Source organism: Acipenser ruthenus, chromosome 38 (genome assembly GCF_902713425.1).
Source record: "Acipenser ruthenus chromosome 38, fAciRut3.2 maternal haplotype, whole genome shotgun sequence".
In the NCBI taxonomy this organism is placed as follows: Eukaryota; Metazoa; Chordata; class Actinopteri; order Acipenseriformes; family Acipenseridae; genus Acipenser; species Acipenser ruthenus.
Window position 1 is genome coordinate 7,229,161 of NC_081226.1, and position 555,571 is coordinate 7,784,731.

A 555,571-nucleotide genomic window follows, 5' to 3' on the forward strand; every position below is an offset into this window, starting at 1 on the left:
CCATCGCCCCGGTGCCACACTGCCATGAGCTCCCCGTACCCACTCCTCCGGAGAGAGAGCAGCCGTCTTTAGAAGAGAGCAGCAAGTCAGAGAGCGAGGAAGACGTTGTAGATCCAGATGACAATTTCAGAGGTGGAGCTGAGGAGAGAAACCCATACTACCCCAACCAAAAAGACTACTCACTTCTAAATCTTTTGTAGTCATTTTTGTATTACTTTAGTATAAATACATGTTAATTTGGATTCATATGTTGTTTTTTTCTGACTTTATGTGAACGAAAAGACACAAATTCGCCCGTTTTCTCATTGGAAATAGGTAAATTTCAAAATATCACTGTCCTGGTCACAAAAGCAAAGTTTGTGGGGAATAATAGCCATTTTCTATACTTTTGAGGCATAAGCAATTAGGAAATAACACTTACTACCCAGGATCAAAAATTGTGTTACATAGTGTTTTCTTTATACACACCCTGGTGAAGGTTGAAATGATTCCCTTTGTAAAGGGTATTTTGTATCCTCTTTATGCAATATGCTTTGTTGTTCTCATTCACTCTGTTTGTAAATTCCCAGTCATTCGACAGGGTAATGTATGCTTGGTTTAAACTTTCTTCTTTTAAAACATATCTATTATAATTTGCCACTAAGAAATCTTAACCCTTTCAGACCTGGTGTCCATTACAATGTACATCACATGTTTGAGCTTTTTTTTATAGCATATTACATCACTGGCTTCTGATTGGTGATTAGTGAACTCTGAAGGACGCTAAAGAACCAATCAGAAGGCAGTATTGCCTTACTAGTTGACATTTGAACAAGTAACACCACACTGGTCTTCAGCATGACAGCACAGCCCCTCAGCCACCCAAGTAAGGAACACTTGTAACAGTTTTATATGTATATCTAGACATTTATTTACTCATTTGCTTGATTTAACATGATATTTAAACATGATATTTGTTAGTTCAAGTGTTATATGCTAAGTTCCAAAATAAGTTTTAACACAAGATTTTTCTAAAAAATCGTTGTCCATTACAATGGACGTTTGGTCCAAAGAGATGAAATCTAAGTAAATCTATGAGTATTGTTAAAAACTGCTATCACATTCAAAACAGTGTATTAGCACAATACAAAAAGTTAATATTTGTTCAAAAATATTTCACACTTAGGATGTACAGCTTTAGATATCCTGGAACTTCTGGCAGAAGGAAATTTGTCAGAAATAGGGAGTTTGAATAGTGATGACGAGGTTGAAGATACAACCAGACTTCAATCAGCCTAAATGTGTAAGTCTGCAGAGAATGGATCACCTTACCCTGCCAGGTATGATTGTGTTACTCCATTGTGATTATCTAGGAGTTTTATAGGTTTTTCTCCTCATTGGAATACACGAGAAGCCTCAATTAAATCCAATCATTAATCTGTTTAGACAGTTCTTTTCTATTTGGCAAATAACAATTTTCAAAAAGATCCGGCCAACTTTTCAGAATTAATTGGAGTCATGTACCAATAAATCAAGACTTCATATTTGTCCAACTTGAACCATGATCTCATCCTTTGTTTTCTCGACCCCCTCCTTTATCTGAAAAGTTAGGTGAATTAAGGTTCACAAGATCCTGGTTATAATCTAATACAAAAAATACTACTGTTATATGTGCATGCAAACACTATTTCTTATATGTGTTATATATGAGAGATGTTTTTAATATGTGACATCTTCTCTAATTGATTATATTTTGCTAAATTAAAAGTATGTGTTTCTCTTAACCTCATATTGTGTTTCAATATGTTTTTAATGAGTCAGTTTTGATTCCATATACTAATGTCTAACAGAGTATTTGACAAAAGATTGCCTCATACAATGGTCAGGTCAATTAGTTTCATTAAGTTTAAATTTTAGCTTGCGTGGTTCAGGGGGCGTGGAGCGGGGGTTCTAATCTTCCTTCTAATTTTCTAATTCCCTATCAATTAGTATCTATTTTCTATTTAAGCCCTGATCACCTGCACCTTTTTCTGTCTAGTGTTTTGTTTTTGTAGCAAACGCTCAGACGCAGTCGTTTCCTGCGCCACTGCTAAATATCTAAACTTCATGCCTCACTCACTGCAGGTCATTTCTCTGCACAGCGCTGCCAAGATATTATCAATCATTTTCCTACCTGCTCAGGTGATCCTTCTTTTTATTCAGCATCTCTTTTCGGGCTCAAGAGCTCCATCGTTACTCTTTCCTGTTCCATCCGTTCTCCACCTCAGCAACAGCGCCGTTCAAAGCGCAGCTTCATTACTCAACTTGTCTGCAACTTTATCAGAAAGACTGGTCCTCTGCTAAACTTTCAAAGCTCCTTCGACAAGACATCGACATTCCCGTTGTCAGCGATTGCCTTACTTTAGCTCTATTAAATCCACCATGAAGCTTTGTCTGCAGAATCTCTCTTTACTCTTCGCCTGCAATCAGACGTCCCTCCCCTGCAGCACCCCCGATCCCACAGAGCCAGCACAATTCTGTTCCATCAGAAGATCCTGCCCTGGACCTCCATCAGCTACGTTCAACCTTTTAAAAGACGTATCCTGCCCATTACAAACTCAATTTCAACCAATGTCGGCTCGTGGTTTGACTGGTCACAACATGCTCCAACGATAGTGCCGTACTGCAACTTTTCCACCGGTGCCTTACAGACCATGGTTACCACGGCAACGCCCTCATTGAGTGACTGCGGGGTGTGGTAAGTTGTCATGGTGACCAGGCAGCGTCATCAGGCTCTGCGTGCTCTGTGCCTCAGTACTGCAATCTTCTGGCTTCTTGTTGCTGCGCTTTCACAACTGGCGGAGACTAATTCAACGCGCCGAATCATGACATCTAAATACTGCGTTAACTTATTTATATACAGACGTGCTCAAATTTGTTGGTACCCTTACAGCTCATTGAAATAATGCTTCATTCCTCCTGAAAAGTGATGAAATTAAAAGCTATTTTATCATGTATACTTGCATGCCTTTGGTATGTCATAGAATAAAGCAAAGAAGCTGTGAAAAGAGATGAATTATTGCTTATTCTACAAAGATATTCTAAAATGGCCTGGACACATTTGTTGGTACCCCTTAGAAAAGATAATAAATAATTGGATTATAGTGATATTTCAAACTAATTAGTTTCTTTAATTAGTATCACACATGTCTCCAATCTTGTAATCAGTCATTCAGCCTATTTAAATGGAGAAAAGTAGTCACTGTGCTGTTTGGGATCATTGTGTGCACCACACTGAACATGGACCAGAGAAAGCAAAGGAGAGAGTTGTCTGAGGAGATCAGAAAGAAAATAATAGACAAGCATGGTAAAGGTAAAGGCTACAAGACCATCTCCAAGCAGCTTGATGTTCCTGTGACAACAGTTGCAAATATTATTAAGAAGTTTAAGGTCCATGGAACTGTAGCCAACCTCCCTGGGCACGGCCGCAAGAGGAAAATCGACCCCAGATTGAACAGAAGGATAGTGCGAATGGTAGAAAAAGAACCAAGGATAACTGCCAAAGAGATACAAGCTGAACTCCAAGGTGAAGGTACGTCAGTTTCTGATCGCACCATCCGTCGCTTTCTGAGCGAAAGTGGGCTCCATGGAAGAAGACCCAGGAGGACTCCACTTTTGAAAGAAAAACATAAAAAAGCCAGACTGGAATTTGCTAAAATGCATATTGACAAGCCACAATCCTTCTGGGAGAATGTCCTTTGGACAGAACAGTCAAAACTGGAGCTTTTTGGCAAGTCACATCAGCTCTATGTTCACAGACGAAAAAATGAAGCTTTCAAAGAAAAGAACACCATACCTACAGTGAAACATGGAGGAGGCTCGGTTATGTTTTGGGGCTGCTTTGCTGCGCCTGGCACAGGGTGCCTTGAATCTGTGCAGGGCACAATGAAATCTCAAGACTATCAAGGCATTCTGGAGCGAAACGTACTGCCCAGTGTCAGAAAGCTCTGTCTCAGTCGCAGGTCATGGGTCCTCCAACAGGATAATGACCCAAAACACACAGCTAAAAGCACCCAAGAATGGATAAGAACAAAACATTGGACTATTCTGAAGTGGCCTTCTATGAGTCCTGATCTGAATCCTATCGAACATCTATGGAAAGAGCTGTAACTTGCAGTCTGGAGAAGGCACCCATCAAACCTGAGACAGCTGGAGCAGTTTGCTCAGGAAGAGTGGGCCAAACTAACTGTTAACAGGTGCAGAGCTACAGAAAACGTTTGATTGCAGTGATTGCCTCTAAAGGTTGTGCAACAAAATATTAGGTTAGCGGTCCCATCATTTCTGTCCATGCCATTTTCACTTGTTTTATTATTTACAATATTATGTTGAATAAAAAATCAAAAGCAAAGTCTGATTTCTATTAAACATGGAATAAACAATGGTGGATGCCAATTAATTTTGTCAGTTTCAAGTTATTTCAGAGAAAATTGTGCATTCTTCGTTTTTTGTGTAGGGGTACTGTCACAAAGACGGCCGGAGTGGGTGGTGTCAGACCAGAGCCAGGAAGTAACACACAGAGACTTGGAGTTTTGGTTAAGCTGAGCGCGTGATCGCGCTCAGCATTTAATAATTAACAGAACAGAACAGAAAATAAAAGGTTTTAAACACAAAAACAGGACACGGCACTTGAGGCCAAAATAAAAGGACAAACAAAACGTACTAACACACAAACGGTGGATGCACAGACAACCGAACAAACACGGTGAGTGAAAACACTTATTTACTTTACGTTGTTTTATTTTCTCCTCTCTCTCCCGTTCTCCACTCACCGAACACCCAACAACCAGTGAGTGAAAACATGCAGCTTTTATGCAGTTGTACCGAGACTCGATTGCTAGTCAATCATTCAATTGGAATCTCGGTACAACTGCACGTGAATTAATTAAAGTGCAATTCCCCGTGCTCACATATTATTACTTTTTACTTGCACGTGATGTGATGTGCCATCCCCGTGCCTAATACAAATATACAATTTACACACACGTGAAACACAGACCCGCTTATATCCCGTGTACCAATGCCTATACACCAACATTTACACACAACACGTAACATATAACATACACAGGGGGGGCACTTTGCCACAGGTACCAACAAATTTGAGCACGTCTGTACATGAGTAACTGTCCTAACATGTCTAGAATATTTATTATTCAAATCTAAGGGAATAAGCAAATGTTTTTCTACATAGACAAGGATTTTAATCGTAATAACCTCATATATTCTACCCTGCTTAACTCAAGTCAATGGTTAATTCCAATCGTAACCTCTGGACGGCAGTATAATACCACAAGTTCTGTCTCCATTTTAAGCCGGTTTGCTATTATTATTTATTTCTTGGCGGACGCCCTTATCCAGGGCGACTTACAATCGTAAGCAAATACATTTCAAGAATCACAGTGCAAGTAATAATACAATTAAGAGCAAGATAAATACAATGACTTTGTACAAGTGTGACAAAATACAATTCAATAATACAGCAGATAACAGTGTCAGTGATAGTTACATCAGGATATAATTAAATACAAAATACAACAGATTAAACACTTGACAGATTATAGTACTCTGAAGTACAGGATTAAATGCAGTAAAATAGGGGGCAGATAAGAGCAAGTAAAGCGCATTTAAGGAAGGGCGATATGTGTCCCAGGGGAAAAACAGAGGAGTTCTACAGGTGCTTTCTGAAGAGCTTGTTCTCACTCTGATGGATTCTCAGGAGTTCCCCTCCTGCCTCGACCTTTTCGTCTACCTATATCAACTGACATTCTTCAATTTCAACTCTACCTGCCCCTTTGAGGACCTGGTCATGAAGCCACGTACTTATCAGCTTTCTGAAATACTCAGAATCTACAGTCACGTTAACTTCCAGCTTCCCTGCATCAGGCATCCATTCCAGCGACCTCTTCCTGTTCCCGGATTCATGCTTCTTCATCTGGCTCCTCTCCTCCAAACCAACAAATTTCACCAAGACACTTTATTCAACCTTAAAAGTTATCATTTCATCAACGTGAGCTGCTAGTCAGATACGGAAATCATGTCCTACAACTATCAACATTTCAGTCAAGTGCCCTCCTATCCTGCAGTAGACAATACACTCATAGACTGCTCCCGACCAAGTCAATAGGTTTTGCAGCAGCCTCAGAGCAACGCCTTCTTCATCCTCTTAGGTTCTATAGCGGCCTCAGATCTATGCATTCTTCATCTCTGCCCCATCTCTGGCTTCATCTAAATCACCTTAATACTCTAAGTCCAATATCCACCGCATTCAGCAGATCTCTGCTCTCTGCAGCAGACCACCACACTCTACCAATGGCTGTCCACCGTTCTCTATTACAGATCACTGCTTCAGCAGATCTCTGCTCTCTACAGCAGGCCACTGCTCATTATTGACAGCACTTCATTGTTACTTCCTCAGATCTCTGCACTGTTCAGCAGATCCCGTCCTCTTCTGTTAATTGCTCCTCACTACAGCAGATCTCTGCTCCCTCTTCAGATCTACTCACTATTATAGCATGCAAAAGTTTCTCTAGTTTACAGTCTAAATCTGTAACTGCACTTCTCCAGAGCTTCCAACGCTCCCGCTTTCCTCCAATATGCAGATCGTGGCAGCATTCCGCAATCAAGGCTAACGCTAATCCCCATCTAATCAAAATACGAGGTGCTTGACTTTCTCAGCAATCTATTCATATGTCCACACATCCTCTCAAATATTACAGCATTAATACATGGTGAGAGACGCGGTATGAGACTGGAAATCTGTCTTGTTTATGAGTTAAGGAGTTCCACTACTAGGAGAATAACTGGAGTTGTGAAACCCAGTCTCTGAATGTGAGTTCACCTTTTCCATTTCAAGCAGATGATAGTAGCAAACCGCTGATCGATCCCGTATTAACTGACACATAGGATGGTCAACATCTCATCTCTGCCCTCCATTCCAGAAAATGGAGCACAAAGGGTGCTGAGCTTCCCCAGCAGTCGATTTACACATGTTCGTTCAGTTCCAGCTGCTACCTCAACTGTCAGTTCCAGCTCCCCTTCTGTCTCTACTTTTAGTATCCAAGCTCCGTCAGCTGGTCCCATCTGCTGCCCCCCCCCAGACTCCCCAGCTTCACCAGCTGCTATTTGACTGAATCCTACTCTCAGTAACCTCCTTCAATCTGCTCAGCATTTCATATCTGCAGCCCTCTCCCTCCTTCAAAAGCTTCATATTCTACAGCTTGGTCAGTGTTTTAAACGTTCTGTGCCAGAATCAGATTCATCCTATTCCTTCAATCAAACCAGATCATGGCTTTAATCGTCCACGCTAGGGATTTTCTCTCTTCCCACCATTCTCTCCATACCAGTAGTTCGTCTGACTCTCCGCGGAATCTTCAAAAGATCCCCCCCCTGCTGCACCTTCCCGCCTGCCCATATCAACAGACATTCTCCATTCACTCATCTCTATTCTTCGGAAAGGTTGCTTCTCCCCCTACAAAGATCTCCTCATGGAGACCATCTGCCGAACAGCCACCTTCGGTTTCCTCAGAGTTTCAGAATTCACAGTTCCTTCAGCTTCTAGTTTCCCCACAGCGGGTATTCGTTTATGTGACCTCTCTTGTATTTCCAACTCCTACTTCATAATCCGGCTGCGTACCTCAAAGACAGATCAGCTCCGGCGCGGTCAGTTCATTCAGCTCTCAAGGATTGAATCTTCTATCTGCCCTTTCTCAGCAATGTCAAGATATCTCTCCATCAGGAAACCCTCCCCCCCTATTCATCGATTCTTCTCACTCCATTATCACTCATCACTGGTTCTCAGCCCACCTCTCCACCCTCCTCTCCAGAACAGGCCTCCCTCCTCAGCTTTATACTCCCCACTCATTTCGTATAGGCGCAGCTACTTCCGCCGCAAGGGCCAGCATCAACCATAGCCCGATCAAGACCATGGGGCGCTGGTCCTCTTCTGCAGTGGATTCTTATGTTCATTCATCTCCCTCCGATATAGTTGTAGCCCATTTTAAAATAGCTAGTATGCCCAGAGTGGGGGCTACCTGACTGCCGGGGCCACCAGAGGTTTTCCCCTAATTGGCCTCAAGGGTTTTTCCTTTCCACTGAGCAGCAGGTATACACATAATCACATCCTACTAATATATCCACTAACCTCCCTCTGTTCGTCTCGTTTGTCCTTCTGGTCTTGTGTCTATGTTATGTGTTGGCATGGCTGTCTTTGTTCGTCTCACAGTGTGGGAGATTTCATGAGGTGCCGGGGGTCCATCCTTTGGGGGGCAAGTGAGTCTCACTTCTCCGACCTCAGGGTTAGGCATCCGCCTCCCTTACCTTCAGGGGGGTTCTCACCATGTGAGTCAGAGCGGACCCCCGGCCATACCCTGTCCTGTCGCAGCTCCTGCGCTTATCTTGCCTCACTCGAGGCTCTGTTCAATTCTGTCTTTCTTTTGGGACGTGGCCCTCATGCTCGAGTCCCATACTAATCTCTATGCTTTGTCCTTATTTCAGGTCCCAGGCAGCGTGACGTCTCGATCAATCAGGGGTTTAACGAGCGCCTCTTACAGAAGTCTCAGATACTGGGTACCTCTCTCTCTCTCTCATCTCCTTTCATGTCCCGGTCATCTGGGACCAACTTCCTCTCGAAGGGCGGCTCTCCAAGTCATAACCCTCATATGTGTTTTCGGTATGCTGGGTCCTCTGCCCCTGGGATGTGTCGGCATCGCCGCCCTCAGTCAGCGACCACCTTTTCTATGCTGTCTCCGGTATGCTGGGTCCTCTGCCCCTGGGATGTGTCGGCATCGCCGCCCTCAGTCAGCAACCATCTTTCTATCCTACTAACTGCTCCTTCTGCTGCTTCTGCTTTTCCTTCACCCCAGCTCATGCCCCGTGAAGTGGTAATAATAGTCTTGTATTTAGCACGCTCTGACCTTTATCTGATTCTAAGAGTTGCTTGCACAAGCAGATTTCCACAAACCCCTGTTTTTTCAAGGCTAATGTCTTTGATTAATTTAGAACACCATTGAAAGCACTTTTTCAAATATATGGCCTACTTGTTGTCCCAAGATATATTTCTTATCTGTATTAGACCATTAATTCCATAAACCTTAACTTCCAAACCCATAAACTTGCAGCCTGAAGTTATGGACAATCAAGGATTACCAAGATGAATTACCTTCTCTTTTGCTTCACTGGAGTGGAAGGCAAAGGAGGCTCCCTGTTTTTTTATAGCTCTTACATCTTAATAAGAGAGAGAGGCCACATTCCCAATGCTAGCAGAAGTTTCTATCAAAGAACTGCTTTTACATAGCCTCTAGTAAACCATACTAATTCCACTGACATTAACCTCCAAAAAACCTATTTTAAATGAAAATAAAGAGAATCAACAACGACATACATGATAGTATATTATTACAAACTAACACAAAGAATATATCTTAATACCTTTATATTCTGTAATTTGATGGATATTATAATGTCTAAAGGACTTTTCATTAAGTTGGAGAAAGAAACTGAACTAATCCTTAAATTGATTAAATTAAATGCTCGCTCCGAATTCCACTGTCCTCTGGCACTACAGTGAAGTCATGAACAAGCAATAACACTCGCCAGTTTAAATAATATGTTTCTTATTAGACGGAATACTTAAAACATATTATTAATTCTATGAAATCAAATAGATCTTTTTAGTTTCAAATATTGTTCTTTCTAGAAAAGGGTTAATCATTATAATTTGGTAATTTTCAATACCTGGCCTTTGTGTCTAATTTCTATTTCCTTGACCATTATAACCTTCAGTCAGTGTCAGTTAGTACTGAACTTATTTAATCTTCAACCATAATTAATTTACTTCAGTTTAACAGTTGCTCCTACAACAGTAGCCTGCACTAATCGGTTATTGGGCAAATTAACCAATAACATTGAATGGGCACGAATGCAATTCAAGCCCACTAAATCAAGGAGCATCTCTATAATTAAAGGCAAAGTAGTAGATAAAACATTCTTATTTAATGGTGAGGCAATACCAACAGTGTCTGAGAAGCCAGTGAAGAGTCTTGGGAGATGGTACGACGGGGATCTAAAGGACACAGTTCGTGTGGGAGAAGTTAGACAACAAGCAGTGGAAGGGTTGAAGAGCATAGACAGCTGCGCTCTACCAGGTAAACTAAAACTCTGATGCTTTCAGTTTGGTCTACTGCCGAGGTTGCTGTGGCCACTGACTGTGTACAAGGTTTCTTTGACAACAGTAGAGAAGCTGGAAGCTTTAATCAGTTCATACATCAGGAAATGGTTGGGAGTTCCACGCTGCCTCAGCAGAGTGGGACTTTATGGTAAAGGAATACTGCAGCTACCAGTCTCCGCTCTAGCCGAGGAGTTTAAGTGCGCCAAGGTCAGACTGGAAATGACATTAGTAGAGTCACGCGACAAATGCGTAAGGGAGGCAGCACCTGTGTTGAAAACTGGAAGAAAGTGGGCGGCAAAGAAAGCTGTGGAAGATGCAAAGGCTGCCCTTCGAATTGGTGATATCATGGGGCAAGTTCAGCATGGAAGAGGGGGTCTTGGACTTAGTTCAGCTCCTCCTACATGGCACAAGGCAGCCCCAGCTCAAAGGAGGAAGCTGGTAGTCAACGAGGTGCAAAAGCAGGAGGAGAGAATGAGGTGTATAAAGGCCATTTCCCAGGCCAAGCAGGGAGAATGGATGAGATGGGAGAGTGTGGAACAACGCAAGATTGGCTGGCAAGACCTATGGTCAATGGAACAGAGCAGGATCAGTTTCCTCATCAGGTCAACATATGATGTTCTCCCATCACCACAGAACCTAAACCTCTGGGTAGGAGAGGATCCCTCATGTCCTTTGTGTTCATCACCTGCAACATTAAGGCACATTTTGACAGGATGTAAGGTGGCTCTTAGCCAAGGACGGTTTACTTGGCGCCATGACCAGGTGCTGCGATGTTTGGCCTTAGCATTGGAAGACAAGCGTAACATGACCAATAAGTTGCCACCTGTTCCATCAAAACATTACACACAAAAGACAACATTCCTCCGCCCAGGAGAGCAACCACCAAGAAAAGGTGTTAAAACCAATCCATGCCCAGGACAACTGGAAGCTGCTAGAGACCGGAAAATGCTAGCAGATGTTGGTCAACGGCTTATTTTTCCACCTGAGATTGCCACCACTAACCTTCGACCAGATATTGTCTTGTGGTCTGGATCAGCACGCCTTGTTCACCTGATAGAGTTAACAGTGCCATGGGAGGATGCTGTAGATGAGGCGTATGAGAGGAAGAAACTGCGGTATGCTCAACTAGCCACTGAAGCGGAACAGCGAGGATGGAGAGTCCGGGTTTACCCAGTGGAAGTGGGTTGTCGAGGATTTGTGGCACACTCTACAACCCGGTTTCTCAGAGACGTCGGATTCAGTGGCCAAGAGTTGCGTTGCACAGTGAAGAACTTATCTGAAGCAGCAGAGAGGAGCAGCAACTGGCTGTGGTTGAGACGGAAAGATTCTGGCTGGGGATCTCAAGCACAATAGAAAGAAAGAAACGCTGATGTACAGGTAAGTAAGCTGGGCTGAGTTGAGTGGGGGACGGAGGGGGGTGATGCTGGGACGCCAGAATCACCGTCGAGCCCTCTTGAGGTGTCGTGGGCTAGTCGACGAAACACTGAGGATGGAAGGTGCCCACTTGAAAACCCCAGAGATGTACCCTACTTAGCTCAATCCAGACGGTTGTCATGCTGATGCGCTGGGGAGGCCGCACTATGGTTGATCCCCGGAGCCAGCATCGCAGCCGTTGTGTGTGCTGATGCGCCAGGAAGGCAAAATAAGCTGATCCCTGGAGCCAGCATTACACTTCAGCCATTAACACCAGACAGAAGGATATCTACATCATCATATGGAAGGAAATGTAAATGGATGGAGACACATATGGATCACATTAGTTTACTGTAAAGCTACGTCTTAGTTGGTGCTTATCTTGGCGAGAGCCGAGTTCAAATCAGCATGAAGTTTTAACATCTACTCTCGTGTGATGGAAATCATTATTTCATTGGTAATTCTTTCTAAGATTTGAATGGATGGTCCAGTTATTTATATCTAAATACAGGCCAGTATTAATACATTAAACTTCTATAGTACTATAATGACTGAACTAAGTCTGACCCTGTCCTCTGTTCACACAAAATCCAGCCAAAACAGATTTTTCTTAAGACCTCAGCTGTTGCCAATTTCAATATTAATTAATATGTTTCAAAAAGTCCCTATCTGTGCTGTTTTCTCACACATATATCTAGAAAATAATACTCCCCTTTGAATCTTGTCCTTGGAAACATAAATCTATAGGTAGGAATAGTGTCTTCTTTTTCAGCTGAAATTGTACCTTTTTATCAAGCGTCATGCTTTCTGAAGATAAGGATATAAAACAAATCCAGAAGACATGCAAGCGGTAAATCGGTATTCTACATTTTCTTTAAACTCCCTCTCCTCACTTCAAGGCTACCTAATCAACACTAAATCACAAGCTTTCAGCTTAATGTTTTAATGAAACAACTGGTGAACTGACCTATTTCATGGAGCAAGGGAGCCATCTACTGGCGATACAAGGGTACTCTCTCTTTATTCTTTTATGTGTTTTCTCTTCAAAAGACCCCTAACCCTTTATTTTTCATATCAGAAAGTCTATATTATTCAAAACACCATAAAACATATATTTTTTCATCAATACATGTCATATTTGAACTCGTCTAGTATATGTCCAGCATATCAGCACGTTTCCAGCAGGATTCAAATTCTGTGCCAGGTTCAGCTCGAGTTGGTTCTGCAAACACCACAACAGGTACCTTGATCCAGCGCTTTGCATCACAGGTGTGGGTTGCCATGGTCTTGACTTCATACCTACAAGATACTTGGACACGTTTATTTGGGACACCTTCTACACATTCCAACTTGGCTAAATGTGCCCATTTCACTAAGTGACCGCCTTCACAGTTCATGCATTCAGTCCTTTTAACATCCTGTGGGTCTACATTCAAATGAGAGAAAGAAAATCCTTCAGAATCATTACATTCAAACAAGATCCGACAGTGTCCAGCTAAATGACTGCAAGCTGGACAAGGTTTGGGCCCAGTCACTGGTGATTTACCTCTGCACCTATTACATGCACACATGACAAGAGGATTACTTTTCATTTCACGAGTCAGGGTTAGCTCTGCACCTTGTACAATAGTTCTGGATCTGTACATATTGTTTCTATACATTTCATTTTGTTCACATAGGGTCACTTTGCGCGGTGTGCCCTCCATCCAGAATACTGAAGGAGGCCAAAACTCACTGTTATTCATATTTTCAGGCACCCAGTTGCTGCTTTGCTCCACATCATCAGTTGGCAGACTTAACACAACTGAATCTGAATCAATTGATGAACCGTGAACCTTAGCTACTGAAATCCGCCATGTAAAGGGGTCCAATGTTTTACTGCACAGAATAACTGGTTCAAGGTCAGCTGCGACAATATATATATATATATATATATATATATATACAGACTTGCTCAAATTTGTTGGTACCCCTCCACAAAAAATGAAGAATGCACAATTTTCTCTGAAATAACTTGAAACTGACAAAAGTAATTGGCATCCACCATTGTTTATTCCATATTTAATAGAAATCAGACTTTGCTTTTGATTTTTTATTCAACATAATATTGTAAATAACAAAACAAATGAAAATGGCATGGACAAAAATGATGGGACTGCTAACCTAATATTTTGTTGCACAACCTTTAGAGGCAATCACTGCAATCAAACATTTTCTGTAGCTCTCAATGAGACTTCTGCACCTGTTAACAGGTAGTTTGGCCCACTCTTCCTGAGCAAACTGCTCCAGCTGTCTCAGGTTTGATGGGTGCCTTCTCCAGACTGCAAGTTTCAGCTCTTTCCATAGATGTTCGATAGGATTCAGATCAGGACTCATAGAAGGCCACTTCAGAATAGTCCAATGTTTTGTTCTTATCCATTCTTGGGTGCTTTTAGCTGTGTGTTTTGGGCCATTATCCTGTTGGAGGACCCATGACCTGCGACTGAGACAGAGCTTTCTGACACTGGGCAGTACGTTTCGCTCCAGAATGCCTTGATAGTCTTGAGATTTCATTGTGCCCTGCACAGATCCAAGGCACCCTGTGCCAGGCGCAGCAAAGCAGCCCCAAAACATAACCGAGCCTCCTCCATGTTTCACTGTAGGTATGGTGTTCTTTTCTTTGAAAGCTTCATTTTTTCGTTTGTGAACATAGAGCTGATGTGACTTGCCAAAAAGCTCCAGTTTTGACTCATCTGTCCAAAGGACATTCTCCCAGAAGGATTGTGGCTTGTCAATATGCATTTTAGCAAATTCCAGTCTGGCTTTATTATGTTTTTCTGTCAAAAGTGGAGTCCTCACTTTTCAGGAGGAATGAAGCATTATTTCAACGAGCTGTAAGGGTACCAACAAATTTGAGCACGTCTGTATATAGCAGGGGGTTTAAGATCCTGTAAAGTGTAGGGGTGTGGCAAAGTGGCTGGTGATTTTAAACAGGTGCAGAGGTGATGCAGTGCAGAAATAATCACACACCAGGAAACTGTAATCCATTTGGAAAAGGAGGTCTTTTATTTATAACTCCCAGTCTGGCGATCAAACAATAAACCTCTGGCAATACACACCAATGTGTAAAGCACGGAAGAAACAATAATAAAGGGATTGAAGTCCAAATAATAAATACATGTTATCCGCCCCACAATAATACAATACACAGTCACCAGTCATGTTTCTATACCTGGTGTATTGCCCTGTCTGTATACAGTGATGTTTCTATACCTGGTGTATTGCCCTGTCTGTATACAGTGATGTGTCTATACCTGGTGTATTGCCCTGTCTGTATACAGTGATGTTTCTATACCTGGTGTATTGCCCTGTCTGTATACAGTGTTGTTTCTATACCTGGTGTATTGCCCTGTCTGTATACAGTGATGTGTCTATACCTGGTGTATTGCCCTGTCTGTATACAGTGATGTTTCTATACCTGGTGTATTGCCCTGTCTGTATACAGTGTTGTTTCTATACCTGGTGTATTGCCCTGTCTGTATACAGTGATGTGTCTATACCTGGTGTATTGCCCTGTCTGTATACAGTGATGTTTCTATACCTGGTGTATTGCCCTGTCTGTATACAGTGTTGTTTCTATACCTGGTGTATTGCCCTGTCTGTATACAGTGATGTTTCTATACCTGGTGTATTGCCCTGTCTGTATACAGTGATGTTTCTATACCTGGTGTATTGCCCTGTCTGTATATAATGTTGTTTCTATACCTGGTGTATTGCCCTGTCTGTATACAGTGATGTTTCTATACCTGGTGTATTGCCCTGTCTGTATACAGTGATGTTTCTATACCTGGTGTATTGCCCTGTCTGTATGCAGTGATACAGTGATGTTTCTATACCTGCTGTATTGCCCTGTCTGTATACAGTGTTGTTTCTATACCTGGTGTATTGCCCTGTCTGTATACAGTGATGTTTCTATACCTGGTGTATTGCCCTGTCTGTATACAGTGATGTTTCTATACCTGGTGTATTGCCCTGTCTGTGTACAGTGATGTTTCTATACCTGGTGTATTGCCCTGTCTGTATGCAGTGATGTTTCTATACCTGGTGTATTGCCCTGTCTGTATACAGTGATGTTTCTATACCTGGTGTATTGCCCTGTCTGTGTACAGTGATGTTTCTATACCTGGTGTATTGCCCTGTCTGTATGCAGTGATGTTTCTATACCTGGTGTATTGCCCTGTCTGTATACAGTGTTGTTTCTATACCTGGTGTATTGCCCTGTCTGTATACAGTGTTGTTTCTATACCTGGTGTATTGCCCTGTCTGTATACAGTGTTGTTTCTATACCTGGTGTATTGCTCTGTCTGTATACAGTGATGTTTCTATACACAGACACACAGGGATCAGCACAATACTGAGACACACAGACACACAGGGATCAGCACAATACTGAGACACACAGACACACAGGGATCAGCACAATACTGAGACACACAGACACACAGGGATCAGCACAATACTGAGACACACAGACACACGGGGATCAGCACAATACTGAGACACACAGGGATCAGCACAATACTGAGACACACAGACACACAGGGATCAGCACAATACTGAGACACACAGGGATCAGCACAATACTGAGACACACAGACACACAGGGATCAGCACAATACTGAGACACACAGGGATCAGCACAATACTGAGACACACAGACACACGGGGATCAGCACAATACTGACAGTAACAGCGGCTACGGGAAATACTCCTGCACTGAAAGTTTAACAATATATTTTATTAAACATTTTGTTGACCACTTGGGTACGCTACACTGAACTCACACACTCAGAAATAGAAAATTCTGCCCATGTTTTGCTTGTTAAGTTTTAATAGGTCATTTTAAGAACAATAAAGTGAGGAAAATACAGAAATTATGAATGTATTCATGAAATATAGGTGAAAACATTTCTGCGTGTTACCTTTCAGTGCAGGGCAGTGAGCGTCAGATGTCGTAGTCACTAGAGGCCTCTAGAGGGTGCAAAATAACTTAACACTTAAATGTGGAAAATAATACAATTCTAAAGTTATTTATAAAAATATAGTAAAACAAAATACAACTGCAACTTCAGTCCACATCATATGCAACTTACACCTAACCCAACCCTATTAGAACATTTTTTTAGTGTGTGAGTTAAGTGCACTAAAACACATTGTAATCTCACACGTTTAACCTGGAATTTAAGTACAGATTAAAAGTGTTCTAATATAATTAAATAACGAAAATACTAAACGTGCATTTAATCAGTGTAACAGGTACAGCAAGTACCTGAAAGTGGTAGTTTATATTTATAATCGCTACATTTGTATAATATATATTTGAAGTGTAATATATAAGTTAATACGTCGTGTGAAGGATGTCGCTTATTGTATAAGAGATGTCATCTCGGGCAGTTTGGGCGAGAGGATCGCAAAGCAAACCGAAGCTGAGCAGTTCTCTCTGCACAAACTGCGCGAAATGATGTATCTTTTACAATAAGAGACACACGCGTCACACGACGTAGATGACGTGAAACACACGTGTTTTTAAACAACAAACCCGCCTGATAGAACTTCATTATGAATATCTGCAAGAACAATGTAAACATCACGACTTCAGCCACAAAACTATTAGAACGCAGTCGCTAGATACGTGTCTTTTATTTCTTTATTTCTTATATGCAGGTCGTATCTACACAGAATGGACGGCGAATATGGTAGCAGTGCTTGCGATATTTCTAAGTGTCATACCAGTGGTCTGCCAGCAGATGGCGCTGCAGCATTGTGATTAACCGATATGCGCGCTCAACGTTGTTTAAAGCTGTATTTCCAAATTACCGTATTAGTATTAAGTAAATGATAAGCCATTTCTATGAAGCATATTTCTATTTATAAATCAATATTATCTGACAGTGTTTTGGAAAATAAAATTGTAGCAAAACATTACAACATGCTATTTATTTTTAAGTAGAAAAATAAAATTGCAGACTTTGCAAAATGTACCTGCGACCCTTATTACAGGTGATGGCTAGTTCACATCAGAGCACAGGACCTCAGGGAGTCCCATGACTGGAACCATGGTTTATACTTTTATACAACCTTTTATATTTCAATTTAAAATGGTGGTCAATGTAGACTTCATGAAAGAAAGAAAGAAAGAAAGAAAAAGAAAGAAAGAAAGAAAGCTGTTTGGTGCAGTGGGGTGATGTTAATATTAATACACTAGACCAGCCTTTCAACTTCCTCTGGAGGTCTGGGTTCCAGTCTGGGGGGCTAGGTGGTGTACTGGGTTCATGTTAGTGATAGTGATAGTGTTAGTGTTAATGTTAATGTGAATGCACTGGTCTTGTCTTTTCATACAGTAAAGTGCACTTCTCGTAAGGTAGGTATTACATGGAGCGCATTGAGACACAGCCTTGTGTTATTTTTCAATGTGGAAAGTGCTGCTCTACCCGGTAACAGCAGCACAGGGAGCCTGTGAATTTTGTGATTGGTGGATGTGAAAGGGTGCTGATTTAAACCACAGACAGCAGAGAGCAGTTTCAGTTCTCTTGTGAAGTTCACAAGTAGCAGGTGTGTGTGAGTGTGCTGTGACAGAGCTAGCCAGAGACCAGACCCTCTCACTGCACAGGAAACATCACATCTGGATACAGTCAGGACTCGGATACTGTGTGAACATGAAGTCCTGTGTGTTCCTGGCCGCGCTGCTGCTGACTGTGTGGACCGCTGTGCAGGCTGAGACCGGTAAGAACCGAACACTGTAGATATAAACCGTGTATATGAAATGAAGCCCTCTGCACAAGTACTTCATGAGTCACACTTTTCTGAAACATACCCTGTGATTCAATGTTAATTATTCTTGTGCCATAAAACAAAACAACAGATGTGATAATTGATGGTTTATATATATATATATATATATATGTGTGTGTGTGTGTGTGTGTATGTGTGTGTGTGTGTGTGTGTGTGTGTGTGCGTGTTTTGTATTATTTTATGCACTATGGTTTAGACCAGGGACATTTGAGATTTCATTTCTAAACATAAAATATTTCAAGATTTTGTCCACACTCAAATATTTATTTGAAAATTGTTAATATAAAATTAAATACATATTTCATATAAAACTTAATGAGTTATGTTTCACATAATTAACATTAGTAACACATTTATAAATATATTTGAAACAGAAATAAAAATCTTTGAATCTTTATAAATATTCACAACAACATTATTTGAAATATGTAATTATGTAGACTCATGCCCGGTGGCAGTGCAGCTGATTGGGGGCACTAAGCAGCAATATTTTCTGGGCTCTCCTCCTCCCTTTTTTGGTTTCTATTTTTAATTACCCTCCTTTCTGTTGTAATTGATTGCTATCAATCCGACTCTGATCCTGCATTAAAACATTCAAAACATGTCAATTGTGAAATGAATTTAGCTAATACAGTAACAGGGTGATTTTCAAAGATTTTTGCTCCAGAGCAAAATTTGCCCCTGATTTTCTGAAAGTAATTGTAAAAGTTTAAAGGTGCAAATCTAGCAAGAGACAACGTAGGTAGAAAAGAGAAATACAATTAAGATTGCTTTTCATTTAAACAGTTTTGGAAAATTATCTGGAGTTTATTTGCAGTTAGAAAAAGTGGAGCAAATTGTGCGCTGGAGCAAAAAGTTTTGAAAGTTGTCCTGTAAATGTTTCTCTGCTTCGTAACATCATTCTGGGAGCGCTCAGAGCAGAACGGCGCAACACTTTGGTGTACTTTGCTGTACTTCAACAAATACTGTACTAATCAGACATGGAAACTCGACTGAATAAACAATGTATTACTTGCTTTCAACAGCAGAGGATGATAAAGACACTTCTAACTTGCTTTCTGTATTGAGCTTGCTTACATTTGTAACATGAATAGATATTTATTTATTTATTTATTTATTTATTTATTTACAGTTATATAGCGCTTTTCATCACTAGGACCTCAAGGCTCTTTACAGCATTTTACAATATTATACAAACATTTAAAGGCAAAGATAATTCCTATAAAACAGTTAAAAAGACTATACACAGTCAGTGCTAAAATTATGGTAAAAAAAAGCCATTTTATAAAAATTGGCTTTCAATGCTGTTTTAAAAGTAGAACGATTCCCTTCTTTTTTGACTGAAGCTGGCAGAGCATTCCACAAGATTGGGGCTTCACAAGAGGAGGCCCTCCGTCCCTCCCTCCCTCCCTCCCTCCCTCCCTCCCGCACCATCTTTATTCACTCTCGGAACTACCAGCAGCCCCACATCCTGCGATCTTAGAGTACGACTTGGATTGTAAGGGGTCTAAGTTTGGCTATATTCCTCAAATGATAAAAAGATACTTTAATAATTTTTTTTTAAATATGCGACTCAAATGATACATTTGGACCAAAAGTGACCCCAAATTCCTCATTTCCAGTTTTAGATTTGATGAAAAACTGCTGAACCCTAACTCATGTAAGTCAATATTTGTTATTTGGTTCTGACAGCCCACAAGCATAACCTCTCTTTTGTCTGAATTCAGCATTAAACAAAACCTTTTTTTTTGCATGGATTCCATCTCCATTTATTTATTAAAACAAAATTCTGCCTATGGGCTAAGGTCTTTTCGACACCATTGCCTTAGCTTCCCAGCTCTACTATACAAATCCTGCACACGGTGCATGTACAGCACTGCCCTTGAAGACCCTACTGTCACAGCAAACGGGACACATTCTTGCTCTGTAGACACCCCGCACCCTGCTGTGATTGTAATGCAGCAGCACGTTCTTGCTCTGAGTAGACACTCTGCACCCTGCTGTGATTGTAATGCAGCAGCACGTTCTTGCTCTGAGTAGACACTCTGCACCCTGCTGTGATTGTAATGCAGCAGCACGTTCTTGCTCTGAGTAGACACCCCGCACCCTGCTGTGATTGTAATGCAGTAGCACGTTCTTGCTCTGAATAGACACCCCGCACCCTGCTGTGATTGTAATGCAGCAGCACGTTCTTGCTCTGAGTAGACACTCTGCACCCTGCTGTGATTGTAATGCAGCAGCATGTTCTTCCTCTGAGTAGACACTCTGCACCCTGCTGTGATTGTAATGCAGCAGCACGTTCTTCCTCTGAGTAGACACTCTGCATTCTGCTGTGATTGTAATGCAGCAGCACGTTCTTGCTCTGAGTAGACACTCTGCACCCTGCTGTGATTGTAATGCAGCAGCACGTTCTTGCTCTGAGTAGACACTCTGCACCCTGCTGTGATTGTAATGCAGCAGCACGTTCTTGCTCTGAGTAGACACTCTGCACCCTGCTGTGATTGTAATGCAGCAGCACGTTCTTCCTCTGAGTAGACACTCTGCACCCTGCTGTGATTGTAATGCAGCAGCATGTTCTTCCTCTGAGTAGACACTCTGCACCCTGCTGTGATTGTAATGCAGCAGCACGTTCTTCCTCTGAGTAGACACTCTGCATTCTGCTGTGATTGTAATGCAGCAGCATGTTCTTCCTCTGAGTAGACACTCTGCACCCTGCTGTGATTGTAATGCAGCAGCACGTTCTTCCTCTGAGTAGACACTCTGCATTCTGCTGTGATTGTAATAGCAGCAGCATGTTCTTGCTCTGAGTAGACACTCTGCACCCTGCTGTGATTGTAATAGCAGCAGCACGTTCTTGCTCTGAGTAGACACTCTGCACCCTGCTGTGATTGTAATAGCAGCAGCACGTTCTTGCTCTGTAGACACTCTGCACCCTGCTGTGATTGTAATAGCAGCAGCACGTTCTTGCTCTGAGTAGACACTCTGCACCCTGCTGTGATTGTAATGCAGCAGCACGTTCTTCCTCTGAGTAGACACTCTGCATTCTGCTGTGATTGTAATGCAGCAGCATGTTCTTGCTCTGAGTAGACACTCTGCACCCTGCTGTGATTGTAATGCAGCAGCACGTTCTTCCTCAGAGTAGACACTCTGCACCCTGCTGTGATTGTAATGCAGCAGCATGTTCTTCCTCTGAGTAGACACTCTGCACCCTGCTGTGGTTGTAATGCAGCAGCACGTTCTTCCTCTGAGTAGACACTCTGCATCCTGCTGTGATTGTAATGCAGCAGCACGTTCTTGCTCTGAGTAGACACTCTGCACCCTGCTGTGATTGTAATGCAGCAGCACGTTCTTCCTCTGAGTAGACACTCTGCATTCTGCTGTGATTGTAATAGCAGCAGCATGTTCTTGCTCTGAGTAGACACTCTGCACCCTGCTGTGATTGTAATAGCAGCAGCACGTTCTTGCTCTGAGTAGACACCCCGCACCCTGCTGTGATTGTAATGCAGCAGCATGTTCTTGCTCTGAGTAGACACTCTGCATTCTGCTGTGATTGTAATGCAGCAGCACGTTCTTGCTCTGAGTAGACACTCTGCACCCTGCTGTGATTGTAATGCAGCAGCACGTTCTTGCTCTGAGTAGACACTCTGCACCCTGCTGTGATTGTAATGCAGCAGCACGTTCTTCCTCTGAGTAGACACTCTGCATTCTGCTGTGATTGTAATAGCAGCAGCATGTTCTTGCTCTGAGTAGACACTCTGCACCCTGCTGTGATTGTAATAGCAGCAGCACGTTCTTGCTCTGAGTAGACACCCCGCACCCTGCTGTGATTGTAATGCAGCAGCATGTTCTTGCTCTGAGTAGACACTCTGCACCCTGCTGTGATTGTAATGCAGGAGCACGTTCTTCCTCTGAGTAGACACTCTGCACCCTGCTGTGATTGTAATGCAGCAGCACGTTCTTGCTCTGAGTAGACACTCTGCACCCTGCTGTGATTGTAATGCAGCAGCACGTTCTTCCTCTGAGTAGACACTCTGCATTCTGCTGTGATTGTAATAGCAGCAGCATGTTCTTGCTCTGAGTAGACACTCTGCACCCTGCTGCTGACATCTGCAGTTCTGTGCTGCCATTTAAACACTCTTCAGACCTCCAGCCTGGACTCCTGTTTCCAAAGCTTGAACCAAACAGCCCACTGATACAATTCCAGGGCTCTTAAGGACTGTCTGTAACATTAATGTGGAGCTTTCTATATTTCAATAAAGTCTATTAAAATGATGCATGAAATAATGGAAGAGTACACATATACAGACAGAGAGATGCCTCTGTATATAATCCCTATAATGTGAACCTGTGCTAAATAATGTTCACACCATGTTTCATCCCCATTGGATCAGTGGTGTTCCAGTTATATGGAAACATGTGTCTGTGATCAGTGATGTATAGATGGATACATATACGAGCAGAGAGATACATATAAAAGTGTGAAAAACTGAAGTTTACAAGCGCCTCCTCTGTACCCCGTCCCCCTGGGTTTCATCACCGCGAGTAGTAACAAGGAGCTCATTACAGACTGGAGGAAACCCTTTGAGAATAGAGTCTGACTGGAGATGACATTGACCTGCACTGAGGAGCTGTATGTACTTTACAGGCTCAATAAAGGATCAGAGTGTGTCTGCATCAAATTGGCATGTTTAGGAGTCAATTCATATGAGAATACAATTTTTCTAATGTTTTTATTAAGACTGAATTAACGTCTTAGTCTAGCAGACAAACTCTTTGATACGTGTCTCTTTGTCTTTTTCAATGTCTCTGTGAGACAGCACCCCCCAAGGGCATGACCCGTCTGAGAAGATGGCAAACAGAATGGCTGCAGGTGTATTGTCCTCCGACACACTTTATTATTCACAGTCAAAAATCAAACAGAAAATAAATCAAACAAAACCCTGTCTGTTTGGAGAACAAACTAAACAAAAGGATTTTCTTTTCCTGTCTGTTAGGCAGGCTAATCCTGTTAACCCTGAAAATCAACCTTCATCACAATACCAAAACACTGGCCCACAATCATAGTCAGAAACAGTAATAAAACGTCTATTACCAGTTTCAAAACAGCTTTTTTGTTTGTTTGTTTGTTTGTCTTTTCAGACATGCACAGCACACCCCTACTTGCTCTCTCTCTCTCTGTGTGATTCCAGATCCAGTTAAATGCCCTAATTAACAGTTTTCATCTGTTTGTAACCAAATTGATTCCCAAAGCACGTTTATTTTACTGTCAGGCTGTTGTAATAATATAGTGTATATTAAATATATGAAATAGGGAACTGGGCACAGTGTATTAAAAAATACATGAATTATCACATTTCGAGTTCAGTTGTAAATGTAGATGAGAATTCCTATATAAGACATGTGAGATCAGAAATGACACCCTCGACACATCTTTTTCTTAAGAATATGTCCTAATATTCATTTACATGTGTATTATTTCTCAGTAAGTAGTTCATTTGTGAGTTGGTCTAGTGGCAGCAAGGACAATTCCCTTACTTTACAAATATTATTTAATTATTATTTGTTATTTAAATGAAGCTCTGAAACAGCCACTCATTCCGACTGACAGAGCTGTATTTGTCTTGGAGTTCTGAAATGCACCCTGTCTCACTAAGATTCCATTACACTGTGACATCACAATGGGCCGCTCTGAACACTCTGATCTCAGAATTCCAACTGAGCTGGCTCTGCCGAGCATAATATGAACCTGTTAAACTATATATAGACTCATTTACAGACATCACAAGCCTCAGTCATGTGGAGTGACACTCACTCATTTTATAAACTGTCAGTTTAAGCGATGCATTTCAATAGAGTATTCTCAACCTCACTCATTTCACAGAGTATTCTCACACCTCACTCATTTCACAGAGTATTCTCACACCTCACTCATTTCACAGAGTATTCTTAACCTCACTCATTTCACAGAGTATTCTCAACCTCACTCATTTCACAGAGTATTCTCACACCTCATTCATTTCACAGAGTATTCTTAACCTCACTCATTTCACAGAGTATTCTCACACCTCACTCATTTCACAGAGTATTCTCAACCTCACTCATTTCACAGAGTATTCTTAACCTCACTCATTTCACAGAGTATTCTCACACCTCACTCATTTCACAGAGTATTCTCACACCTCACTCATTTCACAGAGTATTCTCACACCTCACTCATTTCACAGAGTATTCTCACACCTCACTCATTTCACAGAGTATTCTCACACCTCACTCATTTCACAGAGTATTCTCAAGCCTCACTTATTTGTTTACTGCACATGTTTACATTTCATTCATAATATTTTATTCACTGGTTTTGTTTTGTCAACTTGTTTTGATTTTTGTCAACATGAAACAAATGCCTGAATGAATTTACAGTAAAGTGGAGTTGATATTGTATTTATTATTTGTATTGTACAGCATCTCTGATATACTGTAACGCAGTCATTATATTAACATATTGTGTTTGTTATTTCTCAGTTTCACACTTATACAGACAAATGACTGACTGCCAAAATAACAACACAAATACAGAGGATGAGCACGAGCTGGACCAGGACGAGCTGTTTTATATTGATTTCGACAAGAAGGAGGCAGTGTTGAGACTGGCCAGATTCTCTGAGTACTGGAGTGTGGGTCCGGATATAGTAGCAGCAGTAGAGGCAAACAGACAGACCTGCATACAGAACGTGGCCACCGCTGCACAATGCCACGAATACCCTCCAGAGAAGCAAGGTAAGAGACTGGAGGCAGACCCCTCCAACCACACTTACCCAAGTCCTCACCTGACAGCTCTGTGTGTGTGGGGGGGGGGGGGGGGGGCTGTGATCTCAGAGAGGTGGAGAGAGAATTATCACAGATTCAGAAGCAGTGGAACTGAAAACCAAAAAAATAAGAAGTATATTGGAATATTAATTAATAGAAATGAATAAAAAAACAATTAATGTCAGTTTTTGAATCAAACATTAATATTCTAGGGTTGATTAATGAGTTAGGTGTGAATCCTCCCATGAGGAAAATATATTGAAAAAATAAAATGTCCCCACAAGAGGAATGAAATGGAATCAATTCTCTTGACTTGTACTATAGTAGTATTCACGTCACCTCCAGAAAATTATGAGTTTTGCTGCACACTAAACAAGTTTTAGGCAGCATGTAGCTTCCTGCCGTAAACCCCATGCTGTGATTCTGAACAGACTGAAGCCTGGACACTGGCTGTATTCTGATCACAGCGCAAATCCGAGTGCAAGCGCGACCGGCGCTCTCCCCAGATTCTGTGACGCATAAATGGAGCAAAGACGTAAAAAAAAAAAACCCACTGCGCTGAAATGGTATTCTGAAGACATGTTTTGCATCATTATAGAGCGTTTGCCCCATGTCACGGGTTGGCATACATTTCGGGGCATGGTACCATTAATATATTCACCAAAGCGATTCTGATGACTGTGCAATGGGGTCCCAAACAGACAATTGAGCTCTGTGTTAGACCCACTGAAACCAGGTTTATTTAGTGGTGCAATCAGGAACTTTAACAATTGAACACACTGTAAAAAGCAAAGCAGTCCTAAGTAACAACTGCGTGTGTTTGGACTGACACAGAAAGAGGAAATCAAAGAGAGGGAGGGGGAAAAAAAACCTCCTTAAACAAATATCATTTGAAAAAGATATTCCAAATCGGTTAACTTTCTTGTGTCCTGTTCACTTGACAACACTATCAGTGCGTCTGTACTGGCTGTTCTGTGACCGTACTCTACAGTAGGGGGTGTACGGTGTCCATATAGGACATCGACATTTCTCACGTTTCAGCGTCAGTTATCAGGAATTTCTTTGTCACGGATCATTTAGTTTGGCGATCAGTCGTCATTTTTTCTGTCATCCCTCGTGTTTTTTATGTCAGCCATTATTTGTATCAGCTATCATTTGTATTTTGTGTCTGCCGTTTCGAGTCATGGAAAACCACAGTCACTTAAATTTCGAGTCATGGGAAACCTCAGTCACTTAAATTTCGAGTCATGGGAAACCTCAGTCACTTAAATTTCGAGTCATGGGAAACCTATGTCAATGAAATTCTCTGTCAACCATCAGACAGCATTTTTTCTGGGACTTAACGTAACAGCCAATCATGTTTTTAAGTTTGCATATCCTACGATTTCATTGGCTACTGCGAATGTCAATCAACTGAAAACAAAAACTTTTCTACATGATTGTTGTGGGGATTAGTTATTAGCTGTGGCTTGTATTTTATGTATTTATTTGTTTGCTACGAGCCTATTATATTTGAACATATACAAACACCCTAGCTTAAACCTCTTTCATGAATTTAAAATATGAAGACAAAAAAATAAATAAATAACGAAGTAAATGTTAGTATTTACGTGAACGAATAAAACGCAAAATAACGCACTTTATTCCTTAAGTGTCATTAGGAGACTCTATTATTAGAAATTTATTTACGCCTGGATACACCCATAAAGAAATTGCAAGCCTCGCTGAATCCATTACGAAAAAAAAACATATCGTAAGTATAGTGAAATTTGAGTGACTGAGGTTTTATTTGCGTGACTTAGGTTTTCCATGACTCGAAATTTGAGTGACGGCGGACACAAAATACAAATGATACCTGATACAAATAATGGCTAACATAAAAAAAACACATGAGGGATGACAGAAAAAATGATTGAGAAATGATCGCCAAACTAAATGATCCGTGACAAAGAAATTCCTGATAACTGACGCTGAGACGTGAGAAATGACGATTTCCTAATATGGACGGGACAAAGTCAGTGCTGCATTGTTTTGATTCAGGTTGCTAAAATCTAGTTTCAGCATTAGACGTAAAATACCAAAAATGGACGACAAAGCAAAACAAGCAAAGTATATTTCGTCTGAGGATCGTGTCGAGACATTCCCCAAAGAAACTGTACATGCAGATGGAGGGAATCGTTTTGCACATCTTGTAATGTGAGTTAAAGAAAATACGATCGATCGCTAGAACTTCAGAATCCCACATTAAACAAAAGGCTGCTACAGAGGCTGCTGAACAGAACGTAAAACAAACAGCTTTCAGAAAACAAACTGGAAAGTCAGCCCAGACAAAATGTTTAAATCAAGGGATAGGGTAAAAGTCAGAACAAGATGGAACGGCCCAGAATGGCACTTTAATTAATTCAATTGCATTAAAAAGCACCGTAGAAAGTCTTTTGACTCTGTACTAATAAAATGAATTCCTGGATGGGACAAACAGCATGACAATGAACATGCTGCATACATTGCCTTTATTAAAGTATGCCAGATGCCCTTGGGTAACCGAGTTTTGGGACTGTTTCTAATCGATTTCCACATCTGTATAATTCAGCAAAACTTTGCCTTACACCTTCCGCAGAATGTCGGCAGCAACTGCAGGGGGATGCTGCATGCTTGCCTTTAACAAATGACAGCACTCTGTTTTATTAAGGAAGCAAGTACCACTATTTTTAGGCTTTTATACTGCTCTGAAATATGATCTCAGGTTTATTTAATGTTTAAACAGGTCCGCGAAATCCTAATTTTATTCTATAACCTACCTGGGAAAATATGTAAATTCTCAGGGATTTTAGACCCCTAATAATCATGGATGACATGCTTGCTATTACTATAATTTCATGCATTGAGAGGAAGGGTATATCAGGTATGTAATATTATTTTCATTAATGCATTACAAAAGAAACAAAGTAGTTCGGCTAAATTGGTTTATTGAAACAAAGTGTGGTACATAAAGAAAATATGGTCACACTATTTTAAGGGCTGTTTTTTTAGTTTATAACTGTTAACAAACATTGTTACTTTTTAGCTAAGGGTTAGGATTAATAAACCTGAATTAATTTGCTAAACATTACTACAGTAACAATCTGAACCGATTTCAAGCATATGATCGACTGGGTATTGATTATCCATAGGGCTCTGGTGTTTGCAGTTTTAGCTGGCCTATTATATATTATTAACTAACAGTTAACAGAACATAAATAATGTACATTAACATGTTTATTAGCTGTTTGTTAACAGTTAAACCAAAAAAACACGGCCCTTAAAATAAAGCATGACCGAAAATATCTTATGAATTTTAGTACAGTGTGTGGACCTAGTCAGCACATACAAGGACAGGCCATTGGGAGAGAATACATAAACCACACATTATGACACAGAACCAAAGAAAACAAAAAACAAAGTAGGAAACACATAAAGCAATAATGCAGGGCACAGCTAATAGCCCAGACCCGAAGTAGTGGATGAATGAATATTAACAGATATTAAATAACAATCTCCTGTGTGGTGAAGCGTGGTTTATGTATTCTCTCGTTGAGTGACCTGCCACTTGCTGTTCTGGCTTGCGCTGGTTGTTCTTGCTCTGTGCTACTGCCGCTCGACATGATCGCCACGTCAACATTCAGAACGGAGCCTTGCGGTGACACAAGCGCATTCTGTCTCTTAAAGGGATTGTTGCCTGGCCCTGATTGGATAGCAGATCCCCCTCCACCTACTCAGCATTGATTGGCTGGGTGCTGTCACTGCGCCACTAAACGTGCTTGCGCTGGGTTTTTAATTTAAACAGAATCACACTTTTGGAGAAGCCACTCCCTGCGGGGCAGAAGCGATTGACTTTAACCACAGCGCTTGCAATTGCACTAATTTCATCAGAATAGGGCCCTGTGATTCTGAACAGAGTGAATGCTGGACACTGTGATTCTGAACAGAGCGAAGGCTGGACACTGTGATTCTGAACAGAGCGAAGGCTGGACACTGTGATTCTGAACAGAGCGAAGGCTGGACACTGTGATTCTGAACAGAGCGAAGGCTGGACACTGTGATTCTGAACAGAGCGAAGGCTGGACACTGTGATTCTGAACAGAGCGAAGGCTGGACACTGTGATTCTGAACAGAGCGAAGGCTTGACACTGATTCTGAACAGAGCTAAGGCTGGACACTGTGATTCTGAACAGAGTGAATGCTGGACACTGTGATTCTGAACAGAGCGAAGGCTGGACACTGTGATTCTGAACAGAGTGAAGGCTGGACACTGTGATTCTGAACAGAGCGAAGGCTGGACACTGTGATTCTGAACAGAGCGAAGGCTGGACACTGTGATTCTGAACAGAGCGAAGGCTTGACACTGATTCTGAACAGAGCTAAGGCTGGACACTGTGATTCTGAACAGAGTGAATGCTGGACACTGTGATTCTGAACAGAGCGAAGGCTGGACACTGTGATTCTGAACAGAGCGAAGGCTGGACGCTGTGATTCTGAACAGTGAATGCTGGACACTGTGATTCTGAACAGAGCGAATGCTGGACACTGTGATTCTGAACAGAGCGAAGGCTGGACACTGTGATTCTGAACAGAGTGAAGGCTGGACACTGTGATTCTGAACAGAGCGAAGGCTGGACACTGTGATTCTGAACAGAGCGAAGGCTGGACACTGTGATTCTGAACAGAGCGAAGGCTGGACACTGTGATTCTGAACAGAGCGAAGGCTGGACACTGTGATTCTGAACAGAGCGAAGGCTGGACACTGTGATTCTGAACAGAGCGAAGGCTGGACACTGTGATTCTGAACAGAGCGAAGGCTTGACACTGATTCTGAACAGAGCTAAGGCTGGACACTGTGATTCTGAACAGAGTGAATGCTGGACACTGTGATTCTGAACAGAGCGAAGGCTGGACACTGTGATTCTGAACAGAGTGAAGGCTGGACACTGTGATTCTGAACAGAGCGAAGGCTGGACACTGTGATTCTGAACAGAGCGAAGGCTGGACACTGTGATTCTGAACAGAGCGAAGGCTTGACACTGATTCTGAACAGAGCTAAGGCTGGACACTGTGATTCTGAACAGAGTGAATGCTGGACACTGTGATTCTGAACAGAGCGAAGGCTGGACACTGTGATTCTGAACAGAGCGAAGGCTGGACGCTGTGATTCTGAACAGTGAATGCTGGACACTGTGATTCTGAACAGAGCGAATGCTGGACACTGTGATTCTGAACAGAGCGAAGGCTGGACACTGTGATTCTGAACAGAGTGAAGGATGGACACTGTGATTCTGAACAGAGCGAAGGCTGGACACTGATTCTGAACAGAGCGAATGCTGGACGCTGTGATTCTGAACAGTGAATGCTGGACACTGTGATTCTGAACAGAGTGAATGCTGGACACTGTGATTCTGAACAGAGTGAATGCTGGACACACACAAACACAACACAGTCACAAGTCCAGAGTGAGTGCTCTTAGTGAAAGTGGTGATTTACAGGTTTATTCGTGCACAATGGTGAAGTGTAGTCCAGGTGTAATTGCTGGTGGTTTAGCTACAGCTCCCGGAGGTTAGCCTTCTCTAATGACAAGCACAGACAGTTAGAAACAAACAAAAACACTTAACACTCACAAACTGATCACTTCCTTTCTCGGTCCTAGTGGTAACCACATCAAAAGGAACAGATCACTGGGGCCACTTCTCCTAAATACCCTCCGCCACGCCCTCTTTCGGTGGCACGGCCAATCATGTCTCCTCCAATCCGTGACTGACACATCGTCTACCGCATTAAGGCAATGACTTCTGGTATCGTGGCCCCGCCCCCTTCCTGGATGTCCAGCTTCCGACTGACCCTGGAGTGAACTGCCCAACCATCCATTCCGGACCGCTCTGCTCCGGCTATACAGTGTCCTCACAGGTCGGGAGGGAGATTGTTGATTAGGATTCATTCGCTATCTGTCACAGTCCACAATTGCAGTTTACTGTCCGTGTAGACTCCTGGCTCCTCTCCTCTATCCTGACGTCCCCAGCACGACTCCCCCAATCACACATTCCAACAAACTCCACTTGTTGAACCAGTCCTGCACCTACCCCTAGGGAACAGGTGTAGATAATAAGACAATGACTCATCAGCATGGTGTTTGAAGCACTGGTCAAGAGGCCACACTTCACCCCTGAAAAAGGGAGAATGCTTTACCTGCCACAGACCCCCTTTAAAGAAAAACTGGGACAAAAGAGTGAGGGGTTCCTTCATCTTTCTGCCCTGCATTTAAAATAAGTTCTGCTGCAAACCAACAAGTAATGAATCCTAGCATGATAATCACTGTATACAGGAAATTGTTATTGAAAAAAACTTCCTTGTGTAAAATACCTTAATTTAGTGATAGGTTTTAAGTTCCACTAGTGCAGCTCTGACTCTATACAAACGTGTTGTGTTTGTTTCCACAGCCTCCCCTCATGCATCGGTGTACACTGAGAATCACCTGGAGCTGGGGAAGCCCAACACTCTCATCTGCTTCATCAATGGCTTTCACCCAGCAGCCATCAAAGTGACCTGGACCAAGAATACCCTGCCAGTGACTGAGGGAGTCACCCAGACTGTACTTTACTCCAACAAAGATTTCACCTTCCGCATGTTCTCATACCTGAGCTTCACTCCGGAGCTGGGAGATGTGTACTCCTGTCAGGTCCAGCACAGCGCTCTGCCTGAAACACTCACAACGTTCTGGGGTGAGTAACACACAGACACATCCAGGAGTGTAACACCCACACATATCCAGGAGAGTAACACACAGACATCCAGGAGAGTAACACACACACACACATCCAGGAAAACCAATAGGATGTGGCATCAGAGCCAACACATCAGCCAATACATTCACAAACTGGTTGTACTGACAGGATTAATCAGATGTTGTATCAACAAGCCATCTTGTTAAGTGTTAGACTAAAAAACAAATACCGTATTACTTTGAATTACTACTGCCCTTGAATTACCACTGCCCTTGAATTACCGCCACCCTTGAATAAGCTCTACACTCAGATATCAGATTTGTAATAGACGCCTCCCTCGAATAAACGCCGCTCTCAATAATGAAACATGTACATTTCTTTCCTACCCCAGCTCAGATAAACGCAGCACGTAATAAAGAAATGCATACAAAACACAGTATGGCAAAACATTACAAATAGAAACAATGAATTGAATAAAATGTATTTAAAAGAATACAATTACACACTGGAACATACTGGTATTTTACTGTAAAGTTTATTGAACTCAAACAAAAAAATGAATACCTTAGGTACACAGCACTAGGATAATGGTGAAATAAATATATATGTATGTATATATATATATATATATATATATATATATATATATATATATATATATATATATATATATATATACAGACGTGCTCAAATTTGTTGGTACCCTTACAGCTCATTGAAATAATGCTTCATTCCTCCTGAAAAGTGATGAAATTAAAAGCTATTTTATCATGTATACTTGCATGCCTTTGGTATGTCATAGAATAAAGCAAAGAAGCTGTGAAAAGAGATGAATTATTGCTTATTCTACAAAGATATTCTAAAATGGCCTGGACACATTTGTTGGTACCCCTTAGAAAAGATAATAAATAATTGGATTATAGTGATATTTCAAACTAATTAGTTTCTTTAATTAGTATCACACATGTCTCCAATCTTGTAATCAGTCATTCAGCCTATTTAAATGGAGAAAAGTAGTCACTGTGCTGTTTGGTATCATTGTGTGCACCACACTGAACATGGACCAGAGAAAGCAAAGGAGAGAGTTGTCTGAGGAGATCAGAAAGAAAATAATAGACAAGCATGGTAAAGGTAAAGGCTACAAGACCATCTCCAAGCAGCTTGATGTTCCTGTGACAACAGTTGCAAATATTATTAAGAAGTTTAAGGTCCATGGAACTGTAGCCAACCTCCCTGGGCGCGGCCGCAAGAGGAAAATCGACCCCAGATTGAACAGAAGGATAGTGCGAATGGTAGAAAAAGAACCAAGGATAACTGCCAAAGAGATACAAGCTGAACTCCAAGGTGAAGGTACGTCAGTTTCTGATCGCACCATCCGTTGCTTTTTGAGCGAAAGTGGGCTCCATGGAAGAAGACCCAGGAGGACTCCACTTTTGAAAGAAAAACATAAAAAAGCCAGACTGGAATTTGCTAAAATGCATATTGACAAGCCACAATCCTTCTGGGAGAATGTCCTTTGGACAGATGAGTCAAAACTGGAGCTTTTTGGCAAGTCACATCAGCTCTATGTTCACAGACGAAAAAATGAAGCTTTCAAAGAAAAGAACACCATACCTACAGTGAAACATGGAGGAGGCTCGGTTATGTTTTGGGGCTGCTTTGCTGCGCCTGGCACAGGGTGCCTTGAATCTGTGTAGGGCACAATGAAATCTCAAGACTATCTAGGCATTCTGGAGCGAAACGTACTGCCCAGTGTCAGAAAGCTCTGTCTCAGTCGCAGGTCATGGGTCCTCCAACAGGATAATGACCCAAAACACACAGCTAAAAGCACCCAAGAATGGATAAGAGCAAAACATTGGACTATTCTGAAGTGGCCTTCTATGAGTCCTGATCTGAATCCTATCGAACATCTATGGAAAGAGCTGAAACTTGCAGTCTGGAGAAGGCACCCATCAAACCTGAGACAGCTGGAGCAGTTTGCTCAGGAAGAGTGGGCCAAACTACCTGTTAACAGGTGCAGAAGTCTCATTGAGAGCTACAGAAAACGTTTGATTGCAGTGATTGCCTCTAAAGGTTGTGCAACAAAATATTAGGTTAGCGGTCCCATCATTTTTGTCCATGCCATTTTCATTTGTTTTATTATTTACAATATTATGTTGAATAAAAAAATCAAAAGCAAAGTCTGATTTCTATTAAATATGGAATAAACAATGGTGGATGCCAATTACTTTTGTCAGTTTCAAGTTATTTCAGAGAAAATTGTGCATTCTTCGTTTTTTGTGGAGGGGTACCAACAAATTTGAGCACGTCTGTATATATATATATATATATATATATATATATATATATATATATATATATATATATATATATATATAGGAATTAGCAAAACAAGTAATACATTTTAGTTGTAATGCAGGAGCTGTATGATTATTATTTAAGTTTCTTAAATGCATTTCTGTTTTGGTTGTATGCACGGCATTTTGGCTAATAAGAAACACTGGGGATAGCCACGGGATCAACTCATCTTCCTCACCGAAGCCTTGCCTGGATCAGGCCTGCGACTCTTAGAAACTGCTTTAAGAAAAGAAAGGAAAAAAACAGACGGTGTTGAATTGACATTTCTCATGTTAGTATTTCCCTCTCCATGCTACACTGGTATGTGGCCTCGCTGATCTGATCTGCAAGCTCAACAGCATCCCACCTCGAGGGTGGCCATTAAATTCATTTATCACACACTATGCAGTATTTTTTATAATCTCTGGTGAGCAATGTTTCCCTGGCTGAGAAGCGAACGAGAGAAGACAGCAGCTATGTGAGGTACGGTTGGAATTGCTTTCAGTTTGACGGCTCGCGCAGAATACGGGTCACTCTGTTGCTGATGTTAATGAGCGCGTGTTTCCTGAATCAACCGGCCGTTTATTATGGGAAATATCAACTGGATGATCCCAGTTATTTATTTTCAATAGCTTACTTCAAGTGCTAGTAAACATTCATTAGTTTAATATTTTAACTTAGTTAGTATTTAGTGAAGGTTAACAGTTTAAGAAGTGCCATTATTAATTTTAGGACAGCTCTGGATACTTTGTTTTCATCACAACCCTGATTACTTGTGGCTGTGAAAACAGCAGCACTTAAGTGGTTAAAGAAACGGGCTTGTAACCAGGAGGTCCCCAGTTCAAATCCCACCTCAGCCACTGACTCATTGTGTGACCCTGAGCAAGTCACTTAACCTCCTTGTGCTCCGTCTTTCGGGTGAGGCGTAGTTGTAAGTGACTCTGCAGCTGATGCATAGTTCACACACCCTAGTCTCTGTAAGTCGCCTTGGATAAAGGCGTGTGCTAAATAAACAAATAATAATAAAAATAATAATCTTTGTCAGCTGTTTGGCCGAGTCATCACGACACTCTACAAGACACACTATTAATTAAATATACATCTCAAATAAATGTGCCAGTAGAATCAAACAGCAATGGTTTAAATAAATATTAACTAATTATGTTTCAATCAAACATTTGCCTCAGTCTTCAAAGCCCCCTTGAAAAGAAAATACAAACCAATGGGGCTTTTTTATATATATTAATTGAATACATAGTACAGAGAAGTAAAGTAATTGACCTCGCTTGCAAAGTAGGCTGTAAACAATGTGAAAAAATGCAGCTGTTTCATGTATAAAGGGCAACATCATAGCAGTTTGGATGCATTAACACCGTTTCATCAGCTAGCACGGGATAATTGACACATTTCCCAATGCAGCAATGTGAGCAGAATACACCTTATTCACGCAGCGGCCATGTTTGGTTGAAAACGAGGCTTGGTGTGCGAGCAACTGTCATGGCCGCCGCAGCTACTGATGATATCACTATGTGGACAAAATCTTTAATATGTGTTCCTCAAATAAAAGTTGAAGAAATTGATAATTGGGCAGATAGTAATATGAGGATTCCAAAAACATACAACAGAAAGGGTACAGCAATTGGATCGAGGGTTATATTCATGAAGTAGAAGGTAAATTAGCAAGCGTATTTGTAATCAGAAAGTGAATAAGCTACTAGCCTGTACTAGATTCGTAAAATATGTTTAGATCTCGCAGTTTTAGTTAGAGAACGTTTACTTTAATTAATATTGATGTTGATATCAAGCATCTGTATTGTTTCACATTTATTGGTTTGGTATAAGCATGTGTTAATTGTTTTCTAAATACAGTTAAGAGGCAGGAGAATGGATGTAGCGTTAGGACTAAGGCGTTCCGGTCAATGAAAAAGAATGAGTCACTTTACAGGGTTCAGGTAACACCATATCCGAAAACCTAGGCTTGGTTTGTTTCTCCAAGCTTAGTTCTGTTCATTATTAAGATTCTGTTCAGTTGTATACTAATCCGCTGTTTCATTAGCACATTCAATGTTTTGTGTGTAGAACAAGTGTAAGTATAATAAGATAAGCAAAGACATTTTAAAAACAAGAATCAAACGTCCCTCTTTCTATTATTCCTGTACAGTTTATTTGGAGTTAATGTAACGTTAAGGATCTCCTTTCTGACCAAGTATTGTGAAACTCAAGCATATTTTTTGTAATTTGGTTCAGTTGTGCTTAATGAAGACTGTTTTAGTACACTCAGTGTGTCATATATGTTTTTTTAATACAAACTGTGCATTGCATCCCACAAGACACATTCCCTTTAGTATCCATGCATAATCTCAAGCTTCTGCATCTTACTTATCTATTGATTAGGACTGACTGGAAATGCTCAATTGGCTCCCGGACAGTATAACTGAAATGTAATCAAATGTGTGACTATAATGAAGAATATGTACATTCACACAGAAATGAAAGTTAAGATTTCTCTTCAGAAAAAAAAAAAAATATATATATATATATATATATATATATAATTAAATAGTACATATACAGAATTTGGAGTTTAAACATCTAAATGGGCAATGTGCACTGGGTTATTTCTTAAATCAGAACCACAAAACGTAACGCAGCACTGCAACGCCATAACTTCTCTCCACTGCAATTGGAGACCTCAGCGACCGGAAGCTAGCAGCTGCACTCCAAGGCTCGTTTTGAGTCTGGTGTGAATAAGGTGTATAGAAGAACGTGGATTCCATGGTGGTATCCAGATTCACTGTGAAGGGGAGGTGCGTTCGATTCTGCCATTTTGAAAAACCTGTTAATCACAACAAATGGTCACAGAATGATCTTTTACCCTATTCAGGTTTCTAGATTCAACTTCCAATCGCCTCCCTTTGTGACCAGATTCACAACAAGTGCGTCTGTAACATACACTACCGGTCAAAAGTTTTAGAACACCCCCATTTTTCCGTTTTTTATTGAAATTTAAGCAGTTCAAGTCCAGTGAATAACCTGAAATGGTACAAAGGTAAGCGGTAAACTGCCAGAGGTTAAAAAAAAAAGTTTAGGTTACCAAAAACTGAAAAATAATGTACATTTCAGAGTTATACAAAAAGGCCTTTTTCAGGGAACAAGTAATGGGTTAACAACTTACAGCTGTTCTGCAGCAATGGAAGTCAATTAAGCCTTGAAAGTTGATGCTAACAATTCCTACAGGTGTCCCAACTTTTGCTGATTACTTACAAACCCTCTGTCTGTATAAAAGCAGTGTTGGAACAGACTGTGTTACTACACCCTCTTAAGCATTATTTGGACAGTATTGTACTGCAGGAAGTAGTATATTGCTCTCATAATGGCGAGAAAAAGGCAATTAACAAAGGAAGACAGACAGACCATTATAACCCTTAAAAGTGTAGGTCTTTCCTTTAGAGAAATTGCAAAGAAAGCCAAGGTGTCAGTGAGTAGTTTCCTACACCATCAAAAGGCACTTGGAAACTGGAGGAAACTCTGACAGGAAGAGGTCTGGCAGACCCAAAGCCACAACAGAATCAGAAGACAAGTTTCTGAGAGTCAACAGCTTGCGTGATAGGCGGCTCACAGGACAACAGCTTCAAGCACAGTTTAACACTGGTCGAAGTAAGCAAGTCTCAGTTTCAACTGTGAAGAGAAGACTTCGAGCTGCAGGTTTGACAGGTCGAGTGGCAGTAAGAAAGCCATTGCTAAGATGGCAAAATACGAAAAAGAGGCTTGCCTGGGCCATGAAGCACCGCCAGTGGACTACTGAAGACTGGAAGAAGGTCTTATGGACCGATGAATCAAAATTTGAAATCTTCGGTTCATCACGCAGGGTTTTTGTACACCATCGAGTAGGCGAAAGGATGGTTCCTCGGTGTGTGACACCAACTGTCAAACATGGAGGAGGAAGCGTGATGGTCTGGGGCTTGCACAGAGTGAGTGGCACCCTGAACCAAAACTGCTACCACAGCATTTTGCAGCGCCATGCAATACCCTCTGGTATACGCCTAGTTGGTCAGGGGTTCATCCTACAGCAAGATAATGACCCAAAACATACCTCCAGGCTATGTCAGAACTACCTTAGAAGAAAAGAACAAGACGGTAGGCTTCAAATCATGGCATGGCCAGTACAGTCTCCAGACTTAAACCCCATCGAGCTGGTTTGGGATGAACTGGACAGAAGGGTGAAAGCAAAGCAACCTACAAGTGCAACACATTTGTGGGAACTTCTGCAACAGTGTTGGGAAGAACTTTCCGAACAATATTTGATTTCCATTGTAGAAAGAATGCCACGAGTGTGTTCGGCTGTTATATCTGCAAAAGGTGGCTACAAAACGATTCCATGATTTCTTTTTTATCTCCAATTGTTTATTTGTTCTATGCTTTAATTTCAGAGTACATTGAGACATTAAACTGCGTAAATTTCAATAAAAACTGAAAAAATGGAGGTGTTCTAAAACTTTTGACCGGTAGTGTACATCCCCACCAGGCTTGACTGAGGAGTTGAAGACCATGGCACATCAGCAGTATGTGCAGAATAGTATAGAAGAATTTGTGTTGACATGTTTAATCACAATTTGATACGTTATTCCATAGATATATGCAAAAATGTGTGACAAAGATGGACAGACAGATAGACACCCCTCTATATCCACAGAATCTGATTCTAAATAACTTCTGCTACATAATGTTAATACCAAGTTTTATGACAATGGAATAAGCGGTTCTCCCGATGTACTGCATGAACAGTTTTGAAGTGATATGCGTACGGACAACCACCTCCACTATATCCCCTTCGCAAGGGGATTTCACCCCTGGCAGTGGATAAAACAAATGACTTATATAAGCAAACTAATACCAGTACAACTTAGCATAGTCACAGACCCTCTAACCTTATTTGTATATCCAAATTGAAGACTGCATCACAGGAATACTTTAGAAAGTTTTACAGAGAGTGTGAGAAGGAGCAATTGAATGTTTAAAGTCATGTCCAATTTAAATAAACAGGGATGCAGTAGAATGTAAATAATTTAAAGATTACTGTATATCAACTCTATTTGAAATGGTGTATGACCTATACTAGTGGCACAGAAGAAATACACAGAGGAGTACAGAATGTGTAGATACTATGGGTGGGTAATGGAGATGGAGGTGCACTTCGTTAAACACACCAGTTTATGTTCGAATTTAAATTCCCAGTTGACACAAAATAAAATACAACGAAAGAAAACTCAGAACACAATATACACAAGCAGATGTCATGGAAGGGGTGCAAGTGGTGCTTCAAACTAAAGTATTGATTGGCAGGCAGACAGGACAGCAAGAGAACAATATAGCATGCACTGTTATTTATAAAAATAAAACCTATTGAGTAATATTAAAAGAGTGGAATTCTGACGTTTCATGGATATGTATCATCCCTGGCAGTACAGTCTCTACAGAAACACAAAGCTGACTTGAAATAGTTCCATATTTGGGGATTCAGCTGAAACTGACCACTGTGCTGGACATACTGTATTGGAAGGTCCTGAGACAGCCCAATATTTGTGTTTGTTTCTTTATTGCCTTATTGAGCAATACTGATCGCCCCGGCACCACAGAGATAACACGGACATAAACAAACAAGATAACTGCTTCCGCATCTAGCGCTCAAAGAATCACGGACATTTAAAGAGCTTTTTGAGATGTTATAGTAATAAAATAATGACTTGGATCGCATTATTGAGGATTTTGGTGATAAAACAAGTGCAGTAGATGATTTATCGGTATGCATGACTATGAAGAGGTATGTGAAAAGTACAGCGAACGAGGAGTGGGGCGGGGCTGGAGATACAGTATTGAGTGTCCTGTTTATATGCAGTGCCTTTTAAACCTGTTTTACTGTGAAAAAAAATACTTTTAAACACCGCGTGTAAAATAAACAGTGCGTGTGAAAATAAATTGGACCGGGCACAGCTGTCAGGCGCTGAAAAAATGAGCCGCAAAGGGTTAAGAGACAGATTCAATCTAAAATTCTATTGTCAAGTCAAGCGAGTGCAGTCTCACCAGTGCATTGTACAACCTCATCATACCCTCCTTGGATTTGTGCTCTACACTTTAGGGTATATACCCAAGCATTCTGTTTGCCTTTTTGATTGCTTTCCTGCATTGTCTGGTTGCTGACAGCAGTGAGTCTATTACAAACACCCAAGGTCTTTCTCTTGGTGTGTCTGTTCTAGTCCCCCCCCGTCCCCCCCCCCCATTTGGTATTTGGATACTGTTTTTGTCCCCCCCCCCCCCGTGCTGCTACAACTGTTTAAATAATATACCTGTAATTTTTTTTTCATTATTAACACCCTTACAACTTTGTTGTAATTTAGGTTGAGTGTTTTTCCACTCTGATATGTAGGGGAAGCTGGCGTCTGGCGATTGTGCCTATGGAGAGCGCTCTGTGCTACTCATGATCTGTGCTGTTTTCAGCTTGTTGTATCAGTGAAACACAATGTTTCTGTGTTTTTTAGAAGTATAAATGCTCCGGTAAATAGTCATCACAATACTCATACTTTTATGGTTTTTGGTTTTATTTATAACCACGGCTACATTTTATTAACAGCAATAGCAGCTGGTTGTTTTCAGTGTTTGATACATTTCTTAATTGCAAAAGAAAAAAAGAAGTACACATAGTGCAAAGAGACAGAAAGTTATACAAAGTCCTTTTGGATCATTTCTGTGCTTGCTTTAATAAAATAAAAAGTGTATTGTTAGTAATTGTAGTTTTATCTTGAGGTTAATGTTTGATACTGTAAACATTTTAAATGGCACACAATTATACTGAGGTGGGAAAAAATAGTAACGTGATAAACATTTACAGTGTAGACTATTTTGTATTATTTATAATGATTAATGGCGTTTCCAAAGAGATTCCTAAATACTGCCTTTTAATTCTGTGCATCCAAAGACATGTAATTACGTTTTAAGAATGAAGCCTACCGTTTGGTTCTGTCTCAGCAGTTTGTCAGTCCCAGACTGTTGTGAAAAATTATATATTAAAATAAACAGGGGAAAAAAATAAATGTGCTAACCAGATTATTCTGCCTTTTATTGCAACTGTGGTACCATTCAGTGAGCGAAAATTGTAAAGGTTACTTTAGCTGAAACCTCCTGATAGAAAGGTTGAAAACCCCTGCTCTAAAATCATGCAGGAAGAGTGATATATATATATATATATATATATATATATATATATATATATATATATATATAAAGTGCTCTGGCTTTTCTGTTCCATACCACATCATGGATTGTTAGATCGTAGAAGGGAGACTACATCAAAAACAAGGGCAACAACTCAGGTAAGATAGCCATTAAATGTATTTATCTAAATGCTAGAAGTCTCAAAAACAAAATGTTAGAACTTGAAGCTACTGCACTAACAAGTAACTACGATGTGATAGGTGTTACAGAAACTTGGTTATCCGAGAGGGATGGAGACGAATATAATATACACTGTATAGGAAAGACAGGCAGGACAGAAGAGGCGAAGGGGTAGCGCTATACATCAGAAATAGTCTTAAAGCCAAATTCAGAACCCAAGCAAAATAATCTGTTATACAATGACATTAGAAATGCGTGTAGCAAAGGAGAAGCCATACTAATGGGGAATTTCAACTTACCCCATATAAAATGGGAAAAACCAGTGGGGAGCACGACGGACGAGATTGAAATGGTGGAAATGACAAATGACTGCTTCCTAACGCAATTTGTCAAGGCACCGACTAGAGGGGAGGCATGCCTTGATTTAGTCTTTTCAAATAACGAAGACAGAATAACTAGCCACTGACAAACTCAGACCACAACATGGTCTCATTTGAAGTGATTTTTAAAACCCAAAAAGTAATGACTAAAGCTAAGGTTTACAATTTTAGAAAAGCAAACTATGAAGGAATGAAATAGAGACTAACAGAAGTAGATTGGAGTAAAATAGAGAAAACATCCACAGAAAAAGCATGGCTATTTTTCAAAAATGTAGTACTAGAGGCGCAAAACAATTCCATCCCAAAAGTAGACAAAACTAAATATAAAACAAAATGGTTTAATAGATCAATTAAAAAAAAATATCCAGAGAAAAAAGGCATTTTACAGAATGTTGAAAAGGGACTAAGAACAAAGTACACAGAAAGAGTACTTGGAACAGCAAACACAAGTCAAAAAGGAAGTTAGAAAGGCCAAGCGAGAGAGAGATAGAAATTAACATTGCTAAGGGGTCTAAAACCAATTCCAAAAAGTTTCCAATATTACAACAGCAAAAGAACATTCAAGGTGGAAGTAACATGTCTAAGAGATGCAAATGGCAAAATCATAGATAAAGAAAAAATAGCAACTATATTAAATGATTACTTTTCACAAGTTTTTACGAAGGAGGATACGGACAACATGCCCCACATGTCGACCTGTTCCTATCCAGTTTTAAATAACTTTAGCATAACAGAGGCAGAAGTGTTAAAGGGACTAGGAGCTCTTAAAATAAACAAATCCCCTGGGCCGGATGAGGTCCTCCCAATAGTACTCAAAGAAATGAAAGAAGTTATTTACAAACCGCTAACCAAGATCATGCAACAGTCTCTTGACACAGGGGTTGTACAGACAGACTGGAAAATTGCAAACGTAATACCGATCCACAAAAAGGGAGACAAAACCGAACCAGGTAACTACAGACTAAATAAGCCTGACTTCTATTATATGTAAACTTATGGAAACTTATAGAAACTATAATAACTTATGGAAACTATAATAAGATCCAAAATGGAAAATTACCTATATGGTAACAGTATCCTGGGAGACAGTCAGCATGGTTTTAGGAAAGGGAGATCGTGTCTAACTAACCTGCTTGATTTTTTGGAGGATGCAACATCGACAATGGATAATTGCAAAGCATACAACATGGTTTATTTAGATTTCCAGAAAGCTTTTGATAAAGTCCCGCATAAAAGATTAATTCTCAAACTTAACGCAGTAAGGATTCAAGGAAATGCATGCACATGGATTAGGGAGTGGTTAACATGTAGAAAACAGAAAGTACTGATTAGAGGAGAAACCTGGAGCGAGGTAACCAGTGGAGTACCACAGGGATCAGTATTAGGTCATCTGCTCTTCCTAATCTACATTAATGACTTAAATTCTGATATAGTAAGCAAACTTATTAAATTTGCAGACACAAAAATAGGAGTGGCAAACACTGTTGCAGCAGCAAAGGTCATTCAAAATGATCTAGACAGCATTCAGAATTGGGCAGAGACATGGAAAATGACATTTAATAGAGAAAAGTGTAAAGTATTGCACGCAGGCAATAAAAATGTGCATTATAAATATCATATGGGAGATACTGAAATTGAAGAAGGAATCTATGAAAAAGACCTAGGAGTTTATGTTGACTCAGAAATGTCTTCATCTAGACAATGTGGGGAAGCTATAAAAAAGGCCAACAAGATGCTCGGATATATTGTAAAAAAAATAAGTGTTGAATTCAAATAAAGGAAAGTACTATTAATTTACAATGCATTAGTAAGACCTCATCTAGAATATTGTGTTCAGTTCTGGTCACCTCACTACAAAAAAGGATATTGCTGCTCTAGAAAGAGTGCAAAGAAGAGTGACCAGAATTATCCTGGGTTTAAAAGGCATGTCGTATGCAGACAGGCTTAAAGAATTGAATCTATTCAGTCTTGAACAAAGAAGACTCCGCAGCGATTTAATAGAAGTCCCAGAGGACTTTTTCGACCTGAAAAAAGAAACAAGGATCAGGGGTCACAAATGGAGATTGGATTAAGGGGCATTCAGAACAGAAAATAGGAAGCACTCTTTTACACAGAGAATTGTGAGGGTCTGGAACCAACTCCCCAGTAATGTTGTTGAAGCTGACATCCTGGGATCCTTCAAGAAGCTGTTTGATGAGTTTCTGGGATCAATAACCACCTACTAACAACCAAACGAGCAAGATGGGCCGAATGGCTGCCTCTCATTTGTAAACTTTCTTATGTTCTATTGTAAAAGTAATGACCACATTTTCAATGCTTCAACACCCAACCAGTTCAGTGACAGAGTTTATGAAATCCTCATTTTTTTTGACCTACGCAAAGTATCCCGTTCTAAAATTAACAAGCAGTACATTTAATCATCAGGGCTTTGCTCTGTCCCCTTTAATTACGTGCAGGGTTCGCTTCTCCCCTGCCACACATAGTTATAGTAGCCTTCGCTGTAATGAGCCATGATCGTACAATCAGAACTTGGGTAATTAATCAATCAACTACTGTAAAGTTCCGTGAGATTTTAAATTTAAAGTTATCAGCAGTTAAGCAGTCCTTAGATGAGATGGTTAATACCTACAATATCTCTATGACTAAGATTTTAGATACTGTAGCACCAGTTAAAACTGGAGGGTGCATTCCAAAAGAAGCACACTGTGAGGCTCGTAAACTGGAACGCAGATTGAAGGGTACCAATCTGCATGTTCATTACCTTGTTTGGTAAAACCATCAGGTTAAATACAGGAATTCTTTTTCCCAAACTAGATCCTTATACTACTCTACCCTGTTTGAAACAAGTAAAAACAATCCTCGCTTTCTTTTTGTGTCTATAGATAAATTAATAAATCCATCTACTAATACCATTACCTCCACTACTGGGTCTAATATTAGTTGTAATAATTTCTTAAATTATTTTAATAATAAAATAATTGACATTAGAGATCATATTTCTCAGAATTCTTCTAGTGCAGACCATTTTTCTTTATCTGAACTAACTAGACCTGATAGAATTACAATGGAGGCTTTTTCTGGCATTAGTTACGCATATGGGACCTACTACGTGTTCCCTTGATCCAATTCCTACCAAATTATTAAAAGACGTATTTTGTGCCATTAATACAAGCATCTTAACAATTATAAATGAAGCACGTTTCTCTGGTTGAGTTCCCTCTGCATTTAAGATCTTGGTGGTAAAAAAAAACAACAACCTTGATCATAAAGCACTTAGTAACTATAGGCCAATATCCAATCTACCATTTTTAACCAAGGTTTTAGAGAGAGTTGTTGCCGACCAATTACATACATTTCTAGCTTGTAATACTGTACTTGAGAAATTTCAATCTGGATTTCGTGCTGCACATAGCACATAGATGGCCCTTGGTAGGGTAGTAAATAATCTCTTGATTAATTATGACTCCGGCTTCCCTTCAGTTTGAATTCTCCTAGATCTTAGTGCTGCTTTTGACACCGTAGATCATTCCATTCTATTAAATCAGCTTGAAGGTTCAGTGGGGTTGGCTGGAGGTGTTCTATCCTGGTTTAGGTCATATCTTTCCAATAGGTTCCAGTGTGTCTCTATCAAGGAGACACAATCAGATTTGTCAGAAGTTACCTGCAGTGTTCCGCAGGGCTCTATTCTAGGTCCCCTGTTATTCTCTTTATATATGCTGCCCTTAGGCAATATTGTACACAGGCACTGAGTTAATTTCCATTGTTATGCAGATGACACCAAGTTATATTTATCCATAATCCAGACAATCCTTCTACTGAGGTGATATTATCTGTTTTCCTTGCTGAAATCAAGCATTGGATGTCATATCATTTCTTAATGCTGAATTCGGAGGTCATGCTTGTGGGCTCACAGCATCAACACAAAAATGACGAATTATGTAAGTTAGACCTTAGCAGTTTCTCAATGGAACTAAAATTAGAAATGAGAATTTTGGGGGTCATCTTTGATCCTAATCTATCGTTTGAGAGTCGTATTAGGAAAATAACTAAAATATCATTCTATCATTTGAGAAATGTTGCTAAGCTTAGGCCAAGTATTCCTGCACCTGATGCTGAGAAGCTGCTGCATGCTTTTGTATCATCAAGGATTGACTACTTACAGCTTATTCAGAACACAACTGCTAGAATTCTGATTAAAACCAAGAAACGTGACCATATTACCCCTGTCTTAGCATTTTTACATTGGCTCCCAGTGGAATATAGAATTAATTTTAAGACTTTGCTGCTAACATATAAGGCCCTTAATGGTCTAGCACCTGTTTATCAGCAGGAGTTGATGATTCCATACCATCCTAGCTGCACTCACGGGGCTGCTTGTTGTTCCTAGGGTCAACAAAAGTAATACAGGAGGCAGGGCTTTTTCCTGTAGAGCACCAATATTTTGGAATGCTCTGCCTGTATTTGTCAGGGAAGCAGATACCACAACAGTTTTTAAATCAAGATTGAAAACGTATTATTATAATTTGGCCTTTTTAAATTTGATCTATGGATTTTAATATAACTTTTAATTGCTGCTTTTATTGTGCTATTATTGCATCATTGTAGTTTATCTTACCATTTTTTATTAGTACTATATATATGTATTAGTAGTATATATATATGTCTATATTGGCACCTATATTTATATGTATTTATTCATTTGAGACTATTATTCTATATTATTAACCTATCTTATGATCTGCCAGTGGTAGATGTATATGTATTATTTTATATTAATGTATGGTTTTATCTTAATGTATCATTCTTTTTGCTATGTTTTGTACAGTGCTTTGAGATACCCCTGTATAAAAGTGCTATAAAAATGTAAATAAATAAATAAAGTTATAAGTGTAAAAAGTTGTCAGGATGTTAACAATGACAAGAAAAATCACAGGTATGTTATATAAATAGTTGTAGTAACACGTGGGGACCTGGAACTGTATATTTTTCTGAACCCCTCTACTTTTTAAATTTAATTAGCTTCTGCCCAGTTCTATAAGGGGTCTAAATCCTTTTGTATTTCTTTGTTGGCTGAAAATATGTCACAATGGTAGCATTATGTGGTGCAGTATGCTTTTTAAAATCAGTTCCCAAAATGAACGGATTATTAATTATTATTCAAATGTAATTAATATTGATCCTTGAAACAAAACTGAATGTTTGTCCCAGCCATAGTGCACAGAATTATTTAGAAATACCAGTTCATTAACATTTTTTATTGATTCATCAAACTATAAGGAAACAGTGACTCCCTCCTGCTTATGCAAGTCTCTTCTTGCTGGTTGTATCATAATACACTTTGAATACCCTCTCCACACAGAGCCGGATGTGCAGACAGATTCTGATGTTGGAGAGACAGCGTTCTGCGCTGTGGGGCTGACTCTGGGGCTCCTGGGAGTGGCTGTCGGGACCTTCTTCCTCATCAAAGGGAACAAGTGCAACTGAACCAGGTACTGGAGCTGGAGAGTACAGTATAACTGTCACTGTTACTGGAGCTGGAGAGTACAGTATCCCTGCCACTGTTACTGGAGCTGGAGAATGAGTATCACTGTGTGAATGAGTGGCTTGCAGTGCACAGGTGTAGAGGTGATGCAGTGATCAAACAATGACAACAAACAGTGTTCACGGTCCTTTAGTTCTTTAATTGTTTTCACGGTTTGGCATCGTTAAATAATAATGTAATGTGTAGTTACACAGGTAAGCAAAACCGGGTTTCAGTCCCGAAATAATAATACAAGAATACAGGCATGGCTCCACGTCCTTTCTCGCGGTGCTCCAGTGCTGGTGGTGAATACACAGTTATTTTGTGACTCGTGCAGTATTTGGAATCCGGGTTTTAATGCTGGCTGGAACAGCAACAGCTCCTGGATGTTAGCCGTCTACTAAATACATATAAACAGTGATTAACAAAACAAATACAAACACTCACGGTTTCGTTTTATGGCTTTCAGCGCTCAGCTCTCAACCATAACAAAGGAACAGATCGCTCGGCCACCTCCCCTGAAATACCCTCAGTCACGCCTCCTTCGGTGGCGAGTCCAATCACGTATCCTCCAATCCTTGACTGACACATTGCCTACTGCAAAAAGGCGATGACTTCTGGTATTGTGGCTCCGCCTCCTTCCTGAATGACTGTGGCAAAGTGGCTTGCAGTGTACAGGTGCAGGAGTGATGCATTGATTAAATGAAAGGCAGACAATGGTAATCCAAGTGCAAGTGGTTTTATTTATAATCCAGGTCTGGTGACTATAAATAATATTTCCCAGGCAATACCCAGCAATGTGTATTGCACTGTTCTAAACAAGGAAATTGCAGTTCCAAATAATAAACATGGTCCCGTTACAAACACAATACACAAACATGGTCACCAGTCCTGGGTGCGTGCTGTAGTGCTCGTGGTGCTTTTACAATTATTTCACATGACACAGGTGGAGTGCTGTCCGGGTTTGTTCGCCATCTACTACTAATAATAGTAAACAATTAGAGACAAAAACAAACAAACACTCACAATACGATTTTCACAATACACAGCTCCTTCCAGGTTCTTTCTCTAACCAAAACGAAGGAACAGATAACATCGCTTCATCCCGTTTGTCCCGTCACTCATGACCCCTTGGTAAACGATTGCAGCCACTCCTCCAATCCGTGGCTGCCACATTGTTTCCCTTCCGGGTTGATACGTTAGTGCACCGAAGCTCTGCCCCCTTTTTAGATGATCAACTTCCTTTTAACCCTGGGAATACATTGTCAGGCCAAACAGTCCGGGGCACTCTGTTCCCTTTACATAGCGCCCTCACAGGTCGGGAGGGAGATTTATAACCAAGATTCATTCTTTCTCTGTCACACACTGTCACTGTTACTGAAGCTGGAGAGTACAGTATCACTGTCAATGCTAATTATTGTGATTGCTAACCTATCAGAAAGCCAAAACTAATAAATGCAGGGCCAGTGAAACTTGATCCCAGCCAGGGAAGGGGCACAGAGCTGCATTGATGTCAGAAGTACATGTACTTCTTAGGCATTTCACAGCACACTTTCCTGAGTAATCTCAAAACATTGTAATCTATGAACATGTGTATTTATAAATATAAAATACAAAACGCATATATAGGCGACATGTAGCTCAATCAAAAGAGCCTCGAATCACGCTGTGAATCTTACTTATATTACAGTAGCCTGTAGTAGGGTGAGATCTGTGCTGGCTATCTGACGTGTGCACGATCCTGTCACTCACGACAATGACACGGAGAGGTTGAGTGAGGGTGTGTGGTCTCTCCTTCTCTCTGAGTGGTCGGGAGGCGGGCCTTGGGGGGGGGGGGGGGGTCGCTAGACCTACAAAAAATAACCCTTTGCCATTTCCTTGGTCTTGCCCTTTTAGGAAAGGACAGCGGGAGCTGTGTTGACAAATTAAAACAAACCCTAGATTATAAATCATAATAGAACGCCAGTGTCTGGAGAAAGAAAAGGGGCAAGTAAGACAGCCGCTACCAAATAATTGGATTACATACCTGAATGGGACGTGTAGAAGTAGCTGGGGAGGTCTGGGCAACCCCGAGAGTTATAGCGAGGGAATAGCAAAGCAAAAATAATACCGGAGCCGCATTGAATAGCAGCGGCTACGGAACACTGCCAGGAGCAGCACCTTTTGTTTGTAGGTTTATTACTGTGTTCTATTTTTTCTTTTGCTTTCCCCTTTAGTTATGGAATATTATTTTCAGCACTTGCATGTCCACTTGTACTGTGACTGTTTCTACCTGTGTTGGTAACCCTGTGGTCCTGATTACTGTTGTCGGCATTCAGGCCATGGACAAGAGTGCCCTCTGCGGGCAAAAATAAATCAGTGCACCCCAGTGGTGTTTCAAAAGAAACTTCTGTCACCCGTGTCAGTGAATTCCCCACAAGCCTTTCACATAGCCTTAAATCTTTAATAATTGCATTGGTCTAGTGTTAAGAACCATATATCTTTTACCAGACTAATGTTGTTTTAACTTTGAAGTTCATGCTACAGAGGAGCAGTGACTCTGATGGTCGATTGGAACAAAACATATATTTACTACATAGTTAAAAAACAATCTTTACTAGAACTGGTAGTAATAGCTTTTCAGCAAAGCAACCTGAAGGCAATGGTTAAGGAAACATTTCTTATCATAGATAGAAAAAAGCAAGGCTGACTATAATAGGGGAGACCTGTGCTGGCTATTGGGCGCATAAATTATCCTGCAGGGGGTGGTCAGGAGCCCTGTGGGACCTGCCTGCAATCATGGCAGTGACACAGAGGTTGGGTGAGGGTGTGTTGCGTCTCTCTCTCTGAGTGGTCGAGAGGTGGGTCTTGGGCAGTGGCGTGCCGTCAGGACCTTCAAGGTATTCTCTGCTGGCCAGACAGTGCCAAGTAAACTGTCAGTCAAATGACATTACGTTGCCTCACTCACTTGCGTAGTGTGCTTGCTTATACTATGAAGCATACTACTCTAATTAATATTTGTTCATTTGTCTGACGCCTTTATCCAAGATGACTTACAGGGTTTACTAGAGGTTTTTTAAGAGTCTAGGGGTTTCCAGAAGGGGATGTGATCAGCCAATAAGAGATCTGCATTTCCCCTGCATAAGTCTAAAACAACGACCAGACGCTAGAAAAAAAACAGTTGAGGGTATTCTCCGTTTCAGTTGAAGGGCTTGAGTGAGTTTAACCAATAGGCGAGTCGAAGAATGTCCTTTTTTTTTTTTTAGACAGGCGACCAATCAGGAGTGAGCAGAGGCGGGCCATAAATCTCCCAGGGTATTCTCTGCCTCACCTGAAGGGCCTGCTTTAGCAACCAATGGGAAAGTCAAAGCTCTGATAGCTGACCAATCATTAGTGAGCAACCTCAAAACATGAATATTCCTTGTTTAGCACTGCAGTTAGGATAGCTGGGTTTCGTACGATATTGCTTATAAATATACATTGATAAATACAAATACCTTTACAACATAAAATTATTTCGAATTTTATTTTACACTAAAATAAAAAAAACGTGAGAAAACTGAGACATCATAGTCGATTTGGTTACAAATCCTTTTTCAAGGAGAACTTTCTCGGAAAAATTGGAGATTGTTAAAAAAGGGATATACTCGGCACTTTCAGATTTCAAATTATGAAAGGTATCTGTGGCTTACAGGTAGCTGCCACTTAAAAAAAGGAGGGGGGGGGGGAGGTTGGGACGACTCTGCTACCCCAGTCCATTTTGTCACGGCACGCCACTGGTCTTGGGGGGGTCGATTGACCAATAGAAATGACTCTTTGCTGTTCCTTTGCTCTTGCCCTTCTAGGAGAAATGACAGTGGGAGCTGGGTTTGTAAACCTGGAGTACACAGAATAAAACAAGCCCGCCAGTGTCTGGAACGAGAAAAGGGGCAAGCAAGCCCGGCTGAGGAAGACAGGCGCTACAAATTATTTAATAATTTATTACGTACCCGAGGGGTGCATTGACAGTTTAGTTAGGGAAGTCTGGGCAACCCTGTGAGTGATAGTGTAGAACAGAGACTTACCATTGCTGGTATTTTTGATCCATGGTACAACGCCGGTGAGGAGGTGTCAAATAAACGCTCGGACTCCCGTATGTTAAGTGAACCCCCACGCCCTCTCTCACTGACAAGTAGAACACTTCACTTTTACTTGCTGATAAGAAAAATAACAATTGCATTGCAACTGTTTAAAAAAACTAAAACAAATGTTATCTGATACTGATCTTTTTTTTTTCAGGGTTTCCCATATGATGAAGAAATCCTGTCAATGTTCCATTTATTTTTTATTTTCTTACTAATGATTTTTATATGATTTTAATAAATGTAAATTGTATTGAGTGACAATAAAGTCACAAGGCTTGCTGCTTTTCATGTTATCTGAAGGATGGACCCCTCCTCTTCTCCCTGCTCCTGTGGGTGTGGCTGACAAGCTCATCACAAAGCACTCTACTATACTACTGCAGATGTATGTTATCTGAAGGATGGACCCCTCCTCTCATCACAAAGCACTCTACTGCACTCTACACTGCAGCTGCATGTTGTGCCACTGAGGTCTCACACTGAATAATATGTGTGAATGATTCTGTACCTGAAATCTGTGGGGGTACTTGAACTTGTTTCATATAATTTCATTCCTTCCTTATACTGTACAGTAAACTGGCTTTGGTTTTACTTTTAAAACATCAGAAAATATCAAAACAGAATCTATTTTTGGGACCCATGTGTTTCTACATTAAAACAAAAGCTGAAAACAAGCAAAATGTGCAGCCAGTAACATGCTGTGATCCTAAAGACAAGGCTGAGATGACTTGGGAAGAGAAACAGTAACAGACATCCTGAAAGGGAAGCAAACTAAGAACTTTCTTTAACCCTGTGCGTTACTGCTATCTGGTACTACACTAGTTTAAAACAAGTTCTGGGTTTGCTTGTCTTACTTTCAGGATGTCTGTCCGTATGCATGCAACGTATCATCTGCTTTATCACGGCTGTAATTGTGTTTAACATGACAATATTAATCAGGTGATTCATGAATGGTATTTACTGTAAAAACATAATTACCACGTATCTCAGACAACACAGAGAAAAAAATATGTCTTGTTCAGTCTAATTTCCTTTTTAGTTAATGTTTTGTAAGCATGTTTCTTTAAGCCAATTGCACAAATAATTATTACACTTGATTACACTTTATTACATACAACATAACTTTTTATATTTTCCTACATTTATTAATATCTATTTTTCCTGTGCTAGAGCATTTATTAGGTGTACTAAGTGTACAGCGTGGATTTTGATCATTGTAGCTGGAAGCCTTTCTTTGTATGATTGCTGGCTGCTGTTACCACTGCAGAAAAAGAGGAGGAAATGTATTAATGGTTGTAACCACACTGCTGTTGGCTGTTTGTACCCAGTGTATATGATAATTTGTACCCAGTGTATATGATAATTTGTACCCAGTGTATATGATAATTTGTACCCAGTGTATTTGATAATTTGTACCCAGTGTATATGATACCATACACAAATATGCAGGTAATGTTTTAGAACTTTTTACCATTGTTTTTGTTTGTATTCACTTTAACTACCTGTATGTATTATTGTTTTATAACTATGGATACTTGAATTGTGTATGGTATGGGATGTAAAGGGCTTTTTGCTGTTTTACATTACTGGAGGTACTTATTTTTGTTCTTATAATCACTGGAAAAAACTGGATAGGGAATGTTTAAAATGAAAACACAAACCCATAAAATTGATGTAGCTGATGTTTTTTTTTTTTTTTGCTACCATGACTTTAACAGCTGTATTAAAGTCATGGTAGCCTGTTGCCCTCATTTCATTCCAAACAATTGAGCTGCATTGCCAATTACTAGTGAGTTTAGACTTAAAATACAATGTTGCTGTAACATGCGCTTTTTTCAAAACTGCAAAAAGAAAAATCCATCTCTGCATGTGTGCATGATCTATAGAGCCCCAAACTCACCGACCAGCTGTCATTGCACTGCAGTGAATCTGTCTCCTAAAATGCAGCAAAGCCACTTACTTTCAATTGAAAATGTCTGTGTTTATACATTTTGATTTTAACTCCATACTGTGGATAGTCTGATGCTTTGACAGCAGTTTAAGTGCTCCATTTGTTTAAATAAAATGTTATTGCTATTGTTAAAATAAATGGTAAATATCAACTGTCATGTTAATTGGGAAATTAAATTAAAAGGAAAGAATTTAAGAACATAATAACATAAGAAATTCAAAAATGATAAAAGGCCATTCGGCCCACCTATGCTCGCTCGCTATGGTGCCAGCTTGGTCCGTTAACACAGAAGAGATGAAAAACAAAAACCCATAACCAAGTTATTAGGGGAAATGAAACCTCTGGGAATCCGTGGCTAAACGGACCGCCCTTCCTCCAGGCGGCTAGCTAAAGGTCTTATTGTGGTCACAGGGAGGGGTATACAGTATTGATCATGACAGCATCTGGTCTATTCTTGAAGGATCTGATAGTCTCTGCTTCAACAACTCTGTCCAGCAGCCTGTTCCAATGATTCACCACCCTCTCTGTGAAAAAGCTCCTTCTCCCCTCGGTTCTGAATACACCCTTCAGCTTCCACCTGTGGCTCCTAGTATTGTTCTCTGTGACCTGTGAAAAATAATTCCCAGCAGTTACTTTGGTAAACCCCTTGACAATTTTAAATACCTCTATTGATTCGCCTCTGGCTCTCCTTCTTTCTAGGCTGTACAGATTCAGCTCTTTCAGTCTGTCTTCATATGACATGCCCTTCAATCCCAGAATTAATCGCGTTGCTCTCCTCTGTACTCTCTCCAGTGCCTCAATGTCTTCCTAATTTATTTATTGCATTTATATAGCGCTTTTTATACAAAAGTATTGCAAAGCACTGTACAGCACATAGCAGAAAAAAAGAACAAACCACAATACATTTGTATAGCATGTCACACATACAACTGCCACAGTCACACCATTAAAATACAGATTTAAATAACAGTACACACATAATAATACAAAAGCAGCCATTTTAAAGTTACATTAAAACCCACTGAGATAAGAAAGCCATTTTATAAAAGTGTGTTTTTAATCTTGACTTGAAATCTGTACCGGTCCCAGCTTCCCTGACAAATGAAGGCAGAGCATTCCATAATGTAGGAGCTCTACAAGAAAAAGCCCTCCCTCCTCCCGTGTTGCTTTTGTTGACTCTAGGAATAACCAGCAGCCCCGCATCCTGTGATCTCAGAGTGCGGTTTGGAAGATACGGGGTCAGTAACTCCTGCAAATAACAAGGTGCTAATCCATTCAGGGCCTTGTAAGTTAACAGCAACATCTTAAAATTTATTCTATACTGCACTGGGAGCCAGTGTAAAGAGGCCAAAACAGGGGTAATATGTTCACTTTTCCTGGTTTTAGTCAGAATTCTAGCGGCGGTATTCTGAACAAGCTGCAAGTGGGATACCACACGTTTTGGGACTCCAGAAAAAAGTGCATTACAATAATCAATTCTAGATGAAACAAAGGCATGCATTAGTCTCTCGGCATCAGATATGGAAATAATTGGTCTAAATTTGGCTATATTTCTCAAATGGTAAAAATATACTTTAGTAACTTCCCTAATATGAGTCTCAAATGAGAGACCAGGATCAAAGATGACCCCCAAACTCTTAATTTCTAGTTTAAGTTTTGATGAGAGACTTCAAGGGTTGAGCTCATGTAATCCCACATTTCCTTTTAGTTGGTTCTGTGATCCCACTATGATATGGGGACCAGAACTGTACACAATATTCTAGGTGTGGTCATACCGGTGCATTGTATAATTATAATGCTCTAGATTTTTATTCAGCTGTCTTGGCTATATAACCTAACATTCCATTTGCCTTTTTTATAGCTTCTCCGCACTGTCTAGTTGGCTTAAGAGATTCATAAACTACGACCCCCAAGTACTTTCATAAGAACATAAGAAAGTTTACAAACGAGAGGAGGCCATTCGGCCCATCTTGCTCGTTTGGTTGTAAGTAGCTTATTGATCCCAGAATCTCATCAAGCAGCTTCATGAAGGATCCCACGGTGTCAGCTTCAACAACATTACTGGGGAGTTGGTTCCAGACCCTCACAATTCTCTGTGTAAAAAAGTGCCTGTGACCGAGTCGTTGTTGAGTGGCGTGTGTGGTGACGTCTCGGACCAGGAAGTAACAGAAACCAAAACAGATAATGGAGGTGGTGAAACTGAGCGCTATGGCGCTCAGCTATTTTATTAAATAATCAAAACAAAACAAAAGATTTAAACAAACAACAAAACAAAAAGGCGCGCTGGCCAAACAAACAAGTATCGTGCTGGTTTTAAGCCAGCACGTCTAGCAATTGTTTTGGTTCTAAATCTCTCAGCCTTACGTCTCTCCTCTGACACTCTCCTTTGCGCCGATAGCTGCAGGCTTTTTATATTCTGGCCGAGAGGTTAACTAGCTATTAATTATCTTATTACCCCTCGGCCATAGTCTGCACGAGTTTAATAAGGATGCGTAACTGTTCAGTCACGCATCCTCACAAGGTTTTTAAAATCTAAAACAATAACAAGTACGCGGCGCTTCGCCGAAATATAAAACATAAATCATAATATAAATAAATAATAAACAAAGGGGTGAGACACTCCGCCACAGTGCCTCCTATTTTCTGTTCTGAATGCCCCTTTATCTAATCTCCATTTGTGACCCCTGGTCCTTGTTTCTTTTTTCAGGTCGAAAAAGTCCCCTGGGTCAACATTGTCAATACGTTTTAGAATTTTGAAAGCTTGAATGAACAGAAGATAGGAGTTTATCTTACAATAATCATTTTCTATATATAACTGAAATGAATTAGAACCTGGCAGGAAGAGATGGGAATTGAAAGTGTTGGACACATTAATTTGTTAAGTTAGATATTGGTTTGAAATAATGAGTATTGGAAAAAGCTTACGATTTGTTTCATATTAATAAACTCTAAAATTGGCAAAAAGCAAAGGTTGTCTTAAAACCTGCTGTGGCAGGGCAGGGCCCTGCCTGTAAATAATATTGTTTTGTGGTGGTTTGGTGGTGGTTGGCAGGGATGGGGTTAATTTCCTATCCCTGCCAAAATACATGTGAGAATGTGGCTGGAGCTAATTGAGTAATTGGTGATAATTAGGCTCCAGCCACATGGTATAAAGGAGAAAAATGCTTTGTTTGGGGGAAGGAGTTTTTGGGTGAGTGTTTGTTTGTGCTGTGCTTATTTTGGAAAACTGTAGTGCAGGCTAATGCCCAGCCTACGTTTTGGGGATTTTGTTTTGGCCCTTGCGTCAGTTATTTTGTAATTGTTTATTGTCTGCAAGATTTGTTTTTGTTTGACCTTTTATTTTTGCTCTGTGAGCAGTGTTTTGTTCAATTTTTTTATTTATTTTTGTTATTAAACTGCGCAGCCGCACTTCAACCACAGTTTTCTTGCCTCTGAGTCTCTTTGCCTGCCGATACCATCTGGGCCCGCAACGCTACCCTGTCACATATGGTTTTAGAAGTGGGATGGCGCCCCCTAGAGACTTGGAGCGGGACTGTAGTTTTAAAAAAAAAAAAATGGGAAGGAAGCAGCGGCAGAAGCAGCAGAGCGGGGCTGGTCGCAAGCCCTACCGCGTATCTGGCAAGGTGGATATCTGCTTGAGGGGGGAGGAGTGGTGTTTTGAAGTTGGCAAGGTCGGGCACGTGTCGCCCGACTACTACCACTCCCCACCTCAGGAAGAAGAGGTGGAACCAGAGCCACAGGAGGAGGTTGGCTGGGAAGCCCTCCTCCACAGCATGGACGTACAATATTGTTGCTGCGGGGAGTGGTGTCATTTTCCAACTAACTACCCCCTCCCACCAGAAGAATGCCTTTGCGTCCACCACCGCTGCTAGCAGAGGGAGCATGCCTGCTGGTCTCCCCGTTGCAGCCAGAAGGGGAGGAGGCCCTGCCGCCTTCGCAGCCAGAAGGGGAGGAGCCCCTGCTGCCTTTGCCATCAAGAGGAGATGGAGCTACCTCTACTCCACCACCACCATTGGGAGAAGTGGAGTTCCTGCTGCCACCATCAAGGCCGGGGGCTCCCCTCCCGCCATCGCCTGGGGATGTCGGTTCGCCATCGCCTGGGGATGCCTGCCTTGCACCGCCCAAGGATGCCTACCTTGCTCCACTCAGGGATGCCACGTCTGGATCGCCTGGGGCTGCCTGCTGCTCCGCATCGCCTGGGGCTCCCTGCTGCTCCGCATCGCCTGGGGCTGCCTGTTGCTCCACATCACCTGGGGTTGCTGAGAGTCCTGCTTCGCCTGGGGTTGCTGAGGGTCCTGCCTCGCCTGGAGTTGCTGAGGGTCCTGCTTCGCCTGGGGTCACTGAGGGTCCGCTGCCGCCGTCGCCTCCCGAGGGTCCGCTGTCGCTGTCACCTCCCGAGGGTCTGCTGCTGCCATTGCCTGGGGTCGCTGCCAGCAGGGAGTACTGTGGCCGGAACCCCACATGGGGAGCTGCCGGCTACGAAGAAGGGGGAGGAGCTGAGGAAACCACCATCTCTGTGCCGTACCCGGCGCCTGGGGGTTGGTTCCCTCAACCTGGGCTCCCAGACGCCCAGGCTGCATGTCTGGACCTCTGGTCGCTGGGCCTGACTCCCAGGTCGCGGCACCACCAGACACAGGAGGTTGCCTGGTCTCCTGCTCTGCTCCCCCTGGTTGCCCAGACGTCACTCCATGGTCGCCTGGGCTCGCACCTCTGCCTGGGGCTGCAGCCGACTGCTCGCCTGCCTGCGCTCCTGACGCCCCATCCACTACGCCTGGGTCCCGTCGCCAGGTCTCGGTCCCGCCAGGAAGGAGCCGGACTATGGACTAACCCTCCTTCAAGGATGGGAGAGGTAGGACAATAGGGGACTTGAGGGAGGGTGGATGGCTTTCAAAGGGGGGGGGAGGTGGCTGTGGGGCCATGTGTGCTTGTGGCAAAGCGCCCCGCCCCTGTGTGCATTTGTGTTATGTGTTGTATGTTGCGTGCGTGTGTGTGTTAATGTTGGTGTATAGTCATTGGTACACGGGATATAAACGGGTCTGTGTTTCACGTGTATTTAAAAAGTGTATATTTGTATTTAGGCACGGGATTGCACATCACGCACGTGCATTTAAAATATAATATGTGAACACGGGGTTTCACGTAATTAATTCACGTGCTGGGATTCAAGTGAATAATTAATTAGTAATTGAATCCCAGCACAACAGTATATATAGATGCACGTTTCTTGCACTAAGGGTTGGGTGTTCGGAAGAGGAGAACGGGTGAGAGAGAGAGGAGAAACTAAATAGTGGAAGATCATAAAGATAAGTTTGTTTGTACTCACCGTGTCTGTCTGTGCACCGTTTGTTTAGTGTTAGTCCGTTTTGTTTGTCTTTTTACTTTGGCGTCAAGTGCCGTGTCCTGTTTTGTATTCCATTGTTCAAACCTTTTATTTGTTAATAAACGCTGAGTGCAGCCATTGCACTCAGCTCATCATCACCACCGTCTCTGTCTGTGTATTCCTGTCTGGTCTGACGCCACCCACTCTGGCCGTCTTTGTGACACGTGGTGTCATCGTGGGATAACCGCGCCTCCAAGCGTCAGACCAGGAGGGGTTTTGTTTAGAAAAAAAAAAAAAAAAAAAAAAAAAAAAGAGGCAATGGCAGAAGACGCCATCAAACTGCGGGGCTGGTTCCTGGAGAATGCTGGGCTGGAGGCCCAGTCTCTGCCCATGGTCGTCCGGGCTCTGTGGATGATGGACTGTGAGAGATGGGAGGCATATCAGGAGGAACACACCCCAAACACCTTGGAGGAAGGTGTGGAGTTTGTCCTCAGCTACCTGGAGGCAACCATCAACGGAACAGCAGCCCAGGTAGCAGGACCACCAGCAGAGGAGTACCTGCTGTCCCCATCTCCACCAGCAGAGGGTGAGTACCTGCTGTCCCCATCCCCACCAGCAGAGGGTGAATGCCTGCTGGTTTTGCCTCCACAGCCCAAGTGGGAGGAGCCTGAGCGTCCACAGCCCGAGCGGGAGGAGCCTGAGCGTCCACAGCCCAAATGGGAGGAGCCTGAGCGTCCACAGCCCAAACGGGAGGAGCCTGAGCGTCCACAGCCCAAGCGGGAGGAGCCCGAGTGTCCTACGCCTGAGTGGGAGGAGCCCGAGTGTCCTACGCCTGAGTGGGAGGAGCCCGAACGTCCTACGCCTGAGTGGGAGGAGCCCGAACGTCCTACGCCTGAGTGGGGGGAGCCCGAACGTCCACAGCCCAAAAGGGAGGAGTCGGTGCGTCCACAGCCCAAAAGGGAGGAGTCGGTGCGTCCACAGCCCAAAAGGGAGGAGTCGGTGCGTCCACAGCCCAAAAGGGAGGAGTCGGTGCGTCCACAGCCCAAAAGGGAGGAGTCGGTGCGTCCACAGCCCAAAGGGAGGCAAGTCGGGGCTTCCACAGCTCTGGGACCCAAGCCACCAGCAGAGGGGAAATGCCTGCTGGTTCAGCCCCAAGAGCCGGAAGGGGAGGGGTTACAGGCTCAACCCCCTGAAAATTTTTGGGGGGGAGAAGGGCAGGATGCTGGTGTCCCCCAGCAGCCTCTCGCTATGCTGCTGAAGGCAGCACGGCGCGCACATGCCCAGCCGCCACAGCAGAGGGAGCCAGCACCGCCAGGAGCAGAGGAGCTGGAGCTGCCTCTGCCTCCACCACCTCCAGGAGCAGAGGAGCAGGAGCTGCCTCTGCCTCCGCCACCACCACCGCAAGGAGCAGAGGAGCAGGAGCTGCCTCTGCCTCCGCCACCACCACCGCAAGGAGCAGAGGAGCAGGAGCTGCCTCTGCCTCCGCCACCACCACCGCCAGGAGCAGAGGAGCTGGAGCTGCCTCTGCCTCCACCACCGCCAGGAGCAGAGGAGCTGGAGCTGCCTCTGCCTCCACCACCGCCAGGAGCAGAGGAGCTGGAGCTGCCTCTGCCTCCACCACCGCCCAGAGCAGAGGAGCAGGAGCTGCCTCTGCTGCCCGTACCTCCGCAGGGAGTACGGTGGCCGGAGCCCCAGAAAGGGGAGCTGCCGGCCACGAAGAAGGGGGAGGAGGTCTGGAGACCACTTTCCCCAGCAGCAGTTTCGCTGCAGGAGTTCTTGTGGCCGGAGCCCCACAGGAGGGAGCTGCCGGCTACGAAGAAGGGGGAGGTCGGGGGACCACCTGCCCCCGCAGCTTTTTCGCTGCAGGACGGGACCAACAGGCTGTCGGCCGTGCCACTACCGGCAGGGGTGCTGACAGCATGGCCAGCCATGGGCCCACTGAAGCCTCCCTTCCCAGCCCGAGACTTTGTCCTGGACTGCTGGGTTTTTAAGGGGGGAGGTGGCCGTTGAGGCCATGTGTGCTGCGCACAAGGGGGGGTATATGTGGCAAAGCGCCCCGCCCCTGTGTGCATTTGTGTTATGTGTTGTATGTTGCGTGCGTGTGTGTGTTAATGTTGGTGTATAGTCATTGGTACACGGGATATAAACGGGTCTGTGTTTCACGTGTATTTAAAAAGTGTATATTTGTATTTAGGCACGGGATTGCACATCACGCACGTGCATTTAAAATATAATATGTGAACACGGGGTTTCACGTAATTAATTCACGTGCTGGGATTCAAGTGAATAATTAATTAGTAATTGAATCCCAGCACAACAGTATATATAGATGCACGTTTCTTGCACTAAGGGTTGGGTGTTCGGAAGAGGAGAACGGGTGAGAGAGAGAGGAGAAACTAAATAGTGGAAGATCATAAAGATAAGTTTGTTTGTACTCACCGTGTCTGTCTGTGCACCGTTTGTTTAGTGTTAGTCCGTTTTGTTTGTCTTTTTACTTTGGCGTCAAGTGCCGTGTCCTGTTTTGTATTCCATTGTTCAAACCTTTTATTTGTTAATAAACGCTGAGTGCAGCCATTGCACTCAGCTCATCATCACCACCGTCTCTGTCTGTGTATTCCTGTCTGGTCTGACGCCACCCACTCTGGCCGTCTTTGTGACAGTGCTACACACAAGGAGGGGGATATGTGGCAGGGCCCTGCCTGTAAATAATATTGTTTTGTGGTGGTGGTTGGCAGGGATGGGGTTAATTTCCTATCCCTGCCAAAATACATGTGAGAATGTGGCTGGAGCTAATTGAGTAATTGGTGATAATTAGGCTCCAACCACATGGTATAAAGAAGGAGAAAAATGCTTTGTTTGGGGGAAGGAGTTTTTGGGTGAGTGTTTGTTTGTGCTGTGCTTATTTTGGAAAACTGTAGTGCAGGCTAATGCCCAGCCTACGTTTTGGGGATTTTGTTTAAACCTTTTGTTTTGGCCCTTGCGTCAGTTATTTTGTAATTGTTTATTGTCTGCAAGATTTGTTTTTGTTTGACCTTTTATTTTTGCTCTGTGAGCAGTGTTTGTTCAATTTTTTTATTTATTTTTGTTTATTAAACTGCGCAGCCTCACTTCAACCAGTTTCTTTGTCTGCCGATACCATCTGGGCCCGCAACGCTACCCTGTCACACTTGCTTTAACTGGATTTTGTAACAGTGAAGAAGGTCAGACTTAGTTCAGTCACTGTAGCACTATGGCATTCTGGTATATTAATGCTAGCCTGTATTTAGATATAAATAACTGAACCTTCCATTAAAATCTTGAAAGATTTATCAATGGAGTAAAATAATATTACAATTTCTAGGAGCAACTGTTATACTGAAGTAACTTAATTAGAAATACATCTTATAATGCCATTTAAAGATAAACTGTTGAAAGAACATAGTAAAAGTTTATTATAACAGAAGCATGGCGTTGACAATATTGCAACCAAGACACATTTGTGATAATGGTCAATTCATTTAATCGATTTAAGAATTACTTCAGTTTCTCCAACTAAATAAAAAGTCTTTTAGACATTAATATATCAATTAAACCAAAGAATATACATGTTTAGTTTATATAAAGATTTACTGCAGTAATAAACAGAGGTACTTATTTACAGGGAAACGGAAGAATTTAAAAGTGAAAGAATTAAATGTTTGTCTCAGACACACAGTAGAATTCTGGAAGGGCATTAGACCTTCAAAAAATAAAGCTTAGTCTGGCACCTCAAAGCAGGATTCGGTGTTGGCTCTTAAAAGCAGGATTTGCCAACCTTGAATGATAACCAATGGAAGGTGCTTCAAGAAAGACAGGAGTATGTATCTCATTATATTATAAGAAAATAATGAGAGCTGAGTTATAAAAATCAGGATGTAAGTTTTTTTATCTGAAAAGATACCGGTCCAGGTGTCTCTTGAATCGGCCAAAAAATGACTTCATGCGGTGAATTTGGAAAAGTGCTTACAGTGGAGTTTCATATTAATTAAAACACTAGCCTTGGCAAGTAAACAGGGTGTCTGAAACCTGTTGTGCAGGCAGATTTCTAGAAACCGAGAGAGAGGTCAAGCTTGGTCCAAGCGTGGTACCAGTTAATACAAGGCTATTATATTTAACATGTTTTATTATATCTTGAATTTAAATGAAAATAACTGGACTTGCCGCTGTATGCTTAATGGTCTTATTCAAAGGCTTATGATAAACCTCTACACTCTTTGTCAAATCCTTTGTTAACACACATTTGTATGTGAAGTTAAACTGACCCATTGGTAACACACTGAAAAGGTAACATAATATGCAGCTAAGAGGGACATATTTTTTTGCCCCAGGTTAATATCATTAAGTAGATCTGGTGTTACATATTAAAAACATCTCTGTGAACTCCAGTTCACCTAATTTTTAGGGAATGGAGGGGTGGAAGATAGTGAACCATGAGCTCACATTCAATTAATTTTGAAAACAGAGTTGACCGGATCCTTCTAGAAAATATCATTAACTCAAAGACAGGAACTGTCAAGTCAGATTGATGTTCAGATTTAATTGGGACTCCTGAAGTATTCAATGGAGGGAAAATCCTATAAAAACCAAGGTAAAACCTCAGTCAAGTATCGCTCAGCTTGCTAACTACAAGTTGTGTGATCCATGCTCTGAGGATCTCTGAAAAACCCCACCTCTCTGCTCAGTACGATTCAAGGCGCCTCACAATACTCAGGGAGAGATATGGGACCTGGGTTCGGTTTACTATTTTCTATAAATAATATTAGAGACCTTGGTGTGTAGGACTGTATGCAATAAACAGGCAAGTTCTGCTACACCTGCAAAGATTGTGTTACTGTTAAATTAACATAATGGTTGAGTGTCTGATTTGCATAACCCAAAATACATACAGCGCGATGCCTCCACCTAATAAACTCCAGCTGCACCACTAAGTACAGTGGATACTTTACTAGGAAATATAAACAATTTAAACAGCTTTTAGTCTATTGTCCAGTACCCAACACACTATACTCTGAATTATAAACAGAAACAGCAATGCAAATAATAATGTATTTTATTACACAGGTGCTTACTTCAATGAAAATGATTCCCAGTTAAAAAAATAAAAGTTGTAAACACTCATATGCATTTCTTATTCAAAAATAACATTACAATATTCAACAACAAAAATACGTTTTTTCTTTTACATATATATTATTCAGTGGTACCACGGTGTTAATCTATTACAATATCAACTGGGTATCCCCAAAATAAAATTACTTAGAAAGTCTTGTTTAATTTATTTAGTATAACTGAAAAAATAAAATAAAATGTCTGTTGGTTTTGCTTAAAAAAAAATAAAAATAAAACTCCGTTTTGTGTAGTTTTCTAAAGTAACAGTTCAATCCTTCGTGGTATCAAAACAATACACAGTGCGTTTTATTTAATCCAATGTGTGTGACCAGAAAAATATATTCGTCCTCTGTTGAAATGAAGTTTAATTTTTAACTCAGTCCAAAGCAGTCCACTGGAGTCTTATTTATTCAAAAAATGAAATTCCCAACTAAAATATGCGGTAGGTATAGTACTCACACAAGTATTTTCTTTTTTTCTCGTCTTGAACAGTTTCTTGCTTCTTGTTTCTTTTAGAACATCCTTCGTTTCCTCAGATATATGTGTCACCTTCCAAACCGGAATGCTTTCAAGTAATATTTCTCAAACCGAGAATTATTATTTTAACTTTTATTACTGTTCATTTATTTTCTCGACTGTTCTGCTCGTTGCTATACAACAGCCTTCTCTCTTCACGTTCTCTCACTCTAAACTCCCTCTCTCTTTCTCTCTCCATGTGCTCTCCTACTTGTTTTCGTCCTCCTGCCTAAAAGGTTTCCCCGGAAACGCAGTTCAGACCCGATAGTTCCAGAAATACTCGAAGAACTCCATTAGCAATTTCTTTTTTTTTTTTTTTTATGAACATAGCTGTCCGATGGATCCAGGGAAAATAATTTGAGCTGTCAACCCCCAGTTCCCATGGCCAGTAGAAACAAAGAGTTGGCAGGGGTGTTACACTCACCCCTCACAAAAGAAACTTGACGTCACGGCAAGTCCTCATGCCCTGACCCAAAGGCATATGCAGAAAATCCAAGGCATATTAATAAATGTCATAAAGTTTACAACATCGCTAGCTAATAAAACATAAGTCATGTTTTAATTGTCTATCCCACACTGATATCATCAACATCATTAGAGTATATAAAACAATTACCCATTATACCTTTTAACAGTATGCTAGAAATTAGACATTCAAAATGGTATCACACACTTTTATACCATATATTACTTAGGGTACCCGGTGTTAGTAGAACATTTAGAGAACATGGGTAACTTATTGCAAAACGCAACAAGATGTCTGTGTGCTGTGTGCAATGGAGTGTTTTGTGAAACTCCTAGCTCATCATAGGTAAGTTTTACCACAGGCTTAATTGGTCTCTTATCTCTTTGGATATCTTGTTGAATTTCGGTCTCAAGTTCTAGATTAGGCTCTAATTCAGGCTCGGGGGCTAGATCAGCTTCTTCAACAACAGGTTCTGTCATTACATTTTCATCCTCACAAGGCAGCTGATTAGTAACTATTTCTTCAGGCTCAGAACTAGAATCAATTAAAATTGCATCCTCTTCAGGTTCAGATACAAGAACTACCGATTCAACTGGCGTGAACGGTTCAGGTTCCAGGTCTAAAGTTGGTAGATTTGATTCTTTAAATTCCAAGGGTTTTAGCAATGGATAACCCATATCATCCTCTGAGCTACTTCCATCGTCTGTAACAATCAATGGAACAGGATCAGGATCTTCTCTTGGAGCGTCAGCAGTGGACTGGGTAAGTATTTTCCTTTTCTGCGTCTTGCTTCGTGTCCTGATGGGTCGTGTACCTTTCTGAGGTGCACAAATTGGTTCCTCCATGAGTTGTCCAATCGACAAGAGGTGATTTCGGTGAAGCGTTTTGATTGGTCCATTTCCACTCTCTGGTTTCACTTGGTAAGTAGGCAATCCGGGCAGCTTCTCAATAACATAGGACTGGGGTTTCCACCTGTCTGCTATTTTGTTTTCCAGGGATTCCAAAATTCCGAAGGAGAAATTGATCTCCAGGTTGAAGTTCTTGATGACGGACTCTTCTGTCATAATTGTTGTTCTTTGCTGTGTTATTCCGCCTGCCAGCATCAGAAGCTATACGGTAGGCTTCTTTAAGCTGTTCCCTTAACTGGGTGATATACTGTAGGTAGTCCTCAGAAGAAAAACCATCAGGAGACACTCCGAAACACAAATCAACTGGTAATCTAGCTTCTCTCCCAAACATGAGATAGTAAGGGGAAAATCCTGTGGAGTCATTTCTTGTACAATTATAGGCATGAACTAGGTAGTTCAGGTGCTTGCTCCATTCAGTCTTCTGCGTAGATCCAAGGGTTCCAAGCATATTCAATAAGGTGCGATTGAATCGTTCAGGCTGTGGATTTCCTTGAGGGTGGTATGGGGAGGTTCGAGACTTCCTGATTCCTACAAGCTGGAGCAACTCACTGATCAGTCGACTCTCGAAATCCCTTCCCTGATCAGAATGAATTATCTTTGCAATCCATAATGTATGAAAAACTTGTCCCAAAGGAGCTTGGCAACTGTACTAGCACACTGGTCCTTGGTAGGGTAAGCCTGTGCGTAGTGGGTAAAATGGTCTGTCACAACAAGAACACTGTTAAAATTTTTATTGTCGTTCTCTATGGAAAGTCCATACATAATAACCCTAATGGAGCTTCAGTGGTGATATTGACCAGGGCCTCCGCCTGAGTAGGTAAGGTTTTTCTTTGTACACATCTTGTACAGGATTTGCAATGGTGCTCAATGTCTCTAGCCATTCGAGGCCAGTAGAAACGTGCACGGGCAAGGTTTTTGTGTCCTTTCTATTCCTAGATGTCCCATCTCATTGTGAAGAGATTTCATGACAATTTTGTGAAATTCTTTTGGAAGGATGAGCTGTCTCCTGTTGAAAAAACTGGAGTCCTTGGGAGTCCTGTACAGCACTCCATTCTTAAAACTGAGTATATCCCAAGACCTTAGCAAAAGGGCTTCATCAGGGTGAAGGTTTCTTCCTGGTGCAGGTTTCCTCCCAGACTTCATAGCAGCAACAACACTTGAAATCACAGGGTCATTCTGTTGCTCTCTCCGGATATCTTCTGTGGTCAACTGGGGCAAACTAGTCAGGTCCAGTCCAGTAAAATTTACCAGGGCAGCTGGTAGGGCTTCAGGAGAGACCCCTAGGTTAACTGCAGCACAATCTTGGAGGCCAGGCTCGCACTTGTCTGTTTTGACAATCAGGCAAGTAGCTTTCACTCAAGGAGCAGGTATTTCAACCCAGTCACCGTCCTCTTCTTCAGAGGGGTGGGGTCTCCTTGACAACGCATCTGCAGCAATGTTGATGCGTCCTGGGTGGTACTGTAGTTTAAAGTTGTAGTTGGACAGGGCCACCATCCATCTCTGCCCAGTTGCATCCAATTTGGCTGTCGTCTGGATATAGGTAAGTGGGTTATTGTCTGTGCGGACCAGAAACTGAGCTCCATACAGGTAGTCATGGAATTTGTCCACAACAGCCCACTTAAGTGCCAAAAATTCAAGTTTGTGAGCCGGGTAGTGCTTCTCAGTGCGGGACAGACTTCTGCTTGTGTAAGCTACTGGCCTCCATCCCTCCGGATGCTCTTGATACAGCACTCCCCTGAGTCCACCCAGACTGGCATTGACGTGGAGTATGTAAGGCTTGTTTGGATCTGCAAAGGCCAGTACTGGTGAGTTGGTGAGTCTATCAATAATGGCACGAAAAGCATTCCCACACTCTTCAGTCCAACGGTCTCCAAATGGTTCATTCTCTTTAAAGTAAGTTGTGGCCGGTGGAGGGCCTTTAGGTTCTCTCCGTTTTTTCTTAGGGGCATAACCTCTTGTTAGTTCATGCAATGGCCGCACTATGGAGGAATATCCTTCAACAAACCTCCGATAATAGCCACAAAATCCTAGAAAGGACTGGGGGGTCTTTGAGGTTCACTGGTTGAGGCCAAGTGGTGAGAGCTTCAATCTTGGCAGGGTCTGTTTTCACTCCCTGGTCCGATACAATATGGCCATTATATTTCACAGATGTCTGGCAGAACTGACACTTGTCAAGTGAAAGTTTTAAACCACAGGCTTCCAAGCGATCAAGTACCTTCAGAAGCCACTCCTCATGTTCTTCCAGGGTTTTTCCAAAAACAATCAAATCATCCAAGTAATGAGCACCTCCAGGAGGTTCATGTCCCCCACTGCCTTCTCCATTAGACGCTGAAAAGTGGCAGGGGCTCCTGTCACTCCCTGTGGCATTCGTTCAAATTGGTAGAACCCAAGGGGACAGATAAAGGCGGTCTTCTCTTTGTCTGCATCACCCATGGGTATCTGATAATAACCGCTTCTAAGGTACAGAACAGAAAACCATTTGCTGCCGGCCAGGCAATCCAGAGCATCATCCACGCGGGGGAACTGCGTATTGGTCAGGTACTCTCCTCTTGTTCAAGGTGCGGTAGTCTACGCATAATCTGATCTGTCCACTCTTTTTCGGCACCACAACAATGGGTGATGCATACGGACTACGGGACTCAGATATAATTCCTGCATTCAGAAGTTCTTTAAGATGGTTTCGGACATCATCCACGTCCGCAGGTGCGAGTCTCTGAGATCTTACCCTGAAAGGGCGCTCATCAGTAAGTCTGATGTGATGCTCCACTCCATGTGCAACTCCCACATCCCACTCGCTCAAAGAGAACGCTTTTGCACTTTCTCCCATCCGCTTCCTAAGGCGGTCCTGCCAATAAGGCGGTACAGGGGATGATCCAAAATTGAAAAGACTGGTATCCATCGTAGCTGGCTCATCTGTAACCCTGTTGGTGTGAGATACATAGTCAACAGAATGTAAGTCAGCGATCTTCAATCCGGGCTGCAAGGTGACAGACTGGGTGGACTCATTCTTCACCTTGACAGTGAAACAATGATTTCCTCCTGAAAGGACAATAATAACTTCACTGGTCACCAGCAGTTGACTGGGCAGTTCACTCACAATTGAAGGTTCCACCAAAACCACGTCAGTTTTCACTTTTGAAGTGAACTCCATACAAACTTCTATCTCTCCTTCTGCCAGAGGGGGTAGGGTGAATGGCTTGTTGGACACTCTCCTCACAAATCCAAGTGATCCATCTCCTAACCGTCTCTTCTCCTTCATTTTTTTCTGATAAGCAGCAAGGCAAAGAGAACGTATTGGCAGCTCACTTCCATCTTTTGTTCTTCCCAGCTTTTCGCACAATTTGCCAAGAACAGCAAACATATTGGAGTTGGTTCCAAGAAGCATGGATGAGTCATCAACAATGGGGGGTTCTGGAGCAGAAGCAGGTATGACAAATGACGCTTGTAAAATGATCTGTGTACAATAGTCACTTGTGAACCACTGTCCAAAATGGCTTGGCAGGGTTTTCCATTAACCCTTACAAGGAGGCTGGTCTCGGGACCCAATATGCCTGAGGGAAGTCCTTTTGCTAGTTGATGTCCTTGCGTAGGACGGGTGTAAACAGGTGTATGGGAGCTTCTCTGTTCAGAAGGCCCATTACACTCCTCTACTGGCCTCCGTTGAAGTTTCCCGACTTCCCTCTTGCGCGAATAAGGTGACGGTTCACTTCTTCAAGGTTCTTTGTGCCTTGACACCTCCTGGATATGCGTCCATCCTCTCCGCAATTATAACAAAAGAAATCCTCCTGTGTCTTTGGCCCCTTGCGTGGAGTGGGCATTCTAGGAGGACTTAAAGACTCAGCCTTCTATGTTGAAACATGAGCCTTCTGCATAGAGGCTATAGTTGTCTGTAAATCCTTAATTTGCTTCTGAAGAGCTTTTATGTCAACCTCAGGGGTTGAGGCAGGTTCTTCACGAGGCTGCACCTGAGACACAGGAACTCTGAAAAAGCTTTTTTCAGCTTCCCTCTCCTCTTCTTCTCTTCTCTTGTAAAAGAGTAGGGAATGGTGGTGGAGATTCCCTTCTCTCTCTCAGTCTGAGATGCATCAAAATCTCAGTGCTGTATAACACTCCCTTAACTGTTCTACCCTGACTTGGTCAAGTCGGGCTTTCTCAATCCCTTGTTTTGGAAGTACTTTTTGTAGAAGCTTTTCAAGGCGAAGGAGAAATTCCAATATCTTTTCACCAGATTTCTGTCTCAAACCTTTCAACTTATAATACAGGTCTTCTCCACTGGCAGCTGTACCATAAGTATGCTCAAGTATCTTCAAATAATCTGCAACAGTAGCATCCTTGCAGCTGGGTCTCAGTGCTGTAGCGACTCCTAAGGCAGGTGATTTCAAACTCTCAATAAGCAGCTTTTTTTCTCCAGGTCAGAGCATTACCATTCTGGAAACATCTGATTCACTTGCTCCATCCATGAGTCATAATCATTATTATTATTATTATTTATTTCTTAGCAGACGCCCTTATCCAGGGTGAAATACAATCGTAAGCAAATACATTTCAAGTGTCACAGTACAAATAATAATATAATTAAGAGCAAGATAAATACAATGACTTTGGTTCAAGCAAGTACAAGTGTGACAAAATACAATTCAATAATACAGCAGATACCAGTGTCAGTGACAGTTACATCAGGATATGATTAAATACAAAATACTACAAATTAAACACTTGGCAGATTACAGTACTCTGAAGTACAGGATTAAATGCAGTAAAATAGGGGGCAGATAAGAGCAAGTAAAGCACATTTAAGGAAGGGTGATAAGTGTCCCAGGGGAAGAACAGAGGAGTTCTACAGGTGCTTTTTGAAGAGGTGAGTCTTGAGAAGGCGCCGGAATGTGGTCAGGGACTGGGCAGTCCTGACATCTGTAGGAAGGTCATTCCACCACTGCGGGGCGAGGGTGGAAAAGGAGCGGGCTCTGGAGGCAGGGGAGCGTAGAGGAGGTAGAGCCAGTCTTCTAGTGCTGGCGGAGCGGAGAGGTCGAGTGGGGGTGTAGGGAGAGATGAGGGTCTGGAGATAGCTGTACAAGAGTCTTGAACTGGATGCTAGCGGTGATCGGGAGCCAGTGGAGTGAGCGGAGTAGTGGAGTTGCGTGGGAGAAGCGAGGCAGAGAGAACACCAGGCGGGCAGCGGAGTTCTGGATGAGCTGGAGCAGACGGGTGGCTGACACAGGGAGGCCAGCCAGGAGGGAGTTGCAGTAGTCTAGGCGGGAGAGTACCAGGGCCTGGACCAGGAGCTGGGTGGTGTAGTTGGTGAGGAAGGGTCGGATTCTTTGTATGTTGCTCAGGAAGAATCGGCAAGTGCGTGCCAGAGTGGAGATGTGCTGGGAATAAGAGAGGCAGGGGTCCAGGGTGACTCTGAGGTTCTTAGCGGAGGAAGAGGGAGAGAGTGTGGTAAATTCCAGAGGAACAGAGATAGAAAGATCAGAGGAGGGGGAGGAGGAGGAGGGAACGAAAAGGAGGTCAGATTTAGAGGTTGAGTTTGAGGTGATGCGAGTGCATCCAGGAGGAGATAGCAGACAGACAGGTAGAGATACGGGAGGGGATGGTGGAGTCAGAGGTGGGGAAGGAGAGGAAAATCTGAGCTTCATCAGCATAGAAATGGTATGAGAAACCATAGGATGCGATGAGGGGGCCCAGGGAGTGGGTGTAGAGAGAGAACAGGAGAGGACCCAAGACTGACCCTTGGGGGACTCCTGTTGAGAGAGGACGAGGTGTGGAGTTTGCTCCACGCCAGGTTACCTGGTAAGTGTGGTTGGAGAGGTAGGAGGAGAACCAGGCCAGAGCAGTGCCAGAGATTCCCAGGTCAGCTAGAGAGGATAGTAGGATAGAGTGATCGACAGTGTCAAAGGCAGCAGAGAGGTCGAGGAGTATTAGGACAGAGGAGAGAGAGGCAGCTCGGGCAGACTTTAGTGAGTTGGTGACAGACAGGAGGGCGGTTTCAGTGGAGTGAGCAGAGCGGAAGCCAGATTGGAGAGGGTCGAGCAGAGAGTGGTTGGACAGGAAAGCAGAGAGCTGGCGGTGTACAGTCCGCTCGAGGGTTTTGGAGAGGAAGGGTAGGAGGGAGACAGGACGGTAGCTCTGGAGGGAGGTGGGGTCGAGGTTAGGTTTTATGAGGAGGGGGGTGATAGAGGCTTTTTTGAAGGCAGAGGGAAAGAGACCAGAAAGGAGAGAGGTGTTGAGAAGGGAGGAGATGAAGGGAAGTAGAGCAGGAGCAGCAGCTTGAAAGAGGTGAGTGGGGAGGGGGTCCAGGGCACACCATTTTGGAAAAGCTGAAGTTACCAGGCAGCCATCTTGGTAAAGGCCTCCTAAATTGGATAGTTTATTGGATAATGACTGATAATTAAGAAAATACTAATCAGCTGCGACTGATCATAGTGTTGAATAAAAAGACCACAGTTTGTGTGTTCTGGTATTGGGTTTTGGAGACAGAGTTTGGGTTGTGGTTGTGGTGTTTGAACAAAGAAAAATAGGTAAATTAAAACTAAGAGTTGTTTGGGTGGAGATCGGTAAACAGTGTCCTGTTTCACAGAAAGCAAATGTATGAGTGCTTTATTTTCCTTACAAGAAGACAGGGCTGGTGAGAGTGGACTCTTATGACAAGAAGGTAATCTGTCATTCTCTCTGACTTACTGCCGCTCACTCCTCTCACATCTTTATCAAGACAGCACAGAACACACACTGTGACTCACTGCCACTCGCTCCTCTCACATCTTTATCAAGACAGCACAGAAAACACACTGTGACTCACTGCCACTCGCTCCTCTCACATCTTTATCAAGACAGCACAGAACACACACTGTGACTCACTGCCACTCGCTCCTCTCACATCTTTATCAAGACAGCACAGAACACACACTGTGACTCACTGCCACTCGCTCCTCTCACATCTTTATCAAGACAGCACAGAACACACACTGTGACTCACTGCCACTCGCTCCTCTCACATCTTTATCAAGACAGCACAGAACACACACTGTGACTCACTGCCACTCGCTCCTCTCACATCTTTATCAAGACAGCACAGAACACACACTGTGACTCAATGCCACTCGCTCCTCTCACATCTTTATCAAGACAGCACAGAACACACACTGTGACTCACTGCCACTCGCTCCTCTCACATCTTTATCAAGACAGCACAGAACACACACTGTGACTCACTGCCACTCGCTCCTCTCACATCTTTATCAAGACAGCACAGAACACACACTGTGACTCACTGCCACTCGCTCCTCTCACATCTTTATCAAGACAGCACAGAACACACACTGTGACTCACTGCCACTCGCTCCTCTCACATCTTTATCAAGACAGCACAGAACACACACTGTGACTCACTGCCACTCGCTCCTCTCACATCTTTATCAAGACAGCACAGAACACACACTGTGACTCACTGCCACTCGCTCCTCTCACATCTTTATCAAGACAGCACAGAACACACACTGTGACTCACTGCCACTCGCTCCTCTCACATCTTTATCAAGACAGCACAGACACTGACTCACTGCCGCTCGCTCCTCTCACATCTTTATCAAGACAGCACAGACACTGACTCACTGCCGCTCGCTCTTCTCACATCTTTATCAAGACAGCACAGACACTGACTCACTGCCGCTCGCTCCTCTCACATCTTTATCAAGACCGAACAGACACTGACTCACTGCCGCTCGCTCCTCTCACATCTTTATCAAGACCGAACAGACACTGACTCACTGCCGCTCGCTCCTCTCACATCTTTATCAAGACAGCACAGAACACACACACTGACTCACTGCCGCTCGCTCCTCTCACATCTTTATCAAGACCGAACAGACACTAACTCACTGCCGCTCGCTCCTCTCACATCTTTATCAAGACAGCACAGACACTGACTCACTGCCGCTCGCTCCTCTCACATCTTTATCAAGACCGAACAGACACTGACTCACTGCCGCTCGCACCTCTCACATCTTTATCAAGACAGCACAGAACACAGACGGGCTGTACACGTATAATTAATTAACAACATTTAAACATTATCGACACTGGTTTCTTTTAAACTGTTAGCTAAAATTTAAAAGCAATTTAAAATAAAATGCTTAATGGTTGCTATAAACTCGCTTCCTTTACTCAAAGATGCAATATAAAGTTTTAACCATATCAATTTAAGGCCTTGGTACGCCAGTAAGGCAATAGAAATATCAACGCCGTGGATGAGAGGAAAATAATCCAATCAGCTTTTGTGCAGAAGTTAATTGCCATTGACTGATGTTCAATTGTAAACATGAGGGAAGGACATATTTTCTTGTTTTGAAATGAACACGTTATGAATGGATTTATGGAATACCTGCTGATAAAGGCGATTCAGAGTATCATCATTATCATCATTTATTTCTTAGCAGACGCCCTTATCCAGGGCGACTTACAATTGTTACAAGATATCACATTATACATTTATTCACATTATTTTTACATACAATTACCCATTTATACAGTTGGGTTTTTACTGGAGCAATCTAGGTAAAGTACCTTGCTCAAGGGTACAACAGCAGTCCCCCACTGGGGATTGAACCCACAACCCTCCGGTCAAGAGTCCAGAGCCCTAACCACTACTCCACACTGCTGAGTACGAGTAATCACACACCCCTATTCTCTGTGCACATCCCTAGTAAATGCAGAACAGTGTTTTTTATTTCAGCGTCCATTTGGGGGCAAGTAGTACAGCCATTACTTGATACACCTGTTTTTGTAAATTCATTGGCTTCAAATTAGTTTCATGATTCTGCTTTTGACCTACAAAGCTATTGTAATTTTCATAATATAACTGGAACCTTTTTAGAACAAGGACCAGTGGTCACAAATGGAGATTAGATAAAGGGGCATTCAGAACAGAAAATAGGAGGCACTTTTTTACACAGATAATTGAGGGTCTGGAACCAACTCCAGTAATGTTGTTGAAGCTGACACCCTGGGATCCTTCAAGAAGCTGTTTGATGAGATTCTGGGATCAATAAGCTAGGGCAGCAGTGTGGAGTAGTGGTTAGGGCTCTGGACTCTTGACCGGAGGGTTGTGGGTTCAATCCCCAGTGGGGGACACTGCTGTTGTATCCTTGAGCAACGTACTTTACCTAGATTGCTCCAGTAAAAACCCAACTGTATAAATGGGTAATTGTATGTAAAAATAATGTGATATGTGAAATAATGTATAATCTTATAACAATTGTATGTCGTCCTGGATAAGGGCGTCTGCTAATAAATAAATAATAATAATACTAATGGCCTCCTCTCGTTTGTAAACTTTCTTATGTTCTTAACTACTGTGTGCATGTTTCTGTGTATTTTTGGGAATGAGTTTTGCACATCCTGCAGATAAGGAAATCGTAAAACTTCATCTACCACCTCTGCCTAGAAACAGCTGATTTTTTAAAAGAGTAGATTTGATTGGTGCAGTTCCTGAGCAGTGGTGTGTAAATGTGCGGCTCCCCCCCGCTCTGCTCACTCTGTGTTTCACTCTGTACAGTATCAGCCTCTCAGCTCCAGCGTGTTTCACTCTGTACAGTATCAGCCTCTCAGCTCCAGCGTGTTTCACTCTGTACAGCAGCAGCCTCTCAGCTCCAGCGTGTTTCACTCTGTACAGCAGCAGCCTCTCAGCTCCAGCGTGTTTCACTCTGTACAGCAGCAGCCTCTCAGCTCCAGCGTGTTTCATTCTGTACAGCAGCAGCCTCTCAGCTCCAGCGTGTTTCACTCTGTACAGCAGCAGCCTCTCAGCTCCAGCGTGTTTCACTCTGTACAGCAGCAGCCTCTCAGCTCCAGTGAACAAGCAGCCTTCCTTCAGAATGGGAACCTCTTCATTGCAGATCTCCAGCCTGTACACACAATGCCTGTGGGGGCTGGTTCTGATCTCTCTGTTTTGCAGTAGCAAAACCAGCTTTGGAGTCGGTAAGTAAATATGTGTGTGTTTGTTTGATTGAATTAATTTAACTAAACCAATTAGTATTTATACTGTCAGCGGTTATTTTGTGAAGTATTGTATATGAATCTGATATACATATTGTATGTATTATTGTAGGAGAAAGCAGATGACCTGACATTGATGGAAAGTTAAATATTAAGATAGAATAAGTTAAAACACTTTGATATTTTTAAAAACATTGTTATCTTTAAGATAATACTTTTTACTTTCATACCAAACATGAAAAAATATTTTGTTTCATTGAATGTTTATTGTCACGCAAGAACACTCTTGCATTCTGGTGGGTGTTATTGTGTGATAGAAGTGTGCAAACTCTGGATTTCATAACAATATATAGCTATGCACTGGTCCAAAATGTGTTTACTGGGACTTATTAGGGCAAATAGTCTTCTTTGTGGAACTGCATCCAAAAGGGGCAGTTCCTTATTAAAAGTATAAAAAACTAATATTCACATTGCTAAATTGCACCATCAATTTTCCTGTCTCTTTAAACATTTCTTGTTTGTCTTCCTTCGCTGTTGGAATCCATGTTGGACATGACATACATTTTGCCTATTACAATTTAGAATTAAAAGTTGTAACTGTGGCTGTTCATGTCAATTTTTTTTTTTTTTTACTTACGTAGACTAGCTGCCATCAAACAGCAAACCGTCTATTTTCCACCAAGCAATCATTTTTAGTCCGGCAGCCGGTTTCTGATTTGAACTTCCAATATACTGTTTAAAAATGGTTCCTTGTGTGGCACTGAGATGTAAAACCCAATAGCAAAGCAAATATGAACCATGAACTTTTTTTGGCATATCTAGTCAGTAAAAATATACATTGCTGTAGGGCATTGAAACTGAACAACCAGTCTGTTTCTAAACTAAATGAAAATAATAAACAATAGAATACCGTGATAACACATCAGAGACAAACACTGCACTTTCAACCCACTACATTGCAATCATATGTAATCATACCTGGTGTGTATTGCATTTATAGAAATTGACTAGTAGTTGTAATGTACTTTAGCATCTTATTACAATGTGGATGCGTATATTTTATAATGCTGTTGTTTCATGACCTTACATTTGGCACTCATCATGTAAAGTGAATAGAAGTGCAAATCGCTTTTGCTTATATGTATGAAATGCAGTGTGCAAACCAACTGGTGGGTGTGTGGTAAGCTGATGCACTGTTCTGAATTCTGAGATTTGGGATACATTTCAAGCCTAACTACATGCAAGTGTCTTTTATAGATGTCTACCATATTCCTTCGAAATTAAGACACCCCTGAATTTAAGATGCAGCCCAAATTTCCCATCCTCAATTTGTTGAAAAAATAAAACAAATAAATCTGCATTTACAAAGATACAACCTCAATTACGCATGTGGAAGCAGTTTGCAGCCGCCTGCTATCACACAGAGCATTACAGTTATGTGCTGCTTCTCATTTCCAGTCGTGATTACTCACACCTGTTTTTCTCCCATTTGTGAACCGTTGTATTGCTTGGCATGTCGAAAAATACGAGGGTCTGATCAGCATTTCCGATCTGTCCAAGCTGGTACTGTTTGTTAGAACGGAGCCTAATAGCGAAACGCTGAAATTGTAAAAGCTTCTCTTTGAGTTCCACAGGAAGCTAATGACGCTTCTTTGAAAATGGCTTCCTGTATGTCATGGATGATTCGAAATCAGCAGTAACGTTTTGATTGGTCTTTTCTCAGCAGTAAGTCACATTGCTGCTTGTGTATTTGGGTAGTGATGAACCGCCTGTAAGCATGGATATTCTAGAATATGAACCGCCTGTAAGCATGGATAGTACAGAATATGAACCGCCTGTAAGCATGGATATTCTAGAATATGAACCGCCTGTAAGCATGGATATTCTAGAATATGTACCGCCTGTAAGCATGGATATTCTAGAATATGAACCGCCTGTAAGCATGGATATTCTAGAATATGAACCGCCTGTAAGCATGGATATTCTAGAATATGAACCGCCTGTAAGCATGGATATTCTAGAATATGAACCGCCTGTAAGCATGGATATTCTAGAATATGTACTGACTGGTACCCAGAAAGCAAATGCCTTTTGGTGAGGAAATGGTCCGGTAAAACTGTAAGTGGGGAAATGCAAAACAGGCCGAAATAAATCGGGGATGTAGGAACCAGTGTTTATTTTAATGTAAGGTGCACATTTTCTTTGAAATGGCACCAGGATAAATAGTTGTAATAAATGCTATTATTTTGAAAATGGTCAAAGGTAGTAATGGGAAAGAAGCTTCGGCTGGTTCGACCCTACATGAACCACATGAGGCAAACAGTGTCACAAACCAAAGGTTTATTTGGTTTAGTTGAACCATTACACATGACCTGTGTGTTCCTTTTAGGAATCCTTTGACGTTTCAGACATCCTTTGACGTTTCAGACATTGACATGAAACGAAACGTAATGACTTTACTGACAATGTCAAATTTCTACCACAGTATTCATGGTCCGCTGTTTCAGGCAAGCTGAGTTTCAGACAAGTTTTACAATGTTTTTTTATATAGAAAATCATAGCGGCTGAAATGATGTCCCCCCCACAATCAATATTATTAACCTGACGTGTACTTCTACATGGAAGTATTGCTTATCGCCCAGTTAGTGGAGAAGTAAATTGTAATCTGCTTTAGAGGTAGCACCACTGTTAAGTGAGCAAATAGGTTTCAATTCCCTGCTGGTACAAAAAAATATTTTGTAAGTTTGCATAGAGTAGAAAAACATCTTGATTGTAATATTGTACTCCAAATAAATACAATAACCTAACAGGACATTGTTCACTTTTGAAGGCTGTACAATCTTATATGAACTGTTTAATGTGCAAATGCATGAAGGAAAATAAAACATCTATTTAAGGTATTGGGAACTTTGCAGTATGACTTCTTTAATGGTTGAGTGGCAGCGCGTTGCATGAAGCACAAAGCTTGGTCCACATGCTGGTTCAAATCCAGGGTGTGTGTGTGTGTGTGTGTGTGTGTGTGTGTGCGCATAATATATGTATGTATGTATGTATGTGTGTATATATGTGTGTGTGTGTGTATATATATATATATGAAAGAAAAGTTTTTTTTTTTAAATGTACACAATTTTTTAAAAGATTAAAAAACCTTTTTTCAGGACGTTTCGGGCAAAAGCCCTTCAGCTGTTCAAAAAGAAAAGTAAACACAGTGCAGTAAACTTGTTGTTCAAGAATAACTTTCTAATTAACATTACTTTATATAAACTTATATTTACATTATCATGCAATGCTGGCTCTGAGGATCAGTCTTGATTTGGCCTCCCCAGCGCATCAGCATGCACAACTTTTGAATGAATTGTTTATTGATTTATTTAAATGTTATATATTTATTGAAGTTAATTAGTACATTCTTTTTTGTTGAGTCCCACTGGCATAATCGTGTTCAGTCTATTTATCCATGTCTTTTATTCTATGTCGCATTGTCTAATTTTAGCTGTTCTAATGCTACAAACTTTACATCATTTATGTCATGTCCTTGACGGGTGAAGTGCTGTACTATTGGTTCATTCATTTTTTTATTTCTAAATTAGTGAAAGGTGGTTCAGAATTCCTTTATATATAGTAGTTCCAGTCTCTCCAACATATTTTATTTCATCACATTTTTCACAGGCTATTTCATAAACAACATTGCTATTTTTACAGTAGGTATTAGTTTTTAGTGGATATGTGGTGTTTCTATGTTTAATTATATTTTTACTTTTGTCCATGTATTTATACACTTTACATGTATTCGTATAACCTATTTTGTCAATTTATTCTTTTATGTTTACTGTGAACTAAAATATCACCTAAATTTTTTGTATTGGTGCGCATGCGTACCTGCATACCAGTTACGTGAACCTCTGATAATACTGAATATGGAAATGACAAAAGAAAGGGGACCCTGACACAATCTGACCCTTTCGGGTTTCGTCACTTTGTGAGAGCCGATGGTCTGTGAAAGGCTTGCGCCAATGACTAGGGTTCAGAACTTTTATCACTTCTGAGAAATAACGCAGATTTTCCCGATAAACGAATCTGATGTAAAATGTTATTTGAGAGGTATGCGGTTTCTCATGTAATTTTTTATGTGAGGTGGAATTTAAAAAAACATACTGTGTATAAAGATATTGTTACCATCAATTGTACAATGTGATAGGTGTTACAGAAACTTGGTTGTCTGAGAGTGATGGAGACGAATATAATATTAGTGGGTACACATTGTATAGGAAAGACAGGCAGGACAGAAGAGGCGGAGGGGTAGCGCTATACATAAGAAATAGTCTTGAAGCCCAGGTGTTAAATCAGGACAAAGAAAGCAATGCAGAATCAATATGGGTCAGAATAATGGACACAAATTCAAAGGGCATAATAATAGAAGCATGCTATAGACCGCCAAATTCAGACGCCGAGCAAAAAAATCTGTTATACAATGACATTAGAAATGTGTGTAGAAAAGGAGAAGCCATACTAAAGGGGGATTTCAACTTCCCCTGTATAAAATGGAAAAACCCGGTGGGGAGCACAACAGACGAAATTGAAATGGTGGAAATGACAAATGACTGCTTCCTAACGCAATTTGTCAAGGCACCGACTAGAGGGGAGGCATGCCTTGATTTAGTCTTTTCAAATAATGAAGACAGAATAACTAAAACGGAGGTCAGAGAGCCATTGGCAAACTCAGACCACAACATGGTCTCATTTTGAAGTGATTTTTAAAACCCAAAAAGTAATGACTAAAGCTAAGGTTTACAATTTTAGAAAAGCAAACTATGAAGGTATGAAATAGAGACTAACAGAAGTAGATTGGAGTAAAATAGAGAAAACATCCACAGAAAAAGGATGGCTGTTTTTTAAAAATGTAGTACTAGAGGCGCAAAACAATTACATCCCAAAAGTAGACAAATCTAAAACAAAATGGCCAAAATGGTTTAATAGATCAATTAAAAAAATTATTCAGTGAAAAAAGGCACTTTACAGAGTGTTTAAACGGGACCAAAAACAAAGTACACAGAAAGAGTACTTGGAACTGTAAACACAAGTCAAAAAGGAAGTTAGAAAGAGAGATAGAAATGAACATTGCTAAGGGGGCATAAACTAATTTTAAAATGTTTTTCCAATATTATAACAGCAAGAGAACATTTTTAAAGAGGAGGTTAAATGTCCAAGACACAAATGGCAAAATCACAGATGAAGAAAAAAAATAGCAAATATATTAAATGATTACTTTTCACAGGTTTTTACAAAGGAGGACATGGACAACATGCCCCACATGTCGACCTGTTCCTAACCAGTTTTAAATAACTTTAGCATAACAGAGGCAGAAGTGTTAAAGGGACTAGGAGCTCTTAAAATAAACAAATCCCCTGTTCCGGATGAGATCCTCCCAATAGTACTCAAAGAAATGAAAGAAGTTATTTACAAACCGCTAACCAAGATCATGCAACAGTCTCTTGACACAGGGGTTGTACCGACAGACTGGAAAATTGCAAACGTAATACCGATCCATAAAAAGGGAGACAAAACCGAACCAGGTAACTACAGACCAATAAGCCTGACTTCTATTATATGTAAACTTTATTATATGGAAACTATAATAAGATCCAAAATGGAAAATTACCTATATGGTAACAATATCCTGGGAGACAATCAGCATGGTTTTAGGAAAGGGAGATCATGTCTAACTAACCTGCTTGATTTCTTTGAGGATGCAACATCGACAATGGATAATTGCAAAGCATACGACATGGTTTATTTAGATTTCCAGAAAGCTTTTGACAAAGTCCCTCATAAAAGATTAATTCTCAAACTGAACGCAGTAGGGATTCAAGGAAATGCATACACATGGATTAGGGAGTGGTTAACATGTAGAAAACAGAAAGTACTGATTAGAGGAGAAACCTCAAAATGGAGAGAGGTAACCAGTGGTGTACCACAGGGATCAGTATTAGGTCCTCTGCTATTTCTAATCTACATTCATGATTTAGATTCTGGTGAAGTAAGCAAACTTGTTAAATTTGCAGACGACACAAAAATAGGAGGAGTGGCAAACACTGTTGGAGCAGCAAAGGTCATTCAAAATGAACTAGACAGCATTCCGAACTGGGCAGACACATGGCAATGACATTTAAGAGAAAAGTGTAAAGTATTGCATGCAGGCAATAAAAATATGCTATATAAATGTCATGGAGATACTGAAATTGAAGAAGGAATATATGAAAAAGACCTAGGAGTTTATGTTGACTCAGAAATGTCTTCATCTAGACAATGTGGGGAAGCTATAAAAAAGGCCAACAAGATGCTGGGATATATTGTGAGAAGTGTTGAATTTAAATCAAGGGAAGAAATGTTAAAACTTTACAATGCATTAGTAAGACCTCATCTAGAATATTGTGTTCATTTCTGGTCACCGTGTTACAAAAAGGATATTGCTGCTCTAGAAAGAGTGCAAAGAAGAGCAACCAGAATTATGCCGGGTTTAAAAGGCATGTCATATGCAGACAGGTTAAAAGAATTCAATCTGTTCAGTCTTGAACAAAGAAGACTACGCGGCAATCTGATTCAAACATTCAAAATCCTAAAAGGTATAGACAATGTCGACCCAGGGGACTTTTTCAACCTGAAAAAAGAAACAAGGACCAGGGGTCACAAATGGAGATTAGATAAAGGGGCATTCAGAACAGAAAATAGGAGGCACTTTTTTACACAGAGAATTGTAAGGGTCTGGAACCAACTCCCCTGTAATGTTGTTGAAGCTGATACCCTGGGATCCTTCAAGAAGCTGCTTGATGAGATTCTGGGATCAATAAGCTACTAACAACCAAACGAGCAAGATGGGCCGAATGGCCTCCTCTCGTTTGTAAACTTTCTTATGTTCTTATACCTAGTATAAATTTCATGAAAACTACAAGCTAGTGTACAGCTCATCCACATGTCACTATCAACAAATTCATAATGAAGCTCTGAAATACTAATGCTGGTACTGTATCCCAAACAATACTGCAAACATGAAAACGGTTTAATCTTTTAAAGTTATACCACCAATCTAATTACATTATCAACCCGCGACTCCTTAATATTTACCGCGGCTGTGTTTTTGAAGTAGCCCAATTCCGCGGGAAAACCACGGACCTGGCAACACTGGGAAGTGGAGACGAGAAGGGAGCGGATGTAAATGTGAGTAGTACATGTGCTACTGGATTAAATACTAAATCTAGAGCCTTTGACTTAGCGGTTTTCCAGGTTCAGATGTATAGGTTAAAGTTTACTATTTAAAAGGGAGAAAATAGATAACTACTCAAGGTCTCCACACACCAGACACGATGCGATTTTTTAAATTTGTCAATGTAATATATGTCTTTGTGTACGATGCGTTGTGTGATATTTTTCTTCAGGATGTTAAAGGACCACCAGACACAAACTGAAGTCTTGCAGCTTTATTCTGAAAGAAATAAAATAAAGAAAATAAAAATAAAGCTTGCTGCACAGTAAGTAATCTCCACTCTGCATTCGCTGTGGAGAAACCAACACAACCAAACAAAACGGCAGCGTTAGCATAATAATAATTGGTAATTAATCATAACAAAAATATCCTCTCACTTAACTTTCCTTCCTTTCTTTCCTTTTTTTACCATTGTTAAATCTGATGACAGATAAATCGCAATCTACACTGAACCAGCTCTACATAAAACAAAACGGTAGAGCACATATTAACAAAAAGAAATTAACAAAGATAAATTCTCTAATTTACATGTTCATTGTTTTTCCTATACACAGCAAATACTTTATGTGGTTACAAAATAAAACATATACGATCACGTCGAGTGATCAGATGACAAAAACGTTTTTTTCCCCAACTTTTTAGAGAGAAAGATAACACGTACCTCTCAGCAGGCAGCCATATTGAGAGGCAGAAAAACAATCTCACTCCCAATACACCACCCACTATCCTTCCCAGAATGCAATTTGTATACAACTTTATTGATCTAATGAACAAAAACAAAATTCAGTGCATTAAATAAACAGTACTTTGGCGTTCCAGTGAGATGTATTAATATATAAACATTATATCTTCTCCACTACATCAACGAGACATTTTCGCAAGACAGAGGCAATGCGACAGGCTTGAAAACTGCCAGATCTATACACTGTTCAAAATTACTGTTTACAGAACTATGATCAAGACTGCTACATATTCGTCAACATGATGCGGAAATTATGAGTGTTTTCTCTGATGGTATTTCAACATACATGTTAATAAATCATACACAGCAGGCTTATCCAGTTCCTTCGAAACTGACTCCTAACTTTCACCTCTATCTTTATAATTGTGATGCCCTCTGTCATAAAGCTCAGGGTATTTCTTGAACGGCAAGTATTGTTTCCTCCGTCATTTCGGATACCGTTTCACCCTGCAGGACCGCGTGCATTGAAGCTGTTCTCTGATTGCTCAATGCTCTAGTTGACGCGCGTCAAACAGCAAAAAATAGGATTCCATCCTATTTATTTCGTGTCGCTCCAGTGCCACCCTAGTGCCGCTCCTGCGTCGCCTGTCGCGTCTCTGTGGTGTGAAAGATACTTGTCAAAAGTATACGTTCTATTCATTTTCACACATCGCTGCACAATTCCGCTTGCCACACCTCGTCTGGTGGCTAGCAGCTTAGAGTTTAGCCAAAACCCAGTTAACAGCTATCAGCATCTGACTGAAACGGTCACCCGCCAGCGCTTAAATTGTTTACTGTAAAAGACAATGAAGCTTGATTCTAGAGGACTTGACGACCTGCCTGGACCCGTGCCATCTGACGTTCAGCTTGTAGACGCGCCGACACTCGGGAGGACGGAGATCCCGGCCACCGCCATATACCTGCAAGACGGACGACACATGCCTCACACCCCAAGCCTGGCACCCTTTAACTCCGCCTCTAACTCCACCTCTACAGTGACGCAATTTCCAAGTCCTCACATTGATGCACTGATCCCACACGTGTGAAGTCGTTTTTTTTTTGTTTGTTTACGGAACCTACTTTTCTATGTATTGTCAATGTCGTAACATTTTTCAAATAATGAATACATCGGCATTGCGTTCTAAATAAACCATTTAATCATCATTACATTTATAAAGGCAGTATTTAATGCGCTTACGTTTCCATATAATATATAGAAAAGCAGTAATCGTTATCTATTTGCGGTATGTAATGTATGTAAAAAAAAAAAAAAAAGACAATCTGCAAGCATTGCTGGGAATGGTCTTGATGTCAGCGTATTTAAAAAATATTGCTTGATACTCTATGATTAATATACTGCCCTCCGCTTCTTTGGAAACTGTTCAATTATCCGGTTGTTTCTATTGCAACAATACTGTTAGAACGGAACCCTATAAAAATGTACCACTGGATTTTGGAACAAGGTACGATGGTATCTGTGAAAGTCCAATTGTATTGTATAATATATGTATCCTACACCATCAATGTTCAATTCCCTGTGTTACAATAATGCTGTACAACCATAATAATAATAGTATAGCTACACTATAGAACCGTGGTACATTTTTATAGGGGTAGAGCTTCACACAATCTACATTTACTTAATCGTATTAAAGTAAGAATGATGTGTGTCATTCTCATCTTATTTACAATGTAAAATTGACATGCTTACATGTCTGTATAGGTTAGCCTAGGTATACACAATAAAATATAGGAAGCTGAAGTTCAGGTCGTCACTCATATTATTTGCATCCCCGTTCTGTCCTTTAAGCTCATATGCCAATTGATTTATCAGTTGAATGATTATCCCTTTGTTTAAGTCCCTTTGGTCATATCATGTTGACCTGCTTTTTTGTCTGTGAGTATCTGTCACAAGGCTGGCTGGTAGTGACACGTCAAACCCGGAAGAAACACACAGACAGACGGTGGTGATGAGTAATGCTGAGTGCAATGGTGGCACTCAGCGTTTAATAACAAATAAATAAAAAGGTTGAACCAACAGAAAACAGGACACGGCACTTGCGCCAAAACAAAAAGACAAACAAAAACGGACTAGACAGACAAACACGGTGAGCAGATATTTTATCTATTCTTTTTAACTTTAACTTTACCTCCGTCTCCAATCCCGTTCTCCACTCACCGAACACCCAACCCCGAGTTTGTGAAAATATGCTGCTTTTATGCAGTTGTACCGAGACTCGATTGCTAGTCAATCATTCAATTGGAATCTCGGTACAACTGCACGTGAATTAATTAAGTGTACTCCCGTGACCATACATTACATTTTAACCAGCACGTGAAGTGATTTGTGCCATCCTCGTGCCTAAATACAAATCTACATTTTTAAATACACGTGAAACACAGACCCGTTTATATCCCGTGTACCATCTCTATACACCAACATTTACACGCAACACGTAACATACAACATATAACACACAAATGCACACAGGGGCGGGGCACATTGCCACAGTATCCCAAAAGGATCATCCCTTCTACAAGTGCATGTAACCTGGACCAGCATGGATTTGTGTGTCACACATGAGAATGGAGTTTGTATGTCATAGCTAAATATCCCTGTGCCATGTATTTACATATCCTAAATGAAATACAAACTGAAATTAGAATTTCAATGTAGATGTAAAAGAAAAAATACAGGCCTGCGTAAACCATTAACAGTTATATATATATAATGTGTGTGTGTGTGTGTGTGTGTGTGTGTGTGTATATATATATATATATATAAAACTGTTAATTTGCAGCATGCACAAAGTGAATTAGATATAAGGTATATTCACCCCTGGACATGTTCAAATAGATATACCAGCATGTGGATTAGTGTTTAGGGCTCTGGACTCTTTACCGGAGGGTTGAGGGTTCAAACCCAGGTGGGGCACTGCTGCTGTACCCTTGAGCAAGCAGGTACTTCACAGATTGCTCCAGTAAAATACCCAGCTCTATAAATGGGCACAAATACAAGGCACTTTGAATAAAAGCATCAACTAAAAAATTATCTATAGCAATTTATGTCCATATGTGAAACACACACACACACACACACAATACAGCAATTTCTCATGTAGTCACATAGAGATGGTGTGAACGTGTGGGTTGTAGTGCGTGGTGAATGGGTGATGCAGGTGCTCCAGACAAGGACACAACACAAAGTCCACGGTTCAAGTTCCTTTTATTTCCTTGACCAGCAATTAAATAATAAAGCTGGCTCTACCCAGCAATGGGTATTGCCAGCGCTCAAAACAAGGGGTTGCAGTCCCGAAATAATAATCTCAAAACACAAACACAACACAAACACAGACACGTCTCCGGACAGTGAGTGCTCGAGTGCAGGTGCGGTGCTGGATACAATGATGCCGGTTAAGTGCAGGTGCGGTGAAGTCCGGGTGAATCGCTGGCCTCAGGCTGCAGCTCCCTGATCGTGCTTAATCAGTCTGACAAAGACAAAACACACACCGTTGCAAAACAAACACAGCACTTAACGCTCCTTCAAGACAGTCCTCGTTTCCTCCCATCAACCACAACAAAGGAACCGATTATGGCGTCACGTCCCCCTAAAGTACCCTCAGCCCCGCCCCCTCCGATAGCTAGTTCAATCACGTCTCCTCCAATTCATGAATGAAACTTTGCTTACCGTACTAGGGCGAGTGACGCCATCCCTTTCCTGAATGGCCGGCTCCCGAATGAACTGCCGAAACATTCAGTACGGGGCACGCAATTCCTGCTGTACAGTGCTCTCACAGGTCGAGAGGGAGATTGTTGATTCAGATTCATTCGCTCTTTGTCACAGATGGTGATTAAATGGGTCTCTTTTAGCAAGGTGCAGTTGTATTGAAGTGAAAGTGGTTGCCTATAGGTACAGGTGGTGGCTAAAAGTGGAACTGAAGACAAACCAACCCTAACCTTAACCCCAAACCCTAAATAACAAGCTGTGATGCAAATAAAAATCCAACTACAGCCTCGTATTAAAGATTATAATCACTGAACACGTCTGTGATGTTTGTTGGTAGAGAAATGAATTAGTAGAAAGGGAGTGGATTTTATCTGTTCCTATTAAAATTGGAAGATTTTTTGATTACATACACAACATACACATAGGGTAGCAGTGTGGAGTAGTGGTTAGGGCTCTGGACTCTTGACTGGAAGGTAGTGGGTTCGATCCCAGGTAGGGGACATTGCTGCTGTACCCTTGAGCAAGGTATTTTACCTAGATTGCTCCAGTAAAAACCCAACCGTATAAATGGGTAACTGTATGTAAAAAATAATGTGATATCTTGTAATAATTGTAAGTCACCCTGGATAAGGGCGTCTGCTAAGAAATAAATAATAATAATAATAATAATAATAATAATAATAATAATAATAATAATAACAAGGAGTTCTGTAACCACTGGGGGTCTTAATGAAGAACTTGATTACAATCTTTGCAGGTTTTTGTAGCTGTCTGTAAATCTCCAACTGCTTAAGAGCAAATCAAAGGGTAAACTTGTCCAATTAAGCAAATTAATTCAAATCAGGTAATGAAGGCCTCAGGGGGATCAAAAAATGAAAACCTTCTTGCCCCAGAGTTCTGCGCCCCTGACAAAGTAGATGTAACACAGTCATTCATTCACAAAGTAGATGTAACACAGTCATTCATTCACAAAGTAGATGTAACACAGTCATTCATTCACAAAGTAGATGTTAACACAGTCATTCATTCACAAAGTAGATGTAACACAGTCATTCATTCACAAAGTAGATGTTAACACAGTCATTCATTCACAAAGTAGATGCTAACACAGTCATTCATTCACAAAGTAGATGCTAACACAGTCATTCATTCACAAAGTAGATGTAACACAGTCATTCATTCACAAAGTAGATGCTAACACAGTCATTCATTCACAAAGTAGATGCTAACACAGTCATTCATTCACAAAGTAGATGCTAACACAGTCATTCATTCACAAAGTAGATGTAACACAGTCATTCATTCACAAAGTAGATGTAACACAGTCATTCATTCACAAAGTAGATGTTAACACAGTCATTCATTCACAAAGTAGATGCTAACACAGTCATTCATTCACAAAGTAGATGTAACACAGTCATTCATTCACAAAGTAGATGTTAACACAGTCATTCATTCACAAAGTAGATGTAACACAGTCATTCATTCACAAAGTAGATGTTAACACAGTCATTCATTCACAAAGTAGATGTAACACAGTCATTCATTCACAAAGTAGATGTTAACACAGTCATTCATTCACAAAGTAGATGTAACACAGTCATTCATTCACAAAGTAGATGTAACACAGTCATTCATTCACAAAGTAGATGTTAACACAGTCATTCATTCACAAAGTAGATGCTAACACAGTCATTCATTCACAAAGTAGATGCTAACACAGTCATTCATTCACAAAGTAGATGCTAACACAGTCATTCATTCACAAAGTAGATGCTAACACAGTCATTCATTCACAAAGTAGATGCTAACACAGTCATTCATTCACAAAGTAGATGTAACACAGTCATTCATTCACAAAGTAGATGCTAACACAGTCATTCATTCACAAAGTAGATGCTAACACAGTCATTCATTCACAAAGTAGATGCTAACACAGTCATTCATTCACAAAGTAGATGTAACACAGTCATTCATTCACAAAGTAGATGTAACACAGTCATTCATTCACAAAGTAGATGTAACACAGTCATTCATTCACAAAGTAGATGTAACACAGTCATTCATTCACAAAGTAGATGTAACACAGTCATTCATTCACAAAGTAGATGTAACACAGTCATTCATTCACAAAGTAGATGTAACACAGTCATTCATTCACAAAGGAGATGTAACACAGTCATTCATTCACAAAGGAGATGTAACACAGTCATTCATTCACAAAGTAGATGTAACACAGTCATTCATTCACAAAGTAGATGTAACACAGTCATTCATTCACAAAGGAGATGTAACACAGTCATTCATTCACAAAGTAGATGTAACACAGTCATTCATTCACAAAGTAGATGTTAACACAGTCATTCATTCACAAAGTAGATGCTAACACAGTCATTCATTCACAAAGTAGATGCTAACACAGTCATTCATTCACAAAGTAGATGCTAACACAGTCATTCATTCACAAAGTAGATGTTAACACAGTCATTCATTCACAAAGTAGATGTTAACACAGTCATTCATTCACAAAGTAGATGTTAACACAGTCATTCATTCACAAAGGAGATGTAACACAGTCATTCATTCACAAAGTAGATGTTAACACAGTCATTCATTCACAAAGTAGATGCTAACACAGTCATTCATTCACAAAGTAGATGCTAACACAGTCATTCATTCACAAAGTAGATGCTAACACAGTCATTCATTCACAAAGTAGATGTAACACAGTCATTCATTCACAAAGTAGATGTAACACAGTCATTCATTCACAAAGTAGATGTAACACAGTCATTCATTCACAAAGTAGATGCTAACAGTCATTCATTCACAAAGTAGATGTAACACAGTCATTCATTCACAAAGTAGATGTAACACAGTCATTCATTCACAAAGTAGATGTAACACAGTCATTCATTCACAAAGTAGATGTAACACAGTCATTCATTCACAAAGTAGATGTAACACAGTCATTCATTCACAAAGTAGATGCTAACACAGTCATTCATTCACAAAGTAGATGTTAACACAGTCATTCATTCACAAAGTAGATGTTAACACAGTCATTCATTCACAAAGTAGATGTAACACAGTCATTCATTCACAGTTGTCTGAAGGTTTTTTTTTATTTCAAAGCACTTATTTATTTGTTTTGATTGAAGTCCTGCTTTCCTGTCAAAAGTACTATGAAAACAAACAAGGACATCAAAATTGCAAACAAATAACTTTATTACAAATATATAATGCAGTTTGGATATTAAAAATTAAAATGCAGTTATTTTTGACAGATATGTTTTTATGATATAGCAAGAAATAATGAATGTACACTTGCTTTTTTGTTGTTATTGCTAAAACCAACTTTGGGGAGATTAAATCAACATTTAGACCCATCCACTAAAACCAAATTAGAAATATGCACTTAACAGCAGTTTGATTTATCATAAATGGGCACTTTCTTCTACTAATAAAAACAACCATCGTTAAATTCTGACTTTGCGATTAGCTGATGGGTCAAGTTTTAATTTAATTCCCCCATTTCATTTACACTGAATAAAGGGTATGAATAATTATGGAGCCTACTGTATTTGCAAGTGAGTATTCCTGAGCATTCTCTATAAACATTTAAATAAACATATGTAAACAATACGTATTAATGACTTTATGCACAATATTTTACTTGAAATGCATATTGTTCACTAAATATATTAAACAACCTTCAACAATGTTACATGTAAAAACCATTAAATAACAAACCATCACACTGCACTGCACCTTTTAGATGGACATCCAAGTGCTTTTTTAAATGGTGGCGTTTATTGGGTTTATATTTGTTTGGCTGGCAAAATGGACAGTGGTACAATCTGCAGCATTGGGTACACCGTTTCACCTCAGGCAACACTCCTCCTTTCACTGCTGTTATATGTAACTGAAATACAAAGAGCAAATTACAACATGATTAATAACCTACAATTAATATACATCAGTGTATCTACATTGAGACTGGATGAAAATAATTTTCAAAAAAAAAAAAATAATTCTATGTAAAAATAATGTGATATCTTGTAACAATTGTAAATCATCCTGGATAAGGGCGTCTGCTAATAAATAAATAATAATAATGATTTGTAGCTAATGTGAAATTTAATAAACACTGATGTATATTGGCACAGTGAGGTATATTGAAGAACTAGTGACAATGGCCTCATACTCAAAGCATTTTTTGCACATTTTGTATAGCATCATTTTTTTTAGAGCTGCAAATGTTGACATAAAATGCAGGTTATGAAGTATGATTTCCTCATACACGACATCTTTACATATTAAGCATGTGTGCTGTGACTTCTTACATTTTATTCCTTTTAAAAAAAGTGTCAATAATAGCAAATGTGTGTAAAATGCTTTGAGTAGAGAGACCAATGTTTCTGTAATTGATGCATTGTTAGGGTGTTTTACATTATATATATATATATTACATTACAATGCAAAATGTAAGTTTTAAGTTTTGTTTTCTGGGGACACAAGCCTGGTGTAACCTGAGCTGTTACAGTCAGATCAAGGCAGTACAAACTAGTTTATGCAGGGAATGCTGAGTGCTTGGTTAGATGAAAAACTGGTCCTGCAGCTTTTGGATTCTCCATTTCAGGCTGCAGAGTTAAGAACATAAGAACATAAGAAAGTTTACAAACGAGAGGAGGCCATTCGGCCCATCTTGCTCGTTTGGTTGTTATTAGCTTATTGATCCCAGAATCTCATCAAGCAGCTTCATGAAGGATCCCATGGTTTCAGCTTCAACAACATTACTGGAGAGTTGGTTCCAGACCCTCACAATTCTCTGTGTAAAAAAGTGCCTCCTATTTTCTGTTCTGAATGCCCCTTTATCTAATCTCCATTTGTGACCCCTGGTCCTTGTTTCTTTTTTCAGGTCAAAGAAGTCCCCTGGGTTGACATTGTCTATACCTTTTAGGATTTTGAATGTTAAAATCAGATCACCACGTAGTCTTCTTTGTTCAAGACTGAATAGATTCAATTCTTTTAGCCTGTCTGCATACGACATGGCTTTTAAACCCGGGATAATTCTGGTTGCTCTTCTTTGCACTCTTTCTAGAGCAGCAATATCCTTTTTGTAATGAGGTGACCAGAACTGAACACAGTATTCTAGGTGAGGTCTTACTAATGCATTGTAGAGTTTTAACATTACTTCCCTTGATTTAAATTCAACACTTCTCACAATATATCCGAGCATCTTGTTAGCCTTTTTTATAGCTTCCCCACATTGTCTAGATGAAGACATTTCTGAGTCAACATAAACTCCTAGGTCTTTTTCATAGTTCCCTTCTTCAATTTCACTATCTCCCATATGATATTTATAATGCACATTTTTAATGCCTGCATGCAATACTTTACACTTTTCTCTATTAAATGTCATTTGCCATGTGTCTGCCCAGTTCTGAATGCTGTCTAGATCATTTTGAATGACCTTTGCTGCTTCAACAGTGTTTGCCACTCCTCCTATTTTTGTGTCGTCTGCAAATTTAACGAGTTTGCTTACTATACCAGAATCTAAATCATTAATGTAGATGAGGAATAGCAGAGGACCTAAAACTGATCCCTGTGGTACACCGCTGGTTACCTCGCTCCATTTTGAGGTTTCTCCTCTAATCAGTACTTTCTGTTTTCTACATGTTAACCACTCCCTAATCCATGTGCATGCATTTCCTTGAATCCCTACTGCGTTCAGTTTCAGAATTAATCTTTTATGTGGAACTTTGTCAAAAGCTTTCTGGAAATCTAAATAAACCATGTCGTATGCTTTGCAGTTATCCGTTTTCAATGTTGCATCCTCAAAAAAGTCCAGCAGGTTAGTTAGACATGATCTCCCTTTCCTAAAACCATGCTGGCTGTCTCCCAGGATATTGTTACCATATAGGTAATTTTCCATAAGTTTACATATAATAGAAGTCAGGCTTATTGGTCTGTAGTTACCTGGTTCGGTTTTGTCTCCCTTTTTGTGGATCAGTATTACGTTTGCTATTTTCCAGTCTGTCGGTACAACCCCTGTGTCAAGAGACTGTTGCATGATCTTGGTTAGCGGTTTGTAAATAACTTCTTTCATTTCCTTGAGTACTATTGGGAGGATCTCATCTGGCCCAGGTGATTTGTTTATTTTAAGTTGTCACAACTATCTTTTCAAACACACTTCTTAAAGTCTGAGCCTTGCTTACTTCTGATCATTTATAGTAGGGAAGTCAAGAGAAAATATAGATTTTTAGATATAGAAGTTTTATTGCCAGATATGTTTAAATTCAATGAAAACTCTTTGTAAGAGTAAGGTTTTTTTTTTGTTTAATTTCAATCTGTATTTTCTCTTGACTTCTCTACTGTCAACATAGATATACACATAAAATTATAATATAATGTCACCTCAATGATAAAAGGCCACTGTCTGCTGTAAGTCCAGAGTAATTTATGGGGGGGGGGGGGGGGATTATATAATTATAAATTTATATATAAATGAACCACAGATGACAAATGAATACACATTTAATATCTGAAAAGTGTATATATTTTTATGCAAAATTGTACAACTTAAACGATGTAACCAAATGAATAATAATGATAAAAATGAAAGTTAAATCATTGGTGTATCTTCGGATGTACCGCATGCTAACCGGAATCTTTATGTTACTTTTAAGTGGAATACAATATATCAATTTTTCCATTGTTTTCGGTAAATTAGCATTTTTGATTGCCCAATATACCGAAGTCTATGGCAATAGTTAGGATTACAAAGATAAAAGTTAGCAAACAAAGATAGTTGAAAAAGTGTTTAGGCCTAATTGGCATTTTTACCGTTATGTAACAGAGATCTTTATTATAACTAGCTGCAGTCGTAAGTAACCAGTGTTTACACCCTGTAGCAACGTCATCGTTATTTAATAAACATTAATTATAACTTTTATAAGTATTTGAAAAAAGATACCCTTCTCCCGCCATTTGCTGTGCGACTGGAGTTCGTGAGTACCCTGTTTCAGGCAGGCTCTTGATTTGCATATGCCTTTGCAGTGAGTGAGAAGGAGACAGGATGAACTGCACTGTATATTTTTTACTTCAACTGCATATATTTTTGATCGGGACTGATAATTGTAAATATTGAAACATTTTGCTCCCCTTTTGATCACAAAGTTCACATTTGACTCGCCTTTAGCAAATTGTAGACAGTGGTGTTTGATTTTTACTCACTGAAGGGAGAAAAAACGGGATTGTAGCAGGGGGAGACCTGTGCTGACTCTTCTGACGTGTTCATAGTGCTGCAGGGAGAGGGCAGCGGCTCGTCAAGATCCGCCTGTCAGTCATGGCAGTGACACGGAGAGGTGGGAGAGTGGGTGTGCGGACTTTCCTTCTCTCTGAGTGGCTGGGAGGCGGGTCTTGGGGGAATTGCTGACCCTATAAGTTTCATTCTGCTGTTCCCTCAGGTCTGCCCACGGAGACGTAAAAGGCGTGCGGAAGCGCTGGAGAAAAAAACAGCCGGGACGAAAATCCCAGCAAGACAACTAAATAATAAAAGAAAGAGATAAAAGAATCAGCGATAGCGGGGGCAAACTCTTGGGCAGCCCCGATACAGTGTATAGCAGGCTGAGGGAGCCGCTAGTGTAGGACGGAGACCCGGGCCGTGCGGGTAGCGACGGTTGGGGTGAAGCTGCCGAGCGCAGCACTTTTTATTTTGTAGTTTTTGTTTACTGTGTTTTGTTTCCCCTGTTCCTTTCGCCTTTGGATTAGTGTTTTTTTTTTGTTTCAACCTCTGTACCCTGTACCGCTCTGGTATAGTTGTGGCTCTGTCGCTACCATAGCTGGTACGGCAGGCCACAGACAACAGCGCCCTCTGCGGGCTAACCCAAAATCAGTTTCTAATAAAACTGGGCACCTGTGCGGTGTTTTCAGACCCATTTCTCTGTGTCCTGTGTCAGTGAATTACCCACCACCCTTCCACACGTGGTGTCAGAAGTGGGATTCACTGGCACTGCCCTCTTCAAGCAGTGCACACCAGCATGGATGCTTCCCAGTTTGCGGAGATGATGAATCTCCTGCGCCAGACCCTGACGGCAGCGGTGCAAGGGGCGGCTAGACCGGCGGGACCTGACCCCCGGCTGATGAGACCCACCAAGATGACGGCAGAGGATCGACCCGAAGCCTACCTGGAGGTGTTCGAGGCGCTGGCGACCTCTGCCGGGTGGGATCAGGCCCAATGGGCCAGTTACCTCTTGCCCCAGTTAACGGGGGAGGCGCAAGCAGCAGCGAGGACGCTGTCTCCCGACCGGATGATGGACTACCCCACGCTAAAAGCTACCATCCTGAATCGCGTGGGGGCCACACCGGAGGGCTATCGGAGGAGGTTTCGGGAGGAGCGCTTCCCGCCCGAGGAGCACCCTAGAACCATAGCTCATCGTTTGAATGAGTATGCAATGGGGTGGTTGAGGCCGGATGCGACCACGAAAGCCAGGCTGGTGGAGGTGATTGTGGTGGAGCGCTTTCTGGAGTGTCTAGCTCCGGAACCACGGCTGTGGGTACAGCGGCAGGCACCCGCCACCCTGGATCAGGCGGTCGCACTGGCAGAGCAGTACCGGGCAGCCGAACCAACGCCAGCCAGGCTGCCGGGGAGAAGCACTGCGGCATCATCCGCCCCACCGGCCCCGGATAGGGCGAAGGGACTGGGGGGAAGGGGTGTACAAGGTTTTGGACGGGGGGGGGCTGTGCGAGCTCCTGGCCCGGGGACCGGGGCAGCGTGGGGTTCCCCGCGGACTGCTGCGGGGTCGGACCGGGGTCTCGCACGGCTTCCTTATCGTCGAGCCCCTTTGATGGCTCCGGTGTTTCCACCTCTTGCCGAGGCTCCAGGGCGAGAAACTAGCCCACTGCGGTGTTGGACGTGCCGGGAGGTGGGACACCTCGCGCGGGATTGCCCCGTGATGGAGTGTGACCTCAGCCGACCAGGTAAGCCTGTTCAATTACCTCAGTCACTTCAGCAGACGGGTTTTGTTATTCCTGTGACAGTGGATGGTACAAAAACCCAGGCGCTCCTGGATTCAGGGTGTGGTCAGTCCCTAATACAGGATAGCCTAATCTCACTGGGGCATAAACGGTTATTGGGACAGGTGCATATTAAATGTATTCATGGGGATGTACGCTCCTACCCTAAGATAAGTGTGAATATAACGATTGGCCAGCAGGGGACGCAGGTGCATGTAGGGTTATGTCCTCAATTGCCAGTACCAGTAGTTCTGGGGCGGGACTGTGGGCAGTTTAAAGATTGGTTAGCTGCTCTGACAGCCCCGCCCACCCTATTGGCCAAGAAGGAGGAAGTAATTGGAGAGATCTTCCCCTTCTGTGACCCGAATTGGTTTTGCCATAGATTTAGACCCCGAAAAACTAAACGGGAACGTCGGGCTGCTAAGAATGAGGGCTGGCGATGGAAGGAGTCCGAGAGGTTTCAGGTGGGGGCGGTTGGTGAAGAGTCGGGGGGGGAGGCTGCGGAGCCGGCACAGGGGTCTGGCTCGGCTGCCTCCGCTCCGGACCGACCCGACCCAGAGCTGGAAGCCATGGGAGCTGATTTTTTAGCTCGTTCCCGTGACTTCCGACTCGAGCAAGGGCGTGACGACGTGCTGGGCAGGCTCTTTGACCAAGCAGCGGTGGTTAATGGTCGTGTGGTCGAGCCCGGACGCGCCGCCACGTACCCTCACTTTGAAATTAGTCGAGACCTGCTGTATCGTGTTGACAAATTACCCCAGACGGGGGAAGTGCGTCATCAGTTGCTCATTCCTCAACCCTTTAAGGAGGATTTGCTGCAGCTTGCTCACGCTATTCCCCTGTCTGGTCACTTAGGTAGGGACAAAACCAAAGCGAGGCTTGTGACACGGTTCTATTGGCTGGGTTTGGATGGTGACGTCAGACGGTTTTGTGAACGGTGTGGGGAGTGTCAGAAAGCTAGCCCTAGAGCCGTCCCACGAGCCCCACTGGTGCCGTTGCCCCTAGTGGAAGCTCCGTTTGAGCGTATTGGGATGGACATAGTCGGGCCATTGGAAAGGAGTGCGGCGGGATACACACACCTATTGGTCATTTTGGATTACGCGACGCGTTATCCAGAGGCTATACCCCTCCGATCTATGTCCGCTAAGTCTGTTGCCAACGAGCTCGTGAAGGTTTTCTCCCGGGTGGGGATCCCCAGGGAGATACTGACCGACCAAGGCACCAACTTTATGTCCAGGCTAATCCGCGGAACATGTAAACTTTTGGGGATTAAGACCATTAGGACCTCGGTGTTTCATCCTCAGACCGATGGTCTTGTGGAGCGCTTTAATAAGACCCTTAAGAGCATGTTGCGCAGATTTATTAGTAGTGATGTGCGTTACTGGGACCAGCTGATTCCTCCCCTTCTCTTTGCGATCAGAGAGGTACCCCAGGCTTCCACGGGATTTTCGCCATTCGAGCTGCTGTATGGGCGAAGACCCCGGGGTGTGCTCGATCTGGTCAGGGAGATGTGGGAGGAACAGCAGGATAATTCGACTAATACAGTCCGGTATGTGTTGGACCTGCGCAAACGTCTGGAGTCTGTTGGAAAATGGGCGCAGGATAATTTGCAGCAGGCACAACACAGACAGGAGACCCAATACAATAGAGGAGCCCGGTTGCGCACATTTCAGCCGGGGGATAAAGTGCTTCTATTATTACCCAGTTCTGAGTCAAAACTCCTGGCTAAGTGGCAAGGACCCTTTGAGGTTACACGCCGGATTGGGACGGTGGATTATGAGATCTGCCAGCCGGAGCGACGGAGAGAGAAACACATTTATCATGTTAACCTCCTGAAGCCCTGGCTGCAACCGGAGGCATTGGTAGTGGCACAGGCAGATGACGTCACCGACCTGGGACCTGATCTTTCTGTGCTGGCGAAAACAGGGTCGGTACAGATTGCAGAGAATCTGACACCAACACAGAAATGTCAGGCTCGGGCGCTGGTGACGGAATTTCCTGATGTGTTTTCTCCCGTCCCGGGGCAGACTCGAGTAGCCCATCATCACATTGAAGTTGAGCCGGGGGCGCTAGTTCGCCAGAGGCCATACCGTGTACCTGAACGTAAAAGACAGGTAATAAAAACGGAAATTGACGAAATGCTGAGACTGGGGGTAATAGAAGAGTCCCAAAGTGACTGGAATAGTCCAATTGTTTTAGTGGATAAGCCGGACGGTTCAACTCGGTTTTGCATTGACTTCAGGCGAGTTAATGAAAAATCGAAGTTTGACGCTTATCCCATGCCCCGGGTAGATGAATTGCTGGAGCGTCTGGGCACGGCTCATTTTATGACGACACTGGATTTAACGAAGGGGTACTGGCAGATACCCCTGACCCCGGAATCCAGAGAGAGGACGGCGTTTTCGACTCCCTTCGGATTATACCAATTTAGGACCATGCCCTTTGGGTTGCACGGAGCACCAGCCACTTTCCAGCGGATGATGGATCGCATTTTGCGGCCCCATCAGCAGTACGCCGCTGCTTACATAGATGACGTGGTTATCCACAGTGAGGATTGGCCGAGTCATCTGTGTAAGGTAGCGGCGGTATTGCAATCCTTGCGGGAGGCTGGGCTCACTGCTAACCCAAAGAAATGTGCCATTGGGAAGAGTGAGTCGGAGTATTTGGGGTATCGAGTAGGGGGTGGCCAGATCAGACCGCTGATTGCTAAGGTGAAAGCCTTGGCTGACTGGCCGGTCCCTACGACTAAAACCCAGGTGCGCTCTTTCTTGGGACTAGCGGGCTATTACAGGAAGTTCATTCCGGGCTTCGCCACGCTTGCTGCTCCCTTGACAGACCTCACCAGGAAGGCTGCCCCAAATACGGTTCAGTGGACGGAGCCGTGCCAGAGGGCCTTTCTCGCTTTGAAGCGGAGGTTGTGTAGCAAGCCAGTGCTATGCAGTCCGGATTTCGGTAAGAGGTTTACCCTGCAGACGGATGCGTCAGAGACAGGTCTCGGGGCAGTGTTGTCCCAGGAGGTGCGGGGAAGCGAGCACCCGGTCCTGTATATCAGCAGGAAGCTCCTTCCCCGCGAGAAGAACTATAGTACCATCGAGAAGGAGTGTCTCGCAGTAAAATGGGCAGTCGAGTCACTCCGGTACTACCTCCTGGGGCGACACTTCACCCTGGTTACAGATCATGCCCCCTTGGCATGGCTTCACCGAATGAAGGATAACAACGCCAGAATCACGCGGTGGTACTTGGCCCTGCAGCCCTATGCCTTCAGGGTTGTCCACCGCGCAGGAAAGCTGCATCAAAACGCAGATTTTTTCTCTCGGGAAGGCATGGGGATGTAGGATTTTCGAATGGACCGGTGGTGCCATTCTAAGGGGGAGGATATGTAGCAGGGGGAGACCTGTGCTGACTCTTCTGACGTGTTCATAGTGCTGCAGGGAGAGGGCAGCGGCTCGTCAAGATCCGCCTGTCAGTCATGGCAGTGACACGGAGAGGTGGGAGAGTGGGTGTGCGGACTTTCCTTCTCTCTGAGTGGCTGGGAGGCGGGTCTTGGGGGAATTGCTGACCCTATAAGTTTCATTCTGCTGTTCCCTCAGGTCTGCCCACGGAGACGTAAAAGGCGTGCGGAAGCGCTGGAGAAAAAAACAGCCGGGACGAAAATCCCAGCAAGACAACTAAATAATAAAAGAAAGAGATAAAAGAATCAGCGATAGCGGGGGCAAACTCTTGGGCAGCCCCGATACAGTGTATAGCAGGCTGAGGGAGCCGCTAGTGTAGGACGGAGACCCGGGCCGTGCGGGTAGCGACGGTTGGGGTGAAGCTGCCGAGCGCAGCACTTTTTATTTTGTAGTTTTTGTTTACTGTGTTTTGTTTCCCCTGTTCCTTTCGCCTTTGGATTAGTGTTTTTTTTTTGTTTCAACCTCTGTACCCTGTACCGCTCTGGTATAGTTGTGGCTCTGTCGCTACCATAGCTGGTACGGCAGGCCACAGACAACAGCGCCCTCTGCGGGCTAACCCAAAATCAGTTTCTAATAAAACTGGGCACCTGTGCGGTGTTTTCAGACCCATTTCTCTGTGTCCTGTGTCAGTGAATTACCCACCACCCTTCCACAGGGATACATTCAGATTTTTTTTATTAAAAGAGGGAAAGTGACTTATTTAATTTGCCACATTGCTTGATGTGAATACAACCTGCGTGTTGTACTTCATTACAATTAGTTTGTTTTTATATTGCTCATTGTTTTATTAATATTTCTATTGAGTGAAGTGTGAGTGGAAAAGCATTTATTTCTGATACCTATTTTACCTTTAACCATTTTCTCTTTACCGTTCCTGTGAAATAAAATCTGTTATTTGTATTGCACCTGTGTTTATTGTATATTCAACCATTGGTATAAGAAGTTACATTTTTCTACTGTATTACACCTATAGCATTAACTAAATCATACTCGTAGAGTGGAGGCACCACATTGTAATCTAATGCTTCTAGTTATTCGTGTGGTTTTAATCTGTACACCAGTACACAGGTACTCAGACTTGATAGGGAAACTCCTTTCCACTGACATTACAGAGTACGAGTATCCGTATGAGTACTGGTGTACTTTGGCAGTCAAATATATATTAGGAAGTATTTTAATTGTGATTTTGCTGTCCGTTGTGCTATAGATCTGGTAGGGAGTGTCGGCAACTCCATGTTAAAAATGTCCCTTGTATGGCTGTGTTGGAAAGTTGGAAACTGTTGAAATGTCATATTTGTGTAGTGGTCTTTCAGCTACTGATTCAGTTTCTCCAGTCTCCATCATTCTCTTTCATTTCACATTGATACAGGAGTCAATATTGTTTGGCATAGTAATTTGGAACAATGCAATTCACTCAGTCATTCTGAATGCAAAATCGATTCCGAAAGGATATAAGTTTGTTATTTAAAAAAAAAAAAAAAACACTTTGATAATTCTCAGAACAGTATATATCTAAAGGCACACCTGTGAAGAGCAGCATGTGTACGACAAGGTACAGACAGGCTCTATATAGGGCATAATAAACAGGACACACACACACACACCACTGAAAGTGAGAAACCTTTAATGAATATCCCACAAAATGTTTTAAAAAAATAAATAAATAAAATCATTAATTCTAAAAATAGTTGTTGTGGTATTCTTAGGGCAATTAAAGTTTTCTATACAATAATAAAATCCTTCTTGTACCTTTTTTAAGGAAAAAAAAGGAAATAACCAATATGTGTTGTACTGTGACAGAAAATATGTACAGCTTTCATGCAACAGTTCTGTATTTAGTCAAATGTTTGGCAAATCTTTTGATCTGTTAGTTTTATAAAAGTCTACTGTGACATTATGATAAGCATGTAAATGTGGTTAATGTTATCATACTGTGAGTATTTCAAACTGTCTCACCTCTAGGCTGTTGCATTTCTTTATACACAGAGCCCATTCATTTTTTTATTTAGTTTATTTTTGTATGTAAAATAAATGCAGATTTGTACCATCTAAAAATAATTTTATTTAAAATAAGAAATGCATGTAAAGGTAATGATACATTTGTATTTATTCTGCTTGTTTTTCAGACAGTTACGTGCTGCAGATGATTTCTGACTGTGAGTACAGTGACAGCAGCATGGCGGACATGGTGTATTCCCAGAGACATGTATTTAACCAGGAGGAGTTTCTTCACTACGACACCAAGATCCAGAAGTTTGTCGGGAACACAGCCTGCGGGGTGAAGAATGCGGAGGAGTGGAACAAGGATAAGGCCCAGCTGGCAGGGCTGCTGGGTAGCGTGGATCGATTTTGCAAAAACAACATCAACATCTACAAGCCTGGCACAATCGATTATAAAGGTGAGTAATAACAGAACACACATAAAGAAATGCATTGCACCCACCATGACTTACCTATGTATGTGCCTTTATTAGAGGTGTGCCCAAGTATGCTTTAACTATATTTATCTAGACATACAAACAAAAAAAAAACATACCAATATAGTGGTTACTGTCTTTTGTTTACAAATTGCATTTGTGTAGAGTTGTAGAATTGTAAATCTTGTGAGACGTATTTTGCTCTAGGGTGTTTATATTTCCTGCTTACATGTGTTTGTTGATTAATTTGGTAAAATATAATTCCAGGTTGCAACCCTTTTCGTGCTTGACTTGCTATAATAGTTCTGCATTAGCTTTGTTACAGAACACCTCCACTTGAACCAGGATCCCCGGATTGTGTGGGCTGCATAGGTACCACTGTGCCACAGTCACCTCAGACTTGAGCACTGTCTTTTCTTCCTACATTTGCTGTTTGCATTTCTTTGTACATAAAGGGCCTCATTTACAAAAGGGCACTAAACATTATGTTGCACCATAATTGCAATTAGTGTGCAGCATGCTCATGATCTCCGTATTTACAATTGCAGGTGTATTCATTATCGTGTGAAATAGTGGGCATATTATGGCGCACACTGATTTTATTGAGCCACACTATGGTAGTCAGAATGAATATGTGATGTGTATGGTAATGCATGATAATGTATTTAAATGAGGACCCCTGCTCTGAATAATGAGATGAGCTTTATTCACATCTGTGACAGAGAAAGAATGAGTCCTAGTCAACAGTCTCCCTCCCGACCTGTGAGAGCACAGTATAACAGGAACAGTGTGCCCCGGACTGGATGGTATGAGGGTTAATTCCAGGGTCATTTGGAAGTTGGTCATCCAGAAAAGGGGAGGAACCACAATACCAGAAGTCATCGCCTTAATGCGGTAGGTGATGTGTCAGTCATGGATTGGAGGATATGTGATGGACTTGCCACCGAAGGGGATGTGGCTGAGCAATCTATTCCTTGTGTTATCATTACGCAAAGACCTACGAGGAAAACCTGTGTACTGAACCATGAGTTTTGTTTGTTTTGTCCTGTCTAGTAATTGCTGTATTTGTCATTTGTTAGACGGCTAAACAATCCGGGAGCTGTTGCTAGGAAACCAGTTTCCAAACCTGGACTACACATCACTTCTGTGCACACCAATTGTAAATACACCGCACCTACACTAAGATCACTCACTGTGACCGTGTTGTGTTTGTGCATGTGTTATTTGTGTCATTATTTCGGGACTGGAACCCTTGTTTTGCATGGAGTGATACACATGGCTGTGTAGAGCCCGTGCTTATTTAAGTGTTGTTGGCACGCAACCCAGCCAAAATAAAGAGCTGCTTAACTGTGTCTGTCTTTCCAGGGCACTGCAAACAACTTTGCCACAACACCATATTTACTAAGGGTGATAATCGCAGTGTGGACCTTAAAGTGAGTGATAATTAGTGAGTATGGAAACTAGGCTTTAACCAATAGGCGTGCTATTTAAACCAATTTTTCTGGGCTGAAATCTATCTGGTATCATGGAGGCATTAGGTTATGTTAATCAGGAATAAATGTGAATGAATTATAATTTCTTAGATTTTATTTTATAGTTCATTACATTGGTACAAATAATAGAGTAGTTAAATAAAAAATGGACCAAACAAGGTGCACTAAATGTAGAGGGCACTAAATAAAGGGCACTAAATGCAGCTGTAGTGTACACATTAAGTAGCGAGCCTAATGTGCACCATAAATCTAATTTGACTGTCCCATTTACTGACAGAACGCATTAATTTACACGCACATTATGTAGGTAATTTACATTCCATAGCAAGCACACTACTTGTATTGTGAGTGATAATTTAATGTGCACGATAATGTCAGAGACTTACCCGTGACCACCATGATATCACAAGCCCCAGCAGTCCAGGCGTATCTTCAGTAGCTTATTGTGAAAGAGGAGGTGGCTTACATTGACTGAAAATAAGCGATCAACAGACGCAACCCTCCGGAGGGGACAGGCAGAGGCAACGCAAACTAAAACTGCACGCGGAGGAGCTAGAAATTCCAGTGGAGGGGGCTGTTTTAAATTATAATACCGTTTGGTCCAGTGTTTTACTTAACCACTCTATTATTTGTACAAATGTAATGAACTATAAAATAAAATCTAAGAAATTATAACATTCATTCACATTTATTCACGCTTACTATAACCTGTTATTTACAGGTCATTTTCACTGCTCTATCAGTGGTGCACAAAGTGGGGGGGCACGGAGAGTCCATAAGGGGGGCGCGACTATGACTATAGGGGCAGTTCTGTAAAAAAAATATATATATTTTTAAAGGATAGAACATTTTAAATAAATACATAAATGACAGCTAATTAGTCCAAGTTTGTACCTTTCAAATGAGCCGTTGACGATTACTCTAGGACTTGTAGAACCGGAGAAATTATGTTTGAAGTGGCGAGTGTGTCAGTGAAACTGCAGTGAACAGAGCCAAAATGGCAGCTTCCATGTTGGGGCTACCAAATGTAAAAAAATAAAATAATAGCACTAATGTTTTAATAGGTGTTTTTTTCCCGGATTTAATTTAAATCTCATATTTTTTCCTAGATTTAACCAAAAAAAAGTCCAGATTTTGCTAAATATATAAATGTTAACAAACACTTTCTTAAAAGTCGGAGTGTAAGCTCAGCTCTGCAGCATACAATGCCAAATCAAACGGGTCAATGGGCACGGGCTTACATGTTAAAGGGCTATGCACACCGGACACGAACGAGCGAGTGAATAAAAAATAAATTAAAATTATTGATTTAAATGACGTAATGAACACTGCAAGCAAAGCGAGCAAATATAGAAATACATGTGTTGTATTTGTATTCGCACTACACGTGGTTCGCGTCGCAATGGGCCAATCAGAAATAAGGTCAAAGGTAGTGGTTGTCAGACTGTCAGTGTCTCGATCACGCAGAGATTACCACAGAAATAAAAACAATGGACATCAATGAGAATTTAATTATGAAAGGTGAAAAATATAATGTTCTATGATGCCAGTGTCTGTGGTTATAAAGACAATAAAAAGGACGCCACATGGCAAGAAATAGCAGAACAATTGGAAATTGATGGTATGTCGATCTCTCTTTATTTCACCTTAATTTGTCAAAGTGACGGGAGCGCCACACACTGGTTTCGTATTTCTGTAAAATGACGCTTTGTTTTAATTGACCAATAATAATAACAATAATCACATTAGTTATTTAACAAGCCGGTGGTATTCCTTGAACTGTTTCCTTTTTTTAGTGTGTGGTGTACCCATGCTCTCTTTCTTTGTGTTTTATTTATTTTATTTAGTCTCCATAAAAGGAGTCTTTTCTTTTCATGACTAACTACAGTCGTTTTTTTTTGTTTTTTTTTAAATTGCTGAACGATAATGTTTTTTAGATGTATCTGTCAGGGTAAATGTCGAATTGCAAAGTAAAAAAAAAAAAGATTTATTTGTTAGAAACACAGATTTAAAATGTCAGCTAAATGTTCACTCGCCAAGTGTAAACAAAATAAAAAAGAAAAGATTTATAGACTTTAAAAGAGTTTAAATGTGAATTTGTGATACCCTTATTTATTTAGCTAAATCTGGACTTTGTGGTTAACGAAAAAAAAAATATGCTATTTACATAAAATCGGGGGGGGGGGGAGGGAACACCTGTTAAAATATAAGGTTAATGTCTAACGTTTTAATATGTGTGTAGCGGGGGCAACAAAATGTATACTAAAAAAGGGGGGCGGCATTTAAAAAGTTTGCACACACAATGTAAGTAATGCCTCCGTGATACCAGATAGATTTCAGCCCAGAAAAATTGGTTTAAATAGCACGCCTATTGGTTAAAGCCTAGTTTCCATACTCACTAATTATCACTCACTTTAAGGTCCACACTGCGATTATCACCCTTAGTAAATATGGTGTTGTGGCAAAGTTGTTTGCAGTGCCCTGGAAAGACAGACACAGTTAAGCAGCTCTTTATTTTGGCTGGGTTGCGTGCCAACAACACTTAAATAAGCACGGGCTCTACACAGCCATGTGTATCACTCCATGCAAAACAAGGGTTCCAGTCCCGAAATAATGACACAAATAACACACGCACAAACACAACACGGTCACAGTGAGTGATCTTAGTGTAGGTGCGGTGTATTTACGATTGGTGTGCACAGAAGTGATGTGTAGTCCAGGTTTGGAAACTGGCTTCCTAGCAACAGCTCCCGGATTGTTTAGCCGTCTAACAAATGACAAATACAGCAATTACTAGACAGGACAAAACAAACAAAACTCATGGTTCAGTACACAGGTTTTTCTCGTAGGTCTTTGCGTAATGATAACACAAGGAACAGATTGCTCAGCCACATCCCCTTCGGTGGCAAGTCCAATCACATATCCTCCAATCCATGACTGACACATCACCTACCGCATTAAGGCGATGACTTCTGGTATTGTGGTTCCGGCCCTTTTCTGGATGACCAACTTCCAAATGACCCTGGAATTAACCCTCATACCATCCAGTCCGGGGCACACTGTTCCTGTTATACTGTGCTCTCACAGGTCGGGAGGGAGACTGTTGACTAGGACTCATTCTTTCTCTGTCACAGATGTGAATAAAGCTCATCTCATTATTCAGAGCACTGGTCCTCATTTAAATACATTATCATGCATTACCATACACATCACATATTCATTCTGACTACCATAGTGTGGCACAATAAAATCAGTGTGCACCATAATATGCCCCCTATTACAGTAAATACAGAAATCATGAGCGTGCTGCACAGTAATTGCAATAATAATAATAATAATAATAATAATAATAATAATTATTATTATTATTATTATTATTATTATTTATTTCTTAGCAGACGCCCTTATCCAGGGCGACTTACAATCGTAAGCAAATACATTTCAAGTGTTACAATACAAGTAATACAATAAGAGCAAGATAAATACAATGACTTTGGTTCAAGCAAGTACAAGTGTGACAAAATACAATTCAATAATACAGCAGATAACAGTGACAGTGATAGTTACATCAATAATAATAATAATAATAATTAGCGGCAATGACCGGGGTCCAAGCGCCAGACCATGCGTCCTATGACCGTATTTCACATCTGGCATAGTAGCCCATTGGCCTCTACTAATCTGTGTAGGATATTGTACCATAGGAGCATATATGGGTTGCTAGATGTGTTTCATAGTAACCATTACCCTATCTGCACTCTAAAAGGAGTTATAAGCTAGTTTTGCATTTGACCTTAAGGAGAGGTCAAAGGTCACAGTCAAGGCAATTTTTGAAGCGAGCATATATGGGTTAAGTATGGGTTAAGATGTGTGTTCCATACAACCTTGCCAGGGCTATATGCAAAATGTCGCTTAAATTGGCATAATGGTTTCAGAGAAAGTCGTTTGAATATTTGACAAATCCAATATGGCAGCCGAACCATGTGACCAATGAAGTTGTGTTGATCAAGTCTAAATATAGGGCCTAAGGGTAGTATGTGCCCCAAATTTCACATATCTACCATACTCAGTTTTGGACAAGAAGATTTTTTTAAATTTTGCTTCAATACGCATTTTGGTTTGATAGAAGACGTTTGAATATTTAACAAATCCAGTATGGCCGCTGAACTATGTGACGGATCAACTTGTCTTGAACAAATCTAAATTTAGGGCATAAGGGTAGTCTGTGCACCAAGTTTCACAGCTCTGTCACAGCTCGAGACTTTTAAAAATTGGTAAAAAAATCCAATATGGCTGCCAAACCTTCGTTATCGCTCTGACACAACTTCCCATTGGCCTCTACCACTGTACCAAATTTCATGACTTTTCATGCAACGGTGTTTATTTTACGGACATACGAAAATTTGGCTCGAAAAATCCAATATGGTGGCCAAACAATGTGACCAATCAACTTTATTCTTTCATTTACATTAATTCCCCATAGGCCTCTACTACTGTATGACGCATTTTAACATAGACATACACTACAATATATGCAAACTGACCATATCTGAAATTTGATTGGCTCACGTTGGCCATATTATTTTATGTAGTGACTTGCTTTGAACAAACTTGATAGACAACCTTGCCAAAGCCATGTATGCAAAGTTTTGATTCAATCCGCATAACTGTTTCAGAGAAAGTCATTTGAATATTTGACAAATCCAATATGGCCCCCAAACGATGTGATCGATCGACTTCTCTTGAACAAACGTAAATCTAGGCCATGAGGGTGAGTGTGCACCAAGTTTCAGATCTTTGCTGTAAACCAGTTCGGAGAAGATTTTTTTAAATTGTCCAAAATTCTCAAAATCCAATATGGCTGTCACACCATGTGACCTATGACCTTCATTTTCGCTCGGACGCAACTTCCCTTAGGTGCCTACCACCCTACTAAGTTTCGTGAGTTTCCATGCAATGGTGTTGATTTTAGAGCCATTTGAAAAATGAGCGGAAGAAAAAAATTAATAAAAATCCTACAGAAACAATAGGCTTCCCAGCCATTCTAGCTTGGAAGCCTAAAAATAAAAATCCATACAACAACAATGGGCTTCCCAGCCATTCTAGCTTGGAAGCCTAAAAATAAAAATCCATACAACAATAATGGGCTTCCCAGCCATTCTAGCTTGGAAGCTTAATTACAATAGGGCTCCAGCAACTTCGTTGCTTGGACCTAGGGCTGTAAGGGTTTACACGGTAAACGTGGATTAAAAATATTTTTGTTTAAAATTTGTATTGCACGTTTAAACGCAACTTAACAGTAAAATACATTATCATATTTTTGCATGTTTTCCACATATATATGCTTCCCTTTCTACATGTGTGGTTTTCCCCTGACCTGGAAACCTGACCTGTTCTCCCACGTGATCACTCTAAAGACATCTTGCATAAGTTAAGGAGGGATCAACTTCCTGTTTTGTTGTGTATCTCCAAATACATTATATTCTCTTTTGGTATCTCTTCACTCAGGCCAAACAAACAGTCACTGTAGCCGTATCGAATACAATAGTTTCCAGCATACAAAACTTCCCACTCTGGCTTCTGGTTCCGTCGCATTGCCTTTTTTACAGGGCCCTATGGAATCTGTGTTAATGAGAACACGGACGGAATCACGGTATCAAAAGAATAACGCGGAATTAAGTGCTGTTTGTGGGGGGGGGGGGGGGGAATGATTTAATGGTCAGTACAGGCAGTGGCGTAACTTTGGTTTCAAAAGTGTGTGTGTGTGTGTGTGTGTGTGGGAGGGGCGGGGGCATTTTCTGTAGCTGGGTTATAAATGAGGTGGGGTTTTCCGTAAGGAATAAACAACGAGAAGGGTTGAATCAGTGAAAATATTTCAACGTTCGAGTGCATTAAATAAATGCAATCATGGAAAATAGAAACCTTTTTAAGGACTTAAACAATTAGACAATGTTGCAGACTATTTTTAATGTCTGTATTAAAACACTAAAAGCACTACTCACACAGCCTGCTACTACAGTACAGTCCCTTTTGAACAGGAAGATCCCAATGTTCACACAGGAGAAGATTTAAGGCAGTGAAGCCATGGGCATAGCAGTAAATAATAGAACTGATCAATTTCAAAACGAAAAGTTATGAAATACTCCCTGCCTATCTGTTTCCTTTGGAGCGCCCCACACTGCACTAAAATAAATAAATAAATAAATAAATACAACCCGTTTTTAAAGTTAGCAATACTATTTTTTAATACAATTAGATAAAAACAATACTCTTAATCCAATGACCACGAACTCAAACCAAATGGAAAAAGTAGAAGCCTGTAGGTTTACGGTTTTGTGCTGTTCACCTTGACCGCAGTGTGCATGAGTTCATTTAAATAAACCTAATTACATTTTTTAAATGGTAAAAACGGAAATCAGAAAAATAAAATGGAAATCAGAACAAAATAACACATATTCCATAGAGCCCTAGTCTTAGTACTGTACATTATTTCATTAAAGTGAACAGCCTGTGTGATTAAGGCACCTCACGGCTCCATTCACGCCACAGTAAAACACTGTAACACATTGGAAAAGAAAAACACGTAGCTACTATTTTTTTATAAAAAGAACAGCGAATAAGATCTCTGTTAGAAAGTGCTTACACTGTTTTATTTGTCCACATTTTATTGTGTGTATTCAACAAGACATCTACCATTATAGAACAATTATTCAAGCAAGCTAAACCGAGAAGCATTGAAAGAGATGGACAATGGGAAATGAAGTCTTTATTTTTTCACGTTAATGCACAAGCGCCGTTGTGAAGGGGAGGGATGCTGGGAACTGGTAATGTATCAGACAACGGCTTGATTTAATGAGAAAAAAAAAAAGGTTTTTTGTTCTGGAGACATTTTGTTTCCTGCCAACCAATATACGAGTGAATGAAAGTAAAAATGAAATATTGAGCACTGTGTTTAAATTTAATTTAAATATTGTGTTTATAATGTTTTTTCGATGTTGGATACACACACTTTTTATGGAGCTTCTGGAGAAATGGTACGTTGTAAAATTGACTGTTTTTTATGCTATTAAAATAAATTTTAGTGCTAACTTACAAACATTATGCTTACCATTGTTTGTCTTTAAGTGGATCTATTGTACGTTTTTTGAATAACAAACCGAGGTTAAAATACGACTTACAAAGTAAAATATACAAATATGAAATGAGTGAAACATTAAATGTATGGCCGTTTAAACGACCGGATTATCAATGGGTTTAAACGTGTAGTCAATTAAACGTAGATTTACAGCCCTACTTGGACCCCTAATAATAATAAAAATAAAAATAATAATAAATAAAAATAAAAATAAATAAAAATAATTAATAATAATAATAATAAATAATAATAATAATAATAATAATAATAATAATAATAATAATAATAATAATAATAATAATAATAATAGGGATCCAGCATCCCCAAGAGAACGATTATGATAAAAAAAAAATCAGTCTAATTCACTGCCAACCAACAAGCTTACTCGTCATAAATAACACCATGGCATTATCTATCAGACTTTAAATTACGGCTGAAAAACAAGCTTTGCACATTTGAAATAAAGCACTTTACCCATTTGTATGTTTGGTTATGGTTTTTTTTTTTTTTTAATTTATTACAAAAAAATGAAAATAAGAGTTACAGGTATCGTCGTTCACGTCTCATTCTCTCTGCTGCCACCTTCCACACAAATCACCGCACGCTAGAGTTCAGGCAGAGTGAGACCAATGATTGGCAGACACAGCAGAAGGAGACCCGCCTCCTGCCTCCTCTGCTGTGTTTTTTATTTATTTATTTTTTAAGGTGTGTGATGTTGCGAGGTTAAAGTAGGAGGAATATGATTGGCTAATCACACTGCAGAAGTACGCAAAATCTCCCTTGTCCTCCGCTCCTCCAGCGACTGTATGGGAAGCAGAGAAGTGAGATTTTCTGTCGACCTGATATTACTCTCAACCGCGTGGAGCATCTTGCATGCAAAATAAGTAAAAATAAGTAACCCAAGGAGCCACCACTGGGTCCAATACATTGTGAAACAGACCACCGTCGGGAGGCAGCTTTCACAGAATACTTCCATGCCATCTGATCCAAAACATCAACTCCATATTTTGTTGTGTTGTAAAACTAAACTGACGCTATTGGCTTTACGAAGCTGTTGTGAGGAGCCAGTTAACATCACCTCAGTTTTATCACAATTTAGCTGCAAGAAGTTTTGTTGCATCCATATTTTAATTTCCGACAAGTCATGTAGAACAGAAACATCCAGTCCTGCCCCAGGTTTAGCCTGCAGATATATTTGTGTGTCATCAGCGTAACAATGAAAGTGTAATCCATGACGATGAATTATCTGACCAAGGGGTAAGATGTAAACACTGAAAAGAAGAGGTCCCAGAACAGAACCCTGAGAGACACTAGCTAATTTACAATAACTAAGATGTGAGCTACACCTCGACACTAGACACTGACATACTCTCTGTGTATTAACCTGCAGAGCTCAGCTGTGATGCTTTACATAGACACTGACATACTCTCTGTGTATTAACCTGCAGAGCTCAGCTGTGATGCTTTACATAGACACTGACATACTCTCTGTGTATTAACCTGCAGAGCTCAGCTGTGATGCTCTACATAGCCTGTGACATACTCTCTGTGTATTAACCTGCAGAGCTCAGCTGTGATGCTTTACATAGACACTGACATACTCTCTGTGTATTAACCTGCAGAGCTCAGCTGTGATGCTCTACATAGACACTGACATACTCTCTGTGTATTAACCTGCAGAGCTCAGCTGTGATGCTTTACATAGACACTGACATACTCTCTGTGTATTAACCTGCAGAGCTCAGCTGTGATGCTCTACATAGCCTGTGACATACTCTCTGTGTATTAACCTGCAGAGCTCAGCTGTGATGCTTTACATAGACACTGACATACTCTCTGTGTATTAACCTGCAGAGCTCAGCTGTGATGCTTTACATAGACACTGACATACTCTCTGTGTATTAACCTGCAGAGCTCAGCTGTGATGCTTTACATAGACACTGACATACTCTCTGTGTATTAACCTGCAGAGCTCAGCTGTGATGCTTTACATAGACACTGACATACTCTCTGTGTATTAACCTGCAGAGCTCAGCTGTGATGCTCTACATAGCCTGTGACATACTCTCTGTGTATTAACCTGCAGAGCTCAGCTGTGATGCTTTACATAGACACTGACATACTCTCTGTGTATTAACCTGCAGAGCTCAGCTGTGATGCTCTACATAGACACTGACATACTCTCTGTGTATTAACCTGCAGAGCTCAGCTGTGATGCTTTACATAGACACTGACATACTCTCTGTGTATTAACCTGCAGAGCTCAGCTGTGATGCTCTACATAGACACTGACATACTCTCTGTGTATTAACCTGCAGAGCTCAGCTGTGATGCTTTACATAGACACTGACATACTCTCTGTGTATTAACCTGCAGAGCTCAGCTGTGATGCTTTACATAGACACTGACATACTCTCTGTGTATTAACCTGCAGAGCTCAGCTGTGATGCTTTACATAGACACTGACATACTCTCTGTGTATTAACCTGCAGAGCTCAGCTGTGATGCTCTACATAGACACTGACATACTCTCTGTGTATTAACCTGCAGAGCTCAGCTGTGATGCTCTACATAGCCTGTGACATACTCTCTGTGTATTAACCTGCAGAGCTCAGCTGTGATGCTTTACATAGACACTGACATACTCTCTGTGTATTAACCTGCAGAGCTCAGCTGTGATGCTTTACATAGACACTGACATACTCTCTGTGTATTAACCTGCAGAGCTCAGCTGTGATGCTCTACATAGCCTGTGACATACTCTCTGTGTATTAACCTGCAGAGCTCAGCTGTGATGCTCTACATAGACACTGACATACTCTCTGTGTATTAACCTGCAGAGCTCAGCTGTGATGCTTTACATAGACACTGACATACTCTCTGTGTATTAACCTGCAGAGCTCAGCTGTGATGCTCTACATAGCCTGTGACATACTCTCTGTGTATTAACCTGCAGAGCTCAGCTGTGATGCTTTACATAGACACTGACATACTCTCTGTGTATTAACCTGCAGAGCTCAGCTGTGATGCTTTACATAGACACTGACATACTCTCTGTGTATTAACCTGCAGAGCTCAGCTGTGATGCTTTACATAGACACTGACATACTCTCTGTGTATTAACCTGCAGAGCTCAGCTGTGATGCTCTACATAGACACTGACATACTCTCTGTGTATTAACCTGCAGAGCTCAGCTGTGATGCTTTACATAGACACTGACATACTCTCTGTGTATTAACCTGCAGAGCTCAGCTGTGATGCTTTACATAGACACTGACATACTCTCTGTGTATTAACCTGCAGAGCTCAGCTGTGATGCTTTACATAGACACTGACATACTCTCTGTGTATTAACCTGCAGAGCTCAGCTGTGATGCTCTACATAGACACTGACATACTCTCTGTGTATTAACCTGCAGAGCTCAGCTGTGATGCTTTACATAGACACTGACATACTCTCTGTGTATTAACCTGCAGAGCTCAGCTGTGATGCTTTACATAGACACTGACATACTCTCTGTGTATTAACCTGCAGAGCTCAGCTGTGATGCTTTACATAGACACTGACATACTCTCTGTGTATTAACCTGCAGAGCTCAGCTGGGATGCTTTACATAGACACTGACATACTCTCTGTGTATTAACCTGCAGAGCTCAGCTGTGATGCTCTACATAGCCATTAACATACTCTCTGTGTATTAACCTGGTAGAGTGCACAGTGCTTAGGGGAAATCAAATGTGAGACGTGTGTAAATGTTACTGGGCTATTTGTTTTTTTAATTATTGTATTCCTTTACAGAAAAACCATCTGTCCAGATCAGATCTAACAAGCTGTCCAGCTCTCAGCACCAGACCATGCTAGTCTGTTATGTCATTGGCTTCTACCCACGTGAGATAAAGGTGACCTGGCTCAGAAATGGAGTGAAGGTGACGGCTGATGTATCCTCCTCAGAGCTGCTCCCTGATGGAGACTGGACCTATCAGATCCACTCGTACCTGGAGCTCACCCCCCAGTCCGGAGACTCCTACACCTGCAGGGTGGAGCACAGCAGCCTCGCTGAGGCTATCGAGAAGAAGTGGGGTGAGTTCAAACTGCCTCCCTGAGGCTATCGAGGAGAAGTGGGGTGAGTTCAAACTGCCTCACTGAGGCTATCGAGGAGAAGTGGGGTGAGTTCAAACTGCCTCACTGAGGATATCGAGGAGAAGTGGGGTGAGTTCAAACTGCCTCCCTGAGGCTATCGAGGAGAAGTGGGGTGAGTTCAAACTGCCTCACTGAGGCTATCGAGAAGAAGTGGGGTGAGTTCAAACTGCCTCACTGAGGCTATCGAGAAGTGGGGTAAGTTCAAACTGCCTCACTGAGGCTATCGAGGAGAAGTGGGGTGAGTTCAAACTGCCTCACTGAGGCTATCGAGGAGAAGTGGGGTGAGTTCAAACTGCCTCACTGAGGCCATCGAGGAGAAGTGGGGTGAGTTCAAACTGCCTCACTGAGGCTATCGAGGAGAAGTGGGGTGAGTTCAAACTGCCTCACTGAGGCTATCGAGGAGACGTGGGGTGAGTTCAAACTGCCTCACTGAGGCTATCGAGGAGAAGTGGGGTGAGTTCAAACTGCCTCACTGAGGCTATCGAGGAGAAGTGGGGTGAGTTCAAACTGCCTCACTGAGGCTATCGAGGAGAAGTGGGGTGAGTTCAAACTGCCTCACTGAGGCTATCGAGGAGAAGTGGGGTGAGTTCAAACTGCCTCACTGAGGCTATCGAGGAGAAGTGGGGTGAGTTCAAACTGCCTCACTGAGGCCATCGAGGAGAAGTGGGGTGAGTTCAAACTGCCTCACTGAGGCTATCGAGGAGAAGTGGGGTGAGTTCAAACTGCCTCACTGAGGCTATCGAGGAGACGTGGGGTGAGTTCAAACTGCCTCACTGAGGCTATCGAGGAGAAGTGGGGTGAGTTCAAACTGCCTCACTGAGGCTATCGAGGAGAAGTGGGGTGAGTTCAAACTGCCTCACTGAGGCTATCGAGGAGAAGTGGGGTGAGTTCAAACTGCCTCACTGAGGCTATCGAGGAGAAGTGGGGTGAGTTCAAACTGCCTCACTGAGGCTATCGAGGAGAAGTGGGGTGAGTTCAAACTGCCTCACTGAGGCTATCGAGGAGACGTGGGGTGAGTTCAAACTGCCTCACTGAGGCTATCGAGGAGAAGTGGGGTGAGTTCAAACTGCCTCACTGAGGCTATCGAGGAGAGGTGGGGTGAGTTCAAACTGTATTTTCAAGCTATAACCAGGATATAGGATAGGCGTATTTACATAATCTTATAAAACATTTTCAGACAAAAAAATGAATGAATAAAAACATAAATATTTGAGGTGTTCTTTTCCCAGATGGCACTGTTAAACAATGGAAAGTGAGTGCAAAGTGTTCCTGCCATTAACCTAGTAGAACTATAGCATTATATCAGAAAGAAATCCCACATCCCGTGAACCAGCTGTACTGAGTTGACATGATTCTAAGAGCTATATTGATTAGATAACTTGTATTTCAGTGAGCCAGCTGTACTGAGTTAAGACATGATTGATAAGATCATTATTTCAAACCCGTACCAAATCAATGGTTAGATATGGAATAAAACTGTATTTGCGCTTGATTCATCTACTGCCCCTAATTGTTGTTATAGGGAGCCTTCCTTGAAAGGAAAAAGGCTGTCTAGTGCACTTGAACCTCCATAGTTTAGATAAATAGTTAAAATGTTATATTTTATTGATTTCATGTTTATGCTTTATTGTTTATTGGTTGCATGTTCTACACCACAGGTTTTTTTTTTTCATTGTTTGTTTTGGTTTTAAAACATGCATGTGTTATATTTGACTGTTTCATAGAAATCTTGCAGTGGTTTGCTTTTGATGTGGGTCCCACCTCAGTGCAGTTTGTATTTGCGTAATTACCCTATACAATGGCTAACTTGAATCCCTCATTAAATATCTGTTCATGGAATGTTAAGGGGGTGAACCATCCTATAAAGAGAGAACATTCTTAGCTTCCTGAAAAAAGAGACGGTGCTGTAGGGGTGACGTCAGGCCAGAAAGAAACACACAGACAGGCAGTACTGGCAGGTGAAACTGAGAAGCTGCGGCGCTCAGCGAGTTTAATAACACAGAAAATAAAAGCTTCAACAAAACAGCACACGGCACTTGCAGCCAAAATAAATAGACAAACAAAACGAACAGACACTAACAAACAGGGCACGAACACTAAACACAAAACAAGTACCGTGCTGGTGCTTCCAGCACCGTAGCAGTTATTTATTTTTATTATTATTATTATTATTATTGCTTTTACCTCCTCACTCTCTCCTCTTCCTTCGCCCTGAACACACAACCCTGAGTGAGTGAAACGTGCATCTATATATACTGTTGTGCCGGGATTCAAATACCAATTAATTATTCACTTGAATCCCAGCACGTTAAGTAATCTGTGCACTCCCGTGCTCACATCTCAATACACTTTTAATTTGCATGTGAAGTGATTTGTGCCATCCTCGTGTCTAAATACAATTATACATTTTAAACACTTGTGCTCATTACCCACATTATATCCTGTGTACCAACTACAATACACCAACATTAACACACACAACATACAACATAAAACACAGAAATGCACACAGGGGCGGGGCACATTGCCACAGTACTTATTGCATTACTGCAAGAAACAGATTTAAATGAAAAGGATCATTTAAAGTTGAAAAGAGAGTGGGTGGGTCAGGTATATTATTCTTCGTTTTCTACTAATAGTAGAGGAGTAGCTATACACCGCTCCGTTCCGTTTGCTTTACAAACCTGCCACACAGATAAAGAAGGACGCTATGTATTAGTACATGGTACTATTTATGGTGAAAAAAATAACAATAGTAAATATATATGCACCAAATATAAAGTCCTCACACTTTTGGACCCAGATAGCTACAGAAAATGGAGAATTTCAATGCTCATTGACAATTGTGGCAGGCAACTCTAACTGTCTAATAGATAGCTTCAGAGATAAATCTCCCCCCGTAAAAATTGTGAACAAAACTGGTAGTTAGTGCTGCATGAAACGATTATTAATGTAATCGATTAATCTATCGATTATTGCTTCGATTAATCAATTATTCGGATAAATACAAACACATCACTCAATAGCTAGCAAGTTGAACAATTTTTACAGATTTTTATGTACCCAGTGCAATAAATGTCTCAATATGATTGCACTTCCTTTGCTTTTCTATTTCAGCAACAAAAAATACTCTGCAATTTCTAAAGTATTAAAATAAAGTATTAAATAAGGAATACTCCTCGTAGTATCCTTCTGATAAAAACTGCCAAGGTCAAATGATGGCAGCTATCTAATGAATTGAGACAATTAAAACATAGCACAAATAAACTTTTATAACTTTACAAGCAGAAACTATTTATTTCTTTTGTTGCTTTTTAAAAGGAAAAATGCCTAAAACAAAAGAACTTGGAGAAACAACTTGTGGAAGCAGAGTTAAAGCATAAAAATAATCCAACTAAGGAAAATGTAAATGTATTAAGAACAGTCAGAACTGCACTAGATACTCTTGTCTGAAAAGAGCTTCCCAAGCTTTGAACCACTGGATTTTTGAACTACCTAGAACCGCCACGTGGGTCATTTTGACCCATACATTTTTAAACTGCTTCGTTATGAAAATGAAAGACATACTATCGGGTACAACTAAAAAGTTTTATTCATGAACATCATATCTAACATTTGCACCGTATTTAAACGGAAAATTAAACAGGCTTTATTTTTAAAATGAGCGCATATACAGCACGACTACAAACAGTGAAAAATATAATAAAATACACATTTCAAAAGAAACGGGTATGTACATATACCCGTGTACAGGTGTAAATGGGTATATGTACACACAAAACTACAGCTGAAATCATTGTTTCTAATACTACATAAAAAGAAAATATAACACTACTTCCGGTATGACGGCTGCATTGTACTCTATGGAGGAGCGTACACGTCTGCCAGCTGACTGAGCCTGCATCCAGAATTGAGTATTCCAATCAAAATGACTACTTTCAAGATAAAATATTGCCTTTTGATATAGTCCCAGTTGCATTTGTGGAACAAAACGAAGGATTGTTGTCTCCCAGGAACATTGAAAAATAAGCAACTAGGCTTTCACTGAGTTGGCATCTTGACAAATCCACAATCATAGCAATCTCTGTCTCGTAGTCCGTCTACAAACAAAGAAAGGCTTGAAATAAAAAATAACAAAAAACACGTGTGCTAGGAGGAGGGGGCGTGTCTTGTTTGTTGCATTTACAAAAATAATAGAATATCTTGCGTTATATCAAAAAAAGACATGTATTGTAATGGCACATGGCGGTTCTAGGTAGAACTGTTTATAACTATCATTTTTGCGATTCTGGCTATCAAACGCCGTCAGGATATTTAATTCATATATTTAGGAAAAGTCAAAAACGGACATACACATACGATTTAGAACGGAAGAGTAATTAACATTTTAAATGCAAAATGGGTCAAATTGACCCGCATAGCGGTTCTAGTGTTAATAATGTTTTTACTCAGTTTTACAAATCCCTGTATTCTTCCAGTAATACCTGCACCTGGGACAAATTAAATTAAATATGTTTTTCTCTAAGCTAAACCTACCCGAAGTCTCAGAATCAAATCAACACCTGCTGGGTAAAGCTATAGATTCTGAAGAAGTTTTAGAAGCTGTTATAAAAAATGTAAGGACAAACTTACACCGTTATTAGTACGCTTGTATAATTATTATTTTGAAGAGAAAAAATGCCTTCCTAATTCAGTGGGCTTGGACAACATATCATTAATTCTTTAAAAAAAATAAAGATCCAGAAGACCCTGCACCTTATCGTCCTGGCAAAAATTCCTGCCCGCAGACTTGCAATCATACTACTAACCATTGGTAAACCAGATCAAACTGGCTTTATTCGAAATAGGAATTCCTTTAATAACATACGCAGACTGCTTAATATCATACAATATTCTCCTAGACAAGGCTTGAATCGGCTGATTACATCTTTAGATGCTGAAAAGGCATTTGATAGTGTAGAATGGAGCTATCTTTAATATATTAGAGAGATTTCATATGGGTCGTTTATTTATTGACTGAGTTAAGCGATTGTACTCCTCTCCCAGTGCTGCTGTTCGGATTAATGCCTGTACTTCTTAACCATTCAGACTACAAAGGGGCACCCGTCAGGGCTGCCCCGTCTCCCCTCTTATGTTTGCCATAGCCATTGAGCCACTAGCACAAGCCATAAGGAATCGTCCACTAATATCTGGGATACAGAGAAAAGATCATAAAATGTCCATTTATGCAGACATAAGAACATAAGAAAGTTTACAAACGAGAGGAGGCCATTCAGCCCATCTTGCTCGTTTGGTTATTAGTAGCTTATTGATCCCAGAATCTCATCAAGCAGCTTCTTGAAGGATCCCAGGGTGTCAGCTTCAACAACATTACTGGGGAGTTGGTTCCAGACCCTCACAATTCTCTGTGTAAAAAAAGTGCCTCCTATTTTCTGTTCTGAATGCCCCTTTATCTAATCTCCATTTGTGACCCCTGGTCCTTGTTACTTTTTTCAGGTCAAAAAAGTCCCCTGGGTCGACATTGTCTATACCTTTTAGGATTTTGAATGTTTGAATCAGATCACCGCGTAGTCTTCTTTGTTCAAGACTGAATAGATTCAATTCTTTTTGCCTGTCTGCATACGACATGCCTTTTAAACCCGGGATAATTCTGGTTGCTCTTCTTTGCACTCTTTCTGGAGCAGCAATATCCTTTTTGAAACGAGGTGACCAGAACTGAACACAATATTCTAGGTGAGGTCTTACTAATGCATTGTAAAGTTTTAACATTACTTCCCTTGATTTAAATTCAACACTTCTCACAATATATCCGAGCATCTTGTTGGCCTTTTTTATAGCTTCCCCACATTGTCTAGATGAAGACATTTCCGAGACAACATAAACTCCTTGGTCTTTTTCATAGATTCCTTCTTCAATTTCAGTATCTCCCATATGATATTTATAATGCACATCTTTATTGCCTGTGTGCAATACTTTACACTTTTCTCTATTAAATGTCATTTGCCATGTGTCTGCCCAGTTCTGAATGCTGTCTAGATCATTTTGAATGACCTTTGCTGCTGCAACAGTGTTTGCCACTCCTCCTATTTTTGTGTCGTCTGCAAATTTAACAAGTTTGCTTACTATACCAGAATCTAAATCATTAATGTAGATTAGGAATAGCAGAGAACCTAATACTGATCCCTGTGGTACACCACTGGTTACCTTGCTCCATTTTGAGGTTTCTCTTCTAATTAGTACTTTCTGTTTTCTACATGTTAACCACTCCCTAATCCATGTGCCTGCATTTCCTTGAATCCCTACTGCGTTCAGTTTGAGAATTAATCTTTTATGCGGAACTTTGTCAAAAGCTTTCTGGATATCTAAATAAACCATGTCGTATGCTTTGCAATTATCCATTGTCGATGTTGTATTCTCAAAAAAATCAAGCAGGTTAGTTAGACACGATCTCCCTTTCCTAAAACCATGCTGACTGTCTCCCAGGATACTGTTACCATATAGGTAATTTTCCATTTTGAATCTTATTATAGTTTCCATAAGTTTACATATAACAGAAGTCAGGCTTCTTAGTCTGTAGTTACCTGGTTCGGTTTTGTCTCACTTTTTGCAGACGATTTCCTGCTATTCATAACTAAAAAGGAGGCCTCTGTAACAGCTCTTATTGAGATCATAAACGACTGGTATAGGGTTGGGTTATAAAGTTAATTACGCAAAATCTGAAGCTATGCCATTTGGAGATTTAGCATTGTCTCCTCCACCTGCTGAGTTTCCCTTTTGTTGGTCTAACAAGGAATTTATGTTCCTGGGAATTTAAAGTTTCACCTTCACTTTAACAATTTAACTAAATTAAATCTTTCTACTGTTAGCAAGATCAAGAGCGACATGGAGAGGTGGAGTGCTTTACCTGTATCATGGTTAGGCCACATTAGTATTTTAAAAATGAATTTTCTACCAAGACTGTTATATCCATTGCAAATGCTTCCTAATGCAATATTTTTTTGATGACTTGCATGGAATATTTACCAGATTTTTATGGAATGGGAAAAAAATAAGAATGAAGATTAGAAAACTTCAGCTCCCTACTAGTAAAGGAGGCTTAGCTGTGCCTAATGTTGGATTTTATTATTGGGCTGCACTGCTCAGATACATATACAGACGTGCTCAAATATGTTGGTACCCCTCCACACAAAACGAAGAATGCACAATTTTCTCTGAAATAACATGAAACTGACAAAAGTAATTGGCATCCACCATTGTTTATTCCATATTTAATAGAAATCAGACTTTGCTTTTGATTTTTTATTCAACATAATATTGTAAATAATAAAACAAATGAAAATGGAATGGACAAAAATGATGGGACCGCTAACCTAATATTTTGTTGCACAACTTTTAGAGGCAATCACTGCAATCAAACGTTTTCTGTAGCTCTCAATGAGACTTCTGCACCTGTTAACAGGTAGTTTGGCCCACTCTTCCTGAGCAAACTGCTCCAGCTGTCTCAGGTTTGATGGGTGCCTTCTCCAGACTGCAAGTTTCAGCTCTTTCCATAGATGTTCGATAGGATTCAGATCAGGCTCATAGAAGGCCACTTCAGAATAGTCCAATGTTTTGTTCTTATCCATTCTTGGGTGCTTTTAGCTGTGTGTTTTGGGTTTTTATCATGTTGGAGGACCCATGGCCTGCGACTGAGACAGAGCTTTCTGACACTGGGCAGTACGTTTCGCTCCAGAATGCCTTGATAGTCTTGAGATTTCATTGTGCCCTGCACAGATTCAAGGCACCCTGTGCCAGGCGCAGCAAAGCAGCCCCAAAACATAACCGAGCCTCCTCCATGTTTCACTGTAGGTATGGTGTTCTTTTCTTTGAAAGCTTCATTTTTTCGTCTGTGAACATAGAGCTGATGTGACTTGCCAAAAAGCTCCAGTTTTGACTCATCTGTCCAAAGGACATTCTCCCAGAAGGATTGTGGCTGTCAATATGCATTTTAGCAAATTCCAGTCTGGCTTTTTTATGTTTTTCTTTCAAAAGTGGAGTCCTCCTGGGTCTTCTTCCATGGAGCCCACTTTCGCTCAAAAAGCAACGGATGGTGCGATCAGAAACTGACGTACCTTCACCTTGGAGTTCAGCTTGTATCTCTTTGGCAGTTATCCTTGGTTCTTTTTCTACCATTCGCACTATCCTTCTGTTCAATCTGGGGTTGATTTTCCTCTTGCGGCCGCGCCCAGGGAGGTTGGCTACAGTTCCATGGACCTTAGACTTCTTAATAATATTTGCAACTGTTGTCACAGGAACATCAAGCTGCTTGGAGATGGTCTTGTAGCCTTTACCTTTACCATGCTTGTCTATTATTTTCTTTCTGATCTCCTCAGACAACTCTCTCCTTTGCTTTCTCTGGTCCATGTTCAGTGTGGTGCACACAATGATCCCAAACAGCACAGTGACTACTTTTCTCCATTTAAATAGGCTGAATGACTGATTACAAGATTGGAGACATGTGTGATACTAATTAAAGAAACTAATTGGTTTGAAATATCACTATAATCCAATTATTTATTATCTTTTCTAAGGGGTACCAACAAATGTGTCCAGACCATTTTAGAATATCTTTGTAGAATAAGCAATAATTCATCTCTTTTCACAGCTTCTTTGCTTTATTCTATGACATACCAAAGGCATGCAAGTATACATGATAAAATAGCTTTTAATTTCATCACTTTTCAGGAGGAATGAAGCATTATTTCAATGAGCTGTAAGGGTACCAACAAATTTGAGCACGTCTGTATGAATGGATTAGGGAAGATCCTGACTCCTCTTGGTTAGATCTAGAGTCTGACCGCTGCGGCTCAGTAGCACTTAGATATATCCCATTTGTTAACTATAAGAAAAGTATTCCAGAACTTAAACAACTTTATTATTTGGAATACATTACTTACATGGTATAAGATCAAAAGCTTCTTCAAGATGAAAGAACACTTCTCTCCATTGACCCCTATAGCAATAATCCAGACTTTTTACCGTCCCTTCGAAACCCAGTAATTTGGGGATTGGTGTGGCAGAGGTCTCATACAATTGTTTACATTATTTGATAAAGACATTATTCTTCCATTTGATACTATTAAAAAACAACTGAACTTGCCAAATTCTTATCTATTTAGATATCTACAGGTAAGACATTTTATTCAAAGTAATCTTAACAAGTGCACTTTCTTGGAAGAAATCTTATTGAAAACTAAACCACAAAAATGTATCTGTCTGATTTTATAGTTCTTTTTATTCCAACTGGAAGGATAATGCCATTGGTAATAGGATGGGCTGGCACTATGACTTATCATTGGAAATATATGATGATACCTGGGAGTCAATAGTAGGAAACACTTTATGGATTATGATTATTAATAGGGTTAGAGAAACTCAATTTAAAATTCTTCATAAAATGCATTGGACTCCACTTTTACAAGTAAGTTGGATTCTAAGATCTCTTCATTATGCCCCAAATGCAACACAGAAGATGGCACTTATGTACATCTGTTTTGGCCATGTCCTACTGTCAGTTTTGGGATAATGTTAAGGATGAAATTAACAAAATACTTGGACACCCAATAAGGCTTACTCCACTCCACTGCCTTCTGGCAGCCGATAGTGAACATCATAGGGTTATGTTAATTCAAATATTATAATATGCAGCCAGAAATTCAGTATTGCAATTATGGATATCAGACACAGCACCATCACTCACCTTATGGTATCAGACTATTCTGAAGTTTCTCCCATTAGAAAGGCTTACAAGTGTGCTTCACAATAAACTAGACTTTTTTCTGAGAGTTGGCAACAATTTTTAAATTATTTGGACCCTAGTCTATCAAATATCTTAAATCAAGGTATGGAACTGCCCTCTGCTAACACCGGTCCCTAGATATAAGAATTATAAATGGGATAACAAGAAATGACTGCACTGAGCAAAGGTGGAAACCACATTATTATGTATTTAATACAACTGAAACAATTGAGACACTAAACATGAATGCAAAATGATTTAACTTTTTTCACTGTTATTTATTACATTTTATGAATATATGTATAGTCTGATTTAATTATTGTTTTCATTTTCAGATTTCTGTAAAAATGGTTCACTCATGACTAATACTTTGTATATGTAGATCAGGTAATATTTGTGACATTGAAATTTGTGTTTAAAAAATAAAAAAAAGAATCACAGACGATGATTCCCAGACACTGGAGACACGGACCTGAAATAATAAATGATAGTGTGTGCAGTACATGCAAACACTACTGGGATGCATTGTGCAAATAATAGTTTCATTCCATCAATATAGCTCTTTCATTAGTATGATCATTGATTTACAGATCCAGCAATGCCTGAATCTAAGAGAAACAAGATTATTATCGGAGCTTCTGGAATCGTTCTGGGCCTGGTCATTGCAGCCGCTGGACTGATCTACTACAAGAAGAAGGCTACAGGTAGGAGCACGAGAGGACAGCGCTGTGTCTGTAATAAACTATGAGAGAGGACAGCGCTGTGTCTGTGTAATAAACCATGAGAGAAGACAGTGCTGTGTCTTAATAAACCATGAGCACGAGAGGACAGCGCTGTGTCTGTGTAATAAACCATGAGCACAAGAGGACAGCGCTGTGTCTGTGTAATAAACCATGAGAGAGGACAGCGCTGTGTCTGTGTAATAAACCATGAGAGAGGACAGCGCTGTGTCTGTGTAATAAACCATGAGAGAGGACAGAGCTGTGTAATAAACCATGAGAGAGGACAGCGGTGTGTCTGTGTAATAAACCATGAGATAGGACAGCGCTGTGTCTGTGTAATAAACCATGAGAGAGGACAGCGCTGTGTCTGTGTAATGAACCATGAGAGAGGACAGCGCTGTGTCTGTGTAATAAACCATGAGAGAGGACAGCGCTGTGTCTGTGTAATAAACCATGAGAGAGGACAGCGCTGTGTCTGTGTGATAAACCATGAGAGAGGACAGAGCTGTGTCTGTGTAATAAACCATGAGAGGAGACAGCGCTGCGTCTGTAATAAACCATGAGAGAGGACAGCGCTGCATCTGTAATAAACCATGAGAGGGGACAGTGCTGTGTGTGTGTAATAAACCATGAGAGAGGACAGCGCTGTGTCTGTGTAATAAACCATGAGAGAGGACAGAGCTGTGTCTGTGTAATAAACCATGAGGACAGCGCTGTGTCTGTGTAATAAACCATGAGAGAGGACAGCGCTGTGTAATAAACCATGAGAGAGGACAGCGGTGTGTCTGTGTAATAAACCATGAGAGAGGACAGCGCTGTGTCTGTGTAATAAACCATGAGAGAGGACAGCGCTGTGTAATAAACCATGAGAGAGGACAGCGCTGTGTAATAAACCATGAGAGAGGACAGCGCTGTGTCTGTGTAATAAACCATGAGAGGACAGCTCTGTGTCTGTATAATAAACCATGAGAGAGGACAGCGCTGTGTAATAAACCATGAGAGAGGACAGCGCTGTGTCTGTGTAATAAACCATGAGAGAGGACAGCGCTGTGTCTGTGTAATAAACCATGAAAGAGGACAGTGCTGTGTAATAAACCATGAGAGAGGGCAGCGCTGTGTCTGTGTAATAAACCTTGAGAGAGGACAGCGCTGTGTCTGTGTAATGAACCATAAGAGAGGACAGGGCTGTGTCTGTGTAATAAACCATGAGAGGACAGCGCTGTGTAATAAACCATGAGAGGACAGCGCTGGGTAATAAACCATGAGAGAGGACAGCGGTGTGTCTGTGTAATAAACCATGAGATAGGACAGCGCTGTGTCTGTGTAATGAACCATGAGAGAGGACAGCGCTGTGTCTGTGTAATAAACCATGAGAGAGGACAGCGCTGTGTCTGTGTAATAAACCATGAGAGAGGACAGCGCTGTGTCTGTGTGATAAACCATGAGAGAGGACAGAGCTGTGTCTGTGTAATAAACCATGAGAGGAGACAGTGCTGCGTCTGTAATAAACCATGAGAGAGGACAGCGCTGCATCTGTAATAAACCATGAGAGGGGACAGTGCTGTGTCTGTGTAATAAACCATGAGAGAGGACAGCGCTGTGTAATAAACCATGAGAGAGGACAGCGCTGTGTCTGTGTAATAAACCATAAGAGAGGACAGCGCTGTGTAATAAACCATGAGAGAGGACAGCGCTGTGTCTGTGTAATAAACCTTGAGAGAGGACAGCGCTGTGTCTGTGTAATGAACCATAAGAGAGGACAGGGCTGTGTCTGTGTAATAAACCATGAGAGGACAGCGCTGTGTAATAAACCATGAGAGGACAGCGCTGTGTCTGTGTAATAAACCATGAGAGAGGACAGCGCTGTGTCTGTGTAATAAACCATGAGAGAGGACAGCGCTGTGTAATAAACCATGAGAGAGGACAGCGGTGTGTCTGTGTAATAAACCATGAGATAGGACAGCGCTGTGTCTGTGTAATAAACCATGAGAGAAGACAGTGCTGTGTCTTAATAAACCATGAGCACGAGAGGACAGCGCTGTGTCTGTGTAATAAACCATGAGCACAAGACGACAGCGCTGTGTCTGTGTAATAAACCATGAGAGAGGACAGCGCTGTGTCTGTGTAATAAACCATGAGCACAAGAGGACAGCGCTGTGTCTGTGTAATAAACCATGAGAGAGGACAGCGCTGTGTCTGTGTAATAAACCATGAGTGAGGACAGCGCTGTGTCTGTGTAATAAACCATGAGAGAGGACAGCGCTGTGTAATAAACCATGAGAGAGGACAGCGGTGTGTCTGTGTAATAAACCATGAGATAGGACAGCGCTGTGTCTGTGTAATAAACCATGAGAGAGGACAGCACTGTGTCTGTGTAATAAACCATGAGAGAGGACAGCGCTGTGTCTGTGTGATAAACCATGAGAGAGGACAGAGCTGTGTCTGTGTAATAAACCATGAGAGGAGACAGCGCTGCGTCTGTAATAAACCATGAGAGAGGACAGCGCTGCATCTGTAATAAACCATGAGAGGGGACAGTGCTGTGTCTGTGTAATAAACCATGAGAGAGGACAGCGCTGTGTCTGTGTAATAAACCATGAGAGAGGACAGAGCTGTGTCTGTGTAATAAACCATGAGGACAGCGCTGTGTCTGTGTAATAAACCATGAGAGAGGACAGCGCTGTGTAATAAACCATGAGAGAGGACAGCGCTGTGTAATAAACCATGAGAGAGGACAGCGCTGTGTCTGTGTAATAAACCATGAGAGGACAGCTCTGTGTCTGTATAATAAACCATGAGAGAGGACAGCGCTGTGTAATAAACCATGAGAGAGGACAGCGCTGTGTCTGTGTAATAAACCATGAGAGAGGACAGCGCTGTGTCTGTGTAATAAACCATGAAAGAGGACAGTGCTGTGTAATAAACCATGAGAGAGGGCAGCGCTGTGTCTGTGTAATAAACCTTGAGAGAGGACAGCGCTGTGTCTGTGTAATGAACCATAAGAGAGGACAGGGCTGTGTCTGTGTAATAAACCATGAGAGGACAGCGCTGTGTAATAAACCATGAGAGGACAGCGCTGTGTAATAAACCATGAGAGAGGACAGCGGTGTGTCTGTGTAATAAACCATGAGATAGGACAGCGCTGTGTCTGTGTAATGAACCATGAGAGAGGACAGCGCTGTGTCTGTGTAATAAACCATGAGAGAGGACAGCGCTGTGTCTGTGTAATAAACCATGAGAGAGGACAGCGCTGTGTCTGTGTGATAAACCATGAGAGAGGACAGAGCTGTGTCTGTGTAATAAACCATGAGAGGAGACAGTGCTGCGTCTGTAATAAACCATGAGAGAGGACAGCGCTGCATCTGTAATAAACCATGAGAGGGGACAGTGCTGTGTCTGTGTAATAAACCATGAGAGAGGACAGTGCTGTGTAATAAACCATGAGAGAGGACAGCGCTGTGTCTGTGTAATAAACCATGAGAGAGGACAGCGCTGTGTAATAAACCATGAGAGAGGACAGCGCTGTGTAATAAACCATGAGAGAGGACAGCGCTGTGTCTGTGTAATAAACCATGAGAGGACAGCTCAGTGTCTGTATAATAAACCATGAGAGAGGACAGCGCTGTGTAATAAATCATGAGAGAGGACAGCGCTGTGTCTGTGTAATAAACCATGAGAGAGGACAGCGCTGTGTCTGTGTAATAAACCATGAAAGAGGACAGCGCTGTGTAATAAACCATGAGAGAGGGCAGCGCTGTGTCTGTGTAATAAACCTTGAGAGAGGACAGCGCTGTGTCTGTGTAATAAACCATGAGAGGACAGCGCTGTGTAATAAACCTTGAGAGAGGACAGCGCTGTGTCTGTGTAATGAACCATAAGAGAGGACAGTGCTGTGTCTGTGTAATAAACCATGAGATGATACAGCGCTGCGTCTGTAATAAACCATGAGAGAGGACAGCGCTGCGTCTTTAATAAGCCATGAGAGGGGACAGTGCTGTGTCTGTGTAATAAACCATGAGAGAGGACAGCGCTGTGTCTGTGTAATAAACCATGAGAGAGGACAGAGCTGTGTCTGTGTAATAAACCATGAGAGAGGACAGAGCTGTGTCTGTGTAATAAACCATGAGAGAGGACAGCGCTACGTCTGTAATTAACCATGAGAGTAGACAGCGCTGCATCTGTAATAAACCATGAGAGAGGACAGCGCTGTGTAATAAACCATGAGAGAGGACAGCGCTGTGTCTGTGTAATAAACCATGAGAGAGGACAGCGCTGTGTAATAAACCATGAGAGAGGACAGCGCTGTGTAATAAACCATGAGAGAGGCCAGCGCTGTGTCTGTGTAATAAACCATGAGAGAGGACAGCACTTTGTCTGTATAATAAACCATGAAAGAGGACAGTGCTGTGTCTGTGTAATAAACCATGAGAGAGGACAGCGCTGTGTCTGTGTAATAAACCATGAGAGAGGACAGTGCTGTGTCTGTGTAATAAACCATGAAATAGGACAGTGCTGTGTAATAAACCATGAGAGAGGACAGCGCTGTGTCTGTGTAATAAACCATGAGGACAGCGCTGTGTCTGTGTAATAAACCATGAAAGAGGACAGTGCTGTGTAATAAACCATGAGAGAGGACAGCGCTGTGTCTGTGTAATAAACCATGAGAGAGGACAGCGCTGTGTCAGTGTAATAAACCATGAGAGAGGACAGCGCTGTGTAATAAACCATGAGAGAGGACAGCGCTGTGTCTGTGTAATAAACCATGAGAGAGGACAGCGCTGTGTAATAAACCATGAGAGAGGATAGCGCTGTGACTGTGTAATAAACCATGAGAGAGGACAGCGCTGTGTCTGTGTAATAAACCATGAAAGAGGACAGCGCTGTGTAATAAACCATGAGAGAGGGCAGCGCTGTGTCTGTGTAATAAACCTTGAGAGAGGACAGCGCTGTGTCTGTGTAATGAACCATAAGAGAGGACAGCGCTGTGTCTTTGTAATAAACCATGAGAGGACAGCGCTGTGTAATAAACCATGAGAGAGGACAGCGGTGTGTCTGTGTAACAAACCATGAGATAGGACAGCGCTGTGTCTGTGTAATAAACCATGAGAGAGGACAGCGCTGTGTCTGTGTAATGAACCATGAGAGAGGACAGCACTGTGTCTGTGTAATAAACCATGAGAGAGGACAGCGCTGTGTCTGTGTAATAAACCATGAGAGAGGACAGAGCTGTGTCTGTGTAATAAACCATGAGAGAGGACAGCGCTGTGTCTATGTAATAAACCATGAGATGATACAGCGCTGCGTCTGTAATAAACCATGAAAGAGGACAGCGCTGCGTCTTTAATAAGCCATGAGAGGGGACAGTGCTGTGTCTGTGTAATAAACCATGAGAGAGGACAGCGCTGTGTCTGTGTAATAAACCATGAGAGAGGACAGAGCTGTGTCTTGTGTAATAAACCATGAGAGAGGACAGAGCTGTGTCTGTGTAATAAACCATGAGAGAGGACAGTGCTGTGTCTGTGTAATAAACCATGAAATAGGACAGTGCTGTGTAATAAACCATGAGAGAGGACAGCGCTGTGTCTGTGTAATAAACCATGAGGACAGCGCTGTGTCTGTGTAATAAACCATGAGAGAGGACAGCGCTGTGTAATAAACCATGAGAGAGGACAGCGCTGTGTCTGTGTAATAAACCATGAGAGAGGACAGCGCTGTGTCTGTGTAATAAACCATGAAATAATACAGCGCTGCGTCTGTAATAAACCATGAGAGAGGTCAGCGCTGCGTCTTTAATAAGCCATGAGAGGGGACAGTGCTGTGTCTGTGTAATAAACCATGAGAGAGGACAGCGCTGTGTCTGTGTAATAAACCATGAGAGAGGACAGCGCTGTGTCTGTGTAATAAACCATGAGGACAGCGCTGTGTCTGTGTAATAAACCATGAAAGAGGACAGTGCTGTGTAATAAACCATGAGAGAGGACAGCGCTGTGTCTGTGTAATAAACCATGAGAGAGGACAGCGCTGTGTAATAAACCATGAGAGAGGACAGCGCTGTGTAATAAACCATGAGAGAGGACAGCGCTGTGTCTGTGTAATAAACCATGAGAGAGGACAGCGCTGTGTCTGTGTAATAAACCATGAGATGATACAGCGCTGCGTCTGTTATAAACCATGAGAGAGGTCAGCGCTGCGTCTTTAATAAGCCATGAGAGGGGACAGTGCTGTGTCTGTGTAATAAACCATGAGAGAGGACAGCGCTGTGTCTGTGTAATAAACCATGAGAGAGGACAGCGCTGTGTCTGTGTAATAAACCATGAGAGAGGACAGCGCTGTGTAATAAACCATGAGAGAGGGCAGCGCTGTGTCTATGTAATAAACCTTGAGAGAGGACAGCGCTGTGTCTGTGTAATGAACCATAAGAGAGGACAGCGCTGTGTCTGTGTAATAAACCATGAGAGGACAGCGCTGTGTAATAAACCATGAGAGGACAGCGCTGTGTAATAAACCATGAGAGAGGACAGCGGTGTGTCTGTGTAATAAACCATGAGATAGGACAGCGCTGTGTCTGTGTAATAAACCATGAGAGAGGACAGCGCTGTGTCTGTGTAATGAACCATGAGAGAGGACAGCGCTGTGTCTGTGTAATGAACCATGAGAGAGGACAGCGCTGTGTCTGTGTAATAAACCATGAGAGAGGACAAAGCTGTGTCTGTGTAATAAACCATGAGAGAGGACAGCGCTGTGTCTGTGTAATAAACCATGAGATGATACAGTGCTGCGTCTGTAATAAACCATGAGAGAGGACAGCGCTGCGTCTTTAATAAGCCATGAGAGGGGACAGTGCTGTGTCTGTGTAATAAACCATGAGAGAGGACAGCGCTGTGTCTGTGTAATAAACCATGAGATAGGACAGAGCTGTGTCTGTGTAATAAACCATGAGAGAGGACAGAGCTGTGTCTGTGTAATAAACCATGAGAGAGGACAGAGCTGTGTCTGTGTAATAAACCATGAGAGAGGACAGCGCTACGTCTGTAATAAACCATGAGAGGAGACAGCGCTGCGTCTGTAATAAACCATGAGAGAGGACAGCGCTGTGTAATAAACCATGAGAGAGGACAGTGCTGTGTAATAAACCATGAGAGAGGACAGCGCTGTGTCTGTGTAATAAACCATGAGAGAGGACAGCGCTGTGTCTGTGTAATAAACCATGAGAGAGGACAGCGCTGTGTAATAAACCATGAGAGAGGACAGCGCTGTGTAATAAACCATGAGAGAGGACAGCGCTGTGTCTGTGAAATAAACCATGAGAGGACAGCTCTGTGTCTGTATAATAGACCATGAAAGAGGACAGTGCTGTGTAATAAACCATGAGAGAGGCCAGCGCTGTGTCTGTGTAATAAACCATGAGAGAGGACAGCACTTTGTCTGTATAATAAACCATGAAAGAGGACAGTGCTGTGTAATAAACCATGAGAGGGGACAGTGCTGTGTCTGTGTAATAAACCATGAGAGAGGACAGCGCTGTGTCTGTGTAATAAACCATGAAAGAGGACAGTGCTGTGTAATAAACCATGAGAGAGGACAGCGCTGTGTCTGTGTAATAAACCATGAGAGAGGACAGCGCTGTGTAATAAACCATGAGAGAGGACAGCGCTGTGTAATAAACCATGAGAGAGGACAGCGCTGTGTCTGTATAATAAACCATGAGAGAGGACAGCGCTGTGTAATAAACCATGAGAGAGGACAGCGCTGTGTCTGTGTAATAAACCTTGAGAGAGGACTGCGCTGTGTCTGTGTAATGAACCATGAGAGGACAGCTCTGTGTCTGTGTAATAAACCATGAGAGAAGACAGCGCTGTGTCTGTGTAATAAACCATGAAAGAGGACAGCGCTGTGTCTGTGTAATAAACCTTGAGAGAGGACAGCGCTGTGTCTGTGTAATGAACCATAAGAGAGGACAGCGCTGTGTCTGTGTAATAAACCATGAGAGGACAGCGCTGTGTAATAAACCATGAGAGGACAGCGCTGTGTAATAAACCATGAGAGAGGACAGCGCTGTGTCTGTGTAATGAACCATGAGAGAGGACAGCGCTGTGTCTGTGTAATAAACCATGAGACAGGACAGCGCTGTGTCTGTGTAATAAACCATGAGAGAGGACAGCGCTGCGTCTGTAATAAACCATGAGAGAGGACAGCGCTGCGTCTGTAATAAACCATGACAGGGGACAGTGCTGTGTCTGTGTAATAAACCATGAGAGAGGACAGCGCTGTGTCTGTGTAATAAACCATGAGAGAGGACAGAGCTGTGTCTGTGTAATAAACCATGAGAGAGGACAATGCTGTGTCTGTGTAATAAACCATGAGGGAGGACAGCGCTGCGTCTATAATAAACCATGAGAGAGGACAGCGCTGTGTCTGTGAAATAAATCATGAGAGAGGACAGCGCTGTGTCAGTGTAATAAACCATGAGAGGACAGCGCTGTGTCTGTGTAATAAACCATGAAAGAGGACAGCGCTGTGTAATAAACCACGAGAGAGGACAGCGGTGTGTCTGTGTAATAAACCATGAGAGAGGACAGCGCTGTGTCTGTGTAATAAACCATGAGAGATGACAGCGCTGTGTCTGTGTAATGAACCATGAGAGAGGACAGCGCTGTGTCTGTGTAATAAACCATGAGAGAGGACAGCGCTGTGTAATAAACCATGAGAGAGGACAGCGCTGCATCTGTAATAAACCATGAGAGAGGACAGAGCTGTGTCTGTGTAATAAAGCATGAGGACAGCGCTGTGTCTGTGTAATAAACCATGAAAGAGGACAGCGCTGTGTAATAAACCATGAGAGAGGACAGCGCTGTGTAATAAACCATGAGAGAGGACAGCGCTGTGTAATAAACCATGAGAGAGGACAGCTCTGTGTCTGTATAATAAACCATGAGAGGACAGCTCTGTGTCATAAACCTTGAGAGAGGACAGCGCTGTGTCTGTGTAATAAACCATGAGAGAGGACAGCACTTTGTCTGTATAATAAACCATGAAAGAGGACAGTGCTGTGTAATAAACCATGAGAGGGGACAGTGCTGTGTCTGTGTAATAAACCATGAGAGAGGACAGCGCTGTGTCTGTGTAATAAACCATGAAAGAGGACAGTGCTGTGTAATAAACCATGAGAGAGGACAGCGCTGTGTCTGTGTAATAAACCATGAGAGAGGACAGCGCTGTGTAATAAACCATGAGAGAGGACAGCGCTGTGTCTGTATAATAAACCATGAGAGAGGACAGCGCTGTGTAATAAACCATGAGAGAGGACAGCGCTGTGTCTGTGTAATAAACCTTGAGAGAGGACAGCGCTGTGTCTGTGTAATGAACCATGAGAGGACAGCTCTGTGTCTGTGTAATAAACCATGAGAGAGGACAGCGCTGTGTCTGTGTAATAAACCTTGAGAGAGGACAGCGCTGTGTCTGTGTAATGAACCATAAGACAGGACAGCGCTGTGTCTGTGTAATAAACCATGAGAGGACAGCGCTGTGTAATAAACCATGAGAGGACAGCGCTGTGTAATAAACCATGAGAGAGGACAGCGCTGTGTCTGTGTAATGAACCATGAGAGAGGACAGCGCTGTGTCTGTGTAATAAACCATGAGAGGGGACAGCGCTGCGTCTGTAATAAACCATGAGAGAGGACAGCGCTGCGTCTGTAATAAACCATGACAGGGGACAGTGCTGTGTCTGTGTAATAAACCATGAGAGAGGACAGCGCTGTGTCTGTGTAATAAACCATGAGAGAGGACAGAGCTGTGTCTGTGTAATAAACCATGAGAGAGGACAATGCTGTGTCTGTGTAATAAACCATGAGGGAGGACAGCGCTGCGTCTATAATAAACCATGAGAGAGGATAGCGCTGTGTCTGTGAAATAAATCATGAGAGAGGACAGCGCTGTGTCAGTGTAATAAACCATGAGAGGACAGCGCTGTGTCTGTGTAATAAACCATGAAAGAGGACAGCGCTGTGTAATAAACCACGAGAGAGGACAGCGGTGTGTCTGTGTAATAAACCATGAGAGAGGACAGCGCTGTGTCTGTGTAATAAACCATGAGAGAGGACAGCGCTGTGTCTGTGTAATGAACCATGAGAGAGGACAGCGCTGTGTCTGTGTAATAAACCATGAGAGAGGACAGCGCTGTGTAATAAACCATGAGAGAGGACAGCGCTGCATCTGTAATAAACCATGAGAGAGGACAGAGCTGTGTCTGTGTAATAAAGCATGAGGACAGCGCTGTGTCTGTGTAATAAACCATGAAAGAGGACAGCGCTGTGTAATAAACCATGAGAGAGGACAGCGCTGTGTAATAAACCATGAGAGAGGACAGCGCTGTGTAATAAACCATGAGAGAGGACAGCTCTGTGTCTGTATAATAAACCATGAGAGGACAGCTCTGTGTCATAAACCTTGAGAGAGGACAGCGCTGTGTCTGTGTAATAAACCATGAGAGAGGACAGCCCTGTGTCTGTGTAATAAACCATGAAAGAGGACAGCGCTGTGTAATAAACCATGAGAGAGGGCAGCGCTGTGTCTGTGTAATAAACCATGAGAGAGGACAGCGCTGTGTCTGTGTAATAAACCATGAGAGGACAGCGCTGTGTCTTTCTAATAAACCATGAGAGAGGACAGCGCTGTGTAATAAACCATGAGAGACGACAGCGCTGTGTCTGTGTAATAAAACATGAGAGAGGACAGCGCGTGTCTGTGTAATAAACCATGAGAGGACAGCGCTGTGTAATAAACCATGAGAGAGGACAGCGCTGTGTCTGTGTAATAAACCATGAGAGAGGACAGCACTGTGTCTGTGTAATAAACCATGAGAGGGGACGGCGCTGTGTAATAAACCATGAGAGAGGACAGCGCTGTGTCTGTGTAATAAACCATGAGAGGACAGCGCTGTTTCTGTATAATAAACCATGAGAGAGGACAGCGCTGTGTAATAAACCATGAGAGAGGACAGCGCTTTGTCTGTGTAATAAACCATGAGAGAGGACAGCGCTGTGTCTGTGTAATAAACCATGAAAGAGGACAGTGCTGTGTAATAAACCATGAGAGAGGACAGCGCTGTGTCTGTGTAATAAACCATGAGAGAGGACAGCGCTGTGTAATAAACCATGAGAGAGGACAGCGCTGTGTAATAAACCATGAGAGAGGACAGCGCTGTGTCTGTATAATAAACCATGAGAGAGGACAGCGCTGTGTAATAAACCATGAGAGAGGACAGCGCTGTGTCTGTGTAATAAACCTTGAGAGAGGACAGCGCTGTGTCTGTGTAATGAACCATGAGAGGACAGCTCTGTGTCTGTGTAATAAACCATGAGAGAGGACAGCGCTGTGTCTGTGTAATAAACCATGAAAGAGGACAGCGCTGTGTCTGTGTAATAAACCTTGAGAGAGGACAGCGCTGTGTCTGTGTAATGAACCATAAGAGAGGACAGCGCTGTGTCTGTGTAATAAACCATGAGAGGACAGCACTGTGTAATAAACCATGAGAGGACAGCGCTGTGTAATAAACCATGAGAGAGGACAGCGCTGTGTCTGTGTAATGAACCATGAGAGAGGACAGCGCTGTGTCTGTGTAATAAACCATGAGACAGGACAGCGCTGTGTCTGTGTAATAAACCATGAGAGGGTACAGCGCTGCGTCTGTAATAAACCATGAGAGAGGACAGCGCTGCGTCTGTAATAAACCATGACAGGGGAGAGTGCTGTGTCTGTGTAATAAACCATGAGAGAGGACAGCGCTGTGTCTGTGTAATAAACCATGAGAGAGGACAGAGCTGTGTCTGTGTAATAAACCATGAGAGAGGACAATGCTGTGTCTGTGTAATAAACCATGAGGGAGGACAGCGCTGCGTCTATAATAAACCATGAGAGAGGACAGCGCTGTGTCTGTGAAATAAATCATGAGAGAGGACAGCGCTGTGTCAGTGTAATAAACCATGAGAGAACAGCGCTGTGTCTGTGTAATAAACCATGAAAGAGGACAGCGCTGTGTAATAAACCACGAGAGAGGACAGCGGTGTGTCTGTGTAATAAACCATGAGAGAGGACAGCGCTGTGTCTGTGTAATAAAGCATGAGAGAGGACAGCGCTGTGTCTGTGTAATGAACCATGAGAGAGGACAGCGCTGTGTCTGTGTAATAAACCATGAGAGAGGACAGCGCTGTGTAATAAACCATGAGAGAGGACAGCGCTGCATCTGTAATAAACCATGAGAGAGGACAGAGCTGTGTCTGTGTAATAAAGCATGAGGACAGCGCTGTGTCTGTGTAATAAACCATGAAAGAGGACAGCGCTGTGTAATAAACCATGAGAGAGGACAGCGCTGTGTAATAAACCATGAGAGAGGACAGCGCTGTGTAATAAACCATGAGAGAGGACAGCTCTGTGTCTGTATAATAAACCATGAGAGGACAGCTCTGTGTCATAAACCTTGAGAGAGGACAGCGCTGTGTCTGTGTAATAAACCATGAGAGAGGACAGCCCTGTGTCTGTGTAATAAACCATGAAAGCGGACAGCGCTGTGTAATAAACCATGAGAGAGGGCAGCGCTGTGTCTGTGTAATAAACCATGAGAGAGGACAGCGCTGTGTCTGTGTAATAAACCATGAGAGGACAGCGCTGTGTCTTTCTAATAAACCATGAGAGAGGACAGCGCTGTGTAATAAACCATGAGAGACGACAGCGCTGTGTCTGTGTAATAAAACATGAGAGAGGACAGCGCTGTGTCTGTGTAATAAACCATGAGAGGACAGCGCTGTGTAATAAACCATGAGAGAGGACAGCGCTGTGTCTGTGTAATAAACCATGAGAGAGGACAGCACTGTGTCTGTGTAATAAACCATGAGAGGGGACGGCGCTGTGTAATAAACCATGAGAGAGGACAGCGCTGTGTCTGTGTAATAAACCATGAGAGGACAGCGCTGTGTCTGTATAATAAACCATGAGAGAGGACAGCGCTGTGTAATAAACCATGAGAGAGGACAGCGCTTTGTCTGTGTAATAAACCATGAGAGGACAGCGCTGTGTCTGTGTAATAAACCATGAAAGAGGACAGCGCTGTGTAATAAACTATGAGAGAGGGCAGAGCTGTGTCTGTGTAATAAACCTTGAGAGAGGACAGCGCTGTGTCTGTGTAATGAACCATAAGAGAGGACAACGCTGTGTCTGTGTAATAAACCATGAGAGGACAGCGCTGTGTAATAAACCATGAGAGGACAGCGCTGTGTCTGTGTAATAAACCATGAGAGGACAGCGCTGTGTCTGTGTAATAAACCATGCGAGGACAGCGCTGTGTAATAAACCATGAGAGAGGACAGCGCTGTGTCTGTGTAATAAACCATGAGAGAGGACAGCGCTGTGTCTGTGTAATAAACCATGAAAGACGACAGCGCTGTGTAATAAACCATGAGACAGGGCAGCGCTGTGTCTGTGTAATAAACCTTGAGATAGGACAGCGCTGTGTCTGTGTAATGAACCATAAGAGAGGACAGCGCTGTGTCTGTGTAATAAACCATGAGAGGACAGCGCTGTGTAATAAACCATGAGAGGACAGCGCTGTGTAATAAACCATGAGAGGACCGCGCTGTGTCTGTGTAATAAACCATGATAGAGGACAGCGCTGTGTCTGTGTAATAAACCATGAGAGAGGACAGCGCTGTGTCTGTGTAATAAACCATGAGAGAGGACAGCGCTGTGTCTGTGTAATAAACCATGACAGAGGACAGCGCTGTGTCTGTGTAATAAACCATGAAAGACGACAGCGCTGTGTAATAAACCATGAGACAGGGCAGCGCTGTGTCTGTGTAATAAACCTTGAGATAGGACAGCGCTGTGTCTGTGTATTGAACCATAAGAGAGGACAGCGCTGTGTCTGTGTAATAAACCATGAGAGGACAGCGCTGTGTAATAAACCATGAGAGGACAGCGCTGTGTAATAAACCATGAGAGAGGACCGTGCTGTGTCTGTGTAATAAACCATGAGAGAGGACAGCGCTGTGTCTGTGTAATAAACCATGAGAGAGGACCGCGCTGTGTCTGTGTAATGAACCATGAGAGAGGACAGCGCTGTGTCTGTAATAAACCATGAGAGAGGACAGTGCTGTGCCTGTGTAATAAACCATGAGAGAGGACAGTGCTGTGTCTGTGTAATAAACTATGAGAGGACAGCGCTGTGTAATAAACCATGACAGAGGACAGCTCTGTGTCTGTGTAATAAACCATGAGAGAGGACAGCGCTGTGTAATAAACCATGAGAGGACAGCCCTGTGTCTGTGTAATAAACCATGAGAGGACAGCGCTGTGTCTGTGTAATAAACCATGCGAGGACAGCGCTGTGTAATAAACCATGAGAGAGGACAGCGCTGTGTCTGTGTAATAAACCATGAGAGAGGACAGCGCTGTGTCTGTGTAATAAACCATGAAAGACGACAGCGCTGTGTAATAAACCATGAGACAGGGCAGCACTGTGTCTGTGTAATAAACCATGAGAGAGGACAGCGCTGTGTCTGTGTAATAAACCATGAGAGAGGACAGCGCTCTGTAATGAACCATGGGAGGACAGCGCTGTGTCTGTGTAATAAACCATGAGAGGAGACAGCGCTGTGTCTGTGTAATAAACTATGAGAGAGGACAGCGCTGTGTCTGTGTAATAAACCATGAGAGAGGACAGCGCTGTGTCTGTGTAATAAACCATGAGAGAGGACAGCGCTGTGTCTGTGTAATAAACCATGAGAGAAGACAGCGCTGTGTTATAAAACATGAGAGAGGACAGCGCTGTGTAATAAACCATGAGAGAGGATAGCGCTGTGTCTGTGTAATAAACCATGAGAGAGGACAGCGCTGTGTCTGTGTAATAAACCATGAAAGACGACAGCGCTGTGTAATAAACCATGAGACAGGGCAGCGCTGTGTCTGTGTAATAAACCTTGAGATAGGACAGCGCTGTGTCTGTGTATTGAACCATAAGAGAGGACAGCGCTGTGTCTGTGTAATAAACCATGAGAGGACAGCGCTGTGTAATAAACCATGAGAGGACAGCGCTGTGTAATAAACCATGAGAGAGGACCGCGCTGTGTCTGTGTAATAAACCATGAGAGAGGACAGCGCTGTGTCTGTGTAATAAACCATGAGAGAGGACCGCGCTGTGTCTGTGTAATGAACCATGAGAGAGGACAGCGCTGTGTCTGTAATATACCATGAGAGAGGACAGTGCTGTGCCTGTGTAATAAACCATGAGAGAGGACAGTGCTGTGTCTGTGTAATAAACTATGAGAGGACAGCGCTGTGTAATAAACCATGACAGAGGACAGCTCTGTGTCTGTGTAATAAACCATGAGAGAGGACAGCGCTGTATAATAAACCATGAGAGAGGACAGCGCTGTGTAATAAACCATGAGACAGGGCAGCGCTGTGTCTGTGTAATAAACCTTGAGATAGGACAGCGCTGTGTCTGTGTAATAAACCATGAGAGAGGACAGTGCTGTGTCTGTGTAATAAACCATGAGAGGACAGCGCTGTGTCTGTGTAATAAACCATGAGAGGACAGCGCTGTGTCTGTATAATAAACCATGAGAGAGGACAGCGCTGTGTAATAAAACATGAGAGAGGTCAGAGCTGTGTCTTTGTAATAAACCATGAGAGAGGACAGCGCTGTGTCTGTGTAATAAACCATGAAAGAGGACAGCGCTGTGTAATAAACCATGAGAGAGGACAGCGCTGTGTCTGTGTAATAAACCTTGAGAGAGGACAGCGCTGTGTCTGTGTAATGAACCATAAGAGAGGACAGCGCTGTGTCTGTGTAATAAACCATGAGAGGACAGCGCTGTGTAATAAACCATGAGAGAGGACAGCGCTGTGTCTGTGTAATAAACCATGAGAGAGGACCGTGCTGTGTCTGTAATAAACCATGAGAGAAGACAGCACTGTGTAATAAACCATGAGAGAGGACAGCGCTGTGTCTGTGTAATAAACCATGAGAGAGGACCGCGCTGTGTCTGTGTAATAAACCATGAGAGAGGACAGCGCTGTGTCTGTGTAATAAACCATGAGAGAGGACCGCGCTGTGTCTGTGTAATTAACCATGAGAGAGGACAGTGCTGTGTCTGTGTAATAAACCATGATAGAGGACAGCGCTGTGTCTGTGTAATAAACTATGAGAGGACAGCGCTGTGTCTGTGTAATAAACCATGAAAGACGACAGTGATGTGTAATAAACCATGAGAGAGGACAGCGCTGTGTAATTAACCATGAGAGAGGACAGCGCTGTGTAATAAACCATGAGAGAGGACAGAGCTGTGTCTGTGTAATAAACCATGAGAGGACAGCGCTGTGTCTGTGTAATAAACCATAAAAGACGACAGCGCTGTGTAATAAACCATGAGAGATGACAGCGCTGTGTCTGTGTAATAAACCATGAGAGAGGACAGCGCTGTGTCTGTGTAATAAACCATGAGAGAGGACAGCGCTGTGTAATAAACCATGAGAGAGGACAGCGCTGTGTCTGTGTAATAAACCATGACAGAGGACAGCGCTGTGTCTGTGTAATAAACCATGAAAGAGGACAGCGCTGTGTAATAAACCATGAGAGAGGACAGCGCTGTGTCTGTGTAATAAACCATAAGACGACAGCACTGTGTCTGTGTAATAAACCATGAGAGAGGACAGCGCTGTGTAATAAACCATGAGAGAGGACAGCGCTGTGTCTGTGTAAAAACCATGAAAGAGGACAGCGCTGTGTAATAAACCATGAGAGAGGACAGCGCTGTGTCTGTGTAATAAACCATGAAAGAGGACAGCGCTGTGTAATAATCCATGAGAGAGGACAGCGCTGTGTCTGTGTAATAAACCATGAGACGACAGCACTGTGTCTGTGTAATAAACCATGAGAGAGGACAGCGCTGTGTCTGTGTAAAAACCATGAGAGAGGACAGCGCTGTGTAATAAACCATGAGAGAGGACAGCACTGTGTCTGTGTAATAAATCATGAAAGAGGACAGCGCTGTGTAATAAACCATGAGAGAGGACAGCCCTGTGTCTGTGTAATAAACCATGAGAGGACAGCGCTGTGTCTTTATAATAAACCATGAGAGAGGACAGCGCTGTGTAATAAACCATGAGAGAGGACAGCGCTGTGTCTGTGTAATAAACCATGAGAGAAGACAGCGCTGTGTCTGTGTAATAAACCATGAAAGAGGACAGCGCTGTGTAATAAACAATGAGAGAGGACAGCGCTGTGACTGTGTAATAAACCATGAGAGAGGACAGCGCTGTGTCTGTGTAATAAACCATGAGAGGACAGCGCTGTGAATGTTTAATAAACCATTAGAGAGGACAGCGCTGTGTCTGTGTAATAAACCATGAGAGAGGACAGCGCTGTGTAATGAACCATGAGAGGACAGCGCTGTGTCTGTGTAAGAAGCCATGAGAGGAGACAGCGCTGCGTCTGTAATAAACCATGAGAGAGGACCGCGCTGTGTCTGTGTAATGAACCATGAGAGAGGACAGCGCTGTGTCTGTAATAAACCATGAGAGAGGACAGTGCTGTGCCTGTGTAATAAACCATGAGAGAGGACAGCGCTGTGTCTGTGTAATAAACCATGAGAGGACAGCGCTGTGTAATAAACCATGAGAGAGTACAGCGCTGTGTCTGTGTAATAAACCATGAGAGAGGACAGCGCTGTGTAATAAACCATGATAGAGGACAGCGCTGTGTAATAAACCATGAGAGGACAGCGCTGTGACTGTGTAATAAACCATGAGAGAGGACAGCGCTGTGTCTGTGTAATAAACCATGAGAGGACAGCGCTGTGTCTGTGTAATAAACCATGAGAGGACAGCGCTGTGTCTGTATAATAAACCATGAGAGAGGACAGTGCTGTGTAATAAAACATGAGAGAGGACAGCGCTGTGTCTTTGTAATAAACCATGAGAGAAGACAGCGCTGTGTCTGTGTAATAAACCATGAAAGAGGACAGCGCTGTGTAATAAACCATGAGAGAGGACAGCGCTGTCTCTGTGTAATAAACCATGAAAGAGGACAGCGCTGTGTAATAAACCATGAGAGAGGACAGCTCTATGTCTGTGTAATGAACCATGAGAGAGGATAGCGCTGTGTAATAAACCATGAGAGAGGACAGCGCTGTCTCTGTGTAATGAACCATGAGAGAGGATAGCGCTGTGTAATAAACCATGAGAGGACAGCACTGTGTCTGTGTAATAAACCATGAGAGAGGACAGCGCTGTGTCTGTGTAATAAACCATGAGAGAGGACAGCGCTCTGTAATGAACCATGGGAGGACAGCGCTGTGTCTGTGTAATAAACCATGAGAGGAGACAGCGCTGTGTCTGTGTAATAAACTATGAGAGAGGACAGCGCTGTGTCTGTGTAATAAACCATGAGAGAGGACAGCGCTGTGTCTGTGTAATAAACCATGAGAGAGGACAGCGCTGTGTCTGTGTAATAAACCATGAGAGAAGACAGCGCTGTGTTATAAAACATGAGAGAGGACAGCGCTGTGTAATAAACCATGAGAGAGGATAGCGCTGTGTCTGTGTAATAAACCATGAGAGAGGACAGCGCTGTGTCTGTGTAATAAACCATGAGAGAGGACAGCGCTGTGTCTGTGTAATAAACCATGAGAGAGGACAGCGCTGTGTAATAAACCATGAGAGAGGACAGCGCTGTGTCTGTGTAATAAACTATGAGAGGACAGCGCTGTGTCTGTATAATAAACCATGAGAGAGGACAGCGCTGTGTAATAAACCATGAGAGAGGACAGCGCTGTGTCTGTGTAATATACCATGAGAGGACAGCGCTGTGTTTGTATAATAAACCATGAGAGAGGACAGCGCTGTGACTGTGTAATAAACCATGAGAGAGGACAGCGCTGTGTCTGTGTAATAAACCATGAGAGAGGACAGCGCCGTGTAATAAACCATGAGAGAGGACAGCGCTGTGTCTGTGTAATAAACCATGAGACGACAGCACTGTGTCTGTGTAATAAACCATGAGAGAGGACAGCACTTTGTCTGTGTAATAAATCATGAAAGAGGACAGCGCTGTGTAATAAACCATGAGAGAGGACAGCGCTGTGTCTGTGTAATAAACCATGAGAGGACAGCGCTGTGTCTTTATAATAAACCATGAGATAGGATAGCGCTGTGTAATAAACCATGAGAGAGGACAGCGCTGTGTCTGTGTAATAAACCATGAGAGAGGACAGCGCTGTGTCTGTGTAATAAACCATGAAAGAGGACAGCGCTGTGTAATAAACAATGAGAGAGGACAGCGCTGTGTCTGTGTAATAAACCATGAGAGGACAGCGCTGTGACTGTGTAATAAACCATGAGAGAGGACAGCGCTGTGTCTGTGTAATAAACCATGAGAGAGGACAGCGCTGTGTAATGAACCATGAGAGGACAGCGCTGTGTCTGTGTAATAAACCATGAGAGAGGACAGCGCTGTGTAATGAACCATGAGAGGACAGCGCTGTGTCTGTGTAATAAACCATGAGAGGAGACAGCGCTGCGTCTGTAATAAACCATGAGAGAGGACCGCGCTGTGTCTGTGTAATGAACCATGAGAGAGGACAGCGCTGTGTCTGTAATAAACCATGAGAGAGGACAGTGCTGTGCCTGTGTAATAAACCATGAGAGAGGACATCGCTGTGTCTGTGTAATAAACCATGAGAGGACAGCGCTGTGTAATAAACCATGAGAGATTACAGCGCTGTGTCTGTGTAATAAACCATGAGATAGGACAGCGCTGTGTAATAAACCATGAGAGAGGACAGCGCTGTGTAATAAACCATGAGAGGACAGCGCTGTGACTGTGTAATAAACCATGAGAGAGGACAGCGCTGTGTCTGTGTAATAAACCATGAGAGGACAGCGCTGTGTCTGTGTAATAAACCATGTGAGGACAGCTCTGTGTCTGTATAATAAACCATGAGAGAGGACAGTGCTGTGTAATAAAACATGAGAGAGGACAGCGCTGTGTCTTTGTAATAAACCATGAGAGAAGACAGCGCTGTGTCTGTGTAATAAACCATGAAAGAGGACAGCGCTGTGTAATAAACCATGAGAGAGGACAGCGCTGTGTCTGTGTAATAAACCATGAGAGGACAGCGCTGTGTAATAAACCAGGAGAGAGGACAGCGCTGTGTCTGTGTAATAAACCATGAGAGAGGACCGCGCTGTTTCTGTGTAATAAACCATGAGAGAGGACAGCGCTGTGTCTGTGTAATAAACCATGAGTGGACAGCGCTGTGTCTGTATAATAAACCATGAGAGAGGACAGCTCTGTGTAATAAACCATGAGAGTGGACAGCGCTGTGTCTGTGTAATAAACCATGAGAGAGGACAGCGCTGCGTCTATAATAAACCATGAGAGAGGACAGCGCTATGTCTGTGTAATAAATCATGAAAGAGGACAGCGCTGTGTAATAAACCATGAGAGAGGACAGCGCTGTGTCTGTGTAATAAACCATGAGAGGACAGCGCTGTGTCTGTATAATAAACCATGAGAGAGGACAGCGCTGTGTCTGTAATAAACCATGAGAGAGGACAGCGCTGTGTCTGTGTAATAAATCATGAAAGAGGACAGCGCTGTGTCTGTGTAATAAACCATGAGAGAGGACAGCGCTGTGTCTGTGTAATAAACCATGAGAGGACAGCGCTGTGTCTTTCTAATAAACCATGAGAGAGGACAGCGCTGTGTAATAAACCATGAGAGAGGACAGCGCTGTGTCTGTGTAATAAACCATGAGAGAGGACAGCGCTGTGTCTGTGTAATAAACCATGAAAGAGGACAGCGCTGTGTAATAAACAATGAGAGAGGACAGCGCTGTGTCTGTGTAATAAACCATGAGAGGACAGCACTGTGTCTGTGTAATAAACCATGAGAGAGGACAGCGCTGTGTCTGTGTAATAAACCATGAGAGAGGACAGCGCTCTGTAATGAACCATGGGAGGACAGCGCTGTGTCTGTGTAATAAACCATGAGAGGAGACAGCGCTGCGTTTGTAATAAACCATGAGAGAGGACCGCGCTGTGTCTGTGTAATGAACCATGAGAGAGGACAGCGCTGTGTCTGTAATAAACCATGAGAGAGGACAGTGCTGTGCCTGCGTAATAAACCATGAGAGAGGACAGCGCTGTGTCTGTGTAATAAACCATGAGAGGACAGCGCTGTGTAATAAACCATGAGAGAGGACAGCGCTGTGTCTGTGTAATAAACCATGAGAGAGGACAGCGCTGTGTAATAAACCATGAGAGGACAGCGCTGTGACTGTGTAATAAACCATGAGAGAGGACAGCGCTGTGTCTGTGTAATAAACCATGAGAGGACAGCGCTGTGTCTGTGTAATAAACCATGAGAGGACAGCGCTGTGTCTGTATAATAAACCATGAGAGAGGACAGTGCTGTGTAATAAAACATGAGAGAGGACAGCGCTGTGTCTTTGTAATAAACCATGAGAGAGGACAGCGCTGTGTCTGTGTAATAAACCATGAAAGAGGACAGCTCTGTGTAATAAACCATGAGAGAGGTCAGCGCTGTGTCTGTGTAATAAACCTTGAGAGAGGACAGCGCTGTGTCTGTGTAATGACCCATAAGAGAGGACAGCGCTGTGTCTGTGTAATAAACCATGAGAGGACAGCGCTGTGTAATAAACCATGAGAGAGGACAGCGCTGTGTCTGTGTAATAAACCATGAGAGAGGACCGCGCTGTGTCTGTGTAATAAACCATGAGAGAGGACAGCGCTGTGTCTGTGTAATAAACCATGAGTGGACAGCGCTGTGTCTGTATAATAAACCATGAGAGAGGACAGCTCTGTGTAATAAACCATGAGAGTGGACAGCGCCGTGTCTGTGTAATAAACCATGAGAGAGGACAGCGCTGCGTCTATAATAAACCATGAGAGAGGACAGCGCTATGTCTGTGTAATAAACCATGAGAGGACAGCGCTGTGTCTGTATAATAAACCATGAGAGAGGACAGCGCTGTGTCTGTATTAAACCATGAGAGAGGACAGCGCTGTGTCTGTGTAATAAATCATGAAAGAGGACAGCGCTGTGTCTGTGTAATAAACCATGAGAGAGGACAGCGCTGTGTCTGTGTAATAAACCATGAGAGGACAGCGCTGTGTCTTTCTAATAAATCATGAGAGAGGACAGCGCTGTGTAATAAACCATGAGAGAGGACAGCGCTGTGTCTGTGTAATAAACCATGAGAGAGGACAGCGCTGTGTCTGTGTAATAAACCATGAAAGAGGACAGCGCTGTGTAATAAACAATGAGAGAGGACAGCGCTGTGTCTGTGTAATAAACCATGAGAGGACAGCGCTGTGTCTGTGTAATAAACCATGAGAGAGGACAGCGCTGTGTCTGTGTAATAAACCATGAGAGAGGACAGCGCTCTGTAATGAACCATGAGAGGACAGTGCTGTGTCTGTGTAATAAACCATGAGAGGAGACAGCGCTGCGTTTGTAATAAACCATGAGAGAGGACCGCGCTGTGTCTGTGTAATGAACCATGAGAGAGGACAGCGCTGTGTCTGTAATAAACCATGAGAGAGGACAGTGCTGTGCCTGCGTAATAAACCATGAGAGAGGACAGCGCTGTGTCTGTGTAATAAACCATGAGAGAGGACAGCGCTGTGTAATAAACCATGAGAGGACAGCGCTGTGACTGTGTAATAAACCATGAGAGAGGACAGCGCTGTGTCTGTGTAATAAACCATGAGAGAGGACAGCGCTGTGTCTGTGTAATAAACCATGAGAGGATAGCGCTGTGTCTTTCTAATAAATCATGAGAGAGGACAGCGCTGTGTAATAAACCATGAGAGAGGACAGCGCTGTGTCTGTGTAATAAACCATGAGAGAGGACAGCGCTGTGTCTGTGTAATAAACCATGAAAGAGGACAGCGCTGTGTAATAAACAATGAGAGAGGACAGCGCTGTGTCTGTGTAATAAACCATGAGAGGACAGCGCTGTGTCTGTGTAATAAACCATGAGAGAGGACAGCGCTGTGTCTGTGTAATAAACCATGAGAGAGGACAGCGCTCTGTAATGAACCATGAGAGGACAGTGCTGTGTCTGTGTAATAAACCATGAGAGGAGACAGCGCTGCGTTTGTAATAAACCATGAGAGAGGACCGCGCTGTGTCTGTGTAATGAACCATGAGAGAGGACAGCGCTGTGTCTGTAATAAACCATGAGAGAGGACAGTGCTGTGCCTGCGTAATAAACCATGAGAGAGGACAGCGCTGTGTCTGTGTAATAAACCATGAGAGAGGACAGCGCTGTGTAATAAACCATGAGAGGACAGCACTGTGTCTGTGTAATAAACCATGAGAGAGGACAGCACTTTGTCTGTGTAATAAATCATGAAAGAGGACAGCGCTGTGTAATAAACCATGAGAGAGGACAGCGCTGTGTCTGTGTAATAAACCATGAGAGGACAGCGCTGTGTCTTTATAATAAACCATGAGATAGGATAGCGCTGTGTAATAAACCATGAGAGAGGACAGCGCTGTGTCTGTGTAATAAACCATGAGAGAGGACAGCGCTGTGTCTGTGTAATAAACCATGAAAGAGGACAGCGCTGTGTAATAAACCATGAGAGAGGACCGCGCTGTGTCTGTGTAATGAACCATGAGAGAGGACAGCGCTGTGTCTGTAATAAACCATGAGAGAGGACAGTGCTGTGCCTGCGTAATAAACCATGAGAGAGGACAGCGCTGTGTCTGTGTAATAAACCATGAGAGAGGACAGCGCTGTGTAATAAACCATGAGAGGACAGCGCTGTGACTGTGTAATAAACCATGAGAGAGGACAGCGCTGTGTCTGTGTAATAAACCATGAGAGAGGACAGCGCTGTGTCTGTGTAATAAACCATGAGAGGACAGCGCTGTGTCTTTCTAATAAATCATGAGAGAGGACAGCGCTGTGTAATAAACCATGAGAGAGGACAGCGCTGTGTCTGTGTAATAAACCATGAGAGAGGACAGCGCTGTGTCTGTGTAATAAACCATGAAAGAGGACAGCGCTGTGTAATAAACAATGAGAGAGGACAGCGCTGTGTCTGTGTAATAAACCATGAGAGGACAGCGCTGTGTCTGTGTAATAAACCATGAGAGAGGACAGCGCTGTGTCTGTGTAATAAACCATGAGAGAGGACAGCGCTCTGTAATGAACCATGAGAGGACAGTGCTGTGTCTGTGTAATAAACCATGAGAGGAGACAGCGCTGCGTTTGTAATAAACCATGAGAGAGGACCGCGCTGTGTCTGTGTAATGAACCATGAGAGAGGACAGCGCTGTGTCTGTAATAAACCATGAGAGAGGACAGTGCTGTGCCTGCGTAATAAACCATGAGAGAGGACAGCGCTGTGTCTGTGTAATAAACCATGAGAGAGGACAGCGCTGTGTAATAAACCATGAGAGGACAGCACTGTGTCTGTGTAATAAACCATGAGAGAGGACAGCACTTTGTCTGTGTAATAAATCATGAAAGAGGACAGCGCTGTGTAATAAACCATGAGAGAGGACAGCGCTGTGTCTGTGTAATAAACCATGAGAGGACAGCGCTGTGTCTTTATAATAAACCATGAGATAGGATAGCGCTGTGTAATAAACCATGAGAGAGGACAGCGCTGTGTCTGTGTAATAAACCATGAGAGAGGACAGCGCTGTGTCTGTGTAATAAACCATGAAAGAGGACAGCGCTGTGTAATAAACAATGAGAGAGGACAGCGCTGTGTCTGTGTAATAAACCATGAGAGGACAGCGCTGTGACTGTGTAATAAACCATGAGAGAGGACAGCGCTGTGTCTGTGTAATAAACCATGAGAGGACAGCGCTGTGAATGTTTAATAAACCATGAGAGAGGACAGCGCTGTGTCTGTGTAATAAACCATGAGAGAGGACAGCGCTGTGTAATGAACCATGAGAGGACAGCGCTGTGTCTGTGTAATAAACCATGAGAGGAGACAGCGCTGCGTCTGTAATAAACCATGAGAGAGGACCGCGCTGTGTCTGTGTAATGAACCATGAGAGAGGACAGCGCTGTGTCTGTAATAAACCATGAGAGAGGACAGTGCTGTGCCTGTGTAATAAACCATGAGAGAGGACATCGCTGTGTCTGTGTAATAAACCATGAGAGGACAGCGCTGTGTAATAAACCATGAGAGAGTACAGCGCTGTGTCTGTGTAATAAACCATGAGAGAGGACAGCGCTGTGTAATAAACCATGAGAGAGGACAGCGCTGTGTAATAAACCATGAGAGGACAGCGCTGTGACTGTGTAATAAACCATGAGAGAGGACAGCGCTGTGTCTGTGTAATAAACCATGAGAGGACAGCGCTGTGTCTGTGTAATAAACCATGTGAGGACAGCTCTGTGTCTGTATAATAAACCATGAGAGAGGACAGTGCTGTGTAATAAAACATGAGAGAGGACAGCGCTGTGTCTTTGTAATAAACCATGAGAGAAGACAGCGCTGTGTCTGTGTAATAAACCATGAAAGAGGACAGCGCTGTGTAATAAACCATGAGAGAGGACAGCGCTGTGTCTGTGTAATAAACCATGAGAGGACAGCGCTGTGTAATAAACCAGGAGAGAGGACAGCGCTGTGTCTGTGTAATAAACCATGAGAGAGGACCGCGCTGTGTCTGTGTAATAAACCATGAGAGAGGACAGCGCTGTGTCTGTGTAATAAACCATGAGTGGACAGCGCTGTGTCTGTATAATAAACCATGAGAGAGGACAGCTCTGTGTAATAAACCATGAGAGTGGACAGCGCTGTGTCTGTGTAATAAACCATGAGAGAGGACAGCGCTGCGTCTATAATAAACCATGAGAGAGGACAGCGCTATGTCTGTGTAATAAATCATGAAAGAGGACAGCGCTGTGTAATAAACCATGAGAGAGGACAGCGCTGTGTCTGTGTAATAAACCATGAGAGGACAGCGCTGTGTCTGTATAATAAACCATGAGAGAGGACAGCGCTGTGTCTGTAATAAACCATGAGAGAGGACAGCGCTGTGTCTGTGTAATAAATCATGAAAGAGGACAGCGCTGTGTCTGTGTAATAAACCATGAGAGAGGACAGCGCTGTGTCTGTGTAATAAACCATGAGAGGACAGCGCTGTGTCTTTCTAATAAACCATGAGAGAGGACAGCGCTGTGTAATAAACCATGAGAGAGGACAGCGCTGTGTCTGTGTAATAAACCATGAGAGAGGACAGCGCTGTGTCTGTGTAATAAACCATGAAAGAGGACAGCGCTGTGTAATAAACAATGAGAGAGGACAGCGCTGTGTCTGTGTAATAAACCATGAGAGGACAGCACTGTGTCTGTGTAATAAACCATGAGAGAGGACAGCGCTGTGTCTGTGTAATAAACCATGAGAGAGGACAGCGCTCTGTAATGAACCATGGGAGGACAGCGCTGTGTCTGTGTAATAAACCATGAGAGGAGACAGCGCTGCGTTTGTAATAAACCATGAGAGAGGACCGCGCTGTGTCTGTGTAATGAACCATGAGAGAGGACAGCGCTGTGTCTGTAATAAACCATGAGAGAGGACAGTGCTGTGCCTGCGTAATAAACCATGAGAGAGGACAGCGCTGTGTCTGTGTAATAAACCATGAGAGGACAGCGCTGTGTAATAAACCATGAGAGAGGACAGCGCTGTGTCTGTGTAATAAACCATGAGAGAGGACAGCGCTGTGTAATAAACCATGAGAGGACAGCGCTGTGACTGTGTAATAAACCATGAGAGAGGACAGCGCTGTGTCTGTGTAATAAACCATGAGAGGACAGCGCTGTGTCTGTGTAATAAACCATGAGAGGACAGCGCTGTGTCTGTATAATAAACCATGAGAGAGGACAGTGCTGTGTAATAAAACATGAGAGAGGACAGCGCTGTGTCTTTGTAATAAACCATGAGAGAGGACAGCGCTGTGTCTGTGTAATAAACCATGAAAGAGGACAGCGCTGTGTAATAAACCATGAGAGAGGTCAGCGCTGTGTCTGTGTAATAAACCTTGAGAGAGGACAGCGCTGTGTCTGTGTAATGACCCATAAGAGAGGACAGCGCTGTGTCTGTGTAATAAACCATGAGAGGACAGCGCTGTGTAATAAACCATGAGAGAGGACAGCGCTGTGTCTGTGTAATAAACCATGAGAGAGGACCGCGCTGTGTCTGTGTAATAAACCATGAGAGAGGACAGCGCTGTGTCTGTGTAATAAACCATGAGTGGACAGCGCTGTGTCTGTATAATAAACCATGAGAGAGGACAGCTCTGTGTAATAAACCATGAGAGTGGACAGCGCTGTGTCTGTGTAATAAACCATGAGAGAGGACAGCGCTGCGTCTATAATAAACCATGAGAGAGGACAGCGCTATGTCTGTGTAATAAATCATGAAAGAGGACAGCGCTGTGTAATAAACCATGAGAGAGGACAGCGCTGTGTCTGTGTAATAAACCATGAGAGGACAGCGCTGTGTCTGTATAATAAACCATGAGAGAGGACAGCGCTGTTTCTGTAATAAACCATGAGAGAGGACAGCGCTGTGTCTGTGTAATAAACCATGAGAGAGGACAGCGCTGTGTCTGTGTAATAAACCATGAAAGAGGACAGCGCTGTGTAATAAACCATGAGAGAGGACAGCGCTGTGTCTGTGTAATAAACCATGAGAGAGGACCGCGCTGTGTCTGTGTAATAAACCATGAGAGAGGACAGCGCTGTGTCTGTGTAATAAACCATGAGAGGACAGTGCTGTGCCTGTGTAATAAACCATGAGAGAGGACAGCGCTGTGTTTGTGTAATAAACGATGAGAGGACAGCGCTGTGTCTGTGTAATAAACAATGAAAGACGACAGCGCTGTGTAATAAACCATGAGAGAGGACAGCGCTGTCTCTGTGTAATAAACCATGAAAGAGGACAGCGCTGTGTAATAAACCATGAGAGAGGACAGCGCTGTGTCTGTGTAATAAACCATGAGAGAAGACAGCGCTGTGTAATAAACCATGAGAGAGGACAGCGCTGTGTCTGTGTAATGAACCATGAGAGAGGACAGCGCTGTGTCTGTGTAATAAACCATGAGAGAGGACAGCGCCGTGTCTGTGTAATAAACCATGAGAGAGGACAGCGCTGTGTCTGTGTGATAAACCATGAGAGAGGACAGCGCTGTGTCTGTGTATTAAACCATGAGAGAGGACAGCGCTGTGTCTGTGTAATAAACCATGAGAGAGGACAGCGCTGTGTCTGTGTAATAAACCATGAAAGAGGACAGCGCTGTGTAATAAACCATGAGAGAGGACAGCGCTGTGTCTGTATAATAAACCATGAGAGAGGACAGCGCTGTGTCTGTAATAAACCATGAGAGAGGACAGCGCTGTGTCTGTGTAATAAATCATGAAAGAGGACAGCGCTGTGTCTGTGTAATAAACCATGAGAGATGACAGCGCTGTGTCTTTGTAATAAACCATGAGAGGACAGCGCTGTGTCTTTATAATAAACCATGAAAGAGGACAGCGCTGGGTAATAAACCATGAGAGAGGACAGCGCTGTGTCTGTGTAATAAACCATGAGAGAGGACAGCGCTGTGTCTGTGTAATAAACCATGAAAGAGGACAGCGCTGTGTAATAAACAATGAGAGAGGACAGCGCTGTGTCTGTGTAATAAACCATGAGAGGACAGCGCTGTGTCTGTGTAATAAACCATGAGAGAGGACAGCGCTGTGTCTGTGTAATAAACCATGAGAGGACAGCGCTGTGAATGTTTAATAAACCATTAGAGAGGACAGCGCTGTGTCTGTGTAATAAACCATGAGAGAGGACAGCGCTGTGTAATGAACCATGAGAGGACAGCGCTGTGTCTGTGTAATAAACCATGAGAGGAGACAGCGCTGCGTCTGTAATAAACCATGAGAGAGGACCGCGCTGTGTCTGTGTAATGAACCATGAGAGAGGACAGCGCTGAGTCTGTAATAAACCATGAGAGAGGACAGTGCTGTGCCTGTGTAATAAACCATGAGAGAGGACAGCGCTGTGTCTGTGTAATAAACCATGAGAGGACAGCGCTGTGTAATAAACCATGAGAGAGGACAGCGCTGTGTCTGTGTAATAAACCATGAGAGAGGACAGCGCTGTGTAATAAACCATGAGAGAGGACAGCGCTGTCTAATAAACCATGAGAGGACAGCGCTGTGACTGTGTAATAAACTATGAGAGGACAGCGCTGTGTCTGTGTAATAAACCATGAGAGGACAGCGCTGTGTCTGTATAATAAACCATGAGAGAGGACAGTACTGTGTAATAAAACATGAGAGAGGACAGCGCTGTGTCTTTGTAATAAACCATGAGAGAGGACAGCGCTGTGTCTGTGTAATAAACCATGAAAGAGGACAGCGCTGTGTAATAAACCATGAGAGAGGACAGCGCTGTGTCTGTATAATAAACCATGAGAGGACAGCGCTGTGTCTGTGTAATAAACCATGAGAGGACAGCGCTGTGTAATAAACCATGAGAGAGGACAGCGCTGTGTCTGTGTAATAAACCATGAGAGAGGACCGCGCTGTGTTTGTGTAATAAACCATGAGAGAGGACAGCGCTGTGTCTGTGTAATAAACCATGAGTGGACAGCGCTGTGTCTGTATAATAAACCATGAGAGAGGACAGCTCTGTGTAATAAACCATGAGAGTGGACAGCGCTGTGTCTGTGTAATAAACCATGAGAGAGGACAGCGCTGTGTCTGTGTAATAAACCATGAGAGAGGACAGCGCTGTGTCTTTGTAATAAACCATGAGAGGACAGCGCTGTGTAATAAACAATGAGAGAGGACAGCGCTGTGTCTGTGTAATAAACCATGAGAGGACAGCGCTGTGTCTGTGTAATAAACCATGAAAGAGGACAGCGCTGTGTAATAAACAATGAGAGAGGACAGCGCTGTGTCTGTGTAATAAACCATGAGAGGACAGCGCTGTGTCTGTGTAATAAACCATGAGAGAGGACAGCGCTGTGTCTGTGTAATAAACCATGAGAGAGGACAGCGCTGTGTCTGTGTAATAAACCATGAGAGGACAGATCTGTGAATGTTTAATCAACCATTAGAGAGGACAGCGCTGTGTCTGTGTAATAAACCATGAGAGAGTACAGCGCTGTGTAATGAACCATGAGAGGACAGCGCTGTGTCTGTGTAATAAACCATGAGAGGAGACAGCGCTGCGTCTGTAATAAACCATGAGAGAGGACCGCGCTGTGTCTGTGTAATGAACCATGAGAGAGGACAGCGCTGTGTCTGTAATAAACCATGAGAGAGGACAGTGCTGTGCCTGTGTAATAAACCATGAGAGAGGACAGCGCTGTGTCTGTGTAATAAACCATGAGAGGACAGCGCTGTGTAATAAACCATGAGAGAGGACAGCGCTGTGTCTGTGTAATAAACCATGAGAGAGGACAGCGCTGTGTAATAAACCATGAGAGAGGACAGCGCTGTGTAATAAACCATGAGAGGACAGCGCTGTGACTGTGTAATAAACCATGAGAGGACAGCGCTGTGTCTGTGTAATAAACCATGAGAGGACAGCGCTGTGTCTGTATAATAAAACATGAGAGAGGACAGTGCTGTGTAATAAAACATGAGAGAGGACAGCGCTGTGTCTTTGTAATAAACCATGAGAGAGGACAGCGCTGTGTCTGTGTAATAAACCATGAAAGAGGACAGCGCTGTGTAATAAACCATGAGAGAGGACAGCGCTGTGTCTGTGTAATAAACCTTGAGAGAGGACAGCGCTGTGTCTGTGTAATGACCCATAAGAGAGGACAGCGCTGTGTCTGTGTAATAAACCATGAGAGGACAGCGCTGTGTAATAAACCATGAGAGAGGACAGCGCTGTGTCTGTGTAATAAACCATGAGAGAGGACCGCGCTTTGTCTGTGTAATAAACCATGAGAGAGGACAGCGCTGTGTCTGTGTAATAAACCATGAGTGGACAGCGCTGTGTCTGTATAATAAACCATGAGAGAGGACAGCTCTGTGTAATAAACCATGAGAGTGGACAGCGCTGTGTCTGTGTAATAAACCATGAGAGAGGACAGCGCTGCGTCTATAATAAACCATGAGAGAGGACAGCGCTATGTCTGTGTAATAAATCATGAAAGAGGACAGCGCTGTGTAATAAACCATGAGAGAGGACAGCGCTGTGTCTGTGTAATAAACCATGAGAGGACAGCGCTGTGTCTGTATAATAAACCATGAGAGAGGACAGCGCTGTGTCTGTAATAAACCATGAGAGAGGACAGCGCTGTGTCTGTGTAATAAACCATGAGAGAGGACAGCGCTGTGTCTGTGTAATAAACCATGAAAGAGAACAGCGCTGTGTCTATGTAATAAACCATGAAAGAGGACAGCGCTGTGTAATAAACCATGAGAGAGGGCAGCGCTGTGTCTGTGTAATAAACCTTGAGAGAGGACAGCGCTGTGTCTGTGTAATAAACCATGAGAGAGGACAGCGCTGTGTCTGTGTAATAAACCATGAGAGGGGACAGCGCTGTGTAATAAACCATGAGAGGACAGCGCTGTGTCTGTGTAATAAACCATGAGAGGACAGCGCTGTGTCTGTATAATAAACCATGAGAGAGGACAGCGCTGTGTAATAAACCATGAGAGTGGACAGCGCTGTGTCTGTGTAATAAACCATGAGAGAGGACAGCGCTGCGTCTATAATAAACCATGAGAGAGGACAGCGCTATGTCTGTGTAATAAATCATGAAAGAGGACAGCGCTGTGTAATAAACCATGAGAGAGGACAGCGCTGTGTCTGTGTAATAAACCATGAGAGGACAGCGCTGTGTCTGTATAATAAACCATGAGAGAGGACAGCGCTGTGTCTGTAATAAACCATGAGAGAGGACAGCGCTGTGTCTGTGTAATAAACCATGAGAGAGGACAGCGCTGTGTCTGTGTAATAAACCATGAAAGAGAACAGCGCTGTGTCTATGTAATAAACCATGAAAGAGGACAGCGCTGTGTAATAAACCATGAGAGAGGGCAGCGCTGTGTCTGTGTAATAAACCTTGAGAGAGGACAGCGCTGTGTCTGTGTAATAAACCATGAGAGAGGACAGCGCTGTGTCTGTGTAATAAACCATGAGAGGGGACAGCGCTGTGTAATAAACCATGAGAGGACAGCGCTGTGTCTGTGTAATAAACCATGAGAGGACAGCGCTGTGTCTGTATAATAAACCATGAGAGAGGACAGCGCTGTGTCTGTAATAAACCATGAGAGAGGACAGCGCTGTGTAATAAACCATGAGAGGACAGCGCTGTGACTGTGTAATAAACCATGAGAGGACAGCGCTGTGTCTGTGTAATAAACCATGAGAGGACAGCGCTGTGTCTGTATAATAAAACATGAGAGAGGACAGTGCTGTGTAATAAAACATGAGAGAGGACAGCGCTGTGTCTTTGTAATAAACCATGAGAGAGGACAGCGCTGTGTCTGTGTAATAAACCATGAAAGAGGACAGCGCTGTGTAATAAACCATGAGAGAGGACAGCGCTGTGTCTGTGTAATAAACCTTGAGAGAGGACAGCGCTGTGTCTGTGTAATGACCCATAAGAGAGGACAGCGCTGTGTCTGTGTAATAAACCATGAGAGGACAGCGCTGTGTAATAAACCATGAGAGAGGACAGCGCTGTGTCTGTGTAATAAACCATGAGAGAGGACCGCGCTTTGTCTGTGTAATAAACCATGAGAGAGGACAGCGCTGTGTCTGTGTAATAAACCATGAGTGGACAGCGCTGTGTCTGTATAATAAACCATGAGAGAGGACAGCTCTGTGTAATAAACCATGAGAGTGGACAGCGCTGTGTCTGTGTAATAAACCATGAGAGAGGACAGCGCTGCGTCTATAATAAACCATGAGAGAGGACAGCGCTATGTCTGTGTAATAAATCATGAAAGAGGACAGCGCTGTGTAATAAACCATGAGAGAGGACAGCGCTGTGTCTGTGTAATAAACCATGAGAGGACAGCGCTGTGTCTGTATAATAAACCATGAGAGAGGACAGCGCTGTGTCTGTAATAAACCATGAGAGAGGACAGCGCTGTGTCTGTGTAATAAACCATGAGAGAGGACAGCGCTGTGTCTGTGTAATAAACCATGAAAGACGACAGCGCTGTGTAATAAACCATGAGAGAGGGCAGCGCTGTGTCTGTGTAATAAACCTTGAGAGAGGACAGCGCTGTGTCTGTGTAATAAACCATGAGAGATGACAGCGCTGTGTCTGTGTAATAAACCATGAGAGGGGACAGCGCTGTGTAATAAACCATGAGAGGACAGCGCTGTGTCTGTGTAATAAACCATGAGAGGACAGCGCTGTGTCTGTATAATAAACCATGAGAGAGGACAGCGCTGTGTAATAAACCATGAGAGAGGACAGCGCTGTGTCTGTCTAATTAACCATAAGAGAGGACAGCGCTGTGTCTGTGTAATAAACCATGAGATGACAGCGCTGTATAATAAACCATGAGAGAGGACAGCGCTGTGTCTGTGTAATAAACCATGAGATGACAGCGCTGTATAATAAACCATGAGAGAGGACAGCGCTGTGGCTGTGTAATAAACCATGAAAGAGGACAGCGCTGTGTAATAAACCATGAGAGAGGAGAGCGCTGTGTAATAAACCATGAGAGAGGACAGCGCTGTGTCTGTGTAATAAACCATGAGAGAGGACAGCGCTGTGTCTATGTAATAAACCATGAAAGAGGACAGCGCTGTGTAATAAACCATGAGAGAGGGCAGCGCTGTGTCTGTGTAATAAACCTTGAGAGAGGACAGTGCTGTGTCTGTGTAATGAACCATAAGAGAGGACAGCGCTGTGTCTGTGTAATAAACCATGAGAGAGGACAGCGCTGTGTCTGTGTAATAAACCATGAAAGAGGACAGCGCTGTGTAATAAACAATGAGAGAGGACAGCGCTGTGTCTGTGTAATAAACCATGAGGACAGCGCTGTGTCTGTGTAATAAACCATGAAAGAGGACAGCTCTGTGTAATAAACCATGAGAGAGGACAGCGCTGTGTCTGTGTAATAAACCGTGAAAGAGGACAGCGCTGTGTAATAAACCATGAGAGAGGACAGTGCTGTGTCAGTGTAATAAACCATGAGAGGACAGCGCTGTGTCTGTAAAATAAACCATGAGAGAGGACAGCGCTGTATAATAAACCATGAGAGAGGACAGCGCTGTGTCTGTGTAATAAACCATGAGAGAGGACAGCGCTGTGTCTATGTAATAAACCATGAAAGAGGACAGCGCTGTGTAATAAACCATGAGAGAGGGCAGCGCTGTGTCTGTGTAATAAACCTTGAGAGAGGACAGCGCTGTGTCTGTGTAATAAACCATGAGAGAGGACAGTGCTGTGCCTGTGTAATAAACCATGAGAGAGGACAGCGCTGTGTCTGTGTAATAAACGATGAGAGGACAGCGCTGTGTCTGTGTAATAAACAATGAAAGACGACAGCGCTGTGTAATAAACCATGAGAGAGGACAGCGCTGTCTCTGTGTAATAAACCATGAAAGAGGACAGCGCTGTGTAATAAACCATGAGAGAGGACAGCGCTGTGTCTGTGTAATAAACCATGAGAGAAGACAGCGCTGTGTAATAAACCATGAGAGAGGACAGCGCTGTGTCTGTGTAATGAACCATGAGAGAGGACAGCGCTGTGTCTGTGTAATAAACCATGAGAGAGGACAGCGCCGTGTCTGTGTAATAAACCATGAGAGAGGACAGCGCTGTGTCTGTGTGATAAACCATGAGAGAGGACAGCGCTGTGTCTGTGTATTAAACCATGAGAGAGGACAGCGCTGTGTCTGTGTAATAAACCATGAGAGAGGACAGCGCTGTGTCTGTGTAATAAACCATGAAAGAGGATAGCGCTATGTAATAAACAATGAGAGAGGACAGCGCTGTGTCTATAATAAAACATGAGAGAGGACAGCGCTGTGTAATAAACAATGAGAGAGGACAGTGCTGTGTCTGTGTAATAAACCATGAGAGGACAGCGCTGTGTCTGTATAATAAACCATGAGAGAGGACAGCGCTGTGTAATAAACCATGAGAGAGGACAGCGCTTTTTCTGTATAATAAACCATGAGAGAGGACAGCGCTCTGTAATAAACCATGAGAGAGGACAGCGCTGTATCTGTGTAATAAACCATGAGAGGACAGCGCTGTATCTGTGTAATAAACCATGAGAGGGGACAGCGCTGTGTCTGTTATAAACCATGAAAGGGGACAGTGCTGTGTCTGTGTAATAAACCATGAGAGAGGACAGCGCTGTATCTGTGTAATAGACCATGAGAGGGGACAGCGCTGTGTAATGAACCATGAGAGAGGACAGCGCTGTGTCTGTAATAAACCATGAGAGAGGACAGCGCTGTATCTGTGTAATAAACCATGAGAGAGGACAGCGCTGTATCTGTGTAATAAACCATGAGAGAGGACAGCGCTGTGTCTGTAATAAACCATGAGAGAGGACAGTGCTGTGTCTGTGTAATAAACCATGAGAGAAGACAGCGCTGTATCTGTGTAATAAACCATGAGAGAGGACAGCGCTGTATCTTTGTAATAAACCATGAGAGGGGACAGCGCTGCGTCTGTAATAAACCATGAGAGAGGACAGTGCTGTGTCTGTAATAAACCTTGAGAGAGGACAGTGCTATGTCTGTGTAATAAACCATGAGAGAGGACAGCGCTGTGTCTGTGTAATAAACCATGAGAGAGGATAGCGCTGTGTCCGTGTAATAAACCATGAGAGAGGACCGCGCTCTGTCTGTGTAATAAACCATGAGAGAGGACAGCGCTGTGTCTGTGTAATGAACCATGAGAGAGGACAGCGCTGTGTCTGTGTAATAAACCATGACAGAGGACAGCGCTGTGTCTGTAATAAACCATGAGAGAGGACAGCGCTGTATCTGTGTAATAAACCATGAGAGAGGACAGCGCTGTATCTGTGTAATAAACCATGAGAGGGGACAGCGCTGTGTAATGAACCATGAGAGAGGACAGCGCTGTGTCTGTGTAATAAACCATGAGAGAGGACAGCGCTGTGTCTGTAATAAACCATGAGAGAGGACAGTGCTGTGTCTGTTATAAACCATGAGAGGGGACAGTGCTGTGTCTGTGTAATAAACCATGAGAGAGGACAGCGCTGTATCTGTGTAATAAACCATGAGAGTACAGCGCTGTATCTGTGTAATAAACCATGAGAGGGGACAGCGCTGCGTCTGTAATAAACCATGAGAGAGGACAGTGCTGTGTCTGTAATAAACCTTGAGAGAGGACAGTGCTGTATCTGTGTAATAAACCATGAGAGGGGACAGCGCTGTGTAATGAACCATGACAGAGGACAGCGCTGTGTCTGTGTAATAAACCATGAGAGAGGACAGTGCTGTGTCTGTAATAAACCATGAGAGAGGACAGTGCTGTGTCTGTAATAAACCATGAGAGGGGACAGTGCTATGTCTGTGTAATAAACCATGAGAGAGGACAGCGCTGTATCTGTATAATAAACCATGAGAGAGGACAGCGCTGTATCTGTGTAATAAACCATGAGAGGGGACAGCGCTGCGTCTGTAATAAACCATGAGAGAGGACAGTGCTGTGTCTGTAATAAACCATGAGAGAGTACAGCGCTGTATCTGTGTAATAAACCATGAGAGAGGACAGCGCTGTATCTGTGTAATAAACCATGAGAGAGGACAGCGCTGTGTCTGTAATAAACCATGAGAGAGGACAGCGCTTTATCTGTGTAATAAACCATGAGAGAGGACAGCGCTGTATCTGTGTAATAAACCATGAGAGGGGACAGCGCTGCGTCTGTAATAAACCATGAGAGAGGACAGTGCTGTGTCTTTAATAAACCTTGAGAGAGGACAGTGCTGTGTCTGTGTAATAAACCATGAGAGAGGACAGCGCTATGTCTGTGTAATAAACCATGAGAGAGGACAGCGCTGTGTCCGTGTAATAAACCATTAGAGAGGACCGCGCTGTGTCTGTGTAATAAACCATGAGAGAGGACAGCGCTGTGTCTGTGTAATGAACCATGAGAGAGGACAGCGCTGTGTCTGTGTAATAAACCATGACAGAGGACAGCGATGTGTCTGTAATAAACCATGAGAGAGGACAGCGCTGTATCTGTGTAATAAACCATGAGAGAGGACAGCGCTGTATCTGTGTAATAAACCATGAGAGGGATCAGCGCTGTGTAATGAACCATGAGAGAGGACAGCGCTGTGTCTGTGTAATAAACCATGAGAGAGGACAGCGCTGTATCTGTGTAATAAACCATGAGAGGACAGCGCTGTATCTGTTTAATAAACCATGAGAGGGGACAGCGCTGTGTCTGTTATAAACCATGAGAGGGGACAGTGCTGTGTCTGTGTAATAAACCATGAGAGAGGACAGCGCTGTATCTGTGTAATAAACCATGAGAGAGGACAGCGCTGTATCTGTGTAATAAACCATGAGAGAGGACAGCGCTGTATCTGTGTAATAAACCATGAGAGAGGACAGCGCTGTATCTGTGTAATAAACCATGAGAGAGGACAGCGCTGTGTCTGTAATAAACCATGAGAGAGGACAGTGCTGTGTCTGTGTAATAAACCATGAGAGAAGACAGCGCTGTATCTGTGTAATAAACCATGAGAGAGGACAGCGCTGTATCTTTGTAATAAACCATGAGAGGGGACAGCGCTGCGTCTGTAATAAACCATGAGAGAGGACAGTGCTGTGTCTGTAATAAACCTTGAGAGAGGACAGTGCTGTGTCTGTGTAATAAACCATGAGAGAGGACAGCGCTGTGTCTGTGTAATAAACCATGAGAGAGGATAGCGCTGTGTCCGTGTAATAAACCATGAGAGAGGACCGCGCTCTGTCTGTGTAATAAACCATGAGAGAGGACAGCCCTGTGTCTGTGTAATGAACCATGAGAGAGGACAGCGCTGTGTCTGTGTAATAAACCATGACAGAGGACAGCGCTGTGTCTGTAATAAACCATGAGAGAGGACAGCGCTGTATCTGTGTAATAAACCATGAGAGAGGACAGCGCTGTATCTGTGTAATAAACCATGAGAGGGGACAGCGCTGTGTAATGAACCATGAGAGAGGACAGCGCTGTGTCTGTGTAATAAACCATGAGAGAGGACAGCGCTGTGTCTGTAATAAACCATGAGAGAGGACAGTGCTGTGTCTGTTATAAACCATGAGAGGGGACAGTGCTGTGTCTGTGTAATAAACCATGAGAGAGGACAGCGCTGTATCTGTGTAATAAACCATGAGAGGACAGCGCTGTATCTGTGTAATAAACCATGAGAGGGGACAGCGCTGCGTCTGTAATAAACCATGAGAGAGGACAGTGCTGTGTCTGTAATAAACCTTGAGAGAGGACAGTGCTGTATCTGTGTAATAAACCATGAGAGGGGACAGCGCTGTGTAATGAACCATGACAGAGGACAGCGCTGTGTCTGTGTAATAAACCATGAGAGAGGACAGTGCTGTGTCTGTAATAAACCATGAGAGAGGACAGTGCTGTGTCTGTAATAAACCATGAGAGGGGACAGTGCTATGTCTGTGTAATAAACCATGAGAGAGGACAGCGCTGTATCTGTATAATAAACCATGAGAGAGGACAGCGCTGTATCTGTGTAATAAACCATGAGAGGGGACAGCGCTGCGTCTGTAATAAACCATGAGAGAGGACAGTGCTGTGTCTGTAATAAACCATGAGAGAGTACAGCGCTGTATCTGTGTAATAAACCATGAGAGAGGACAGCGCTGTATCTGTGTAATAAACCATGAGAGAGGACAGCGCTGTGTCTGTAATAAACCATGAGAGAGGACAGCGCTTTATCTGTGTAATAAACCATGAGAGAGGACAGCGCTGTATCTGTGTAATAAACCATGAGAGGGGACAGCGCTGCGTCTGTAATAAACCATGAGAGAGGACAGTGCTGTGTCTTTAATAAACCTTGAGAGAGGACAGTGCTGTGTCTGTGTAATAAACCATGAGAGAGGACAGCGCTGTGTCTGTGTAATAAACCATGAGAGAGGACAGCGCTGTGTCCGTGTAATAAACCATTAGAGAGGACCGCGCTGTGTCTGTGTAATAAACCATGAGAGAGGACAGCGCTGTGTCTGTGTAATGAACCATGAGAGAGGACAGCGCTGTGTCTGTGTAATAAACCATGACAGAGGACAGCGATGTGTCTGTAATAAACCATGAGAGAGGACAGCGCTGTATCTGTGTAATAAACCATGAGAGAGGACAGCGCTGTATCTGTGTAATAAACCATGAGAGGGATCAGCGCTGTGTAATGAACCATGAGAGAGGACAGCGCTGTGTCTGTGTAATAAACCATGAGAGAGGACAGCGCTGTATCTGTGTAATAAACCATGAGAGGACAGCGCTGTATCTGTTTAATAAACCATGAGAGGGGACAGCGCTGTGTCTGTTATAAACCATGAGAGGGGACAGTGCTGTGTCTGTGTAATAAACCATGAGAGAGGACAGCGCTGTATCTGTGTAATAAACCATGAGAGAGGACAGCGCTGTATCTGTGTAATAAACCATGAGAGAGGACAGCGCTGTATCTGTGTAATAAACCATGAGAGGGGACAGCGCTGTGTAATGAACCATGAGAGAGGACAGCACTGTGTCTGTGTAATAAACCATGAGAGAGGACAGCGCTGTATCTGTGTAATAAACCATGAGAGGACAGCGCTGTATCTGTGTAATAAACCATGAGAGGGGACAGCGCTGTGTCTGTTATAAACCATGAGAGGGGACAGTGCTGTGTCTGTGTAATAAACCATGAGAGAGGACAGCGCTGTATCTGTGTAATAAACCATGAGAGGGGACAGCGCTGTGTAATGAACCATGAGAGAGGACAGCGCTGTGTCTGTAATAAACCATGAGAGAGGACAGCGCTGTATCTGTGTAATAAACCATGAGAGAGGACAGCGCTGTATCTGTGTAATAAACCATGAGAGAGGACAGTGCTGTGTCTGTTATAAACCATGAGAGGGGACAGTGCTGTGTCTGTGTAATAAACCATGAGAGAGGACAGCGCTGTATCTGTGTAATAAACCATGAGAGGACAGCGCTGTATCTGTGTAATAAACCATGAGAGGGGACAGCGCTGCGTCTGTAATAAACCATGAGAGAGGACAGTGCTGTGTCTGTAATAAACCTTGAGAGAGGACAGTGCTGTGTCTGTGTAATAAACCATGAGAGAGGACAGCGCTGTGTCTGTTATAAACCATGAGAGGGGACAGTGCTGTGTCTGTGTAATAAACCATGAGAGAGGACAGCGCTGTATCTGTGTAATAAACCATGAGAGGGGACAGCGCTGTGTAATGAACCATGAGAGAGGACAGCGCTGTGTCTGTAATAAACCATGAGAGAGGACAGCGCTGTATCTGTGTAATAAACCATGAGAGAGGACAGCGCTGTATCTGTGTAATAAACCATGAGAGAGGACAGTGCTGTGTCTGTTATAAACCATGAGAGGGGACAGTGCTGTGTCTGTGTAATAAACCATGAGAGAGGACAGCGCTGTATCTGTGTAATAAACCATGAGAGGACAGCGCTGTATCTGTGTAATAAACCATGAGAGAGGACAGCGCTGTGTCTGTAATAAACCATGAGAGAGGACAGCGCTGTATCTGTGTAATAAACCATGAGAGAGGACAGCGCTGTATCTGTGTAATAAACCATGAGAGGGGACAGCGCTGTGTAATGAACCATGAGAGAGGACAGCGCTGTGTCTGTGTAATAAACCATGAGAGAGGACAGCGCTGTGTCTGTATAATAAACCATGAGAGAGGACAGCGCTGTGTAATAAACCATGAGAGAGGACAGCGCTGTGTCTGTGTAATAAACCATGAGAGAGGACAGCGCTGTGTCTGTGTATTAAATCATGAGAGAGGACAGCGCTGTGTCTGTGTAATAAACCATGAGAGAGGACAGCGCTGTATCTGTGTAATAAACCATGAGAGGGACAGCACTGTGTCTGTGTAATAAACCATGAGAGGACAGCGCTGTGTCTGTATAATAAACCATGAGAGAGGACAGCGCTGTGTAATAAACCATGAGAGAGGACAGCGCTGTGTCTGTGTAATAAACCATGAGAGAGGACAGCGCTGTGTCTGTGTAATAAACCATGAGAGAGGACAGCACTGTGTCTGTGTAATAAACAATGAGAGAGGACAGCGCTGTGTAATAAACCATGAGAGAGGACAGCGCTGTGTCTGTGTAATAAACCATGAGAGAGGACAGCGCTGTGTCTGTGTATTAAATCATGAGAGAGGACAGCGCTGTGTCTGTGTAATAAACCATGAGAGAGGACAGTGCTGTGTCTGTAATAAACCATGAGAGAGGACAGCGCTGTGCCTGTGTAATAAACCATGAGAGAGGACAGCGCTGTATCTGTGTAATAAACCATGAGAGAGGACAGCGCTGTATCTGTGTAATAAACCATGAGAGGGACAGCACTGTGTCTGTGTAATAAACCATGAGAGAGGACAGCGCTGCATCTGTAATAAACCATGAGAGAGGACAGTGCTGTGTCTGTAATAAACCTTGAGAGAGGACAGTGCTGTGTCTGTGTAATAAACCATGAGAGAGGACAGCGCTGTGTCTGTGTAATGAACCATGAGAGAGGACAGCGCTGTGTCCGTGTAATAAACCATGAGAGAGGACCGCGCTGTGTCTGTGTAATAAACCATGAGAGAGGACAGCGCTGTGTCTGTGTAATGAGCCATGAGAGAGGACAGCGCTGTGTCTGTAATAAACCATGAGAGAGGACAGCGCTTTTTCTGTATAATTAACCATGAGAGTGGACAGCGCTCTGTAATAAACCATTAGAGAGGACAGCGCTGTGTCGTTGTAATAAACCATGAGAGAGGACCGCGCTGTGTCTGTGTAATAACCCATGAGAGAGGACAGCGCTGTGTAATAAACCATGAGAGAGGATAGCGCTGTGTCTGTGTAATAAACCATGAGAGAGGACAGCACTGTGTCTGTGTAATAAACCAAGAGAGAGGACAGCGCTGTGTAATAAACCATGAGAGAGGACAGCGCTGTGTCTGTGTAATAAACCATGAGAGAGGACAGCGCTGTGTCTGTGTATTAAATCATGAGAGAGGACAGCGCTGTGTCTGTGTAATAAACCATGAGAGAGGACCGCGCTGTGTTTGTGTAATAAACCATGAGAGAGGACAGCGCTGTGTCTGTGTAATAAACCATGAGAGAGGACCGCGCTGTGTCTGTGTAATAAACCATGAGAGAGGACAGCGCTGTGTCTGTGTAATGAACCATGAGAGAGGACAGTGCTGTGTCTGTAATAAACCATGAGAGAGGACAGCGCTGTGTCTGTGTAATAAACCATGAGAGAGGACAGCGCTGTGTCTGTGTAATAAACCATGAGAGAGGACAGCGCTGTATCTGTGTAATAAACCATGAGAGGGGACAGCGCTGTGTAATGAACCATGAGAGAGGACAGCGCTGTGTCTGTGTAATAAACCATGAGAGAGGACAGCGCTGTGTCTGTAATAAACCATGAGAGAGGACAATGCTGTGTCTGTAATAAACCATGAGAGGGGACAGTGCTGTGTCTGTGTAATAAACCATGAGAGAGGACAGCGCTGTATCTGTGTAATAAACCATGAGAGAGGACAGTGCTGTGTCTGTAATAAACCATGAGAGAGGACAGCGCTGTGCCTGTGTAATAAACCATGAGAGAGGACAGCGCTGTATCTGTGTAATAAACCATGAGAGAGGACAGCGCTATATCTGTGTAATAAACCATGAGAGGGACAGCACTGTGTCTGTGTAATAAACCATGAGAGAGGACAGCGCTGCATCTGTAATAAACCATGAGAGAGGACAGCGCTGTGTCTGTAATAAACCATGAGAGAGGACAGCGCTTTTTCTGTATAATTAACCATGAGAGAGGACAGCGCTCTGTAATAAACCATGAGAGAGGACAGCGCTGTCTCTGTGTAATGAACCATGAGAGAGGACAGCGCTGTGTCTGTAATAAACCATGAGAGAGGACAGCGCTGTGTCTGTGTAATAAACCATGAGAGAGGACAGCGCTGTGTAATAAACCATGAGAGAGGACAGCGCTGTGTCTGTGTAATAAACCATGAGAGAGGACAGCACTGTGTCTGTGTAATAAACCATGCAAGAGGACAGCGCTGTGTAATAAACCATAAGAGAGGACAGCGCTGTTTCTGTGTAATAAAACATGAGAGGACAGCTCTGTGTAATAAACCATGAGAGTGGACAGCGCTGTGTCTGTGTAATAAACCATGAAAGAGGACAGCGCTGTGTAATAAACCATGAGAGAGGACAGCGCTGTGTCTGTGTAATAAACCATGAGAGAGGACAGCGCTGTATCTGTGTAATAAACCATGAGAGGGGACAGCGCTGCATCTGTAATAAACCATGAGAGAGGACAGTGCTGTGTCTGTGTAATAAACCATGAGAGAGGACAGCGCTTTGTCTGTGTAATAAACCATGATAGAGGACAGCGCTGTGTCTGTGTAATAAACCATGAGAGAGGACAGCGTTGTGTCTGTGTAATAAACCATGATTGATGACAGCGCTGTGTCTGTGTAATGAACCATGAGAGAGGACAGCGCTGTGTCTGTGTAATGAACCATGAGAGAGGACCGCGCTGTGTCTGTAATAAACCATACGAGAGGTCAGCGCTGTATCTGTGTAATAAACCATGAGAGAGGACAGTGCTGTGTCTGTGTAATAAACCATGAGAGAGGACAGCGCTGCGTCTGTAATAAACCATGAGAGGGGACAGTGCTGCGTCTGTAATAAACCATGAGAGGGGACAGTGCTGTGTCTGTGTAATAAACCATGAGAGAGGACAGCGCTGTGTCTGTGTAATAAACCATGAGAGAGGACAGAGCTGTGTCTGTGTAATAAACCATGAGGACAGTGCTGTGTCTGTGTAATAAACCATGAAAGAGGACAGCGCTGTGTAATAAACCATGAGAGAGGACAGCGCTGTGTCTTTGTAATAAACCATGAGAGAGGACAGCGCTGTGTAATAAACCATGAGAGGACAGCGCTGTGTCTGTATAATAAACCATGAGAGAGGACAGCGCTGTGTAATAAACCATGAGAGGTCAGCGCTGTATCTGTGTAATAAACCATGAGAGAGGACAGTGCTGTGTCTTTGTAATAAACCATGATAGGAGACAGCGCTGCGTCTGTAATAAACCATGAGAGAGGACAGCGCTGTGTCTGTGTAATAAACCATGAGAGAGGACAGCGCTGTGTCTGTGTAATAAACCATGACAGGACAGCGCTGTGTCTGTGTAATAAACCATGAAAGAGGACAGCGCTGTGTAATAAACCATGAGAGAGGACAGCGCTGTGTCTGTGTAATAAACCATGAGAGAGGACAGCACTGTGTCTGTGTAATAAACCATGCAAGAGGACAGCGCTGTGTAATAAACCATAAGAGAGGACAGCGCTGTTTCTGTGTAATAAAACATGAGAGGACAGCTCTGTGTAATAAACCATGAGAGTGGACAGCGCTGTGTCTGTGTAATAAACCATGCAAGAGGACAGCGCTGTGTAATAAACCATGAGAGAGGACAGCGCTGTGTCTGTGTAATAAACCATGAGAGAGGACAGCGCTGTGTCTGTGTAATAAACCATGAGAGAGGACAGAGCTGTGTCTGTGTAATAATCCATGAGAGGACAGCGCTGTGTCTGTGTAATGAGAACATAAGAACATAAGAAAGTTTACAAACGAGAGGAGGCCATTCAGCCCATCTTGCTCGTTTGGTTGTTAGTAGCTTATTGATCCCAGAATCTCATCAAGCAGCTTCTTGAAGGATCCCAGGGTGTCGGCTTCAACAACATTACTGGGGAGTTGGTTCCAGACCCTCTCAATTCTCTGTGTAAAAAAGTGCCTCCTATTTTCTGTTCTGAATGCCTGAATAAACCATGAAAGAGGACAGCGCTGTATAATAAACCATGAGAGAGGACAGCGCTGTGTCTGTGTAATAAACCATGAGAGAGGACAGCGCTGTGTAATAAACCATGAGAGAGGACAGCGCTGTGTAATAAACCATGAGAGGACAGTGCTGTGTCTGTGTAATAAACCATGAGAGGACAGCGCTGTGTCTTTATAATAAACCATGAGAGAGGACAGCGCTGTGTAATAAACCATGAGAGAAGACAGCGCTGTGTCTGTGTAATAAACCATGAGAGAGGACAGCACTGTGTCTGTGTAATAAACCATGAAAGAGGACAGCGCTGTGTAATAAACCATGAGAGAGGACAGCGCTCTGTCTGTGTAATAAACCATGAGAGAGGACAGCGCTGTGTCTGTCTAATGAACCATAAGAGAGGACAGCGCTGTGTCTGTGTAATAAACCATGAGAGGACAGCGCTGTATAATAAACCATGAGAGAGGACAGCGCTGTGTCTGTGTAATAAACCATGAAAGAGGACAGCGCTGTGTAATAAACCATGAGAGAGGACAGCGCTGTGTCTGTGTATTAAACCATGAGAGAGGACAGCGCTGTGTCTGTGTAATAAACCATGAGAGAGGACCGCGCTGTGTCTGTGTAATTAACCATGAGAGAGGACAGCGCTGTGTCTGTGTAATAAACCATGAGAGGACAGCACTGTGTCTGTGTAATAAACCATGAGAGAGGACAGCGCTGTGTTTGTAATAAACCATGAGAGAGGACAGCGCTGTGTCTGTGTAATAAACCATGAGAGGACAGCGCTGTGTCTGTGTAATAAACCATGAGAGAGGACAGCGCTATGTCTGTGTAATAAACAATGCCAGTACTTCCAACCAGATATTGTTAGTCAAGTAGTCTTTAAAGAGTAATAGTGGGGTTGCAAAAAATAGTGTTTCTCGTGTTGCTACAACTGTTTAATTGACGTACCTATAATTTATTGTCATTAACATCCTGACAACTTTTTACACTTGTACTTTTAAAGTCTCTTTCAAAGCTCTTTCCAAAATGGCTACTCTAGTGCACTGGGGTTTGAGATCTGTCCTCTAAATCACTGCAAAAAAATTGCTGTGGCTTTTCTGTTCCCTACCACATCATGGATCGTTATCGCTGTGTTACCTGTTTGACAATGTGGGCAATAACCCTGACACTATCAGAGCACTGGAGCGGACATTTTGAAAAGAGCTTTGAAACAGACTTTAAAGTTATAAGTGTAAAAGGTTGTCAGGATGTTAACAATGAAAAGAAAAATGACAGGTACGTTATTTAAACAGTTGTAGCAGCACGTGGTGACGTGGAACGCTATATTTTTCAGAACCCTGCTACTTACTCTTTAAGAGACACGCAACTTCACCTTTAATAAGTGAGCATGATAGAACAGAACGCAGGTTTTGGATAATCTGTCTCGCAATGATCAGGGCTGCACACACTCACTTATTAAAATGACAACACTATACAGCGTGCATTAATAAACCAATAAAACATTTAGAAAAATGATGCAATTTATAAAGCTTAAAGATGTGACTCCAATTATTAGAGGACCACATGTAGCTAAACATCTAATATTATTCTATTGCTACTGTTTACAGATAGCCTTCGTTGTTTTTTTCTTTGGTTTCTTTCATATAACTTAAGCCTCACTTATGCTCATTTTATTTTTTTACTAGGTCGCATTTTGGTGCCATCAGATTAAGGTAAGATTCACTGATACAGAATCAGCACAAGTGCAGAATCATCACAAGTGCAGAATCAGCTTTCCAGCTCTGTTTGCTGAGAAGTCCAAATACTCATCAGTGTGGCTCCTATTCAAGCACTGGGGCCATACTGTATCCATGGTGACCATGCCTGATGGTGACAGAAATCAGCTGAGGCTCCAGCTCAGCTCTGACCTGTCTCCACTACCCATCTGTGTTCTATATCTCCTAGAGAAATAATTAACTCCACCTGTCCCTTGAGTTTGTATTGCCCAAGTGGAGGTAGCTGACTCAGTATTTACCAGGCCTGTGCAGCAACTCAGATTGTCTGTGTAATTCCCTTTCATGTGTTTGGTTGTCTGGTATTAAATTAAAACCAGAACAAGCTTCTTCAAACGTGTTCAATTCACAATAAGAAAGGTTGCCTTTCCCTTGTTTGCTCTCAACTGGACAACTGAGTACCAATCAATGTCAATGAACATTGAGTCATTTCAAAAACTGTTTGGAAGCACATTTTCCTTTTTTTATACTGACATTTCCTTAGCCTTACCTTAGGAGCTAATCACCCTGACTGATTTATCTAGCACAGATGTATACTGGAAGATGTAGTTGTTGAGTTTAATCAAAGGTAAATCTTGCCCTGGACTACAATCCTACAATGCACTGTCACACTGTGAGACGCATTGCTATGGAAACAAGCAAAGTGAAAAATCAGGATGTGAAATCAAACAGGTAATCAATCAGAAAGGTGTGACAAATCACAGATGAATATGTGCCTGGTTGTATTGTGTTTGATCACGACAGGTTGTGTATTAATCGCACTGTCACATTGTTCCTGATTAGTACTCATCGCAGTGTGACTGTGGAAATGCCAGCGTCCGGGTGAAAGGAACATGTGCTCAACATGGAAGCTCATTGTCATTGATCTGTACTCCATTGTATGGATCAGTAAAAGGAAGCTTTCTTTTTGTGGTACTGACATGTTTTTAAATAGGCTTTAATTTAATAGTTGCTGACAAAAAACATAAAAGTGAATTAATCAATCTGAATATCTGTTCAGCCCTGTATCAGCATTGTGAATTATTATTATTGTTATTTATTTATTTAGCAGATGCCTTTATCCAAGGCGACTTACAGAGACTAGGGTGAGTCTTGAAAATGTAATGCCTTCATTTATTGTATTTGACAGATTCCTGAAGTGGCGGCTAAACAGGATTCTTTGGTCACTGGTGCACTCCTTGAAGGGGTGGACTGTGAAGATTTACAATTTTATTACTTTGTATAACATTCAATTGTAGATTCTTTCAAATCATTCATGCAGTAAATTGGTGATTTCAATAATGCAGTAACATGTGCAAGCACCTTCAATGTAATCAACTTTACTGTTTGTTTCCCCACATGTAATGCTAATGGGAATAAAGGTAGTCATGCTTCTATTCATTGTATTTGCTACAGATGCTTCAGTCTTTACAGTTTATACCTGAGTCATGCTTGGCTTCTATTCATTGTATTTGCTATAGATGCTTCAGTCTTTACAGTTTATACCTGATTACAGTTTCAATGTGAATTGATTAACATTCTCCTACTCTGTATTCATTAACAGGGTTAGATCATTACAACATATTATTATTATTATTATTATTATTATTTATTTCTTAGCAGACACCCTTATCCAGGGCGACTTACAATTGTTACAAGATATCACATTATACATTATTTCACATTATACAGATATCACATTATTTTTACATACAATTACCCATTTATACAGTTGGGTTTTTACTGGAGCAATCTAGGTAAAGTACCTTGCTCAAGGGTACAACAGCAGTGTCCCCCACGGGGGATTGAACCCACAACCCTCCGGTCAAGAGTCCAGAGCCCTAACCACTACTCCACACTGCTGGAGATGTTTGTCTTATGGTATACATTTAGTGTTTTTAGAACATAGATGTATTTTTCTGTTGATTTTAAAGTGTTTTATGCAGCTAATCTCTGTACCTGTTTTAAGTTCAATAAAGGTTCATTTTATTACCAAACTCTTGTATGCTTTTAATAAACCATTTTGCAATCAATGAAATGTTGTTGTTTTTTTGTTTTTTTTTTATACAAAAATTTAGTCGTTGACAATTATTTTTTTATTATTTTCTCCTAATTTGGAAATGACCAATTATTTTAGGCTCAGCTCACCGCTACCACCCCTGCGCTGACTCGGGAGGGTGAAGACGAACACACGCTGTCCTCTGAAGCGTGTGCCATCAGCCGACCACTTGTTTTCACACTGCAGACTCACCATGCAGCCACCCAAGAGCTACAGCGTCGGAGGACAACGCAGCTCTCGGGCAGCTTACAGGCAAGCCCGCAGGCGCCCGGCCAGACTACAGGGGTCGCTGGTGCGCGGTGAGCCGAGGACACCCTGGTCGACCTAAACCACCCCCCCCGGGCGACGCTCGGCCAATTGAGCGCCGCCCCCTAAGAGCTCCCGTCCACGGTCGGCTGTGGAATAGCCTGGACTCGATCCGGCGACGTCCAGGCTATAGAGCGCATCCTGCACTCCACGCTGAGCGCCTATACCGGATACGCCACTTGGGAGCCCATGTTGTTTTTGTTTTAATAAATACAGACGTGCTCAAATTTGTTGGTACCCTTACAGCTCATTGAAATAATGCTTCATTCCTCCTGAAAAGTGATGAAATTAAAAGCTATTTTAATATGTATACTTGCATGCCTTTGGTATGTCATAGAATAAAGCAAAGAAGCTGTGAAAAGAGATGAATTTTTGCTTATTCTACAAAGATATTCTAAAATGGCCTGGACACATTTGTTGGTACCCCTTAGAAAAGATCATAAATAATTGGATTATAGTGATATTTCAAACTAATTAGTTTCTTTAATTAGTAAAACACATGTCTCCAATCTTGTAATCAGTCATTCAGCCTATTTAAATGGAGAAAAGTAGTCACTGTGCTGTTTGGTATCATTGTGTGCACCACACTGAACATGGACCAGAGAAAGCAAAGGAGAGAGTTGTCTGAGGAGATCAGAAAGAAAATAATAGACAAGCATGGTAAAGGTAAAGGCTACAAGACCATCTCCAAGCAGCTTGATGTTCCTATGACAACAGTTGCAAGTATTATTAAGAAGTTTAAGGTCCATGGAACTGTAGCCAACCTCCCTGGGCGCGGCCGCAAGAGGAAAATCAACCCCAGATTGAACAGAAGGATAGTGCGAATGGTAGAAAAAGAACCAAGGATAACTGCCAAAGAGATACAAGCTGAACTCCAAGGTGAAGGTACGTCAGTTTCTGATCACACCATCCGTCGCTTTTTGAGCGAAAGTGGGCTCCATGGAAGAAGACCCAGGAGGACTCCACTTTTGAAAGAAAAACATAAAAAAGCCAGACTGGAATTTGCTAAAATGCATATTGACAAGCCACAATCCTTCTGGGAGAATGTGTCCTTTGGACAGATGAGTCAAAACTGGAGCTTTTTGGCAAGTCACATCAGCTCTATGTTCACAGACGAAAAAATGAAGCTTTCAAAGAAAAGAACACCATACCTACAGTGAAACATGGAGGAGGCTCGGTTATGTTTTGGGGCTGCTTTGCTGCGCCTGGCACAGGGTGCCTTGAATCTGTGCAGGGCACAATGAAATCTCAAGACTATCAAGGCATTCTGGAGCAAAACGTACTGCCCAGTGTCAGAAAGCTCTGTCCCAGTCGCAGGTCATGGGTCCTCCAACAGGATAATGACCCAAAACACACAGCTAGAAGCACCCAAGAATGGATAAGAACAAAACATTGGACTATTCTGAAGTGGCCTTCTATGAGTCCTGATCTGAATCCTATCGAACATCTATGGAAAGAGCTGAAACTTGCAGTCTGGAGTAGGCACCCATCAAACCTGAGACAGCTGGAGCAGTTTGCTCAGGAAGAGTGAGGCCAAACTACCTGTTAACAGGTGCAGAAGTCTCATTGAGAGCTACAGAAAACGTTTGATTGCAGTGATTGCCTCTAAAGGTTGTGCAACAAAATATTAGGTTAGCGGTCCCATCATTTTTGTCCATGCCATTTTCATTTGTTTTATTATTTACAATATTATGTTGAATAAAAAATCAAAAGCAAAGTGTGATTTCTTTTAAATATGGAATAAACAATGGTGGATGCCAATTACTTTTGTCAGTTTCAAGTTATTTCAGAGAAAATTGTGCATTCTTCGTTTTTTGTGGAGGGGTACCAACAAATTTGAGCACGTCTGTATGTATGAGTGGAGCCTTTCAGTGTCTAGCAAATTGTTCTACCAGCGAATCACTCAATGTACCAGGATGAGATCTTTGCACAGTCTATACACACTGCTCTGCAAACTGTTCTACCAGCGAATCACTCAATGTACCAGGATGAGATCTTTATACAATCTATACACACTGCTCTGCAAACTGTTCTACCAGCGAATCACTCAATGTACCAGGATGAGATCTTTGCACAGTCTATACACACTGCTCTGCAAACTGTTCTACCAGCGAATCACTCAATGTACCAGGATGAGATCTTTATACAATCTATACACACTGCTCTGCAAACTGTTCTACCAGCGAATCACTCAATGTACCAGGATGAGATCTTTATACAATCTATACACACTGCTCTGCAAACTGTTCTACCAGCGAATCACTCAATGTACCAGGATGAGATCTTTGCACAATCCATACACACTGCTTTGGTATCCGACCCTGGTTGATTGCATGCACATTATCACTTGTTATTTTTAATAGTACTGCATGTCCTGTTTGTAAATACTGTGAATTTGAATGTATAGAGAGTTTAAATTAGTAGCAATACTCCAATAGTAGTGGTATTGTGTTTAATTCTGGTGCCCTTGGTAGTTTACATGGTTATTCCCTCTGTCAGGATTCAAAGTGCACATGTGTAAGCACACTGTGGAATTACTTATTAATAAGGAGACACATGGAGCTCTTTATTACTCTGGGGCTCTCCAAATAAAAAGCAGAAGATTCAAGACTGAATAAAACATCACAGCAGGACATGGACAACCAGCAGTGCAAACAGGTGTCAGAATGCATGATCCTCACGTATTGAATGAAGGCATTGTAAGGGTTTGGATTGATTGCTAAGTGATTGATTGGCAAGTGGGTTCCAGGAGAACACACGGCTCCCCACATCTCTCTCACTCTCTTCCTATATCTCCCTGCACAAATAGTACAAATGCAAATGTACATTAACCTAAACCCTGGACAAAGACACAGACCCCACATTTCAAACAGTGAAACCGATGTCTAAATAATATGTCTATGTGAAATGGATCACCATTTATACACTCACAAAAAAAAAAAAAAAAAAAAAAAAATCTTCACGATATATAAAGTAGGGGTGGGCATACTAAAAACCCAATTCCAAAGAAATAAATCGAGCCTGATATATAACTCTATAAAAGGTTTACTATGTTAACACACATGCTGTCAATGTTTATTGAAGAGAGAACATGTCCAACTATTCCTGGAATCTTTATTGAAAAGTATAATATAATAGAGTGTTGGAACTCCTTTATTGAAAAGTACAGTAGAATAGAGTGATGGAACTCCATTATTGAAAAGTACAATAGAATAGAATGTTGGAACTCCTCGGTGTCTTGTGATCAGAACACCCCACTGATAAATACAAATAATTAATTAAAAACATGGTAAAGCTGCAGTAGAAAAGATTTGAACTAAGGAATTGGCTGAGGAAGCTGCACTGTGTTAGCAGACCCTCAAATGCTAGGACTGATGACACCGAATGTGCTGGACAAAGGGGAGCTGGACAGTCCTTGGTGTGGGACAGTGTGGTGCTAGGACTTCCCCATCTGCAAAATGAGCAGCACACATGGACAGACTAATCCAATGAGCAGCACACATGGACAGATTGATCCAATGAGCTGCACACATGGACAGATTGATCCAGATTGTTGCTATTGTGCCACACAGAAGTCCCCTTCACAGATACTGAGAACTACCCAGTTCTGCAAGAGGAATCTGGACATGAACCCCTATTTCTGGTGATGATGATACATTGTGAATAGTGTGCTTATTACTTTATTTTTTTAATAGACTACTAAACGATTTCTTATTCTCCCCTACAGATATGAAATGAACTTCCTGCATGTTTTAAAACTGTACATTGCATTAAACATGGACTGGAGATCATCATAATAACCTTGTTTAACATGCAGAGTGTGATTCTACAATTTGGTGATGGCCACACTATATTTTCTGCATAATGGATGGTGACTCCAGGTCTATGCAAGTCAATGTGTACTGCAGTTTGTGTTGAAGAAAATGGTCTTCATCACACTTTGTGCAGTATCTCTGATATCTGTGTTATCAAATTGGATTTATTTCACACCCATCACCTGTTGAATGCAGGTAGAATTCATCTGTGGAAGTTTGATAAACAGGAACAGTGTTTTAGAAAAACTTCAGTTGGTTTCAGTTTCACTTTGCTTGACAAAAACAGGAAATCTGGATTGCAGAACCAGTTTAAGAAAATTCTCATACAAGCCAAGGCTCTCAACAGCCAATCAGAAACAAGCGTGGGTGTTGAGTCACCAGTTGCCAGGTAAATGTGTGTGATTTTCAGCCTTGTCTGAATTATGCTGTAGGTTTCTTTCCTTTAGTGTGAGTCTAAGTGACAGAGGACTGCCAGACTCAGCCCAGTAAAATCATTTTATTCATTGATTCAGTCTTATTGAAACTGCATTCATATACAGTATTGTAGATTCAGGTCAGATGGGTCACATTCTATTGAGAAACACTAGAGCAACGTGAACACCCAAACAACTTCTCCAAAACATCAACATCATGAAGGCAAACTGAAAATCAGATTCATTCAACACAACACAACAATTACAACATATGCTTTACAGAGTTATCAAGGGGCAGATAAACATGGTTAAACATGGTCGCATTAATACTGTTTAAAAGTGTTCACTGTAAGAGGCTGTGTTGTGAAGCATCCATCAGTGCTTAGCAAGACAGCGTGCATCAAACATAAAAGAACATCCAAACAGCTTCCCCAAAGAACATTCGGCAATGCAAACAGAAAATCTGATGAATTAAACAAACTATTACCCCTAGTCAGCTGAAGCGATGCTGATTCTCAGAGACAGCATTTGATGAAACAGAGCGCAGCAAACAAATCCTAGCATCCAGGCTGCTTCTGCACAGCAAACCCTACAACATCCAGGCAAACCCCTGCTTCTGCACAGCAAACCCTACAACATCCAGGCAAACCCCTGCTTCTGCACAGCAAACCCTACAACATCCAGGCAAACCCCTGCTTCTGCACAGCAAACCCTACAACATCCAGGCAAACCCCTGCTTCTGCACAGCAAACCCTACAACATCCAGGCAAACCCCTGCTTCTGCACAGCTTCCTTACAACAACATCCAGGCAAACAGAAAAAAAAACATTTAAATATATAGAATTTGAGTGTAAACCTGATACTGATTCTCACAGGAGAACGTTGAGTGCGAGTCAGCAAACCTGATACTGATTCTCACAGGAGAACGTTGAGTGCGAGTCAGCAAACCTGATACTGATTCTCACAGGAGAACGTTGAGTGCGAGTCAGCAAACCTGATACTGATTCTCACAGGAGAACGCTGAGTGCGAGTCAGCAAACCTGATACTGATTCTCACAGGAGAACGCTGAGTGCGAGTCAGCAAACCTGATACTGATTCTCACAGGAGAACGTTGAGTGCGAGTCAGCAAACCTGATACTGATTCTCACAGGAGAACGTTGAGTGCGAGTCAGCAAACCTGATACTGATTCTCACAGGAGAACGTTGAGTGCGAGTCAGCAAACCTGATACTGATTCTCACAGGAGAACGTTGAGTGCGAGTCAGCAAACCTGATACTGATTCTCACAGGAGAACGTTGAGTGCGAGTCAGCAAACCTGATACTGATTCTCACAGGAGAACGCTGAGTGCGAGTCAGCAAACCTGATGCTGATTCTCACAGGAGAACGTTGAGTGCGAGTCAGCAAACCTGATGCTGATTCTCACAGGAGAACGTTGAGTGCGAGTCAGCAAACCTGATGCTGATTCTCACAGGAGAACGTTGAGTGCGAGTCAGCAAACCTGATACTGATTCTCACAGGAGAACGTTGAGTGCGAGTCAGCAAACCTGATACTGATTCTCACAGGAGAACGCTGAGTGCGAGTCAGCAAACCTGATACTGATTCTCACAGGAGAACGTTGAGTGCGAGTCAGCAAACCTGATACTGATTCTCACAGGAGAACGCTGAGTGCGAGTCAGCAAACCTGATACTGATTCTCACAGGAGAACGTTGAGTGCGAGTCAGCAAACCTGATACTGATTCTCACAGGAGAACGCTGAGTGCGAGTCAGCAAACCTGATACTGATTCTCACAGGAGAACGTTGAGTGCGAGTCAGCAAACCTGATACTGATTCTCACAGGAGAACGCTGAGTGCGAGTCAGCAAACCTGATACTGATTCTCACAGGAGAACGTTGAGTGCGAGTCAGCAAACCTGATACTGATTCTCACAGGAGAACGTTGAGTGCGAGTCAGCAAACCTGATACTGATTCTCACAGGAGAACGTTGAGTGCGAGTCAGCAAACCTGATACTGATTCTCACAGGAGAACGCTGAGTGCGAGTCAGCAAACCTGATACTGATTCTCACAGGAGAACGTTGAGTGCGAGTCAGCAAACCTGATACTGATTCTCACAGGAGAACGCTGAGTGCGAGTCAGCAAACCTGATACTGATTCTCACAGGAGAACGTTGAGTGCGAGTCAGCAAACCTGATACTGATTCTCACAGGAGAACATTGAGTGCGAGTCAGCAAACCTGATACTGATTCTCACAGGAGAACGTTGAGTGCGAGTCAGCAAACCTGATACTGATTCTCACAGGAGAACGCTGAGTGCGAGTCAGCAAACCTGATACTGATTCTCACAGGAGAACGTTGAGTGCGAGTCAGCAAACCTGATACTGATTCTCACAGGAGAACGCTGAGTGCGAGTCAGCAAACCTGATACTGATTCTCACAGGAGAACGTTGAGTGCGAGTCAGCAAACCTGATACTGATTCTCACAGGAGAACGTTGTTTGACAGCGTGCATCAAGCACAACACAATACAAAAGTTTTCATGAAAACCACAAATGAGAAACATCCATACACCAAACAGAATGTATCAATTTTAATACAAGCCATATTTATATGATCCTTATCAACATATGTGGGCACATTTCAGTGTCTATTTGTTACCAGTTCAATGATAAGATTTTAAATATATACTATTTAATTTTTATGGCCAAATTCAAATCCAGCTCATCTGCGAGCAATTTACAAGGATGGGGCAGGAGATGGATCATTAGTGATGAGTCAGAATGTATACTGATGTGTGAAAATCTACTGTAGCCTACAGTGCTGTTCTAAAGGGGATTTCCACTTCCCTTTGGCACCTGTTAAACAAACAAACTTGCAGAACCAGCCTCGCCTATTTATAGGAAGTCCCCAAAATACCAGGCCACTTGGTCACAGGAGCAACCACAGCTATAATGTGTGTGGGGGGCGGGAGGGGGACGTGAATTTTTACAAAATCATGTGTATTGAAAGTAGGCCATTTTTCATAGGACTATGGGCATAGGTGGCACGTGAGTCTTGGGGAGGCTATTCCACATTTTTCCCCCTGCATTTACTGAACAGTAAGAGATTGCATTATTGTTTTGTATTACTCTGTTACTAGTGAGTCTGAATACTAAGTGTCATTCATTGTGTTGAGTTTGAAAACTAGTCGGACTGATGGACACAAATAAAAGCTATACTGTATAATAATTTATAGCACAAAACAGACCTCGAAACCACTCAGGGTGCTACATACAGTATATATTTGACATTGTTTTTTTTTGTCAACATAAGGCAGCCAAATAAATGAAGTTTAACATAGCACTAGCTTGTACTTTAAAACATGTTATGCCTATTAAAGCAAATTAGAAAAACAGTAACAATAACAAACTGCACTGTTTTTTAAAACCTTTAAATCTGTTAACCTGTTCTGCAGTCCTGCAGTACCTACACTAATTTCAAAACACCATTTTAAATCAATTATTAATACTGACTATTAAGCTTCTAAACGTGCACTTACTGTCGTACTTATAATCAAGGGACAGTCAACGTATTTCATAAGGTATATTTGCAAAAAAAAATAACTGCACTCTTACCGTAAACTTTCGAATATCTATATGGGGCTCAGATCGGTGGGAAGAATGGACGTGAAACCAGCCAAGCATTGTCTCCTCCAATGACATTAAAATGCAACTAAATCCTGTATCTGTACTACAGTGTTGATTTTGATATCCCAGCTGCCCTAGCGGTCTGGCGGTTGCGCAGTAGAAAAACAAGAAATATGTTTGTAATACCTGCTTTGCTCTCTTGCTTGGAAAAAAAATCAATCTTCTTCTCTCACAAATATTTTTTGTGTTGGTCAGAACAATTTCTTGTGAGGGTTTGGGCAGTTTATTTTGGGGAGGCTATGCAAGAAGGCAGAGTTACATCAGTTACAAAACCTATACAAGAAGGCACAGTTACATCAGTTAGAAAACCTATACAAGGAGGCTCAGTTACATCAGTTACAAACCTATACAAGGAGGCACAGTTACATCAGTTACAAACCTATACAAGAAGGCACAGTTACATCAGTTAGAAAACCTATACAAGGAGGCTCAGTTACATCAGTTACAAACCTATACAAGGAGGCACAGTTACATCAGTTACAAACATATACAAGGAGGCATAGTTACATCAGTTAGAAACCTATACAAGGAGGCACAGTTACATCAGTTACAAAATCTATACAAGGAGGCACAGTTACATCAGTTACAAAACCTATACAAGAAGGCACAGTTACATCAGTTAGAAAACCTATACAAGGAGGCTCAGTTACATCAGTTACAAACATATACAAGGAGGCACAGTTACATCAGTTACAAACCTATACAAGAAGGCACAGTTACATCAGTTACAAAACCTATACCAGGAGGCACAGTTACATCAGTTACAAACCTATACAAGAAGGCACAGTTACATCAGTTACAAAACCTATACCAGGAGGCACAGTTACATCAGTTACAAACCTATACAAGGAGGCACAGTTACATCAGTTACAAACCTATACAAGAAGGCACAGTTACATCAGTTACAAAACCTATACCAGGAGGCACAGTTACATCAGTTACAAACCTATACAAGGAGGCACAGTTACATCAGTTACAAACCTATACAAGAAGGCACAGTTACATCAGTTACAAAACCTATACCAGGAGGCACAGTTACATCAGTTACAAACCTATACAAGAAGGCACAGTTACATCAGTTAGAAAACCTATACAAGGAGGCACAGTTACATCAGTTACAAACCTATACAAGAAGGCACAGTTACATCAGTTACAAAACCTATACCAGGAGGCACAGTTACATCAGTTACAAACCTATACAAGAAGGCACAGTTACATCAGTTACAAAATCTATACAAGGAGGCTTAGTTACATCAGTTACAAACCTATACAAGGAGGCACAGTTACATCAGTTACAAAATCTATACAAGGAGGCACAGTTACATCAGTTACAAAATCTATACAAGAAGGCATAGTTACATCAGTTACAAAACTTATACAAGGAGGCATCGTTACATCAGTTACAAACCTATACAAGGAGGCACAGTTACATCAGTTACAAAACCTATACAAGGAGGGTCAGTTACATTAGTTACAAACCTATACCAGGAGGCACAGTTACATCAGTTACAAACCTATACAAGAAGGCACAGTTACATCAGTTACAAAATCTATACAAGGAGGCACAGTTACATCAGTTAGAAAACCTATACCAGGAGGCACAGTTACATCAGTTACAAACCTATACAAGGAGGCACAGTTACATCAGTTACAAAATCTATACAAGGAGGCACAGTTACATCAGTTACAAAATCTATACAAGAAGGCATAGTTACATCAGTTACAAAACTTATACAAGGAGGCATCGTTACATCAGTTACAAACCTATACAAGGAGGCACAGTTACATCAGTTACAAAACCTATACAAGGAGGGTCAGTTACATTAGTTACAAACCTATACCAGGAGGCACAGTTACATCAGTTACAAACCTATACAAGGAGGCACAGTTACATCAGTTAGAAAACCTATACAAGGAGGCTCAGTTACATCAGTTACAAACCTATACAAGGAGGCACAGTTACATCAGTTACAAACCTATACAAGGAGGCACAGTTACATCAGTTACAAACCTATACAAGGAGGCACAGTTACATCAGTTACAAACCTATACAAGAAGGCACAGTTACATCAGTTACAAACCTATACAAGGAGGCTCAGTTACATCAGTTACAAACCTATACAAGGAGGCACAGTTACATCAGTTACAAACCTATACAAGGAGGCACAGTTACATCAGTTACAAACCTATACAAGAAGGCACAGTTACATCAGTTACAAAACCTATACCAGGAGGCACAGTTACATCAGTTACAAACCTATACAAGAAGGCACAGTTACATCAGTTAGAAAACCTATACAAGGAGGCACAGTTACATCAGTTACAAACCTATACAAGAAGGCACAGTTACATCAGTTACAAAATCTATACAAGGAGGCACAGTTACATCAGTTAGAAAACCTATACCAGGAGGCACAGTTACATCAGTTACAAACCTATACAAGGAGGCACAGTTACATCAGTTACAAAATCTATACAAGGAGGCACAGTTACATCAGTTACAAAATCTATACAAGAAGGCATAGTTACATCAGTTACAAAACTTATACAAGGAGGCATCGTTACATCAGTTACAAACCTATACAAGGAGGCACAGTTACATCAGTTACAAAACCTATACAAGGAGGGTCAGTTACATTAGTTACAAACCTATACCAGGAGGCACAGTTACATCAGTTACAAACCTATACAAGGAGGCACAGTTACATCAGTTAGAAAACCTATACAAGGAGGCTCAGTTACATCAGTTACAAACATATACAAGGAGGCACAGTTACATCAGTTACAAAATCTATACAAGGAGGCACAGTTACATCAGTTACAAACCTATACAAGAAGGCACAGTTACATCAGTTACAAACCTATACAAGGAGGCACAGTTACATCAGTTACAAACCTATACAAGGAGGCACAGTTACATCAGTTACAAACCTATACAAGGAGGCACAGTTACATCAGTTACAAAATCTATACAAGGAGGCACAGTTACATCAGTTACAAAATCTATACAAGGAGGCACAGTTACATCAGTTACAAACCTATACAAGGAGGCACTGTTACATCAGTTACAAAACCTATACAAGGAGGCTCAGTTACATCAGTTACAAACCTATACAAGGAGGCTCAGTTACATCAGTTACAAACCTATACAAGGAGGCTCAGTTACATCAGTTACAAACCTATACAAGGAGGCTTAGTTACATCAGTTACAAACCTATACAAGGAGGCACAGTTATATCAGTTAGAAAACCTATACAAGGAGGCACAGTTACATCAGTTACAAACCTATACAAGGAGACTCAGTTACATCAGTTACAAAATCTATACAAGGAGGCACAGTTACATCAGTTACAAACCTATACAAGGAGGCACAGTTACATCAGTTACAAAACCTAAGGCATATTTACATCAGTTACAAAACCTATACCAGGAGGCACAGTTACATTAGTTAGTGAATGCAGCCACAGAAAAAGCAGCAGGAGAGTGGAAACCAGTATAAATCAGCAGTGTTCATGTCAGCAGCAGAGTGAAGCTATAAAAAAGCCAACAAAATGCTCAGATATATAGTGAAAAGTATCAAATTTAAATCAATGGACGTAATTACACAGAGAATTGTGAGGGTCTGGAACCAACTCCCAAGTAATGTTGTTGAAGCTGACTTCCTGGGATTCTTCAAGAAGCTGCTTGATGAGATTCTGGATCAATAAGCTACTAACAACCAAACGAGCAAGATGGGCTGAATGGCCTCCTCTCGTTTGTAACCTTTCTTATGTTCTTATGTTCTTATGTTTTTATGAACCAGTTTATATGTCAGCCCCAGTTAGTATAGTGGATTGGCAAATCAGACTTGTGCATCTCCTCGTGGAAGTGACCCAGTGAATACTCATACAGAAATAGCTAATACAAGCTGCTGTCAAACCTGGAACTGGAAGACTGAAAATCAAACAGTTTCCAGAAATAAGCTACCAAGATCCATGTCAATATCATCAATGCCAATCATTTGTAGCATTACTGTGAATGGAAGTGATGCATCATCTGTTGCCGGGTAAAATGTATCTTTGAAAGTGAGAGAATGTGCTGCAGGCTCTGGTGCTGTTAATGAAACAGAGCACACAAAATGCAGAGTCACACCTATTTACAAGAAGCCCTTCACATAATGGAGAGATTGCGGGGCTTTCCAGGTCCAGTCACAACAATGAAGAGCAATTACATCAGCCGTTGCTAAGCAAAGCTGTGTGTGAGCCGAGTGTGCGGATTCAAATAGTGAGATTATGAGCTCTCTAATGCCCCCTATATTTATTTTTTAATAACAACACATCAAGGCATCTCACTAATACACAGTATTGTCATTTCTGGAGTATCATTGTACTATAAGAGTATTCAATTCACCCTAAAGGCAATTGGAGTCCATCTCTCAAAATGAGCTATACATTCTGGGTCATTTTAGCAGCCTAAAATGTACTAAAACCACTGCAGATAATTTTTCTAAAATGTGTTACCCTCTTATTTCCAGAGATTTATTGTATTTTGCAGGACTTGACACTTTCAATTTGTCAGGTCCTGCAGTTCATTTTTAATTTGCTAACTTGGGAAACCATTTTTTTTTAAATATACACTGCTGTGCAAAAGTCTTAGACATTTTTTGAGTCGCGTCTCAATTGCGCAATGTTTATCTCATCCTGCCGCGCCTTACATCAATTTAAAGGATTTTTAATTGCCTTTCTATTGATATATATATATATATGTTTTACTTTTTTTTTTTTGGATGCTTCTCTGTTGAGAACCACTGTGTAAATGTGATGGACTCGTCACCACAACACCTCACACCAGCTGCCCATGCACACTTCACCCTGAGCTGCCGTGATCACAAGTTCTTGAAGACCCTGATCAACACGAACCAAAGACACTAAACAACAAGCCTGGCCTCCCCCACTCAAACTAGGCTGCATCAAGAACAGTCAAAGCAGCCACAGCAGCAGAAAACACCAGCGGAGGCCCGGGATAAACCACTGATGCTCACAACATCCATATACATTGTAACTCCTGAATGTGTCTAAGACTTTTACACAGCAGTGTATACACAGAGGGCAGCGCGGTGGTTAGTGCTGCTGCCTCACAGCTCTAGGGTCCTGGGTTCGATTCCAGCCTCAGGGGTCTGTCTGTGTGGAGTTTGCATGTTCTCCCCGTGTTCGCGTGGGTTTTCTTCAGGTACTCCGGTTTCCTCTCACAGTCCAAAGACATGCTGGCTAGGTGGACTGGCCTCTCTAAATTGTCCCTTAGTTGCCCTGCGATGGACTGGGGTCTAGTCCTGTCTTGCACCCTGTGTCTGCCGGGTTAGGCTCTGGCTCACCGTGACCCTCTATAGGATTAAGTGGTTACAGATAATGGAACTGAATAGACTAATATTCCTCAATTTCAATAACATTCTCCTGAGTAGCAATAAATGTTGATTCAGACTGGAGTAGAGAAAAACTGAAGACCATCAAAAACATGTGTACATGTCAGGATGATGAAACAGACTGGGATTCAAACAGCTTCTACAAACATTTCATTTTCTTCTTGTTTTTCCTTTTTACAAATGTGTCACAGACTAGACGAGACCAGCCAAGCTGCTTGGACCAGGTTTGAGCCCCTGGGACAATACAATGGTTTACACTTATTAGTTTAGTACTCTTAGTAGATAAAACAATTCAAACTTAGTGCAATCTAACAGCTTTTTACTCTGTTCGGCTTGATCACTGTATAGCAGTCATGCATTGTAGTCACTTCTGTGCTTGATATCTTGCTGTGACTTTGAGCTTGTCTAGAGTCAACTAAACAGTGTTTGGTGAGACAGCGTGCGTCAAACAATCCACGGCATCTAAACCACTTCTCCAAGCTCCCTGAAACCTCATCACTGAATCCAGCAAACAAGCTCAATGTATGGAACCCATGTATAAGATCCTGTGCTGACGTGTGGAGAGACTGAATCCCAGCCTGGCTCTCTAACCCCAGCTCACCTCTGATATTCTGTTCCTCCGCTCTCACAAGCACACCCACAGGGCCACAGCTTTCACTTCTGTGCTGCGTGACCTGCAGTGACCTGCCTGCTTGTCTGGACAGCGAGTTTGATACATCAGAGCAGTGTTTGGTGAGACAGCATGCATCAAACAAACCAGAGCATCCAAACAGCTTCTCCTGAGCTTTTCAGAAAGCCACACATCAAAACCATGACTACAGCGGAAATCAATGTCTCCCAGTATATCCCTTCTGTAACACAATCTGCTGCAGTTGAAATCAATGTGACCCAGTATATCCCTTCTTTAACACAATCTGCTGTGAAATCCATGTGACCCACTATATCCCTTCTTCAACACAATCTGCTGCAGTTGTTTTAGGACAGCAGCCTCCCATCTCCCAGCTCCCCACTAAGGTCGTGGTTCAATCTGTCACTGAGAGCTGTGAGTTGAAAGTGATTTGAAATCCGTCCTGTTTGTTTCTATAGTCTGCAGACCAAGTTCAAGATCAAGGCTGAACTGGGACACTGTGCTAATATGAGCTGTGATACTGTGCTATTATCAGCACTGTGATACTGTGCTATTATGAGCACTGTGATACTGTGCTATTATGAGCACTGGGATACTGTGCTATTATGAGCTGTGATACTGTGCTATTATGAGCACTGTGATACTGTGCTATTATGAGCACTGGGATACTGTGCTATTATGAGCACTGTGATACTGTGCTATTATGAGCTGTGACTGTGCTATTATGAGCTGTGATACTGTGCTATTATGAGCACTTGGACACTGTGCTATTATGAGCACTGGGACTGTACTATTATGAGCACTGGGATACTGTGCTATTATGAGCGCTGTGATACTGTGCTATTATGAGCACTGGTACTGTGCTATTATGAGCACTGGGATACTGTGCTATTATGAGCACTGTGATACTGTGCTATTATGAGCACTGTGACACTGTGCTATTATGAGCTGTGACACTGTGCTATTATGAGCTGTGATACTGTGCTATTATGAGCACTGGGATACTGTGCTATTATGAGCTGTAATACTGTGCTATTATGAGCTGTGATACTGTGCTATTATGAGCACTGGGACTGTGCTATTATGAGCACTGGGATACTGTGCTATTATGAGCTGCAATACTGTGCTATTATGAGCTGTAATACTGTGCTATTATGAGCTGTGATACTGTGCTATTATGAGCACTGTGATACTGTGCTATTATGAGCTGTGATACTGTGCTATTATGAGCACTGGGACTGTGCTATTATGAGCACTGGGACACTGTGCTATTATGAGCTGTAATACTGTGCTACTATGAGCTGTGATACTGTGCTATTATGAGCTGTGATACTGTGCTATTATGAGCACTTGGACTGTGCTATTATGAGCTGTGATACTGTGCTATTATGAGCACTGGGACTGTGCTATTATGAGCACTGGGACACTGTGCTATTATGAGCTGTAATACTGTGCTACTATGAGCTGTGATACTGTGCTATTATGAGCTGTAATACTGTGCTATTATGAGCACTTGGACACAGTGCTATTATGAGCACTGGGACTGTGCTATTATGAGTACTGGGACACTGTGCTATTATGAGCTGTGATACTGTGCTATTATGAGCACTGGCAGAATAGAAGAAACCAATCAGCTGCACTGCCAGGGAAACAGTGACGCTGGGTAAAGAAATGTAAAGGAAGCAATGGCAGCTCAGTTTGATGGAGCAGACATGAATTGAACACTGTCTTCTTATTACAGTTAGGAAGCAACACACACATTTAAAAAGTAACCTTTTATTAAACAGCTTTATTTTTTGTTGTTGTTCTGTTAACATATTAGGAAATATCTACCAAGATAATCTTCTCTAAATGGGCTGATGAAAAGGTAACAATTCAACTATTCAGAGTAAAGCCAATATTTGGACCCACTGAGACCTACTTCAATACATTATTTATTATTATTATTATTATTATTATTATTATTATTATTATTAATTTCTTAGCAGACGCCCTTATCCAGGGCGACTTACAATTGTTACAAGATATCACATTATTTTTACATACAATTACCCATTTATACAGTTGGGTTTTTACTGGAGCAATCTAGGTAAAGTACCTTGCTCAAGGGTACAGCAGCAGTGTCTTCCACCAGGGATTGAACCCACAACCCTCTGGTCAAGAGTCCAAAGCCCTAACCACTACTCCACACTGCTGCCCATGTATTTCACCACTACTCCACACTGCTGCAACATGCATTTCAAGATGTAAAATAGATTTAAATAGTTTTTTGTGCCATACATTCCATCTCAGTAGAAGTGTATTAAATACAGGATGAAGTGAGTGATTCCTGTTACTGGCAGAGTGTTAGTGATCTCAGTAGAAGTGTATTAAATACAGGATGAAGTGAGTGATTCCGAGTGCTTGTGGAGTTAAGAAACCCTTTGGTTGTGTTAGATCTAAAGGGGACTTCCACATTTATCTTCTCATTCATAACAAACAACAGTGTTAGATGTTAGTGTTAGTGTTAGAAGTTAGATGAACAAGCTTCTCTTGTTTACAAAAATCCCCTAAAATCCCATCACACAGCACTGGGTTTGACAGGACCAATTAGAAAAAGAATAACCAATGACATCATCAGTGGTGAGGAGAGCCAGTGTGAGAGCTGTCTGAACTGGGCTGTGTGAGGATTCACTGAGTGGTGAGGAGAGCCAGTGTGAGAGCTGTCTGAACTGGGCTGTGTGTGGATTCACTGAGTGGTGAGGCAGAGCCAGTGTGAGAGCTGTCTGAACTGGGCTGTGTGTGGATTCACTGAGTGGTGAGGCAGCCAGTGTGTGAGCTGTCTGAACTGGGCTGTGTGTGGATTCACTGAGTGGTGAGGCAGCTAGTGTGAGAGCTGTCTGAACTGGGCTGTGTGTGGATTTACTGAGTGGTGAGGCAGCCAGTGTGAGAGCTGTCTGAACTGGGCTGTGTGTGGATTCACTGAGTGGTGAGGCAGCCAGTGTGAGAGCTGTCTGAACTGGGTTGTGTGTGGATTCACTGAGTGGTGAGGCAGCCAGTGTGAGAGCTGTCTGAACTGGGCTGTGTGTGGATTCACTGAGTGGTGAGGAGAGCCAGTGTGAGAGCTGTCTGAACTGAGCTGTGTGTGATTCAGAGGTTGCACTGGAAGCTCCTAATGCTATCTGTCTCAGTACACACAATATCAAACAGGGTAACAATGAAGATTATTCTTAATTTGAACATTAGATATTAATGTTAAATATCAAACTACCTATTCTTATTGTTGTAGCGACCACCAAAATATAGTTCCTATTTTTTAACAGAGTTTGTTTATTTTCTGTCAATACTCTCTGCTAAGCATAGTATGGTTCTTTTATTTAGGGATTTTAATATACAGATTGATAATGAATCTTGTTCACAGTCTGTGGAGTGTTTTAATATACTGATTGATAATGAATCTTGTTCACAGTCTGTGGAGTGTTTTAATATACTGATTGATAATGAATCTTGTTCACAGTCTGTGGAGTGTTTTAATATACTGATTGATAATGAATCTTGTTCACAGTCTGTGGAGTTTGTAAGGCTCTTGGATTCTTTAGACTACACCCAGCATGTTGCAGGGCCTACGCATAATCATGGCCAGACTTTAGACTTGGTCATCTCGCGGGGCTCAGGTGTTCATAATTTATCCAAATAAGATCTTGCTAAATAAACTCCCCTCAAACACACTTCCCCTGGGGTAGCTGCTGACACACACCAGATGAAAAGGGAAGGTTGTGAATTGGAACACAGATGGAGGACTACGAAATTGCTTCTCCATTTAGATATCTGGAAACGGCATCAGGTGAATGTCCATAATGCAGCCAGAAGCTCATATGTTTCCAGTATTATTAATGCAAACAATGATAATTCTAGGGTTCTTTTTTCAACTATTTAAAAACTAATTAACCCTTTAATGTGCCTCCTCTGACTGAAGCCACACCTGCTAAGTGTAAAGAATTTCTTAATCATTTCAAAATAAAATGATAAATATTAGGGATCAGATCTCTCAGAATGTGCTGTACAGGGTCCAGAGCTCCTGTCCCCATGTGCACCTATCTGTGCTGTTCAGGGTCCAGAGCTCCTGTCCCATGTGCACCTATGTGTGCTGTACAGGGTCCAGAGCTCCTGTCCCATGTGCACCTATCTGTGCTGTACAGGGTCCAGAGCTCCTGTCCCCATGTGCACCTATCTGTGCTGTACAGGGTCCAGAGCTCCTGTCCCATGTGCACCTATGTGTGCTGTACAGGGTCCAGAGCTCCTGTCCCATGTGCACCTATGTGTGCTGTACAGGGTCCAGAGCTCCTGTCCCATGTGCACCTATGTGTGCTGTACAGGGTCCAGAGCTCCTGTCCCCATGTGCACCTATCTGTGCTGTTCAGGGTCCAGAGCTCCTGTCCCATGTGCACCTATGTGTGCTGTACAGGGTCCAGAGCTCCTGTCCCATGTGCACCTATGTGTGCTGTACAGGGTCCAGAGCTCCTGTGCCCATGTGCACCTATCTGTGCTGTACAGGGTCCAGAGCTCCTGTGCCCATGTGCACCTATCTGTGCTGTACAGGGTCCAGAGCTCCTGTCCCATGTGCACCTATCTGTGCTTTACAGGGTCCAGAGCTCCTGTCCCATGTGCACCTATCTGTGCTCTAAGGCTAGCCGATTCTGGCCGCCTAGCTATTCTAAAGATTAAGACAAAGGAGAAAGGGTGAAAGAGCTTTCAGCTATAATGCACCAGGACTGTGGAATAGATTGCCATCTGACATCAGAGAAGCAGTCACTTAATGTTTTTAAGTTGAGGTTAAAAACTCATTTTTTTAGATTAGCGTTTGAATCCTGATTTTATGTATCAATCTGTTCATATTGTAATTTTACTCTTCTCTTGTTATTAATTGTATTGTATGTTTTTCATTCACTGTAATTTTGCTGCTTTTAAGAACATAAGAGCATAAGACAGTTTACAAACGAGAGGAGGCCATTCAGCCCATCTTGCTTGTTTGGTTGTTTGTAGCTTATTGATCCCAGAATCTCATCAAGCAGCTTCTTGGAGGATCCCAGGGTGTCAGCTTCAACAACATTACTGGGGAGTTGGTTCCATACCCTCACAATTCTCTGTGTAAAAAAGTGCCTCCTATTTTCTGTTCTGAATGCCCCTTTATCTAATCTCCATTTGTGACCCCTGGTCCTTGTTTCTTTTTTCAGGTCAAAAAAGTCCCCTGGGTCGACATACATGTCTATACCTTTTAGGATTTTGAATGCTTGAATCAGATCACTGCGTAGTCTTCTTTGTTCAAGACTGAATAGATTCAATTCTTTTAGCCTGTCTGCATACGACATGCCTTTTAAACCCGGGATAATTCTGGTTGCTCTTCTTTGCACTCTTTCTAGAGCAGCAATATCCTTTTTGTAACGAGGTGACCAGAAATGAACACAATATTCTAGGTGAGGTCTTACTAATGCATTGTAAAGTTTTAACATTACTTCCCTTGATTTAAATTCAACACTTTTCACAATATATCCGAGCATCTTGTTGGCCTTTTTTATACCTTCCCCACATTGTCTAGATGAAGACATTTCTGAGTCAACATAAACTCCTAGGTCTTTTTCAAAGATTCCTTCTTCAATTTCAGTATCTCCCATATGATATTTATAATGCACATTTTTATTGCCTGCGTGCAATACTTTACACTTCTCTCTATTAAATGTCATTTGCCATGTGTCTGCCCAGTTCTGAATGTTGTCTAGATCATTTTGAATGACCTTTGCTGCTGCAACAGTGTTTGCCACTCCTCCTATTTTTGTGTCCTCTGCAAATTTAACAAGTTTGCTTACAATACCAGATTCTAAATCATTAATGTAGATTAGGAATAGCAGAGGACCTAATACTGATCCCTGTGGTACTCCACTGGTTACCTCACTCCATTTTGAGGTTTCTCCTCTAATCAGTACTTTCTGTTTTCTACATGTTAACCACTCCCTAATTCATGTGCATGCATTTCCTTGAATCCCTACTGCGCTCAGTTTGAGGATTAATCTTTAATGCAGGACTTTGTCAAAAGCTTTCTGGAAATCTAAATGAACCATGTCGTATGCTTTGCAATTATCCCTTGTCGATGTTGCATCCTCAAAAAAAATCAAACAGGTTAGTTAGACACGATCTCCCATGTCTCCCAGGATACTGTTACCATACTGTTACCCGTTTTGGTGTTAAAACTCTGTACTTGTTTCCGATAGCGTTGCTTCTTTTACACAGAATAAAACCATCCACTCTAGCGAATAAATGTAGTGTGAGTACATGTAGCGAATACATGCAGTCTGAGTGCATTGCTAAACACCATTTCCCTTGCTGCAAAAAAATCCTGCGACAGAACCGGAAGTTGGGGTTGGAAAATTTGTACGATAGGGCAACCTATTTTTTTTTTTTTTTAATACACACTGCTGTGGAAAAGTCTTAGACATTTCGGCATGTTTCTACTCTTTGCATTTTTCTCGTCTCAATTGCGCATTGTTTATCTGACCCTGCCGCGCCTTACGTCAAATTTAAAGGATTTTTAATGGCCTTTTGTGGCGGAGTGTCCCGCCCCTATTTATTATTATTTGTATTTTTGTTTGCGGCGCGGGTAAAAGCGCCGCGTCTTTTATTATTATTTAAAAACCCCGTGAGGATGCATGGCTGATCAGCTACTGATTATTTAAATAGCTGACAGTCATGCATCCTTACCAAACACGTGCAGACTCTGGCCGGGGGATAATAAGATAATTACCAACTAGTTAAATCCCTCGGCCAGAGTATATAAACCAGCAGCACTCTGCACTCGGGGTGTTGGGTGTTCGAGAGTGGAGAACGGGAGAGAGAGGAAGAGAAAAAAGCAATTGCTAAGACGTGCTGGATTTCCCAGCACATCACTTACTTGTTTGTTTGTTCATTCGTTTGGCCCTCGTGCCCTTTTGTTTTGTGTTTTGTTGTTTTGTTTAAATCTTTTGTTTTTGTTTTGTTAATAAATACGCTGAGTGCTACAGCACTCAGCTTCAACCGCCCATCCACTGTTTTGGTTTGAGTTACTTCCTGGTCCGTGACGTCATCAACTTCACCACTGCGAGCCAGACTGTCACACCTTTCTATTGAGATACCGTGCCTATAGAAAGTCTACACCCCCTTTCAAAATGTTCACCTTTTGTTGCCTTATAGCCTGGAAATAAAATGCATTAAAAAAATTTTTTTTCATTTATCTACACATCCTACCCCACAACTTCCAAGTGAAAAAAAATATTCTAGAAATTTGTAGAAAATGAATTAAAAATAAAAACTGAAATAGCTTGGTTGGATAAGTGTCCACCCACCTTGTAATAGCAATCCTAAATTAGCTCAGGTGTAACCAGTCGCCTAGACAGAGCTTGAACAGTTTTGTAAAGAAGAATGGTCAAATATTGCCAAATCTAGGTGTGCAAAGTTGGTAGAGACCTATCCCAACAGACTCACAGCTGTAATTGCTGCCAAAGGTGCTTCCACCAAGTATTAACTCAGGGGGTGGAGAATTATCCAATTATGATCTTTCAGTTTTGTATTTTTAATATATCATTTATTTCTCAATAAAAACTTTTTTCACCTTAACAACAGTGTGGAGTACGGTGTGTAGATAAGTGGAAAAAAATCCTCATTTAAATGCATGAAACTCTGAGGCACTGACACAACAAAATGTGAAAAAAGTTCAAGAGGGTGTAGACTTTCTATAGGCACTGTGTATATATATATATGTTTTACTTTTTTTTGTTTGGATGCTTCACACACCCGCCCCATCTTGGGTTGTGCCCCCCCCCCCCCCGTTGAGAACCACTGTGTAAATGTGATGGACTCACCACCACAACACCTCACACCAGCTGCCCATGCACACTTCACCCTGAGCTGTCGTGATCACAAGTTCTTGAAGACCCTGATCAACGCGAACCAAAGACACTAAACAACAAGCCTGGCCTCCCCCCACCCAAACCAAGCTATCAACAACAGTCAAAGCTGCCACAACAGCAGAAAACATCAGTATTCTCCTGAGTAGCATGCAATAAATGTTAATTCTGACTTTGGTAGAGAAAAACTGAAGACATGTGTACATGTCAGGATGATGAAACAGACTGGGATTCAAACAGCTTCTGCAAACATTTCATTTTCTTCTTGTTTTTCCTTTTTACAAATGTGTCACAGACTAGATGAGACCAGCCAAGCTGCTTGGACCAGGTTTGAGCCCCTGGGACAATACAATGGTTTACACTTATTAGTTTAGTACATTTAGTAGATAAAACAATTCAAACTTTGTGCAATCTAATAGCTTGATCACTGTATAGCAGTCATACATTGTAGCCACCTCCCATCCGAAGCACAGTTTTCACTTCTGTGTTTGATATCTTGCTGTGGCTTTGAGCTTGACTAGAGTCAGCTAAACAGTGTTTGGTGAAACAGCATGCGTCAAACAATCCACCGCATCTAAACCACTTCACCAAGCTCTCTGAAACACAAACAATCCATGGCATCTATAACCACTTCTCCAAGCTCTCCGAAACCTCATCACTGAATCCAGCAAACAAGCTGAATGTATGGAACCCATGTATAAGATCCTGTGCTGACGTGTGGAGAGACTGAATCCCAGCCTGGCTCTCTAACCCCAGCTCACCTCTGATATTCTGTTCCTCCGCTCTCTCAAGCACACCCACAGGGCCACAGCTTTCACTTCTGTGCTGCGTGCCCTGCAGTGACCTGCCTGCTTGTCTGGAGTCAGCGAGTTTGATACATCAGAGCAGTGTTTGGTGAGACAGCATGCATCAAACAAACCAGAGCATCCAAACAGCTTCTCCTGAGCTTTTCAGAAAGCCACACATTAAAACCATGACTGCAGAGGAAATCAATGTCTCCCAGTATATCCCTTCTTCAACACAATCTGCTGTGAAATCCATGTGACCCACTATATCCCCTCTTTCACCCAATCTGCTGTGAAATCAATGTGATTTCAATGCAATAATACTGTGCTATTATGAGCACTGGGACACTGTGCTATTGTGAGTACTGGGACACTGTGCTATTATGAGCACTGTGATACTGTGCTATTATGAGCACTGGGACACTGTACTATTATGAGCTGTGATACTGTGCTATTATGAGCTGTGATACTGTGCTATTATGAGCTGTGATACTGTGCTATTATGAGCACTGTGATACTGTGCTATTATGAGCTGTGATACTGTGCTATGATAAGCTGTGATACTGTGCTATTATGAGCTGTGATACTGTGCTATTATGAGCACTGGCAGAATAGAAGAAACCAATCAGCTGCACTGCCAGGGAAACAGTGACGCTGGGTAAAGAAATGTAAAGGAAGCCATGACAGCTCAGTTTGATGGAGCAGACATGAATGTCTTACAGTTAGGAAGTAACACACATACATTTAAAAAGTAACCTTTTATCAAACAGCTTTATTTTTTGTTGTTGTTCTGTTAACATATTAGGAAATATCTACCAAGATAATCTTCTCTAAATGGGCTGATGAAAAGGTAACAATTCAACTATTCAGAGTTTAGCCAAGATTTGGACCCACTGAGACATACTTCAATGCATTATTTATTATTATTATTATTATTATTATTATTATTATTATTAATTTCTTAGCAGACGCCCTTATCCAGGACGACTTACAATTGTTACAAGATATCACATTATTTTTACATACAATTACCCATTTATACAGTTGGGTTTTTACTGGAGCAATCTAGGTAAAGTACCTTGCTCAAGGGTACAGCAGCAGTGTCTTCCACCAGGGATTGAACCCACAACCCTCTGGTCAAGTGTCCAAAGCCCTAACCACTACTCCACACTGCTGCCCATGTATTTCACCACTACTCCACACTGCTGCAACATGCATTTCAAGTTGTAAAATAGTTTTAAATAGTTTTTTGTGCCATACATTCCATCTCAGTAGAAGTGTATTAAATACAGGATGAAGTGAGTGATTCCTGTTACTGGCAGAGTGTTTGTGATCTCAGTAGAAGTGTATTAAATACAGGATGAAGTGATTGATTCCTCTCTGTTACTGGCAGAGTGTTTGTGATCTCAGTAGAAGTGTATTAAATACAGGATGAAGTGAGTGATTCCTGTTACTGGCAGAGTGTTTGTGATCTCAGTAGAAGTGTATTAAATACAGGATGAAGTGAGTGATTCCTCTTTGTCACTGGCAGAGTGTTTGTGATCTCAGTAGAAGTGTATTAAATACAGGATGAAGTGAGTGATTCCGAGTGCTTGTGGAGTTAAGAAACCCTTTGGTTGTGTTAGATCTAAAGGGGACTTCCACATTTATCTTCTCATTGATAACAAACAACAGTGTTAGATGTTAGTGTTAGTGTTAGAAGTTAGATGAACAAGCTTCTCTTGTTTACAAAAATCCCCTAAAATCCCATCACACAGCACTGGGTTTGACAGGACCAATTAGAAAAAGAATAACCAATGACATCATCAGTGGTGAGGCAGAGCCAGTTTGAGAGCTGTCTGAACTGGGCTGTGTGGATTCACTGAGTGATGAGGCAGATCCAGTGTGAGAGCTGTCTGAACTGGGCTGTGTGTGGATTCACTGAATGGTGAGGAGATCCAATGTGAGAGCTGTCTGAACTGGGCTGTGTGTGGATTAACTGAGTGATGAGGCAGAGCCAGTGTGAGAGTTGACTGAACTGGGCTGTGTGTGGATTCACTGAGTGGTGAGGCAGCTAGTGTGAGAGCTGTCTGAACTGGGCTGTGTGTGGATTTACTGAGTGGTGAGGAGAGCCAGTGTGAGAGCTGTCTGAACTGGGCTGTGTGTGGATTCACTGAGTGGTGAGGAGAGCCAGTGTGAGAGCTGTCTGAACTGGGCTGTGTGTGGATTCACTGAGTGATGAGGCAGAGCCAGTGTGAGAGCTGTGTGAACTGGGCTGTGTGTGGATTCACTGAGTGGTGAGGCAGCTAGTGTGAGAGCTGTCTGAACTGGGCTGTGTGTGGATTTACTGAGTGATGAGGCAGAGCCAGTGTGAGAGCTGTCTGAACTGGGCTGTGTGTGGATTCACTGAGTGGTGAGGCAGCCAGTGTGAGAGCTGTCTGAACTGGACTGTGTGTGGATTCACTGAGTGGTGAGGCAGCTAGTGTGAGAGCTGTCTGAACTGGGCTGTGTGTGGATTCACTGAGTGATGAGGCAGAGCAAGTGTGAGAGCTGTCTGAACTGGTCTGTGTGTGGATTCACTGAGTGGTGAGGCAGCCAGTGTGAGAGCTGTCTGAACTGGGCTGTGTGTGGATTCACTGAGTGGTGAGGAGATCCAGTGTGAGAGCTGTCTGAACTGGGCTGTGTGTGGATTCACTGAGTGGTGAGGAGATCCAGTGTGAGAGCTGACTGAACTGGGCTGTGTGTGGATTCACTGAGTGGTGAGGCAGCCAGTGTGAGAGCTGTCTGAACTGGGCTGTGTGTGGATTCACTGAGTGGTGAGGCAGCCAGTGTGAGAGCTGTTTGAACTGGGCTGTGTGTGGATTTACTGAGTGATGAGGCAGAGCCAGTGTGAGAGCTGTTTGAACTGGGCTGTGTGTGGATTCACTGAGTGGTGAGGCAGAGCCAGTGTGAGAGCTGTCTGAACTGGGCTGTGTGTGGATTCACTGAGTGGTGAGGCAGAGCCAGTGTGAGAGCTGTCTGAACTGGGCTGTGTGTGGATTCACTGAGTGGTGAGGCAGCTAGTGTGAGAGCTGTCTGAAGTGGGTTGTGTGTGGATTCACTGAGTGCTGAGGAGAGCCAGTGTGAGAGCTGTCTGAACTTGGCTGTGTGTGGATTCACTGAGTGGTGAGGCAGCCAGTGTGAGAGCTGTCTGAACTGGGCTGTGTGTGGATTCACTGAGTGGTGAGGAGAGCCAGTGTGAGAGCTGACTGAACTGGGCTGTGTGTGGATTCACTGAGTGGTGAGGCAGAGCCAGTGTGAGAGCTGTCTGAACTGGGCTGTGTGTGGATTCACTGAGTGGTGAGGCAGCTAGTGTGAGAGCTGTCTGAAGTGGGTTGTGTGTGGATTCACTGAGTGCTGAGGAGAGCCAGTGTGAGAGCTGTCTGAACTTGGCTGTGTGTGGATTCACTGAGTGGTGAGGCAGCCAGTGTGAGAGCTGTCTGAACTGGGCTGTGTGTGGATTTACTGAGTGATGAGGCAGAGCCAGTGTGAGAGCTGTCTGAACTGGGCTGTGTGTGGATTCACTGAATGGTGAGGAGATCCAATGTGAGAGCTGTCTGAACTGGGCTGTGTGTGGATTAACTGAGTGATGAGGCAGAGCCAGTGTGAGAGCTGACTGAACTGGGCTGTGTGTGGATTCACTGAGTGGTGAGGCAGCTAGTGTGAGAGCTGTCTGAACTGGGCTGTGTGTGGATTTACTGAGTGGTGAGGAGAGCCAGTGTGAGAGCTGTCTGAACTGGGCTGTGTGTGGATTCACTGAGTGGTGAGGAGAGCCAGTGTGAGAGCTGTCTGAACTGGGCTGTGTGTGGATTCACTGAGTGATGAGGCAGAGCCAGTGTGAGAGCTGTGTGAACTGGGCTGTGTGTGGATTCACTGAGTGGTGAGGCAGCCAGTGTGAGAGCTGTCTGAACTGGGCTGTGTGTGGATTTACTGAGTGATGAGGCAGAGCCAGTGTGAGAGCTGTCTGAACTGGGCTGTGTGTGGATTCACTGAGTGGTGAGGCAGCCAGTGTGAGAGCTGTCTGAACTGGACTGTGTGTGGATTCACTGAGTGGTGAGGCAGCTAGTGTGAGAGCTGTCTGAACTGGGCTGTGTGTGGATTCACTGAGTGATGAGGCAGAGCAAGTGTGAGAGCTGTCTGAACTGGTCTGTGTGTGGATTCACTGAGTGGTGAGGCAGCCAGTGTGAGAGCTGTCTGAACTGGGCTGTGTGTGGATTCACTGAGTGGTGAGGAGATCCAGTGTGAGAGCTGTCTGAACTGGGCTGTGTGTGGATTCACTGAGTGGTGAGGAGAGACAGTGTGAGAGCTGACTGAACTGGGCTGTGTGTGGATTCACTGAGTGGTGAGGCAGCCAGTGTGAGAGCTGTCTGAACTGGGCTGTGTGTGGATTCACTGAGTGGTGAGGCAGCCAGTGTGAGAGCTGTTTGAACTGGGCTGTGTGTGGATTTACTGAGTGATGAGGCAGAGCCAGTGTGAGAGCTGTTTGAACTGGGCTGTGTGTGGAGTCACTGAGTGGTGAGGCAGAGCCAGTGTGAGAGCTGTCTGAACTGGGCTGTGTGTGGATTCACTGAGTGGTGAGGCAGCCAGTGTGAGAGCTGTCTGAACTGGGCTGTGTGTGGATTCACTGAGTGGTGAGGCAGCTAGTGTGAGAGCTGTCTGAAGTGGGTTGTGTGTGGATTCACTGAGTGCTGAGGAGAGCCAGTGTGAGAGCTGTCTGAACATGGCTGTGTGTGGATTCACTGAGTGGTGAGGCAGAGCCAGTGTGAGAGCTGTCTGAACTGGGCTGTGTGTGGATTCACTGAGTGGTGAGGCAGAGCCAGTGTGAGAGCTGTCTGAACTGGGCTGTGTGTGGATTCACTGAGTGGTGAGGCAGCTAGTGTGAGAGCTGTCTGAAGTGGGTTGTGTGTGGATTCACTGAGTGCTGAGGAGAGCCAGTGTGAGAGCTGTCTGAACTTGGCTGTGTGTGGATTCACTGAGTGGTGAGGCAGCCAGTGTGAGAGCTGTCTGAACTGGGCTGTGTGTGGATTTACTGAGTGATGAGGCAGAGCCAGTGTGAGAGCTGTCTGAACTGGGCTGTGTGTGGATTCACTGAGTGGTGAGGCAGAGCCAGTGTGAGAGCTGTCTGAACTGGGCTGTGTGTGGATTCACTGAGTGGTGAGGCAGAGCCAGTGTGAGAGCTGTCTGAACTGGGCTGTGTGTGGATTCACTGAGTGGTGAGGCAGCTAGTGTGAGAGCTGTCTGAAGTGGGTTGTGTGTGGATTCACTGAGTGCTGAGGAGAGCCAGTGTGAGAGCTGTCTGAACTTGGCTGTGTGTGGATTCACTGAGTGGTGAGGCAGCCAGTGTGAGAGCTGTCTGAACTGGGCTGTGTGTGGATTTACTGAGTGATGAGGCAGAGCCAGTGTGAGAGCTGTCTGAACTGGGCTGTGTGTGGATTCACTGAATGGTGAGGAGATCCAATGTGAGAGCTGTCTGAACTGGGCTGTGTGTGGATTAACTGAGTGATGAGGCAGAGCCAGTGTGAGAGCTGACTGAACTGGGCTGTGTGTGGATTCACTGAGTGGTGAGGCAGCTAGTGTGAGAGCTGTCTGAACTGGGCTGTGTGTGGATTTACTGAGTGGTGAGGAGAGCCAGTGTGAGAGCTGTCTGAACTGGGCTGTGTGTGGATTCACTGAGTGGTGAGGAGAGCCAGTGTGAGAGCTGTCTGAACTGGGCTGTGTGTGGATTCACTGAGTGATGAGGCAGAGCGAGTGTGAGAGCTGTGTGAACTGGGCTGTGTGTGGATTCACTGAGTGGTGAGGCAGCCAGTGTGAGAGCTGTCTGAACTGGGCTGTGTGTGGATTTACTGAGTGATGAGGCAGAGCCAGTGTGAGAGCTGTCTGAACTGGGCTGTGTGTGGATTCACTGAGTGGTGAGGCAGCCAGTGTGAGAGCTGTCTGAACTGGACTGTGTGTGGATTCACTGAGTGGTGAGGCAGCTAGTGTGAGAGCTGTCTGAACTGGGCTGTGTGTGGATTCACTGAGTGATGAGGCAGAGCAAGTGTGAGAGCTGTCTGAACTGGTCTGTGTGTGGATTCACTGAGTGGTGAGGCAGCCAGTGTGAGAGCTGTCTGAACTGGGCTGTGTGTGGATTCACTGAGTGGTGAGGAGATCCAGTGTGAGAGCTGTCTGAACTGGGCTGTGTGTGGATTCACTGAGTGGTGAGGAGAGCCAGTGTGAGAGCTGACTGAACTGGGCTGTGTGTGGATTCACTGAGTGGTGAGGCAGCCAGTGTGAGAGCTGTCTGAACTGGGCTGTGTGTGGATTCACTGAGTGGTGAGGCAGCCAGTGTGAGAGCTGTTTGAACTGGGCTGTGTGTGGATTTACTGAGTGATGAGGCAGAGCCAGTGTGAGAGCTGTTTGAACTGGGCTGTGTGTGGAGTCACTGAGTGGTGAGGCAGAGCCAGTGTGAGAGCTGTCTGAACTGGGCTGTGTGTGGATTCACTGAGTGGTGAGGCAGCCAGTGTGAGAGCTGTCTGAACTGGGCTGTGTGTGGATTCACTGAGTGGTGAGGCAGCTAGTGTGAGAGCTGTCTGAAGTGGGTTGTGTGTGGATTCACTGAGTGCTGAGGAGAGCCAGTGTGAGAGCTGTCTGAACATGGCTGTGTGTGGATTCACTGAGTGGTGAGGCAGCCAGTGTGAGAGCTGTCTGAACTGGGCTGTGTGTGGATTTACTGAGTGATGAGGCAGAGCCAGTGTGAGAGCTGTCTGAACTGGGCTGTGTGTGGATTCACTGAGTGGTGAGGCAGAGCCAGTGTGAGAGCTGTCTGAACTGGGCTGTGTGTGGATTCACTGAGTGGTGAGGCAGAGCCAGTGTGAGAGCTGTCTGAACTGGGCTCTGCCTCACCACTCAGTGAATCCACTGAGTGGATTCACTGAGTGGTGAGGCAGCTAGTGTGAGAGCTGTCTGAACTGGGCTGTGTGTGGATTCACTGAGTGGTGAGGCAGAGCCAGTGTGAGAGCTGTCTGAACTGGGCTGTGTGTGGATTCACTGAGTGGTGAGGCAGCCAGTGTGAGAGCTGTCTGAACTGGGCTGTGTGTGGATTCACTGAGTGGTGAGGCAGAGCCAGTGTGAGAGCTGTCTGAACTGGGCTGTGTGTGGATTCACTGAGTGGTGAGGCAGCTAGTGTGAGAGCTGTCTGAAGTGGGTTGTGTGTGGATTCACTGAGTGCTGAGGAGAGCCAGTGTGAGAGCTGTCTGAACTTGGCTGTGTGTGGATTCACTGAGTGGTGAGGCAGCCAGTGTGAGAGCTGTCTGAACTGGGCTGTGTGTGGATTTACTGAGTGATGAGGCAGAGCCAGTGTGAGAGCTGTCTGAACTGGGCTGTGTGTGGATTCACTGAGTGGTGAGGCAGAGCCAGTGTGAGAGCTGTCTGAACTGGGCTGTGTGTGGATTCACTGAGTGGTGAGGCAGAGCCAGTGTGAGAGCTGTCTGAACTGGGCTCTGCCTCACCACTCAGTGAATCCACTGAGTGGATTCACTGAGTGGTGAGGCAGCTAGTGTGAGAGCTGTCTGAACTGGGCTGTGTGTGGATTCACAGAGTGGTGAGGCAGAGCCAGTGTGAGAGCTGTCTGAACTGGGCTGTGTGTGGATTCACTGAGTGGTGAGGCAGCCAGTGTGAGAGCTGTCTGAACTGGGCTGTGTGTGGATTCACTGAGTGGTGAGGAGATCCAGTTTGAGAGCTGTCTGAACTGGGCTGTGTGTGGATTCACTGAGTGGTGAGGAGAGCCAGTGTGAGAGCTGACTGAACTGGGGGGTGTGTCATTCAGAGTGACGTTGCACTTGAAGCTCTGTCTCAGTACTCACAATATCAAACATGGTAACAATGAAGATTATTCTTAATTTGAACATTAGATATTAATGTTAAATATCAAACTACCTATTCTTATTGTTGTAGCGACCACCAAAATATAGTTCCTATTTTTTAACAGAGTTTGTTTATTTTCTGTCAATACTCTCTGCTAAGCATAGTATGGTTCTTTTATTTAGGGATTTTAATATACAGATTGATAATGAATCTTGTTCACAGTCTGTGGAGTGTTTTAATATACTGATTGATAATGAATCTTGTTCACAGTCTGTGGTGTGTTTTAATATACTGATTGATAATGAATCTTGTTCACAGTCTGTGGAGTGTTTTAATATACTGATTGATAATGAATCTTGTTCACAGTCTGTGGAGTTTGTAAGGCTCTTGGATTCTTTAGACTACACCCAGCATGTTGCAGGGCCTACGCATAATCATGGCCAGACTTTAGACTTGGTCATCTCGCGGGGCTCAGGTGTTCATAATTTATCCAAATAAGATCTTGCTAAATAAACTCCCCTCAAACACACTTCCCCTGGGGTAGCTGCTGACACACACCAGATGAAAAGGGAAGGTTGTGAATTGGAACACAGATGGAGGACTACGAAATTGCTTCTCCATTTAGATATCTGGAAACGGCATCAGGTGAATGTCCATAATGCAGCCAGAAGCTCATATGTTTCCAGTATTATTAATGCAAACAATGATAATTCTAGGGTTCTTTTTTCAACTATTTAAAAACTAATTAACCCTTTAATGTGCCTCCTCTGACTGAAGCCACACCTGCTAAGTGTAAAGAATTTCTTAATCATTTCAAAATAAAATGATAAATATTAGGGATCAGATCTCTCAGAATGTGCTGTACAGGGTCCAGAGCTCCTGTCCCCATGTGCACCTATCTGTGCTGTTCAGGGTCCAGAGCTCCTGTCCCATGTGCACCTATGTGTGCTGTACAGGGTCCAGAGCTCCTGTCCCATGTGCACCTATCTGTGCTGTACAGGGTCCAGAGCTCCTGTCCCCATGTGCACCTATCTGTGCTGTACAGGGTCCAGAGCTCCTGTCCCATGTGCACCTATGTGTGCTGTACAGGGTCCAGAGCTCCTGTCCCATGTGCACCTATGTGTGCTGTACAGGGTCCAGAGCTCCTGTCCCATGTGCACCTATGTGTGCTGTACAGGGTCCAGAGCTCCTGTCCCCATGTGCACCTATCTGTGCTGTTCAGGGTCCAGAGCTCCTGTCCCATGTGCACCTATGTGTGCTGTACAGGGTCCAGAGCTCCTGTCCCCATGTGCACCTATCTGTGCTGTTCAGGGTCCAGAGCTCCTGTCCCATGTGCACCTATGTGTGCTGTACAGGGTCCAGAGCTCCTGTCCCATGTGCACCTATGTGTGCTGTACAGGGTCCAGAGCTCCTGTGCCCATGTGCACCTATCTGTGCTGTACAGGGTCCAGAGCTCCTGTGCCCATGTGCACCTATCTGTGCTGTACAGGGTCCAGAGCTCCTGTGCCCATGTGCACCTATCTGTGCTGTACAGGGTCCAGAGCTCCTGTGCCCATGTGCACCTATCTGTGCTGTACAGGGTCCAGAGCTCCTGTCCCATGTGCACCTATCTGTGCTGTACAGGGTCCAGAGCTCCTGTCCCATGTGCACCTATCTGTGCTTTACAGGGTCCAGAGCTCCTGTCCCATGTGCACCTATCTGTGCTCTAAGGCTAGCCGATTCTGGCCGCCTAGCTATTCTAAAGATTAAGACAAAGGAGAAAGGGTGAAAGAGCTTTCAGCTATAATGCACCAGGACTGTGGAATAGATTGCCATCTGACATCAGAGAAGCAGTCACTTAATGTTTTTAAGTTGAGGTTAAAAACTCATTTTTTTAGATTAGCGTTTGAATCCTGATTTTATGTATCAATCTGTTCATATTGTAATTTTACTCTTCTCTTGTTATTAATTGTATTGTATGTTTTTCATTCACTGTAATTTTGCTGCTTTTAAGAACATAAGAGCATAAGACAGTTTACAAACGAGAGGAGGCCATTCAGCCCATCTTGCTTGTTTGGTTGTTTGTAGCTTATTGATCCCAGAATCTCATCAAGCAGCTTCTTGGAGGATCCCAGGGTGTCAGCTTCAACAACATTACTGGGGAGTTGGTTCCATACCCTCACAATTCTCTGTGTAAAAAAGTGCCTCCTATTTTCTGTTCTGAATGCCCCTTTATCTAATCTCCATTTGTGACCCCTGGTCCTTGTTTCTTTTTTCAGGTCAAAAAAGTCCCCTGGGTCGACATACATGTCTATACCTTTTAGGATTTTGAATGCTTGAATCAGATCACTGCGTAGTCTTCTTTGTTCAAGACTGAATAGATTCAATTCTTTTAGCCTGTCTGCATACGACATGCCTTTTAAACCCGGGATAATTCTGGTTGCTCTTCTTTGCACTCTTTCTAGAGCAGCAATATCCTTTTTGTAACGAGGTGACCAGAAATGAACACAATATTCTAGGTGAGGTCTTACTAATGCATTGTAAAGTTTTAACATTACTTCCCTTGATTTAAATTCAACACTTTTCACAATATATCCGAGCATCTTGTTGGCCTTTTTTATACCTTCCCCACATTGTCTAGATGAAGACATTTCTGAGTCAACATAAACTCCTAGGTCTTTTTCAAAGATTCCTTCTTCAATTTCAGTATCTCCCATATGATATTTATAATGCACATTTTTATTGCCTGCGTGCAATACTTTACACTTCTCTCTATTAAATGTCATTTGCCATGTGTCTGCCCAGTTCTGAATGTTGTCTAGATCATTTTGAATGACCTTTGCTGCTGCAACAGTGTTTGCCACTCCTCCTATTTTTGTGTCCTCTGCAAATTTAACAAGTTTGCTTACAATACCAGATTCTAAATCATTAATGTAGATTAGGAATAGCAGAGGACCTAATACTGATCCCTGTGGTACTCCACTGGTTACCTCACTCCATTTTGAGGTTTCTCCTCTAATCAGTACTTTCTGTTTTCTACATGTTAACCACTCCCTAATTCATGTGCATGCATTTCCTTGAATCCCTACTGCGCTCAGTTTGAGGATTAATCTTTAATGCAGGACTTTGTCAAAAGCTTTCTGGAAATCTAAATGAACCATGTCGTATGCTTTGCAATTATCCCTTGTCGATGTTGCATCCTCAAAAAAAATCAAACAGGTTAGTTAGACACGATCTCCCATGTCTCCCAGGATACTGTTACCATACTGTTACCCGTTTTGGTGTTAAAACTCTGTACTTGTTTCCGATAGCGTTGCTTCTTTTACACAGAATAAAACCATCCACTCTAGCGAATAAATGTAGTGTGAGTACATGTAGCGAATACATGCAGTCTGAGTGCATTGCTAAACACCATTTCCCTTGCTGCAAAAAAATCCTGCGACAGAACCGGAAGTTGGGGTTGGAAAATTTGTACGATAGGGCAACCTATTTTTTTTTTTTTTTAATACACACTGCTGTGGAAAAGTCTTAGACATTTCGGCATGTTTCTACTCTTTGCATTTTTCTCGTCTCAATTGCGCATTGTTTATCTGACCCTGCCGCGCCTTACGTCAAATTTAAAGGATTTTTAATGGCCTTTCTATTGAGATACCGTGCCTATAGAAAGTCTACACCCCCTTTCAAAATGTTCACCTTTTGTTGCCTTATAGCCTGGAAATAAAATGCATTAAAAAAAATTTTTTTCATTTATCTACACATCCTACCCCACAACTTCCAAGTGAAAAAAAATATTCTAGAAATTTGTAGAAAATGAATTAAAAATAAAAACTGAAATAGCTTGGTTGGATAAGTGTCCACCCACCTTGTAATAGCAATCCTAAATTAGCTCAGGTGTAACCAGTCGCCTAGACAGAGCTTGAACAGTTTTGTAAAGAAGAATGGTCAAATATTGCCAAATCTAGGTGTGCAAAGTTGGTAGAGACCTATCCCAACAGACTCACAGCTGTAATTGCTGCCAAAGGTGCTTCCACCAAGTATTAACTCAGGGGGTGGAGAATTATCCAATTATGATCTTTCAGTTTTGTATTTTTAATATATCATTTATTTCTCAATAAAAACTTTTTTCACCTTAACAACAGTGTGGAGTACGGTGTGTAGATAAGTGGAAAAAAATCCTCATTTAAATGCATGAAACTCTGAGGCACTGACACAACAAAATGTGAAAAAAGTTCAAGAGGGTGTAGACTTTCTATAGGCACTGTGTATATATATATGTTTTACTTTTTTTTGTTTGGATGCTTCACACACCCGCCCCATCTTGGGTTGTGCCCCCCCCCCCCCGTTGAGAACCACTGTGTAAATGTGATGGACTCACCACCACAACACCTCACACCAGCTGCCCATGCACACTTCACCCTGAGCTGCCGTGATCACAAGTTCTTGAAGACCCTGATCAACGCGAACCAAAGACACTAAACAACAAGCCTGGCCTCCCCCCACCCAAACCAAGCTATCAACAACAGTCAAAGCTGCCACAACAGCAGAAAACATCAGTATTCTCCTGAGTAGCATGCAATAAATGTTAATTCTGACTTTGGTAGAGAAAAACTGAAGACATGTGTACATGTCAGGATGATGAAACAGACTGGGATTCAAACAGCTTCTGCAAACATTTCATTTTCTTCTTGTTTTTCCTTTTTACAAATGTGTCACAGACTAGATGAGACCAGCCAAGCTGCTTGGACCAGGTTTGAGCCCCTGGGACAATACAATGGTTTACACTTATTAGTTTAGTACATTTAGTAGATAAAACAATTCAAACTTTGTGCAATCTAATAGCTTGATCACTGTATAGCAGTCATACATTGTAGCCACCTCCCATCCGAAGCACAGTTTTCACTTCTGTGTTTGATATCTTGCTGTGGCTTTGAGCTTGACTAGAGTCAGCTAAACAGTGTTTGGTGAAACAGCATGCGTCAAACAATCCACCGCATCTAAACCACTTCTCCAAGCTCTCTGAAACACAAACAATCCACCGCATCTAAACCACTTCACCAAGCTCTCTGAAACACAAACAATCCATGGCATCTATAACCACTTCTCCAAGCTCTCCGAAACCTCATCACTGAATCCAGCAAACAAGCTGAATGCATGGAACCCATGTATAAGATCCTGTGCTGACGTGTGGAGAGACTGAATCCCAGCCTGGCTCTCTAACCCCAGCTCACCTCTGATATTCTGTTCCTCCACTCTCTCAAGCACACCCACAGGGCCACAGCTTTCACTTCTGTGCTGCGTGCCCTGCAGTGACCTGCCTGCTTGTCTGGAGTCAGCGAGTTTGATACATCAGAGCAGTGTTTGGTGAGACAGCATGCATCAAACAAACCAGAGCATCCAAACAGCTTCTCCTGAGCTTTTCAGAAAGCCACACATTAAAACCATGACTGCAGAGGAAATCAATGTCTCCCAGTATATCCCTTCTGTAACACAATCTGCTGCAGTTGAAATCAATGTGACCCAATATATCCCTTCTTTAACATAATTTGCTGTGAAATCAATCCCCTCTTTCACCCAATCTGCTGTGAAATCAATGTGATTTCAATGCAATAATACTGTGCTATTATGAGCTGTGACACTGTGCTATTATGAGCTGTGATACTGTGCTATTATGAGCACTGTGATACTGTGCTATTATGAGCTGTGATACTGTGCTATTATGAGCACTGGGACACTGTGCTATTGTGAGCACTGGGACACTGTGCTATTATGAGCACTGTGATACTGTGCTATTATGAGCACTGGGATACTGTGCTATTATGAGCTGTGATACTGTGCTATTATGAGCTGTGATACTGTACTATTATGAGCTATGATACTGTGCTATTATGAGCTGTGATACTGTGCTATTATGAGCTGCGATACTGTGCTATTATGAGCACTGGGATACTGTGCTATTATGAGCTGTGATACTGTGCTATTATGAGCTGTGATACTGTACTATTATGAGCTGTGATACTGTGCTATTATGAGCACTGGGATACTATGCTATTATGAGCTGTGATACTGTGCTATTATGAGCTGTGATACTGTGCTATTATGAGCTGTGATACTGTGCTATTATGAGCTGTGATACTGTACTATTATGAGCTGTGATACTGTGCTATTATGAGCATTGGGATACTGTGCTATTATGAGCACTGGGACACTGTGCTATTATTATTATTATTATTATTATTATTATTATTATTTATTTCTTAGCAGACGCCCTTATCCAGGGTGACTTACAATCGCAAACAAAAATACATTTCAAGAATCACAGTACAAGTATTAATATAATTAAGAGCAAGATAAAATACAATGACTTTGGTTCAAGCAAGTACAAGTATGACAAAATACGATTCAATAATGGAGCAGATAACAGTGTAAGTGATAGTTACACCAGGATATGATTAAATACAAAATACTACACATTAAACACTTGGCAGATTACAGTACTCTGAAGTACAGGATTAAATGCAGTAAAATAGGGGGCAGATAAGAGCAAGTAAAGCGCATTTAAGGAAGGGTGATAAGTGTCCCAGGGGAAAAACAGAGGAGTTCTACAGGTGCTGTCTGAAGAGGTGAGTCTTAAGGAGGTGCCGGAATGTGGTCAGGGACTGGGCAGTACTGACATCTGTAGGAAGGTCATTCCACCACTGCGGAGCGAGGGTGGAGAAGGAGCGGGCTCTGGAGGCAGGGGAGCGTAGAGGAGGTAGAGCCAGTCTTCTAGTGCAGGTGGAGCGGAGAGGTCGAGTGGGGGTGTAGGGAGAGATGAGGGTCTGGAGGTAGCTGGGTGCAGTCTGGTCAAGGCATCTGTAGGCTAGTACAAGAGTCTTGAACTGGATGCGGGCGGTGATCGGTAGCCAGTGGAGTGAGCGGAGCAGTGGAGTTGCATGGGAGAAGCAAGGCAGAGAGAACACCAGGCGAGCAGCAGAGTTCTGGATGAGCTGGAGCGGACGGGTGGCGGACACAGGGAGGCCAGCCAGGAGGGAGTTGCAGAAGTCTAGGCGGGAGAGTACCAAGGCCTGGACCAGGAGCTGGGTGGCATAGTTGGTGAGGAAGGGTCGGATTCTTCGGATGTTGCTCAGGAAGAATCGGCAAGTGCGTGCCAGAGTGGAGATGTTCTGGGAATAAGAGAGGCAGGGGTCCAGGCTGACTCCGAGGTTCTTAGCGGAGGAAGAGGGAGAGAGTGTGGTAGATTCCAGAGGAACATAGAGAGATAAGAGGAGGGGGAGGAGGAGGAGGGAAAGAAAAGGAGGTCAGATTTAGAGAGGTTGAGTTTGAGGTGATGCGAGTGCATCCAGGAGGAAATAGCAGACAGACAGGTAGAGATACGGGAGGGGATGGTGGAGTCAGAGGTGGGGAAGGAGAGGAAAATCTGAGCATCATCAGCATAGAAATGGTATGAGAAACCATAGGATGCGATGAGGGGGCCCAGGGAGTGGGTGTAGAGAGAGAACAGGAGAGGACCCAAGACTGGGATACTGTGCTATTATGAGCACTGGGATACTGTGCTATTCTGAGCTGTGATACTGTGCTATTATGAGCTGTGATACTGTCCTATTATGAACACTGGGATACTGTGCTATTATGAGCTGTGATACTGTGCTATTATGAGCACTGTGATACTGTGCTATTATGAGCTGTGATACTGTGCTATTATGAGCTGTGATACTGTGTTATTATGAGCTGTGACACTGTGCTATTATGAGCTGTGATACTGTGCTATTATGAGCTGTGACACTGTGCTATTATGAGCACTGGGATACTGTGCTATTATGAGCTGTGATACTGTGCTATTATGAGCTGTGATACTGTGCTATTATGAGCACTGGGATACTGTGCTATTATGAGCTGTGATACTGTGCTATTATGAGCACTGTGATACTGTGCTATTATGAGCTGTGATACTGTGCTATTATGAGCACTGGGACACTATGCTATTATGAACACTGGGATACTGTGCTATTATGAGCTGTGATACTGTGCTATTATGAACACGAGGATACTGTCCTATTATGAGCACTGGGATACTGTGCTATTATGAGCTGTGATACTGTGCTATTATGAGCTGTGATACTGTGCTATTATGATCACTGTGATACTGTGCTATTATGAGCTGTGATACTGTGCTATTATGAGCACTGGGACACTGTGCTATTATGAGCACTGGGACACTGTGCTATTATGAGCACTGGGATACTGTGCTATTATGAGCTGTGATACTGTGTTATTATGAGCACTGGGATACTGTGCTATTATGAGCTGTGATACTGTGCTATTATGAGCTGTGATACTGTGCTATTATGAGCACTGTGATACTGTGCTATTATGAGCTGTGATACTGTGCTATTATGAGCACTGTGATACTGTGCTATTATGAGCTGTGATACTGTGCTATGATAAGCTGTGATACTGTGCTATTATGAGCTGTGATACTGTGCTATTATGAGCACTGGCAGAATAGAAGAAACCAATCAGCTGCACTGCCAGGGAAACAGTGACGCTGGGTAAAGAAATGTAAAGGAAGCCATGGCAGCTCAGTTTGATGGAGCAGACATGAATGTCTTACAGTTAGGAAGTAACACACATACATTTAAAAAGTAACCTTTTATCAAACAGCTTTATTTTTTGTTGTTGTTCTGTTAACATATTAGGAAATACCTACCAAGATAATCTTCTCTAAATGGGCTGATGAAAAGGTAACAATTCAACTATTCAGCCAAGATTTGGACCCACTGAGACCAACTTCAATGCATTATTTAAACATGCATCTGAAGTTGTAAAATAGTTTTAAATAGTTTTTTGTGCCATACATTCCATCTCAGTAGAAGTGTATTAAATACAGGATGAAGTGATTGATTCCTCTCTGTCACTGGCAGAGTGTTTGTGATCTCAGTAGAAGTGTATTAAATACAGGATGAAGTGAGTGATTCCTCTGTTACTGGCAGAGTGTTTGTGGTCTCAGTAGAAGTGTATTAAATACAGGATGAAGTGAGTGATTCCTCTCTGTCACTGGCAGAGTGTTTGTGATCTCAGTAGAAGTGTATTAAATACAGGATGAAGTGAGTGATTCCTCTCTGTCACTGGCAGAGTGTTTGTGATCTCAGTAGAAGTGTATTAAATATAGGATGAAGTGAGTGATTCCTCTCTGTTACTGGCAGAGTGTTTGTGATCTCAGTAGAAGTGTATTAAATACAGGATGAAGTGAGTGATTCCTCTCTGTTACTGGCAGAGTGTTTGTGATCTCAGTAGAAGTGTATTAAATACAGGATGAAGTGAGTGATTCCTCTCTGTCACTGGCAGAGTGTTTGTGATCTCAGTAGAAGTGTATTAAATACAGGATGAAGTGAGTGATTCCTCTCTGTTACTGGCAGAGTGTTTGTGATCTCAGTAGAAGTGTATTAAATACAGGATTAAGTGAGCGATTCCTCTCTGTTACTGGCAGAGTGTTTGTGATCTCAGTAGAACTTTATTAAATACAGGATGAAGTGAGTGATTCCTCTCTGTTACTGGCAGAGTGGTTGGCCATTGTATGTTTGAATGTCTGCTTATGTAAGTCAAATGGCCCACTCTCTTACTTTAAAATCTAAATTCCCTTCTCTATAGAAAGGCCCTGAAACAGCACAGGAAAACCAAATGATTAACAATTAAACACAAATCTTATGCAACAGATCTTAGACACATGTAGTTTATAATATTGTTTTAGAATCACAAAACTCAAGTGTTACCAAACATGGTAGTACACAGTTTATATATAATAAAATGTGCTATACAAAATAGAGGAATACAGTATTCATCCTCTGTTGCCTGGTATATTATTGTAGTGGTGAACCAGTTTATATGTCTGCCCCTGGTAGTATAGTGGATTGCAGTGTTCTAAATTGGCAACAAAAAGAGCAAGGCCAAAATCACCTTCAGTTCAATACATTTGTAGAGGACACCAAGCCCACTAAACTTAAGTCAAGGCCAAAGTGTAGGATGTTGTGTAATATTGCTTAAGATTCACATATAAAGCAAATTACTGGACACAGGAAGAAAAACACAGTTAATAATACATATTTATTTATTCAGAAAATGCTGTTTTTTTGTCAACCAGCAGCCTAGCCAGGGCTCCAGACTAATGTTTTGCCAAGCAGTCAATTGGTACCCAAATCTAATTGTTGCTGTAGGAGCAGGTTGACTGCTATTAGATTCAACTGCTTAAAATACAACAACTTGATAAGACACTAAACTGATACTAAGACAGTAACTTAATGTCTGTACTCACTTGTATCGCCTCATTCTGTTGAATACGTATCTATACAGCTGGTGACTGCAATGAACTCAGCATTGTGTATCTCAGATATTTTGCAAGTCTTGTGTATGGAATTGGTGACGGCACCTCTAATTGTGTACAGCTGTGTTATAGAAGAGCGTGCTGCAGCTCGCATGCTCAGTGTTACATAGTGGAGTCCTGGTCTGAGAGCATGTAACACACACAGCTCGCATGATCAGTGTTAGTTAGAGGAGTACTAGTCTGAGAGCATGTAACACACACAGCTCGCATGATCAGTGTTAGTTAGAGGAGTACTAGTCTGAGAGCATGTAACACACACAGCTCGCATGCTCAGTGTTAGTGGAGTCCTGCTCTGAGAGCATGTAACACAGACAGCTCGCATGCTCAGTGTTAGTGGAGTCCTGGTCTGAGAGCATGTAACACACACAGCTCGCATGCTCAGTGTTAGTGGAGTCCTGCTCTGAGAGCATGTAACACACACAGCTCGCATGCTCAGTGTTAGTGGAGTCCTGGTCTGAGAGCATGTAACACACACAGCTCTTATGTTTTTACTGTACATTAACCATTTGTTGTTTCAATAAAAAACAAGTTTAAGTTTCAGTGATTTCATTCTGTTATTTACGATATTAAATACGCCACAGTAAACACAATCATATATTTCCAAACCATTCTTTTTCATTACCACAATCTGAAAGCTAAGTTTAGTGAATGACAGTATTTTTTACTGCAATCAAGTAAGCTGCAGTACATTTCATTTCCAATGTTTTTTTTCTTTTTCTCAGGAGTACACTTCCTAATTACAGTCCACAGTATTTCTATGCGTTCTGCTGTCACTGTTCTTACAATGGTTAGTTTGAGTGTGGCAGGGTGAAAGCACTGCAGATATATACAGTGTGTGTGAGAATGTAAGGCTGGCAGGGATGGGGTTAAATCCGTCCCTGCAGCAATCACAGGTGTGGCCGTTCTCCACTTTGGTACTGAGTGCTGATTGGAGAATGGCCACCTCTATAAAAGGGGAGAAATCCTTTGTTTGTGGAGAGAAGTTTGGAGTGAGTTTGTGTTTGGGACAGCTGTGTAGTGAAGGTGAATGTCCAGCCTTGTTGGCCGTCATGCCCGGTTTGTTTTTGTGTATTTGTTAATACATGTGAGTAGTAATATTACTATAGCTTATGTCAAAAGTTTGATTTATGAGCCTTTTGACCTTTTAGGGACCTTTTGACCTTATGTGTGTGAAAATATGAATATATAATGAGGGGCGTGGATTTATGAATTTATGAATATATAATGAGGGGCATGGATTTTATATATGAGTATGGAATATGGATATATATATATTTATTTATTTATTTATATATGGTTGTTATAAGACATATGCTTATTGAATATAGGTGTATATATATATATATATATATATATATATATATATATATATATATATATATATATATATATATATTGTAGAAGGAATGTGGTATACAGAGGGTACAATAAAATAAATTAAGTAAAAAGAACGGTTGTACCATAACGAAAACGCTGAATACAGGGATGTATTAAGATGAATGTGTTGCTGGTTGTTTTTAAATCCCGTTGTGAGAAGTAAGGAATAGAGTGAACTACAGACCCCATAATCATTAGCGTGACCAGTCAATGCATACTGGGTAATGAACGCAGGTTTAAATGGACTGGCGAAGCTAATGAGAGGGGGGGTCGTAGGAACGGTGGAGAGTTCCGTGTTGATTGTAGAGACGGCGAAAGTCTACAGTATTAAAATTGTTGAAGTAGTTGGAGACGGCGTACGGTGGAAGATTTACATTGAACAACGAAGCACAGTTCAGTTTATGAAGAAGGAAAGCTGTAAGCCTTCTTTTATTAACCTGGAGAGGCACTTCGGATTTATAAAAACAACCAGCAATTGAAACGTCTTTTAAGTTGGACGAAGTACAGAGGCTTGAAGGAAGGGTATGTAAAACCAGGTTTTGCATTGTTATTGATTCGCTGTTACCAGACAGACGGTCTGTGTTAATGTGGTAGAGGGAACTGGCATTCTATGTGGGACTGACTGTTAAGTTTCCTTCGGTGCACTAACAACACTGAGGACGCTGGTGGAAAATACCACACTGCTTGTGCACGCAGAAACTGCGCGTCTGTTCCTGTGGGACGTGAAGTAACAGCGTGTTTAATAGTTTTAACTCAACGGAGTGGATTTACAATGCATATAAGTCAGTGACTGTTAAATCTCTGAGCTACGGGGAACAAAGGCTGAGAGGAGCAGAGATATTGGCGCACACGGTGAACAGTGGAAGGAAAACACAGTGTGCTTTATTTAAGTACTGTTTTATTAGTTGTAAGGATTGGTCCCTGGACGGTATACTTTTAACTTTAAGTCCTGCAGCATATGAAGGACTTCCACCAAGTACCAGGAGGGGCAGTCGTGTCCACCCTGCAGTGCAGGACCTCTGTAAACCAGGAGCAGCAGAGCTGAACCAACTTACTCACTGGAGGAGGGGTGGCCTGTCTGTACACTGCCTCTAGAGGGGACTTGAGGAAGTCTACGCAAAGCAGGAGTAAAGTAACTGTGGTTTATAAGGGTTGGGAGTGCCCATTAGAAATCTGAACATACTCACCTTGCAGTTCCACGCCAGGAGGTTTAAGTGGACGGTGAGCGACGGACCTGAGACCACTCCTGAACTATATTGCTTGTTGAGAACTTGACTGAGGGTCAGTCTCAAAAACACTTGTATGATTTACTCCCTCAAGACTACAGGGACACTCTATGTTGTGTTGTGGATAACGCAGAAAGAGCAGCAGCACAATAAAAGTCACTGTAGTTTTGCATTTCCTGTGTGGCGTCCATCTGTTCACCCTGTTCTACACCTTCTGGCTATCCTACACATAATACGTAACTAATACCAACCGGTTACAATATATATATATATATATATATATATATATATATATATATATATATATATATATATATATATATATATATATATATTATTTATTTCTTAGCAGACGCCCTTATCCAGGGCGACTTACAATTGTCACAAGATATCACATTATTTTTACATGCAATTACCCATTTATACAGTTGGGTTTTTAACTGGAGCAATCTAGGTAAAGTACCTTGCTCAAGGGTACAGCAGCAGTGTCCCTCAGCTGGGATTGTACCCACAACCCTCCGGTCAAGAGTCCAGAGCCCTAACCACTACTCCACACTGCTGCCCATATATATATGCCTATAAACTTATTGCACGTCTTTTATGATATGTACAAAAATCAGTGTTTAATATGTTATTTATGTAATCAGGGGATAGTGGGTTACCGAAGTTTTATAAATGCTTATGTTAACTTTTGCTTGGTGCAGACAACATTAAAGTCTTAATATTTTTTTTTTTTTACATAAGACACTTAATGAAAAAAGGAGAACGTTTAAAATAGTGTATTAAAAGCAAAAAGAAAAACCAAAAAAGAAAACAACTTATTTGACATTTAAAAGCATTTAAACATTACACACAGAAATCACAGTAAAACTTGGAGTGTTTTGTCGTTTTAAAAACTATAAACAAGCAAACAGGTATATGTAATTGCTTTGGCAAAGCTTGTTTATCCTTGTCATGCCAATAAAGCTTATTGAATTGAATATAACTGAATAAAAACAAAATGTTATGATTCTGTAAAAAACAAATGAAGGAAAATTAAACACATGTGAACATGAATAAAACAGAACAGAGTTTAACATTTTCCAAACATGTTAAATATAGAGTAAAGAAAATATAAGTAAAGTATAGCATTCTACTAAAGAATAAGGCCTACGGTTTTTGTAATGTATTTAGCTTCCCTGAAAAATGCACAGAACAGCTTTTTAGAGAGAGAGACCCCAGCTCTGACCAAAGACCTTTTCTGAAATGAGGGACATCCTTTTCTTCGGGGGAGTGGTCCGGTGAACCCGCCTATGTCTTTCCAAAGAAATGGGGTCAGTCTCCAATACTTTATTATGGATTTAATTCTGGAGGTACATGTTTTACAATATTTGGTATGCTCTATATACACCCAAAAAACACAAGTGCATTATTTTTACTTTGTGTATTTAAGAATCATGAACAAACCCTGGTATTTGTGAGATGATAGGTGCAGTCATCATGTACCTTAAATTAGAAACTCCTCCTTTATAGATACGTTTTCAATGTGTTATTTTACTGAACATAATTACAATATGCTTTTACAATGTGCTCCAGGTGTTATGTTTTATTTTTTTAATGCATGTGGATATGCAGGTTTGAACCTTAGGTGTCAATAATTACACTAAATACATAAATAAATACATCCTTATTTACATGATAAACGCAGATATCTATACGCCCAGAATGCCTTATTTCTTTAAATTATTGTATGCACTCTTTATTGTTGAGCTCTCATTAAATTGAATTTATTTATATACAAAATAATTAAATGCTCCCCGGTATTGTGAATGTCAGAATATGACAGGTCGCCCCGAAGTTTGTGTTAAAAATATCCATACTTTAAGTTATACATACTTTAATTTTGTAACAATGGATTGGTGCGTGGATTTGTTTAACTTCATATTCTCCCAAAATTGTTATGTTGGTAGGTTTGTAACACCGGGTTGGTGTTATTTTGGGGTAGGTGTTTAAAAATGGTCCACCTTGTACTGCGCTTGACCTGGGTATGTGTAAATGATTTTAGCTCAGAAAACAAGCAAATGTCCACCTGAAAGGGGTACGATGTACTGAGTTGGTCCCTTAAAGTAATTTTTATATAATATTTCACTATTCATCAAATGTATGTGACTTTAACTGATGAGCAACAAATAAGGTTACATTGTAAACATCTAGGATTTGGGAGTTGAACTATAATTTGGCTTGTTCTTAGTGACTTATGCAGTAGTCAATCAAAGCAAGGACAGCGTCCCATTTTCTGACGTTACACAGGTCAAGTTGTGGTACACATACCGTATTCTGATTATATACCACTTACTGGTCCTATGCCAGAGCCACAAAAATAAAGAGGGAAAAAAAGAGAAGAGTTATGTGTATATTTGAATAATAATACTAGTATATTGTAGTCTACTGTCTGTTTAAACTTCCCAAAGTGTTACAAATGGTACTTTGTGATGTATTATTATGAAAGAAAAGGTTTCTTTGACATCAGTCGGAACCAAAGAATCTTATGTAACGTGGGGTCATGGTTATTTTTATTTGATGCATATCAAACATGTACAGTATAGAACTACAGGAGGTTTCTCTTTTACTATTTGCTTATGTTTTACTGTTAAAAATAAGGTATAGATTTATCTTGTTCAGAAGCAGGTTCAGATATCTGCTGTCTTTATACATTGTGCGTCTTGTTTCATATTGTTTCTTTCTGTTCATATTCAGATAAAAGCCTAAACCTTAATGTATCAATCCAACATTACAAATACTATAGTCCACCTATTTAAATATCTTAAGAGTTATTTGAGACTGAAGCAAAATAAACACATAATAAGCAATAATGAATAAATAGATTGGGTGTTTTGTGGGTGTTGAGCTGGGAGATACAATTGTATTTGCTTTTATTTAGTATTCTTGGATATAGGCAGCCGGTAAATAATAATAATAATAATAATAATAATAATAATAATAATAATAATAATAATAGGTCATCAAGTTATCGATTGTAGTATGCAATGAGAGTAATAATATGCAACTAAATTAAGGAATACTAACTTATTGCTGAATAGCTTCAGTATAAAAAGATAATAAATTAAATACAAAGGATCATTTCTGAAAGACAATATTTAAACTGTTGATTATATAGAGTTGTTAACTACAAGTAGCCTACTAGGCTAGTACATGTCTAGCACATGAACATGTCTCGTCTTAAAAAATGTTATCGTGGTAAGGTCATCAGGCAAGTTAGTACCACAGCATCTTCATTAACACATCCCTTTTTTAAACTGCTTTAATAATACATAGATAGGTATATAACGTCTAAATGGCAATAGATTGTCTATTTTTCTAACCTGTCTTTTATACATTTAACATGTTTTTTGGTCACATGACAATAGAAAGACATACAACAGTAAAGTGTTATGATCTGTAGTAAAAACATCTCACAGGCTGTCCCTAAATGAAAATGTTTAATTGCTTTACTCACCATGTGCTTTTACTAATAATTATTGTAAGACAAACCATATTAGAACTATTACTTGTAGGGAAAAAGACATTGAAAAATAATAATAATTCTACTTACAAGACAGGGGGCCCAGCTGAGAGGAGATATTTTCCCTTGACCTATTTAGAGGTCTGGTTGAATGTGTTAAATTGTTTATATTTCAGGTTAATAGAATGATTGTATTGGGAAGTGAAACTGTTGCTGGAATATGTTTTCGGTGCAAAATCTAAATGCAGAGATTACAGTTTTCTCAATTGCTAAAGTTAAGTAAGCAGGCAGGTGGCAGAAGTAGTAAAACTAAACCCACTGGTAGCTGTGGTGTGGTTAGGGTTCATGCTCCCATCATCCATCATTCAGAACGGAGCCTTGCGGTGACACAAGCGCATTCTGTCTCTTAAAGGGATTGTTGCCTGACCCTGATTGGATAGCAGATTCCACAACCTACTCAGCATTGATTGGCTGGGCTTTCAGTCCCACAGTGCTTCTGAATCCGTGATGAATTCACTCTCCACCTCTCTCAGGTCAGAGCCACCCTCCACACACACGCACGCACACACACACACACACACAGAGCTGTCAGGTGAGGACTGTATCCCACTCTGGGGTAAGTGGGTGGGAGGGGTCTGTCACCAGAGTCTCTTACCTTGCTTCTCTGGAGGGTATTCGTGACATTTAGCAAAACTGGCCACGTTGATTTTACAGGCCTCTCTGTTTGCCTCTGCTGTTGCTACTACATCCAGACCCACACTCCAGTGCTCAGAGAACCGGGCCAGTCTCAGCACTGCCTCCTTCGTGTCAAAATCAATATAAAACAGCTCATCCAGGTTCAGCTCAAACTCTTCCTCTGGCTTTGTGTTGTTAGTTTGGCAGGCAGATAAATATCTGAGTAAGTGTGAAACTGAGAAATAACACACAATATGTTAATATAATGACAGAGTTTTCAATGGCTCCTTTATTTTTACTGTTATACAGTATATCAGATGCTGTATGATAAAAAAATAATTTATTAATCAATTAATCAATCTTTATTTGATATTAATACAATAGCAACTCCACTTTACTGTAAATTCATTCAGGCATTTGTTTCATGTTGACAAAAATCAAAACAAGTTGACAAAAAAAACTAGTAAATAAAATATTATGAATGAAATGTAAACACGTGCAGTAAACAAATGAGTGAGGTTTGAGAATACTCTATTGAAATGAATGAGGTTTGAGAATACTCTATTGAAATGAGTGAGGTTTGAGAATACTCTATTGAAATGAGTGAGGTTTGAGAATACTCTATTGAAATGAGTGAGGTTTGAGAATACTCTATTGAAATGAGTGAGGTGTGAGAATACTCTATTGAAATGAATGAGGTTTGAGAATACTCTATTGAAATGAGTGAGGTTTGAGAATACTCTATTGAAATGAGTGAGGTGTGAGAATACTCTATTGAAATGAATGAGGTTTGAGAATACTCTATTGAAATGAATGAGGTTTGAGAATACTCTATTGAAATGAGTGAGGTGTGAGAATACTCTATTGAAATGAGTGAGGTGTGAGAATACTCTATTGAAATGAGTGAGGTTTGAGAATACTCTATTGAAATGAGTGAGGTGTGAGAATACTCTATTGAAATGAGTGAGGTGTGAGAATACTCTATTGAAATGAGTGAGGTGTGAGAATACTCTATTGAAATGAGTGAGGTGTGAGAATACTCTATTGAAATGAGTGAGGTTTGAGAATACTCTATTGAAATGAGTGAGGTGTGAGAATACTCTATTGAAATGAATGAGGTGTGAGAATACTCTATTGAAATGAGTGAGGTGTGAGAATACTCTATTGAAATGAGTGAGGTTTGAGAATACTCTATTGAAATGAGTGAGGTGTGAGAATACTCTATTGAAATGAATGAGGTGTGAGAATACTCTATTGAAATGAGTGAGGTGTGAGAATACTCTATTGAAATGAGTGAGGTGTGAGAATACTCTATTGAAATGAGTGAGGTGTGAGAATACTCTATTGAAATGAGTGAGGTGTGAGAATACTCTATTGAAATGAGTGAGGTTTGAGAATACTCTATTGAAATGAGTGAGGTGTGAGAATACTCTATTGAAATGAATGAGGTGTGAGAATACTCTATTGAAATGAGTGAGGTGTGAGAATACTCTATTGAAATGAGTGAGGTGTGAGAATACTCTATTGAAATGAGTGAGGTTTGAGAATACTCTATTGAAATGAGTGAGGTGTGAGAATACTCTATTGAAATGAATGAGGTTTGAGAATACTCTATTGAAATGAGTGAGGTGTGAGAATACTCTATTGAAATGAATGAGGTTTGAGAATACTCTATTGAAATGAATGAGGTTTGAGAATACTCTATTGAAATGAGTGAGGTGTGAGAATACTCTTGAAATGAGTCAGGTTTGAGAATACTCTATTGAAATGAGTGAGGTTTGAGAATACTCTACTGAAATGAGTGAGGTTTGAGAATACTCTATTGAAATGAGTGAGGTTTGAGAATACTCTATTGAAATGAGTGAGGTTTGAGAATACTCTTTTGAAATGCATCATCATTCCCTTTCTTTAAAGAGAGAGATTGATTAAACTGACAGTTTATAAAATGAGTGAGTGTCACTCCAAAGGAGGAGACTGACATGTTTGTAAATTAGTTTGTAAATTCGTTATTGTTATGGTTATTTATTAATAGGTTATATTAACCAGCAGACCAGCATGTTTAACAGGTTCATATTATGCTTGGCAGAGCCAGTTCAGTTAGAATTTTGAGATCAGAGTATTGAGATCTGCCCATTGTGATGTCACAGTGTAACGGAATCTTATTGAGACAGGGCACATTCCAGAACTCCAAGACAAACACAGCTCTGTCAGTTTGAATGAGTGGTTGTTCCAGTGTTTCATTTAAATAATAAATAAATAATAAGTGTTGCCACTAGACCAACTCACAAATGAACTACGTACTGAAAAATAATACAACATGTAAATCAATATTAGACCATATTCTTAAGAAAAAGATGTGTAGTGTGTCATTTCTGATCTCATTAAATTTTGTCTTGAATTTTACAGCTAAGCTTGAAATGTGATCATTCATGACTTCAGCCACATTCATCCATGACTTCAGATATCCGCGGCTGCCTGACGAGTTTTATCTCTGAAATAAAGTACAATATAGCCAATGTAGACTTAATGCCTGTGGTGCACACACACACACACACACACACAGACACAGACACAGACACACACACACACACACACACACACACACACACACACACAGATGTTGCGCTGTTCTGCTCTGAGCGCTCCCAGAATGATGTTATGATGTAGAGATACATTTACAGGACAACTTTCAAAGCTTTTTGCTCCACTTTTTCTAACTGCAAATAAACTCCACCTAATTTTCCAAAACTGTTTAAATGAAAAAAAAAATCATTGTATTTCTCTTTTCCATACCTACATTGTCTCTTCCTAGATTTGCACCTTAAACTTTTACAATTACTTTCAGAAAATCAGTAGCAAATTTTGCTCTGGAGCAGAAAGCTGTTAAAAAAAATCACCCTGTTACTGTATTAGCTAAATTCATTTCACAATTGACATGTTTTCAATGTTTTAATGCAGGATCAGAGTCGGATTGATAGCAATCAATTACAACAGAAAGGAGGGTAATTAAAAATAGAAACCAAAAAAGGGAGAAGAGGGAGCCCAGAAAATATTGCTGCTTAGTGCCCCCAATCAGCTGCACTGCCAGCGGGCATGAGTCTACATAATTACATATTTCAAATAATGTTGTTGTGAATATTTATAAAGATTCAAAGACTTTTATTTCTGTTTCAAATATATTTATAAATGTGTTGCAATGATGTTAAACAGAACACATTAAGTTTTATATGAACATCTATTTAGTTTTATATTCAATATTCACACACACCTGCTGCAAGAGAACTGAAACTGCTCTCTGCTGTCTGTGGTTTAAATCAGCACCCTTTCACATCCACCAACCACAAAATTCACAGGCTCCCTGTGCTGCTGTTACCGGGTAGAGCAGCACTTTCCACATTGAAGAATAGCACATGGCTGTGTCTCAATGTGCTCCCTGTAATACCTACCTTACGAGAAGTGCACTTTACTGTCTGAAAAGACTAGACCAGTGCATTAACATTGACATTAACACTAACATTAACACTAACACTAACAATAACATTAACATTAACACTAAAATTAACACTAACATTAACACTAACTAAAATTAAGCCACTAGCGCCACCTAGCCCCCCAGATTGGAAACCAGGCCTCCAGAGGAAGGTGAAAGGCTGGTCTAGTGCATTCACATTAACCCACTGCACCAAACATCTTTCTTTCTTTCTTTCTTTCTTTCTTTCTTTCTTTCTTTCTTTCTTTCTTTCTTTGTTTCATGAAGTCTATATTGACCACCATTTTTTTTATTTAAATATAAAAGGTTGTATTTTATATCTATTTATATATAGATGGGCTTCAGTGAGTTACAGGAAAATAATTCCATCTAGGGTTTATATGACGTCATAAACTACAAGACTGTTAGACCGTTTTGATAATTCAGGAGTGGGGAATTAAACTGGTTAGATAATGAACTGCAAAAAATAACGTATTTTTAAGGAAAAGGTGTTTCAATGGGGTAGGGGAGACCGGGGAGAGTTGAAACACGGGACAGTTGTAATACCTTGAATTTCTCCAATCACAAGCAAGCTAGAGTGCCATCACTCACTCAGCACATGCTCAGTTTGATTTTTGAGACCTATTAGAGTATTTTTCCCCAATTTTCTTTTTGTGATATATACCTGTGTTACCCAGTTTATGGACCCAGGCTTTTTAGCATTCTCATCTCTTATCTCTGACACAATTGATTGCTCTTAGTTTTGTTGTTTCTTGCTGGAACATGAGGTTTAGTAATGGCTCCCTGGGTTGGGGTCAGTTGTAATACATGTTACGTGTTTCTGAAATAGGCAAACGCGGAGGAAAATGGTCGGGAGGGGCCTTGTAAGATTGATGTGGTTTTAGGCAATGTGAAAATCCATGCATTAGTGACACAGGATGTGAGCAAACTTTAATTAGAACAGCTTTCTTGGGTGGTGTGTCGTGGTGGCCACGTGGTCAGGTGGCCATCTCCTCTATCCATGGAGACAGGGCAGCATACCCCACACTAAAAGTATACTTATCGGTAGCACTGATAAAATGTCACCTGGTAGTAAGGGTGGCGGAAAGGTTGTCTATGGCAGTGGCTGATTGTGTACAGGTGCAGGAGTGATGCAGTGCGCAATGAACAAACAGAGAATTGTAATCCAGTTGGAAACAGGTTGTATTGATTATAATCCTGGTCTGGTGACCAAACAATAACTCCAGGCAATACACAACAATGTGTAATGCACTGGAAGTAAATAAACAGGTTACAGTCCCAAATAATAAACACACGTGTCTCCCCCACAATGTACAAAACACGGTCATCAGTCCTGGGTGTGTGCTGTAGTGCTCGTGGTGGGTGATACACTTTATTTCTTGACAGTGGTGAAGTGCTGTTACGGCTTTGTGCTGGCCCAAGGCGACAGCTCCGGAATCATGTTAGCTGTCTGGTGATTCCCAAACAAGACAATTACTAACAGACAGAACAAACAAACAAAAAACACTCACGATACTGTTGCAATGTTTTGCGGTCTCTCACTGTCCTTCTAGGTTTAAAAACCACAAACCAAGAGAAGGAACAGATTGAGATTCTCCGCCCCCTTTTATTCTTTCACACATGACCCCTTGGTAAATGAGTGCAACCGTCTCTCCAATCTGTGGCTGCCATGTCGTTTCCCTTCCAGGTCAATGCATTATTGCAACGAGTCTCGCCTTCATCCAGACTGGCCGACTTCCCGACCCTGGGAAAAAACTGTCAGACCAGCCAGTCCAAAGAACTCTGTTCTCGCTGCTTAGCGCCCTCACAGGTCGGGAGGGAGATTTACAACCAAAACTCATTGTATTTCTGTTACATTGCCACATCCAGTTATTCTGGGCCGACACTGGCCAAAATTCAAAGAATTAATGCAAATAATGACAGCCTCAGCCACACACGTAAACATGGCAGAAAAAAATAAAAAGGAACGAATTGGTGATGTGTTTCCTTTTCAAGCCAAAATGTTTTCTCCTATTTTCTGTCCTAGAAAAACAAATAAAGAGAGAAGGAACGCAAAATGGGAGGGAGCATCACTGAGACAAGGCTGGGGTCTGGTGGGAGAGCGCTTGGATGGTAACAAACGTCAGTCAAAAGGAGTCAGAACGCAGTGTGACTCTGGGTATACGCATATATTAGTGGTGGTAGATTATGCAACGCGATACCCAGAGGCAGTTCCATTGAGGTCCACAAGTGCCGCTGCAATAGCCACAGAGTTAGTGCAAATTATGGCTAGAGTAGGGATCCCCAAGGAGATTTTGACTGATCATAGGACCAACTTCTTGTCTAACACGTTACAGCAGGCATATAAAATATTAAAAATACGTCCCATCTGGACATCTGTTTATCATCCACAGACGGACGGTTTGGTGGAATGATTTAATCAGACCTTGAAGCAGATGCTGAGACGTTTTGTAACACAAGAGCAAAAACATTGGGCATTGCTTCTTCCCTACCTCCTTTTCGCAGTGAGAGAGCTGCCGCAGAGTTTGACAGGGTTCCCCACATTGTCTAGATGAAGACATTTCTGAGTCAACATAAACTCCTATGTCTTTTTCATAGATTCCTTCTTCAATTTCACTATCTCCCATATGATATTGAGAGGAACGGTAGTTCCTCGTACAAGTTAGAAAAACTTGTTTGAAACTACCGAGAGTCTTTATACAGCTCCAAGAGTTTTGCTGTTTTCACCATGTTGCAGCGGCAAAACTAAACCATCTGTACCAGTACCAAAAGTCTGAAAACTTCTTACATCAAATGGGGAAAAAAACATAAATACCTCTTATACACAATGAGATATAAGTCCTCAAACTAAGGTAAGCAGTTTCATACCCACAAGCAGTTTCATACCCACACCATTTATATTAAACAATGTATTTATGTTTTAAAACAGCGCATATCGCCAAAAAGCATAGAATGGATTTGTACACAAGAGTGGCAAGTAGCTTCCTTGTCTAAATCTCTGATCTCTGATAAATTGTAGTTCCTCGTTTAATTAAAAATAAATAAAGGAATCATTTATTTAGTAGAAACAAATAAATGATTTAAACAAATGCATAGAGGAATAAATACATTTAGAAATAAATATTTTTAAATAAATAAATGTAGAAATGAATACATGTTTATATTATAAATGTATAAATAAATTAATAAATAGCAAGCTACAAAAATACATGTCATATTAATTGATTTGGCTGATGCGTTTATCCACATCAATTTACAGTATATAAAAGTACAAGTTTCACCTAAAAATATATATAACGGTAGATCTTCATGTTAGAAAAAGTTGTTGGAAACAAATTGGAAAACAAATTGTAGATTAAACAGCAAAAATGACCTGATTTAGTTTTAATTTATTGATGCCAGCTCGCTGCGCTCGTTTTAAAAAAGATTCCCAGGTCGCTGCGCTCGCCAGCTCCTCACTACTATTCTCTCCTAGCAGAAGTTTTAATCTCTGATTCCATTACAGCACACCATGCCGGTGCGGCGTGCTGCTCTCTCACTTTTCCATATGGCACCTGAGACGCACTGTTATGACTGATTTTATTAATCGCTATTTAAATAATTGCATAAGAGAAGTTCTAAATATATTTATTTCACGCCTCCACCCGCTGTTTTAATTGCATTTGGATCATTCCAGACACCGCCTGATACGTGATCGCAACAAACCCAGCAATGCATTATCCACCGTTGGTTAAAAAAATAAATGAAACGCACACATTTGTTATAGAAGGTAAGCTATGTTAGGTAGATGACAGATTCCTAATATTGTGAAAGTGGCTCTTTTGATCAAAAATAAACGAAGAAGTAATAGTAATAGATGCCTACTTATTTTAAATATTAACTTTTAAATATTTAGCCGTGCTGTTTTGAGAATAGGCCTATACAGTGTATATCTTAGTGATAATATATTTGTTTTAATTAGTCATGGCCCCAAAGGAATTGGTATACTCTCATTTGGCCACGAGAGAAAATATTCTTCATAACACCTCAGGGACAGATTTAGACTGTCATGAAGGGGGATACCTGATATGAAACATACCGTTAAAGTAAACAATACATTGATATTTTTAATGAAGAGGGGGGGTCCGGGCCCCACCCCCTACAGGATCTGTCCCTGCACCTGCAATGCCTGGATTGGTTTGTTGGATTTGCTAAAACAAGACAATTTTACCAGCAAAGCATTTTGCTAATTTTGCATTTGTTCTAAGTCTGCATTATTAATGTGCCATATATGTATTGTGAATTTGTGATAGTGTAATCTAGCACTGCAGAAGCGCAAATATTTGTTGACGGAAAAATGTACAAATTTCAGTCGCTTTACACGTTTTACTGCAAACGGTGCCAATAAGCACAGCTGGGACATTATCAGATGTTATTCATTTAAAGTACAATTCCAGGCATTACGCTGCTTCTGTAATTAGAAGAAGACCCCAGACAGCTTTTCTTTCAGTTTACGGTGTGCACAATTCTACAAACTGACACACGCGCTTTTAGGCATTAATATACTCTATATGTATTTTATTTAGTTCCAATCCATATACTGTATTAAACCAAAATCATGAAAATACTGTTAATACATCAATGCAACTGCCTTATCGATATAAACGATTTAAACATGTTTAATCAGGAAAGCGTGCATAAAAGTTGCAATTATTTCATCACTGCATTGATCATTAATACATTTTAAAAACACAAAACATCAAAGTCACAGCATGCATTATATTTGGGCCGGGACACAATGTGATGATAATAAGCAGAGTGTGACATAAACAGAAGTGACATTAAATTTGACTGTATTATGGCTACGTCTGTCTTCTTTAAATACATATACACTGTAAACCCACAGACGTGTTAAACGTTTGTAGGTAAATGGCACGTGTGTGTATAGTGAAAAAATAAATAAAATAGAAGTGCTGTATTCCTGAACAGCAGTGTTTATACCTCGTTAGGGGTAACACGGGTGTTTAGTCATTTGGAACTCTAAATCATTGTTAAACGTTATGTTTAAACGTTATGAACGTTTAAAAAGTGTTACAAATCATAAACACGTGTCACCCGCGTGACTTTTAAAATAATTTAATAACTATGGAATTGAATGGGGTGGGTAATTGTTTTATTGATGTGTCTGCGGGAGAGAGACTCTCTCCAATTGACTTGTTGAATTAGAACCGCGCTTGGCTATTGTGTCCAGGTGCGTTATTACGTGTTAAGTATTGTCTGTATTTTATCTTTCTATGACCCCTGTTAAGAGCCTGTCTGAGCGTTAATTATATAGAATGGGAATAGGTGTTGATGTGATTTTCCGGGGATTAATGGGGAGAATAAAAAGGACAGGTGATGGAGAATGAGAGAGCGGTAGAATGGAAAAGAAGCTGGTGCGTAGGTGAAGAAGGGATCGGATGGAACAGAAAATAGAAATTGAATCAGCAAAAGAAGAACGAACAGTTGTGGTGGGAAAAGTGAAGCCTCTTGAACCACTGAACCCTCTGAATCATTTGCTTCATAAAAGATTCACTGAGCCGAATCACTTAGCGCTTCGTGCTCCATAGTGACATCTATTGGTAGAGCCGCGTCATTGAACATACTTGAACTTGAACATACGAGTTACACGCAGGCTGCTATTGCCTGGAACTTGGCATTTAGAAATGATGATCTGTAGCCAAATGTACACGAAAGACAGCGTAAAGCACGCTTTTTACAGGCTCTGTCAGTGTCATTTGTGACTTACAAAATGAAGTTACATTTTATAATTTCTCTGTTATCTGGTTCTATATCAACCAGACACGTGATTACCCAACAAAAAAGCCAGTCACGCATACGCACTATCATACTTGAAATGTAAAATTGTTGTACAATCGAAAACACGATAATGTTGCTTTAGAAAGGTAGGCATATCTGACCAGATGTACTCGGCTGGGAAATTAGTGTTGGCGCAACATGTTATTAAGTCGTGTAATTAATTAGAAATGCTTATCAAGCGCAGGATCGAATCTCTGCTCCTCCAAGGAAGTGTGCGTGTAGAGAACTTGTTTTAGATTTTAAAAAATAAAAATAATTACATTTTCCAAAATGCAAAACTAAAAGAATCATATTTACTGATATTTTTAAATAAACGAATTGAAAAAAGAGAAAGAAATAATACATGCTTTCTTCCAGGAGTAATCTAGGCTATACTTCAATGAAGCATTGTATTGATTCTGGGTCAGTCAGATCACGTGATGTGTTGCTTCATGCGGAACACTGTTTCCTTCAGATGGTTCGAGGCGGGTTACGTCATTTGTTTGCTTCACATGAAGCAGTGGTCAACTGAATCACCTGAAGTAGTGAATCACTGCATCATGTGACTGATCCGAAGCCTCAATGAGCTCCTGTGAGCGATTTGAAGCCTCATGAGGCAATGAACCCCGTGTATGATTTGAAGCCTCAATGAAGCAATGAACCCCGTGTATGATTTGAAGCCTCATGAGGCAACGAACCCCGTGTATGATTTGAAGCCTCATGAGGCAATGAACCCCGTGTATGATTTGAAGCTCCGCATTAACGTAGTTGAATCAGTTGAAGCCCCTCTCCAAAACTCATAGGCATTCTAGTATTAGGCATAGCATTAATGGGTCATTAGTTCAGTGTCTCATCGGTGTCTCTCGGATGGTTAGATTATTTTTAAGCATACAACATACTTGAAGTGTAACCCCAAGTCAATTAAAGCCTATTGGACATTTAAAAAAAGTGTTTTTAAAGAGCATAATATATAGAAACATAACATCATAATAATGTTTATTTTATTACATTTCAGTAAAACAGACTTGAATGCAAACATTTCTACAAATACATCCATATATATTTATATAAAAATAAATAAATAAATAAAAAATGCATATTCCATATCTGACTCGGCGGACGCAAACCCGGACCTCTGGATTGAGGTTGATTACTTCCTTGCACTAAACGCATAGGACCACCACGGACCCCACAGAAATAACATAAACATCAACAACATATGGTGCTTTAAGGTGTAATGGTGTTTTTTCCAACAGTATAGCAATTTGGTATTTATAAATTATATTTATTTTGTTGATGTATCACAATGAAATAATATTGAATTCAAGACTTCTTTGACAAAGGTTTGAAAAGACATTTTTTTAACAATTATTTCTGGAAAACATCTCAAATAATCATTACATTTATTTTTATAATAATTAACAAAAATTAAACTCCCCCAATTTCACATAGTAGTAGCCAGCATATGAATATATATATATATATATATATATATATATATATATATATATATATATATATATATATTATTTAATTTAACAAAGATTAATTGAAATTATTTTAAAATGTAATTTGACAAACAGTATATTCTTCCTTCCAGTTCTAACCTACGTCAATGAAGCATTATTGATTCGAAGTAAAGCGTATTAGTGGTTTGTGTCTTTTGTAAATATACCATCAAAACGTTTCGATATATATATATATATATATATATATATATATATATATATATATATATATATATATACACACACACACACACACACACATATATATATATATATATATATATATAAAATGTATATATATGTATGTATGTATGTATACCCACCCCTCATTATAATCGCCCCTCGCTATACCGCAGATTCGGATATATCGCGGTCCTGTAGTTGGCTCCCTATTTTTATTGTCTAACTGCGTATGCCTTAGCTGCAATTTACATAGGCACTTAAGAGTTACTGTTCGTTTTATTTCGTACAGTAACAAACAACAAACAATTAAAAACATTAATATCGTACTGTTCTCATTCCACACACATTGCACAACAAAGCAAATTAAATATCTACTTGCTGAAGTGGTTTTTATTTTAGCAAAAGAGGTGTTCTCGCAAGTCACAGGGCAGTGACGTCAGCTCCCTAGCAATAAGCCTCCTCTGTTTGGAATGGGATTCTTTCAATGCAGCGGGTTTGCGCATTTAAGAAAGGAGAGGAAGACTCATGAAAATAATTGGAGACTGAAGTTGATGAGAAGCACTTACCCTCCGCTGTATGAATTAAAACTGTGTGCTGCTTTTTATATGAAAAATGAGAAAAAGCGGGTTGGTAGAGGATTTGGACCCTGACACCCCCGATAAAACGAGGGAGTGGTTGTACAGTATTTGTTATCAGCCTATTTGTTTTTCTATGGCTCTCTTGCTATATCACTGCCCTCGATATGTAGCGGATTTATATTGGACCCCGATACCAGCGATATATCGAGTGGATGGTGTATACAGTGGTTTGCAGAAGTATTCACCCCCCTACCAATATTACAAACAATGTATGCACAGTTTTTCAAACAAAATGTTTTTATTCGAAGCTGTAGTAGTTAAACTGAACACTTATGTGAGGAGGAGGTTAAATGTCAGCAAAACTTGAAAAGAAAATGTACAAAATGAAATATACTGGTTGCATAAGTATTCAGCCACTTAAGTCAGTACTTGGTAGAAGCACCTTTTGCAGCAACTACTGCTATGAGTCTTTCTGAAGAGGTCTCGACTCGCTTTGCACAGTAGGATGGTGACATTTTTGCCCATTCTTCACTGGAAAATTGCTCCAGTTCTGATAAGTTTGTTGGGGATCGTCGATGGACTGCAATCTTCAAGTCTCGCCATAAATTTTCTATTGGATTCAAGTCAGGACTTTGACTAGGCCACTCAAGAACATGAATTCTCTCTTGTTCAACCACACACACGCACACACACACAGACAAGTTTGCAATCCTATATTTGTGGGGTCTTCTCATTGACTCTCACTATATTTGTATTTACTATTTCTAACTCCAGTCAAACGAAACTCCACACAGGATGAAAGTCGACAACAAACCAAATATTTTAATTTTTTTTTTTCACAAAGTGGGGACTCCACAACGTCGATTTTCAGGCGTTACTATCTTTGTGGGAACATTTTCTCAAATTTGGTCCGCACATTTGTCAGAATTCTCACACATACTCTTTTTATTGATATATATACAGGTATATACGCTCTGAGCACACTCAAACTCAGGGGAGACGTTCAAGGAGGACAGGGATGTTTTAAACTCCTGTAGTGGTTTTGTTCGTGCACTGGGCAGGCTATATGTCCAGACAACGTTTTAATATTCAAGAAAATCACACAGACTCATTAAATTTAAAGTTTTAACGAATAAGAACAGTAGTAGTGCTCTTTTCGGTTTATTAAATGCTTGGATTGGTTGGTTGCGCAGACCACCATAAATCCCAAGTAAAAAGCAGTCTGGGCGATCCAGTGCTTTACAGGTTTAACAGCATTAATACTTCAATACAGTAATACAGATATGGTTAATGATATGCTTAGCCCTTAGACTATGCATGCATAAAGCTAAAAACGCCCACCGCTAAATTCTAGAACATTCAATATACAGTGGCTCTCAAAAGTATTCACCTTCCTTGGACTTTTCCACATTTTATTGTGTTACAACATGGAATCAAAATGGATTTAATTAGGAGTTTTTGCCATTGATCAACACAAAAAAGTCCATAATGTCAAAGTGAAAAATAAAATCTACAAATTGTTCTAAATTAATTACAAAAATAAAACAGAAAATAATTGATTGCGTAAGTATTCACCCCCTTTGCTATGACACACCTAAATAAGCTCTGGTGCAACCAATTGTCTTTAGAAATCACATAATTAGTTGAATGGAGTCCACCTGTGTGCAATTAAGGTGTTTCACATGATTTCAGGTTAAATACACCTGTCTCTGGGAGGTCCCACAGTTGGTTAGTACATTTCCTAACAAAAACTACATCATGAAGATGAAGGAACATTCAAAGCAAATCCGGAATAAGGTTCTTCAAAAGCACCAATCAGGGGTAGGATATAAGAACATTTCCAAGGCACTGAATATCCCCCGGAGCACAGTAAAGTCCATTATTAAGAAATGGAGAGAATATGGCACAACTGTGAATCTGTCTAGAACAGGCCGTCCTCAAAAACTGAGTATTCGGGCGAGAAGGGCCCTAGTCAGGGAGGCCACCAAGAGGCCTATGGCAACTCTAAAGGAGTTACAGTCTTCCATGGCTGAGCTGGGAGACACTGTGCATACGGCAACAATAGCCCAGGTGCTTCACAAAACTGGCCTTTATGGGAGAGTGGCAAAAAGCAAGCCATTGTTGAAAAAAACTCACATCAAATCTCGGGTAGAGTTTGCCAGAAGGCATGTGGGAGACTCTGAGACCAAGTGGAAGAAGATTCTATGGTCTGATGAGACCAAAATAGAGCTTTTTGGCCTCAACGCTAAGCGCTATGTTTGGTGCAAGCCTAACACCGCACATCATCCTGAGAACACCTTCCCTACCGTGAAGCATGGTGGTGGCAGCATCATGCTATGGGGATGTTTCTCTGCATCAGGGCTTGGAAAGCTTGTGAAGATAGAGGGCAAAGTACAGAGAAATCCTGGAGGAAAACCTGCTGAAGTCTGCAAGAGACCTGGGACTTGGGAGAAGATTCATCTTTCAGCAGGACAATGACCCCAAAAATACAGCCAAAGCCACACTGGAGTGGCTTAAAAACAAAAAGGTCAATGTCCTGGAGTGGCTCAGTCAAAGCCCAGACCTCAATCCAATTTGAGAATATGTGGAAAGAGTTGAAAATTGCTGTTCACCAAAGGTCCCCATCCAACTTGACGGAGCTTGAGCAATTTTGCAAAGAAGAATGGGCAAAAATAGCAATGTCCAGATGTGCAAAGCTGGTAGAGACTTATCCAAATAGACTCATGGCTGTAATTGCTGCCAAAGGTGCCTCTACCCAATATTGACTCAAGGGGGTGAATACTTATGCAATCAATTATTTTCTGTTTTGTATTTGTAATTAATTTAGAACAATGTGTAGATTTTATTTTGGACTTTTTTGTGTTGATCAGTGGCAAAAACTCCTAATTAAATTCATTTTGATTCCATGTTGTAACACAATAAAATATGGAAAAGTTCAAGGGGGGTGAATACTTTTGAGAGCCACTGTATATCACTCTCTTAAGAGTAAAACATAATTTCTATACCTTACAGCAATGCATTAATATAAAAGATATATTCAATTCAAATATAAGCTTATCTTCCAGTATAGTGTAGTGTAGGATATACTGAAAAATAAGAACTGTCTTCAAAAGGCAGAGACTTGTGAATACGACCAAACAGCAATCCGTTTTTCAGAGATCCTCAGAGCATGGACCAAACAACTTGTAGTTAGCAAGCTGAGCGATACTTGACTGGGGTTTTACCTAGGTTTTTAGAGGATTTTCCCTCCATTGAATACATCAGGTCCCAAGTAAATCTAATCATCACTCGGCCTTGACTTATTTGACAAAGACTGCCTTTGAATAAGCATACAGTGGTCAGTTCAATTAGTTTCATTTCTTGCCAAGACTATTGTTTTGATTAATATGAAACTCCATGTTGACGGGACACAACTCCCCTAATTCGTGGAATGCTCCCTTCTACTAGGAGGTTTTCTTATCATAGAAAGACCTTGGATTCAAACCTCAGACTACAAGTAAATCTCACTTTGACTGCCAAAAGAACCTTCCATATCTAGCACCGCTCTGCTTGCAAAAAGATAAGAGCGAGGCTATTTTTCCGTAGATTTATTGTGTGCTAAAATTATTGAATACAGTTTACACTTTATTTGTCTAATATTCCAACCTAACAGTTCCTGTTTTTTACTGCAGTAAAACATTTATATAAACTAATATATATTCTTTAATTTAATGGATATTGTAATGTCTAAAATATTTTTTTGTTTAGTTGGAGAAAGAAAATGAACTAATTCAATTGATTAAATTAAATGCTCGCTCCTGCTTTTACAGTCTATTTGTATTACAGTAGAGCCTGATCAAGCAAAAACACTGGTTAGTTTAAATATTATGTTTCTTATTAGATCAAAATACTTAAAACATTATTTCTCTTCAGAGAGTTTTGTCACTCTGTTATTAGATCAGAATACTTTTTTTAAAAAACCTCTATGCTTAGTAACAACACAATCAAATAAAATCAAATAGGTCTTTTTAGTTTCAAATATCGTTCTGTCTAAAAAGGGTTACCCTTTTGTTTTTACTAATTTGCAATACCTAGCCTCCTTTCAAGGTTACAGACTTCCACGCAAAATAGTCTGACTGGCTTCCAAGAGTATATGTGCACTAATAACAAAGGCACATAGACAAGCTTTTTTTTGTAACATTAACACTTGTTCAGTTTTCTTAGTTCAAATCATTGTAACCTGTTCATAATTTGCTACACTTATTTATGCTGGTTTTATAGGACTCTGCCGTCGGAAAACTGGGGCCCGCCAGTGTACGGAGCCGTACATTGGTTGGGGGCAGTTTAGGTTCCAACGCTACTCCAAATAGCGATCATGTTTGTTAGGCCGTTGTCCGGTAGTGAAAGTCAATATGAGTGGGGTCTTAGTGCCTTGTGTACTGGACACTGGTTCAATGGTTACTACCATTACAGAAAGCTTCTTTTCCCAGAACTTTAAGTCCAGAGGTGGGGGGAAGCTTAGAGATTGTGGTTGGTTAAGGCTTCAAGCAGCCAATTGTCTAGAGATACCATATGTGTGCTATTTGGAGTTGGATGTACAAGTATTGGGGAAATGTATTCCCAATCGTGGGGTTTTGGTTGTTAAAGACCCTCCAGGCATTGGGGCCAAGCATTGTAGAGGAGAGCTACCAGGGCTTCTGGGAATGAATGTAATTGAGGAGTATTATAGTGAGTTATTCCCACAGCAGAAGCCTGTGCTTTTTCATGCCCCCCCTGTTGTTAACGCAGGTGTAGATTGGCAAAAGGCACTTCATTTTTGATGACGCGTGGTTTTGACTGGCACACCCCAGGTGGGTAAGATAAAAGTGCAGGGAGCTGGGTTAGTCAGTATTCCTGCTGGAACAATGGTTATGGTTCAGGCTACCGGCCCTCAAGGTGGTAGTTTGTTGCCATGGACAGCGCTATTAGAACCCTTAGGGCCAGGTGAAGGTGCCCTACCTACTGGACTACTATTGCCTTCCGCTGTAGTAAATATAGTAAAGGGGCAGGTACAGGTACCGGTGGTAAACGTAGGGGTGAATGTAACACCCCCGCAAAGTTTTTGGAACAGCACATTGGTTAGAGGTAGTGCAGGAGCCTGCTACAGGTATACAAATTGAGGAGGTAGGGGCCCCTGAACATGTTGCAATTGTTAATTTGCAGGGTGTACCATCTGGTAACATTGACTCCTTATCTGATTTTTCTGACCTTCAGCTCTTGGGGTTAACTTTAGCTGAACAGCAGCAGGTGTAGCAGTTGCTACATAAGTACCATACTGTGTTTGCTGAGGGTGAGGGTGATATAGGGTGCACCAATGTTATTACCCATGAGATCCCCCTGGTGGACAGTTTGCCAGTCCGCCAACGACATAGAAGAATACCCCCTTCACAATCTTCAGTGCTGAATTGCACTAGGTGACTTAGTCATTCTTTTTTCTTTTAACCTGGCTGTTGGAAAGCCAGGTTATTCGTGAGAGTAGTAGCCTATATGCTTATGCTTCTCCTATTGTGCTGGCGCAGAAGAAAGATGGCAGTCTGCGTATGTGTGTTGATTACAGGCAACTTAATGCAAGTGGATATAATCAAGTTCCGGTAGCAGAACCTGATCGGCATAAAACGGCATTTTGTACCCCTTTTGGTCTGCTTGAGTTTAACAGGATGCCTTTCGGACTCTGTAATGCCCCTGGCACATTCCAGCGACTAATGGAGCGACTGTTTGGAGATCAGAGCTGCCAATCCCTCCTCTTGTACTTGGATGATGTGGTTGTGTTTTCCTCCATTGTGGAACAGCATCTGGGACGTCTAGAAATGGTCCTTAGTCGCCTTCAACATCAGGGCCTTAAGGCTAATCTCAGTAAGTGCTGTTTCTTCCGTACAGAAGTTAAATATCCGGGGCATTTGGTTTCCCGTGAGGGTGTAGCCACTGACCCTGAGAAGATCACCGCTGTTGCAGAATGGAAGTGGCCTAGAAGTCTCGTTGAGCTCTGGTCGTTTTTGGGATTCTGCAGTTACTAACGTAGGTTTGTTGAAGGATTTGCCAAGTTGGCAGCCCCCCTTCATCAGGTAGTAGCTGAGTTAGCAGGAGCTGGCAAAAAGGGGCGGAGAGGCCCAGGGGTTATTACAGAGAGCATCTGGACTAGGGAGTGCAATGCCTGTTTTCAGTCACTAAAAACTAAACTTGTTTCTTCGCCAATTCTGGCTTATGCTGATTTTTCTAAGCCCTTTGTTTTGGAGACAGATGCTAGGTCATCAGGGGCTAGGGGCGGTACTGTCCCAAGAACAAGATGGAAAACTGCGTCCCATTGCCTTCGCTAGTCGCGGTTTGAGACCAACAGAGCGCAAAATGGAGAACTATAGCTCCATGAAATTGGAGCCATTGGCCCTGAAATGGGCCATGACGGAAAAGTTCAGGGAGTATTTGCTCAGACAGCATTGCCTGGTATACACTGATAATAACCCTCTCAGGTATCTGCAGACTGCCAAGCTGAGGGCACTAGAACAGCGATGGGTGGCACAACTGGCATCATTCTCATTTCTCATTCTCATTTGAGATCAAGTATCACCCTAGTCGGCTCAATGGCAATGCCGATGCCCTGTCTCGGCAGTATGAGGAGGAAGATGTTATGGTTGCTGAGGCTGGAGCGGTAGTGGGACCCCGTCTCCCCCTTATTCTCATTCTGGACTTCAATGTCAGGACGTGAGGCCAGGGGAAGCAAATCAGCGCACCATCACGGCTCTGCCTATTCGGCAGAAGGCTGATCTGGCCACCTTACAGGCACAGGACCCTGTAATTGGACGTTTCTGTGATTTTTGGAGACGGTGTTATGGACCGGACCATGCCGAGAGAACACAGCTGTTAAAGCCAGTGTTGGAACTGGTGCGTCAGTGGGAACGGATTGAGCAAAAGCAAGATGTGCTGTATCGTGCTGCATATCCTTAATGAGGAGGTAAGAAGTTTTTACAACTTTTACTCCCTGAAATTCTTCAGAAAGAAGTGCTTACTAGTTTACATGATGACCATGGCCATCAAGGGGTGGAGCGAACTATGCACCTGGTTATTTTGGCCAGGTATGGGGAAGGATGTTAAGCACTGGTGTGAACAATGCAATTGATATACATTGTCCAAGGCAGTTCAGCCAAAGATCCGAACCTTCATGGGGATTTACTTGCCTCAAGGCCCCTAGAAGTGTTGGCGATTGATTTTACTGTATTGGAGCCCTCTAGTGATGGTAGGGAAAATGTTTTAATAATGACAGATGTGTTTTCAAAATATACGCAGGCAATGCCAACTCGGGATCAGCGAGCTAATACGGTGGCTAAAGTATTAGTCCAGGAGTGGTTTTATCGTTTTGGAGTGCCTGAGAGAATTCACTCAGATCAAGGAAGAAACTTTGAGAGCACCTTGATCTACCAGCTCTGCCAACTGTATGGGGTGCAGAAGAGTCGGACGACTCCTTACCATCCTGATGGGAATGGCCAATGTGAGAGGTTTAATCGCAAGCTTCATGACCTTTTGCAGACACTCCCTCCAGAGAAGAAACGTCGCTGGGCTGTTCATCTCCCCAAATGTTGTTTGCTTGTAATACGTCTGTTAATAAGAGTACTTGTCAGTCTCCTTACTATCTGTTGTTTGGAAGAAAACCTCATCTGCCCATAGATTCTCGGCTTGGAGTTGGAGAAGTGGAGCCAGCCGGGGGCACTGTGGAGGACTGGGTAGAGGAACATCAAGAGAATTTGCAAATATTTTTTGGGGAGACTCGAAAGCGCCTGGTGGATGCGGCACAGCGGAGGGCGAGAAGGCATAACGAGAAGGTCCGGGATATGAGGATAGAGGAAGGGCAATTGGTCTGCTTGAAGAACCACGGCGTCAGAGGACGGAATAAAATTCAGGATATTTGGAACCCTATGGTGTATAAAGTGGTACAGTCCCCTAAAGGACAGGGGGCAGTTTATTCTGTTGCCCCTGTGGATGGAACTGGGACAGTTCGGCATGTCCATCGAGGGGAGTTAAGACCACTTCATCCCAATTTGGTGGAAGTAATATCACCTGCTGTAGGCCTTGATTTTGAGGATGGGGAGAGTGTGGTGTGTAGCAGAGTCCCGGTACCTCTGGAGGCCCCTATTCTACCATCTGAGGAAGAGGAATTGGAACAGCTGTCTCTAGTGGCACATGAGGAGACGGCCCCAGTGGTAGAAGAGGTCTTGCAATGGACCGTACGGAGTAATGCAGGTCATCATTCTAATCCCCACAACCTTCCTAGGTCTGTAGTCCAGCACATTGAAGATTTTCCAGGTCCAGCAGTAAGGGCTGTGAATCTCACTAGGCCAGGCACCAACAGTTGCATAGTCGAGTCACTACCTGGTAATTCTGGCAGTGGTTGTTAATAGTGTTGGCGATGGGGGCGTCGACGCAAAATAGGGGGGGGGGGGTAGAATGTAGCAGGTGTGACCATGGGAACCAGGAAGTGTGTATTGCTGGCATTATACCGGCACCGTAAGGGTGCAAGAGAGCCAGGTAGTCGATTTGTAGCTGTGTTTTGGTGTTCCTGTGTTCCCGTGGTACCCCCTGTGACGAGGTAAGCCGGTTGCATTATTGTTTTGCTCCCTCTTAATCTTTGAGTGCAGTACTCTTTTGGTGTTCTGGTTTTATTGTATTGTTTGCTGGTATATTGTGGGGCGAGTCGGCGGATGTACTTTTGGATGTCGGTATTCCAGACTCTCCCGAGGTAATGGAAACTGTGTTTGAAATGGAATTGCTGTGTTAGATTTCTTGTGGTGGTGCGGCGTAACCAGGTTTCTTTTGTTTATTGTAGGAAGTGGAAAGCTGCCAGCCACTGTTTCTGGTAGTTTTCTTTCCCTGTGTTTATATCTTGCACATTGCTTTTGTAATTATTGTCCCCTTTGTTTTAGTTTGTGTATAGGCACGGTTTTCTTTGTCTTTACAGTTTTAATAGTACCGTGCAGCGTTTAGCTAGCTTTTAGTGTGTGTCTATAGGAGCTGCGAGGGGGAGCGTCGCTATTGTGGCTGCTCTGCTCTACAGAGCATTGAACGTTCAGTCAAGTTGGGTGTTGGGTTGTGTTTTCTTTTTGAATTGTGCACTATTACGTTTGGTGTGGTGATTTTGTTTGTAGGTACACTTTTAATATATTTACTTAATTATTCACGTGTGGTTTCTTTATGTTTATTTTATCACAGGTGGTTTTTGACTGCCCTTCTGGGCTTTGGTGGGTGGAGCAGCCAAATATTTATTAATTGGATGGATGTTTCTCTATCTCTCCTCTAGGTGTCGCTAGGGACAATAAATAAACAATAATTTTTTTGTGCAAGATATATGGTAAAGATTGTGTTTCTGTTTCATTGCACTGCAGCAATTGTTGATTTTAGTTTTGTTGTCTATAATAAAGATCTTGTTGAAAAAAGCACAACCAATTTCCATTCTTTGGTCGTTTCATTTATTTGAGAGGGGCTCTATGTGGGGTACCCAAATATTGCTGCTAGATAGATAAGGTTATGTGAGGTTCTATTCCTCGTTAAACTATAGATGGCGTAGTTTGGATAGCGACCTGTATAGTTAAGTAGAGAACAGGTCGCGGAGGCCACAAGTAATTGATAAGCCTCTGTGAAGCATATTTCTATTTATGAATCAATATTATCTGACAGTGTTTTGGAAAATAAAATAATGGCAAAACATTACAACTGCTATTTTTTTAAGTAGAAAAACCTAAAGGCAGACTTTGCAAAATGTACCTGCGACCGTTATTACAGGTAATGGCTAGCTCAGGGTGTCACATGACTAGAACAATGGTTCCTGCATATATATATAAAAGGTTTCCTTTTTTTGTTAACTCCAATAACCCCAGAATTCCTGGGGAGAACCCTGATATATACATAGACTTCATGAAAGAAAGAAAGAAAGAAAGAAAGAAAGAAAGATGTTTGGTGTAGTAGGGACTAGGTGGCAATAGCGAGTTAATGTTAATGCACTAGACCAGCCTTTCACCTTCCTCTGGAGGGAATAAGAGAGGCAGGGGTCCAGGGTGACTCCGAGGTTCTTAGCTGAGGAAGAGGGAGAGAGCGTGGTAGATGTGCTGTATATTTAAATGAGCACTGAACACTGTGTATAATGTGCTGTATATTTAAATGAGCACTGAACACTGTATCATGTGCTGTATATTTAAATGAGCACTGAACACTGTGTATCATGTGCTGTATATTTAAATGAGCACTGAACACTGTATCATGTGCTGTATATTTAAATGAGCACTGAACACTGTGTATAATGTGCTGTATATTTAAATGAGCACTGAACACTGTATCATGTGCAGTATATTTAAATGAGCACTGAACACTGTGTATAATGTGCAGTATATTTAAATGAGCACTGAACACTGTGTATAATGTGCAGTATATTTAAATGAGCACTGAACACTGTGTATCATGTGCTGTATATTTAAATGAGCACTGAACACTGTGTATAATGTGCTGTATATTTAAATGAGCACTGAACACTGTGTATAATGTGCTGTATATTTAAATGAGCACTGAACACTGTATCATGTGCTGTATATTTAAATGAGCACTGAACACTGTGTATAATGTGCTGTATATTTAAATGAGCACTGAACACTGTGTATAATGTGCTGTATATTTAAATGAGCACTGAACACTGTGTATAATGTGCTGTATATTTAAATGAGCACTGAACACTGTGTATAATGTGCTGTATATTTAAATGAGCACTGAACACTGTGTATAATGTGCTGTATATTTAAATGAGCACTGAACACTGTGTATCATGTGCTGTATATTTAAACTAAAGCATGCGAGGCAAGTCCCTGATAAGTCCTTTGTGTTTGTAATAGAAACCAGCAGGGTCTAGTTCAGACATTAACACTCTTACTACAGTTTTTTAAGAAGAACATTTTTTTTTTTTTTTTTTTTTTTAAGTACTGTGCTCCCCCTCAACACTGTAGTCGGGAGCCATGGTTACAAGACCGTGCTGTTTGTGTTTAGTTTGATAATGATAATGAACTGGATTGAACATACAGAGTCAAGAGGCTCTGGAGGGTTTATATATGCTACCCAGGGTGCTCAGACTCAAGTCTTTCTATTGTTATCTGCTCAGTGAATATGCTGAGAATTGTGTTAATAAAACACGTGTTTAAATGTTAAAATCTTGCTGGTTCAAGAGACTCAGTGCTGGTTGAAGAACAATTTAAACTAGGATTTCTGGGATTTCACTGTAGAAATTACATATATGTAAATGTACAGTATTATTATTATTATTATTTATTTCTTAGCTGACGCCCTTATCCAGGGCGACTTACAATTGTTACAAGATATCACATTATTTTTACATACAATTACCCATTTATACAGTTGGGTTTTTACTGGAGCAATCTAGGTAAAGTACCTTGCTCAAGGGTACAGCAGCAGTGTCCCCACCGGGGATTGAACCCACGACCCTCCGGTCAAGAGTCCAGAGTCCTAACCACTACTCCACACTGCTGCCCATTCTATGCAAATACCATTATATACATGAGAATAATGGTCTGTTTTAACTGTATATTGACAATTGCTGTTTTCTGGCAAACTTATTTTAAATATATTTGAAGTATTTTGCTGTAATATGCCCCAGACACTGCCAATGTTATGATATTTTACAGTAACATGATAGGTTCCTGACTTCACCACAGCCACACCTTACTAGAGGAGTCAGAGTAATGCTGTAATGTGTGTAAATGAAGCACGAAACGGCCCCACATTCAAACTGACAGAGATGTGTTTAAGAACATAAGAAAGTTTACAAACGAGAGGAGGCCATTCAGCCCATCTTGCTCGTTTGGTTGTTAGTAGCTTATTGATTCCATAATCTCATCAAGCAGCTTCTTGAAGGATCCCAGGGTGTCAGCTTCAACAACATTACTGGGGAGTTGGTTCCAGACCCTCACAATTCTCTGTGTAAAAAAGTGCCTCCTATTTTCTGTTTTGAATGCCCCTTTATCTAATCTCCATTTGTGACCCCTGGTCCTTGTTTCTTTTTTCAGGTCGAAAAAGCCCCCTCGGTCGACATTGTCTATACCTTTTAGGATTTTGAATGCTTGAATCAGATCACCGCGTAGTCTTCTTTGTTCAAGACTGAAGAGATTCAATTCTTTTAGCCTGTCTACATACGACATGCCTTTTAAACCCAGGATAAATCTGTTTGCTCTTCTTTGCACTCTTTCTAGAGCAGCAATATCCTTTTTGTAATGAGGTGATCAGAACTGAACACAATATTCTAGGTGAGGTCTTACTAATGCATTGTAGAGTTTTAACACTTCCCTTGATTTAAATTCAACACTTCTCACAATATATCCAAGCATCTTGTTGGCCTTTTTATAGCTTCCCCACATTGTCTAGATGAAGACATTTCTGAGTCAACATAAACTCCTAGGTCTTTTTCATAGTTCCCTACTTCAATTTCAGTATCTCCCATATGATATTTATAATGCACATTTGTATTGCCTGCATGCAATACTTTACACTTTTCTCTATTAAATGTAATTTGCCATGTGTCTGCCCAGTTCTGAATGCTGTCTGCGTCTGTTATGCTAAAGTTATTTAAAATTGGATAGGAACAGGTTGACATGTGGGGCATGTTGCCTGTATCCTCCTTTCTAAAAACTTGTGAAAAGTAATCATTTAATATATTTGCTATTTTTTTCTCATCATCTATGATTCTTCCATTTATATCTTAGACATTTTACCATCTCTTGCTGTTAATATTGGAAAAACATTTTGGAATTGGTTTTAGCCCCCTTAGCAATATTGATTTTTATCTCTCTCTTGGCCTTTCTAACTACCTTTTTGACTTGTGTTTGCAGTTCCAAGTACTCTTTCTGTGTACTTTGTTTTTGGTCTATTTTAAATGCTCTGTAAAGTGACTTTTTTCTCTGAATCTTTTTTTTTTAATTGATCTATTAATCCATGTTGGCCATTTTGTTTTAGATTTGTCTACTTTTGGGATGTAATTGTTTTGTGCCTCTAGTACTACATTAAAAAAAAAAAACAGCCATCCTTTTTCCGTGGATGTTTTCTCTATTTTACTCAAATCTACTTCTGTTAGTCTCTACCTTGCTTTTCTAAAATTGTAACCCTTAGCTTTTGTCATTACTTTTGGGGTTTTAAAAATCACTTCAAATGAAACCATGTTGTGGTCTGAGTTTGCCAATGGCTCTCTGACCTCTGTTTTAGTTATTCTGTCTTTGTTATTTGAAAAGACTAAATCAAGGCATGCCTCCCCTCTGGTCGATGTCTTGACAAACTGCGTTAGGAAGCAGTCATTTGTCATTTCCACCATTTCCACCATTTCAATTTCGCCTGTCGTGATCCCCACCGGATGCCCAGTTTTATAATTTTTTCAGTCTTTTTCTTTTAGCCCGCAGAGGGTGCTGTTGTCCGCGGCCTGGGTACCGCCACCAGTGCCCAAGACATTTCTGTGTTGGTGTCAGATTATCTGCAATCTGTACCGACCCCTTTTTCGCCAACACAGAAAGATCAGGTCCCAGGTCTGTGACATCATCTGCTTGCGCCACTAACAAAGCCTCCTGCTGTAACCAAGGCTTCAACAGGTTTACATGATAAATGTGCTTCTCTCTCCGTTGCTCCGGCTGGCAGATCTCATAATCCACCATCCCAACCCGGTGTGTAACCTCAAAAGGTCCTTGCCACTTCGCCCCTTATTAAAACGCTCAATAAGACTATCAGTCTGGGGGTGAAAGACCTAGGTCCTAATGGTCTTAATCCCCAAAAGTTTACATGTTCCACAGACTAGCCGGGACATAAAGTTGGTGCCTTAGTCGGTCAGTATTTCCTTGGGGATCCCCACCAGAGAGAAAACTTTCACAAGCTTGTTGGCAACAGACTTAGCAGACGCAGATCAGAAGGGAATGGCCTCTGGATAACACGTAGTTTAATCCAGAATGACCAATAGGTGTGTGTATCCTGCCGCACTCCTTTCTAGCGGTCCCACTATATCTATTCCAACACGCTCAAATGGAGCTTCCACTAGGGGCAATGGCACCAGGGGAGCTCGTGGGACGGCTCTAGGGCTCGTCTTCTGACACTCCCCACAGCGTTCGCAAAAACGCCTGACGTCACCATCCAGCCCCAGCCAATAGAACCGTGTCACAAGCCTCACTTTAGTCTTGTCCCTTCCCAAATGACCAGACAGGGGAATAGCGTGAGCAAGCTGCAACAAATCCTCCTTAAAGGGCTGCGGAATGAGCAACTGGTGACGCACCTCCCCCGTCTGGGGTAATTTTTCAACACAGTACAAAAGGTCTCGATTAATTTGGGTATGTTAGTGAGGGTATGTGGCAGCGCATCTGGCCTCGACCATTAACCACAGCTGCTTGGTCAAAGAGTCTGCCCAACACATTGTCATGCCCTTGCTCAAGTCAGAAGTCACGGGAACGAGTTAAAAAATCCGCCCCCATGGCTTCCAGCTCGGGATCAGGTCGGTCCTGAGCGGTGGCAGCCGAGGCTCCCCCCCAGACCCTTCACCAATCGCCCCCACCTGAAACTTCTCGGACTCCCTCCATTGCCAGCCCTCATTCTTAGCGGCCCGGCGTTCCCGTTTAGTTTTGCCGGGTCTAAATCTATGGCAATAGCAATCCGGGTCACGAAAGGGAAAGATCTCGCCAATTACTTCTTTTTTCTTAGCCAATAAGGAAGACAGGGCCGTCACAGCAGCCAACCAATCTTTAAACTGCTCGCAGTCCCGTCCCAGAACCACAGGCACTGGCAATCGAGGACACAAACCCAACTGCACTCACGTCACCTGCTGGCCAATTTTCAGATTCACATACATTTTGGGATAAGTGCGCAGATCCCCATGAATACATTTTATATGCACCTGTCCCGTTATTTGTTTATACCCCGGTGAGATTAAGCTCTCTTGTATCAGGGACTGACTACACCCTGAATCTAAGAGAGCCTGGGTTTGTGTATCATCCACTGACACAGGAATCACAAAACCTGTCTGCTGGAGTGACTGATGGAATGGAACAGTCTTACCTGGTCGAATGAGGTCACATCCCATAGCGGGGCAATCCCGGTCGATGTGGCTCACCTCCCAGCTTGTTCCACACATCAGTGAACTGGTTTCTCACCAGGAAGCTTCAGCAGGAGGTGAAAACATAGGAGCCATCAAAGGGGCTCGACGGTAGGGTGGCTGCGCGAGACCCCGGCCCAATACCGCAGCAGCCCTAGTCCTTGTTGTAGAATGTGGTCCAATGTTCAAGAAAGATGAAGCCTTCCTGTGTGCACCAAGATTTCAGCCATGCATTTTGATTATGTATTTCCAGCTGTCCGTATGCTCCTTTGCAAGGTGTTGGCAGTATCCCAGAAAATACCACAGTTTTGGTCTTGTCTTTAAATTTCCTTCCTAGCTCTCCAAATTTGTTTTGCAGGGATCTTGGTCTGTCTCTTCTAATGTTGTTTGTACTGATGTGGACTATCGGGTCATCTCCTGTTCGTTCTAGGAGCCTGTCCACGTTCTCAGTGATAGAGGCTCCTGGAAGGCAGCACACTGTTGTAGTAAGGGGGTCCAGACTGCAAACTGAACTTGCTGTGTTTCTCAATATGGAGTCCCCAACAATCATGACCTCCCTTCTTTTTGCTATCTGGCCAGCACTGTGTTAATTTAAGCTGCATTAATTTCCCAATCAATGCATTTTCTGATGAAAGCAATTCCTGGTTTAATTTCTCCTTACTGCTTCTAGCAGCTCTGCACTTTTAAAACGATGCACTTCTCACACGATGTCACTCCCACAGTTCTGGAATGCACCCTTTGTCAATAAGATTCCATTACACTGTGACATCACAATGTCAACACTCTGACCTCAGAATTCCAAACTGAACTAGAATACTTTATTAATATTGAGCTGTAAAAATCTACATAGAACATAATGGTCTACTGTTTGATATTCTTGTTGTAAAACACACTAGTTCACTACACATGTCTATAATACAGTATATAGGGCCTCGTGCAATAAACAGCAGTAACCAGTTTACCACGCAGTAAGCCCGTTACTGTGTGCTTTCTACACCTGCTATATTCACTAACCAGCATGGAAAAAGATACTGCGCGCGAGTCATTTACATAAAATTAATAATGGTAATCCATGGAAATGTATTCAAATTCTCTCCCCTAATACCGCGAAGGAGGGACTTGATATAAAAAACATATTTACTTACAGGTGCTAACTTTCCTAGGTGTCTCAGCGCATGTTAAGTTTACCCCTTATTGAAACAAGGCGGTGTCTGTCTACATCACAATAAAAATAGGGCAGACCAGTAGTGCTGTGTGGGGAACATGATGAACGCATATATCTGCTTTCAGGTTCTGTATTTAATTTTTCCCAGGTTAAACGATTGGCCGTGTTCCACAGAACACTACAAATAAACTGTGAAACAGGCTGCATAGGATGTATTTCATTGGTTTTGTGGATTAAGTGCAATATTTTAACATACGGTATTGTAATACTGTACATAATTATATAATTCTGAAAATGCAACTTCAGTTAATTATTTTCTGCTTCTCCGCTTTGACTGTCTCAAAGCAAGACATTCCCAGGCCGCCTCCCCTCATCCTATGGAGACCCGCTGAAGATGTAGCTGGTGCCGGCTGCTGCCTCCTTGGTCGCTGTCATTCTGACAAAGTGAGAGCCGGTATACTAAAATAAAGGGTGTGTAATGCGTGCTATGATGACTGGCAAATTAATCATTTAGCTTGCCTTAATCGTGCATATTATTATATTAGTGAATAGAGTGGTCACGCCATTTTTGCACGCAGTATTTCAGGTAATTTACCACCATTTAGTGCATGACGCCCTTAGTATTTTATGTGCGTATGTATTATGCAACTAATAAACCTTTTCACTCCTCTCTTCAGGTTCCTAGCATTGAAAAGTGAAATACCAGCATTTTCTGTTAAGAAGTGAATCACTGCAAAGCAAGACTGTTTATATTTTATTTTTTAAATTGAGCTGCTGAGATCTGCACAGATTAAATGATGAAATGCTTTGTACAAACTGCGCAGTTCATTAAAGTGAAGATATTGAGTTTTATTTTCACAGTGACACACTTGTTCAGGCGATTAATTGCCTGCCAAAATAATGGCACAGTCAGAAAATGATTATGAGCTGGACGATGACGAGCTGTTTCATGTTGATTTTGAGAAGGAGGCGGTGCAGAGGCTCCCCGAGTTCGATAAGTACTGGAAAATTCCTCCGGGTGTAGCAGCACAAGCAGAGGCAAACAGACAGATCTGCATAAACAGCGTGGACGACTTTGCACGATGCCATGAATACCCTCCAGAGGAGCAAGGTAAGAGACCCTTGAAACAGACCCCTCCCACCCACATACCCTGTCTTTACCAGAGCTCTGTGTGTGTGTAGAGGGGGCTCCTGAGCAGCACTCCACCAGAGAGAGAGAGAAATTGGACCATCGTACGATGTACGAGAAATAATTGTAAAAGTTGCCAAAATGTACGATAATTCAGGAAATTTTTTTTTAATTTTTTATCTTCTATCATTGAGAGGAGATAGCAAACGACAATAATGAACCATTTTTATCGAGGTTGTCAGTGATTCGTTGGTTGTCTGTGTAGCTTGTTTAAACGCGAGCGTGACTGCTTCTAATACGCTGTACGTGACGGTTGGACATTATTTTAAGACATATTTGGAAGTTTACATGAAAAATAAAGAAAACCACCTCTTACAACAAGGCGACACTCTTTGCTACAGCAGCCTGAGAAACCACAGGAGACTCCAGCAGCGCCTTCAAGAGTTCAACGTGGTTTACGCAAGTCACAACATATTCACGTACTCACTGCACTGTGCTGTGCAAACCTGTCTTGCTCTGAAAAGCGACCTCTGTTCATCATTTGAAAATACTTTGTTGCAACTTTGAATAACAATGGACGAAAACTGTGTTCTCCGGTTAATGGTCTTTATTTCCAAGCACACTGAAAGCAAAAAATATCTTATTTTTACACTGGCCGATCATACGGGAACCATTGGCCTTGTTTACAGCATAAACAACGAGGCAATGCGTGTGCAATGCAGTTTCTGTCATATAATATAAATATAGAATAAACAGTTTAATTTAAAACAACATTACATAGAACACGTTACTCTCAGAGTGTCCCTGCCGTTATTCGGTCGTCAATACTCTATAGTAATCGACGCAATGAAATCATAAGACAATTATAGTATCACCGAGCAGACCACGTTGTGAACATCAACATCACAAATAACTTTGCATGTAATTTTGAACACGGCAAATAATACTAAATATATATCTTACTTAAGATATTGTAAACATATTACTTCTTGTGTAACAACATTTACAGATCTTACCTGAAAAAGCAAAAAATATCTTATTTTTACACTGGCCGATCATACGGGAACCATTGGCCTTGTTTACAGCATAAACGAGGCAATGCAGCTTCACCTTTTACTGCTCTGCTGCTTGCACCCTGACACCACCTATTGGCCGGAGTTAGTATTGATCGCCCAATGTACTTCAATGGACATAAATTTTACCATAGAGAGTAAGCAACCAACATCCAGAATTCTGTAGCATTTAAGTATATTATTGGGGGTAGATTGTCCATGTCTAGTGTCCATGTCTACAATGCCACATTTATCCCAATTAAACAATTTCTCCACAGTCTCTCCTCGTGTTACACTGTACCCTGAGAAGGACCTGGAGCTGGGGAAGCCCAACACTCTCATCTGCTTCATCACTGACTTTCACCCGGCAGCCATCAAAGTGACCTGGACCAAGAATACCCTGCCAGTGACTGAGGGAGTCACCCTCACCCAGTATTACTCCAATAAAGATTTCACCCTCCAGATGTTCTCATACCCGAGCTTCACTCCGGAGCTGGGAGACGTGTACTCCTGTCAGGTCCAGCACAGCGCTCTGCCTGAAACACTCAACGTTCTGGGGTGAGTAACACACAGACTTTGCTTCATATTATAGGGTGACAATAGTCTGTATGTATGTCACTGTAACAGACCAGGTAGGCAGGGTGAGGGAAAAGGATTTGACACTGACAAACGTTGATATGGTTCAGTGCTGTTCTCAGCAGTGGCTTAATTTTGGTTTCAAAAGTGTGTGTGTGTGTGTGTGGGGGGGGGGTGCGTTTCTGTAGCTGGGGCATTGTGACAGGATGGCGTGTGTGATGACGTCAGGCCAGAAGCAGGAACTGAAACTGGATACCGCAGGTTGGGTGAATGTCGTCTTTATTTGAAATATAACAAAAATAAACCAAATGTTTTCACAAAAAGAGAAAAACTGTGCTCACCGAGCAAAATAAACAGTTAAACAAAAACAAGTCACGAACACAAAAAAAAGAAATACAATAACTGGTCCAGGTCAGGCTGAGCTGTAGCCGTCACTGTTCCTGGACTTATTCTTAAACTTACAGCTCTTTCTCTCTCTCCCGCATTGCTCTCGCTCCTACTACACCACCACGAGCTGGAGAGCTGCAGACCATCTCCCGATTAGCAACCAATTAAATCACCTAATTAATTCGGGAGATGGCCACCTTCTGCATGAGTTTAATAATCAACGGCTACGACGTCACAAATACATTAATACGGGGCGCTTCGCCGTCCTAAAACACAATAAATAAATAAACAAACACAAAATAACACGGCCGGAGGGGGACCCTGTTCTAAAATAAAATTAACAAATACTGTACAGGGCTGCTCGCCCTGTTACAGGCATGCATGAAGATTATTCAATAATAAATAATAAAATATGTTACGAACAAGTATAACAAAACATTGCATCCCTTGTATTCTAATTAAAAGATCCATAGACATTCCTGCTACAACCATTCAAAACAATACATTGTTGGCACCATGTTGTCATGAGTGATGAGTGTGGCAAATAGCTGTATTATTTAGTCTCTTCTGAGTCATGGAATTACAAAGTCATGACTTTAGTCTTGGAAGTGCACTGAAGCTCCGCTCAGATCGGAGCCTGGATCCAGGACCAGATCCCTTTAGTATAACCCACCTCTATGGCAGCGTTGAGCCCTGGAGCGGCATCATGCAGATTTAATGAGAGGGATGACAACTGCCCTTGAAATGTATTTCTAGAAACATTGAGGTTTCCCCACAATTGAAGTACAGGTTTGCTATTGAAATGATGCTCGTACTGTATTGGTATAAGAAAAGGGTGTTTTTAGAAAATATTTCATTTCAAATATGCAGATGTAGCTCGAAACTCAAACCACAGTGTATCAACGATAATGTGAATAACACCAAGCTCCAGACAATGAGTTCTAAACATATTCCTGTTTACAGGTAAGAACTCAACTTTACTATGAGAAATACGAGAATGTTCGTTATGGTAATTGTTTATCAGTTTAAAAATGTTTAGTAAAATGTGAGTGAGTTTTTGGAACATTGATAAATAGTGATGCAAGAGTCTGTACGATGTATTTAAACACCCCAAATCATTTTAAATCAGTAATAGTGATTAATTTGGTATAATAATTGTGTAAAAAGTTCTTGGTAATTTATTCAGTTTTTATTGATGTCTATAGTTATTTGCAAAAGACACAAAGGTAATATTGCTGTTTTAAGTTTACGGTTTCAGTTTAAAATGAAAAGTTAAACTGCAAGTAGACAGAAACCTCAGTGTGATTACATTAGTAAATAACACAAGCTCTGGTGAATTACAAACTTAAACCATTTCCCTGTGTTTCTGGATTCAGCCACGTAATGCATCCTGCTCTGTCTTTGTCCACCCGTTTGCCATTTTTCCCAACATTACTGTGATCTCAGGCTGTTACAAGTTTGTCAGCCGGGGTCTTTAAACTACACGCCAGGTATGTTCACTTCTCATTGGTCAGTTTCCTAGTTAAGGTGTGTGCAACTCCAGGATAGGATCAACATTATGGATCAGTGGAGCCTGATCCAGATCCTCGTAGTAAAACACCATCTCATGATCCGGCTCCAGTGATACCGGGTCCGATACCAGTTTTCTTCCCATTGACTTCTATACTGACTAATGATTATACCAACAAATTATCTTGAAATAAAAGTTTTAGTACTCCTGCACTGTGAGCAGTGGTGTAGTCCTAAATCTTAAAGTACCAGAACGACAATTAAAATACAGATTTTTCTAAAACAAATTCACATTTTATTTGTACATTGAACCTGAGGTAACATTTAATAGGTAATGCGTTTCGCATCAACTTTTAGGCTACTCCCCCTTGATCAGTGCTGCCAGATCGGCGGTTTTCCAGACAAATTTGGCTTGTTTTAAAGCATCAAGTGGGTAAATGTTGTCTTTGGTGGTTTGGTTATTTTTTGGCTATTATCATGCATGTGTTTTTTTTTATTCCTTTCGATTATGAGGTCATCATCAGCGCAGAACTTCAATCACCACGGTGCCCTGTATGGTATACAACATCCTCCCTGTCTTCAATCACCACGGTGCCCTGTATAGTAGATCACATCCTCCCTGTCTTCAATCACAGTGATGCCCTGTATAGTACATCACATCCTCCCTGTCTTCAATCACAGTGATGCCCTGTATAGTACATCACATCCTCCCTGTCTTCAATCACAGTGATGCCCTGTATAGTACATCACATCCTCCCTGTCTTCAATCACAGTGATGCCCTGTATAGTACATCACATCCTCCCTGTCTTCAATCACAGTGATGCCCTGTATAGTAGATCACGTCCTCCCCCCGTCTTTTTTCTGGAGCTCTGCATCCAATAAATTTACGAATCACGCGCAGTTATTTTTTATTCATCACCAATTTAAGAACTGTAAGAGTATAATTTAGAGTTGTTTTAAAATGTATTTTAAAGACTATCTGGATAACAGTTCTGGACAATTACATTTTACGCTATATTCTGAATATCTATTTTTTCCTGGACCTACCGCACTTGAGCTCATCAGATAAAAAAAAAAAAAAAAAACTGTGGTTCTGGTACTGCAAGTTGTGAGAAAAAAAACAAGCAAAGCAGATACATAAATACATAGTTTATAACATTACTTACCAATATTTTTTTTTTTTTAAATAAATGTGTAACACTTATTCAGTGTTTGCTCCAGGACTTACAGACCGAGGGTCAATGTGGCCCCCTCTCAATTTTAGGGGGACATTTTCTTCAGTGAGGGGGTCAATATGTTTGATTCAGAACCAACCACCATTTCTTATTTTTGTTTGTTTTTAAATATGCCAGCAGAGTTTACTGACCTTTTGTTTCTGAATAAAAAATAAAACTGTAAAGCTGTAGATACAACCAAGGTGTCTCTACAATACTCACTTTCACTTTTGGGGAAAATATTGAGAAATGTGTCACAGTGATGCTGGTGTATCACTGAGTAGAGGATATTCATTGTACCAGATCACATTAGAACTGGGGTTTCCAAACTTTAAGCTGCGTACCCCTTTCCAAATAAAAAGTGGTCCCCTGAGATAGTCATAAAATGAAAACAGAAAAAAGGTCTGTACAATAACATGATACAACAAAACGCACAAGTGTGTGATGGATACAATTATAAAAGTTATAGTATTATAAAAGAATATATTATATTTACTTTTAGCTAAAAATAGTCCCTCAGACAGGTTTCTAGTTGTTGGAAACATCATTTTATTGTAAATATTAATTAATCAGCGAAGCCTCCGTGCTAGCCTCAAATCACTCAGAAATGACACAGCAAATGGCAACCATGTATTTTTATTGATAATAAAATTACAGAAAAGGCGGCAAAGAAATTCACTGTCCACCCATCTCTACAGCTGACCTCATTACAAAAACATATTACTGGCATTTTTTAATTCTTGGTGATTAAAACGTACAGTACTGATGCCAATTAAAAAACAATAATAAAACGCTTACCTAGTATGTGATGGATGTCCCTGCTTGTTACCACACAACTCACTGATGATGGCAGGGAAACTGGAGAGAGCTTCAGTCGCAAGACATTTTTGGAGTTTTTAATCTCTAACAGTATTTCGTCTTGATCGCCCTTTGCTAGTAATGTTCTAGTATTGAGCCAACAATCCATATTTTTTCACTGGATCGAAAGCTAAAAACTCTTAACTCTCACACCAGACGTAACGCATGGCAATACTTTGGTTTCTGATTGGCCATACATTATGTATTTTGAAATGTAGTACTTAAGTTACAATAAACTTTAATCGGGTCATTGAAAAAAATAAATAGATTTGCAGGCACGAACGCACACAGGAAATAAAATGAGTTAAAGACTAGGCTTTTAGTTTTTTAAAATATGTAATTTTTTTATCCAAGACAGACCAACTGTTATTTAACCAAATGTTTATTTAAAACGTACATATTTAATATGTAAATTAGTCGTGTGTGTGTAACGCTCACTCCCCGTCTACAGGCGAGGTCGTTCGGGTTCGCGTAGCGCAACCGCTGCCACCACCTTTGTTGCCCAGCGAGGTCTGGATATTAGCAATAAAAGAACGGAGGAACCGGGGAGCTCAAAGAATACCAATTTTACACAAGAAATAAAAAACAATGATATTTATTTGCTAGTCTAATTAAAATCATATTGAATTAAATATCTTTCAGTAATTACAAACAGTCGCAGCAGTATAAAGTGACATCGTGCAATCAAAGCTTTAGTAGAATGGGGGGGTTAAATGCGCACAATCAATGTGAGCACACCTAGAAGGGGTTTAACAAATAATCAAATAATAAAAGGAACTCCAAACTAAAGTGCTTAATAATAATCAAACTGCAAGACATCAAATCAAACTCACACACTCAAAAGAACCTCATAAAACTCAATGTGCAATAACAAACCAACAACAAAAATAAACACTCAATAATAAATCCACACACTTGCAAAACCCTTGTAGGCTGTACTAACAACCCAGTCAGCAATCAACACACCCCCCTCTAGATTTCAATAACATACTACAAGCAGACTGCAATAATACTTTATAACGTAATCCATCAGTTCTAATGTCCCACCCCATTAAACTAACAATTATAATTAATACTTAAAATATAATTTACATGCAGTACTATTCGAGGGGAAAATATCACAACCGTTAAAGGAAGAAGGTTTCGTCTTACTTAGTTTGGTCGGTGAACCTGCACGTCATCTGCAGTAAGTTGAAACAGCCAATTCAGGTCAAGTTCGCTTTCGATGCTACATACGCCTTCAAAACCACAAATGTCCAGGTTTCACTTTCCAAAATCCGTGGCGTAGTATACCACAAAAAAACAAAAACCTCTCGAACCCCTTTCTCTGTTTGTTTGTTTGTTTACTTACTTACTTACTTACTTACTTACTTACTTACTTACTTACTTACTTACTTACTTACTTACTTACTTACTTACTTACTTACTTACTTACTTACTTACTTACTTACTTTCTCCTATACCTTTATTTCCCCTCCTAACAAGCAACTAATTTACTTGATTAATTAAAATTATCAGGACAATACAAAACAGGTGACAGACATTACATGTGCACTGCACGCTCTGTCACAGCTCGTCAGTCTGGTGTTAGCGATTAAACGTTGATTACATGGTACAAGTTTGCAATAGATTGGCAAGTGGTACTAAATCAAATGCGTTGGTCTGCCATTTCAGAATTTTTCTCGCGTACCCCCAGGGGTACGTTTACCCCAGTTTGAAAACTGCTAGAAGAAACCACATTACTATACAGTTTAATAGTGGTAGTATTTAAATGCCATTGTCCTGACTGGTAAATTCTTACCTTCCAGCTTCCCCTTTATTTTGACAATTTCCATATAAAAAATTGCATTTTTTTTGTTTACATTTTTCATTCTTAGCCCCCAAGTAAATATTTTGGACAGTTTTCAAAACAATTGTTTTTTACAACACACGTTGGTGTTGTTGATATGATAAACGCATCTGCTTCAGGTACTGTATTTAATTTTTTTCAAGGTTAAACAATGGCCCGTGTTACACAGAACACTAAAAATAAAATGTCAAATATACAATATATTTCGTTGGTTTTGTGGATTTGCTATATTTTAATACTGCACATAATGATATGGTTTTGAAAATGCTGCTTACCAAAACCGTGACTGCATGTGAACTGTATTACATCATAATTTCCTTTATTCCGATTCCAGTGGTGTTTTCTCAACACAGTGTTGTATAAAATCACATACACTGTGTATATATATATATATATATATATATATATATATATATATATATATATATATATATATATATATATACATATTTTATAACATTACCGTAGGCTACTTTTTTTTTTTTTTTTTAGTCAATGATGCGGTTTTCGTTTCGCAAATCTACTGCACACAGTATTTTTAAGCACAAATATAATAGCCTGCATTTCAACAGTCACTGCCGAAGCTGATTACTTATTCTTCCAGAAGTAATGGTCGGGTGTAACAGGGATACGAGGTTATGTTTGCGCCGGGCCATGTTGTTAACAAGCCTGATGATGTCGTCCATGCTTTACTGTGAAACTGACTGTAACCAGGGAGGGTGTGAGCGCATTCTACTGGACTGGAGAATAAAAGCAAGGGAGTTTAATTATGAAAACGCAAGTGTAAACAAACAAGTAAAAAAGATTAGCCTGTCGCCAGACATGTCATGTTAATACAAAATGCATTCATTTACTGCTTATTGGTATTGATTGCGTCTGGTCTGGGAAGGGGGACACACGGGCGCGTTAAGAGAATTTCAGCGGGGCATTTTTTATTTCAGGGTGGCATTGGCGCAATGGCGCGGCCTAGCGCGAACACTGCTTATTTATGCTTTTGCAATATATATTAAATATTAAAAGCAAGGTCAGTTGTTTGTTCCAATTCCCGGGTCTCTGCACTGACATATATAGATGTCCCGAATGTTCTCTTCATTCCATCACGACTGACTGAAATCAGACAATTGTGTGTGTGTGACTCTGCAAACATTTAAAATACACGCCGGTTATCAGAGACTCCAATTCTGAGTGTACTATTCAATAGAAAGACTAACTTGATCTGCCAACGGGAAATAGATTGCTTCCTTGGTGCCCAGGCACTGAAATTAGAGCGGTCGGGCGCCATATAAGCATTTTCATAACAAATCGGTAACAATTCTTAAGTTAATTCTTAAGTCAAGGTTCTGTCTGTTGAAAAAAGTACCGGTGTCACAGAAAATAAGTCACCTCTTGCCTTTTTGCGCATGTGCGTAATTCTAAATTAAAAGGGGAGGTTCGTTGGAGTGTTTTAAATATAAAAATGTAACGTTTATCAAACTCGTTTTGAATATAAAAGTGTTACGTTTAATTTATTTTTAATTTTATGTCATTTAATCGTCAGGAGATCGATCACTCTATTTGAATATGCAATGTGTTTTTTGCAAAAATAAATGTTTTCAAAACATATTTTTCGGGGTATAATTTATTAGAATTTATATTTGTGTGTACTTAAAATCACCCCTTGACAAACATTTACTTCCTGTCCTTTTAAGCAAGTTTTTTTTATTTTTATTTTTTATTACTGTATTTATTTGGTTAGCGGGCACCCTTATCCAGGCGACCTCAGAGGTTGCAAAACGTATTTAAGTGTTATTTAATAGAAGAACGCACATAACGATTGGCTTACTGCGCATAATGTGCTTTTGAGCAATTCAATGATTTATTACGCGCAGGCGCGGACTGGCCATCGGGAAGTGCGGGAGAATCCCTGTGGGCCGGTCTGTTTGGACCTGCGTGGGCCGCTAGTCTACGTTTGATTTATAATTATTATTAATATTTTTTTTCTTCCCATTACATGCTGAGAATTACACTGTTGTTAACTTGGCAGTCTCGCTCTGTCGTGCACACACATCACCACACCAGTCATCTCTTGGGTAGATCCAATATCACAATATCACGGGGGGGCGAGGAGTGGCCACTCCATGATTGGACTTGCCTGGATTTTCTTAGAACGGGATTGGTCAGCCAGATTTCGTCTTTCGTTTGAACGTCTTGTATTGATAGTGGATGAGTGTCAGTGTAAGAAATGGAGAGAAAAAGAAAAAGAAAAGGTGGGACAGAAAAGATTAGAGACAAACGGCAACGGTCTCTCGAGGCAGATGCCGCAAAGTGCACAAAAATAACGGACATGTTCCGCAGGCCGGCTGGTAGTAGGGAGAGTGAGGGACGCCAGGATGCCCGTGTTAATCAGCCGACTCAGCCTAGGGAGCCCACTGAAGAAGATGACGCTGTGGCAGGGTCGAGCACAGCAGGTACAAGCAGTAGAGTTCATGGTTGCATTAAAATAGATTAAAGACTCGACTGCGCCTCATACCTAATAACACCTTGGCTGTGACTATATACACGATATATCACAGCCTCTCCTACCGTATTGCTTTTATAAAACGGTTACACCAATATTTGTAACGTTAGTCACTTTTTGAGATCTAGTCAGCTATGTATAGTTATGCTAAACTCCGCTAGCAAATCGACTAGCCATCCTATGCTAGCTAGCTAGCTAGCTGGGTTACTAAAAAAAACATTAGCTCAAACATTTCCCAGGTCGCGTCTCTCTCTCGCTCCACCATTTAGCTGGCTACCCCTGATATAAACTGAAACAAAATCATGGCAAGCCGAGCTGATGGTGGTATTAGCCAATTTCTATTTGTAAAACTATAGCATGACATGCCATTTGGCTATAGTATTGCCCCCTACTGGACACTCGCAGCGTAGATTTCACATTGCATGTATTGTATCACACTAACAAAATCCCAAATTTTAAAGCAATCGTTTCACATGAATTTGATTGGGTTTGATACTTCGGTCGATGTTGATTAGGTTGTTGTGCAAAGATATAGTTTATGGAACAGTGAGAAGGCCTAACAGCGGCCTATGGTTGAATATAGCATGGCTGGATCGCTGACCAATCAGAGAGGAGGACCGGAACTATCCGTTTTATAAATTAAACAGGCTATGTTCTTATGAGTATTCTTCCAAATTATAATACATTTTGCTAAAGGTATTAATTAAATGGATTGCTGTTGTTCTTTAAAGCAGATGCAGCTGAGCTTGAGGAGCGAGAGAGGGACAGAATGGATGCTGTTGCAGAGTCCAGTGCAGAGAGAACAACAGCTGAGGAAAGAGAAGGAGAGAGAGACAAGATGCAGATATATGAAGTGAATGCAGGGGGGTCAGCTGGTAGCTTTGATTACTTCACACGCCCTCAGTCCAAAGAGCTGGACACATTTTTGTTATCACCCTAACACAGTGGGACAGACTGAAGATGTCAGCTTTGGATGGATACAGGGTCAGAACAACAAGTGAGATGCCTGAGGAGGATGGAAACAGTGGAGCATGTGAAGAAGAGATGGAGCTAGAGAACAAAACTTGCACTTCATGCAAAAACTGTGCAGTGTGTTGCTATTTGATTCTATCCCGATATAATTTATTGACTGGTGCCTGTCATATAATTGGTTTGGGCTACAAATTCCTCCTGACTTTGTCAGTAACCACTTGGAAGGGTTCATGCCAATGTATACAGCAAAAGAGATACTGATGGCCCTAGACAGTGATGGAGTTACTGACAGGATTGCAGAGAAGTGTGCACTGCTGCGACGTCTGCTGGCGACGTAAGGTAGGACAGTCTCGTTTACTGTGGATTTGGGTGAAGTAGTTGACTGTATTTTGAGATATAATTAGGGGTTCTGAAACCCTATTGTAATTTTGGGTTGCTATTGGCGCTGAGTGCTGCTAATGGTTTCTAATTGCTAAATATGAGCCAATGTGTTCAGAATTTTTTTTTTTTTTTTTTAATTAGGCCTATTGAGAGACCACAATCTGTGTGAGGTCGGTGATGGTTTCTAGAATTGATAAATGAGATATGTGTTTATACTTTACTATTATTAGTAAAGTTATTAGTGTTTATTAGTAAAGTTATTAGTGTTTATTAGTAAAGTTATTAGTGTTTATTATACTATTATTAGGCCTACTGAGGTTGGTTTTGGTGTGCAGAGAATGGTTTCTTTCTACGTGTTGCATTCACTGACTGCAAAGCGGTGGCAGACAGAGGCGTGCAGAGACAAAGAATAATGAATAGAAACATATTTCGTAGACGAAAAAATCTATGATATTTTCAAAGGATAGCCTATTATTTGTGACTTCTAGATCATGAAGCCATGGTATGGCAACTGTCATAGCCTATACTTTGCCATACTTAAATCGCCCCTAATATGTTTGAAAACCTGGTAGTAGCTATAGCCTACAATGTACAAAGAAGTTTTACCCGAACAATTTAAAACTATTTTTTTTTTTACCGATGCTTCATCATGACGGCGCGCTGCGTGCGCTGACTTCATTATTATTTCGGTATGTTGATTTTGACATAAATGTGGGCCAGTGGACCCGAACTTCCCGGGCCGATTTTTGGTCCCAGTCCGCCCCTGATTAAGTGAGGACATCATAACACTATTGAGAAAACCCACCGAACCGACCTTTAACTGCCCGTTCCGTGCAATAAACAGCTGTATAGACAAAACCGCCCGGAACACCGGGTTGCGAAGCTGCACACAGTATGAAAATTATACACACAATACAACTAAGTGAGGACCTCATAACACTAGAAATGTCTTGTTTATGCAACTGTAGTGAGTTTCAAAAATAACTGACGCTAAAATAGAATGTATATTTCATCGTTGAATGTACATGAGGAAATGCTGAAAAGGTAAGTTCAAGTTGTAAACGGGCAAATACACATTTAGGAATCAAGATTTGTTTCCTAGCCTACAGTATACAGGTATACATGTATTGTGGGATTTGAACTTAATAACACTTTTTGCAAAAAAAGAGAAGATAATCGTTAAAAAAATAATAATAAAAGAAAATTGATAGTGGACAGTATTCTGCGAGGATGGTCAAATTGCCGACGTTTTTCTTATGGTTATGTTCTAACATATTTTAGTTTCTATATTGACAGATTATGTAAACAAGCCTATCCCCATACATTTTCTGAAACTCAGGGGATAAGAGTTTTTTTTTTTTTAGAAACTCGGAATGGTGATTTTGAATCTTGGGGAATGGTAACTTTACTGGGGATCAGAGACCGTATCAAACTGATACTCCAGAGGCGTGCCGAACTGAATTCAATACTGTTTTAATCAGATTAAGTTAAAGATTTGAGGTTGTTAGCACCAGGTTCTTTCATTTGGGCCAGAGGATAAGGTCTTGACCAAGAACAACACAAACACACAGGGATGTAAAATAGTCAAATTTATTTAAAACACAATTTCGTTTCAATTCTCATATTGCACAAACTACTGCTGTCTGTTAGTTACAGCGTTTCAGTCAAATACTTCAGTTCGATGCATTGTTTCAAGGGTTCAGTCGTGCTTTCTCAGGCATTACACTTTAAACACAAACATGTTAGTTTGTTTATTCCGTTTATTTTATTTATTTATTTATGCATATGACACACAATCTAAAAACAAATTAATTTTTTTGAAGAAAATGGAGAATGCATCAAGGTTTGTGTATTTGAAGTCACCCTGCATAATATTAAAATCTAAACTGTTTTGCTTTGTTTGCTCGTTTTTCCTTACATGTTGTAAACTACCTAATTGTAAGATAGTGTGTTTGCTTGCCTTTGCACTGAATTGCATTGTATCCACTTTGTATCAAATATAGCCTATGTACATATATGAATATGTTAAATACATTTAAATACTTTTTTTTATCATTGTAAGTAAGAAGAACAAAAAATTGTGCAAAAATAAATGTTGTTTTAGTGTTGCAGCTATATATACGTGTTATTATTATTTTTTAATCACATAGAACTGTTACAGTTAGGGGCTACCAGCAATTCTAAACAATGAGAGAGAGAATCATATACAAACAAAATATATACACTGTTTTATTACCCGGAACGGGCAGTTAAAGGTCGGTTCGGTGGGTTTTCTCAATAGTGTTATGAGGTCCTCACTTAGTTGTATTGTGTGTATAATTTTCGTCGTCTTTGAAGCTTCGGAACCCCGTGTTCCGGGAGGTTTTTGGTGATAAAAAGAGGGTTCTGGCCCGGAACGGGTTAATGACAGCGCGTTACTAATCGGTTCTGATTGTTAAAATATTCTCCTCACGTGTGTGTAACTTTCTATGCTGTTATTTAAAGCAATTGAATTCATTAAAGTACCGTTCCGGCTCGTTCCGGCTTTTACCCCATCCCAGAGAAGAATCAACAAGATACTTGATGTTATTTACAGTGGGTTGATTGCAACAATCAGTACGTTTACATGACAGTGTTCTCCGAAAACAAATGTTTTTGGAAAACTAAATCGGAAAACTGATTTTCTTCAAACGTCACTTTTCTGTGTTTACATGATTAACTGATTAAGGAGGCTGTGTGGTCCAGTGGTTAAAGAAACTGGCTTGTAACCAGAAGGTCCCCGGTTCATATCCCAACTCAGCCACTGACTCACTGTGTGACCCTGAGCAAGTCACTTAACCTCCTTGTGCTCCGTCTTTCGGGTGAGACGTAATTGTAAGTGACTCTGCAGCTGATGCATAGTTCACACACCCTAGTCTCTGTAAGTCGCCTTGGATAAAGGCGTCTGCTAAATAAACACATAATAATAATTAACGATAGAAAATCTAATTATTCAACCGTATACATGGATTGAAGTTTTTGGAAAACGCAGGATATTTTCTCATGTAATTACTGTAGTAGCCTAAGAACGATTTGAAAACAGGACATTTCTGCAACAGAACGGAGACCAATCCAATAACTCGAGTGCTTTATCGAAGTCTTAAATTCAAAGATTACTATATACCTCTATTCAGATTCCCCAAAATGTGCAATCAGCCTTTCCAACAGTTCATCCTGTTCTATATTACCAGTTTATTTTGAAGAAACGTGCAGGAATGAAGGTCAAAGTTTGCACATGTGCAGTACGCTATCAGAATAAGTTTTCTGAAAAGCGTGTTTACATGATATACATTTTGTTAGTTTTCGGAATTTAATCAGAAATTTCTAGGTGCTGTTTTTCCGAAAACTGACATTCCGATACATTTTCCGGAAACTGTGTTTATGTCATGAATGACCAAGTTGTTAAAATGGTGGGGGCGGAGCAAGTGTTATTATTGTATGCACTAAATATTTATTTTATATATATTTACGGTTATTATTAATGTGTTTAATTTTTATTATTATGATGTGTTTTGATTTTTATTGTTATCATTCTTGTGTGTGAAGTTTCTTTTTTTATCACTGCGTGGTTTGTTTTTGTTGTATTCATGAATTGTTAACATGCTTGAACACCACACCTGAGACCAGTTTGGGATCCCTGACTCCCGACTCCCACTCTCATCTCTGGTGTTTTCACCTGCCCTAATCTATCCCTCACAGACAATAAAGAGAGCGCTTTGACTCACAAACGGGAGAGAAAAATGAATGAACAGTGACAAGGGAAGAGGAATAAAGACCCGCAAGATCGACCCGATATTGATGGATTAAGTAGGGGAGCAGGTGGACCAGAGTGTGGGAACAGAGCTGTAGAAAGTAAAGAACAACGTTTCGTGGATGAAAGAGTACGAAGATTAAGAGACGCGACTCAGGCAGCACACAGGGAAGTACAATACTAAAAAAAAGCCGTATTGGTGGTCATGTTTGGCTGCTTAAGACGCTGTTAGATGTTGTTTTTGAGATTTTAATACTGTGATTGTTATACTCCCTCCAGTGATAAACCGGGTGGAATTACTTGGAATGAGCCGAGACTGTGTTTTCTTTATTTCTTTTTTTTGATAGATCAATTGAGTGAAGTTTGACTATGCAGTGAATCTGTGTAGGGACTGAAATCTGTACTGATGCATGTTGTGCTGAAGACCGATTTTCTGGGGGTAGAGTGTGTGTCGGGATCAGCGTTGCTGCCAGCTGGAGCTGTTATTGTTGCACGGGAGAATCTGTGCGCGTTCCTGGAGGCTAGAGTGAGCTGCGCTGGACATGGACTATTCTTTCTAGAGTCCTCTGCAGGCACGGGTGTAACGAGTTGGATATTTTTGCAGCTATCAACGGGACCGGGACAGAGACTCGTGAGACTGAGATTGATTTTTCCTTTTTTTGTTTTGTTTTCTCTTGCATACCAAGATTTCTAGCTGCTCGCGTTGGACAAGTAGTTGCACCACGATTCAGTGGACTTTATTCAATTACTCTGCAAAATACTGATCTTATCTTTTTAGTTACTATATCTTCGTTATTGAATGATGTGTTTTAAAAATGTGTACGAAGTATGCTATCCTGTGTTAACCAGATGAGCAAGAATAAGGAATAATACTGTGTTGTAACTGAAGTTTTTTATATTTTAAATAATTTTTTTCTGTATTAAAGAAAGCCTATTTATAATCGTATCTTGTGTGGTCCTGGGATAAAAAAAGGAACCTGCAAAAAAAGTGTATTAAATATTAGATCTAATCACGAGAGTATATTCATATTTCGGGACCTGGTGCCCGTATATTCCACCAGGTGGCGTAGTTTGACTACCTTGAGCAATTAGAATAATTATACTTACCTTTGACTTGATTGTACTTCGTGACATTTACATGACTTTGATATCGGAATTCGTTTTCGGAAAACAAAGTTTTCGAAAAATATCGGAATTCTTATGTTCATGTAATGAATTACAGACTAAAACAAAACACCTTTATTAGGAAAAGTGTACCTGCATGAAACCAACAGAGTGTATGTTTAGTATATCGGATGTGTAAAATTTGTGTAATGTTGTGTGTATTATACTTAACATTTGGTAACTTTACAGTATGTAGTCATAATCTGGTTGCTTCTCAGTTGCCAAATATTATATAGACAAGATATACATTAAAATAATAGTGCTGTATTTTAAGTCTTACTGTATTTCGTACATAACATGTATTTTGTAAATAACATACTAATTTTCGATTGGTCCCATACACAAAATAATGTATGTATTTTACTTTAATATTTGTAACATGAACAACTTCAGTTCAGTACCCAGGGTTTATTATTATTATGATGATGATGAATTGGTGATTTAGCAGACGATTTTATCCAAAGTGACTTCCAGAGACTAGGGGGTGAGGTATGCATCAACAACTGCTGCAGCATCACTTACAATAGGAGCTCGGTACATCTGTACGAAGGACGGATTAAAAATGTAAAATGACAAACTGTCTTTTAACCAGTGGCGTGCCGTCAGGACCTTCAAGGTATTCTCTGCTGACCAGACAGTGCCAAGTAAACAGTCAGTCAAATGACATTACGTTGCCTGACTCACTTGCGTACAGTGTGCTTGCTTATACAATGAAACATACTACTCTATTTGTTCATTTGTTAATTTGTCTGACGCCTTTATCCAAGATGACATACAGGGTTTACGAGAGGTTTTTTTAAGAGTCTAGGGGTTTCCTGAAGGGGATGTGATCAGCCAATAAGAGGTCTGCATTTCCCCCGCATGTCTAAAACAACGACCAAACGCTAGAAAAACAAACAGTTGAGGGTATTCTCAGTTTCAGTTGAAGGTCTTGAGTGAGTTTAACCAATAGGCGAGTCGAAGAATGTCCCTTTTTTTTTTTTTTTGACAGGCGACCAATCGGGAGTGAGCAGAGGCGGGCCATAAATCTCCCAGGGTATTCTCTGCCTCGCTTGAAGGCCCTGCTTTAGCAACCAATGGGAAAGTCAAAGCTCTGACAGCTGACCAATCATTAATGAGCCACCCCAAAACATGAATATTCCTTGTTTAGTATTGCAGTTAGGAGGATAGCTGGGTTTTGCACGATATTGCTTATAAATGTAGATTGGTAAATACAAATACCTTTACAACATCTAATTATTTCGATTTTACACTAAAATAAAAAAAAGTGAGAAAACATACATCATAGTCGATTTTGTTACGAATCCTTTTTCAAGGAGAACTTTCTCTGAAAAATTGGAGATGTACACCACAGATCCCCGAGCTGACACAGGAAGGGAAAGGATATACTCGGCACTTTCAGAATTCAAATTATGAAAGGTATCTGTGGCTTACAGGTAGCTGCCACTTAAAAAACGGGGTTGCGACGACTCTGCTACCCCAGTCCATTTTGTCACGGCACGCCACTGCTTTTAACTCTGGTGTGAGGGTTTACCATGTCTTTGTAAACTATGTGGTAAGGTAAATCTAACCGCTTAGATTAAATAATAACTATAGAGTATATGAAAAAATAGTCTATTCCTTCAATTATAATAATGAACTTGACGGTATGTCATATTTCAAAGCGGTATTATTAAAACGATATACGATTTTTTCACTTAAAATGTAGCTTTTAAAAATACTGTCAGAACATTTATTAAGTGTAAAACAATGTACTATGTAGAAAGACGGCGATCACACATCAAATAGTTTGACAATTAAAGTTCAGACAGAAAATACAGACCACGACACAAACCTCCCCTTTAAAGTTAGAATGTCGCGCATGCGCAAAAAGGTAAGATGCGACTTATTTTCCGCGACACCCGAACAGAGTTCTGGCGCGTTCAGGCTCGATTACAGCACTGAATGTGGGGGGGGGGGGCATTTCCCCATCATTGAAGAAGTGAGGGGGGCATGTCCCTCGCATCCTCCGTGTAAATTACACCCATGATTCTCAGCACACTGCTGTTTATTTTGTAACCTTGGGGTGAGTTTCAGGGTGCAGGAGCTCGGGCTCCTCCCTGTTTCTGCTCCCTGTCAATCTTCATTCCCTTCTCGAATCGCCTTATTGAAATCTTTTCCCGAGTTTCTCTCGTCTCTCTCTTTGTTTGTCTACTCAGTGTACAGAACCACACTTTAACAATAAATCAAACAAATCCACTGGCCTGTGGGTATTTTTTGCTATTTTCGGTTTACAGGCTAAAAATCTCGGTAACACTTTATGTTGCGTGGCATAAATTAATATTAAATAGATATGTAATTGCATATTAATGTTAAATTAATATTCCTTGTTACTTTTTCATTAACATTTAAATCAGATTAACTGTATTTTCAATTAAACATGTAAACAATGGGAAATTATTACATATTTTCAAAGGTAACTAAACAATATAAATGGATGTGATCTGCAATTACATTTTCAATCGACATTTGGTTAACTAACATTTAGCAAGAGACCAGCTATTGCATATTTATCAAATGTTAATTTAACATTAATTGAATTTGCAATTGCATATCTATTTTGTATTAATTTGTACCATGCAATATAAAGCATTACCAAAATCTCACTATGTAAAAAAACTGCATTATTCAAGTTGAGAAAGATTAACAAATACCTTGTTATCAATGTTTTCATCAGTTCTGAATGTCAACCCACTCATCATAAACCTGAATGACAGCAACATGCTGTGGACAACTATGTGTTATTGTACGCTTGTGTGGTGAAGTTTAAACTAACGACAGCCTCATTACAAAAATTGTTATACAATTTGCTGTCCCCGAGATTAACTAACTATTATTTTGAAAAATTAGTAATCATACCATACAAATGGTCATACTGCATCTGTGTTATGCCAGCGTGGACCAACTTGTACAATCCCAACCTATCCTGGCAATAACAAGTTGGTCCATATTGGCGTAACACAGATGCAGTATGACCATTTGTGCGGTATGATTACTCATTTTTCAAAATATTAGTTAATCTCAGGGACAGCAAATTGTCTAACAATTTTTTAATGAGGCTGCCATTAGTTTAGCAGACAAGGTAGCACAGAAAGAAATTCTTTACATAGTTTAAAAAAAAAATCAACTTAACAAAGTGTATTTTTAAATAAATATCTGTTATTTACTTAAATATCCTGGATAATGTAACAGTGTTTGTTTTTTTGTTTTTTTTTTGGGGGGGGGGGTGGTAACATTCATAATTTAGGCTAGAGTTTTTTTTTTTCTTTATTGACTAATAAAAAGTCTAATCATAAACACCCTTACAGTGACAGATTTTCATGTGCCCAAAAACATACCTTCCTTTGCCTCTTCGGCATGATTGCATGTACCTCGTGATGCTGTCAGTAGATTCCATTAGACAAGCAGTTCTCAATCTGTTGTCCGCCGGCTCCCTTCAGGTGGTCCTTGGAAAGGTTACATAATTATGGAAAGGAAGCAGCAGCATAGTTATAAACTCCTTAAAAACTCAGCTACAGAAGCACAGATAATATCTCCACACTAAGAAAAAGGTCTAAACTCTCCGTCATATATAGTTTTGGAGTGTCTAAAATGTATTCATTCTCAGGAGTTTTCATGTATCCGAAAACATCATCTACCGTCTAATAGGGCCCGCTAGAACTGGAAGCTGATTGGCTGACGGTACTAAATCATTTTCCAATATTCATTATTCAATTTCTTATTATTGTTCAAAATCTTTGTCTTGTATATTAAGGTAAGGTGGTTTTATTCTTCTGTTAAAAGTGCTCCCAGCTATATTGCTCTGCCATCCAGCTATACAGAATTCATGGGGAGAACCCTATCAGATAGAAATGGACCAGTTGTGTATTGATAATTTATTAATCGAACTGTGCCTCGGCAAAAATAAGTTATGCCGTGCAATCCTCAACAGCCAATCAGCATTCAACATCCAAACATTCAATTTTACAAATAAAGATTATAGCAGGAGATTCTTAGCTCCAACTGTGATGGTACCTCACGGATGTAACTTCACAGATTATTAATTCACATGAATCAATTTCTGCTGTAATTACCAATTAAAAAATTAAACAATCAATTTTTTTCCTCCTCTCGATTTATCATTGTGCTTTTGTTATTTTCTCCAAGAGTTTAACAGATTCAGTGGCTCTCAAAAGTATTCACCCCCTTTGGACTTTTCTACATTTTATTGTGTTACAACATGGAATCAAAATTGAGTTTTTGCCACTGATCAACACAAAAAAGTCCATAATGTCAAAGTGAAAAATAAAATCTACAAATTGTTCAAAATTAATTACAAATATAAAACAGAAAATAATTGATTGCATAAGTATTCACCCCCTTTGCTATGACACACCTAAATAAGCTCTGGTGCAACCAATTGTCTTTAGAAGTCACATAATTAGTAGAATGGAGTCCACCTGTGTGCAGTTAAGGTGTTTCACATGATTTCAGGTTAAATACACCTGTCTCTGGGAGGTCCCACAGTTGATTAGTACATTTCCAAACACAATCTACATCATGAAGACGAAGGAACATTCAAAGCAAATCCGGAAAAAGGTTCTTCAAAAGCACCAATCAGGGGTAGGATATAAGAACATTTCCAAGGCATTGAATATCCCCTGGAGCACAGGGGATGTTCCTATTGGAGAAACCGACATGCTGACTGCAGGGAGGAGTTTGCTGGGTACAAAGGGGAAGCAGCTACGTCAGTACCTCCCCTTGCGCTGAGAAAGTAAAACAGCCGGGCGGAGCTAGCGTTGATGTTCTATTCTGTGTTACTTGTTTGTTTGTGTCTTTAGTAGAGGAGCAGGAGGACGGGAGGCTGTAGCCGGAGAGCCAGCTGAAACCCCAGAGCACGCCCCTCACCACACAGCACAACAATGCCCAGCGCATGCACCACGATCCCCGGAGGAAAAGAGCACAGTTTTCATGCACAGAGGATTGTGGTTAATGGAGTGTCTTTTTGTTTACTTTTGGACCATAAACCTTTTTGTTATTTTTACACAAATACCATAGTGGTAGTGGGTTTATTATTGTTTTGTTTTGGATTACGTTGTGAACTTTCTGTTGGATTTATTAAACATTGATTATTATTGGGAAACGGCAGCCTGGACATTACACTCTTTTGCACTGCACCAGTCATCTTTATCACTGCCTGTTATTATTATTATTACTATTATTATTATTATTATTATTATTATTTATTTCTTAGCAGACGCCCTTATCCAGGGCGACTTTCAATTGTTACAAGATATCACATTATTTTTACATACAATTACCCATTTATACAGTTGGGTTTTTACTGGCGCAATCTAGGTAAAGTACCTTGCTCAAGGGTACAGCAGCAGTTTCCCCCCATCTGGGATTGAACCCACAACTCTCCGGTCAAGAGTCCAGAGCCCTAACCACTACTCCACACTGCTGTTATATTCTTTTTTTCAATGTCCATGTACCAAGCATATCAGAGCATTTCTGGATATTGGAGGATTGTCAGGATGTGAGTGGTGTGGAAGGATTAAAAGTCCACAACAAAGGTATATTTACAGCAAATGTCTGTTTTATTCCAGAAATATCCCCTCTACCAGCAATGTTAAAACAAAACAATCTAGTCCCAGTGTGCACAAAGGGTTGAGGGGTGTGGAAGTGCAGACTCTGGTGTTGAAACATGGTGAGGTGAGGTGGCAGTGCAGGTGCTCCGGGTGGTCGTGCTGGCTCCCAAGCTTCAGCTCCCAATCTATACTTTGCCTGCCAAAACAAAACAAACAAGCAGCGCCCCGGGGTGATTACTGTATCAGCGTAAAGGTCTGTGTAATGCGAAACCCCTCCCCGTGATCAGTGGGCGCTACACTCTATCCAATCTCTGTACACAGCACAGCTGATCACAATAGAGCTGTTCAGTAGTCTTACAGCTATGCCCATTCACCAAGAGGGCCGACTTCCAGTTCTGTCCATCGAGCCGACCCATGTGAAGGCGTACCACCAACCGTACTTAGCACCCTTTTTTTACAGATTCCTTCCCTCCTGTTCACAAGGTTAGACAAAACATGTTCTTCAGTATTACACCGTATACACTTCTGAGAAACCGCACTCCTGATGGAATCTAATTTTGAACCGGACTTGATACCTCCTGTGGTAGTCTCGGGTTTGGTTCTCGAGTACGTTATTAGACGCTCTGTAGTGTAGATGCTAACTGTATTTAGCCCTTTTAAGCCGGTTTAAAAGCAACTAATAGGGTTTAAATGCATTGTGTGGACAGGGCCTAAAACTCTAAGAAAAAATTGAATTAATAAAATGAATCTAGAAATCTCTGATGCCGAAATCATCATTTCTATAATTCACTGAAATCATCATTTCTATAATTCACTGAAATCATTTCTATAATTTACTGAAATCATCCTCCTCTGTCCTACATTGGACGCTTCAGCTGAAACCTCCGTTCCAGTCCTTGATGTCTTCGTCTCCCCGCCGATCAAAACAGAATCTTATTTTGGTCCATCGTCTCCTCTGCAGCTTTATTCCAGATTCCATGATTCTCATCCAAACCCCCACCCCCTCACTTCGCTTGGCCGCATCATCCTAGCTGTCCAGGTTTTTTAATCTACTGCAGTTTCCAGTTGCAGTTGCAAATGTAACTGGATTCATTAATGAAACTGTGTGTCTTGAGAAACAGGGCAAACTGCTGTGTCTTGAGAAGGGGGCCTCTGGCTTGCAGACATACTGAACTATGTGACCTCCTGATTAGAGGACCGGTGCCTGAACTGGATTAGGCTGAGCGGACAGTTGAATTATGTACAGATAATTCACATGTGCAACAACAATCGTTTTGATGCAAGGAAGACATAAACGCAGCAAGATACACAAATGATCTCATGAAAGTGGCTAGTTAGAAGAGTGAAAAAGATTATAACTATCCAAGCAAAACTGAACATTTTGCGCTCCACATCGAATGATAAACAAGGTGCTGTCACTCTGCTAAGCAAAGCTGCAACTCCGGGACTCTGCCTAAAAACAGAATCAAGACAGGACTCTGCCTGAAAACAGACCCAAGACGAGGAAGCAAGCTGCAAGCGAGTCAACGACCACAAGCAATGAGACTGAGGCGCGGCTGGAGGATTGCCGTAAAACTTGAGACTGTTATCAGACAAACCAGTCTGGGTCTGCTGTACACCTCAAACCACAGTATCCAAAAGAAACTGTGCCCTGCTACCTGCGTAGCTGAAAGATTCAACGAAGAGGACAGAGCGGACGGGCGCTGTTGTGGATCCTATACTGAGGACTGAAAACTTTGTTGTAGCAGGGCATCAGTGTGGAGTAGTGGTTAGGGCTCTGGATTCTTGACCGGAGGGTTGTGGGTTTAATCCCAGGTGGGGGACACTGCTGCTGTACCCTTGAGCAAGGTACCTAAATTGCTCCAGTAAAAATCCAACTGTATAAATGGGTAATTGTATGAAAAATAATGTGAGATTTTGTAACAATTCTAAGTCGCCCTGGATAAGGGCATCTGCTAAGAAATAAATAATAATAAAGCTGTTCTATTGAGAATTGAAAGCTTTGTTGTCGAGTCTGATCCAATGTAGGATTGAAGACTCTTTTGCTGAGAGGAGAGTTTTTGTACTGGACACTTCAACAGATTGAGTTTCCAAGCCATGAACCAAAAGTCTAAGCTTCAAGGAAACGTTGAGTATAATTCCAGTTGTATTTTCCTTTCATGGAACTAAATGAATTAATTGTAACACATTCACATAGAATTGAACGGTTAATTATTTAGTTTGCACACTTTGCGTGTGAAATAACTTTTAGTGAAACTTGATTAAGTAACTATAAGTAATCTACCTCGTATTGTTGTATGAAGAATTTATTTTAAAGTAAACTTGCCATATACTTAATCTATATACCATTAATAAGCTTAATGTGATATATTCTAAGATTGTCTGCATCATTTCAGTGAAGGCTGGCTGTGTGCTCGTGTGTGTGTGTGCTACGTCACAGCTTGCTCGAGCTGCTGTGTGTGTGTGTGGAGAGAGGCGGTGTCATTTCAATTGCCTGCTAGCCAGCATGAGTGCAGTGAGAGTTTTGAATTGTGTTTGTGCTTAGAGACTAAGAGATTTACTTTCTGACTTTTCTGATTTCTGTTTATTAATAATAATAAAATACTACTATTGCTTAAACATTCCTTGTGTCTGCACGTAAATGTGTGTTCATAGTAAATCCTCGATCTTTGTCAATTAAATATTGTTAGTAAGAGAACTAATCAACCAAGATAAACATTAAAATGATCAGTTATTGAATTGTTCCTACATACCCGAACCTGAAAACTTTTATACCAAAGACTCTCGTCAGAGCAGGGTGACATTGCTGCTGCTAGGCCCCCGCAGCAATAAAGCAGCTACACGTCCTGGTAACATCGTCATTTTCCTTTTTCAGCCAAGAACTGTTAAGTATTATCTTTCTTTCTCTTTATACTTTTTTAGTGCTTTTATCCTTGCTTTAAAGTGCTGAACTTTTTTATTACTGAATCGCTGAAGTCATTTTTTTAATTTTGTTTATTATTGTTAATAAAAAAATATTGTGAACTGTGTGGTTTCGTTTTGCGTTTTGTGTATATATATATATAGTGCTTTCATGGCAAGACTGGGAAAATACCTTATTGGGTCCATGACGGAGACCCATAAGCCTTCGTCTCAACAGCTGGATGAGCTGTGCTTGATCTCCAGGAACCTGCTCTGGCTATCCAAGTTTAGTGTACACTTGATTGGCAGAAACCTGGCAGCACTGGTAGATGCTCGCAGACAGCTTTTGCTCCCCCAAGCACGTGTGCTTGATGGAGATAAGACTGCATTGCTGGACGCTCCTGTCGCCCCAGGTCACACGTTTGGCCCAGCAGTGGATGAGATGCAGCAGCGGTCTCAGCGTGCATGTGAGTCCACCATGGATCTGGTGCACCTTCTTCCTGAGCACCCACCTCCACCACGCAAACCTGCAACACAACGGCACCCTAAGCTCCAGTTTCAGAAGAAACTGGCACAACAGATGGCTTCCACATCAGGTGGACCCACCCGGAGACAGCCCACTACCACTTTTCACAGGGGCAAGTGTGCTTTCAAGCGCCCTGTGCCAAGACAAGAGGCGCAGGCTGTGCAGCAGCCGAAACAACAACCCTAGGATATTGCTGCCACAAGTCCAGGGCTCGTTCTCCAAAAGCCACTTAGACTACTGGAACCAGTGCACCACAGAATCCTGGGTGCTCAATACTGTGCAAACTGGTTACTCACTTTAGTTCCAACACAGCCTCCTTCCATTTCGGGGAGTGATGATAACAACTGTCACAGACCCACAAGCTGTCACTCATGAGGCGGAGGAGGTAGCAGTCATGCTGCAAAAGCTGTCCATTTGCATAGTAGACCCACCCAACAAGAACTTGGGGTTCTCTTCCAAATATTTTCTGGTGCCAAAATGGGTTTGCAGCCTCAGACCGATCTTCAATCTCAGACAGGTAAACCTGTATCTGAGTCAAAGACGGTTCAAGATGCTGACTTCGCAACGGCTTTTGCAGTCCATCAGGTCAGGCGATTAGTTCACCATGGTGGACTCAAAGGATGCCTATTTCCACATCCCCAAAAAACCAGCACACAGAAAATACACAGAGATTTGCTTTTCAGGGAATAGTGTACCAGTTCTGTGTTCTGCCATTCATCCTCTCATTGGCTCCATGTGTCTTTACAAAATGCATGGAAGCTATATTGGCCCCGTTGTGACTCAGAGGCATTAGAGTCCTCAACTATCTGGACGACTGGCTCATTCTAAAAGGTATCGACAATGTCGACCCAGGGGACTTTTTCGACCTGAAAAAAGAAACAAGGACCAGGGGTCACAAATAGAGATTATATAAAGGGGCATTCAGAACAGAAAATAGAAAGAACTTTTTTTACACAGAGAATTGTGAGGGTCTGGAACCAACTCCCCAGTAATGTTGTTGAAGCTGACACCCTGGGATCCTTCAAGAAGCTGCTTCTGGGATCAATAAGCTACTAACAACCAAATGAGCAAGACGGGCCGAATGGCCTCCTCTTGTTTGTAAACTTTCTTATGTTCTTATTTGCGCCGGGTCTCCAGTACAAGCGCACGAACACACAAAGCACGTCACCACCATCTACATCGGTTAGGTCTGAAAGTGAACTATGCCAGTATGGGTACAAGTGGGAAATTATTTGAGAATAATTTTAGAAAATAGAACATGGCCAGGCAGTCAGTAATTCACGTAAGAATTACACAGTATTGTGCTTCTTACAGCGCATTGTGCGGCAGTTGCCACAACGTCACCCTGCTCTGACGAGAGTCTTTGATATGAAAAGCTTTCAGGTTCGGATGTCTTAAAGGGGAAACACCCATTTGTAATGGTTAATATTCCTATTTCAGGGAACCAGAGTTATGATAGTAATCTAACATTTTCTTTCCAAGCTGCTTCCCTGTACAATATGTACAGACTTTTTGTCAAAGACTGGCCCACCAACAATCTCTGCAAAGCATTATAAATCTGGCATTCAAATCCCACTGGGAAGTGCTCAGAATTCTGTTTCTCATCTCTTACGCTCCATCATCGTCATTGTCTCCTCCCCTCACCCTCCAGCACAGAAACCAAGTACAGAAGTCCTGCCCTCACAGTACAAAAACACTCCACCCGGCATTCCTCCATGCAAGCTGTCTATGGTCTGATTCTGCTCCTACTCACTCTTGCTCCCATCCACCATAACATAATTGAACTTCCTGGGTCTACATCTATTCTGTAACAGCTCTCCCTTTCCCTTTTAAATACATCTGTTGACTTCATACCATTTGCTGTTTTTTAATAGATTTAATAACTTTGTATTGTCTATTTTAAAATCACGTTTCACAGTTGATACATATTTTTCTCTTCCTTTCACCTTTCATCCATAATCATTTGATAATTGGCTAGTCCGTTATAACTCCACAGACACTGGTGATCTTAATCACTATTACTGATGTGGAAGGACAGTTTTCTCTGTCTGTATTACACTGATCAACAACCAGATGCTTTGGGACCAAGTTATGGTGAACGATTGCTGATGTCATATGTGATGTCATACATACGCATAATGGTGCAGAGTTAAGGTTGCGTGAGGTACTGTGGCTGGATCCTTAATTACCCATTAGACAATGACCTTATTAAGGTTCCAGCCACGTTCCCACTGGCTTTACTGGGAAGGGGATTTAACCCCATCCCCACCAGCTACACTTTACGAGACCGGCTTTTTGCCGGTCTCAAACAATAAACAATAATGTCGGACGGCTTTTGTCCGTCCGCACACAAATACAATAATAATAATAACAATAATAATGATGATAATAATACAGCACAAATACATAAATAATAAAATAGACGGGCATCTTGCCACACACATATATAAAATAAATTACAACACAGATTTATTTATGTATGTATTAGTTTTTATATAGCGCCTTTATCAATCAAAGTGCTTTACAATGCAAACAACATATACATCCTACTATGTTTACATTACTCTATCATTAGGCCTATAGCTACATTTAGGGTTACCAGATTTCCAGATTGAAAAACTGGGAATTTTGTTTGTTCAATTCACTACTGCATTTTCTAAACAGGTGAAAGCACACAAAAGTATGATACTGTAATATTATACCGTTAGGGTGGATATGTTGGCGGGTGGATTACTGTATATTAGGGCTGTCAAACGATAAAAAAAAATGTTCTTGATTAATCGTGCGATTAAAAAAATTAATCTAGATTAATTGCACATTTAATCACATTTTTAAACAACAATACAATACAACTTTACAACTGTTTTTAGGAAAACAACAAACCCCCCTTTAAATAAACGTTTTGTTTAGAAAGAGTTCATCATGAAGTAAAAACCTCCCAAGAAAGCACCAACCCAGCTCTTCTCCAAGTTGCTCTGTATTACATTAGGATGTATAGAAAGATTTTTGATCACAAATGTTTGCATTGTCAAAAAACTTTGTTTTTTTTTCCAATTCACTTTATACATGCCAACTGGATTTTGCTTGTATCTTGATTTAGCAGACATCCGTTAATTTGTGCAGATAGAGGCCGAAGTGTGCCAGAGTAAGTGGAAAACACAAATTAGTATGCATAACAATATATCCCTGTGCCGACAGCCAAAACAGTTACATTCCACACCTACCGGTAAATTATATCCGTTGTTCAGAGGCGGAGGGAGCTGGTTTAAAAAAGTCACTGATCTTGCTTTGAGTTTTTAATTTGTAACCGCTTTCTCACTCAGACTGCCAGGCTAGGGTTAAGTCTGCTTTCTGATCGCTTGTCGCTGGTTTCAGTGACAGTGTCCACGGGTTGACAAACTCCACAAAGATCGCTGCTGCGTATTTTGATCCAGTACCGGTACAGTACAATACACTGTTTTAAAAGTAGCCTACTGTAATAAAGTGTGCATATATTCACTCAACAGGAGAGTTTTTCTTGCAAACATACTCCTCATACAAACTGTGCATTTAAACTAGATCTTTAAACGAAATACCATGCTTTAAAAAAAAAAGATATGCAATTAAGCAAATTACAACAAAATCCAATAGACAAATGTAACTAATACTTAAGAACATTCAGTTTACTTTTGTGTGAAACTCAGCCTGCCACTATAGGGAAGTCTTTTAAAAATAAACTCATTCAAAACTTCTGCATATTTGGTGCATTTCACCTGTATTTTTTATTTTTTTTACTTCTGATCTTGCGTCCACTCAACACTGCCGCGGCAGACAATCCATGCGAGTTTATTTTTTTAACTCGAGACATTTACACGAGAAAAATGTCTTGTGTAAATGCTTTTTTGGGTTTCCATTCGCTCAGTTTATTTTACTCGAGTAAACCGGGCTTTTCACCCGACGTCATGCAAATGAATGGGAAAGGTGAGGTGGGGGTTGATATGTAAATTAGCAATGCGCAAAGTACTCGTGCTGTTTTTGAAGATTAGTCACATTTTGTGAAAATGTGGTTTCCATGCTCAGAGAACTGGTACACGAGTGAATCTAAGCTGCTGTAATAAAGCAAAATACCTCGTGCCTGGCTGGTTAATAATGTGTTTTACTACTCATGACCAAATTGTTTTTCAAATGTCAGGTGGGTTGGCGTGTCATTAGTATTGAATCCGGTTTCAACTAATTTATCTGACTCATTAATTAAAAATTAAATCTGAGGTATAAAATGAATCTGACCAACACAGGTATTGCAGATATACCATGGCTGAAAACCGGCGGAGACGTTAAGGCACCGCCTTTCACAACAAGCGCAAAACAAGTGCAACCCGTGTCAGAGTGGGTGTTTATGCAAATTACAACCCGCGACTCTAAAAATAAAAAGCCCAATTCCGCTTGTTATAAGCGGACTTGTCAACTGTGAAGGTTACCTCAGCCGGCAGTTTCAATTGGACAGCAGTGATCTGAGGAGGCTCGTGCTGTCAGAGATTCTCTCCTTTCTTTTAAATTGTGTTGGATTTACTGCTGTGTTAAATATTAATGATGCAAACAAATAAAACACAATCAATACGTTAATTTGCAATTTTATTTGGTCAGTTCTGAGAGGGCATCAACAACTTGGATGTTGCACATATTAGATAAAAGGGAACCCGAGTGAACAAACAGCACAAAAATCTGATACATATTTCATTTATTTATTAAAAAAAGTTATCCAACACCCAATGCCCCCGTGTGAAAAAGTCATCGTCTCCTTAGACTCAATAACTGGTTACGCCACCTTTAGCAGCAATAACTGCAACCAATCGCTTCTTGTAGTTATTGATTCGTCTCTCACAGTGCCGTGGAGGAATGTTGGCCCACTCCTCCATGCAGAACTGCTTCAACTCAGTTGGTTTGTGGGTTTTCAAGCATGAACTGCTCGTTTCAGGTCCTGCCACAACATCTCAATGGGGTTTAGGTCTGGACTTTGACTAGGCCATTCTAAAACTTTAAATTTCTTGTTCTTCAACCATTCCTATATAGACTTGCTTGTGTGTTTCAGGTCATCGTGTTGCTGCATGACCCAGCTGCGCTTCAGCTTCAGCTCACGGACGGATGGCCTGACATTCTCCTGTAGAATTCTCTGATACAGAGCAGAATTCATGGTTCCTTCAATCATGGCAAGGCGTTCAGGTCCTGATGCAGCAAAGCATCCCCAAACAATGACACTACCACCACCATGCTTGACCGTTGGTATGAGGTGCTTACTGTGGAATGCAGTGTTTGGTTTTCGCCAGACATAACGGGGCCCATGTTCCACTTTTGACTCATCTGTCCATAGAACATTGCTCTTGAGGATCATCCGGGTGCTTTTTGGCAAACTTGAGACGAGCATTCATGTTCTTAGTGAGCAATGGTTTCCGCCTTGCTACTCTGCCATGAATCCCATTTTTGCCCAGTGTCTTTCTGATGGTGGAGTCATGAACACTGACCTTAGCCGAGGCGAGAGAGGCCTGTAGATCCCTGGATGTTGTTCTAGGGTTCTTTGTGACTTCCTGGGCGATTTTAAGCCTTGCTCTTGGAGAGATTTTGGCAGGACAGCCACTCCTGGGAAGATTCACTACTGTCCCAAACTTTCTCCATTTGGACAATATGGCTCTGACTGTGGTTCGGTGGAGCCCCAGAGCCTTAGAAATGGCTTTGTAACCCTTTCCAGACTGATAGGCATCAACAACTTTTTTCCGGAGGTCTTCAGGAATTTCTTTTGTTCGTGGCATGATGTGCCTCTAGAACCTGTGTGCTGACAACTTCACTCTGATGGTAAGGGCCAAAGTTAGTCAGATTTATATTGGGCGGGGCTGACCCAAATCAGGCCTGGTTGTTAACCAAAGTACTCAAACAGCTGACCCTAATTATCCCTTTAATTGGGTTGAGTTAACTGGGGGGGGGGGGGCAATAACTTTTTCACACTTGAAGATTGCATGTTTGATTACCTTGCACACCAAACAAATGAAAGAAGCACCAAACTTTGATGTCACTTTTTCTCTCAGACTCCCTCTATATACTACTACAACCCACAAAAAAATCTGACCAAATACAATGTGAAAAATGTGCAAATATGCAGAAAATCAGACAGGGGGCAAATACTTTTTCACTGCACTGTATATATAATATATATATATATATATATATATATATATATATATATATATATATATATATATATATATATATATATTATATAACATCTCTGTTAGTTTCATTTTATACCTCTGAGTTTATTTTTAATTAATGAGTTGTAAGATACATTAGTTGAAACAGTATTCACTACTAATGACATTTGAAAAACAATTTGGGCAAGAGTAGTAAAACACATTATTAACCAGCCAGGCACGAGGTATTTTGCTTTATTACAGCAGCTTTGATTCACTCGTGAAGCAGGTCTCTGTGCATGGAAACCACATTTTCACAAAATTTCACTAGAAATCTTCAAAAACAGCACGAGTACTTTGCGCATAGCTAATTTACATATCAACCCCCACCTTTCCCATTCATTTGCATGACGTCGGGTGAAAAGCCCGGTTTACTCGAGTAAAATAAACTGAGCGAATGGAAACCCAAAAAAGCATTTTAAACGAGACATTTCTCGTTTGTAAACATAATACACGTGGGGAGCCTGATAAATAAGAACTGTGTTTTAAATTTTCTGATTTTCATTATATTAGGCCTTTAACTTAAACAATGTTAGCTGAACCGACACAACGTAATATTCATCTGGCCATTTACTTTTTTATATTTAGTGATGCAGATTCAAAGTCTGATTTAAAAAACAATAATAATAATAACTAGAAGCTGCAGGCAACTTGAAGGCTTCCAGGCCTTTACAGCAGAACAAGATACGGTCTGAGACTCGTGAAAATGGAAATCATACGAACATTTTGTTAATTGGAAAGCATCATTTTATTGTGTGTGTTTTTTGCAGGATAACGGTTAGTATTTTATAAATGTCGATTCAGTATTCATTTTGAAACTACTTGTGATTCGTTGTGGGAGTGGAATTCGCGCTTTGGAACTTTCAGCTGCATATTTGAAATACCCCGGCTGTCAATTTTCTGTACACCCCGAGATTATAGTAATTTTATGAAAAAAAAATTCAAATAATATAAAAAATGTCAATTTTACACTGTTAAAAAATAAACTGGGCACAGTATTTTTTTTAACCATTAAATAATTTACTGTTAGATGTGATAATAGTATTAAGCAGTATATGCTTTTCATGGTCATAAGCGCCCTCTTGTGGTCAGATTTTCCAAAGCAGTCTTTGTCTCCAGAGACTGTTGTACAGTTCGCCACAAGAGGGCAACCTTGTACCACACCGTAGTTAAAGGCCAAACTGTTTTTTTTTCTGCTTGTTAATGTAAAACACAGTGATATTTCGTTTTTTGTTCTAATAGTGAGATACTACAGGTAACAAGATAAAGTTAAATAGGTATAAGATTATGGCTATGACTAATTATAAAATAACACTGTTATAGAGGAAGAGATTCTTAACTGTTCTGTATATACTGTTATTTAAATGAAATAACCAGTTAATTAAAGCTACGCTTGCAAAGTGCTCCCCGTAAAACTATCAGATACAACTCAAAGGTTTTATTTATGAACATCATATCTAACATTTGCATAGCAGAAACATCGTATTTAAATGAAAAAATAAATATAAAAGGCTTTATTTTCAAAATTAGCGCATATAGGGCCATATTGCGCATTTTAGGTTACATTAATAATAAAAGCATGTGTTGTAACAAGCCGTGAAAATGACTACTTTTGGCGGTTCTAGGTAGAAGTGCTCATAACTTTTTTTATTTTTGCAATTGTGACTTTCAAACGTCGTCAGAATATTCAATATATGTATTTAGGAAAAGTCAAGAACAGACAACCGTGGATCTTTAACACACGCATAGTAATTTAAATTGTAAAAGTGAAAACGTTGCGGTTGTAGTGTTAAAAAGAATAGTGCAGGTGTTTTTTTGGGGGGTTTTTTTGGCTTCTGCCTGCATGTCCACGAGGTTACTTTTAACATTATAGCAGAGAAGCTGGTCAGCTGGTATTTATTTAACTGAAATAACCAGTTAATGAAAGATACACTTCAAAGTGCCCCCCCCCTCCCCGATTTTTAAACAAACTGTATTCGTGTGACTTGTAAAGCTCATGTATTAAACATATTAGTATTACTATTGTGTTCTGGTTTAAAAATAAGTGGGTTTTTTTCCCCCTGCTATTCAGTTGCAACAGCGTTTTAAAAAAAAAAGATTACAAAACATTTGTATACAGCACGAGATCACGGTATTTTTTTCAAATAATTAGTGTGTTTCAGTATGTCTACAGTTCTGTATATCTCTGCATGTCCACAAGGTTATTTTAAATAAATAAACAACATTAGGGCAGAGATTACAGTCATTTTTCTCGTATTTAGTGAGCGCGCGTGTGTGTGCCTGCACGCGCGTGGTGCATTTCTTTTCTCAGCGTTGCTGCAGCTGCAACAGTTCTTAAAAAAAAAATAAGTTCTTAGTTACAGTATGTGGCATTGTACACTGTACAGTGTGTATGTGTAATATAATACTAGCCTTTCCAGTGTAATTACTCTGTTTAAACTTACACGAGTTAGTTAAACAGTTCCTGCCAGACACCAGCAAAAAAATGGCTGCCTTTTTTCCCTAGACCTTGCTCACGTTTCCATGGCAACAGGTCCCTAGTGGTGGGAATGTATCATTTCAGGGTATTTTTGGGCAAAAATGCCACATCACCCACATTGATTGGCTCATGGCAGCCATGTTTTTTCATGTATGAACTTTTCCTGAATAACTTTTTTAGAGGACACTACAAAGATAACATATGCCCAAGATTCACGTCAATCGGCCAAACGGTTCATGAGGAGATGTCGTTTAAGCGTTTTACGCAAAATGGCACATAGTTTCCACACCATGTGACCGATCAACTTTTTTCTTGCGTAAAATCAATCGTGGAGATGAGCGCACTATGTACAAAAATTGTCACAGCTGTACTATGTACCGTTCATGAGAAGAAGACATTTGAAAAATTCCCAAAATTTTCATTAAATCCAAGATGGCTGCCACACCATGTGACCAAAAGCCACCATATTGACCATGGCACAACATCCCATAGTCCTCTACATCCGTGCCAAATTTCGCGAGTTTTGGTGCAGCTGTTTAAAAGTTATAGGCTTTTGTAATTTGGGAGAAAGGAAAAAAAAAAATAATAATAATAACTAGAAGTTGCAGGCAACTTGAAGGCTTCCAGGCCTTTACAGCAGAACAAGATACGGTTTGAGACTCCTGAAAATGGAAATCAGACGAACATGTTGTTAATTGGAAAGCATCATTTTATCGTGTGTGTTTTTTGCAGGACAGCGGTTAGTATTTTATAAATGTCGATTTAGTACTCATTTTGATAACTACTTGTGATTCGTTGTGGGAGTGCAATTCGCGCTGTGGAACTTTCAGCTGCATATTTTAAATACCCCGGCTGTCAATTTTCTGTACACCCCGAGATTATAGTAATTTGATGAAAAAAAATTCAAATAATAATATAAAAAATGTCAATTTTACACTGTTAAAAAATAAACTGGGCACAGTATTTTTTTTAACCATTATATAATTTACTGTTAGATGTGATAATAGTATTAAGCCGTATATGCTTTTCATGGTCATAAGCGGCCTCTTGTGGTGACATTTTCCAAAGGAGTCTTTGTCTCCAGAGACTGTTGTACAGTTCGCCACAAGAGGGCAACCTTGTACCACACCGTAGTTAAAGGCCAAACTTTGTTTTTTTTTCTGCTTGTTAATGTAAATCACAGTGATATTTCGTTTTTTGTTCTAATAGTGAGATACTACAGGTAACAAGATAAGGTTAAATAGGTATAAGATTATGGCTGAAGCAGTGAGCTGTGGAAAAGGTGGTGAGTACTGCATAGAAGCTGGTCAGCTACAATTATAAAATAACACGGTTCTAGACCAAGCGATTCTTAACCGTTTTGTATATACTTTTATTTAACTGAAATAACCAGTTAATTAAAGATACGCTGCAAAGTGCCCCCCAAACTATCAGATACAACTCCAAAGTTTTATTTATAAACATCACATCTAACATTTGCATAGCAGAAACATCATATTTAAATGAAAAAATAGATATAAAGGGCTTTATTTTCAAAATTAGCGCATATAGGGCCATATAGCGCATTTTAGGTTATATTAATAATAACAGCATGTATTGTAACAAGCCGTCAAAATGACTACTTTTGGCGGTTCTAGGTATAAGTGCTCATAACTTTTTTATTTTTGCACTTCTGACTTTCAAATGTCGTCAGTATATTCAATACATGTATTTTGGAAAAGTCAAGAACAGACAACCATGGATCTTTAACACATGCATAGTAATTTAAATTGTAAAAGTGAAAACCGTCAAAATGACTACCGTGGCGGTTGTAGTGTTAAAAAGAATAGTGCAGGTGTTTTTTTTTTTTTTTGGCTTCTGCCTGCATGTCCACGAGGTTACTTTTAACATTATAGCAGAGAAGCTGGTCAGCTGGTATTTCACGGGGCGGAGCTATGCCACCTGATAGTGTTTATTGACAGAGTTAGTAAACATATACACATGGAGAGAGGGGCTCCGCCTCTTCCAGGCCCAACATTTACTTGATCGATAGACACGATAAACAGGAGGGGGGCCACCGTCTTTGAGGTGACCCGACATACGAGAGGGGCACCGTCTCTGAGGTTACCCGACATACAAAGAGGCTCGCAAACCGGAAAGAAAACATGAATTAGTATTGATAACACAAAAGAGGTTCCGGCTCTTCCTGACCCAACATATACAGTAGGGGGGTTCCGTCGCTGAGGAGACCCGACAAACAGGAGGGGGGCCACCGTCTTTGAGGTGACCCGACATACCAAGAGGGGCACCGTCTCTGAGGTTACCCGACATACGAAGAGGCTCGCGAACCGGAAAGAAAACATAAAGTTAGTATTTGTTAAAACATATAATGCGTGGTGTTCCACCTCTTTGAAGCCCAACATAATAGAAGGGGGGTTCCGTCGCTGAGGAGACCTGACAAACAGGAGAGGGGCCATCGTCTTTGAGGAGACCCGACAAACACGAGGGATGCCACCGCTTGGGGACCCTCACATAGAGGCATCAGACCTGAAAGAAGAATCCCAAAAGAAACATACATGCAGATGGAAGGGTTTGGCCGGGGGTCCCCTCTGACTCATGGAGAACCCTCCTCTATGAGGTAAATGAAGCGGAGCTTAACAAAGGGTTGGAGAAAGTGGAATCACTAACCCCCCAAAAGATGGACCCCCGGCTCCCCGCTGACACAACATGAAGAAGAAAAAAGAGAGAACCGCCAATGCATAAGAAAGAAGAAAAGAGAAAACATTCAGACGAAAGAAAACAAACACTTAACATGACAAAGGGGTTAGTAGACTGTACCCTAATGACTATGTGAAGACCCTCTGCACAGTGGAAAGAAAAAAAACCCCTTTCTTTAATTTTATTTCTTAGGGGGAAATCTTTGGTGGCTCAGGCAGAAAGGTCGTCCCCACTCCGGACATACTAGCAATGGACTGATGTGCGGAGGATATTTCAGATGATGAAGAACGAATATAACTTTCAACTGCTGATGAAGTCCAGCGCCCCATATTTTTAATTAAATGCTGGTTAATGTTGGCTTTTGCGGCTGAAGTAGCTGCCCCTATTCTAAATGAATGAGGAGTGTAGAATTGCGAAGGAAGACCTGCTCTGGATACCACAGTGGAAAGGTGTGTTGAAAACCAATGCCTTGATACAATGGACCGGCTTGAATTGATAAACAAAGGGTCGGAGGATGAAATGGCTTTGCGTTCTGCAATGTACTTCAACATGGAAGTGAAGGGACACAGAGGAGAGTTGATCTTAGAAAGCTGAATACATTGTCCTTGCCGCAGTTGATCTGTTTTTGAAATGCGAAGAAATAAGATGAAATGAGAATCTGGGATGAGCTTGAGGTCACTGCAGCGGATACCTAAGGTAGGAAAGCTGGCAATAGAAGGAACTGTATATTCAGAACATCTCAAAAATCCAAAAAATGCAGATAGACATATGACTTCCATAGTTAAATCATCAAATGGAGAAAAACAGCCGTGGCGGAGAATTGAAATCAATTTACTGAGAATGTCTATAGAAATAGGCAGGCGAGCAGAAGAAGGAGCTGGAGAGCACTTGGAAATTCCTCGTAAAAGGAGACGAACCACTGGAATTGATAATAGAGTTGGGGAATTGATGGACATCAAGCGAAATTGATGCTGAATTCCTGACAAATATAGTCTGATTGTAGCTGGTGCCAGATGTAGAGAGTCCTTTGCATGCACTATGAACGCCATGATCCAGTCCTGGTTGAATGGAGTAGGATTAATCCTGCTTTGTAAACAGAAAGTTACATAACATGCCCAACCTGTAGAGTACGAAGATCTGGTAGATGGGGCAAGTGCTGATGCCATGTAATCTTGAGCTGAATTAAGAAGTTTATTAATAGTTGGATTTAGTTGAAAATCAGCTGATTGAACTGTGGCGTTGCTGCTGGATATTGCAGAGCTGAGGGCAGCAAACTGTGGAATTTGGAAATCTGTAAACGGGAAAGAGCATCAGCTGCATTATTAAAAATGCCCGGTAGGTGGCGAGCTTGTATTAGGAAGTTATTAGAGACTGAAATCCATACTAGCCGCCGCAGCAATTGCATTATAAGAGCGGAGGAGGAACGTCCTTTATTTATAATATGCACTGTAGTTGAATTATCACAGTAACATAGTATTGATTTCTTAGACCAGAGATGACCCCATAGCTGGGCAGCTGCTACTATTGGGTATATCTCTAGCAGAGCTGTGGATTTTAGATGAGGAGATATGTTCTCGATTTCCTCAGGCCATGTACTGCAAAACCATTGATTATTAAATAGACCTCCGAATCCCAGAGATGAGGCATCAGTAAATAAAGCCATATCGTGAGGAGCTCAAATGAAATCATCATAAAACATAGAGAGACCGTTCCAGTGCTGAATAAGCGCAGACCACATTTTAATGTCTTTCCTAGCTTCTGAAGAGATATTTAAATAGGAGTCCAGATTTTTTGCTGTTGATGCCAGCGCTAGCAGCCGAGATATAAACGTCCTCCCCTGTGGAATGATACGTATTGCAAAATTAAAGTAACCCAGCAATGAAAGCAGTGCCTGTTTTTTAATTGTTTTACTGATCTGAAAATCCTGAATGAGCGAACGAATATGGTTAAGTTTAGACTCAGGCAGGCGGGCTTCAAACTTTTCTGTATCTAGAATGATTCCAAGGAATTCCAAAGAATGAAGGGGACCGATTAATTTTTCTTCTGAAAGCGGAACGCCAACTTCAGAAAATAAGCTTTTAAGATTGGAAATCGCTTCTGCTGGTGCATCTGAAGGAGGAGAAATTACTAAAAAATTGTCCAGCAAGTGGAGCAAGAACGGGACATGATAGACATTAAGAAGGATCCAGCATAATGCTTCCGACAGGGTATCAAATATCTTCGGGCTGCTGCGGCAGCCGAAAGTCAATTGAGTGGCAAAAAAAATAAAACTTCCCTTCCCAGCATATACCAAACAGGTGACGGAGAGAAGGATGGATTGGCATTACTTTAAATGCGTCTGATATATCTGCTTTTGCTAACCAGGAACCACGACCTGCTAATTTAATTGAATGTATTGCGTCTGCAATAGTGATGTAATGCAGGGAAAATTGATCTTGGGGAATTAATGAGTTAATGCTGCTGGTGCTTGACCCCCGTGGTGCTGATAAATCAATAATGAGACGCTTTTTTCCTGACATTTTCCTCGTGGCAATGCCGATAGGATTAATTCTATATACTGGAAAAGGAGGAGCTAAAAATGGACCGACTATAAATCCCTTTTTAATTTCTTTCTTCGATGAGAGACTGCACTGATTGTGGATCTTGAGTCGCTGAATAAAGATTTTTGCTTTGGAACGAGGAAGAAGGAATTTGAGTAAGACCGGTTGAAAAACCATTTTTTAATCCGTCGATCAGGTAATTAATTAAGTTACTGTCGGGATGATTCTGTAATTTACTTGATAATGCCAGGATGTTTATAGGAGTAAAGACGGTGAGCATCGGGGAAAGTCACTTGCGTTTTAAAGGGCAGATTGTATTAGCGTGAGCGTCACCGCAATTGCTGCACATGTGGATAAAATTGCATTGCCTATTCGAACAGAAGCCAGTAGTGAAATTGTTGCAGATTTGTCTTCCTCCTGAAAATCTAATACTGCGCCCGTATTTCTTTCCTTGTAGATTGATCGAGGGGAGCTGAAGAATGTATAGGATTAGGTACTGAAGATCTGTATGAATTAGCGGCGAAACCGGGTGCTTTAGAAGTTGATGCAATTGCAGCTTTAGGGCAGAGGGCTGTTGAATGAGCTGTTGAAGCGCAGACCCCACATGCATTAGCCCTTAAACCACCAAAAATTCTATTAAATAGATCTGGATCAGCTTTTGCCCAATTGATGATGTGATTATCTGCTGCCAATATCGCTGCTGCTTTTGCAGAGAATGCTTTATGATACTCATAAAACATAGTCCCTCCGTATCTGACAGACAGCTCCACGATGTAATATTCGTAAGATTCCAATTCAGCTCTGCGGTTAGGATATACCGAGCATAACACATCCCTGAATATGGAGAAAGCAAGGACAAACTCCCCTAATGTAAGATTTTTAAGCAGTCTGGGATCTCTGGATTTTAAAGTTACCGCCAATTCTCCACAATCGACCACTCTATGGTCCAAGAATTCCGAAGTCGTCATTAATAGTGAAACAAGATTAATGTCCTTACCTTCGAGAATGATACGTCTGATTTGTGAAGATATAGTGTGACGTCTAGCTGCCGATGGAGAGGATCCGTATGTAGATGCGGTAGCAAGGTTGTATATTGGAGAATCTGCTTCGCTGGCTGAAATTAGGGCTGGACCGGAAGAAGCTGTAGGCGGCGCTGCAGTATTTGATGCTGAAATTAATGGCTGCGCTGTAGATTGTTTTCCCTGTTCCATAATAGACACCCTTTTTTCTAGATCCGACAGTTGAGAACTGACCGAAGATAGAGTATCGGAAAAAGGCTGCATAAATGATTTTATCTCGTTGAATATTTGCGAATGTTGGATTTCAATGGCTGGCTGCTGGTTAGCGGTGCTAGTTGTGGGGGTGGTTAGATCCGGAATAGACTGCCTGCTGTCTGTTTTAGGACGCTGAATGGCTGGGCGTGGCTGATTATGTTTTTTCGGAGGAAAGACTGGTTCTGCTGAGACTGAATTGCAATAGAGAATGAAAAGAGACTCTCTATCACTCCCTGCCGGAATCGCATTACCATTTTTAAGGAGGGTTTTTATCAATTTATTCATGGGCCAGTCCTTCCAAAACAATCGATCCGGAGGGGCGTCCTGAGGCCGAAGACGCTTGGATCGCCGCAGATTCGATGTTTGGGTGGCAGGAACGGTAGGCAACATTTGAACTGGAACCTGGTCGAGAGCCTGATCAGGAGCCTGATCAGATGTAACTGAAATACCAGAAGGGGAGAAAAAACGGAGACTGGATGGACCCTGGATTGAAGCTGAAGGAGAATGATCTGTTAATGACAGAAAATCCTGGGAATCCTCTGAATCCGATGACAACTGCTGTAAGTACTCCATTATTGAGGTACGCAAAAGTAGATGGGTCTTGAAATCGCTTAGGTTTAAGCCAAAAACGAAAAAACACAAGACAGCGAGGTAGAGGTGACTAATGTTTAAATAAGGTAGGTTTAATTGATGACAGCAGATGATAGGTTGTTGGTGCCTAGCTCCGCCCCCTGAACCCCACCTATAGGTTAACATTTATTTAACTGAAATAACCAGTTAATGAAAGATGCACTTCAAAGTGCCCCCCCACCCCCCCGATTTTTAAACAAACTGTATTCGTGTGACCTGTAAAGCTCATGTATTAAACATATTAGTATTACTATTGTGTTGTGGTTTAAAAATAAGTGCGTTTTTTTATTTTCCCTGCTACAGTTACAACAGCGTTTTTTAAAAAAAATGATTACAAGACATTTCTATACAGCACGAGATCACTGTATTTTTTTCAAATAATTAGTGTGTTTCAGTATGTCTACAGTTCTGTATATCTCTGCATGTCCACAGGGTTATTTTAAATAAATAAACAACATTAGGGCAGAGATTTTTTCCCAAAACCTTGCTCACGTTTCCATGGCAACAGGTCCCTAGTGGTGGGAATGTATCATTTCAGGGTATTTTTTGGGCAAAAATGCCACATCACCCACATTGATTGGCTCATGGCAGCCATGTTTGTTCATGTAGGAACTTTTCCTGAATAACTTTTTTAGAGGACACTACAAAGATAACATATGCCCAAGATTCACGTCAATCGGCCAAACGGTTCATGAGGAGATGTCGTTTAAGCGTTTTACGCAAAATGGCACATAGTTTCCACACCATGTGACAGATCAACTTTTTTCTTACGGAAAATCAATCGTGGAGATGAGCGCACTATGTACAAAAATTCACGGCTGTACTATGTACCGTTCATGAGAAGAAGACATTTGAAAATTTCCCAAAATTTTCATTAAATCCAAGATGGCTGCCACACCATGTGACCAAAAGCCGCCATATTGACCATGGCACAACATCCCATAGTCCTCTACATCCGTGCCAAATTTCGTGAGTTTTGGTGCAGCCGTTTAAAAGTTATAGGCTTTTGTAATTTGGGAGGAAGGAAAAAAAAAAATAATAATAATAATAATAATAATAATAATAATAATAATAATAATAATAAAAATCTTTACAACAACAGTAGGCTTCCTGGCCATTCTGTCCTGGAAGCCTAATAATAATAATAATAATAATAATAATAATAATAATAATAATAATAATAATAATAATAATAATAATAATAATAATAATAATAAATGACCAGATGAACATAAATCATAAATTAAAATGTTTTATTTTGATAAAAATATTACTTACGTTTCGGCTTCTGTTTCATTCATTAATGTGAAGGGGTGCTTTCTTTTTAGGTGTTAAAGCAGAACTGTGCTGTTAAATCATTGACTGTTTGCATAAAGCCCAAGTCACCGTGCCAGTGTTTCCACCTGGAGAAAGGAAAAAATCCCATACTTTTGATTTTCTTTGATTTGCTTCTTCTGGACGAAACTGCCCTGGTCCATTGGAACAGCTGGATGCAGATAGTCTAAAGGGGCGTTCACACTGGACGCAGCTTCTTTAAGGATCCCAGGGTGACAGCTTCAAAAACATTACTGGGGAGTTGGTTCCAGACCCTCACAATTCTCTGTGTAAAAAAAGTGCCTCCTATTTTCTGTTCTGAATGCCCCTTTATCTAATCTCCATTTGTGACCCGTGGTCCTTGTTTCTTTTTTCACGTCAAAAAAGTCCTCTGGGTCGACATTGTCTATACCAGGGGTGCACAATTCCGGTCCTGGAGGGCCGGTGTCCCTCCTGGCTTTTGTTCCAACCTTGCCCTAAATTACTTAATTGGACCAATTATTACCAATTATTGGTCTAATTAAGTCATTTAGAACACAGTTGGAACAAAAGCCAGGAGGGATCCGGCCCTCCAGGACCGGAATTGTGCACCCCTGGTCTATACCTTTTAGGATTTTGAATGCTTGAATCAGATCACCGCATAGTCTCCTTTGTTCAAGACTGAATAGATTCAATTATTTTAGCCTGTCTGCTACCGCATGCCTTTTAAACCCGGGATAATTCTGGTTGCTCTTCTTTGCACTCAGAAGTTTTGGAAGATCACTTCTTGTCTGTATCAGAACATTCTCTGACAGCTTCAACCCAGGGTCTGGTCAGCCCACTATTCTTCCCTCTATCAGACGTCTCTGTAAGGTCCGAACAGGTGCCGCCCAAGCAGGACAGCATACCACTACCCGCCGTCCAAGGAGTCAATCCCCATCGATCTAAGTGGCTCTGGCCCTAGGATATCTCTCATGAGTGTCTGTACAAGGACTGGACTCTGAACAAGCTGATAAAGACGCTGCTTAAAAATGGCAGCAAGCTCCCAGCAGGGAGCAATCGGGAATCTCTTTTCATTTTTTATTGCATTTCCATCTTGGCAGAACCAATTATAATGCACAAATATTATAATGTTATTATAATGCTGCCATTTTTCCACCCAAGAAAAGCCACGCTCGGCTGTTCAGCAGCCCGGGTCAGACAGCTCAGAGCAAGCTACTCCCACAACCACCACATCAGGCCAGCAGGCAGCTGCTCCAGTCAGCGAAACTCAGCAGGAACATTCTCAGATTTGTTATGAAATAAAAGCATTCATGCAACCATTCACGGATACCTTATCTACAGTCACCACGAAACTCAGCATTTTGGATAACTGGGTGTCCAACATTGAGCAAGAGAAGCAAGGTTCCACAGTTATAGTATTTTCCTCCTTTCCTGCAGTAAACCCAGCTGCTGCCGCAGCAGCTACCATCAATTCCAATTTTATATGAATCCCGGTCCCCATGGTCGAGCCTCTGATCTACAATCTTGCAACTGCCACAGCATATTGTTTGTCGTTACTCAATATTCCTGCAGATTCAGCAAAGCATAATCGAAGGTAAGGACGTTAACCTGGTTTCACTGTTGATGGCTACATCTGTACCATAGAGTTGTGGATTGCAGAGATCTATCAGTCACGCTGAAATCCAGAGACCCCAGATTACTGAAGAATCTGACCCTGGGGGAATTCGTCCTAGCCTTCTCTATATTCAGAGATGTGCTATGTTCTGTATACCCGAACCGCAGGCAAGAACTGGATTCTTATGAATTCTACGTCGTGGAGCTGTCTGTCAGGTATGGAGGGACCATGTTGTGGGGCTAATTACGTTAGTTTGTTTAATAATCAATTTAAACACTTAATTAATGTGTATAATTAATACAGTCAAATTAACGTGTGTTAATCAACTTGAAAGAATATTATATGACCATTACCATATTAGATCGACTAAACACAGACAATCTAGTAGTTATCTGTTAAATAATCAGAATATTCATTCACGTTAATTAAGACCTCATCAATAATATTTTATTTAATGACGTGTATAATAATAAAGAACTCTTACATCTTGCACCAGCTACAATCAAATCCTGTCTTTCAGGAATACAATATCAATTTTGCTTGATGTTCATTACCTCCAACTCTCCTATCAATACCTGCTGTCCGTCTCCTCTTCTCTAAGAGCTCTCTGACTGCTTCTTCTCGTCTGCCTATCTCTATAGATAGATATTCTGAGCAATTTGATTTCAATTCTCCTTCAAAGCTGCTTCTCTATATTTCTTGACCTAACAATGGAAACTATATGTCTAACCTCTTAGTTTTTTTTTTTAAGATGCTCAGAATATGCAGTTCCTTCTATTGCCAGCTTTCCTATGCTAGGTATTCGCTGCAGTGATCTCACGCTCAGCTTTCCTATGCTGGGTATTCGCTGCAGTGATCTCACGCTCAGCTTTCCTATGCTGGGTATTCGCTGCAGTGATCTCACGCTCAGCTTTCCTATGCTGGGTTTTCGCTGCAGTGATCTCACGCTCAGCTTTCCTATGCTGGGTATTCGCTGCAGTGATCTCACGCTCAGCTTTCCTATGCTGGGTATTCGCTGCAGTGATCTCACGCTCAGCTTTCCTATGCTGGGTATTCGCTGCAGTGATCTCACGCTCAGCTTTCCTATGCTGGGTATTCGCTGCAGTGATCTCACGCTCAGCTTTCCTATGCTGGGTATTCGCTGCAGTGATCTCACGCTCATCTTGGATTCCCACTCTATCCTCTTCCGCGCTTTTTCAAAACGGATCAGTTTCGGCAAGGTCAATTTATTCAGCTATCAAAAATTCAGACCCCCTGTTCATCGATTCAAGCCGGATCGTTATATCCAGACATTGCTTCACATCTCATCTGTCCACGCTGGTTTCCAGAGCAGGACTTCGATTGAAGCCAGCCTGTTATATCCAGATTTTGGTTCACATCTCATCTGTCCACGCTGGTTTCCAGAGCAGGACTTCCCCTGCAATTCTATACTCCTCATTCATTTAGAATTGTGGCAGCCACATTAACCACCAAAGGTTTCCCCCTAAAAAGAACATTTTTTTTTTCCTTTCCACTGAGCGGAGGGGTCTTCACATAGTTAGTGGGGAGCCAGTTACTAACCTTCTTTGTTGTGTTAAATGTTTTCTTTCTTTCTTTGTTTTTATATGCATTGGCGGTTCTTTTGTTTGTCTGCACTCGTAGGAATCTTTAGCGGGTAGCCGGGGGTCCATCCTTTTGGGGGGTTAGTGAGTCGCACTTCTCCCGACCTTTGTGCAAGCTATGCTTCCTTTACCTACCGAGGTAGGTTCTCCGTGAGTCAGAAGGGACCAAACCCAACCATAGCATTTCATGTGCTATCGCTTACCTCACAATCTGAGAATCTAAGCTTATTCTAGCTAACCTCACAGAAGGAGCTCTTCCTTCATAACACAAGGCAATCTTCTCTTTTCAGGTTCTCTCGTGCTGCATCTCCACCCCAGTTTTGGAATTCTATAATTCACCTCATCGACAGCAGCTCTCAATGAGCCAGAGATCCACTTTCTTTCTTCCTTTCAGGTTCTCAAGCCTCTATTTATGTGCAGGGGCCCCCAAACAAGGGGGACCCCTCTTTTGTATGTCAGATCTCCCAAACGGCAGCAAGCTCTCCTGTGTGTCGAGTCCACCAAATGGTGGGAACCCCCTTCTATATGTTGGGCCTTCGCAAACGACGGGGCCCTCTCTTATATGTTTTCAATCTTTACTAACTCTGTGTCCCGGAGGGTGCTGAGCACCCAAGCTTGGAGTCCGCATCACGAATGCAGCCCTCTCATAATCTGCAGCAGTGACACCACAACCACTCGGACCTTGACCTGCCGAGGGCTTGGTCCTAACGGTGGACGGCTCTTCGAGAAGACAGACGACATCTCTATAGGTAGCCTGGCTCCTGCCCCATGAAATAGTAATGAAATCATATTTTATGTTTTATTTTTTTTACTGTAAAGGTTGTATTGAATCACATGTAATGTAAAGCATCCAGAGATGATAAACAACAAAAGCAAGACAAATATCAACATTAAATACCAATAACAAAAAACGCACAAATGTATTGTTGTTTTTACTCTGTTCACTCTGAATCGTGAAACGAAATCACCATGTGACTTGTTTAGGACTACAGGGGTGAAATCTGCCATGACACTGGCAGACAGACTTTTTGTTTACAAACTGAACGCAGGCGGCACACGCGGCAAGCGGTTTTCTTATGTTTGAAGAGGGGGGGATAACCTGATGGAGGAGGAAGAGCTTTTGATCTTAGTGTAAAAAATAGGAGAAAGTGGTCACATAAAATAAAGAAAAAGACCTGGGGAGTCTAGCCCTAATTGATAGTCTGTATAGTCTGTATATCTGTTTATACTGTAATTTAATCCTACTGTCTCTGTGTTCGCTATCTTTATGTTTTCTTTTTCTAGATCTTTTAGCTCTTTGAACATCTAGACACTTCAGTAATCAGCTTCTCCACATTTACTCTCTTGCTTAAAAACTGTGGGTGTGTGTGTATTGTTAAACTATCTCCATTTCTTAATTACATAGTGGGTATCTAGCAATGATAAAACAGGCTTACAGTTTTCTACAGGTAATGAAATACTTTTGTTTATGTACAGTGCCAAATAATTTTACAGTATCATACTTTTGTGTGCTTTCCCCTGTGTTTTTCTGTACTACTAGGTTATTTTTCTAAACGCTGTGTCTGAGTGTGGCGGGGTGCCCCACCCCTGTGTGTATTTTTGTGTTTTATGTTTTATGTTGTGTGTATGTATTGGTGCACCGAGTGTGGGTTACATAGCATGGGTGGTTTAAAATGTATATTTGTATTTAGGCATGGGATTGCACAATCACTTCATGTGCAGATTAAAGTGGGTATTTGTATGTGGGCACGAGGATTGCACAAATGAGTTCACGTGCCAGGATTCAAGTGAATAAATAATTAGTAATTGAATCCCAGCACAGCTGTATATATAGAGGCACGAATGACTCCCTCAGGGTTGGTGTGTTCAGGGAGAGAACAGGAGAAAGCGTGAGGAGAACGGAAAGGAAAAGAAATAAAACAATTGCTACTCGTGCTGGAACTGCCAGCACGATACTTGTTTTGGAATTTGTAGTTACTGTTTTGTTTGTCTGTTTATTTTGGCCATCGCACCTTTTGTTTTGTGAAGTGTTTTGTTTTGTTGAACTATTTATTTTATTTGTTTATTAAGACGTGCAGCAGTGCATTTAATCACAGCACTGTTGTCTATCTACTTCCTGGCCTGACGTCATCACAAAGTCATCTTGCCACAGTGAGTTTACCACATCTCTGTAAACGGGGTAGTATGTAGGCTAACTACTGTGATTACGTGGTGGTAATAATAGATAATAAAATAAATAATAGTCTATTTCTTTTATTATGTTACTTCACTGTTATTATTAAAGCATTGTGATTTAAGTACGTAGCACACGTTATCACAACTTTTTTATTAACCTATTTTAACTTTTAATAAAGAATATTTCAACATTAAAAACTTTAAAACATACATTTTAAATATAAAGTCGGCGTGATGTCTATTTATTTCCTGTGACACCGGTCAGTGCAGTCTAACAGATATCATAGAGAGGCCTTCTCACAGACAAGCTGGGCACTAGATTTAAAAACCTATGCAACCACAGTTAGCCCCAAGTAGGATTTGAAAGTTTTCTTTATCCGAAAAACTGTTATGCATCCAATTTTAAGTCTTTTTAATAACAGTTTAAGTAAACGGGTTAAAATCTTAAAATTAAAATAGCAAAAGACACGTTACACAAATAGGATCTACATGTCTGGTAATTTTCATTTTAATTAACCTGGTAGTTCTAGAGAACCAAGAGAGTGAATTTTTTTGTAATGTTACTTTATGGGAAAATACTATTTTTTCGACATGTCAATAAAACAAAATCTACCTAACAGAACTACCCCCATTTGGGGGGAAAATTGTGCCTGCCAATCTGACCTGAAATCCAAAAATTCAGCCAGATCGATTTAATGTTAACTCCCTTTGAGCTGTGCAAAAAACGGGTGCAACATGGGAAGCTCATTTTAACCTTAACTATATCATATGAACAATAAAAATGACTTTTTTTTAATACAGGTCCAGAAACCAGCTGAACAGCAAGTTGAAATAATCTAGGAAGTGAACCAGAAACAGACAACCTGCTATTAAGGCAGCATGCAAACATGCCTTACATTCATGTAAGCCCCCTGCACAACTGATCACTGAAAACAAAGTTCTGCTCTATGTTGCATTAAGCGTATATACAGTGCCCTCCATAAGTATTGGGACAGTGAAGTCAAAATTGCTATTTTTGCTGTACACTCAAGCAATATGAAAATACGAGTAAAAGATTAATATGAGGCAAAAGTACAGAATGTCACCTTTTATTTCTGGTGGTTTCAACACATGTTTTACCAACTAAGAATAACAGCACTTTCAGAGTTCCATCCCCCCATTTTATGTGAGCATAAGTATTGGGACAATTCAACTTAAAGCAAATATAGGAAGTATAAAAGCTAGTATTTAGTCGCAAATCCCTTGCATGCAATAACAGCAGTGAGTCTGCGACCCATTGACATCACCAAACTCTTGGTATCATACTTTGAGATGCTTTGCCAAGCCTTTACTGCAGCCATTTTCAGCTGTTGCTTGTTTTGGGGAATTTCTGACTTCAGTCTCCTCTTCAGCAAGTGAAATGCATGTTCAATCAGATTTAAATCAGGAGATTGACTTAGCCAGTCTAAAACTTTCCACTTTTTTTTCCCTGATGAACTCCTTGGTTGTGTTGGCAGTGTGTTTTGGGTCATTGTCCTGTTGCATTGTGAAGCGCCGCCCAATGAGTCTGGTGGCATTTTCTTGTACATTGGTAGCCAAGATGCTTCTGTACACTTCTGAAGTCATTCTGCTGCTGCCATCATTCATTACATCATCAATAAAGATGAGTGAGCCCGTTCCAGAGGCAGCCATGCATGCCCATGCCATGACACTACCTCCACCATGCTTCACAGATGAGGTGGTATGCTTTGGGTTATCTGCAGTTCCTTTTTTTCCTTTTGCCTTCCCATCACTTTGATAAAGTGATGGGAAGGCATTATCTCTGTACTTTTTAGCAGATTCTAATCTGTCCTTTCTGTTTTTGGTGCTGATCAGAGGTTTGCATCTTGCAGTGTAGCCTTTGTAATTCTGCTGCCGAAGTCTGCTGCGAACAGTAGATTGTGACACTTTCACCCCAGCATTCTGGAGGTTGTTGGTGATTTCACCGACAGTTATTTTAGGGTTGTTTTTCACAGCTCTGGTCACTTTTCTGTCATCATCTGCTGTTGTTTTCCTTGGCCGACCTGGTCGTTGCCGATTGCTAAAGACACCAGTGGTTTCTTTCTTTTTCAGGACATTCCAAACTGTTGATTTGGCTATGCCCAACTTTTGTGCTATGGTTCTAATTGAGTTCCTCTTTTCTTTTAGCATCCAAATCACTTGCTTTTCTTTCATAGACAGCTCCCTAGTCTTCATGTTGGATTATGTCTACTGACACCAAACGCAGACTCCAAAGGCAAAAGCAAAGGATAGAACTGAGACTACACATTCACAGCTCTTTTATTTGTGAACAATCAATGCAACAGGAAACACCTGATCAATTAGAAACACCTGTGAGCCAAATGTGTCCTAATACTTATGCTCACATAAAATGGGGGGATGGAACTCTGAAAGTGCTGTTATTATTAGTTGGTAATATATATATACACTGAGTGTACAAAACATTAGGAACACCTTCCTAATATTGACTTGCACCCCCTTTTGCCTTCAGAACAGCCTCAATTCGTCGGGGCATGGACTCTAGGTGTCGAAAGCATTCCACAGGGATGAGGGCCCATGTTGACTCCAATGCTTCCCACAGTTGTGTCAAGTTGGCTGGTAGTGGATCTCTACTCTGAATAGCTCGTTCCATCTCATCCCACAGATGCTCAATTGGATTGAGATCTGGTGACTGGGCAGGCCACTGCAGTAAGCTGAATTCACTGTCATGTTCGTGGAACCATTCCTGGACAATCCTAGCCTTGTGGCATGGGGCATTATCCTGCTGAAAAAATCCATTAGCAGATGGATACACTGCTGCCATGAAGGGATGCACCTGATTGGCAATGATGTTCAGATATCCTGTGGCATTCAAACATTGCTCCATTTTTATTAAGGGGACCACCAGCCTGCAATGTTGACACGTGGCATGATGGATGCATGTACGCATGTGGATTTCTCCATACCCTAGTCCTCCCATCATCATGAAACAGAAGGAACCAGGATTCATCAGACCAGCCAATGTTTTTCCAATCCTCCAGTGTCCAGTGTTTTCATTCCTTAGCCCACTGCAACCGCAGTTTCTTGTGTTTTGCTGAAAGAAGTGGAACTCTGTTAGGTCGTCGGCTGCCATACCCCATTCGTGTCAAGGTATGACGAGTTGTGCATTCTTTTATGGGTCTTTCAGCACCAATGTTGTACTGGACTTTCAGTTGACTAACTGTAGCCCGTCTATTGCTCTGCACAATTCGTGTCGGCCTCTTTTGGCCTCTTTCATCAATGAGCCACTTTCGATACACACGGGAAACTGTTGAGCATGAAAAACAGAGCAGCGTTGCAGTTCTTGACACACTCAAACAGGCACACCTGGCACCTACTACCATACCCCGTTCAACGGCACTTAAACCTTCTTTAACCTGTCTCCCCTTCATCTACACTGATTGAAGTGGATTTAACAGGTTACATCAATAAGGGATCATAGCTTTCACCTGGATTCACCTCGTCAGTCTATTTCATGGAAAGAGCAGGTGTTCCTAATGTTTTGTACACTCAGTGTGTGTATATATATATATATATATATATATATATATATATATATATATATATATATATATATAATGGAAACAGAATTAAAAAGATAAATTCAAATACACTGCTCTCCCTCTCCACACAGAGCCGGATGTGCAGACAGATTCTGATGTTGGGGAGACAGCGTTCTGCGCTGTGGGGCTGACTCTGGGGCTCCTGGGAGTGGCTGTCGGGACCTTCTTCCTCATCAAAGGGAACAAGTGCAACTGGACCAGGTAGCTACACGGCTCTGGCACTGTTTACTGGTGTGGTTATTGCAGCATTGCTAACCACACAAAGACAACATTCGTAGTCAAGCAACAAGAGAAACCTAGGTATTGAAAATGTGATACTAACTATTTCTCATGGTATTCCAGCACATCCCAATACCAGTACTGAAATATTGCTCTTTTTTTCAGGGTTTTCCTTTTGATGAAGAAATCCTGCTCTGCTCCAGCTTGTGTTTAATTCTCATTAATGTAAAATATATCGGGTAGCCAAAACTGTCTGCTGCTCTGGGAAAAAAGTGAAACTATGAAAATACTGTGCAGATGTTTTTAAACCTCATGTAAACCCTACAAAACTAGTGATGCAATACAATAGAATGGAAATGTATCTATCACCATGACAATGCATCCCAAGGTGCTTTATACAAGTATACATGATAACTGGTATACATGATAACAGGTATACATGATAACAGGTATACATGGTAACCGGTATACATGGTAACCAGTATAGATGGTAACTGGGCAGCTGAGTAAACTGAAAGCAGTGTTAACTGTGAATGGCTGACATCAGATACAGTAAAATCACCAAATATTACTGATGCTGGATGTGAAAACACAAAACAAAACTCTTCTTTTTCCCCAGGAATAGCACGGTGTGGTTTAAATTGAAAATGTTCCTGTATAGCTTAATATTTGAATTTGTGTATGTGATGCTTCAGAGGGCTGACACTTTGACAGTATGCTTTTTTAAATGTTTATTTTTAAAAATTGGTTATTTTAGGAGAACATTATAGATAGAGTGGATTGTAATCATAGTAATAATAAACAGAGGGACTTTGAAGCTTGCTTTTTGTATTATTATTATTTATTTCTTAGCAGACACCCTTATCCAGGGCGACTTACAATTGTTACAAGACATTATTTTTTTTACATACAATTACCCATTTATACAGTTGGGTTTTTACTGGAGCAAGCTAGGTAAAGTACCTTGCTCAAGGGTACAGCAGCAGTGTCCCCCACCTGGGATTGAACCCACGACCCTCCGGTCAAGAGTTCAGAGCCCTAACCACTACTCCACACTGCTGTATCTTTAATATTGCAATTTAAAGTTAAAACTCCTAAACAAAATTCTGAAATAAAAATCACTTTTTTCCTGTTGAAATTCTGTATTCTTGTCAAAGATTTATTTTATATGTGCTATTTGAAAAATAAAATATTTTACCTTTAGAATGTTGTTTTGTGATATCGTCATAAGATATTTGAGGACGTCTGTCTTTATGCATGGAATCAAGTTTGATATTGATGAAAATGTTCTAGACTGTGGTTGGCTTCTTCCACTGCAGTTTTATGATTATACAACTTTATTTTATTCACAAGAACATTCAAAGAACGAGAAGAGACCATTTGGCCTACCAATGTTCGGTCAGTGTTCCTCTAAAAATGTTGTCAAGTCGGGTATTAGCAACCGGGTATTAGTATCTAGAAAGAGTGCAAAGAAGAGCAAACAGAATTATCCCGGGTTTAAAAGGCATGTCATATGCAGACAGGCTAAAATAATTGAATCTATTCAGTCTTGAACAAAGGAGACTACGCGGTGATCTGATTCAAGCACTCAAAATCCTAAAAAGTATAGACAATGTTGACCCAGGGGACTTTTTTGACCTGAAAAAAGAAACAAGGACCAGGGGTCACAAATGGAAATTAGATAAAGGGCATTCAGAACAGAAAATAGGAGGCATTTTTTTACACAGACAATTGTGAAGGTATGGAACCAACTCCCCAGTAATGTTGTTGAAGATGACACCCTGGGATCCTTCAAGAAGCTGCTTGATGAGATTATGGGATCAATAAGCTACTAACAACCAAACGAGCAAGATGGGTTGAATGTCCTCCTCTCGTTTGTAAACTTTCTTATGTTCTTATTAAATGATCCCAGTGATTCAGCATCAACAACATGACTAGGTAACACATTCCAGACCCTCACCACTCACCTCCCCTCCCCAAGGATTCCAAACCATGTAAATATGTCAGTAAAACTGCTCAGTTTGGAACCACAACAAAACTTTTAAAGTTCTATTAGCCTAAATTAAAAAAAATACTTGATTCACCTTCAGTAAGCCAATGAAACTGTATATAAAAACAAAAAGCAGAGAAAGGGTGCAGAGCTACACCAGCGTTTACCCACGACTATCAAAAATACATTTTCAGGAATTACACAACAGACTTCTCTGAGGGTGGATTGCGCACATCGAGATCAAGATTCGATCGAATCCAGGATTGACGAATCCAAGACTGAATCCAAGATTTATTTCAGTTGGTCGCAGATCTACAAATCTGAGATTAGATCTATGATTCACTCGGTAATCCAGGATTGATGCTGTCAGTAGCGCAGCTTGATTATGAGTCATCATTTCATGACATAGTAGTTAGAGCATCACCATGGCAGCAACTAAGACGCTGCATTTAATTTGCTTGAAAAAAAAAAACATCAATTTTAATATCTGATGAATACAAAAACACTATTGAAAATAAAACAGACAACCAAACATTGGCACTGAAGGAATCTACCTGGGGACAGATTACCACAGAATTCAATTCCCACAGTGGCGTAAACCTTCTGAAAATTAAGCAATTCAAATTATTGTATACAAATTTGAAGGCTAAGGCAAAAAAACAAGAAGTTGCCAGGGAGAAACAAGAGCAATATAGACAGATGTCTATATTGGCTGTCTATGTCGGCTGCCATACCCCATTCGTGTCAAGGTACGAAGAGTTGTGCATTCTTTTATGGGTCTTTCGGCACCAATATTGTACTGGACTTTCAGTTGACTAACTGTAGCCCGTCTATTGCTCTGCACAATTCGTGTCAGCCTCCTTTGGCCTCTTTCATCAATGAGCCATTTTCGACCACTGGCCTGTCGTTGGCTAGATGTTGTTTGGGTGGTGGACCATCCTTGATACACACGGGAAACTGTTGAGCATGAAAAAACCAGCAGCGTTGCAGTTCTTGACACAATCAACCTGGCGCGCCTGGCACCTACTACCATACCCCATTCAAAGGCACTTAAACCTTCTTTAACCTGTCTCCCCTTCATCTACACTGATTGAAGTGGATTTAACAGGTTACATCAATAAGGGATCATAGCTTTCACCTGGATTCACCTCGTCAGTCTATTTCATGGAAAGAGCAGGTGTTCCTAATGTTTTGTACACTCAGTGTGTGTATATATATATATATATATATATATATATATATATATATATATATATATATAATGGAAACAGAATTAAAAAGATAAATTCAAATACACTGCTCTCCCTCTCCACACAGAGCCGGATGTGCAGACAGATTCTGATGTTGGGGAGACAGCGTTCTGCGCTGTGGGGCTGACTCTGGGGCTCCTGGGAGTGGCTGTTGGGACCTTCTTCCTCATCAAAGGGAACAAGTGCAACTGAACCAGGTAGCTACACGGCTCTGGCACTGTTTACTGGTGTGGTTATTGCAGCATTGCTAACCACACAAAGACAACATTCGTAGTCAAGCAACAAGAGAAACCTAGGTATTGAAAATGTGATACTAACTATTTCTCATGGTATTCCAGCACATCCCAATACCAGTACTGAAATATTGCTCTTTTTTTCAGGGTTTTCCTTTTGATGAAGAAATCCTGCTCTGCTCCAGCTTGTGTTTAATTCTCATTAATGTAAAATATATCGGGTAGCCAAAACTGTCTGCTGCTCTGGGAAAAAAGTGAAACTATGAAAATACTGTGCAGATGTTTTTAAACCTCATGTAAACCCTACAAAACTAGTGATGCAATACAATAGAATGGAAATGTATCTATCACCATGACAATGCATCCCAAGGTGCTTTATACAAGTATACATGATAACTGGTATACATGATAACAGGTATACATGATAACAGGTATACATGGTAACCGGTATACATGGTAACCAGTATAGATGGTAACTGGGCAGCTGAGTAAACTGAAAGCAGTGTTAACTGTGAATGGCTGACATCAGATACAGTAAAATCACCAAATATTACTGATGCTGGATGTGAAAACACAAAACAAAACTCTTCTTTTTCCCCAGGAATAGCACGGTGTGGTTTAAATTGAAAATGTTCCTGTATAGCTTAATATTTGAATTTGTGTATGTGATGCTTCAGAGGGCTGACACTTTGACAGTATGCTTTTTTAAATGTTTATTTTTAAAAATTGGTTATTTTAGGAGAACATTATAGATAGAGTGGATTGTAATCATAGTAATAATAAACAGAGGGACTTTGAAGCTTGCTTTTTGTATTATTATTATTTATTTCTTAGCAGACACCCTTATCCAGGGCGACTTACAATTGTTACAAGACATTATTTTTTTTACATACAATTACCCATTTATACAGTTGGGTTTTTACTGGAGCAAGCTAGGTAAAGTACCTTGCTCAAGGGTACAGCAGCAGTGTCCCCCACCTGGGATTGAACCCACGACCCTCCGGTCAAGAGTTCAGAGCCCTAACCACTACTCCACACTGCTGTATCTTTAATATTGCAATTTAAAGTTAAAACTCCTAAACAAAATTCTGAAATAAAAATCACTTTTTTCCTGTTGAAATTCTGTATTCTTGTCAAAGATTTATTTTATATGTGCTATTTGAAAAATAAAATATTTTACCTTTAGAATGTTGTTTTGTGATATCGTCATAAGATATTTGAGGACGTCTGTCTTTATGCATGGAATCAAGTTTGATATTGATGAAAATGTTCTAGACTGTGGTTGGCTTCTTCCACTGCAGTTTTATGATTATACAACTTTATTTTATTCACAAGAACATTCAAAGAACGAGAAGAGACCATTTGGCCTACCAATGTTCGGTCAGTGTTCCTCTAAAAATGTTGTCAAGTCGGGTATTAGCAACCGGGTATTAGTATCTAGAAAGAGTGCAAAGAAGAGCAAACAGAATTATCCCGGGTTTAAAAGGCATGTCATATGCAGACAGGCTAAAATAATTGAATCTATTCAGTCTTGAACAAAGGAGACTACGCGGTGATCTGATTCAAGCACTCAAAATCCTAAAAAGTATAGACAATGTTGACCCAGGGGACTTTTTTGACCTGAAAAAAGAAACAAGGACCAGGGGTCACAAATGGAAATTAGATAAAGGGCATTCAGAACAGAAAATAGGAGGCATTTTTTTACACAGACAATTGTGAAGGTATGGAACCAACTCCCCAGTAATGTTGTTGAAGATGACACCCTGGGATCCTTCAAGAAGCTGCTTGATGAGATTATGGGATCAATAAGCTACTAACAACCAAACGAGCAAGATGGGTTGAATGTCCTCCTCTCGTTTGTAAACTTTCTTATGTTCTTATTAAATGATCCCAGTGATTCAGCATCAACAACATGACTAGGTAACACATTCCAGACCCTCACCACTCACCTCCCCTCCCCAAGGATTCCAAACCATGTAAATATGTCAGTAAAACTGCTCAGTTTGGAACCACAACAAAACTTTTAAAGTTCTATTAGCCTAAATTAAAAAAAAAATACTTGATTCACCTTCAGTAAGCCAATGAAACTGTATATAAAAACAAAAAGCAGAGAAAGGGTGCAGAGCTACACCAGCGTTTACCCACGACTATCAAAAATACATTTTCAGGAATTACACAACAGACTTCTCTGAGGGTGGATTGCACACATCGAGATCAAGATTTGATCGAATCCAGGATTGACGAATCCAAGACTGAATCCAAGATTTATTTCAGTTGGTCGCAGATCTACAAATCTGAGATTAGATCTATGATTCACTCGGTAATCCAGGATTGATGCTGTCAGTAGCGCAGCTTGATTATGAGTCATCATTTCATGACATAGTAGTTAGAGCATCACCATGGCAGCAACTAAGATGCTGCATTTAATTTGCTTGAAAAAAAAAAAACATCAATTTTAATATCTGATGAATACAAAAACACTATTGAAAATAAAACAGACAACCAAACATTGGCACTGAAGGAATCTACCTGGGGACAGATTACCACAGAATTCAATTCCCACAGTGGCGTAAACCTTCTGAAAATTAAGCAATTCAAATTATTGTATACAAATTTGAAGGCTAAGGCAAAAAAACAAGAAGTTGCCAGGGAGAAACAAGAGCAATATAGACAGATGTTCCTCTTGTTTCTCCCTGGCAACTTCTTGGTGGATCTCCCCACACAGCCAATGATAGCATTTCTCAAAAATGTGTTCTTGCCCCAATAATTTAATAGTTTGAGAAATCTGGATGATGACGATGCACCCTTCAACAAGGAAGCTTCTACCGGAGTAAGAATATTTAGTCAGACAGTTGTATAGATTTAAAAAAAAAAAAAAGATATTTAGAGTGATGGGGTGCCAGCTCGCCCCTATAATGTGTGTTATTATTATTATTTTTACTGTTTTCATTATGTTTTTCATTATAATTCTTGTTTGTTTTGGATTGGCAGGGAGGGGGTTAAATTCCTCCCTGCAAAATACATGCGAGAATGTGGCTGGAGCTTTAATTGCTTAATTGTTAATTATTGGTTAATTGGGCTCCAGCCACAGACCATAAAAGACAGCTGAAACCCTTCTAGTGGAGTGGTGAGAGAGAGAGAGAGCGAGAGAGAGAGAGAGAGAGAGAGAGAGAGAGAGAGAGAGAGAGAGAGAGAGAGATATTTGATTTTTAAATCCCTTTATTGATAATAAAACTAGTAAATTCCAGCACTGGTCATAATAGAACAAGAATAAAACACAGATAAATAACTGAAGCATTCTAAAAATTAAAAATTAGCATACCTTATTCACCCACTGCACACACCCCATCCTCAATACACCACCTCATCATAAAATTATCCATGTCATTCATCATGCTGTAATAAGAAAAATCAACTTTTACCCTGGTTACAACCAGAACTCTAAAAACACACAGGGCATCATCTATACCAGTGCTAGATAATCTGTTCTTACAGGATTTTAAAATCGCCAGCTTCGCTTGACCCAGGAGAAACTTAATCAGGGACACCGATGACGATATTTAAAACAATACTTAATACTTAAAATTAATTACACTTTAGTAAAACGCACCCCGAGGTTCATCAGCAGGCCTTCTAGAAAAATTAAAAAAGGCCGGAGTCGTGGGCAGTCTGTAAAAAGGTGAAACACAGTTTCCACAGCGGGGCAGAAGGGGCACTGCTCCCCCACACCTGGGTCAACTCGGCTCAGCCAGCGGTTCGTGGCGACAATACCATGCAACACTCGCCACTGCAGGTCCCCGGAGCGCTTGGGCAGAGGCAGCTTGTACAGCACCCTCCAGGACGGCCGCACAGACTCCTCCATCGCCAGGTGAGCCCTCCACTTGGTATCAGCCAGGTCTTTAAGTCTGTGATAATGCCGGGTCTTAACCACAGTACCGTACAGCTGCCTCTTCTCTGCAGAGTGAAACTGTAAATTGGTCTCTTCATCGAGGGATAACAGCATCCCGGGTCGCTCCCCCCCCTCCTCCTCCGGCAGCGCAGGGGAGAGCAGCACTGAGGGGAAATCCGGCTCACACTCCGGGGCCTGCCTCTCTGAGAAGCACTGCGCCACGAACTCCAACACTGCGGGGCTCAGGGAGGCTCGGATCTCTCTCAGCACCCTCTCTATGAAGTGCACTGAGCACAGACCCAACACTGCAGTCAACTCGGCCCCACTCTTCCATCGCCACTCAGTCCAGTCTACCAGGTGACCCAGGGTGGTGACTCCGGCCTGTAAAAACACTAAAAAAAGCTGTTTAGAATTAAAAGCATCAATGTTAAAAATTCTATTAAAAAACAAAGGCTCCTCAAAAATAAAACATGTACAGAGGCTTTCATCTGTCCTTAAAATCTTAATTAACCCCCAGGCATTTAACATGTTACTGTAAAAGCTTTCCAGCTCAATTCTAATAACTTTACTGGGGGTCATTAAAAACAGCTGTCTGTCTAAGCCAAGCCCCCCAACCCTCTTGAGGAGGGACAAAGCCATGCCTCTCCAGCTCAGCTCAGGGGTGTACAGCAGTCTCTGGGCTGCCTGCAATCTGAACGCAGTGACCCGGGAGGGGATGTCAATCAGTCCCTGCCCTCCTTCGTCTCGGGGCAGGTACAGTACTGTTGGTTTCAGCCAGTGGTTTCCATCCCAAAAAAAATTAACTAGTTTTTTCTGGACCTGCTCCAGCAGCCCTGGGGGAGGGTCCATACACATTAATCTGTGCCACAGCATGGACGCTACCAAGTTGTTAATCACAAGGACCCTCCCCCTGAAGGAGAGGCGGTTTAGCAGCCACTGCCAGCTCTGTAGCCTTCCTGCTACCTTCTCCAGCACCCCCTCCCAGTTTCGCGGCATGAATGCCTCAGTTCCTAAGTACACCCCCAGCACTTTTAATCCAGTTCTGTTCCACTCCAGCATCTGTGGCAAGGACGGAGGAGGCTTTCTCAGCCAGCTCCCTGCGAGGAATGCTCCACTTTTGGCCCAATTCACCAGCGGTTATGCGGCAATATGAACACTTGTCTACGAAAAGACATTACATGTTTCACCTCGGGGTTCTTACAGCCTAGCGGAATCATTCTAATCAGGGACATGATTTTACCGTATCTTGCCAATTCTCTTTCAATCACTGCATTTGGAATAAAAGGGGGGACATTTGATAAAACCACTTTCCTTAGAGGAGTTGAAAGAGGTAAAGCAGAAATAAAAGCACCATTGACAGAAAATCCTTCCTCTATAATCTTATTTACCAGTGTTTCTTGACTTAAAAACACAACAATGGCCTTATTCATACGTGAAGCAGATTTTATATTGTTAAAACCAATTGACTTACCGACCGATAACAGTATGTCCTCCACGGAAACTTCATTGTCGGGCACACACCTGAACCCATGTCTCCGTGTCAGTCCCTGTACACCGCCGGAGTGTAAGCCCATCTCGGGCTACACAAACTAACTTAGCCTCCCAAACGTCAAGGCCAACAGATAGATAAATAGAAAAATAAACAAACAAATAAATAAATAAAAAATGTAGATGATATAAATATATATTTAAAAGAAACTTATAAAATTCCTTTTAAATTAAGTGTGTAAAAATAGCAAAACTAAGACTGTAAGAACAGACCTGCACTATTCAAACACACCGCTCTCAGCTCACAAGCCCCTCCCACAATCCAACAATCCTGAGAGAGAGAGAGAGAGAGAGAGAGAGAGAGAGACTTTGACTTTTAAGATCCTTTATTAAACATTCCAATTAAAATCCATTAAAAATCAATAAAGGTAAAACACAAACAAAATTAAGATTTATCAATATTAAAAAATCTTGAAATACATCATGTTCTCCTTAAAAATAAATTTTAAACAAAAAAAAAAGAATCGTAAAAAAAAAATTAAAAAAACTGTTAAAATTAATAAAAACACTGTAAAACAATAAAAATAAAATTAAAAAACAAAATTAAAACCTAGAACAAAAACTGGAGCGCCCCCTCCTCACTCACAGCACACAAGGTGTCTCCCACACACCACCTCTCCTGGAAGTCCTCTGGGTTTTTATTGAGTTTAAAAAATTCAAAATCCACTCTTATCCGGCTGACCACCAACACCCTGAACTGCACCACAACATCAGTCAGCCCAGCCCCAGAGATACTGTTCTTTCTGGATTTTAAAATGGCCAATTTTGCCTGACCCATTATAAAATTAATGAAAACACACCTGTTTCTCTTTTTAAAACTGTAGGGAACCCCAAAGATAAAAAGCTCTTTCATGAACTCCTCGCCTAGGCGCTGCATGAGCTCTTGTAGAAGATGGAAGAGTGGTCCTAGCCTGACACACTCGCTATACATGTGAAACACTGTTTCTTTCGCAGAGCAGAAACAGCACTCTGAGCTAATGCTAGCATCAACTCTGTGGAGAAACCTGCCGGTGGACACAATACAGTGCAGGATCCTCCACTGCAGATCCCCCGCTCTCTTGGTGAGGGGCAGTTTATACAGAACCCTCCATACTGGCCTGCACCCCTCCTTTACCTCCAGACATGCCCTCCACCTTGAATCCACCAACCCCCTCAACTGGTGGGAATGTGATGCACACACATCTGGTAAATTTATTTACTTTCTGCTGTATGAAGAGTTAGATCTTTAACTGTGTCTAGGTTTAATAGCATTCCCTCGTTACCTACATCCTCCTCTCCTTCACCTACTGCTGGACACACTAGCAGCCCTGGAAAGACGAAGTCTAGTCTCTGCCCTGTGCCGCTGGACATCTCCTCCCTCAAAGCCTCCCTGAACTCAGGGGAAAGAGAACTCCTTAGTTTACTGACCATTTTCTCAGCCAGTCTCTCAGAGTGCCAGCCCAGCCGCCCAGCCGCCCAGCCAGCTGTGTAGCAGTCAGCCAGCAGGAGAGCTCAAAGTTGATCAGGTGTCTCAGCCTGGTCACTCCTGCCCTCACAAAACTAGCACAGAGCGTCAAGTTCTCAAAAGTGTACTTTAGTTTGCATCTTTCAGGTTAATTTCTACTTTTTTTATGAACATTATTATTGAAAAGTGTTTAAAATTGAAATATTTTTGAAGCTTTCCCATGATTTGAAATTCAAATGCAAATTCTTATATTTCAGAATATACAAATACCAAGTCAAATGCAAATAGTTCGACAGATTGCATTTAAATTATTATTATTTATTTTTTAGCAGACACCCTTCTCCAGGGCAACTTACAATTGTCACAATTATATCACATTATGTTTACGCACAATTACCAATTTATCCAGTTGTTTATACTGAATCTAGGTAGAATACCTTGCTCAAGGCTACAACAGCAGTGTCCCTCACCCGGGATTGAACCCACAACCCTGCGGTCAAGAGTCCAGGTATGATGAGGTATAAACACTGCTGTTTAGGAATAGAGCCCTTTTTTACTATACAGACATTCCATTTACATATAAACATTTCACACCTCTGTGGTTTTACAGACAAGGCTGAAGTTGGCTTCTTATTCGCCAGCTTCTCATTCATTCAGCTTCTTTATCGCTGGTTTTTAGTGCATAAATGTATTTGTCTGCGTTGAAGAAGTAGCCTTGAATTTAACGGGTTAAATCACTTTGGGCCACCGATTTCTCTGCCGGTACCTGACAAGGGGCAACCCCTCTGCAAGCTACACTTGTATTTATCCTGGCCCAACGTGGTTTACAGGAGAAGAACAGCGGGTAAATATGCCACATATGCGAATCGCTCAGCATCTTACTCGCTTTTTATGTATCTACGTTGAATAAGTAGCCTTGCATTTAATGGGTTAAATCACGTTGGATCGCTGATTTCTCTGCAGGTACCCAGCGAGGGTCACCCCCTCTGCAAGCTACACCTGTATTTAGCCTGGCCCAACGTGATATACAATTACCCATTTATACAGTCAGGTTTTTTACTGGACCAATCTAAAAGCAGCAATGTGTCCCCCACATGTGATTGAACTCACAAACATCCAGTCGAGAACAAAGTGCTCTAACCGCTGCTCCACAGATGCTGCAAGCGACGGATCACTCGTGTCTCGTTGTATAAGGCCACGGAAAATTCACGATTTCACGTATTTGACTGCCTACCGTGAAAAATGCATGAAATCAGATTCAGAAACATGGCAAAAATTGCACGCTGTTTTTTGTCAATTCCACATTGGTCACATTTTTACACCATGAAGACAAACCACGAGTGTTGGAACTGCAACAAGATGCTCGGTTATTATTATTATAATTATTATTGTTGTTGTTGTTATTTATTTTAGTACAGCAGCAGTGTTCCCCACCTGGGACTGAACCAAAGCCCCTCCAGTCAAGAGCTCTAACCACTACTCCACACTGCTGCCCACGCTAGCCCTTAACAAATAAATAGTTTTCTGCTCACGGGCCAGATAATGTGTGCGTGTGTGTGTGCGTGTGCGTGTGCGTGAGAGCATGCTTGCGTGCGCGTCATATATAATTTAGTGTGTATAAAGAAAAACGGTTTTGTCACTTGCACTAAACCCTGTTTTTAACATTTTGTTTTTCAAGGTCAGCATAACACTATACAACACAGTCTGTTTAATTACTGTATGAACACAGCATACAAGTTTTAAATGTTTACAAAATTTGACAATGTTGCTGAATTTGTCATTCAAACTTGTTTTGTTTTAATCAGTTTTGTCTGCTTGTTACTTTTTTCAGCCAACTCATTTAAATGACCTTTGTTTGTTACATTTTAAAAGATTGTTTTAAATGTTACAATGTAAATGCTGACTCAGTAGCTACCATTAAATGTTTCAACCTCGGTGACTTACTTTGATGCGCTATTAATCTTAGGCAACTTGCAATATATATATATATATATATATATATATATATATATATATATATATATATATATATATATATATATATATACATGAAACGTGTAAAAAATATTTTAAAATATTTATTTCTAAATGTATTTATTCCTCTATGCATTTGTTTAAATCATTTATTTATTTCTATCAAATAAATAATTCCTTTATTTTTTTTAATTAAACGAGGAACTACAATTTATCAGAGATCAGAGATTTAGACAAGGAAGCTACATGCCACTCTTGTGTGCAGTTCCATTCTGTGGTATCTACCAAACAAACAGGAAACTAGAAATTTTCAAACAGGAAACCGAAAATTTCTAGAATCGAGCAGCACCTTCAGGTTTTCAGTGAAAGCTGGTCAGGCTTGGATGTAAGCTTAAAATGTGAACGCATTTCAACAACTGCGCAGTGGTGCAGCGGGCTAAGGTCATGTGCTCTTCAAGAACGCCATGTTGCAAGTTCAAACCACTTTTTTTCCTGCGATATGTGCTGTTTTAAAACATAAATAATTTGTTTAATATAAATGGTGTGGATATCAAACTGAATTTTACCTTAGTTTGACGACATATATCTCATTGTGTATAAGAGGTATGTACGTTTTTTTCACATTTGAGGTAAGAAAGTTTCAGACTTGATACTGGTACAGATGGTAATTCTAAGTGATTTAGTTTTGCTGCTGCAACATGGTAAAAACAGCTAAACTCTCTGAGCTGTATAGAGACTCCTGGTAGTTTCAAACAAGTTTTTCTAACTTGTACGAGGCACTACCGTTACTCTCAATTATAGGCTATTACATAGAAAAAGAAAAAAGAGAAAAAAGAACAAAGTGTGTATTTATCTGTTGACAATGCAAGAATGCCTCCAAAACAATAACCTTAATTATTAACAATCAGAACCCTAAACATATAAAAGAGTTTCATTATCAATATCAGTATCAATATCTTATTAAATATTACACTGAAAATTAACCAGTTATTGTGAGGAAAAAATGTACTGAGCCCCTACATTTCCCCCGGTTTTAGGGTTGTGGTAGGTGTTGGAGACTTCCTATAATACACCTGGTTCTGCCGTTCTACATAATGGTTGATTTTAATATTACAGCATACTCTAAAAACCTATTTAAAGTTATTTTAAAAGCTAATAAATGTTAGCACTACATTCTTTGTACTAATATGATTATTTTAATACCAAATAAACCGTAATTAGGAATAAGGGTCCTCTTTTTCTGTTAAAACTGAATATATTTTATTAGTTAACATAAAGAATTAGCCGTTCCGCATACTGCCCTCTGGTGGTTGATTTTAATATTGCAGCTGGCTGTAATTATTTGCAAAATATAGTCTAAAAACCTATTTAATGTTATTTTAGAAGCTAACAAATGTTAGCACTACATTCTTTGGATTAATAGGAATATTTTAGGACCAAATAAGACGTAATTAGGAATAAGGGTCGTCTTTTTCTGTTAAAACGGAATACATTGTTGTTAAATGCGGCGGGCGGGGGGGGGGGGGGGGGGGGGATAATAGAGTCTGTTTTTTCTGACCAAGCAGAGATGTTATGGAGAACGTGGGTGAAAAGAGTCTGTCTTTTTTTACTTAGTAAGCGATTTTTCTTAAATAATAGCCTTAACTACTATCCCTCAGAAGAATACAGCTTACCTAAAGGCTTCTTAATCACTATGTAATATTTTACATTATAACACTGAAAAAGAACCTTATCTAACTGTGAAAGTCTATTGAGCCTGTTCTTTTTTTCAGGGAGGTAGACTTGAGGTGGGCTGATCACTGTGTAATGCATGTACTGTTCCCACAAGGCTGTTGGCTGATATTCGAATACGGGATCTTTCTATCTACTGTATACAGGTCCTCTAATTATTTTCAAATTAAAGTCTAAAACAAAAAATAAATAAATAAAAATCTATCAAGGTCTACTGTTTGTGTGTGTGTGTGAGTGTGTAAGTTAAATTATTTAATAATATAATTACAATGATTTTAATTAAGATGAAAACATTTACAAAGCGATGAAATTAATAAATACACAAATAAATAAACACATGTTTGCTGTTCAGTTATAGTCTTTAATTGTAGACAGTGTTCAAGAGTTTGTTACAAATATTTTAGTTCAGATGTAAGCAGCGACAAAACTATGGATGCTTATCTTTGAATTGAGGTCTAAAATTGTTTTACAATCAGAAATAGTCAGACATTATGTTAAAAAAACATGTTTTTAGTACAGTAGTTCTGATTTTTCTGGGGAATAGACAGCTACGAATGTGATATGGTTGTCTTTTTATGATACACTTTATATGATCTAACTTAACAGGAAGTTTTTTCGAATGATTAAACATGATATTGCCTGTATGTTATAATGTTCAAGATTTTACTGTATTTAACAAAGTATTTGCATTATTTTAATATATTAATTGTAGATCTTGAAACAATATGACATACTAAAAATACCTGAAAATCTTATCAAACACCTGTGTGGTATATTTCATACATGTGGATAGAAAAATAATTCTCTACAGAAGTTATTTGGACTCATTTATTTTGGAATTGTTTATGTTCTGTCAGATTAAGATTTCTTGCTGTCAAATTATAATAGATATGTTATAAAAGAAGAAAGATTAAACCAAGCATACATTACCTTGTAGAATGACTGGGAAGGAGGTCCCCGGTTCAAATCCCACCTCAGCCACTGACTCATTGTGTGACCCTGAGCAAGTCACTTAACCTCCTTGTGCTCCGTCTTTCTGGTGAGATGTAATTGTAAGTGACACTGCAGCTGATGCATAGTTCACACACCCTAGTCTCTGTAAGTCGCCTTGGATAAAGGCATCTGATAAATAAACAAATAATAATATTAATAGCAACCGCCAGGGGCAGTATGTGGAACTGCTAATCAATCCTATATGTTAAACCCATATATATTCAGTTTTAAGCAGAAAAAGACGATCCTTATTCCTATTTATGTTTTATTTGGTCTTAAAATAATCCTATTAATCCAAAGAATGTAGTGCTAACAGTTGTTAGCTTCTAAAATAACTTTAAATAGTTTTTTAGAGTACGTTGTAATATTAAAATCAACCATTATGCAGAACCATGTGTATTATGGAAAGGCTCTGACACCACGACCCTAAAACCAGGGGAAATGTAGGGGCCCAGTACATTTTTCCTCATATAATTATGGGTTAATTTTCAATGTAAAATTGTGTAAGATATTGATGATGAAACCCCTTTATATGTTTAAGGACTCTCTGATTGTTAATCAAGGTTATTATTTTGGAGGGACTCGTGCATTGTTAAAAGATAAATGCACAAACACACTTCTTTCTCTTTTTTTCTTTTTCTATGTAATATTCTATAATATTACATAATGCTTATATAAACTAGGGTACAACAGACGCCATTTTAGGGGGTGGTCTATTTTTGACGGATATCTGGTTAATGTCAGAAAAAAAGGGGGCGGGACATAAGGGTCATAAATCATTCAAAAAGGCGTGGGAAATGGGGCGGGGCTTAATGGTCATAAATCACTCAAAGCAGCGGGGCTTAGAAAGTGACATTCGCTGTATTGCCTTTACTACTAGTGTTGACGAGAGCTGCAGGCTGTTACGCGCACACAAGGGCAGGTTATTCTCATGTGCACGATATATATGAGCACACCTTCGAATGTGTACTGGATCCATTATGATTGTTGGTTTGTTTTGTTTTATAAGTTGAACATACTCATCTTATCCCATTTTCACATGTTGTAAGGGTTTCCAACATGTTGTTCCCATGTGTTTCATACGTGAATTTAATGTGATCAGCAAATATTCACTGAATTTAATATTCACATGTGTTTATTATGTGAATTTATGGAGATTCCATGGAATTTTAATGTGGTCACATGTGAACATTGCCACGTATCTACAGACACCATTCCTCCAAGTTGTTTGAATGACTCTCTTCTCTGCCGACCTGTCTGTTTGAGTGTGAACCTGACTCAAGACCGTGGATATGCAGTATTTTGCTCGTCCCTCCTAACACTGCTGACATAAAGCACAAAGCTGGTGGAACTCAATTGCATACAAACTCCAGATTTAGTTGGCCAGTTAAATATTTAGCTAAATGTTAAAATTGTTAAGAGATTTAAGATTTATCTAAATGTTAAATTATTAAGAGAGTTAAAATTTAGTTAAATATTTAAGTTCACAAAATCCAGATTTATTTGCGATCAGCTAAATCTTGATTCTCAAATAAATATTTGATAAGAAAATGTATATTTATTTTTAAACTAAAGATTTAGCATTTAAATGTTAAAAACTTGCTAAATATTTTAAGATTTATAAATTATATCTGAATGTACACATTTAAAAAAAATATATATTTATTTTCACAACATTTATAATTCTGGGGAAAAAAATACAATATTTAATTAAATTTGGAAAAAAATATGTTAAAATATTTCTTTTACACATGACACCCCATAGTAATCTTCATATATCCCAGACTGTCTGAGAATGACATTTAGCAACATGTTCAAGTTTTCTAAACCATTAAAACGTATGCTGACACATTAATTACAATGACCGTGTAATTCCCATCGACAATTTTGCTCCTTAAATCCCAAAATATTAAACACGGGAGCAACTTTAACTGCAAACCTGAAATGAGAAAACCGAAGCTTTCGTGTTTTTCTTTATAAAAGGCACTTTAGGGAGATCCTCTCGTCTGAGTGCGTCACTGTTAGGCACAGCTCCACAATTAGGGATTTTTTTCATTTAAAAAGGCTGCACACAGGCTTCCACTAATTCAAACGTGTTGACATTACGTGTTTCTTTCTGTGCTCGTTTTAAACAATCCTGTGATTGTGAGCTGCTTGTTCGGTTGTTTAATTGTTTAGCCTGAGCTTCAAGTTTAGTTTTCTTGTTTTTGTACTGCGCTGTCAAGATGCTTGTCATTAGCACCTTTTCTTAGATGATCTGAAGACACATTAAAGTTGAGCAAAACACAATCCCACCATCTGCATGCAAAGTCCCCTTTTCTTAGCTTTGAATGCAATCTTCTGTTGAAATGTGAATTGTGTCGGTGTGTGTGTGTGTGTGTGTGTGTGTGTGTGTGTGTGTGTGTGTGTGTGTCTGTGTGTGTGTGTGCTGGTTGTGTCTGTGTGTGTGTGTGTGCTGGTTGTGTCAGTGTGGGTGTGTGTGTGCTGGTTGTGTCAGTGTGTGGGTGTGTGTGCTGGTTGTGTCAGTGTGGGTGTGTGTGTGCTGGTTGTGTCAGTGTGGGGGTGTGTGTGCTGGTTGTGTCAGTGTGTGTGCTGGTTGTGTCAGTGTCAGTGTGTGTGTTGGTTGTGTCAGTGTGTGTGTTGGTTGTGTCAGTGTGTGTGTTGGTTGTGTCAGTGTGTGTGCTGGTTGTGTCAGTGTGTGTGCTGGTTATGTCAGTTTGTGCTGGTTGTGTCTGTGTGTGTGTGTGTGCTGGTTGTGTCAGTGTGTGTGTGTGTGTGCTGGTTATGTCAGTGTGTGTGTCAGTTTGTGCTGGTTGTGTCTGTGTGTGTGTGTGTGCTGGTTGTGTCAGTGTGTGTGTGTGTGTGCTGGTTATGTCAGTGTGTGTGTGTGTGTGCTGGTTATGTCAGTGTGTGTGTGTGGGGGTGTGTGTGTATTGGTTGTGTCAGTGTGTGTGTGTGCGTGTGCATGTGTGTGTGAGAGCATGCTTGCGTACGCGTCATATATAATTTAGTGTGTATAAAGAAAAACGGTTTTGTCACTTGCACTAAACCCTGTTTTTAACATTTTGTTTTTCAAGGTCAGCATAACGCTATACAACACAGTCTGTTTAATTACTGTATGAACATAGCATACAAGTTTTAAATGTTTACAAAATTCGACAATGTTGCCGAATTTGTCATTCAAACTTGTTTTGTTTTAATCAGTTTTGTCTGCTTGTTACTTTTTTCAGCCAACTCATTTAAATGACCCTTGTTTGTTACATTTTAAAAGATTGTTTTAAACGTTACAATGTAAATGTTGACTCAGTAGCTACCATTAAATATTTCAACCTCGGTGACTTTCTTTCATGCGCTATTAATCTTAGGCAACTTGCAATATATATATATATATATATATATATATATATATATATATATATATATATATATATATATATATATATATAATTACATGAAACTTGTAAAAAATATTTAAAAATATTTATTTCTAAATGTATTTATTCGTCTATGCATTTGTTTAAATCATTTATTTATTTCTACCAAATAAATAATTCCTTTATTTTTTTTAATTAAACAAGGAACTACAATTTCAGAGATCAGAGATTTAGACAAGGAAGCTACATGCCACTCTTGTGTGCAATTCCATTCTATGGTATCTACCAAACAAACAGGAAACTAGAAATTTTCAAACAGGAAATCGAAAATTTCTAGAATCGAGCAGAACCTTCAGGTTTTCAGTGAAAGCTGGTCAGGCTTGGATGTAAGCTTAAAAAGTGAACGCATTTCAACAACTGCGCAGTGGTGCAGCGGGCTAAGGTCATGTGCTCTTCAAGAACATCATGTTGCAAGTTCAAACCACTTTTTTTTCCTGTGATATGTGCTGTTTTAAAACATAAATAATTTGTTTAATATAAATGGTGTGGATATCAAACTGAATTTTACCTTAGTTTGACGACATATATCTCATTGTGTACAAGAGGTATGTACGTTTTTTTCACATTTGAGGTAAGAAAGTTTCAGACTTGATACTGGTACAGATGGTAATTCTAAGTGATTGAGTTTTGCCGCTGCAACATGGTGAAAACAGCAAAACTCTTGGAGCTGTATAGAGACTCTCGGTAGTTTCAAACAAGTTTTTCTAACTTGTACGAGGCACTACCGTTCCTCTCAATTATAGGCTATTACATAGACAAAGAAAAAAGAGAAAAAAGAACAAAGCGTGTATTTATTTGTTAACAATGCAAGAATGCCTCCAAAACAATAACCTTAATTATTAACAATCAGAACCCTAAACATATAAAAGAGTTTCATTATCAATATCAGTATCAATATCTTATTAAATATTACACTGAAAATTAACCAGTTATTGTGAGGAAAAAATGTACTGAGCCCCTACATTTCCCCCGGTTTTAGGGTTGTGGTAGGTGTCGGAGCCTTCCCATAATACACCTGGTTCTGCCGTTCTACATGATGGTTGATTTTAATATTACAGCATACTCTAAAAACCTATTTAAAGTTATTTTAAAAGCTAATAAATGTCAGCACTACATTCTTTGGACTAATATGATTATTTTAAGACCAAATAAGACGTAATTAGGAATAAGGGTCGTCTTTTTCTGTTAAAACGGAATACATTGTTGTTAAATGCGGCGGGCGGGGGGGGGGGGGGGGGGGGGGGGGGGGGGATAATAGAGTCTGTTTTTTCTGACCAAGCAGAGAGGTTATGGAGAACGTGGGTGAAAAGAGTCTGTCTTTTTTTACTTAGTAAGCGATTTTTCTTAAATAATAGCCTTAACTACTATCCCTCAGAAGAATACAGCTTACCTAAAGGCTTCTTAATCACTATGTAATATTTTACATTATAACACTGAAAAAGAACCTTATCTAACTGTGAAAGTCTATTGAGCCTGTTCTTTTTTCCAGGGAGGTAGACTTGAGGTGGGCTGTTCACTGTGTAATGCATGTACTGTTCCCACAAGGCTGTTGGCTGATATTCGAATACGGGATCTTTCTATCTACTGTATACAGGTCCTCTATTTATTTTCAAATTAAAGTCTAAAACAAAAAATAAATAAATAAAAATCTATCAAGGTCTGCTGTTTGTGTGTGTGTGTGAGTGTGTAAGTTAAATTCTTTAATAATATAATTACAATGATTTTAGTTAAGATGAAAACATTTACAAAGCGATGAAATTAATAAATACACAAATAAATAAACACATGTTTGCTGTTCAGTTATAGTCTTTAATTGTAGACAGTGTTCAAGAGTTTGTTACAAATATTTTAGTTCAGATGTAAGCAGCGACAAAACTATGGATGCTTATCTTTGAATTGAGGTCTAAAATTGTTTTACAATCAGAAATAGTCAGACATTATGTTAAAAAACATGTTTTTAGTACAGTAGTTCTGATTTTTCTGGGCAATAGACAGCTACGAATGTGATATGGTTGTCTTTTTATGATACACTTTATATGATCTAACTTAACAGGAAGTGTTTTCGAATGATTAAACATGATATTGCCTGTATGTTATAATGTTCAAGATTTTACTGTATTTAACAAAGTATTTGCATTATTTTAATATATTAATTGTAGATCTTGAAACAATATGACATACTAAAAATACCTGAAAATCTTATCAAACACCTGTGTGGTATATTTCATACATGTGGATAGAAAAATAATTCTCTGCAGAAGTTATTTGGACTCATTTATTTTGGAATTGTTTATGTTCTGTCAGATTAAGATTTCTTGCTGTCAAATTATAATAGATATGTTATAAAAGAAGAAAGATTAAACCAAGCATACATTACCTTGTAGAATGACTGGGAATTTACAAACAGTGTGAATGAGAACACCAAAGCATATTGCATAAAGAGGATACAAAATACCCTTTACAAAGGAAATCATTTCAACGTTAACCACGGTATGTATAAAGAAAATCAGCATATCTCTAAACTAGCTGTTTTAAAACAGAAAGCTTCCTGTTAAACATAACACCACAATCAGCATATCTCTAAACTAGCTGTTTTAAAACAGAAAGCTTCCTGTTAAACATAACACCACAATCAGCATATCTCTAAACTAGCTGTTTCACATTCTTACAGAATACAACCCCCAAAGAATAACATATTTAGAAGCCATGCGACAAGCATACAAAGAAGCAGTACCTATATACACGTGCACTTTATTTTAGGGTTAATAGATTCCTTGTATTGGCTCTTCTGTTTATGTTTGACACGTCTGTGGCGTCGGGTCAGGCAACCTCAAAACAAGTCCAGAACAGTTGAATAGGGGTGCCGGCACTGCTTTGAACTATTGAGGACGTTTCCTGTCTTTGTAAAGCAGGGTCATAAAACATCTTTGCTTAATTTACATGTTAAGATCTCGAACAAACCCCCCGGCTGTTTTTTTATAATTTCTTACTAGTCCTGAGACCCCCCCCCCCCCAAGAGTTTAACAACAATATATTCAGTTTTAACATAAAAAGACAACCCTTATTCCTAATTACGTCTTATTTGGTCTTAATAATTAAATAATCCTATTAATCCAAAGAATGTAGTGCTAACATTTGTTAGCTTCTAAAATACCATTAAATAGGTTTTTAGACTATATTTTGCAAATAATTACAGCCAGCTGCAATATTAAAATCGACCACCAGACGGCAGTATGCGGAACGACTAATCCTTTATGTTAACTGCTAAAATATATTCAGTTTTAACAGAAAAAGAGGACCCTTATTCCTAATTACGGTTTATTTGGTCTTAAAATATTAATATTAATCCAAAGAATGTAGTGCTAACATTTATTAGCTTCTAAAAATAACTTTTAAAGGCTTTTAGACTTTAATTTGAAAATAATTAGAGAACGCTACAATATTAAAATCGTCCGCCAGATGGCAGTATGTGGAACGGCTAATTAATACTATAAGGTAACTGCAAAATATATTCAGTTTTAACAGAAAACAACGGCCCTTATTCCTATTTATGTCTTATCTGGTCTTAAAATAATCATATTAGTCCAAAGAATGTAGTGCTGACATTTATTAGCTTCTAAAATAACTTTAAATATGTTTTTATAGTATGCTGTAATATTAAAATCAACCATCATGTAGAACGGCAGAACCAGGTGTATTATGGGAAGGCTCCAACACCTACCACAACCCTAAAACCGGGGGAAATGTAGGGGCTCAGTACATTTTTTCCTCACACAATCACTGGTTAATTTTCAGTGTAATATTTAATAAGATATTGATAATGAAACTCTTTTATATGTTTAGGGATTATCCGATTGTTAATAATTAAGATTATTGTTTTGGAAGTATTCTTGCATTGTCAACAGATAAATACACACTTTGTTCTTTTTACTCTTTTTTTTATATAATTGCCTGTAATGTTTCATACTGTTGAACAAATTATTATTATTTTTTTTTCATTTGAGGTTCTCTTAGAGGGATTCCAGCAATACTAAAAGATAAATACACACTTTGTTCTTCTTTTTCTTTTCAATGTAATAGTCTACAATATTGCATATTTTAATTCTTTTTTCTATGTAATAGCCTATAATATTATATATTTTATTCTATTTTTCGTTTTCTATGTATTAGCCTATTTATTCTCTCCTAAAATAACTTTAAATAGTCTTTTAGACTTTAATTTGAAAATAAATACAGAGAACTATAGGAGGCTGTGTGGTCCAGTGGTTAAAGAAAAGGGCTTGTAACCAGGAGGTCTCCGGTTCAAATCCCACCTCAGCCACTGACTCATTGTGTGACTCTGAGCAAGTCACTTAACCTCCTTGTGCTCCGTCTTTCAGGTGAGACGTAATTGTAAGTGGCTCTGCAGCTGATGCATAGTTCACACACCCTAGTCTCTGTAAGTCACCTTGGATAAAGGCGTCTGATAAATAAACAAATAATAATATTAATAGCAACCACCAGGGGCAGTATGTGGAACTGCTAATCAATCCTTTATGTTAAACCCATTTATATTCAGTTTTAAGCAGAAAAAGACGATCCTTATTCCTATTTATGGTCTTAAAATAATCCTATTAATCCAAAGAATGTAGTGCTAACAGTTGTTGGCTTCTAAAATAACTTTAAATAGTTTTTTAGAGTACGTTGTAATATTAAAATCAACCATTATGCAGAACCATGTGTATTATGGAAAGGCTCTGACACCACGACCCTAAAACCAGGGGAAATGTAGGGGCCCAGTACATTTTTCCTCATATAATTATGGGTTAATTTTCAATGTAAAATTGTGTAAGATATTGATGATGAAACCCCTTTATATGTTTAAGGACTCTCTGATTGTTAATCAAGGTTATTATTTTGGAGGGACTCGTGCATTGTTAAAAGATAAATGCACAAACACACTTCTTTCTCTTTTTTTCTTTTTCTATGTAATATTCTATAATATTACATAATGCTTATATAAACTAGGGTACAACAGACGCCATTTTAGGGGGTGGTCTATTTTTGACGGATATCTGGTTAATGTCAGAAAAAAAGGGGGCGGGACATAAGGGTCATAAATCACTCAAAGGCGTGGGGGGGAAGGGCGGGACTTATGGTCATAAATCAGTCAAAGGGGCGGGGCTTAGAAAGTGACATTCGCTGTATTGCCTTTACTACTAGTGTTGACGAGAGCTGCAGGCTGTTACGCGCACACAAGGGCAGGTTATACTCATGTGCGCGATATATATGAGCACGCCTTCGAATGTGTACTGGATCCATTATGATTGTTGGTTTGTTTTGTTTTATAAGTTGAACATACTCATCTTATCACATGTGAAATTAAACAATTTTCACATGTTGTAAGGGTTTCCAACATGTTGTTCCCATGTGTTTCATACGTGAATTTAATGTGATCAGCAAATATTCACTGAATTTAATAATCACATGTGATCAGCAATATTCACATGTGTTTATTATGTGAATTTATGGAGATTCCATGGAATTTTAATGTGGTCACATGTGAACATTGCCACGTATCTACAGACACCATTCCTCCAAGTTGTTTGAATGACTCTCTTCTCTGCCGACCTGTCTGTTTGAGTGTGAACCTGACTCAAGACCGTGGATATGCAGTATTTTGCCTGTCCCTCCTAACACTGCTGACATAAAGCACAAAGCTGGTGGAACTCAATTGCATACAAACTCCAGATTTAGTTGGCCAGTTAAATATTTAGCTAAATGTTAAAATTGTTAAGAGATTTAAGATTTATCTAAATGTTAAATTATTAAGAGAGTTAAAATTTATTTAAATATTTAAGTTCACAAAATCCAGATTTATTTGCGATCAGCTAAATCTTGATTCTCAAATAAATATTTGATAAGAAAATGTATATTTATTTTTAAACTAAAAATTTAGCATTTAAATGTTAAAAACTTGCTAAATATTTTAAGATTTATAAATTATATCTGAATGTACACATTTAAAAAAAAAAATATTCATTTTCACAACATTTATAATTCTGGGGAAAAAAATACAATATTTAATTAAATTTGGAAAAAAAGACGTTAAAATATTTATTTTACACATGACACCCCATAGTAATCTTCATATATCCCAGACTGTCTGAGAATGACATTCATCAACATGCTCAAGTTTTCTAAACCATTAAAACGTATGCTGACACATTAATTACAATGACCGTGTAATTCCCATCGACAATTTTGCTCCTTAAATCCCAAAATATTAAACAGGGGAGCAACTTTAACTGCAAACCTGAAATGACAAAACCGGAGCTTTTGTGTTTTTCTTTATAAAAGACACTTTAGGGAGATACTCTCGTCTGAGTGTGTCACTGTTAGGCACAGCTCCACAATTAGGGATTTTTTCATTTAAAAGGCTGCACACAGGCTTCCACTAATTCAAACGTGTTGACATTACGTGATTCTTTCTGTGCTCGTTTTAAACAATCCTGTGATTGTGAGCTGCTTGTTCGGTAATTGTTTTGCCTGAACTTCAAGTTTGGTTTTCTTGTTTTTGTACTGCGCTGTCAAGATGCTTGTCATTAGCACCTTTTCTTAGATGATCTGAAGACACATTAAAGTTGAGCAAAACAGAATCCCACCATCTGCATGAAAAGTCCCCTTTTCTTAGCTTTGAATGCAATCTTCTGTTGAAATGTGAATTGTGTCGGTGTGTGTGTGTGTGTGTGGGTGTGTGTGTGTGTGCTGGTTGTGTCAGTGTGGGTGTGTGTGTGCTGGTTGTGTCAGTGTGGGTGTGTGTGTGCTGGTTGTGTCAGTGTGTGGGTGTGTGTGCTGGTTGTGTCAGTGTGGGTGTGTGTGTGCTGGTTGTGTCAGTGTGTGTGTGTGTGTGTGTGTGTGTGCTGGTTGTGTCAGTGTGGGTGTGTGTGTGCTGGTTGTGTCAGTGTCAGTGTGTGTGTTGGTTGTGTCAGTGTGTGTGCTGGTTATGTCAGTGTGTGTGTCAGTTTGTGCTGGTTGTGTCAGTGTGTGTGTGCTGGTTGTGTCAGTGTGTGTGTGTGTGCTGGTTATGTCAGTGTGTGTGTGTGTGTGTGTGTGCGCTGGTTATGTCAGTGTGTGTGGGGGGGGGGGTGTGTGTATTGGTTGTGTCAGTATGTGTGTGTGTGTGTGTGTGTATTGGCTGCGTCAGTGTGTGTGTGGGTGCTGGTTGTGTCTGTGTGTGTGGGGGGGGTGCTGGTTTACTTGTTTCTTTCTCTCTCTCTCTCTCTCTCTCTCTCTCTCGTAGACGTGGCCGATGTTTGTTCTTTTTTAGCCTCTGATGAGTCGCTCTACATCACTGGAGTCAGCATCGAGGTGACGGGTAAGCAGGCTGTCACTATAAACTACCAGGAACACAGGGAGCGACCTCATTGGCTCTGGGAGGGTTGGGGGAGAGGTATATTATAAGATCAATAACACACGCCAGGGAGTACAGATTTGGTCCAGCTTGGTTTGGCCTCGAGCCAAACACCCCTCCCAGGCGTGCGGAGATCGGACCATATTTAACCCCTTAGGGGACACAAGGAATTGAGCAGTTGTTCAAACAGTTTCTTCTAAAAATACGTTGGAGAATGACTCAGTTTGGATGAGCAGATCCAACAGTCAGGACATTTTAAACCTGTTTCGTGCGCCTCATTGCAATAATAAGACAGTTAGCATCATTTCTATTTGTGGGACACACATGATCCTTGAACCTTAAAGGGTTGACCCCCTGCTGTGTGTTTTTGCTGTCTTAATTGCTGTGTGTCAGGCAGGGTGAGGAGGTTATTGCTGTCTTAAGAACATAAGAAGAACATAAGAAAGTTTACAAATGAGAGGAGGCCATTTGGCCCATCTTGCTCGTTTGTTTGTTAGTAGCTTATTGATCCCAGAATCTCATCAAGCAGCTTCTTGAAGGATCCCAGGGTGTCAGCTTCAGCAACATTACTGGGGAGTTGGTTCCAGACCCTCACAATTCTCTGTGTAAAAAAGTGCCTCCTATTTTCTGTTCTGAATGCCCCTTTATCTAATCTCCATTTGTGACCCCTGGTACTTGTTTCTTTTTTCAGGTCAAAAAAGTCCCCTGGGTCGACATTGTCTATACCTTTTAGGATTCTGAATGTTTGAATTTTCTATGTAATAGTCTATAATATTGCATATTTTAATTATTTTTTCTATGTAATAGCCTATAATATTACATGTTTTTATTCTTTTTCTTTTTCTATGTATTAGCCTATTTATTACATAATGCTTATATAAACTAGGGTAAAACAGACGCCATTTTTAGGGGGTGGTCTATTTTTGATGGATATCTGGTTAATGTCAGAAAAAAGGGGGCTGGACATAAGATAAATCATTCAAAAGCGTGGGGAAAGGGATCACTCAAAGGTGTGGAAAGGGGCGGGGCTTATGGTCATAAATCACCCAATAGGGGGGGGCGCTTATGGTCATACATCAATCAAAAGGGGCGGGTCTTAGAAAGTAACATTGGCTGTATTGCCTTTACTACTAACACTTCATCAACTCGAGCGAGGTGAACGTTATAACTCCATTGAGATTCCTCTTTAAAACCTTCAAAATGTCAGAAAAACAGCATAATCGCCACGTTTTAGTTTTCTGGGTGAAGACTAAAGAGGTCAGTATTACCTATAAAAATTTTGTGAACGACAAGGAGCTCCTGTCAGATCCAGAGCGGATTGGTTTTGTAGTAGAACATGGATCAATTAACATCAAGAAGCCAAAAGACGGGTGGTGGGCTTACTCCAACAAGAAGACCTATAGGCTAAAAAGAAGTTAACTACCTGAATATCATAACTACACTCATTCATTCAAACACCTGACAACAAGAAAACAGCAGAATATCACAGCTACACACCCTTACAAAAATAAACAACACGTTTCTATAGCCTATAAGCCAAATCCCAATTCTGTAGAAAAACCTATACAGTGCCGTGAAAAAGTATTAGCCCCCTGTCTGATTTTCTGCATTTCTGCACATTTTTCACATTGTATTTGGTCAGATTTTTTGTGGGTTGTAGTAGTACATAGAGGGAGTCTGAGAGAAAAAATGACACCAAAGTTTGGTGCTTCTTTCATTTGTTTGGTGTGCAAGGTAATCAAACATGCAATCTTCAGGTGTGGAAAAGTTATTGCCCCCCTAGTTAACTCAACCCAATTAAAGGGATAATTAGGGTCAGCTGTTTGAGTACTTTGGTTAATAACCAGGCCTGATTTGGGCCAGCCCTGCCCAATATAAATCTGACTAACTTTGGCCCTTACCATCAGAGTGAAGTTGTCAGCACACAGGTTCTAGAGGCACATCATGCCACGAACAAAAGAAATTTCTGAAGACCTCCGGAAAAAAGTTGTTGATGCCTATCAGTCTGGAAAGGGTTACAAAACCATTTCTAAGGCTCTGGGGCTCCACCGAACCGCAGTCAGAGCCATATTGTCCAAATGGAGAAAGTTTGGAACAGTAGTGAATCTTTCCAGGAGTGGCCGTCCCGCCAAAATCTCTCCAAGAGCAAGGCGTAAAATCGTCCACGAAGTCACAAAGAACCCTAGAACAACATCCAGGGATCTGCAGGCCTCTCTTGCCTCGGCTAAGGTCAGTGTTCATGACTCCACCATCAGAAAGACACTGGGCAAAAATGGGATTCATGGCAGAGTAGCAAGGCGGAAACCATTGCTCACTAAGAAGAACATGTATGCTCGACTCAAGTTTGCCAAAAAGCACCTGGATGTTCTATGGACAGATGAGTCAAAAGTGGAACTTTTAGGCCGACACGGGCCCCGTTATGTCTGGCGAAAACCAAACACTGCGTTCCACAGTAAGAACCTCATACAAACGGTCAAGCATGGTGGTGGTATTGTCATGGTTTGGGGATGCTTTGCTGCATCAGGACCTGGACGCCTTGTCATCATTGAAGGAACCATGAATTCTGCTCTGTATCAGAGAATTCTACAGGAGAATGTCAGGCCATCTGTCCATGAGCTGAAGCTGAAGCGCAGCTAGGTCATGTAGCAAGACAATGATTCGAAACACACAAGCAAGTCTACATCAGAATGGTTGAAGAACAAGATATTTAACCCTTTGCGGTCCTATGTCAGACCTGGTCCGACATTGCAATTATTCCTATCCGGTCCAATGTCGGACCCTGTCCGACATCATCAAAAAAACGCAAAAAACAGGTTTCTAGTCGTTTTTTCTCCGGAAAAAGCCGAGAAAACCATTCAATGGCCGAGTGGGAGCGACAGGAGCCGAGATAAGTAAAAAAAAAAGGCGTATCCCATGAATAGTCATACTTACCCCTGGCATCGGATAGGGGCGGTCATAAGGAAACAAGCTGCCTGTTACTGAATCAGCGCACAGAGACTATCACGGACATTTGCAGAGCTTTTTTGAGATGTTATAGTAATAAAATAATGACTTGGATCGCATTATTGAGGAGTTTGGTGATAAAACGAGAGATGATTGATCGGTATGTACGACTATTATTATTATTATTTATTTCTTAGCATAGGTGAAAGCTATAGCGAACGAAAGGGTGGGGCGGGGCTGGAGATGCCTAGTGAGTGCTTTGTTGATATGCAGGACCTTTTAAACCCGTTTGACTGTGGAAAAAAATACTTTTAAACAGCGCGTCTAAAATTAACTGCGCGTGTGAAAATAAATTGGACCTGACCCGCCTGACACGCACTTAATAAATGGACTGCAAAGGGTTAAAGTTTTGGAATGGCCTGGTCAAAGTTCAGACCTAAAACCCACTGAGATGTTGTGGCAGGACCTGAAATGAGCAGTTCATGCTCAAAAACCCACAAACCAACTGAGTTGAAGCAGTTCTGCATGGAGGAGTGGGCCAAAATTCCTCCACGGCACTGTGAGAGACTAATCAATAACTTCAGGAAGCGTTTGGTTGCAGTTATTGCTGCTAAAGGTGGCGTAACCAGTTATTGAGTCTAAGGGGGCGATTACTTTTTCACACGGGGACATTGGGTGTTGCATAACTTTCTTTAATAAATAAATGAAATATGTATCAGATTTGTGTGTTATTTGTTCACTCAGGGTCCCTTTGATCTAATATTAGGTTTTGGTTGAAGATCTGATAACAGTCAGAATACAGAAAAATACTTTTTCACGACACAGTTCAATACAGTAGCCTATAGGTCTGTAGAATTCTATAGATATTCTATAAAAGTATTCTATACGTAACTGACAGAAATACAATGAGTTCTGGTGATAAATCTTCCTCCCGACCTGTGAGGGCGCTAAAGAACGGGAGGAGAAGTATCTGGAAGGGCTGGCCTGACAGTTCGTTTCCGGGACCAGGAAGTGGGTCAGCCTGGAAAGAAGCGAGACTCTGTTGTAAGACCGTATTGATTTGACAGGTAAACGAGGGGCAGCTGCAAGTAATAAGGCAGCTGCAACCGTTTACCTAGATATCATGCGGGATTACATATAGGGGCCAGGGTAATGCTGATCTTTTCCTTCGTTTGGATTAAAGTCTGGAGAGAGAAGGATCGAGAGAGGAGCTCTCGTTGTTAAAAAGAATTACGTGTTGTGTTTTGTTGTGTTTGTCTGTGTAATTGTCTGTGTTTTTCACCACCAGACAGTTAAAGCACTACTCCGGAGCTGTCGCCAAGGGTCAGCACGGTCTGGAGCACCACTGCACACCGCACTATCTGTGTTTGCACTAAACCACCATCACGACTGCACTCACCCAGGACTGGTGACCGTCTGTTCGTTTTGTTCGGGACTGTGCCCTGTTTATTATTATCCCCGTGCGTTACACATTGTTGTGTGTCGCCGGGGATTTGTTTATTTTTCGGTCACCAGACCTGGAAAAGAAATAAAGCACATTTTTCACTGGATTACCGTTGTCTGCCTGTCACTCCTGCACCGCATCACCGCTACACCTGTTCCCCTTACCAGCTACTTTGCCACAGTAACCTATAGGTTATGTTCATAAGGGCCCACCCAAATGCTAGAACAAGAGCAAATAAATATCAGCGAAGCACACTCAGACACCATAAACAAGAGGATTACCCCAAATATCACAGCTACACGGCTAAAAGAAGAGGAATCTACCTGAATATCGCAGCTACACAAGCAAACAATCAGAACTGAGGAAAAACTGCCTGAATGTCACAGCTACTCTCAAACTAACAAGAGGCACGATCCAGGACTTGCTTCAACGAGTAAGTCTGTTAGAAATGGAGCTGGAGGAAATGAGACCGCAACAGGAGCTTGAGGAGCTGGCACACCCACAATTCATGGAAGTCTGCACCCCTAGCCGACTGAAAGCGACAAGGGAGATGGAAGAGAGTCAAAACAGCTGGGTTCAGATAGGCAGAAGCAGGGAAAAAAAAGAAACTTCGTCAAACACAACCACCAGAAATCCAAACATCCTACAAATTTGAGCCACTTCAACATTTAGATGACCAAAACCAACATCAAGAGAATGAAAGGAACAACATCCAGGACCCTATAAACAGTGCTGGCCAGGCAGCAAAAAGAAGGGAGGTCATGATTGTTGGGGACTCCATATTGAGAAACACAGCAAGTTCAGTTCGTAGTTTGGACCCTCTCACTACAACAGTGTGCTGCCTTCCAGGAGCCTCTGTCAAGCACATCACTGAGAACGTGGACAGGCTCCTAGAAAGAACAGGAGACGACCCGGTAGTAGTCGTCCATATCGGTATGAACAACATTGATAGAGACAGGCCAAGATCCCTGCAAAACAAATTCAGAGAGCTAGGAAGGAAATTAAAAGACAAGACCAAAACTGTGGTATTTTCTGGGATACTGCCGGCAGCTTGCAAATGACCATATGGACAGCTGGAAATACAAAATCAAAATGCATGGCTGAAATCGTGGTGCACACAGGAAGGCTTCACCTTTCTTGAACATTGGAGCACATTCTACAACAAGGACTATCTATATAGGTGGGACGGACTGCACTTAAACAGGAAGGGAACCAATCTACTTGGAGAAAGGATCCTTGAGGAGGTCTAGAAGCATTTAAACTAGAAAGGAAGGGGGGGAGAAAACAAAAAAAACAGAAGGGAGACCACATCAAAACAAGGGCAACAACTCAGATAAGACAACTATTAAATGTATTTATCTTAATGCTAGAAATCTCATAAACAAAATGTTAGAATTTGAAGCTACTGCACTAACAAGTAACTACGATGTGATAGGTGTTACAGAAACGTGATTGTCTGAGAGTGATGGAGACGAATATAATATTAGTGGGTACACACTGTATAGGAAAGACAGGCAGGACAGAAGAGGTGGAGGGGTATCGCTATACATAAGAAATAGTCTTGAAGCCCAGGTGTTAAATCAGGACAAAGAAAACAACAGCGAATCAATATGGGTCAGAATAATGGACAAAAATTAAAAGGGCATGTAGTAGGGTGTGGGAAGACACAAGACAGACACAAAGTTCAAATATGAAACGGCGGCACAGGCGCCCAGATTTATTAGTTTGCGCTCAGTTGGCAGGTGTTTTGTTACAGTTCGGGACACTCTACCAACAATGGTATTGTGCCCCGTCTTCATACAACACACAGGTGTGTAATCCAAAAGAACAATAAGTAAAAAGGCGAAAGGAAAATGGAAAACAAAATACTTTAAGGAAAAACTACAAAATAAAGTGTGCAGGTTTTTTTCCGCGGTTCATTGCTCCCTCTAGCGGTGGGAGCCCCGAGGAACAGGCACTGCTCTGCACCCTCTCGTATACTGTGGGACGGCTCAGTCCCGCTAAACTCGCTACCTAAAATAGTCTTCCAATAAATGAACCCGTGTGATTTGCTTGCACCCCGAGTCTGTACGCCTCGCGCTGAAGTGCCACTCTGTCTCTCCGAGTCGCTGCTCCAGAGCGTCTGACTGTTCAGGATTCGGCCGTGAAGTCATGCTCCACTATGTTTTCTGTATGAGCCAGAGAGGATACAAAACAGCACCTTTTTATTAATTCATTCACCCCGTGTAGTCCCCCCCCAGCCAATGACAGAACGTCAGCCGATTTCCTCACAGCTGAGTCCCGTCATAACACATTGCCTGACAGCGTGTGAGTACACGGAGAATACAAACCCCCTACAGGCTCCCATAGGCACCTGATGGTCAGTCCAAATCCCTCCCCTCTCACAGGGCATAATAATAGGAGCATGCTATAGACCGCCAAATTCAGACACTGAGCAAAATAATCTGTTATACAATGACATTCGAAATGCATGTAGAAAAGGAGAAGCCATACTAATGAGGGATTTGAACTTCCCCTGTATAAAATGGGAAAACCCAATGGGGGGCACGACGGACGAAATTGAAATGGTGGAAATGACAAATGACTGCTTCCTAACGCAATTTGTCAAGGCACCGACTAGAGGGGAGGCATGACTTGATTTAGTCTTTTCAAATAACGAAGACAGAATAACTAAAACAGAGGTCAGAGAGCCATTGGCAAACTCAGACCACAACATGGTCTCATTTGAAGCATTTTTTTAAAACCCCAAAAGTAATGACTAAAGCTAAGGTTTACAATTTTAGAAAAGCAAACTATGAAGGTATGAAACAGAGACTAACAGAAGTAGATTGGAGTAAAATAGAGAAAACATCCACAGAAAAAGGATGGCTGTTTTTTAAAATTGTAGTACTAGAGGCGCAGAACAATTCCATCCCAAAAGTAGACAAATCTAAACCTAAAACAAAATGGACAAAATGGTTTAATAGATCAATTACAAAAAAATATTCAGTGAAAAAAGGAACTTTACAGAGCGTTTAAAAGGGACCAAAAACTAAGTACACAGAAAGAGTACTTGGAACTGCAAACACAAGTCAAAAAGGAAGTTAGAAAGGCCAAGAGAGAGAGATAGAAATCAATACACGGCTAAAAGAGGAATCTACCTGAATATCGCAGCTACACAAGCAAACAATCAGAACTGAGGAAAAACTGCCTGAATGTCACATCTACACACACTGAGAACAAAGGAAACTAGCTGAATATCACAGCTACACACTCAAACGCTAACAAGAGGTAATGAGGAAAATATCTGAATATCACCTAAGCACCCTCACACACCAGAAACAAGAGGAAACTACCTAAATATCACAGCTACACAGCTAGAAATAAGTTAACACCCTGAATATCACTACTACTCTCTAAAGGTTATTCCTCGTCTTTCCTGTTGTTTAGCTGTGATATTTAGGGTAGTTTCCTCTTGTTTCTCGTGTTTGGGTATGCTTAGCTGATTCAGGTATTATCCTATTGAGTAGCGTGTGTATGTATGCAGCTGTGATATTCAGATAGTTTGCTTTATTGTCAGTGTGTGTGTAGCTGTGATATTCAGCTGTTTTCTTGTAGTCATGTGTTTGAATGCGTGTAGTTGTGATATTCAGGTAGTTAACTTCTTTCTAGCCGTGTAGCTGTGATATTTAGGGTAATCCTCTTGTTTCTGGTATTTGAGTGAGCTTAGCTGATATTCAGGTATTTTTCTCTCGTTCCCGGCGTTTGGGTGTGCCCTTATAAAAATAACCTATAGGTTACTGTGACAGAAATATAATGAGTTTGGTTGTAAATCTCCCTCCCCACCTGTGAGGGCGCTAAGCAGCGAAAGGGAAAGGCTTTGGCCGGGCTGGCCTGACAGTTCTTTTCCTGGGACGGGAAGTCAGTCAGTCTGGAAGAAGGCAAGACTCTGTTGCAGGAACGTATTGACCCGGAAGGGAAATGATGTAGCAGCTGCAGACAGTAAAGACAGCTGCAGTCGTTTACCAAGGGGTCATGCGGAATGGCATAAAGGGGCCGGAGAATCATAAATCTTTTCCTTCACTTGGTTTTTATTGAGAGACTGGAAGGACCGTGAGAGACACCGAGAGTTGTGTGTTAAAAGAAATATTCGTGAGTGTTTTGTTTTGTTTGTAATTTGTTAGTAACTGTCTGTGTTTTTGAACCACCAGACGGCTAACACGAATCCGGAGCTGTCGCCTTGGGCCAGCACCAAACCGGATCACCATTGCACTAAAACTGTCACAAACTATAATAAATTGTTATCACCCACCACGAGCACTACTGCACACACCGGGACAGGTGATCATGGCAAGTATTATTGTGTGGCAGATAACGTGTCTGCAATCACAAGGCTGAAGTTGGCTTCTAATTCACCAGCTTCTTATTCGCAAGCTTTTAGTGCATAAATGTATTTGTCTACGTTGAAGAAGTAGCCTTGAATTTAATTGGTTAAATCACGCTGGGCAAGCCCTCTGCAAGCTACACCTGTATTTAGCCCGGCCTAACGTGGTTTACTGGGGCAGAACAGCAAGTACACTTTGCTACATATACCAATCGCTCAGCTTCTTATTCGCTCTATGTATCTATGTTGAATAAGTAGCCTTGCATTTAATGGGTTAAACCAGGGGTGTCAAACTCCAGCCCTCGAGGGCCGCAGGGTCTTCTGGTTTTCATTCCAACTTAAGCTCTCAATTAAGCTGATTCAGGTATTATCCTATTGAGTAGTGTGTGTATGTATGCAGCTGTGACATTCAGGTAGTTTGCTTTATTCTCAGTGTGTGTGTAGCTGTGATATTCAGCTATTTCCTTGTCAGGTTTTTTGAATGCGTGTAGTTGTGATATTCAGGTATAAACTTCTTTTTAGCCGTGTAGCTGTGATATTTAGGGTCATCCTCTTGTTTCTGGTTTTTGAGTGTGTTTTGCTGATACTCAGATATTTTTCTCTTGTTAGCGTTTGAGTGTGTAGTTGTGAAATTCAGCTATTTTCTTGTTGTTAGGTGTTTGAGTGATATTCAGGTTGTTAACTTATTGCTAGCCGTATGTAGCTGTGATATTTAGGTAGCTTCCTCTTGTTCTGGTGTGTGTGTGCTTAGGTGATATGCAGGTATTTTTCTCTTGTTAGAGTTTGTGTGTGTAGCTGTGATATTCAGAGTGTTTCCTTTGTTCTTAGTTTGTGTGTGTAGCTGTGATATTCAGGTTGTTTCCTTTGTTCTTAGTTTGTGTGTGTAGCTGTGATATGCAGTTCATTTTCTGTCAGTTGTCGTTGCTTGTGTAGCTGTGATATTCAGATAGACTCCTCTTCTTTCCTGCCGTTTAGCAGTGATAGTTAGGGTAGTTTTCCCCTTGGTTCTCGTGTTTGGGTATGCTTAGCTGATTCAGGTATTCTGTTACACTTCTGACTCTCCGGCTTGTCAGTATATGCTATATACTTAAAAGAAAGAATTGCGAACACTCTCGTTCCAGTGTGCAATGTTTATTCTGAGAAAAAATAATAGAAAAGTTTAAGAACTTTCCAGCAGCACACATTTCTACAACACAATGCAGTCACCCCGGTGTTTCATTCGTGAAGGCTAGCCAGTATTTTTATAATCAAAAATAATAAATGCTCTCATAACATTTCCAGAAATAATCATATTAATACTTTTTCAATAATCTCAACAAATATAAATCAATAACCCTATTGATTCCATTAGAAATGATTCATGTTAAATCATACCTGCATATATTTTCAATAATCACCTTTTCTTTTTACTGTACTTGGCATATCATATCACTGTATTTACATTTCCCTTTAGACATTAACAACATAAGAATTAGCAACATCCTGAAATTATACAGCCTCATTGATACCTAACAGTATATAATATATACACACATGCACAGTCTCTAGTATAGTATCATGCGTACGAATGAACACTCAGTTTTAAACATTCTATTTCAATCATTGTCTCTTATACTTTTCTTAATATCAATAGCAATGTTTTTCCCCTTAACACAACATATTTATCTAAACAGAAAACTCCCATTAACTCCCTTTATAGCTATTTGTCATTTATTTTGTTTTAACACTGCATATTTCAATAAACAAAAACACCATAACACTAGTCATCTTTCATACCGTATGTTCCTGTTTTTTCTTAATAATACTCTGTTGTACATCATACCTTCCTTACACTGTAGTTTAATCATGTTTCTTAAAAAAAAAAAAAAAAAAAACATTTAATTGATTCTGTCAGAAAGGTACAAGTAAGAATATCTATTTAGATCCTAGGATTAGCTGAGCAAACATCGATTCAATTTAGATATGGTATGGTGATCAGACTAGCAAGAGATGGGACAAGATGGTCAGACCAGCAAGAGATGGGACAAGATGGTCAGACCAGCAAGAGATGGGACAAGATGGTCAGACCAGCAAGAGATGGGACAAGATGGTCAGACCAGCAAGAGATGGGACAAGATGGTCAGACCAGCAAGAGATGGGACAAGATGGTCAGACCAGCAAGAGATGGGACAAGGTGGTCAGACCAGCAAGAGATGGGACAAGATGGTCAGACCAGCAAGAGATGGGACAAGATGGTCAGACCAGCAATAAACCAGCTAAGTTGTTCCAAAACACAACCCTAGCTGGTCACTAGCTAGACCAGTTTAAGCTGGTCAATGCTGGAATTTCCAGCAGGGTAATACTCTGTTGTCATTTCCAAATATATACCAACATTAAATGTAAATGGACATTTTGTATTTCAACCACGTTGTCTACATACAATATTGAGTCGCACTTGTTTACTATCGTGTATATGTGTATATATATATATATATATATATATATATATATATATATATATATAATCTTTTTTTATAACAGTCATGATTTATGATACCGAATTACAATCAATATCGAAACACAATTATGTAACTTAGATTTTAAGTTACAGCTTACCTGAAAAACAATAATAGGAAAGTTCTTAAGAACTTTTCAGCAGCACACATTTCTACAACACAATGCAGTCACCCCAGTGTTTCATTAGTAATGGCTAGACCAAGGTGAATTTACCCCAATATTGTGTACTGTGTGGAAGTAGCGCTATCGCACTCTAGTGTCTTGAAGCTGGAACTACATCAGTTGGTATCCTTTCAATTACACTTACAGCAATTACAATGAAAAAGACTGAATAGTCTTTTGAATTATGTTTATGGGATGTCCTTTTTCTTTATATCCTCATTCTCATGTGCCACAATTATCCTATTGAGTAGCGTGTGTATGTATGCCGCTGTGACATTCAGGTAGTTTGCTTTATTCTCACTGTGTGTGTAGCTGTGATATTCAGGTGTTTTCTTGTTGTCAGGTGTTTGAATGTGTGTAGTTGTGATATTCAGGTAGTTTGCTTTATTCTCAGTGTGTGTGTAGCTGTGATATTCAGGTGTTTTCTTGTTGTCAGGTGTTTGAATGCATGTAGTTGTGATATTCAGCTAGTTTCCTTTGTTCTCAGTGTGTGTGTAGATGTGACATTCAGGCAGTTCTTCCTCAGTTCTGATTGTTTGCTAGTGTTTGACTGAGAGATACTCAGGTTGTTAACTTATTGCTAGCCGTGTGTAGCTGGGATATTTAGGTAGTTTCCTCTTGTTTCTGGTGTGTGAGTGGGCTTAGGTGATATTCAGATAAGAACATAAGAAAGTTTACAAACGAGAGGAGGCCATTCAGCCCATCTTGCTCGTTTGGTTGTAAGTAGCTTATTGATATCAGAATCTCATCGAGCAGCTTCTTGAAGGATCCCAGGGTGTCAGCTTCAACAACAGTACTGGGGAGTTGGTTCCAGACCGTCACAATTCTCTGTGTAAAAAAGTGCCTCCTATTTTCTGTTCTGAATGCCCCTTTATCTAATCTCCATTTGTGACCCCTGGTCCTTGTTTCTTTTTTCAGGTCAAAAAAGTCCCCTGGGTCGACATTGTCTATACCTTTTAGGATTTTGAATGCTTGAATCAGATCACCGCGTAGACGTCTTTGTTCAAGACTGAATAGATTCAATTCTTTCAGCCTGTCTGCATACGACATGCCTTTTAAACCCAGGATAATGCTGGTTGCTGTTCCTAGCACTCTTTCTAGAGCAGCAATTTCCTTTTTGTAACGAGGTGACCAGAACTGAACACAATATTCTAGGTGAGGTCTTACTAATGCATTGTAAAGTTTTAACATTACTTCCCTTGATTTAATTAATCTTTTATGCGGGACTTTGTCAAAAGCTTTCTGGAAATCTAAATAAACCATGTCGTATGCTTTGCAATTATCCATTGTCGATGTTGCATCCTCTAAAAAATCAAGCAGGTTAGTTAGACACGATCTGCCTTTCCTAAAACCATGCTGACTGTCTCCCAGGATATTGTTACCATATAGGTAATTTTCCATTTTGGATCTTATTATAGTTTCCATAAGTTTACATATAATAGAAGTCAGGCTTATTGGTCTGTAGTTACCTGGTTCGGTTTTGTCTCCCTTTTTGTGGATCGGTATTACGTTTGCTATTTTCCAGTCTGTCGGTACAACCCCTGTGTCGAGAGACTGTTGCACGATCTTGGTTAGCGGTTTGTAAATAACTTCTTTCATTTCTTTTAGTACCATTGGGAGGATCTCATCCGGCCCAGGGGATTTGTTTATTTTAAGAGCTCCTAGTCCCTTTAACACTTCTCCTCTGTTATGCTAAAGTTATTTAAAACTGGATAGGAACAGGTCGACAGTGTTACCAAGTTCCTGTATAAGTGTTTATATTTATTAACATGTTTTTCATATTTTTTGCCTAGAGATAATCTTTGAATTAAGATTTATTTTACATGTTCAGCATTTTATCTTAGAATTGCCTTTTTGCTTAATTCTCAATTGTAGGGCCAAGAAGGCCACTTGCCACAGAACGCATCGTCTTCACCTTAGGATTTACACTGAATGACTGTAATAAACTAACTTTTTAGTAATTTGTTTTTAATGTAGATTACGAATGCTTCCTCTGTTGAGATGCTTTGAGAAGAAGTTATGAAAACAGCACTCCTTCATCTCGCTGGCTGTATCTGTGTAATACAATCAGTTGAAGACAAACACCAGCTGATTCAGGACGACTTGCATTGGTATTTACTAGACAGAACAATGCATTCCCAAAAAAGGTAACTACATTCTCACACATTTATATAATGTAATTTATGGAGTTTTCTATGCAAATAAGTCACCTTTGATAAAGGTTTTAGCCAAATTTCTACATATTTTAGGTGCATTTTGGTAAAGGTAAATTGTATATGTATTTTAATGAAATATTTACAAGACTAAAATGTATTAATGATTATATTTGTATGCAATATTTTTGAAGGTTTAAAGAGGGACTTAAGACACTAGGTGTGCTTGATGCAATGACTGTGCATCCTGAACTGTTCAAGAATGCATTCATCTGGAAGAAGGTAGCGATGACTTCAGAAGTTATGGCCAGTCTCTTCCAAATCACCTACAGTCCACTGGGCAGCAATGGGAGAATACAAAAAGAGAGACTTATTGGCTACTGGCGAGATTTTCTACAGGATTGTGAAGGTTGGTTTTGGAGGGGGTAAAGTTTGTAAATTTAGACTGTGACAGTATTGATTATACTTACCGGTATTTAAAGGGATGGTAAACTCATTTTACACAAGCTATTGGGTTGATAGATTATGACATTCATAATCGATACATACCAAATGAAAAAATTTAGTCATTCATTATATATATATATATATATATATATATATATATATATATATATAGGGGATTAAATAGTGCATTTGCATTAGTAATTGGAAGCCGACATGACAGATAGTCCGTGACGTCTTGTCGGTACAGTGCTGTGATTGCAGCCTGCCGTAGCACAAGCAGGCATGTTTCAAGTCAGGAGCTCTATTCCAATAAACTGATGACAGATAGATCTATGCTTGTGTTTTGGTGCTTTTGGCTCAAAAATAATCTGTCAAACTAGAACCATATAGGCCTGATTATAGCTTGTAAAACATTTGGAATTGCACTAGCTGCATTGTAATTGATGCTAGCCAGCACCTCTGGCAAATCATGAACTAGCATGTGGAATGTCTGATTGGTTAAAAAAAATAATGGCTGCACAAATGAAAGTGAAGCATTTCCACAATATTTACACATTTCAGACCGAATATCTTTCATATAAGTGAGTTCTAACAAATGATCGGGAAAATATCGCTTAATGTGCATACTATAAAATGAATTTTCTGTTTATTTTATTATTGTTTCAGAGGAGGAATGCAGCACCCAACTACCAGATGTTCTGTCTTTCGTGACTGGAGCAAACCGGACTCCTCCACTTGGTTTCGATCCTCAGCCTTCAATTGAGTTTATTCAAAGTAAGGATGGGAATGATGAGCTTTCCAAGTACCCAGAGGCAAATACGTGTGCCAGTGTGCTAAGACTACCTTTTTCAAAAAGCTATGAACAGTTCAAAGCTAACATGGATTCTGGTCTTCAGATCTCTCCAGGATTTGGTCGCGCTTAATTTTGGTTTTATGTAGACTTGGTACTTTTACAGTTGGTTTCACAGACCCAGGTTAGTTCTAATCTTGGACTACCTTACCTAAATTAATACAGAGTAGTCCAAGACTAGTGCTAATCAGGTTCTGTGAAACTAGCCACTAGATGTCTCACTTCTCCATTTAAAGCGCTACTTAGCATTATTAGTCACTAAAGCAATGCAAAAAAGTATTTTGAAAGAAACATTTCTTATTTCATAACACATTCTGTCTGGAGATGCACTTTGTAAACTTGGCAAATAACAAATGCAGACATAAAATATATAGAATTAACCATGCATTTTGATGCATTGCAATCAGTTGATACAGAGCAATGAACCTGTTAGAGGATAGCTGCCAGTGTGCTGTACTTTACTATTCTCATTGAATGCTATCTTATTTGTTTAATAATGTGAAAAGCAGCACACTTAATGGAAATACAAGGCCTATTTGATGTTTTTATTTAGTTTTCTTCTGAATATTCTAAAACCAAAGATGATGTTAGGTGGAAGACTGAGAATTAAAATTGTTTACAAAAGGGTTCAGATTTAAGGAATTATATTCACAAGATGAACAGTGAATGTGTTCTTTTAAATAGACGTTGTAGGGCCTGTTTGACTTCCTGCATCCTGATCTGTGCAGCACAAACAGCACAAAACAAGTATATTTTTGTAATTTAGTTAATGCTTAGTTATCTTTATATGAAGTATTAAAATAGAGCAATGTTATGTCAGTATTCTTAATATAGTCCCATTTTGTAATGGAGTTACTGTACAAAAGGTATGGTGCTTAAGGTGACAATTTTGCCCCACCCTAGCCAACCTATACAGTGTTATAAGCAATTTGAATTTTGTTATAAAAGCTGAATCAATACTTTTATGAACATTGTGATTATTATATGTGGCTTTCCACAAGTTAAACATTCAATTAAAACAATCAGACAATCCATTAATGTCACCATACTAAAATCCTCATTGTCTACTAGCTCAACGCCTCGTAAAACAAAAGCCGTATGTAAAAGGAAAAGCCGTATGTGCTCTTACCACAAGTGATGTGGACCTGGTACACAATATACTGTGCGTCGAATAGCCCTTCGTTGATGAACTGCTCTACCAACAGGATCCAAAAGCTGCAGCCTTCTTCTAATTCTCCACCTCTGTATTCTCAATGCCCGGCTTCTTAGGCTTCCTTGAATATAACTCTCCCCAGCATTAGGTGTAGAACTTAAAAACCGTAAGATATAACAATCAAGATCTTCATCACGCATGTCAGTGAATCTTCTCCCTGAACATGTAGGTAAGTCTAGTTCTCTTCTTCTTCTCTAGAGTTGAAACACTGATGTTGAGGCAAGTTGCTATTCGGACCCAGGAAAACCCAAGCTCCCACAAATGCTGCATCTGTTCTCTAGAAACAATGAACCTTAACAAAAGCATAGTCAGAAAAGGCCATTAGTGTAAAAGATCTTGTAGGATATACAGGGCTGTATTCATAAAACATTTACGTTGCATTAAACTTACCACCTGTTTTTTTTAAAGGAGAAATGAAAATTTAAATGAAACTATTTCTTATACAATGTTGTCTTATGGTCTGACTACAATTAATATATAACTTGTTATTTTTCATAGGTGTAATATATTGGGCTATTGTAGATTTTGTACACATGTGGTTAGAGCTATCAGGGAATACTGCAGTTTTTGTTATTAAAAAGCAATCTTACAAATGATTTCCATTACATGAGAGTAGATGTTAAACCTTCATGCTGATTTGAACTCGGCTCTCGCCAAGATAAGCACCAACTAAGACGTAGCTTCACAGTAAACTAATGTGATCCATATGTGTCTCCATCCATTTGCGCTTCCTTCCATATGATGATGTAGATATCCTTCTGTCTGGTGTTGATGGCTGAAGTGTAATGCTGGCTCCAGGGATCAGCTTATTGCCTCCCTAGCGCATCAGCACACACAACAGCTGCGATGCTGGCTCCGGGGATCAAACATAGTGTGGTCTCCCCAGCGCATCAGCATGACAACCGTCTGGATTGAGCTAAGTAGGGTACATCTCTGGGGTTTTCAAGTGGGCACCTTCCATCCTCAGTGTTTCGTCGACTAGCCCACGACACCTCAAGAGGGCTCGACGGTGATGCTGGCGTCCCAGCATCACCCCCCTCCATCCCCCATTCAACTCAGCCCAGCTTACTTACCCATACATCAGCGTTTCTTTCTTTCTATTGTGCTTGAGATCCCCAGCCAGATTCTTTCCGTCTCAACCACAGCCAGTTGCTGCTCCTCTTTGCTGCTTCAGATAAGTTCTTCACTGTGCAACGCAACTCTTGGCCACTGAATCCGACGTCTCTGAGAAACCGGGTTGTAGAGTGTGCCACAAATACTCGACAACCCACTTCCACTGGGTAAAACCGGACTCTCCATCCTCGCTGTTCCGCTTCAGTGGCTAGTTGAGCATACCACAGATTCTTCCTCTCATACGCCTCATCTACAGCATCCTCCCATGGCACTGTTAACTCTACCAGGTGAACAAGGCGTGCTGATCCAGACCACAAGACAATATCTGGTCGAAGGTTAGTGGTGGTAATCTCAGGTGGAAAAATAAGCCGTTGACCAACATCTGCCAGCATTTTCCAGTCTCTACCAGCTTCCAGTTGTCCTGGGTGAGGATTGGTTTTAACACCTTTTCTTGGTGGTTGCTCTCCTGGGCGGAGGAATGTTGTCTTTTGTGTGTAATGTTTTGATGGAACAGGTGGCAACTTATTGGTCATGTTACGCTTGTCTTCCAATGCTAAGGCCAAACATCGCAGCACCTGGTCATGGCGCCAAGTAAACCGTCCTTGGCTACGAGCCACCTTACATCCTGTCAAAATGTGCCTTAATGTTGCAGGTGATGAACACAAAGGACATGAGGGATCCTCTCCTACCCAGAGGTTTAGGTTCTGTGGTGATGGGAGAACATCATATGTTGACCTGATGAGGAAACTGATCCTGCTCTGTTCCATTAACCATAGGTTATATTCATTTCACTATACGTTATATTCATTTCACTATGTGTTATATTCATTTCACTGTGTTATATTCATTTCACTATGTGTTATATTCATTTCACTATGTGTTATATTAATTTCACTGTGTTATATTCATTTCACTATGTGTTATATTCATTTCACTATACGTTATATTCATTTCACTATGTGTTATATTCATTTCACTATGTGTTATATTCATTTCACTGTGTTATATTCATTTCACTATGTGTTATATTAATTTCACTATGTGTTATATTCATTTCACTATGTATTATATTCATTTCACTATGCTTTATATTCATTTCACTATGTGTTATATTCATTTCACTATACGTTATATTCATTTCACTATGTATTATATTCATTTCACTATGTGTTATATTCATTTCACTGTGTGTTATATTCATTTCACTATGCTTTATATTCATTTCACTATGTGTTATATTCATTTCACTATGTATTATATTCATTTCACTATGTGTTATATTCATTTCACTATGTATTATATTCATTTCACTATACGTTATATTCATTTCACTATACATTATATTCATTTCACTATGTGTTATATTCATTTCACTATGTGTTATATTCATTTCACTGTGTGTTATATTCATTTCACTATACGTTATATTCATTTCACTATACGTTATATTCATTTCACTATGTGTTATATTCATTTCACTATGTGTTATATTCATTTCACTATGTGTTATATTCATTTCACTATGTGTTATATTCATTTCACTGTGTGTTATATTCATTTCACTGTGTGTTATATTCATTTCACTATGCTTTATATTCATTTCACTGTGTTATATTCATTTCACTATACGTTATATTCATTTCACTATGTGTTATATTCATTTCACTGTGTGTTATATTCATTTCACTATGCTTTATATTCATTTCACTATGTGTTATATTCATTTCACTATGTGTTATATTCATTTCACTATACGTTATATTCATTTCACTATACGTTATATTCATTTCACTATGTGTTATATTCATTTCACTATGTGTTATATTCATTTCACTATGTGTTATATTCATTTCACTATACGTTATATTCATTTCACTATACGTTATATTCATTTCACTATGTGTTATATTCATTTCACTATGTGTTATATTCATTTCACTATGTGTTATATTCATTTCACTGTGTGTTATATTCATTTCACTGTGTGTTATATTCATTTCACTATGCTTTATATTCATTTCACTGTGTTATATTCATTTCACTATACGTTATATTCATTTCACTATGTGTTATATTCATTTCACTGTGTGTTATATTCATTTCACTATGCTTTATATTCATTTCACTATGTGTTATATTCATTTCACTATGTGTTATATTCATTTCACTATGTATTATATTCATTTCACTATACATTATATTCATTTCACTATGTGTTATATTCATTTCACTATACGTTATATTCATTTCACTATGTGTTATATTCATTTCACTATGTATTAGTATTATTTATTTCTTAGCAGACGCCCTTATCCAGGGCGACTTACAATCGTAAGCAAATACATTTCAAGAATCACAGTACAAGTAATAATACAATTAAGAGCAAGATAAATACAATGACTTTGGTTCAAGCAAGTACAAGTGTGACAAAATACAATTCAAGAATACAGCAGATAACAGTGATAGTTACATCAGGATATGATTAATTACAAAATACTACAGATTAAACACTTGGCAGATTACAGTACTCTGAAGTACAGGATTAAAATGCAGTAAAATAGGGGGCGGATAAGAGCAAATAAGGCGCATTTTAAGGAAGGGTGATAGTGTCCCAGTGGAAAAACAGAGGAGTTCTAGAGGTGCTGTCTGAAGAGGTGAGTCTTAAGGAGGCGCCGGAATGTGGTCAGGGACTGGGCGGTCCTGACATCTGTAGGAAGGTCATTCCACCACTGCGGAGCGAGGGTGGAGAAGGAGCGGGCTCTGGAGGCAGGGGAGCGTAGAGGAGGTAGAGCCAGTCTTCTAGTGCAGGCAGAGCGGAGAGGTCGAGTGGGGGTGTAGGGAGAGATGAGGGTCTGGAGGTAGCTGGGTGCAGTCTGGTCAAGGCATCTGTAGGCTAGTACAAGAGTCTTGAACTGGATGCGAGCGGTGATCGGTAGCCAGTGGAGCGAGCGGAGTAGTGGAGTAGCGTGGGAGAAGCGAGGCAGAGAGAACACCAGGCGGGCAGCGGAGTTCTGGATGAGCTGGAGCGGACGGGTGGCGGATGCAGGGAGGCCAGCCAGGAGGGAGTTGCAGTAGTCTAGGCGGGAGAGTACCAAGGCCTTTGGTACTCTCCTGCCTAGGTACTCTCATTTCTATGGTACTCTCATTTCACTATGTGTTATATTCATTTCACTATGTGTTATATTCATTTCAGTATGTATTATATTCATTTCACTATATGTTATATTCAGAAAGCTGTCATTTTGAATTGAACGGCCTCTCATACTTGTGCCTTTTTGTTTGGTGTTCTGTTTTGTTTAAATCTTATTTATTAAACTCGCTGAGTGCAGTTGTGCTTCAGTTTTGTCTCTCCATTCCTTGGTTTGACTCTGTGTTCCTGGTCCGTGACGTCACCACACCTACACACTGCAACCACTCTGCCACAAGCTGTGATATTCAGGCAGATTCCTCTTCTTTCCAGCTGTTTAGCTGTGACATTTAGGGTAGTTTCCTCTTGTCTCTGGTGTTTCAGTGTGCTTAGCTGATATTCAGGTATTCTCCTCTCGATTAGCATGTGTGTGTATGCAAGCTGTGCTATTCAGCTGTTTTCTTGTTGTCAGGTGTTTGAATGCGTGTAGTTGTGATATTCAGGTATAAACTTCTTTCTAGCCATGTAGCTGTGATATTTAGGGTAATCCTCTTGTTTCTGGTATTTGAGTGTGCTTAGCTGATATTCAGGTATTTTTCTCTTGTTCTCAGCGTTTGGGTGTGTCTTATGAAAATAACCTATAGGTTATGTAGCCCACCTGGTAAGACAAAGGCTAGAAGGTTCATTTAAATTTTAGAAAGCTGTTTGCTTTAAAATACATGTCCTGACCCTCTTTCTATAAATCCTATAAATCTCCTCTCATTATATATTCATGATGATCGTCAGTTAGAACTTTCTAGAATGTCCTATCTCTAATATTGTGCAGATGCTCTGGGGCGTGTCATAACGTGTTTCATAAGAGAACTCTGAAGAATTGGGGCGGAGTTTTGAATAGGACTGGAGAGAACGGTGCAAATTGAGTCAGAAGGAACTGGAGAGAGAGAGCGGAGCAGAAGAAACGAGCTGAGCAGGAGACTGAGAGCTGAGTGGGAGAGAATCGAGCGTCTGGCGCTTTGAGGTCTGCGGGTGAAGAAGACGAGATTCCCAGGATTAGAGTATTTATTACTTAAGCTGGAGTTCCTTTGCCTTGAGAATAGATCCTGTTCCTGCCTGGAGTGGATCGAGAATGGAGGGGAAGTGACTGCCTTACTTACCTACGAGTTGGTCGAGTCCGTTAGTACTGTCTGTTGCTAGCAGATCTGCAACATTTCAATGGCTCAGAAGGAGTAAAACGAAATAATTAGAAAGCATAATAATTAGAAATATAATTTCTGGTTGTAAATATCCCTCTCGACTCGACCTGTGAGGGCACTAAGTAGCGACAGGGAAAGGCTTTGGACAGGTTGGCCTGACGGTTCATTCCCTAGGTCGGGAAGTCAGTCAGCCTGGAAAAAGGCGAGACTCCGGTGCAGGAATGTATTGACCTGGAAGGTAAACGAGGTAGCAGCTGCAGGCAATAGAGTCAGCTGCAATCGTTTAGCAAGGGGTCATGCATAACCGCATAAAAGGGGCTGGAGAATTGTAAATCTTTTCCTCACTTTTGGTTTGGAAATAGACCCGCAAGGACCTGTGCACTGTGTATTAAAAGTATTGTGAGTGTTTGTTTTGTTTGTCGTGTCTGTAATTGTTACTTGTGTGTTTATAGACGGCTAACACGTTCCGGAGCTGTCGCTAAGAGCCAGCGCTGAACCCGGAACAGCACTGCACTATTTAAACTGTATCACCCACCACGAGCACTACAGCACGCACCCAGGACTGGTGACTGTGGTTGTATATTGTGGGAGAGATACTGTGTTTATTGTTTAGGGCTGCAATCCCTGTTAGTGTTCTCCGTGTTTTACGCATCGCTGTGTATAACCGGAGTTTATTATGTGGTCACCAGACCTGGATTATAAACAAAAATAAAACAACTATTTTTCATACCGGATTACAAATCTCTGTCTGTTTATTCCTGTACTGCATCACCGCTGCACCTGCACATAATCAACAATTACTTTGCCACACAACTATACACTAGTTAACTGTATTAAATGAAGTTTGGGACTTAATTCAGATACTATCCAATTCACAACCTGAATAATGGGATGCGTAGTTTGAATTTTCATAGAGAAAGATTGCTTCTGATTTAAATAGCTTACTTGTATTTAAAGAAAGAACATAAGAACATAAGAAAGTTTACAAATGAGAAGAGGCCATTTGGCCCATCTTGCTCGTTTGGTTGTTAGTAGCTTATTGATCCCAGAATCTCATCAAGCAGCTTCTTGAAGGATCCCAGGGTGTCAGCTTCAACAACATTACTGGGGAGTTGGTTCCAGACCCTCACAATTCTCTGTGTAAAAAAGTGCCTCCTAATTTCTGTTCTGACATTATCTATACCTTATCAAGACTAAATAGATTCAATTCTTTTAGCCTGTCTGCATACAACATGCCTTTTAAACCCGGGATAATTCTGGTCGCTCTTCTTTACACTCTTTCTAGAGCAGCAATATCCTTTTTGTATCGAGGTGACCAGAACTGAACACAATATTCTTCTTTTGGTACGCTTTCCCGCTGCTCCCAGCTTTTCTCGAAAAAGTCAGGTTAGAGAAAGCATCAGTTCTCCAAGTGGCCCAGGAGAGTCTGGTTTTCGACCCTGTGCCAGCTGTTGCACAGCCAGCTCTGGGAGATTCCACTTCACATGGATCTTCTCAGTCAGGCGAAAGGCTCTCTTTGGCACCCGGAACCGGGTAGGTTCCGGCTATGGCTCTGGCCCCTGAAAGGGACCACTGGTTAGCCCTAGGGCTATCAGATGCGGTTGTGGGTACGTTGCAGAGTGCTAGGACAGACTCCACTAGATCTTTGTATACCTATAAGTGGAGGTATTTTCAAGCTTGGTTTCCGGCTAGAAGCCATGACCCCATATCTTGCTTGTTGCTGGAAAGTCACCTTCCACCTTGAAGGTGTATTTAGTGGCTATCTCTACTTGCCATGCCCCCGTAGATTCAATGTTTCCGGGCCACCATTTTTGGCTACCCGTTTTCTTAAAGGCGCACAGCGATTACGCCCTCCTAGGAGGACTTCTCCCCAAATGGAGCCTCAATGTTGTACTGGAGGCTCTCACGAAGGCCCCGTTTGAGCTCATACATTCCATAGAGCTGAAGTACCTGTCTATGAAGACAGCCTTCCTCTTGGCCATCACCTCTGCTAAGCAGGTCAGTGAGCTGCAAGTGCTGTCTGTGCACAGCTCCTGCATGTGTATTTGGGAGGATGGCAGCAAGGTGTCTCTGCGCACCAACCCTGCTTTCCTCCCGGAGGTGATCACAGCCTTCCGCATTAATCAGTCTGTGGAATTGGAGTCCTTCCATCCACCTCTGTTTGCTTCAACGGAGGATGAGATTGAATTTCCTCTGCCCAGTGCAGGCATTGAGATGCTACGTGCATAGGACAAGAGCTCTGCGTCAATCTGACCAGCTCTTTGTCTGTCACGGGACACGGACCCTAGGACAGCCCTCTCTAAGCAGCGTCTGTCACATTAGATTGTGGATACAGTCTCGACTGCATATATTATTATTATTATTATTTGTTTATTTTGTTTGGTTACCGTCCCTTGATGAAGCTGGCTGCACAATCCGTGAAAAATTATCTTATTAGTAGGCTGGCCGCTGGAGAGGTCAGTTGGCAGTAAGATATGTCGAGTGCATTCTACGTAAATACATCGGCTACTCATTACATAGTAGATGTCCTCTACCCCATCTATATGTGTAGTAGCTAGGCTACATAGCCTATACAGTAATCAAAGCCTATACGTTACAAGCATCTGTGTGTAGGGTTGAGCGAGGGCAGCTTGCTTATGTATTTTCATTGGTTGATAGCAACGCGACAAATAAAAAGTTTGCTAGGAGCGAAAAGAAAAATCTGCACCGTGTCCACCCCGCGTCCCGTGTGAACACACAGGTGGACTATAATGGGAAGCGAAAAAATATAACAATATTGCAATTTGTTTATTTCTTACACGTTTCAGTGTGAACGATAACGCAGTGGCTGGCAACACAATGTGCTGTAGGACTGCTGCGTATGAAAGTGTGGATATTATTATTAATTTATTATCAGATGCCCTTACCCAGGGTGACTTACAGTTGTGTACAAAAAATACATATCAAGAATTACAGTACAATTAAGAGCAAGATACAAAATACAATTACTTCAGTCCTAAGAAGAGCAAATACAAAACACAATACGATTTGATATCGGGGCAGTTCAAGAGCAGATAACAGTGTTGATAGTTACATCAGGGTTAGATACGAGTGCAGGTGAAATACAAAATACTACAGATTGGGTTCAGTGCAGGATTAAATACAGTAAAATAGGGAGCAGATGAGTGCAAGTTAAAGTGCATTAAAGGCAGAGTGCTATATTGTCCAGAAGGGAAGAGTTGAGTTTTACAGGTGTTGTCTGAAGAGGTGATTCTTGAGGAGAAGCCGGAAGGCGGTGAGGGACTGGGCAGTCCTGACATCCATAGGAAGGTCATTCCACCACTGTGGGGCGAGGGTGGAGAAGGAGCGGGCTCTGGAGGCAGGGGAGTGTAGAGGAGGTACAGCCAGTCTCTCCCAGTGGCTTCTAGAGGCCCCATTCCAACTCTTTACATTAACTACATTTAAGTAACATTATTTAGGTGGTGTTTTAATTGGGTGATCCACTGTTGTGATTAGTACCAGGTGAGTGTGGTTAAATTGAGTAGAGATTGATTTGCAATTTGATTGGTTACCACACAGCTTTTGTAGTTGTGTGATCACATTGAAGTGCATTTAAACTATTGTATTGCTTAAGTATTGTCTTAGTGCAGTTTAGCAGCTGTTAACCAGTTCCCTTGCAAAGTGAGGGTGCGAGGAGAGGCTGTTGGAGAAAATCCAAACGTAGCAGCGCTCTGGAAGACGCTAACTACTAGAAAGATCTGTACCCTCCCACTACTACTGCACCTCTCTGTCTCACCTGTCAGGCTATGACTGTCTCTCACATCCCTGTTCTGTCCTTTCACTCCCGTCCTCTGTCCTCTCTCCCCCCGCTGCTCCCCTAACCTCATCCCTCTGCCTCTCCCCCCTCCCGCACTCTCTCTGGTGCACTCTGGAACTGTCACTCTTCTGCTAACAAAGCCAATTTCATCTCTGCCTTTGCCTCCCACCTCTCTCTCGATTTCCTTGCTCTCACTGAAACCTGGCTCTCTCCTGATAACACTGTAACTCCTGCTGCCCTGTCCTCTCTCCACTTCCTGTCTCATACTCAGCGTCTCACTGGACTGGGAGGTGGGACTGGTCTTCTCTCTCCCTCCTTACTCTTTTTTGTCCCCTCTGACCTCTCCTTACTCTGTTAACACCTTTGAATTTCACGCTGTCCAACTAACCTCTCCCTGTTATAACTCCTGCTAATTGTACTGTACCGTCCCCCTGGACCTCTCACTCACTTTCTCGATGAACTCGACTATCTCCTCTCCTCCCTCCCCTCTCTGTCTACCCCAACTGTCCTGTTAGGTGATTTCAATATCCATCTGTCCAACCCCACCCACTCTGCTGGATTCCTTCTTCTCCTTCACTCCTTCAACTCTCTCTCTCCATCCCTGCCTACCCACAAAGCTGGCTGTCTACTGGACCTCACCTTCTCCAGGGCCTGCTGCCCCTAGACCCTCTCTGTCACCCCCTTGGACCTCTCTGATCACTATTTCATCTATTTTTCTCTGTCTCTCCCTGCTCCTCCTACCCCCAGTCACCTCCCGCCGTAACCTCTGCTCTCTCTCCCCCTCTGTACTTGCCTCCACCGCTCTCTCACCTCCCTCTATCAACTCCTTCTCCCAACTCTCTGTAGACTCTGCTACCTCCACCTTCTTCTCCTCCCTCGACTCCCTCTGTCCCCTCACCTCCCAACGTGCTCGCCCCTCCCGTCACCAACCCTGGCTCTCCTCTGTGCTCCTCTCGGCAAGAACCGAACTGCACTCTGCTGAAAAGAAATGGAAGAGAACCAAACTCCCTGCTGCCCTAGACCTCTACCGCTCCATCCTCTCTTCCTTCTCCTCTACTCTCTCCTCTGCTAAACACTCCTATTTCCAATCTATTATCCAATCCTCCACCAACACCCAGAAACTATTCTCTATCTCCTCTGATGACTTTGCCTCTCTTCTACTCTAAAATTTCTGATATCCACAAACTCTTTAACACCCCTCCCACCCCCTCACTCCAACCCCAACACCCTCGGTCTCCCCTACTAACTCACCCTCCTTCTCTCTCCTCCAGGGCCACAAACCCAACCATGTGCGCCCTGGAACCCCTCCCACTCACCTCTTTCAAGCTGCTGCTCCTGCTCTACTCCTCTTCATCTCATCCCTTCTCAACACCTTTCTCCTCTCTGGCCTCTTTCCCTCTGCCTTTGAACAAGACTATCACGCCCCTCCTCAAAAAACCAACCCTCGACCCCACCTCCCTCCAGAACTACCGTCCTCTCTCAATCTTACCCTTCCTCTCTAAAACCCTCGAGCAGGCCGTACGTACACCGCTAGCTCCCTGCTTTCCTGTCTAACCACTCACTGCTCGACCCTCTCCAATCTGGCTTCCGCTCTGCTCACTCCACTGAAACTGCTCTCCTGTGTCATTAACTCTGCACGTGCTGCCTCTCTCTCCTCTGTCTTAATTCTCCTTGATCTCTCTCCTGCCTTTGACACTGTCAATCACTCTATTCTCCTATCCTCTTTCAATGACCTGGGAATCTCTGGCACTGCTCTGGTTCTCCTCCTACCTCTCTGACCACACATACCAGGTATCCTGGCACGGCTCAACCTCCACACCTCACCCTCTCTCAACAGGAGTCCCCCAGGGATCAGTCTTGGGTCCTCTCCTGTTCTCTCTCTACACCTACTCCCTGGGCCCCCTCATCGCATCCTATGGTTTCTCATACCATTTCTATGCTGATGATGCTCAGATCTTCCTCTCCTTCCGCCCCTCTGACCCCACCATCCCCTTCCGTATCTCTATCCTATTGGATACACTTGCATCACCTCAAACTCAACCTCTCTAAATCTGACCTTTTCTTCCCTTCATCTTCCCCCTCCTCTGATCTCTCTCTATCTCCATTCCTCTGGAATCTACCACGCTCTCTCCCTCCTCTTTAGCCAAGAACCTCGGAGTAACCCTGGACCCCTGCCTCTCCTACTTCCAGCACATCTCCACTCTGGCATGCACCTGCCGATTCTTCCTGAGCAACATACAAAGAATCCGACACTTCCTCACCAACTACTCCACGCAACTCTTCGTCCAGGCCCTGGTACTCTCCCGCCTAGACTACTGCAACTCCCTCCTGGCTGACCTCCCTGCATCTGCAACCCATTCACTGATAGAGACAGAGAGCTCTACAAACAGAGAACAGATCTGTATCATTGATAGACAGAGAGATCTACACACTGAGAATAGATCTCTATCACTGATAGACAGAGAGCTCTACACTGAGAACAGACCTGTATCACTGATAGACACAGATGTTTTACTGGACAACAGAACTTCACATACAGAGAATGATAGAATGAAGTTGTGTAACCAGATATGAAGACAGTATCTCACAGTGTACTGTCTCTACAGCAGACAGTCCCCTCACTGCAATAATCCTGACGGCAAATAAAAAGTTTGGTCTCAGAATGTCTGGAACAAATGATGATCCGGTTTTTATTTCTACAATTTGAACATATAAAATTAAGAAAAATAATTACACACACACGCACTGATCATAATACTGAACACAAATCAGAGGACATGTGGTTTAGTGTCACACTGATAAAAGTTTCAGACCAGCACAAACAATTTGGGAATACAGAAATTACAAGCTTCACTCCTCAATCTTTTTCTCTCTCTTACAAGATCTTACAAAATGATGAAGATATCTTATTGCTGAATTAAATAGTTCCAGGTCCTTTGGCATGAAAGATTCTGGTTTCTGATTGGTTCCCTCTCTCAGCACACTGTCACTCAGCCCATGAATAATCCACCTGCAACAAAACAAGGAAATGAGGTTAAAGAGACAGGACTGTTAACTAGAGCCCTGAATCACTGGGTATACAAAACCAGAGCCCTGGGGATCGCAAGCAACTGAATCACTGTGAATACAAAACCAGAGCCGTGGGGATCACAAGCAACTGAATCACTGGGAATACAAAACCAGAGCCCTGGGGATCACAAGCAACTGAATCACTGGGAATACAAAACCAGAGCCAAAGACGAGCCCCCATGCATTCCATGCATTCTCTATTGGTTATAATGGGCTACACTTTGGGGTGCTGCTGATCGTGGGGTACAGCTTGCTCACTAAAATCTTTAGTGTTTTTGCAAAGAGGGGGTGATAAGCTATCTAGGAATACCTCGATATTTAGTGAGCAAGGCGTCTAAGGTGGGTTAAATGGGGTGAAACAAGCGGGTAATATAGGGAACCGCTATGCTGCCGATACAGATTTGTTATTAATATTCGGTTTTTTTTTGTTTTTTTTTTTGAAGAAGGAGAGATTATTTTTTAAATAGTAGCAATATATTAATTGAGTAAGATGTGTGTAAGTGAGTTAAAACACACAGAAAAAGGACAGGCGCTTTGTCAACCACACCGCGAATAAGGAACCGGGAAGATGTAACCAACATCCAGGTGGTCTCACCAGTACTGTACTGGTATAAGAAAAGTGTGTTTGAAAAATGTAATTTCAGCTTCCAGTCACTTCAAATATGCTGATGATAATGTAAACACAAGCTTTAAATGTGTAATTGTTTGTTTATTAGTTTTAAAATGTTTAGTAAAACGTGGCCTATTGTTTGACCTCGTTAGTACAATCGGCCCCCTTTGCTGATGACATCTTCAGTCAGGGTCGTAACCCGCTATAAATCAACACATTACTGTAAAATGACTTTACACTTTACACAAGATGCAACGTGTTTCAGTAAATTCAAACGATAACCTTCGCATCCCGCGCAGAGGGAGAACACAAACGTAAAACGTCATTCAGTGGGGTTGGCATTGCAGGAGAAATGAAGGGAGGTTTCAGTTCCGAGTGACTGTTTTCTAAGCATTATTTGTGAATGCTTTTTCACCACTGATACACCCCATTAGAAAATTGACTTCCCTGCATTTTTTTTTTTAACGCAAGACTGAACGTGACAGTATATGTGTACATTTGTTTTAAGTACTCGCCCAGAGGACTCCTGAGACACAGACATCAACTAGTCCTCATCAGATTGAATTCACCTCGGGCGAGCGGACGAGCATGAGTTTCTAACCCTGGTTCAAGGGACATGTGTGTCCCACAAATAGAAATGATGCTAACTGTCTTATCATTGCAATGAGGTGCATGAAACAGGTTTCAAATGTACTGACTGTTGGATCTGCTCATCAAAGTGCTCAGGTCCCCCGTGATACTCAAGTCATTCTCAAATGTATTTTAAGATGAAACCATTTGAGCTACTGCTCAATTCTTTGTGTCCCCTAAGGGGTTAAATATGGTCCGATCTCCGCACGCCTGGGAGGGGTGTTTGGCACGAGGCCAAACCAAGCTTGACCAAATCTGAACTCCCTGGCGTGTGTTATTGCTCTTATAACATACCCCCACCCTCCCAGAGCCAATGAGGTCGCTCCCTGTGTTCCTGGTATTTTATAGTGACAGCCTGCTTACCCGTCACCTCGATGCTGGCTCCAGTGATGTAGCGCGACTCATCAGAGGCTAAAAAAGAACAAACATCGGCCACGTCTACAAGAGAGAGAGAGAGAGAGAGAGGAGAGAGAGAGAGAGAGAGACTTTTAAGATCCTTTATTTAAATATTCCAAATAAAATCCATTAAAATTCAAATAAAGGTAAAACACAACAAAAGTTAAGATTCCTACTGCCTCAGCAGAATTAAAAAAATCCTAAAATACATCATGTTCTCCTTAAAAACAGATTTTAAACAAAATAAAAGGATCATAAAAAATCAATATAAAAACAGTGTTTTTTCCTTGTTGAAAACAGATTAAAGCCAAAATAAAAACACTGTAAAACAAAAAATTAAATAAAATTAGAACAAAAACTGGAGCTCCCCCTCCTCACTCACAGCACACAAGGCGTCTCCCACACACCACCTCTCCTGGAAGTCCTCCAGGTTACTGACCAGTTTAAAATACTCAAACTCTACTCTGATCTGGCTGACCACGAGCACTCTGAACTGAACCACTAAACTGGTCAGTCCAGAACCAGAGAGATGATTTTTCCTTGTCTTTAAAATAGCCAATTTTGCCTGTCCAATTAAAAAATTAATAAGAACACACCTGTTTTTCATTTTAAAACTGTACAGAACCCCAAAAATAAAAAGCTCCTTACTAAAAACAACCCCTAAATTATTCAGGATTCCTTGCAGTAAATTAAAAAGTGGCCGCAGCCTCTCACACTCACTGTAGGCATGAAAGAGTTTCCTCTGCTGAGCAAAAAACACACTGCTCACTGATACTGGGGTCCACTCTATGGAGAAACCTGCCTGTGGACACAATGCAGTGTAGAATCTTCCACTGCAGGTCCCCCACTCTCTTGGCGAGAGGCGGCTTGTACAGCACCCTTCACACCGGCCTGTGCCCCTCCTCTACAGCCAAGTAAGCTCTCCACTTGGAGTCTACCAGACCCCTTAGCCTACTATACTCTGTGGCTTTAACACACAATTTGTATATATGTTTGCTATTCATTGTGTGAAAGACAATTTCCTCCACATTCTGCAATTTAAGCAAAGTCCCTCCATTCTCTCCACCCCCCTCTCCTTCCTCACCTACTGCTGGTGACACAATCATCCCTGGAAATAAGGAAAGCTGTCTCTGCTCTGTGCCTCTGGACAGCTCCTCCCTCAGGACTGCCTTGAGCCGCGAGGAGAGGCAGCCCCTCAACTCACCCATTAGACTTTCTGCAAGCCTCTCGGAGTGCCAGCCTAGCTGTGCAGTTAACTGGGAGGCAGTTAGCCAGCAGGAGAGCTCAGGATTTAACAGGTGGACCAACCTGGTTACACCTGCTTTTAAAAAACTGGCACAGAGCGTCATTGACTGGAGGAACTTAACTGGAAAGAGTGGATTAAAAAATAGGGGCTCCTCAGACAGGTCCTGCCCTGTCAAGGACTCCACATCCCTTTCCACCCTCACCAGCTGCCAAGCATTTAAAATACTTTGATAAAAAGGAGGAAGTCCTGCTTTACTAAAATTGGTGTTCTCAATTAAAAACAGGTGTTTTCCTAACCCCAGCCCCCCAACTCTATTGAGAAGGTGTGGCAAAGTGGTAAAGACGTGCAGGTGAGTGCAGTGCAGAGTAATCACACAGACAACGTTGGTACAGGTGCAAGGGTGTTTATTTAATTTAATAAATGTCCAGAGCCTTAAGGCAAACCTGCAAATAATAATAGTGTTGGAAGTGATACAGCGGCGTGTATCACTTCTGATTTGTAATCCACGGGTTTGACCCGTAACCCCAAAGTCCCGTTCAGTCACCCACACAAAACACAAAACACAGACACAGTTTTGACAGTGCGTGATTATAGTGCTAGTGGTGAAAACAAAGACAGTTCGGATAGTGCAAAGCGTGAATGGTGAAGTCCGGTTTTGTCGCTGGCCTGCGGCTGCAGCTCCGGATCGTGCTCAGTATCCTTCAGTGGCTAAACAATACACAAGACACACAGAGGTTAGACACAGACACGAAAACACTCACAGTTCTTCACGCTACGGGCTCCTTCTCGGTTAGTTTGTTTAACCATATACAAAGGAACAGATCACTCAAGCCATGCCCCCTATTTATACCCTCGCCCATGACCCCGAGGTTAACGAGCGCATCCGCTCCTCCAGTCCTCGGATGCCACGCCGCTTACCGTCCGGGTCACTGAGCTCGGGTGCCATGGCTCTGCCCCCTTCCGAAATGACCGACTTCCATCTACCCTACGGAATAAATTGTCGTGCCATTTCATTAAGGATACTCTGTTCCTCGTGCACCGTGCCCTCACAGGTCGAGAGGGAGATCTAACACCAAGACTCATTCGATCTCTGTCACAGAAGGAAACAGGCCAGCCTCTTCCAATGAGCCTCCTCCTCAGTGTACAGGAGTCTCTGAACCGCCTGCAGTCTGAAGGCTGCCACCCTGCTGAAAATGCTGACTAGCCCCTGCCCCCCCTCATCACTAGGGAGGTAGAGGACTGCCGGCCTCAAACTGTGTCTCCCGCTCCAAAAGAACTCCAGCAGCACTCTCTGGATCTCCTTCACCAGGTCCTGGGGTGGGTCCAGGCATACCAGCTTGTGCCACATGCTAGAGGCCACCAGATTATTAATAACAAGCACCCAGCCCTTGAAGGACAGTTGGGCCAGCAGTCCCTTCCACCTCTGCAGCCGCCCCCTCACCCTGTCCAACAAACCCTCCCAGTTCTTTTTCATGTAGTTCTCTGTTCCGAGGTGCACCCCCAGCATTTTAATGCCTGTTCTGTTCCATTCCAGCCCCTCAGGCAGGACAGGAGGAGTGTCCTCATCCCAGCTGCCTGACAGGAAGGTGTCACATTTTGCCCAGTTTACTTTGGCAGAAGATGCTCTCTGGAACTCATTCAGAGTATGCTGCAGTGCTTTGACATCTGCATCCCCACTCACAAACACAGTCACATCGTCTGCGTAGGCAGACACCTTCACTGTGGCACAGGAGGGTGTGGAGGGCGAAGAGGGCACTGTCCATCCAGCTAACCTGACCCTCAGCAGGTGCAACAGGGGCTCTATAACCAGCGAATACAGCATACCAGACAGGGCACAGCCCTGCCTTATACCCCTGCACACTGGGAAGGGCTGACTCAGCCCATTGTTGATCTTTAAAATACTAAAAATGTTGGAATATAAAAGCAGAATATAAGAGATAAAACCAGGGCCGAACCCGAAGGCCTCCAGTGTTTTAAAGAGGTAGGTGTGATCGACTCTATCGAAAGCCTTCTCTTGATCCAGGGAGACCATTCCTACATTCAAATCACAAATATCACTTACAGTTAAAAAATCTCTAATAAAAAATAAGTTATCAAAAATAGAGCGACCCGGTATACAATATGTTTGATCCATATGTACCACAGTTCCAATAACTGTTTTTAATCTATTAGCGATTGTTTTGCATAAAATCTTTAAATCAGAACATAAAAGTGACACAGGTCTCCAATTCTTAAGCTGGTAAAGGTCTCCCTTCTTGGGCAGCAGTGTAACCACTGCCCTACGGCAGCTAAGAGGCAGTTCCTTGTGGCTGAGGCTCTCTCTCAGAACCTGCAGCAAATCCTCCCCCATTATATCCCAGAAAATATTATAAAATTCTGCTGGCAGTCCATCGATCCCGGGAACCTTTCCGCTGGAGAGCTGCTTGACAGCGGCGGTCATCTCCTGGTGGGTCAGCGGTGCGTCCAGCTGAATCTGCTCCTCCTCACTGAGGCTGGGTAACCCCTGGAGCAGCCGCTCAGTGTCCTCTATGTTGCACAGTTCTTTATTATAAAGTTCCTTGTAAAAACGCACCGCCTCTGCTGATTTACTCCCGGGTGTGCAGTTCTTTCCCACCAGGAGTCCTGATACAGCACAGCTGTCTACTGTCCGCTCTCTTCCTTTCCAGGTTGAAGAAAAAACTGGTAGGGGCATCCATGTCTCTCAACTCCATGAATCTGGAACGCACAATCGCCCCCTTCACTCTTTCCTTCAGCAAGCTCCCCAGCGCAAGTTTCTCCTCTTTTAGGTTCTCCAAGGTCTGTTCTTTAAATTCTGAATTTAAACTTTCCTCTAGGAGGAGGATTTTTGACTCCAGCTCTCTCACGGCTGTGTTCAGTGACCTGGTTGCATTTATAGTATATTGTTGACAAAAACATTTAATTTGTATTTTGCCAATGTCCCACCACTGTCTTAAATCTTTATACTGTGCTTTTTCTTTTTTCCAAATTATCCAAAAAAGTTTGAATTGTTGCTTGAATTTTACATCTTGTAATAATTTTACATTGAAATGCCAGTAAGATGTTCTGAGGGGTTCTGATTGAATTATTACTGTAATTAATAGACAGTGGTGGTCAGAGAGACTACTGGGGATGATTCTTGCTTTGATAAATTTATTTAAATAATTTTTAGAAGTATAAAACCGGTCTAGTCTCGCTCTATATACACAGTTTGTGTGATACTGAGACCAGGTGTATTGTCTTGAACTGGGGTGCAAGCATCTCCATATGTCAACCAGGTCACTGGACTCTAACAATGCAGCCAACTCTCTGGAGGACTGAGGGTGTGGTTCATCATTATTTCTATCAATATTAAAATTAACAGTACAATTAAAATCTCCTCCTAGTACCACCACATCGTTATTATTAATATTAAAAAGAGCTTGCTTTAATTTTTAAAAAAATAAAATTCGTTCCCCCCCCTCTATTGGGGGCATAAATATTAATAAAAACATACACTGTACTGCCCAGCCTAGCTCTTACTTTTAAAATCCTCCCTTTCTCGATTTCCTCCATATCTAATAAAACTGCCCCTAGGCTGGGTTTAAAAAGCACGGCTACTCCTGCACTAGTACTAGCGCCGTGACTCATCACGCACAGCCCCTTCCACTCCGCTCGCCACGCCTCCTCATTCTCCTGATCCGAGTGCGTTTCCTGCAGAAACACCACCCCCGCCTGCTTCTGCTCTAAAAACTCAACTAGCTGCGCCCTCTTAAAATACTGTCTGCAGCCGTTTAGATTAAAAGAAACAAAAACGCACCTTTCCATCATAGCTAAAAAAACTAACAGACTAAAACAAGTAATAAAAGTAGTTTCATAAAACACAGCCATTTTTAAACAAGAGATTTTGAACCACTGTTAAGATCTTTCTTAATTTTCTGAACAATTTTTTTTTAATCTATAACGTTTTGGCTGATCAAATTCTTCTATTGTTGCTTTCCTTGTAATAACGTGAGCGGAGTGGAGAAATAACCTTAAATCAGGGAAAAAACTCTCTATTTTTACTCCCCTTTTCCCTTTTGTTTCTGTCATAAAATCATTTACCTGCTCAAGCGTGTATAACTTTTTCTTACTGAAGGGTTGGCTGTCAGGGATGTCTGAGATAAACGAGGAGTCAGAGTGCTCCCCCTCCATCTCTTCTGCGCTGTCCTCTCGCTCGCCCCCGAGAATCCGCTCCTCCGCAGCTCCCTCCGACTCCTCGACACCAGTCTCTGCCTCAGCCGTCACTGTTTCAGGCGGCTGAGATTCAGCCAGCGGAGAATCTTGCACCGCGCCCGGCTCACCCTCCGCTGTGTTCTCTTCATCTGCATTGGGAGGGACTGACTCCCCGTCTAGAGCCCGCAGTCTCCCTGTCTGCACGGGTTCGGAGTTCTGCACTGGCTGAGCTCTGCCATCCGGCAGCTCTGCAGCCTTCTGTTGAAATCGTTTCTTTTTAGCTACTACCTTTAATGGTTCTTCACCATTCTCAGTAGTAGCTGTATTATCCTCCGAACCCGTCAGTGACAGACTATGGCTGGGTCTCTTTGTGCGAGGCCGTGGTGTTGGTGGTTCTGCTTCGGTTTCCTTCTGGATCGCTGCCTCCTCGGTCAGCGTGGGCTCGCTCTGCGGCTGCCGTGCAGGAGCCAACTCTTCCTCCCGCTCACCCCCAACACCCCCGACTTCCTCCCCGCCAGCATCACCCTGATCCTGCCCTGTTTCTGCTCTAGCCTCCTTTCTCGGGCAGGCTTTCCTCTGGTGTCCCTGTTCTCCACAGTAAAAACACCTCATCATTTCAGAATTGACAAACACCACACAATTCATCCCTTCCACATTAAAATTCCAGGCTACATTAATGACTTGATTAGGATCATTTAGTAAGACAAACGCCTGCCTTCTAAACGACATGACGTGCCTAACACTGTTATTTTTGCACCCCAGCGGGATCCCCTTAATCGGGTACACCAGTTTACCAAAACGAGCTAAATTCTTTTCTAATGGCTCATTTTTTAAAAACGGAGGCACATTAGAAATAATAACTTTCGTTACCGGGGTTACTAGAGGGGAAACCTGAACAAATTCTCCTTTTACTGTAAAGCCTTCCTCTACCAGCTTGTTTACCAGAGACACCTCCACTAAAAAAATTACCAGCGCTTTATTCATCCTTGACGCTGACATAATATTCTCAAACCCCACCACCTGTCCTACTGCCAGCAGACACTCCTCCACCGAAACCCCGGGGTCAGGCAGGCAACGGACCCCGTGTCGGCGGGTGAGAGCCCCCAGCCCTCCTGAATGAGACCCCATTACGGGATCTCCAAACACACACCACCACCCTACAAACAAACAAACAAACACACACACACACCCCACTAACCTACGAACAAACAAACACCCAAAAAGAACAACTAAGTAACTATCAAAACAAAATAAATAAATAAATAAATAAATAAATAAATAAATAAAGTTTTCAATTTCCCGGTCCTACCGCACCGGCGTTCCACCTCTCTGCAAGCCCTTCCCACAATCCTCCACAAGAGAGAGAGAGAGAGCGAGAGAGAGACAGAGAGAGAGAGGGAGGGAGGAACAAGTCAACCAGTACACACACTGACAACCAGCACCCACACACACACACTGACACAACCAGCACACACACACACACACACTGACACAACCAACACACACACAGTGACACAACCAGCACACACACAAACACTGTCACAACCAGCACACACTCCCAGACAGACAGAACACACACACACACACATACAGACACACACACAGTCACAGACACACAGACACGTTGTTCTCTTACCTGCTGGCTCTCCCAGGCGTCCCAAAGGCACCATCCCTTCAAACTGCACAGAAAGCGGAGAGTTGATTCACACACAGAGAGCTCATTAACACACTGCACACTACGAGCTCATTGACACACTGCACACAGAGAGCTCATTGACACACTGCACACAGAGAGCTCATTGACACACTGCACACAGAGAGCTCATTGACACATTGCACACACAGAGGGCTCATTGACACACTGCACACAGAGAGCTCATTGACACACTGCAAACACAGAGAGCTCATTGACACACTGCAAACACAGAGAGCTCATTGACACACTGCACACAGAGAGCTCATTGACACACTGCACACAGAGAGCTCATTGACACACTGCACACAGAGAGCTCATTGACACACTGCACACACAGAGGGCTCATTGACACACTGCAAACAAAGAGAGCTCATTGACACACTGCACACAGAGGGCTCATTGACACACTGCACACAGAGAGCTCATTGACACACTGCACACAGAGAGCTCATTGACACATTGCACACACAGAGGGCTCATTGACACACTGCAAACACAGAGGGCTCATTGACACACTGCACACAGAGAGCTCATTGACACACTGCACACAGAGAGCTCATTGACACATTGCACACAGAGAGGGCTCATTGACACACTGCAAACACAGAGGGCTCATTGACACACTGCAAACACAGAGAGCTCATTGACACACTGCACACAGAGAGCTCATTGACACACTGCACACTAAGAGCTCATTGACACACTGCACACAGAGCTCATTGACACACTGCACACAGAGGACTCATTGACACACTGCAAACACAGAGGGCTCATTGACACACTGCACACAGATAACTCATTGACACAGAGAGCTCATTGACATACTGCACACACAGAGGGCTCATTGACACACTGCACACAGATAACTCATTGACACAGAGAGCTCATTGACACACTGCACACACAGAGAGCTCATTGACATACTGCACACACAGAGGGCTCATTGACACACTGCACACAGAGAGCTCATTGACACACACACAGCTCATTGACACACTGCACACACAGAGGGCTCATTGACACACTGCACACAGAGAGCTCATTGACACACTGCACACAGAGGGCTCATTGACACACAGAGAGCTCATTGACACACTGCACACAGAGAGCTCATTGACACACTGCACACAGAGCTCATTGAAATAAACTCAATCAATGTGTTTGTTTTGAATCCTTTTAAAATATTCTGCATATTTTTTGAAGAGGAGATGTCACAAAGACGGCCGGAGTGGGTGGCGTCAGACCAGAAGCAGGAAGGAATACAGACAGAGACGGTGGTGATGATGAGCTGAGTGCAATGGCTGCACTCAGCGTTTATTAACAAAATAAAAGGTTTAAACAGCACAAAAACAGGACACGGCACTCGAGCCAAAACAAAAAAGACAAACAAAACGTACTACACTTAAACAGACAGACGAACAAACACGGTGAGTGAAAACACTTCTAATTCACGTTCTTACTTTGTTTTATTTTCTCCTTCTCTCTCTCCCGTTCTCCACTCACCGAACACCTAAACCCCGACTGCAAGAAATGTGCGTCTATATATACTATTGTGCTGGGATTCAATTACTAATTAATTATTCACTTGAATCCCAGCACGTGAATTAATTCTGTGCAACCCCGTGCTCACATATTACATTTAACCAGCACGTGAAGTGATTTGTGCCCTCCTCGTGCCTAAATACAAATCTACCTTTTTAAATCACACGTGAAACACAGACCCGTTTATATCCCGTGTACCAATGACTATACACCAACATTAACACACGCAACATACATACAACACATAATATGCACACAGGGGCGGGGCACATTGCCACATATACCCCCCCCTGTGCAAAGCACACATGGCCTCAACGGCCACCTCCCCCCCTAAAAATCCAGCAGTCCAGGCCAAAGTCTCGGGCTGGGAAGGGAGGCTTCCAGGGGCCCACAGATGGCAATGTTGCCAGTAGCCAGGCTGCTACTGGCCATGCTGTCAGCAGACATGCCGACAGCTCCCAGACTGACTCCTTCAGCCGGGGCAGTCCTGGCAGCAGAAAAGCTGCTTGGGGAATGGTCTCCTGACCTCCCCTCTTCTTCGTAGCCGGCAGCTCCCTCTTCCGGGGCTCCGGCCACAGTCTCTTCTGCAGCACAAGTGCTGCAGTGGGAGCAGGTCTCCGGACCTCCCCCACGATCTCCGGCAGCGAAACTGCTGCAGTGGGAGCAGGTCTCCAGACCTCCCCCACGATCTCCGGCAGCGAAACTGCTGCAGTGGGAGCAGGTCTCCTGACCTCCCCCACGATCTCCGGCAGCGAAACTGCTGCTGGGGTTGGTGGTCTCCAGACCTCCTCCCCCTTCTTCGTGGCCGACAGCTCCCCTTTCTGGGGCTCCAGCCACCGTACTCCCCGTGGTGGAGGTACGGGAAGCAGAGACAGCTCCTGCTGTTCTGCTTCTGGCAGTGGCAGAGGCAGAGGCAGCTCCTGCTCCTCTGCTCCTGGAAGTGGCAGAGGCAGCTCCTGCTCCTCTGCTCCTGGAAGTGGCAGAGGCAGCTCCTGCTCCTCTGCTCCTGGGAGAGGCAGAGGCAGCTCCGGCTGCTCTGCTCCTGCCGGTGGTGGAGGCAGAGGCAGCTCCAGCTCCTCTGCTCCTGGCGGTGGTGGAGGCAGAGGCAGCTCCAGCTCCTCTGCTCCTGGCGGTGGTGGAACCAGCAGGTATTCACCCTCTGCTGGTGGAGGTGGGAGGGGCCAGCAGTCCTCCCACTGCGGTGGAGGTGGAACCAGCAGGCATTCACCCTCTGCTGGTGGAGGTGGGACCAGCAGGTATTCACCCTCTGCTGGTGGAGGTGGGACCAGCAGGCATTCTCCCTCTGCTGGCAGCTTGGGTCCTACGGCTGTGGAAGCCCCGACTTCCCTCTTTTTGGGCTGTGGACGCACCGACTCCTCCCTTTTGGGCTGTGGACGCACCGACTCCTCCCTTTTGGGCTGTGGACGCACCGACTCCTCCCTTTTGGGCTGTGGACGCACCGACTCCTCCCTTTTGGGCTGTGGACGCACCGACTCCTCCCTCTTGGGCTGTGGACGTTCGGGCTCCCCCCACTCAGGCGTAGGACGTTCGGGCTCCCCCCACTCAGGCGTAGGACGTTCGGGCTCCTCCCACTCAGGCGTAGGACGTTCGGGCTCCTCCCGCTTGGGCTGTGGACGCTCGGGCTCCTCCCGCTTGGGCTGTGGACGCTCAGGCTCCTCCCGCTTGGGCTGTGGACGCTCAGGCTCCTCCCATTTGGGCTGTGGACGCTCAGGCTCCTCCCATTTGGGCTGTGGACGCTCAGGCTCCTCCCATTTGGGCTGTGGACGCTCAGGCTCCTCCCGCTTGGGCTGTGGACGCTCAGGCTCCTCCCGCTTGGGCTGTGGACGCTCAGGCTCCTCCCGCTTGGGCTGTGGACGCTCAGGCTCCTCCCGCTTGGGCTGTGGACGCTCAGGCTCCTCCCGCTTGGGCTGTGGACGCTCAGGCTCCTCCCCCTCGGGCTGTGGACGCTCAGGCTCCTCCCACTCGGGCTGTGGACGCTCAGGCTCCTCCCGCTTGGGCTGTGGACGCTCAGGCTCCTCCCGCTTGGGCTGTGGACGCTCAGGCTCCTCCCCATAACTGCGGAAGGGACAGTGGGCGAACAGGTGATCCTGGTCGCAGAGGAGGCACCCCGGCGATGGCTTGTTACATCGCCGTGGATGCCTGGCCCTTAGGCGGCACTCCTCCTCCCTGTCCTTCACCTCTTTATCCGTCTCTGCCTCCCGCTTGGGCTGTGAAGGCAAAACCAGCAGGCATTCACCCTCTGCTGGTGGAGATGGGGACAGCAGGTACTCACCCTCTGCTGGTGGAGATGGGGACAGCAGGTACTCACCCTCTGCTGGTGGTCCTGCTACCTGGGCTGCTGTTCCGTTTATGGTTGCCTCCAGGTAGCTGAGGAGAAACTCCACACCTTCCTCCAAGGTGTTTGGGGTGTGTTCCTCCTGATATGCCTCCCATCTCTCACTGTCCATCATCCACAGGGCCCGGACGACTATGGGTAGAGCCTGGGCCTCCAGCCCAGCATTCTCCAGGAACCAGCCCCGCAGTTTGATGGCGTCTTCTGCCATAATATTTTTTTTTTTAAACAAAACCCCTCCTGGTCTGACGCTTGGAGGCGCGGCTATCCCACGATGACACCACGTGTCACAAAGACGGCCGGAGTGGGTGGCGTCAGACCAGAAGCAGGAAGGAATACAGACAGAGACGGTGGTGATGATGAGCTGAGTGCAATGGCTGCACTCAGCGTTTATTAACAAAATAAAAGGTTTAAACAGCACAAAAACAGGACACGGCACTCGAGCCAAAACAAAAAAGACAAACAAAACGTACTACACTTAAACAGACAGACGAACAAACACGGTGAGTGAAAACACTTCTAATTCACGTTCTTACTTTGTTTTATTTTCTCCTTCTCTCTCTCCCGTTCTCCACTCACCGAACACCTAAACCCCGACTGCAAGAAATGTGCGTCTATATATACTATTGTGCTGGGATTCAATTACTAATTAATTATTCACTTGAATCCCAGCACGTGAATTAATTCTGTGCAACCCCGTGCTCACATATTACATTTAACCAGCACGTGAAGTGATTTGTGCCCTCCTCGTGCCTAAATACAAATCTACCTTTTTAAATCACACGTGAAACACAGACCCGTTTATATCCCGTGTACCAATGACTATACACCAACATTAACACACGCAACATACATACAACACATAATATGCACACAGGGGCGGGGCACATTGCCACAGGAGACCATTATCTATTCAGGGATACCAAGACATTTAGAAAGTAAAGGGTCTGAATGAGGAAACATGGGCAATACAATCCCACCCCTAATCATTCTGTGAATCAATTGCTGTTTCCACTTTGCTTAATTCTATCTCAAAGAAACTCAATAATAATAAACAGTAGATGTAAAAGCAGGTGGATGTGGCCTGTGAGCCTTACCTTGTCCAGCACTCTCTTTGGGACCTTGGCTGTCATGGGAGTGGCTATGAAGCCAGGCAGGACTGTGTTACATCGGATACCAAACCTGCCAGAAAAACTGCATTAGAATCACTGCACTCCCTCTCTACCTCTCCCTGTAACACTCCCTCTCTACCTCTCCCTGTAACACTCCCTCTCTACCTCTCCCTGTAACACTCCCTCTCTACCTCTCCCTGTAACACTCCCTCTCTACCTCTCCCTGTAACACCCTCTCTACCTCTCTCTGTAACACTCCCTCTCTACCTCTCTCTGTAACACTCCCTCTCTACCTCTCTCTGTAACACTCCCTCTCTACCTCTCCCTGTAACACCCTCTCTACCTCTCTCTGTAACACTCCCTCTCTACCTCTCTGTAACACTCCCTCTCTACCTCTCTGTAACACTCCCTCTCTACCTCTCCCTGTAACACTCCCTCTCTACCTCTCTGTAACACTCCCTCTCTACCTCTCTGTAACACTCCCTCTCTACCTCTCCCTGTAACACTCCCTCTCTACCTCTCTGTAACACTCCCTCTCTACCTCTCTGTAACACTCCCTCTCTACCTCTCCCTGTAACACTCCCTCTCTCTCCCTGTAACACTCCCTCTCTACCTCTCCCTGTAACACTCCCTCTCTACCTCTCCCTGTAACACTCCCTCTCTACCTCTCTGTAACAATCCCTCTCTACCTCTCCCTGTAACACTCCCTCTCTACCTCTCCCTGTAACACTCCCTCTCTACCTCTCTGTAACACTCCCTCTCTACCTCTCTGTAACATTCCCTCTCTACCTCTCCCTGTAACACTCCCTCTCTACCTCTCTGTAACATTCCCTCTCTACCTCTCCCTGTAACACTCCCTCTATACCTCTCCCTGTAACACTCCCTCTCTACCTCTCCCTGTAACACTCCCTCTCTACCTCTCTGTAACACTCCCTCTCTACCTCTCTGTAACACTCCCTCTCTACCTCTCTGTAACACTCCCTCTACCTCTCTGTAACACTCCCTCTCTACCTCTCTGTAACACTCCCTCTCTACCTCTCTGTAACATTCCCTCTCTACCTCTCCCTGTAACACTCCCTCTCTACCTCTCTGTAACATTCCCTCTCTACCTCTCCCTGTAACACTCCCTCTCTACCTCTCCCTGTAACACTCCCTCTCTACCTCTCCCTGTAACACTCCCTCTCTACCTCTCTGTAACATTCCCTCTCTACCTCTCCCTGTAACACTCCCTCTCTACCTCTCCCTGTAACACTCCCTCTCTACCTCTCTGTAACACTCCCTCTCTACCTCTCTGTAACACTCCCTCTCTACCTCTCCCTGTAACACTCCCTCTCTACCTCTCCCTGTAACACTCCCTCTCTACCTCTCCCTGTAACACTCCCTCTCTACCTCTCTGTAACACTCCCTCTCTACCTCTCCCTGTAACACTCCCTCTCTACCTCTCCCTGTAACACTCCCTCTCTACCTCTCTGTAACACTCCCTCTCTACCTCTCCCTGTAACACTCCCTCTCTACCTCTCCCTGTAACACTCCCTCTCTACCTCTCTGTAACACTCCCTCTCTACCTCTCCCTGTAACACTCCCTCTCTACCTCTCCCTGTAACACTCCCTCTCTACCTCTCTGTAACACTCCCTCTCTACCTCTCCCTGTAACACTCCCTCTCTACCTCTCCCTGTAACACTCCCTCTCTACCACTCTGTAACACTCCCTCTCTACCTCTCCCTGTAACACTCCCTCTCTACCTCTCTGTAACACTCCCTCTCTACCTCTCTGTAACACTCCCTCTCTACCTCTCCCTGTAACACTCCCTCTCTCTCCCTGTAACACTCCCTCTCTACCTCTCCCTGTAACACTCCCTCTCTACCTCTCCCTGTAACACTCCCTCTCTACCTCTCCCTGTAACACTCCCTCTCTACCTCTCCCTGTAACACTCCCTCTCTACCTCTCTGTAACACTCCCTCTCTACCTCTCCCTGTAACACTCCCTCTCTACCTCTCCCTGTAACACTCCCTCTCTACCTCTCCCTGTAACACTCCCTCTCTACCTCTCTGTAACACTCCCTCTCTACCTCTCCCTGTAACACTCCCTCTCTACCTCTCCTGTAACACTCCCTCTCTACCTCTCCCTGTAACACTCCCTCTCTACCTCTCCCTGTAACACTCCCTCTCTACCTCTCCCTGTAACACTCCCTCTCTACCTCTCCCTGTAACACTCCCTCTCTACCTCTCTGTAACACTCCCTCTCTACCTCTCCCTGTAACACTCCCTCTCTACCTCTCTGTAACACTCCCTCTCTACCTCTCTGTAACATTCCCTCTCTACCTCTCCCTGTAACACTCCCTCTCTACCTCTCTGTAACATTCCCTCTCTACCTCTCCCTGTAACACTCCCTCTCTACCTCTCCCTGTAACACTCCCTCTCTACCTCTCCCTGTAACACTCCCTCTCTACCTCTCTGTAACACTCCCTCTCTACCTCTCCCTGTAACACTCCCTCTCTACCTCTCCTGTAACACTCCCTCTCTACCTCTCCCTGTAACACTCCCTCTCTACCTCTCCCTGTAACACTCCCTCTCTACCTCTCCCTGTAACACTCCCTCTCTACCTCTCCCTGTAACACTCCCTCTCTACCTCTCTGTAACATTCCCTCTCTACCTCTCCCTGTAACACTCCCTCTCTACCTCTCCCTGTAACACTCCCTCTCTACCTCTCTGTAACACTCCCTCTCTACCTCTCTGTAACACTCCCTCTCTACCTCTCCCTGTAACACTCCCTCTCTCTCCCTGTAACACTCCCTCTCTACCTCTCCCTGTAACACTCCCTCTCTACCTCTCCCTGTAACACTCCCTCTCTACCTCTCCCTGTAACACTCCCTCTCTACCTCTCCCTGTAACACTCCCTCTCTACCTCTCCCTGTAACACTCCCTCTCTACCTCTCTGTAACACTCCCTCTCTACCTCTCTGTAACACTCCCTCTCTACCTCTCCCTGTAACACTCCCTCTCTACCTCTCCCTGTAACACTCCCTCTCTACCTCTCCCTGTAACACTCCCTCTCTACCTCTCTGTAACACTCCCTCTCTACCTCTCCCTGTAACACTCCCTCTCTACCTCTCCTGTAACACTCCCTCTCTACCTCTCTGTAACACTCCCTCTCTACCTCACCCTGTAACACTCCCTCTCTACCTCTCCCTGTAATACTCCCTCTCTACCTCTCCCTGTAACACTCCCTCTCTACCTCTCCCTGTAACACTCCCTCTCTACCTCTCCCTGTAACACTCCCTCTCTACCTCTCCCTGTAACACTCCCTCTCTACCTCTCTGTAACACTCCCTCTCTACCTCTCCCTGTAACACTCCCTCTCTACCTCTCCCTGTAACACTCCCTCTCTACCTCTCTGTAACACTCCCTCTCTACCTCTCTGTAACATTCCCTCTCTACCTCTCCCTGTAACACTCCCTCTCTACCTCTCTGTAACATTCCCTCTCTACCTCTCCCTGTAACACTCCCTCTCTACCTCTCCCTGTAACACTCCCTCTCTACCTCTCCCTGTAACACTCCCTCTCTACCTCTCTGTAACACTCCCTCTCTACCTCTCCCTGTAACACTCCCTCTCTACCTCTCCTGTAACACTCCCTCTCTACCTCTCCTGTAACACTCCCTCTCTACCTCTCCCTGTAACACTCCCTCTCTACCTCTCCCTGTAACACTCCCTCTCTACCTCTCCCTGTAACACTCCCTCTCTACCTCTCCCTGTAACACTCCCTCTCTACCTCTCCCTGTAACACTCCCTCTCTACCTCTCCCTGTAACACTCCCTCTCTGCCTCTCCCTGTAACACTCCCTCTCTACCTCTCCCTGTAACACTCCCTCTCTGCCTCTCCCTGTAACACTCCCTCTCTACCTCTCCCTGTAACACTCCCTCTCTGCCTCTCCCTGTAACACTCCCTCTCTACCTCCCCCACCCGTCCCTCCTCTCTACCTCTCCCTGTCTCCCCCTCCCTCCCCTCCTCCCCTCCTCCCCAGGGGTACAGCTCACCTGCCCAGTTCCTTCGCTGCAGATTTTGTTAACCCTTCCACTCCTGCTTTTGATGCTGCATAGTTCGCTTGCCCGAGGTTCCCAACCTGATAAAAAAGTGAGAGATGGTAAGAAAGCGAGGTAGAGAGAGACTTTTGACTTACGTGTACTTTATTGTGAAATTGTTTTAAATACATATAAACAATGCAAAAATAGACGCACTAACTCAGGTCCAACTGTTTCAGCAGCAAACCTACAGATTAAAACAAAGGTCTTCATCATCTAATAAACACACTGCCCCTTGAATACCCCAGATCATGTCAAACATATCAAGATTATGCATTAGTTTGTAATAATTATGATCAATCCTCACACAGTGATTCACTAGCATCATTAATATATTCAGATCATCTGTGGACCTTCCAGCATGTTCCTGCTCTTTAATATTGCCATTCTAGCCTGCCTTAAAATAACATTTGTTAGTTGATCAATACACAAACACAAATTAAATACACTTTCATTAAAATGTAGGTTAGATCTCTAAAAAATGCCTCTAAAAATGTAAAAAAAAAGTGCTTGTAAACGGGTGCAGGACACAAAACAATGAAAAATAGTGTCCCTTTGAGTGCAGAACGGGCAGGAGTCAAACACTGAAGGGTTAAGAACACTAACAAGAATGAACAGCAATGCTGGTGTGTAACACCCTCCAGGATGAACAGCAATGCTGGTGCGTAACACTCTCCAGGATGAACAGCAATGCTGGTGTGTAACACTCTCCAGGATGAACAGCAATGTAACACTCTCCAGGATGAACAGCAATGCTGGTGTGTAACACTCTCCAGGATGAACAGCAATGCTGGTGCGTAACACTCTCCAGGATGAACAGCAATGCTGGTGTGTAAAACTCTCCAGGATGAACAGCAATGTAACACTCTCCAGGATGAACAGCAATGCTGGTGTGTAACACTCTCCAGGATGAACATCAATGCTGGTGTGTAACACTCTCCAGGATGAACAGCAATGTAACACTCTCCAGGATGAACAGCAATGCTGGTGTGTAACACCCTCCAGGATGAACAGCAATGCTGGTGCGTAACACTCTCCAGGATGAACAGCAATGCTGGTGTGTAACACTTTCCAGGATGAACAGGAATGCTGGTGTGTAACACTCTTCAGGATGAACAGCAATGCTGGTGCGTAACACTCTCCAGGATGAACATCAATGCTGGTGTGTAACACTCTCCAGGATGAACAGCAATGTAACACTCTCCAGGATGAACAGCAATGCTGGTGTGTAACACCCTCCAGGATGAACAGCAATGCTGGTGCGTAACACTCTCCAGGATGAACAGCAATGTAACACTCTCCAGGATGAACAGCAATGCTGGTGTGTAACACTCTCCAGGATGAACAGCAATGCTGGTGTGTAACACTCTCCAGGATGAACAGCAATGCTGGTGTGTAACACTCTCCAGGATGAACAGCAATGCTGGTGTGTAACACTATCCAGGATGAAAAGCAATGTAACACTCTCTAGGATGAACAGCAATGCTGGTGTGTAACACTTTCCAGGATGAACAGGAATGCTGGTGTGTAACACTCTCCAGGATGAACAGCAATGCTGGTCCGTAACACTCTCCAGGATGAACAGAAATGCTGGTGTGTAACACCCTCCACTGCAGATCTCCAGCCCACAGGTACAGCACACCCCGCCTCAGCCAGTGCAAACCGTCCCAAAATAATTCCAAAAGCACACTCTGCAGCTGTGCCAGCAGTCCTTTCTGTGGCTCCAGAAATGCCAGCCTGTGCCACATTGGAGGCCACCAGGTTGTTGGTAATGAGGGCCCTGCCTCTGTAGGACAACTTTGGGAGTAGCCACCTCCCTCCAGCACCCCTTTCCAGTTCCTCTGCACACTGGCCTCATCCTTTATAGCAGTGGCTCATAGTCCCCTATAGGAGTGCACAGACCCCTGCCATACTCCTGGCTCCTCACTATCACCACGATGTCATCGGCGTACGTGAAGAGTCGAAGGGGAGCTCTGGGACAGAGTGAGAGAGACAGTCCACTTATGACTCTCGTGCAGCAGCGGCTCAATAGCCAGAGAGTACAACATCCCCGACATGGAGCAGCCCTGTCTGATTCCCCTCTACACTTTAAAAAGAGCCACCATTGATTTTCAGCACACTCTGAATGTCACGCGACATCACCTGGGTCATGGCTAAAAAACCAGGGTTAACCCAAACACCTTCATTGTGCTCCACAGATCCTGGTGTTCCACCCTGCCAAAAGCCTTTTCCTGGTCTAGAGAAATCAGACTAGTACTGAGACACAATAGCCTAGAGACATCCAAAACATCCCCAATCAGAAAAATGTTGTCATAAATGGACCTGTTAGGCACGCAGTACATTTGATCAGAGTGTATCACATGCCCCAGCACCTCTTTCAGTCGATTGGCCATTGCCTTAGATAGTATTATATATTCTGCACACAGCAAGGCAACAGGTCTCCAGTTCTTTATATCACACAGGTCTCCAGCCATTAATGTGACAACTGCCCTCCAGCAGCTCAGGGACAGCTTTCCTTGGGCCAGACTTTCTTCAAATACAGACAGCAAGTCCCCGTCCAGCAGGTCCCAGGAAGTTTTATAAAATTCCACCGGGAACCCGTTGATGCAGGGGGCTTCACCGTTGCTCAGTTATTGCATCAAAGAGCCCCTGCAGCGTGAGCGCCCTCTCCAGGCTGCCCTCTTCAGGGACCTGTAGAAGATCACTGCATAACTGCTGTGTGCCATCCTCTTTGTCCTGCACCTCACTGGAGATCTGGGAGTTAAACTCCACCGCTCTCCCGCGGATCTCCCCCGGCTCCCGAAATTGACAACACAGATAAAAAAAGATTACCATGTGATCCATCCATTTTATTTTGGACACTTGGATTTTGAACTACACCTTATCTTATTGAGAATGTTCTTAATCCTCCACCTCTCCCGAGCCTTTATTCATCAAGTGTTAAGCTGAATTTACAAATAACTTTATATCAGAGAAATAGTCTCTGTCTGTCTGTCTCTCTCATCCCTGCTGCTTTGTGTGTCCTGCTGCTCTGTGTTTCTCTCTCTCTCCGGTCCTGCTGCTCTGTGTTTCTCTCTCTCTCTTGGGTCCTGCTGCTCTGTGTTTCTCTCTCTCTTGGGTCCTGCTGCTCTGTTTCTCTCTCTCTCTTGGGTCCTGCTGCTCTGTGTTTCTCTCTCTCTCGGGTCCTGCTGCTCTGTTTCTCTCTCTCTCTTGGGTCCTGCTGCTCTGTGTTTCTCTCTCTCTCGGGTCCTGCTGCTCTGTGTTTCTCTCTCTCTCGGGTCCTGCTGCTCTGTGTTTCTCTCTCTCTGGTCCTGCTACTCTGTTTCTCTCTCTCTCAGGTCCTGCTAACACTGTGTTTCTCTCTCTATCTCTCTCGGGTCCTGCTGTTCTGTGTTTCTCTCCCTCTCTATCTGGTCCCTGGTGCTGTCACTCCCTCTCTCTGGTCCCCGCTGTTCTGTCTCTCTCTTTCTCTGGTCCCTGCTGCTCTGTGTGTCTCTCTCTCTCTCTGGTCCCTGCTGCTCTGTGGGTTTCTTTCTCTGGTCCCTGCTGCTCTGTGTCTCTCTCTCTGGTCCCTGCTGCTCTCTGGTCCCTGCTGCTCTGTGGGTCTCTCTCTCTGGTCCCTGCTGCTCTGTATCTCTCTCTCTCTGGTCCCTGCTGCTTTGTGGGTCTCTCTCTGGTCCCTGCTGCTGGTTTGTTTCTCACCTTGCCCACGATGCTCCCCACATTAATGATGACGCCCTTGGAGGATCCGCTGGCAACCAGAGCCCTCGAGACAGCCTGAGTGAGGAGGAACGAGCCCTGAGAGAGAGGGAGCGAGGCAGTAAGACAGGAAGGATGAGAGAGGGAGTGGGAGGAGGAGATGGTGAGTAAGAGGGGGAGAGGGATGGGGTAGAGGAGGAGAGAGAGATGAAGGTGTGTGAGAGAAGGACAGGGGGGTGTAGAGAGGAGGAGAATATGGTCATTACCTTGAGGTTGACCCGCAACACTCTGTCGAAGGCCTCCTCCTCCAGTTTCAACAGGAACTCGTCCAGCGTGATCCCAGCAGAGCTGACACACACACAGGGGGGATGGAAATACTGCAGCTGAGAAACAGAGCAAGCAGAGCCGTCACAGAGCAGCTAACACACTGGATCAGCAAGCAGAGACGTCACAGAGCAGCTAACACACTGGATCAGCAAGCAGAGACGTCACAGAGCAGCTAACACACTGGATCAGCGAGCAGAGCCGTCACAGAGCAGCTAACACACTGGATCAACAAGCAAAGCTGTCACAGAGCAGCTAACACACTGGATCAGCAAGCAGAGCCGTCACAGAGCAGCTAATGCACTTGATCAGCAAGCAGAGTCGTCACAGAGCAGCTAACGCACTGGATCAGCAAGCAGAGCCGTCGCAGAGCAGCTAACACACTGGATCAGCAAGCAGAGCCGTCGCAGAGCAGCTAACACACTGGATCAGCAAGCAGAGCCGTCACAGAGCAGGATCAGTGAGCAGAGCCGTCATAGAGCAGCTAACACACTGGATCAGCAAGCAGAGCCGTCACAGAGCAGCTAACGCACTGGATCAGCAAGCAGAGCCGTCACAGAGCAGCTAACACACTGGATCAGCGAGCAGAGCCGTCACAGAGCAGGATCAGTGAGCAGAGCCGTCACAGAGCAGCTAATACACTGGATCAGCAAGCAGAGCCGTCACAGAGCAGCTAACGCACTGGATCAGCAAGCAGAGTCGTCACAGAGCAGCTAACGCACTGGATCAGCAAGCAGAGCCGTCGCAGAGCAGCTAACACACTGGATCAGCAAGCAGAGCCGTCGCAGAGCAGCTAACACACTGGATCAGCAAGCAGAGCCGTCACAGAGCAGGATCAGTGAGCAGAGCCGTCATAGAGCAGCTAACACACTGGATCAGCAAGCAGAGCCGTCACAGAGCAGCTAACGCACTGGATCAGCAAGCAGAGCCGTCACAGAGCAGCTAACACACTGGATCAGCGAGCAGAGCCGTCACAGAGCAGGATCAGTGAGCAGAGCCGTCACAGAGCAGCTAATACACTGGATCAGCAAGCAGAGCCGTCACAGAGCAGCTAACGCACTGGATCAGCAAGCAGAGCCGTCACAGAGCAGCTAACACACTGGATCAGCGAGCAGAGGCGTCACAGAGCAGCTAACACACTGGATCAGCGAGCAGAGGCGTCACAGAGCAGCTAACTCGCTGGATCAGGAAGCAACAGTGATGTTTCTATACCTGGTGTATTGCCCTGTCTGTATACAGTGATGTTTCTATACCTGGTGTATTGCCCTGTCTGTATACAGTGATGTTTCTATACCTGGTGTATTGCCCTGTCTGTATACAGTGATGTTTCTATACCTGGTGTATTGCCCTGTCTGTATACAGTGATGTTTCTATGCCTGGTGTATTGCCCTGTCTATATACAGTGATGTTTCTATACCTGGTGTATTGCCCTGTCTGTATACAGTGATGTTTCTATACCTGGTGTACTGCCCTGTCTGTATACAGTGATGTTTCTATACCTGGTGTATTGCCCTGTCTGTATACAGTGATGTTTCTATACCTGGTGTATTGCCCTGTCTGTATACAGTGATGTTTCTATACCTGGTGTATTGCCCTGTCTGTATACAGTGATGTTTCTATACCTGGTGTATTGCCCTGTCTGTCTTGTACCTGTATCAGTGTGATGAGCTGCTCCACGCTCTGCCTCGATGACACGTCCACACAAAGCGCAGCGTGCTCCTGCCCCTGCAGGTCATGTGACAGGATCCCCAGCGTCTCATTGGCTGAGTCCTCGCTGATGTCAGCCACCACCACTGAGGCCCCGTCCCTGGCAAAGCGCTGGCAGACCGACCGTACAATACCACACAGACTGATCACACTGACCCTCCTGAGAACCAGTACAATACCACACAGACTGATCATACTGACCCTCCTGAGAGACTGTAACAGAGATCGAATGGTGCTTGGTGTTAGATCTCCCTCTCGACCTGTGAGAGCACTGTGTAACGGGAACAGAGTACCCTTAACTAAATGGCACGACAATTTATTCCGTAGGGTAGGTGGAAGTTGGTCATTTAAGAAAGGGGCGCAGCTACGGTATCCAAACACAATGACCCAGACAGTAAACAGTGTGGCATCTGAGGATTGGAGGAGCGGATGCGCTCGTTAACCTAGGGGTCATGAGCGAGGATATAAATAGGGGACTTAGCATACGTGATCTGTTCCTTGGTAAATGGTTAGTGTTGAAAACCTACAAGGAGTCTGTGTGCTGTATCGTGAACAGTGAGTTTTGTCTTGTGTTTGTTAGTGTTTTGTTAACTGTCTTCGGTTCTTTAATAGACCAGTTGCACGATCTGGAGCTGTAGGAAAAGCCAGCATAAACCCGGACATTACTTTCACACCTGCATTTCACGGAGAACTGTATTACACCACTTGCACGTATTCACTATCACTAAGAACTGTGTTTGTGTTTAGTGTTGGTGTGTAAAACTGGACTTTTTGGTTATGGGTCAAACCCGGGGAATTACAAATACTGAGTGATACACGCCGCTGTATCACTCCAACATTATTATTTACAGGTGTTTGCCATAAGGCTAGCCATCCTCTGCCGTCTGAATATTACGGAGGAAACCCACCATGTGAGGCTCAGGGAGTACAAGAGGTCCCCGAATACATGCCCCAGGGTGGTGGAGCAACAGCTCTGTGACCACATGGTACACTGGCTCACCCCGGCACTGAAAACAAGTGCGCAGATGGGTGAGGCCATTGTTATCGAGCAGTTTTGCCATGTGGTCGGCACCGAGACCTAGGTGTGGATACGGCGCCACAACCCCAACACCCTGGGCCAGGCAGTAAAACTCACAGAGGACTTCGAGGACTCCCTGGTGTCAGCCCAGTCCGGGCTACTCATCGCTCCAACACCGCGGAGCATCCGAGCACCACCCCCTCTCTCTGCACTTCCACCCCCACCACCGGGACCGGCTCAACGATCTTCTAGACCGCCAGCCCCAACTGGCAACCTTGCCTCCCCTCCATGGAGACCAAGGTTGAACCCCAGCTGGGGTAGAGGTGCTGCCCCCGCCCCGATGCCATACCAGCAGCGGGACAGATACCTAACCGCTGTACCCTCCTTTCCCCCTACCTGTTTTAGGTGCCACCAGCCGGGTCATCAGGCCAGGTCGTGCCCATCTGCGATGGAGTGTGACGTGGCCGTATGCAATCTGGCATCTGAAGCGGGTAAGCGAGGGGGAAATGGTCGGGAGGGGCCTTGTATTGTTAATGCAATTTTGGGAAATGAGAAAACCCATGTGTGGCAGGATGGCTGCAGTGGTGACGTCAGACCCGGAAGACGACACAAACAAACAGCAGCTGTGGGAAAAACCGAGACGCGAACGTGCTCGGTTTCTTTATTAAATAATAATTCAAATAAAAGAGTTTGAACAAAACACACACAAAACAAATGGGCACAAGGGCCAAACAAAATAGTAAACAAACACAAACGGGACGAACCGGACAAACAAGTACAGTGCTGGTTCTCCAGCACGTAGTAGCAATTGTTATTTACAGTACACGCTCCTTTCTCTCTCACCCGTTATCCCATGTACCAATGACTATACACCAACATTTGACACACTACATGCAACATATAGACAAACAATACGCACAAGGCGGGGTCACACTGCCACATATCTCCCCTTGTGCGCAGCACACATGGCCTTAAAAGGCCACCTCCCCCCTTAGTCCCAAAGTCCCGGTCATTGTTCCGGCCCAGGAACAGGGGCACCAATATGTCCAGGGGGCAGCCATGGTGGGAGGCCCTCCTCCCAACCCTGTTTTGCAGCCAGCAGCTCCCTCTTCTGGGGCTCCGGCCACAGATGTTCCGGCAGCGAAAGTGCGGCGGGGGAAGATGGTCTCTGGACCTCTCCCCCTTCTTCGTAGCCGGCAGCTCCCCTTGGTGGGGCTCTGGCCACCCAAACTCCAGCAGCGAAATTGCTGCGGGGGGAGGTGGTCTCCTGACTTCTCTCCCCCTCTCCATGGCCGGCAGCTCCCATCCGTTGGGCCCCGGCCACCCGTTCTCCTGCAGCGAAATTGCTGCGGGGGGAGCTGGTCTCCTGACCTCCCCCCCTTTCTTCGTGGCCGGCAGCTCCCCTTCAGGGGACTACAGCCACAGTATTTCCTGCCACATGGCAGGACTGGTAGCGACCCCAGGCAAAGCAGGACCCTCGGGAGGCGACGACAGCAGCTGCGGACCCTCGGGAGGCGACGGCAGCGGACCCTCGGGAGACGACGGCAGCAGCAGCAGCGGACCCTTGGGAGGCAACGGCAGCGGCAGCGGACCCTCGGGAGGCGATGGCACCCTCTGCTGGTGGAGGTGGGAGTGGTAAGCTGTCCTCCCACGGCACTTGAGACAGAACCAGCAGGCATTCACCCTCTGCTGGTGGAGATGGGAGGGGCAAACAGTCCTCCCACGGCGGCTGAGGCGGAACCAGCAGGCATTCACCCTCTGCTGGTGGAGCTTGGAGCGGCAAGCTGTTCTCCCACGGTGGTGGAGACAGAGGCAGCTCCTGCTGTTCTGCTCCTAGCGGTGGTGGAGACAGAGGCAGCTCCTGCTGTTCTGCTCCTAGCGGTGGTGGAGACAGAGGCAGCTCCTGCTGCTCTGCTCCTAGCGGTGGTGGAGACAGAGGCAGCTCCTGCTGCTCTGCTCCTGGCTGTGGAGACAGAGGCAGCTCCTGCTGCTCTGCTTCTAACGGTGGTGGAGACAGAGGCAGCTCCTGCTGCTCTGCTCCTAGCGGTGGAGATGTTGGAGACAGAGGCAGCTCCTGCTGCTCTGCTCCTGGTGGTGGAGGTGGCGGAGGCAGAGGCAGCTCCAGCTGCTCTGCTCCTGGCAGTGGTGGAGACAGAGGCAGCTCCTGCTGCTCTGCTCCTAGCGGTGGTGGAGACAGAGGCAGCTCCTGCTGTTCTGCTCCTAGCGGTGGTGGAGACAGAGGCAGCTGCTGCTGCTCTGCTCCTAGCGGTGGTGGAGACAGAGGCAGCTCCTGCTGCTCTGCTCCTGGCTGTGGAGACAGAGGCAGCTCCTGCTGCTCTGCTTCTAACGGTGGTGGAGACAGAGGCAGCTCCTGCTGCTCTGCTCCTAGCGGTGGAGTTGTTGGAGACAGAGGCAGCTCCTGCTGCTCTGCTCCTGGTGGTGGAGGTGGCGGAGGCAGAGGCAGCTCCAGCTGCTCTGCTCCTGGCAGTGGTGGAGACAGAGGCAGCTCCTGCTGCTCTGCTCCTAGCGGTGGTGGAGACAGAGGCAGCTCCTGCTGCTCTGCTCCTAGCAGTGGTGGAGACAGAGGCAGCTCCTGCTGCTCTGCTCCTGGCTGTGGAGACAGAGGCAGCTCCTGCTGCTCTGCTTCTAACGGTGGTGGAGACAGAGGCAGCTCCTGCTGTTCTGCTCCTGGCAGTGGTGGAGACAGAGGCAGCTCCTGCTGCTCTGCTCCTAGCGGTGGTGGAGACAGAGGCAGCTCCTGCTGCTCTGCTCCTGGCTGTGGAGACAGAGGCAGCTCCTGCTGCTCTGCTTCTAACGGTGGTGGAGACAGAGGCAGCTCCTCCTTCTCTGCTCCTAGCGGTGGTGGAGACAGAGGCAGCTCCTGCTGTTCTGCTCCTAGCGGTGGTGGAGACAGAGGCAGCTCCTGCTGCTCTGCTCCTGGCTGTGGAGACAGAGGCAGCTCCTGCTGCTCTGCTCCTGGTGGTGGTGGAGACAGAGGCAGCTCCTGCTGTTCTGCTCCTAGCGGTGGTGGAGACAGAGGCAGCTCCTGCTGCTCTGCTCCTAGCGGTGGTGGAGACAGAGGCAGCTCCTGCTGCTCTGCTCCTAGCGGTGGTGGAGACAGAGGCAGCTCCAGCTGCTCTGCTCCTGGCGGTGGAAGTGATGGAGGTGGCGGAGACAGAGGAAGCTCCTGCTGCTCTGCTTCTAACGGTGGTGGAGACAGAGGCAGCTCCTCCTTCTCTGCTCCTAGCGGTGGTGGAGACAGAGGCAGCTCCTGCTGTTCTGCTCCTAGCGGTGGTGGAGACAGAGGCAGCTCCTGCTGCTCTGCTCCTAGCGGTGGTGGAGACAGAGGCAGCTCCAGCTGCTCTGCTCCTGGCGGTGGAAGTGATGGAGGTGGCGGAGACAGAGGCAGCTCCCGCTGCTCTGCTCCTGGAGGCCTAGGTTCTGGACCTATGGGCTCCCCCCTTCTGGGCGCTGGATGCACAGGTTCCCCCCTTCTGGGCGCTGGATGCACGGGCTCCCCCCTTCTGGGCACTGGATGCACGGACTCCCCCTTTCTGAGCTGTGGACGTTCAGGCGCCTCCCACTCAGGCGTAGGATGTTCGGGTTCCTCCTGGTACTGGGAGGGGCAGATAGCCACGGTGTGGCCATACTCTCCACAGCCGGGGCACAATTCCGCCGCAAGGCGCCTTGCAACTGCCTCCCAGCCATCGTCCCAGACCTTCCCTTTCCCCTCTCCCGCTGGATCTGGATACCTCAGCGGGGCTTCTTCCTCGGGAGACGGCAGTGATGGCTCCTCCCCTTTGGGCACTGGAGACGGCAGCGGGGCTTCTCCCTTTTTCCTTGGAGATGGCTGGACCCCTCCCATGTCAGCAGCCAGGTAATTGAGCACCATGGCCGCGATGTCTGGGAGGGACGCTGGGTGGTGTTGCTGTTCCCAGGTCTCCCAGCGCTCCCCATCTCGGGCCCACAGGAGGTTGATCACTGCAGGGAGGGCTTCCTCATAATCCCTCCCCGGCTCCACAAGCCAGTCCCAGACTCCCTCAGAGGAGAGTGCACTCTTCCTCTTTGGAGGATGCAGGTCCTCCCTCACCCTTGCTGGATGCTCTGGCTCCTCCTTCTCCTGCCATGGAGGGGGTTGGTCGGGTGCTATGTGCCCAAACTCGCCAATAGCGAAGCACCACTCCTCACCCTTCAAGCAGGTGAGGCAGACGTCCAGCGTGGTCGAGATGCAGTGGGACCTCTGCTGCTGTTGCTGTTGCTGCTGCTTCTTCCACCCGCTTCTTCCCATCTTCTTCCTTATTTTATTTATTTTATTTTTTTCCCAAAAAAAACAAATTATTTTCTTTTCTTTCCTTTTTTTCCTTCCTTCCCTTTTTCTTCACAAAAACAACTCTCCGGTCTGACTCCTGGAGGCGCTGTAATCCCACTTCTGGACACCAACTGTGGCAGGATGGCTGCAGTGGTGACGTCAGACCCGGAAGAAGACACAAACAAACAGCAGCTGGGGGAAAAACCGAGACGCGAACGTGCTCGGTGTCTTTATTAAATAATAATTCAAATAAAAGAGTAGAACAAAACACACACAAAACAAACGGGCACAAGGGCCAAACAAAACAGTAAACAAACACAAACGGGACGAACAAGTACCGTGCTGGTTCTCCAGCACGTAGTAGCAATTGTTATTTACAGTACACGCTCCTTTCTTTCTCACCCGTTCTCCACTCTCGAACACACCCAACCCCGAGTGGATGAAAACATGCTGCTTTTATGCAGTTGTACCGAGACTCGATTGCTAATCAATCATTCAATTGGAATCTTGGTACAACTGCACATGAATTAATTAAGTGCAATCCCGTGACACACAGTATACACATTTTATCTGCACGTGAAGTGATGTGCAATCCTCGTGCCTAAATACAAATCTACATTTGAAATCACTCGTGTTACACAGACCCATTTATATCCCGTGTACCAATGACTATACACCAACATTTAACACACTACATGCAACATATAAACAAACAATACGCACAAGGCGGGGTCACACTGCCACACACCATGCATTAGTGGACACAGGGTGTGGTCAGACTTTAATTAGAGCATCTCTCTTGGGCGGTGTGTTGTGGCAGCCACAAGGTCAGGTGGCTATCTCCTGTATCCATGGAGACACGGCAACGTACCCCACAGTCAGTGTATATTTATCGATCGGTCCGATAAAACGTGGCGGAAAGGTTAACACACCCAACTATTCTGGGTCGAGACTGGCCAAACTATAGAGAATTGGTGAAATTAATGGCAGTCCCGACCGCACACGTAAACGTGACAGAGAAAAACGAAAGGGAAATGATTGGTAATGTGTTTCTCTTTCAAACTGAAATGTTTTCTCCTCTGTTCTGCCCGAGAAAAACAAATAAAGAGAGAAGGATGCGAAAATGGGAGGGAGCATTAATGAGACAAGGCTGGGGGCTGATGGGAGCCTGCTACAATGGTAACAAAATCCAGTCAATGGGGGGGTCGGAACACGGTGTGACCGAGAGGGTGAGGTTACTGGGCCATCAAGGGCAGAGGTTACTCCCGCCCCTCTCAATATACCGGACATGTGGCACTCAAGCGCGGACATAGTGTGGGGCCAAAATAACGACCCCACACTGGTGCACACTTGAGGACAGGTCCGGTCTATTGAAGGTAAGGATGTTGAAGGCGCTGGGGCGCTAGTATTTCCACATTTCATTATCAAGGGGCAATTACTGTATAGGGTAAACCTTGCCACGGACACAGGACAGCCTGTAACACAATTATTGGTTTCCCCGTCTTGTCGACTGGAGGTCATGAGGCTGGCGCATGATATCCCTTTTGCGGGGCACCTCGGAGCTGACAAGACAAGGGAGTGGATATTGGCTTGATTCTGTTGGGTAGGTCTTCATACTGATGTGTCGAAATATGTAGCCACATGCCCAGACTGCCAGCGAGTAGCGCCGGGTCGAGTGCGCCCCGCCCCTTTGGTCCCACTGCTGATTATTTCCACTCCTTTTGAACGCATTGCAATGGACATAGTGGGCCCTTTGCTACCTTCTGACTCTGGGTATACGCATATATTAGTGGTGGTAGATTATGCAACGCGATACCCGGAGGCAGTTCCATTGAGGTCCACAAGTGCTGCTGCAATAGCTACCGAGTTAGTACAGATTATGGCTAGAGTAGGGATCCCCAAGGAGATCTTGACTGATCATGGAACCAACTTCTTGTCTAATATGTGTGATAAAGTGTGGGGTAAAGTGATGGAGGGCAGGTACATAGGGCCACGCCTAGAAAGAAGCATATACCCTTTCTGACCACTGAGATAAGAAATGTAGTTCAGGGAGATAATGGCGGCGGGCTAAAAGACTACATTTCCCAAGGGGCTTGGAGTGGCTAGATTACAGGAGAATGGGCTGCATCTGTGCATAATTAATGATGAGTATTTAAATGCCCTAACTGAGGGGTTCTCTGGGAATGTGGGGCTAACGTCTGTGAACAACAGAGGAGACTGGAGTGAAGGAAAATTAAATAAAGGTAATAACAAGAACTATTGTAGGTTGTGTGTATTGGTTTGAGTTTGTTTGCTTAGCTGCCTGGGTGACAGTTAGGGTAAATGGCTGTTGTATTAGTAAGTTCTCCAAAAAAAGGAGATAGAGCTTTATTTTGTTTTGTAATTTTTGGTTTAAAAAATTGGTGACTCTGTGTCCCTTTGACAGGACACAGTAAAACTAATAAACACACAGGTCCTGCCCTGTTTAGACCTTATTTCTGTTGTCTGAGTGTAATTGCAACACCACACTAGAGGACCGCTGTGAAAGACCTGCTGAGTACTGTGGTAAATAACACCCCACGTTGCTACATACGTTACAGCAAGTATACAAAATATAAAAAATACGTCCCATCAGGATGTCTGTTTATCATCCACAGACGGACGGTTTGGTGGAACATTTTAATCAGACCCTGAAGGTGATGCTGAGAAGATTTGTGAATCAGGAGCAGAAACATTGGGCATCACTTCTCCCCTACCTCCTTTTTGCAGTGAGAGAGGTGCCGCAGAGTTCGACAGCGTTCTCCCCCTTCGAGCTCTTGTACGGCCGACAGCCTCACGGCATTCTCCATCTGTTGAGAGAGGGGTGGGAGGAGCACAAAGGCTTGTCCAAAAATGTAGTGCAGCATGTGCTCCTAGTAAGAGATCTCCTAGATTTGGTCGGTCATTTGGCCCAGAACAATCTCAAATCTGCTCAGCACCGACAACAGCAGCATTACAATCAAAATGCATCAATTCGAACCTTTCGATCTGGAGACAAGGTAATGCTGCTGCTTCCCTCCTCAGAATCAAAACTATGTGCTAAATGGCAGGGGCCGTATGAAGTGATTCGGGCTATAGGAAAGGTGAATTATGAAATCAGACAGCCCGATCGCCATAATGAAAAATAAATTTATCATATAAATTTATTAAAGCCCTGGCAGGCAAGGGAGGCCTTATTTATAGCCCCAGGCAATGTAGAGGATGATTTGGGCCTCGAGCTAGAGACCTCTAGCACAAAGGACATTTCGATGGGGGAACAGTTACTTCCTGATCAGCAACAGGAGCTGCATATGTTAATTGAGGAATTCAACGATGTTTTCTCTGACATGCCCGGTAGAACTAACCTTGTTGAATATGCCATTGTCTCCCCCCCAGGTGTCACAGTGCGAGAGAGACCTTATCGGATTCCAGAAAGTCGATGAAGTGGCGTTCGCAAAGAGGAATGGGACATGCTCGAGCTTGGGGTGATTGAACTTTCCAGGAGCGAGTGGTGCAGTCCAATTGTGATAGTGGTCAAAAAGGATGGCACCAACCGCTTCTGCGTTGATTTCCGCAAGGTAAACGCTATTGCCAAGTTTGATGCCAATCCCATGCCTCGGGTTGACGAGCTTCTAGATAGACTGGGGACGGCAAGGTTTATTTCCACTCTGGATCTGACGAAGGGATATTGGCAGATCCCGCTAACTCCCGTTAACTCCTGTTAACCTGCTGCCTTCCAGAGACTGATGGACCAGGTTTTACATCCAAATCGTGAATATGAGGCAGCGTATATTGACGACGTGGTGATTTATAGCTCCACCTGGCGAGAGCATTTGGCTAGGATCACAGCCGTCCTTCAGTCTCTAAGGGCAGCCTGGCTGACAGCTAACTTGCGAAAATGTGCGACACAATATTTGGGATTTATAATGGGGAATGGCAGGGTGAAACCCATTGTCACTAAGGTCCAGGCCTTGGTGGACGCAGCAATCCTCAAAACCAAGGCTCCGGTGAGGTCTCTACTGGGGTTAGCCGGTTATTACCGCTGCTTTATCCCCGAGTATGCCACAGTGGTTAATCCCTTAGTTGACCTCACCAGGAAGAGCGCACCAAATTCAATTAAATGGTCAGAAGAATGTCAGGGGGCGTTTGATATTGTTAAGCAGAGACTTTGCCAGGCCCCCGCTCTCATCACTCCAGACTTCACCAAGAGAGCGCAACTACTCCGTTGTCGAAAAAGAGTGTTTGGCCATCAAATGGGCTACTCACTCTTTGAGATACTACCTGCTGGGGCACTCATTTGATCTCGTCACTGACCACGCCCCACTCAAGTGGTTAAGCACAATGAAGGACAGCAATGCCCGGATAACTCGGTGGTATCTGGCATTGCAGCCTTTCATGTACCACATGGTACACCGTGCGGGGAAAGACCACCAAAATGCGGATTATTTTTCCCGGGAGGGGGGAGTAATGGGAAAGGTAGATTCAGCGGAGTGTTCCTTCGGCTCCACTCTGAGCAGTTGGGATATGTGACAGAGATCGAATGGTTCTTGGTGTTAGATCTCCCTCTCGACCTGTGAGGGCACTGTGTAAGAGGAACAGAGTACCCGTAATTAAATGGCACGACAATTTATTCCATAGGGTAGGTGGAAGTCGGTCATTTAGGAAAGGGGCGGAGCTACGGTATCCAAACTCAATTACCCAGATGGTAAACGGCGTGGCATCCGAGGATTGGAGGAGCAGATGCGCTCGTTAACTTAGGGGTCATGAGCAAGGATATAAATAGGGGGGGAGCGTACGTGATCTGTTCCTTTGTGAATGGTTAGAAAGAACCAAAAAGAAACCCTGCAATTTGTGAGAACCGTGAGTGTTGTATTTGTTAGTCTGTCTTGTAACATTGTTCTGTTTGTGTCGTTTTAAGACTACTAACACTATCCGGAGCTGCAGCTGCAGGCCAGCAACAAATCCGGACACCAGCACTTCCCTGTTTCACAACATACTGTCTTTTCACCACAATCACACACCGTAGGAAACTGTGTCTGTGTCTGTGTGTTTTGTGTGGGTGACAAAACTGGACTTTTTGGTTGCGGGTCAAACCCGTGGGAGTTTACAAAAACCGAAGTGATACACGCCGCTGTAATCACTTCCAACATTATTATTTACAGGTATTTGCATTTATGGCTCTGGACATTGTAATTTATCAATAAACACCATTGCACCTGATAGTAATTGTGCGTGTGATTCATACCTGCACTGCACTCACCTGTATCCACTCACCACTTTGTAATTGTCCGTGTGATTCGTACCTGCACTGCACTCACCTGTATCCACTCACCACTTTGTAATTGTCCGTGTGATTCGTACCTGCACTGCACTCACCTGTATCCACTCACCACTTTGTAATTGTCCGTGTGATTCGTACCTGCACTGCACTCACCTGTATCCACTCACCACTTTGTAATTGTCCGTGTGATTCGTACCTGCACTGCACTCACCTGTATCCACTCACCACTTTGTAATTGTGCGTGTGATTCGTACCTGCACTGCACTCACCTGTATCCACTCACCAACTTTGCCACAAAGGCCATCTTATGGAAGGCCATCTGGGTAAAAAATGTTTTGTGTAGTACACGTTTATGGCAAGCCATCAGGGCCATAAACGTATTGAGACAACGTGTAAGGAATTTTGGCAACGCAGTGTGAAAGTGCCAATGAAAGGGTAGCATTCTCATCACATGACTGTTTCACTACGCATATTAATTCACATAGCCAATCAGTGTATCGTTTTTAAATCACGTGGTACTTTGTAACCCCGCCCACATTGCACTGTGGAATTTCATACACAGCCAATCCCAACTGCCCTTATAGGGCTGCATAATAACTGCTCAAAACACTGACCTGCTCACAGAGAAAGAAGATTGACTTAATAAGCAGAAAATATATAATGTGCGTGTGCGTGTATGTATATGCATCTTAACTGTTAGTATTTATAATTCTCATTCAGACAAGTCAGGTTAAGATTTTTATGTATTTTTTTTTTAATAAAACAAAGAAAATGTTTACATTACGGTGTCTTGCATGGTATTTTTGTATTTGCTTGCGATTGTAAGTCGCCCTGGATAAGGGCGTCTGCTAAGAAATAAATAATAATAATAATAATAATAATAATAATAATAATTTAAAACTATTATTTTTAATAACATTGACAATTCATGTATGAAATGTAATTAGTAATGTAGCGGGGTTGCTCACATTACTTTAAATAAGCACGTTTGACTTAATTAAGAACATAAGAAAGTTTACAAACAAGAGGAGGCCATTCAGCCCATCTTGCTCGTTTGGTTGTTAGTAGCTTATTGATCCCAGAATCTCATCAAGCAGCTTCTTGAAGGATCCCAGGGTGTCAGCTTCAACAACATTACTGGGGAGTTGGTTCCAGACCCTCACAATTCTCTCTGTAAAAAAGTGCCTCCTATTTTCTGTTCTGAATGCCACTTTATCTAATCTCCATTTGTGACCCCTGGTCCTTCTTTTTGTTTTCAGATCGAAAAAGTCCCCTGGGTCGACATTGTCAATCTTGAAATCAGATCACCGCGTAGTCTTCTTTGTTCAATACTAAATAGATTCAGTTCTTTAAGCCTGTCTGCATACGACATGCCTTTTAAACCCGGGATAATTCTGGTTGCTCTTCTTTGCACTCTTTCTACAGCAGCAATATCCTTTTTGTAACGAGGTGTTAATGCTCTCCTGTTCGCAGCTCCAGTACGTGTAAATTAATTGATTGTGGAGAAGCTGAGCACCTGGTATAAATGTTCCTGATTTCATGGTTACAGAGCAGGAGTATTAGCAACTGGACCCTGATTCGACGGCGTAGTTCAAACAGAGGCAACAGACAGGATTCTTAACAATGGTTGCTCTTCATTAAGCTGCTCAAACAGCACTTCTGCACAGGTGCTTACAGTAGCCCTAATAAGTGCTAGATACAGGCAGTGACAGAGACACACACAGAAACGAGAGGGGAAGGCCACCACTGAGGGAGACAGCCAGCTGGGGGTGGCCACGCCAACATTGGGAAACACACATTAGGGGGGACACAACAGGCAACAAATGCATCAAAGGCAACCAAATAAACACATAATTAATAAACAACAACAACAAGGACAGTGAGGTTTGCTCGACCGCACGGCATTCTGGGACGCCGCTGCAACAGTTCTCTGTCAGACGTGCAGACGGCAGCAGCAGGCGCGCTACAGTATTTTAGTTATTGTTTTAATTAACGGGCAGTGCAAACCCCATGTCGTGACTGTGTATTCTAGATCTGCCCTGTTAAGTGTAGTTACCACCTGTATTTAATAAAACGATGTTCATTGTCCGACATAATATTGTGTTATTTTAAAAATATTCAAAGGCTGAGATTCCCTGATCACTTTTGGAAGAGCATGAAAAATGTGAGGCGACTTTTCATTGGATCATTTAGTACACGTATTATTTTCTTTAAATTCCTTGGCTCTTATTAGTGTAGTTAATAAAATATAACGCGTGGTGTATCACAGTACTACACGCAGTAATTTATTAGACACGTGTACTAACAGCACATGTTTTTGACCCAGATGGCCTTCCATATTTCTCTAGTAGCTGCGTGTGACGTAAAACGGAGAGCAGCCACAGGATACGAGAACCCACCCGATGTCTCTCATACAACAAGTGACACCCTACACACAACGTAGATCACGTGACACACACGTGTTTTTAAACAAACCCGCCTAACAGAACTTTATTCAGAATCTCCGCATGAACGATGTAAACATCATGATTTCACCCACAACACTATCACAACACAGTCACGAGATACGTGTGTTTTATTTCTATAATGATGTATGCAGGTCGTATCTATACAGAATATAGAGTGCTTGTGATATTTATAAGGTGTCATACCAGCTGTCTGCCAGCAGATGCCGCTCCAGTACTGCGATTAACAGATATTCGCTCTCAACGTTGTTTAGAGCTCTATTTCCAAATGACCGTATTAATAATAGCATTACGTAATTGATAAGCCATTTCTATGAAGCATATTTCTATTTACAAATCACTTTTATCTGACAGTGTTTTGGAAAATAAAATTGTAGCAAAACATTACAACTGCTATTTATTTTTAAGTAGATAAATAAAATTGCAGACTTTAGAAAATGTCCCTGCGACCCTTATTACAGGCAATCAATCAATCAATATTTATTTTATATAGCGCCTTTCATAGTGGACCACCATCACAAAGCGCTTTACAAGATAGTGAGGAACAATGCAAATACATTAAATACAGTGAAATACAGGGCATAGTACATTAAATACAGACAGTAAAAAACAATGCAAATACATTAAATACAGGCTAGGATGTGAATTCTAAACATTGTGGATGCGTGTGTCAAGAAGAATTAAACAAATAAGCTGGAGTGAAAAACCTGAAATAGCAATTTAGACAACAGATAATAACAGATATCAGGCTTAAAGAGCATGGAAAGCAAGAGAGAACAAGTGGGTCTTGAGAGTTGATTTGAAGCGAGCGACTGTGGGAGCATCACGCACTACAGCTGGGAGAGAGTTCCAGAGAGTCGGGGCCATGAAGCTAAAAGAGCGCTCTCCAGGTGTGGTGCACTTTTGCTTGGGTATAACAAGCAGGCCTGAGTCAGAGGACCTCAGCTTGTGTGCAGGGACATAGCGGGTCAGCAGGTTGAGGAGATACTCTGGACCTGTGTGATGAAGGGCCTTGTAGGCAAGCAGGAGTATTTTGAAAGTAATCCTGAACTTGACAGGTAGCCAGTGCAGCTGGGCAAGACTGGGGTTAATGTGATCATGTTTTTACATCTGGTAAGGATGGGTAGTTCACATCAGAGCAAAGGACCTCAGGGTGTCACATGACTGGAACAATGGTTTTTATTTTTTACAGATATAAAATACAACCTTTTTTATATTTCAATTTAAAATGGTGGTCAATATAGACTTCATGAAAGAAAGAAAGAAAGAAAGAAAGAAAGAAAGAAAGAAAGAAAGAACCATGGAGGCCTGGGTTCCAATCTGGGGGGCTAGGTGGTGCACTGGGTTCATGTTAGTGTTAGTGTTAGTGATAGTGATAGTGTTAATGTTAATGTGAATGCACTGGTCTAGTCTTTTCAGACAGTAAACTGCACTTCTCGTAAGGTAGGTATTACAGGGAGCACATTGAGACACAGCCTTGTGTTATTCTTCAATGTGGAAAACACTGCTCTACCCGGTAACAGCAGCACAGGGAGCCTGTGAATTTTGTGATTGGTGGATGTGAAAGGGTGCTGATTTAAACCACAGACAGCAGAGAGCAGTTTCAGTTCTCTTGTGAAGTTCACAAGTAGCAGGTGTGTGTGAGTGTGCTGTGACAGAGCTAGCCAGAGACCAGACCCTCTCACTGCACTGGAAACATCACATCTGGATACAGTCAGGACTCGGATACTGTGTGAACATGAAGTCCTGTGTGTTCCTGGCCGCGCTGCTGCTGACTGTGTGGACCGCTGTGCAGGTTGAGACCGGTAAGGAACCGAACACTGTAGATATAAACTGTGTATATGAAATGAAGCACTGAACACTGTGTATAATGTGCTGTATATTTAAATGAGCACTGAACACTGTGTATAATGTGCTGTATATTTAAATGAGCACTGAACACTGTGTATCATGTGCTGTATATTTAAATTAGCACTGAACACTGTGTATCATGTGCTGTATATTTAAATGAGCACTGAACACTGTGTATCATGTGCTGTATATTTAAATGAGCACTGAACACTGTGTATAATGTGCTGTATATTTAAATGAGCACTGAACACTGGGTATAATGTGCTGTATATTTAAATGAGCGCTAAACACTGTGTATCATGTGCTGTATATTTAAATGAGCACTGAACACTGTGTATAATGTGCTGTATATTTAAATTAGCACCGAACACTGTGTATAATGTGCTGTATATTTAAATGAGCACCGAACACTGTGTATCATGTGCTGTATATTTAAATGAGCACCGAACACTGTGTATAATGTGCTGTATATTTAAATTAGCACCGAACACTGTGTATAATGTGCTGTATATTTAAATGAGCACCGAACACTGTGTATAATGTGCTGTATATTTAAATGAGCACTGAACACTGTGTATAATGTGCTGTATATTTAAATGAGCACTGAACACTGTGTGTAATGTGCTGTATATTTAAATTAGCACCGAACACTGTGTATAATGTGCTGTATATTTAAATGAGCACCGAACACTGTGTGTAATGTGCTGTATATTTAAATGAGCACTGAACACTGGGTATAATGTGCTGTATATTTAAATGAGCACTGAACACTGGGTATAATGTGCTGTATATTTAAATGAGCACTGAACACTGTGTATAATGTGCTGTATATTTAAATGAACACTGAACACTGTGTATAATGTGCTGTATATTTAAATGAACACTGAACACTGTGTATAATGTGCTGTATATTTAAATGAGCACTGAACACTGTGTATCATGTGCTGTATATTTAAATTAGCACTGAACACTGTGTATAATGTGCAGTATATTTAAATTAGCACTGAACACTGTGTATAATGTGCTGTACAGTGCCTATAGTAAGTATTCACCCCCCTTGGAGATTTTCACAGTTTGTTGTGTTACAACCTGAAATCTTGATGCATTTAAATTGGATTTTTTTTCCTTTGATTTACACAACATACCCAACACTTTGAAGAGGCAAGAGAATTTTTTATTGTGAAACAGTTAATGAAAAATAGAAAAAAAACCCTGAAGTGTCTTGGTTAGATAAGTATTCACCCCTCTGAGTCAATACTTGGTAGAACCACCTTTGGCAGCAATTACAGCTGTGAGTCTTTTGGGGTAAGTCTCTACCAGGTTTGCACATCTGGATCGTGCAATATTCGCCCATTCTTCTTGGCAAAATTGTTCAAGCTCTGTCAAGTTGGATGGGGATCGTTGGTGGACAGCAATCTTCAAGTCTCTCCACAGATTCTCAATCGGATTCAAGTCCGGGCTTTGACTGGGCCACTCTAGCACATTCACTTTCTTGTTTTTAAGCCACTCCAGTGTCGCTTTGGCTGGGTGCTTGGGGTCATTGTCCTGCTGAAAGGTGAATCTCCATCCCAGTCTTAGGTCTTTTGCAGACTGAAGCAGGTTTTCCTCAAGGATTTGCCTGTATTTAGCTCCATCCATTTTGCCCTCTACCCTGACAAGCTTCCCAGTCCCTGCCGATGAAAAGCATCCCCATAGCATGATGCTGCCACCACCATTCTTCACAGTAGGGAAAAAAGTTGTTGATGCCTATCAGTCCAAATGGAGCCATATTGTCCAAATGGAGAAAGTTTGGGACAGTAGTGAATCTTCCCAGTAGTGGCCGTCCTGCCAAAATCTCTCCAAGAGCAAGGCATAAAATTGTCCAGGAAGTCACAAAGAACCCTAGAACAACATCCAGGGATCTGCAGGCCTGTCTCGCCTCGGCTAAAGTCAGTGTTCATGACTCCACCATCAGAAAGACACTGGGCAAAAATGGGATTCATGGCAGAGTAGCAAGGCGGAAACCATTGCTCACTAAGAAGAACATGAATGCTCGTCTCAAGTTTGCCAAAAAGCACCTGGATGATCCTCAAGAGTTCTGGAACAATGTTCTATGGACAGATGAGTCAAAAGTGGAACTTTTTGGCCGACATGGGCCCTGTTATGTCTGGCGAAAACCAAACACTGCATTTCACAGTAAGAACCTCATACCAACGGTCAAGCATGGTGGTGGTAGTGTCATGGTTTGGGGATGCTTTGCTGCATGAGGACCTGGACGCCTTGCCATCATTGAAGGAACCATGAATTCTGCTCTGTATCAGAGAATTCTACAGGAGAATGTCAGGCCATCCGTCCGTGAGCTGAAGCTGAAGCGCAGCTGGGTCATGCAGCAAGACAATGATCCGAAACACACAAGCAAGTCTACATCAGAATGGTTGAAGAACAAGAAATTTAAAGATTTGGAATGGCCTAGTCAAAGTCCAGACCTAAACCCCATTGAGATGTTGTGGCAGGACCTGAAACGAGCAGTTCATGCTTGAAAACCCACAAATATCACTGAGTTGAAGCAGTTGTGCATGGAGGAGTGGGCCAGAATTCCTCCACGGCGCTGTGAGAGACTAATCAATAACTACAGGAAGCGTTTGGTTGCAGTTATTGCTGCTAAAGGTGGCGTGACCAGTTATTGAGTCTAAGGGGGCGATTACTTTTTCACACGGGAGCATTGGGTGTTGCATAACTTTGTTTAATAAATAAATTAAATATGTATCAAATGTTTGTGCTATTTGTTCACTCAGGGTCCCTTTTCAGGGAAACTATAACAAGATCCAAAATGGAAAAATACCTATATGGTAACACTATCCTGGGAGACAGTTAGCATGGTTTTAGGAAAGGGAGATCGTGTCTCACTAACCTGCTTGACTTTTTTGAGGATGCAACATCGACAACAGATAATTGCAAAGCATACGACATGGTTTATTTAGATTTCCAGAAAGCTTTTGACAAAGTCCCGCATAAAAGATTAATTCTCAAACTGAACGCAGTAGGGATCCAAAGAAATGCATGCACATGGATTAGGGAGTGGTTAACATGTAGAAAACAGAAAGTACTGATTAGAGGAGACACCTCAAAATGGAGTGAGGTAACCAGCAGTGTACCACAGGGATCAGTATTAGGTCCTCTGCTATTCCTAATCTACATTAATGATTTAGATTCTGGTATAGTAAGCAAACTCGTTAAATTTGCAGACGACACAAAAATAGGAGGAGTGGCAAACACTGTTGAAGCAGCAAAGGTCATTCAAAATGATCTAGACAGCATTCAGAATTGGGCAGACACATGGCAAATTACATTTAATAGAGAAAAGTGTAAAGTACTGCATGCAGGCAATAAAAATGTGCTTTATAAATATCATATGGGAGATACTGAAATTGAAGAAGGAATCTATGAAGAAGACCTATGAGTTTATGTTGACTCAGAAATGTCTTCATCTAGACAATGTGGGGAAGCTATAAAAAAAGGCCAACAAGATGCTCGGATATATTGTGAGAAGTGTTGAATTTAAATCAAGGGAAGTAATGTTAAAACTCTACAATGCATTAGTAAGACCTCACCTAGAATATTGTGTTCAGTTCTGGTCACCTTGTTACAAAAAGGATATTGCTGCTCTAGAAAGAGTGCAAAGAAGAGCAACCAGAATTATCCCGGGTTTAAAAGGCATGTCGTATGCAGACAGGCTAAAAGAATTGAATCTATTCAGTCTTGAACAAAGAAGACTACGCGGTGATCTGATTCAAACATTCAAAATCCTAAAAGGTATTGACAATGTCAACCCAGGGGACTTTTTTGACCTGAAAAAAGAAACAAGGACCAGGGGTCACAAATGGAGATTAGATAAAGGGGCATTCAGAACAGAAAATAGGAGGCACTTTTTTTACACAAAGAATTGTGAGGGTCTGGAACCAACTCCCCAGTAATGTTGTTGAAGCTGACACCCTGGGATCCTTCAAGAAGCTGCTTGATGAGATTCTGGGATCAATAAGCTACTAACAACCAAACGAGCAAGATGGGCTGAATGGCCTCCTCTCGTTTGTAAACTTTCTTATGTTCTTATTTTCTTTTATCTAATATTAGGTTTTGGTTGAAGATCTGATAACATTCAGTGTCAAAAATATACAAAAATGCAGAAAATCAGACAGGGGGCAAATACTTTTTCACGGCACTGTACATATGGTCTACTCTTTGATATTCTTGTTGTAAAATGGCAGATACAACTATCTAGTTTACTGTACATGTTTATAATATATAGTATTTATATATAGTATTATGTAACTAATGAACTTTTTCACTCCTCTCTTCAGGTTCCTAGCATTGAAAAAAGTGAAATACCAGCATTTTCTGTTAAGTACAAATGCAAGATTGTTTTTGTATGTTATTTTTGAAATTGCGCTGCTGAGATCTGCAGATTAAATGATGAAATGCTTTGCACCAACTGTGCAGTTCATTAAAGTGAAGATAATGTGTTTTTTGTTTTTATTCACAGTGACACACGTGACCAGACAATTATTTGCCTGCCAAACTAACGACACACAGCTGGAAAATGATTATGAGCTGGACGATGACGAGACGTTTCATATTGATTTTGATAAGAAGGAGGCGGTGCCGAGGATCCCCGACTTCGCTAAGTTCTGGGTTCCTCCTCCGGATGCACCAGCACGAGCAGAGGGAAGACGACAGGTCTGCATACACAACGTGGCCGGCTTTGCAAAATGCCATGAATACCCTCCAGAGGAGCAAGGTAAGAGACCCTTGAAACAGACCCGTCCCACCCACATACCCTGTCTTTACCAGAGCTCTGTGTGTGTAGAAGGGGGCTCCTGAGCAGCACTCCACCAGAGAGAGAGAGAGAAGGAGAGAGAGAGAAAAAAAGAGGAGAGGTCACACTGAAACAGAAGTGAGTTTGTTTCCTTTGTGGCTCATCTTTTGACAGATTCAGCACATGTTCCAGTCATAACATGAGGTTGGTGAGCGACTTGCTCTAACTTCATATGGCTTTACATCAGCAGCACATGCAGCATGATCCATTCTGTCATAGCAGGGGCCTTTGCTTTAACAGGAGTTCGATAAATGTTTTGTTTGTATCGATCTTGTAACATTTTTCATTTAATTAGTCATTTAGCAGACGCTTTTATCCAAAGCAACCTACAGAGACTAGGGGGTGAACTATGAATTATCAACAACTGCTACTGCTGATGCAGAGTCACTTCCAATAGGACCTTCTTGGTTTTACGTCTCATCCAAAGGACGGAGCACAAGGAGGTTAAGTAACTTGCTCAGGGTCACACACAGCAAGTCAGTGGCTGAGCTGGGATTGAACTGGGAACCTCCTGGTGTAAGCCCTTTTCTTTAACCACTGGCCTCCTCTCGTTTGTAAACTTTCTTATGTTCTTATGTTTAGTTTTCACTAAACTAAACTGTATGCGTGCAGTCCAGTGAAACTTTTCCGATCTCCACTTTTTTTATTTGATCTTTTCCTGCTTGCGTCCTGTTCCCTTAGTCCCGCCTCTTCTCACTCCCTATTGGCTTCCATCCTCACCAGATCTTCATAAAGCCGAAAGCTATACGCTACTTGCACCAAGTGACATCACATTTCAGGATACCGGTATCTCAATTTCTGGCGAATGAGCGGTTTATTTGAAATCCTGTCGTTTACTTATTTTCCTTTGTTGTACTGAACGCTTTTAAATATATATATATATATATATATATATATATATATATATATATATATATATTTACTTGTTTGTTTAATTTCTGAGAGAAAAGGGATGAGTTGTAGTTCAGGCCGTGTCAGACCTGCTCCCACATCCCTCAGTGACGTATTCACACACATCACTGAGGGGGAGGTGGGAGCACCAAAACACACAGAGCGCTAAGAGCGCTGAACAAAAGCTTACAAACACGCATTATTTAGAATTATTTACAGAGTACTCCCAGCCCAGTCCATAATCAGGTCCATTCTAGGGCTGGGTATCGGCAGTGCCTTAACGATACAATACTTATCGCGATACGAGGGTCATGATACAATGTGTATCACGATCCAGTAAATGAAGCATGAAACATTGAAATTACTTTTGGTCAAATGAGCTGCACGGCCTGTTTTGCTTTTGTTCCATTTATTCTTTAAAATAAATTTCTTTAAAACAAAATTACAAATCAGGGCTCCAGACACAGTTGTTGCCTTAGGAGCCAATAGCTCCTCTGCCAAATTCAATTGCTGGGAGCAAGTTAGTTGCTACCATATTCAACTGCTTAAAATACAACAACTTGCTCAGACACTAAAGTGATACTAAGACAGTAACTTCATGTCTGTACTCACTTGTTTGTTGCCATATTCTGGTGAATGGTTGATCGATGCAGCTGATGACTCAGCATGTTTATATTTTTTATATTTTTCAAGTGAAATTTGCAACAGCACCTCTAATTGTGTCCAGGTTTAACATGGGGAAACAGCATGCTGCAATGCAGCAGCTCCAGTGCTCAGGGTCAGTGAAGTCTTGATCTGACAGCATGTAACACACAGCTCTTATGATTACATGCTACCATTTGTTTTTCAGTAAAAACCAGTTTAAATTGCAGTGAGTTGGTTCTGCTATTTATGATATTAAACACTAAGGGGTACATGTACTAAGATGGGGCAGTCGCAGCACAAACATACCACAATTTGCATTTTTGTTGCGACAGTTCGCAAAGTATACATTTTGTGTACTAATTACCAAGTACAATATACTAATTTAAATATTTGTTGAGTCTTCTTAGCGCAATCTCTAGCATTATACACTGCGAGAGTCCTGCAACACTGTTCATATACAGGGCCGGCGTAACCATATAGGCAGAACAGGCGGCCACCTAGGGCGGCAAAAACGGTGCATAATTACATTTTATACTTCACATTTCTTTAGTTAACACCTTAGATCACTGTTTCTTGTTCAGCAAAAGTTATTGCTGATGTTACGGAACCATATCATGAGCAGTGGTGTAGTCCTAAATCTGGAAGTACGGGAACGCTGGGGGGTGGGTGGGGGGAGGTGGGGTGATCATGCCGGTGCGGAACCTGGTCTCCACTGGGAACTCGTGGTTGTTGAGCCCGAGGCTAAGCAAAGGACGCCTTGAAGTTCCTTGAGTATTCAAATGGGGCGGGGCATTATTAAGAACATAAGAAAGTTTACAAACGAGAGGAGGCCATTCAGCCCATCTTGCTCATTTGGTTGTTAGTAGCTTATTGATCCCAGAATCTCATCAAGCAGCTTCTTGAAGGATCCCAGGGTGCCAGCTTCAACAACATTACTGGGGAGTTGGTTCCAGACCCTCACATTTCTCTGTGTAAAAAAGTGCCTCCTATTTTCTGTTCTGAATGCCCCTTTATCTAATCTCCATTTGTGACCCCTGGTCCTTGTTTCTTTTTTCAGGTCAAAGAAGTCCCCTGGCTCGACATTGTCAATACCTTTTAGGATTTTGAATGTTTGAATCAGATCACCGCGTAGTCTTCTTTGTTCAAGACTGAATAGATTCAATTCTTTTAGCCTGTCCGCATACGACATGCCTTTTAAACCCAGGATAATTCTGGTTGCTCTTCTTTGCACTCTTTCTAGAGCAGCAATATCCTTTTTGTAACGAGGTGACCAGAACTGAACACAATATTCTAGGTGAGGTCTTACTAATGCATTGTAGAGTTTTAACATTACTTCCCTTGATTTAAATTCAACACTTCTCACAATATATCCGAGCATCTTGTTGGCCTTTTTTTATAGCTTCCCCACATTGTCTAGATGAAGACATTTCTGAGTCAACATAAACTCCTAGGTCTTTTTCATAGTTCCCTTCTTCAATTTCAGTATCTCCCATATGATATTTATAATGCACATTTTTATTGCCCGCATGCAATACTTTACACTTTTCTCTATTAAATGTAATTTGCCATGTGTCTGCCCAATTCTGAATGCTGTCTAGATCATTTTGAATGACCTTTGCTGCTTCAACAGTGTTTGCCACTCCTCCTATTTTTGTGTCGTCTGCAAATTTAACGAGTTTGCTTACTATACCAGAATCTAAATCATTAATGTAGATTAGGAATAGCAGGAGGACCTAATACTGATCCCTGTGGTACACCACTGGTTACCTCACTCCATTTTGAGGTTTCTCCTCTAATCAGTACTTTCTGTTTTCTACATGTTAACCACTCCCTAATCCATGTGCATGCATTTCCTTGAATCCCTACTGCGTTCAGTTTGAAAATTAATCTTTTATGCAGGACTTTGTCAAAAGCTTTCTGGAAATCTAAATAAACCATGTCGTATGCTTTGCAGTTATCCGTTTTCAATGTTGCATCCTCAAAAAAGTCAAGTAGGTTAGTGAGACACGATCTCCCTTTCCTAAAACCATGCTGGCTGTCTCCCAGGATATTGTAACCATATAGGTAATTTTCCATTTTGGATCTTATTATAGTTTCCATAAGTTTACATATAATAGAAGTCAGGCTTATTGGTCTGTAGTTACCTGGTTCGGTTTTGTCTCCCTTTTTGTGGATCGGTATTACGTTTGCTATTTTCCAGTCTGTCGGTACAACCCCTGTGTCAAGAGACTGTTGCATTATCTTGGTTAGCGGTTTGTAAATAACTTCTTTCATTTCTTTGAGTACTATTGGGAGGATCTCATCTGGCCCAGGGGATTTGTTTATTTTAAGAGCTCCTAGTCCCTTTAGCACTTCTGCCTCTGTTATGCTAAAGTTATTTAAAATTGGATAGGAACAGGTCGACATGTCGGCATGTTGTCCATGTCCTCCTTTGTAAAAACCTGTGAAAAGTAATCATTTAATATATTTGCTATTTATTTTTGTTCATCTATGATTTTGCCATTTGTGTCTCTTAGACATTTAACCTCCTCTTTGAATGTTCTCTTGCTGTTATAATATTGGAAAAATATTTTGGAATTGGTTTTAGCCCCCTTAGCAATATTGATTTCTATCTCTCTCTTGGCCTTTCTAACTTCCTTTTTGACTTGTGTTTGCAGTTCCAAGTACTCTCTCTGTGTACTTTGTTTTTGGTCCGTTTTAAATGGTCTGTATAGTGCATTTTTTTGCTGAATATTTTTTTAATTGATCTATTAAACCATTTTGGCCATTTTGTTTTAGATTTCGATTTGTCTGCTTTTGGGATGTAATTGTTTTGCGCCTCTAGTACTACATTTTTAAAAAACAGCCATCCTTTCTCTGTGGATGTTTTCTCTATTTTACTCCAATCTATTTCTGTTAGTCTCTGTTTCATACCTTCGTAGTTGGCTTTTCTAAAATTGTAAACCTTAGCTTTAGTCATTTCTTTTGGGGTTTTAAAAAATATTTCAAATGAGACCATGTTGTGGTCTGAGTCTGCCAATGGCTCTCTGACCTCTGTTTTAGTTATTCTGTCTTCATTATTTGAAAAGACTAAGTCAAGGCATGCCTCCCTTCTAGTCGGTGCCTTGACAAATTGCGTTAGGAAGCAGTCGTTTGTCATTTCCACCATTTCAATTTCGTCCGTCGTGCCCCCCATTGGGTTTTCCCATTTTATACAGGGGAAGTTGAAATCCCCCATTAGTATGGCTTCTCCTTTTCTACACGCATTTCGAATGTCATTGTATAACAGATTATTTTGCTCAGCGTCTGAATTTGGCGGTCTATAGCATGCTCCTATTATGCCCTTTGAATTTATGTCCATTATTCTGACTCATATTGATTCTGCATTGTTTTCTTTGTCCTGATTTAACACCTGGGCTTCAAGACTATTTCTTATGTATAGCGCTACCCCTCCGCCTCTTCTGTCCTGCCTGTCTTTCCTATACAGTGTGTACCCACTAATATTATATTCGTCTCCATCACTCTCAGACAACCAAGTTTCTGTAACACCTATCACATCGTAGTTACTTGTTAGTGCAGTAGCTTCAAGTTCTAACATTTTGTTTCTGAGACGTCTAGCATTAAGATAAATACATTTAATAGTTGTCTTACCCGAGTTGTTGCCCTTGTTTTGATGTGGTCTCCCTTCTGTTTTTTTGTTTTCTCCCCCCTTCCTTTCTAGTTTAAATGCTTCTGGACCTCCTCAAGGATCCTTTCTCCGAGTAGATTGGTTCCCTTTCTGTTTAAGTGCAGTCCGTCCCACCTGTATAGATAGTCCTTGTTGTAGAATAGATTTATTGGATTTTATTTAGTTAGCCTGACAATGATTCTTATAAAAGGACGTTGCTAATACAGGATAATCTAAACGTTTTATATCTCTGAAATTCTCCGATAACTATCCTGGAAATTGCTAGATTTGTAGCTAGTTGCTTTTGACAACAAATCTCACCAAGTCAGCCCTTAAAGTCTCTAGATTTGGCGAGAAATTTGCTAAATTGGCAACACTGCTTGAAGGCGCAGCAAAAAAATGTTGTGTCTTTTGTGCTCTTCTTTATGTTAATAAAACACTCGCACACACAAGGTTGTTTGCAAGATGCGGCCAATCAATTAAACTGCGTCGCTCAGGACGTTAACAAAGAATGGACGTGACGTCATTAATGAACCCCGGTAACTGTCAGTGTATTATGGTAATACACTACATTTTCTCCCTTGTAGATTAAAGTTGGCTTCTAAACTTAATAAAAGTATGTTCCCTTTTTAGAGAATACTATTTTATTTATTTATTCTTAATATTTTTTAAATTATCAAACAACTAACTGCTACAGCAGAAGTGTTAGAGGGACTAGGAGCTCTTAAAATAAACAAATCCCTCGGGCCAGATGAGATCCTCCTAATAGTACTCAAAGAAATGAAAGAAGTTATTTACAAACCGCTAACCAAGATCATGCAACAGTCTCTTGACACAGGGGTTGTACTGACAGACTGGAAAATAGCAAACGTAATACCGATCCACAAAAAGGGAGACAAAACCGAACCAGGTAACTACAGACCAATAAGCCTGAATTCTATTATATGTAAACTTATGGAAACTATAATAAGATCCAAAATGGAAAATTACCTATATAGAAACAATATCCTGGGAGACAGTCAGCATGACTTTAGGAAAGGGAGATTGTGTCTAACTAACCTACTTGACTTTTTTGAGGATGCAACATTGAAAATGGATAACTGCAAAGCATACGACATGGTTTATTTAGATTTCCAGAAAGCTTTTGACAAAGTCCCTCATAAAAGATTAATTCTCAAACTAAACGCAGTAGGGATTCAAGGAAATGCATGCACATGGATTAGGGAGTGGTTAACATGTAGAAAACAGAAAGTATTGATTAGAGGAGAAACCTCAAAATGGAGTGAGGTAACCAGTGGTGTACCACAGAGATCAGTATTAGGTCCTTTGCTATTCCTAATATACATTAATGATTTAGATTCTGGTATAGTAAGCAAACTCATTAAATTTGCAGACGACACAAAAATAGGAGGCGTGGCAAACACTGTTGAAGCAGCAAAGGTCATTCAAAATGATCTAGACAGCATTCAGAACTGGGCAGACACATGGCAAATTACATTTAATAGAGAAAAGTGTAAAGTATTGCATGCGGGCAATAAAAATGTGCATTATAAATATCATATGGGAGATACTGAAATTGAAGAAGGGAACTATGAAAAAGACCTATGAGTTTATGTTGACTCAGAAATGTCTTCCTCTAGACAATGTGGGGAAGCTATATAAAAGGCCAACAAGATGCTCGGATATATTGTGAGAAGTGTTGAATTTAAATCAAGGGAAGTAATGTTAAAACTCTACAATGCATTAGTAAGACCTCACCTAGAATATTGTGTTCAGTTCTGGTCACCTCGTTACAAAAAGGATATTGCTGCTCTAGAAAGAGTGCAAAGAAGAGCAACCAGAATTATCCTGGGTTTAAAAGGCATGTCGTATGCAGACAGGCTAAAAGATTTGCATCTATTCAGTCTTGAACAAAGAAGACTACGCGGCGATCTGATTCAAACATTCAAAATCCTAAAAGGTATAGACAATGTCGAGCCAGGGGACTTCTTTGACCTGAAAAAAGAAACAAGGACCAGGGGTCACAAATGGAGATTAGATAAAGGGGCATTCAGAACAGAAAATAGGTGGCACTTTTTTACACAGAGAATTGTGAGGGTCTGGAACCAACTCCCCAGTAATGTTGTTGAAGCTGACACCCTGGGATCCTTCAAGAAGCTGCTTGATGAGATTCTGGGATCAATAAGCTACTAACAACCAAACGAGCAAGATGGGCTGAATGGCCTCCTGTCGTTTGTAAACTTTATGTTCTTATGTTCTTATGTGTAGTTTTTTGTTTTTGTCCATTGGCGTTGCTTGTTCAGCTTAAATGGAATTAAGATCATGCCACTTTAGCTTAATTTCATGTAACCAGTCTCTGCCAAACAATGTTGGACCATCTCCCTGCACTACATACAGTTTCAGTCTGTGCACCTGTCCATGGTATTCAACTTTAACTTGCAGCACACCTTTTGGTGTAATTCTCACCTGAATAGGTTTTCAGCAGAATACTTGTGTTTTCCTGGTTTATATTTTTAAACAGTTTCTCATAACTAGTCAATGAAATCACAGAGACAGATTATCCTGTGTCAAGCTCCATTTTTAAAGGTGTGCCTTGAACTGTGGGAGTTACCCAAATTACTCCAGAGCTGGACTTGCTTATATTATTTATTTACATTGTAGCAATTAAATTACTGTATGAATCACTATCACTGCTTTCTTCAACTTTGTGCACATCTTTCCTTGTTTTTCTTGATTTCTATGCCATTTGCCTTTATTTATTTCTTTAACACGACAAGCTTTCTGGATGTGTCCCGTTTTAACAATTGTGACATGTTCATATGGTCTGTGTCCTTGTCTGTCACATCTATAGCACTTTTCTATGGAGCGCCATTTGTGCCAAAGTATCCAGCCATTAATTTGTCAATTTGTTTGTTAATTCGTGAATTGGTCAATTCATACAGTAATTCATAAACATATTTGTTAATTCATCTAATAATTCATTAATTAATTTGTCAATTCATTAATACGAAAGGCTGTACGGACCTGCAGATTTCCAATCAACCAGACGAACTTCCCTGCAAACTTCCCAACAAACACACAAACTTCCAACTGTCAATCTCGCACTGCGCCGAAAACACGGCAACCTTTCTAGCCAATGGGAGCGCACACTAATATTTTAACCAATGAAAATCCAGCCTCACTCAAAACTGCTTCAGCCAATAATATTGCAGTTTATTAGAAGGGCGTTTCCAAAGATATTCTATTTAACAAGATACTCAACTCTGCTGCTTTTCAATGGAGACTTCCGTCTCACTGCGCGCAAAGCATTGTGGTATATAGAGAGGAGGTATGACGCAGGCCTGGTTTTTGGGATGGAACCGCATAACAGTCTCGCGTTTTGATTGGTCCATGTCTGTCACATGAATATGTCGTCACACGAGTGGAAAAGCTTGCAGGCATTTTTAACATTGTGATCAGAGAGAGAGTGATCTGCTTTCCACAACCTTACCATTAAAATATAATGTGGTATTACGCTGTACTGATATAACACACTATGGGTGATTACTTTATATGAATTATCATGTTATGCACGAATGTAAGAATTGGCTTTCTGTGGTGGTGTACTTTTTTCTTTCAAGTAGCATATATCTATAATCGTTTTTGCGATATATTTTAATATAAAATGTATACACTATTGCAGTTTTGTTAGAGGATACATTAGTTTATCTCTAATGTAATCACAGTTTTACATATAGACTGCCCCTGTTTTCATTTGCGTCCCAAATTCTGGGCCGATTTGGTTTGCAGATAACGTCCCAAATTCTGGGCCGCTTTGGTTTGCAGATAACGTCCCAAATTCTGGGCCGCTTTACATTTTCGAATTCAGCCCAGTTTTTGGGACTCAGCTGACAGCCGAGTTTCTAAGTCATCCATGCACAGTTTACCATAAACTGGATCGTGAATTAATTTGAGAGTAACCCTTAGTACATGAATCAAAGTTAATGTATTTTTTACTCTACTCAGAAATCTTTTTTTTTTAATGAAAAAACAGAAATAAAATGTAAATGTTAAAAAACGTATTTCTTATTACATGAAGAAACTACACTGCACTGAAATAGATACATGAAAATTAATTAAAGCAGTAGTTTTCCTTTATTAAAGGCTAATATTAAAACACATTTTTGGGAAGGAACATGGTATTCCGAAAAAAGGACATCTCGTTTTCTTATGTAACGTCCATCAATATATTGTAGTGTTTCAGGGTCTTTTTGGACAGAAATGAGACTGCAACTGTGAGTAGATGAAGGCTGTTTATTTTGACAATAATTAAATAATCACAAAATAAAATCATAAAAGTGAGGGAAAGGAGACTGGGAGTCGAAAGTGAAAATAAATGATTGTAGTAATTTTTCTTTTACCCTACCCTTCCCAGTCTTTTCCCCACTCCTCTTTTGCGCAAAACCTGCACTCCAATTCCCCTCCACACACGTGTACCACCATGCAACCCTGGCACACACACACCACCATGCAACCCCTACATGCACACACCACCATGCAACCCCTGCACGCACACACCACCATGCAACCCCTACATGCATACACCACCATGCAACCCCTACATGCATACACCACCATGCAACCCCTACATGCATACACCACCATGCAACCCCTGCACGCACACACCACCATGCAACCCCTACATGTATACACCCACCATGTGACCCCTGCCCGCACACACCACCATGCAACCCCTACATGTATACACCCACCATGTGACCCCTGCCCGCACACACCACCATGCAACTCCTACATGTATACACCCACCATGTGACCCCTGCCCGCACACACCACCATGCAACCCCTGCACGCATACACCCACCGTAGCAATTCTTTGCAAAATATATTTTCAGGTATTCAGCCCCATTCATGTCTATGGCAGTGTTAAAAAACACATTTTCAGTCATATCTCTCGAACCAGAGCACCTACAACCACCGTTCGAAGTGTTCTAGACGAACCTGAATGTAACATGCCCAGTTTCGTAGCAATTCTTTGCAAAAAATATTTTCAGGGTGTTCAGCCTCATTCATGTCTATGGCAGGGTTGAAAAACACATTTCAGGCATATCTCTTGAACCTGAGCACGTAGAACTAGGTAAAGGCCAACAAGATGCTCGGATATATTGTGAGAATTGTTGAATTTAAATCAAGGGAAGTAATGTTAAAACTCTACAATGCATTAGTAAGATCTCTCCTAGAATATTGTGTTCAGTTCTGGTCACCTCGTTACAAAAAGGATATTGCTGCTCTAGAAAGAGTGCAAAGAAGAGCAACCAGAATTATCCCGGGTTTAAAAGGCATGTCGTATGCAGACAGGCTAAAAGATTTGCATCTATTCAGTCTTGAACAAAGAAGACTACGCGGCGATCTGATTCAAACATTCAAAATCCTAAAAGGTATAGACAATGTTGAGCCAGGGGACTTCTTTGACCTGAAAAAAGAAACAAGGACCAGGGGTCACAAATGGAGATTAGATAAAGGGGCATTCAGAACAGAAAATAGGAGGCACTTTTTTACACAGAGAATTGTGAGGGTCTGGAACCAACTCCCCAGTAATGTTGTTGAAGCTGAAACCCTGGGATCCTTCAAGAAGCTACTTGATGAGATTCTGGGATCAATAAGCTACTAACAACCAAACGAGCAAGATGGGCCAAATGGCCTCCTCTCGTTTGTAAACTTTCTTATGTTCTTATGTTCTTATGAACCACCATTCAAAGTGATATAGACTCAGGGGAGCACCCGAAACCACCCCCTAAAACGGTGTGGTGGTTCACCCAAAAACTCATGTCATGACGAAAAAATTCACTTTGCCAAGCCGTCCTGGCATCTGAACCATGAAAATGGTGACTCCTTGTGCGGGGCCCCATGGGGCCCCGCCGCAAAAAAAATCAAGTTCCTAACCCCCACAGAACCCGAGATACGCCCTGTCAAAAATGTCCAAAAACTACCCTTTTCGGGGTCATATCTCCATGACCCCGGAGCCTAGAAACCGGGTTGAACTTCCTAGGGTCATGTCTGGGGGCCCTCTTTCACAGGGAGCCACCCGTTTTCAAATGCTACATTTTCAACAAATTTACACATTTTCAGCATGATGGCATGTCAAGGTTGCATTTCCAATAGCTTTTGAGCTCCAAATTGGCAAAAAAAAGTCTAAACTGGTGTCCTTTCTAGCTGGGGACACATCGCTTGGAGGGATCGACAGGGGCCCCCGAGGTGGACCTCCGTACCGATTTTCAAGTCTCGGGGACCCCCAGAACCCGAGATATAGCACCCTGAAAAATGTCTATGGGAAATCCCATTATAAAACCCCTTTGGGGTAACGCCCACCATCTGGTGGTGGGGTGGCGTATGAACCCGTGGCCGATGTCTTTCTTTAGCTAAGACTCTTGTGCACGCAAAGAGTGCCCCTCTGAGTTCGTTGGCCCAGGGGTCGTGGAGATAAGGGTAAGATAAGAGACCACCCCCTTCCCTATGGCAAATCCCATTATAAAAACACCATCGGGGTAAGGCTCGGCCAACGGCGGTCGTGGGTCGTACGAACTCGAAGGAGCCCATTTTCTTTAGCTAAGACTGTTGTGCATCTAAAGAGAGTACTAGCGAGTTTGTTGGCCCAGGATTTGTAGACTCATGGGGTACGACAGGAGGACCCCCCCCACCCCCACCCCCTGACCGCGTTTTCCTATAGCAAAATACATACAAAAAATGTCCATTATATATAAGACCTGAAATGTGCACATTTTGTAGTGTATTTATGCAACAGAAGCACAAATTTAAGTCCATTCCAAGTGTTTTGTGATCACAGTATCAGCTTGAGTGTATCGGAGCATAGTTTTGCACCAAAAGCGAGCAGAGGCGAAAAAAATCACTATATACTCTATTCTTTAAAATATCACTTTGCAGTGCAAATTTGAGGAACGCAACCACTTAGCAACTTGCAAATTGGTACTGCAATTTAAAGGCCTGTAGTGTCAGACTGGTAGTCCCTAACTGATTCAAGTGTTTTTGGAATGATTCCTGCAAAGACTGATTTATAAGATAAAAGAGAGATTGACAAACAGCATTTTGCTTTATATGCAGAAATGGGCAACTACAAGAGGATGTCAAACAAGCTGTGAATGTCCCAGGAGGCTACAGAGTACCTCTGGGTATGAATCCAGATGCTCGCAGTACCTGTTCTGAGATGTCCGAAACCACTGTATCGCTGTATAACTGTATACCCTATAAATATCACTTTTTATTGTGTATTTGAGGAACACAACCAATTATAAACTTCATTTGAATTGCTGTGCTATCAGAATACCAGTGTATAACTTTGCTGGGTATTGCAGTGTATGCTGGGTATCAAAAGGCCTTCACTTTTACAAAAGGCTGTCAAAATTTAAAAAAGGCCGTCAAAGTTACAAAAATATAGGTGTGCTCCTAACCCAATACTTGTCTTTTTCATTCTGTGCATCCAAAAAACTTGTAGTTAAAAGTTTTAAGAATTAAGCCTACTGTTTGTTGTTCTGTCCTAAACCAGCAGTTTGTCACCCAAATTTATTAAATAAACAGGGGGGGGGGGGGGGGGTCCTCAGATTATTCTCCATTTTATTGCAGCTGAGGTACCGTTCAGTTGAGCGAAAATTGTAAAGGGGTACTCGAGCTGAAACCTCCAGATAGAATGGGAACAGTTTCAAAAAAAGGTTGAAAACCCCTGACCTACAGTATAAACTATCAGGAATAGATAAGGGAAATGTTGACTAATACAATGGTTACCGAGCAACAAACAGTAAATGCCAGCGGGAAAATATAACTCTTTTGACAGAACTGAAGACACTGACAAAAGACAAAACTGAGGAGCGAAACATTATAAAAAAATTTTATGAAACTTAACTCTAACCCCCACACCACCACAATCCCCCCCACTCCTTTTGTATTACTTGTGTTAAAAACTGTTGAAATATAATAAATGTACACCAACTAAAACGTTTTGCTTTATCTTTTAAAAAGTCTGCTGCAGTTAATTTATCCAAAAAAAAAATGCTTCCCCTGAAAGTCCCGACCCCCCAGTTGCTTTTTAATATATATATATATATATATATATATTACACACACACACACACACACACACACACAGTGCCTTGCAAAAGTATTCAGACCCCTGACCAATTCTCTCATATTACTAAGTTAAAACATTAGTATTGTGTTGTTTAAAAATGAATATGAACTTATTTTCTTTGCATTATTCGAGGTCTGACAACACTGCATCTTTTTTGTTATTTTGACCAGTTGTCATTTTCTGCAAATAAATGCTCTAAATGACAATATTTTTATTTGGAATTTGGAAGAAATGTTGTCAGTAGTTTATAGAATAAAACAAAAATGTTCATTTTACCCAAACACATACCTATAAATAGTAAAACCAGAGAAACTGATAATTTTGCAGTGGTCTCTTAATTTTTTCCAGAGCTGTATATATATATATATATTATATATATCACACACACACACTTTTTTTTGTAGTATCAAACCCTTTGACATAGCACTGTATTTTACCCACCAAAATAATAGCACTTGGCATCTCTGAAGAAGAAAACATTTTACAGAAGCGCACAGCACAAGAAGTTATAAAACGTCTAATTTATTTCATTTTTTCTTGTTTTTTGACAAAATGGTATTCCTTTACCTTGAGTAAGATAATGCGCTTCTCCACGCCGCCTTTCTGCACAGCTGTCCGAAGTTTTATTTTTACTGCACTTGCCAACCTGACATTGGCATCTCTTGCGGCTCTCAGCGGGGTTGCCAGCTTCAGCTGTGGGTACACGCTTGACAGTTTCTCTCTGTTCCAAATGCTTCTTGTGAAGTTCCTGTGCTAACTGTACTGTAAAATGTATTCTCACCTTGGTAAATTCTGCTCCGTACATTCTTTGTAAAGTACCCAATGCTTTGTAAAACACCTGAACAGGCCACCGTCGGGAGCCAGCTTTCACAGAATACTTCCGTGCCATCTGATCCAAACATCATTTTCATATTTTGTTGCGTTGTAAAACTCCACGGTCTCTGGTATTTATTTTCACTAATCCCGATGCTACTTGACTGACCAAAGCAGTGCAGCTGGCCTTTCAAAAGTCTGATTGAAAAACAATACTGTCAGTTATTCACTCAGGCAGAGTGTAGAAACTAGTTGTAGCATGCTACTTGAATTTAATTATTAATAAACAAAAGATACAATTAAGAATTAGATTATTGACTACACCACCCTCAAGACTCTACAGAATTCAAAAAGTTTTCATCATTGTGATAGATTTAACGTAATGCCAGTCAATAATGGTAAGCTTTGAGGAGGTTAAACACCAGGTTGCATAAGGGGGCCACAGACAAAGCAGTTCCTAACTTAACCAAGTGTAAGACACTAAAAACATAAGTGACATTAATAAATAATTGGATAATTACACACAGCAAAGAAAACAATTGACACAATCAAATTCAAACAAATAAATCACAGCAAAAAGTTATTCTTTAAAATAAACAAAAAAATACTTAAACTTCAAAACGAAATAATAAAAAAAAAACACAACCGTATGACTTGGGCCCACTACATCAGCCAGGTCCAAAGCGTTTAACTCTCAATCAATTCTCAATTATTCCAAAATACAGCAGATGCTAGATTCTTTCTGCTGATTAAATATAAAATGCAAGAGACAAGGCTGTAAAAATCCTAGCGTTAAAGTATCAGTACACAGATTGCTATTTTTGACTATTATAATTTCAATACATCTTTGGTTCATTTAATTTAAAAACATTTCACGTGCACGTGTAAAAATAAAAGAAAAAAGAAAAGAAAACAAACACATACAACAATATCTATCCGGAGAGCGCCTGAGGTGGGAGAACAACTTACTAGTAAAAATAACCCTGAACTAACATTTACCCAATACAGTTTATTACACAGCATCAACACACGCACCAAACCGATAACCTTCCCTGCATATGCCCTGCTGCAATGGTTCTTACCCTCTCGGTCGACGGCAAAATAGAAAGACTACAGTCTTAATTTCCAAAACAGCAAGAAAGATGCGTTCTCCCAGTTCAGGAACTCTGTACAAAATAGCAACAAAAAAAACCCACCTCTACTGTAGAACAAAACCCCCCTTTTCAAAGAAGCCACACTCGCATTTCCGCAACAGGTAAGGGAAACAATAGACACAGAGTGCATCGGGTCTCTATGGCAACAGATCAGCAGCAATTTAACATGCAAAAACACGGCAATGAAAGAGAAGGTTACGTTGTGAAAAAAAGAAAACACTACACGTAATACATAAATAATATAAAGATAACACACAAATTAAGCAATATAAAATAGAAAAATGCACACCATCACCCTATATATATATATATATATATATATATATATATATATATATATATATATATATATATATATATATATATACACACACACAAATTAACACCTTGTTACACTAATCGAATTACAGTTAAACACATTGCGGACTAGTAAATAAAAATAATAAAGTAGAATACCGTCCTGTATAATGCAAATAAAATTGTTTTCAGTGTGGCCGTCAATGTGACTGCTCCCGGGGCCTGTAGGTATAATGTAATATATCTCCTTTATTTCTGCACTCCCGCGTTTCATGCTTTGTGAGAATATTTAATCCATACGGACAGAAAGGACATGAACGCACAGCCCCATATGTGTTACATGACAGGAGAAAATGACATTTTAAAACCAAAAACCGTCAAAATGAGGGGCTTTTAGTGTTAAGTCAGTACTTGGTAGAAGCAACTTTTGCAGCAATTACTGCTATGAGTCTTTTTGGATAGGTCTCTACTAGCTTTGCACAGTAGGATGGTAAAATTTTTGCCCATTCTTCATGGGAAAATTGCTTCAGTTCTGATAAGTTTGTTGGGGATCGTCGATGGACTGCAATCTTCAAGTCTCACCATTAATTTTCGATTGGATTCAAGTCAGGACTTTGACTGGGTCACTCAAGAACATGAATTCACTTCTTGTTCAACCACTCCAGTGTGGTTTTGGCTTTGTGCTTCGGGTCATTGTCCTGCTTAAATGTGAATTTCCTCCCCAGTCTTGGCTGACTCAAACACGTTTTACTCAAGGATTCGTCTGTACTTTGCACCATCCATTCTCCCCTCTATCCTGACAAGCTTCCCAGTCCCTGCTGAAGAGAAGCATCCCCATAACATGATGCCGCCACCACCATGCTTGTCAGTTGGGATGGTGTTGACTGGGTGATGTGCAGTGTTGGGCTTGCGCCAGACATAACACTTGGAATTTAGACGAAAATTAAATTTTTATCTTGTCTGACCACAAAACCTTTTTCCACATGTCTGCAGTGTCATCTACATGCTTTTTCACAAACCCATACATGCTTTAAGATGTGGCTTTTTGAGTAATGGCTTCTTTCTTGCCAGCCATCCATACATGCCAGCTTTGTGTAGGGACCAGCTTATTGTTGATGTGTGAACACTGACTCCCATCTCAGACACAGAACTTTGCAGATCTCTCAAGGTCATTGTTGGCTTCAGAGTGACATCCTGAACCAGTTTCCTGCTTGCCTGGCTGCTCAGTTTGGGAGGGCGACCTGATCTGGGTAGTGTCTGGGTGGTATGATGCATCTTCCACTTCTTAATGATGGACTTCACTGTGCTGAGAGGGATAATCATCACCTTTGAATTTTTTTTGTACCCTTCTCTGGCTCTGTGCCTCTCTACCACTTTATCCCTGACTTGTTTGAAAGCTCCTTGGTGTTCATGGTTGGTTTGTTGGATCACTATGTGAGTTGCAGCTTGAAAGTCTTTATATACCTGAGGGAAATGATCTACAAGTTAAACAACTCTGAGTACACACAGGCTGAAACCATTTCACTAATTTTGTGACCTTTCAAACAAATCATTTGCACCTGAGCTGATTTAGGGCTGCAGTAGCAAAGGGGTTGAATACTGATGCAACTGAGATTAATCTGTTTTTCTCCGTAAATCATACTTATTTATATTCTATATGCATTTTTTAACTTTATCAATGTGGAGTAGTTTGTGTAGATTCTACATGTAAAGTCTAATTTGAAAGCGTTGTGGAGTACGCTATATATATATATATATATATATATATATATATATATATATATATATATATATATATATATATATATATAGCGAGCATCAAAATAAACTATTAGAACACATTTATTTTCGAAAAAAAATATACACAAAAAATGGACTTTGACAAAATGTTTTTGGTTTCTTTTTAATCACTCGATCATTCATCCTTGACCATGACACGCTTGAGTGACGATGACTGAAGCATATGCACTTAATCACCTAATTAGTGAGACAGTTGATTGGACACTGGCTATGGAGTGATTTTAGCTGTTGAATTGCAAGCTTGAATAAAAGCAATAAAGAAAATCACAGAAAAAAAACAGTATGTCACGTCTGTCAAGAGAGCAGCGCCTTCGTGCAGTCGACATGTTGGAGGCTGGACTAGGGCAGCGTACTGTGGCTCGCCATCTTGGGTGCTCACAGCCAGCAACTTCAAACCTGGCGAGACGGTATAACCAGACACACACTGTCAATGACAGGCCATGAACTGAGAGACCAAGAGTCACAACACCTGCCCAAGATCGACAGATCATTTTGCAGCATCTTCGTGATGTCAAATCAGTACAATAAAAAGTCACTGCACCTGCTCTGAAACAGAGTTTGTCATTTTTCGATCACATCTAGTGAATTTTATCCAAATATAAGTGATAAGTTTCTTTTGATGCTCAAATATAAGTGTATATATATATATACAGTATATACACACACACAGACAATGTGTAAACAGTACGTAAACAGTTTTGTATCTAATATAAAACAAAATTGTTTATTATTAGATATATTAGTAGAAGCGTTAGACATAATACTTAAGTGATGCTTTATGAGCATGTCAGTTATGGCTCTTAAAGCACATTAATGGTGACTTTATTGAATTTCAAACAAAGTGTTCCTGTCAGTGATGAGTGACTGTTTTTGCCCCCTCTCTAACCTTCATTAGTGCTGTTCTTACAATATTTATTTGTTTCCACAGACGCCCCTCGTGTTACACTGTACCATGAGAATGATCTGGAGCTGGGGAAGCCCAACACTCTCATCTGCTTCATCGATGGCTTTCACCCGGCAACCATCAAAGTGACCTGGACCAAGAATACCCTGCCAGTGACTGAGGGAGTCACCCTCACCCAGTATTACCCCAATAAAGATTTCACCCTCAACATGTTCTCGTACCTGAGCTTCACTCCAGAGCTGGGAGATGTGTACTCCTGCCAGGTCCAGCACAGCGCTCTGTCTGAAACACTCACAACGTTCTGGGGTGAGTAACACACAGACTGCTTGATATTTATGTGTTGTAGTGTGACTATACGTCTGTATGTATGTCACTGTAACAGGGTGAGGGAAAGGGGTTTGACACTGACAGAGGTTGATATGGTTCAGTGCTATTCTCAGCACACTTCTGTTTATTTTGTAATCATGATGTGAGTTTCAGGGTGCAGGAGCTCAAGCTCCTCCCTCATTCTGCTCCCTGTTAATCTTCATTCCCTTCTCGAATCTCCTTATTTAAATCTTTTCTCATGTGTTCTCGTCTCATTCGGTCTTGCTTTCCGCTATATCAGTGTACAAATCCAAACTTTAACTTGGACAATAAAACAAACAAATCCACTGGCATGGGAGTATTTTTGCTATTTTCGGTTTACAGGCTACAAATCTCACTATGTAAAAAAACTGCATTATTTAACTTGCCTAACTAGGGCTCTGGGCTGGTTTGCACCAGCTGTGCATAAGTTCTTACTTAGCTTAGTTAAAGCGTAAGTCTTTACTAACATTGATTTTACACATTACTGACTTTTCACGGGTTGCACCAGCTGTGATAGTTATAATGTAAGACTAGTTGTTACTTAAAATGTCTGCATAGCTTTTGGGAGGCGTAAGCTGTTTGTAGAATCAAAATACAACATGTCACTTCAACTTTTGCTGAGTGAGCTTCTCTTTGAAGATGATTTTGTTCATAGTTTTTGTCATCAGCAAATCCTGCGAGACCACATACATCCTCTTGATAATTATAGGATATGCTTTTAAATCATTTTAGATTCTAAAGTTTCTTATACCATTTAATAGGATAAGAAAAATCTTATAAGAAGTTCCTCTATGATCTGGTAGGAATTATTTCAATTTCTGAAGCATTCCTATAAAATTTCTGATAGGATTTTTTCACCAGGGTTATATTTTAATGTAATTAAATATGTATTTATTATCCGTAATGGCTCACACAGAACATTAATTAACGTTATTAAAGTTATAGTAATCATTTATAAACTTTCCTAAAACTTCAAAAGTTTCAAATTTCAATATTTTATACCCTATATATGTATTTGTGGCAAAGTGGCTAGTGAAGGGGAACAGGTGTAGCGGTGATGCGATGCAGGAGTGACAGGCAGACAACGGTATACAGTGGAAAAGGTGCTTTATTTATAATCCAGGTCTGGTGACCGTCAAATAATAAACTCCCAGCTATACACACCAATGTGTAAAGCACGGGGATAACGAAACAGGGCATAGTCCTGAACAAAAATAAACACACGGTCACCAGTCCTGGGTGAGTGCAGTCGTGCTGGTGCTTTGTGCAAACACAAGTATTTTTTGTGACGGTAGTGCAGTGGTGTTCCGGATTGTGCTGACCCTCGGCGACAGCTCCGGAGATGTGCTCTAACTGTCTGGTGATGTAAAAACACAAACAATTACAACACAGACAAACACAACACAAAAACACGTAACACGCCGCTATTTATTATTGAGAGCTCCTCTCTCAGTCCTTCTCTCTCTCGAGCTTTACCCAAAACGAAGGAAAAGAACAACGTTACCCTGGCCCCTATATGTAATCCCGCATGATATCTAGGTAAACGGTTGCAGCTGCCTTATTACTTGCAGCTGCCCCTCGTTTACCTGTCAAATCAATACGGTCTTACAACAGAGTCTCGCTTCTTTCCAGGCTGACCCACTTCCCGGTCCCGGAAACGAACTGTCAGGCCAGCCCTTCCAGATACTTCTCCTCCCGTTCTTTAGCGCCCTCACAGGTCGGGAGGAAGATTTATCACCAGAACTCATTGTATTTCTGTCACAGTATTATTATTATTATTTATTTATTAGCAGACGCCCTTATCCAGGGCGACTTACAATCGTAAGCAAATACATTTCAAGTATCACAGTACAAGTAATAATACAATTAAGAGCAAGATAAATACAATGACTTTGGTTCAAGCAAGTACAAGTGTGACAAAATACGATTCAATAATACAGCAGATAAGTATCAGTGATAGTTACATCAGGATATAATTAAATACGAAAAACTACAGATTAAACACTTGGCAGATTACAGTACTCTAAAGTACAGGATTAAATGCAGTAAAATAGGGGGCAGATAAGAGCAAGTAAAGCGCATTTAAGGAAGGGTGATAGTGTCCCAGGGGAAAAACACAGAAGTTCTACAGGTGCTGTCTGAAGAGGTGAGTCTTGAGGAGGCGCCAGAATGTGGTCAGGGACTGGGCAGTCCTGACATCTGTAGGAAGGTCATTCCATCACTGCGGGGCGAGGGTGGAGAAGGAGCGGGCTCCGGATGCAGGGGAGCGTAGAGGAGGTAGAGCCAGTCTTCTAGTGCAGGCGGAGCGGAGAGGTCGAGTGGGGGTGTAGGGAGAGATGAGGGTCTGGAGGTAGCTGGGTACAGTCTGGTCAAGGCATCTGTAGGCTAGTACAAGAGTCTTGAACTGGATGCGAGCGGTGATCGGGAGCCAGTGGAGCGAGCTGAGTAGTGGAGTTGCGTGGGAGAAGCGAGGCAGAGAGAACACCAGGCGGGCAGCAGACTTCTGGATGAGCTGGAGCGGACGGGTGGCGGACACAGGGAGGCCAGCCAGGAGGGAGTTGCAGTAGTCTAGACGGGAGAGTACCAAGGCCTGACCAGGAGCTGGGTGGCGTAGTTGGTGAGGAAGAGTCGGATTCTTCGGATGTTGCTCAAGAAGCATCGGCAAGTGCATGCCAGAGTGGAGATGTGCTGGGAATAAGAGAGGCAGGGGTCCAGGGTGACTCCGAGGTTCTTAGCGGAAGAAGAAGGAGAGAGTGTGGTAGATTCCAGAGGAACAGAGATAGAGAGATCAGAGGAGGGGGAGGAGGAGGAGGGAAAGAAAAGGAGGTCAGATTTAGAGAGGTTGAGTTTGAGATGATGCGAGTGCATCCAGGAGGAAATAGCAGACAGACAGGTAGAGATACGGGAGGGGATGGGGGAGTCAGAGGTGGGGAAGGAGAGGAAAATCTGAGCATCATCAGCATAGAAATGGTATGAGAAACCATAGGATGCAATGAGGGTGCCCAGGGAGCGGGTGTAGAGAGGGAACAGGAGAGGACCCAAGACTGACCCTTGGGGTACTCCTGTTGAGAGAGGGCAAGGTGTGGAGGTTGCTCCACGCCAGGTTACCTGGTAAGTGCGGTTGGAGAGGTAGGAGGAGAACCAGGCCAGAGCAGTGCCAGAGATTCCCAGGTCAGCGAGAGAGGATAGTAGAATAGAGTGATCAACAGTGTCAAAGGCAGCAGAGAGGTGGAGGAGAATTAGGACTGAGGAGAAAGAGGCAGCTCGGGCAGAGTTTAGTGAGTTGGTGACAGACAGGAGGGCAGTTTCAGTGGAGTGAGCAGAGCGGAAGCCAGATTGGAGAGGGTCGAGCAGAGAGCTGGCGGTGTACAGCTCGAGGGTTTTGGAGAGGAAGGGTAGGAGGGAGACAGGACGGTAGCTCTGGAGGGAGGTGGGGTCGAGGGTAGGTTTTTTGAGGAGGGGAGTGATAGAGGCTTTTTTGAAGGCAGAGGGAAAGACACCAGAAAGTAGAGAGGTGTTGAGAAGGGAGGAGATGAAGGGAAGTAGAGCAGGAGCAGCAGCTTGAAAGAGGTGAGTGGGGAGGGGGTCCAGGGCACACATGGTGGGTTTGTGACCCTGGAGCAGGGAGGAGAGGTCAGAGTCTGAGAGGGGCGAGAAGGTGGAGAAGTAGGGTGAGTTAGTAGGGGATGCAGTGGGTGTAGGGGTTGGAGCAGGAGGGGGTGCGGGGGAGGGAGAGGTGTTAAAGAGGTTGCTGATATTTGAGATTTTAGAAGAGAAGAAGGAGGCAAAGTCATCAGGAGAGATAGAGGAGGGAGGAGGAGGGGGGAGGGTTTAGGAGGGAGGAGAAGGTAGAGAATAGTTTACGTGGGTTGTTAGTGGAGGCTTGGATTACAGATTGGAAATAAGTACATTTAGCAGAGGAAAGAGTAGAGGAGAAGGAGGAGAGGAGAGTGCGGTAGAGGTCTAGGGCAGCAGGGAGTTTGGTTCTCTTCCATTTCTATTTTAAGCAGATCGCAGTGTGATTCTTGCTGAGCGGAGCGCAGAGGAGAGCCAGGGTTGGGGAGGGGAGGGGCGAGCAAACACGGCACAAAGCAGCGGCATGAAATTGGAATATATCCATTTGTGTTCAATTCACAAATGTGTTTGTGCCTCGCAAAACCGCCTGCATTCATTACCAATACAGCACAAATGCACAAAAGAGAGCTCAGCGAGAATGCACAGAATTGGAATACAATACGATAACCGTTAACATTACCCCACCAAGCAGCTATTATAGGTGTACGGTGTATCATTATCCCTCATACTCTCCACATGAATGTAACCTGCACATGAATGCAGAATCAAACCTCAACACACATGGGCAGCAATGGCACCCCGAACAGCAGCATGCACACACAGGAAGAAAGAAGCTACCAAATGGAGAAATGAAACACTAGCTTACAGCATGCATTCAAAATATAACTTAAACAAACTTAAATATTCATATAATGTAACAAGTTGCTTGGATAAGTGTCAACAAGGAGTCTTTTTTTTTTAGTAGCTCAGAATTACGCTGCATACAAACATGCCACGTCTCTTTACATTGTAACCTGCTGTCCTGGCCGTCCACGCTATACATATTTAAGAACATAAGAAGAACATAAGAAAGTTTACAAACGAGAGGAGACCATTCAGCCCATCTTGCTCATTTGGTTGTTAGTAGCTTATTGATCCCAGAATCTCATCAAGCAGCTTCTTGAAGGATCCCAGGGTGTCAGCTTCAACAACATTACTGGGGAGTTGGTTCCAGACCCTCACAATTCTCTGTGTAAAAAAGTGCCACCTATTTTCTGTTCTGAATGCCCCTTTATCTAATCTCCATTTGTGACCCCTGGTCCTTGTTTCTTTTTTCAGGTCAAAGAAGTCCCCTGGGTCGACATTGTCTATACCTTTTAGGATTTTGAATGCTTGAATCAGATCACCGCGTAGTCTTCTTTGTTCAAGACTGAATAGATTCAATTCTTTTAGCCTGTCTGCATACGACATGCCTTTTAAACCCGGAATAATTCTGGCTGCTCTTCTTTGCACTCTTTCTAGAGCAGCAATATCTTTTTTGTAACGAGGTGACCAGAACTGAACACAATATTCTAGGTGAGGTCTTACTAGTGCATTGTAGAGTTTTAACATTACTTCCCTTGATTTAAATTCAACACTTTTCACAATATATCCGAGCATCTTGTTGGCCTTTTTTATAGCTTCTCCACATTGTCTAGATGAAGACATTTCTGAGTCAACACAAACTCCTAGGTCTTTTTCATAGTTCCCTTCTCAATTTCAGTATCTCCCATATGATATTATAATGCAATACTTTACACTTTTCTCTATTAAATTTCATTTGCCATGTGTCTGCCCACTTCTGAATGCTGTCTAGATCATTTTGAATGACCTTTGCTGCTGCAACAGTGTTTGCCACTCCTCCTATTTTTGTGTCGTCTGCAAATTTAACGAGTTTGCTTACTATACCAGAATCTAAATCATTAATGTAGATTAGGAATAGCAGAGGACCTAATACTGATCCCTGTGGTACACCACTGGTTACCTCCCTCCATTTTGAGGTTTCTCCTCTAATCAGTACTTTCTGTTTTCTACATGTCAACCACTCCCTAATCCATGTGTATGCATTTCCTTGAATCCCTACTGCGTTCAGTTTGAGAATTAATCTTTTATGCGGGACTTTGTCAAAAGCTTTCTGGAAATCTAAATAAACCATGTTGTATGCTTTGCAATTATCCATTGTCAATTTTACATCCACAAAAAAATCAAACAGGTTAGTTAGACACGATCTCCCTTTCCTAAAACCATGCTGGCTGTCTCTCAGGATATTGTTACCATATAGGTAATTTTCCATTTTGGATCTTATAGTTTCCATAAGTTTACATTATAATAGAAGTCAGGCTTATTTGCCTGTAGTTACCTGGTTCGGTTTTGTCTCCTTTTTTGTGGATCGGTATTATGTTTGCTATTTTCCAGTCTGTCGGTACAACCCCTGTGTCAAGAGACTGTTGCATGATCTTGGTTAGCGGTTTGTAAATAACTTTTTTCATTTCTTTGAGTACTATTGGGAGGGTCCGCCCCGATGCGCTCCCAGAGGGGGTCCGGCTGGAACCCACAACTGTCCAACTCCGCACAGTCACTGGGGAGCTGACGCCTATGAAAGGGAGGGGCAACCTGGCCATAGAAGTGGCTGGGCGGACAGTACACCACTCTGTCTGGGTAGCAGCTGTCCAGGACCCCTGCATACTGGGTCTGGACTTCCTGCACTACACAGGCAGGCAACTGGACCTCCAAACCGGGACATTGCACTTACAAGGGGTACCGGCCTTGGCCTTGGCCTATCCGGAGGGGCGAGCCTTCCCGCCGGGGTAGCTGGGCCGGGACGCCTTTGCTCGTCAGGGCCAGACTGCTAAGAGAGGGGAGCTAATGAGCCAGCCATACCCACTGTTACACCGCCATGGCCCACGCCACTCCACACTGGGCCGGGGGACCTCAGCCCTCTCCCAGACCCCACCACGCCAGCGCGTACTGACCCCATCGCCTACCCCTGCCCCCAGGGGCAGCGCAGCATTCCGACGGGCCCAGCGCCGGAGAGGACTTCCACTCCCACAGCCCTCCATGCCAGCCCAGGGGACCTCAGCCCTTCCCTGGGCCCCCAGCCGCCAGGGACGGAGACCCTCCTTTTCCAAGCCCCCATCAGTAGCAAAGATGACCGCATCAGCCCCAACTTCGTCTGCTCCCCCCCCCCAGGTACTATGGAGGACCCCACTGTTGCCACAGTGACCGCAGTCTGGCGCCAGAATTGTGAGGGGCTTCACCCGGAGCAACAGGCCCAGCTATGGGAGCTGTTACTGACCTACTGCCTGAAGCTTCGCTACCAACCCTGAAGACGTCGGCCAGACACACATGGTCCAACATTCCATCGACACGGGGGAGGCCCGGCCCATCAAGCTGCAGCCCCGCCGCCAACAACTGTCCCGCCAGGAGGCTACAAAGGAGGCACTAAAGGAGATGCGGGAGGCTGGAATCATTGAGCCCTCAGACAGTCCCTGGACATCCCCGGTGGTCATGGTTCCGAAGAAAGATGGCAAGTGGCGCTTCTGTGTCGACTACAGACGCCTGAATGATGTCACGGAGAAGGACTCCTACCCCCTCCCCCGCATTGACGAGTCCCTGGACCTGGTGGCCGGGTCGAAGTGGTTCTCCTCCCTTGACCTAAAGAGTGGCTACTGGCACGTGGCCCTGTCCCCAGCTGCCCGACCCAAGACTGCCTTCTCCACTGGCCGAGGGCTCTGGCAATGCACCGTGATGCCGTTCGGACTTTGCAACGCCCCCGCAACGTTCGAGCAACTCATGGAAAAAGTGCTGGTCGGCATGCCCCCTACAGAGTGCCTGGTGTACTTGGACGACCTGCTGGTCCATGGGAACCTTCCAGGCGGCCCTGGCCTCCCTGCGAGAAGTGCTCCGACGAGTCACAGAGGCAGGACTGAAGTTCTTGCGCAAGGTGGTTACCTTCTTGGGTCATCGAGTTGGAGAGGACGGTATCAGTACGGAGCCCTGCAAGGTCGCAGCAGTCAGAGACTGGCCTACCCCCATCAACCTCCGCCAGCTGAGAGGCTTCCTTGGACTCGCGTCCTACTATAGGAGGTTTGTGCAGGGCTTCGCCACCATCGCTGCTCCCTTACACTGCCTCCTGCGTAAGGGTGAGCCCTTTGAGTGGACCCAGGAACGTCGGGAGGCATTCGACAGCCTGAAAATGGCCTTGTGTCAGTCCCCTGTGTTGGCACCCCCAGACCCCCACTCCACCTTCTTGCTGGACACTGACGCGAGCGACAAGGGAATCGGAGCTGTCCTGTCACAGCCTGGGTCAGACGGTGAGCAGGTAGTTGCATACTACAGCCGGTCGCTCAGCAAGACCGAGCGCCGGTAGTGTGACGCGATGGGAGCTGCTGGCAGTGGTCGAGTCGGTCCGCAACTTCCGCCATTACCTCTGTGGGCTCCCCTTCACAGTGCGGACGGACCACACAGCCCTGCAGTGGCTCCTGACCTTCCAGGAGCTGGAGGGACAGGTTGCCCGCTGGATAGAACAACTACAAGCGTTTAACTATTCCATCCAGCATCGGGCAGGGGAAAAGCACGCTAATGCGGACGCCCTGTCCCGCCGACCCTGTGCCCAGGAGGTCTGTGCACACTGTGACCGGAGGGAACAGAAGGAGGCCGAGCTGTCCTCAGGAAGTACGGAACAGTGCTGTATGCTGGTGCCAGTGGAGAGGACGGAGTGGAGGAGGCACCAGGAGGCTAACCCAGACCTCTGTCCTGTGCTGCAGTGGCTGGAGGACCAGTGGAGACCACCCTGGGAAGAGGTAGCAAGATACTCTACTGCCACCCGGGGGCTCTGGTCGCAGTGGACAGGGCTGGGTTTGAAGGATGGCGTCCTCCAATGGCAGTGGAAGGAGCCAGCAACAGGGGAGGTGAGATGGCAGGTGGTCGTCCCCCAAGCATTGCGCCTGGAGGTGCTCAAGGCCCACCATGGGACCCCAGGCACCGGCCACATCGGGGTCACGAAGACGCTCCGGCAGCTCCGACAGTCCTTCTACTGGGGGCAGTGCAGACGGGATGTTGAGGACCACTCTATGACACCTGCACTGCTCGAAAAGAACCCCCGAGCCGGTCGCACGCCCCCCTCCAGCAGTACCAAGTCAGCGGACCCATGGAGAGGGTCGCCGTGGATGTCTTAGGCCCCTTTCCGTGCTCAGAGAAGGGGAACCGGTTCGTCCTGGTGGCCTTTGACTACTTCACCAAGTGGCCGGAGGCATACGCTCTGCCAGACCAGGAGGCAGAGACGGGCGCTGAAGCACTGCTGGAGGGGTTCTTCAGCCGGTTCGGGATCCTCCAGGAGCGCCATTCAGACCAGGGACGCAACTTCGAGTCCCGGGTCTTTGCGGAGATTTGTCGGCGCCTGGGGATCCAGAAGACCCGGACCACTCCCCTCCACCCGCAGAGTGATGGATTGGTTGAGCGTTTCAACCGCACGCTGGCCGTACAGCTGGCTGTGACCACCACAAGCCACCAAAAAGACTGGGACACCCAACTGCCTCTTGTGTTGCTGGCCTGTCGTTCAGCTGTGCAGGACTCCACTGCCTGCACTCCAGCTCTGCTCATGCTGGGTCGTGAGCTCTGCACGCCAGCGGAGATGATCTTCGGCCGCCCCTCAGACACCCCCAGTGTACCCCCAGGTCCTGAGTACACCCGGAGGCTGCAGGTCCGGCTGGAGGTAGCCCACCACTTTGCCCGGGACCAATTGCAGGCTGCTGGTATCGGGCAGAACCTCAGGGCTCGGGGCTGCTACTTCATCGCCAGGGAGCTTGTTTGGATCTTCAGCCCTAAGAGAAAGCGAGGCCATTGCCCCAAGCTGGACAGCCACTGGCTCGGGCCCAGCCAGGTCCTAGAGTGGATCGGGGAGGTAGTGTACCGGGTGCAGCTTCCACCTAGAGGGCGCAAAGTGGTCCTGCACCGGGACCGCCTTGCTCCCTCCCTGGGACGGAACCCAGCACAGACTGACACAGCGACCCCTGACAGTCCCCTCTTGCCTCCTGCTGATTCATTCAGGACCTCTTGAGAAGCTGCACGGCTGTGCAGACTTTTAAGCCCGTGGATGCGTGACCTGGTGACGTCTTTTCCGGCTGAGTTCACGCAGACGATGAACTTGGACAGGTTTTCCTCAGAATCTGCGTATCGTGAACGCACCCATGGAAAGAGAGAGCTGGACAGGGAGACTTAGTCAGAGAGAGAGAGCTGGACAGGGAGCCTGAGAGTACTGTGAGTACCGCCACTCTCCCCCCCCCCCCCCCCCCCCCCCCCGAAAGGGCGAAAGGCTTGTTTTGGTTCTGCGAGATTTTGCTTGGAATTTTTCTTGTGTTTTGTTACTGCAAATGCTTTCCCGTCCTCGTTCGCTAAGTGTTAACTTTGATTTGGTCTGGCCCTTAGTGGTGCTTTGCTTCACAATATCCATGGAGAAAACAAGGTCTTGTTATATTGTTTTACTAATCCATGCCATCATCAGCCACCTCAAAACTGACTAGCCAATCGGGAAGTAATGTAATCTCTGCTTATAAATGCACGACACATCTGAATGTATTAAGTACGGTGTCATGCTGAATGTTGCATTATTTTGAGATGTGTTTTGATGTTTTAAAAGTACATCTCATTTATAATAATGAAAGTTCACATTTTAAAAATACATTAATAACAGTGTAAGTAATCGCATGGGAAAAAATGCAATGAACCACACTGACGCATGCGCCTATCTCACAATAATCCCAATAGTGCTTAATGCAGCATGCAAATAGCATTCGGTACTTTGCTAGCACGTTCTGTATGGAAGAAGAAAAAAAAAGATATATACATATATCAAATTATTTAAGCAGGTATTTTGTCCTGTTTATGTGTTTTTGTGTTAAGTTTGTTTTTAGGTGTGTATCCCTTTAAAAAAGACGGTCCTGTTTCTTAATTAGTTGATGCGCGCACTTTTTGAAAACAGAATATAGTTTCCGGGAAGGGATTGGCCGGTGAGAGGAAACAGGTGAAGAAACGGGAGTAGAGCACACGAGAGAGGGGACACAGGGTGTGGATGTGTTGTTTTTCTTGATTTATAGCTATTGAATGTTTGAAATACATTACATCAGGTTCTTAGAAAAAGAAAAACGCAATCAATGGAATAAACTGGTTTAATACTACTTTATGTTTGATGTTTGCCTACGAGACTAACAATGAGTGGTTTGTTCAGGGTTTGCTGTATTAATATAAAATTAACTTGATTATACTGTGTTTGTATTTTTAGCTGTATTAGCAATAAAAAGTATTTCTATGCGATATGGAAATTATCTATCAAACAATATCATATCGAAATACCAATATTGGTGCCCATCCCTAATTAAAGCCCCCCCCTACGACTTGCTACTCCCGCGAGCCACCCTGCTGTTCCTATAGTGACTATGTTTTGACAGCAGATGCCCTAGCTGAAATATGTTCTTAGCAGTAATTAATGGTGCAGTGCATAGACAATTGAAATACGCTGAAAAGTAATTGGTAGTCTACTGTATGTACTTTTTTCCTTTACACAACTAAAATATATATAGACTCAAACAAAACGTTTCTTGCTATATTCTTACATTTAAAGCCTGTATAGAAGCTTAGGGTACAGACCAGTACAAACATGGTATTAACTGCAGAATTGTGGTACAAATATACCATGGTAAACTTCCATGTATTGAAACAAGTTTAGTTTTATTCATACTTTACACTTTTGGGGACCGTTTCTTTTAGATTACGTTTCAGTTTGTTTTCAGTGTGCCAAGTGTCTGTTTGCGCTATGCTATAACAGTATAATGTTTTCTTTACTTCCAGAAAAAAGTTCTAAATCTTGATTTCACACTGCAAATCTATTTATAATGAGATGCAAACCCCGATCTCTCCTGTATAATGAGCAGTAATTTATGCTGTTCGTAAACTTGTGCTGTTTTATATTTGTAATTAATTTAGAACAATTTTTAGATTTTATTTTTCACTTTGACATTATGGCCTTTTTTTGTGTTGATCAATGGCAAAAACTCCTAATTAAATCAATTTTGATTCCATGTTGTAACACAATAAAATGTGGAAAAGTCCAAGGGGGGGATGGGGGGGGTGAATACTTTTGAGAGCCACTGTAGATAACTCATCATAGAAACCTTGGGATTCCAAACCCCCAAACATCACCATCCGTCTGGTACTGTAAACAAGCAGGGGTTACCAAGTGTGGGGCTAATTATGTTAGTTTGTTTAATAATTAACACTTAATTAACTTGTATAATTAATACAGTTCAAATTAACGTGCGTTAATCAGCTTGAATGAATACTATATTACCATTACCATATTAGATCACCGACTAAACACAGACAATCTATTAGTTATCTGTTAAATAATCTGAATATACATTCACGTTAATTAAGACCTCATCAATATTATTTTATTTAATGATGTGTATAAGATCAAGGAATTACAATGAACACACAAAACACCCTCAACAACAACAAGGCAGGTTAAAATATTGTAGCAGTTTATTAGATAATAATAATAAGGGTACAGAAAGGAAAACCCTAGAAAATCATCGTGAGGTAGCAGTTCACATACATATCAATGCAGCACAAGTCAACACCTATTCTTTGAATGTATATGCTTCTATAGATGTCGTTTTTCAATAATGCAATTAAACTACAGTACAAGTAGAATCCTATTGCTCTCCTAACATTCAGTATCGGTTCAACATCTCATTCTAACACAGTACATCAACTCCTCTGTCTCAATCTCAGTACAGGCTGCGCGGATCTGCCGGCAGGTGATGACGTCACTCTGCAGACAGTTCCCTCAGCTCAACTTACACAGACAGTGGCCCGGCGCTTATTGCTCACAGACAAAATAACTCGTGAAACACAAGCACTTAATATTGAAATGCAAATTCACAATTACAATTTTTCTAATAACATATCACACCTACGGCTGGGTTAGGGTTAGGGTTAGGGTTAGGGTTGGGCTCCTTTATCTTCAAAACCCAAGTGGGGGTTTCACACACGTCCTGTGTGTTTTCTTCTTTGAATGCTTCACCTCGCAAGCAGACACAGTCTCGTTATGCTGCGTGTTTCTTCTTTGAATGCTTTGCCTCGCAGGCAGACACAGTCTCGTTATGCTGTGCGTTTTCTTCTTTGAATGCTTCGCCTCAAAGGCAGACACAGTCTCGCTATGCTGTGTGGTTTCTTCTCTTTGAATGCTTTGCCTCGCAGGCAGACACAGTCTCGTTATGCTGTGGTTACGACTGGGAACAGAAGCTTGTATCGGAGCCGGGAATGGTTCGTTTCGACGCGTAGATAAACTGACTCGCAGACGTCTCTTTTCCTATTAGCAGGAGTCCTGACCACTGAGCTTTCTTTGACGTTCGTTTATTGCAGGGTACAGAATCTTCTTGCAGACAAGAGGTATAAAACTTAGCGCTATCTTCTCTTATGGAGCCATGTTAGACTGAGAAACCAGTTCAGAAACCAATTCAAAGTTCTTGCTGCAAGTTGCCAGTTCTTATAGGACTTTCACACAAAGACCTATAAATTGCCCCTACAACTGTCTTCCGTTGTTTTTGGACTATAATTGACTCACCCTGCATGGGATGACCCCACTATATAATTTATGACTTCCTTCTGCCGTCTCCCGCTTTTGCTTCCTCAATAAATTCTTATCCAAGGCTCCGATCTATTTATGATCTTGTAGAGACCCTGTTTGTTAGGTTCAGTTAAAGTCCACCAATCCTCGGCTCATTAACCCCCCCTCCTTTGTGTAGGATGTTTCCGGAATTGCTCCAGCCAAAAGTCCACATGTTGCACTGCATCCTGCGTGTTCGAGAATGAATCCAACAGATTAGTTCAGATACAGTCACCTCCAAAATTACTGGCACCCTTGATAAAGATGAGCAGAAAAGACTGTATAAAATAAATAATACCAGTACTGAGCTATATTGTAATTTTCCAACATGTGGAATATATTTGACTTTATTAATGATTCAATGGAATCAACCAAAATTACACATTTCTCAAATTATATTTATTTCCAAAAAAAATGTCACAATTATTGGCACCCTTGTTTTCAGTACTTTGTGCACCCTCCCCTTGCAAGGATAACGGCACTGAGTCTTTTTCTATAATGTTTAATGAGATTGGAGAACACATTGGGAGGGATCTTAAACCATTCCTCCATACAGAATCTTTCCAGATCCTTGATATCCTTCGGTCTGCGCTTATGGACTGCCCTCTTCAATTGAAACCACAGGTTTTCAATGGGCTTCAAGTCTGACTGAGATGGCCATTGCAAAATGTTGATTTTGTGGTCAATTAACCATTTCTGTGTGGATTTTGATGTGTGCTTGGGGTCATTGTCTTGCTTGAAGATCCACTTGCGCCCAAGTTTCAGCCTCCTGGCAGAGGCAACCAGGTTTTTGGCTAAAATGTCTTGGTACAGGGTAGAGTTCATGATGCCGTTGACCTTAACAAGGGCCCCAGGGCCAGTGGAAGCAAAACAGCCCATAACATCAAAGATCCACCACCATATTTTACAGTAGCTATGAGGTTCTTTTCTGCACATGCATCCTTCTTTCGACGCCAAACCCACCGCTGACCAAAGAGCTCTATTTTCGTCTCATCTGACCATAGCACCCGGTTCCAATCGAAGTGCCAATGCCGTTTAGCAAACTCCAGGCACTTCCAAATAGCCTATTGGCATGGAGGTGGCGTCTAATTGTAGATTTGGAGACTTGGTGACCCCAAGATGCAACCACGTTCTGTAATTCTCCAACTGTGGCCCTTGGATTTCCCTTTGCCTCCCGAACCATCTGCCTCACTGTGAGTGGGGGCAAGATACACTTGCCCTGTCTTTCCTATACAGTGTATGCCCACTAATATTATATTTGTCTCCATCACTCACAGACAAACAAGTTTCTGTAACACCTATCGCATCATAGTTACTTTTTAGTGCAGTGGCTTCAAGTTCTAACATTTTGTTTCTGAGACTTCTAGCATTTAGATAAATACATTAAATAGTGGTCTTACCTGAGTTGTTGCCCTTGTTTTGATGTGGTCTCCCTTCTGTTTTTTTGTTTTCTCCCCCCTTCCTTTCTAGTTTAAATGCTTCTCCGAGTAGATTGGTTCCCTTTTTGTTTAAGTGCAGTCCGTCCCACCTACAGACGTGCTCAAATTTGTTGGTACCCCTCCACAAAAAACGAAGAATGCACAATTTTCTCTGAAATAACTTGAAACTGACAAAAGTAATTGGCATCCACCATTGTTTATTCCATATTTAATAGAAATCAGACTTTGCTTTTGATTTTTTATTCAACATAATATTGTAAATAAGAAAACAAATGAAAATGGCATGGACAAAAATGATGGGACCGCTAACCTAATATTTTGTTGCACAACCTTTAGAGGCAATCACTGCAATCAAACGTTTTCTGTAGCTCTCAATGAGACTTCTGCACCTGTTAACAGGTAGTTTGGCCCACTCTTCCTGAGCAAACTGCTCCAGCTGTCTCAGGTTTGATGGGTGCCTTCTCCAGACTGCAAGTTTCAGCTCTTTCCATAGATGTTCGATAGGATTCAGATCAGGACTCATAGAAGGCCACTTCAGAATAGTCCAATGTTTTGTTCTTATCCATTCTTGGGTGCTTTTAGCTGTGTGTTTTGGGTCATTATCCTGTTGGAGGACCCATGACCTGCAACTGAGACAGAGCTTTCTGACACTGGGCAGTACGTTTCGCTCCAGAATGCCTTGATAGTCTTGAGATTTCATTGTGCCCTGCACAGATTCAAGGCACCCTGTGCCAGGCGCAGCAAAGCAGCCCCAAAACATAACCGAGCCTCCTCCATGTTTCACTGTAGGTATGGTGTTCTTTTCTTTGAAAGCTTCATTTTTTCGTCTGTGAACATAGAGCTGATGTGACTTGCCAAAAAGCTCCAGTTTTGACTCATCTGTCCAAAGGACATTCTCCCAGAAGGATTGTGGCTTGTCAATATGCATTTTAGCAAATTCCAGTCTGGCTTTTTTATGTTTTTCTTTCAAAAGTGGAGTCCTCCTGGGTCTTCTTCCATGGAGCCCACTTTCGCTCAAAAAGCGACGGATGGTGCGATCAGAAACTGACGTACCTTCACCTTGGAGTTCAGCTTGTATCTCTTTGGCAGTTATCCATGGTTCTTTTTCTACCATTTGCACTATCCTTCTGTTCACTCTGGGGTCGATTTTCCTCTTGCGGCCGCGCCCAGGGAAGTTGGCTACAGTTCCATGGACCTTAAACTTCTTAATAATATTTGCAACTGTTGTCACAGGAACATCAAGCTGCTTGGAGATGGTCTTGTAGCCTTTACCTTTACCATGCTTGTCTATTATTTTCTTTCTGATCTCCTCAGACAACTCTCTCCTTTGCTTTCTCTGGTCCATGTTCAGTGTGGTGCACACAATGATACCAAACAGCACAGTGACTACTTTTCTCCATTTAAATAGGCTGAAAGACTGATTACAAGATTGGAGACATGTGTGATACTAATTAAAGAAACTAATTAGTTTGAAATATCACTATAATCCAATTATTTATTATCTTTTCTAAGGGGTACCAACAAATGTGTCCAGGCCATTTTAGAATATCTTTGTAGAATAAGCAATAATTCATCTCTTTTCACAGCTTCTTTGCTTTATTCTATGACATACCAAAGGCATGCAAGTATACATGATAAAAATAGCTTTTAATTTCATCACTTTTCAGGAGGAATGAAGCATTATTTCAATGAGCTGTAAGGGTACCAACAAATTTGAGCACGTCTGTATATAGATAGTCCTTGTTGTAGAATGTGCTCCAATGTGTATGTCACAGATGGCTTGTGTATGTCACAGATGGCTTTGTGTGGCGTGTGGGTGGTGACGTCAGGTTCAGGAACCGGAAAGAAAACACAGGCAGTAGTGCAGGGCAAAAAGACGCAGCACGCCGTTTATTAAATGCAAAAATAAAATAAAAAGTTTTAACAAAAAGAAACTTGCTCACAGAGCAAAATAAAAAAGGTAAACAAAACAAATCTCAAACACAAAAATAACACAGGTCAGGCTGGGCAATAGCCTTCACTGGTCCTGTATGTTTTGTTTCTTTTAATTCTCTCGCTTCTCTCGCTCTCGCTCTCGTTACACCTCTGAACATCCAACCACCCCTCTGAGCCGAGAGTGGGTCTTTTATATTCGTGGCTGGAGCCTTAATTACCTATTAATAAATTACCTTATTAAGGCTCCAGCCACATTCCCACGAGAGTTACAGGGAAGGGGTTTTAACTCCATCCCCACTTACTGCACATTACAAGACCGTCTCTCTCCCCGGTCTCAAACAGTAAATAATAAAAGAGGGACGGTGCTCGACCGCCCGCACATAAACACAATAATGATTAGGACGGACGGCTTCGTCCGCCCGCATACAAATACAATAATAATAATAATAATAATTATAATAATAATTATAATAATAATAATAATAATAATAATAATAATAATAATAATAATAATACAAACATATATATACAAATAATAATACAGGGGCGGGATGTACTCCGTCACAGTGCACCACGATTTCAGCCATGCATTTTGATTTTGTATTTCCAGCTGTCCGTATGCTCCTTTGCAAGGTGCCGGCAGTATCCCAGAAAATACCACAGTTTTGGTCTTGTCTTTAAATTTCCTTCCCAGCTCTCTGTATTTGTTTTGCAGGGATCCTGGCCTGTCTCTTCCAATGTTGTTTGTACCGATGTGGACGACTACTACCGGGTCGTCTCCTGTTCGTTCTAGGAGCCTGTCCACATTCTCAGTGATGTGCGTGACAGAGGCTCGTGGAAGGCAGCACACTGTTGTAGTAAGGGGGTCCAGACTGCGAACTGAACTTGCTGTGTTTCTCAATATGGAGTCCCCAACAATCATGACCTCCCTTCTTTTTGCTGCCTGGCCAGCACTGTTTATAGGCTCCTGGATGTTGTTCCTTTCATTCTCCTGATGTTGGTTTTGGTCATCTAAATGTTGAAGTGGCTCAAATTTGTTGGATGTCTGGATTTCTGGTGGTTGTGTTTGACGAAGTTTCTTTTTTTCCTGCTTCTGCCTATCTGAACCCAGCTGTTTCGACTCTCTTCCATCTCCCTGGTGGCTTTCAGTCTGCTAGGGGTGCAGACTTCCATGAATTGTGGGTGTGCCAGCTCCTCAAGCTCCTCTTGCTGTCTCATTTCCTGCAGCTCCATTTCTAGCATACTTACTAGTTTAAGCAAGTCCTGGATCGTGCAGCACTTTACACACACTTGGTTGAGCTCTGATGGGTTTTCTCGGATTTCCCACATCATGCAGGTGTCACAGATTACTGGCTTGAAGACCATGTAAATTTTTTATTTGGAAGTTTAGTTTAGCTTCTGCAGCTGTCAACCTGCTTTCAAACTGCTCTGTACTTTTCCACGACTGTACTTCTCCCACGCTGTCGCTGGGAAGTCTGGAGAGGGAGTGTTCAGTGCAGCCTCCCTTTATGGTTGGGAGTGCTGCAGGATACGCCCCTCCAGCCAATCAGGGACTCCCGTTCAACCAAACCATGACCGAGCCCCGTCAATCAATTGGCTGTCAGTGCATCCTTGCTGAGCACCCGAGCTACAGTGTAGGAAGTGACAAATATTGATACAAAATAAACAAAACACAAACAAAACGAATTCCCTGTGCAGAGCTACCGCCCTGCCAAAACCAAACAAAAACAACATTACATTTTTAACCATACTTCCCCTGCTATCAACAGTCTATCCACCTTGTGACCGTCACATATCAAGAGGAAAGTGTATCCATGCAAACAGATGTAAAGACAGACTGACAACCTTCATATTCTCCAGGTTCTGTCTGTCACAAAAATGTTTTCATGTACTGTCATTTTTGGTTGATTGTTTGCAAGCACTTTTAGCAAAGGAAAAAAACATAACTGATCACTGAAAACAAAGTTGGCACCTGACCGTACTCCACAATGCTTTCAAATTAGACTTTACATGTAGAATCTACACAAACTACTCCACATTGATAAAGTTAAAAAATGCATATAGAATATAAATAAGTATGATTTACAGAGAAAAACAGATTAATCTCAGTTGCATCAGTATTCAACCCCTTTGCTACTGCAGCCCTAAATCAGCTCAGGTGCAAATGATTTGTTTGAAAGGTGACAAAATTAGTGAAATGGTTTCAGCCTGTGTGTGCTCAAAGTGGTTTAACTTGTAGATCATTTCCCTCAGGTATATAAAGACTTTCAAGCTGCAACTCACATAGTGATCCAACAAAGCAACCATGAAGACCAAAGAGCTTTCAAACAAGTCAGGGATAAAGTGGTAGAGAGGCACAGAGCAGGAGAAGGGTACAAGAAAATTTCAAAGGTGCTGATTATCCCTCTCAGCACAGTGAAGTCCATCATTAAGAAGTGGAAGATGCATCATACCACCCAGACACTACCCAGATCAGGTCGCCCTCCCAAACTGAGCAGCCGGGCAAGCAGGAAACTGGTTCAGGATGTCACTCTGAAGCCAACAATGACCTTGAGAGATCTGCAAAGTTCTGTGTCTGAGATGGGAGTCAGTGTTCACACATCAACAGTAAGACAGGTGTCGAGAAAGAGACCATTACTCAAAAAGCCTCATCTTAAAAATGATACTGCAGACATTTTGAAAAAGGTTTTGTGGTCAGACGAGACAAAAATTGAACTTTTCGGTCTAAATTCCAAGCGTTATGTCTGGCGCAAGCCCAACACTGCACATCACCCAGTCAACACCATCCCAACTGTCAAGCATGGTGGTGGCGGCATCATGTTATGGGGATGCTTCTCTTCAGCAGGGACTGGGAAGCTTGTCAGGATAGAGGGGAGAATGGATGGTGCAAAGTACAGGCGAATCCTTGAGGAAAACGTGTTTGAGTCAGAAAAGAGAATTAATACTGAATACTGATGCAACCAGTACATTTCATTTTGTACATTTTCTTTGCAAGTTCTACTGACATTTAACGTCCTCCTCATATAACAGTGTTCAGTTTAACCAATACAGCTTTGAATAAAAAAAGTTCATTTGAAAAACTGTGCATACATTATTTGTAATTCAACAAAATGTGAAAACTTTGCAGGGGGGTGAATACTTTTGCAAACCACTGTACATATACTGAAACACAGTAGAAAGATCAAATACTGCTCTCCCTCTCCACACAGAGCCGGATGTGCAGACAGATTCTGATGTTGTGGAGACAGCGTTCTGCGCTGTGGGGCTGACTCTGGGGCTCCTGGGAGTGGCTGTCGGGACCTTCTTCCTCATCAAAGGGAACAAGTGCAACTGAACCAGGTAGCTACACGGCTCTGGTACTGTTTTACTGGTGCGGTTATTGCAGCATTGCTAACCACACAAAGACAACATTCGTAGTTAAGCAAGAAGAGAAGCCTGGGTATTGAAAATGTGACTTACTATTTCTCATGGTATTCTTGCACATCCCATACCAGTACTGAAATATTGCTCTTTTCTTTCAGGGTTTTCCTTTTGATGAAGAAATCCTGATCTGCTCTGCTCCAGCTTGTGTTTATGATTCTCATTAATTTAAATGTCTGTCTGCTGCTGTGGGGAAAAGGGGAAACTATAGAAGTGCTGTGCAGCTGTTTTTAAACCTCTTGTAAACCCTAAAAACTAGTGATGCAATAAAATATAATGGAAATGTATCTAGAGCCATGACAAGATATCCCAAGGGGCTTTATAAAAGTATACACAATAACCAGCTGAGTAAACTGAAAGCAGTGTTAATTGTGTGAGTTGATAACATAGATATTGTAAAAGCACCAAATATTAATTCCTGGAATACTCTGGTACCCTAATAAGAGAGTCGATGCCGGATATGAAAACACAAAACAAAACATTCCCTCACTGAGCCATTATGACAGCACCAGGAACCAGCCTTCAATAAACTCTATTGCAATCTCTGTTCAGACTCTCCATAAACTGTATTGCATCTTCATCCAAAAAAAATAATAATACCAGAAGTAATACAGTTTATTACTAGCATACAATAGTAGGTTCTAAAGGCATACAATAATGACAGGATGTAATGTTTCAAATCCCAGAGCCTGCAATGGGATGTTGGTTGGAACCACTTCTGCATCTCCTCCATTGATGATGTAACACGTCCATAGTGTCTTGGCCTCCACATTTACACACCAAGTCTTCTTTAAAATCCATTCATATACCTCTTTTTTTAGCTTTATTAACATGATCACTGGCCCCTCCCTTTAAAAGCAGCGCTGACCGTCTTTAAAATCCATTCGCTCACCTCTTATTAGCTTTATGATCACTGGCTCTTTTTCTTGTATTGAAAATCTTTTGGTTCTTTGCATGTGTTTTAGACTCTAATTTGGAATATGCAGATATTTAAAAAGAACCTAGAAGTATAAGTTGGGTACAAACGCTAGTAGCTGAGTTCCACTGCACTCCATCTAAAATCAGGTCATATAGCCAACAGTACCATAAAACAAAGAGGTACCAAGAAGAAACAGTTAGGATTTTTTTTTATCTACAGATTTTATATGGTATAAAAAAAACAAGCAACAAACCATATTATTTTCAACACACAAAAAGGAGAGCTGTGATACAGTTATGCTGCGAGTGTTAATAAGAGATGAGAGAAGTGTTTTTAAAAACCTTGTTAGCACTCCTTTGCCCAATACATTATATTCATAGAATCCAGATATTAACTTAAATCAAAGTTACTTTATACAAAGGTGACCCCAGTAGAGTTTACAGTAGATATACTAATGTTACTGTATCTCAAGGATGCAATTCCTTCACTCTGACCCATGGATGCTTCCCTAGAATCTCTTCTTTTTTTCCCCCAGGAATAGCACAGTGTGATAGCTACTGTGTGGTTTAAATTGAAAACGTTCCTTATAGCTTCATATTTTACTTTATGTATGTGATGTATGCTTTAGAGGGCTGATGCTTTGACAGTGTGTTATTTAAATGTGTCTTTTTAAAAGTCTGGTTCTTTTAGGAGTATATTAGATATACAGTGAATTGTAATCACAGTAATAATAAGCAGAGGGACTTTGAAGGTGCTTTTTGTATCTTTAATATTGTAATTTAAAGCTTAACTTCCTTAAAAAAAATCAAATTCTGAAATAAAAATCATCATTTTTTCTTATTGAAATTCTGCATCGTTTTCAAAGAGTTATTTTATTTAAAATAAAATATTTTACCTTTTTAATGTTGATGTCTTATGGGCATGTCTGCAATGATAGGACCTCTTCTAAAGCTTTTATTATTATTATTTATTTCTTAGCAGACGCCCTTATCCAGGGCGACTTACAATTGTTACAAGATATCACATTATTTTTACATACAGTTACCCATTTATACAGTTGGGTTTTTACTGGAGCAATCTAGGTAAAGTACCTTGCTCAAGGGTACAGCAGCAGTGTCCTCCACTGGGGATTGAACCCACGACCCTCCGGTCAAGAGTCCAGAGCCCTAACCACTAATCCACACTGCTGCCCCTAAAGCTTGAACTCATAAGATATTTGAACTTTGTTTTTATTAATGAAATCACTTTTGATATTCATAAAAATGTTCTAGACTCTGGTTGGCTTCTTCCACAGCAGTCTAGAACAGTTTTATGATTTATACAACTTAATATTATTTATAAGAACATTCACGAACGAGCGGAAACCATTTGGCAAATGTTGTCAGGTCAAAGGATAAAGGATTAAAGGATTCCAGTGATTCAGCATCAACAACATGACTAGGTAACGCATTCCATATCCTCCCCACTCACCTCACATCCCCAAGGATTCTAAACCATGTAAGTATGTCAGTAGAACCGCTCAGTTTGAAACCACAAACAAACATTTAAAGGTCTTAGTTTAAATTTAAAAAATGACTGATTTGCCTTTAGTAAGCCAATGAAACTGTATATAAAAAGGCAGCCAAGGAAAGGGTTACACCAGCGCTTCCCCATGACTGTCAAAAGTACATTCTCAGGAATTACACAACAGACTTCTCTGAATAACCTCAAAACAGGTTAATCTGTATTTACTGTACATTCTTCATACATATAATTTACAAGCACAGTATAAAGATGATAGACACACCTCCTCCAGACTGTCGCTGTTAAAACCACTGAGATGTCGGCACAGAGCAGAACTGTATGTAGATTGGTCAGTAAAACCTATGCTTACAGTCCTTAAGATCATAGCATCAGATCCTGCTGTTAAAAAGTATTTTAACACAAAGGTACTTCTCTTACTATAATTATAGGAGTTATGACCTCTTTAAAAATTGAATTGATTTGAAGTTAATAATCGATATCTTTTACCAGACATATTTTAACTTAAAGCTGTAAAAATTTGACCATGGTTTTATTGATATTACAGTGAAGGTATTGATCCTGAGGATCGCATTGCTTATGAAGTGTAACTGCATGAAACACATATTAGCAGTACATATTTTTTTAAAAATAACTTCATTGGGGTCCTAAGGGAGTTACAGTGCAGCACAGAGGGTCAACAGGGGATGCTCCAGAGCTTGTTATTTGAATTAATGGCACCTTTGGCATTGAGGAAAGAGACACAGGCTGGACAAAGGTTGTCCAGCATAACACAGATACTGGCCTGGCAGTTCCGATTCGCCAGCCCCTCCCACCTTGGTTCACGCACAAAGAGGCAGCGTACCTTATCAAGGAAATGCAGCGCCATAGTGTGCTCGAGACAAATTCTATCCCCTGAAGACCTGTGGTCCTGGTACCCAAGAAGAATGGCCAGCTCTGCTTCTGCATTGACTACAGACAGCTGAATGACAACACCAGGAAGGACTCCTACCACTGCCCCTCATTGACGCCACTTAGTTTAGCTTGACCTGGAGTCCAGCCTGAAGACAGCCTTCTCTACAGGACAGGGGGTTTGGTAGTTTGCAGTAATGCCATTCGGCCAATGCAACACCCCTGCCACCTTTGAAAGGCTTATGGGGTGCCGCAGTCTTCCTGTTTAGTCCTGTACCATCCCCCAGCTTTAAGGAAGTCCTTTGCCATCTCTGCTCTGTACTGTAAAGCTTCTGCCAGACCAGCCTTAAACTACATCCAGGCAAGTTTAACCTTCTTCAACACCAGAGCACACTTCTCAGACATGTAGTCAGCCATAAGAAGTAGCGACACACCCATCATATAGAGGTTGTCCTGAAGGGGCCAGTCTGCCAGCTCAGGAGTTTCCTGGGCCTTATTATCACAGGTTTGCTAAGGGTTTGTCCACTATGGCATTTCCACTCACAGGGAGACCCTTTATCCTCAACACCAAACATGTTGGGCTGGGGCAGTCCTGTCTCAGAGAGTGAAGATGGGGAAAAGGTACTGTTATTTCAGCCAAGCACTGTCTAGCCAGAAATAAACTACTTCCACACTTGTCTCTATGGCCAGGAATTTGTACTCTGCACAGACTATGCCTCGATTCAAGTCACCAGAAGGCCAGCTTGCCCATTGATTAAAAAAATTACAGCAATACACGTTCCACATCCACCAGTTATTTACAAACCGCTAACTAAGATCACGCAACAGTCTGTTGACACAGGGGTTGTACCGACACACTGGAGAATTACAAACGTAATACCGATCGACAAAAGCAAACCAGGTAACTACAGACCAATAAACCTGACTTCTATTATATGTAAACTTATAGAAACTACAATAAGATCCAAAATGGAAAATTACCTATATGGTAACAATATCCTGGGAGTCAGCATGGTTTTAGGAAAGGGAGATCGTGTTTAACTAACCTGCTTGATTTTTTTGAGGATGCAACATCGACAATGGATAATTGCAAAGCATATGACATGGTTTATTTAGATTTCCAGAAAGCTTTTGACAAAGTCCCGCATAAAAGATTAATTCTCAAACTGAACGCAGTAGGGATTCAAGGAAATGCATACACATGGATTAGGGAGTGGTTGACATGTAGAAAACAGAAAGTACTGATTAGAGGAGAAACCTCAAAATGGAGCGAGGTAACCAGTGGTGTACCACAGGGATCAGTATTAGGTCCTCTGCTATTCCTAATCTACATTAATGATTTAGATTCTGGTATAGTAAGCAAACTTGTTAAATTTGCAGACGACACAAAAATAGGAGGAGTGGCAAACACTGTTGCAGCAGCAAAGGTCATCCAAAATGATCTAGACCGCATTCAGAACTGGGCAGACACATGGCAAATGACATTTAATAGAGAGAAGTGTAAAGTATTGCATGCAGGCAATAAAAATGTTCATTATAAATATCATATGGGAGTGTGGCAAAGTGGTAAGTGGTAGCAGGTGTATAGCAGGTGTAGTGCGGTTACAGTAATCCCAAGAACACACAGACAACAAAGTACGGGTGAAAATGATTGATTTAATGATGTATAATCCAATGGTCTGGTGGCCAGCCAGTAAATAATAAAGAGCTGGCAATACACAACAATGTGTATTGCACAGTAATGAAACAAAGGGTTGTAGTCCCGCAAATAATAGACACGGTACAAACACACACAATTAGACACACACACGATCACTGTTCCAAAGTGAGTGCTCTCAGTGTTTGTGGTGAAGTACAATATAATACGTGCTATTAGTGAAACAAGTGTGGTGGTGATCTGGTTTCGTGCTGGCCCTTGGCGACAGCTCCGGATCTGTGTTTAGGGATGAATAAGCTACTAACAACCAAACGAGCAAGATGGGCTGAATGGCCTCCTCTCGTTTGTAAACTTTCTTATGTTCTTACAGGAGTCTCTGTATTGTTTATAGAGTACTTCAATAAAGTGATGTAAAGTGCTTTACTGAGGTACGTGGTAAATATGAGAAATCATGTCATGTAGCATATTGACACATATTGTTCAAAATATAGAAATACTAAAATAAACCTAATACATTCAATGACAAACATTTCGACTAGAAGGCTTTCTCCATGTCTTTTAGTATTTCTAAATTCAAGTGCAGACTTCAGCGCTCATTCAAGAGATCATTATAGCTGCATTGTCAAAACAATAATCTCAAGCAAAAAGAATTTGACCGCGCACAAAGAAGTCTTAGAAACGTCATTGTTTATTGTTCTGACAGATAATAAAGACTTAATAGGACTTCTTTGTCTGTGGTCATCTGCTTTTTGCTTGAGTATTTCTAAATGTAACACTGTTTAATAGTTGCAGATTAAATTTTTTGATATACTTAATTATAGTTGAAGGCATTTAGTATATATGTATTTCTCTTTCCATATTATAAAAAATATATATATATTACTGCATTAAAAATATTTTCCATTCAATTTTACAACGTCTAGGTATTTACAAATTGTAATAAAAAAATATATATTTTTTTTAAAAAAACTGAAATCTCTCCACAGTTGTAGAGGCAATGAGACATAAACTTCATACAATACGTCTGCCTAGAAACAGATGCTGTTTTAAAAGAGTGGCTTTGATTGGTGCAGTTCCTGAGCAGTGATGTGTAAATGTGCAGCTCCCCCTCTCTCTGCTCACTCTGTGTTTCACTCTGTACAGCAGCAGTCTCTCAGCTCCAGCGTGTTTCACTCTGTACAGCAGCAGCCTCTCAGCTCCGGCGTGTTTCACTCTGTACAGCAGCAGCCTCTCAGCTCCAGTGAACAAGCAGCCTTCCCTCACAATGGGAACCTCTTCATTGCAGATCTCCAGCCTGTACACACAATGCCTGCGGGGGCTGGTTCTGGTCTCTCTGTTGATGTGCAGTAGCAAATCCAGCTTTGGTGTCGGTAAGTAAACCCTGAAAGTTATTTTAAACCGTTTTTTTTTTTGTTTAATTAATTTATGAACCAATTAATACTTGCCTGTCATCTTACATCCAGCTCTTACATGTTATTCTTTAGCAATACGTTTTCTATTTAACATGATGCTGTTTTGGTGATTTGCAAAAGCTTTGCCAATCTAACCCAGAATTGCTTTATATATATATACAGCTCTGGAAAAAATTAAGAGACCACTTCAAAATTATCAGTTTCTCTGGTTTTACTATTTATAGGTATGTGTTTGGGTAAAATGAACATTTTTGTTTTATTCTATAAACTACTGACAACATTTCTCCCAAATTCCAAATACAAATATTGTCATTTAGAGCATTTATTTGCAGAAAATGACAACTGGTCAAAATAACAAAAAAGATGCAGTGTTGTCAGACCTCGAATAATGCAAAGAAAATAAGTTCATATTCATTTTTAAACAACACAATACTAATGTTTTAACTTAGGAAGAGTTCAGAAATCAATATTTGGTGGAATAACCCTGATTTTCAAGCACAGCTTTCATGCGTCTTGGCATGCTCTCCACCAGTCTTTCACATTGATGTTGGGTGACTTTATGCCACTCCTGGCGCAAAAATTCAAGCAGCTCGGCTTTGTTTGATGGCTTGTGACCATCCATCTTCCTCTTGATCACATTCCAGAGGTTTTCAATGGGGTTCAGGTCTGGAGATTGGGCTGGCCATGACAGGGTCTTGATCTGGTGGTCCTCCATCCACACCTTGATTGACCTGGCTGTGTGGCATGGAGCATTGTCCTGCTGGAAAAACCAATCCTCAGAGTCGGGGAACATTGTCAGAGCAGAAGGAAGCAAGTTTTCTTCCAGGACAACCTTGTACTTGGCTTGATTCATGCGTCCTTCACAAAGACAAATCTGCCCGATTCCAGCCTTGCTGAAGCACCACCAGATGAGTCCAATTTTCAGCTTTGCCCAACACCTGGTCGTCTAATGGTTAGACGGAGACCTGGAGAGGCCTACAAGCCACAGTGTCTCGCACCCACTGTGAAATGTGGTGGAGGATCGGTGATGATCTGGGGGTGCTTCAGCAAGGCTGGAATCGGGCAGCTTTGGCATGAATCAAGCCAAGTACAAGGTTGTCCTGGAAGAAAACTTGCTTCCTTCTGCTCTGACAATGTTCCCCAACTCTGAGGATTGGTTTTTCCAGCAGGACAATGCTCCATGCCACACAGCCAGGTCAATCAAGGTGTGGATGGAGGACCACCAGATCAAGACCCTGTCATGGCCAGCCCAATCTCCAGACCTGAACCCCATTGAAAACCTCTGGAATGTGATCAAGAGGAAGATGGATGGTCACAAGCCATCAAACAAAGCCGAGCTGCTTGAATTTTTGTGCCAGGAGTGGCATAAAGTCACCCAACATCAATGTGAAAGACTGGTGGAGAGCATGCCAAGACGCATGAAAGCTGTGCTTGAAAATCAGGGTTATTCCACCAAATATTGATTTCTGAACTCTTCCTAAGTTAAAACATTAGTATTGTGTTGTTTAAAAATGAATATGAACTTATTTTCTTTGCATTATTCGAGTTCTGACAACACTGCATCTTTTTTGTTATTTTGACCAGTTGTCATTTTCTGCAAATAAATGCTCTAAATGACAATATTTTTATTTGGAATTTGGAAGAAATGTTGTCAGTAGTTTATAGAATAAAACAAAAATGTTCATTTTACCCAAACACATACCTATAAATAGTAAAACCAGAGAAACTGATAATTTTGCAGTGGTCTCTTAATTTTTTCCAGAGCTGTATATATATATATATATATATATATATATATATATATATATATATGAATTTCAAAAAAAGAATTACGCTCAACAGCACATCACTTATTCTGCCATACAGGGCATGCAGTCACAGCCAGTAATACTCAGCAATGCAGTGTGTGGTACATTCTTCTGTGATGCACCTGTGCAGTGTGATCCAGTTTAGGGGATGATTCAATCTACAATTCAACTGCAGTTGAGATATTTCATCACAATGATAACTAGCAGCTTGCTAGAAAATCTACAAAAGGCAGATCTGCTTAAATGTGATAAATTAATTAAGGACCACCTTTTTATTTTGTAACCATCTGGAAATTCCACCCCTCAGTTCTGCTTACCATAACATTAAGCCAGGGTGTGTATTTGAAAAAAGTTACATTTAAGTTGACCCAGAAGACATTCATTCTCCATTATAATTCACCAAGTTTTCTATTCATGTTTAAGGTTATGTGTTTTTAATGTTGCTGTATGTGAATTAAAATGCATGTCTGGTTAAACATTGTAGGCAAATGTCATAGAAAAAAAAATTGGGGTTTTCAATCTATATAAAAATAAACCATCTGAGAACAGCTGCTTAAGACCATACAAAACATAATTATAGAAACTACATGGGCTCAATTCTGATCACACGGTATATGGCAGTAACGTTAAGGCACATTTTGTTAGTGCCTGATTATGGATAGATGGGAGCAAACGGGCGCAATCAGACTTGTGAAGTGACTTTGGTACCATTTTTTCCGTTAGAGTTTTTATACCTGTGTTACCGCCAGGGTCGTCACATATTTGGGGAGTGGCCTCATTATTATCACCAGAGAAGACGAGGCAGGTTTGCCTTTGAGATCCAAACAAACATCTCAAAGCAGCTCTTTTCAAAGAGCAAAGCTATCGCAATGTAAAATTATAATTTAATATTGTCACTGCAATATATTTCTGATACAACACACAATTATGCTTTAGAGCACAGTGTTTACTAACTTTCAGAGTTATAGATTTCAATTTGTAGATACATTGTAAATATCGTTTTTGTTAGTTTTTACCTGGAAATATTCAAAATCATAAACACTAACGAGGGAAAGCAGTCACAGCCCGAGCTGTTACCGACAGGAGTGAGACTCAGAGATGAAGAGCTGCAGTTAAAGCACACATTTATTTACAGATGCAAACCAAACAGAAACAAATAAAAGGTTTAAACAAAACACTCTTACTCTTCCCCTTTCCCTTTCCCAAACTCCTCCAGCTAAACAAAGGATTTGACTCCTCTTCATGCCATGTGGCTGGGACTGATCAATTATTCACTCAAGACCCAGCCACATGCCACACGTGGACAGGGATGGAATTAACCCCATCCCTGCCAAACATAAATTCAAATTAATTAAACTTTATTTAAACAGACAAACAAACAGTACATAATTTACATTTGGCCCACATGAATGTAACAAAAAAAAAAAAACATGTCGTCATTTACTGCTCTCTGAGTTGCAGTGATCACTTTATAAAGTGCTCTTTTTGGGGGATTCTTTTTGTCTGATCATTTTATTTATTTATTTTGTTGTTGCATGTAACGTTTTACGTTTGTGTGGTATCGTTTGTATACACAAGGCCCGAATAGGTTTTAGGAACAGCAGGTGATTTCTACCAATTAATCCACTGTCTTCAATAATTTACATTGGGCAAAAAAATAAATAAATAAATAAATAAATAAAAAATACATATACTGTGTGTGTGTATGTGTGTATATATATATATATATATACATATATACATATACATACATATACATACATATATATATAATAAAATTGCATGTAGCAAGTTTAAAGTAATGTATATTTTTCATTTCTGTCTTTTTTTTTTTTTTTTTTTTTTAGACGGTTACCTGAACCAGTTGCTTTGGGACTGTGAGTACAGTGACAGCAGCATGACGGACATGGTGTTTTCGATGAGATATATTTTTAACAAGCAGGAGATTATTCACTACGACACCAAGATCCAGAAGCACATTGGGAACACAGCCTGCGGGGTGAAGAATGCGGAGGAGTGGAACAAGGATAAGGACACGCTGGCAGGGCTGCTGAGTAACGTGGATGGAGCTTGCAAACACAACATGGGACTCTACCTGAGCTTCGCAACAGATAGGAAAAGTAAGTAATAGCACTACACTCAACTGCAGCAAAAAAAGACAACTTGAGCAAAGATGTTAGTAATCATTGAGAAGATAAGGAAATACATTGAACCCCACTGTTAAATATTAAAGCAAAGGCTTTAGAGCGGAGTGTCAACCTCCGAGAGGGTCGCAGTGCTTCTGGCTTTCCTTCCACCTCAGCTCTCAATCATTTAATTAGTCTGATTATTTGATTAATGGGACAAATTTAGGGCACTCCAGGCCTCATAGTTTCATAGGTAGTGTGCCTTGAGTCAAGTGCATTTTTTAAATAATCAACAGTAAAATACTTTGAAAATAGTAAATATGTCCAATTGAACAAATAATTGGATCAATGAAGTTAATTGAGAGCTGATGTTGGGATGAAAACCAGCAGACCCTGCGGCCCTCAAGGACTGGAGTTCAGCGTTCCCTCTAAGGCTAATATTCCTGAACAGACCACATTACTCATGGAATACTGAGGTAAATGCTTAGCAACCAAAACTAGTGCTTCATAAAATCAGGATAAAACTTAGAAAAACGTAATTCTTTAATTTTATTTAACATATCCATATTCTAATAGCAAGGAGGCTGTGTGGTCCACTGGTTAAAGAAAGGGGCTTGTAACCAGGAGGTCTCCGGTTCAAATCCCACCTCAGCCACTGACTCATTGTGTGACCCTGAGCAAGTCACTTAACCTCCTTGTGCTCCGTCTTTCGGGTGAGACGTAGTTGTAAATGACTCTGCAGCTGATGCACAGTTCACACACCCTAGTCTCTGTAAGTCGCCTTGGATAAAGGCGTCTGCTAGATAAACAAATAATAATAATTTGAGCCCTCAGGAGCCTTCTCGCCTTCTCGGGCATGTAACTGCATGAAGCGGGCATTACCACACGATTAAGCCCGCTCTTTCAGGCTCAAATGCTTAATTTAAATCTCAAATCAGAAATTTAAATTTTAGTCACAACCTTTATCCATAAATAAAACACAATTCATTAAACAATTTTAGGATTAAATGTTAAAAATGTGAAATCTTGTTTTGAAACTGCTTGTAGATTCCTGTTATTTTTCTAAACTACTAAATGCATCCTCCGCATCTAAACGTGGTGTTTGTTGATTGGTTATCTTAAAAATCAAGTCTCTGGCTGGGCATCAGCATACTGTCATTGTCAAAGCAAGCAGACACTGCACAAGCAGCTCTGCTTTACCCAATCAGAATCCTTGCCAGCGCAAGAGTCAGTGGGTGTGTTCACGGAGATCATTCTTAGAAGATCATTGGCTAATTGTTCAGATTCTGCACAGACTGCGCAGAATGACCTCCTTGAACGCACTCAAAGTGCTCAAAGAACGAGTAACGAGATGCTTCTGGGAAATGTAGTGGAGTAAAAGTACAATATTTTCTAAACAAACGTACTTGCGTAAAAGTGCAAGTATCCCAAAAATAAAGTACTTAAGTAAATTACAGATCCCAAAAACAAATACTTAAGTAGACAACACAAAAATAGGAGGAGTGGCAGACACTGTTGCAGCAGCAAAGGTCATTCAAAATGATCTAGACAGCATTCAGAACTGGGCAGACACATTAATAGAGAAAAGTGTAAGGTACTGCACACAGACAATAAAAATGTGCATTATAAATATCATATGGGAGATACTGACATTGAAGAAGGAATCTATGAAGAAGACCTATGAGTTTATGTTGACTCAGAAATTTCTTCATCTAGACAATGTGGGGAAGCTATAAAAAAGGCCAACAAGATGCTGGATATATTGTGAAAAGTGTTGAATTTAAATCAAGGGAAGTAATGTTAAAACTCTACAATGCATTAGTAAGACCTCACCTAGAATATTGTGTTCAGTTCTGGCCACCTCATTACAAAATGGATATTGCTGCTCTAGAAAGAGTGCAAAGAAGAGCGACCACAATTATCCTGTGTTTAAAAGGCATGTCGTATGCAGACAGGCTAAAAGAATTGAATCTATTCAGTCTTGAACAAAGAAGACTACGCGGTGATCTGATTCAAGCATTCAAAATCCTAAAAGGTATAGACAATGTCAACCCAGGGGACTTTTGCGACCTGAAAAAAGAAACAAGGACCAGGGGTCACAAATGGAGATTAGATAAAGGGGCATTCAGAACAGAAAATAGGTGGCACTTTTTTACACAGAGAATTGTGAGGGTCTGGAACCAACTCCCCAGTAATGTTGTTGAAGCTGACACCCTGGGATCCTTCAAGAAGCTGCTTGATGAGATTTTGGGATCAATAAGCTACTAACAACCAAACGAGCAAAATGGGCTGAATGGCCTCCTCTCGTTTGTAAACCTTCTTATGTTCTTAAGTAGTGTAACAAAGTAGTTCTACTTCGTTAATTTCACTACACTACACACCGTTTGTTTCATAAAGACATTCTGTCTGGAGACACGCCTCTTGTTAAATCTTGGAAATAACTGCAGAATTAGGAAAGAACCAATTGAGAGGATTAATTATGCGTTTACATTAAAAGGGGTGCTATTTAAATTACAGTCAGGTAATACACAGCAGTGAACCTGTTTAGAGCAACGAGTCAGTCAATACGCCTTTATCAGTGTTTCATATTTTATCCTGGTTATTATTATAATGCCAGTAAAACGCTAAACTTAATTTGTGTTGTCCTCTACATAGGATTACTCTCACATGACACTGCTGGACTGTTACTACTAAACTGTTTCATATGTTTTATTGTTATTGTAAATGCCAGCAATAAGCTAAACAGGTCTTTTTGAAACAGCTTTATTTGTAGACTGAACTACTATGTTAGTGGAAGATTGTAAATATGATTCTCACAACTGTGCTGGACATTCAGCTTTCTGAACTGTTGTAATATAATTCTTAGGTTTTTCTGTTTATTTTAATGCCAGCAATGAGCCAAGTGATAGCTATAAAAAAATGAATTGTGGTAATATTTATTAAATGTCCTTATTTTAACTACCAACATTATATTTATGTTCAAATGTCATATTTAATTATTAATACGTTGATAAAAAGTGGGAACAAATGGAATTGGCCATTTTTGAAAAACGGAATTTGGTATTCCCAAGAAAGGAACAATTAGTAGCCCTAAAGATGGTTCCAATTGAAGGCAGTGCAGACGCCAGTGTTTTATGCTGTTGTGTAAAGCAAATTTATGCAGGCCACCAGTTGAGCATGCAGTCTATATCTATGATAACAACCAACAGGGCTGCATAGAATGAAAGGCAGAGCCACAATAAATATCTTGCAACAAAAATATATTAAAATTGTTAATGCGTGGCTGAAGGTTGCTCACTGATAATTTACCCTTTCTCAGTCAAAACGGCAAGCTTCTCAGTATCTAAAAAGATTAGAGGGAATGCTGCTGTAGTCTGACACCCTGCATTAAAGAAACTAAGCCAGCTGATTATAATTGACAAAAATACAACTAAAGCAAAATCTGTTATTTAAACAAGAACATATTGTATGGAGGCAGATGTTGTTTAGTTAATTTCAGTAATAATAAAGTACAATGAAATATATATATATATATATATATATATATATATATATATATATATATATATATATATATATATATATATAATATATATTATATACAATGGCTCTCACATTTTATTTTCCACATTTTATTGTGTTACAACATGGAATCAGAATGGATTTAATTTGGAGTTTTTGGCACTGATCAACACAAAAAAGTCCATAATGTCAAAGTTAAAAATAAAATCTACAAATAGCAGTGTTTTAATGTTATATGGTAATTATTTTTTTCTGTGCACATATGCATTAATATGAGAAGCCATGAAGGGTTTTTTTTTCTTTAATTATGGAATTCAAACTGCATAGACACATTACTAATGGTATTGTGAGTGTACACAGAGTAATGGTGATATCTCACATGCAATCTTCCTCCAAAGCACACCTGTATGCTGTCAGCTTTTGTGCGTTGATAAAAGATAACAGGTGGTCCAGTGGTAAAATAGCCCCTTTATAAACCTGTTGAGGCTTCAATTTCAATCTTGCTCTGAGAGGATTCGAAACAGTACATGGCTGTAGCCTAGAAACACCACAGCGCTACACAATGGGCAGAATGCTACCTGCTAAAGATTGGAAAGAAGACTTCAGTAGTGAGTCGAAGATCTGTCTCGGAGATGAAATTGATTTACAATTTAGAAAACTCTTTAGAGTCCTGCCCTGTGCAAACTACCACAAGCTTACATTTAAAAAAAACCTGGGGTCTCAATAATAGGAACATTAAAGGAATACTTTATAGAAATGTTTCTCTTTTGTATGTGTTTATTACCCTGTAATATTACCCTGTCATGGCCATTTAACTGTATGCGTTACTTTGATGCAAATACCTGGCTGGAATTATAAAGGATAGTCTCCCGACAGTCCTTAGTAGAGTGCAGTTTTATCTCTTTATCTCTTAGTTGGGTGAATTAACAACAGTCCCTCTCCTTTATACCTGTGGTGGGACTAATGAACATCAGTCAGTGGCAGGTCATTTACAAATACAGACAGGGCTGTGTGGGGACCATACCCCCTGTACCATACTCCCTGTACCACACTCTCTGTACCATACTCTCTATACCATACCCCCTGTACCATACCCCCTGTACCATACCCCCTGTACCACACTCTCTGTACCATACTCTCTGTACCATACCCCCTGTACCATACCCCCTGTACCACACTCTCTGTACCATACCCCCTGTACCATACTCCCTGTACCACACTCTCTGTACCATACTCTCTATACCATACCCCCTGTACCATACCCCCTGTACCATACCCCCTGTACCACACTCTCTGTACCATACTCTCTGTACCATACCCCCTGTACCATACCCCCCATACCATACCCCCTGTACCATACCCCCCGTACCATACCCCCCCGTACCATACCCCTCATACCATACCCCCTGTACCATACTCCCTGTACCACACTCTCTGTACCATACTCTCTATACCATACCCCCTGTACCATACCCCCTGTACCATACCCCCTGTACCACACTCTCTGTACCATACTCTCTGTACCATACCCCCTGTACCATACCCCCCATACCATACCCCCTGTACCATACCCCCCGTACCATACCCCCCCGTACCATACCCCTCATACCATACCCCCTGTACCATACCCCCCATACCATACCCCCTGTACCATACCCCCGTACCATACCCCCCGTACCATACCCCCCGTACCATACCCCCCGTACCACACTCTCTGTACCATACCCCCTGTACCATACCCCCTGTACCATACCCCCGTACCATACCCCCCTGTACCATACCCCCCGTACCATACCCCCCGTACCATACCCCCCTGTACCATACCCCCTGTACCATACCCCCCGTACCATACCCCCCTGTACCATACCCCCTGTACCATACCCCCCTGTACCATACCCCCCTGTACCATACCCCTGTACCATACCCCCGTACCATACCCCCTGTACCATACCCCCCCGTACCATACCCCCCCGTACCATACCCCCCGTACCATACCCCCCGTACCACACTCTCTGTACCATACCCCCTGTACCATACCCCCTGTACCATACCCCCCTGTACCATACCCCCGTACTATACCCCCCTGTACCATACCCCCCTGTACCATACCCCCGTACCATACCCCCTGTACCATACTCCCCGTACCACACTCTCTGTACCATACCCCCTGTACCATACCCCTTGTACCATACCCCCCTGTACCATACCCCCCGTACCATACCCCTCATACCATACCCCCCTGTATCATACCCCCCTGTACCATACCCCCCATACCATACCCCCCTGTACCATACCCCCTGTACCATACCCCCTGTACCATACTCCCCGTTCCATACCCCCCTGTACCATACCCCCCTGTACCATACCCCCCGTACCATACCCCTCATACCATACCCCCCTGTATCATACCCCCCTGTACCATACCCCCCTGTACCATACCCCCCGTACCATACCCCCCCGTACCATACCCCCCTGTACCATACCCCCCGTACCATACCCCCCGTACCATACCCCCTGTACCATACTCCCCGTACCACACTCTTTGTACCATACCCCCTGTACCATACCCCCCTGTACCATACCCCCCTGTACCATACCCCCCGTACCATACCCCCCTGTACCATACCCCCCGTACCATACTCCCTGTACCATACTCCCTGTACCATACTCCCCGTACCACACTCTCTGTACCATACCCCCTGTACCATACCCCTTGTACCATACCCCTCATACCATACCCCCTGTATCATACCCCCCTGTACCATACCCCCCATACCATACCCCCCTGTACCATACCCCCTGTACCATACCCCCCCGTACCATACCCCCCTGTACCATACCCCCTGTACCATACCCCCCTGTACCATAGCCCCCGTACCATACCCCCTGTACCATACCCCCCCGTACCATACCCCCCTGTACCATACCTCCTGTACCATACCCCCCTGTACCATAGCCCCCGTACCATACCCCCTGTACCATACCCCCCTGTACCATACCCCTGTACCATACCCCCTGTACCATACTCCCCATACCACACTCTCTGTACCATACCCCCTGTACCATACCCCTTGTACCATACCCCCTGTACCATACCCCCCTGTACCATACCCCCCGTACCATACCCCTCATACCATACCCCCCTGTATCATACCCCCCTGTACCATACCCCCCGTACCATACCCCCCTGTACCATACCTCCTGTACCATACCCCCTGTACCATACCCCCTGTACCATACTCCCCGTACCATACCCCCCTGTACCATACCCCCCTGTACCATACCCCCCTGTATCATACCCCCCTGTACCATACCCCCCGTACCATACCCCTCATACCATACCCCCCTGTATCATACCCCTCTGTACCATACCCCCCTGTACCATACCCCCCGTACCATACCCCCCCGTACCATACCCCCCTGTACCATACCCCCCGTACCATACCCCCCGTACCATACCCCCTGTACCATACTCCCCGTACCACACTCTCTGTACCATACCCCCTGTACCATACCCCCCTGTACCATACCCCCCTGTACCATACCCCCCGTACCATACCCCTCATACCATACCCCCTGTATCATACCCCCCTGTACCATACCCCCCATACCATACCCCCCTGTACCATCCCCCCCTGTACCATACCCCCCTGTACCATACCCCCTGTACCATACCCCCTGTACCATACCCCCCGTACCATACCCCCCGTACCATACCCCCTGTACCATACCCCCTGTACCATACTCCCCGTACCACACTCTCTGTACCATACTCCCTGTACCATACCCCTTGTACCATACCCCCTGTACCATACCCCCCTGTACCATACCCCCCGTACCATACCCCTCATACCATACCCCCCTGTATCATACCCCCCTGTACCATACCCCCCGTACCATACCCCCCTGTACCATACCCCCTGTACCATACCCCCTGTACCATACTCCCCGTACCACACTCTCTGTACCATACCCCCTGTACCATACCCCCTGTACCATACCCCCCTGTACCATACCCCCCGTACCATACCCCCCTGTACCATACCCCCCTGTACCATACCCCCTGTACCATACCCCCCTGTACCATACCCCCCCGTACCATACCCCCCTGTACCATACCCCTGTACCATACCCCTTGTACCATACCCCCTGTACCATACCCCCTGTACCATACCCCCCGTACCATACTCCTCATACCATACCCCCCTGTATCATACCCCCCTGTACCATACCCCCCGTACCATACCCCCCTGTACCATACCTCCTGTACCATACTCCCTGTACCATACTCCCCGTACCATACCCCCCTGTACCATACCCCCCTGTACCATACCCCCCGTACCATACCCCCCGTACCATACCCATGTTGAAGTCAGCAGCATGTTTGACCTTTTTGAGGTGTCTCCGAGCAAGCCTGAGCAAGGTGGAATTTCTGTAATATAAAAATATCTTTGTGCCCTGAAAGTGTTTGTTTATAATTTGCAGTGGAACATCTCTATCAAAAGTAATGTTTCAATGGGCAATACATGACTGGTTTATAATGCGATTTAGGTAATTGTTGACTGAATTTCAAAGGCAAGTTGTTTTTATTTTTTTTAAATTAAAGTATTTTTTGTCTGTAGTTCCACCCACTGTCAGAGTCCGCTCTATGAAACCCTTCAGCTCTCAGCACCAGACCATGCTGGTCTGCAACGCGTTTGGCTTCTACCCACGTGAGATAAAGGTGACCTGGCTGAGAAACGGAGCGAAGGTGACGGCTGATGTATCCTCCTCAGAGCTGCTCCATGATGGAGACTGGACCTATCAGATCCACTCGTACCTGGAGCTCACCCCCCAGTCCGGAGACTCCTACACCTGCAGGGTGGAGCACAGCACCCTCGCTGAGGCTATCGAGAAGAAGTGGGGTGAGTTCAAACTGCCTCCCTGAGGCTATCGAGGGGAAGTGGGGTGAGTTCAAACTGCCTCCCTGAGGCTATCGAGGAGAAGTGGGGTGAGTGACTGAAGAAAAGAAGTGTTTGTTATTATTTGTTAAGTAATAGCCTCAGCGGTCAATTTAATTAAAATTAAATATTTCAAGCCATAACTAGGATATGGAATACTACTGTAGTTACATCATTAACACACTCACATAAAATCTGTGCTATTGTAGATTGCAGTGTATACTAGTTTTTCTGAAAGGAATAATAAAAAAAACTAGCAAGAAACAACTCAAAATAACACTTTAACTGCTGCTTCTGCAACCAGGTGATTTAATACAGGTGTACTCTCACATGTGTGGTTTTTATGGGAAAACATGTGAGAAAAAAAGCCATGTTACATGATAAATGAGGAAAAAGACACTTTGGTATCTCTGGGTTTGAAAGGAGCTCCATATTATTATTATTATTATTATTATTATTATTATTATTATTATTATTATTATTATTATACTGTACCAAGAATGTATTATAGCAATATACACCTGCCAATGAAAATATAGTTAAACATTATTTTGTTTTATTTTTCAAATATATTTAAAAATATTTAAAAATAGTAAAAATAGTATCTGTGTGTGTGTATAAACATTCTTTTTTAAACTATAATAACAACCCGCTTCAGCTCTCAATGATGAAGTTTTACGATTGCTTCAGCTCACATTCAGCACTTTCCTCAGGGCGTCTGACTGACATACTGTATAATCTGACCAATCAAAACGCAGAAAGGGTGGAAACAGTTGTATTATTGGCTGATCGCCCCAAAATAGCAAAAAAATAACGTCTGATAACGGATGGAGCATTGAGGATGGAGCATAGACAATGTCGACCCAGGGGACTTCTTTGACCTGAAAAAAGAAACAAGGACCAGGGGTCACAAATGGAGATTAGATAAAGGGGCATTCAGAACAGAAAATAGGTGGCACTTTTTTACACAGAGAATTGTGAGTGTCTGGAATCAACTCCCCAGTAATGTTGTTGAAGCTGACACCCTGGGATCCTTCAAGAAGCTGCTTGATGAGATTCTGGGATCAATAAGCTACTAACAACCAAACGAGCAAGATGGGCTGAATGGCCTCCTCTCGTTTGTAAACTTTCTTATGTTCTTCTTATGTTCTTATAGAGCAGGGAGGAGGGAGCTTGGAGCAGGGAGGAGGGAGGAGGGGCATGGAGGAGGGAGGAGGGAGGAGGAGAGGAGGGAGCCTGGAGCAGGGAGGAGGGATAAGGGAGGAGGGAGCAAGGAGCAGGAAGCAAGGAGCAGGGAGGAGAGGGCATGGAGGAGGGAGGAGGGAGCAGGGATCATGAAGGAGGCAGCATGGAGCAGGGAAGAGGGAGCATGGAGTAGGGAGGAGGCAGCAGGGAGGAGGGGGAAGGGAGCATGGAGGAGGGAGGAGGGAGCAGGGAGGATAGAGCATGCAGGAGGGAGCAGGAATCACAAAGAAAGCAGCAGGGAGGAAGGAGGAGAGAGCATGGAGCATGAAGGAAGGAGCGTGGAGGATGGAACAGGGAGAAGGGAGGAGGGACAGAGAGGAGGGAGGGAGGATGGAGGAGGGAGCAGGGAGCATGGAGGAGGGAAGAGGGAGCATGCAGCATGAAGGAGGAGGAGGGAGCATGGAGGAGGGAGCAGGGAGGAGGGAGGGAGGGAGGAAGGAGCAGGGAGGAGGGGGTGATTTGAAGATGGAGCACAGAATGATTGTTGGATGGTTTATGTACAAGAGTGTTCTAATATGGACACCATAGTTCCTGTGTGTAACATACAAAATGCAGAGCTGCTGTGTTGCATTTATGGGTGAACTTATACATGTGGCCACTCCTTAATTAGCACCAATTACCTAATTGGGGAATGGTCACACCTGTGATTGCTGGCAGGGACAGATTTAACCCCATCCCTGCCAACCTTACATTCCCACACTGTCACGGATGGCTAGAGTGGTGCGTGTGGGTGGTGACGTCAGGTTCAGGAAGCAGCAGTAAACAGACTGAAGGTACAGGGCTAAAACGGTAGCAGCTGTATCTTTATTAAATAACGAAAATAAACAGTTTAAACAAAGCAAACACACAATAAACAAAGCAAACACACAATAAACAAAGCAAACACACAATAAACAAAAGCAAACACACAATAAACAAAAGCAAACACACAATAAACAAAAGTGCACATGGGCCAAAGTAAAAATAACATCAAACTATAATTCTTTTTATAACAAGTACCTTGTTCGCTGGCTGGTAGCATTCATTCTCTTTCTACTTAACTCTGCTCACAACTCTCCCCTGTCTGAGCCCGGAGTGGGTAATTTCTACTTTGGCTGGAGCCTTAATTATCCATTAAACAATTACCTTATTAAAGCTCCAGCCACATTCCCACAAGCTTTATCGGGATGGGGATTTAACCCCATCCACGCCGGTCTCAAATAATAAACAATAACGGACGGCTTTCGTCTGTCCGAACACAAATATAATAATAATAATAATAATAATAATAATAATAATAATAATAAAAGGGCGGGCACCTTGCTACACACACACACACACACACACACACAGACACACTATTTACAGCAGCAGGGCTTGTACCCAGCCACATTCCCGCTGATGCAAGTCTAGTTGATGAAGTTGAAAGGGCACTGCGGCCAGAATGGCCATGAATAGACATCAATTTCAGGGGCATTGCAGCAATTGAGAAGGGCTCCCACAGCAATTGAGAAGGTTTCCCACAGCAATTGAGAAGGGCTCCCACAGCAATTGAGAAGGTTTCCCACAGCAATTGAGAAGGGCTCCCACAGCAATTGAGAAGGGCTCCCACAGCAATTGAGAAGGGCTCCCACAGCAATTGAGAAGGGCTCCCACAGCAATTGAAAAGGGCTCCCACAGCAATTGCTGCATGGCCACCATTAATTTGGAGCACCAGGGAGGTTTCTAGGGATGAGGCTGAATTGAGGCTTGCTTGTCTCTCTGTGTCCTGGATGACTGCTTTCATACGTGTCACCGGAATTAAGGGGTGGGAGGGCTACCCTTGGCCCAAGAGGCAAGATACTGGAACACTTGTCATTTTTCATTCAATAAATCTGAATTTAAAAGTTTGCCTTGGTTTTTAAATGCGCTAATAGCATGAACCTTGGTTTTACAGATCCAGCGATGCCTGAATCTAAGAGAAACAAGATCATCATCGGAGCTTCTGGAATCGTTCTGGGCCTGGTCATTGCAGCCGCTGGACTGATCTACTACAAGAAGAAGGCTACAGGTAGGAGCACGAGAGGACAGCGCTGTGTCTGTGTAATAAACCATGAGAGAGGACATCGCTGAGCCTGTGTAATAAACCATGAGAGAGGACAGCGCGGTGTCTGTGTAATAAACCATGAGAGGACAGCGCTGTGTCTGTGTAATAAACCATGAGAGAGGACAGCGCTGTGTCTGTGTAATAAACCATGAGAGAGGACAGCGTTGTGTCTGTGTAATAAACCATGAGAGAGGACAGCGCTGTGTCGGTGTAATAAACCATGAGAGAGGACAGCGTTGTGTCTGTGTAATAAACCATGAGAGAGGACAGCGATGTGTCTGTGTAATAAACCATGAGAGAGGACAGCGCTGTGTCGGTGTAATAAACCATGAGAGAGGACAGCGTTGTGTCTGTGTAATAAACCATGAGAGAGGACAGCGTTGTGTCTGTGTAATAAACCATGAGAGAGGACAGCGTTGTGTCTGTGTAATAAACCATGAGAGAGGACAGCGCTGTGTCTGTGTAATAAACCATGACAGAGGACAGTGCTGTGTCTGTGTAATAAACCATGAGAGAGGACAGCGCTGTGTCTGTAATAAATCATGAGAGGACAGCGCTGTGTCTGTGTAATAAACCATGAGAGAGGACAGCGCTGTGTCTGTGAAATAAACCATGAGAGAGGACAGTGCTGTGTCTGTAATAAACCATGAGAGAGGGCAACCCTGTGTCTGTGTAATAAACCATGAGAGAGGACAGTGCTGTGTCTGTGCAATAAACCATGAGAGAGGGCAACGCTGTGTCTGTGTAATAAACCATGAGAGAGGACAGCGCTGTGTCTGTGTAATAAACCATGAGAGAGGACAGCGCTGTGTCTATGTAATAAACCATGAGATAGGACAGCACTGTGTCTGTGTAATAAACCATGAGAGAGGACAGCGCTGTGTCTGTGTAATAAACCATGAGAGAGGACAGCGCTGTGTCTATGTAATAAACCATGAGAGAGGACAGTGCTGTGTCTGTGTAATAAACCATGAGAGAGGACAGCGCTGTGTCTGTGTAATAAACCATGAGAGAGGACAGCGCTGTGTCTGTGTAATAAACCATGAGAGAGGACAGCGCTGTGTCTATGTAATAAACCATGAGATAGGACAGCGCTGTGTCTGTGTAATAAACCATGAGAGAGGACAGCGCTGTGTCTGTGTAATAAACCATGAGAGAGGACAGCGCTGTGTCTGTGTAATAAACCATGAGAGAGGACAGCGCTGTGTCTGTGTAATAAACCATGAGAGAGGACAGCGCTGTGTCTGTGTAATAAACCATGAGAGAGGACAGCGCTGTGTCTGTGTAATAAACCATGAGAGAGGACAGCGCTGTGTCTGTGTAATAAACCATGAGAGAGGACAGCGCTGTGTCTGTGTAATAAACCATGAGAGAGGACAGCGCTGTGTCTGTGTAATAAACCATGAGAGAGGACAGCGCTGTGTCTGTGTAATAAACCATGAGAGAGGACAGCGCTGTGTCTGTGTAATAAACCATGAGAGAGGACAGCGCTGTGTCTGTGTAATAAACCACGAGAGAGGACAGTGCTCTGTCTGTGTAATAAACCACGAGAGAGGACAGCGCTGTGTCTATGTAATAAACCATGAGAGAGTACAGCACTGTGTCTGTGTAATAAACCACGAGAGAGGACAGTGCTGTGTCTGTGTAATAAACCATGAGAGAGGACAGTGCTCTGTCTGTGTAATAAACCATGAGAGAGGACAGTGCTGTGTCTATGTAATAAACCATGAGAGAGGACAGCGCTGTGTCTGTGTAATAAACCATGAGAGAGGACAGCGCTGTGTCTGTGTAATAAACCATGAGAGAGGACAGTGCTGTGTCTGTGTAATAAACCATGAGAGAGGACAGTGCTGTGTCTGTGTAATAAACCATGAGAGAGGGTAGCGCTGTGTCTGTGTAATAAACCATGAGAGAGGACAGCGCTGTGTCTGTGTAATAAACCATGAGAGAGGACAGTGCTGTGTCTGTGTAATAAACCATGAGAGAGGACAGCGCTGTGTCTGTGTAATAAACCATGAGAGGACAGCGCTGTGTCTGTGTAATAAACCATGAGAGAGGACAGCGCTGTGTCTGTAATAAACCATGAGAGAGGACAGCGCTGTGTCTGTGTAATAAACCATGAGAGAGGACAGCGCTGTGTCTGTGTAATAAACCATGAGAGAGGACAGCGCTGTGTCTGTGTAATAAACCATGAGAGAGGACAGCGCTGTGTCTGTGTAATAAACCATGAGAGAGGACAGCACTGTGTCTGTGTAATAAACCATGAGAGAGGGCAACACTGTGTCTGTGTAATAAACCATGAGAGAGGGCAGCGCTGTGTCTGTGTAATAAACCATGAGAGAGGACAGCGCTGTGTCTGTGTAATAAACCATGAGAGAGGACAGCGCTGTGTCTGTGTAATAAACCATGAGAGAGGGCAACGTTGTGTCTGTGTAATAAACCATGAGAGAGGACAGCGCTGTGTCTGTGTAATAAACCATGAGAGAGGACAGCGCTGTGTCTGTGTAATAAACCATGAGAGAGGGCAACGCTGTGTCTGTGTAATAAACCATGAGAGAGGACAGCGCTGTGTCTGTGTAATAAACCATGAGAGGACAGCGCTGTGTCTGTGTAATAAACCATGAGAGAGGACAGCGCTGTGTCTGTGTAATAAACCATGAGAGGACAGCGCTGTGTCTGTGTAATAAACCATGAGAGAGGACAGCGCTGTGCCTGTGTAATAAACCATGAGAGAGGACAGCGCTGTGTCTGTAATAAACCATGAGAGAGGACAGCACTGTGTCTGTGTAATAAACCATGAGAGGACAGCGCTGTGTCTGTGTAATAAACCATGAGAGAGGACAGTGCTGTGTCTGTGTAATAAACCATGAGAGGACAGCGCTGTGTCTGTGTAATAAACCATGAGAGGACAGCGCTGTGTCTGTGTAATAAACCATGAGAGAGGACAGTGCTGTGTCTGTGTAATAAACCATGAGAGAGGACCGCGCTGTGTCTGTGTAATAAACCATGAGAGAGGACAGCGCTGTGTCTGTGTAATAAACCATGAGAGAGGACAGTGCTGTGTCTGTGTAATAAACCATGAGAGAGGACAGCGCTGTGTCTGTGTAATAAACCATGAGGGAGGAAGGACAGCGCTGTGTCTGTGTAATAAACCATGAGAGAGGACAGCGCTGTGTCTGTAATAAACCATGAGAGAGGACAGCGCTGTGTCTGTGTAATAAACCATGAGAGAGGACAGCGCTGTGTCTGTGTAATAAACCATGAGAGAGGACAGCGCTGTGTCTGTGTAATAAACCATGAGAGAGGACAGCGCTGTGTCTGTGTAATAAACCATGAGAGAGGACAGCGCTGTGTCTGTGTAATAAACCATGAGAGAGGGCAACACTGTGTCTGTGTAATAAACCATGAGAGAGGGCAGCGCTGTGTCTGTGTAATAAACCATGAGAGAGGACAGCGCTGTGTCTGTGTAATAAACCATGAGAGAGGACAGCGCTGTGTCTGTGTAATAAACCATGAGAGAGGGCAACGCTGTGTCTGTGTAATAAACCATGAGAGAGGACAGCGCTGTGTCTGTGTAATAAACCATGAGAGAGGACAGCGCTGTGTCTGTGTAATAAACCATGAGAGAGGGCAACGCTGTGTCTGTGTAATAAACCATGAGAGAGGACAGCACTGTGTCTGTGTAATAAACCATGAGAGGACAGCGCTGTGTCTGTGTAATAAACCATGAGAGAGGACAGCGCTGTGTCTGTGTAATAAACCATGAGAGGACAGCGCTGTGTCTGTGTAATAAACCATGAGAGAGGACAGCGCTGTGCCTGTGTAATAAACCATGAGAGAGGACAGCGCTGTGTCTGTAATAAACCATGAGAGAGGACAGCACTGTGTCTGTGTAATAAACCATGAGAGGACAGCGCTGTGTCTGTGTAATAAACCATGAGAGAGGACAGTGCTGTGTCTGTGTAATAAACCATGAGAGGACAGCGCTGTGTCTGTGTAATAAACCATGAGAGGACAGCGCTGTGTCTGTGTAATAAACCATGAGAGAGGACAGTGCTGTGTCTGTGTAATAAACCATGAGAGAGGACCGCGCTGTGTCTGTGTAATAAACCATGAGAGAGGACAGCGCTGTGTCTGTGTAATAAACCATGAGAGAGGACAGTGCTGTGTCTGTGTAATAAACCATGAGAGAGGACAGCGCTGTGTCTGTGTAATAAACCATGAGGGAGGAAGGACAGCGCTGTGTCTGTGTAATAAACCATGAGAGAGGACAGCGCTGTCTCTGTAATAAACCATGAGAGAGGACAGCGCTGTGTCTGTGTAATAAACCATGAGAGAGGACAGCGCTGTGTCTGTGTAATAAACCATGAGAGAGGACAGCGCTGTGTCTGTGTAATAAACCATGAGAGAGGACAGCGCTGTGTCTGTGTAATAAACCATGAGAGAGGACAGCGCTGTGTCTGTGTAATAAACCATGAGAGAGGGCAACACTGTGTCTGTGTAATAAACCATGAGAGAGGGCAGCGCTGTGTCTGTGTAATAAACCATGAGAGAGGACAGCGCTGTGTCTGTGTAATAAACCATGAGAGAGGACAGCGCTGTGCCTGTGTAATAAACCATGAGAGAGGGCAACGCTGTGTCTGTGTAATAAACCATGAGAGAGGACAGCGCTGTGTCTGTGTAATAAACCATGAGAGAGGACAGCGCTGTGTCTGTGTAATAAACCATGAGAGAGGGCAACGCTGTGTCTGTGTAATAAACCATGAGAGAGGACAGCACTGTGTCTGTGTAATAAACCATGAGAGGACAGCGCTGTGTCTGTGTAATAAACCATGAGAGAGGACAGCGCTGTGTCTGTGTAATAAACCATGAGAGGACAGCGCTGTGTCTGTGTAATAAACCATGAGAGAGGACAGCGCTGTGCCTGTGTAATAAACCATGAGAGAGGACAGCGCTGTGTCTGTAATAAACCATGAGAGAGGACAGCACTGTGTCTGTGTAATAAACCATGAGAGGACAGCGCTGTGTCGGTGTAATAAACCATGAGAGAGGACAGTGCTGTGTCTGTGTAATAAACCATGAGAGAGGACAGCGCTGTGTCTGTGTAATAAACCATGAGAGAGGACAGCGCTGTGTCTGTGTAATAAACCATGAGAGAGGACAGTGCTGTGTCTGTGTAATAAACCATGAAAGAGGACAGCGCTGTGTCTGTGTAATAAACCATGCCAATACTTCCAACCAGCTATTATTATTCAAGTAGTCTTTAAAGAGCAAGTAGTGGGGTTCCAAAAATTATTGTGTTGCTACAACTGTTTAAATGACGTTCCTATAATTTCTTTTCATTAACATCCAGACAACTTTTTACACTTCTACTTTAAAGTCTGTTTCAAAGCTGTTTTCAAAATGGCTGTTCTAGTGCACTGGGATTTGAGATCTGTCCTCTAAATCACTGCAAAAAAAAGTGCTCTGGCTTTTCTGTTCCGTGCCACATCATGGATGTTATCGCTGTGTTACCTGTTTGACAATGTGGGCAATAATCCTTACACTATCAGAGCACTGGACTGGCAATTTTGAAAAGAGCTTTGAAACAGACTTTAAAGTTATAAATGTAAAAAGTTGTCACGGTATAACAATAAAAAGAAAAATTACAGGTACGTTATTTAAACAGTTGTAGCAACACGTGGGGACGTGGAACGCTATATTCAGAACCCCGCTACTTGCTCTTTAAGAGACACGCAACTTCACCTTTAATAAATGAGCATGATAGAACAGAATGCAGGGTTTGGATAATCTGTCTCGCAATGATCAGGGCTGCACACACTCACTTATTAAAATTACAACACTAATACAGCGTACATTAATAAACCAATAAAACATTTAGAAAAATGATGCAATTTATAAAGCTTAAAGATGTGACTCCAATTATTAGAAATAAAATTAGGAGGAACACATGTAGCTAAACATCTAATATTATTCTATTGCTACTGTTTACAGATAGCCTTCATTGTTTTTTTTTCTTTGGTTTCTATTGTATAATTTAATGAAGCCTCACTTATGCTTTTTTTTTTTTTTAACTAGGTCGCATTTTGGTGCCATCAGATTAAGGTAAGATTCACTGATACAGAATCAGCTTTCCAGCTTTAGAAGTCCAAATACTCATCAGTGTGATTGAAGCACTGGGGCCAAACTGTGTCCATGGTGACCATGCCTGATTGTGACAGAAATCAGCTGAGGCACAGCTCAGCTCTGACCTGTCTCCACTACCCAGCTGTGTTCTATATCTCATAGAGAAATAAGAAGCTTCACCTGTCCCTTGAGTTTGTATTGCCCAAGTGAGGTAGCTGACTCGGTATTTACTAGGCCTGTGCAAATACTCACTCAGATTTTCTGTGCAATTCCCTTTCATGTGTTTTGTTGTCTGAAGGTATTAAATTAAAACCATAACAAGCTTCTTCAAACATGTGTTAAATTCACAACATGGAAAGTTGATTTTCAATTATTTGATCTCATCTGGGCAATTGAGTCCCAATCAATGGCAATGGACTTCAGCATTGAGTCATTTCAAAAACTGCTTGGAAGAGCTTTTTTTTTTTTTTACTGCTGTAAACTGACATTTCCTTAGTCTTATATATATAATTTAGATATGTTATTTAACAGCATGTAATCAAAGACACTACAAATATCGCAAGTGTCTACCAGAAGCCATAATAATAGTACAGTATTTTATGTTAGATTTTGAAATGTCGCTACAAAGCGGTATGTAATTCAATATGTTAACGTAACATTATTCTGCAGGTTTCATTCGACTTTATGAAGCAAATGAGTTAATTCTATAGGGTTGATGTAACTTAAAACATGAGTATCGATGTTTCTTAAGAAACTGCAGAGACGCCATTTCTTAATCAGTGTTAAGTTTATTTCATACATGCAGGGAAACCAGTCCAAGTATAGAACCGATTACCAGTTGTTACATCTTTTACATGACATTAAATACCCTTCTGCATAGGTGTCTCTCTCCTCCTCTTTCTCTGACACTTAACCAATAGAAAAGGTACAACACATTATTCTGTTACCATATATTTAATTTTGTGTGTGTGTGTGTGTGTGTGTCTGTGTGTGTAATCTAGTGTGACGACCTCTGAACTCAGTGCATTCTTCAGACCCCTGGTGGTGCCCCAAAAAGGTCCATACATCTGGTTTTTGTCATCTTCCTTGTTCCTATCTCTCCGTTTTGCCTGAGACCCTTTGAGTCCAGTGGCATTATCTCTTATTCTCCCTGTGAACCTTTGGGTCCAACGGCAGTCCCTGGGAGCCTTTTAGCTCCTTTATGCTTTGTATTCCCAAAAGTCTTACAGCCTGGCCCCTTCTGGTCCACAGCATTGTTATCTTGTTAGCTTGCAGTCAATGTTGGACAAGAAGCTTGTAGATGCAAGGTCTCTTATCAATTGTTAGCAGTACATGCAATTTGAACCAAACAGTCTGCTATCTGCAATATTAGTCTCTTTTCAGAAAAGAACACCAGTATAGCTCTGCCAGTCCACATGCGTAGCAAACTGCTAATCAATTCTCGATCCATGTTTTCCAACATACCCTACTTTTAGAATATAAGATGGAGGAGGGTGATCCGCTACAACCAAGTTGCTCACGTGATCCCGGTCCCTCAGATGTCCTCTTCACTGGGTCGTAGCTGGCATCCGTGTTGCTGAGCTACCCCAAGCATTCTTGTTCAAACTTCACTCAAACTATGTCTTTATACTATGTGTGAGGTATCTACTCCAAAAATGTGTTCATGCATTTTAAACTAATGATGAAAAAAATATATATTTTAAGGCTCAGAACCCTCACCTCTGTCTATTCTGCTTGTCTTTGTCTGTGGATGTCAGTGGCACATATTCAATCATTCTCTGGCGTCTAATATACTTCAATTCTGAGCGATAGCCCTTAATTAGACACTTCAAATAACAGAACATTAAAACAGTTAACAGAAAGGTTGCAATCATCAATATACATGCTCCCCTAAGCATCAGGTCCCACCCATAATAATTTTATGTTCAGCCTGTATACAGAATGAAACATTAATAACAGGACACAATCATCTCCCATATTCAAAGTAGTCCTATTTAGTTGTGAAACAACAAGTACCACTTCGGGCTCTTGCCCCCTCTACATACTTTCGTAGTGATTTTACCTCGATAGTACGGTTTACTGCCCTGTTTCAAGAAATTGGATCACCCCGCATGGAACAAGTGCAAATTACTGATGTACTCAATTCCTTACAGCAATCTATGCCTCCCAATTTCACCCACCCGTCCTGCTCTTTAGCTACGCGATGCAGTGTTGGTTTAACTCTGTAAGCTCATAATCACATCTTCTATTCGAAACTGCAGTACTCTCAGAATAAACTCTATGTTCCAGCTGTGGATCCCCATCCTCTTGATCAGAACCACACTACTAACTTTAATCATTGCATCTCTGACAGCCTGAGCCATCTTTCCACCATGGTATCTGTTTCTCACAATCTGTGCTGACGATTTCTATCCAAGTTCCTACTGTCATCACATCGGTTACTTTCCCCCTATATACATCTCTGAACATATTCTGCAGTGCATCCATCATGGTCTGTGCCAGTTGGTCACACTTTCTCAATTATTTTTTATTACATAAAAATGCTTTAATTACGCTCATAGCTTGTTGTAATTAATTTATAATTAACAATTATTCATGTTGCTCTAACACATTTATGTGCATCATTATTTTTAACCCGTATGTTAAATTACATCTTTCTAGAATCCAATATTCTAGACCATCTCAATCTTATGATGCACTTAAGACTGATTAAAACCTAAAACTATAACTTCAAAAATGATCACTATGCATTGAACAAGTACTAAAATAGTGCCTCATTTTAGACATATTCAACACTACAGCATATCATTCAAAGTTCACATAATTTCCAAAATTAATGTCTAATATAGGTAACCATATTTTTCAGTAGAACAGCTGTTTTCAATTGGTATTTCCATTCAACATAGGATGTCCCATTACCTTACAAGTACATATTAATATAGTATTATGTTCCTAACAACACTCCAAACAATCCATTGCAAGACACCAACCATTTTACCTCCCTAACATGGATGGCAGATACAATGTCTTAACAATGTCACTCTTAAGTGTCATGAACAACACAAACTCCATACTCCCAGTGCCTCTAGAGGGCAATGGTACAACCTTTGCAGTTTTTGTTATTTTACTGAATGTGATTAGTAATAAATTACATGAGACCTTCCCATCTCTGCACTCCAAGATCACTGACATATTACCTTTAGTATCTTTAAACTAAGACAAATCTTTTCACCAATCATACATCTATACCCCAAGTTTATAATACGTAGTTTCATTATCAGGTATGTTAACTGAAATTAACAGTCCCCATTACATCCCAAAAATGTCACTTTAACGTCATCATAAATATTTCTTCTTTTGATATGCAGACCGGAATGGTTCCCCATATGTAAGAATGTCTCTGTGGTTTCAGATACTTCCTCATGACCGTCTCTCAGCAACTTACACTCTTGTTCCAGATATATGGTAGAGCTTAATTACTACATATCATGGACAAGCATTGTAAAGTTATGCAGGTTAATATGTACAGTTACTGTTTGCATATCCAAATTGTCCCACAAGTGTACTGGAACTTTCTGCACAAACTCTTCTGAAATGGTCCTCTCAGTTCCGATGAACAGCACTGTGCTTCCATTCCACATAAATGCCATCAATATTATCTCGGGACTTGTGGAGAACAAGCGCAGTATTTATTCTTTTGATTAATATCTGATTTAATTTCAAAATTCAAAAGGATTAATTCTTGAATATTCTCTTTTTCATCTGCATTGATAATGTCATTGCAATTCTAAGAATCGCCAATGTCTGTTAATTCTATCTTGTATTTTTCTCAGAGCCTATGTCCACCCCATATTGTGAATATAATATAAAATATCAGTTCCAGCATGAACCTGTAGGAGAAGAGAAAAGCCTTAGACCTGTGTCTGTACTCTGAAAGTAACTACAAATCTCTATCTACTTCATTGCTCACAATTACTACTCTAAACTAACTGCATCAGTGCCCTTAGGAATTTCCGTTCTCCAGCAGGCTTGCTTATCAGTGAAACTAGTTTTCAAGCCAGTTTTCACTCCCTCATTTTTGTATTGCCAATTTCAAATTGGTTTCTCCCAGTTTGTCCATTATCTCATATGAACCTCCCCAATCAGCCTTCCAACCCCCCCGCTTTTTTTTTTTTTTTAATTTTTTTTAATTTGAATGGAGACCCTGTGTGGGGTTGGAATCAGTGCCTGTTTTAATGCCTCAAACAAGGCATGTGACCTTTGATCCTATTGCAGTGTGTCTTGCTTGCCCGGGTTACCATTCAGGTGTTCATAGAGGGGGACAGCTAGTTCGCTGTATCCTTCCATGAAGTCCTGACAGAATCCAAATATGCCCAAAAAGGATCTAAGGGGCAGATTTTTAATCAACTTTTTATTTTCTGGGTCAGGTGTGTGTCCTCCAGCTTCCACCTGTACTCCTAAGAAACAAACAGATGATTTCATTAATGCAGCTTTCTTTAGATTTAATTTGAGGGCAGCATGCTCCATGAGATCCAAGACCTCCTCCAGCAACAGATAGTGCTTCTCCGCAGTTCCCGTTGCAACAGTATGTCGTCCACATACTGTATGATATTACCTGGTTGAGAACAGTCCTGTAAGATGTTAGTCATACATTGATCTCTCCCTTCTTGGCAAGACATCCAAAGCACATATCACAATAACAGTTGAAAAGAAAGTTTACATAGAAATGTATTCAAACGTTAATGTTTCTCAATAACGCATACAGAAATAAAAGTACTGCCTATTCTTGCTGCAATTAATAACAGCATCCTTTTTAGCAGATCAAAATAAATCAGAATCTATTATAGAAATAGTCCAGTGAGAAAAAGAAAATGTGTGTGCACATAAACCTGACCTTCATGAGCACCTGTTTATGATGCTTCCTTTTTAGAATGTGATCCACAAGCTCTACCAACCCAGAGCTCTTTGGGTGGCAGAGGACGTGGAATCACTGTACTTCGCCAACCAGGGCGCAGGTTGCTTCATGCTTAAGCCAGCGAATATATTCTTTATTTGATTAATTTACACGGGCGTTTCCCCATGGTCAGTTGTACTCAATGCCTTTGTATTACTGTGAGTGCATAATTACTTTTGCTACTGCGACTGTCTGTTCTGTATTAGACAGTGAGAAGTTGACATTATTTTGCATCACAATATTGCCATTAGCTCAGCGTCCTGTGCTGAACTTCCACAAGAGAGTATTCATACCCTATATTCACAGACAAACACACAAACATTAACCAACAGACTGTCTATCATACCAGTATCACAATCCATCAAGCCAGCAGTCCTATACTACACCATCAATAATCTCATGTCACTCGCGATTTATTCATGTTTCAGTTATCACATTAATCTAATTTTCATCACCTCTCCTGCAAGAAGCTCCGTAAAATACTAATTGTAACCAACATAAACAAAACACATCGTAAACATGTGTTCAAACATCCCATTTCACACACTGCTTTTGTCTCCTGCATCACTGCATTCTGATGCCTTAGCAGAAGTTGAAATCCCTGTAGATCACTCTGATATCGATTGTGACCTCTTTTTCCCCATTTGAATTGTATTTTATGCTCTCTAACAATTCCACTTTTTTTTTTCCTCTACTCGTGTATGGTAGTGTACTTTAGCAACATCAGAATAAACCCAGTTAATACTGATAACATCAGTGCTTTATTAAACTACGTGTTTTCCATTCAAAGAGAATGCAATCTCCCTGTTTAATTCAACATGAACTAAACAATCATTAATAAACAGACCCCTTAAAAATAAAACATCGTTTTAACTCTGCACTTTTATAAACCAAATATTATACCTGCAATATATTCTGTGTTTTGGTTACACTTCCTCCTAAATAGAATAGACCTCCTGCTGGATGGTAGGTCTGTGCGGTACTCCATATTCTCCAGTCATCCATTCGATGACCATCAACATTATCTTCTAACATATTTGGAATTGATCAGATTCCCAACAAAACAATACAAACAAATAAACAAACCTTTTAGTTTTGCCTTGTTACCAACGTATTGTATTCAGAGTTATTCTAAGAACACTTTGGTTTATTCTTTACACATTTAATTTACACTTTTGTATGTGCTATTAGGCTTAACTGGAACTTATTGTCTGATTGTTCCTTATCTGTACCACTTAATGTGGACAGTTAAATTAGAGGCTTATCCTAATGCCCATTTATTGTGAATTATAAACCACGCAGTAAAAACACAGGCAAAACAGGTCTATCAAATTATCCTACACAATCACTTTCACTTCCAAGAGGGTGTACTGTCCTCTTGTTAGTTAATTATTCCTATCTCATAGACTTAACTCACTCTGTGAGTTCAGCGGTCTTCTCTGGACAACTTATCCCGTGAGTTAAACTGTCCTCTCTAGACTTAACTAAATATTTAGTTCAGCGGTCTATGTTAGACTTAACTAAATATTTCAGTTCAGCGGTCTTTTCTAGACTTAACTAAATATTTTAGTTCAGCGGTCTTTTCTAGACTTAACTAAATATTTCAGTTCAGCGGTCTTTTCTAGACTTAACTAAATATTTTAGTTCAGCGGTCTTTTCTAGACTTAACTAAATATTTTAGTTCAGCGGTCTTTTCTAGACTTAACTAAATATTTTAGTTCAGCGGTCTATGCTTTTACGATGACCCTCTCTTCGATACTTTGACCAAAGTCTGTGTAACTAGTATAGCAGCGGCCGTACTTCCGACAGTCCCACTATCACGTTAAAACACTACACAATTTGCAAAACAAAAAACTGCATGTAAGAATAAACAAATATCACTCAACAATGTACGTGATCCTATGTTCGAACTGAAGTCCTGGGTCACAGATTCTCTCACACCGTCTGGGTCGAAAGTAGAAACAGTCTCCTTCTGTTCGCCTCGTCCCGTTCCTCTGCAGTGGATTCAGGCTGGGCAAGCAGGTTTCTCCGTAGTCCAGTATCGATACCCCCGGTATTTTTTTTTTAAAAGAAGTGTCGGGAAACAGTCCACGTCTGGCTCGCCAAATGATGTAACTTAAAACGTGAGTATCGATGTTTCTTAAGAAACTGCACAGACGCCATTTCTTAATCAGTGTTAAGTTTATTTCATACATGCAGGGAAACCAGTCCAAGTATAGAACCGATTACCAGTTGTTACATCTTTTACATGACATTAAATACCCTTCTGCATAGGTGTCTCTCTCCTCCTCTTTCTCTGACACTTAACCAATAGAAAAGGTACAACACATTATTCTGTTACCATATATTTAATTTTGTGTGTGTGTGTGTGTGTGTGTCTGTGTGTGTAATCTAGTGTGACGACCTCTGAACTCAGTGCATTCTTCAGACCCCTGGTGGTGCCCCAAAAAGGTCCATACATCTGGTTTTTGTCATCTTCCTTGTTCCTATCTCTCTGTTTTGCCTGAGACCCTTTGAGTCCAGTGGCATTATCTCTTATTCTCCCTGTGAACCTTTGGGTCCAACGGCAGTCCCTGGGAGCCTTTTAGCTCCTTTATGCTTTGTATTCCCAAAAGTCTTAGAGCCTGGCCCCTTCTGGTCCACAGCATTGTTATCTTGTTAGCTTGCAGTCAATGTTGGACAAGAAGCTTGTAGACGCAAGGTCTCTTATCAATTGTTAGCAGTACATGCAATTTGAACCAAACAGTCTGCTATCTGCAATATTAGTCTCTTTTCAGAAAAGAACACCAGTATAGCTCTGCCAGTCCACATGCGTAGCAAACTGCTAATCAATTCTCGATCCATGTGCTATGGAAACGAGCAAAGTGAAAAATCAGGATGTGAAATCAGACAGGTAATCAATGAGAAAGGTGTGACAAGAAAATCACAGATACATATATGCGTGGTTGTATTGTGTTTGATCACGACAGGTTGTGTATTAATCACACTGTCACATTGTTACTGATTAATACTCATCGCAGTGTGGCTGTGGAAATGCCAGCGTCCCGAGTGAAAGGAACATGTGCTCAACATGGAAGCTCATTCCATTGATCTGTACTCCATTGTATGGATCGGTAAAAGGAAGCTTTCTTTTTGTGATACTGTACTAACACATTTTAAATAGGCTTTAATGAATAGCTGCTGATAAACATATCAAAGTGAATTACTCAATCTGAGTATCTGTTCAGTGCTTTATCAGCATTGTGAATTACCTCATTGAATTACAAAGACTTTTTGAAGATAACTTGACTGGTTGAAATAGATTTTATTTTATGAACATGTAATGCCTTCATTTTTTGTATTTGACAGATTCCTGAAGTGGCGGCTAAACAGGATTATTTGGTCACTGGTGCACGCCTTGAAGGGGTGGACTGTGAAGATTTACAATTGTATTACTTTGTATAACATTCAATTTTAGATTCTTTCAAATCATTCATGCAGTAAATTGGTAATTTCAATAATGCAGTAACATGTGCAAGCACCTTCAATGTAATCAACTTTACTGTTTGTTTCCCCACATGTAATGCTAATGGGAATAAAGGTGAACAGTCATGCTTTGGTTCTATTCAGTGTATTTGCTATAGATGCTTCAGTCTTTACAGTTTATACCTGATTACAGTTTCAATCTGACCTTGATTAACATTCTCCTATTCTGTATTCATTAGAAGGGCTAGACCTGGCCTATATATTTGCTCAGTAATGACATTTGCTTAAATAAATTCGCTACATTAAGAGCTTTTCTTGGAGTTATTACAACATATGAATTGTGTATGTTAATAATGATGTTTGACTTGTGGTATACATTTTGAGTTAAGAACATAGATGTATTTTTCTGTTGATTTTAAAGTGTTTTATGCAGCTAATCTCTGTACCTGGTTTAAGTTAAATAAAAGTTCCTTTTACTACCAAACTCTTGTATGCTTTTAATAACCTATTTTGCAATCAATGAAATGTTGTTGTTTTAATAAATATGTATGAGTGGAACCTTTCAGTGTTAGCAAACTGTTCTACCAGCGAATCACTCAATGTACCAGGATGAGATCTTTATACAATCTATACACACTGCTCTGCAAACTGTTCTCCCAGCGAATCACTCAATGTACCAGGATGAGATCTTTGCACAATCTATACACACTGCTCTGCAAACTGTTCTCCCAGCGAATCACTCAATGTACCAGGATGAGATCTTTGCACAATCTATACACACTGCTCTGCAAACTGTTCTACCAGCGAATCACTCAATGTACCAGGATGAGATCTTTATACAATCTATACACACTGCTCTGCAAACTGTACTACCAGCGAATCACTCAATGTACCAGGATGAGATCTTTATACAATCTATACACACTGCTCTGCAAACTGCACTACCAGCGAATCACTCAATGTACCGGGATGAGATCTTTATACAATCTATACACACTGCTCTGCAAACTGTTCTCCCAGCGAATCACTCAATGTACCAGGATGAGATCTTTGCACAATCTATACACACTGCTCTGCAAACTGTTCTACCAGCGAATCACTCAATGTACCAGGATGAGATCTTTATACAATCTATACACACTGCTCTGCAAACTGTTCTACCAGTGAATCACTCAATGTACCAGGATGAGATCTTTATACAATCTATACACACTGCTCTGCAAACTGTTCTACCAGTGAATCACTCAATGTACCAGGATGAGATCTTTATACAATCTATACACACTGCTCTGCAAACTGTTCTACCAGCGAATCACTCAATGTACCAGGATGAGATCTTTATACAATCTATACACACTGCTCTGAAAACTGTTCTACCAGTGAATCACTCAATGTACCGGGATGAGATCTTTATACAATCTATACACACTGCTCTGCAAACTGTTCTCCCAGCGAATCACTCAATGTACCAGGATGAGATCTTTGCACAATCTATACACACTGCTCTGCAAACTGTTCTACCAGTGAATCACTCAATGTACCAGGATGAGATCTTTATACAATCTATACACACTGCTCTGCAAACTGTTCTACCAGCGAATCACTCAATGTACCAGGATGAGATCTTTATACAATCTATACACACTGCTCTGCAAACTGTTCTCCCAGTGAATCACTCAATGTACCAGGATGAGATCTTTGCACAGTCTGTACACACTGCTCTGGTATCTGACCCTGGTCGATTGCATGCACATTATCACTTGTTACTTTTAATAGTAGTACATGTCCTGTTTGTAAATACTGTGGATTTGAATGTATAGAGACTTGTTTAAATTAGTAGCAATGCTCCAATAGTAGTGGTATTGTGTTTAATTCTTGTGCACTTGGTAGTTTGCATGGTTATTCCCTGTGTCAGGATTCAAAGTGCACATGTGCAAGGACACTATGGAATTACTTATAAATAAGGAGATACATGTGGCTCTTACTCTGACTTTCCATATAAAAAGCAGAAAATTCGAGACTGAATAAAACATCACAGCAGGACATGGACAACCAGCAGTGCAAACAGGTGACAGAATGCATGATCCTCACGTATTGAAAGAAGGCATTGTAAGGGTTTGGATTGATTGCTAAGTGATTGATTGGCAAGTGGGTTCCAGGAGAACACACGGCTCCCCACATCTCTCTCACTCTCTTCCTGTATCTCCCTACACAAATAATACAAATGCAAATGTACATTAACCTAAACCCTGGACAAAGACACAGACCCCACATTTCAAACAGTGAAACCGATGTCTAAAATGTCTATGTGAAATGGATCACCATTTATTCCCTCACAAAAAAAAAAAAATCTTCACGATATATAAAGTAGGGGTGGGCATACTAAAAACCCAATTCTAAAGAAATAAAACGAGTCTGGTGTATAACTCTATAAAAGGTTTACACACATGCTGTCAATGTTTACTGAAGAGAGAACATGTTCAACTATGCCTGGAATCTTTATTGAAAAGTACAATAGAATAGTGTTGGAACTCCATTATTGAAAAGTACAATAGAATAGAGTGATGGAACTCCATTATTGAAAAGTACAATAGAATAGTGCTGGAACTCCTTTATTGAAAAGTACAATAGAATAGAGTGGTGGAACTCCTCTGTGTCTAGTGATCAGAACACCCCACTGATAAATACAAATAATGAATTAATAACATGGTGAAGCTGCAGTAGAGAAGCTTTGAACTAAGGAATTGGCTGAGGAAGCTGCACTGTGTTAGCAGACCCTCAACTGCTAGGACTGATGACACCGAATGTGCTGGACAGAGGGGAGCTGGACAGTCCTTGGTGTGGGACAGTGTGGTGCTAGGACTTGCCCATCTGCAAAATGAGCTGCACACATGGACAGACTAATCCAATGAGCTGCACACATGGACAGACTAATCCAATGAGCTGCACACATGGACAGATTGATCCAATGAGCTGCACACATGGACAGATTGATCCAATGAGCAGCACACCTGGACAGATGATCCAATGAGCAGCACACCTGGACAGATTGATCCAGATTGTTGCTATTTTGTCGCACAGAAGTCCCCTTCACAGATACTGAGAACCACCCAGTTCTGCAAGAGGAAGCTGGACATGAACCCATATTTCTGGTGATGCTGATACATTGTGAATAGTGTGCTTGATTTTTTTTTTTTAATAGACTTATACAATATTTCTTATTCTCTCCTACATATATGAAATGAATTTCCTGCATGTTTTAAAACTGTACATTGCATTAAACATGGACTGGAGATCATCATAACAATCTTGTTTAACATGCAGAGTGTGATTCTACAATTTAGTGATGGCCACACTATATTTTCTGCATAATGGATGGTGACTCCAGGTCTATGCAAGTCAATGTGTACTGCAGTTTGTGTTGAAGAAAATGGTCTTTATCACACTTTGTGCAATATGTCTGATACCTGTGTTATCAAACTGGATTTATTTCACACCCATCACCTGTAGAATGCAGGTATAATGCATCTGTGGAAGTTAAACAGTAACAGTGTTTAAGAAAAACTTCAGTTGGTTTCAGTTTCACTTTGCTTGACAAAAACAGGAAATCTGATTGCAGAACCAGTTTAAAAAAATCCCCATACAATCCAAGGCTCTCAACAGCCAATCAGAAACAAGCTTGGATGTTGTGTCACCAGTTGCCAGGTAAATGTGTGTGTGAGACTGATTTTCAGCCTTGTCTGAATTATGCTGTAGGTTTCTTTCCTTTAGTGTGAGTCTAAGTGACAGAGGACTGCCAGACTGCATCCAAACAGCTTCCCCAAAGAACATTCAGCAATGCAAACAGAACATCTGATGAATTAAACTATTACCCCTAGTCAGCTGAAGCAATGCTGATTCTCAGAGACAGCATTTGATGAAACAGAGTGCAGGAAACAAACCTTATCACCCAGGCTGCTTCTGCACAGCTTTCTTACAACAACATCCTGCAAACCCTAGCATCCAGGCTGCTTCTCCACAGCAAAACCTACAACATCCAGGCAAACCCCTGCTTCTGCACAGCTTCCTTACAACAACATCCAGGCAAACAGAATAAAAACAATTTAAATATATAAAATTTGAGTGCAAACCTGATACTGATTCTCACAGGAGAACGTTGTTTGACTGTGTGCATCAAGCACAACACCATCCAAAAGTTTTCATGAAAACCACAAATGAGAAACATCCATACACCAAACAGAATGTATCAATTTTAATACAAGCCATATTTATATAATCCTTATAAACATATGTGGGCACATTTCAGTGCCTATTTGTTACTAGTTAAATGATAAGATTTTAAATATATGCTATTTTATTTTTATAGCCAAATTCAAATCCAGCTTATCTGTGAGTAATTTACAGGATGGTGCAGGCGATGGATCATCAGTGATGAGGCAGAATGTATTCTGATGTATGAAAATCTACTGTAGCCTACAGTGCTGTTCTAAAGGGGATTTCCACTTCCCTTTGGCACCTGTTAAACAAACAAACTTGCAGAACCAGCCTCGCCTATTTATAGGAAGTCCCCAAAATACCAGGCCACTTGGTCACAGGAGCAACCACAGCTATAATGTGTGGGGAGGACGTGAATGTTTACAAAATCCTGTATATTGAAAGTAGGCCATTTTTCATAGGACTATGAACTGATGTAACTGAGTCTTGGGGAGGCTATTCCACACTTTTCCCCCTGCATTTACTGAACAGTAAGAGATTGCATTATTTTTTGTATTACTCTGTTACTAGTGAGTCTGAATACTAAGTTTCATTCATTGTGTTGAGTTTGAAAACTAGTCGGACTGATGGACACAAATAAAAGCTGTACTGTATAATAATTTATAGCACAAAACAGACCTCGAAACCACTCAGGGATGCTACATACAGTATATATTTGACATTGGGTTTTTTTTTTTTCAACATAAGGCAGCCAAATAAATGAAGTTTAACATAGAACTAGCTTGTAATTTAAAACATGCTATGCCTATTAAAGCAAATTAGAAAAACAGTAACAATAACAAGCTGCACTGTTTTTTAAAACCTTTAAATCTGTTAACCTGTTCTGCAGTCCTGCAGTACCTACACCAATTTCAAACACCATTTTAAATCAATTATTAATACTGACTATTAAGCTTCTAAACATGCACTTACTGTCGTACTTATAATCATGGGACAGTCAACGTATTTCATAAGGTATATTTGCAAAAAAAAATAACTGCACTCTTACCGTAAACTTTCGAATATCTATATGGGGCTCAGATCGGCGGGAAGAATGGACGTGAAACCAGCCAAGCACTGTCTCCTCCAATGACATTGAAATACAACTAAGTCCTGTATTTTGGACCTTGGTGATACTGCAACAGGACCATCACAGCCTTGTTTACCTGTGTATCTGAAAACTGTCTTTGGTAAGCAAAACCATTCATTTTCATCAGAATATTAAAATACGTTTTCATATTTAGAGTACAGTAAGGAGGAAGATGCGGTTTTCTGCTTTTTTTCAGACACTTTTTCAGAAGTTCAAAAAACTCAACTTTCACTGAAAATGAAGCTAAAGAAAAAACTTCAGAAACATTCGTAATCTGCCACCACAAACGGTGTTCTGAAAGGTGTATGTTCTGACTGGCGTCACAGTTATCAAATTCTCACAAAACGGTGGTGCGTGAAAACAGACAGTATGCTACTAAAACAGTTTGCCACAAGTTCTGCAAAATCAGATTCAGATCAAGCTGTTTGTATAGATGGTCAGAACAATTTCTTGTGAGGGTTTGGGCAATTTATTTTGGGGAGGCTTAGCCTCCCCAAGCCTCTTATATGTGCCATCTAGGACTATGGGGTCTCCCCAGTGCACCCTGGGAAAAAAATATCAAAGTAACATTCTGGAAAAATGTCCTCAAAAAAGTTTTATTATTATATCCTCTAAAAATACACATTTTAAAATAGTCAAGAAACTCTTAATACTTATATGATATGGTGCGGTAACCCTGACAAGCAGGAGAAATGTAATGTTGGATAGAGGAACATGATGCTTCTACAGCATGACCGGCTATAGGAGATTGTTTTACTGGTATTCTACACCTTCACAGTAAAGTCAGAATCTCCAAATGCAGCACTGCAGGCACCAGAGTTTTATATGAATTCTGCTGCTTCTCTCAAGATTATCAAGACGTGCCAGTCTTTCTTGGTGAATATAGAGAATGGCTAAATGATTCAGACAGCCTTGCCTCATGGTGTTGCAGTATTTAGAAATATTATTCATTGAACAATTTTGGCATATGTGACTGCAGTGTTTCATTAATAAACATTATATTTTATATATTTCTTTATACTTCCAGCCTTTACAATAAAGAGCTTATTTAAGATGTATCTGGAGCTGTGATTTGGAATGAGGCTTCATTAACTTCAGAGCTGCTGTGAAAAATACAGATTTGCATGAAACAGGTTTTCAATACAGAGGACTGCACCTCATATTCATAACTACTGGAGGTATTTTAGTCCAGCCTGTTTGAAATTTGAATATGCACTTATTATTATTTTGCTGTTGGTCGCATATATTTTCATACCCGACACACCAAGAAAAGGTGCACTTCGAAATATATGGAATAAATTACTACAGGTTTGAAATATTGGTTTTATATTATTTAAGAAAACAGTTCTTATTTCCGAGTGAACCTTTGCTACATTTTATGTTTATTTATTTTTTTTACAACTAAGTCAAAATGCACAGACTAACTAATGTCTGCTATCACACGAAAACACATATACAAGGAGGCTCAGTTACATCAGTTACAAAACCTATACAAGAAGGCTCAGTTACATCAGTTACAAAACCTATACAAGGAGGCTCAGTTACATCAGTTACAAAACCTATACAAGAAGGCATAGTTACATTAGTTAGAAAACCTATACAAGGAGGCTCAGTTACATCAGTTACAAACCTATACAAGAAGGCATAGTTACATCAGTTACAAACCTATACAAGGAGGCACAGATACATCAGTTACAAACCTATACAAGAAGGCACAGTTACATCAGTTACAAACCTATACAAGAAGGCATAGTTGCATCAGTTACAAAACCTATACAAGGAGGCACAGTTACATCAGTTACAAAACCTATACAAGGAGGCACAGATACATCAGTTACAAACCTATACAAGAAGGCATAGTTGCATCAGTTACAAAACCTATACAAGGAGGCACAGATACATCAGTTACAAACCTGTACAAGAAGGCACAGTTACATCAGTTACAAACCTATACAAGAAGGCATAGTTGCATCAGTTACAAAACCTATACCAGGAGGCACAGTTACCAGTTACAAAACCTATACCAGGAGGCATAGTTACATCAGTTACAAACCTATACAAGGAGGCTCAGTTACATCAGTTAGAAAACCTATACAAGAAGGCACAGTTACATCAGTTACAAACCTATACAAGAAGGCACAGTTACATCAGTTACAAAACATATACAAGAAGGCACAGTTACATCAGTTACAAAACCTATACAAGGAGGCACAGATACATCAGTTACAAAACATATACAAGGAGGCACAGTTACATCAGTTACAAAACCTATACAAGGAGGCACAGATACATCAGTTACAAAACCTATACCAGGAGGCACAGTTACATTAGTTACAAACCTATACAAGGAGGCATAGTTACATTAGTTACAGACCTATACAAGGAGGCACAGATACATCAGTTACAAAACCTATACAAGGAGGCACAGATACATCAGTTACAAAACATATACAAGGAGGCACAGTTACATCAGTTACAAAACCTATACAAGGAGGCACAGATACATCAGTTACAAAACATATACAAGGAGGCACAGTTACATCAGTTACAAACCTATACAAGGAGGCATAGTTACATTAGTTACAGACCTATACAAGGAGGCACAGATACATCAGTTACAAACATATACAAGAAGGCATAGTTACATCAGTTACAAAACCTATACAAGGAGGCACAGATACATCAGTTACAAAACCTATACCAGGAGGCACAGTTACATTAGTTACAAACCTATACAAGGAGGCATAGTTACATTAGTTACAAACCTATACAAGGAGGCACAGATACATCAGTTACAAAACATATACAAGGAGGCACAGATACATCAGTTACAAACATATACAAGAAGGCATAGTTACATCAGTTACAAAACCTATACAAGGAGGCACAGATACATCAGTTACAAACCAATACAAGGAGGCACAGTTACATTAGTTACAAACCTATACAAGGAGGCATAGTTACATTAGTTACAAAACCTATACCAGGAGGCTCGGTTACATTAGTTAGTGAATGCAGCCACAGAAAAAGCGGCAGGAGAGTGGAAACCAGTATAAATCAGCAGTGTTCATGTCAGCAGCAGAGTGAAGCTATAAAAAAGGCCAACAAAATGCTCAGATATAAAGTGAAAACCATCAAATTTAAATAAATGGAAGTAATTACACAGAGAATTGTGAGGGTCTGGAACCAACTCCCCAGTAATGTTGTTGAAGCTGACACCCTGGGATCCTTCAAGAAGCTGCTTGGTGAGATTCTGGGATCAATAAGCTACTAACAACCAAACGAGCAAGATGGGCCGAATGGCCTCCTCTCGTTTGTAAACTTGTTCTTATGTTGTTATGTTCTAATGTTAAAACTTTACAATGCATTATTAAGACCTCATCTAGAATACTGTGCTCAGTTGTGGTCACCTCACTTCAAAAAGGATATTGCTGCTCTAGAAAGAGTGCAAAGAAGAGCAACCAGAATTATCCTGGGTTTAAAAGGCATGTCGTATGCAGACAGGCTAAAAGAATTGAATCTATTCAGTCTTGAGCAAAGAAGACTACGCAATGATCTGATTCAAACATTCAAAATCCTAAAAGGTATAGACAATGTCAACCCGGGGGACTTCTTTGACTTGAAAAAAGAAACAAGGACCAGGGGTCACAAATGGAGATTAGATAAAGGGGCATTCAGAACAGAAAATAGGAGGCACTTTTTTACACAGAGAATTGTGAGGGTCTGGAACCAACTCCCCAGTAATGTTGTTGAAGATGACTCCCTGGGATCCTTCAAGAAGCTGCTTGATGAGATTCTGGATCAATAAGCTACTACAACCAAACGAGCAAGATGGGCTGAATGGCCTCCTCTCGTTTGTAAACTTTCTTATGTTCTTATGTTCTTATGAACCAGTTTATATGTCAGCCCCAGTTAGTACAGTGGACTGGCAAAACCAGACTCGTGCTTCTCCTCGTGGAAGTGACCCAGTGAATACTCATACAGAAATATAAAACAAGCTGCTGTCAAACCTGGAACTGGAAGATTGAAAATCAAACAGTTTCCAGAAATAAGCTACCAAGATCCATGTCAATATCATCAATGCCAATCATTTGTAGCATTACTGTGAATGGAAGTGATGCATCATCTGTTGCCGGGTAAAATGTATCTTTGAAAGTGAGAGAATGTGCTGCAGGCTCTGGTGCTGTTAATGAAACAGAACACACAGAATGCAGAGTCACACCTATTTACAAGAAGCCATTCACATAATGGAGAGATTGTGGGGCTTGCCAGGTCCAGTCACAACAATGAAGAGCAATTACATCAGCCGTTGCTAAGCAAAGCTGTGTGTGAGCCGAGTGTGTGGATTCAAATAGTGAGCAGTGAAGCCTATAGCTCACTGTGGCTCCAGACCAACTTTTTGACAAGCAGTATACTTAATCAAGCAGTAACTTCATGTCTATACTCACTTGTATTGCCTCATTCTGTTGAATACATATCTATACAGCTTGTGACTGCAATGAACTCAGGATTTTATATCTGTGATATTTTGCAAGTGTTGTGTATGGAATTGGTGACGGCACTTTTAATTTGTAGAGCTGTGATATGGGAGGAGCGTGCTGCAGCTCACATGCTGTTATTATTATTATTTGTTTATTTAGCAGACGCCTTTATCCAAGGCGACTTACAGAGACTAGGGTGTGTAAACTATGCATCAGCTGCAGAGTCACTTACAATTACATCTCACCCAAAAGACAGAGCACAAGGAGGTTAAGTGACTTGCTCAGGGTCACACAATGAGTCAGTGGCTGAGCCGGGATTTGAACCGGGGACCTCCTGGTTACAAGCCCTTTTCTTTAACCACTGGACCACACAGCCTCCTATAAACAATGTAACCAATATATATCTGCTAAAGAAGATGCAACAAACGATAAAATTCTGTTTGTGTTAACTCGAAACTTTATTTAGACACCCTACAATTTGAGAGGCGAAAGACAACATTGGTTTATTGGAGTTCATGAAGTTTTCAGGGCATTTTGTTAATGGCAAGTGTGCAGCTCACAAACCCTGAAGAGTAAGTAGCAGTGTTCTGAAAAATATAGCGTTGCACGTCCTCACGTGTTGCTACAACTGCGTATAACATACCTGCAGTTTTTTCTCACTGTTGACATCCTGACAACTTTTTGCACTTATAACAAGCACTTTTCAAAATGGCCAGTCTAGTGAGCTGGGGTTTAAAATCTGTCCTCTAAATCACTGCAGGAAAAGCGATTAAAAAAAAAAAGTGCTCTGGCTTTTCTGTTCCGAACCACATTATGGATCGTTATTGCTGTGTTACCTGTTTGACAATGTGGACAATAATGCTTACACTATCAATGCACTAGAGCGGCCATTTTGAAAAGAGCTTTAAAACAGACTATGAAGGTATAAGTGTAAAAAGTTGTCAGGATGTTAGCAATGAAAAATGACAGGTAGGTTATTTAAACAGTTGGGGATGTATAACCAGCCACTCTAGTGAATAAATGTAGTCTGAGTACATATAGCGGATAAATGTAGTACTGTGAGTACATATAGTGAATAAATGAACCGGAAGTTGGGGTGGGAAAAATTGTACGATGAGGACTATTGTATACAACATTGTCTCTCGTGCTTCAGTTTAAAACATGTGATATGTCGGCTTTTTTTCCTTTACAGACCGACGTCATCGCGCTTTCATAAATATTGACACAAGTGCTGTGTTTGGAATTGGTGCGACTTAACCTCGCAAATCACACTATCATGTTAACGTTTGGACACAAACACTTCCTAATACAGGCGTCTCTCTAGTTGCTGTAGCTGAAAGGACACTGCGGCTATAATAGCCGTGAATAGACATTCATTTTGAGGGACATTGCGGCAATTGCCACGTGGCCGGTGCTCATTTCGAGTCCTGGGACTGGCAAAATCAGACTGGTGTGTCTCCTGGTGGAAGTGATCCAGTGAATACTCATACAGAAATATAAAACAAGCTGCTGTCAAACCTGGAACTGCAAGATTGAAAAGCAAACCGTTTCCAGAAATAAGCTACAAGATCCATGTCAATATCATCAATGTCAATCATTTGTAGCATTACTGTGAATGGAAGTGATGCATCATCTGTTGCTGGGTAAAATGTATCTTTGAAAGTGAGAGAATGTGCTGCAGGCTCTGGTGCTGTTAATGAAACAGAGCACACAGAATGCAGAGTCACACCTATTTACAAGAAGCCCTTTACATAATGGAGAGATTGTGGGGCTTGCCAGGTCCAGTCACAACAATGAAGAGCAATTACATCAGCCGTTGCTAAGCAAAGCTGTGTGTGAGCCGAGTGTGTGGATTCAAATAGTGAGATTACGAGCTCTCTAATGCCCCCTATATTTATTTACTGGTAACAACACAGCAAGGCATCTCACTAATACACAGTATTGTGTCATTTCTGGAGTATCATTGTACTATAAGAGTATTCAATTCACTCTAAAGGCAATTGGAGTCCATCTCTCAAAATAAGCTATACATTCTGGGCCATTTTAACAGCCTAAAATGTACTAAAACCACTGCAGAAATTTTTTCTAAAACATCTTATTTCCAGAGATTTATTGTATCTTGCAGGACTTGACACTTTCAATTTGTCAGGTCCTGCAGTTCATTTTTAATTTGCTAACTTGGGCAACCTTTTTTTTTTTTAAATATACACTGCTGTGCATAAGACTTAGACATTTTTGCATGTTTCTACTCTTTGTACTTTTCGTGTCTCAATCGCTCATTGTTTATCTGACCCTGCCGTACCTTACATCAATTTAAATTATTTTTAATGGCCTTTCTATTGAGATACTGTGCCTATAGAAAGTCTACACCCCCTTTCAAAATGTTCATCTTTTGTTGCCTTATAGCCTGGAGTTACAATGCATTAAAATAGTTTTTTTTTTTTCATTGATCTACACATCCTACCCCACAACTTCCAAGTGAAAAAAAATATTCTAGAAATGTGTAGAAAATGAATTAAAAATAAAAACTGAAATAGCTTGGTTGGATAAGTGTCCACCCCCCTTGTAATAGCAATCCTAAATTAGCTCAGGTTTAACCAATCGTCTTCAAAATCACACACCACACACACAAGTTAAGTGGCCTCCACCGGTGTTAAATTGTAGTGAGTCACATGATTTCAGGATAAATTCAGCAGTTCTATAGGTTCCCTCAGCTGGGTAGTGCATTTCAAAGCAAAGACTCAACCATGAGCACCATGGAGCTTTCAAAAGAACTCCGGGACAAAGTTGTTGAAAGGCACAGATCAGGGGATGGGTATAAAAACATATCAAAGGCCTTGAATATCCCTTGGAGCACGTCAAGATGATTATTAAGAAGTGGAAGGTGTATGGCACCACCAAGACCCTGCCTAGATCAGGCCGTCCCTCCAAACTGGATGACCGAGCAAGAAGGAGACTGATCAGAGAGGCTACCAAGAGGCCAATGGCAACTTTGCAAGAGCTACAGGCTTTTATGGCCAAGACTGGTCAAAGTGTGCATGTGACAACAATATCCCAAGCACTCCACCAATCTGGCCTGTATGGTAGGGTGGCAAGAAGGAAGCCATTACTCAAGAAAGCCAACCTTGAATCTTGTTTCAAGTATGCAAAAAAACACTCAGGAGATTCTGTAGCCATGTGGCAAAAAGTTTTGTGGTTTGACAAAACTAAAATGTAACTTTTTGGCCTAAATGCAAAGCGTTTATGTTTGGCGCAAACCCAACACAGCACATCACCCAAAGAACACCATCCCTACTGTGAAGCATGGTGGTGGCAGCATCATGTTATGGGGATGTTTCTCATCGGCAGGGACTGGGGCACTTGTCATGATAGAAGGGAAAATGAATGGAGCAAAGTACAGAAAAGTCCTTGAGGAAAACCTGCTGTCCTCTGCAAGAAAGCTGAAACTGGGTTGGAAGTTCACCTTTCAGCATGACCACGACCCAAAGCACACAGCCAAAGATACACTGGAGTGGCTAAGGAACAAAAAGGTAAATGTCCTTGAGTGGCCCAGTCCGAGCCCTGACCTAAATCCAATCGAAAATTTGTGGCATGACTTGAAGATTGCTGTCCATCAACGCTCCCCAAGGAACTTGACAGAGCTTGAATAGTTTTGTAAAGAAGAATGGTCTAATATTGCCAGATCTAGGTGTGCAAAGTTGGTGGAGATCTATCCCAGCAGACTCACAGCTGTAATTGCTGCCAAAGGTGCTTCCTCCAAGTATTAACTCAGGGGGGTGGAGACTTATCCAATTATGATCTTTCAGTTTTGTATTTTTAATATATAATTTTGTTCTCAATAAAAACTTTTTTCCCCTTAACAGTGTGGAGTATGGTGTGTAGATAAGTGGAAAAAATCCTCATTTAAATGTATGAAACTCTGAGGCACTGACACAACAAAATGTGAAAAAAGTTCAAGGGGGTGTAGACTTCCTATAGGCACTGTGTATATATATGCATGGGCAGCTGGTGTGAGGTGGTATATGTTTTACTTTTTTTTTGTTTGGATACTTCACGCACCCGCCCCCCTCTTGGATTGCTTCGCTCCCCCCCTGTTGAGAACCACTGGGTAAATGTGATGGACTAGCCCCCACAACACCTCACACCAGCTGCCCATGCACAGCTCACCATGAGTTGCCGTGATCACGAGGTCTTGAAGACCCTGATCAACACGAACCAAATACAGCTAAACAACAAGCCGCCTGGCCTCCCCCCACTCAAATCAAGCTGCATCAACAACAGCCAAAGCTGCCACAACAGCAGAAAAAAACAGTATTCTCCTGAGTAGCATGCAATAAATGTTGATTCTAAGGGGTAGAGAAAAACTGAAGATGATGAAACAGACTGGGATTCAAACAGCTTCTTCAAACATTTTTCTTGTTTTTCCTTTTTACAAATGTGTCATTACATAGACTAGACGAGACCAGCCAAGCTGCTTGGACCAGGTTTGAGCCCCTGGGACAATACAATGGTTTACGCTTATTAGTTTAATACGTAGATAAAACAATTCAAACTGCTTTTTACTCTGTTCAGTTTGATCACTGTATAGCAGTCATGCATTGTATCCACTTCCCATCCAAAGCACAGCTTTCACTTCTGTGTTTGATATCTTGCTGTGGCTTTGAGCTTGTCTAGAGTCAGCTAAACAGTGTTTGGTGAGAGAGCATGTGTCAAACAATCCATGGCATCTATAACCACTTCACCAAGCTCTCTAAAACACGAACAACACTATGTAACACAATTTTTGTTCCTGGGTAGTAAGTGTTATTTCCTAATTGCTTATGCCTCAAAAGTATAGAAAATGGCTATTATTCCCCACAAACTTTGCTTTTGTGACCAGGACAGTGATATTTTGAAATTTACCTATCTCCAATGAGAAAACGGGCGAATTTGTGTCTTTTCGTTCACATAAAGTCAGAAAAAAACAACATATGAATCCAAATTAACATGTATTTATACTAAAGTAATACAAAAATGACTACAAAAGATTTAGAAGTGAGTAGTTTTTCGAGATTTACAATTATACTGTAAATCACTTTCACGAATCAGCCCCCAAATGTAGTCTCCCATCATGTTCTCGTTATACTGTCCTTGGTAGCGGCATTCAAAGTCCAGTATATCCTGGTGGAAGCGCTCGCCTTGCTCCTCCGAGTACGCTCCCATGTTCTCCTTGAATTTATCAAGATGAGCATCAAGGATATGGACTTTGAGGGACATCCTACAGCCCATTGTACCGTAGTTCTTCACCAGAGTCTCAACCAGCTCCACATAGTTTTCGGCCTTGTGATTGCCCAGGAAGCCCCGAACCACTTCGACAAAGCTGTTCCAAGCCGCTTTCTCCTTACTAGTGAGCTTCTTGGGGGATTCATTGCACTCCAGGATCTTCTTTATCTGTGGTCCGACGAAGACACCGGCTTTGACCTTTGCCTCAGACAGCTTAGGGAAGAAGTCTTGAAGGTACTTGAAGGCTGCCGACTCCTTATCTAGAGCTCTGACAAATTGTTTCATAAGGCCCAATTTGATGTGCAGTGGTGGCATCAGCACCTTCCGGGGGTCCACCAGTGGCTCCCACTTGACGTTGTTCCTCCCCACAGAGAACTCGGTCCGCTGTGGCCAGTCCCGCCTGTGGTAGTGCACCTTGGTGTCCCTGCTGTCCCAAAGGCAAAGATAGCAGGGAAACTTGGTAAAACCGCCTTGGAGACCCATCAGGAATGCCACCATTTTGAAGTCTCCTATGACCTTGATGCCATCTCAGAAAAATGCAGATATGTATCCACTTAGGCAGCTGGAACTAAACTGAACTGGTGGGCTTAAGGCCCCTGTATTTATACTACTATTTATATTACTGGAAAGTTCTAGAAAGTTCTAGAAGTTACTCCAAGTTTACTCAGCACTGAATCTATCTGGAATGTTCTGGAAAATAGGTAAATTTCAAAATATCACTGTCCTGGTCACAAAAGCAAAGTTTGTGGGGAATAATAGCCATTTTCTATACTTTTGAGGCATAAGCAATTAGGAAATAACACTTACTACCCAGGAACCAAAAAAAAAAAAGAAATTGTTACACGGTGCAATCCATGGCATCTATAACCACTTCTCCAAGCTCTCCGAAACCTCATCACTGAATCCAGCAAACAAGCTCAATGTATGGAAGCCATGTATAAGATCCTGTGCTGACGTGTGGAGAGACTGAATCCCAGCCTGGCTCTCTAACCCCAGCTCACCTCTGATATTCTGTTCCTCCGCTCTCACAAGCACACCCACAGGGCCACAGCTTTCACTTCTGTGCTGCGCGTCCTGCAGTGACCTGCCTGCTTGTCTGGAGTCAGCGAGTTTGACACATCAGAGCAGTGTTTGGTGAGACAGCATGCATCAAACAAACCAGAGCATCCAAACAGCTTCTCCTGAGCTTTTCAGAAAGCCACACATCAAAGCCATGACTGCAGAAGAATTAATATGCCCCAATGAATCCCTCCTGTAACACAATCTGCTGCAGTTGAAATCAATGTGACCCAGTATATCCCTTCTTCCACACAATCTGCTGTGAAATCAATGTGACCCACTATATCCCTTCTTCCACACAATCTGCTGTGAAATCAATGTGACCCACTATATCCCTTCTTTAACACAATCTGCTGCAGTTGTTCTAGGACAGCAGCCTCCCATCTCCCAGCTCCCCACTAAGGTCGTGGTTCAATCTGTCACTGAGAGCTGTGAGTTGAAAGTGATTTGAAATCTGTCCTGTTTGTTTCTATAGTCTGCAGACCAAGTTCAAGATCAAGGCTGAACTGGAATACTGTGCTATTATGAGCACTGGGACACTGTGCTATTATGAGCACTGTGATACTGTGCTATTATGATCACTGTGATACTGTGCTATTATGAGTTGCGATACTGTGCTATTATGAGCATTGGGATACTGTGCTATTATAAGCTGTGATACTGTGCTATTATGAGCACTGTGATACTATGCTATTATGAGCTGTGATACTGTGCTATTATGAGCACTGGGATACTGTGCTATTATGAGCACTGGGATACTGTGCTATTATGAGCACTAGGATACTGTGCTATTATGAGCACTGTGATACTGGGCTATTATGATCACTGGGATGCTGTGCTATTATGAGCTGTGATACTGTGCTATTATGAGCTGTGATACTGTGCTATTATGAGCTGTGATACTCTGCTATTATGAGCTTTGTGATACTGTGCTATTATGAGCTGTGATACTGTGCTATTATGAGCTGTGATACTGTGCTATTATGAGCATTGGGATACTGTGCTATTATGAGCACTGGGATACTGTGCTATTATGAGCTGTGATACTCTGCTATTATGAGCATTGTGATACTGTGCTATTATGAGCTGTGATACTGTGCTATTATGAGCTGTGATACTGTGCTATTATGAGCTGTGATACTGTACTATTATGAGCTGTGATAGTGTGCTATTATGAGCATTGTGATACTGTGCTATTATGAGCTGTGATACTGTGCTATTATGAGCTGTGATACTGTACTATTATGAGCACTGTGATACTGTACTATTATGAGCTGTGATACTGTGCTATTATGAGCACTGTGATACTGTGCTATTATGAGCACTGGGATACTGTGCTATTATGAGCACTGGGATACTGTGCTATTATGAGCACTGGGATACTGTGCTATTATGAGCTGTGATACTGTGCTATTATGAGCACTGGGATACTGTGCTATTATGAGCACTGGGATACTGTGCTATTATGAGCTGTGATACTGTGCTATTATGAGCATTGGGATACTGTGCTATTATGAGCACTGGGATACTGTGCTATTATGAGCTGTGATACTCTGCTATTATGAGCATTGTGATACTGTGCTATTATGAGCTGTGATACTGTGCTATTATGAGCTGTGATACTGTACTATTATGAGCACTGTGATACTGTACTATTATGAGCTGTGATACTGTGCTATTATGAGCACTGTGATACTGTGCTATTATGAGCACTGGGATACTGTGCTATTATGAGCACTGGGATACTGTGCTATTATGAGCACTGGGATACTGTGCTATTATGAGCTGTGATACTGTGCTATTATGAGCTGTGATACTGTACTATTATGAGCACTGTGATACTGTGCTATTATGAGCACTGTGATACTGTGCTATTATGAGCACTGGGATACTGTGCTATTATGAGCACTGGGATACTGTGCTATTATGAGCACTGGGATACTGTGCTATTATGAGCACTAGGATACTGTGCTATTATGAGCTCTGGCAGAATAGAGGAAACCAATCAGCTGCACTGCCAGGGAAACAGTGAAGCTGGGTAAAGAAATGTAAAGGAAGCAATGGCAGCTCAGTTTGATGGAGCAGACAGGAATAGAACACTGTATTCTTATTACAGTTAGGAAGCAACACACACATTTAAAAAGTAACCTTTTATCAAACAGTTTTATTTTTTGTTGTTGTTCTGTTAACATGTTAGGAAATATCTACCAAGCTAATCTTCTCTAAATGGGTTGATGAAAAGGTAACAATTCAACTATTCAGAGTTTAGTCAAGATTTGGACCCACTGAGACCTACTTCAATGCATTATTTAAACATGCATTTCAAGTTATAAAATAGTTTTAAATAGTTTTTTCTGCCATACATTCTGTCTCAGTAGAAGTGTATTAAATACAGGATGAAGTGAGTGATTCTGAGTGCTTGTGGAGTTAAGAAACCCTTTGGCTGTGTTAGATCTAAAGGGGTCTTCCTCATTTATCTTCCTCATTCATAACAAACATCTGTGTTAGATGTTAGTGTTAGAAGTGAGATGAACAAGCTTCTCTTGTTTACAAAAATCCCCTAAAATCCCATCACACAGCGCTGGGTTTGATAGGACCAATTAGAAAAAGAATAACCAATGACATCATCAGTGGTGAGGCAGAGCCATTGTGAGAGCTGTCTGAACTGGGCTGTGTGTGGATTCACTGAGTGGTGAAGCAGAGACAGTGTGAGAGCTGTCTGAACTGGGCTGTGTGTGGATTCACTGAGTGGTGAGGCAGAGCCAGTGTGAGAGCTGTCTGAACTGGGCTGTGTGTGGATTCACTGAGTGGTGAGGCAGAGCCAGTGTGAGAGCTGTCTGAACTGGGCTGTGTGTGATTCACTGAGTGGTGAGGCAGAGCCAGTGTGAGAGCTGTCTGAACTGGTCTGTGTGTGGATTCACTGAGTGGTGAGGAGAGCCAGTGTGAGAGCTGTCTGAACTGGACTGTGTGTGATTCACTGAGTGGTGAAGCAGAGCCAGTGTGAGAGCTGTCTGAACTGGGCTGTGTGATGATTCACTGAGTGGTGAGGCAGAGCCAGTGTGAGTGCTGTCTGAACTGGGCTGTGTGTGGATTCACTGAGTGGTGAAGCAGAGTCAGTGTGAGAGCTGTCTGAACTGGGCTGTGTGATGATTCACTGAGTGGTGAGGAGAGCCAGTGTGAGAGCTGTCTGAACTGGGCTGTGTGTGATTCACTGAGTGGTGAGGAGAGCCAGTGTGAGAGCTGTCTGAACTGGGCTGTGTGATGATTCACTGAGTGGTGAGGCAGAGCCAGTGTGAGTGCTGTCTGAACTGGGCTGTGTGTGGATTCACTGAGTGGTGAAGCAGAGTCAGTGTGAGAGCTGTCTGAACTGGGCTGTGTGATGATTCACTGAGTGGTGAGGAGAGCCAGTGTGAGAGCTGTCTGAACTGGGCTGTGTGTGATTCACTGAGTGGTGAGGAGAGCCAGTGTGAGAGCTGTCTGAACTGGGCTGTGTGTGATTCACTGAGTGGTGAAGCAGAGTCAGTGTGAGAGCTGTCTGAACTGGTCTGTGTGATGATTCACTGAGTGGTGAGGAGAGCCAGTGTGAGAGCTGTCTGAACTGGGCTGTGTGTGATTCACTGAGCGGTGAAGAAGAGTCAGTGTGAGAGCTGTCTGAACTGGGCTGTGTGATGATTCACTGAGTGGTGAGGCAGAGCCAGTGTGAGTGCTGTCTGAACTGGGCTGTGTGTGGATTCACTGAGTGGTGAGGCAGAGCCAGTGTGAGAGCTGTCTGAACTGGGCTGTGTGTGGATTCACTGAGTGGTGAGGAGAGCCAGTGTGAGAGCTGTCTGAACTGGGCTGTGTGTGGATTCACTGAGTGGTGAGGAGAGCCAGTGTGAGAGCTGTCTGAACTGGGCTGTGTGTGGATTCACTGAGTGGTGAGGCAGCCAGTGTGAGAGCTGTCTGAACTGGGCTGTGTGTGGATTCACTGAGTGGTGAGGAGAGCCAGTGTGAGAGCTGTCTGAACTGGGCTGTTTGTGGATTCACTGAGTGGTGAGGCAAAGCCAGTGTGAGAGCTGTCTGAACTGGGTTGTGTGTGGATTCACTGAGTGGTGAGGCAGAGCCAGTGTGAGAGCTGTCTGAACTGGGCTGTGTGTGGATTCACTGAGTGGTGAGGCAGCCAGTGTGAGAGCTGACTGAACTGGGGGGTGTGTGATTCAGAGTGACGTTGCACTAGAAGCTCTGTCTCAGTACTCACAATATCAAACAGGGTAACAATGAAGATTTTTCTTAATTTGAACATTAGATATTGATGTTAAATAGCAAATTACCTATTCTTATTGTTGTTATGTAGCGACCACCAAAATATAGATCCTATTTTTTAACAGAGTTTGCTTATATTCTGTCAATACTCTCTGCTAAGCATAGTAGGGTTCTTTTATTTAGGGATTTTAATATACAGATTGATAATGAATCTTGTTCACAGTCTGTGGAGTTTGTAATGCTCTTAGGTTCTTTAGACTACACCCAGCATGTTGCAGAGCCTACGCATAATCATGGCCAGACTTTAGACTTGGTCATCTCGCGGGGCTCAGGTTTTCATAATTTATCCAAATAAGATCTTGCTAAAAAAAACTCCCCTCTAAACACACTTCCCCTGTGGTAGCTCCTGACACACGCCAGGTGAAAAGGGAAGGTTGTGAATTGGAACACAGATGGAGGACTATGAAATTGCTTCTCCATTCTGATATCTGGAAATGGCATCAGGTGAATTTCCATAATGCTCGGAGGGCAGCCAGAAGCTCATATGTTTCCAGTATTATTAATGCAAACAATAATAATTCTAAGGTTCTTTTTTCAACTATTTAAAATCTAATTAACCATTTAATGTGCCTCCTCTGACTGAAGCCACACCTGCTAAGTGTGAAAAATTTCTTAATCATTTCAAAATAAAATGATTAATATTAGGAATCAGATCTCGCAGAATGACCCGAACTGGAATGTACCAAACAGACTAGTCGGTTCTGTCACGGAATCGTTCTCTCTTCTCACGTTCCAAGACCTGAATAAGCTATTGATGCAGATGAACTCCTCCATTTGTATTTTAGATCCAATCCCCACTGAATTCTTCAAAGGCATTTTCAGTGATCTGTGTCCCTTTGTTTTGGAAATGATAAATAAATCCTTGTCAGCTGGAATAGTTCCTGTTGTATTTCACAGTGCCCTGGTTAAGCCCATACTCAAAAAACCCAATTTAGATCCTACTATTTTAAGCAATTTTAGACCTATATCCAACTTACCTTTTACCGCTTAGGTTTTAGAGAAGGTGGTAGCTGGCCAACTCAATATATTTCTTGGTGGTAACAAAATTCTTGAAAAGTTTCAATCAGACTTTAGATCTGGTCACAGTGCAGAGACTGTCCTAGTCAAAATGCTAAATGACTTACTAATGAACGCAGATTGAAGTGCAGCATTTGACACCGTTGATCATGCTGGGTCGGGCTGTCAGGAACTTCTTTCGACTGGTTTAGGTCATATCTTACTGACAGGCATCATTTTGTTTCAATAGCAGACTCTGTATCACAGTTATCTACTATCTCCTGCAGTGTCCTCCAAGGCTCTATTCTTGGCCCCTTACTATTCTCCTTATACATGCTACCATTGGGCGTGATTATCCATAAACACCATGTACATTTTCACTGTTATGTGATGACACACAACTGTACATCTCTGTGAAACCTGGGGATGTATCGACTGTCTCCACGCTGATTGCATGTCTGTCGGAGGTGGAAAGCTTGATGTCCCAAAAGTTTCTGCAGTTAAACTCAGGTAAGACTGAAGCTTTGCTGTTGGTGAAAGGCGCTATATAAATAAATAAACTTGAAACTTTAATGACCCTGTGATGAGTCAAAGGGGTTTCGGTCTGTAATTCAGCCTCCCGACAGTAGAAGGTATCAAACCAACTCGGGACTTCCCTTACCAAGATCTCGTGACCATGACGAAAGTCATCTTTATGAGGGGCGGCACCTTGGTGAGGGGCGGAAGTACGAGTATGTAAATTCCAGCCACTGGAGTCACGTGAGGTTCAAGGACACCTGTCAGTTGGAATTGGTGTTCCACTGACTACCGGGGCGGGGTTTTGCATACTAAAGGGAACGTGCTACTGTGTCCGGGGTTGGTCCCACAAAGTGTAGGCGGAGGAAAGGCTGGAGGGAGAGAAGCAGTGCCGGGTTCTTATCGTTTTTGTTTTCACGGTCGGAAGCTTTACTCACGTTGTTCTCTTGGTTCTGATTCTTTCTTTTTGTTTTATTCAGCACATCAAGAAGAGGACTAAGAAGCTTCCGATCCTTTCGTTTTGTTTCTCCAGCACTCCCTCCCTCACATCCTTCTTTTGTTTGTTTTGTTTTTTTTTTTCCCGTGTAAATATTAATAAAGAAAAATTTTTACACGTAAAGTACTGTCTGGAAATTCCATTATTACTCACACGCCTCACAGACCCCTATCGGTCTGTCATGCAATATTGTTATTAAAGTCATTGTAGCTAACTAATTATTTTCTCTGCATGAAATAAATGAATATAATAACACAGCTACCATGTGGCAGGATGAAAGCCCTGCTGGTGTAAATAGTGTGTGTGGGAATGTAAGGTTGGCAGGGATGAGGTTAAATCCGTCCCTGCCAATAATCATAGGTGGAATGTGGCCATTCATTAATTAGATAATTAAGTGCTAATTGCAGAACGGCCACATGTATATAAAGAACAATCCTTTGTTTGGTGGAGGAGTTGAAGGGGTAAGGAGAAGCCAGGGAAGGCATTGCCCAGCCTGGCATTGGTAACTTTGTTGTATTATATCTATAGTGCTTGTAGTTTTTATGTTTAACTCTTTCTTTTGGCCCTCATGCCCCATTTGTTTGTTTATTGTTGTTTTGTCCCCCTGTGGGTTTAATAAACATGTGCAACAGAGCTTTCACTGCAGCGTTGCAGCCTCTGAGTCTCGTTTCTGATGCTATCCTGCTACAAACACACTCATGTTATTTTACCCTCTTGATACCCAAAGGTACTGAGACAGAGACATAATTAGTGCTGACGACACAGATATAAATAAGAACATTTCTTTCACAAAAGTAATTCATTGTTTTTTGTACTTCTGCATGTCAAGCGGTCAGCTATATTTTCATCATCTAAATGCCCTTCTCTATAGAAAGTCCCTGGCACACTATCAAGGCTACCCAATAGTTTCACTGTGTCTGCGTCTGACTGATTCTGTAAAAACAGCACAGGAAAACCAAATGATTAACAATTAAACACAAATCTTATGGAACAGCTCATAGACACACCTAGTTTATAATAGTGTTTCGAAACACACAACACAAGTGTTACCAAACATGGTAGTACAAAGTTTATACATAATAAAATGTGCTGCACAAAAAACAGGAATACAGTATTCATCCTCTGTTGTGAACCACCAAGAACCTTACCAGGGGCTGGATTAAATCACAGTTATGGCAGCGCCATAGTCAATATAAAATATAGCTATAAACCACCATAATCTGACTTCAGTCAGGACAATCATGCTTTAAATAACCACCTTTATTATAATACAAAATCTTTTCCAAAAACATTGAACCCAACATTGAAAAAAAAACCTAAAAAAACCACACACAGTACAAGAACAATGGAGTGAGGTAACCAGTGGAGTACCACAGGGACCAGCATGAGGTCCTCTGCTATTCCTAATCTACATTAATGATTTAGCTTCTGGTATAGTAAGCAAACTTGTTAAATGTGCAGACGACACAAAAATAGGAGGAGTGGCAAACACTGTTGCAGCAGCAAAGGTCATTCAAAATGATCTAGACAGCATTCAGAACTGGGCAGATACATGGCAACATTTAATAGAGAAAAGTGTAAAGTATTGCATGCAGGCAATAAAAATGTGCATTATAAATATCATATGGGAGATACTGAAATTGAAGAAGGGAACTATGAAAAAGACCTAGGAGTTTATGTTGACTCAGAAATGTCTTCATCTAGACAATGTGGGGAAGCTATAAAAAAGGCCAACAAGATGCTTGGATATATTGTGAGAAGTGTTGACAGGCTAAAAGAATTGAATCTATTCAGTCTTGAACAAAGAAGACTACGTGGCAATCTGATTCAAAATTCAAAATCCTAAAAGGTATAGACAATGTTGACCCATGGGACTTTTTTTACCTGAAAAAAGAAACAAGGACCAGGGGTCACAAATGGAGATTAGATAAAGGGGCATTCAGAACAGAAAATAGGAGGCACTTTTTTATACAGAGAATTGTGAGGGTCTGGAACCAACTCCCCAGTAATGTTGTTGAAGCTGACACCCTGGGATCAATAAGCTACTAACAACCAAACGAGCAAGATGGGCTGAATGGCCTCCTCTCGGTTGCAAACTTTCTTATGTTCTTATGTTCTTAACACAAGAACATAAGAAACTTTACAAACGAGAGGAGGCCATTCGGCCCATCTTGTTTACTTCCCTTGATTTATATTTAACACTTTTCACAATATAGCCGAGCATCTTGTTGACCTTTTTTATAGCTTCCCCACATTGTCTAGATGAAGACATTTCTGAGTCAACAGCTACTATCCTCAGAGCTCTTAAACAGCTACTATCCTCAATGCTCTTAAACAGCTGCTATCCTCAGAACTCTTAAACAGCTGCTATCCTCAGCACTCTTAAACAGCTACTATCCTCAACACTCTTAAACAGCTATTATCCTCAGACCTCTTAAACAGCTACTATCCTCAGAGCTCTTAAACGGCTACTATCCTCAGAGCTCTTAAACAGCTGCTATTCTCAGAGCTCTTAAACAGCTACTATCCTCAACACTCTTAAACAGCTACTATCCTCAGAGCTCTTAAACAGCTACTATCCTCAACACTCTTAAACAGCTATTATCCTCAGAGCTCTTAAACAGCTACTATCCTCAACACTCTTAAACAGCTATTATCCTCAGACCTCTTAAACAGCTACTATCCTCAGAGCTCTTAAACGGCTACTATCCTCAGAGCTCTTAAACAGCTGCTATTCTCAGAGCTCTTAAACAGCTACTATCCTCAACACTCTTAAACAGCTACTATCCTCAGAGCTCTTAAACAGCTACTATCCTCAGAGCTCTTAAACAGCTACTATCCTCAACACTCTTAAACAGCTGCTATTCTCAGAGCTCTTAAACAGCTACTATCCTCAACACTCTTAAACAGCTACTATCCTCAGAGCTCTTAAACGGCTGCTATCCTCAGAGCTCTTAAACAGCTGCTATCCTCAGAGCTCTTAAACAGCTGCTATCCTCAACACTCTTAAACAGCTACTATCCTCAACACTCTTAAACAGCTATTATCCTCAGACCTCTTAAACAGCTACTATCCTCAGAGCTCTTAAACGGCTACTATCCTCAGAGCTCTTAAACAGCTGCTATTCTCAGAGCTCTTAAACAGCTACTATCCTCAACACTCTTAAACAGCTACTATCCTCAGAGCTCTTAAACAGCTACTATCCTCAACACTCTTAAACAGCTACTATCCTCAGAGCTCTTAAACAGCTACTATCCTCAACACTCTTAAACAGCTATTATCCTCAGACCTCTTAAACAGCTACTATCCTCAGAGCTCTTAAACGGCTACTATCCTCAGAGCTCTTAAACAGCTGCTATTCTCAGAGCTCTTAAACAGCTACTATCCTCAACACTCTTAAACAGCTACTATCCTCAGAGCTCTTAAACAGCTACTATCCTCAACACTCTTAAACAGCTGCTATTCTCAGAGCTCTTAAACAGCTACTATCCTCAACACTCTTAAACAGCTACTATCCTCAGAGCTCTTAAACGGCTGCTATCCTCAGAGCTCTTAAACAGCTGCTATCCTCAGAGCTCTTAAACAGCTGCTATCCTCAACACTCTTAAACAGCTGCTATCCTCAGAGCTCTTAAACAGCTACTATCCTCAGAGCTCTTAAACAGCTACTATCCTCAGAGCTCTTGAACAGCTGCTATCCTCAGAGCTCTTAAACAGCTACTATCCTCAGAGCTCTTGAACAGCTGCTATCCTCAACACTCTTAAACAGCTGCTATCCTCAACACTCTTAAACAGTTAACATCCTCAACACTCTTAAACAGCTACTATCCTCAGAGCTCTTAAACAGCTACTATCCTCAGAGCTCTTAAACAGTTGCTATCCTCAGAGCTCTTAAACAGCTGCTATCCTCAACACTCTTAAACAGCTGCTATCCTCAGAGCTCTTAAACAGCTACTATCCTCAGAGCTCTTAAACAGCTACTATCCTCAGAGCTCTTGAACAGCTGCTATCCTCAACACTCTTAAACAGCTGCTATCCTCAACACTCTTAAACAGTTAACATCCTCAACACTCTTAAACAGCTACTATCCTCAGAGCTCTTAAACAGCTACTATCCTCAGAGCTCTTAAACAGTTGCTATCCTCAGAGCTCTTAAACAGCTGCTATCCTCAACACTCTTAAACAGCTACTATCCTCAACATTCTTAAATAGCTACTATCCTCAGCGCTCTTAACCCTTTGCGGTCCATTTATTCAGTGCGTCTCAGGCGCATCAGGTCCAATTTATTTTCACACGCGCAGTTTATTTTAGATGCGCTGTTGTCTTTGCAGCCAATCATTCACATAATGGTGCAAAAGTACTATGGTACAAAACTACCAGATTTCTTAGCTGGAAGAAGCCACTTGTTCTGTATTCAAACATCACCATTCAGTGAAATCAATAGAATATTTTGGGAGTGTTATGTTAACCCTTCTTTGAGTGATGGTGTTTTCACTTTGCGTACCTGCAATTATTTTTGTTGGTGTGCTCTTCAGTGTAACTATAAAATGAAATATATCCCATTCAGCTTTATTTAATGCATTGTGAGAAGCTTTATTAAATGCATTGTGAGAATGTAACAGGGCGAGCAGCCCTGTACATTGTTTATTTTTAGATCGGGTCTCCCCCTCCGCCCCTGTGCAGATTATTGTTTTTGTTTATTCTGATTTATTGTATTTATGTCGGCGAGCGCCGTATGTTTTGATTAAATGACGGCGTAGCCGATTTGTTTTGTTTAACGTGGATGGGTAGCCCCATCCACAACAATTAAAACTCGTGCAGAAGGTGGCCATCTCCCGAATTAATTACGGGGTTAATTTTGTTGCTAATTGGGAGATGGTTCACCTTAATAAAAGCCTGCAGCTCTTGGCACTCGGGGTGGGTGTCTTAGGTGGGTGTCTTAGGTGGAGAGTGTGCGAGAGGAGTGACGGAGAAACGAGACAGAAAGAAAGTAAACATAGGAACAGTGAAGGCAATCTGCCCAGCCTGACCTGTGTTGCAGTTATTTTGTGTTCGTGATTTGTTTTTGTTTAACCTTTTATTTTGCTCGGTGAGCACAGTGTTTATTTTTGTGTTTAAATATTTTATTTTTGGTTTATTTAAATAAAACGGCGCCCGCGCCACTGCACCGTACCTTTTGTTTTGGTTGTCCCTTCTTCTGCCGTGACGTCAGACCAGTCAGCCATTCCTGTCACAGAGAAGCTTTATTTAATGCATTGTGAGAAGCTTTATTAAATGCATTGTGAGAAGCTTTATTAAATGCATTGTGAGAAGCTTTATTAAATGCATTGTGAGAATCTTTATTTAATGCATTATGAGAAGCTTTATTAAATGATGATGCAGCACCTGCAATCATACTGTACAACTGAACTGGAATTCCCCTTGAGAGGAGCACGCTCACAATCCCATGCTGCCTAGTAACTGATGATGCAGCTCCTGCAATCATACTGTACAACTGAACTGGAATTCCCCTTGAGAGGAGCACGCTCACAATCCCATGCTGCCTAGTAACTGATGATGCAGCTCCTGCATCCATACTGTACAACTGCTCTGCTGGATTGCTATTTGACAAAAAAGAAAATTGGCACCATATTTGATAGAGCCTTAATTATGGTGCTGTTTGTATTGCTAGTGCCAGCATGTCTAGTGACTGTGCTGCCTCACAGCAATGCTTCTCCTGCTCTTATCATTAGTTAATAAATTGAGGATGAGGTGCCTTTACTAAATTCACCCAAACAGAGGGAATGTACACTTAAATATCCCAGCAATTTGCAACTTGGATCTGTCCACTCTGTGATTTCTGCATGTTTACTGTTATTATGTGATTGTTTGAACATTGCTGTGGGCTGTTTGCATTTTTAACCTTTTTCTATTTTAGTTCTGATGATTAAAAATGTAAAAAGTGAATCTGTTCTGTAAACCTGCAGCCTTCATCTTGGCGTGGCAGGGAGGTGTTTGTTATTTCAGTGTTTAATTCTTAGCACTGTTTAGTCGGTTCATTGTCACGGGAGAATGTCTAAATGCCTCAATAAGGTGTGTTTACACTTACAACTCAGACCTGAGCTGCTCAGAGTCGATCAGATTAGAACAGCTGAGCTGTGAGCTATGGTGGCTTTGGCCCCGTAAGCACGCACATAGCCTCTGAACTCTAGTACATGTCCGATGACGTCATATCGACCTTGCATGAAGACATTTCTTCTCCCCAGAGCAAAAAAACAGACCAAAACCATCACAGAGTTGGCTTAAAATTGTGCTGTGTGAGTGGGGTATATAAGACAGAGACACAGGCAAACAGACTCCTCTCTCTTCATTGGTATTGCATTGCTGTTGTCTGTGTCTGTGTGACGCTGACAATGGGGGCGTTGCCCACGAGTGTACGTGGCAAACGTGAGCCGACTCGGGGACCGCTGCGTTCACAGCAGAGCAAAAAACAGAGCTGAGCCGTCTCAGAGCCCCCTCAGGAGCAGCACCTGGGATGGACCTGTGATGGACCTGGGATGGACCTGGGATGGACCTGGGATGGACCTGGGCCGGCTGCGTTTACATGAATATAAAAAAGACCTGTCATCTCAGAATCGGCTATTATACAGCATGTATAACATTGGACTCATCAACACACTGTTAACATGCAAACCTATGTTCTGTGCACTCAATAGCAATCCATGCTGTTCTGAACTGTCTAATTAGTGAAGACCAATTAGTCATTTAGCAGACGCTTTTATCCAAAGCCACTTAATGAGAATAGAGGGTGATCTAGGCATCAACTGCTGCTGCAGAGTCATTTACAGTAGGACCTCGGTTTTAGGTTTCATCTGAAGGACAGAGCACAAGGAGGTTAAGTGACTTGTTCAGAGTCACACACAGCAGTCAGTGGCTGAGCCAGGATTCAAAGCCCTTTTCTTTAAAGAGATAATTTAAAGAGATAATAACCAAGGCATCCACTTTCTTAACTATAAGAATCATTATAAACTGTATTTCGTTCTGCCAACATTTCTGAAAGGAATACATTTTTTCCAACAGAACTGTATATGTCTTTAACACAATGGACTTATGACTAGAGAGAAGTAAAGATAATTGTGGTTTGAGTTCTGGCTTTGAAAACTGGAGGGGAATTTCCACATCAGTGCATTTAGCAAGTTTTGAGGAAGTAAACTCGATTATTTGAGAAAACAAAAACATGATCTGCCATTCTGACCAATCAGGAGAAAAGCCCAACATGACATCACTTGTTGTCTGCAAGACAGTGAGCTGAACGGATTCAACTGTTAGTTGTGTTCAGAGTCCCGTGTAGACATTATAAACTGCTTCTTGCGCCACCTTAAGAACATAAGAACATAAGAACATAAGAAAGTTTACAAACGAGAGGAGGCCATTCAGTCCATCTTGCTCGTTTGGTTGTTAGTAGCTTATTGATCCCAGAATCTCATCAAGCAGCTTCTTGAAGGATCCCAGGGTGTCAGCTTCAACAACATTACTGGGGAGTTGGTTCCAGACCCTCACAATTCTTTCTGTAAAAAAGTGCCTCCTATTTTCTGTTCTGAATGCCCCTTTACCTTGTGGATATATTGTGCAGAGCAGCCTATAACACTGCTGAAGATATCTGTTCAGGTTCACAAATGATGCATGTGTAGTAGACTAGTATTCTGAGCAATGGGTTCAATTGGAAATAAATCCCTCCTCCTGGAATTTTGCCGAGCTCACTAAAGGGCTGGTTTGACCTGCCTGCACCCCTGGGATGCACCCCAGAGAGATGTATTAGATGTATTAGAAGGGATCCCCTAGGGGTGATCTCTGGATATCCACAGAGAGATGTATCAGATGTATTAGAAGGGATCCCCTAGGGGTGATCTCTGGATATCCACAGAGAGATGTATCAGATGTATTAGAAGGGATCCCCTAGGGGTGATCTCTGGATATCCACAGAGAGATGTATCAGATGTATTAGAAGGGATCCCCTAGGGGTGATCTCTGGATATCCACAGAGACACGGTTGACGCAATCCAGGGGGGTTTGCAGTGCAGTAAAATGCTCTAATATAGAGCTTTAATATTGATTTGTAAAGCTTGCACAGACACACCAGGAAACCTCATGAAATCAGCATATCCAGCTTGTTTCAGAGGGACCCGGTGCAGAAGGAGGTCCAATCACACCTCTTGTACTGTGTGCAAACTGCTGCCCATCCACATAGTGCATATACAGCATTTACACATTGCATTGATTAGAATACTGGACCTTGTTTTCACTCAGTCCTGTCTATTATACAGCATGTATAACATTGGACTCATTAACATCAACACACTGTTAACATGCAAACCTGTGTTCTGTGCACTCAATAGTAATCCAATGTTGTTCTGAACTGCCCCAAATGACAGAATATAATGGAGTCAATGAGGGCAAGCTGCAACCTGTTACATTATATACCTGATACATTGGAGTCAATGAGTAATATTGAACGGATTTCTTACTCTATACTGCCATCTAGTGGTATTACATCTAGTGACAAAAAGCTTTATTCGTAATAATCATAAAATCTATCTGTTTTATTTGCTGATTTAAAGAGATAATAACCAAGGCATTCATTTTCTTAACTATGAGAATCATTATAAACTGTATTTTGTAATGCAAGGAAAGGAATACATTTTTTTTCCAACAGAATTGTATATTATTTTATTACAGTGGACTTATGACTAGAGAGAAGTAAAGATAATTGTGGTTCGAGTTCCTGCTTTGAAAACTGCAGGGGAATTTCCACATCAGCGCATTTAGCAAGTTTTGAAGAAGTAAACAAAGTTATTTTACAAAACAAATACATGATCTGCCATTCTGACCAATCAGGAGCAGAGCTCAACATGACATCACTTGTTGTCTGCAAGAAAGTGAGCTGAACGGATTCACCTGTTAGTTGTGCTCAGAGTCCCATCTAGACATTATAAACTGATTCGTGTTCTCATAAGTATCCGTCGGGCCACTGGGGGTTCTGTGCACAAGGAGGTGACATAGACCATCATGCCTCCACGTGGTGTCTGTGGAAGTGGGGTGAAATAGACCAACACGTCTCCACGTGGTGTCTGTGGAAGTGGGGTGAAATAGACCATCACGCCTCCAGTGGTGTCTGTGGAAGTGGGGTGAAATAGACCAACACGTCTCCACGTGGTGTCTGTGGAAGTGGGGTGAAATAGACCATCACGCCTCCAGTGGTGTCTGTGGAAGTGGGGTGTCTCCACGTGGTGTCTGTGGAAGTGGGGTGAAATAGACCATCACGCCTCCAGTGGTGTCTGTGGAAGTGAGGTGAAATAGACATTCACGCCTCCACGTGGTGTCTGTGGAAGTCAGGTGAAATACACCATCACACCTCCAGTGGTGCTTGTGCAGGGGTCAGTGTAGCAGCTGAAGTAACACTCACTGAGGTTGATGTTACAGCCATTGGCTGGGCCTCTCATAGAGGTTTACATCATGCAGTGCTTTCAGCTCCAAATGCATGAACTGTAAAGCACAGGTAGAATCACGTCCTGCAATAAAGTGCTGGAATATTTCATCTGCTGAGCCAAGTCATTATCAGCAGGGAGAGCTTGGTGAGCTAACCTGCTGATATCCCCAGCAGAAACTCCTGCTAACCTGCCGATATCCACAGCAGAAACTCCTGCTAGCCTGCTGATATCCCCAGCAGAAACTCCTGCTAACCTGCTGATATCCCCAGCAGAAACTCCTGCTAACCTGCTGATATCTGCAGCAGAAACTACTGCTAGCCTGCTGATATCCAGAGCAGAAACTCCTGCTAGCCTGCTGATATCTGCAGCAGAAACTCCTGCTAGCCTGCCAATATCCCCAGCAGAAACTCCTGCTAGCCTGCTGATATCTGCAGCAGAAACTCCTGCTAGCCTGCTGATATCCCCAGCAGAAACTCCTGCTAGCCTGCTGATATCCCCAGCAGAAACTCCTGCTAACCTGCTGATATCCCAAGCAGAAACTCCTGCTAGCCTGCTGATATCCACAGTAGAAACTCCTGCTAGCCTGCTGATATCCCCAGCAGAAACTCCTGCTAGCCTGCTGATATCCCCAGCAGAAACTCCTGCTAGCCTGCTGATATCCCCAGCAGAAACTCCTGCTAGCCTGCCGATATCCCCAGCAGAAACTCCTGCTAGCCTGCCGATATCCCCAGCAGAAACTCCTGCTAGCCTGCCGATATCCCCAGCAGAAACTCCTGCTAGCCTGCCGATATCCCCAGCAGAAACTCCTGCTAGCCTGCTGATATCCCCAGCAGAAGCTCCTGCTAGCCTGCCGATATCAAGAGCAGAAACTCCTGCTAGCCTGCTGATATCCCCAGCAGAAACTCCTGCTAGCCTGCTGATATCCCCAGCAGAAACTCCTGCTAACCTGCTGATATCCCCAGCAGAAACTCCTACTAGCCTGCTGATATCCGCAGCAGAAACTCCTGCTAGCCTGCTGATATCCCCAGCAGAAACTCCTGCTAGCCTGCTGATATCCACAGCAGAAACTCCTGCTAGCCTGCTGATATCCCCAGCAGAAACGCCTGCTAGCCTGCTGATATCCACAGCAGAAACTCCTGCTAACCTGCCGATATCCCCAGCAGAAACTCCTGCTAACCTGCTGATATCCCCAGCAGAAACTCCTGCTAGCTTGCTGATATCCACAGCAGAAACTCTTGCTAGCCTGCTGATATCCGCAGCAGAAACTCCTGCTAGCTTGCTGATATCCACAGCAGAAAATCCTGGTAACCTGCTGATATCCACAGCAGAAACTCCAGCTAGCCCGCTGATATCCAGAGCAGAAACTCCTGCTAGCCTGCCGATATCCCCAGCAGAAACTCCTGCTAGCCTGCTGATATCTGCAGCAGAAACTCCTGCTAACCTGCTGATATCCCCAGCAGAAACTCCTGCTAACCTGCTGATATCCCCAGCAGAAACTCCTGCTAACCTGCTGATATCCCCAGCAGAAACTCCTGCTAGCCTGCTGATATCCACAGCAGAAACTCCTGCTAGCCTGCCGATATCCACAGCAGAAACTCCTGCTAGCCTGCTGATAGCCACAGCAGAAACTCCTGCTAGCCTGCTGATATCCACAGCAGAAACGCCTGCTAGCCTGCTGATATCCCCAGCAGAAACGCCTACTAGCCTGCTGATATCCCCAGCAGAAACTCCTGCTAGCCTGCTGATATCCAGAGCAGAAACTCCTGCTAGCCTGCTGATATCCGCAGCAGAAACTCCTGCTAGCCTGCTGATATCCAAAGCAGAAACGCCAGCTAGCCTGCTGATATCCGCAGCAGAAACTCCTGCTAGGCTGCCGATATCAAGAGCAGAAACTCCTGCTAGCCTGCTGATATCCCCAGTAGAAACTCCTGCTAGCCTGCTGATATCCAGAGCAGAAACTTCTGCTAGCCTGCTGATATCCGCAGCAGAAACTCCTGCTAGCCTGCCGATATCCAGAGCAGAAACTCCTGCTAGCCTGCTGATATCCAGAGCAGAAACTCCAGCTAGCCTGCTGATATCCAGAGCAGAAACTCCTGCTAGCCTGCTGATATCCGCAGCAGAAACTCCTGCTAACCTGCTGATATCCAGAGCAGAAACCCCTGCTAGCCTGCTGATATCCAGAGCAGAAACTCCTGCTAGCCTGCTGATATCCGCAGCAGAAACTCCTGCTAGCCTGCTGATATCCCCAGCAGAAACTCCTGCTAGCCTGCTGATATCCACAGCAGAAACGCCTGCTAGCCTGCTGATATCCACAGCAGAAACGCCTGCTAGCCTGCTGATATCCCCAGCAGAAACGCCTACTAGCCTGCTGATATCCCCAGCAGAAACTCCTGCTAGCCTGCTGATATCCACAGCAGAAACTCCTGCTAGCCTGCTGATATCCAGAGCAGAAACTCCTGCTAGCCTGCTGATATCCCCAGCAGAAACGCCTGCTAGCCTGCTGATATCCCCAGCAGAAACGCCTGCTAGCCTGCTGATATCCACAGCAGAAACTCCTGCTAACCTGCCGATATGCCCAGCAGAAACTCCTGCTAACCTGCCGATATCCCCAGCAGAAACTCCTGCTAGCTTGCTGATATCCACAGCAGAAACTCTTGCTAGCCTGCTGATATCCGCAGCAGAAACTCCTGCTAGCTTGCTGATATCCACAGCAGAAAATCCTGGTAACCTGCTGATATCCACAGCAGAAACTCCAGCTAGCCCGCTGATATCCAGAGCAGAAACTCCTGCTAGCCTGCCGATATCCCCAGCAGAAACTCCTGCTAGCCTGCTGATATCTGCAGCAGAAACTCCTGCTAACCTGCTGATATCCCCAGCAGAAACTCCTGCTAGCCTGCTGATATCCGCAGCAGAAACTCCTGCTAACCTGCTGATATCCCCAGCAGAAACTCCTGCTAACCTGCTGATATCCCCAGCAGAAACTCCTGCTAGCCTGCTGATATCCAGAGCAGAAACTCCTGCTAGCCTGCTGATATCCGCAGCAGAAACTTCTGCTAGCCTGCTGATATCCAGAGCAGAAACTCCTGCTAGCCTGCTGATATCCAGAGCAGAAACTCTTGCTAGCCTGCTGATATCCGCAGCAGAAACTCCTGCTAACATGCTGATATCCAGAGCAGAAACCCCTGCTAGCCTGCTGATATCCAGAGCAGAGACTCCTGCTAGCCTGTTGATATCCACAGCAGAAACTCCTGCTAGCCTCCTGATATCCAGAGCAGAAACTCCTGCTAGCCTGCTGATATCCAGAGCAGAAACTCCTGCTAGCCTGCTGATATCCAGAGCAGAAACTCCTGCTTGCCTGCTGATATCCGCAGCAGAAACTCCTGCTAGCCTGCTGATATCCCCAGCAGAAACTCCTGCTAACCTGCTGATATCCCCAGCAGAAACTCCTGCTAGCCTGCTGATATCCCCAGCAGAAACTCCTGCTAGCCTGCTGATATCCACAGCAGAAACTCCTGCTAGCCTGCTGATATCCAGAGCAGAAACTCCTGCTAGCCTGCTGATATCCAGAGCAGAAACTCCTGCTAGCCTGCTGATATCCCCAGCAGAAACTCCTGCTAGCCTGCTGATATCCGCAGCAGAAACTCCTGCTAGCCTGATGATATCCACAGCAGAAACTCCTGCTAGCCTGCCGATATCCAGAGCAGAAACTCCTGCTAGCCTGCTGATATCCCCAGCAGAAACTCCTGCTAGCCTGCTGATATCCCCAGCAGAAACTCCTGCTAGCCTGCTGATATCCAGAGCAGAAACTCCTGCTAGCCTGCTGATATCCCCAGCAGAAACTCCTGCTAGCCTGCTGATATCCAGAGCAGAATCTCCTGCTAGCCTGCTGATATCTGCAGCAGAAACTCCTGCTAGCCTGCTGATATCCAGAGCAGTAACTCCTGCTAGCCTGCTGATATCCCCAGCAGAAACTCCTGCTAGCCTGCTGATATCCCCAGCAGAAACTCCTGCTAGCCTGCTGATATCCACAGCAGAAACTCCTGCTAACCTGCTGATATCCACAGCAGAACGCCAGCTAGCCTGCTGATATCCACAGCAGAAACTCCTGCTAGCCTGCTGATATCCCCAGCAGAAACTCCTGCTAACCTGCTGATATCCGCAGCAGAAACTCCTGCTAGCCTGCTGATATCCGCGGCAGAAACTCCTGCTAGCCTGCTGATATCCACAGCAGAAACTCCTGCTAACCTGCTGATATCCCCAGCAGAAACTCCTGCTAGCCTGCTGATATCCCCAGCAGAAACTCCTGCTAGCCTGCTGATATCCACAGCAGAAACGCCTGCTAACCTGCCGATATCCCCAGCAGAAACTCCTGCTAGTCTAGTAAGTCTGGCTGAATTCACTCCTAAAGCAGCATGACTCCCTTCCAGCCTCCTCATCCACAGAGAGAAACATTCAGTGCAGGATAAGCATATCCACTCGGCTATGCATATCCACTCGGCTGAGACAGAGCGAGTCAGCTTCCACACACATCGGCTGAGAGAGCGAGTCAGCTTCCACTCGCATCGGCTGAGAGAGCGAGTTAGCTTCCACACGCATTGGCTGAGAGAGAGAGTCAGCTTCCACACACATCGGCTGAGAGAGCGAGTCAGCTTCCACTCGCATCGGCTGAGAGAGCGAGTTAGCTTCCACACGCATCGGTTGAGAGAGAGAGTCAGCTTCCACACGCATCGGCTGAGAGAGCGAGTCAGCTTTAGCTCCTGGTTTGAAATCTTGAGTGGTGGCCATTAATCCCCTTCTAATTGAAACACGCGGCGGTTCCATTTCTAACAGGGATTTTCATTCTCCAATGACTGCAGTTCAGTATCACACGGGACTTGCCTGTACAAGATATGTGATTAATAAACTACAGGACATTGTTAAGATTGAAAGCCCTTCAAGAAATAATAAACAATGAATCTCTGTCCGCTCCCATCGCTGTATTGTGTGCTATTATAAGAACATTCAGTCCAGAGTATTTTTATACAGTGAGGAGGATTTTATTCCACTGTGAAAATGTGCCATAGCATTCAAAGCAATGTGCTGTTGTCAGAAGTGATACAGAGGGCATTGCAGAGCTAATAAGCTCCCTCAGTGAATTGACACACATCTTATTTGTTATTGACCACAGCAAGTCCAGTCCTGTGCCACCAGGGCTGCTGTTTTGTTGACTTCTTGTAAATAGGTGTGTCCCTGCATCTGCTTTCATGAACAGCCTCACAGCTTCCAGGGACTCAGCCCTTCAGATCAGCCTCACAGCCTCCATGCCCTTCAGACATGCTTTCTACCTGGCAACAGATGAGGCGTCTTCAGAATACTGCTGATTCGTTGGAGTTTCACTTGGCCAAATTTACAAACTGATAGAAAAGGGATCATTACAAATATTAACACAAGTTTACTTATCTATGTGTGTCAGAGTGGAATATCTCAAATTACACGGTGAACATCTCTCTCTATATATTATTTTTCAGAAGCTGTTTGGATGCTGTGGTTTGTTTGCTGCACGCTGTCATGCCAAACACTGTCATTTGCATTGGTTTGTTTTTTTTAGATTGGATCAGTTCTCATATGATCCACTTAGCTGAGTGTTGACAAGCTAACAACCACATCAGGATGTGAAACACTGAACTGAAAGCTGAGGGGGGGGGGGTGCAATGATACTCAGATATAGATCCTCTTGTTTATCAATGGATTTGAATTCACTGCACAACACAAAGCACCCTGACACTCCTCATGTCTAAAATGAAGTTCTCCACACAGCCTCTAATAGAGAGAACTGTTTAGTGCAGTGGTACTCAACTCTGTCCCTCAAGATCTATTCCAGTCCTGGTCTTTATTCCAACCAGGTAAATTAGTTAATTGTCTCTAACAGCTTCAATTAGCTGCATTAGAACCTGTTTGGAGTAAAAACCTGGACTGGATTAGATCTTGAGGGCCAGAGTTGGGTACCACTGGTTTAGTGTTTCCCTGCACTGCCTGGCCACTATATAGGACTGTGAACAGGCTGGCTGTAGGGGAGACGCCAGGCCAGAAAGGAACACAGACAGGCAGTACTGGCAGGTGAAACGCGGCGGCGCTCAGTGTGTTTGTTGTAAAATAAAAGGTTTAAGCAGAAAACAAAAACACTTTGACAAAACAAAAAGGCGCGTTGGCCAAACAAACAAACAAACGATAAACAATAACAGGTATCGTGCTGGTTTATAAGCCAGCACGTTTTAGCAATTGTTATTTTAGTTTTTAATCCTTTTTACCTCCTCTCCACACCCGTTCTCCACTCACCGAACACTCAACCCCAAGTGAGTGTTGAATGTGACAACGCTTTGTTTATGCTTTAATAAATATTATGTTAAACTTACTAGTTTTAGACTGTGAAATACCATGTAATAAAATACAGCCCTAACAGTGTCCAGATAGTTTATTATACCAGAACAAACCCAGTCATGTTTGAAAATATTCCATGTTTTATTCTGTGTATTGTTGTTGTACCTGTCAGCATGCGAGGGGTATTCAGGACTCTCTGTAAACAGGGGAGGCTGGTTCAGCAGCTCTGCTGTCTGTCATGAACTGGAATTCCCCTTGAGAGGAGCACGCTCACAATCCCATGCTGCCTAGTAACTGATGATGCAGCTCCTGCATCCATACTGTACAACTGAACTGGAATTCCCCTTGAGAGGAGCACGCTCACAATCCCATGCTGCCTAGTAACTGATGATGCAGCTCCTGCAATCATACTGTACAACTGAACTGGAATTCCCCTTGAGAGGAGCACGCTCACAATCCCATGCTGCCTAGTAACTGATGATGCAGCTCCTGCAATCATACTGTACAACTGAACTGGAATTCCCCTTGAGAGGAGCACGCTCACAATCCCATGCTGCCTAGTAACTGATGATGCAGCTCCTGCATCCATACTGTACAACTGAACTGGAATTCCCCTTGAGAGGAGCACACTCACAATCCCATGCTGCCTAGTAACTGATGATGCAGCTCCTGCATCCATACTGTACAACTGCTCTGCTGGATTGCTATTTGACAATAAAGAAAATTGGCACCATATTTGATAGAGCCTTATTTATGGTGTTGTTTGTATTGCTAGTGCCAGCATGTCTAGTGACTGTGCTGCCTCACAGCAATGCTTCTCCTGCTCTTATCATTAGTTAATCAATTGAGGATGAGGTGCCTTTACTAAATTCACCCAAACAGAAGGAATGTACACTTAAATATCCCAGCAATTTGCAACTTGGATCTGTCCACTCTGTGATTTCTGCATGTTTACTGTTATTATGCGTTGTTTGAACATTGCTGTGGCCTGTTTGCATTTTTAACCTTTTTATATTTTAGTTCTGATGATTAAAAATGTAGAGTAAAAAAAACTGAGCAAAGCCGTCGCAGACCCCCTCTGGAGCAGGACACTTTCAGGACGGCTGGACCTGGGCTGGACCTGCAGTGTGGAGTAGTGGTTAGGGCTCTGGACTCTTGACCGGAGGGTCGTGTGTTCAATCCCAGGTGGGGGACACTGCTGCTGTACCCTTGAGCAAGGTACTTTACCTGGATTGCTCCAGAAAAAACTCTGTTTTATTTTCTGATTTAAAGAGATAATAACTAAGGCATCCATTTTCTTAACTATAAGAATCATTATAAACTGTATTTCGTTCTGCCAACATTTTTTAAAGGAATATATTTTTTCCAACAGAACTGTATATTTCTTTATTACAGTGGACTTATGACTAGAGAGAAGTAAAGATAATTGTGGTTCGATTTCTGGCTTTGAAAACTACAGGGGAATTTCCACATCAGTGCATTTAGCAAGTTTTGAGGAAGTAAACAACATTATTTCACAAAACAAATACATGATCTGCCATTCTGACCAATCAGGAGCAAAGCTCAACATGACATCACTTGTTGTCTGCAAGAAAGTTAGCTGAACAGATTCAACTGTTAGTTGTGCTCAGGAGTCCTGTCTATAAAATATAAACTGCTTCTTGTTCACAGAAGTATCCGTAGCGACACTTGGGGCCACTGGGGGTTATCTGCAGCCCTCAGTAGTTTCCCAGAGAGGGTGAGTGGTGCAGGGTGTTCATTTCTAACTCTGCTCTGGTGCAGGGTGTTCGTTTCTAACTCTGCTCTGGTGCAGGGGTGTTCACCACCCCCAGCTATGCAATCAACCCCAGATCTCGCCCCCCCAGCTGTCCCCTCACCCCCGGACATCCCCACCCCCAGCTATCCCCTCATCCCCAGACCTCCCCCACCCCCAGCAGTGTGGAGTAGTGGTTAGGGCTCTGGACTCTTGACCGGAGGGTTGTGGGTTCAATCCCCAGTGGGGGACACTGCTGTTGTACCCTTGAGCAAGGTACTTTACCTAGATTGCTCCAGTAAAAACCCAACTGTATAAATGGGTAATTGTATGTAAAATAATGTGATATCTGTATAATGTGAAATAATGTATAATGTGATATCTTGTAACAATTGTAAGTCGCCCTGGATAAGGGCATCTGCTAAGAAATAAATAATAATAATAATAATAATAATCCCATCTCCTCCGGACCTCACCAGCTATCCCCTCTCCTCCAGACCTCGCCCCCCCAGCTATCCCCTCACCCCTGGACCTCCCCCACCCCCAGCTATCCCCTCACCCCTGGACCTCCCCCACCCCAGCTATCCCCTCACCCCTGGACCTCCCCCACCCCAGCTATCCCCTCACCCCTGGACCTCCCCCACCCCCAGCTATCCCCTCAGCCCCGGACCTCGCATGCTATCCCCTCAACCCCGGACCTCCCCCCCCAGCTATCTCCTCACCCCCGAATCCTCCCCCACCTCCAGCTATCCCCTCACCACTGGACCTCGCCCCCCCAGCTATCCCCTCATCCCCAGACCTCCCCCACCCCCTTGCTATACAGCGACCCAAGCACAGAAGGGTACAAGTTGGTTCAATCAGAAATATATTACCTTATAATACAAATAAGTTTTTAATCAACAGATCTGCCTCTCGTACTTTGACACTGCTGCCCATACAGACAGTGCATATACAGCACGTACACATTGCAATACTGGACCTTATTTTCACTCAGTCCTGTCTATTATACAGCATTTATAACATTGGACTCATTAACATCAACACACTGTTAACATGCAAACCTGTGTTCTGTGCACTCAATAGTAATCCAATGCTGTTCTGAACTGCCTAGAATAACAGAATACAATGAAGTCAATGAGGCAAGCTGCAACCTGTTACATTATATACAATGCAGTCAATGAGGGCAAGCTGAAGCCTGTTACATTATATTCTGTCATTCAGGACAGTTCAGTGTGTTGGGGGGGGGGGGGGGCAGTGATAGTGGCTGGATTTCTTACTCTATACTGCCATCTAGTGGTATTACAAATAGTGAGAAACAACTTTTTAAGTAGATGTACACTTATTCTTACGTTTTATGAATTAGTCATTTAGCAGACACTTTTATCCAAAGCCACTCACAGAGACTAGGGGGTGATCTATGCATCAACTGCTGCTGCAGAGTCATTTACAGCAGGACCTCGGTTTTAGGTCTCATCTGAAGGACGGAGCACAAGGACGTTAAGTGACTTGTTCAGGGTCACACACAGCAGTCAGTGGCTGAGTCAGTATTCAAAGCCCTTTTCTTTAAAGAGATAATTTAATGAGATAATAACCAAGGCATCCACTTTCTTAACTATAAGAATCATTATAAACTGTATTTCTGCCAACATTTTTTGAAAGGAATACTTTTTTTTCCAACAGAACTCTAGATGTCTTTAACACAGTGGACTTATGACTAGAGAGAAGTAAAGATAATTGTGGTTCGAGCTGGCTTTGAAAACTGCAGGGGAATTTCCACATGAGTGCATTTAGCAAGTTTTCAGGAGGTACACAACATGATTTCACAAAACAAATACATGATCTGCCATTCTGACCAATCAGGAGCAAAGCTCAACATGACATCACTTGTCGTCTGCAAGAAAGTGAGCTGAACGGATTCACCTGTTAGTTGTGCTCAGGAGTCCCGTCTAGACATTATAAACTGCTTCTTGTTCACAGAAGTATCCGTAGCAACACCTGGGGCCACTGGGGGTTCTCTGGGGGTTCTCTTCAGTGGTTCCCCCAGGGGGTGATTAAGCAAAAGAAACCTGTGGTTTAGAATCTCTGTGGCAGTGGGGTGAAATACACCATCAGGCCTCCATGTGGTGTTTGTGGAAGTGGAGTGAAATACACCATCACGTCTCCATGTGGTGTTTGTGGAAGCGGGGTGAAATACACCATCACGTCTCCATGTGGCGTTTGTGGAAGCGGGGTGAAATACACCATCACGTCTACATGTGGCGTTTGTGGAAGCGGGGTGAAATACACCATCACGTCTCCATGTGGCGTTTGTGGAAGCGGGGTGAAATACACCATCACGTCTCCATGTGGTGTTTGTGGAAGCGGGGTGAAATACACCATCACGTCTCCATGTGGCGTTTGTGGAAGCGGGGTGAAATACACCATCACGTCTCCATGTGGCGTTTGTGGAAGCGGGGTGAAATACACCATCACGTCTCCATGTGGCGTTTGTGGAAGCGGGGTGAAATACACCATCACAGCCTCTCCTCGGTCTCTCAGCTCTTCAGATCATCCTCACAGCATTTCCAGGGTCTCTCAGCTCTTCAGATCAGCCTCACAGCCTCCAGGTCTCAGCTCTTCAGATCAGCCTCACAGCCTCCATGCCCTTCAGACATGCTTTCTACCTGGCAACAGATGAGGCGTCTTCAGACCACTGCTGATTCGTTGGAGTTTCACTTGGCCAAATGTACAAACTGATAGAAAAGGTATCATTACAAATATAAACACGAGTTTACTTATCTATGTGTCAGAATGGAATATCTCAGGATGCACCTATCTATCTATCTCTCTCTCTCTCTCTCTCTCTCTCTCTCTCTCTCTATATATATATATATATATATATATATATATATATATATATATATATATATGTCTTAGACACATTCAGGAGTTACAATATATATTGATGTTACGAGCATCAACAATTTACTCAAAGCCTCCACTAGTGTTTTCCACGATTATAACAACTTTGACTGTTACTAATACAGCTTAGTTTGGGTGAGAAGAAACCAAGCTTGTCATTTAGCAATCTTTAATGCACATTGACCAGAATCTTCAAAAACTTGCTATCACAGCAACTCAAAGTAAACTATACATGAGCAGCTATTATGAAGTAGCTAATCCATCACATTTACCCACTTTTCTCAACAGGGGGGGTGTGAAGCAATCCGGGGGGGGGGGGGGGGGGGGGGGTGGAGGGCAGGGGGGCACAAGAAATGTCCAAAAAGAAACGTCATAAAAAAATGTAAAAAAAGTAAAACTTTTTTTTATTTAAAATGCATACATGACATGACATTCTGTAGATGGCGTGGGTTGATTCTATGGTAGTATTAAAGCAGGTTGATTATATGGTACTATAAACACCTTCCCACCAAATGTGCAAAGTGTCTAAGACTTTTGCACAGATAGTATATATATATATATATATATATATATATATATATATATATATATATATATATATATATATATACAGTACTGTGCAAAAGTTTTAGGCAGGTATGAAAAAATGCTGTAAAGTAAGAATGCTTTCAAAAATAGACATGTTACTAGTTTATATTTATCAATTAACAAAATGCAAAGTGAGTGAACAGAAGAAAAATCTAAATCAAATTCATATTTGTTGTGACCACCCTTTGCCGTCAAAACAGCATCAATTCTTCTAGGTACACTTGCACACAGTTTTTGAAGGAACTCGGCAGGTAGGTTGGCCCAAACATCTTGGAGAACTAACCACACTTCTTCTGTGGATTTAGGCAGCCTCAGTTGCTTCTCTCTCTTCATGTAATCTCAGACAGACTCGATGATGTTGAGATCAGGGCTCTGTGGGGGCCATACCATCACTTCCAGGACTCCTTGTTCTTCTTTACGCTGAAGATAGTTCTTAATGACTTTCGCTGTATGTTTGGGGTTGTTGTCATGCTGCAGAATAAATTTGGGGCCAATCAGATACCTCCCTGATGGTATTGCATGATGGATAAGTATCTGCCTGTACTTCTCAGCATTGAGGAGACCATTAATTCTGACCAAATCCCCAACTCCATTTGCAGAAATGCAGCCCCAAACTTGCAAGGAACCTCCACCATGCTTCACTGTTGCCTGCAGACACTCATTCGTGTACCGCTCTCCAGCCCTTCGGCGAACAAACTGCCTTCTGCTACAGCCAAATATTTAAAATTTTGACTCATCAGTCCAGAGCACCTGCTGCCATTTTTCTGCATCCCAGTTCCTGTGTTTTCGTGCATAGTTTTTTATTTTCGTGAAGAGTCGCTTGGCCTTGTTTCCACGTCGGAGGTATGGCTTTTTGGCCGCAAGTCTTCCATGAAGGCCACTTCTGACCAGACTTCTCCGGACAGTAGATGGGTGTACCAGGGTCCCCCACTGTTTTCTGCCAATTCTGAGCTGATGGCACTGCTGGACATCTTCCGATTGCAAAGGGAAGTAAGCATGATGTGTCTTTCATCTGCTGCAGTAAGTTTCCTTGGCCGACCACTTCGTCTACGGTCCTCAACGTTGCCCGTTTCTTTGTGCTTCTTCAAAAGAGCTTGGACAGCACACCTGGAAACCCCTGTCTGCCTTGAAATTTCTGCCTGGGAGAGACCTTTTTTTTATTTAAAATGCATACATGACATGACATTCTGTAGATGGGTTGGGCTGATTCTCTGGTAGTATTAAAGCAGGTTGATTATATGGTACTATAAACACCCTCCCCCCAAATGTGCAAAGTGTCTAAGACTTTTGCACAGCAGTGTATATATATATATAGAATAGCTTTTTCAGAAGATGTTTGGATGCTGTGGTTTGTTTGCTGCAAGCTGTCATTCCAAACACTGTTGTTTGCATTGGTTTGTTTTTTTAGATTGGATCAGTTCTCATATGATCCACTTACCTGAGTGTTGACAAGCTGACATATCCACTTAGCTGAGTGTTGACAAGCTAACAGCCACATCAGGATGTGAAACACTGAACTGAAAGCTGAGGGGGGGGGGGGGGGGGTGCAATGATACTCAGCTATAGATCCTCTTGTTTATCATTGGATTTGAGTTCACTGCACAACACAAAGCACCCCGACACTCCTCATGTCTAATTCCAGTCCTGGTCTTTATTCCAACCAGGTAAATTAGTTCATTGTCTCTAACAGCTTCAATTAGCTGCATTAGAACCTGTTTGGAGTAAAAACCTGGACTGGATTAGATCTTTAGGGCCAAAGTTGAGTACCACTGGTTTGTGTTTCCCTGCACTGCCTGGCCACTATATAGGACTGGGAACAGGCTGGCTGTAGGGGAGACGCCAGGCCAGAAAGGAACACAGACAGGCAGTACTGGCAGGTGAAACGCGGCGGCGCTCAGTGTGTTTGTTGTAAAATAAAAGGTTTAAGCAGAAAACAAAAACACTTTGACAAAACAAAAAGGCGCGTTGGCCAAACAAACAAACAAACGATAAACAATAACAGGTATCGTGCTGGTTTATAAGCCAGCACGTTTTAGCAATTGTTATTTTAGTTTTTAATCCTTTTTACCTCCTCTCCACACCCGTTCTCCACTATATAGGACCAGTCACTAATACTGGGTCGGGTCCCTGTTTGCATTGATCACAGCCTTGACACAGCCTTGACACCATGGGGCACCAAAACGCATGTTGTATGCAGACAGGCTAAAATAATTGTATCTATTCAGTCCTGAACAATGAGACTACGCGGCAATCTGATTCAAGCATTCAAAATCCTAAAAGCTATTGACAATGTCGACTCAAGGGACTTTTTCGACATGAAAAAAGAAACAAGGACCAGGGGTCACAAAAGGAGATTAGATAAAGGGGTAGAGAATACAGAGAGAATTGTGAGGGTCTGGAACCAATTCCCCTGTAATGTTGTTGAAACTGATACCCTGGGATCCTTCAAGAAGCTGCTTGATGAGATTCTGGGATCAATAAGCTACTAACAACCAAACGAGCAAGATGGGCTGAATGGCCTCCCCTCGTTTGTAAACTTTCTTATGTTCTTATGTTCTTAAACCCAGTCGTGTTGAGAGGTCCAGACAGTTTATTATACCAGAACAAACCCAGTCGTGTTGAGAGGTCCGGACAGTTTATTATACCAGAACAAACCCAGTCGTGTTGAGAGGTCCGGACAGTTTATTATACCAGAACAATCCCAGTCGTGTTGAGAGGTCCAGACAGTTTATTATACCAGAACAAACCCAGTCGTGTTGAGAGGTCCAGACAGTTTATTATACCAGAACAAACCCAGTCGTGTTGAGAGGTCCAGACAGTTTATTATACCAGAACAATCCCAGTCGTGTTGAGAGGTCCAGACAGTTTATTATACCAGAACAAACCCAGTCGTGTTGAGAGGTCCAGACAGTTTATTATACCAGAACAAACCCAGTCGTGTTGAAAGGTCCGGACAGTTTATTATACCAGAACAAACCCAGTCGTATTGAGAGGTCCGGACAGTTTATTATACCAGAACAAACCTAGTCGTGTTGAGAGGTCCAGACAGGTTATTATACCAGAACAAACCCAGTCGGGTTGAGAGGTCCAGACAGTTTATTATACCAGAACAAACCCAGTCGTGTTGAGAGGTCCAGACAGTTTATTATACCAGAACAAACCCAGTCGTGTTGAGAGGTTGTGGCAAAGTGGCTGACTGGATGCAGGTGAAGGGGTGATGCAGTGCAGCAATGAAACACACAGAGAACTGTAATCCTGTTTGGAAAGGCTTTGTTTTGTTTTTATCCAGGTCTGGTGATCAAAACAATAATCCCCCGGCAATACACAACAATGTGTAAAGCACGGGGCAGACACTAACGGGATTGCAGTCCCAAATAATAAATACGACGTCCGCCCCACAATAATACTGACACGGTCACCAGTCCTGGCTGCGTGCAGTAGTGCTCGTGGTGGGTGATACAATTGTATTTAGTGACAGTGGTGATATTCCGGTTTAGTGCTGGCCCTTGGTGACAGCTCCGGAAAAGTGTTTAGCCATCTATTAATATAACAAACAAGACAGTTACAAAACAAACAAAACACAACACTCATGATACTGTTTCTCACAGGTCTCTCTCAGTCCTTCTCAGTTCTGGTTTACTAAACCAATGCAAAGGAACAGATTGCGATTCTCCGCCCCCTTTTATGCCATCACACATGACCCCTTGGTAAACCAGTGCAACCGCCTCTCCAATCTGTGGCTGCCACGTCGTTTCCCTTCCGGGTCAATGCGTTCTTGCAACGGAGTCTCGCCTTCATCCAGACTGGCCGACTTCCCGACCCTGGGAAAGAACTGTCAGACCAGCCCGTCCAAAGAACTCTGTTCTTACTGCTTAGCGCCCTCACAGGTTGGGAGGGACATTTACAACCAAGATTCATTGTTTTTCTGTCACAAAGGTCCAGAGTTTATTATAGCAGCAGAACAAACCCAGTCGTGTTGAGAGGTCCAGGGGTATATAAGACAGAAGGCATACAGACCTCCTGTCTTCAACCCCTCTGTCTGCAATGGGGACAGACTGACTGTCAGGACTGGTATTGCATTGACAGGGATCACAGTGGGGGTGGGGTCAGGGACCTCCCCCCACCCCGGCTATTCCCTCACCCCTGGACATCTCCCCCCCGGCCATCCCCTCAACCCTGGACCTCGCCCCCGCCCCGACTATACCCTCAACCCCAGACCTCCCCCCCGGCTATCCCCTCACTCCCGGACCTCTCCCCCGGCTATCCCCTCACTCCTGGACCTCTCCCCCGGCTATCACCTCACTCCCGGACCACGCCCCCCCTCCGGCTATCCCCTCAACTCCTGACCTCTCGTCCCCCCAGCTATCCCCTCACCCCCAGAACTCTAAGGAGCACAAGGAGGTTAAGTGACTTGTTCAGGGTCACACACAGCAGTCAGTGGCTGAGCCAGGATTTAAAGCCCTACCTCTGTTTTATTTTCTGATTTAAAAAGATAATAACCAAGGCATCCATTTTCTTAACTATGAGAATCATTATAAACTGTATTTCGTTCTGCCAACATTTCTGAAAGGAATACATTTTTTCCAACAGAACTGTAGATGTCTTTAACACAATGGACTTATGACTAGAGAGAAGTAAAGATAATTGTGGTTTGAGTTCTGGCTTTGAAAACTACAGGGGAATTTCCACATTTAGTGCTATTAGCAAGTTTTGAGAAAGTAAACAACAATATTTCACAAAACAAATACATGATCTGCCATTCTGACCAATCAGGAGCAAAGCTCAACATGACATCACTTGTTGTCTGCAAGAAAGTGAGCTGAACATACTCAGCTGTTAGTTGTGCTCAGGAGTCCTGTCTAGACATTATAAACTGCTTCTTGTTCACAGAAGTATCCGTAGCAACACTTGGGGCCACTGGGGGTTCTCTGCAGCCCTCAGTAGTTTCCCCGAGGGGGTGATTAAGCAAAAGAAACCTGTGGTTTAGAATCTCTGTGGAAGTGGGGTGAAATACACCATCACACCTCCAGTGGTGCTTGTGCAGGGGTCAGTGTAGCAGCTGAAGTAACACTCACTGAGGTTGATGTTTAAGCCATTGGCTGGACCTCTCATAGTGGTTTACAACACGCAGTGCTTCTTCAGGGCTTTCCGCTCCAATCCATTAATCCCCTTCCAGTTCAAACACGTGGTGGTTCCTTTACTAACTCTCGCTCTGGTGCAGGGTGTTCATTTCTAACTCTGCTCTGGTGCAGGGTGTTCATTTCTAACTCTGCTCTGGTGCAGGTGTGTTCATTTCTAACTCTCGCTCTGGTGCAGGGTGTTCATTTCTAACTCTGCTCTGGTGCAGGGTGTTCATTTCTAACTCTGCTCTGGTGCAGGGGTGTTCATTTCTAACTCTCGCTCTGGTGCAGGGTGTTCGTTTCTAACTCTGCTCTGGTGCAGGGTGTTCGTTTCTAACTCTGCTCTGGTGCAGGGTGTTCATTTCTAACTCTGTTCTGGTGCAGGGTGTTCATTTCTAACTCTCCTCTGGTGCAGGGTGTTCGTTTCTAACTCTGCTCTGGTGAAGGGTGTTCATTTCTAACTCTGCTCTGGTGCAGGGTGTTCATTTCTAACTCTGCTCTGGTGCAGGGGTGTTCGTTTCTAACTCTGCTCTGGTGCAGGGGTGTTCATTTCTAACTCTGCTCTGGTGCAGGGTGTTCATTTCTAACTCTCGCTCTGGTGCAGGGTGTTCATTTCTAACTCTGCTCTGGTGCAGGGTGTTCATTTCTACCTCTGCTCTGGTGCAGGGGTGTTCGTTTCTAACTCTGTTCTGGTGCAGGATGTTCATTTGTAAGTCTCCTCTGGTGCAGGGTGTTCATTTCTAACTCTGTTCTGGTGCAGGATGTTCATTTCTAACTCTCGCTCTGGTGCAGGGTGTTCATTTCTAACTCTGTTCTGGTGCAGGGTGTTCATTTCTAACTCTGCTCTGGTGCAGGGTGTTCATTTCTAACTCTGCTCTGGTGCAGGGTGTTCATTTCTAACTCTGCTCTGGTGCAGGGTGTTCATTTCTAACTCTGTTCTGGTGCAGGGTGTTCATTTCTAACTCTGCTCTGGTGCAGGGTGTTCATTTCTAACTCTGCTCTGGTGCAGGGTGTTCGTTTCTAACTCTGCTCTGGTGCAGGGTGTTCGTTTCTAACTCTGCTCTGGTGCAGGGTGTTCGTTTCTAACTCTGCTCTGGTGCAGGGTGTTCATTTCTAACTCTGCTCTGGTGCAGGGTGTTCGTTTCTAACTCTGCTCTGGTGCAGGGTGTTCGTTTCTAACTGCTCTGGTGCAGGGTGTTCATTTCTAACTCTGCTCTGGTGCAGGGTGTTCGTTTCTAACTCTGCTCTGGTGCAGGGTGTTCGTTTCTAACTCTGTTCTGGTGCAGGGTGTTCGTTTCTAACTCTGCTCTGGTGCAGGGTGTTCGTTTCTAACTCTGTTCTGGTGCAGGGTGTTCGTTTCTAACTCTGTTCTGGTGCAGGGTGTTCATTTCTAACTCTGCTCTGGTGCAGGGTGTTCGTTTCTAACTCTGTTCTGGTGCAGGGTGTTCATTTCTAACTCTGCTCTGGTGCAGGGTGTTCATTTCTAACTCTGCTCTGGTGCAGGGTGTTCGTTTCTAACTCTGCTCTGGTGCAGGGTGTTCGTTTCTAACTCTGCTCTGGTGCAGGGTGTTCGTTTCTAACTCTGCTCTGGTGCAGGGTGTTCATTTCTAACTCTGCTCTGGTGCAGGGTGTTCGTTTCTAACTCTGCTCTGGTGCAGGGTGTTCGTTTCTAACTGCTCTGGTGCAGGGTGTTCATTTCTAACTCTGCTCTGGTGCAGGGTGTTCGTTTCTAACTCTGCTCTGGTGCAGGGTGTTCGTTTCTAACTCTGTTCTGGTGCAGGGTGTTCGTTTCTAACTCTGCTCTGGTGCAGGGTGTTCGTTTCTAACTCTGTTCTGGTGCAGGGTGTTCGTTTCTAACTCTGTTCTGGTGCAGGGTGTTCATTTCTAACTCTGCTCTGGTGCAGGGTGTTCGTTTCTAACTCTGTTCTGGTGCAGGGTGTTCATTTCTAACTCTGCTCTGGTGCAGGGTGTTCATTTCTAACTCTGTTCTGTTGCAGGGTGTTCGTTTCTAACTCTGTTCTGTTGCAGGGTGACCTCTCCCCCCCCCAGGCTATCCCCTCACCGCCAGACCTCTCCCCCACCCTGTCTGTCCCTTCACCCCCAGACCTCTCCCCTCCCGGCTATCCCCTCAACCCCGTACCACCCCCCCCCCAAGCTATGCCCTCACCCCCGGACCTCTCCTGCCCACAGCTATCCTCTCACCCCCAGACCTCTCCCCTCCCAGCTACCCCCTCAACCCTGGACCTCTCCCCCCCCCCCGGCTATCCCCTCAACCCTGGACCTCTCCCCCCCCGGCGATCCCCTCAACCCTGGACCTCTCCCCCCCCGGCGATCCACTCAACCCTGGACCTCTCCCCCCCGGCGATTCCCTCAACCCTGGACCTCTCCCCCCCGGCAATCCCCTCAACCCTGGATCTCGCCCCCCCGACGATCCCCTAAACCCTGGACCTCTCCCTCACCAGCTATCCCCTCAACCCCAGACCTTTCCCCCGGCTATCCCCTCAACCCTGGACCTCTCCCCCCGGCGATCCCCTCAACCCCGGACTTCCCCCCTGCCCTGGCTATCCCCTCACCCCCAGACCTCTCCCCCCCCGCTATAGAGTGACCCAAGCACAGAAGGGTACAAGTTGGTTCAATCAAAAATATAGTTTTTAATCAACAGATCTGCCTCTCGTACTGTGACACTGCTGCCCATACACACATACAGCACGTACAAATTGCATTGATTAGAATACTGGACCTTATTTTCACTCAGTCCTGGCATGTATAACATTGGACTCATTAACATCAACACACTGTTAACATGCAAACCTGTATTCTGTGCACTCAATAGTAATCCAGTGCTGTTCTGAACTGCCCCTAATGACAGAATACAATGGAGTCAATGAGGCAAGCTGCAGCCTGTTACATTATAGACTGTCATTCAAGACAGTTCAGTGTGGTGAGGGGGGGGGGGGGGGGGCAGTGATATTGGCTGGATTTTTTACTCTATACTGCCATCTAGTGGTATTACAAATAGTGACAAACAACTTTTTAAGTAGATTTGCTCTTCTTCTTACGTTTCATGAATTAGTCATTTAGCAGACACTTTTATCCAAAGCCACTCACAGAGACTAGGGGGTGATCTATGCATCAACTGCTGCTGCAGAGTCATTTACAGCAGGACCTTGTTTGTTTTACGTCTCATCTGAAGGACGGAGCACAAGGAGGTTAAGTGGCTTGTTCAGGGTCACACACAGCAGTCAGTGGCTGAGCCAGGATTTAAAGCCCTTTTCTTTAACCACTGGACCACCAAACCTACCTCTGCTTTATTTTCTGATTTAAAGAGATAAACAAGGCATCCAATTTCTTAACTGTAAGAATCATTACAACCTGTATTTCGTTCTGCCAACATTTTTTAAAGGAATATATTTTTTTCAACAGAACTGTATATTTCTTTATCACAGTGGACTTATGACTAGAGAGAAGTAAAGATAATTGTGGTTCGATTTCTGGCTTTGAAAACTACAGGGGAATTTCCACATCAGTGCATTTAGCAGGTTTTGAGGAGGTACAAAACATGATTTCACAAAACAAATACATGATCTGCCATTCTGACCAATCAGGAGAGAAGCTCAACATGACATCACTTGTTGTCTGCAAGAAAGTGAGCTGAACGTACTCAGCTGTTAGTTGTGCTCAGGGGTCCCGTCTAGACATTATAAACTGCTTCTTGTTCACAGAAGTATCCGTAGCAACACCTGGGTCCACTGGGGGTTCTCTGCAGCCCTCAGTAGTTTCCCCAAGGGGGTGATTAAGCAAAAGAAACCCGTGGTTCAGAATCTCTGTGGCAGTGGGTTGAAATACACCATCAGGCCTCCATGTGATGTCTGCAGAAGTGGGGTGAAATACACCATCACAGCCTCTCCTGGGTCTCTCAGCTCTTCAGATCATCCTCACAGCCTCCAAGGTCTCAGCTCTTCAGATCAGCCTCACAGCCTCCAGGGACTCAGCTCTTCAGATCAGCCTCAAAGCCTCCAGGTCTCAGCTCTTCAGATCAGCCTCACAGCCTCCAGGTCTCAGCTCTTCAAATCAGCCTCACAGCATCCAGGGTCTCAGCTCTTCAGATAAGCCTCACAGCATCCAGGGTCTCAGCTCTTCAGATCAGCCTCACAGCCTCCAGGTCTCAGCTCTTCAGATCAGCCTCACAGCCTCCAGGTCTCAGCTCTTCAGATCAGCCTCACAGCCTCCAGGTCTCAGCTCTTCAGATCAGTCTCACAGCCTCCAGGCTCTTAGCACTTCAGATAAGCCTCACAGCCTCCAGGTCTCAGCTCTTCAGATCAGCCTCACAGCCTCCAAGGTCTCAGCTCTTCAGATCAGCCTCACAGCCTCCAGGGACTCAGCTCTTCAGATCAGCCTCAAAGCCTCCAGGTCTCAGCTCTTCAGATAAGCCTCACAGCCTCCAGGGACTCAGCTCTTCGGATAAGCCTCACAGCCTTCAGGTCTCAGCTCTTCAGATCAGCCTCACAGCATCCAGGGTCTCAGCTCTTCAGATAAGCCTCACAGCATCCAGGGTCTCAGCTCTTCAGATCAGCCTCACAGCCTCCAGGTCTCAGCTCTTCAGATCAGCCTCACAGCCTCCAGGTCTCAGCTCTTCAGATCAGCCTCACAGCCTCCAGAGTCTCAGCTCTTCAGATAAGCCTCACAGCGTCGAGGTCTCAGCTCTTCAGATCAGCCTCACAGCCTAACGGGACTCAGCTCTTCAGATCAGCCTCACAGCCTCCAGGGTCTCAGCTCTTCGGATAAGCCTCACAGCGTCGAGGTCTCAGCTCTTCAGATCAGCCTCACAGCCTCCTCTGATAGAAAAGGGATCATTACAAATATATACACAAGTTTACTTATCTATGTGTCAGAATGGAATATCTCAGGATGCACCTATCTCTCTCTCTCTCTCTCTCTCTCTCTCTCTCTCTCTCTCTATCTATATATATATGTCTTAAACACATTTAGGAGTTACAATATATATCGATGCTATGAGCATCAACAATTTACTCAAAGCCTCCACTAGTGTTTTCCACGATTATAACAACTTTGACTGTTATTAATACAGCTTAGTTTGGGTGAGAAGAAGCCAAGCTTGTCATTTAGCAATCTGTAATTTACATTGACCAGAATCTTCAAAAATGTGTGATCACAGCAACTCAAAGTAAACTATACAGAGCAGCTAATATGAAGTAGCTAATCCATCACATTTACCCAGCGGTTCTCAACAGGGGGGGGGGGGGTTGGGGGTAGCGAGAAACATCCAAAAGAAAAAGTAAAACTTTTTTTTATTTAAAATGCATACATGACATGACATTCTGTAGATGGCGTGGGTTGATTCTATGGTAGTATTAAAGCAGGTTGATTATATGGTACTATAAACACCTTCCCACCAAATGTGCAAAGTGTCTAAGACTTTTGCACAGATAATATATATATATATATATATATATATATATATATATATATATATATATATATATATATATATATATAGAATAGCTTTTTCAGAAGCTGTTTGGATGCTTTAGTTTGTTTGCTGCAAGCTGTCATTCCAAACACTGTTGTTTGCATTGGTATGTTTTTTAGATTGGATCAGTTCTCATATGATCCACTTAGCTGAGTGTTGACATGCTAACAGCCACATGAGGATGTGAAACACTGAACTGAAAGCTGAGGGGGGGGGGTGCAATGATACAACAATGTGTAGAGCACGGGGTAGACACTAACGGGATTGCAGTCCCAAAAAATAAATACGACATCCGCCCCACAATAATACTGACACGGTCACCAGTCCTGGGTGCGTGCAGTAGTGCTCGTGGTGGGTGATACAATTGTATTTAGTGACAGTGGTGATATTCCGGTTTAGTGCTGGCCCTTGGTGACAGCTCCAGAAAAGTGTTTAGCCATCTATTAATATAACAAACAAGACAGTTACAAAACAAACAAAACACAACACTCATGATACTGTTTTCTCACAGGTCTCTCTCAGTCCTTCTCGGTTCTAGTTTACTAAACCAATGCAAAGGAACAGATTGCGATTCTCCGCCCCCTTTTATGCTGTCACACATGACCCTTGGTAAACCAGTATTTCTTGGTAACCATTGTATTTCTGTCACAGAGGTCCAGAGTTTATTATAGCAGAAGAACAAACCTAGTCGTGTTGAGAGGTCCAGGGGTATATAAGACAGAGACAGAAGGCATACAGACCTCCTGTCTTCAACCCATGTCTGCAATGGGGACAAACTGACTGTCAGGACTAGTATTGCATTGACAGGGATCACATTGGGGGTGGGGTCAGGGACCTCCCACCACCCCAGCTATCCCCTCACCCCCGGACCTCTCCCCTGCCCCAGCTATCCCCTCACCCCCGGACCTCTCCCCTGCCCCAGCTATCCCCTCACCGCCGGACCTCTCCCCCGGCTATCACCTCAACCCCAGACCTCTCCCCCCCCAGCTATCCCCTCAACCCCAGACCTTTCTCCCCCCCAGCTATCCCCTCAACCCCAGACCTCTCCCCCCCCAGCTATCCCCTCAACCCCAGACCTCTCCCCCCCAGCTATCCCCTCAACCCTGGACCTCTCCCCCCAGCTATCCCCTCAACCCCAGACCTCTCCCCCCCAGCTATCCCCTCAACCCCAGACCTCTCCCCCCCCCCGGCTATCCCCTCAACCCCAGACCTCTCCCCCCCCAGCTATCCCCTCAGCCCCAGACCTCTCCCCCCCAGCTATCCCCTCAACCCTGGACCTCTCCCCCCAGCTATCCCCTCAACCCCAGACCTCTCCCCCCCAGCTATCCCCTCAACCCCAGACCTCTCCCCCCCCGGCTATCCCCTCAACCCCAGACCTCTCCCCCCCAGCTATCCCCTCAACCCCAGACCTTTCCCCCCCCAGCTATCCCCTCAACCCCAGACCTCTCCCCCCCAGCTATCCCCTCAACCCCAGACCTCTCCCCCCCAGCTATCCCCTCAACCCCAGACCTCTCCCCCCCAGCTATCCCCTCAACCCCAGACCTCTCCCCCCCAGCTATCCCCTCAACCCCAGACCTCTCCCCCCCAGCTATCCCCTCAACCCCAGACCTCTCCCCCCCAGCTATCCCCTCAACCCCAGACCTCTCCCCCCCCAGCTATCCCCTCAACCCCAGACCTCTCCCCCCCAGCTATCCCCTCAACCCCAGACCTCACCCCCCCAGCTATCCCCTCAACCCCAGACCTCTCCCCCCCAGCTATCCCCTCAACCCCAGACCTCTCCCCCCCCAGCTATCCCCTCAACCCCAGACCTTTCCCCCCCAGCTATCCCCTCAACCCCAGACCTCTCCCCCCCAGCTATCCCCTCAACCCCAGACCTCTCCCCCCCAGCTATCACCTCAACCCCAGACCTCTCCCCCCCAGCTATCCCCTCAACCCCAGACCTCTCCCCCCCAGCTATCCCCTCAACCCCAGACCTCTCCCCCCCGGCTATCCCCTCAACCCCAGACCTCTCCCCCCCCAGCTATCCCCTCAACCCCAGACCTCTCCCCCCCAGCTATCCCCTCAACCCCAGACCTCTCCCCCCCCAGCTATCCCCTCAACCCCAGACCTCTCCCCCCCGGCTATCCCCTCAACCCCAGACCTCTCCCCCCCCGGCTATCCCCTCAACCCCAGACCTCTCCCCCCCAGCTATCCCCTCAACCCCAGACCTCTCCCCCCCAGCTATCCCCTCAACCCCAGACCTCTCCCCCCCCAGCTATCCCCTCAACCCCAGACCTCTCCCCCCCAGCTATCCCCTCAACCCCAGACCTCTCCCCCCCCCAGCTATCCCCTCAACCCCAGACCTCTCCCCCCCAGCTATCCCCTCAACCCCAGACCTCTCCCCCCCCAGCTATCCCCTCAACCCCAGACCTCTCCCCCCCAGCTATCCCCTCAACCCTGGACCTCTCCCCCCCAGCTATCCCCTCAACCCCAGACCTCTCCCCCCCAGCTATCCCCTCAACCCCAGACCTCTCCCCCCCAGCTATCCCCTCAACCCCAGACCTCACCCTCCCAGCTATCCCCTCAACCCCAGACCTTCCCCCCGGCTATCCCCTCAACCCCAGACCTCTCCCCCCCCAGCTATCCCCTCAACCCCAGACCTCTCCCCCCCCAGCTATCCCCTCAACCCCAGACCTTCCCCCCCGGCTATCCCCTCAAACCTGGACCTTTCCCCCCCCCCGGCTAGCCCCTCAACCCTGGATCCCCCCCCCCAGTTAAGAAGGACCCAGGCAGAGAAAGGCACAAGTTGGCTCAATCAGAAATATATTACTTTATAATAAAAAGCAGTTTTGATTGAACAAATCTGCCTCTCGTACTGTGACACTGCTGCCCATACAGCACTTACACATTGCATTGATTAGAATACTGGACCTTATTTTCACTCAGTCCTGTCTATTATACAGCATGTACAACATTGGACTCAATAACATCAACACACTGTTAACATGCAGCTCAATAGCAATCCAGTGCTGTTCTGAACTGTCTAATTAGTGATGACTACTTACTCATTAACCTACCTCTGTTTTATTTTCTGATTTAAAGAGATAATAACCAAGGCATCCACTTTCTTAACTATAAGAATCATTACAAACTGTATTTCGTAATGCAAGGAAAGGAATAGATTTTTTCCAACAAAACTGTATATTTCTTTATTACAATGGACTTATGACTAGAGAGAAGTAAATATAATTGTGTTTCCAGTTCTGGCTTTGAAAACTACAGGGGAATTTCCACATCGGCGCATTTAGCATGTTTTGAGGACGTAAACTAAATTATTTCACAAAACAAATACACCCCTTGTTATATCGCCCCTCGCTATGTTGCGGATTCAGATATATCGTGCTCCTGGAGTTGGCTCTCCATTTTTGCAGTCTGCAATATACACAGGCAATTGCACTTAGAATTACTGTTCATTTTATTTCGTACTGCACACCACAAACAAAACTATACAAAACAAATAAAAACAAAGCATTAATATCATACTGTTATCATAAACGCATGCATTGCACATTTATACAAAGCAGATTAAATATCTACTTGCTGAAGCGGTTTTTATTTTAACCAACGAGGTGTTCACGTGTGGCAGCAATGCACGAGCAAAAGCCGCAGGGCAGTGACGTCAGCTCCCTAGCAACAAGCCTTCCATGTATGGAATGGGATTCTTTCAATGCAGCTTTTGAGGATTTAACTTCCTTGATAAAATGAGGGAATGGTTGTACAGTATTTGTTATTAGCCTATTTGTTTTTCTATGGGTCTCTCGCTATGTCGCGGCCCTCGATATATAGCGGATTTATATTGGACCCTGACACCCGTGATATATTGAGTGGATGGTGTACATGATCTACCATTCTGACCAATCAGGAGCAAAGCTCAACATGACATCACTTGTTGCCTGCAAGAAAGTGAGCTGAACAGATTCAAATGTAGTTGTGTTCAGGGGGCGGGTTGCAGTGCAGTAAAATGCTCTAATAGAGCTTTAATATCGAGTTGTTAAGTTTCCACTGACACACCAGGAAACCTCATGAAGTCAGCATATCCAGCTTGTTTCAAAGGGACCCGGCGCAGAAGGAGGTCCAATCACACCTCTTATACTCAACACACTGTTAACATGCAAGTTCAGTGTGGTGAGGAAGGGGAGGGGGGGGGGGGGGGGGTCAGTGATATTGGCTGGATTTCTTACTCTATACTGCCATCTAGTGGTATTACAAACAGCTTTTGTCTGTATTAACCATACATTCTATATGTTTTATTTTCTGATTTAAAGAGATAATAACCAAGGCATCCACTTTCTTAACTGTAAGAATCATTATAAACTGTGTTTCGTTCTGCCAACATTTTTGAAAGGAATACATTTTTTCCAATAAAACTGTATATTATTTTATTACAATGGACTTATGACTAGAGAGAAGTAAAGATAATTGTGGTTCGAGTTCCTGCTTTGAAAACTACAGGGGAATTTCCACATCAGCGCATTTAGCAAGTTTTGAGGAAGTAAATAACATGTTTACACAAAACAAATACATGATCTGCCATTCTGACCAATCAGGAGCAAAGCTCAACATGACATCACTTGTTGTCTGAAAGAAAGTGAGCTGAACGGATTCCACTGTTCGTTGTGTTCAGAGTCCCGTCTAGTCATTATAAACTGATTCTTGCGCTCCCTTGTGGATATACTGGTGCAGTGCAGCCTGTAATAGTGCTGGGATATCTGTTCAGGAATTAAATGAAATGCTTTTTGAGACATCATTGATCCTATTGATTGGACCTGTAACCTGAGCACTTCGAATGATTAAACTCTTTGAAACAATGTGTGTAACTTATGTTGCAAAAACTTTCAATTTATATTAACTTTGCATGTACTATCATTGCATTCAGATCTGGACTTTTAAAAATATTTTTTGTATATTCCAGCTCTACAACACTGTACTTGGGGAATAACTGATTCCAACCACAATTCAAGACAATGTCCCCCTTTTTATTATTGGAAAGATCTGCCTCTGAAGCACTAACTCCACTCAGGCATTGCTAAGCGTCCTGACATCGTTCATCTGAGTTCATCTTTAAATATGACATCTCTATGACTTTATCGCCATCTAACGGCGATACACTGCCAATGAAACTAACATTGCCTTCAACATGTTCAGTATGCTCTCCTTTTTTATTATTCATTGGTTTATTATCCGTGATAAATAAATAACAAATACAAATAAATAAATCACTTTCTGTTTCTTTTTTGTCTCTGCTTCACCGTGCCCCAGAGGGTTGTTGTTGTTTTTTGATAGCTAGGGGGCGTATCGTTTTATACACGGTTATTAACATAATCCACCCAAACCACTGAAACACTGGATTATATCTTGAGAGTGAAAACAGACAGACGGGGTTTCTTTGCCATCTTCCCATGTTTAGAGCTTGTTTAAAAACATCTTTCTGCTTAACTTATTAAACCCATCATGGGGGTCCCAGAGTGGCTCATCTAGGTATTTTATTTATTACATTTATAAAGAGCTTTTTTATATAAAACTATTGCAAGCACTGTACAGCACATAGCAGAAAAAAAGAACAAACCACAATACATTTGTATAGCATGTCACACATACAACTGCCACAGTCAGACCATTTAAATACAGTTTTAAATAACAGGATACACATAATACAAAAGCAGCAATTTTAAAATTACATTAAAACTCACTAAGATAAGGAAGCCAATTTATAAAAGTGCATGTTTAGTCTTGACTTGAAAACTGTAACAGTCCCAGCTTCCCTGACAAATGAAGGCAGAGCATTCCATAATGTAGGCGCTCTACAAGAAAAAGCCCTCTTCCTGTGTTGCTTTTGTTGACCCTAGGAATAACCAGCAGCCCTGCATCCTGTGATCTCAGAGTGTGGTTTGGAAGATACGGGGTCAGTAACTCCTGCAAATAACAAGGTGCTAATCCATTCAGGGCCTTGGAAGTTAATAGCAAAATCTAGTAGAAGCACATGGTGTGAGGCGGAGTCACACAGTCAGGGGAGCGCAGGGGTCCCCGAGGTTCTCCCCTGGTAAAGGCACGGGTGCGTGGTGTGCAGTGGGGGTCACACAGTCAGGGGAGCGCAGGGGTCCCAGAGGGTCTCCTCTGGTAATGACAGGGGCGCGTGGTGTGCAGGGGGAGTCACACAGTCAGGGGAGCGCAGGGGCCCCCGAGGTTCTCCCCTGGTAAAGGCACAGGTGCGTGGTGTGCAGTGGGGGTCACACAGTCAGGGGAGCGCAGGGGCCCCCCGAGGGTCTCCTCTGGTAAAGGCACTGGCGCGTGGTGTGCAGGGGGAGTCACACAGTCAGGGAAGCGCAGGGGCCCCCAAGGTTCTCCCCTGGTAAAGGCATGGGTGTGTGGTGTGCAGTGGGGGTCACACAGTCAGGGGAGCGCAGGGGTCCCCGAGGGTCTCCTCTGGTAAAGACAGGGGTGCGTGGTGTGCAGGGGTGGTCACACAGGGGAGCGCAGGGGTCCCCGAGGGTCTCCTCTGATAAAGGCACTGGCGCGTGGTGTGCAGGGGGAGTCACACAGTCAGGGGAGCGCAGGTTCACGTCCTGGCTGTGTGAAGTCGCTGGTCTTCGCTGGGGATTCTGAAGGGAGCGAAACATTGGCTCTGGCACTCCAGTAGGTCATGGAGACAAAACCAGCAGGGGCTGTTTCTCCTCACTAGCCTGAGGCGCCCAGTGAGCTCAGAGCGGACACCTGCAGGACTGGCCTTTGTCCTCCAGAGGCCGGTAGCTCTCTGACATTCACTCCCAAGTTCCTGTGTGTAGAAGATGAAGCTGGCTCGGTCGTGGGTGGACGGAGGACACTCACTGAACCTTCGGATCTCCGGAGCTGTGCGGGTAATTGCTGCGGCGAGGAGAAAAAATAATTGGACATTCCAAAATAAATAAATAAATAAAACCATTATTCTGAATACTGAAAGCAATGTTTTAAAACTCAACTTTTTTGATCAATAATCATTTGCCCATCTTTAGAATCTGATCATTAATAGTAATTGGGTTGTTCCACTCTGTTTTGTGGTATGTTGTTTTTTTTTGCACTGCATCTAGAGTGTGGAGGATTCATTGCAGCGAGTCATCCCAGTCACCCTTTAGTCCGACCCCTGACCTGGGCATGCCCGTCACTGTATGCTTGTAGTGTCGCAGATCATTCATTCCGACCCCTGACCTGGGCATGCCTGTCACTGTATGCTTGTAGTGTCGCAGATCATTCATTCCGACCCCTGACTTGGGCATGCCTGTCACTGTATGCTTGTAGTGTCGCAGATCATTCATTCCGACCCCTGACCTGGGCATGCCTGTCACTGTATGCTTGTAGTGTCGCAGATCATTCATTCCGACCCCTGACCTGGGCATGCCTGTCACTGTATGCTTGTAGTGTCGCAGATCATTCATTCCGACCCCTGACCTGGGCATGCCTGTCACTGTATGCTTGTAGTGTCGCAGATCATTCATTCCGACCCCTGACCTGGGCATGCCTGTCACTGTATGCTTGTAGTGTCGCAGATCATTCATTCCGACCCCTGACCCGGGCATGCCGGTCACTGTATGCTTGTAGTGTCGCAGATCATTCATTCTGACCCCTGACCTGGGCATGCCTGTCACTGTATGCTTGTAGTGTCGCAGATCATTCATTCCGACCCCTGACCCAGGCATGCCTGTCACCTCTGTGCACGCTGAAGGGTCCAGACTTGAGGTTACTCTAGTGTTTAAACACATCATGCCGGTGCGGTGTCACGTGAAATCTGGTCCCCCCTGGGAACAGGCTTGTGGTTGTTGAGCCAGTTGACTCATTGAAGTTCCTTGAGTATTCAAATTGGGCGTGGCATTACTGGATTTCATTTAGTTACCCTGACGATGATTCTTATTAAAGAACGTTGCCAATACAGGATAATCAAAACTCTTTACCGATTTTGCTTTTGACAACAAATCTCGTCTAGGCAATAAAAATGTGCATTATAAATATCATATGGGAGATACTGAAATTGAAGAAGGGAACTATGAAAGACCTAGGAGTTTATGTTGACTCAGAAATGTCTTCATCTAGACAATGTGGGGAAGCTATAAAAAAGGCTAACAAGATGCTCAGATATATTGTGAGAAGTGCTGAATTTAAATCAAGGGAAGTCATTTTAAAACTTTACAATGCATTAGTAAGACCTCACCTAGAATATTGTGTTCAGTTCTGGTCACCTCGTTACAAAAAGGATATTGCTGTTCTAGAAAGAGTGCAAAGAAGAGCAACCAAAATTATCTCGGGTTTAAAAGGCATGTCGTATGCAGACAGGCTAAAGGAATTGAATCTATTCAGTCTTGAACAAAGAAGACTACGCAGCGATCTGATTCAAACATTCAAAATCCTAAAAGGTATAGACAATGTCGACCCAGGGGACTTTTTTGACCTGAAAAAAGAAACAAGGACCAGGGGTCACAAATGGAGATTAGATAAAGGGGCATTCAGAACAGAAAATAGGAGGCACTTTTTTACACAGAGAATTGTGAGGGTCTGGAACCAACTCCCCAGTAATGTTGTTGAAGCTGACACCCTGGGATCCTTCAAGAAGCTGCTCGATGAGATTCTGGGATCAATAAACTACTAACAACCAAACGAGCAAGATGGGCTGAATGGCCTCCTCTTGTTTGTAAACTTTCTTATGTTCTTATGTTCTTAGGTGTGAATTAGAGAAGTATCTATTATACTTTACCACCATCTAGTGGCAACACAATGCCATTGAAAAGCATTTGGATTAGCAATTATTTTTTTGCCACCAATTTCTGCTCGCCAAATTCAAACTGCTGTTAGTCTTAGAAAGCACAGTACTTAATTTAGCAGCAATCTTTATTATTGAAATTGCACCAAAGCGCTTTACATTGATAAATATTAAAGTAGCAACAAGCAATAAAATAAAACCAGTAAAACAATAAAAAAGTGAGATTATATATATATATATATATATATATATATATATATATATATATATATACATACACATACACACATAATACAGGTCAAAAGCTTGGATGTAAGTACAACAAATCTGGAAATAAAAACATAGTGAACTACATTCAAAGTGTTTGTATCAACACTGTTTTAATGTTATAAGTAATAAAATAAATCAGTTGGCAGACAAACATTTCAAGGTGTTAACAGTGGCCCAATTGCCCAGCAAAGATGAGACCAGAAAACAATTAGACCAATCACTCACGATTGTGTGGAATGTTTTTATCTTATGTGTGAGAACCTGGGCCACAAACTACCTCAGGACACTGATATTGAAAAAAGAAACACTGAAACACTAAGTGTATAAAACTAACACAAAGTGGATTAAAAAATCTTTATTTGAACATACCAAAAATAAATGAACCTCCAAAAGATAAAAAAAAAGAATTAAATACAAATATTTTCACTGAGGGATATTTACACTGAGGGATTGGTGGAAGGAATGTTACAGGGGGAATTCCGCATGTGCAGGAGGATTAGCGGGTGCAGAAACTCGGGCTGCCGGTGGGTCTCTCTTTGAAGTGCCACTCCTTTCATTCAGCCCAGGACCAGGTGGAGGTGGTGGATCCGCATCGTCATCCGCTGCATCGGCCTCAGGCTCCAGGAGGTCGCCGGCAGACAAGCAGACATTGTGGAGGATAGTGCAGGCTGAAATAACTGCTGGGACAAAGGTGGGATGCACCTCCAACGCTTTGAAGAAAATGCTCCTCCATCTGGTTTTCATCATTCCAAAGGCTCGTTCGATTATCGCACAAGCCCTTGTGTGGTGCCAGTTAAACCTCTCCTGGACTCTCACCTGCAGTGGCTCCTTGTAGGGTGGGATGAGACAGATTGGTTCTTGTAGGCACGGGTACCCGCCATCACCCAAAATGAAGTACCCTGGTGGTGGGTACCGTGCCCCTATGTAAAATGCACTGATTTTCATTACCCTGGAGTCATGCACTGACCAGGGTACCCCACAAAAACGTCCGGGAACATCCCCTTGACGTCACATATTGCCTGGAGTTGAATGGAGAAGAACAGCTTCCTGTTGAGGTAATCCTGTGCGTCAGCCCCTCCAGGGGTCTTGATGCACACATGGCAGCCATCAATAGCCCCCACAGCCTTGTTAAAGACTGCGTTCTGAGCCAGACAGCCAAAACCTTATCCAACGTCGTCCAGCTCCTCTGGCTTAGGGAACACAATAACTCTGCCCAGAAGTCCAAGCACCTCACTTGAAATCTTGTGCACTGCTCTGTGCTCTGTGCTCCTCGGGATACCAAATATGTGTGTCACCACCCTGAAGGAGAGCCTGTGTGCCAGCCAGTACACAAAAATCAAGACAGGCGGAAGTCTTGCTTGAGGTCTTGCTCCACATCAAAGCATACCCGTAGAACAGACACACTCCGGTTCAGTCTGCTGTAGAGAGCAGACGGCCTGTCTGAAGGGAGAGTATCATAAATGTATGGGTCACATTTTGATTGTGTAATTATTTATTTATTTATTTGTAATTTCATATAAGACATTTGAAACTTTGATGTAGCCTGCACACTTTTATCATTTCCATTATATGTGTTTGCAGTGATTAATAAATTAGTGTAGAACCTTTAGCCATTTCGTAGTGATACTGAATATAAAGCAAAATATATTACCTATTGGATTTAAAGTAAAATAGGTATCTTATTATTTAAAATATTATGTAAAACAAACAAAAAAAAACATAAATATTAGGCTGCATTATTAAGTGCATGTTCGTAAGTTGTGGCAAAGTTTGCATTTTATTAACCAATATCAAAGTTTTTCAAATGATCTCAAAGTTTAAAAATAACCACATACATGTAAAATGTTCTCATACGTCTTGTTCGCTCAGTAGGGCAATAGCGTGGTGAAGACGTCTCCTACTTGCTGAAATCCTCGCCACAGTTCTTTTTTGTATTCCACTGTCTATAATAATGTTTTTTTTGTTGTTGTTGTATTTCACCGGTATAATATATGTATTTGTTTGTGTGATTTGATATTAACAACCCCTTGTCAGCCAGGGCTGGCGGGATCCTCATTGTCATCCTCACTGTTAGACAAACCCCCTGACACTGCTCAAGTGCTTTTACATTGGCACACTCAGTGCAATACTGTGATCTTGAGCACAGGTGTGAATTAGACAAGTATCTATTATACTTTACCACCATCTAGTGGCAACACAATGCCATTGAAAAGCATCTGGATCAGCAATTATTTTTTTGCCACCAATTTCTGCTGCCAAATTCAAACTGCTGTTAGTCTTAGAAAGCACAGTAGTTAATTTAGCAGCGACGTAATAAAAGTGTTTCAAATGAACAGTTGTGTAAATGTATTTAAACTGTTTGAAGTGTTTCCCCTGGTATTCACAGAATGGAACTTGTCTATTTGAAATCCATTCTTTAATGTGAGTTAAGAACATGAGAGGAGGCCATTCGGCCCATCTTGCTCATTTGGTTGTTATTAATATAATAAACTGTCTGGACCTCTCAACACGACTGGGTTTGTTCTGGTATAATAAACTGTCTGGACCTCTCAACACGACTGGGTTTGTTCTGGTATAATAAACTATCTGGACCTCTCAACACGACTGGGTTTGTTCTGGTATAATAAACTTTCTGGACCTCTCAACACGACTTGTTTTGTTCTGGTATAATAAACTGTCTGCATACGACATGCCTTTTAAACCCGGGATAATTGTGGTTGCTCTTCTTTGCACTCTTTCTAGAGCAGCAATATCCTTTTTGTAATGAGGTGACCAGAACTGAACACAATATTCAAGGTGAGGTTTTACTAATGCATTGTAAAGTTTTAACATTACTTCCCTTGATTTAAATTCAACACTTTTCACAATATTGGTCTTTTTCATAGATTCCTTCTTCAATTTCAGTATATCCCACATGATATTTATAATGCACATTTTTATGGCCTGCGTGCAGTACCTTATACTTTTCTCTATTAAATGTCATTTGCCATGTGTCTGCCCAGTTCTGAATGCTGTCTAGATCATTTTGAATGACCTTTGCTGCTGCAACAGTGTTTGCCACTCCTCCTATTTTTGTGTCGTCTGCAAATTTAACAAGTTTGCTTACTTCACCAGAATCTAAATCATTAATGTAGATTAGGAATAGTAGAGGACCTAATACTGATCACTGTGGTACACCACTGGTTACCTCGCTCCATTTTGAGGTTTCTCCTCTAATCAGTACTTTCTGTTTTCTACATGTTAACCACTCCCTAATCCATGTGCATGCATTTCCTTGAATCCCTACTGCGTTCAGATTGAGAATTAATCTTTTATGCGGGACTTTGTCAAAAGCTTTCTGGAAATCTAAATAAACCATGTCGTATGCTTTGCAATTATCCATTGTCGATGCTGCATCTTCAAAAAAATCAAGCAGGTTATTTAGACATGATCTCCCTTTCCTAAAACCATGCTGGCTGTCTCCCAGGATATTGTTACCATGTAGGTAGTTTTCCATTTTGGATCTTATTATAGTTTCCATAAGTTCACATATAATAGAAGTCAGGCTTATTGGTCTGTAGTTACCTGGTTGGGTTTTGTCTCCCTTTTTGTGGAACGGTATTACGTTTGCAATCCTCCAGTCTGTCGGTACAACCCCTGTGTCAAGAGACTGTTGCATGATCTTGGTTAGCAGGTTTGTAAATAACTTCTTTCATTTCTTTGAGTTCTATTGGGAGGATCTCATCTGGCCCAGGGGATTTGTTTATTTTAAGAGCTCCTAGTCCCTTTAACACTTCTGCCTCTGTTATGCTAAAGTTATTTAAAATTTGATAGGAACAGGTCGACATGTGGGGTATGTTGTCCGTATCCTCCTTTGTAAAAACTTGTGAAAAGTAATCATTTAATATATTTGCTATTTGTATCTCTTAGACTTTTAACCTCCTCTTTGAATGTTCTCTTGCTGTTATACTAATTTTGCTATGTTTTGCTATGTTTGCTCAATACAACCGTCTCTCTAAACTCCCACTAAAAATACAGCAAAACAAACCACACACAAAACGAATGCATCATTTAGCAAGAAAAACAGTAAGTGCCATCGTAGATTTAACAATGATATGCCAGTGAAAAATAGAAGTATATAGTTTATCAATGCAAATTATTACACATTCTAACTATAGTTTTAAACCACATATAGAAAAAGCCCTGAATGTTAAACTGGCATTACAGTACCTAGTGTAGGAATTATTTTAGCAGATAAACATGACAAATTCTCATACTCAGTCACATTTAAAAGCTTTACTAAGTTAACTAGTGTGACACGTGAGCCTGAGCGTCCCGACACAACTTATCAAAGTTTGGTTTTGTGGTAGCGACGGCACACCGCAGCTCTGAAGTAATGTCCAATGTTGAGTGATAGCGCGTCTTGATGGAAACTAGGACGCTGAACCCTGCTTCACGTGAATAAGTTGTGGCAAAAGGCACAAGCACCGTGAGTGCATGTGTTGACAGAGCAGGATAATCTGTTTTCACACTGAACCAGAAATCAATGATACCAAGTTGTGAAAATGAAGATCGGATACTCCGATCGCAGGACACTTCAATGAGCTCCTCAACTTCATTTGATGGCAGATTCATCGCATCAGGGTGACACAGAAATGGGCTGCGCACCCAGTCCAGTCCAGATATGTCCTGGAGGTCTGTAAAGAACGTCCCAAACCGCTCCTCAAGTCGTTGGAGATGGGCAGTCATCACCTGTGTAGGGAGGCTCAATTCCGGTGTTCTCAGTCAGGAAGGCAGAGAGCTGAGGGAACGACTCATAGTTCCTATCAGTAAGTTTTTGTCCCCAGAAAGCAATTTTCTTCACAAATCCATTGATGTGGTCGCTGAGCATGAGAATGTGTGTATGTTTACCCGGCAGACTGACATTTAGATCGTTAAGCTTCATAAAGATGTCACTTAGCTATGCCAGCAGACACATCGGATCACTATTACACAGAAAGTTCACAAATTCCTCTTTGTTGTAATCTATTGCATACACACGTATCTCGTCTTTGAGTTCAACAAATTGTTCAAACACTTTTCCCCTTGAGATCCACCTAACCTGTGTGGAACAGCGGGGCATCATGCCGGGACCCCATTTCATCACACATCCCTGCAAAGAGACGAGCGCGAAGTGGCTGAGCCTTGATGAAATTCACAATCGAAATGACATTTTGCAAAACACTGTTCAGTTCTTTACTCCGTTCCTTTGATGCCAGCTGTTCTCTGTGAATAAGGCAGTGTGTCCATACTGCAGCAGGTGCAACTTTCTTTACCATGGCATGCAAACCTGCTCTGCACCCACCAGCCACACAAGGTGCTCCATCAGTGCAGAATCCCACCAATTTATCCCAAGGGATTTTTTTCTCCTGTATGTAGCCCTGCAGCACATCAAACATTTCTTGTGCCGTTTCGTTTTTAGGAAGAGGCAGACAAAAAAAGTAAATCCTCAAAAATGTCTCCTTCCCAGATGTAGCGCACATAGGCTAAGATATGTGCATCATGTCTCTCAGTGCTCACGTCGACCTGAAGAGCAAATGCCTCTGTTTGCTGCAGGCGTTTGTTCAGTGTTTCTTCTTAATTCGCAGCAATCGCCTCTACCCTACGCTTGACGGTATTGTTTGACAGCGGTATCGCTTTCAGTTTTTTTGCTGCATTGTCCCCCAAGTATAATTCTGACCATGTCAATTGCAGCAGGCAAGACCAACATTTCTCCAACAGTATGAGGTTTCCTGCACTGAGCAATTCGATAACTAACCTCAAACGAGGCCCTCTGTGACTGCACCGACACGGACAGAGCATTCTAGAATTTTAACTTCTGGCAAGAAAAACGACCTTGGTTTTCCTTCGTGTTCCTTGTGTTGTGAACTCAGGTGACGTTTAAGTTTATTAGGTTTCATGCTTTTATTAGGTTTCAGCCTGGCACAAAACACACTGCAGCCTTTCTTCCCCGTTCACTTCAGTACTTGTAAATCCAAACTCAAGGAAAGATTCATCACATTTCCGCTTTCGTGTCTTGCACTCCTTTCGTTTCTCGTTCTTATCCTGGTCATTTGCTTCACTGCTAGAGCTCGAAGCAGAAACTTTTCGTAGAAAAGCATCCATGTTAGGTTTCTCTCTGTCATGTAACGTATTTCAGCCAGCCTGTATACACACTGGTTTAACGTCAGCTTCCTGGAATGTTGAAGCGTGTGGCGCAGTTGCAACTGTCCTGCGTGAAAGTACTGCAGTACGAGAGAGTTGCATCTTCATAAACAGAAAACGTACTTATTAATCATGCGCAGTCTTATACGTGGTACTGTACCCTAATAAAAATAAACCGATTAATTGAAAACGTTTGTTGAATAGACTGATAATGCATTTGCAGTTATGCTGGTAGTACATCAATCACCCTGCCAAGTGAAAAAAAAGAAAAAAAACTAACTAAAATTACACTGCTGAGGGGCTGTGCGCGACCCCATTTTTTATCGTGGCGACCCCAAGGTTGGGAGTCGCCGATTTAGATAAATACATTTAATGGCTGTCTTCTCTGAGTTGTTACCCTTGTTTTGATGTGGTCTCCCTTCTGTTTTTTTGTTTTCTTCCCCCTTCCTTTCTAGTTTAAATGCTTCTGGACCTCCTCAAGGATCCTTTCTCCGAGTAGATTGGTTCCCTTTTTGTTTAAGTGCAGTCCGTCCCGCCTATATAGATAGTCCTTGTTGTAGAATGTGCTCCAATGTTCAAGAAAGGTGAAGCCTTCCTGTGTGCACCACGATTTCAGCCATGCATTTTGATTTTGTATTTCCAGCTGTCCATATGGTCCTTTGCAAGCTGCCGGCAGTATCCCAGAAAATACCACAGTTTTGGTCTTGTCTTTTAATTTCCTTCCTAGCTCTCTGAATTTGTTTTGCAGGGATCTTGGCCTGTCTCTTCCAATGTTGTTTGTACCGATGTGGACGACTATTACAGGGTCGTCTCCTGTTCGTTCTAGGAGCCTGTCCACGTTCTCAGTGATGTGCTTGACAGAGGCTCCTGGAAGGCAGCACACTGTTGTAGTAAGGGGGTCCAGACTGCGAACTGAACTTGCTGTGTTTCTCAATATGGAGTCCCCAACAATCATGACCTCCCTTCTTCTTGCAGCCTGGCCAGCACTGTTTATAGGGTCCTGGATGTTGTTCCTTTCATTCTCTTGATGTTGGTTTTGATCATCTAAATTTTGAAGAAGCTCAGATTTGTTGGATGTTTTGATTTCTGGTGGTTGTGTTTGATGAAGTTTCTTTTTTCCCTGCTTCTGCCTATCTGAACCCAGCTGTTTCGACTCTCTTCCATCTCCCTGGTGGCTTTCAGTCTGCTAGGGGTGCAGACTTCCATGAATTGTGGGTGTGTCAGCTCCTCAAGCCCCTGTTGCTGTCTTATTTCCTGCAGCTCCATTTCTAGCATACTTACTTGTTTAAGCAAGTCCTGGATCGTGCGGCACTTTACACACACTTGGTTGAGCTCTGTGTTCTTTATAGCTGAATGCTCTACCTGTGTTCTTTATAGCTGAATGCTCTACCTGTGTTCTTTACAGCTGAATGCTCTACCTGTGTTCTTTACAGCTGAATGCTCTACCTGTGATCTTTATAGCTGAATGCTCGTCTGTGTTCTTTATAGCTGAATGTTCTACCGCCTGTGTTCTTTATAGCTGAATGCTCTACCTGTGTTCTTTATAGCTGAATGATCGCCTGTGTTCTTTACAGCTGAATGCTCTACCTGTGTTCTTTACAGCTGAATGCTCTACCTGTGTTCTTTATAGCTGAATGCTCTACCTGTGTTCTTTACAGCTGAATGCTCGCCTGGGTTCTTTGTAGCTGAATGCTCGCCTGTGTTCTTTATAGCTGAATGCTCTACCTGTGTTCTTTACAGCTGAATGCTCTGCCTGTGTTCTTTACAGCTGAATGATCGCCTGTTTTCTTTATAGCTGAATGCTCTACCTGTGTTCTTTATAGCTGAATGCTCTGCCTGTGTTCTTTATAGCTGAATGCTCTACCTGTGTTCTTTATAGCTGAATGCTCTGCCTGTGATCTTAATAGCTGAATGCTCTACCTGTGTTCTTTATAGCTGAATGCTCTACCTGTGTTCTTTATAGCTGAATGATCGCCTGTTTTCTTTATAGCTGAATGATCGCCTGTGTTCTTTATAGCTGAATGCTCGCCTGTGTTCTTTACAGCTGAATGCTCTACCTGTGTTCTTTATAGCTGAATGCTCTACCTGTGTTCTTTATAGCTGAATTCTCTACCTGTGTTCTTTATAGCTGAATGCTCTACCTGTGTTCTTTATAGCTGAATGCTCTGCCTGTGTTCTTTATAGCTGAATGCTCTGCCTGTGTTCTTTATAGCTGAATGCTCGCCTGTGTTCTTTATAGCTGAATGCTCGCCTGTGTTCTTTATAGCTGAATGATCGCCTGTGTTCTTTATAGCTGAATGATTGCCTGTGTTCTTTATAGCTGAATGCTCTACCTGTGTTCTTTATAGCTGAATGCTCGCCTGTGTTCTTTATAGCTGAATGATCGCCTGTGTTCTTTATAGCTGAATGCTCACCTGTGTTCTTTATAGCTGAATGCTCTACCTGTGTTCTTTATAGCTGAATGATCGCCTGTGTTCTTTATAGCTGAATGATCGCCTGTTTTCTTTATAGCTGAATGCTCGCCTGTGTTCTTTATAGCTGAATGCTCGCCTGTGTTCTTTATAGCTGAATGATCGACTGTGTTCTTTATAGCTGAATGATCGCCTGTGTTCTTTATAGCTGAATGATCACCTGTGTTCTTTATAGCTGAATGATCGCCTGTGTTCTTTATAGCTGAATGCTCTACCTGTGTTCTTTATAGCTGAATGCTCGCCTGTGTTCTTTATAGCTGAATGCTCGCCTGTGTTCTTTACAGCTGAATGCTCACCTGTGTTCTTTATAGCTGAATGCTCTACCTGTGTTCTTTATAGCTGAATGATCGCCTGTGTTCTTTATAGCTGAATGATCGCCTGTGTTCTTTATAGCTGAATGCTCGCCTGTGTTCTTTATAGCTGAATGATCGCCTGTGTTCTTTATAGCTGAATGATCGACTGTGTTCTTTATAGCTGAATGATCGCCTGTGTTCTTTATAGCTGAATGATCACCTGTGTTCTTTATAGCTGAATGATCGCCTGTGTTCTTTATAGCTGAATGCTCACCTGTGTTCTTTATAGCTGAATGCTCTACCTGTGTTCTTTATAGCTGAATGATCACCTGTGATCTTTATAGCTGAATGCTCTACCTGTGTTCTTTATAGCTGAATGCTCGCCTGTGTTCTTTATAGCTGAATGATCGCCTCTGTTCTTTGTAGCTGAATGATCGCCTGTGTTCTTCATAGCTGAATGATCGCCTGTGTTCTTTATAGCTGAATGCTCGCCTGAGTTCTTTATAGCTGAATGATCAACTGTGTTCTTTATAGCTGAATGATCGCCTGTGTTCTTTATAGCTGAATGATCGCCTGTGTTCTTTATAGCTGAATGCTCACCTGTGTTCTGCTCACACAGGGGCAATGTGTTCATACTTCTTTGCCCTTGTTAAAACTCTGGCAGCAACATTTTGCACAAACAGTAATCGAGATAAAACACAACTTGAAATACCAGAGAAAAGAGCATTGCAATAATCAATCCAAGATGTTCTAAAAGCATGCATCAGTCTCTCAGCATCCTGCAGCAAAAGAGAATGTCTTAGTTTAGCAAGATTTCTTAAATGAAAAAAAGACACTGTAGTTACATTCCTAGGACCTCATTTACTAAAGGGCACTACATTTGGAGTTAGCGCGTACGTAAAGTAGTGAGCCTAACATGCGCGATAAATCTAAATTTTCTGCTCCATTTACTAACAGAGAATGCATTAATTTACGTGCACAGTATCTAGCTAATTTACATACCATACCACACACTACATGCACACTACATGTATTGTGAGTGATAATTTAATGTGCACGATAATGTCAGAGACTTACCCATGACCACCATGATATCACAAGCCCCAGCAGTCCAGGCATATCTTTTGGTCAGTGGCTTATTGTGAAAGAGGAGGTGGCTTACATTGACCAAAAATGAGCGATCAACAGACACAGCACTCAGCAGAGGACGGGCAGGGGCAACGTAAAGTGAAACTGCACTGCTTACCTTTTAATTTTAACATGCATTCCTTGGCTGATGTAACAAAAAAAAGCCTTTTTTCTTTCTCCTTTAATGCTTACGGCCCGCCCCTTAGTTTCTAAAATTGCCCTGATGTATTGTATCGTTTTGGAATTCTTCTTCAAAACAACCCGCCTCTCTAATATAACACACGTATTCAACATGTGCAGTCTGCACTGCATGAGTGACATTCCTATTAAGCCAATCACAGCTCACAGAGGTAGTAAAATAACCAATCAAATAGCACACAGGATTCATTTTCTCACGCACACACAGCACATCAAATGTTGATTAGGCTAGTGAAGCGAAGGCTTGTTTAAACTATTTATTTTATTTTGTGTAAAGTTTTACATCAATAGTGAAAAAGTAATTGGAGACGTCACGGAAGAGACAGGTGGAGGAGGAACACAGAAGATTCCAGAATCGTTAGCCAGATGATTATTTTTTCACTTAATCATTTTGACGCCAAGGCAACATGTCTGATTTGCAGTGCAACTGTTGCAGTTCTGAAAGATTATAACATACAACGTCACTATGACACGCGGCACAAAGCAACACATTCTGAGTTTACTGGAAATTAAAGAAGCTATGGAGTCTCAACAAAAGGAAAGGGTTTTTTTAACTTCAAGAAGCCATCGAATGTGCAGAATTACCTTGGAAGAAACTAAGTGGTGGGATTACATAGAGGATGCCCCATGACTGAGCAAAGAGTGGACTGGCTAGCAGAGTGCTGGAGAACATTAAAGAAAGACATGCAGAAGAACCCATTTTCTTATACTGGATTCTGCATCAACAGGCATCATGTGGAAAAGAAGCAGAATTAGAACACATAATGATCCAAGAGAAAAGACGTGCCAAGTGTCCAGACAGAAGTCATAAAAAGGTGCATTTCATAGAGGTACTGTCAGTATCTTTTTTATTCAGTGCTGTTAAAAACATTATATTTTGGAATATAAGTTAAATATTGAGACTCAGCATTATATACTTCGATATCTATCTCTCTATATATATCTTTTTTTTTACTATTTGAGATTTCCATTGAAAGCAAAATACTCTTCTATTTCCTATTATATTACATTTGTGATTTATGAGTTTTTTTGTCAGTGTTCTAGGAAAGCTGCTTCTAGTTAATTCTCTTTCCAATATAATTCAGGCAGAGCACCACTTCACACCCGTACCATTCTCTCAAACACCTCTCTCCTTGGTATACTAAAGATCTTAAAGACCTGAAAATTAAGGGACGTCGTTTGGAGCAGAAGTGGAAAACATCTGGGCTCTGCATTGACTTTGATATTTGGAAATCACATATCAAACAATATCAGACAGCATTGACTAATGCTAAGCATCTTTTTTTTCGGGTATTATTTCATCTGGTAAAAATCGTCCAGCTGTTCTGTTCAATTCAATTAACAAACTTCTTAATCCTAAAGCAGTGTAGGATGATCAAACTGACAAAATTGAAGCGATTAGGGTTCCTCTACTACAACTGCTTGTGCTCCTTCAGAGTCCTGCATAATTAGCAGTGTAGCTGTTAGTTATGGAATTTACATCAGTGACTGAGGCGGAGCTTAAGGCTGTGGTGTTGAAAATGAATTCCACAACCTGTAGTGTAGATCCATGGCCTACTTGGCTTATTAGGGAGTGCCTTCCTGTTCTGGCTCCAACCTTAACTTGCATTGTAAATTCCTCATTGACATCTGGAAGAGTTCCTTCTGCTGTAGTTAAACCACTCCTGAAGAAACATAACCTCTCTCCTGAAGAACTTGAGAATTACAGGCCTAGCTCCAACATCCCATTTCTTGCAAAACTGGTAGAAAAAGTAGTGGGATTATTTCTATAGGAATGAGATGTTGGAGAAGTTTCAGTCTGGTTTCCGTTCAGGACATAGCACAGAGACTGGGTTAGTAAGGGTCTGTAATGATCTCCTTTGGTCTGCTGATTCTGGTCAATTATCTATTTTAGTTTTACTGGATCTTTTGGCCGCTTTTGATACTGTAGACCACAGAATCTTATTATTATTATTATTATTTATTTCTTAGCAGACGCCCTTATCCAGGGCGACTTACAATTGTTACAACATACCACATTATACATTATTTCATATTATACAGATATCACATTATTTTTACATACAATTACCCATTTATACAGTTTTTACTGGAGCAATCTAGGTGAAGTACCTTGCTCAAGGGTACAACAGCAGTGTCCCCCCACTGGGGATTGAACCCACAACCCTCCAGTCAAGAGTCCAGAGCCCTAACCACTACTCCACACTGCTGCCCACACTTATTGAAGTGTTTGAGTGAGATCCAAGCATGGATGACTGCTAATTACCTGAAAATTAATCCACAAGAGACAAGGTTGGCTTCAGGCACAGTTTGGCTAAATCACCTTGTATTAATATTCCTTTTTATGGTCATTTATTGAATCCCTCCAAGAGTGTGAAAAATGTGGGAGCTATCATGGATTCTGAATTGTGTCTGGATGATCATGGATTCTGAATTGTGTCTGATGATCATGGATTCTGAATTGTGTCTGGATGCCCACATTAGTTCAGTATTTAAGACGTCTCACTTTCAGCTGCGTAATATAGCTAAACTGAGACCAATCTTGTCTGGCAAAGATGCTGAAATGCTGGTGCATGCTTTTGTGATGTCTAGATTGGACTACTGTAATGCTGTTTTCTGGACTCAGCGGCTCCAACTTGTTCAGGATGCGGCAGCTAGAGTGCTTACCAGCACGCGTCGCTCACAGCACATCACTCCTGTTCTCAAGTCACTGCACTGGCTTCCTATTAAATTCAGGATTGATTTTAAGATTCTGCTTCTTACTTATAAAGCCCTTCATGAATCTGGGCCTTTGTATCTGCAGGATCTGATTGTACCTTATACTCCCAGTCGCACTCTGTGGTCAGCAGGTGCTGATCTTTTGTTCATCCCTCTGTGGCAAAGTGGTAAGTGGTGCATAGGTGTAGAGCAGGTGTAGAGCAGCAATCCAACAATGAAATGACAGACAACAAAGTGCGGGTGAAATGAGTTCTGTTTCTTTTATTCCAGGGGTCTGATGACCAAACAGAAAACAAGTCTGAGGACTGGCAATACACAGCGATGTGCATTGCACAGGGAATGATAAAGGGCTGCAGTCCCGTAAGCAATAAACAGTAATCCACGAACACCAAACACAAACAAGGTCACCTCTCCCAGTGAGTGCTGCAGTGCTGGTGGTGAAAGTACAGTTACAATTGTGAACAGTTAGTGCTGTGCTGTCCGGTTTTAGTGCTGGCCGTGGGCGACAGCTCTGGATTGTGTTAGCCGTCTAGTCTAACAAACAAGACAAACAGTACAGTTTCAGACAGACAGACAAAACAAACAATACACTCACAGTTAGTATCTCAATACTGGTCCTTTCGGTCTTAGTGTAACCATCACAAGGAACAGATCACATCACTACGTCCCCTTTATATACCGTGAACCATGACACCTTGGTTAACGAGCGCATCCGCAGATGCCACACCGTTAACCTTCCGGGTCAATGATTTAGTGTACTGTAGCTCCGCCTCCAGGCCATCCAGTCCAGGGCACTCTGTTCCCTTTACACAGCGCCCTCACAGGTCAGGAGGGAGATCTAACACCAAGAACCATTCTTTTTCTGTCACAACCTCGCAGGTGGAAGAGCTTTAAGTTGTTGCACGCCTCGTCTCTGGAACTCTCTTCCAAGAGATATCAGAGGTGCAGCTACAATTGAATCTTTAAGTCACATTTAAAGACGTATCTGTTTTCACATGCTTACTGATGGGCTGGGCATGTAAAGTAGTATATTTGAGTATATTGGCCTACATAAAATGTATATAGACATTTTCATGTACATTATGATGTATATATATATGTATATATTTTATGGTGCGGCCCACCAAGAGAACAGTCTTAACTTAAATGGCCCTTGCTGCCTGATTTTTCAGCCTGGTCTCCATACAAACTAATTATCATTCACCTTAACACTAGAACGACCGCGTCAATTTGACAGGCGTATTAAAAACAACATAAATATTACAATGAAAAGACAAACAATTGAATATAAGTTGTAGTTTTATTCAGGAACATCATATAAAGCATCTACACAACCGAAACATTGTAAATAAACAGACATTTGAACAGAAATGTGTTTACATACAGACACATTACATAAAGCGCAACCTCAAAAAGTATAATTTTATTTCAATAAATGGGTTTAAATTGCCTACATGACAAAGCACATATATGCAAGTGAAGCTGTGTTTAAGAACTTTTGGATCCAGAGTAGTTTTTTAAGCAGTGGTTTTACTGCAGCAACCTTAAAGGAGTCAGGAACAATACCAGATGAAACTGTGATGGTGGAATTCATAATTCATAGAAATGTTCTCCATATGAAAAGGAATAAAAGTGCACCAAGTCATTTGTTCTCAAGATATCTGAATGTCAAGAGTCTGAACATGTGAAGTCCTGATATTGTCAACTTACCATCAATTTAAAGACAGCATTCATACTGGATTCATTTTTTGAGGTTACCAAGTTGAAAAAAAAATTCCTGGATTGACCCTGCCCCTGAAAATGTTGAATTACATATAAATGAAGTATTAGTTGTAAATGATGTAATGCTTCGATACTGTCAAACTAGCAGCAATCTTGAAGAAAGATGAAGATCACCTGTAATATGGTTTCTTCATAGCAGGATGAACTCCACACACACAGATGAACTCCCGGTCTCCATGTTGTTTCGTCAGGAGAAACAAACCTGATCTATTTCCCAGAGATCTTCTTTGTAAACTTTTCCGGCACCAATCCCATCACTTCCTCCATAAAAGCTCCATCATAATCAGTTCCACGTCCAAATTTCAAAATCAGAACAGTAAAGAGGGGAGCAGGAGGGAAGGATACAGGTGTGTGGAGTTCATCCTACTGTGAAGAAACCGTATTACAGATAATCTTTGTCTTATTACCTGCTATGATGAACTCCACACACAAGTTGAACCCTACCAAAGGATTTTAGTTAAGGATGGCTGGTAGAGAAAGACACAGAATACACAGAGTAAAGTAAGCTGAAAACACATTCAAGTTTCAACGCTAATAAAGGTCTCTGAGGAGGCCCCGCTAGCAGTGTGTCAGTGTCCTGTATTGAGCACATCTTATTTAACATTACCTCACCCCCTGGGTTTTCATCGATCATGAAAATGGTTGCATTCTAAGGCTGCAGCCGAATCTGATGCAGGATGAGATCCAGTTTAAATCGGTCTGTTTTGAGACTGAGATTGCGTCCATTAGAAATGCAGTAGACCTCTTTCTTCCTTGTAGTCAGGGACCGACTGTGGTAACCTAATTTGTTAAATACTTGTTAAGACTCCCATCAAAACCCCATCAAGCCCCATCAAACTCTAACCACCCTAGGGTGGGACCTACAGACTAACCTTCCTGGTCAGGTAGCAGAGCACTGCTTCCAGTATTTCCCAACTCTTAGAAATCCAAAACCTTCAGGCTCAGTGAGGAGTTAAGAACAAGACTGGCTCCCTCATTTATTATCCAGTTAATGCTTACCTTTTGTCAGGGACGAATATGCCTACCTGTGCCTGTAAGACTGCTCTTGTAAGCTAGTAGCTGAATGCTCCTGTAAGACTACTCTACTCTTGTAAGCTAGTAGTTGATTGCTCCTGTAAGACTACTCTACTCTTGTAAGCTAGTAGCTGAATGCTCCTGTAAGACTACTCTATTCTTGTAAGCTAGTAGTTGATTGCTCCTGTAAGACTACTCTACTCTTGTAAGCTAGTAGTTGAATGCTCCTGTAAGACTACTCTACTCTTGTAAGCTAGTAGTTGAATGCTCCTGTAAGACTACTCTACTCTTGTAAGCTAGTAGTTGAATGCTCCTGTAAGACTACTCTACTCTTGTAAGCTAGTAGTTGAATGCTCCTGTAAGACTGCTCTACTCTTTAAGCTAGTAGTTGAATGCTC

General features: G+C 42.3%; 6 protein-coding genes and 1 pseudogene across 10 annotated transcripts; 6 read left to right on the forward strand and 1 right to left on the reverse strand.

Moving 5' to 3' along the window:
- Positions 1-18,146: 18,146 nt before the first annotated feature.
- Positions 18,147-53,809, forward strand: LOC117968204 (H-2 class II histocompatibility antigen, A-Q alpha chain-like). The gene is made up of 5 exons (XM_059009108.1): positions 18,147-18,358; positions 24,947-25,201; positions 31,696-31,977; positions 47,446-47,575; positions 51,865-53,809. Exons 1-4 carry the CDS (start codon positions 18,292-18,294, stop codon positions 47,568-47,570), a joined length of 729 nt encoding a protein of 242 aa, XP_058865091.1. The 5' UTR covers positions 18,147-18,291; the 3' UTR covers positions 47,571-47,575; positions 51,865-53,809.
- Positions 53,810-75,509: 21,700 nt separating this feature from the next.
- On the forward strand, positions 75,510-476,727 carry LOC117968203 (SLA class II histocompatibility antigen, DQ haplotype C beta chain-like). 5 transcript variants are annotated; one of them, XM_059009106.1, is made up of 7 exons: positions 75,510-75,964; positions 102,288-102,560; positions 115,007-115,269; positions 115,654-115,672; positions 125,717-125,830; positions 172,640-172,666; positions 173,856-174,305. In XM_059009106.1, the coding sequence occupies exons 1-6, from the start codon at positions 75,862-75,864 to the stop codon at positions 172,663-172,665; spliced, it is 798 nt and encodes a 265-aa protein (XP_058865089.1). In that variant the 5' UTR covers positions 75,510-75,861; the 3' UTR covers position 172,666; positions 173,856-174,305. The 5 variants fall into 5 exon arrangements, 4 of the variants coding, with proteins under 4 accessions (XP_058865089.1, XP_058865088.1, XP_058865087.1 ...); XM_059009105.1 differs by lacking the exon at positions 115,654-115,672 and adding an exon at positions 115,998-116,016; XR_009310938.1 differs by lacking the exon at positions 115,654-115,672 and adding an exon at positions 476,224-476,727 and having other exon boundaries at positions 75,511-75,964; positions 115,007-115,288; positions 173,856-173,943.
- LOC117970584 (H-2 class II histocompatibility antigen, A-Q alpha chain-like) lies at positions 251,357-304,166 on the forward strand (annotated as a pseudogene).
- On the reverse strand, positions 357,141-381,323 carry LOC131706916 (estradiol 17-beta-dehydrogenase 8-like). The gene is made up of 8 exons (XM_059008864.1): positions 381,072-381,323; positions 379,364-379,480; positions 379,101-379,196; positions 375,354-375,439; positions 371,306-371,390; positions 366,254-366,296; positions 359,148-359,222; positions 357,141-357,485 (listed from the first exon to the last, which is right to left on the reverse strand). Exons 1-8 carry the CDS (start codon positions 381,321-381,323, stop codon positions 357,466-357,468), a joined length of 774 nt encoding a protein of 257 aa, XP_058864847.1. The 3' UTR covers positions 357,141-357,465.
- On the forward strand, positions 395,788-441,413 carry LOC117968747 (H-2 class II histocompatibility antigen, A-Q alpha chain-like). The gene is made up of 5 exons (XM_059009109.1): positions 395,788-396,003; positions 400,569-400,823; positions 419,213-419,494; positions 439,381-439,510; positions 439,693-441,413. Exons 1-4 carry the CDS (start codon positions 395,937-395,939, stop codon positions 439,503-439,505), a joined length of 729 nt encoding a protein of 242 aa, XP_058865092.1. The 5' UTR covers positions 395,788-395,936; the 3' UTR covers positions 439,506-439,510; positions 439,693-441,413.
- On the forward strand, positions 445,683-476,238 carry LOC117434255 (DLA class II histocompatibility antigen, DR-1 beta chain-like). The gene is made up of 6 exons (XM_059009103.1): positions 445,683-445,949; positions 449,647-449,919; positions 458,070-458,351; positions 461,548-461,661; positions 467,776-467,802; positions 476,126-476,238. Exons 1-5 carry the CDS (start codon positions 445,844-445,846, stop codon positions 467,799-467,801), a joined length of 801 nt encoding a protein of 266 aa, XP_058865086.1. The 5' UTR covers positions 445,683-445,843; the 3' UTR covers position 467,802; positions 476,126-476,238.
- Positions 476,728-528,501: 51,774 nt separating the features above from the next.
- LOC131706917 (uncharacterized) lies at positions 528,502-533,098 on the forward strand. The gene is made up of 3 exons (XM_059008865.1): positions 528,502-528,528; positions 528,811-529,221; positions 531,260-533,098. Exons 1-3 carry the CDS (start codon positions 528,502-528,504, stop codon positions 533,096-533,098), a joined length of 2,277 nt encoding a protein of 758 aa, XP_058864848.1.
- Positions 533,099-555,571: the final 22,473 nt, after the last annotated feature.

What these genes read in the sequence shown, in the direction of transcription:
- LOC117434255 (XM_059009103.1), top strand. Translation starts at nt 445,844, where the DNA reads ATGGGAACCTCTTCATTGCAGATCTCCAGCCTGTACACACAATGCCTG. An exon ending in GGCTATCGAGAAGAAGTGGG is followed by an intron (nt 458,352 to 461,547) that starts GTGAGTTCAAAC and finishes TTGGTTTTACAG; the next exon opens with ATCCAGCGATGCCTGAATCT. An exon ending in CTACAAGAAGAAGGCTACAG is followed by an intron (nt 461,662 to 467,775) that starts GTAGGAGCACGA and finishes TTTTTTAACTAG; the next exon opens with GTCGCATTTTGGTGCCATCA.
- LOC117968204 (XM_059009108.1), top strand. Translation starts at nt 18,292, where the DNA reads ATGAAGTCCTGTGTGTTCCTGGCCGCGCTGCTGCTGACTGTGTGGACC. An exon ending in CGCTGTGCAGGCTGAGACCG is followed by an intron (nt 18,359 to 24,946) that starts GTAAGAACCGAA and finishes GTTATTTCTCAG; the next exon opens with TTTCACACTTATACAGACAA. An exon ending in ATACCCTCCAGAGAAGCAAG is followed by an intron (nt 25,202 to 31,695) that starts GTAAGAGACTGG and finishes TTGTTTCCACAG; the next exon opens with CCTCCCCTCATGCATCGGTG.
- LOC131706916 (XM_059008864.1), bottom strand. Translation starts at nt 381,323, where the DNA reads ATGATCAGTCTGTGTGGTATTGTACTGGTTCTCAGGAGGGTCAGTGTG. An exon ending in TGTTGCGGGTCAACCTCAAG is followed by an intron (nt 379,197 to 379,363) that starts GTAATGACCATA and finishes CCTCTCTCTCAG; the next exon opens with GGCTCGTTCCTCCTCACTCA. An exon ending in GCAGCGAAGGAACTGGGCAG is followed by an intron (nt 371,391 to 375,353) that starts GTGAGCTGTACC and finishes TTTTTCTGGCAG; the next exon opens with GTTTGGTATCCGATGTAACA.
- LOC131706917 (XM_059008865.1), top strand. Translation starts at nt 528,502, where the DNA reads ATGACATCACTTGTTGTCTGCAAGAAA. An exon ending in CACTTGTTGTCTGCAAGAAA is followed by an intron (nt 528,529 to 528,810) that starts GTGAGCTGAACG and finishes TCAGCTCTTCAG; the next exon opens with ATCATCCTCACAGCCTCCAA. An exon ending in TCAGCCTCACAGCCTCCAAG is followed by an intron (nt 529,222 to 531,259) that starts GTCTCAGCTCTT and finishes CCCCTGCCCCAG; the next exon opens with CTATCCCCTCACCCCCGGAC.
- LOC117968203 (XM_059009106.1), top strand. Translation starts at nt 75,862, where the DNA reads ATGGGAACCTCTTCATTGCAGATCTCCAGCCTGTACACACAATGCCTG. An exon ending in CAAAACCAGCTTTGGAGTCG is followed by an intron (nt 75,965 to 102,287) that starts GTAAGTAAATAT and finishes CTTGTTTTTCAG; the next exon opens with ACAGTTACGTGCTGCAGATG. An exon ending in TGGCACAATCGATTATAAAG is followed by an intron (nt 102,561 to 115,006) that starts GTGAGTAATAAC and finishes ATTCCTTTACAG; the next exon opens with AAAAACCATCTGTCCAGATC.
- LOC117968747 (XM_059009109.1), top strand. Translation starts at nt 395,937, where the DNA reads ATGAAGTCCTGTGTGTTCCTGGCCGCGCTGCTGCTGACTGTGTGGACC. An exon ending in CGCTGTGCAGGTTGAGACCG is followed by an intron (nt 396,004 to 400,568) that starts GTAAGGAACCGA and finishes TTTTATTCACAG; the next exon opens with TGACACACGTGACCAGACAA. An exon ending in AACACTCACAACGTTCTGGG is followed by an intron (nt 419,495 to 439,380) that starts GTGAGTAACACA and finishes CTCTCCACACAG; the next exon opens with AGCCGGATGTGCAGACAGAT.